At 46.6% G+C, this 576,716-nt stretch overlaps 5 protein-coding genes across 12 annotated transcripts; 2 read left to right on the top strand and 3 right to left on the bottom strand.

The window, feature by feature from the left end:
* Window positions 1-752: 752 nt before the first annotated feature.
* On the bottom strand, window positions 753-100,853 carry ROCK2 (Rho associated coiled-coil containing protein kinase 2). Its single transcript, XM_066386085.1, has 32 exons — window positions 100,225-100,853; window positions 52,342-52,423; window positions 50,904-51,004; window positions 37,908-38,045; window positions 30,870-31,130; window positions 30,394-30,538; window positions 27,082-27,220; window positions 24,589-24,680; window positions 23,683-23,842; window positions 22,023-22,083; window positions 21,453-21,464; window positions 20,128-20,207; window positions 19,925-19,973; window positions 19,231-19,366; window positions 19,043-19,134; window positions 18,530-18,776; window positions 18,054-18,160; window positions 16,902-17,061; window positions 13,203-13,363; window positions 12,640-12,824; window positions 10,718-10,787; window positions 10,012-10,115; window positions 9,661-9,847; window positions 8,391-8,484; window positions 8,206-8,300; window positions 7,524-7,703; window positions 6,784-6,952; window positions 4,637-4,707; window positions 3,633-3,721; window positions 2,729-2,807; window positions 1,053-1,314; window positions 753-970 (listed from the first exon to the last, which is right to left on the bottom strand). The coding sequence occupies exons 1-32, from the start codon at window positions 100,363-100,365 to the stop codon at window positions 753-755; spliced, it is 4,167 nt and encodes a 1,388-aa protein (XP_066242182.1). The 5' UTR covers window positions 100,366-100,853.
* Window positions 100,854-158,493: 57,640 nt separating this feature from the next.
* E2F6 (E2F transcription factor 6) lies at window positions 158,494-185,604 on the bottom strand. Of its 2 annotated transcripts, none has more exons than XM_066386089.1 (7): window positions 185,237-185,604; window positions 175,482-175,536; window positions 173,030-173,246; window positions 171,341-171,498; window positions 169,572-169,684; window positions 166,120-166,267; window positions 158,494-160,437 (listed from the first exon to the last, which is right to left on the bottom strand). In XM_066386089.1, the coding sequence occupies exons 1-7, from the start codon at window positions 185,342-185,344 to the stop codon at window positions 160,391-160,393; spliced, it is 846 nt and encodes a 281-aa protein (XP_066242186.1). In that variant the 5' UTR covers window positions 185,345-185,604; the 3' UTR covers window positions 158,494-160,390. The 2 variants fall into 2 exon arrangements, with proteins under 2 accessions (XP_066242186.1, XP_066242185.1); XM_066386088.1 differs by having other exon boundaries at window positions 158,494-160,440.
* An 11,700-nt stretch (window positions 185,605-197,304) lies between these two features.
* Window positions 197,305-319,903, top strand: GREB1 (growth regulating estrogen receptor binding 1). 4 transcript variants are annotated; one of them, XM_066386094.1, is made up of 33 exons: window positions 197,305-197,482; window positions 255,277-255,457; window positions 261,198-261,317; window positions 263,115-263,291; window positions 271,605-271,787; window positions 273,109-273,252; window positions 274,516-274,647; window positions 277,216-277,332; window positions 277,808-277,951; window positions 279,540-279,725; window positions 281,228-281,578; window positions 284,062-284,190; window positions 285,199-285,327; window positions 285,970-286,167; window positions 286,867-287,047; window positions 288,706-288,901; window positions 290,395-290,531; window positions 293,182-293,521; window positions 294,369-294,484; window positions 296,174-296,370; window positions 298,112-298,201; window positions 300,092-300,690; window positions 301,996-302,098; window positions 304,472-304,630; window positions 305,574-305,716; window positions 309,108-309,269; window positions 310,928-311,132; window positions 311,555-311,729; window positions 313,332-313,550; window positions 315,757-315,892; window positions 316,682-316,882; window positions 317,322-317,460; window positions 319,132-319,903. In XM_066386094.1, exons 2-33 carry the CDS (start codon window positions 255,301-255,303, stop codon window positions 319,293-319,295), a joined length of 5,829 nt encoding a protein of 1,942 aa, XP_066242191.1. In that variant the 5' UTR covers window positions 197,305-197,482; window positions 255,277-255,300; the 3' UTR covers window positions 319,296-319,903. The 4 variants fall into 4 exon arrangements, with proteins under 4 accessions (XP_066242191.1, XP_066242188.1, XP_066242189.1 ...); XM_066386091.1 differs by lacking the exon at window positions 197,305-197,482 and adding an exon at window positions 247,413-247,471; XM_066386092.1 differs by lacking the exon at window positions 197,305-197,482 and adding an exon at window positions 247,413-247,471 and having other exon boundaries at window positions 288,709-288,901.
* A 3,699-nt stretch (window positions 319,904-323,602) lies between these two features.
* On the bottom strand, window positions 323,603-327,030 carry NTSR2 (neurotensin receptor 2). The gene is given in 6 exon segments (XM_066386571.1): window positions 323,603-323,742; window positions 323,745-323,930; window positions 323,997-324,071; window positions 324,074-324,164; window positions 326,394-326,449; window positions 326,928-327,030. Coding segments are annotated over 6 exon segments (651 nt in total).
* Window positions 327,031-328,641: 1,611 nt separating this feature from the next.
* Window positions 328,642-440,988, top strand: LPIN1 (lipin 1). Of its 4 annotated transcripts, XM_066386101.1 has the most exons (23): window positions 328,642-328,740; window positions 328,897-329,022; window positions 354,355-354,411; window positions 391,626-391,826; window positions 392,861-392,956; window positions 394,787-395,091; window positions 397,512-397,634; window positions 399,098-399,202; window positions 403,473-403,602; window positions 404,781-405,084; window positions 406,085-406,178; window positions 406,845-407,032; window positions 408,374-408,467; window positions 409,448-409,517; window positions 412,660-412,752; window positions 415,728-415,807; window positions 421,053-421,179; window positions 422,281-422,429; window positions 422,828-422,914; window positions 429,058-429,210; window positions 431,000-431,114; window positions 432,789-432,892; window positions 438,466-440,988. In XM_066386101.1, the coding sequence occupies exons 2-23, from the start codon at window positions 328,942-328,944 to the stop codon at window positions 438,623-438,625; spliced, it is 2,916 nt and encodes a 971-aa protein (XP_066242198.1). In that variant the 5' UTR covers window positions 328,642-328,740; window positions 328,897-328,941; the 3' UTR covers window positions 438,626-440,988. The 4 variants fall into 4 exon arrangements, with proteins under 4 accessions (XP_066242198.1, XP_066242195.1, XP_066242196.1 ...); XM_066386098.1 differs by lacking the exons at window positions 328,642-328,740; window positions 399,098-399,202 and having other exon boundaries at window positions 328,851-329,022; XM_066386099.1 differs by lacking the exons at window positions 328,642-328,740; window positions 328,897-329,022; window positions 354,355-354,411 and adding an exon at window positions 372,426-372,506.
* The last annotated feature ends 135,728 nt before the right edge of the window (window positions 440,989-576,716 follow it).

The following is a 576,716-nucleotide window of genomic DNA, read 5'->3' on the forward strand; positions in this document are numbered from 1 at the left end:
TAACCACTGGCTAATCAGACCTTCGTGTTCATTTTAATAAACAGCAATATTTATAAGTGCCACAGAATCTAGTAAGACAAGAAATAGCTATTCTGAATGAAGAACTACGTTACTATAAGGTGGCCACAAGAAAATGGTTCCAAAAACTGTTTTGTGCATTAATGATCCTCTCTGAACTTACTCCATCTTCCCAAGCCCACCTCAACTACAAGGAATGTCCACTCTACCCATTAGTTAATATCTGCATTTTTAAAGCTAATCTATATTGCTCTTTAAATCAAAGACAAATTATTTAAAACTTAGAAATTTGAATTAAGAATTAAGATTTCAATCCTGCCTCTCAAATCCTCCAATATAAAAGAGGTATAAACGGTTTGCAATATTAATACAATGTGTGCACCTGACACTCAGAGGTCTGTGTGTGCATCCCGTCTACTAAATCCCTAAGTCAGTCAATGTGCTTACACAATCCTAACATGTTACGATCATGTGTGCAAACATGACAAAAATGAGCCCTTTATAGATTTTTGGTTGAATTTAATATGTGTGTTGATTTGGTAAATAAATTTATACTACATTCACCTAAATCAATGAATCAGAAATGCACGTTTAAATAGTTTCAAACATTTGGTATTCCACAGTTCATTAAAATATCAATGCAAGGAAAACTGTAATTAGAAACATTTATAGTCTGAATCTGAATAGCAAAATATTTCTAAAAAACACTTTATTCTTGAGCACATTTCTAGTTATTACCTTGGCTTATTTGGGGCAAGCTGTCGACTTGGCCGTCTAATAGACTGGTTTTGCTGAATCTTCATGGAAGTTCGAGGAGATGACCGTGCAAAGGGGTCTGGTGCCGGAGGCTTTTTAGGTATCTTTTTCACCAACCGACTCACCCACTTCTGCTGCTCTTCTGTAGAATTGGCTAATATCAACAGATTCTTTGCCGTGGAAATATCATAATACACTATAAAAAAAGTTTGAAAAAAATGTATTTAAAATGATATGAACACAAATAATATTGCTGAAGCAAGTCCTTTGCTCCTTACCTTTGCACGGAGCTATGATCTCCTCCTTTTTGTCCATGTGATCTTTGTGACATTTAATATGGCAGCGACGGCACTCTAACGCAGGGGGAGGCTTGAACATGTGCCACAGCGGCTTCATGCAAGCCTCACAGTTGGTTGGGAAGTGATAGAGAGTAGGAATGAATTCGTGTCCCTTGTGGCAAATATAGTTTGACTTTTCTCCCACTAGCTCCACTGGAAACTCTTGTTCCTTCTTACTTTCTCCTTCATTGGCATACAGAATCTAGAAGTACCAAATAGAACAATGAGTGATTGCTAAACATACATTATTTTTTATATAGTAACACTTCCTATAGTATAAATAAAATTAAATTAACCCAAATTATTCAATAAGAAGAACACGCACCTGACATTCAAACATTAGTAGGTTCTGTCTCATTAAGAGTTTATAAGAGAAAAGTCATTATACAGTCACTTTGGTTCATTTCAAAAGAAATCAATCCTGTTCAAATGGTGCCTCCTTTTTTCTCCATGATATCTTACAATGTTTCAGCTGTTTGATCAGAATCGGCTAGCAAAAGTAAATTTGCACTTGATGGGTGTTAGAAAGTTTTTCTGGGAGGGAATGTTCAAAATAATCACCAGAAGAGATGTGGCAATTATATGACTTGATGCTTTATGATTCTCAAAAAGAGACAACTGTGACAACTGCAAACACAGCTATAATTGAAAAGATCTGTGTTTGGAGAGTTGAGGAAGAAAGGAAAAAAGAAAAGGATGTACAATATACTCCAAATAAACATGATGAGCACCAGAAAATAATCCCATCGTCCACCAAACACAATGGCTTTTACATAGAAGGAACTCAATAAACTGTTAGCTAGACTAGTGTTATTTACTTATTTATTTTTGTATTTTTCTGAACTGAGAAGTGGGGAGGCAGAGAGACAGACTCCCACATGTGACCAACCGGGATCCACCCGCATGCCCACCAGGGGGTGATGCTCTGCCCATCTGCTCCACTGCGGCCAAATCCATTCTAGTGCCTGAGGTTGAGGCCTTGGAGCCATCCTCAGTGCCCGGGCCAACTTTGCTCCATTGGAGCCTTGGCTGCAGGAGGGGAAGAGACAGATAGAATGAAAGGAGAGGGGGTGGGGTGGAGAAGCAGATGGGCGCTTCTCCTGTGTGCAATGGCCGGGAATCAAACCTAGGACTTTCTACACACCGGGCCGACGCTCTACCACTGAGCCGACTGGGCAGGGCTAGACTAGTTTTAAAACAAAATCAGTAAGGAGAAGAATTTGGCTTCCCCTTAAACTAGAAGTAAATGGCTACTGAGTGCAAACTGAAATTCGCAAGCAACTTCTTAAACTTCCTGGAGAGTTGAGCATAAAACCAGAAACAAACAAAAGTTTATGCTTTAAAAATGTCATAAGCAACCTTGAACAAAAGGATAGCAAAGGCCAGAAACATGAAACATACACTACAGACTTTAAAATGTAAAGGGGAGAGGAATAAAGATGTATCCAAACAGAACAGGCATACCAGTTACAAAAGAATGAACCACTTTTAACTGGGATTAATAGTGAAAGGTAATCTGGAGATGGCCCAGGAATAGAAAAACCTTATAAGTCACGTCACTCCCAGAATCTCTAAAGATGAAAGAACAACAACAATGCAATAAAAACTGTATTTACCTGGAATATCCTTGGAATCTCTTTAGCGTCTGCTCTGTACACATCTGTCTGGGTGACTGGTCGGACATGAAACAACTTGCTGTAAGAGATTTTTAATAAAGGAATAAAATATTACCAAAAGATCAAATTACATTAGTTATCCTCTAGTCATCAGAAAGTAAAGCTGACTACTTTGACCCATGTTAGAAGGTCAGAGACTATCTTGCTGTATTATATCAATACTTGAGATCTGGAGAAATTTTCAGTAAGTCAGAAATTTTTCTAATTAGTTTCAGAAAACAACAGAGTGAAGACCCATAAATAAAGATGGTTTAGCTAACTGTATATCCCAGACTGGCATCTGTATGAAGCAAGTATAACACAATGTAGTACAGAGGGAGCTATATTATGTGAGCAAAAACATACAGCACATGACGACTATATTGCATTAACTTGACAAAAACTGTCATGTTACTCTCTTATATGTTACAAAATAAAGTTCCTAAATATTCTAGTAAAAACACTTACTCTAGGCCCTGGCCGGTTTGCTCAGTGGTAGAGCATTGGCCTGGCGTGCAGGAGTCCCGGGTTCAATTCCTGGCCAGGGCACACAGGAGAAGTGCCCATCTGCTTCTCCACCCCTCCCCCTCTCCTTCCTCTCTGTCTCTCTCTTCCCCTCCCGCAGCCAAGGCTCCACTGGAGCAAAGTTGGCCCGGGTGCTGGGGATGGCTCTGTGGCCTCTGCCTCAGGCACTAGAATGGCTCTAGATGCAACAGAGCAATGCCCCAGATGGGCAGAGCATCACCCCCTGGTGGGCATGCCGGGTGGATCTCGGTCGGGCGGGGAGTCTGTCTGACTGCCTTCCCATTTCCAACTTCAGAAAAATACAAAAAAAAAAAAAACAAAAAAAAAATAAACCACTTACTCTATGTCCAGAACCATGTAAGGGTTAGATTGTTCTTTATCTTGTTCACTGTCATAGAAAAGAATCTTCTTACTGCTCACAATCACATACTGTTAAAAAGAAGAAGGACAGGAATTAAACAATGATTAATGTTAGATCTTCTATCTTCTTTGATGATTCTCTATTAGCAATAAAAATCATATAAAATACCTTAGCTAAATAACTAACAAGTTCTTAATATACCCTTAGAAAAGTCTTCCTTAATAAAACATTTTGTTTATATATAATTTAAAAAAGCAAATTAAAAACGAATTCAAGTATTTTTTAGACTGATTTAGCTCTGAGATCCAATAGCACAGGTAATCTATTGCTATGGTTTGAGTGTTAACATTTCCCCCAAATTCGTCCATTCAATCCAAACACCTAACGGGAGGGCAGGAGGAGGAGGGGTCTTTGGAAAGCAAACAGGACTGATGGTCCTATGGAAGGCGTCCTGGAGACTCTGAGCCCCTTCCACCACAGGAGGGCACAGAGGGAGTCCGCAGCCAGCCGGAAAGGGGCCTTACCAGGACCCGGCCCTGCCACACGCTGGATTCCCTGCCTCCAGAATGCTGTTCAGAGCTGCCCAGCCTGCGGCGTTTATTATAGCAGCCCGAATGAACTAACACTTCAAAATGGATGCAATAACATAAAAAATCATGGTAACAGAGGGAAAAATATATCAATGGGTCTTTCGGTCATATCCAGAGTTGTTTTCTAACCGAAAAAGCAAAAGCTCCAGGTCCACAGCCTTCCATTTTCCTAACACCAGCCCTGTTTCATTATTAATGATACATTAATGATCATTTATTTTTGTGAAGATATATAAAATCATGTCATTCCAAACCAGAAAGTGCAAACAAGTTGAATGTCTCGTGTCCCAGGTGTATTACTGTAGTTACACATTATCTTACACAAAAATGGCAGGGCTATAGCTAAACCAGCCAAAACTGAAGCAGAAGAGCCACAGACAGAGCCCCAGTTACCTTCCTGACCCAGCCAAACTTCTTCGTGTTGTTTCTTGCGGGCATTGAAAGCCACCCCTCTAGTCTTGATTCTATAATTAAACACAAGATATGAGGATAAATGTAATAATTCTCCTAAGAAAATGAGGAATTTAGTAAAATTTTAATATGAAAGTCACAAAACAGGTCATTATGCCCTTCAAAATGTACCACTTTGCATTATCTAGGATATAATATAATGTGGGGTCAGGATGAGCAATTTATGCACTGCAAAACAAAATTCAGATGATATCACTTTGGAAATATATATTCTACAGTTTATAAAGTCAAATGCTCCAATTAAATTCATGCATTTGTGAAGTTCAGCAGGAAAGTTGCAGAAGAGAGGGAGGCAGCTCTATTCACTAGCACACGCACATCAGGACCCTCCACTTTCCCTTTGAAAGGAGGTCTGACCAAGATATACTGCATTTGTTCTTCGAAAAGAAAACATTTTAAGTGAGTAATTACATGCACAGAGAAAATGAACTTTTAGACTGGGTATAATAAAATGAAATAAAATTGTGTGAACTACAGATCAAATTTGATTGATGAATAGCAATATAACCAAAAGATTTCTAAATTCCGAAACATCAAAAGCAATAAAATTCCAGTAAAGGAAACTGAATCCTCAGAATTTGCACTAGTTTAGCGACTACCGCATGTCTGAATGATGCTGGACGCTTCCCATAAACTTTCTTTAATCCTTACCACCCCACAGAAAGGCCCCTCAGGGACAAGTCTCTGACTGCAGACCCCCATGCACTCTTACAACAACCTTCCAAACTATCTTAACAGAAATGCTGTTATTAAAACAGCCGACATGCTCAACTGTCTAGAGATGACCCTACATCATTTTAAGGGACCAAATGAGATGACCTCTAACAATTACTGCTAAGCTCTAAAACAACTTCAGTACAATCACTTATGGTTTATATTCTATACTAATATATATGTGAGAAATGTGGCGACAATATAAGTAAGTACAGTTATTTTACTTTGAATTCAATTATTAAGAGAATAAATTTTATCTTACATTCAACTGCTCATACACTAATTCCCTGTGGCGTTTACATGAAATGTTTTTACACTTGTACTAACTTTGTGTTAAACAAATTTTATGTATTTTCTATCTGGCATCATAACTTATAAGAGCAAGGATCAGGTCAAATTGTCTTATCCTCTCTTTTAAGGTCTAGCAAAATATGGCCTGCATAAGCACTCAGTGAAAACCCAAACACATCCTCTAAAACGGTCTATTTGCTTTTCCTGTACTGTCACTCCTGATACAGACTTCAGAGTTTCTTCTTAGCTGAAAACAGATGACACAGACAGTGAAAGCAAATGTCTTCAGGTGACACCAAGTACTGTCTCACTTCCTGTAAGCTGCCAAACAAAGCCATCAATTGAACAGCAATGCCATGTGCAAATGCCCTACAAACAAACTCTGTTCATGCAGCAGCAGTCTCTCTGTAGCTGAGACCAGAACAACTCGTTAGAGTTAGTATTAGTTACTGCTATAAGTTTGTCACAAGGACTGAAATTAAGAGCAGTGAGAAAAAGGCCAAAAGTGAAAGGCATTCAGGCTACCACCTGTGTCATCAGGTTCCGATGAGTTAGGTAAGTAAGGCACAGAGTCTTCTTCTGAGTCAGAATCAGAGTCAAGAAGCGTGTGAGAGCTGGAGGGCTTAGTGGCAATATTGAGAGAGGTAGAGGAACGCTGGAAGGTGAATGACATGGACTCCATAGTGTGGGACTGAGTGATATGAACTAAACACCCAACATAAAAAAAAGTAAGAATGCAGAAAAGAGTTAAGAGAAAGTAATAAAAGCTTAAAACAAGAGCTACCTATAATATACATATAATGAGCTAATTTCAACAACTAAGTATATGAAATTTCCTTTTGCTTTTTTTAACAAAAAATTTTGTCAGAAATCACTTAGTAAAGTAAGTTTAAACTGGTCTTCGAATCCCCACTCCAAGGAGTAAGTTTTTCCCTTAAAGAAATGGCAAACACTTTTCCTCAAGAATGAAGTCAGTCACAGGTCTTAAAACAATCAACAGGGTTATAGTTAAGACAAAAGACATTTAATAAAAAGAAATGCAAGGGCTGAAGACAAGTTTGTACCTGGAAAACCATCGTCTGCCTCCGCGTCCCCAGGTCCACTGCCGATGCTGGAACTGTCCATGCCCATGTGTAAGGCCTGCAGCTGTGACCGCAACTGCTCAATGTCGCTGTCCTTACTGTCCAGTGTCATCTGTAGTTCAATGCGGATCTGGCTCTCTTCAGCTATTTGCTATGAGGAGTTAAATCATATTAAGTTAACTGGATGCCATACATCTCATAATTTTGCTTCTTATAAGGTTCAATAATTATTAAGTAATAGAAATGTTCTTTAACCAATAAAATAGAGACAGACAGGAAAATAATTCTACTTCTTTTTTTTTTTTGTATTTTTCTGAAGTTGGAAATGGGGAGGCAGTCAGACAGACTCCCACATGCGCCCAACCGGGATCCACCCAGCATGCCCACCAGGGGGTGATGCTCTGCCCATCTGGGGCGTCGCTCTGCCACAACCAGAGCCATTCTAGCACCTGAGGCAGAGGCCACGGAGCCATCCTCAGCGCCCGGGCAAACTTTGCTCCAATGGAGCCTTGGCTGCGGGAGGGGAAGAGAGAGACAGAGAGGAAGGAGAGGGGGAGGGGTGGAGAAGCAGATGGGTGCTTCTCCTGTGTGCCCTGGCCGGGAATTGAACCCAGGACTCCTGCACACCAGGCCAACGCTCTACCACTGAGCAAACCGGCCAGGGCCCAAATAATTCTACTTCTTAAAAGCAGTCTTCAGTCTAGAGTAAGAGAGTGTCTTACAGCCTGCATTTCATTCAGCTCCTTCTGATACTTGATCATCTGCTGGGTCAGCTTCTCACGCTCTGACTTCAGCTCCATGTGCAGCTTCCGGTTCTCCTTCTCCTTCCTCCGCACGTCTGTGTCGCTGCCTCGCTTGACAGGCTCTTTCCGATTCATGATCTCAGCCAGCTTATTCACAGCCTTAAAACAGAAACACAAACATATAAACAAACAAAATACATTATGTTGGTTTCTTAGCAACTCACCAACAGCAAGTTAAACAATCCTACTCATCCCCTTCCCTATGCACAGGGCCACAAGGACACTCCTTACACATTTAGGGACACAACTCCTCTCACTACTCATTATCTTTCCCCAGCCTATACGCTTATCAGTTGTTCACGCATGTGTTTTGAGAACCGTCATTTAAAATGTTCACAGGTTTGATGTGACGTCATAAAAAAATTAGGAGGTAATGTGATTCCATGTGGAAAAATTAAGAAAACTTTAATACATTGAACTGGACAGTATTAATCAAATCTAGCTTCTTCTAACCTGGTGAAAATCAGATAATTGTGACTGTTCATAAATACTGATACAGTCAACGACTGCTACTGCCAGTCTGTAATGCCAGAACTAAACTGTAAAAGACATAAACTATAATAAAAAAACTCAAAGCCCTTTTCCAGTTCACTGCACATACCTGAGTCTTGAGTGTTCTCTCTGTTAGCAGCTGCTTCTCAAATTGCGCTTTAATAGCTGCTGCACTTGTCTCCTCCTCCTTCAGCCTCAAGAGTTCTGAAACCCAAAAAACGGAACCATGATGTCGGTACCAGCCACTGGTAACCGCTCAGTAATTTAAAATAAACATTCTTTGTCAATACATACGTTCTTGGGCATCTTTCAATTTGTTATTTAATTCTTCTTTCTCATTTGCAAGATTGGCAACATCACTAGTTAGTGTTCTATTAGTTTCTTCAAGCTAAGAAAATAAAGTAAAATAAATATCATATCCCAAATTTAAGTTATAAAGCAATAATTCAAAATGAAGATATCCTGGAATGATGCTAAACTCTTCGTTTTAGTATACCTATCAGTATATCTACCGAACTTCACTCTTAAAGAAAATTTTGCTAACCATAATAGATTTCATGTGCACCCCAGAAAGCCAAAAAAATCACCCTTCTCACAAATATCCCTAGCAATACTTAAAAAAATATTTTCCATTGATTTCAGAGAGAGGGAGGGAGAGAAAGAAAGAGAGAAGCACCAAGGCATGGTTCTACTTTTGTTCCACTTAGCTGTGCTAGTACTGGTCGCGTCCCCTCTGTGCCCTGGCTGGGACAGAACCCACGACACCTCAAAACACCGGGACAGCATTCTGTCCACTGAGACCCCCGGCCAGGGCTCCTCAGCAGTATTTTCCATGAGAAAAACATTTAATAAGCTAAAGAAAAAGCAAACACTATAACAAAGCTCTGCATTCCATCATGCAGAATAAACAAAATTTAAAACTGCAGTATTCCTTTCAGAACATTATTTTTAAAACAGAAAATGAAATTATTCTTAAAAAGTTGATGTCCTTTGTATTCTCTCCAAATTCTATTTTTATTCTTCCTTCCTGAAGGAATTTTCACTGTGAATTATGTGTCCATTCTTTTCATTCATAATTGTATGCTTTTATTACATACACATGAAACAATATATAGTGGAGTTTTACGTGATTTTACATGGTCCATAAATAGCACCATGCTGTATTTATCTTTCTGTAACTGCTTTCACTTGATATTAAGTTGTTGATATAAAGACCTAATTACTTCCTTTTAACTGATAGAGTAGTTTCATCTTCCACCACATTTCACCCATCATCTATTGATAAGACTTCTGCATTTTTGCTATTACAAACATTTACGTTGCTCTGAGTGCTGAGCCTGAATCTCTCTAGCGTATTTATCTTAATGTGGACTTTCTCTAAATAGATACGAATATTTACAATTTACTGGAAATTGCCATTCTAAATCTACAGTCCACACAGTAAAAATCTTGTAGCCAGCATGCACAACTCTTCACTGAGGTCTGTTATTCTCCTAGTGCTCCTAAGCAGGACTCAGGATACAGTAATTCAGTTACACTACAACAAGAACTGAGTGTTACTCACAGACGCGATCGTGGCGTCCTTCTCACTGAGTTCCTGCTTGTGCCTTGCCATCATCTCCTTGATCTCCAGCTCCTTCATGATCTTCTCCTTCTCCAGATCAGAATACTGCTCCTCAGCAATGGAGCGCGCCAGCTGCTCCGAGTCTGCCTTTGTCAGGGTGATCTCCAGCTGGGCAGCCAAGGAGTCCCTACCGATCAGAGACACGTCACCCTAGTGCTCCATTTTCCCTGGGAAGTCAACAGTTTTTGTCTAATCCGCCTCATCAGCACGTTTCTCTTTGGAGGACAGCAGGCACTGTTCTAGCCACAGGGCGTGCGGCTCCCAACGGGAGAGACAGGGTCCTGTCCTTACCTTTCATCCTGTAACTCCTGCTTCTTCTGCTGTAACTCTTTACCAAGTTTGGTCTTTTCTTCACATTCCTCTTTAAGTTCCCTAACCTGTGTTTTATAGAGGGTCTAAAACAGCACAAAATAACAGAAACATGTATCATCATCATCATCATGAAGAATATTATTTCTACAGTCAACATCTATCCAGACAAAAAGCTGAATACATACAAACATATTCATAACAGTTATAGTAAGTACCTGAACAAATTAATAATAACTTAATGAACTTTTTGATTTTCCTATAATCAATTAACTAATAATTCAGAAGTGTGATTTTCAACTGGATATCACACTGAGATTTCTTATTAAATAACACACATTGGTAGAAATGAAGAGGCCAAAAATATTACTCATTTGGATGAGGTAATTTTGTTGGCTTGAATCAATGAAACAGAGGTGACACTTACTGTTTCATATTTTAAAACTAAGCTCAAAAAAGTATAAATGTCAAAATGACAATTTTCTTTCTTTCATTATGAAAACATGATCTTCCTTTAAAGGCAGTGCTTTTAATTAACTTCATAAGGTATGAGCATGTGTTCAAAACTATTTTTCTAACAATGATAATAGCATCCATTCTAAAAACAAGAATCATTCTCCTGGCTCTGAAAATTTTTTTTTAATTCTACAAATAAAGTATTTTTCAAGTTAATGTGTCTGAAACTTACCGAGAAATACTGTTCTGCTTCAAGCTGATCCTGGAGCTCTTTCATCTGCCCATCTGCATCCTGACGTTCTCTGTGGCAATAGGGAGTCAAATGTTTAAATGTTAATATGTGTCACACACGTATTAAATCAGCAACTCTTAAAATGGGGCCTGGGGAACCCCAGAAAGGCCCTGAGACCCTTTCAGAAGACCTACGAGGCCAAATCATTTTCATAATACGAAATAAGTCAATGCAATGGTTTTTTTTTTTTTGTATTTTTCTGAAGCTGGAAACAGGGAGAGACAGACAGACTCCCGCATGTGCCCGACCGGGATCCACCCGGCACGCCCACCAGGGGCAACGCTCTGCCCACCAGGGGGCGATGCTCTGCCCCTCTGGGGCGTCGCTCTGCCGCAACCAGAGCCACTCTAGCGCCTGGGGCAGAGGCCAAGGAGCCATCCCCAGTGCCCGGGCCATCTTTGCTCCAGTGGAGCCTTGGCTGCAGGAGGGGAAGAGAGAGACAGAGAGGAAGGAGGGGGTGGGGGTGGAGAAGCAAATGGGCGCTTCTCCTATGTGCCCTGGCTGGGAATCGAGCCCGGGTCCCCCGCACGCCAGGCCGACGCTCTACCGCTGAGCCAACCGGCCAGGGCAATGCAATGTTTTTTAACTCTCATTCTCTCACTAATGTATGTGGACTTTTCTGAGGCTCTATAACAAGTCATGACACCATCATTCCAACAGCTAAAGAAATGTGTGCTTTTATGTTTTTTGTAGTTTAAAATTCAGTTTTAATTTCTAAAACAAAAAAATATCATTAGCTATTGCATCAAGAAAAAATTGGGGGCCCTCAATAATTTTTAAGAGTATAAAGGGGTCCTGAGATCAAATAGTGTTATAATAAACCAGTAACACTAAATTACATATTCTCATGTGTGCACTGTAATGAGCCATTTATGCCAACCAAGATTAGAATTAAAAGTGAACCCCAAACTGGTATCCTAGTCTGAGTTTAGAAATGGCTGGGAGAGGGCCTGAGGGAGGTAAGGAGTGAGGGCTTTATATCTAAGAGTGATGGCAGCTGCGCAGATTTGTACACTTGGCAAAAACTCAGTGAGCTCTGCACTTAGCATTTGGGTACTTTCTCTGTATGTGTGTTAATCTTCAATAAGAAATAAAATTAAATAAATAAAATTAAAAGCAAGCCTAACATTCCATTTAAGAGGTTAGGTTGAAATAAGTTAATTCTAGGCTTATTAAAAACACAAAAATTTTAGTTTTTCAAAAATAAATTTTAATACATTTTTCTGTTTCCTAAATAAATTAAATAGAGCGCTAGAGTACATCATTTAAAAATGATTTAAAAATTTATGTGGGCCCTGGCTGATTGGCTCAGTGGTAGAGCGTCGGCCTGGCGTGCAGGAGTTGTGGGTTCGATTCCCGGCCAGGGCACACAGGAGAAGCGCCCATCTGCTTCTCCACCCTTCACCCTCTCCTTCCTCTCTGTCTCTCTCTTTCCCTCCTGCAGCCAAGGCTCCATTGGAGCGAAGATGGCCCAGGCGCTGGGGATGGCTCCTTGGCCTCTGCCCCAGGCGCTAGAATGGCTCTGGTCGCAACAGAACGACGCCCAGGAGGGGCAGAGCGTCACCCCTGGTGGGCAGAGCATCGCCCCCTGGTGGGCGTGCCGGGTGGATCCCGGTCGGGCGCCTGCAGGAGTCTGATTGTCTCTCCCTGTTTCCAGCTTCAAAAAAAAATAATTAAAAAAAAAAAAAAAAAAAAGAACAACAGTGGCACTCAACATGTTACTTGTACAGAAAAAGAAAGAGACAACCTGGTCAGGAAATAAAATGGTCATTAAAAAACCACCAGATAAACCAAAATTAAGATAATTTGCATGTGGATAGTTGTGCATATGAGTAAAACTTTGTCTCGAACAATTCACTTACTTTCGAAGTTCAGCATTCTGTTTTTCCAAGTTCATTTTCATTTCCATGAGATGATTGTTCTCTTGTTTTAACTGCTTTTCTGACATTTTTAGTGTGTTGACTTGCTGCGTTTGCATCTTCAAGTCATTTTGTGTGAGGCAGCGCTTCTGCGTCTCCTGCTCTATTTTTAATGTCAAGTTTCTAACCTAAAAAATACATCGTGTGCTTGTTATGTAAGTAAATTATCCTGATTTTTCTTATCACGGAAGCTGGCAGCACACATGATGAGGTGAAACAGATTTCCACTCTTCGGCAGTGAATTCATTTCACAGTAAAATATTTTTTGTAATTTTGATGACATTACATTTTTAAAATTACATATGGTCTTTATGGTAAAAGTAAGTTTAAATTTCTCATAATTATAATTCATTTAGTATATTAGCCAAATTCAGTAAAATTAAAAGGCTGTAGAATATCGTAAGAAAAATTTAATTATGACACCATCATTGTACGCCTGCAAATAATCCGAGTGTCCGATTGGTTCACTAAGTCGCTGATTAGTTATTATTAGTAAGCACACTTACGTCTTCATTTAGCACGTCCTTCTGTTTAAGGAGCTCGTTTATCTTCTGCTGGGACTGTTTGAAGTCACAGTCTAATATGGAGCATCTCTTCTCAGCTTCCAATAACAAGTTTTCCACTTTCTGTTTTAAAGTCCTTTCCTCCAAGAGCTTTTTCTCCATTTCTATTGTCACAAGAATGAACATAATCATGAATTTACGAACAAAAGCAGCATATCAAATACAGGGCATGGTGCTAATAAAAATTATAGTAAATGATGCTACCTTAAAAATATTTTTTTAATCCCCAGTCTAATATTTTCATCACTCTTGTTAATGTATTTGAAATGTCAACAATTTCATGCTTGAAAATTAGGTATTTCATTTGCAGGGTATAAAAATTTACCATGTTTAGCAATACTACATTCATTCTAATGGAAATAAAAAAATTCTACCTTTACTTATGGTTCTATAACTTACTTATATCTTTTATATAAAGATTTATTTATCTCCCTGCTATCCTGTGCCTCCAAGTGTTTCTTGTCTTATCCTAAAACATGCAGGTAGATTCTACGACCACTATGGCCTTTTTTTTTTTTTTTTTTTTTTTTTTCTGAAGCTGGAAACGGGGAGAGACAGTCAGACAGACTCCCGCATGCGCCCAACCGGGATCCACCCGGCACGCCCACCAGGGGCGACACTCTGCCCACCAGGGGGCGATGCTCTGCCCCTCCGGGGTGTCACTCTGCCACGACCAGAGCCACTCTAGCGCCTGGGGCAGAGGCCAAGGAGCCATCCCCAGCGCCCGGGCCATCTTTGCTCCAATGGAGCCTTGGCTGCGGGAGGGGAAGAGAGAGACAGAGAGGAAGGAGGGGGGGTGGAGAAGCAAATGAGCGCTTCTCCTATGTGCCCTGGCCGGGAATCTAACCCGGGATCCCCCGCACGCCAGGCCAATGTTCTACCACTGAGCCAACCGACCAGGGCCACTATGGCCTTTTTTATATTAGTATATTACTAGGCAAAGGATGAAAATTATATTTTAGGAGGGTAGTACAGGACAGGGCTCTGGAACCAAACTTCCAAAGTTTAAACCTGGCTCTGACACTTCCTAATTATTTGACTGGTCAAGTTAACTAACCTCTCTGAGGCTGTTTCCTTATCTCTGAATGGTGATGACAGTACTCATCGTCATAGGAACGTTATAAAGATTGTGGGTAGCCCTTGAATGCTGCCTGGAGCATGACAAACACTTGATAAGTGCTTACTATTACAAAAGGATTTTTAATAACCTAAAAAAAGTTCATAACTTTGTAAAAGCAAAAAAGCAAAACAATAAAAAATTGAGAAAATATACAAGTGTCACCCTGATTACTAGGACTATGGTTAATCTTTACTTACTTCTTTATGCTTTCCTATATTTTCTAAATGATTTGCAATGGCTTTTGTTTTAGTAATCAGAAAAGACTTTTACAAACCTTTTTCAATCTCACAGTGTACAGTAGACAAAGTTTATATCTAACCAAGTGATTCCTATTAATGGAAATTCTTACAGTTAAGGGATTACTTTTAAATATTCCAATTACAAAATCTGTTCCAATCCAACTAGGTTCCTCTGCTTCTTCACACCTAATGCTCAATGTCTAATTATCAATTACTACAGAGTTATAGTAAGTAACAATTAAACCTATGACTCCTCAGTTTTTAATGATTTATCTTCAAAGTGGGAAAGAATGAAACTATTCTTTATTTACTATTAGTAATAGCTAACACTTCTATGCACTTTTCATGTATCATTGCACTTGGTTTTCACAACAACCTAATACTTAAATTGTCCCTTTACCGGAAACAGGCATAGGAAGTGTAAGTAACTAAACAAGGTCATATAACTAGTAACTCATCAATGGAAGTCACATTCTGAACTGAGGCAATGACGAGCAGGGAAAGATCAGAGGGCTTACACCCCATCTGAGTACCATCTAGGATGTGCAAGTTTTGTGTACTCCAGCAAAACACCCAAGTCATCCCACATCTTATGTCAGTGTTATAAACAGTTTAAAAAAGGTAGCTATTTTGATACTGAATGTTTATTTTCTCAGTTCAGAAAATAATCTATAAACGAATGTAGTCATTTGTAAAAAAACAATCATCCTAACATGGGCAAAGAAAACAGAAAGAGGCGTAAGTGAACTTAACGGGGTGATGAAAAGGATAGATTCTACACCTTGTTTTGCATGACAGTTACACGTGTGCTCTACACAGGTGAAAAATGCTTGCATTTTATTGCCCCAAGTTACCCCTCAAAAGAAATTCCACTCAGTCTTCTAGGCAACAGACGGAAATACAGACACTAACTTCATCTCTTCTAATCAGTTTTTCTAAATAGAGCACCTATTTTTTACCATCCTGAATTAGTGCCTTAAACTACAGCGTGTCCATAAAGTCATGGTGCACTTTTGACCGGTCACAGGAAAGCAACAAAAGACAACAGAAATGTGAAATCTGCACCAAATAAAAGGAAAACCCTCCCAGTATCTGTAGGATGATGTGGCAGCAGGTGCGCATGCGCAAATGATGTTGTAACACCATGTATACAGCGGAGCAGCCCACGGCCATACCAGTCGAGATGTGGACAGTACAAAGGAAAGTTCAGTGTGTTCTGTGGCTCGCTAAATTCGAATCCATGACCAAAGTGCAATGTGAATATCGGTGCGTTTATAACAAAGCGCCACCACATAGGAATAACATTACTCGGTGGGATAAGCAGTTGAAGGAAACCCCATTCTAATAGGCCATCAGTCAGTGACGAGTCTGTAGAGGCTATACGGGATAGTTACCTAAGGAGCCCTAAAACATCTGTGCGTGAGCCTCCATTGAACTGCACTGAATAGGTATGAAACTGGGAGAGTTTTCCTTTTATTTGGTGCAGATTTCACATTTCTATTGTCTTTTGCTGCTTTCCTGTGACCGGTCAAAAGTGCACCATGACTTTACAGACACACTGTAATATTAACCAAAACATGTGCAATGTTAATTACATTCACTAATAGACTAATTTTGCTAAATTATTCATAAATGTTATATTTTAATATGAAATAAAGTGTTAAGAAGTTTTATTAATCTTTCACAAGAATACTGGTTTCCTTTGGAATTTCAAATCTAACATAAACAGTCAGTTTGGAAAACAAGTAATTAGCCTAAGACAATTCCAGATACAGGCTGGTCAGAGGAAAAGTTAACTTTGTTATCTTGCCCTACGTTCATTGTACAGTTTTGACCAAATCTAGCTACTATTGAGCTCAGAATATTCAATGAGCTTCTATTCTAGTTAGGTCAGCTATTATTTTTAAATTTATCTTGAAGAAAGTGGCAGGAACTACAAACTGATGAAATGTCATACTAAATATTTTTAAAAAGCGCATACCCCCTAAATCTGAGCAGATACAAGTAGAACTTGGACATTCTGTATGTCTGTCACTACCTGTATCACCAAAATCTTCATTTCTCTCCGATATAAAAATGTGGTTGAATAATCCTGTTGGGCCTCCTGCCTCAGAAACGACTTCTGCCATAAGGGGAGGAAATACATATGGGAAGCCTCCCTCCAGTGCTTCCCCTCCAGTATTTGGCAATCAAATGTAAACAAATATTTTCAAAGTCAAAGAACTGAATACGGAACCAATTTTCAGTACAAAGCTGCTAGAAAATCCTCACAACCACGTGTACCTTTCATGGCTTCTGACTTAGCTTCTTCAATGGATTCATAAATCTTGTTTTTATCTGCCAGCCGTGCTTTTGTAGCTTTATGTTCAGCTTCTTCTTGTTCTAAGCTCTGCTGTATAACTTTTAATTGGTATGTCATATCTATCTCCATGTTGTTCTTTTCCTATTAAAGATTAAAATGGTAGTTATCAGCCTGACCCATAGTGGCACAGTGGATAGAGTACTGACCTGGAATGCTGAGCTCACTGGTTTGAAACCCTGGTCTTGCCCAGTCAAGGCACATATGAGAAACAACTACAAATTGATGCTCCCCCCACCTCATTTTTATCTCTCTTCTCTCTCTAAAAATCAATAAAATCTTTAAAAAAAAAAAAAAAAGCCCTGGCTGGTTGGCTCAGTGGTAGAGTGTTGGCCTGGTGTGTGGAAGTCCCAGGTTCAATTCCTGGTCAGGGCACACAGGGGAAGTGACCATCTGTTATTCCCCCTTACCCCTCTCTCTCTTCCTTTCCTGCAGCCATGGCTCAAGTAGTCGAATAGTTCGAGCAAGCTGGCCCCAGGCACTGAGGATGGCTCCATGGTCTAACCTTAGGTGCTAAACATAGCTCAGTTGCCAAGCAATGGAGCAGCAGCCCCAGGTGGGCAGAACATCGCATGGCAGGGCACTTGCCAGGTGGATCCTGGTCAGGGCACATGCAGGAGTTTGTCTCTCTGCCCTCCCCACTTAAAAAAATACTTAAATGAATAAGTAAATAAAATAAAATATTAACTGCACAAGGCCTAGAAATTATCCCTAGCTTGCAGTATTTTTAAAGAAAAACTTCTAAATGCCAAAAGCCATGATAACATTATATAATTTTTAAGATATGCTATCAGTAAAAATCTGAGTTTTCCTTGGACTCCTAGAAAGAAGCATCTCATTACACACCCCAGGAGAGTCCCTCCCTCCAAAAGCCTCTAATATACTAAGGGCTGATTATGTAGTGCTAGGCCAAGACTCAAAAATAAGTATAGCCCTAGTCTATACAACTAGGTCTAAATATACAGTAAAAAAAAAAAGAGTCCATGAGTATGCAGAAATAAATATTTTAGAATAAGTTTTCTAATCTGAAACTCTGCAGTCATTCTCCCACACAAATATAAAGCTTAATGTCTTACCTTTTCCAAGTCAGTGAATCTTTCCTGTAGTTGTCTCTTTTCCATCTCTACTTTTGCTAATAAGATTTTCCCACTCTTTAAATCTTCTTCTAGGCCAGATACTCTACCTAAAATTGCAACATTTTAAAAAACAATAAACCCACAAGAGTAAAAAATTTGGATATACTTTGAAGCTGCTATTTATGAGCGGAAGTTTTCTAATTGTTGGCACAGTGGATACAGTGGTGATACTGCTTGACAGTTAACTCAGCTGGAAGCCAATCTACCACCTTGGGATGTGGCTGGGTACTTCAAACTATTTGAAAGTAAATCTTTCATTCACAAAATTTTATGTTAATGTGTTTCTAATACCCTAACTTGATATAACAGGGTAGCAGTATATTCAGAAATATACTTCGGCATGTTATCCATTAGCTAAAGTTATTTCCACAATACGAATCATTAAGATGAATTCAGGGCAATATCTATGTCAATACCTTGTAAATCATTAATTATCTCGGATCCATGGGTTCGGTCCCGCCTCTCAGATTCTAGAACCGACTGAAGGTTGATAAATTCCTTTTCAAGCTTTAACTTGGCAGTCTCCAACAGGCAGTTTTTATCTTGTAGATCTCTGTTGTTCGATTCCAGCTGCTGGATCTGTTTTGAACTTTCTGCCTGGGTTTTTCTCAACCGGGAGGCAGTATCTGATTCTGTCCTCAGCAAAGCATTGGTTTCATCCAGCTGTTATTCATTCAAATCAAACAACAACAAACACACACACACACACACACACACACACACACACACGTGTATATATAATGAACATACTTCCATTTCTTACCCCATTACAAAGTGTTTAAAATAAACAAAAACCGAAACAAATTTCCTAATGATTCCCCTCTAAAATTAGCTATAAAATGTCATTTTGTAACACTGCCAATTAAAACTGTTAATAGGCAGTCATAAATAAAACTCAATATCCTTATTACAAACAGGGATCCACTTACTTGTCTCTGGAGTTGATTCACTTTCTCAGTGGATATTTGAGAGTTCTGATTTCTTTTTTTCAAATCTTCAAGTTGATCTTTTAAACTATTAACTGAAAAAAAGCATTTCAGTGGCAAGCTTCAACACAACACACACATAGACACACACTTAAACTTTTCTCTGGGATTTAGTATTTAACACCACGAACCATCATTTTCCAAATTTCGTTTCTTGTCTGCTTCGTGATCGGCCTTCCGCTGATACTCAGCATTTTTGTGCTGCAGAAGGGCCTTTTCTCGCTCTAGCTGTCTTAACGCCGACTCCACAGTTTTCCTTAAGGTAATCTGAAACGGAGCTTGACGTTACTATCAGAAAAACGTATGTGTGAAAATCAAATAAAAACAAAAACTATTTGTTATTTCAAGCAGACAGAAAAACTAAATAAAAGCTGTAACTGCTGTATTAGTAAAACCACAATGTTTTCCATGTTTTAAAAATAGCACACACTATTTTAAAATCAGTATTTTCAGTGTTTTGTTTACTATTGAAAGTCACTTTCTGTAACATCCTACTACCAGTGAACCATCTTTGCTTAATAAAAGCATGGGTCTGAAATGTTATAAATATAAATTTTGAAAAAAGAAACAATGGCCACCTTCCGATTTGAAGACAAGCCATTAATACAAATGCTTTTTTTTTACTTGAAGTATCTAAATTAACTCAAGTTTTGCAAAGATGTAACAAAAATGAAGCCTATTATCATGACCATCCTATTTTAGTCCTGTCCACCATGCTAAGATCAAGACATACATTAAGATGGTACCAAGAGCCCTTTGTAGACAAGTCAGGAATCAAGACTTTTTATGAACAAAAACATTAACCAAAGTGTAGAGCAACTTTACCTCTTCTTCTAGCTCCTTTGCTACTTTCTCTAGGCGAGTATTAACAGATCTGAAGAATTTCAAAAGAAACAATAAATTAAAAAACTTCTAATTTACAATAAAAGCATTTGCCATAAATGTCCAAATAATTGTATAATTACACTTTTAGTAATATGTCTGCACTTAGATTTCAGAATAAATGGTTTCATCATCTGCAAACATACTTGCACTTCTGCTCCATCTCCTCCTTGGCCTGGATCTCGCTGGTAAGGTGTTCCTCCAATGTGTACAGTTTTCTCTGAATCTGTCAGAAAAGAAAACACTATCATTATAAAGTCTGGTCACACTTAAAAGATGAGAGGTTTAAAGAAAACTGTTCTTTCAACAGAATATCATCTCCTCTCTAGTGGTACAGTATTTGTACCTCTAATGGGCCTTTTAATGACAGAAGGAAAAAAATCCTCCCTCTCTTGCTTTCTGTCTGTGACAGCACACATGTATGCATGACCCACTACATAAACACACAAATGAGAAGCTCTACTCTCTGCAGAATTCTATGACAACAAGGTCCTCTTTCATTATGAATAAAGGATATCCTCCATTGTTCTTCTGCAGGGCATTTTAAAATATTGTTAGCATCTGTGTTTATAAGATAAAGATAAAAGGTTTACATCCAAAACAAATATTCAGAATATCTGACTGAACACACTCAAATATATATTGGTATTCTTAAAAACAAGAATATAAGCTTTATGTCTTTCTACACAGTACTGGACACAGTAATCAATAACTCTTTAGAATAAATGAGAGCTAATTAATTACAAGTCATATCCCTGTCATTCTTTAAATCTTTCTAGCCCCGATCTGTCAGCCTTTAAACAAACTAAAACTACAGAAAGCATTACATAGTCCATTTTTGGAGCATTATTACCTTTATAAAGGACTTAACTTTTTAAGTCCCTTTTGACAAATGTCTCCTTAATCCTAACAAAAATCCTAAGAAGAGGGTTGTATTATATCCACTCAATAAAGAATCTAAAATTCAAAAAAGGTAATCAGCTGGGCAGGACAGCACAGCTAGTAGTGGCAGGACAAAAATAACCAACCCAAGTCTCTGAGGTCCCAAGGCCAGTCCTCTTTCCACTGTTCTTTCTAGTGATTAGGTTCTCCATGGTTTCTTCAATACTTCCTATACCTTAAATGAAACTACATTTTACCCTGATAAGAATATACAGGCCAATGAACTGACTGGTTCAAATAACTGGTATTGCATTAATCTGATTTGATCACACTAGTTATCACATACTAATCAGAAGTTCTTTCTGCCAATTATATGTCCTTGATAAATTTAAAAAGTACATCTATGATATATATTTTACATAGCAGACCCATAGGAACAATATAAAGAGATACTTGGTAGAAAAAGAGTGGGAACTTCTCTCCCAGGAGAGGCAGTACACTCCAAGTGCTAAACGGAAGAAGGCCATGTCAAAACACGGCCAGAGTGATGAGTCTGTCTCAGTTTTCAAGATATATGACATCAACATACCTCTTGACTTTCCTATTTAAAACAAACAAAAACACAGAAAACATTAAAACGCTTGTTTTGCTTTGTAAAATTCCCAAAACACAAGTCATATCAAAATTACCCACTCAAATTGTTTAGTTATATTTATAAGTTTTGAAGAGGAAAAAGGTTATCAGCACCATAAAATACTACAACCATTTGATAAAATTATCCTTTATATGAATTCATTGCTAAATACTCAAAATTTGAATCTCCACTATTTCTGTACTCTTACAACTGCCTGTAAATACTTTTATAGAACTAAGATTTTAAAATTTTCTGATATTATAGCTGTTCATAAATCTGTTTATCACTTTCGCTCCCACAACTAAGCCTAAAAGCAATGTAGAATTGTTTCACTAGCCATTATGTCTTACACAAATGATGCTTATCAAAGAAATTATTTCAATGTTATGCTGACCCATCCTGCATCAAAGAACACCATATAATGATTCAAAAAGTAGCATTAAGTAAACTTTTAAATACACATGGATATTACTATAATATGTGAACATGTGACTAAAGCAGAATAAGTAAAAATTTATTACATACTTCATTTTTCCTTGATTGTATGGAATCATTTTCTCTACAAGAGGGAGAATCAATTAATAACCTAGAAGGAAATGCAGGAAAAAAAAATTCTTTTGCATATCATTTCAATCCATTTCTAATAGCAACTTATCCTCAGAATTAAATCCAATCACAAACATATCTATTTTTCCATTTCAACTTATTTTAAATGAAGCAACACTTTCCCCTCTAGACCCCTGTGTTTTGGTCGTTCGACCCCCGCCAGGGTCGCGACCCACAGGTTGAGAACCGCTGCTCTAGACTTTTATACCATTTTCAATAATTTAAACTGCTAAACTGTTCTTGCTTCTCATGCTATCGGATGTTTTATTATTTAACATTGCTGAGATTGGAGTCACTAAATGAAACTATACTTTCTCCCTCTTCATCTCGAGTTCCTATAACTATTTTGTTCTTTACTAGACATTTTCTAGAAAGAGACATCTCTCCTCCTTTTTCAAAGACAACATCTCCTGATCTCCAGGTTTTACTGCATAAATGATCACGCTATTTAACTGTCACTTTCTCTCTCAACGGGGTCCTTCCTCACTGCCTATAAACACTCCTGGGTTTCTTCTGGCATTAACATTCTAATTTGCGTCAGTATTAAGGTAGTTTTTAGAACACTGTTGGTAGCAGGGTAACCAATTCTTCCTGGTTTACCTAGATTTTTCCCAGTTTTAGTATGAAAGTCCAAGCCACATCCTAGGAAACCCCTCAGTCCTGGGCAAGTCGTAATGGTTGGTCACCCCCATCATTACACATGGAAGCACCAGAAAGTTTTTCCTATGTCTTTAATGCTTCACTGAACTACTGAACAGTTTTTAGGGGCTCCTCACAGCCTGTCAAGTCAAAAGACCCTTAGCACAGCACCTAGCAATCATCTGTTGCAGTAGTCTTCCCCTGAACTCCTCTTTCAAGTTTCTAATCTTACCCCCCAAACCTCACTTCAGTAGACCAGTATTTCTTGACTGACCTGAGCCAGGCTCTGTGCTAGCTGGAAGGATTCAGGCAAGAAAACCAGTCTAATCAAGCCCCCCGAATGGCCATAATGCAGTAGTACATCCTATGCTTGAGCCCCACCGGATCACACTACTCTGCTCCCAGTGTGCGCGTGCATTCCCAACTTTCCTTCCACTGCTCATCTCCCCGCATCTTGGCCACCCAGGAAACCGGTTCTTATCTTTAAATTTGGCCACCTCTTCCCTGAGGGCTTGCCTAACTTCTCCCTACCCTCAACCCAAAGAGACAGGACTTTTATTTTTCTTTCAAACAACTCAGATTTTGGGGTATGTTTCTTAAAGCAAAGACCATATTCTACCATTCACCACAAGTATATAATCTTCTCATATTCTTCACTATTTGCCAAATTCCTTCGAAAGCAGGTACTTGGTATTATCTACATACAGTCCAATGAATATAGAGCACTGCCTTGCACTCATTTGTAAATGAATATCATACAGCATTCAGAAATAAAATAATGAAATTAAATGAAAAAGAACTCTTTTGATAGTCCTTTTGAAAAAAACTCAAAAGTTTAAAGCAAATTAATACTTTTTCTCACATAATTCAGTCTCGAAGTAAGACAATTCTCTAAAGCAAGACTCTAAAACAGTAACAGTATAACAAACAAGTCACATACACATTTTCTCTGTAGTAGGTAAATCCTATAAAGGGCAGCTGATTTCCCACAAAAGCTTTAGGAATTGGGAACGTTTCTACATCTCCTTTATCGTCTTCAATGTCATCAAAATTGCTACTGTCTATGTCACTGCTGAGTTCAGGTACCACTGGAGCTGCCGCTATTAAAAGAAATAAATTATCTCATTTATAACAACAAAATTAATAAATAAACCAACCCTATTTTGTTTTATATTAATATTAATGCACTATATATTAACATATAATTAATAATCTTTTATGATCTACATAGAAAATTTTAGTAACACATTTTCCATTTTATCATTTCAAAACATTAAAATTTTATAAATATTTTATTATATTAGGTCAGTTTTAAATACAGAGATCTCAAACAAGAAAAGCAGTATATTACTCTAGGTATTAAAATTACTAGCAGCACTAACTTGCACACACATTCTTTAATTGAAATATTTCTTACTCTTAAAATAAATTATTGTCAAATGTATGTAAAGTTACAATGAATTATTATGCTTACCCTAGTATTTATCAGAGTATGGTCACCATAAGTAACTAATTTATTAATTCAAACACATTCATATTAAAAGTTTATATTTTCCTATTCACAAATTATTGAGATCTACAAAATTTAACTTGACAAATTAAGAAACCAATGTTTACTATAAAAGTATTGGGAAATATTGCTAATAAATACATATTTATTATATGCTTAGTTTGCTCAATATTGAAGTAATATTTATTTAGTTATAAATATTGCCATTGAACAAATTTGAACTGAAACCTCTCAATTTAAAAATCAGTTAGCATTAAGTGTATAAAACATGTTTGTTAATTCAAAGGACCACTTTAAAATGTGATGGAATGGAAATATTTAAATTTATTGACTTACTCTCTCTTATGTTATCCCAATTCCATTGATCATTCTTAAAGAAAGGATGTTGTTTGATTTCTTCTACCCCATTTCTCCCAAGGCGTACCTCCCTAAGCAATGCAGTTAAAGATTATTTATAAAAAGGCTATGAAAAGAAAAAAATATTAACTCTAATCTTGACAAGGATCAACACAAGGATCACAAATGAGTTTGCAAAACCTTTTTTTAAAGCTTCAGCATGTTTCTCAAAAAGAAAAAAAAGCAATCTCAATCTTATAGACTATAATCTCTACAGATAGATGAAAAAAGCTGCAATGTACAGTAAACACTGTAGAAAATGAAATACATTTCAATTTGTAGTTTATGTCAAACAAAAGTACACATGAAATTTTCAAATAAAAAATATTCACCCGCACGTGCCCAAACTTCATGACTAACTTAAGGATGTAAAATAGATGAAGCTCTAACTTCCGACCCAGAAAAGTTATCAAAGCACCTCTAATAAAAATCTCTCCCCTTAAAAAGAAATCGCATATTGTATTTGAAGGTAACCATATTTACTCTGATAAAATATCTCTATATTTACATTAAAATCATCTGAACACAAAAAAAAGTATTAATTATTTCATTCTTTATCCTTTGAGTCCTTAACTAAGACTATGAAAAATGGGGGGGAGGAAAGACTGTAGAAATGAAAAGCATTTTTTATATACCCTGGAGCTATGTTTAATATAAAGAGGAAATCCTATATACTTTAAAGCAGTGGTAGTCAACCTGGTTCCTACCGTAACCCACTAGTGGGCGTTCCAGCTTTCATGGTGGGCAGTAGCAGAGCAACCAAAGTATAAATAAAAAGACAGATTTAACTATAGTAAGTTGTTTTATAAAGATTTATTGTGCCAAACTTAGCGAAAATCTGACATGAAGTACTTGGTAAGTAATTATATTATATGCTTTAACTTGCTGTAACTCTGCTTTATAAATTTTATAAAGTAATTTCCCTACTTTATAAATCACCATGACTGTGGAACCAGTGGGTGGTTAGAAAATTTTACTACTAACAGAGATACAAAAGTGGGCAGTAGGTATAAAAAGGTTGACTACCCCTGCTTTAGAGGGAAGTGCTCCTAGCCAAACTGATGGCATTAAATTCCTTTCAAAATATCTTTTCTCCACCTGCAATCATTCTTTACTGCAGCCTCCCTCCCGAAAAACTGCTAAGGCAATCTTTCATGTGTGGTACTCCTCTCAATAACATATGCTATATTCTATTTTATATTTTATCATTCAGTACAAATTATGATCAATTCATCAAATCAAAACATACAGGATTTGTTTTGAGTTTATCAGCACGGACTGTATGTCAATCATATAATTAACAAATCTTAAAGTTTTACTCTACAAATGATTGATAAACATATGAAAATGATTAACCTCTTTAATGAGGAACAATGAAAATGACTTTTCTTGCTTTAGATGGAAAAAAATTCATCATATTCAGTTTGATGAGAATGCGGAAAACAACTATTAATAAAAATATTCCCTGCTGTGACTTCTCTAGGTCAGTTTTGCAATATCACAGAATTCCATCTTTAAGATTTTATCCTACAAAAAAGGATGCAAAGATGATTGCGTAAGGACAGTCACCACTGTACTACCTTGTAACAACAGCTCTGCTGACAAACATAAGATGTGCTAAAGCATCAGAGCACTGCAGAGCCACCAATGCCCTTACTTAGATTAATCTATTCTGATCCCATCATCTTATGAACGGATAAAATTATTTCTAAGAAAAGTAAAATAATTTCCCTGTGATCACAAAGCTAGTAGGTCAAGTTCGGATGAGGAAGCAGGCGTCCTCTGTAGGTGCTGGTCCATTGATAGGCTGGTTCCTGTCAAGAGTATAAATGGGAAACCAGAAAGGAACAGAATAGAGAGCCCGAGGAAGAAACTGAATAGCTTTCTCGCTTCTCTTTTTAAGGCAGGTTTTCACAGCATTGTTCATCCATTTTGTTTTAAAGAAATACAGAATTTCCAGGACAGACTTGCTCATATTCAAATGCAAATAAAAACAGGTTGGAAAGGAGGTGCTCCCAAGTCAAACATAGTTTGTAAGATTATAACCTGAGTATTTAGCTGCACAAAATGCTCTTCTCTCAAAAGCCGTACAAACAAGGGGAACTTGGCTTAAGTCACCTTAAGAGGAGAAAATGTGAAAACTACAAAAGTTTTATTTCTCACAAATGCATTATTTTACAAAGTTCTATTTATTTATTTTTTTTAGACAGGAGGGTTGAGGTTAGAGTTAAATTACAATTGGGCTGCACACACTAAATGACAAGGGTAACCTAACACCAGGCTTAGCAGTGAAAAAAGGCTAAACCAGAATTAAATGCAATTTAGATAAGGAGAGAGACTGATTTCATATGTAAATAAGTCAGGTATGCTTTCTTTTCTACAAGTTTGAAAGTTAAAGGTATCATCTCTACAAAGACATTCAGTGCATATTACCTATCTGTTAGGAAGGCACAGATGAGATTCTTCGCATGTTTAGAAATTTCTGCGTCATCAGGGAAACACAGTGAATTCTTATGATCCATAATTTTGCTGTATGTTCCTACAAGTGAATCTGCATAAAATGGAGTATCCCCTAAAATTCCAAGAAAGAAGACATTGAGTATAACAGAGAATGCAAATTAAATACTTTTTATCTAATATTTAAGTATGTTAACTTTTAATTTGTCACATGCATGAAAGAACGAATGGTTATGGGCCAGAAGTCTCAGATCTAAACAAACAGGCACACACCAAGAATATATATAAACTTTAACCATACCAATGAACCATCAACACTGATGAGCGAAATAAAATCAATGCTCATTCTAGAATTTTGTGGGGGGGGTTTTCATGGGAAAATAAACAGTTTACTGAATAATTAAAGAAAAAGCTTTTAAGTGAGGTCTGATCAGTCAGAGTCCTCGAGTGCTTTCATTGGATCATGGCTCAGCCTTTTGAAATTACTCTCTAGAGCTTTGTTATACAATAGCCACTAGTCACGTGTGGCAATTTAAAGACAATTAAACAAAAAGAAAAATTCAGTTCCTTAGTCCACCAGCACCTTCCTAGCGCTTGATGCGGCCAGTGCCTACCATAGCGGATGCACAGACATCAACCATTTTCACCATGCAGCTCTACGAGTCAGACAAGCCCTATTATTTTATACACAAGGAAGCTGGGCCCAGAGAGATGACATGTGATTCGCCTAAGATGACACATATCTAGAGTTAGAAATGGCAGGAACGGTCTCCCAGTGCCATTTCCTACTAACTAGTGACTGGTAAGAAGGCACAGAAAAAGGGCAGAGACAGAAAAAGCTGAAGGCATCCTTTTGGTCAGAAATAATCTAAAACCACAAGGGCTAAGGGCCCTGCTGATATGCTTACCTACAAACCACCTTAGTACAAAACAGACTTTCCCAATCAGCCAATCCAAAACTTCAAAGGGGTATTCGGGTAGGCAGTTTTTACTTCTTTTCAAAGTGGGTTGAGGGGGTCAGGGGGAAGCTTTTTTTTTTTTAGATTTTTTAAAATTTTTTATTTTTCCTAAGTTGGAAATGGGGAGGCAGTCAGACAGACTCCCGCACGCGCCTGACCGGGATCCACCCGGCATGCCCACCAGGGGGCGATGCTCCACCCATCTTGGGGCATTGCTCTGCCGCAATCAGGGCCATTCTAGTGCCTGAGGCAGAGGCCACAGAGCCATCCTCAGCACCCCGGCAAACTCTGTTCCAATGGAGCCTTGGCTGCGGGAGGGGAAGAGAGACAGAGAGGAAGGAGAGGGGGAGGGGTGGAGAAGCAGATGGGTGCTTCTCCTGTGTGCCCTGGCCCGGAATCAAACCCGGGACTCCTGCATGCCAGGCCGATGCTCTACCACTGAGCCAACCGGCCAGGGTCAGGGGGAAGCTTTTAATTCAAGATTCTTCTAGTGCCATTTTCAATTGCAACTGAATCCTTTACATGAACTCCAGTGCCAGCCAACTTGAGCAAGCACCAGATAAGCTTAGAATACTGCAAATCAGTGTCATTCAAACTCATTAAATTCAGCTCTCAGAGTTGAAAACGACAGCACAAATTTAAATGATCTCTTCAAATGAGGCATGTGACTTCCTACGAAGTATATTATTTTCTAAATCTATGGGAGAGTCTAGGCAAATACAGTAATAAACTACATTATACTTTCAAAAGATTACAAGATACACCTAATGCATCAACAGACTGAGCCACTGGTGGGGAGAATGGACAGCTACCTAGAAACATATGGTGAATACAAAGTAACCCACTACAAAGACAAAGGTCTAAAATAAAGTAGGTCATACTATGACAAGATACTAAGCATAGCAAGATCAATGCTACATACAAAGCATGGTCATCAGGAGAAGGCAATTTCTGTCACAAAAAAAGTCCCTGCCTAATTATTACTTAAATTGGGATTTACTCGAACGTTCTGATTTCTTTTTAAAGGAGTAACTATACTCAATTATTGTACAGATTTTATAGATCTTCTACTACCATTTTAGGATCATTCTCTACAAAATAAATTCCCCATTTTCTGGCCCTGGTTGATTGGCTCAGCGGCAGAGTGTCGGCCCGGCGTGTGGAAGTCCTGGGTTCGATTCCCGGCCAGGGCACACAGAAGAAGCGCCCATCTGCTTCTCCACCCTCCCTTCTCTTCTTTCTCTCTATCTCTCTCTTCCCCTCCCGCAACCAAGGCTCCATTGGAGCAAAGTTGGCCCAAGTGCTGGGGATGGCTCCATGGCCTCTGCTTCAGGTGCTAGAATGGCTCTGGTTGCAAAAGAGCAACGCCCCGGAGGGGCAGAGCATCGCCCCCTGGTGGGCATGCCAAGTGGATCCTGGTCGGGTATTTGCAGGAGTCTGACTGCCTCCCCACTTCTAACTTCAGAAAGTTAAAAAATAATAATAATAAAAATAAATTTCCCCATTTTCTAAGAATATATTCTCAACTCTAAAGTCATTTCATGTAATATTATTGGCCTTATCACATTTGCCCAGAAAGTGGATTTGGCTACATCTCCCCTCTTCCCCAAGCCAGATGATTTCAGTCACTGGCTTCTGCAGCCAGAAATAATCGTGTGTCCCTGGAACTTAAGAATGGGAAATCTTAAGAATGAAATCTATGATGTAAAAAAAAGTGTTAAAACATTTGAGCCTTTCAAATTTTGATCTGATCAAAGTAAGAGAAATTACTAAAAATTTGACTTTGAGTTTTCTGAGACTGAAATACTATAAAATATATATATATTTATCTTGATAGTCAAATGGTCAATAAGTATTTTTACGATTTATTTTACTGGAATTTCAAACCAGATATGTAAACAAGTAATAAATATAATAAATATAGTTAACAAAAGTCACTAACAATTATATACACAAGCTAATCAAAAACATCTTAGCACAGAGGCCCCTGTAGGTGTCCACTGGCTGCTTGTTTACTATCTTCTTAGTACAAAAAGGTCCACTGGCTGCTTGTTGTAGTCTCTTCTTAGTACAAAAAGGTCCACTGGAAGAATTTTCCTAGCAGCCCACTTTTAATTCCTTTCATGTTCTACTCAATTTGCCAGTATGAGATTTGGTTTCAATTTTCCAATTCATCTGTCATATCAAATACACTAATTCAAAGTCTTCTGAAATTCTACTTCTTCCCAAGGACACATGCAATTAATTTCCTTGTATTACTAAATTCTTAAACTAGACCTAAAGTGCCATGAGATGAGTTTTGAAAAGAGAATGTTAAATATTTACTTACCCACCAGCATCTCAAAAAGGAAAACACCCACAGACCACCAATCACATTCTCGCCCGTAGTAACCATCACCCCCTTGTGATTTCAGAACCTCAGGTGATATATAATCAGGTGTTCCAACTGCTGTATCACAATGTACCATGCCTGTCTGGGTAGAGAGCAGAGATAAAGAAAAAGAGATGTGTCTAAAAACACACACACATAAATGCAACCACTTCATGTATTGCTACATGTAAGTGATAGAAACTGCTACCAACAGAACGTCACTGCTGACATGGTTTTGGGAGGAGAAAGGAAAAATGCATTATGAAATACATAAAAATTTGGATATTTTATTGCATTGTTTGAGTTGTACACAGTTAGCAAAACTAAATCTATCTTTGTTTAAAACTGTAAAGTCTAGATTTGAAGTGTTTCTTTTATTTTTGTTTCTCAAAAAAAAAAAACCCCCAGTATTTTTTGACTTGCTTCTTACTTACTTCATCCATCTTCATACACGTGCCAAAGTCTGCTAATTTTAGATGTCCATGTTTATCCAAAAGCATGTTGTCGGGCTTTACGTCTCTGTGAATCAGCCCCATTGAGTGTATGGCATCCAGAGCCAGGACAACCTCAGCTGTATAAAATTTGGCCCATTTCTCAGGCACGTCATAGTTACTCATAAGGTTTACTAGGTCTCCACCAGGCATGTACTCCATTACCATGTACAGATACTTATCATCTTGAAAGGCACAAAAAAGCTAGGGGGGAAAAAGGGAAAAAAATTTTTAAGAAAGAAAACCAAAACCGTAAACAGAACTAAAACCAAAATCTACTATTATTGTTGAAAAAAATGAATTATTTTATATCCAAAATCAAGTTAAACTTTATGAAATCTTTGATTTTAGATTTGGACATATTTAAAGGAAAACCAGTTATCAGAGGAAACTTTAATATGGGTATCTCCTTCATATTTACTAACGAAATATATATAAGTAAATAATTTTCCCTCATGGAGAATACAGGAATTTAGATAGAAATATTTTAAAAGAGAGAAAATAAGAATGAGGGACATAAAAGTGAAAGAATGACAGAAAAATTCCTAACCAAAAAATAAATTACTGCACATAATGCACAAAAAAGAAAACTGAGGAGGTAGGAGCAGCCTGGAAAACCTGGAGGACACCAGACACAGCGGCTACAGGAAGAGGGTGAGCCGCAGCCCACCGGAAATGAGCAGGGCAGCCACGCTGGGACAGGTCCTCATCTCTCCCTTCCACCCCCCTGCTCACTGTAGCAGCCAGTGGCAGTGATAAGTGCATACACATTAAAATAGTGGAAATGAGACCAGAGAAATAAGACACCAAGCTAGGTTGCTACCGACCCCCAGGACAGACAGAGAAATCACAAATTCTGAAGGAAAGCTATCTGCATTCCACCCTCAAACATGCCCCACCCCGCCCAGAAGCAAGCAAGCAGAAAAGGTTTCCACAAACTAAGAGCAAAAGAGAAAACCAAGAAATCAACATTTGAGAAAGACATACAGAGCAATTCAAGAAACAACACAATTGTCCAATATGCATGGGTGTGTATGGGTTTTCTATTCCATTTGGTTGTTTTATTTGTCTATTCTTGCCAGCAAGTACCACCATATTTTAATTAGTTCTGTTTAACTTGCTTAATATTGATTGACCTTCTTAGATCTATGGTTTACCGATTTCTTCAAACTAGGGAAAATTTTGGTCATTATTTCAAGTATTTTTTTCTGTCCCACAAACCTCCAATCCCTTTCTCAGACTGGATTTATATGTACATAATCTGCTTGGTGTTGACCCATGGGTAATTGACATTATCTTTGTGGGGGTTTTTTTGTTTTTTTTGTTTTGTTTTGTTTTTACAGAGACAGAGAGAATCGGAGAGAGGGATAGATAGGGACAGACAGACAGGAATGGAGAGAGATGAGAAGCATCAATCATCAGTTTTTCACTGCAACACCTTAGTTCATTGATTGCTTTCTCACATGTGCCTTGACAGTGGGCCTTCAGCAGACTGAGTAACCCCTTGCTCGAGCCAGCGACCTTGGGTCCAAGCTGGTGAGCTTTTGCTCAAACCAGATGAGCCCGCACTCGAGCTGGCGACCTCAGGGTCTCGAACCTGAGTTCTTCCTCATCCCAGTCCGACGCTCTATCCACTGCGCCACTGTCTGGTTAGGCGCAAATGTTCACTTTTTATAACAGCCCCAAAGTAGAAACAGTTCAAATGTCCATCAACCAGTAGATGGACAAACAGAGTATTACACATAAACTGTGTCTCCCCCCACCCAGTACACTGTAATACACTTCTGATGCTAAACACCTAGAGTCAGAGTCAGATCCTACAAGGGAAGAGCTCAGGCCTCCGCCAGACTGCCCTCACTCTGGACATCAGAGTGCCCAGTATACCTGTAGTTCTGACTGACCACAAATTCAGGAGTTTCATGACACCCTGAGGTTTGATAACTCACCAGAATGACTCCTAGAACTCAGCAAAATACTATACTTATGATCACAATTTTATTATGAAACAGGATACGCACAGGGTGAGGTCTGGGAGGGAGCACAGAGCTACTGTGCCCCGTGGAATCACAGTGCACTACACAGTGCGTCATGTGTTAACCCTTCAGACAGCGCCACTGAGTGTCAATGTCCAGAATTATCATTAGTCTCATTACACAGGCAAGCATCATTAAATAAATCATGGGCCATGTGATTAAACTCAATCCTCAACTCTCTTCTCCCTGGAGTTCAGGCTGCTTGCTCTTTCTGGTGATCAACCCCATCTCAAAGCTATCACAAGGCCACCAGGAGTTGCATCATTAGCATAACAATGACACTCCTACCATTCTGGAAAGCCAAGCACTTTTAAAAGTTCTGTGCTAGAAACTGGGGACAAAGAGAATATATTCTTTATTATACCACACCATATAATGGAATATTATTCAGCACTAAAAAGAAATGAAGTATGGGCCCTGGCCGGTTGGCTCAGCGGTAGAGCGTCAGCCTAGCGTGCGGGGGACCCGGGTTCGATTCCCGGCCAGGGCACATAGGAGAAGCACCCATTTGCTTCTCCACCCCCTCCCCCTCCTTCCTCTCTGTCTCTCTGTTCCCCTCCTGCAGCCAAGGCTCCATTGGAGCAAAGATGGCCCGGGCGCTGGGGATGGCTCCTTGGCCTCTGCCCCAGGCGCTAGAGTGGCTCTGGTCGCGGCAGAGCGATGCCCCGGAGGGGCAGAGCATTGCCCCCTTGTGGGCAGAGCTTCGCCCCTGGTGGGCGTGCCAGGTGGATCCCAGTTGGGTACATGCAGGAGTCTGTCTGACTGTCTCTCCCCGTTTCCAGCTTCAGAAAAATACAAAAAAAAAAAAAAAGAAGAAATGAAGTATGATGCATGCTACAATATGTATAAACTTCAAAACAGCATACTCAGGGAAAGAGACCATATCTAAAAGACAACTACTGTCTGGTTCCATTTACCTGGAATGTCCAGAAAAGGCTCATCTATAGAGACAGTAGGCATATTAGTGGTTGCCTGGGGTGGGGAGGAAAAAGGAAAATGACTATCATGGGTACAAGTTATCATTTGGGGATGGTAACATGTTCTAAAAATCAGACTTTAGTAGTGATGGGTGCACAACTATAAATTTCTTGACAATCACTGAATTATACAAACCAATCTGCAAATAACTTAATAATGAATTTATTCACAAGAGACAAAAAAATGGGAAAACAAAGGCCCATGAACAGATGGACAGATAAACACACTGTCATACAGTCATGTAATAGAATACTACTCAGTATTAAAAAGGAATGAGCTATTGAGATATCACATCATAGATAAATCTCAAAACAATTTTACTGAATGAAAGAAGCCAGATGAGATGGGATTCAAGTTTGACTGGACCAGGGGTCCCCAAACTGCGGCCCCCTGAGGCCATTTATCCGGCCCCCACTGCACTTCCAGAAGAGGCACCTCTTTCATTGGTGGTCAGTGAGAGGAGCATAGTTCCCATTGAAATACTGGTCAGTTTGTTGATTTAAATTTACTTGTTCTTTATTTTAAATATTGTATTTGTTCCCGTTTTGTTTTTTTACAAATAAGATATGTGCAGTTTGCATAGGGATTTGTTCATAGTTTTTTTATAGTCTGGCCCTCCAACGGTCTGAGGGACAGTGAACTGGCCCCCTGTGTAAAAAGTTTGGGGACCCCTGAACTGGACACTGGAGAAGAAAAGAAAAGACATAGCACAAAAACTATACAAAATAAGGCACTTCAGAACTACAACAAAAAGACTAGGAAAAATTTTTAAAAGAGAACAGACTATCAGTTACCCACAAGACATCAAGCAGATTATATAGGCGTAACTAAGGTCTGAGAAAGAAGCTGAGAATTATGGGATAGGAACTAAGGCAGAAAAAAATACTTGAAGAAATAATGGCCAAAATTTTTTCAAATTTGTTGAAATCTATAAACCTATAGATCTAAGAAGCATAATCAATATGAAGCAAGTTAAACAGAACGAATTAAAACACTGGTACTTAGTGGCAACAACAGACAATAAAACAACTAAATGGAATAGAAAAGCCCAAAACTGACCCATGCATACATGGACAATTATATCACAAAAACAGGAGCAAGACAGACCATAGGGGAGATAGACATTTTTTCAATATATGATGTTGGAACAACTAGATATCCATATGGAAACAAATAAACCATAATCCTTAAGTAAAACCCTATTTTTAAAAATCAATTCTGGTTTCATCATAGGCAAAAAATACAAAGTAAAAAAGATAACATTATCTGCAAGTTTAAAGTAGAATATGCTCAGGGAAGTAAGAAAATTCTTAAATGTACCAAAAGGCATTAATCATAAAAGTTTGATTAAATTGTACTACATAAAAGTTACAAATTTCTATTCATCCATGCTATTAAAGAGGTCAAGAGGCAAGCCACATACAGGGTAAGCAGAGCTTTCCAGTGGAAGGACCATGGCTGCCATGGGTACTAAGGCCCAAGCCGGGTGATCAGCACATCCAGGCAGTGGGGAAGTCTGGCCTGCAATAGGACAGGGCGGCAAAGGTAGAGACAGAGGTCATAGAAGCCTCATGTCCCACAACTGGAGAAAAAAGCCACAAATGTAGACAGAAATAAAACTAAAATAAACCCTACAAAGTTAGACTGAGAAATATCAGTGTAAACTTATGGTTTTCAATATCTATAATGGACAAAAAAAAAAAATACAGCTATAAGTGTGTGTGTGTGTGTGTGTGTGAGTGTGTGTGTATGCGTGCACAGACGTGCGCACGTAGACTGTATCCACTGAGAATGCCTGGGAGCACTGACATCCCAATAGCCATGAGCACCCTTAACACTTATAAAGGTCCACTTAGCAGAATTAAACATCAAAGACACCAATTCACAAAATGATCAATTAGAAATAGCAATGACTCTGCCACTATGAAGGCAATTTAAAACTAAAAGTGGAATGAGTTGATTTATTATAGTCATTCCTTAATCTTGTAAATTACCACATTATATGATTTGCTACAAAAATTTTAGTTTTACCTGCACATTACCAGAACTTCTATTCACCAGTTACAATAAAAAAATAAAGTAAGGATGAGGAGGGTTGAAGCTCAACATCACAAAAAAAGCAATAGTAAAAAGCTTTTAAATTATATCATCAATGTGGCTTTTTTTTTTACCTCCAATATGCCTTCCACAAGCAAGGTATCAAACTCCCAGATCATTTAAGCATTCTGAACATATGTTGGTATATAGCCAATCTTACCCATGACACTTGTCAAAAATGTTTGTAAAATTAGGTATTAGTATAAAAAACCTTTAGCAAAACAAAGCTAGTGATGTATATAATTGAAAAGAAGGTAAAATAGAACCAAAATTCCATACTTAAGAGTCAAATAGGCAGCTGAGTCAGGAACCCCAAGACTGTCTTACATTATAGGTAATACAATATATAAAGACTTTTCAAAATCTCTATTGCATAAAGTTGTTGGGGGTTTTTTGGCACGATAAGCTGATTATTGTTATTACATAAATCACAAGAAAGAATAGGCAGGAAATAATAGCATACTTTTAACCAAACCACCCAATTCTTTTTTTTTTTTTTTTAATTTTTAGATTTTATTAATTTTAAAGAGAGGAGACAGAGAGAGAGAGAGAGAGAAAGAAAGGAGGGAGAAGCAGAAAGCATCAACTCCCATATGTGCCTTGACCAGGGAAGCCTGGGGTTTTGAACCGGCGTCCTCAGTGTTCCAAGTTGATGCTTTTACCCACTGAGCCACCGCAGGTCAGGCAACCACCCAATTCTTTATGAAGGAATTAAAAAAGAAAATGTTGCAAATAATGCTAGCTTCCAGACACAAATATAAGTATTACACGTCATGTCTACATGACATATTATTTAAAATGTTAAATAAGTGTATCAAATCAGGTACAAATATTGATCGACTTACGACCTATGCAACTTACGACCATTCGACTTTACAGCCACAATCGCTAGCCACAACTGCTCCGTGTCTGGCAACTCAAGCGTTGCCCAGCTGGGCATACGACAGTGCGGACCAGCTTCCGGGAGCACTACCATCTCCGCGTGCACCATTTCAACTGTTATCCCAGACTCGGTACAGCAATTTGTGTTTTGTGTCTTGGATATTTTTCATCAAACCCCTCCCAAGATGTCTACCAAGAGGAAATTGTCTTTGCAAATATTAAACCAGTTGTACTGGTAATGCAGTGTTTTACTTAAACCTGACGAATGTAAAAATAAGAAACAAAATGGTGTAGAGATGATACAAATGGCATAAAATGAACAAAGAAAATTATGATATATAATAATGAAAGAAAATTATGATAAAATATGACTTAAAGATTTTTATAACATCATTTCACAGTACTGTACATATAGCCTACTCAACTTACAACCAAATTGTGTTACAACCAGTCTGTCGGAACCAATTGTGGTTTTAAGTCGAGCACTAGCTGTATTATTAAAAACAACTGCACCGTAGTAGAGCATCAGCCCAGCCTCTGGAAGTCCCGGGTTCGGTTACCAGTTAGGGCACACCAGAGAAGCGACCATCTGCTTCTCCACCCCTACCTCTTCTCTCTGTCTCTTTCTGTCTCTCCCCATCTCTCCCCCTCCCACAGCTATGGCTGGATTAGCTTGAGCGAGGCCTGGGGCACTGAGAATGGTTCCATGTCCTCACCTCAGGTGCTAAAAACTGGCTCCGGTTACAACAGAGCAGCGGCCCCAGATGGCAGAGCATCGCCCCTTAGTGGGCTTGCCGGGTGGAACCCGGTTGGGCGCATGCGGGAGTCTGTCTCTGCCTCCCCTCCTCTCACTATAAATAAATAAACAAACAAACAATCAAACTATCACTACATAAAGGAGATACAGGATATTTAGCACACAAAGTCAATGATTATGAATGAAAAGCCTTATAAGAGAGGGAAATAAACTTATAAAAGTTAGTATGTTTACCTGAACCACCCAGGGGCTGTTGGCAAAGGCCATAATATCTCTTTCTTCCCAGAAAAAAGCAGAATCTGATCTTTTTATCATTTCAAACTTACTAAGAAGCTTCATAGCATAAACCTTCTGTGATGCTTTATGACGAACCTGTTGATTTTTAAAACAAAAATTATTAATTTTTATTTTATGAATGGTGAACAGAGCATACTGCAATGCTATTATTAAAAGACTTTAGTTACAAAACAAAATGATCCTTAGCTAAGTAATCAAAAGCATAACACTTTTAATGAAACAGAGGAGAAAATTTTCAACAGCCTAAATACTTCATGAAACATACCATACCTTTAAATGCGAGGTTCAACAAATAACCCTTGCTTCATCTCAACAAAGCTGAACTCCGGAAGCTTCATTCCCTCATGTCAATTAAGCTAACTGAGTTGAAGAATTTAATATTGTTAAATGAGAAACTTAAAAAGATATGTACATGTATCCCTCACTATCTGAACATAAGAACCTAAAAAAAGTAGATATCAATGAACATTTGTAATTTTGTTACCCTTGTTTCCTCTAGACATCCCATTTAAGAGTTGTTTTTTTAAGGTAAAAACTATCAACAATATGGTTATTTGAATAATTCTTATCTTCTTCATTAGACTATAAATTCTGTAAGGGCAAGGACAGGATCTTGACCTTCATTCTCATCCGAGAAGATAACATAGCAAACTGACAGAGCCAATAATATTTAATGAATTATTACAATAATTACCATTTACTGGATAACTAATAATAACAGCTAACATCTATACCTGTGTATCTATTAGGACGTCCAAAACCAAGCTCCAAATCTGCACCATGAATTTACCCCTCCCTGCAGCCTTCTCCGTTTCAGCAAACGGCCTCTTTCTCCTCCCAGGGGACTCTAGCCCTCCCCTCCCCTCCCCTCCCCCCTCCCCCTCCCCTCCCCCCGCCTCCCCTCTTCCCTCTCCTCTCATACAGCTCACCAGACACAGCAGCAAACCACTGCAGTCTGACCCTCAGACAGCTTCCGAATCTGACCACTTCTAACCACCACACTACTATCCCCCCACCTGACGTCTTTCTTTCCACTTCCTGCAGTAGGGTTACCCGGTTCTCTTGCGGTTCCTCTCACCCACCAACAGTCTGGCCATCTCTCTAGAACAGGGGTCAGGAACCATTTTGGCTGAGAGAGCCATGAATGCCACACATTTTAAAATGTAATTCCGTGACAGCCATACAACGACCTGTGTACATTACACATTATCCAATAAACATTTGGTGTTGTCCTGAAGGACAGCTGTGATTGGCTCCAGCCACCCGCAACCATGAACATGAGCGGTAGGAAATGAATGGATTGTAATACATGAGAATGTTTTATATTTTTAACATTTTTTTCATTAAAGATTTTTCTGCGAGACAGATGCAGCCATCAAAAGAGCCACATCTGGCTCGCGAGCCATAGGTTCCCGACCCCTGCTCTAGAATAATATACATATATACCATTTCCTGTCACCCTCCTGTTTAAATACCCCCAACAGCTTCTAATCTCACATCTACATGGACTGTTCTCTCTGGCTGGAGTCATCTCTTGCAGCAGGACCCAGCCCCTCACTTCCTTCAAATCTCTGCTCCAATGTCACCGTCTCAGTGAGGTCGACTCCGATTGAGCTCCTGAAACTCTCTGCCCTCACCCTGCTTACCCTGCCCTCTGCTGCTCCGCTGCTCACACGGCCCTATTCCAGTCTCCTCCTCGCTTTGCTCCACTGCACTGATTACTATCTTACATCCTATGTTCTACTTATTATCTCTCAGCAGTAGAATTTAAACTCAATGAAGGCAAGGACTTCTGTCTTGTTCAATGCTTCATCACCAGTGTTTAACAGATCCTAATAGATATACAAGTATAAGATACTGTCTGGCACATAATAACCTTTCAATAAGTATTTGTTGAAAGAATGAATTTCCTGAGTGATGCTTACCATGTGCTAGGCATAGTGTGTTGTGATACATGTACTATCTTATTCAGTCTTCACAACAATCCCAATATGGCATTATTTCTCCTTGTTACAAATCAGAAATTTGAGGCACAGAGAAATTAAATAACTTGCTTGAATACTATACGGATAGTAAATAGAATCAAGATTTAAGGGTTCTGTGCATCCAGAATCCATGCCTATGCTACTTCCATATATGTACACCCAAAATTAGGGTGCCTTCCCCAGAACGGGGCCAAATTATAGCTGTTGAACCAGTATTCCAGACACTTAGTGCTCCTCTGCACTCAGAAGTACACCAATTTTTGTACAACAAATTATGTGGTCACACTAATGATGGTTGAAGGAAAGAAATAAGAGGTAACTGAGCTCATGATGACAGATTGGAGAGACCTAAATGATCTAGCTTACTCTCTTCTTCCCAGTGTGAATCTTGTGATCTTCTTCCCCTTGTTCATACTTCAGGCACACTTACCTTCTTCCATATCCTCTAATATACCTTTCCTGAGGATTTTTACTGGTACCTGGAAGGTACTAGAAAATCTATCACAGTCCCCTGACTTCACCTCTCCCACAAAGACGGGCTCCTTCTTCAATCAGCTGAAATATAAACTCCTCAAATGAATGACCACCCTATTGAAAGTAGGAATTTATTGTTCTAGATCCTAGAACTCTATTTGTTTTCTTCCTAGCAGATACCACACCTATAATTTTTTATGTTGTTTCCTTGTTTTGCCTGTCTCCCAGATTAGAACATAAATCAACAAAGGTAAAGCTTTTTCATGACTGTTATATTCTATAACTGGCCAAACTATAAATTTCTAGTTATAAGAAAGAAAATCAACAGGCAATATTTCTAGTAGCCTTCCATCAGGTACTGTCCACATACAGAATCAATACTTTTTTTATATTGATTAAAATAAAGCCAACCAAAGGAATTCTCATGTCCTCCCAGAAAATATATGGAAGAACCATCATACCTTACAGATCAGCTACTTTATAAAATGCAATAAAATATCAGAAAATCATACAATGCCGTACCTCTTTAGTAAAGAGCCCCCCCCCCCAATCCACATAAAAAATGTTATCTGTTGAATGGGCTTGAACAAATTCCTGACAGAAAAGACAGACAAGTCTTAGCATGAAACAGTAAATGCAAATGTTATCACTCAGAAATCTGCATATCTGGCTAGGTTAGAGTAACTAGTACCTGTTAACCCTCCTACTGTAAACAACCATCAAAATGACAAAACATGTGAACCAACTATTTACAGGTTTTGTCAAATAGGCAGCACAAGACCATGATCTCTGAGAGAAGAGAAACTCGTAAGTCAACACCATAATTGCCCAAACACTGTCTCAATCAGCAAGCGAGCGCCTAAACTAAGCTCAGGGTCCTGCTGAGTTGAGGAAGCTGAGATCAAGAGTTCCAGATAGATGAGACAGGTGGATTATGCTGAGCAGAAAACACAAAACTAAAGAGCTACGCAGAAGGAAATCCCCAAAAGTACCATGTGAGTCCTTGGCTAAGGGCTGAACTGTTACCAGAGAGTAGCTGCCACGGGGTTGATAACGGAACAGAGTCACTATAGTTTAAACAGCACTGGAGGGACATTAACTTTCCAGCCAAACAAGAGTGGAGAAACCATGCCAACTTTCTGGTCATCCAGTTAAGATGAGGAAAAAGAACCATGCTCTAAAGCAGGGGTCCCCAAACTTTTTACACAGGGGGCCAGTTCACTGTCCCTCAGGCCGTTGGAGGGCCGCCACATACAATGCTCCTCTCACTGACCACCAATGAAAGAGGTGCCCCTTCCGGAAGTGCAGCAGGGGGCTGGATAAATGGCCTCAGGGGGCCGCATGCGGCCCGCGGGCCGTAGTTTGGGGATGCCTGCTCTAAAGCAAGGCCTACCTCAGCACACCCTAACAAAGTCTAATAAATAATACTATGCCCTAAAAGTGCAAAAGGGAGCAGAACTGACAGATTCGGTCCTGCCAGTGAAAAGAACTTAGGAAACAGCGTGGTCTTTTCACACACCTACACTTACAAAGTGTGAAACTAAGCCTGCACAAGGTAAGGGTGGTCAGCAAGGAACAGGACAGCTTGTCAGAATGAAAATAAACATCATCAAAGAAAACCAATGAAATCCAGAGTCGCTATCACATATCAACAATAACCAGTACATAAATTTAAAAATTACTTGACAGGCAAAAAGGAAAATGTGATTCATCAATAAGGAAAAAAGCAATCAACAGAAAACCCCAACAGATGTTGGACTTAGCTAACAAATACTTTAAAATACCTCCTATACGCAAAGGGCCAAGTAAGTTATAATGAGGGTCAAAGATTACATCCATCTTCTATATTAAGTTATGAAACTGGTAACAATCCCCTTGGGTTTATATAGTGTTATGACATTTAAACAATGCTGAAAATAAATGCACTGGAGAGCAACATGAAAACACCTGTGGGGAAGAGGGGAAAGATCCTACTCTGAAAACTAGAAATAGCCGATTATATCCACAGCAGACAAACCAAGTTTTTAGTTGAATTAGCAAATTATTTCAAAGCAAATGCTCATTCCAGCACTACTGTTATATGGTGTTAAACAATGTTGTTAAAAAGAGGTTGCTGGTTGGACCTGGAGGTTATTACATTAAGTGAAATAAGCCAGGCAGAGAAAGACAAATACCATATGAACTCACATGTGGAATCTAATGAACACGGTGAACTGAGAAATGGAATAGAGGCAGAGGCGGGGTCACAGGGACCAGAGGGACAGCTGTCAGAGGGAAGGGGGATGAGAGGATGGGATCAGAAAAGATGAAGGGATTAGCCAAATCATACGTACATAACACATAGATACAGATAGCAGGAAAGTAAGTCCCATAGGGAAGGAGGAGGGGAAGGGAGGGTGATGGGGGCGCATGTTGTTGAGGGTGGAGGGTGTTATATTGAGTAGATTACCTGAATCGATGCTAACACAATAAATTAAAAAAAACTTTTTTAAAAGGTTGCTAAGGTATCTGTCTTCTATATTTAAGTCACTCTTCAAACCTTCACTTAATCTAAGAACAAATTAAATTTTGAATGTTTCCTAACTTAATTAGAAAAAGCAATCCCTATAACATTGAGTCAATCAATTAATTTATACTGTAATACTATTTATGCTTGACTCAGACCATAAAAGAGTTTTAAGAATTCTGTTGTAAAGCACAGCTATAAACAGAAACTAACAGATATTTGTCGGCTGGTAGAAAGTAGTTAAATATTTGTATGTTTAATCTTTTATAAATGAATTAACAAATAAAAACAAACCAAGAAGGAAAGGCCATTCATTAAAATAAACGAAAAGCTACACAACACAGGCATAATTTTCTAAACATGAGAAAAATGTTTATTGACTTTACTTTTGGTGATTTTTTATGCAAAAGTATTTCTTTTTCTGTGCTTCTATAGTACTTATAATAAACTAATATTATTAGTTGTGTACATGCCTGTTCCATAAACTGTTTTAGGAACAGAATACAAACTTTCATAAATGGGGATGCCTAGTGACTGGCATAATGCTGAATTGTCCAATTCAATAAATTCAACAAAATCATATTTTTATCTATATAAGATCTATAAGACTTTAATAAGTAAAGACTATTTTGGGTAAATGCTGCCTGAATTTAATATAAACTGTTGTGATAGGCTACCTAACTGGCTCAAAACACAAGAGTCAGGAACCACCAGCTTATTGTCTTTGACTTGATCTACGAAACAGACTTAAGGGGCAACCATTGTGTTCATGCCAGATGTCCGCCTTAGGCATACATTAGCACTAGTATTACAGAGGGCTCCCATAAAGCACTATTACTGTAGGAAAGCTGCTTTTGAAGATGTTCTTTCTGAATGATTCCATTATAATCTCCCTCAGGATCTCTGTACATTCCCCTTTGTTCTTTGGCTCCTTCTCTTCAACATGGATGGAGAAACAGTCAGATACAGTACTATTCACCATCATATTGTGCAGGGTACTGCTGACCAGCACGGAAGTAGATGTTAACAAACGGCAAAAGTCCTAGCATTTATGACTATGTGGCCAATTAACATCTCTGAAGTTCAGTGACTTCACCTACATCAGAATCTCATAGAAATGTTGCAAAGATAAAATAAGATAAAGAATACAATAACTTAGCACACAGAATTACTTAATGAAATGTTAGCTAACTCCACACCATCAACAAACAGAACTTAGTTCCCTCTCTTCTGAAGCTTTAAATGTGTTTGCCCAATGTCACTAGTCTATGAGCACCTGAAGAACAAACATTGCTCTTATTGCAATGTTTCTACTTGTTAGAGAAATGACTGTCTACTCAGTGGATGAATGTAAACACACAATATAATTGACACTATATATATACATACACACTGCTCACAAAAATTAGAGGATATTTTATCACTTCATAGTCATTTTGAAATATCCTCTAATTCTACTCACAAAAATTAGGGGATATTTTATAGCTTCATGTTCATTTTGAAATATCCCCTAATTTTTTTGAGCAGTATAAATAAGACCAAAAAAATAATAAGGGTGAAAATGAGTTAACAGTAGTTTCATCTCAGCTGATGGAATTCTGGGTGATTTTTATTTTCTAGTATTTGTTTATTTATATTTTCTACAACTAATAAATACTTCTTTTAAAATTTTTTTTAAGTAGATTGCCTGACCTGTGGTGGCGCAGTGGATAAAGCGTCGACCTGGAATGCTGAGGTCGCCAGTTCAAAAACCCTTGGCTTGCCCAGTCAAGGCACATATGGGAGTTGAAGCTTCCTTCTCCTCCTTTCTCTCCCTTCTCTCTTTCTCACTCTCTCTCTCTCTCTCTCTCTCTCTCCCTCTCCCCTCTCTAAAATGAATAAATAAAATATTTTAAAAATAAAAATAAATAAAAATTTTTTTAAGTAGATTAAACATTCTTAGTAGCTAGAGATATGCTTGAAAATCCTAAAATGGACCTAGATCTCCTGAAACATTTTTGGACAAAAATTTTTCAAAATCATTCTAAACAAATTGTCCCATTTGAGGCTTTCAAATGTATTTATTTTATTATTATTATTAGTAATAGTAGTAGTAAGTGAGAGATGAGAGGCAGGGAGGCAGAGAGACAGACTCCTGTACACACCCTGACCAGTAGTAGTAGTAGTAGTAGTAGTAGTAGTAGTAGTAGTAGTAAGTGAGAGATGAGAAGGCAGGGAGGCAGACAGACAGACTCCTGCATCCGCCCTGACCAGGATCCACCTGGCAAGCCCCCTACAGAGCGACGCTCTGCCCATCTCGGGCTGCTACTCTGTTGCTCAGCAACTGAGCCATTTCAATGCCTGAGGCGAGGCCATGGGGCCATCCTCAGTGCCCGGGGCCAAATTGCTCAAACCATCAGTCATGGCTGAGGGAGGGGAAGGGGGAGAGGGGGAGCAAAAGAGAGAGGAGGGGAGAGAGAGAGAAGAAGGAAGGAGAGGGGTGGAGAAGCAGATGGGCGCTTCTATGTGCCCTGACTAGGAATTGAACCTGGGACTTATACACGCCAGGCCAATACTCTACCACTGAGCCAACCAGCCAGGGCTCAAATTTATTTCTAATATCAAAATAATAGATAATTTTTATAGGAAGGTCCAATGCATTATCTGACAGACCTGGAGCCGTTAGTTGTATAGCTAAAATTTCCACTAAAGATACAAGAAAATAGCGCCCTCACATTTTCTGTCTGGTCTGGCTGCGGCAGCCAAGTCTGAATGAGGGAACAGAGGAATTACAAACACGTGGAGGCAGTGACATAATCTTTGCAACTCAGAAATAACCTTGTAAACAGCAAAGAGCCTGTTTTAGTCCAAAAAAGTAATAAAAAGTTTAAGTTTACATGACAAATATTAGAAAATAATTTCCCATACATTCTTGCCTACTAGTTGATTCCAATTTAAAAGCTTAGTTTAAAACCATTTAAATTAAAAGCAAGTGAGTGAGAGAGAGAAAAAAAGAAAACAAGGCCCTCAGGGAGCACCTGCCCCAGGGGTCAGGAAGGACTCCTGTCCCTTCCCTGGACTTCCACTCCAGTAGAAACGTTCTACATCACAGATACTAGCCGGCTGGACACACACACACCGAGCGACTAAAACCCGCCTCGGAAGCGGGCCTATGCTGTCCACACCGCGGTGTCCGACCGGCGGCTGAGGAGAGGTCACACTCAGATACGGGTAGAACGGACAGTAAAAGGAATCAGAAAAGTTCTTATTGTTTAAAATGAGCACTGAGAGAGTGCAGCAACATGACTGAAGAAACGGACAGGTAAACAAAGGGCCGCAGCCTGCTCAGGACGAGTAGCATGGCGGAGAATAAAGGGAGAAACGGGGAAGGCCAGGATGAAGACCCTGGCTTCACTGAGTGGGCGAAGGCCAGGAAACACAGAGGAGAGGGACAAAGAATACATTTCAGACGGACCTATTGGGCAGCAGTCTACAGTGGGCAGAGCGGACCTCTACTTCCCATTCTTTATATGTCTCAATAGAGAGAGGACAGGAAATAGAGAAAACAGAATGAAACAAGACAAGCATGTTTTTAAAAAAAGCCCCCCAGTTGATTCTACTATACAGGAGATGGGGATGGAGTGGTGACCAAAAATACAAGGCTATGAATGGAGCACAGGGAAAGTCTGCCAACTAGTCACGTGGGTCCCGCAGAGCTTGGATAGCGTGCATCTGCAGATAATTTCCTAAGTGCTGTCTTGATATTTTCTCCATCAGCACTCCTAACCTACAATCAAGAGTACCATGGTGAAACACTGTTGGCAGAAGTGGAAAACAAAGCTGAACCCCACGTACACGCTCACACCTGACCAGGAATGAAAAGAAATCTTGGATCAAGGTGGTGGCAATGAATACCAGAAAGAAGAGAGATTGAAAAAATATCAGAAGCAGAACTTACTAAAAAAATTAAGTATAAGAAATAAGAAAAAAATATTTTTAAATGATTCCTAATTTTTTATTTGAGCAACTAGGTTGACACTAGAACCATTTATCAAGAAGGGAAAATAGGAGGAGGGACAGATTGCTGGAGGAAGAGCAAGGTTAGGAGAGAATCTAGCCTCCTAATTTCACATGGTTCAGGTAGCTATGACACATCTTAATGGAGATGTCAAATAAGCTGCTGTAGATATGAGTGGAAGAGAAAAGTAGAAAGTTCTGAGCAGTAGTTATAAAGTTGAGCCTTGACATTATACAATTGTATTTAAAGTCACCGGAATGCATGAGTTCACCGGGAGAGAATGCAGATCAAAGAAACAAGAGTCTAGCCCAGAGGTCAGGAACCCATGGCTTGTGAGCCAGATGTGGCTCTTTTGATGGCTGCATCTGACTCACAGACAAATCTTTAATAAAAAAATAATAATAATGTTAAAAATATAAAACATTCTCATGTATTACAATCCATTCACCTCCTACCGCTCATGTTCATGGTTGCGGGTGGCTGGAGCCAATCACAGCTGTCCTCTAGGACAACACCATATTTTTACTAAATAATGCGTAATGTACATGGTTGTTGTATGGCTCTCATGGAATTACATTTTAAAATATGTGGCGTTCATGGCTCTCTCAGTCAAAAAGGTTCCCGACCCCTGGTCTAGCCTTTGGGAACTACAGCAGGCCTCGAATAATGTTGTTTAGTTCAACACTGCTTTGTCACAATGTTACTGAGAAAAAGAAAATTGATTCCTGGCCCGGGCTACTACTGTCTATGTGGCATCTGCACGTTCTCCCCATGTCTCTGTATGTTTTCTCTTGGTACCCCGGCTTCCTACCAATCCCCAAGGTGTGCGCATTAGGTGCATTAGCATGCTGAGTGCATTAGAGAGACTACTGTGCAGACTCATTACTAAGTGGGAGGGTGGGAGGGTGGGAGTGTGGGAGCACGCCCTACAAGGAAACAGGGTCCTGTCCGGGTTGGTTCCCACCCTGTGCCCCGAGATGCCAGGTTAGGCTCTGGCCACCCTCAACTCAGAAATGTAGTAAGTGGATTGAAAAATAAATCATATTACTTACTTTCATTAATTTTTCTTAAATGTATTCACATTTATTTCAATGTTTAATATTGAAAGTGTTTTGGGTCTTTATTTAGAAGTTTGGTAATGCTTTTTGAGTCTTTTTTTTTTTTTTTTTTTTTTTTTTTTTCATTTTTCTGAAGCTGGAAACAGGGAGAGACAGTCAGACAGACTCCCGCATGCGCCCGACCGGGATCCACCCGGCACGCCCACCAGGGGCGGTGCTCTGCCCCCCAGGGGGCGATGCTCTGCCCATCCTGGGCGTCGCCATATTGCGACCAGAGCCACTCTAGCGCCTGAGGCAGAGGCCACAGAGCCATGCCCAGCGCCCGGGCCATCTTTGCTCCAATGGAGCCTTGGCTGCGGGAGGGGAAGAGAGAGACAGAGAGGAAAGCGCGGCGGAGGGGTGGAGAAGCAAATGGGCGCTTCTCCTATGTGCCCTGGCCGGGAATCGAACCCGGGTCCTCCGCACGCTAGGCCGCCGCTCTACCGCTGAGCCAACCGGCCAGGGCGGTAATGCTTTTGTGACCACAAATATGGAACTTAACTCAATTTTTATATCAATTAGCCTATAGTAAAATTGGTTTTATTATAGTATAAAATGTTGCTTAAAGTCGCAGCTTCTAATATTCTATGAGTGAAGTTAAGTGACTTCTACAATAAATAGTTAGAAGTCAGGTGAAGAATGAATCACTAAGGAAAAAGAAGAAAAAGCCAGGGACATAGGAAAAAGTGGTATTTCAAGAAAAAAGAGCTTGACCAGACAGTGGCGCAGTGGATACAGCATCAGACTGGGATGCAGAAGGACCCAGGTTCTAGACCCCGAGGTCAACAGCTTGAGCGTGGGTTCATCTGGCTTGAGCAAAAAGCTCACCAGCTTGGACCCAGGTCACTGGCTCCAGCAAAGGGTTACTTGGTCTGCTGAAGGCCCACGGTCAAGGCACATATGAGAAAGCAATCAATGAACAACTAAGGTGTTGCAACAAGAAACTGATGATTGATGCTTCTCATCTCTCTTCGTTCCTGTCTGTCTATCCCTATCTATCCCTCTCTCTCTGCCCCTGTAAAAAAAAAAAAGAAGAAGAAGAAGAACCGAATACTGGTAAGAGCCTGAGTAAGAAGAAAGTGAAACACCAACAGCCAATAAAATTATACACAAAGTCTGTCTTTATTGGCACAGAAAATGGTCATGCCTACACAGTAAAGGGAATGGATGCTAGACCTCTGCCGAGTTTCAAACCTCAGTTCAGTCACTTAGTAACTATATGAACTTTGGCAGGTTACTTATTCTATCTACCTGAATCTCCTCATCCACAAAATGGGCATAATAGTGATAATATCTCTCTAGAGAGACTACTGTGAAGACTCATTACTAAGTTGCTTAGAAGCCTTCCTGGCATGTTGTAACTGCTATAAAAATGTGTGCTACTATTCATTGTTACAGAAAAAACACAAGTTACAAAACCATGTATATAATATGATCTGGCAATATATATAGATATATAAAATATAACACACATATATTACAGGTAAATTTAGAAACAGAAAAGTTGGAAAGTTACACATCAAAGCAATAAAAGTATATGGCTCACAAAAAGTAGAGGATATTTCAAAATGAATATGAAGCAATAAAATATCCTCTACTTTTTGTGAGCAGTGTATATAGTAAGACAGTCCAAATTTTATGTATTATTCTTTACCAAATCACCAATAACTCTTGCCTTGTTTACACAAGGAAAACTGTTCTTTAATCCATATCACTGTTAAGCAATCTAGTCCATGGGTTCTTCACATTCAAGTACAGGTCATCACTCTGGTTAAATCTCACTTCTGTCTGACCTATAGTCTTCCCAACGGATACTTCTGCATTTGGGCTCATCATCTAACACCATCCTTATACTCAAGTTTTAACTCATTTGCAAAATTATTTAACATTCCACTGCCACCTCTACAAAATTTATTAATAAAATGTTTAATGAAAGGAGAGCACCCTAGAACCTGTCCCTGGGGATCTCTGTCCAAGGTACTATTCATGCCTTCATCAGCCTCATTAGACTACAGCTATTAAACTAGGTATAAAGCTGCCTACCCATATGCTTATTCACTGACATTTCTCCAAAACATCTTCATGTATGTGAGAATTTTTCAAATCTACTGTAGATATATATTAAACCTATTGCAACATCTTGATCTACAAGTTCAACAAACCTAACAAAGAAAGGGAAGAAAAAGACAAGAGTCAGTCTGCCATGTGCTGCTCCTAGAGAAACCTGAGCTGGCACACAGTAATCACTGCTTTTCTCGGTGCCCAGTCAGGAGCAGTAAAACACCGTTAAGTGAAACACAGAATCTGACTCTGTAACTCAACTGTAAGGACACAAACAGAGGAGCTTCATATTCAGATGATGGCAACAGGAATATCATTACAGTACCCCATTTAACACTACAAAAGAAATATTTATTGCCAGCATTTACAATATTTCTAAGTAGGTACCTATAAAGACAAATTTCATATTTACTGTCAGTTATTAAAGTGTCTTTGTTGGGTTTCCTAGATTATATAAATAAATCTCAGTTAATTAAGCAGAAATGTTATTAAGGTTGATGCTAAATACAACACAGTAGTCCTGGGGGAGTATTAACTAGGCAGATCACGTGTGACGTCAAGCTGGTCTTATAAATCTCACTGGTTCAGAGCTAGTAAGAGGCCTGGTGTTCACAGTACAATCGCCTCCTTTTATAGGTGAACACACTGAGGCTCTCACAGATGAAATGACTTGACTAACCTCAGAAAGCTAACTCTGACATGGCTGGACATGGGAATTAGATCTACTTCAGGGCTACTGATAATGTTTCACAAAACTATGTCATCAAAAAAATAATAATAATAATTAAAAGAACCATACAAATATTTTCTTACCAACTGGACTTCGCCAAAAGCACCTCTTCCAATAACTTTTACAACATCGTAGTCTTCTGCCTTCATCTGTAGACCTCTGATTTTTTTCACAATTTTCTCATCTACAATAAAAAAATCACATTTGTAATAATCATATTTATAAACAATATTTTTAAATAACCACCATATTTTAAACAAATTTTTATTTCAAGAAACTGGGCTTAGTTTTCAGCTAAATTGGTCAGTTTTTAAATGCTGCTATTTAAAAGTCTAAGAATCAGTCTGACCAGGTGGTGGCGCAGTGGATAGAGCATCAGACTGGGATGCAGAGGACCCAGGTTCGAGACCCCGAGGTCGCCTGCTTGAGCGCGGGCTCAACTGGTTTGAGCAAAAGCCCACCAAAGGGTTACTCGGTCTGCTGAAGGCCCGCGGTCAAGGCACATATGAGAAAGCAATCAATGAACAGCTAAGGTGTTGCAACGCGCAATGAAAAACTAATGATTGATGCTTCTCATCTCTCTCCGTTCCTGTCTGTCCCTGTCTATCCCTCTCTCTGACTCACTCTCTGTCTCTGTAAAAAATAAATAAATAAAATTTTAAAAAAGTCTAAGAATCATATTAATTTTATGTCAAATAATGAAAATGCACACATAAACAAACACTACTGACTACCAAAATGGGGCAGCTACGCTCTTCTGTTTCTGACTCTGTTGCTTGGCAAATTAGACAACAGCTGAACAGTGATGACCCAGCAACCCTGAGTGCACTCTAAGTCAGGAAGAAAGCTGCTATAAAATTACTTGCAGAGCTAATCTTAGTAATGAATTCTGGTAGCCTCCTTCATTAGTAACCACCTATTGTAGATATGATAACTAAAGACAAGATTGTTGAATTAGGAAAATAGCCCAGTCTCTGATAATTCCAAATTAAAGAGCTTACTGTATTGATGTAAAGTATATATTGGTTATTTTAAGAATTTCTTATTCTTAGACTTCAACTTCATTTACACCTTCACGGCAACATCAGTAGCAGCAAATACTGGGTTAGCACATATATGGCAATGATTGTTTTTACATTATCTTGCATTAACTAGACTGAAATGTCTATATTTATACACACATAAAGCTTATTAAATCTTCTGGATAATGTAAACGTAAGTCTTAGAGTTGTTAATATTAATTTAAAACTTCTCTTGGAACTTCCATAAATAATCTGTCCTGAAACCACTAGTCTTAATAATTTATACAAAATCTTGAACTTACCTACTTCATATACAATTGGTTCTGCAGTTTTGTTTTGAAAATAAATAATATTAATATTTAAATAAATCAAGTGGCAAGCTAAAAATTACTTAAGGTTAGTAAGTTAGTAAGTTTATGAACTTTAATAATATCAATCAATCATAAACCTCACATCAAAGGATAGTTATGGGATCAAATATGAAGTTTAACATACTTACATCTATTTAAGAAATTATCTATATTCTTGTTTTTCCTCAGAGCAGGAAAATCCAAATCAAGAACCAAGGAATTTAAGCCATCCTATTTAACAAAATATAAAAAGAGGAAAAGAAAGTTGTTACAATGTCTAAGCATTCAAAAAAAAAGATCTCTACAGTTTATCATATGTTGTTCTTGCTAAATGTCAATCAACTTTGCTCTGAAATTGCCCAGTGGCTCAATATCCAACACCTTTGACTAATTTCCTAACACTATCAGAGAATATTAGAATGGACTCTATCATGTTTTTCTTTGTTCTTTTAGCCAACAGAAATAGTCACCTTAAAATAAGCATCCACCATATTTTTGTTGGTTAGATGTCTTTTCTCTCTTCAAAAGTCCAGTAAAATTTCACTACGCTCTTGACTTCAAGAAATACACCCAGACTAACAAAGTTGCCATTTATTCAACAATCGTTAATTTTCTACATAGTACAAAGAATAGAAAACCCAAAAATAAATAAAACACTATCCCTACCTGCAGGGAACTCAGCCTCAAAACTAAATTTCCCCTTAAAACATGAACACAGGATGATACATTTAAGATTTCTGTTTGCTTTTTTAAGTTTTCTGTATTTTTCAGACTTTCTATAAGAATGCATTAAATTTATAATCAAAATAGAAAAAAGTACATACATATAATTTGGTAGGGGTGAAAAATACTAAGAAACAAAGTAAGTCTCAAATTACTCAGTGGATATGCTTGTTTAGGAAAAGATATTTCCAAAACACTATCATATATATTATCTCATCACTAAGTAACTGAAGAGGGAAGATATACTAATTTTAAAATATACTCATTTTACAAATAAACTAAAGCTTTGATTAATTGATTTAGACTTGCTAAATTATCCTGGTCATGCTATTAGGAAATGACTAGCAGGATACTACCTATATCTTAGAAGTCCAATACACTTAATTCATTGCCCTATCCTCAAATGACCAGGATAACATGAAGGTAAGCTTGGAAGGGGAAAGGAAGCTGGGGAGGATTGCAGAAAACAAAACAGCCATAAACAGACCTTTGGGGAGCTGGGAAGGGGGAAACATGGGGGAAATTACTTGCAAAACTTAGAAGGGTAACTTGAGTTTTTAAGTTAATAATTCTAGAAGAACTGCACATACTATATTTTACCACTCAGTTATACTTCATATTTTAATTTTTTCATTCTTTAAAAAATGTCAGTACTTTATGAAAACATTCTTTAATAACAACTGCAGAAGTGCTAAGGGTAAACTAAAAACATTTCAATTGCAATTAAAATGATTTATAGGCCCTGGCCAGTTGGCTCAGTGGTAGAGCATCGGCCTGGTGTGCAGGAGTCCCGGGTTCGATTCCCAGCCTGGGAACACAGGAGAAGCACCCATCTGCTTTTCCACCCCTCCCCCTCTCCTTCCTCTCTGTCTCTCTCTTCTCCTCCCGCAGCCAAGGCTCCATTGGAACAAAGCTGGCCCCAGCGCTGAGGATGGCTCTATGGCCTCTGTCTCAGGCACTGGAATGGCTCTGGTTGCAACGGAGCAACACCCCAGATGGGCAGAGCATCGCCCCCTGGTGGGCGTGCTGGGTGGATCCCGGTCGGGCGCATGCGGGAGTCTGACTGCCTCCCCGTTTCCAACTTCAGAAAAATACAAAAAAAAAAGATTTATACATCACTGATATCATTAATATAGACACATAAAACAATCTATAGTCTTTTTAACTGAAAAGAAAAAAAAATAGATTAAAAATAACAAATATCCAACTTCCAGCCAAGCTGAGATTGTTAAATTCACTTTGAGACACCCCCTTCCCTTCCCTCCAAATCCACAACTCCCCTCTGCAGGACAGATGAACTGCTTTTCAAAGACTCCAGTATTTTATCATACTAGGCTGGTTATTTATTTATTCATTTATTGAGAGATAGGGTAATAGGAAGGGAGAAAGAGAGGAAGAGAGTAGAGAAGCATCAACTCGTAGTTGCTCCATTTGAGTTGTTCACTGATTTCTTCTCCTTCGTGCCTTGACTAAGGAATTCAGGACAGCAACCTTAGGCTCAAAGCCAGCGAACTTTGGGTTCAAGCAGTGACCTTGGGATCACGTTGATAATCTTATGCTCAAGCCAGCGACCTCGGGGTTTCAAACCTGGAACCTCAGAATTCCAGCTCAATGCTCTATCCACTTAGCTACCACTGGTCAGGCTGTATTTTTACTTTGAAAACAACACAAAACAAACAAACAAACAAACAAAAGAAAACCTCCTTTAAGAAGTTGCTGTAAAGTTCACATTCATAGACCCTAAATAATACCTAACCTTCAACTTAAGCATGAATTATGCAGTATCTTATACTTTGTAGTTTACCAAAAACTGTAACTGTTTATACAGGTCAATGCAGTATTTACTATTAATAATAAACACCTTTCTTGACTACTTTGTGTCATGTGCTGTGCAAACCATTCTACGTGCAGCCAACATCTAAATCCCCACAATAATGTGTAAGTCAGGTGCCCACATCATCAGACCACATCAGCAGGCACAGAAATTGATGTAGAGAGAGAGTAGAACACTTGCCAAGCCAACAGTTTATAAGTGACAGAATTTGGATTTTATATGTTTATACTTTAAAGTTATTTCTCTAATAGAATACTGCACATCCAGGTTTTAAAGTTAAGACAAATAGAAAATTATTTCTGTGTATCTGGCTGTATACAGGTAAGTGACCAGAAAATGTTATTTAAATAAATCTGGAATACATTTCTTATTATTACAAATACAAAATTAAAAATAGTGGGTCCCAACAAATGCATCGTTAACAAAGACAAATTTTTAAGCCATCATATATATATATATATATATATATATATATATATAGTATATATAGAGAGCGAGAATAGCTTCTTAATCTTAAGCATATTTCATTTTTTATACACTTTCTAATTTACCTGAAAAAACTGAAGTCACATTAATTTATCTGCTATATTTATCAAATCAGTTGCATATAAACCTTTAGCTATCTATATCTATAGTAAGATCAGCTGTTAAAACTCCCTACAGCCTCAAAACAATGACAGGTGGTAAATTAATCAAGTAACAGGTATCTAATGGAGTAGCATTCATATTTTGGACTAACATCTAAAGGAATAATTACATCAAAAATTTGCTTAAAACCTGAACCCTGAATTGTGGGGGAAAGGAACCCTCCTTAAATATGGAATACAGTTCACACACTGATCTTAAGCATTCCTAAGGTGTCTGTGTACTAGAGCAGGCTCCTGATTTCTAGAGCCTTAATTTGGAGAACAAATATAATAGCCTATAAAATCCTTCTGGTAAGTTGTTATCTCTTATAAGATTATGTATATAGTCAAGCAAAGAGAGGTAACAGGAGAAAGATTTTGAAATTCCCTGCTGCCTCTGGTTCCAATATGGCTCAGCAGGGGCAAGACAGGATTGTTCCTTATTTCCCCATTTGCGTCTCATACACCAACATGGTTCCTGCTTTCATTTAAAATCTTGATTTTCACACTTTGTTCATGGGTTTTTGCATTTTGATAAAATATTAACCTTAATTGTGGTGTTTTAGGCACCTTCCCCTTAAGTTTTGTGCCCATGGTAAGTACCTTACAGGCTTCACCCCAACCCCAGCTCTGGTCATAAGAAGAGATTGAAATCTCTACAATAAGGAGTCATTAAATATAGTGCATTTCAGCAACTTTCAACCTTCTTCATTCATCACACATATAACTACTAAAATTTTGCAGCACACCAAGATATATACTATATTTTGATTCATTCACACGGACAGCTATTGTTGTGTTGGCTGTTATTTTTTGACAGTCTAAGAGAAAATAGGTCAGTGCCCCTGACTCAACAGTCCAGGGTTGCATGCTTTAAAAATTCTTGTGGGCCCACTGGTGGGTCTCTTAAGGCATACCGGTTAAATTTTAATAGTGTATTTTAATTTTAAAAGAATATGATCTGATTAATGCTCCAGAAGGAGAATGACCAGAGAACTAAGTGTCAAGTCGGCAACGGGACTCACAGGGACGGCGCTGCTGTGACGATGACACAACAGCTGCTGCTGACAGAGTGCTCGGATACCAGAAACTGGGCCAAACACTTTACAGGACATTTAATTTTCATTAAAGTAATCATTTAATTCATTTGATTTCTCAAGCAGGATGTAGAAGAGATGTTATCATTTTTTAATTGAAAAAATTAAGTTTGGAGAACTTCATTTCCAGAATTGCAGAGCTAGGGCTAGCAAGGTTGGGCCCACTGCTGCTTCAACTGCTATTATTTTTAATACTTTCAGTAGCTTCTAATTTTTTTTTCCTAAGAATATTAAGTCAATGGGAAGAGATGAATCAAAGTGCTATTCATAATGCAGTATTGTTGTTTAGAAACACTTGAACCAAATTAAGATCAAATTACATTTGTTTACTAGACTTTGGCTTATAAATCAACAATTGTATCTTTACCTCTAAAAACAAAGTTTTCCTCCTCAAGGAATATATAATATTTTATTACTCCCTACAGAATAAAATAAAAAGTCAGCAACTTAGACAACACCCCACTATAAACTGTCAGAAGAATTAATACAGCATTTGTATAACCTTGTTTTTGATTTAACACTGGTATTCAGCTGAAAAACTACTTCAGATAAATTAGGCTTGCTCTTCCAGTACTGATTGTAAACAAATCAGACTTTTAAAATGTGTTTTCCATATTTTTAACTCACAAATTAATTGTCATACATAAACATTGGGGTAAAAAACCTTCCTCATTTAGGATATAACAAATATATACAAGGAAAATACCAAAAAAAAAAATGCTAGATTTATTATTTTCCTATCCTGAACTAATAGTACAAATAAAAGCAAATTAGTAAAATTATATGGCTCAGTATTTTGATATATAATAATAATATAGTTCACCAGCATCTTCTCTTTAAACCAAGTGGTTCAACAGCGATATCTAAGTACACTGGTGGCAAGGTCTGTCTGTCCTGTGCTCCACCAGAGAGGCACTCCTGGGGAGACTGGCTTACTTAAAAGGAACCTAAAAGCAGAATAACCTACACTTTATGGACATTTTGGAACCGAAGGGAGTGAAACAAAAAAGAACTGGCTTTTATTGCAAAGTCTATTTAGTAACTAAGGATCTTGGAGATGAGGAGACCAACAACACAAAGCAACATTTACATCTCTGTGTCTGGGGGTGGGAGGAAGAAGCCACTTTAACAATAGAGCTATTCCAGCATTTTTTAATTTTTGAAAATAAAACAAACAGATAAACAAACTTTGTTTACTAGTGCTTTGTTTACAGAAGGTAAAACAAGTTGGTTCTACTGCCACTCAATGACAAAAAAAAAAACACTCTTCCAAACCTGTTTCCAGTCAACTGATCAGTTAACTAAACCAATAGAACCTTCTCTTTCATTTTATAACTAGAAGTCTGCCCATGTGGTTTCCACCCACCAAGACCCTAAATATAGAAAATCATCTTTCCACAAGTTGTGAGTTAAACTTCAGCTTTATCTCCAGAGTCCCTGTATATAAGATCAATCACTCAATAAATGTTCGTTAATATTATCTCCTTTATTTTCAATGTTACCTAAATATAAACTTTGCATTTAGGGATTAAGTGATTAAAGACATGCAGAGTTTAAAGGTGTTTCAAGTTGACTTCAACACCCAAACCCATCAGTACACCTTTGATACTAACAGATGGAACCAAAACCGTTTCCTCACTAGTTTAATGTGTTCCATAGAGAAAACTAGTTTACTTTTTAAAATTTCATTCTCAACATTTATACTACAGGGCTACTCTGACTACTAATCAAGTATTGTTTATGAAGCCAAATATAACAAAGGTAAGTCTTTCCTGGTTTCCTCCTCAGTCCATGGGCCCCTTCTCTTAAAACTGCTCATTCCATAGGAGATCTCATTTTTCTCTTCGTGCTGATGGTTTCCAAATTCATTATCTCTGTCTCAGATACCTAAAATCCTGAATTCTAGACCCACATCTCCACTTGCCAACATGCCATCCAGCTTATCTGGATGTTTAAAAAATATCTCAAATGACAATTTCCTAAACTGTGCCCCACCCATTCCCACTGCAACCTCAGTGAATTGTTGTGGACCATAAATGGCAAAAAGCCCTTGTACATTCGAGGTTTAGCAAAAGGCTAAGTTCTCCCCCTCCCTCTCCATATTGCTATGATGCTGAGTATTTGCACCCACTTCACTTGCTTGCTTAAGTTGCTGGAAGCAATCTACATGCCCTTCCTCTTACTGTTTGTTCAGATGTTGGTTGATTTTGCTTATGCATAAGTGGGGGGATTCCTGTTTATGCCTTGGGAGAGTTCCTGTTTTAGCCTCAGATGTGTAACTTTGTAACAAGGACTTCCTTGATTTGGGTATGGCTATATAATAAAGCAAACTGGGGCTATGGGCACTCGGATATTGCCATCAGCATTGAAGAGTCCTCCCGATCCCATCCTTATTTCTTTCTTTCTTTTTTTTTTTTTTTCTGAAGCTGGAAACGGGGATAAACAGTCAGACAGACTCCCGCATGCACCTGACTGGGATCCACCTAGCACGCCCACCAGGGGGTGACGCTCTGCCCACCAGGGGGCGATGCTCTGTTGTGACCAGAGCCACTCTAGCCCCTGGGGCAGAGGCCAAGGAGCTATCCCCAGCGCCCGGGCCATCTTTGCTCCAATGGAGCCTCAGCTGCGGGAGGGGAAGAGAGAGACAGAGAGGAAGGAGAGGGGGAGGGGTGGAGAAGCAGATGGGCGCTTCTCCTGTGTGCCCTGGCCGGGAATCGAACCCGGGACTTCCGCAAGCCAGGCCGACACTCTACCACTGAGCCAACCGGCCAGGGCTCCATCCTTATTTCTTAATAAGTCTGTTATCTTAATTCCACACCATTCTCACTCAAAACACAGAATTAGGAGCCGTGCTGGTCCGCGGCAATGAATGGCAACTTTCTCCTTCCAAATACTCAGTTATCTGGTATCAATACTTTGTTATCACCCTTGACTTTTCTCTCTCAAGAACCTAAATCCAAATACTTACAAATCCTGTCAACATCACCTTCAAAATGAATTCAGAATTCAATCAGTTTTCAGTACCCTACCCTAGTTCTAGACATCATACTTTTCCTTGACTTGCTGCAAAAAAACTTCCTGTCCCCTTCCCTGCTTGCAGCTCTCTGCCCTCCCCTTCCCCTTCAGGTCACGTTCAGTGCAACAGAGAAGATCCCATCACTTCTCTGCTTAGAACCTCCAGTGGCTTCCATTTCACAGAGACAAAGCAGACTCCCCACTAGGACCCAAGAGACTATGAATAACCCTCACCCACTCAGTTAACTCTCACACCTCATCCCCTATTGCTTTCTTTCTCATTCACTCTGCTCCACTGGCCACATTGGCCTTCCAAATGTTATAAAATCACAACAGGGGCCCTCCACAGGGAGGAAGTGGGAACAGGAAAGGAAGGTACCTCCGCAGCAGCCTTCAGAGGAAGGGACATCCGAGCAGCATCACAGTCCTATGGGGTGGGAGCTGACTATACACAAATTAGTAACTGTGTAACAGATACCAGCTCTTACTACTGGGAGAAGTACAAATATGGGGGCGGGGCTAGAGTAAATGCATAAGGTTGGCCTGAAATTGGAGGTATGGGTATACATTTATAGTTTTTAATATAAGGTCTAGCGGAAAGTTCTGTCCGTTTCTATCACAACAAGTTTCGACATGTAAGCACATGTTTATTTGGCACATGTGCGCCTCTCTATTTTTATCACTTAATGTATACATACTGACGTAGCAAATTAACTAAAACAAAGTTGATCCACGATAGTCTTATGTGTGAAGCGATAGTGTACTCATGGCTACTGATAAAGTTCATTTACGCCACTGTAATTTTTACGAATTTCAACAAGGAAGAAATGCTACAGAAAGAAGCATGTCTGTCGCATCCACCATATTCCCCGGACTTAGCACCCTCCGACTATCACTTGTTTTTGCCCTTACAAAATTTTTTGAAGGGCAAAATATTCAAAAATGAAGAAGATATCAAACAAGCACTGGTTCAATTTTTCGCATCGAAAGATAAACCATTTTTCAAAAATGGGATATACAAATTGCCCTCATGCTGGCAAGAAATCATTAATAATAATGGCAATTATATTATTTAATAAAGTTTATTGACGGTAAGAAAAATTTGTATTTTGTTTTATTCCAAAAACGGACAGAACTTTCCGGTAGACCTTATATATATTACGATATAGTAATAGAGACGTATATGCCCGTGTATACATATACACACCCATGCTCCTCGATTTGCCCACTCAAAGGGGATTAGTACAGACCCTTCAATAGCAACAAACCCTCCTAGCAACCAGATCGTGATTTTGAAATACTACCTTCCATCGAAATAAAATTAGGGCCCTCTGGAGAAATCGCTGATTCCAGGCCTAGAACAGGAAAACTATGATTCTAGCATCTTGCACCAAAAGCAAGGAGGCACGGGGGATAAACTGGCACAGAAGTACGCATATGCAATGTATCAATGCCAATGTCCTGCTTCAGGTAATGAACCCTAGTTATGTAAGGTATAAATATCAGGGGAGGGGAAATGGGGGAAGCATACAAAGGACCATTCTCTATTATTTTTGCAACTTCCTATGGGTTTAAAATTATTTCAAGATAAAAGTTACTTTTAAAAAGAAAAGGGTACACAAAGCTTGATGGCAACATGTCAGAAGGACATGTAAGCGAGCTTGAAAGGGCTCCGGGAAGCAAATCTGAAAGAATTTTATTAAAATAAATAATGATAGTAATGAAGTATAATGCATTGAATAAAACAAAAATTCCTGCTATAAATAAATTTATATGACTGAATTAATTCTCTTACAGTAAAATGCCAACTAATAAATGTAGAAGCAATACTTGAATCAGAATATCATCACCATTTGTCAACTATCATGGTTAAAATTAATTCAGCTGAAAAACATCCATGGATGTTAAACTAGTGGGTAAAAGTGAGAATGGAAACAAGATTTTATATAGTCTCAAAGTAACCCCCACAAAATACTTATTAATTACAAAAAGAGAGAGGGAGTACTAGAAACTTGGTAGACATCATCTTTAATCAAGTAATCTAAGTTAATACTACCTAATGAAATAACCTGTATGCTACTAAATAGGATTCATTAAGAACTGACCAATGGTGGCGCACTGGATAGTCAACCTGGAACACTGAGGACCCAGGTTCAAAACCCCAAGGTCACCAGCCTGGGTACAGGCTCATTTGGCCTGACAGCAGGCTCACCAGCTTGAGCAAGGGGTCGCCAGGTTAAGTGGATCATCGACATGATCCCATGATCACTGGCTTAGCTGGATTCCCCAACATCAGTCAAGGCATGTATGAGTTATTCGTTGATTAATGAACAACTAACTACAGTGCCACAACTATGAGTTGACGGTTGATCTTCTTATCACTCTCCCTTACTTTCTCTCTCTCTCATTAAAAAATAAAAATAAAAAAACAGGCCCTGGCCAGTTGACTTAGTGGTAGAGCGTCAGCCTGGCGTGCAGGAGTCCCGGGTTCGATTCCCGGCCAGGGCACACAGGAGAAGCACCCATCTGCTTCTCCACCCCTCCCCCTCTCCTTCCTCTCTGTCTCTCTCTTCCCCTCCCGCAGCCAAGGCTCCATTGGAGCAAAGTTAGCCCAGGCGCTGAGGATGGCTCTGTGGCCTCTGCCTCAGACACTAGAATGGCTCTGGTTGCAGCAGAGCGACACCCAAGATGGGCAGAGCATCGCCCCCTGGTGGACATGCTGGGTGGATCCCGGTCGGGCGCATGCGGAGTCTGTCTGACTGCCTCCCCGTTTCCAACTTCAGAAAAATATAAATAAATAAAGAAATAAACAGAAGAACACATCACTTATGTAAAATTATAGCCAAAAATACTATCTCCAGTCTAATCATCAGGCAACATTAGACAAACCCAAACTGAAGTATATTCTACAAAATGAGTGGCTTGTAATCTTCAAAACTGAACAGCATTAAATCAAGATGGAGTAAGGAATTGTTCCAAAAGAAGGAGACTAAAGAAACATGAGAGCTGGATGCAAAGCATGACCCTGGATTAGAGCCTTTTGATCTAAGGAGCATTATTACCATTTGGCCAATTAACAAATTGAATGAGGTCTCTAAACACAGTGTATACAGAGGTTTTAAATTTTCTGTAAATCTGAGATTGTTTCCAAAACAAAAAGTTTTTGTCTTGTTTTGTTTTAAATCATCAAGTTTTTGTTTTGTTCCTGACTCAGGATCTTTGGATTGCTCTCTCCTTCTGTCACCTTTTCAGAAACCTCAATATCCTAATTGTGAACCCCTATAGAGTCATATCTTCCTGTTTTACTTCTTCTCCTCCTTACCATAAATCATTATCTTGCATACAATTAACTTACTTATTATTTTCTAGCCCCCTATTAAAATGTAAACTGATAGCAGGAACTTTTTATCTGTTTTGTTCCCTGCTACGTCCCCAGGCCCTAATCCAGGGCTGAACCAGGGCTCGGCATGGGGTAGTTGCTAAATAAATATTTATTAAATGACAATGTACACCAAGTCCTTGGAACACAAAGGACTTAAGATACAATTACAAAATAAGTTTACTTTCCAATCATAGCAAGGGAACACTGAAACAGGTAAAAAGAACTCCACTGTTAATCTGGTAGCTCTGAGCCATTGGGCCAACAAAATGTCTCTGCATCAATGAATGAGCTAATGCCCTGCTCCAAGGAGCTTACTAAGCAAACCTATTTCCATCAGAAAGCAAAGCTGTGATACCGCAGCCAGCTAATCAAGCAAGAAAACATCTATCAACAGCATGTGGGGAGTATGGCAGAAACAATCCAAACACTGACAAGTAAGAATTAACTGGATCAGACTTGACTGAAAATACTGATACAGCCAAACCAGGCAGTAGCACAGTGAATAGAGAGTTGGACTGGGATGCGGGAGACCCAGGTTCAAAACCTTGAGGTCACCTGCTTGAGCGTGGGATCATAGACATGACCCCATGGTTGCTGGCTTGAGCCAAAGGTCACTGGCTTGAAGCCCAAGGTCGCTGGCTTAAGCAAGGAGTCACTTGCTCTGCTGTGGCTCCCCCGTGTCAAGGCACATATGAGAAAGCAATTAAATGAACAACTAAGGTGCGGCAACAAAGAATTGATGCTTCTCATTCCTGTCTGTCTGTCGCTCTGTCTCTCCCTCACTAAATAAATAAATAAATAAATAAATAATAAATACTGGTAGAGAAATTTTCTCCAGGAATAAAAGAGTAACTAAGAGTAATCTCATATTCAAACAAACCAAGGGGCATATATAACCAAGGTTTCATATTTTACTATCCCATTTCCTTAAAAACCTGAGACTACAATTAAAAATAATCACGATGATCTCAATTAGTTTATAGTATTAAAACCATACTAAATAGTTTACATTTAATAAAAAATATCTAAAAATATGCAAAAGGATCTTTCAGTTTCTATACATGAAATAGCCAATCAGTAGCATCTCGTTTTATAAACTTTTTTCTCCTATGCCACCAGGTAGCACAATTGCCCTTCCTATCCTGCATAACTGTAACCAAGATGACAGACATTATCTTTTTTCTTTTTTTTTTTTTTCTCTGAAGCTGGAAACAGGGAGGCAGTCAGACTCCTGCATGTGCCCGACCAGGATCCACGCGGCATGCCCACCAGGGGGCGATGCTCTTCCCATCCGGGGCGTCGCTCTGACGCGACCAGAGCCACTCTAGCGCCTGAGGCAGAGGCCAAGGAGCCATCCCCAGCCGCCCGGGCCATCTTTTGCTCCAATGGAGCCTGGGATGCGGGAGGGGAAGAGAGAGACAGAGAGGAAGGAGAGAGGGAGGGGTGGAGAAGCAGATGGGCGCTTCTCCTGTGTGCCCTGGCCGGGAATCGAACCCGGGACTTCCGCACGCCAGGCCAATGCTCTACCGCTGAGCCAACCGGCCAGGGCCAACAGACATTATCTTAAAAGAAATTCCTGCCTGACCAGGCGGTGGCGCAGCGGACTGAGCGTCAGACTGGGACGCAGAGGACCCAGGTTCGAGACCCTGGGGTCGCTAGCTTGAGCGCGGGCTCATCTGGTTTGAGCAAAGCTCACCAGCTAGGACCCAAGGTCGCTGGCTCGAGCAAGAGGTTACTTGGTCTGCTGAAGGCCCGTGGTCAAGGCACAGATGAGAAAGCAATCAATGAACAACTAAGGTGTCGCAACGAAAAACTGATGATTGATGCTTCTCATCTCTCTCTGTTCCTGTCTGTCTGTCCCTGTCTATCCCTCTCTCTGACTCTCTTTCTGTCCCTGTAAAAAAAAAAAAAAAGAAATTCCTATAAACAAACCGAATGCTTCTGAAAATGAAACACAAAAAAACTATATGCCTCTACATGAGTTTATTGTATATACTTACTCATAAATGTAGTTTATCATTAATTCAACTATATACATGAGCCCCCCCATCCATCTTACAACCTAGCCAGTTGTTTGACAATGAATGAAACCCAAATTTATAAGTCAAATGCAAATTTTCAATACAAGTAATTAGAATTCTATACCTGAAAATCTATTTCAGTCACTCTCCTACATCAACCATAGGACCCAAAAATCATAAAAATGAAATACACAACACAAAAATGTATTTTAATATTCTTAAGCAGGGGTCCCCAAACTACAGCCCACAGGGCCGCATGCGGCCCCCTGAGGCCATTTATCTGCCCCCCGCTGCACTTCCAGAAGGGGCACCTCTTTCATTAGTGGTCGGTGAGAGGAGCACAGATCCCACTGAAATACTGGTCAGTTTGTTGATTTAAATTTACTTGTTCTTTATTTTAAACATTGTATTTGTTCCCGTTTTGTTTTACTTTAAAATAAGATATGTGCAGTGTGCATAAGGATTTGTTCATAGTTTTTTTTATAGTCCAGCCCTCCAACGGTCTGAGGGACAGTGAACTGGCACCCTGTGTAAAAAAGTTTGGGGACCCCTGTTCTTAAGTACTAAAGCAATCATTTAAAAGTTAAAAATCTGTCAAAATTTTTTGAGATTATATGAATGAGCTGAACTAATTATGCAAAATAAAATCAAATGAGGATGGCCTAAAGGTAACTTTCTTTTCCTGGTAAATCTCCCTGTAACAACCATTGACATGTTTAATTCCTCCTCTAAATTAGTCCCCATTATGGTAACCTGATCCCAAAATTTGGTGAATTTTATTAAGGAAAGTAGCTTGACTGTATTTGTGTTACCTGCGTCAACACTGATTAAAACCCTTACGAAATCCTAAACATGAGTTTGTCCATTAATATAAAGTCTGATTTACAACTAAGAAATAAATGGTTACAGCTGGAGCTGGGGACTACAGGTCAAGCAGAAGTGAGAGATTCCTGTGTGTCTGTGCTTAGTCACATGGTTCAGACTTCACAAAAGATACTGCCAACATTACTGTGAAACATGTAATGCAAACAGAGTTCTGAGGGTACAACAGTCATTGACTCTTAGATAAAATTCTAAATTTAAAAGGCAAATAACCAGATTATAGAAATGTCATATTGCAAACATGATCACCACAAAATATTCCGTTTTGTAATTATTCTTGAGAACACAAAACAATGTTACATATCCTAGTATGCTCAACATTACAACTTATTCTAAATCCATGCTCTATGGGCAAAATTTACAAATACAAGTTTTGTTGAAGGAAGAATTATATATTATATATGACAGACAGTGATTACAACCGCTATTTACAATTATTTTAAGTTATACTAAATTACGTAATTCTTTAGAATCTTGATCTATATAAATGATACACACACTAATCATTATCTACTTTCAATCTTGTGATCAACACTGCCAGGAAGACTCCAGGGCTGTGAGAGAGTACTATCTAATGGAAGAGTCCAACTCTGTTCAGAACAATGAGCCCATTTTGTCCTATATCTGGGCCTGTATCCATAGATGAGATTTAAATCTCTAACTCACTCTTCCAATTCTCAACTGGCTCTGAATTCAGCATGAGAATACTGATATGGTATCAAACCCCTAAAACTGCAATATCTGCTACACTGAATAAACAAGTAATTTGTGGACAGTTAAGGGAGATTTCTACCTCCACTAATGAGAATGTGTTGCAAGCCAATGGTGTCACTGAGGCTAAAATGAGGAGGGGAAGGCAGAGGCATAAGGTAAGACTAAAGTCGACTACAGAGCTGCAGTTCATAAGCTAGGAAGCTGCAGAGAGATTCCAGAACCCTCACAGGGTCGGGAACATAGAAATGAAGAGTTCTGAACTCACAAAGAAAAAAAAGCCCAGGCTTTTAACTAAGTTCACTAAAGGTTACACTCTAAGAATAAGTAAGAAAAAACCCAATAGATGAACTCTCAAAAAATTGAAAATCTGCCTCAAAAGTGTTCAATCACTGAATAGATCAAAGTATCGATCACAATCCTAAATGGCTGACGGAAGAAAACAAATCGTCTTTGAAGAAAGATAACGTTACCTAATTATTTAAGCAGTTTTTCATATACAAGATCCAGCAGTTAATCAAACATTAGCAGTCATAATCAAACATTAGCAGTCATACCAGAAGAGAAAAATAAAATATTTTTAAATATCAGACCTACAGGAAATCTGGAAATTACACAAACTTCAAAATCACTATTAACATGTTCAAGATAATTTCAGTGGAGAACCTAAAATTTTATCAAATAATTAAATGAAAAGTCTAAAAACTTAAAAACTAAGTAAAATTAAGAATTCAATTAGCCCTGGCCGGTTGGCTCAGTGATAGAGCATTGGCCAGCATGTGAAAGTCCCAGGTTTGATTTCCAGTCAGGACACACAGGAGAAGGGACCATCTGCTTCTCCATCCTTCCCCTTCCCCTTCTCTTTTTTTCTCTCTTCCCCTCCCACAGCCATGGATTGAATGGTTGGAACAAGGGGACTTTGGGTGCTGAGGATGGCTCCACCGCCTTGCCTCAGCCACTGAAATAGCTCAGTTGCCAAGCAACGGAGCAACAGCCCAGATAGGCAGAGCATTGCCCAGTAGGGGGCTTGGTGGGTAGATCCAGGTCAGGGCGCATGCAGGAGTCTGTCTCCCTGCCTTCCTGCCTTCCTGCCTCCAGCCTCTCACTTAACAATTAGACTAGACACAATATGCCCTGAAGTGAATTATCTACATACTTTAGAAAACATTTTTCTATTGATATTTGAGGTTGTTATGGTGACCTTATGTAAACTCTTTATATTAAGAATATTGTGGCATGTGAGAGCCAGGCAAACATGATGCTGAGATATGAATGTCCTTGAGAAATTATTCATCTCCTTAAAAGGCATTATCTGCCTTTTTGGGCACATGGCTTTTCTCGGTTTATCTTTTCACTTTCTCTTTTAGTTTTGTTTGCTTTAAGCAAATACAAACTACAATTCTTTTCTTTATGATTGCTGTCATAGCAATTCTGTTTAGATCAGATGGGCATTTGCATAACTTCATTTTGTTTATGGTTTTTTGTTTTGCTTTTATCCACTTTGATTATTTCGAGTTTATTGTGGTTCATGTTATAAAGAGAGAAAATAACCCCATTTTCGCCCTCAAATCTTTAACCAACATTTTAAAGTGTTTTTCATTACAATCATAAACTTATATCACCTTCTTATTGTAAAAATATGTAACATTAATTGAAATGTGGGAAATAAAAGGAAATAAATTCTAACACTTTCCTAGAACCTGCATAAATATATAAATATGTCTATATAAGAATAATTGTTGATATCTAAATGTAACTAAAAATGACTCAAAAGTCCTTTAGTAGAGGTAACGGATAAATAACTTGTTATACATCCAATGGAATACTGCAGCGCTATTAAGAATGCAAAAGTGTGTTAATACAGAAATATGAAAAGATTAATATAGAAATATTATTGAATGAATAAAACATTATGATATAAAAACACAGGAACAATTATTCAAACAGTCAGTAACTTATATTTCAGAGTAATAGTAATGCTCTCCGCATCGCCCAGTGTAGCAATTAAAAACATAAACACAAGTGGTTTTCTGGTTTGCTTCTCTCTTTATACCAATTCTGATTGACATATGCCATGTTCTATAAAGGAACTGATTCAGACTTTGTATATACTGGCTTTTTAGTTAATAGTCATTGAAAAAATTTCTGTTGAGTACATTTAAAATATCATATGAATGGTTAAGCACTATATATATAAATTTCAACTTAGAGTATGATATAGTTCATGAATAAAGTAAGATTTTATACCTTCCACATTTTACAAGCCATCAAATTCAGTTAGGTTTAAAAGACAGAATATTCATCTATATATATAACATATATAAACAATTTAACTATATCATTAATTTTGCTTTTTGTGATTCCTTTTATTAGAAAATTGTTGATGTCAACCTATAAAAGTTACAAAGCCAAATCATAATTAAATGTGGGTAGGATCCCAGCACCCACGATTGAGGGCTTGGTTTGCTACTACAGATGCTCTTCAAACAGCTAAACCATATTGTGGCATGGGATAAAGCCAAGCAAATATGATGCTCAAATATGGACATCCTTGAGAAATTCTTTATCTCCTTAAATGGCATATCCAAAACTTTCTCTCATGAAAAGAAGTGCAAAAATGGGGAGGAGATGTACATTAAAAATGAGATAATAGTTCTTAAATCAAGGAATATGTCCCCCCCAAAATACCCAATTATTCTTTTATTAAAATTTCATGTAGGCCCTGGCCAGTTGGCTCAGTGATAGAATTCCCAGCCAGGGCACTCAGGAGAAGCACCCATCTGCTTCTCCACCCTTCCCCCTCTCCTTTTTTCTCTTTCTCTTCCCCTCCATTGGAGGCAAGGCTCCATTGGAGCAAAGTTGGCCCAGGTGCTGAGGATGGCTCCATGGCCTCCGCCTCAGGTGCTAAAATGACTCTGGTTGCAACGGAGCAACAACAGCCCAGATGGGCAGAGCACCACCCCCTAGTGGGCTTGGCGGGTGGATCCTGGTCAGGTTCATGCAGGAATCTGTCTCTCTGCCTCCCCGCTTCTTACTTCAGAAAAATAAAAATATATAAAAATAAATTTCATGTATATTCTCATCCACAGGCAAAACCTATAAAAACAGACACTCCGGCCCTGGCCGGATGGCTCAGCGGTAGAGCATCGGCCTGGCGTGCGGGGGACCCGGGTTCGATTCCCGGCCAGGGCACATAGGAGAAGCGCCCATTTGCTTCTCCACCCCCCCTCCTTCCTCTCTGTCTCTCTCTTCCCCTCCCGCAGCCGAGATTCCACTGGAGCAAAGATGACCCGGGCGCTGGGGATGGCTCCTTGGCCTCTGCCCCAGGCGCTAGAGTGGCTCTGGTCGCGGCAGAGCGATGCCCCGGAGGGGCAGAGCATCGCCCCCTGGTGGGCAGAGTGTCGCCCCTGGTGGGCGTGCCGGGTGGATCCCGGTCGGGCGCATGCGGGAGTCTGTCTGACTGTCTCTCCCTGTTTCCAGCTTCAGAAAAATACAAAAAACAAACAAAAAACAGACACTCCAAATAAAGTAAAATTAAGATAATCAAGTCCTGGTCCTTAAATTCAAGTGGCTTATATTCTAATAGATGATATAAACTTAAAGCAAATGATTACTATAAAAGGTAAAAATCTTATTAAAAGGAGTACAGTCAAGTTGCAGATATACCCTTGTAATCAGTTTTACAAAACGAAGAGCGCCATTGTAAAGAACACAATGTCCAACACTAGAGCAGTGGTTGAACAAATTATGGTGTAAACTGCTTTATTCAATATTGTGGTGCATTTGTTCAAACTTTAAGAAAAAAAGTAAACAATATCATAGGAAAGTTCTTATACTATCATGTTAAGGACAAAACCGAATAGTGATCACATTCCCAATGGTTTAACAAATTAAATTTAAAAATAAACCAAAAAAATAGAAACTCAAAACAGTAAGAATATATCTAGGTGGTTATAAATTTTTTATTTCTTACTCTTTACATTTTCTACTTTTCTACAATAACCATATATTAATCCTATAGTCAGGGAATAAAATAAACATCAAAAAAGAGATCTATAATTTTTTTTCTGGCACACCCTTTAACACTGAGCAAAGTCCAGTTTGTCTGTTAACTTGGCAACACTGGATAAAGTAACCTCTGCAAATTTCTTCAAAATATAGTGAGCAACTATCATCAAAATGTAGCCTAGTAGGAAAGGCTGGACAGAGATGAATAACCTCACTTTTCTAAACAACCTCTACTAGAAATTAAAACCAATAATTACATTATAAAATGACATATAGATAAAACAGTAATAATAAAACCTGGGACCTTTTTCAAGTCACAATCTGATTAGCTGCATTTCAGATACTCAACGGCCATTCTATTGAGCACATGAAATAAAGCTAGTGCAACCGAAGAACTGAACTTACTTTAGCGTAATTAGTTGAATTATCTTAGCCATGTTTAACTAAGAGCTACCATATTGGGCAGAGGCATATTTTGATACATTATTAGACAGTTAGCTCTCTTTAAAAAACTAATGAATACAACTACCTTCAACTAGTAGCAGTCAAACTTAAAAAGTGGGAAAAGTAGGTTAGTACTGTAAAAGCAGAAGAGAAAAAAAAATACGACATATATCCAATATCAAAGGTTGGTAAAAAGGGAGGCAATGGATAGGTTTTAAAGTTCAAGAAAATTCAGAATTTATACATTTTATATACCATATTACAGTTTTAAATGAGTCTCCTTGTGGAATTTTCATCAATACATTGTCAATTACTAAAGAGAAAAAGTATGCCAGATTTCTAAAATAATAAAAGTAGCACTGAGAATTCTACAGCAGCTGGGAATGGCAAGTTCTTCCATAGTATTTAATTTCCTGTACTCCACAAAATGGAGAGACTCAACAAATGAAAAGGCTACACAAACAAGGGCTTGTTCTCAATAGTTTGGCATCTGTCTCTCCCACCAGTGAGTTTCTCTTTCAGGGATGCAGTCAGTCTTCATTTCACTTAAGAGATAACAGGTAAAACAGGTTCTAAAACACCCAGGCTTTACAATTATTTTGCCATAACATTATAAAAATTAAATTTTTTTAAGAAGTAAATGTTGTATGTGATCATGCACTTTCAGTAATTCCTGGCACTCTTATGCTCTTCGGATGTGATGTTTGTCCTGTGATGTCATTACAGAACAATAAGAGTAGGCTAAAAGTAAGAAAATGACAACCAAAAACCATCAGAACTTCTCAATGAATTGAGATGTGAAATTGACTAGTAGTCTTTTTCCTCAGATCCTAAGTACAATGACTTGAAATTAACCACACCTATAACTAAATCTTCAACTGATGAAGGAAGCTAGCATAGTTACAAGTCTGAAGCAAAGGCTAGGTTGAGGCCTTCAAAATAACCACGGTCTACAAACAGCATAAACCTTAAGGTTGAATGACCACAAATCTAGGGTTTATGGTGGTTTTCAACTTTGCATATTCAGAAAAGTTCAACTTCTCATTATTTTTTTATAAGCAAACAAAACAAGTGCCCTGAAACAATTAATTTAGTTACCTGATAGCCATACAACATAATCGACTGTCCAAATGATGTGGAGGTGTTTGTCCAAAATCTATGTACTCTAGTTGATCAATGTTACCCTGTTAAATTTAATCATCTAAAAAAAGTTAAAAAAATATCAACCAATGAATGCATAAATAAGTAGAACAAAAGTTGATGTTTCTCTCTCTCCCCCTTGTTCTAACTCAATAAAAATTTAAAAATAAAGATAATGTTGAAAAAAATTTTAGTCACCTGTACAGACAGACCCTTAAGTAAAGAGATTAATTTACCAACCAGAAGGTGTCTGAATAATAAAGATTTAAATGAAAGGCATTAGAAGAGTCATGGCTTAGTGGAAAAGTGTGATTTGGAGTCAGAAAGACTTGAAGTAGAATATGAAATCTACCACTACTACCAAGTTACATAACTTCTTAACCTCAATTGCATCAGTAAACAGAAAACAATACAACATTGCAGCATTTTTGTAAATAGACATGAAGGAATTAAAATGTCTATAAAACACAAGTCATACAAAAAAAGGAACTCTAATAAAGGGTAACTATAACTTTTTAAAGGTTATTAACAAACCCAAAGAAGTTGCCCTTTGCTACACATTTCTAAACATCTTCCTTGGCAAAATTAAAGAAATGACAGTAACTTAAATATCTTTTTGAATTAGGTTCAGCTACAAAAGACACTATGTCCCTCATATATCTGCCTCAAAACAGTTAAGGTTTATAGTAGCTCCAATGATCCTCAGGGACCCAGATTCCGCAGCTTTGTTACAATCAAGCTGAATACACTATTTTTACCTCAAAAAGCAGGACAGCTAGCACCAACACCAGCCATTACAAAGAAAGGACAAGAAAGGGATATGTAAGTTTCCGATAAGGAGGCTCCCTCAATGCTACTCAAAAGTTCACATTTCACAAGCCACAACTTACTCAAGAGGCCAATCACACGCAGTATCAAAAACTGCTTTAAAAAAAAAGTGTGTATATATGTGTGTCTTTATTCTATTCAGTACTAACCAATTAAATCACAGGGGTTCTCCCAGTACGGAAGTAGAGTAACACAGACACCTGCCAATGTATCTCTTTTTTCCAGTATTCTTTACCACTATACCAAGTTCCTTCAATAGCACTATTTCATGGTGCAGTTGGAACTAATTGGATTATACCTCATCTTAAATAATTTAACATTTAAATTTAAGAAAGACATCAACAATAGGTCCTTTGATGAGAAAGTAAGAGTAACAAAAGCAAACACTTCTGCCATGTGCCAGTGCTGAGATAAACACTTTACATAAATTATAGAACATAATAAAATTATCTCATATAGCTCTTACTCTAGTTTGAGAATGGGTTTGTCTTTAATGTTTAGAAGCTTTGTTTAAAATATCTGTAGCCTCCACTTTCAGCCAAGATTGAATAACAGGGACCATTACACAACCACATCCTAGAACCAAGGTCAAGACTGGTATGGAGAAATATCTAGCAACCCCCCACAAAAGGTACAATTAATTAATATCTGACAACCAATGAGAAATTATCACATAAGCCAAGGAACAAAAAATAAATAAAATCAACACATAATAAGTAGAAAAACTTAATTGAAACTGATCAGAAAATGACACGATATAAATAAGAGAATCAAAACAGTTAAACTGTATTCATTATGTTCAAAAACTAGAGGATATAACAAGGAATGAAGTACTGCCTGACAGGTGGTGGCAGAGTAGATAAGAGCATCAACCTGGGATGCTCAGGTTTGAAATCCCGAGGTCACCAGCTTGAGTGTGGGGTCACTGGCTTGAGCATGGGATCATCAACATGATATATTTATATATATATGTGTGTGTGTGCATGTGTGTGTGTGTATATATATATATTATATTTGTCTTCTCCATTCAGAATCTAAATTCAAACCAAATAAAGTACAATGAGGCCAAAGTAGTTCCATGTACTGCATATTCGTAATATTTGGGAAGTTAGCATTTTTATATTTTAAGTTGAGGGATCTGTGTGAGATACCTTGGAGATAGGAAGAAAGCCACTGCAAATGAAGTTACTAATATGGATAGAATTTGGAAGGAAGGGGAGAAGTCAGTGACTACAGATAGGACTGAAGGAGTCAAAAGAAGTCAGATCATTAACAACCTTGTAAGAAATAATTAGCATTTTAAACTTTTCCCTGATCAAGTGGGAAATTAGTCACTTAAGTACATTAAGTTGGGGAATAACATGATTAGACATGCATCTTATAATAAGTAGTTTGGCTGTAGAGTAGAAAATGGATAGAAGGCTAGACAGGCTGGAAGAAAACACTGGAGAAGACAATATCATAACAATCTAGAAAAAATATGATGGTCACTTAAAGTAGGATAGTAGCAGCAGGATGGAAAAGAAGTGAATCATTTTTAGGAGGTAATACTGACAGGATCTGGTGACTGACTGAATGTAAGGCCAGGAATAACAAGATACCCAGATTTCTGGCTCGATCCAAGTTGGATAGTGGAAGCAATCACTAAGCCCAAGATTAGAGAAAATGAAAGATCTGAGAGCAAAGAAGGAAAGAATATACTTATAAATATGTTGATCTTGAAGTAGCTGTGATATATCCAAGTGGACATGCCCAGTAGGTAGCTGATATGTGAGCCTGAAGCTCAGAGCCAAGCTTTCAGATGAAAAAATGGAAGTCATTAACATGCAAAGGATTTTTTTTTTTTCTGTATTTTTCTGAAGCCGGAAACGGGGAGAGACAGACAGACTCCCGCATGCGCCTGACCGGGATCCACCGGGCACGCCCACAAGGGGGCGATGCTCTGCCCACCAGGGGGCCATGCTCTGCCCCTCCGGGGCGTCGCTTTGTTGCGACCAGAGCCACTCTAGCGCCTGGGGCAGAGGCCGAGGAGCCATCCCCAGCGCCTGGGCCATCTTTGCTCCAGTGGAACCTCGGCTGCGGGAGGGGAAGAGAGAGACAGAGAGGAAGGAGAGGGGGAGAGGTGGAGAAGCAGATGGGCGCCTACCCTGTGTGCCCCGGCCGGGAATCGAACCCGGGACTTCTGCACGCCAGGCTGACGCTCTACTACTGAGCCAACCGGCCAGGGCCAACATGCAAATGATTTTTAAAAAAGCCCTAGAAATAGATAAAAAGCAAAGATGTTAAAATAAGTAAGGAAAGTGCCCAATTAGCAGAGGAAGAGGCAGCAAAGGGGCCTGAAGAGAGTTATATATGCTCTGAGTATTCACAGAAACCAAGAAAAGGGCAATTTGTATGACTTGTGGTGGCGCAGTGGATAAAGCATTAACCTGGAACGCTGAAGTCCCTGGTTTGAAACCCTAGGCCTGCCTGGTCAAGGCACATATGGGAGTTGATGCTTCCTGCTCCTTCCTCCCTTCCCTCCCCCTCTCCTCTCTAAAATGAAAAAATAAATAATCTTAGAAAAAGAGCAATTTGATGTGTCAAGAACTTAACACTTATTTCTGATAGTTGTATCAGAAATAAGTCAGCATTATCTTGAAGCAAGAATGTTAGTGAGTTGGAAGAGGACAGGTGGTGTACTAAGGAGTAAACAGAAAGGAAGCAGACAAGTTCAGGGCTTTATTTTGCTGATAAGGGAGGGGGTAGAAGCTAGGAAGAACTGAGATTTCTTTTCTAGATTTGTTTTAGGTGAGGACTTCAACATGTTAGCAAGATGAGAAAGAATCAGAAAGATTGAAGACAAATACACTGCTCACCAAAATTAGGGGATATTCCAAAATGAATAGGAAGCAATAAAAAAAAAGCATTTGATTTTTTTATTAAACAACATCAGAAAAGCAAACAAGTCAAAGAAAGTTGTTCAATTATGCAAATGAGATGCAAAACCAACTTTTATTTCATTGGTGAAGATGCACTAGACAAAAGGCTGAAAGTCCTGGAGTATCTGCACATTCCCTGCTCCCCTATTTTTGTGAGCAGAGTAGACAAAGCACAGTTGGAGAATCAGCCTGGGGCAGAAAGCTGCACTCACATCCACGGAAACAGAAGGAAAAGGAAGAACAAATGGTACAGAGGAGATAACTGGTGAGTCAAGTAACAGGAAATTTAAGGGATCTCCTTCTAATGGCTTCTATTTTCTCATGAAGTAAAAAGACCATCTGTGGAGAAAACTGTGTTCTTTAAAGAAAAAAGAATGTTTAAAATAGCCCAGTATAAAATAAAAGACTTGTTCTGCAGCAGCCAGGTCAGCTTGTACAGGAACTGGAGACCATTAATTCAAAGCACCGCTAATCTGGGTAGCTATGCGATTTCTCCCCATCAGGGCTCAACACCTTTTATGTTGGCTAGGGAGACAAACTGATCCAAAATCTAAGCTTTGCCAGATGCGTATGATAGAAATTCAACAGGGCAAGGAAACTGAGAAGTCTGGCAAGACATAAGAAGTGATGCAAAATGACTTCTTGCCTGCAAATACAGGAAGCATTCGGTGGAGAGAGGTAAAAAAAACTGCAGATCTCGCCTGACCAGGCAGTGGCGCAGTGGATGGAGCATTGGACTGGGATGCGGAGGACCCGGGTTCGAGACCCCAAGGTCGCCAGCTCGAGCAAGGGGTTACTCAGTCTGCTGAAGGCCCGCAATCAAGGCACATATGAGAGGGCAATCAATGAACAACTAAGGTGTTGCAACGCGCAACAAAAACTAAATGATGCTTCTCATCTCTCTGTTCCTGTCTGTCTGTCCCTGTCTATCCCTCTAACTCTCTGTCTCTGTAAAAAAAAATTAAATTAAATTAAATTTAAAAAAAAAACTGCAGATCTCCAAAGCACCAATGCACAGACTTAGTAAAAGGAAAAAAGAATAGTGTCAGGAGCAGAGTGGTTAAATTAATGATCTCAAAGGTAGAGCTGATTTCAGGTGAGGTCCAGAATCGCTTCATAGAAGTAAATGAATTAAGTGAAGATAAAAACCACGAGAGATGAGGACCCTGTGAGGCCAGGGTCCTGGGTACTGTTTATATAAACGCTGAACTCACCCTGAATGGTGGTGCAGCCTTGAACGGAAAGAAACACTATGAGCCAGAAGCCTAGGTCCTCGATGAGCAAGACGTGTGTATTTTGAGACTCAACAGGAATTCTAACAGGAAGGTTAGACAGGCACCAATTGTGCAAAATTAAGAAAGAATCCCCCTCCTACCCTTTCCTACACTAAGACGAGTAAAAGAACGTACAAGTTCCACTAGAGAGGGCTTTCTCTCATGAGAGAGATAGGTGTTATTTAAGCAAACATAAAGTCACATTCAGTAAAAAATTTGAAGATGCAAGTAATTATGTTAACCTTAGAACAAGGGTGACAAATGTTTGAGTAAAAGGGGAAGAACGGGGGAGGGGTGCATACTGAGTAAGAGGAGATGTGTATTAAGGGCTTGTATTTGGGCAACAATGAAATGAGATTTGGTGAGGTCACTTCATGGGAAGGTGGCTAAATAGGTCTCAAGAGTTCCCTGGAAAAGGTATCATCAGCATGCTCAGGAGTCAGCCAGTGCCTGGAATAACTGAGATTAGAAAAGTCTTCCTAGCCTGACCTGTGGTGGCACAGTGGACAGTGTCGACCTGGAATGCTGAGGCCACCAGTTCGAAACCCCAGGCTTGCCTGGTCAAGACCAATGTGGGAGTTGCTCCTCCCCCTTCTCTGTCTCTCTCTATCCTCTCTAAAAATGAATAAATAAAATCTAAAAAAAAGAAAAAGTCTTTCTAGTGTGTGAGAACATTTATACCTCTTTGGAAGAAGCCAAGTGAAGTCTGGGTGAACTGTGCTGGCTTAAGGCTGCATACTATGGCCACCAGGCAAAAGCCTCATTTTTGGAGCCTGGTCCATAAGAACTGAGGAAGGTCACCCTCTACCTCAAATTGAAGAAATCAACACTTGTCCTTGACCATCTAAGTGACCCCAGTTGGGAGTTTTGCTATGTTTCTTTACCTAGTAGGGTACAGTAAAAAAATGAAAACATCTCATAACCTGTAAGACATTCCTCCTTTAGACATGATTCCTCGTTTGTAAAATGAAAAGGTTGAACTGAACTAGAACTATTGTCATTAAGAGCCAACTCACTCCCTTCCCCCAAAAAAGAGGAAGTAACAAACCTTACATATAGACGCCCACTTGGAAATCAGACTAACCATTTGCTAAAGCTTCCTAAACTCATACATAGTAAGTGCTATAGGCTCTGTGCTAGACACTGGGAAGAGGTGTCAAGATGACTACTATACAACTAACATGAGATGATGGATATTAACTAAACTTACTGTGGTAATCACTTAACAATACATACAAGTCAAGTTATTACACTGTGGCCCTGGCCGGTTGGCTCAGTGGTAGAGCGTCAGTCAGCCTGGCGTGCAGAAGTCCCGGGTTCGATTCCTGGCCAGGGCACACAGGAGAAGCGCCCATCTGCTTCTCCACCCCTTCCCCTCTCCTTCCTCTCTGTCTCTCTCTTCCCCTCCCGCAGGCAGCCGAGGCTCCACTGGAGCAAAGATGGCCCGGGCGCTGGGGATGGCTCCTTGGTCTCTGCCCCAGGTGCTAGAGTGGCTCTGGGTGTGACAGAGCGATGCCCTGGAGGGGCAGAGCATCGCCCCCTGGTGGGCAGAGCATTGCCCCCTGGTGGGCATGCCAGGTGGATCCCGGTCAGGCGCATGCGGGAGTCTGTCTGTCTCTCCCCGTTTCTAGCTTCAGAAAAATACACACACACACACACAAAAAAAAGTTATTACACTGTAAACCTTAAACTTACACAGCGTGGTATGTCCATTATATCTTAATAAAACTGAAATAAAAAGTAAATTGTATTTAACACACTATGCCCCATTACCCTAAAACTAATAAAATAGGTTTTAGTCCCCATATTGCCAATAAACTGAGATACAGTAATACCTTGGGTTACGAATTTAATTCGTTCTGTAACCGAGCTCGTCAGTCAGTCAACTCATATATCAAACTGCTGATACTGGACCCGTGCACCAACGTGCCAACTAGCGGCAGCTTCCCGAATCACGCCTCATATCTCGGAATTTCACTCGGATCTCAAACAAAAATATGGACCAAGTCACAGCTCATATCTTAAAAAATTCGTATGTTGGTCTGTTCGTATTTCAAGGTACCACTGTATAAAAGTTAAAGAAACGAATACTATATGTTCAAAACCCTGGAGCAGTGGTCCCCAAACCCAGGCCGCGAACGGGTACCAGTCCACAGAGAAAGAATAAATAACTTACATTATTTCCGTTTTATTTATATTTAAGTCTGAACAATGTTTTATTTTTTTTAAATGACCAGATTCCCTCTGTTACATCCGTAGTCTAAGACTCACTCTTGATGCCTGTCTTGGTCACGTGATACATTTATCCATTCCACCCTAAAGGCCGGTCCATGAAAATATTTTCTGACATTAAATCGGTCCGTGGCCCAAAAAAGGTTGGGGACTACTGCCCTAGAGGACCTACTAATCAAGTATATAAGTAACTAATTGTAATACAATATGATTATGATTGCATATAATAGAAATATAAAGTGGTATGTGATCAAAAAAGAGGAAGAAAATCACTGCTCAGATTGAGGGAATTAGAGAAGACCTCGAAGAGAACAGAACCCCAAGGTAGCTCTTAAAGGGGAACTAAAACCTAGGAATGATTAATAACAGGTCTTCAATCTCAGTAATCAAATATTAAAATGCATATAGAAACAAAGGGATAGAGTGGCCTTTTTTTCCATTTATCAGATTGACAAATAAAATTAAAAGCTGATGACACTCAGCCTAGCAATGATAAGAGACTATTGAGATAGAGTTCAGGCCCTGGCCGGTTGGCTCAGTGGTAGAGCGTCGACCTGGCGTGCAGGGGTCCCGGGTTCGATTCCCGGCCAGGGCACACAGGAGAAGCGCCCATCTGCTTCTCCAACCCGCCCCCTTTCCTTCCTCTCTGTCTCTCTCTTCCCCTCCCGCAACGAGGCTCCATTGGAGCAAGGATGGCCCGGGCGCTGGGGATGGCTCCTTGGCCTCTGCCCCAGGCGCTGGAGTGGCTCTGGTCACGGCAGAGCGTCGCCCCCTGGTGGGCAGAGCGTCGTCCCCTGGTGGGCGTGCCGGGTGGATCCCGGTCGGGCGCATGCGGGAGTCTGTCTGACTGTCTCTCCCCATTTCCAGCTTCAGAAAAATACAAAAAAAAAAAAAAGAGAGAGAGATTGAGTTCAACTTATTACAGTTTTTATAGAAGGAAAATTGCTTGGCCTGTGGTGGCACAGTGAATAGATCATCAGCCTGTAATGCTGAGGTCACCGATTCAAAACCCTGAGCTTGCCCAGTCAAAGCACACATGAGAAGCAACCAATGAAAAACTAAAGTGAAGCAACCATGAGTTGATACTTCTCACTGCCCGCTTCTGTAAAATCAATTTAAAAAAATCTAAAAAATAAAAGGAAAACTGACCCTAACTAGTGGTGGCACAGTGGATAGTGTTGACCTGAGAGGCTGAGGTCCCAGGTTGGAGAGGTCACTGGTTTGAGCACTGGCTTACCAGCTTGAGCACGAGGTTGCCAGCTTGAGCACAACATGATCCCAAGGTCACTGGTCTAAGTGCAAAGGTCGTTGGCTTGCACAAGGGGTCACTGTCTTGGCTTTAGCTCCCAGTCAAGGAATTTATGAGAAGCAATCAATGAACAACTAAAGTGACGCAACTATAAGTTGATGCTTATCATCTCTCTCCTCCCTCTATCTCTGTCTTCCCTTCCTGTCTCGAAAGAAAGAGAGAGAAAAAGAAAGGAGAGAGAGAGAGAGAGAGAGAGAGAGAGAAAGGGGAAAAAGAAATGAGGGAGGGAGGGAGCAAGGGAAGAAAGAAAGAAAGGAGAAAGGAGGGAGGGACGGGGGAAGGGGAGAAGGAAGGAAGGAAGGGCGGAGGGAGGGAGGGAGGGAGGGAGGGAGGGAGGGAAGGGAGGAAGGGAGGGAATAAAAAAATTAAGATCACGGAATTTTAAATTTGTACTTGAACAATTCCATTTCTAGAAATCGATAAAAATATTCACATGCAGTGATACCCTGCGATACCAACAGACCAACATACAAATTTTTTAAGATACGAGCTGCAACTAGGTCTGTATTTTTGTTTGAGATCCGAGCAAAATTCCAAGATAGGAGTCATGATTCGGGAAGCTGCCGCTATTTGGCATGTTGGCGCACGGTTCCAGTATCGGCAGTTTGATAGATGAGTTGACTGACTTACGAGCTCGGTTACAGAACAAATCAAATTCGTATCTCAAGGTACCACTGTATATGCACAAAAATATGTACTGTAGCAATGTTTATAACAGAAGAAAACAACCTAAATGTCTATCAATATTGGTATAGTAAAATAAATTATGGCAAATTCAGATAATGAAATACTTCACAGCCTTTAAAAACAAATAAGTGAATTCTAAGTTCTGACTGGACAACCTCCAGAATAAATTTAAAAAGCCAATACAGAACAATAGGTATGGTATATTTGCATTTTGGTATTTAAAAAACCCTACAAGTATTAGAGGTGTTTTTTTTTAATTAATTTATTTATTTATTCATTTTTAGAGAGGAGAGAGAAACAGGGGAGGAGCTAGAAGCATCAACTCCCATATGTGCCTTGACCAGGCAAGCCCAGTTTAGAGGTTTTTATATGCAATGAAAACAGATATATTAGTGGTTCCCATTCCCATGAACTGCTACCGGTCCGTGGGCCATTTGATACCAGTCCACAGAGAAAGAATAAATAACTTACATTATTTCCATTTTATTTATATTTGTCTGAACAATGTTTTATTTTTTAAAAATGACCAGATTCCCTCTGTTACATCCATCTAAGACTCACTCTTGAGCTTGTCTCCATCACGTGATACATTTATCTGCCCCACCCTAAAGGCAAGTCCATGAAAATATTTTCTCACATTAAATCGGTCCACGGCCCAAAAAAGGTTGGGGACCACTGGGATATACCATTACGTTACATGTACAGAAAAAGGGAAAGGGATACACTAAAGCGTTACAAGTGCTTGTCTCCAAAGATTGAGATCAAGTAGAGAGGGCTAAGGAGAGAATTTATACCTATAAACACTTCTGTGAACTTTAATTTTTAGCAATTTATTTTTTTGATTTAGTGAGAGGAGGGGAGGCAGAGAAAGACTCCCACATGTGCCTGACCAGGATCCCCCTGCAAGCCCACTAGAGGGCAATGCTCTGCCCATCTGGGGTCCTTGCTCGGTTGCAACCAGAACCATTTTTTAGCACCTGAGGCAGAGGCCATGGAGCTGTCCTCAGAGCCTGGGGCCAACTCGCTCTAATCGAGAGCCATGGTTGCAGGAGGAGAAGGAAGAGAGAGAGGTGAGGGGGGTTAGGGTGGAGAAGCAGATGGGCGCTTCCCCTGTGTGTCCTGGCTGGGAATCAAACCCAGGACATCCACATGCTGGGCCAATGCTCTACCACTGAGTCAACCGGCCAGGGCCAACTTTAATTTTTAAAGTAGGCATGTATTACTTTTGTAGCTTAAAAAAATGAAGTTTCTTTTGTTTGTTTGTTTTAAGCTGACAAAGCAGGAAAGGAGAGGGTTGATTCCAGATAGATACAAAAGCAAAGAGTATAAAAATACATGGTACAGTTACCAGCAAAAAGCTGTTTGCCTCTCCTCTATTCCTGGTTCTGCTCACTCTCTTTCTCTTACATCTCTGAAGAAGCCTCTATCCCCCAAAGCCCATCACCTGCAAGACACACACTTGACCAAGATTTTGCTTCCCGATCCTAAGGGCCTTCCAAACCCCTCCCCCTCTTTTCCTTCTAACCCAGGAGACAGAGATAGGCACCTAAACACAGACAAACCACAAGACAGAAAGTAGTCTATGCTGAGGTCTCTATTCTAAGAAAAACCACTGAAATATATTTTTTAAAAATAGAAGTAGATAAAATTCATTTCCTAATTCATTAATGCCACGTCAGGGAAGTGTATAATGTATCACGACAACAGTGGCTACCAACAAGCTTCTCTTCACATTCATTTGAAATATGCCTGGATACTAATACAGTTTTTCCTCGCAATGGAAGTACAAATTCTAATTACGTAAGGTTGTTAAATGGTTGGCAAAAGACTTAAGACCCAGCTAGCTCTGTTACCAAATCCTAACTAAATTCTAAAATCAGCTTTGAAATTACATGATCAAAGAAAATGAAATAGTTGCTGATTACAATGGCCACCAATGCTGAATGATCGATCACATAATATACTACTATACTATTTGTATATGCTTTTCTACATAAAAATATAAATAGCCTGGTATGCCTAAAGACCAAAATCTGTATCAGAAGTAAGACAGAATATATGCAGTTTGCATCTTCCAAAGTATTTTTCATAGTTATTCCAAAACTTACCGTACCTTTATTATATGTAGGACAAAAGTTGCTTAAGTTATCTGCAGGTAAGAAATGGTAGTACAACCTGAATGCTCCTTCAAATCTTATGTGAAGCATGAATAACATTTTTGCAAGTGAATAGTGCAAAGGACTGAAAATTCTATTGTGACTGTTCTTTATGTTTATGTATCAGGATTACTGAAATTTTATATTACATAAGAACACCAGACTCTGTTTTGCTAGTTCAAAATCAAAACTACTCAAAAAGAATACACTTCAGCTGGAAAAAAGTGACACTTGAAATAGAACAGAATAACCGAATAACCAAAAAAAATGGATATGTGCAAATGTCCACCCATTACAACTAATTATGCTCAGTAAATTTAAAAAATAAGAATGCCAACTAATTTTCATTCACTGATTTTTATACTTTGGAGAACCTAGCATGTGCTGAGTCCTATGCTATCTCTTTGGGGACAAACAGTAACAGGTTAACATCAGGAGACTGATTCTGTATGCAGATGCCTTTTCAAAGACACAGGCAGAAACAACAGACATGTTTTTACAAAAAAGTCCATCAGCACTATGTAAAAAGCCTCAAGTTCTGGGCAGTTTACAGGACAATAGCGCACACAGTCAGTTTCCCACTGGACTTAAACCCACATCTTGAGGCAGACAGATATATAGAGTCTTATAAAATACCACTTGCAGTCAAGGAGATAATTAATAAAACATCTAATTAAGCAACACCAGACTTAGCCAGAGTTCTTTCCATTATACTACTCTGCTTTTTTAAAAATACACTTGAAAATAAGTCATTTCTCTACATTTTTATCCATCTTTACTACCGTAGACCAAAATAAATTCTTTTTTTTTTAATTTACTTTTTATTTTTATTTTTTTACTTTTATTTATTCATTTTAGAGAGGACAGAGAGAGACAGAGAGGAGAGAGAGACAGGAGGGAGGAGCTGGAAGCATCAACTCCCATATGTGCCTTGACCAGGCAAGCCCAGGGTTTCGAATCGGCGACCTCAGCATTTCCAGGTCGACGCTTTATCCACTGCGCCTCCACAGGTCAGGCGACCAAAATAAATTCTTAAGGAAAAAAAATATTATTTTTATTTTTTGTGACAGAGAGAGGGACAGACAGGGAAGACAGGGACAAAGAGACAGGGAGAGAGATGAGAAGCATCAATTCTTCTTTGTGGCACCTTAGTTGTTTATTGATTGCTTTCTCATATGTGCCTTGACTAGGGGGCTACAGCAGACAGTGACCCCTTGCTCAAACCAGCGACCTTGGGCTCAAGCTGATGAACCTGTGCTCAAGCTGGCGACCTCAGGGATTCGAACCTGGGCCCTCCACATCCCAGTCCAACACTCTATCCACAGTACCACCACCTGGTCAGTCAAAATTAACATATTTTCATATTAATCAATACACATTAAATATGATCCATTTTGACTTATTTTAATGAAATTTCACTTATAGAAAATGATTTGAAATAAGCAAGTCATTATTTGGATTTTTAAACCTTTAATAGATGTGTTGTAACTTGAACCCAAAACGAACAATTCTGTTTCTAAAAGAAAAAAGCAATATTGTAAAACACTATACCAGGGAGCTACATTCTCCATATTATCTTGAAAGACAAAATTTCCTATGCTAAAACGTGTAACAATCCCCTCTTCCCAACCCCCCAAAAATCAGTAATTAACTTTTTAGCCCTGGCAGGTTGGCTCAGCGGTAGAGCGTCGGCCTGGCGTGCAGAAGTCCCGGGTTCGATTCCCGGCTAGGGCACACAGGAGAGGCGCCCATCTGCTTCTCCACCCCTCCCCCTCTCCTTCCTCTCTGTCTCTCTCTTCCTCTCCCGCAGCCAAGGCTCCATTGGAGCAAAGATGGCCCGGGGGCTGGGGATGGCTCCTTGGCCTCTGCCCCAGGCGCTAGAGTGGCTCTGGTCGCAGCAGAGCGAGGCCCAGAAGGGGCAGAGCATCGCCCCCTGGTGGGCAGAGCGTCACCCCCTGGTGGGTGTGCCGGGTGGATCCCGGTTGGGCGCATGCGGGAGTCTGTCTGACTGTCTCTCCCCGTTTCCAGCTTCAGGAAAAAAAAAAAAAAAATTTACTCAGTGTTTTACTTTATGACTTTCCTCTAAAGAAAATTTCATAAGCCCATTTTGTACTAGTTTCCTTTTATTAGTTCTAAATTTAGTTTTATTTGTATCATCCATTGTTCTCCTATTACAGAAATGTCTCAAATATGAAAAACAAATCTGTTTTTGGTAATGTCTTCAATTTGTAATATTATAGCTTCCCCCTTTTTACAAAAATATACAGTTGTAGAAGAAACTGTTTTTTAGAACTACCAGCAAAATTCTTTTGCTAAGTTTTCTTGTTCTTTTATAGTGCATCATCTTTCTTTTGTGATTTAACTCTTCTTTAGCCTTAATATAACATTAACAAAACATTCATACTCTAACTTTAAATGTTGAAGTCATGAATTATATATTCCATTTAAGCTATAGTCAGAAATAATGCCTTAGAGTTTTTTTTAACAAGGACATACTATAACAAATCATAAAGTACCAAAATAAATAGCACTTTTTTCCAGTATTTAGAAATGCTGGTGGTACATCTTGTACACTGACTTATTATGAAATAGAGATTCTAATCACCAGATTGTAAGATGTTTCTAAATCAGAAAAGCACTTCTAATGAAATATTAGGACATGTAACAGACTTTTAAAGATAACTGTAAGCCCTGTGGCCAGGCACCTCAGTTAAGCATCAACCTGATGTGTAAAGGTTGCGGGTTCGATCCCTAGTCAGGGCACACAGGAACAGATTGATGTTTCTGTCTGTATTTCTCTCTCCTGTCTTCTCTAAAATCAATAAGTAAATTTTAAAAAAAGATAACTGTAGAAGTTTATTAAGTCATTGAAAGAAGGGCCACCCAGTTTCAAATTTGTTTCACATTTGTAGTTAGTTACCTTTCTATTTAGCAATGATTTGGAAAGAATGAATACATTTAAAAAGATAAATGTCACAAATCTTTATGGCTTTAAAGATACTCTTATTATGTATCATAAACATTAATTAATTGTGCCTTGGCCACAGTATGTGCAATTTTATTAGCCACAAGATAAAACAAAATCTACAAAAAGTAAGTTGGTAAAGATTTCAAATACTAAAAAGAGATAATAATTACAATGGCTCTAATTATTATCACAAGAATCAATAAATGTACATTTTAATTTTCAAATTTCTGAATTATGTATGTACTCCTTAATCATCAAAATTAAAATAGCCATGCAGCAGGAAATCTGATATACCATACCTTATCTATTGCCTACAAGTTTAGTCGTCTCTTAATTAATTTTAAATGATGTGAAAAAATTAGTAATTGCACCAAATGTGCATGTTTAAAAATCTAAAAATCTGAACAGTAACGTGTTATAAGATAATTACTTAATGTAACCAGTAACTTAAAGGCTGCTTTAAAAATAAAATTTCAAAATAGCTTAATTGATGGGCTTGAATATTTTACATTTTTTGCTTGCTTTTAAAGAGACTACAAAATAATTCCTGAATTTTATTATTGTTTTAAACACAGGCACAATCACAAATATACATACACCATCCTGCTTTAGGTGCTATGTGTGCTCTGAAGCACAATACATTTATTTCTAAAGCAAATCAACTGTCAAAGAGTAAACAAACTGTCACTATTTTTCCCATCACCATTACATGTAAAACATCAAAATTACATTATTTCCAGGCCAGTAAGTCTCTATAGACTGTATTTCTCACAGAAGAATAAGATTTCTATATTGAAATTTTATATTTTATCACAATAAAAAGTTTTTTGTTTTGTTTTGTTTTTGTATTTTTCTGAAGTTGGAAACGGGGAGAGACAGTCAGACAGACACTCCCCCACCCGGCACGCCCACCAGGGGCGAAGCTCTGCCCACCAGGGGGCGATGCTCTGCCCCTACGGGGCATCGCTCTGCAGCGACCAGAGCCACTCTAGCACCTGGGGCAGAGGCCAAGGAGCCATCCCCAGCGCCCGGGCCATCTTTGCTCCAATGGAGCCTTGGCTGCGGGAGGGGAAGAGAGAGATAGAGAGGAAGGAGAGGGGGAGGGGTGGAGAAGCAGATGGGCGCCTCTCCTGTGTGCCCTGGCCGGGAATCGAACCCGGGTCCCCCACACGCCAGGCCGACGCTCTACCGCTGAGCCAACCGGCCAGGGCCAATAAAAAGTTTTTTTATTACTATTTAGTGTATCTTGTCTCATTCTCCCTTCAGAAAAGCTTGGAAAATTAAATTTCCTTCCAAAATCACAAAGAGAGATTTGCTCTGATTCCTATGAAGCTCTAAAAGAAAATATAAAATGTGATGACTTGATATTTCAGAAGATCGTGTATCTGTCCACATGTCAGCCTTTCCCACAGATACAATATAGATCTCAGTAGTATTTGTTTTTGGTTTCCTCAGTCAGTACACAAAACAACACCTAGTGTTTCTCAGACTTGGACCTATAGATTAGCTGCATCAGAATCGCTTGAGATGCTTGTTTAAATGCCAACTCCTGGCCCCTACAGACCATCTAAATCAGAAGCTCTGACACCATTCCCACCACGCATCCTAGCTGTGATTCTGGCTTCCATCAGATAATTCTGACTTTCTGACTTCATCCAAACCTCAAGGAGCCACAAAACTAAAGGAAGAAAAAAGGAAGTATTCTCCTTTTCTCAGATACATTTGGGACCCAACTGCCCCTCAGCCAATCTTTGAATTACAATATTGCACCCCTCAGCTCAATGGTTCCAACACTTTCATGCACTTGGAGAATAACCTGCGGAACTTTTCAACTCCTGGTCCCCAGGTCCCACCACACAGCAATTATATTAGAATGTCTGGGGGGGAAAGCCTGTCTTTAAAATATATATATATTTATAAAATTTTATTTACTCATTTTAGAGAAGGGGGAGGGGGGGAGGAGGTCAGGCCAGTCTTTAATATTTCTAAACATCTCCAGTTGAGACCTATGTCTAAACCACGGTTTGGAAATCACTGCCTAAAGTACTGAATTTAACAGATACAGATTAGAAAACTCTTACCTTAAAAAGAACCAGGAACAGAGAACCCAGAAATAAACCCACAGCTCTATGGACAACTGATATTTGACAAAGGAGGTAAGAGCATACAATGGAGTAAAGACAGCCTCTTTAATAAATGGTGTTGGGAAAATTGAACAGCTACCTTCAAAAAAAAGGAAACTAGACTACCAACTTACACCATTCACAAAAATAAACTCAAAATGGATAAAAGACTTAAATGTCAGTCGTGAAACCATAAGCATCTTAGAAGAAAACATAGGCAGTAAGCTCTCCGACCTCTCTCGCAGCGATATATTGATATTTGCCAATTTATCTCCACAGGGAAGTGAAATAAAAGACAGGATAAACAAATGGGACTCTATCAAACTAAAAAGCTTTTGCACAGCTAAAAATAAGAACAGAATAAAAAGACAAACTATACAATGAGAGAACATATTTGACAATACATCTGATAAGGGGTTAATAACCAAAATTTATAAAGAACTTGTAAATCTCAACACCAGGAAGACAAACAATCCAATCAAAAAATGGGAAAAAGAAATGAATAGACACGTCTCCAAAGAGGACATACAGATGGCCAATAGGCATATGAAAAAATGCTCAACATCACTAATCATTAGAGAAATGCAAATTAAAACCACAATGAGATATCATCTCACACCAGTCAGAATGGCGCTCATCAACAAAACAACACAGAGTAAGTGCTGGCGAGGATGTGGAGAAAAGGGAACCCTCCTGCACTGCTGGTGGGAATGCAGACTGGTGCAGCCTCTGTGGAAAACAGTATGGAGATTACTCAAAAAACTGAAAATTGAACTGCCTTTTGACCCAGCTATCCCACTTTTAGGAATATACCCCAAGAACACCATAGAACTGCTCCAAAAGGAGAAATGCACCCCCCATGTTTGTGGCAGCATTATTCACAATAGCAAAGATCTGGAAAGAACCAAAGTGTCCGTCAGAGGACGAGTGGATTAAAAAGCTTTGGTACATATATACTATGGAATACTACTCAGCCATAAGAAATGATGACATCAGATCATTTACAATAACATGGATGGACCTTGATAACATTATACAGAGTGAAATAAATAAATCAGAAAAAACTAAGAACTATATGAATCCATACATAGATGGGACATAAAAATGAGACTCAGAGACATGGACAAGAGTGTGGGGGTTACGGGGGGGGGGGGGGAGATGGGGCGAGGAAGGAGAGAGAGGTCGTGGGGGGAGGGGAGGGACACAAAGAAAACCAGATAGAAGGTGACAGAAGACAATTTGACTTTGGGTGAGGGGTATGCAGTATAATCAAATGTCAAAATAATCTGGAGAAGTTTTCTCTCAACATATGTACCCTGGTTTATCAATGTCACTGCATTAAATTTAATAATAAAAATTTTTCAAATACAAAAAAAAAAGAACCAGGATGTAAAGTATGTGGACATTAAATTATATTTTTAAACTCCCAGATACACACGCACATACACACACACACACACACACTTCTTTCTATTTCAATTTAGTAGGAGAAATATTTTCAGTGCATTGATTAAAGCTCCTTTAAGATTACTTTTTTTGAATGTTAAGACAAAAAAAATTGTTTCCCATTGAATACAATATAGGATCATAGCATGCACCAAAAGTTCAGAGAAAAGTTCATTATTTTATTTGCACATTAATTTGTGAGTGTTTTGAGAACTATAATTATTGAGAAGCCAAAATTCAAATATTCAAAGTTCCTGTTTTAGATATTTAAAAGAAACTCTGAATACCCAAACAAATATTTCTAAATTTAGAATAGTTGCAATATTATTAACACTTTTTATTTTGCTTTTTTTTTCATTTTTTATTTATTGATTTTAGACAGAGAGAAAAGGAGAGAAAGACACAGGAACATTAATTTGTTCCTGTGTGTGCCCTGACCAGGGATTGAACCGTCAAGCTCCGTGCCTTGGGGCAACACTCTAACCAACTGAGCTATCTGGCCAGGGCTATATTTTGCATTATCTCTTTTGCGTACACACACACACACACACACACACACACACACACACACGAGAGAGAGAGAGAGAGAGAGAGAGAGAGAGAGAGAGAGAGAGAGAGAGAGAGAGATATGAGAAGCACCAACTTGGGAGTTATGGCACTTCGTTCATTGATTGCTTTCTCCTGCATGCCTTGAGGAGGTTGGGGGTGGGTTCCAGTAAAGTCAGTGACCCCTTGCTCAAGCCAGTGACCCCTTACTCAAGCCAGCAACCTTTGGGCTCAAGCCAGCAACCATGGGGTTATGTTTATGATTCCACACTCAAGCTGGTGACTCCCGCGCTCAAGCTAAGAACCTGAGGGTTTCAAACCTGGGTCCTCAGTGTCCCAGGTCAACACTCTGACTGCGCCACCGCCTGTCAGGCTATTTTGCACTACCTCTTTTCCCAGTTTCTGACTTGGTATCTCACTTCTTTGAAATAAAATTATAATTGTTATATTTTTTCCTCTAATCATTACTAATTCCTATAGGTGCGATTGTATGGCCTATTAGCACTTGATGAAATCTAATGGTTCACAGAGAAATAAATTTTAAATATTTATTCTTTCAACAAAGGCAAACTAGTCAACCATAACACCATTTTTAATCACTTAACTTCTACTTGAACTTAATTCACCATGTAACACAATAAAATATGGCCATATATATTCAAATGAATAAAAGTACAAAGTGCCACAAATGTAACTTTATAATGTTATTCCAAAATGGTGAAACATTTTTCAAAATCATACTAACATTTATACATCTTATAATTTAAATATTTCTGCAGGCGTTTCACATAGAAAATCACATTTCACTAGAGCTTGCAGACCTCAAAGTTCATGACAACTGTTCTAGTGCATTTTTAGAAAAATAAATATCACTCCAACCAAAAATATTTTACATTCTTCTTTCTTGGCCTGACCTGTGGTGGCGCAGTGGATAAAGCCTCGACCTGGAATGCTGAGGTTGCTGGTTCAAAACCCTGGGCTTGCCCGGTCAAGACACATATGGGAGTTGAAGCTTCCTGCTCCTCCCCCACTTCGCGCGCGTGCGCTCTCTCTCTCTCTCCTCTAAAATGAATAAATAAATAAAAATAAAAACAAAAACATTCTTCTTTCTTTTATTTTTTTTTTTTTTTTTTCCTGAAGCTGGAAACAGGGAGAGACAGTCAGACAGACTCCCGCATGCACCCGACCAGGATCCACCTGGCACGCCCACCAGGGGCGACGCTCTGCCCACCAGGGGGCGATGCTCTGCCCCTCCGGGGCGTCGCCATGTTGCGACCAGAGCCACTCTAGCGCCTGGGGCAGAGGCCAAGGAGCCATCCCCAGCGCCCGGGCCATCCTTGCTCCAATGGAGCCTTGGCTGCGGGAGGGGAAGAGAGAGACAGAGAGGAAGGAGGGGGTGGGGGTGGAGAAGCAAATGGGCGCTTCTCCTTATGTGCCCTGGCCGGGAATCGAACCCGGGTCCCCCGCACTCCAGGCCGACGCTCTACCGCTGAGCCAACCGGCCAGGGCCTCTTTTATTTTTTTTTAACATCAATTTGTTGTCCCACTTCATTTATGCCCTGATTGGGAATTGAATCTGCAACCTAGGCCTATGGGGACGACGTTCTAATCAACTGAGCTCCCCAGCCAGGGCCTAATTCTTCTTTAATATACATATTTAGGCATCTTAAATTGTAAATGAATTATCTCCTAAAATTTTCTCCACTATTCAAATGTCCCATAGGTGATTATATTTAATAAAAACTCAAAAAAATGCAATCATCTAAACTAAAGCTAAAGAAGAAACTTCAATTTCAATAAACATGCTTCAAAAAATTAATACTAAGCCTGACCAGGCAGTGGCGCAGTGGATAGAGCATCGGACTGCAATGCAGAGGACCCGGGTTCGAGACCCCAAGGTCGCCAGCTTGAGTGTGGGCTCATCTAGTTTGAGGAAAAGCCCACCAGCTTGAACCCAGGGTTGCTGGCTCCAGCAAGGGGTTACTCGGTCTGCTGAAGGCCCGCCGTCAAGGCACATATGAGAAAGCAATCAATGAACAACTAAGGTGTTGCAACGCGCAATGAAAAACTAATGATTGATGCTTCTCATCTCTCTCCGTTCCTGTCTGTCTCTGACTCACTCTCTGTCTCTGTAAAAATAAATAAATAAATAAAAATTTTAAAAAAAATTAATACTAACAATTGTTTCCTAGTCTTTATGTAGAACAGAAAAGTATAAAGACCAATGTTGGGTCAAGATGAGAGAAATAAGTTTAGAAGCCTACTCAACATGCTCGAAATAATCAAAAATAAAAAAGATGATGGAGAAACATTAAAAGGACATACATTTAAGTCCAGTACTTCAATTTGATCTGTAGCTTAGAAATCACCCAGCTAATAAAGACTGCCATTCTCAGGGTCTACACGACTCAACAAGGCTCATTCATTATTTAGAAACAAAAGGTACCAAAGCAAGGTTTTTTTTTGGGGGGGGGGGGTAGTATTAATTAGGCCTTTCTAGTGGCAACTGTAGTCAGTAGGGTAGTTCCTCCTACAAAGGACTCCCATCTGTATTTATTTGTATTGTTTTTAAATATTGAAATTGGCTGGTGGTATACAAAATGAAATTCCTTTTACTAGACCACACTCATGGTACATTAGTAAAAATCAAAAGAACAAGCAAAATTAACAAGCACGTGAAACAGTGCTCAGCTTCATCTATCATTAGTAAAATGTACAATGTCTGTAATCACGTAACACTGTTCTCTCAGGACGTGGGGAAACTGCAGCCCTCATACATTGCTGGTGGGAACATAAAATAGTGCAGACACTTTGGAGAAGTTTGTCAGTTTCTTAAAAGGTTAAGCATCAGGCCCTGGCCGGTTGGCTCAGCGGTGGAGCGTCGGCCTGGCGTGCAGGAGTCCCGGGTTCGATTCTCGGCCAGGGCACACAGGAGAAGTGCCCATCTGCTTCTCCACCCCCCACTCTCCTTCCTCTCTGTCTCTCTCTTTCCCTCCCGCAGCCGAGGCTCCACTGGAGCAAAGATTGCCTGGGCGCTGAGGATGGCTCTGTGGCCTCTGCCTCGGGCGCTAGAATGGCTCTGGATGCAACAGAGTGACACCCCAAAGGGGCAGAGCATCGCCCCCTGGTGGGCATGCCGGGTGGATCCCGGTCAGGCGCATTCAGGAGTCTGTCTGACTGCCTCCCCGTTTCCAGCTTCGGAAAAATGAAAAGAAAAAAAAAGAAAGGGTTAAGCATCAACTTACCATATGACCCAGTCATCCTACTCCTTGAAATTAAGCCAAGAGAAGTAAAAACATATGTTTACACATATGGTGAATTCATAAACTAAATGTGGTATATCTACATAATGGAGTACTGTTCAGGAATTAAAAAGAAAATAGTGATATATGCTACAGCATAGATGAACCTCAAAGAAATTATGCTAGGTGAAAGAAGCCCGAGCAAACGACTACATATTGCATGGTTCTATTTGTATGGAATTTCCAGAAAAGAAAAACTAGACAGAAAACAGATCAATGGTTGGGCTGGAAGCAAGGACTACTGCAAGCATGCTCAAGCACATTTGGGGGGATTAATGAAAATGGAGTGTGATGACTGTTGCACAACTCTGTATTTATTAAAAATCAGTACATTTCTTACAATAAATAATTTTTTTTAGGTGAAAGAAGGGAAGATAGTAAGGCAGACTCCCGCATGTATCCCAACAGAGATCTACCCAGCAGTCCCATCTGGGGCCAATGCTCAAGTACTGAGCTATTTGTATAGTGCCTGAGAGCTCCAAGCGACCTATCCTCAGCACCCAGGGCCATGGCCACGCTGGAACCAATCGAGCCACTGGCTGTGGGAGGGGAAAAGGGAGAAAAGGGGGAGGAGGAGGGAAAGAAAAGCAGATGGTCACTTCTCCTGTGTACCCTGACCGAAAACCAAACGTGGGATGTCCATAGACCCAGCCAATGCTCTATCCACTGAGCCATCAGCCAGGGCCACAATGGGTAATTTTTGTAGTATGTATATTATACCTCAATAAAAAGAAATAGTAAAACTAGTAAACGATACCTATGTTAAAAATCCCTGCTGACTACATTCAACTCCTAGACCTTTATTTCTGAACTAACTATAAGCACAAATAAGAGATTGAAACATGCCTTGTCAATTGCACTACATCTGCAGGCTACTGTTTATTCATGGAACAATTATCAAGGACTTAGAGAAAGCAAGATACTATGTATCGCTCTCCTTTGTCTGCTACTGAACACCACTAGTAGATGTAAAAGGAAAACTACCAAAACTCCAAATTCCCTTACTGTAACTGTTTTAAATATGATGCAAAGGAACCAAGAAAAAGTAAGCATCTGGTTTTATTAGAAAAAGAAGAAACAGATGATTATACACACGTGGGCAAAAGTAGTTTTACGGTTGTATCATATTAATAATACAATAATTAGTAAATAATAATACAAGAATAAACTGTTTTTGTAAACCTTTTGCCCACCCCTGTATTTTTGGGGGGAGAAACTGGGAGAGAAAGACAGAGACACGAACATCGAGTTGTTCCTGTATGTGCCCCGACCTGGGACTGTACCCGCAACCTCTGCACTTCCAAACAATGCTACAACCAACCAAGCTAACTAACTAGGGTTTAACCTGTATTTTAAAGCTAAATAAAACTGCTAGCAATCAGAATGTTTGACAATATCTGAAAAATGTTTAAAGTAGTCATTCAAAGTGATCTGTAATAACATTAAAAATTTTTTGTTGTTGATTTTAGAGAGAGGAAAGAGAGAGAGAGACAGACAGGGGGAGTAGTGGGGAGCATCAGCTCGTAGTTGCTTCCGGCATGTGCACTGACCAGACAAGCCTGGGGTTTCAAACCGGTGACCTCAGCATTCCAGGTCAATGCTTTATCCACTGCGCCACCACAGGTCAGGTCAGAGTGTTATATATAATATTTAAAAAAACTTTTTTTTATTGATTTTAGAGAAAGAGGGAGAAGGAAAGAGAAGGAGAGAAGAAGGAAGGGAGGGAAGGAAGGAGCGAGTGAGAAATGGAAGAAGGAGGGCAAAGAGGGAGAAGGAGAGAGAAAAAGCAAGAGGGAGAGAGAGGGAGGAAAAGGGACAGACAGATATGATGGGAACATGGATCTGTTCCTGTATGTGCCCTGACCGGGGACTGAACCAGCAATCTTCCTCTGTGCTTCAGGATGATGCTCTAACTAACCAAGCCATCTGGCCAGGGCATAATAACACTCTTGATTTCTGTTCAGACTCTCTCATGCCCTTTGGTTTGGGTTTTACTTTTATTAACAAATATTGCCTTAATTATTAATAACAGCCAATATGCATTTTAAAGAATCTGACTCTGTGAACATACACCAGAATTTCAACGGCTCTTCCTTAGGAAGTGCGGTTTCAACACAGGCACAGCTAGGTACATAAGAAGGAACTGGATATGACTAACCAGAAGAGAAGCTAGTGGGTAAAAGGAACAGATGACACAGATTAATGATAAAGGCTAGTCATCCCCCCACACGAAGTGTCTTTACTTCACCTAAAACACTGAATAAACTTAGCTTAAATCCTTTCCAAGACAAACTCTTTCGGCACAATACAGAAAATATCCAAATAATAATTTGTTTTTCCTGCTTGATCTCCAATTAATTCTACCACCCAAACCTATTCTCTCTGCATATACAGATGTTTACTTGTCCGCCTTCCTATAGATAAAAACAAGTAACAGAAACTTAGATCAAAATGTTTCTTGGGGAAGTACTTTAACATCTCTTCAAGGAGGGATAGATTTCTACAGGTAACTCCTATTTACTATAAAAAAGAATTGAAAAAAGGAAAAAAAAAGAATTGTTCGTTCTTTCAACAAATACTTACAGGACACAACAATAAGAAAACAAAAATGACCCATCTCCTAAAAGAGCCTGTATTCAGTCCATCAAATAAACTAAAAAAAAACAAGGAGTATGTATGTAAGAGGACCACAGTATATTAAACGCTCCTCAGCACAATTATCCAGAGGGTTAAGCTAAAAGCCAACCATGCTCTGCCATTTCCATCTCAATAAAGCAAGGCTGGAGGAGGGTGCTATTCTTTCTGATGGCATAAAAGACAACCCCAATAACAAATTGTTAGACATCAGTTCCAAGTCTATAATCTTTTAAAAATAATAAAAGAAATTAGCTATTAAATGAACTTTTAAAGTATAAGGCACTTTATAAATCTGAATAAACAATCCATACCATACCAAAATTAATCAACAAACCATATAATCATTCTTGGACTTAGAAACATTCCTCAAAAGATTATAAATGATGAACCAAAAACAAATCTCAGTATTTCCTTTTCGTCACACAAACATGCGTGAAGAGAAATACTAACCATTGTGAGCCAAATGCTTTTCAAAGGTAAGTGAGGGTAATTTGGACAATCAACTGCAGAATTTGCCTGACCAGGCGGTGGCGCAGTGGATAGAGCGTCGGACTGGGATGCAGAGGACCCAGGTTGGAGACCCCGAGGTCGCCAGCTTGAGCGCGGGCTCATCTGGCTTTAGCAAAAAGCTCACCAGCTTGGACCCAAGGTAGCTAGCTCCAGCAAGGGGTTACTTGGTCTGCTGAAGGCCCATGGTCAAGGCACATATGAGAAAGCAATCAATGAAGTGATGATTGATGCTTCTCATCTCTCTCCCTTCCTGTCTGTCTGTCCCTATCTATCCCTCTCTCTATCTCTCTGTCCCTGTAAAACAACTACAACAAAAAACAACTAAGGTGTTGCAACGAAAAACTGATGATTGAAAACTGATGATTGATGCTTCTCATCTCTCCGTTCCTGTCTGTCTGTCCCTATCTATCCCACTCTCTGTCTCTGTAAAAAATAAAAAAATTTTAAAAAACTGCAGAATTTACAAATATATTCCCATAATTTAATCATACTTTAAAGAGAGGGGGGAAAAGGACAGATAAGAGGAAAGGAGAATGACTCTAATCAAGGACAAAATGAGAAGAGGCAGTTTTAGTAAAACCCCAAATGCCACCATGCCTTCACATCGATTTAAATATTAAGCTCCATATGAGCTAACCTACCAGTGGAAAATGTTATTTTGTGTTTTCCCCAAAAACTATAACAAAATTGCTCTGAGTTATTCACATTCTCTTCACCAGTAGCCCTTATTACTAACAGTTCATACATACATATTTTTAATGTCAGCACAGAATAGGATTTTAAGTATAGTCGTAAAGTAGCATTTCCATGAAGAAACTCAAGAGGGACAAAATAGAGACCAAACCCATAATCATTACACTCTCTCTCTCCCCCCAAGCACCACTCTCTAAATAGAAAGTTTTATTAAGATACAGAGCTATAAACAGAGGCAGGCTCCCAATTAATGTTTTGGGACTCTAATACTAGTCAAACCTTCTGATAAAATTTTTGTACCCCTACTTCATACTTTCCATCAGAATTCCAAATGAAATAAAAATAAATTAAAAATAAAACCATTATAGTACTACAAGAAAATTCAGGTACATGATATCATATTATTTGTCCTACGCATGACATCTTAGCCAGAAATCACTCTACAATGAGAAGATAAATCTGACTACATGCAGTTTCTAATATTCACCAAGTATTTTTTCAAATGACAAAGCATATGTACACTGTAATTTTATTATTTTTATATTTTAATTTTTTCAGGCATATATATTTATACCAAAATGGTAACTTAAACAGAGGCTAACTCTGTGAGACTATATATAGGGGGGACAAAAGTAGGTTTACAGTTGTTCGTATCAAAAATAATACAATAATTAGTAAATAATAATACAAGAATAAACTGTTTCATGTACTCACAACTGTAAACCTACTTTTGCCTCATCCTAAGTGTAAAACTACTTTTGCCCCATTCTGTATTTAAACAACTAAAAACAGCAATAATAAAGTCTGATGCTGTCAATTCTCGTAACTGTAATATATCACCTTAACAAAAGTGTAAAATGTATTGGCTGTATATATTGATTAGTGGTCAACAAATGAATGGACTGAATTGCTTACTGAGTATGAGTGATGTTTCAGTTTTTAAAATGGTCTTCATTTTAATAATTTAGGTAACCCTTTAATAAAACAGGATGCATATCACAAGTACAAATAGCTTAGGTTCAAGCTCAGAATAACCCTGATAACTATGATTAACACCAGTAAAGACTCAGGAAATGAAATTGTAAGAAACTTCTATCTGGGATTGAATATGAACCTGATGAATACTTGAGATTTGCTGTGCTATTTTTAACTGAACTTTCTGGCCTTAGGTCAAAGTTTTGCAAGCAAAATACCACAGTGAAAATGCTGGGAGAGAAGCCCAGAGTCTCCACTTTGGCTTAAGAAAAGCTATGCCCTTCCTCAAACCAATCCCACCGCCAACTGAAGACTTCTACAGAGGGCGTCATGCTACCGGGAAACCACACCAACCCTCCTGTGAAAATCAGCGACAGAAAACGTCAAACGCGTCTGACACAACACAGGACATCTCTACGTCCTGCACACTAGATGTGCGCGCTTCAGTCAGTTCCTGCACTTTGGTCAAACAGCACTGAGTCACTCTGCAAATGATTCCAGAAACCTCAAAGGATAACCAACTGCTTCTCAAGAAAAGTCAGTCCCTGGAAAGGGAGGAGACAGTGTTTCTCATCGTGGAAGTCACTAGCTTTCTCCCGGCAGAAAAAAGAACTGAACAGGAGTCCTGGTGAAGAATACATAAAACAATCCAAGGATCACCCACTCGGATTCCAGTCCTCCAGAGTTCTCCGATAACCGGAGTATCTTTCTCACTGTCTTATCCTCCTCAGAGTAAAAATCCACACCCCCTTATCCCACAAATGCATCTCCACTGCAGGCTGATCAAACAGTCTGTGCAGTGCAGTCGTCTACCCTGACAAACACAAGAATCACTCAAGCATTCAGCACCGCATTTCTAATCTGTAAGGCACGATCCTCTCCCGATCCACAGCCAAGCAGCCAACTCACTTGTCGGGGGCTACCGATCGGGGTTTCAAAGGCCGTCATCGGAAAGATACGCAAGGAAAAACATTGCGCTCCAGAGTTCAGATTGACCCTGCAGCTCCGGCGCTAACATCTCGGATAACTTAATTTACCGAAATTAAAAAGCACTAAGTTGCAATTATAAATGTCCCAAGACGACTGGGAACAGGCAAACATCAGCTATGCGCTGCAAGACTTTCGGCTCTTGGTCATGTACCCCAGATAAGGAGGTACTTACTCCCAATAGGGACCGCATCGCGACTGTCCCTCGCGGGGACTCCAGTCCCACGCAGCATGACACTCTTTGACACTGGCCAGCCTGCGGTACGGGGGACAGCAAGTCCCCCCCCCCCCGACCTCCCCACACTGGAGGTGGCCGGGGAGGAGAACTGGGGTGTTTCCTCCTGGCGCTCCAGGGAAGGGGCCATCGAGGAAGAAGCGAAGGTGGAACTCCGCTCCTGGAACTTGGCCGCAGAAGTGTAGGGTCGCTGACCCGGACCCGGCTGCCGGAAGCGGGGCGGGGTGGGGCGAGACCTACCGCACGGATGGGTGGGCACAGAGGGGAACGGGGCAGAGGGAGGTCTGAGCTGCGAGCAGGCAGGGCTCCCGGCCACCTACCAGCAGGCTCTCCACGTTGATGGGCGAGCGAGGGTCTCGGATCAAGGCCTCCAGCTTCCTCTGGCGGCTGGCGTCCGCCCCGTCCCCCGACACGTCCTCGGGGGCGCCGGGCATTTTCCCCGTCGGCGGGGGCCGGCTCATGCCGCCGCCGGGCCCGCAATCCCGCTGCCCGCGCTCCGGCCTCGGGGCCTAGCGCCGCCCCCGACCCGCCGGCTCCGGGCGGGGCTCCGGCCGGGCCCACTGCCCGCCTCTCGCTCCGGTTCCGGGGCTCCGCAACGCTCCGGGGCCTGGCGCTGTGCAGGGGGCCGCCCCGGCCCGAGCGGCGCGGAGCAGGCGGCGGCGTCCCCGCCCCTCCGCGCGATTCGCGCCCCGGTCCGCTCCTCCGCGCGGCGCGCGGCCCCGCACGACTCCGAGGGCGGGAGCGGGAAAGCAGGGTCCGAGCGCCCCGCCCTGCCGGGACCTGCGGAGGCTGAAACCCAGGCTCAGATAGCTACGGCCGCCGCCGGCCCGCACCCATGGTCGCCGCCAGCTGCCCCAGTCCCACCAGCCTCCTGCCCGCACACACTCCCGCGCGGTGCCCGTCTCCAGCCGCGCGCAGCCGCTACCCACAAGCCCCTCGGGCCGCGGCCGCCGGCGCGCGCCCCCGCTCGCCCCGCCCCGCCCCGGCTGTGCGCGCCCCCTCGCCTCGGTCTGGCTGTGCGCGCCCCCGCTCGCCCCGCCCTGGCCCGGCAGTGCGCCCCCTCGCCCCACCCCGGGCTGTGCGCGCCCCGTTCGCCCCGCCCCGCTGTGCACGCTCCCGCGCGCGCCCGTTCCCCGCCCTCCGACCTCCGCCTCCTCTCGCCTCGTCTCGCCCCTTTTCCTCCTTTTTTTTCGCTTCCTCCTGTGCGCGCCGCTGCGCACTTTTCCATTTTGTCCCTCCTTCCCCGCTGCCTCATCCCCTTTCTGAGTTCTTAGAGGGGAGACGGCCGGGCGTGCGGTCACCGCCAGCCTTGACCCGCCAGGCTCCGCCGGGGGGAGGGGAGAGCGCGCCCGGAGCTCGCGCCGGCCCTCGCCCCGCTCTGGCCCGCCCGGGACCGACGCCACTGTGCCCGAGGCGGGAGCGGGGGTGGGGGCGAGGGGTGTGAATGGGTCCGCGCCCCCACCCCCGCCAGGCTCCGGCTGACTCAGCGCCCAGCTATGCGGGTCTTGCATCACTCGCGCCCAAATAATAGCGACCGCCAGCCGCTGCCCTCTCGCCTGCAGAGCGCTGATCCAGCGAGGGGCCTGCCTGGGCCGCGGAGACCTTCCTGGGAAGGCCGGGAGGGTATGCCGGGAGTGGGGACCCAGGAGAGGATCGGGGTTGGAATCTTAACCCTGGGGCAGGAGCGCCTGGCAGAGTGCCTTCCGGCCCCAGGGCACAAGTCCTGGAATCCCGAAAACCTTTCCGCGCCTGCCTTACAGTCCTGCCCCAGCCTGGGCTGGAGCCCTAACCCAAAACGACAAGAGGGCGATAGAAAGACGCTTCCCATCCATCCGCAGGCCTTCGCGAGGCCCTTGACTTCTGGGGGGGGCGGAAGAGGGGCGGTTCTAGGGACCAATCCCCCACATTCCTGGCCCATGCCATGGGCCAGGTCCACCCAGAGCGCAAGCTGAAAAATATGTGCCAAGAGCTATAAAACTGTTCATTGAACCCCTTTGACCCAGTAAACCCATTTAAGGAAGTATATTTCCAAGGAAATGATCCAAAGGGGGAAAGGAGGGGGGCAAACTTGTATAAAGATGTTTATAGCAGGGCTATTCAGAATGTTCATAATGGCCAAAACCTGGGAACGAGCCCAGTTGTCCAGCCATTGGGGGAGAATCCAAACAAGCTCTGTCACATTAACAGAAAGAATCCTGGCATGTATTCAGGATGCCTGGCAAACATTGAAACATGTATGGGAAATAAGGTGAAATGAAACAATAAATACAAAATAGTTTGTACCCACCATGTAAAACTGTACAGTGAGCGACTGTAAGAATGGAAGAAGAATACAGTCTTTTTTTAAGTGGGATGCTTTTTAATCTAAAGATGCTAAAGAGAACAATAAAATCTCAATAATTGAAAAACTGTACTAAGTTAGATGGGGCACTCCAAAAAAGCTACAATCTGATACCCATTAAGTAATGAGCCTTGAGCTCCATTCTCACTGGCGTGTCAGAGATAAGCCCGCATTTGGCAACTTCGTTGTAAAGCCCTGCGGTTGTACAAGTACAGTAACATTTTAATCAGTAAGTGTAGCAGGAGCCTCATCTTTCCTTTGGGTTAAAGCCATTCTCGCTTGGACTTAGGCAGGAGTCCCCACAGGATCCATCCAACACAAGCTTTTTCCTCAGATAATTAACACTGACTTCTGGTCAAAAGGTAAGTCCTTTAGGTCTGTAGCAGGGGTCTCCAAACTTTTTACACAGGGGGCCAGTTCACTGTTCCTCAGACCATTGGAGGGCCGCCACATACAGTGCTCCTCTCACTGACCACCAGTGAAAGAGGTGCCCCTTCCAGAAGTGCAGCAGGGAGCGGGATAAATGGCCTCAGGGGGCCGCATGCGCCCCGTGGGCCAGTAGTTTGGGGACGCCTGGTCTTGACTCATTCGTATCTCCACAGACCATACCAAGAGGACAGAGTGAGACTACTCTCTTGCTTATGCACCAGGCAAAATGATGAGATAATCCATGACTACAGATCCTTTTTTCCTAATGGCAATGTAATATGAAAGTGAAAGGAACACAATGTGGTTATCGGGTTCCAAACTGATTTTTCTTTTCAGTGACTGCCTGTATATGTTTATGGAACTTGGTGGCCTAACAGGAAGCCATGGACCCAAATACTAAACATAAAAATGTTATGTAAAAAGAAAAAAAGTAGCTATCAACAAGATACAGATAATGGGCATGTTCTACTATGGTCACTTACATAGGCTAGAAAAAGCCATAGTGTAGAAGATTTTTATCCAAGACCCCACCCACCATTGTCTTCATGGAAGAAAAGAAAACGAATCTCTTGATGTGAGTTAAACCCTTTTTATTTTATTTCATTCTTGGTCATTAAAACAATTCTTGTTTTACCAAAGTAATGCACAAATGCACTCTGTAAAAGTTCAAACAAACCAGTAATATATAGAACATACCTTGAAAAATTACTCTCTTGTATCTCACTGCATACACATTCTCTTATCATTTAAGACTTTTATTCATTCTCATACATAGGTATTTGACCATACACATGTGCATCTTTTTCTAACATATGGCATTATACTATATGACAGTGTTTTGCAAATTGATTTTTCCCCTTGATTAAGAATATGTCTTAGACATGTCTCCATGCCTGTACACAGAAATCTGCCTCATTCTTGTAAACTGCTACACGATGTTCCAAAGTAAGGATGCAGCATACTTTTATTTGCTCTCTGTTAGAGGGCATAGTCACAAACAGGTTCTGTGGACAAAGAGTCTGGGTTAAAATTCTGACACCCCAAACATGGGCTCTGGGTATCTCAGTTTACTCATAATGTTTGCTATAAAGTGCTTAGAAGAGTCCTGGCCCTCAATAAATACTAGTATTTGTATTTTTTCACTGTCACAAATATTGCTGCAATTAGTATCCTTGTATTTTTGCCTCCATGTGAGCATATTTAAATTGTTGACTACTAAAAGTGACATTGTTATATCAAAGGGGGAGGGGCATACTTTCAGTAGTTACAGATACTCCCAAACTATCCTTAAAAGATTACACCAGTTTGCATTCCCACCAGTAGAAGAAACTGCCGATTTCCCTTTAGCTTTGCCAATATTAAATATTATAAATATTTTTAATTTTGCCAAGTTGATGAGCAAACATTATGGCATCTAGTTTTAATTTGTATTCCCTTAATTTCTACTGGAGATGAGCAATTTATATTTCTATTTCTTCTGAAATTACCTATGTATATCTTTTGTTCATTGTATTTTCTCTTACTGATTTATAAGAGCTCTTTATTTATTATAGATATTCCTCCTTGTTATAATATAATGTTAAAATATGTGTTATAGTTTGCAAATTTATTTCTTCCCGTCTTTTTGTGTGTATGTCATTTAGTTTTGTTTTCAGTATATTTCATCACACAAACCTTTTTTATCTTTTATGAATTCATATCTACTGGTATTTCCCTTTGCGTTTTCTGGGTTTCATGTCTGGATTGGGAAGGCTCTTAAACTTAGTTTTTAGAACACACAGAAAACTAGAATTGCAATAGTTAGGCTGTAAGGAAATGCCCATTTCCTAATATTACCAAACTCATTTCATCCTAACAAGCCACAAAGGAAGGTCTCCCTGGGCTCGCTCTTCTCAAAGCGATTGCTGTTGCAGTTCTGTGGCTCCATCCCAGGTTGGTGGCTTCCTTTTTAACTCGTCCCTGTGTGTCCTGAGCACAGGTGGGACCGGTGGGAATTGGACAGAAAACTTGGCCCAATACTAAGAAAGAGTAATGGGGAAGTCAACACCGAGAACAGAGGGCGTTTAAACAGACTGGCCTGTTTGTGTACCGGCTCTGATTCTACCATTACTAGCTTAACCTGCAGAACTTAGAACCCCGCCCCATTTTATATGAATTTTGTCTGTCCTTTTCTCTGTCTCTTCATTCCCAGGCCATTTCTAAGTAGTTGGTGTCAATAACATCCACTACCCAGCAATGCCTTCCTAGCTATCTGGACGCTTCACAGTTCAACCTGAAAAAACAGGGCTCCCTCCCTGGTCTGCCTCAGACCCATCTGCTCTGTTCCAATTTTGTGTGTGTGTGTGTGTGTATTTTTTTGAAGTTGGAAACGGGGAGGCAGGCAGTCAGACAGACTCTCGCATGCACCCGACCAGGATCCACCCAGCATGCCCACCAGGGGGCGATGCTCTGCCTATCTGGGGCGCCACTTTGCTGCAACTAGAGCCATTCTAGCGCCTGAAGCAGAGGCCATGGAGCCATCCTCAGCGCCCAGGCCAACTTTTTGCTCCAATGGAGCCTTGGCTGCGGGAGGGGAAGAGAGAGACAGGAAGGAGAGGGAGAGGGGTGGAGAAGCAGATGGGCGCTTCTCCTGTGTGCCCTGGCCAGGAATCAAACCTGGGACTCCTGCACGCCAGGCCAATGCTCTACCACTGAGCAAACCAGCCAGGGCCTGCTCTGTTCCAATTTTTTTTTCTTTTTCTTTTTTTACAGAGACAGAGAGAGAGTCAGAGAGAGGGATAGACAGGCAGGGACAGACAGACAGGAACAGAGAGATGAGAAGCATCAATCATTAGTTTTTCGTTGCACATTGCGACACCTTAGTTGTTCATTGATTGCTTTCTCATATGTGCCTTGACCATCAGCCTTCAGCAGACCAAGTAACCCCTTGCTTGAGCCAGCAACCTTGGGTCCAAGCTGGTGAGCTTTTGCTCAAACCAGATGAGCCTGCGCTCAAGCTGGCGACCTTGGGGTCTCGAACCTGGGTCCTCTGCATCCCAGTCCAACGCTCTATCCACTGCACCACTGCCTGGTCAGGCTGTGTTCCAATTTTTAATTTGAGGGATCTACCTCTTCCCCAGAAATTAATCTACCCTTCGGATACAACCTTACTCTCCCAACCCATAAATAGGGCTGTGAATGGACCATTTTTCTTTTTGTCTTTTTATGTGGCACTTGCAATTACTTCCTTAATGATAATAATTATTATTATGTAGAAGGGCTTACTATGTGCTAGGTGATGTGCTTTATAGAAATTATCTTACGTCTCAAAACAGACTTCTGCTAATGGTAATATTACTACGCCCATTTTCCAGTGATGTAATAGGGATTCAGATACATGATAATGGAATGAATAAGTGAATTAATGAATGAAAACAATGAACTCTGAATGGTCTGGGCATCACCAAAGCACAGAACAGCTTTTCTCATCTTGCTTCACATTGCAGGACAACTCAAGCTGGCATGGTCACAAGATGCTTCTGACCCATGTACGCCAAGACTTAGTAATAGAATAAAGGAATGAGCTCTCGATTCAAAGGTGTCATTATTTTTGTAAACTCCACTACCATAAAGGATGAGGGGTTTAATGGTTTATAGAGTAGAGTTTTGTCCTATGTTTCATTCATGGGACCGGTAATGACTCCCAGCATGAATGAGAAAATTGCCACATCTCTCTGTGAGTCAGTTTCCTCGCACAAAAAACAGAATTAATGAAGCTTGGTTGTTATTAAGGTTTCTTAAGATCTCTAGATGAAAAGATACTGGATGCGTCCAAGACAAATTATTCACCAGCATACGATGAAAAGTTCTCAGAAGAGAGGGAGCTGGTCACAGCTCAAAGTATACTTGGAAGTAAAGGGTAAATCACTCCAAATATATATACATACATTTGAGAAGAGTGGTCCCAGGAAATGTCCGGGATTCTAGAAAGCCCAGCTTTCATTCTGGTCCTGCTGGTTTTGCAGGAGACCTTGATGTCATATTTGGCAGTCTCATTTTCTCCCTTTGTGAGATAGAAATGGCACCAGGATGCTTTATGTGATTTCTCTTCTCAAAAACCTTCAATGGATCTTCTGTGATTATGCATGAAATTCTCAGCCTGGAATCTGGGCTTTTCCACAGCCTCCCTTTCAAAACTTTTCTTCCATTTGGTTACATCAACTTTCTCTTGTGTGGAATGCCATTCTTCCTTTTCATATCCACCTAGCAAGCTTCTAACCACTCTCCACCGTCCTTTCATTCCTTGGATGAAGGACTTGACTCTTCCTGAGTTCTGAATCCCTTGAAGTTTTTAACAAAATGTTTAGCAAGGTGCTAGCCGCACATACATGAAAGGAGCAATATCTTTATTTTTTTTTTCAGTGTTTTAACACCCCCCCAAAAAATGGGTCTGTTGTGTGTCCAGAGTAAATTTTTGATTTCTCATTGTTTACCATCAACCAGATGAAGAGTACTTTCCTACTATAGTGCACTGTCCAAACACTTTGGTTCAGCAAACTATAAACATTATGAGATGCATTGTTCACAGAAGAGACTGCCATCCCTACCTCTGAGCTTCGCTGGTCCATTGGCACCTGCTCCATGCTCTCCCTCCCAGTCCTCCCATCACAGCCTACCCCAGAAGGCCCTCTCCTTCCATTCGGTTTTCTGTGTCCTGCTGCTCCTCTGGGTCAACTTGAGCTCTGTGCTGGGTCTTTGGCAAATACAAAAAAGGGACTGCATATGGGTTCTTCCCATGTAGAGTTTGCAATGGAAGATGGGTGGTTGAATAGGCTCTCAGTGTTTGACGACTGAGTAAATGAGTGTAGACATGAAAAAAAAAACACATCACTGTCATTTCAGAGGGTAAGTGCCTGGAAAAAAAAAGTACAGATAATAGAGAACTCAAAGGATGCTAGAGCAAGAGATATGTTCTAACAATGGGATCGGAAAAAGGAGGTGGCACAGGAACTGGGTCCTTAGCATTCAGTAGGGGTTGGACGTGGACAGAAAGAACAGTTCTCCAAGCAAAACAATGACAGGTATGGGAAAGTATGAGGTGAATTAAAGAAAAGATAGGCCCTGGCCGGTTAGCTCAGCAGTCGAGTGTCGGCCTGGCATGTGGAAGTCCCGGGTTTGATTCCTGGCCAGGACACACAGGAGAAGCACCCATCTGCTTCTCTACCCTTCCCCCTCTCCTTCCTCTCTGTCTCTCTCTTCCCTTCCTGCAGCCAAGGCTCCACTGGAGTGAAGTTGGCCTGGGCACTGAGGACAGCTCCATGGCCTCTGCCTCAGGCGCTAGACTGGCTCCAGTTGAAACTGAGCAACGCCCCAGATAGGCAGAGCATCGCCCCCTGGTGGGCATGCCGGGTGGATCCCGGTTGGGCGCATGCGGGAGTCTGACCGCCTCCCCGCTTCTAACTTCGGAAAAATACAAAAAATAATAATAATAATAATAATAAATAAAATAAAAAAGGAAAAATAAGTAATGACTTGAGAGCAGGTGCATGAGCGATTAGAAGGAGAATGGAGGAAGTTAAGTTAAAGCCAGATCAGGAAAGGCCTAGAGTCTATGTGAGGTCACAGGAGCTCCTACTGTTCTCCAGGACTCACTGTAAATGAACTTACTGGCAGAGGGCACTATCCTCTGAGTGCTGGGCACTTCTCGGCACTTATGGGCACGACGGGGGTGCCACTTGGGACTTAGCAGCATAATGAAGAAAAATTGAAGGCGGCCAGTTTGGGAGACATTTTCACAATCCACAGGCCACTATTTGTAATTAGGTGGTTTACGATCATGGGTAATTAAAACCTTACAAAGCATACAAAGAAGAAAGCTGTAGTTAAAGTGGTTGGTCATTAGGACACAGGGATAGCACTTAGTTTCCATAAATGCTTGCCTTATTGTGAAACAATGAACCACTTTAAACTTCCTGGACTCTAGAGTGGCGTTTAGCTCTCCAAGGCTACCCTTGGAACATTCCATTTACCACCTTGACCTCTAAGTGAAGTCGGAGCCTTCGGGAAGTGAACACCAAGGAGGCGGGTCCACGCACGGGCTGGTCAAGGTGGTCAACAGCTTTGGACAGGCACTGAGCGGTCATGATGAGAGCACTTGCAGGAGAGTCACAGAAACCTTGTTCCAAGCCTAGCTCTGTCCTTTCCTAGATGTGTGGCCTCAAGAAAATTAACTGAGCCTCAGTTTCCCTCTCAGGGTTTCTGTGAGGAACAACAAAGAGAAAGCTCACACAGTACTCTGTATGTTAGCCAGGTGGTCCACAGAGGCTGGTTCCTTCATCCCGGTCAGAAGCTGAAGGATCCTGGGCATGTCTCCTTCACGTTTTCATTCATTAATCCAATAAAGATTGGCCCTGACTGGTTGGCTGAGCTGTAGAGCGTAGGCCCGGTGTGTGGAAGCCCCGGGTTCAATTCCCAGTCAGGGCACACAGGAGAAGCATCCATCTGCTTCTCCACCCCTCCCCCTCTTGCTTTTCTCTCTCTCCCTCCCCGTTGCAGCCATGGCTCAAATAAGCAAGTTGGGTGCTGAGGAGGGCTTCATGGCCTTGGCTCAGGCACTAAAATAGCTTGGTTGCCAAACAACAGAGCAGAGGCCCCAGATAGGCAGAAAACATCAGCCCCAGGCAGGGGTTGCCAGGTGGATCCCATTCAGGGCACATGTGGGAGTCGGTCTCTCCGCCTCCCTGCCTCTCACCTGATTAAAAAAAAAAAGGATATGTGCGCATTGGTAACAGCAGTGAATGACAGAGAAATAAACCCTATGGGCCCTTGGTGGACTTATGATCTAATGGAAGGGACGGATGACATAATTATACAAATAAGTAATTACAAATGTGGTGAGTACTACAAAGGAATCTGTAGGGTGCTAAGAGAATTATAACAAGGGGCTTAGTCCTGATGGGGGTCAGGGAAAGTTTATAAAAAAGTAATAATTCTGGTGAACTATAAAAGGATGAATAGAGCTGGAAAAATTAGAGACCAAGGAAAAAAAGATCACCCAGTCTGAGGTCAAGGGGAAAAAAAACCTTAAAGAAAACCCCAACGAAACAGATAAGGGCATTTCCTAACAGACAGGCTCGTAGTGAAGCCATCTGCAGTGTGGTTTGTCAAGAGCGATCCACACAGGAAAGCTACGGGGACAGGAAAGAGTTATTTTCCAGAGCACTGCCATGGGGTCTCAGCAGGTGTCCAGAGTTGATTCTGCCTGTCCACACACTTCATATTGGCAGGGCCTTTTTGGTCATTTTTTTCTAAGTACTTTTTGTAGTAATTCTTGAGAGCAGGTGGATCTGAAAGCACCTGGTAAGGTAGATCCTTGTTCTGATCACCGCTGAAGATCTTGTTCTGATGACCCTTTCTTCCCCTTTAGCTGACGCAGCAGAACCCAACAGGAAATGCAGAAGTTGGACGCACAAGGCCTGGATTTGGGCTTTGGCACCACCATTAAGGGCTGTGTGACCTCGGGCAAGTCACCGCCTTGCTGCAAACTAATCCACAGAGCTGATTCCTGTTAAAACAAGAAAATGCAGGTGAGGTGCTATATGCAAATCTGACTCTTGGCACGTGTCTGGAAGTCTTTTCTCTGAAGTCCCGCCGTGTTCCCAGCTTGTGTTCCGGGCATGGAAGAGGAGAGAAAAGGAAATGTCAGGCAAGGATGGCCTCCAGGTCTCCCCAGGCTTCCCCAGTGAAGTAACGAAGGTCCACTAGCTTCTAAATTCATTTATTTTAAGGTAGATAAAAATGGATGAGTTAAAAGAGTTATATGTCAGAGCAACCAGCAGAAGCTGAATGCCAATGGCCAAGTTCTTCAAGTCTTCCATTTCTTGTTGACATTCTCACAGACAGTGTTTAAACAGGGCTGGGCTGTTTACCCACAATCATTGTTTGCGGTAGCCCAGCTGCAGGATATGTAAGGTAAAGCCGCTCAAACTTTGACATATGTCATTCCATCACCAGAGGCAGAGAAGATGGGAGCCACAAGTCTGAAGAAAAGGAGTGAACTCCTCTTTCATATGCTCCATCACAATGCTCCGAGAGCTGGTGCAGAGACTTGCGCAGCAGAGCTGAGAGCTGAGAGCTTAGAGCTGGGAGGAGCCTGGCAGAGTGGAAACACTCTGGAAGGGAAACACCACTTTCTATAGTTGCAAATGGTGGGAATTCCCAGAGCCTCAGGGCGTCATCCCTCAAATATCATCCACACGCTTGCTCCAAGACAATAGGAAAGTGATTTAGGCAATGGTGCATCCACACTGCCTCCCAGCCACAGGAATAAGAGTGGCTCTAAGGGCGCACCCTGGGGCAGCCTCTTTTCCTGCAACCAACTCCAAGAGGTCTTTAGTCGAGCTCTTGACTCAGCAGAATGGGTGGAATGCCTCCAACACATAGTCACAGATTATGACTGGGAAACTTGGAGATAAGAAAGTCACGGTCTTTGGCCTTATGATTTGATGAGGAAAATGAGACATGTTCACAGGGCCTGACAAGAAGTAAGTGCTCAGCTTACTCACTGCCTGAATGATGGGCTGACTAAATGAATGAACATAAGGCCATAAATGCAAGTAGAAGAAAGCACAGGATGGGGAGTCGGAAGGTGGAGTTGGCATCCCAGCTCACCCACCTTGCAGGCTGGATACACCTGCTTGCTCTGGATTCATTGTCCATCGTGCTCTGTGCCCCAGGAGCTAACCTTGATGGACCACGTCCCTGGGATCCCTTGCTGTCTGTCTTCTGGTTGAGCTCGGCCAAAGGGAGTCCCTGGAAAGAGACGGGGGACTGAGGAGGGGGTTTCTTCCCCTCCTCCCTGGCTCCTCCTCTGGCAGCAGCTCTGCACCCAGAACCTACAGCTCCCCCACCGCTGCACTTCGTTCTCACTGGGCCCCAGAAACATTGGGTCCTCCCTCTGCCTCGGTGGTCTGAACTTCGCACTATTGCTCACGACTGGGTGCCTCCACATGACTCATCTTCCTTAATCCCATCTACACCTCTGCAAGAAGTTCTTCACAGAAACCACCTGAGTCAAAGCTGGGTCCTGTTGAGACCCAAGTCATCCAGTAAATTAGCACAAGTCATGGACCTTCTCAGAGTGTCAGGTTTTTCCACTACGACACGGAAATAACAATGCTTAGTGCCCAGCACTGTGCTTGAACATGGACCTTCAACAAATGTTGGTGGTTTGAATCAGTGAGTGAATGGATAAATGGATACCTATGAGGGTTCATGACAAGAGGGTAATGTATTAGGTATGAAAACATTGGTTATTATAATTCTTACGAAGTGGTGAGTGAATGTTAATAGATAGTATTAAGTGTCTTGATATCATAAAATGGTCATGTGTCAAGAATCAAGAAAACTGAGCCCCAATTTTTCCATTTGTTAACTATGTGATCTCAGGCCATTTGTTTTCCCACTTGGTGCCTCTGTTTTTCTCCTATAAAACAAAAGAGTTGAAGTTAATCACTTCTAAGAGGTCATCCAGCTCGGACAGGTGGAAAGCATTCCGGAGAAATGTACCGTTTGAGCTGAGGACTTAGAGGAGCGCTCAGGGCAGAGGCGGGGATGGGGACAAGATGAGGGCTGGGCCAGCACAGGGACATTCCAGTGAGCCAAACCGGAGGGAGTTAAGGAGGGGAGAGGTCAGTAAGTCAATTCTGATGACAAAGAAAAAACATTTGATTGGAACAGAAGTTGCCCCTGGGGACTGGAGGGGCCTTGAGTGTCAGACTGAAGAACTAGCATTGTGAAAGGGAGAAAGTTGACTTCCTCTGGCCCGAGAAGCCACTCAGTGACGAGGATGATGGCCTCCTCCACTCTACCCTCTGATTGCCATTGGAGTGCTTGTCTTCATCTCCTGATGACAGTGCCCTGGCCCTCCTGTGATTCCTTTCTTTGAAGATCACTTGTCAAATTAGCGATGAGGGAAAATTTATTGTATGAGGAAACCATTTGGTAAGGGATATTTTTGGCACTGTTCAAATCTTGGCAACAAACTCGTTCGTGTCATTATCTTACTTTCATTTAAAAATCTTTTAGTTTGCTGGAAAGTCAAAGTCAGGATAATCAAAAGAAAGTGATTTTTAAAAAATTATTGCAAAAAGTAAATCCAGAAAAACAAAAAAACATTTAATGTGCCTTAAGCAAGAAACATCTGAGGTATTAAGTCAAAACACTTGGAAAAATTATAAGAATGAAAAAATAAAAACTATGGTACAAAACTACTGCGAAACATGGAGTTATTTGACAATGGGGCTCACTGTGTGAGTTTAGGTATCTCCCTTCATTTACAGGCCTCAGTTTCCCTGTATGTCAAAGAGGAGTTAGCCCTATGGTGGGCTCGGGAAGGCTCTCCTTCCCCAGGCAGGGCCAGCAGCTCCCACTCCGCAGCTCTTTCCCCTCTGTCAAGAATGGCATTCCTGGAAGGGCACAGAGAGCATGCATAACTCTGACTTCTGTGCCCTCTGTCCCCAGCATGGCCTCTCAGAGCACAGGAGCCGGAGGATCGAGGCAGCTGCTCAGCCCTGGCACTCTGTGTGGCTCTGGCCGGAGGCGAGAGGGGTCAGCGCCAGCCTGCAGTCAAGCTGGGCCTCTGCAAGGGGTAATCTAGCCCTAAGCCAGCCTCACCGCCACTGCTAGGGACAGGACTCGTCGCCGCTGGTGGGTGTTCACCGGGTTTGCCCCCTGACTATGTAGCCACACCTCACACAGCTTAAACAGCAGTCATTCTAGCATGCAATTCTGTTTTTAGAGTTATCCTCCAGCTCAAAAACATTGGCGATTCCCCCTTGCTGAGCCACATCCGGGTCCCCCAAGAGACACCTGTCCTATGAAATGCTGCTCAGAGGCCAGGCCATGTCACTTGGGTTTGGAGAACACAGACTACTCTGATCTCCTCCGCATTGCAGCATCCCAGTGCCCCAAGAGGTCCCAGAGAGAAGGGACCCATTTGGGCTCTTCAAACCCAGCATATTTCCACCGTATATTTCACCAAAGGACTGTTTTTGTTTAGTAACTCCAAGTGATGTCCCTCAGAGCTGCAGCTCCCACCAATGTGCTTTGGGGAACCCTGCCTGACGGGTCAGATGGGGCAGCCTCCACTGGTCTCAGGCAATGCCCAACCCCCTTTTCACCCTAAAGTCTGGTGCCATTGAATTATTAGCTGAGAGTTGATGATTTGTCTGCGTGAATGTTGCAAACACATAAATTTGGAGAAAGAAAAGAAAGCCAGGGTCTTTAGCAAAAGTATTACTTGAAGGATCTTAGTTCAGAAGCACTTGGAAAGTTAAATTATACTAAATCATCTCTTCCCTTTTTTGGGGGGTCAATAAATGATGTATTTTCTCTCTCCCAGCTTTGTGCATGCTCTTCCCTCTGTCTGAAAAGCCTTCCTTGTATTTCCCTATGAAAAACCTATTTATTCCTCTACCAAAGTTTTACTCAAAATGCCACCTCTTCTGCAGATGGAGAATGTATTACTCAGTACTCTGTGTTCTCACGGCACTTTTCATGGCTCCTATTAAATCACTTTATTTTTTTACAGAGACAGAGAAAGTCAGAGAGAGGGATAGATAGGGACAGACAGGAATGGAGAGAGATGAGAAGCATCAATCATTAGTTTTTCATTGCGACACCTTAGTTGTTCATTGATTGCTTTCTCATATGTGCCTTGACCGTGGGCCTTCAGCAGACCAAGTAACCCCTTGCTCGAGCCAGAGACCTTGGACTCAAGCTGGTGAGCTTTGCTTAAACCAGATGAGCCCGCGCTCAAGCTGGCGACCTCGGGGTCTCGAACCTGGGTCCTCTGCATCCCAGTCCAACGCTGTACCCACTGCGCCACTGCCTGGTCAGGCATATTAAAGTACTTTTTATCCTACTTTCCCTGACAGTTCCGTATATGTCATTATTGGCACCCCTCTGTGCCCGGGCTGGATGATGAACAAGAGACATACTAGTTAAAACAATAAAGACAGTCCCTGTCCTCTGTGTTTCTCGGTCCCTTCCCCTCGTCCAGGAGCCCCTTGGATCACACCTTGGGAACCTTCTTGGCATCCACCCCTCTGTCTGTGTCTATCTTAGCCACAGTGGCGGAACGCACGCATTAACTCGCCTTGTCGTAAGGAAATCTGTTGAAATCAGAAAGAAAATGGCTCTGAGTCCCAAGAGGAAAGAAAATGAGGCACTAATGGCCAATATGTCCCAACTTAGGGGGCTCGATTATCTGCCACTCAAACAGGCAGGAAGGAGACTGAGAACAGGCAATACACACAACAGTGTCATAATGCTCCAGCATTGCAGATGAAGCTTTTGCTCAAGTCTTTTTCCTTTGGCCCCAATGCTCACGAAACAGTGACATAGTAGAAATGGCAGATGAAAAGTGTGGGGCAGTCATGCGGAGACACTGCCAAGCCAGCAGGATGCGGCAGCTGATTGGGTGACACAACATGCATCAGTGCCAAAGGAAAAGAGATGTGGGGCCATTGCTTGGAGGGATGGGCAGTCCTCTGACCTGCAAAGGCCTCCACCTCTGTGGACACGCAGTCCCACCCTGATAGTCACAGAGACGCCCAAATTATCAAGGAAATGTTAGGTCACCTGCCGTAGCCTCTTTTAGAAGGCAGCAAAGTGTACATAAGTTCTTTGGGAATTATTTTTCTTTTTAACATGATAAGTGTTCCCAAGGTTAAGATTCCCCCCAAGATATCCTCATAGTTCATTCCCCTGTTTACAGCTCTTTGCTCACATGTGACCTTCTGGAACACCTTGATTTAAATTGCAGCCCCACTCAGTCCTGGTCTCCCTTAGCGTCCTTTCTTACCGTATTCTTCTTCATGCCAATTACCACCTAATATAATATGTTACCTATTGGCTGGTTAGGATCCTTCTCTCCTATCCCAAAGGAATGTAAACTTCACAAGGTTTGGGGTTGGTTTATTTTATTCACTGCTGTATCATAGGGCGGGGGGGGGGGGGGGCTGTGTGTCTGGCATCTAGTAGGTATTCATTCTTTATTGAATGAAAGTATGAAGGAGGTATATTTAATTATCTAGAAAACACATTTACACTTTAAATGGTCAAACTTTGGAAACATTGGCTAAATGCAGAAATACTATGAGAATTTTTTAAACATAAGGCATATTCATTCACTGGCAAATATTTGTTAAAGTCAGATACTGTGCATTAGGTATCTGCTTATTTTGTCCACACTCAGACTTTTAAGTCATTGATGCGCTTGAGGGGTGGTTGCCCATGGAACATTCCGGTTCCTCCTGTAGCCTGCTTTAGGCCTTATCCACTCCCTATGCCAAGGTTTGACAAGTCTGGTCTAAGTCTCCTTCAGAAAATTCTTAAAAGGAGGAAGTGATGATATTGATTAGAAATCCTCAGGCTTCCCATGAGTGGGCCCAGAATCAATATTTAACCACTGTTTACAGCGATGTCTGAGGTTTGGCAGCAGGTGTCATACCCTGGAAAGTACATTGGATGTAGAGCCAGAAAACTTGAGTGTAACCCAGGTTGAAGAGCCCAATGATCTTGGCAAATGTCTCACTCTGTGCTTTTTTTTTTTTTTTACAGGACTTTATAAATGATAAAGTGCTATACAATTTGATGAAATCATCCTTATTTTGTTAAGAAGTAAAAAGCACGTTACTTGTCACCAGAAATAGAGGTGACATCCGATTGTGATAACTAATGACCCTTGAAATGCATGAGATCCCATCTCGATATCTTGGTCAACTTCACGATTACATTACTTCTGTGTGACCTTCGCATATAGGACTTTATCATGTACAAATAAAGGATTTCACCTAGCTCCAGCGTGCCGGGATGGTATCTCTGATTCTGATGAAAGACAACAGGGTTTGTAGGTCTGTCATGGTAAATTAGGAGGGGTTCCAAACCTTCTTGTAGCTTTACCTGGTCATTCTCTAAGAGTGAAAGTGTAAACTTTCTTCATTCATTTACTTACTCATTCATTCACTAATTTATTCCTTCTATCACTCATTCATTCCTTCAACAGGTACTTGCTGAACATCAGTTGTGTGCCAGAAGCTGTCCTAGATGCTGGAGACAAGGGGTGGAAGATGACACAAGGTCAGTACCATCAGCGATGCAAGTTAAGTCAGAGGGCCAGTTTTATAAACACATCATTGTCATACACGTTAGGAGCCATGAGGAGACAGGAGGAAGGTTCAGGGGACCACATAGCGAGCCCTGACTATTCCGTCTGGAGGAGACAGAGACACCTTATACAAAGATACATTACTGTGGGGCCTTGGAGGTGTGGCGGGAGTAAGCCAGGCAGGGCCAGGAGAGAGGCGTGCCATAAATAGGGAAAGAGCGTGGAAAGGCCCAGGAACATTGCATTTGGGTGATCTAGTGAGCATTTATTGTGCACCTATTGTGTGATGGACACCAGAAAGGAAGGCAGGTATGCCAGCACGGATGAGGAACAGATTATGAAGTACGTGAATGTCATGCTCAGGACAGAGGCACAGCACTGCTGAAAGCAAGCAGAGAGCTTACAGAACAGGGCTCCTCTGTGCGAAATCATGCCCCTTGCTGTTCAGACATTCATCTCACTACACACAAAATACCGAGAGTACAGTTACAACTAGTATAGAATCCTTATCCCGGTAAAACACGCCAACGAAGTGCAATAAATGTCCCGATGACAGGAACACTGAGCGGGAGGAAAGACAGATGGGCAAAGGAAGACGTCCCAGGAAGAGGTGACATTTCAAGCCGACTGTCTAAGAGAAACTACCTAGGTGACGGGAACAGGAAGTGTTCCAAAGAGAAGCAGAAGTGTGTTTGAAGACCAGAGGGATGTGGCCAGAGTGCTCGGGCCTGGAGTCTACGGTATAAAGGTTGGGCTCCACCCCAAGGAAAGCCATTGGTGGGTTTTTAAGCAGGGGATGATAAGATTTGTATATCTTTATTCTTGTAACTGACATTTCCCACCACACCCAGCTTGGTATACAAAATAAAGTCATCCTTCCTTTTTTTATTTTTATTTTTTTATTTTTATTTTTCCGAAGCTGGAAACGGGGAGAGACAGTCAGACAGACTCCCGCATGCGCCCGACCGGGATCCACCTGGCACGCCCACCAGAGGCGACGCTCTGCCCACCAGGGGGCGATGCTCTGCCCCTCCGGGACGTCGCTCTGCTGCGACCAGAGCCACTCTAGCGCCTGGGGCAGAGGCCAAGGAGCCATCCCCAGCGCCCCGGCCATCTTTGCTCCAATGGAGCCTTGCTGCGGGAGGGGAAGAGAGAGACAGAGAGGAAGGAGAGGGGGAGGGGTGGAGAAGCAGATGGGCGCTTCTCCTGTGTGCCCTGGCCGGGAATCGAACCCGGGACCCCTTGCACGCCAGGCCGACGCTCTACCACTGAGCCAACCGGCCAGGGCAAGTCATCCTTCCTTAATATTCAAATCGTACTGCCCAGGATCCACTGGCCTCCCTTAACCCAGACTAGAAGACAGATTCTGTCTCTGAGATGCATTTGCCCAAATATTTCTAAAGACCTCCCTGCCCCTCCAGTCTGTGCTCTTCACACCACAGCTCCTTATAAACCCAGGTGGACAGCACATCCCACGTAACTGTGTTGACAACTGAGAATGTACCTGCCCTGTTTTTCTCCATCATGCTGTGATAACAAAAGCCTACAGTATACACACTTAAGGGAATATACATAATCACATAAAAGGCTTTTTGGTCACCTGTAAAAAGACACCATATGATACACAATTGTAAGCATCCGACTTTTCTCACTCTGTAGTACTTTGGAAATCATTCCTAGTCATTTGGCGAGGCTCTGATTTTAATGGCTGCATATATTCTGACGTGGAAATAACATGCTTTATTCATCTGTTCCTGTGTTGCCTGAAAATCACTTTGTTTCTGGCTTTTGCCACTGTGAACAAAGCTGTAACACACACACACACACACACACACATTTTTGTTACATAGATAATTTTCTTTCTTTGCAATAGAGTTGCAGGAATGAGATTTCTGGCTGAAATTGACAGAACCTGTCAACATTATTTCTAATGGGCTAAATGCTTAGTAAGTGTTACATAGTAATTACTCAATAAAATGATATTGCTATTCTCATTAGCTAAGGACTTACATTTTGGAAAACTGTAGCCATTTTTTAGATCTCTGTTTAGATAGACTATGTTTACTTTAAAGACTTGGGTTATCTGTAATCACCGAACTAACAACTGTCCTTTCTTTGTTTATCCAAAGGCAAAAGGAAATGGGGACTTCACTGGAAAACTAAAATAGACATGAAAGTTTACCTCCCTGGCTTCCTCCTTGCCATTTCAAATCCATTTCCTCGGGGGGGGGGGGGGGGGGGGGGGGGGAGCAGGGACCCAGAAGCAAAGGCTTTGCTCCCATAATTGGATATTCTTGTTTTGTGTGTGTATGTGTGTGTGTTTCATTGTTATCAGCTTATTTGTATATCTAATTTGAAAAAGAAAAAGAGGGCTCATTAAAGCAGTTTCCCTGTTATGAAAAAATGAACCAAAATTGTAGCTTTGGTAGGAGATGAATGACTGTGTCCTGTGTCTGCAGCCTCACCTCCTGGGGCAGAGGCTCCCGCGAAGACATCGGGCAGGGTCCGGTTTGAAGGTCCTCATTGTGTTCAGCTGCCCTCCGCAAAGCCTGCGGCTGCACGTTGTGAAGACAGCTCGGCGAGCTACGTGGTGGATTCAGGACACGAGGCCTACTCCACCGCTGGACCGAAACGTCCACGCATGACAAGATTTCAGACTCTAGATGGCAATGGAATCTCGCATGTTGGCTGAGGGCCAGGGGCTGGGCAGTGGACGCAGCCTGAGCCCAGAGTGTCAGAGAGATCCAGGAGTGAAAAGGCAGGCACGTAGTTTTCACGAAGCGGGGAACAGGAACCTCTGTTGTCTGCTGCGTTGTTCCCTTTCAGTCTGGACCCCAGAGAGGCACAGGAAGCTGGGGAGGCCGAGGCGGTGTCCTTCTGGTTCTGAGCGGTCAAACGGGGCCGTGCCCTGGGTCCCAGCCAGTGAAAAGAAGCTGTAGGTTCACCAGTCTCTCAGACATTGTCTCTGGCCCTCCTGCCTTCTCGTGTTCTGTCTGGTCCACATTTCAGTGAGTGCCTGACTCCTGACGTTCTGGCTTTTAAACACATTTTTGGCTCCATGATCACCCCTTGGACAGATTTCTGCTCTACTGGTTTGACCTCATCACCCTTTCCTTCAACTTCTGCTAGTAGGCTGTGGATTTTCCCACTGCGACCCAACTCTAGCCCTGAAACTCTGGGCATCGCCCAGGCTGTCTGTCTCCTCGGCAGGAGGGAGGGCTGGTGTGACAGCAGGGAGGTTGTAGAACCCAGCGCAGACCTGGGACCCCCACAGACTGCGGAGTAAGCCATCACACTTGCTCCTTACCTACTGACTACACGCAGCTGTGGCTGTTCTGCCCTGGCCGAGAACTTCCTGTATTTCGTCAGCAGGAACAGACCACCTGAGTAGATTCAGCCGTAGCTAGAGCCATGCCCGCATTCATGTCATTGATACACCTGAGTGTGAACTGCATCATTTTCCTGCTGGAGGTGCCCTCTTCCCACAGGGGCTGACACACTGGTAGATGCCCACTGGCTTTCCTAGCCCGCTCCACCAAGGCCTGCTCATTAGGCCTTTCTTTGCCAGGCTCAAAGGCCTGGTTTTATTCATGGTGCAGCTGCTGTATGCACTGCCAGGCCTGACATCAACGTTGTTGGGGACAAGAATGGCTACACGATGATGGCTTAGGCTGAGTCCATGATCTTCAAAGATGTGGAGGAGACCCACATGCTCAGAAGTGAAGCTTCTCAGTTCAAAGTGTGCTGCATTACCAGCAGATTGCAAAAGGGGAGGAGTAAACAGTGTAGGAGTTCAGGGAGGGGACGTCCTGGGGACTGGGATGAAGAGGATGTGAGACCAAGGCCTGCCCTTAACAGGTGGGGAAAGGAAGGGGGACCATAGTTACTAAGCAGCTATTGTGTGCCAACGTCAGCATAAGAGCTTTAGCTGGTTATCTCTGGTGATTCCCGTGGGGGGGGGGTTGTTAAATGAATGAGGGGGAGGGAAGAGGGCATTTCCAGCAGGGAAATGGTGCAGTTAACGTGCATGCTCATTGGTGCCATTAATGACAGCGTGGTCTGAGTTACGGCTGACTTGAATGGTCAAATTGGATGTCTGTACAGACGAGATACACTTCTCTGCCACGGCAGAACCAATCACCGGCCACACATGTTAAACAAGCAAGGAGCAAGTCTGATTGGCTTACTCCATGGTCCCGATGATTTCCTTGAGTCCCCGCAAGGCTTGGGAACCGTGGAAACTGTGTGGTGGGAAGAAAGGATGCGGACCCAGGGTTTGTGGAAGGCCATGGCCTTGCTTCTCAGACCGTTGTTCAGTGGTTTCAAGAGGAGAGAGATTTTGAGCCTTATTGAAAAGTCCCATCTAAAACATTGTTTCTCATCTCATATTTATAAAGAAGAGAAATGAAAAGATGACAGAGAATAAAAACTACTCAGACAATAAATGTTCACGTCCTTAACACAGTATTTATTCCCATTGTCTGTGCAACAAGTGTTTTCTTTTTTTTTTTTTTTTTTTTTGTATTTTTCTGAAGTTGGAAACGGGGAGGCAGTCAGACAGACTCCTGCATGTGCCCAACCAGGATCCACTGGCATGCCCACCAAGGAGTGATGCTCTGCCCATCTGGGGTGTTGCTCCATTGCAACCAGAGCCATTCTAGCGCCTGAGGCAGAGGCCATGGAGCCATCCTCAGCGCCCGGGCCAACTTTGCTCCAGTGGAGCCTTGGCTGCAGGAGGGGAAGAGAGAGACAGAGAGGAAGGAGAGGGGGAGGGGTGGAGAAGCAGATGGGTGCTTCTCCTGTGTGCCCTGGCCGGGAATCAAACCCGGGACTCCTGCACACCAGGCCGATGCTCTACCACTGAGCCAACCGGCCAGGGCCACAACAAGTGTTTTCTTGCAGGCCTCTGATGCCCTAGGAAAATGGCAGTGAACAAAACAGGTAGGCTTCCGGCTCTCGTGTTTATAGCCTAGTTGGAGAGGTAGACATTAAATAAGGCATTGTACAAAGCAGTATGTGATTGCTAAGTCATTAATTACATAAAGTAAAACATCGAGCAGAGTCAAGCAGGAGAAGGAACATGGAAGGCGTCTCTGAGGGGGTGACATTTAGGATGAGCCCTAAGCATTGGGAGGATCACGGAGCCCAGCTGAGCTCAGGGAACAGAGATAACCATGATGCCCCAGCCCCGGTCATCATAAAGGTGGTTTAATGTGTGTAAGTCACCTGGCCCGGTGCCTGGTGCATACTGGACGTGCTGAACAAATGTTTGCCGGATCTGAGCCAAAGCCCCTCCCAGCCCTAGCATTCCAGGGTTCCTTTCTGACTTTGACCCCAGGGAACCCCACCCTTGGTGTGGAGGCCTGATGTGGCCACTCTGGGTGTCTGCACAAGCAGAGAAGAGCAGGGCCCCTGATGGCCCCACGACTGTGACTGCCCTGCCACACTTCCTGGTGCCTGCAGTCAGCTGCCTTGGCCAGCAAAGAGGACATGATCTGCCCCTCTCTGGGAAGAGAGCTGTCAGCTCTTTCCTACTAGCCACCCTAATGACAATGTCCATCGTCCTGAACTATTTGGAGACCTTTGAACAGCATGCATCATCTCTTTATGGACATAAAGATGTGTCTGTACAAAGTACAGGCACATCCTTCATACATCAGCTGACCATCCACATGCAACTCTGTAAGCCAGACAGACAGATGCAAACCATGTTATGTCATGGATGAAACTGAGACTCTGGCAGGGACAGTGACATGCCAAAGGTCTCGCAGATAATGGGCGTGCCCAAACCTGGGCATCCTGACCCCACTTGAGTTCTCCTTCCACTGCAGCCTCTGTGTAATCTGACCAAAAGGAGGCTCCAGGAGGGGACATGGGCAAAGATGTGGGTGCTTACTCTCTATTCCTCATTCAGGTGCAAACACCGACTGCATGTGCCCTCCGCCCGGCACTGGGCTAGGCCCTGGGAGGCATCGGCTTTCTTGATGGTGACATTTTTAGGCCTGGAATGGCAGAGACATGTCACAGAAGAATGAAGGTATTTCCAACCACTGTTGGAGACTGACCTTGAATCTGAACCGAGGGCTAGCCCTGTGCTAACACCATTAACCTTTGAAACAGTCTGCTCTGTCCCTGTCTGGTGGAGTCAGGGCTCCGAAAGGCTCAACTTCCTTCATGAGCCCCAAGTTCCAGAACAAAACACAGAGTCCGGGCTGCCGCCGAACCTGTTGTGGCTGAAACTGTTCCTTCGGGTTTCCCTGCTCTCCTCCGAAGGGCGTGTGTCACTCACTTCCTCCGCTGCTGGTGGGTGCTGAGTCTGTGAGCCCAGGAAGGAGGCCCCCTGACCTGCACTGCTCGTACCTCAGAGGCTCCCTCCGGGTGCCCAGTGCTGATCCCCTAACACCCCTCGCTCCTGAAAGCATCCACCCCCGTGGTCCAGCCACAGGTCCCAGCCTTCCCAGTGCTGCTCTCTTCATCGGGATGTCCTTCCTCCTCTGGCCAGGCTCCCACTGACCTTCAGATCCCAGCCGGGCCATTGCTTCCCCCGTGCCATTCCCTAGCCTCCCGCACTCTCAGGGTGCTAGGCTCTGACTCCCAGTGCCCCAGAGACTGTGGTAATGAGCTCCTTTTCCTTTTCCTCTTCCTTTTCCTTTTCCCTTTTCCTTCCCTTTCCCCTTCCCTTCCTTTATCTTTTCTTTCCTTTCTTTTCTTTTTTCTTCCCTCTAAATCCCCACTGGACTCTGTCTTGTTCCCCATCACATCTGCAGCACCTTGCCCAGGGCTCACCATACAGTAGGTCCTCACAGTCCTAAATGAATGAGGGTGAACTCACCTTTCACACCCTCGGTCACACTCACACCCAGACCCCCACATCCCCTGCTGGCCTTGCGTGGGAGACTGCCACCTCAGAGTCAGAGCCTCTGCGACTCTCACCTGCCCCCTCCCTGGAGAGTCTCCTGTTCCCGGGCTGTTCCCTTCCTCGATGCTTGGGACACCTACGCTGCAATGTGCTGTACTTTTCTCTTACCCTGCTGGTGATCACTGCGCCCTATGAGGGGCATCCGCACACACAGTCCAAAGGTGTGTGGGTCACTGTCACGAGACGGTTTGGGTGGCTGCAGAAGTCCCAGGTGCTGGTGAGCAGGCTGACCCACATGGATTTGCTGATGGCCACCTACATGCCTCTCTGTCCTTCAAGGATTTCAAAGATGAATAAGTCAGTCCTTTCCCTCCAAGAGCCTAGCTCAGTGGTCCCCAAACTTTTTACACAGGGGGCCAGTTCACTGTCCCTCAGACCAATGGAGGGCTGGACTATAAAAAAAACTATGAACAAATCCCTATGCACACTGCACATATCTTATTTTAAAGTAAAAAAACAAAACGGGAACAAATACAATATTTTAAATAAAGAACAAGTAAATTTAAATCAACAAACTGACCAGTATTTCAATGGGAACTATGCTCCCTTCACTGACCACCAGTGAAAGAGGTGCCTCTTCCGGAAGTGCGGCGGGGCTGGATAAATGGTCTCAGGGGGGCCGCATGTGGCTCACGGGCCGTAGTTTGGGGACCCCTGGCCTAGCTTGAGGATCCAGGGGATGGAAGACAGAACTAACACAAGGACAGTTCGAGAATGAAAGCCAATCATGGTATGCCCCACTTGTTCAGCAGCCACCACGGGTGGGGCACATAATGGTCACCACCTTTCATTTGTATAGTGACTTGACAATTTGTGAGTTAGTACTATTGGACAGGCTACGCACCTGAGATAAGTGAGTTGCCCTATCTATCAGAGAATAGAAGCTTCTGCAACCAAGATTTGAAACCAGACCTTGCCAAAGAGTGATCACAACCTATTCCTTACCAAGATGTCACTTTGGGGACGACTAGTCTGAAGAGTGCCTGTGTGCTCTCTCTCCCATTTCCTGACCGTCGAGTGTTTTTCCTTTCAGGGACCCTCAAACAGGATAGCCAGTCCAACCGGGCCCTCAGCGACAGCGCTCAGCTGTCCGGGCTGCCAAGAACACCTGTGTCTAATTTAGAGGACAGGACGGTGACTCAGAGGTCCCATGCCTGAAATAGGCAACAGAGGCCCACACAAGCTGTGGTCCCCTTTTTCTACCTTGTGACAATAAACCCAAACTTCGGACCCTGTTTTCCGTGATTGCAAAGAAGCAAGGCCATGACGCTGGGAAGAGCTGCTCCCAACCTAAGCCTCGTACCCAGGTTACATCAGTGGGCACACAGCAACATCCTGATTATTTAGTGAGAAACAGGCTGAAAAAAATACAGCTCATTAAAACTGAGGAAGTGGTTGGGCTGTGCATGCGTGCGTGCGTGTGCTCGTGTGTGCGTGCGTGTGCTCGTGTGTGCGTGCGTGTGCTCGTGTGTGCTTAGTCTGTCCATATTATGAAAAAGGTCTATGTGCAGAGTTTACTCCTTTACTTTCTCGCACCGGGATGCCGATCATTGGGAGACCTCCAACAGCCGCCCCCGCAAGGGTGGGGCCTCGAAGGGGGGGGCTCTCTTTCCCCTTCACAACTGGATGTCCCCATGCGCCTGGGTGGCTGGAGAACCAAAAGAGAAAGTTCTATTTTTTTTTCCCACGGAGTAAATAAAGCTACAGTGAGAAGCAGGACCTCATTCTAGATATGCTTGGATAGAGACCCCATTGGTCTGAAAATGATTCTCTTTAGAACTAACACCAGCCACGCCCCGCTCGGGTCTTTGAGCGATCAGATATCTTTGGAACCCACTCAGAAGGACACACGATGGCAAAATTCCACCATCTTAAATGGGAGAAAAGGTGACATCTGGGGAGAAACCCGGCCTGGGGTCAGAAGGCCCGACCGGCCCTGGCTCTTGGGGCACCCTCCGTGAGTGAGTTCAGGTGGGTCCCTCTCCTTGCTGGGCGGAGGGACCTCGTCCTTTGCTGCAGCCCTGGTCTCTCTTACGAAGAGCTTCTTTTACCAGACACGGCTCAGTGCTGTGCTGAGGTCTCTCTGTGGCATTTCTGGAATGTCCGTCTTCCTTGTTTCTGCTGTTCTCTCTCCTTCTCATGAAGCAGGGAAATAAAGAGGCCTATTTATACTGACCTGGGCTTCCAATGAGTGCATCTCCTTGCTGAGTCCCTAAGACCACTAGTATTTCAGGGGAGACCTGGGAACAGCCTGGTGCCTCCCTAAAGGAGCTGGTACCCCCTGGCACTTGACCCGGCCCGGGGTGCCTACAGCTGCCCGATGCTGGGCGCCTCCCGCTAGCAAAGCCCCAGAGCCTCCTGAGCGCCTCCTCGTTGGCCCGGGGGGAGGGGGGGGGGCACTGAGCTCACAGTCACTGGCTTTGCGGGGTTGCTGCCAGGCCAGCAACTACGACTTCCCTAACGTGACTGGTCACCAGCCTCCAGACATTCCCCCGGAGTTGGAGGCATGCTTGCATATGCAGTAAACAATTTGTTCTGTCCTCACAAAACTGAGAGATGTAGGTGTTACCCTGCATGTTCTAAAAGCGCGACAGTAGCTCCAACCCCTCCGCTTTGCGTAAGAGAAAAGCCCACCCCGGACAACCTCTGCAGGGCCTGCCTTCCCACCGCCGCCCCTCACTCTGAGACCCCCCCCCCCCCACTCTCCACGGCTATGCTCACCAGCACACTCACCACTGGACTGGAGATGGACACAGGATCCATCTGACACTGAAGTCAGATGTTCTCCCTCGAAGTTTCGACTCTTGATTCAGAACTTGATGTTTCTCAGCCTCTGTCCGGCCCTTGGGTGGGAAGGCGCGTACCACAGGCTCGGGCCAGCTGTGCTCGCCATGCGCACAGAGCCGCGGAGGCTCCGGCCAAACAACGAAACTCAGGCAATGACCTCCAGGACCCCAGCGAGACGGTTCTGACAGCTTCCCTGTTTCTAGTTCCAGTCGTTCTTGAGGCCCTTTGGTTCCCTGAAATATCCTTATATCTTTTTGTAACAGAATGTTCTAGCAGGGCTTACATTTATGTAACACAATGACCTATTAGAATTTTTTTTTAAGTTTTCTTTTAATGGTAAAAGCTAGCAGCTGCTATCTAGAGAGACAGAAGAGAAGGTCACCGTGAGGCCGGTTCCGAGTGGCCTCACTTACACAGTGAACAGCTGGCCAGCTTCGACTTGACCAAGCCAGCCCCTCCCGGCGGTCTGCAGAGCTCCGGATGGGCAGAGGGACCCAGGAAAGTTCGGCAAGGAAAGGGCCTCTGCTTTCTGATAGCTGAGATAGGGAGGGCTGCAGAGGTCATCGAAGATGTCCCAGCCAGAACCGGGTCAGAGAAAACCAGCAAGGCTGTGCAATAGCTCCGGTGTTTGAGAACAACAGGGTCGCGTGAGCTCTGGGGCTTCCCCCCGACTTCTGAGAGCCCCCAGGGACCTCTGAGGGGCCAGCTTCTCATCCAGGTTAAGGCAGCAAGCCTGGGCCCTCCCAGAACTCCCAGCCTTCCCCGGCTTCAAGCACACAGGCCTTTCTGGATGCCAAAGAAGAACTTCTGGACCTCCTCAGTCAACATAGCTGTCTGAGACTGGGCTTCCAGCTGTGAGGTGGAGGCCCCAGCTCCACTTCCAATACCACTTTTCTTTTCTTTTCTTTTCTTTTGTGTATTTTTCCGAAATGAGAAGCAGGGGTGGGTGGGGCAGACAGGCAGACTCCTGCATGCACCCAACCAGGCTCCACCCTTCAAGCCCACCAGGAAGCGATGCTCAGCCCCTCTGGGGCATTGCTCCGCTGCAACCAGAGCCATTCCAGCACCTGAGGCAGAGGCCATGGAGCCGTCCTCAGTGCCCGAGCCAACTTTGCTCCAGTGGAGCCTTGGCTGCAGGAGGGGAAGAGAAACACAGGAAGAAAGGAGAGGATAAAGGGTGGAGGGGGAAGGTGGAGAAGCAGATGGGTGTTCCCTGGCTGGGAATCAAACCCAGGACTTCCACATGCCGGGCTAATGCTCTACCACTGAGCCAACCGGCCAGGGCCAACACCACCTTTCTTGCTTAAACTACTTTGGATGAGACTTTGTCCCTGTGATCAAGAGAACCTTGTCCATGTCACAGACCGTGGAGGTGAGGGCTGGGGGTCCTGGACCTAGGTCCAGGTCAGGCTCAATCCAGAGTGACAGTCCGTCAGTGCTGTCAAATGGCTCAAACCTGTTGTTCTTAAAGGGGATGCAGGCATCAGCAAACTCCTCCCAGGAGTCTGGTAGCAATGGAGAGCCCCCTACCTATTAAAACAGCTTCCCCAGAACCCAGGAAGCATGGCCTCACACTCCCCCCCTCCCTATAGGACTGCAGGCCAATTGTCTGTCCGTGGGGCTCTGTTTACTTCTTTATAGAACTCAGGGCCCCCTAATTCTGATCTGCGCTGGGATCAACCATTTCCTTCAAAAAAGGTGGTCCAGGAAGCGGGGATGGGTGCTGACTGGCGAGGGGCACAGGATTTCCAGCTGGGGTCGTGAAAATATCCCGTAATTAGTGCTGATGGCTATACAACTCTGCTGACACAAAAACCCCCTGGATTATACACTTTAGAAGGGCACATGTTATGATATGTGAATGCTATCTCAATAAAACTTTTTTTTTTTAATGGTGCAGCAGTTGGGAAAGAGAAGCAATAAAGCTCAGTAAAATTAAATCCTTTTTTCTTTCTCAGAGACCGAGGATTTCTCGACAGGCAGCCTGTCTTTGTTCTGGGTCTCACGCTCTTCATGGGAGTAGTAGGAAGCTCAGACTGAGGCTGGCGTGGCTGGGAAGCGGCTTGCAGAGGAAACCGGGGAGTTCAAAGCAGAGAACGGGGGAGAAAAATAGCCCCCCACTGCCGCCATCCACACGTCTCCCTCCCTCTCAGATCCCGCCCTACCTGCCTTGCCCCTACCCACAGACCGTTTGGGAAGGATTATGTGAATCTTGTAATTCTTTGCAATGCTAGCTGTGGCTGGCTGGATACTGGACGATATTTGTCCTAAAATTATATTTAAAAACAAACCTTTAGGGGCTCTGACCAGTTGGCTCAGTGGTAGAGCATCGGCCCGGCATGTAGAAGTCCTAGGTTCGATTCCTAGCCTGGGCACACAGGAGAAGTGCCCATCTGCTTCTCCACCCTTCCCCCTCTCCTTTCTCTCTATCTCTCTCTTCCCCTCCAGCAGCCGAGGCTCCATTGGAGCAAAGATGGCCCGGGCGCTGGGGATGGCTCCTTGGCCTCTGCCCCAGGTGCTGGAGTGGCTCTGGTCGCGGCAGAGCGACGCCCTGGAGGGGCAGAGCATCGCCCCCTGGTGGGCAGAGCGTTCCCCCTGGTGGGCGTGCCGGGTGGATCCCGGTCGGGTGCATGCGGGAGTCTGTCTGACTGTCTCTCCCTGTTTCTAGCTTCAGAAAAATACAAAAAAAAAAAAGACAAACCTTTAGAAAATAAAGGTCTCATTCCTGAAACCCCAGGTACCGAGAGCTTGCAGGGTATTGTGGGGACTTTGACCTTTCAGATCCCAGGCTGAGCCTCACTTAGGGACTGCCTCTGAGCAACCCCCCACCCCCAACCCAGGTTGACTTCTGTCCCCACCCCACCCCCAGCGGATGCTGAGTAACATTTATCAAATGCAGGATGGTTGCCCAGGCTCAGAATTATTAGAAAAGGAACATTTAAGGCAATGAGAAAACTTGGTAAGAAATGCATTCTGGTCACCAGCTCCCCTGGGGAACTGGACGTTCCCCTCCAGGTTGCAAACACTGATGACACATTTCATCACACTCAGTGAACGGAGCTGCCCAGAATGAACTTCTGTGAGGAGGGCAGGTGTGCCTGATGTGTCACGAGCTGAAACGCCCCCCACCCTCACTGTTTTTATTATTACTGTGCCTATTAAGCAGATGGAATCCACCCAAGATTAGCCCTCTGCTGGAGTTTCTGGGTCGAGTGATAAAGCACAAATATTTCCCTTTCCAAGACTCTGTGAACTCCCTGTAATATTTCTCTGGCTGTGACTCTGCTAGTCACAAAAATAAACCCAGCTAAACTAAGCTTCCCTTCCTCCCTTTGCTTTTTCAAGCCTCGGGGTGTCTGAAATAACCATGTTTGTTGGAGCAGGACATGGTGACATTGTCTGCTGTGATTAATGCTCTCTTCCCCAAAATGGTCACCGTACTTTCTGGGAACAGTCAGTGCTCTGACGAGGGGGAGTCTGGAATGGGCCTGTGGGTCCTGGGCAGGGACCACCTGGCCCCGGGCTGCCCCTTTCTCCTTAACAGTGGACCTAGAACAGGTGTCAGAACTGAACTAGGCCTCTGTGTCTTAGTTTGTTTGGGCTGCTTTAACAGGACACCACAGACGGGGTGGCTTAAATAACAAACTTTCCCTCACAGCTCTGGAGGCTGAAGTCCAAAGTCAAGATGCTCACAGACATGGGGCCTGGTGAGACCCTGCTTCCTGGTTCTTAGAGGGATATCTTCTCCCTGTGTCCTCACATGATGGGGGAGGGGGTCACGGAGCTCCTTTTTTTTTTTTTTTTTTTTTTTTTTTGTATTTTTCTGAAGTTGGAAACGGGGAGGCAGTCATACTCCCGCATGCGCCCAACCGGGATCCATCCGGCACGTCCACCAGGGGGCGATGCTCTGCCTATCTGGGGTGTCGCTCTGTTACAACCAGAGCCATTCTAGCGCCTGAGGCAGAGGCCACAGAGCCATCCTCAGCGCCCAAGCCAACCTTGCTCCAATGGAGCCTTGGCTGCGGGAGGGGAAGAGAGAGACAGAGAGGAAAGAGAGGGGGAGGAGTGGAGAAGCAGATGGGCACTTCTCCTGTGTGCCCTGGCCAGGAATTGAACCCGGGGCTCCTGCATGCCAGGCAGACGCTCTACCACTGAGCCAACCGGCCAGGGCCTGGGGATCTCTTTTATAAAAGCATTAATCCCATTCCTGAGGGCTCCACTCTCATGACTTAACCATTTCCCAAGGCCCTGCCTCCAAATACCATCACATTGGGGGTTAGGTTTTCAGTGTCTGAATTTGGGGAGAAGGATGCAAATATCCAGTCTATACCACTTCATCACATCATCTATTAACCAGGCATTCCTGGACTCGTTCTTTTACTTCCCTGAGCCCTGGATTTCTAACCTTCTTTGGTTGAGAACAGACATAAATGAGATAATATGTGGAAGGTGTTCAGCTCCAATCAGACTTTTATTCAGTGATAATTTATTATTATTTGCCTTCTTGCTCAGGCAGGGAGAGATGTCCCAGGGATGTCACCTACAGCATGGTGACAATAGTTAATACCATATTGTCTATGTGAAAGTTGCTAAGAGAGTAGACCTTACATGTCTCTTCACAAGAGAAAAAGACTTTATAATTATGAGGTGATGGATGTTAACGAGACTTACTACGGTGACCATTTCTTTTTTTTTCTTTTTTTCTTTTTTGTATTTTTCTGAAGCTGGAAACGGGGAGAGACAGTCAGACAGACTCCCACATGCGCCTGACCGGGATCCACCCGGCACGCCCACCAGGGGGCGACGCTCTGCCCACCAGGGGGTGATGCTCTGCCCCTCTGGGGCATCGCTCTGTTGCCACCAGAACCACTCTAGCGCCTGGAGCAGAGGCCAAGCAGCCATCCCCAGTGCCCGGGCCATCTTTGCTCCAATGGAACCTCGGCTGCGGGAGGGGAAGAGAGAGACAGAGAGGAAGGAGAGGGGGAGGGGTGGAGAAGCAGATGGGCACTTCTCCTATGTGCTCTGGCCGGGAATCGAACTCGGGACTTCTGCAGGCCAGGCCGACGCTCTACCACTGAGCCACCGGCCAGGGCCCGGTGACCATTTCTTAATACATGCATATATTGAATCATTATGTTATGCACCTGAAACAAATATACCTCAATAAAAATACACAGTGAGGGGAAAAGTAAATGATTTATTTATTTATTTATTTTTAAGACTTTATTTATTTATTCATTTTAGAGAGGAGAGAGAGAGAGAAGGGAGGAGCAGGACGCATCACCTCCCATATGTGCCTTGACCAGGCAAGCCCAGGGTTTTGAACCAGCGACCTCAGTGTTCCAGGTTGATGCTTTATTCACTGCGCCACCACAGGTCAGGCATGATTTATTTTTTTTTAAATCTTACTACATCATCCTGACTATTTTTATTGTGCTTCAGACCAAAAAAAAAAAAAAAATCCCACCCTGACCCTAGCCCCTGGATTAACATTTGGGAATCGTCGATTAGAGGACCACCTTATGGCTGACAAATTATCAGAGGTGGCACCAGATCTCAACGCAGGAACCAAACTTGTTGATATATACCTTGCTTCTCTGTCAAACCATCTCCTGGGCTAACTACACCGTGACTTGAAGGTTAAAAGGCCAGGGAGGCTGTACCCTTCCCTCCCATGCTTGGCTCCTTTGCTAATCAAGGCTCATCTCTCCACCCGTGTCCAAAGCCCACCGGAACCTGTCTCCTCTGTTAGTGGAGATGCTTACCTTCTTGCTCGGGCTTGACTACACCTTGAGCCATTGGAAGCCCATCTCTGTGTTCCTGTTTTGACAGCTCTGATTGGTGCTAACCCAGCACTTCCAGCAGGACGCAAAGCAGCTTTCTAATAGCCATGATGCAAAGGGACACACTTAGGGAGAAGCTGTGTCAGGGAAGCAGGGTGACTGGTCACCTGAGAGAAGCCCAGTGACGTACCGCAGACTTTGTATTCCTGTGTGTACGCACGTGTTCTCCAAGGAGTCTTTGGGCTCTGGCACCGTTGGACCCTAGCAATCCCAAGAGCTGATTACTATAAAGAGATCCTGAGTGTGGGTCTAAATTTTCTAGAAGCTAAAACGAAGGAAGGAAAATGGTATTGGGTTGCATATTTTTCTTTTTTAGACCAAAAAAAAAAAAAAAAAAAAAAGCATACAAATTGCTTTGCCAAAGCCCAACATTTTTCTGGAATGAGGCTCCTGCCGACACTTCCTCGGGTTGTCCCTGTAAAAGAGACATGGGCTGATGGGACGGACCACGGCTTCCACTGCAGTGCTACTCAAGACGCGCGGCCGATGTTCAAACAGGTGATGCTTGCAGGGTGTTTCCAAAAAGACAGAGGTCACCGGGAACATCGTAACTCAAGGAAGACATTTCTACCTTTGATGTCCCTGTGCTCTTAAGACAAGTACCGGAAGAACCTAATGAGAACATTGCTTCACCTACACTCAGAACCACATGGAACCCTCACTGTAGTTTTACCGCAAGGATTGAGAGCCTCTATTTATGGCCTGTGGGTGGCTGACATTTTATTTAAACACACACACACAGACATGTATACATGTACCTGTACTTACATATGTATATGAATTTTATGATTATAAAACTAGTATAAGTTTTCTTCTTGCAGGTGGTGTTGGAGCCTTTGATGTTCTAGTATTACAATATATCCCCAAAATAAGGATAGAGGTACAATATTGAACTTCAGAACATTTCCTTGCAGACATTATACAGAATTTGTTTTTTGAGAAACACACTTAGCTAAAAGCACTTAACATAACATGGTGTGTCTTATAAGTGTCAGCCATTAAATAGCTTTCAAGTGTATAGTTTATCATAGAGGCATACTTTATCAGTGTGTGATTGTTCTAGAGTCCTAGAAGTGGAAACAGTGGGTCCAAAGAAATAAACGCATTTCATATCTTTAGTACATATTGCCAAAACTGCCCTCCAAGGACACTGTATTAATTTAGTACACAGTAGTATAAGGGCCTGACAATTCATAGATCTCACCAGCACTGGGTACAGACACAAAAGAAGACATACTTTAGATTCAATTTATAAAAGTGTTTGTTTTTTCTTTTTCAAAAAGACTCAACTAAGAGGTAGTGAATCAGGATAAGTGTATCCACCTTTGGAAGAGAGGAAGGCAGGAGTTATTGGGAAGAGGTATGAGGGTCCTGGCTGGGTGGCTCAGTGGGAAAACATCAACCTGGTGCACCAGAGGTTGAGTTCACCCCCCAGTCAGAGCATGTATGAGAAGCAATCAGTGAATGCACAACTAAGTGAAACAATGAGTTGGTCTTTCTCTCTCTCTCTTCTTTACCTACCTCTTTCCCCTTACCCCTCTCTCCTCTCTTCTTTTCTCCCAATTCAATGGAAAGCAAACAGAGACAAGAGGGGCACCTGATTGCATTCTATTTCTGGGCAGTGGATATTGACTAAGCTATATTCACAGAGTTGAGTTCATGCCTACGAGTGGAAATGATGAGTTATTCGGGTTATTTATTGGCTAGACCATCCTTTTTTTCTTTTTCTTTTTGATCTACAATGTCATGTGTCAAGTTGCCAAGTATACATGAGATTGTGTCTGAGTTTGCCAGCCTGTGGGTCTATTTGTGTCCCTGGACCAATTCATAAAGCAGAGGGCCTCTGTTATGGGTTAAGTCACCTCCCCACCCTGATTAATATGTTGAAGTCCTTACCCCCAGAGCCCTGCAGAATATGGTATTATTTGGAAATAAGGTCACTGCAGATGTAACTAATTAAGATGAGATTGTCCTAGGGTGGAGTGAGTCCCTAATCTGTACGCCTGGTGTCCTTATAAAAGGGGGGATTTAGAAACAGACACAGGGAGAAGACGCCATATGAAGATGAAGACAGGCATCTACAAGCCAAGGAGAGATTCCTGGAACAGAGAGGTCTGGGAAGGAACCAGCCCTGACCACACCTTGAGTTTGGATTTTCAGCCTCCAGAACTGTGAGATGATGCATTTCTGGCATTGGGCCACTCGGCCTGTGGGACTGTGTCAGGCCAGCCCCAGCAAACGGAGGTGGTGGCCACACTGCTTTCCATGTTTGATCCTCCACCCCCAGCTCTCCTCACTGCCTGCAAAACCAGACATCACATAGGATGGTGAGTTAAGACATGTGGGTGCAGGCAGGACAGGCATGGCTCAGGGATACTGCCAACCACACCCTGCACGTTTAGCCCCACGATTAACAGACAGTACAGAGCAGTGCGTGCAATGGAGCGAGGCTCCCAGGATCTGGGCTGAGCCCTCAGCCAGCCAGGAAAGGCCTGTATGTCCCTGACAAGTTGCTGACCCTCTCTGGGCTTCTGTTTCCTCAGCTGTGAAATGGTGGGTGCCAGGGCCTGAGAGGAGGAGAGGATGGGGAGTTACTGTCTCACGGGTAACGAGTGCCAGTTTTACTGGGTGAAAAGAATTCTGGAAATGGATGGTGGTGATGGTGGCACACCATCGCAAGTGCATTTAATACCCCCGAACTGCACACGGGAAGTGGTTATGATGGTACATTTTACATGGTAGGTATTTTACCACAGTTTTGGAAACTGGGGGAAAATGAGGTTGTTCGACTTGGGATCTTGCACCTGTTCTGTTTATGACATAGTATTTTTTTTTTTTTTACAGAGGCAGAGATAGACAGGGACAGACAGACAGGAACAGAGAGAGATGAGAAGTATCAATTATTAGTTTTTTGTTGCGCGTTGCGACTTCTTAGTTGTTCCTTGATTGCTTTCTCATATGTGCCTTGACTGCGGGCCTTCAGCAGACCGAGTAACCCCTTGCTGGAGCCAGCGACCTTGGGTCCAAGCTGGTGAGCTTTTGGCTCAAGCCAGATGAGCCCGTGCTCAAGCTGGCGACCTCGGGGTCTCGAATCTGGGTCCTTCCGCATCCCAGTCGGACGCTCTATCCACTGCGCCACCACCTGGTCAGGCCTGTTTATGACATAGCATTTTAGGTCATGGAATAAAAATATTCTGCTGCTTCCCACTCTGCACACTTGGGTGGCAAAGACAGCTTTGGTTCTCCTAATTATCTGAGCTATGGCTGGTTGTTTCATCCTTGAGATTAGTTGTGATTTTTTGTTTTAGTGTGTGTTTTTTTTAAAGTCTAAGCCTCTGCCTATTTTGAAGATGGTTATCCATGAAAATCTGACAATTGTAAGACGGTGTGTATGTGTGTGTTTACATGTGTGTGTGTATATGTGTGTGTGTATATGTTGGGATTTCTTTTCATGGTTGCTTATCTGATTTCACAAAGGTGCTATCTGACCAGTGTCACTCAGGATGACTGTGTGTCAACAGATCTTGACCAAATTTGAACCAGAGCTCAAAAAAAAAAAAGTCATATGCAAATATTTCTTAGCTCTAGACCAAGGATAATGGAAATCATTAGACATGAAACAACCAGCGTGTCCCAAAGGTTTCAGGACTGAACGTGGAGTTCGTGGTTCCCTGCCTGGCATCTGCCTCCATTCAGCCATAAAAAGGGACTTTATGGCTGTGCTGGTTGGAACAATAACTTTTACAGTACCCATGGTGGCTGAGTGGTTATCAGAGAAAGCAAGCCAACCACCCTACCTCCTCTGCATCCCTGCTATTTGCCATGGGCAGTGCTGGCCACGTATGTTAGCTTTGTCATCTCGCCCCCACCCTATAAATTAGACATCATGATTGCCATTTTCAGATTTTGCTCAGAGGGGCTTAGACGCTTTTCAAATCCAGGTTCAGATTCCTAAACCATCATTCTTTTTTTTTTTCTCTCAAATGTTGCTTAGCTGATTTTGATGACAATTCTACTGGTTAAAATTGCCTTTCTTAGTTCCGTGAAACACCAAGCTCCTAATGCCCCTCCCACCAGGATGAGTAAGACACTGTTTCTGTGTTTGAACTGCTGGACTTCATACATGTGGGTGCAGGAGATGGTTAGCCCAGCGCCCAGCATGCTGGATGCCCCGGCACACGGTGCCAGATCGGCCTCCCGTAGCCCCTCTGACTGGCTTCTGTCCTGCTTTCTGCAGCGGGGTCCTGTTCGTGGACACTTGAAGTACCACCCAGACTCTCTCCCTGGAGGATTTTCTTCCCTAGCGGCTGGGAGTGCTGTCATCAGACAGCCTCAGTGGTCAGCCCTTTCAGGGTTTGCCCCAGCTGCAGAGAGCCGCTGCGTTCTTCCTGGGCTGGCCGCATCCATGCGGAAGGTATGCTCGGTCAGCTCTGTCCAGAGGGAGACAACTGTGAGGACCATTGTGGCTCTGGTGTTCCCTGTACGGCCAGCAAGGGTGTATCGTTGGGCCTCACCTTCTCCCTCTGCCCAGTCCTGTTTCCTTCCTCTCCCCTCCCAGGGGATGGTTCCAGGGACACTCCTTAAACACCCTGTCCATGAATCTGCTTCCGGGGAGAGCCAGCATACACCCGCAGCCACGGTCTCCTCCTTCCTCAGGGCAGCCCTTCAGAGACTGGCAGAAAGGCCCTGCCCCTGGGGACACTGCTTCTCCAAGCTACACAGTGCACCACCACTGGCTTAACTTCGGCTTCTGTGTGCGCCGCCATCTTGGCATTCTCTCTGGTGCTTCTGAATTCACCATCCTGGGGGATCATGGGGGCGGCTGGTTTTCTGTGGCAATCCCAAGACCCTGGGACCTTCTCTTTGACTATGGTGGGTGTCACTGGACAGCTTCCAGGACAGAGGGGCACCCCGCTCACTACTTCTATAGCAACTAATTTCATCAGAAAGCCTTGCCAGGTCGGGCAGCACACGGCTTGCATTTTGTCCTGGGCTACCAGGTCTTTTCTGCCCCCAGAGGGGAGTGAGCTTCTCAGGCATCTGTTCCGGATGGGAACTAAGTAAGCGCAGTGGCTGAGGCTCTTAGAAGCTGATGTCTGCCTGCCTTTGCAGGCAGGCTGTTTTATGTTGAGGAGGATCTGAGATGAGAAAAGTTCATGACCCTTTTGCTCAGCAGGTGGGAGTTACTTTATTATTGTTAATTGAAGTCGGGAGAACCTAACCTTGGTTAACTGAATCCCCCCAGGGGGAGCACAGCATCCATCCTGTCCGCCATACTGTGCCTCCTGCCGAAAGGGAGTTCATCACTTAGGATTCTTTGCTTGCAAGTGACAGAAATAAACTTGACCTAGTCTAACAACAACAGACGCCAGAAGGGGGGTGGTTATTTTAAGGTGTTTCCCCAACCTAAGGTCAGATATGTTGCCGGGATCCAGAAATGGCTCAGATACTGATGTGAGACCTCTGTGCCTGAATTCTGCATCTGTGCACCAGTCTGTGTGCATGCATGTATGCACGTGTATGCATGCATGTGTGCACAGATGTGCACATGTGTGCGTGTATGCTTCTGCGCGTGTGTGCATATGTGTGTGTCTTTCCCAAGATCAAGTGCCTCATGGTGGCTAATAGCCAATGGTCCATTCCAGGCTTTATTATATAAGCATTTTAAGCATATCAGGATACTCACTGAACTCTTTCTTGGACTCAATCCTAAATTCCTGGGAGATACAATTTTATTGGTGGGCTTTCGTTGGATATTAATTTCTGATGCAATTAGGCATGAATACTGGGGAAGACCAGGTAGTCCAAAGCTGCTTCCAGGACCTACCCTATGGATCTGGTCAACAACCCCAAAAGTGGGCACTGCCAGCCAGCCTTGGGGATCACGCTGTGACAAATTTTAGCTAGGCAGCTAGCTCACTTTGCTGACCTAGATAGTGATGATTCTGCCGCAGGCTAACATAATAGGCCCCTGTACTCCCCTGCGCTGCAAGTGAGGCAACCAAAAACCTACGCTGATGTCAGCACACTCAGTGCAGAGCCCCGTGAGACACAGTCCTGCCTTCCTGGACCACATACTGCACCCGAGGACGAACAAGAAAGGTGGAAATACACTAACTGTGAAAGTGAGGGGACAATCTGTGGTTAATAAGAGAAGCTACCAGTGGTTGAATGACTTTCATGTAACCGGGTGTTTTATCCCTGAACTTCACAACAAATTTTGTAGGAGGCATTATTATATGTCCATTTTATTTTTTTTATTTATTATTATTTTTTGTATTTTTCTGAAGCTGGAAACGGGAAGGCAGTCAGACAGACTCCCGCATACGCCCGACCAGGATCCACCCGGCACGCCCACCAGGGGGCGATGCTCTGCCCATCCGGGGCGTCTCTCTGTCACAACCAGAGCCACTCTAGTGCCTGGGCCATCTTTGCTCCAATGGAGCTTCGGCTGCGGGAGGGGAAGAGAGAGACAGAGAGGAAGGAGGGGGGGAGGGGGGGAGAAGCAGATGGGCGCCTCTCCTGTGTGCCCTGGCTGGGAATCGAACCCGGGACTTCCGCACGCCAGGATGTCCATTTTACAGAGCAGAAAACTGATGCTCAAGGAGGTTAATCAACTCATCCAAAACCACATTGCTAGTATGTAATGAGATTTAGGATTTGGTTCCAAGTCTGGTTAGTTCTAAAGCTGTAGTGTTTCCACAACGATGTATCATCTCCTATATAACTAATAGATCATACAGGTGACACCTTAGAAATGCATCAATTATATGATTGAGGAATGCTATTAGGGGCCACGTGGTGCCAAAACCATTCCGTGAGACAGTGAAGCATTCCAGACTTTAGTCTAGACTGACTCCAGTCATTTATGGGTCAGGAATTCCTCACCAAACTCACCCACTGTTCCTGTCTCGTGCTGGCTCATTGCTCTGAGTGTCATCCATAGGCTCGCATTGACTTGGTCTAGGTTTACGATGCAAACCAAGAGTGGTCCAGGGAAAGAGGAGGACCTAGATGCTCAGCTCCCGGGGTCTTTGATCGAGCAGGGAAGCAAGGGCTGGCCCAGCCAGCCGTCGGTGTGTCCACTGTGCGAGAGGGGTGAGGGAGTGGAAACAGAGCTAGACTGTGAATCCCAGTATCTGGCTTCTTGCTCTGGTTCCTACCTCTTAGCAATGCTGGGACTCAAGTCGGCAGAATCACTCACTGTCCCTGGGCTCCAGCTTCCTCATCTCTGAAATGATCTTATGAAATTCAACTCACCTCTCCCTCTGCGTTGTAATGACAGTGTGTTGCCACCTAATGATAACAGTTACTTTACCGACACACTTATTTCCTCCCAACTATAAGAGGTTGATCTTCTTATCAGCTCCATTTTACAGAAGAGGCAGCTGAGAGCCCAAAGGGTGCAATAACGTGCCCAAACACAAGTCAGCTTGAACCTAGAGCCTGAGCAGTGCACTGGTCTACTGGCCTGGAGAGAGTTTATCACTTGTAACACTGTCCTTATTGTCACGCAGTCCCTAATCCAAGAAGCCCAGGGTAAGGTGTGACCTCTGCAGGGTGGGAGCTGGGGTAGGGGACAGATACTCTGAACCTGACTGTCTCATCTTTTTCATCATCACCAAGGAAACAAGCAGCGGTCCCTTGCTGTTGCCATGGAAACCATCTCACCTTTGCCATGGAGACAGCCAATTAGAAGGCATCTCCTTGAGTGGGAGGAGGTACCTGCAAAGGGAGAGGGGAGAATGTGTCCCCAGACTCTCCACTGTTGCCTGAGAGGCCGCATCTGCTCGGTGGGAGCCAGAGCCTGCACGTTCCCACTCTGCCCAGGACTGTGGAGACCTTCCTGGAGCTGCACGGAAACACAACATCAAAGCCAGGCTGTCCCTGCAGAAACACCAGTTAGAAGAGCTGTTTTCTGAAGGTATTTCTAGCGGCTGCCTTCCCTTTAGTCCACCATTGTCCAGATCAGAGGAAACGCCCAAATGTCCGTGTCTCACACATGCTGGAACTCTGCCAGGCCAGGTCCAGTCCTCTCTTTGTCTAACTTTGCTTCCAACCTGCTGGGCGGCACTGGTACCTCAACAACCTCCTGGCGCCCGTCAAGCGGACCAGATGGGTTATCTCAATGGCCACTGGGAAGCCAGATCTCTAGACCAGTACAAGTTTTTTTATTAAAAAAGCAGGAGACCCAAACCTAGGCCGCCAGACTTGAATTTTGTGGGATGAGGACATAAACTGCCTTTCCTCCCAGAGGCAGGTGTGCGGTGGGCAAGTGTGTGCAGTGCAGTCAGGCTGCCCAGCTCAGGACCTGACTCCAGGACACGCTCCGGGTGGTGTAGGCGCCAACCTGATCTCCACGTCGTAGTTTCTTTGGAAGTAAAATTGGATTCCTAATAGCACCCACCCTTTAAGGTGCTTGAGGTGATTAAATGGGATAGACTGTGCAAAGCTCATAGCACAATGTCCTGCTCATGGCAACACCCAATACAGGCTGGCAAATGTTACCACTCTCGCCATGATTTCATAAAGGATATTTGACAGCAAATAAAACATAATAATAATAATAAATAAAATAAAATGCACCCAACCTTAGCCCAAATGGCAGTGATTAAATTAGATACATTTGGATTTTTGGGAAAAGTGACTGCATTGTTCCCATTGATTCTTCGTTCCACTGGGTGGCCCCGAGAATCACCAGTGTTAGTAATAGTTGGGCTCTTAATGCTCTAAGAGTAGAGGCTTTGGGGATTCTCAGCAGCCTTGATTAGCCAAAAGGGTGTCCAGGTGCTCATGGCTAAAGATGAGTGACAGATGAAGGGCCTTCTATAGCCAGTCTGAACCCGAGTTAGACCCTGGCTGTACCCAGCAAAGACCTCTCCCTGGGGGACAGATCAGTTTAAGAAATGAGGAAGTGCCCTGGCCGGTTGGCTCAGTGGTAGAGCGTCGGCCTGGCGTGCAGAAGTCCCGGGTTCGATTCCCGGCCAGGGCACACAGGAGAAGCGCCCATCTGCTTCTCCACCCCTCCCCCTCTCCTTCCTCTCTGTCTCTCTCTTCCCCTCCCGCAGCGAGGCTCCATTGGAGCAAAGATGGCCCAGGCGCTGGGGATGGCTCCTTGGCCTCTGCCCCAGGCGGTAGAGTGGCTCTGGTCGCAAAAGAGCGACGCCCCAGAGGGGCAGAGCGTCGCCCCCTGGTGGGCGTGCCGGGTGGATCCCGGTCGGGCGCATGCAGAAGTCTTTCTGACTATCTTACCCCGTTTCCAGCTTCAGAAAAATACAAAAACAAAAAAAAAAGAAAAAAAAAAAAGAAACGAGGAAGCCCAGACCTGTAGTCCTTCACCACTGTCCTCCTGGGTGTTTGTGGTGTAGGGTTAAGCCACACCCACACTGTCAGTTAAGCTGGGTCCTCAGGTTTGAGTCTGGGACCCAGAGCCTATAGGTGACTCTGTTTTGTCCTGCAAAAGCTGATTGTGTGGGCCAGTCCCTGTGTGGCCGTCCCAGCCAGACCCCGCCCTCAGAGCCCAAGGGGCAGATCCTCTACAGCGGAGGCTTATTGAAGAGGCGTCTCTTCCTATTTAGTGTCCCTCTACTTGTCCATAGGGGGGCTGGGTGGTGGAGGCAGTAGGAGGACCTAGGAACACACTGAGAGTCAGGAAGCCTGAGGATGTCAGAACCCAGAGGGGAAGCATTCTGAGTGGGAACAGGTAAGCAACTTTGTCCCTGGGCCTTGATTTATCTTTTCTGTAAAGCAGGGGCAATCGGCCCACCTCCCAGGTGCGAAAAACAATACACGGACTCACAATAACGATATGCACTCAGCAGAGGGTCCAGGTGTTGTGGGCCTGAAGCTTATTCTGTTTGGAGGGGTCTTTTTATGAAGAAGAATGCAAATGTACAATTACAAAGTTAAATATGAGAGGGAATATTTATTTCGGAGACATCACACCAAATTACAATTCAAAAGCCAACAGGTACTAAAAGCATCACAAAATTCAGAACAATAACAAATTTTATTAACTGACATAATATCATTTCTTACATTTTTTTGGCTGATACCCTCATTATATGACACTGATTTTCTAACAGTATCTTTTTCTTTTTCAATGACAGTTCACATTCACTATTATTCTACCTTAGTTTGAGATGTGCCGAAAAGCGGTAAGACAACCATGCACTTTACACAGAGGCGTCACTGATATTTCAAGTGCCCACCTGGCACTGTACATAGTCGTCACGATATTATTGGCTATGTTTTTCTATGCTATAATTTACATCCCCGTGACTGTTCTGTAACTGCCAATCTGTACTTCTCAGTCCCTTCACCTTTTCACCTGGCCCCCCAAACCCCTGCCCCTCTGTCAACTGTCTGTTGTTTCCATCTATGAGGTCTGCTTCTATTTTGTTTGTTTGTTTTGTTCTTTAGATTCCATATATACGTGAAATCATACGGTATTTGTCATTCTCTGTCTGACTGATTTCACTTAGCATAATACCCTCTGGGTCCATCCATGCTGTCGCAAAATGTGACCGCATTTTCTATAGAGAGATCACAAAGTTGACTAAATCTATTCCTTAGCATGGTTGATTAAAATTTGTTTTTTATGATGCCCAGTTAATTGTGAATGTCAGATAAACAAGGAATAATTTGTAAGTCTAAGACATGTAAGTATGTCTCAAATATTGCGTGGGACATACATGTACTTAAAACTTATTCTTTGCAAGCATGGCATCCATTGTCCTGAATACGTTGTTCTGCACCTGCTATCCCAGCTTCCCTGTTTTTAAAAGCCTCAGTCATGGTGCAGCTGGGGCTTTCCCTAGACTGGAGCACTCTCCAAAGTCACTACCGGGGAAAATTATAGTTGTTGGGTTGCCACATTGTCCCATACAATACTGGGACATACATATACTAAGAAAGTATTCATTATCTGATACACAAATTTAAGTGGATGTCCTATGTTTTTGTTTGTTCAGTCTGGCAACTCTGCTCTTCCTTTTGCATGCCTGATGGCCTCCTGGAATGAGGCGTCTTCCAAGCCTTTCCATAGAACAGAAGCCTCTTGCAGGTCTCCTGTCTGCAGATGATGTAGCCATTCCAGGGCACCCACTTCCCTAAGCCTGTTCATTCCTTTCTCTGCCACCTGCTGCGGCAGTTCAGACATTTCAACTTTGCTCAGTATAAAAACATGGATCCATGACTCCATTGCAAGGTCTTGGAAGGGGCCTGTTCAAGTGAGGGACCCTGAAATTTCAACTTCATTTGAATCGTTAGCCTTACTGTCCTCGTGGTAAATCCTAAATCCACCTCTGCATTAGCTGTTATCATTTCCATTCTGGGAAGTCCCTGTAACTTGAGAGGCTTCTCTTTCATGGGGCCCCTGGGGTTTCCTACCCCAGGGAGAGGATGCCACAGCCAAAGGCAAGCAAATGACAGAGCAATTCTTGGGCTTTGAGCTTCAAAGTCCTAATAATCCTTGAAAAATGTAAGGGGTAAAGTTTATGCAACAAACATAAGCAGACCTGATTACTCAGCCATTTTCCCAACACCCTGAACTATTTATTTATTGCTTAAACATTCCACAGGTTGGAGTCAGTGGCAGGAAAGGCAGGGTGGGGGGAGGCAGGAGGGGTGGGATGGGAGCGCAGAGGGTAGGAGAGAAGGAGGAGAAGTGAGAGCATTCGGTTGGCATCGCCACGTGACCCCGAGGAAAGGATGCTAAACCAGACCCCTAGGGGACTGAGTGTAACAAAAACTCCAGATCCTTTCAGGAATTTGGGTCCACAGAGGCCTTCAGCCTTGCCTCCAGAGTGGAACCCTGAGGTGACAAGTTTCAGAGAGAATTCACCCACTGGATGTGGAAGAAAGAAGGGTACATGCTTGCAGGACTGAGACAGTCCTTAGTGACAACACTGCCACCCCCACCCTCACCAGAGTGATGTATGGGTGACAGTCAACTACTCTGTGCCCCCAAGAGGGTTGAAGGAGAATAGGACCTAGGGAGATCTTATAGGTGGCACTCATGAATCTGATCCAATGACAGAGACCAGATGGGGACACAGATGCCTCGAGAGAGCTATCCTTGCGGGAGCGTGGATAAAAGCCTTGAACACCCCGGGAGCCATGTAGATGAACTTTGCCCACATGGCTGGAGCCCCTGGGGAGAGTGTGTCCGGAGGCAGATTGTGCCGGGATCCAGAAATGGCCAAAGAAACCATGAATGGCCTGAGATGAAGTACCTGACACCTGTCAGAACAGAGGCGCCTCATACACAGGAAGTTAAATGATAAGAAACCAGAATTTCACTCCCTACCCTAGGTGAATTGGCTATCTGAGGTTTCATAGTCACTGCACGGGAGTATAACCAGGCATGTGTGAGCCCGTGGTTTAAGCCCCCGAGGATGCCACGTAGCACGGGCCCAGCAGCCCGTGACCGGGTGCTCTCTCCATTTCCCACCAGATCCACCCCGCAGTCCTCGCCCCTGCTCTCAGTGTGGGAAGCTGACCTCACCACCGCAGGCACTGGGCGGACTTGCCCTCTGGCTTCCAGGTGGGTTTGGCCAATGGGAGGCACCAACAGGAAATGGGAGGGGGTGAGAGGAAACAGTGGCGGGGAGTCCACTGCTTGCATGTGGCCAGGGCTCCTGCCCGGTGGCCCTCTCTTGTGGACACAGCTCTCGCTGGAGTTCCAGTAACTGTTTCCTCCCTGTGCCTCTCTGGGCACTGCTCTTGCTGGCCCCCAAAGGCTGCACTATCCCACACTGGCTTCCCCTGACGCTGTGGACACCTCTGTAAACAGGTCCATCGTTTATACTCCCATGAATCACCCCTTTAAAGAGTGTCATCTGTTTCCTGCGGAAGGCCAGGATGACATAGCTGCTATTGGTATTACTTTTAGTTTGAGAACCATGTCTGATTTCCTGTGCGATCCATGCAGCCGGCAGTGCTTTCTGAGACTCAGTGAAATGAGAACCTAACAGCCCGGCCGGCCCTGCCTCAGAGGGACCGTGTGAAAAGTAAATGAGTTCATACAGGTGGAAGCACTCTGGGCAAAAAAAAAAAAAAGTATGATAGTAACTCTATTATTAGATTTATTAAAAATAATAATAGTAATTAAGGCTGTTCCTGCCCATAGATCGCCTCTGATCCGTCTCTCTTCTCTCCAGCACCACAGCAGTGACTCAGTCTTTGGTCCTTGGCAAAGCACGTTGTCCTCTGTTGCTAATCCCGGTGCTGCTGAAAGATGCAACTCTATGACCAGATATAGCACACAATTCTCACTGCTTGCGCACAAGGTTCTGCTGCAGCCCCTTGGAGCTCCTCCTCCGGAGCAGACCCCACCCTGCCCTCGCAGCCTCTGGGCTCTGTTTGCTGGGAGCGGAGCCACGTGACTGCCAAGGCTCCTCTCTAGGAGCGGAGGGTGGGTGGAGCCTGACTCAGCCAGAACTGGTGTAAACTCCAGCTGCTCCAAGCTCCAGGCAAAAAGAAAATGGCTAGTGGAGTATGCATGGCTTGGTGGACTGGGATTATCTCAGAGCTGAGAGCAAGGACAGCCGCCCTACTGGTTATAGTTTTAGTTTGTATCCATTTCAAAACAGGAGCATCCCCCTTGAGGGCCTCTCTTGCCCTTCTTCCAGCCTCTTAATCCATCAGGTGCTTCCATTGTCCTTTCTTCCCAGCCCACCCTCTCCACGTGGCCTGACAGGGGACACCAGGATTAGCAAGGTGTATCAGTGGCCTCTGAGTGGTCAAGAAATCTCTGCCTCAGTTGTTTAAAATCAGAAGTCGGTACCCCTGGAACTACAAAAATAACGATTACGAACCAGATTAGGACGGGGCTCTGCTGTATTCAGCGGAAACCTGCCTATAGCGGATTATTCCAACAGTTTTATTTATTTTCTTTTTCTTTTTTCCACTTGTAAGGCTGTCTGGAGGCAGGCAGCCTAGCACTGTTACAGCTACTCAAGAAGGTGTGACGTTTGTTCTCACGGAGTGCTGATGGGGGCTCATTTCTGATCATTCACCCCAGTTGCATGAGACAGGAGGAAGATGGCAAGACCAAGAATGAAGGGCTAACTGAAGATGCCAGTCAGGTCTATTTTCTTTCAAAAGCTGACCCCAGGCCCTGGCCAGGTTGCTCAGTGGAGAAAGCATTGTCCGGGTATACTAAGGCTGCAGGATCAATCCCTGGTCAGGACGTGTAATAGAAGCAATGAATGTACAACTAAATGGAACAACGAGTTGATGCTTCTCCCTCTCTTTCTTTCTCTCGCTCTCCCTTCGCCCCCAGGATATCACTAGCACAACTGGGTTATGTGGGCTTCTGTGGTCTAGCCTGCGAATCTACACACTCACTGATTACATGGTACCCATGGGGAAGTCTGCTCTCACCTCAAACTCTGTGATCCAGTTGCCTTTTGGACATGGACCGTCTGTTGGAAAATGTCTAATCAACTGTAATCAGACATGTCAAATCCGGAGGTGAGACTGGACCTGGAAAACTGGGTGGGGGCCTGGAGACCTGGAGAGGAACAGAAGTGGCACAACAGTGCGACGATGGGAAAAGGCAAGGGGCTTCGCACACGTGGCCAATGCTTCAGCAGTCACCAGACAGCGCAAAGATAAGGGCTTTCCAGACCCCATCTCTTGTCGAGAGACTCCTGCCTGAACGTCCCTTTCCTGTTGGGCTCTATTTGATAGGAAATAATGTCTGTGGCCCACCACCTGGGCCTTCTCCTCTGGGTTCCTGCCATTGGCTCAAGCTCTGGGAGCCGTGTGTGAGACAAAGGCCTTCCAGAGACTTCCTTGTTTAAACCAATCCCGTGGACATGAGACAGGGTTGTCTATAGAGGATTCTGTTATAGCCAAGTGCCAGGGTATATATTTATCTGTGCCTGAGATTTTCATCTCTCTTTTAAATAAAAACCACACATTGGGCCAAAAGACGAAGTGGAAAAAATGTACTGTTGAACAAATATTCAACGTGGTTGCCTAGAATGTTTGAAATGATCAACTGTGAAAAAAAAAAATTCCTGTGACAAAGTGTCAGCAGGCTATATTTGGGGGTCCGGATCCAGGGTTCCCGCCAACTGAGTTCACACAACCCCCAGTGTTTTTCTGTGTCTATTTATAACTATTCACACATTCACTCACCAAAAATGCAGTGGACATTTGACTTAGTTTTTAAATGACAAAAATGTTCTAGATGTATCAGGTTACCGCACGTGACAGCCTTTAATTCAGCCTGAGATTAGCCTTACTTACTGGAGAAAGGATTAATTAATGTGCAGAAAACAATGTAATGGGATCCTTTGGGAATTTAAAAATATGAGAAGAACTTTTCCTTCATTTCCTTTTTTAAAATGTAATTCACATCAACAAAACTTTATTAAGCACCAACTATATGAACAGTTTGGGAGAGACAATCTCTGATTGTCTATGGAGTTTTCTGTGGAGGTACAGACACTGGAATAAAACACATGAAAGGATGCTGGGTGCCTTGATAGAACTGCTGACAAAGGTGTTTGGCAATCAGGAGAGAGTGAATGTAATGAGCAGTTCATAGGCTCCAAGCATGTGGTTCCAAGCAAGTAGATTCTCTCTCCCAGCTTCTGATGTTGAACACATGACCTGGCTTGGCCAATCAGTGCACTCCATCTCCCTGGGCACTATGATTGGCTTGGGAGGGTGCCCACTAAACAGCCAATCAGAGTGAGGATCAGCCTCTGAGCAAAAATGTTGAAACAAAGACTCCGGGGTTTTTTTTGTTGTTTTTTTGTTTGTTTGTTTTTTTGTATTTTTCTGAAGCTGGAAACGGGGAGAGACAGTCAGACAGACTCCCGCATGCGCCGGACCGGGATCCACCCGGCACGCCCACCAGGGGGACGCTCTGCCCACCAGGGGGCGATGCTCTGCCCCTCCGGGGCGTCGCTGGGTCGTGACCAGAGCCACTCTAGCACCTGGGGCAGAGGCCAAGGAGCCATCCCCAGCGCCCGGGCCATCTTTGCTCCAATGGAGCCTTGGCTGCGGGAGGGGAAGAGAGAGACAGAGAGGAAGGAGGGGGGGGGGTGGAGAAGCAAATGGGCGCTTCTCCTGTGTGCCCTGGCCGGGAATTGAACCCGGGTCCCCCGCACGCCAGCCCGAAGCTCTACCGCTGAGCCAACCGGCCAGGGCCAAGACTCCTGTTTTTGTTGGATGTGAAGGAAGGAGCTCTAGGACCTACTGAAAGCTATTTTGTACCCAGGAGATGTCAGTCTTCAGGTGAGGTTGACAGCAGAAGGTGATTGAGGAGACAAAAATAAACTAGTCCCTAAATTACCGGAATAGTCCTTACCTAATACCATTTAGAAGCAAGATTTGAGAATTAATTCTGACTCAGCAGTAGTATCATATTAATTGGAACGATTTCCTTTTTGTCTAATAATTTTAGATCACTGAACAGGAAGGTCATACTGATTTCCTCTCCACTTGCATGATACAGAGTTCTGGGGTTCTCTCAGTGAACTCACAGGGTTTCTGTATGATGATGAAAGCTGCCTTTCTGTGCTTCTGGGCAGAAGTTCAACAGCATGTTTCTTGAGCATTCTTAACCATCATTTGGAGCTGCTACATTGGCCATGTTTCTGGGCAAGGTGGAAAGAATCCTCCATGAAGAGGAAGTGGTTCCAGAGTTGAGATAAAATCCTGTGTTATATGGGCTGTATGAACCCAACTTGACCACTTGACATTTTGAGTCTAAAGAATCTTTCTTAATTTCTCTGACTCTGGCAGGAGTACGGGAACATCTTGGATGTTTATAAAACCCAATGACCTCTTTGATCCATCCCACTTGAAGGCATAAATTTCTGGACCCCAGTTTCCAAAGGCTTTCCAGAATGGACATGTGCCATCAGCTCCCCCTGTAGGTTGGAGACCCATTTGCCAAGGAATTCCTGGAGGTCCTCTGTGGAAATGGACTGTGGAGAAACCCTAAATCCTGTTTCACACATGGAACCCTCTACATGGTTAGGACTGACTTACCTTTCTGCTGGCAGCCACAGGACCCAGGAAAGCACCTGCGTCTGCGCCTATATAAGTACAAAGAGCCAACCGGGAATCCTAGAGTCCAGTGAGTACATTCCTTGCACAAAATGCATTTTTAACATTTTGTTATCACTCTCTTTTCTAAGCACGATGACTCTTGAATAAATTCATCACAGATAAGATTGTCTCTAGAGAACCATGTGTTAAGAAAATGACAGATATGCTTGTAAGTTCACAAGTTGTTTCTCAAGAAATTTTGGATTGTCTCAAATTTTATGTGCTGGTTGGCTGATTCATTCATTCACTCATTCATTCATTCAATAAATATTTTGTGACAGGCATTGTGAAATGCTATTGGTATATGATAGATCTTGTTTCAGGCACCTGGATAAAGCAAGGACCAAGACAGACTAAGGTCCTCTCTTGATGGAGCTTAAGTACCAGTGTGAAAGGCACATATAACATAATTTCCTGTGGAGATAGGGCTATAAAGAAAAATAAAGCAGGGTAAAGAATTGGACTGGTAGGGTATACTCTTTTCTAGATAGTGTCAAGGTCAGTTCAATCAGAACCTGGATACAGCAAGACAATAATCCATGCCAAGATGTGGGTAAAGAGCATTTTAGGAATGAAAACAGCAAGTGCAAATACCCTGGAGCAGAAATGAGCTTGGAGTGCTGTAAAAACAGCAGGAAGGCCTCTGTGACTAGAATAGAGAGTTCAGAAGACAGCATAGGAGTAGGCAGGGTCCATCATAGAACAAGATAAGGAAGGAGCTTGGGTTTCATGATGAGGGGAGTAGTATCAGAGCCCTTTGAGTAGTGGAGAGATGTAATCTGATTTGTGGTTTTAAAAGTTCACTCTGGCTACTGTGTGGAGAAAAGACTCAAGAAGAAGTGTGGAGCCAGAGAATCTAGTCGGGGGCTGTCATGGAAACCCAAGCGAGAGGTGACAGTAGCTGGCTGATAATCATCAAAGTGGTAAGAAGTAGACAAATTCTGGATATATTTTGAGGGCAGAGCCCTAGGACTTGCTAGTGGATTGAACGGGGAAGTGAGAGAAAGAAAGAAATGAAGTGTGATGCTGGGTTTTGGGCTTGGGTAAGTGGGCAATTAACTAAAATCAGGCAGGCTGGGGGAGGGCCAAGTCAAGTGGGTGGGTGGAATCAGGAGTTCTGCTTGGACAAGTTAAGTTGAAGAAAATGTATTAGTCATCCATCTGGAGATGTCAAGCAGGCAGCTGGTTATGAGAGTCGGGAACATATGCTTGCCGCAGGACTATCTCGGGAAACTATTTATGGACAGAGGCGCTCTGCCCTGTAAGACGTGCGACAGCTAGTGGGTTGGGAGCCTGCTCCTCTCCTGGTCTCGCCGTTCTCATCTGGGAAATGATGGGGTTGGCTGGTCTCTAAAGTGTCCTTTCAGGTGGGCAAGGATGAAATAGAACATGAGCATTTAAATTCATGGAGCAACGGGGGTGGGCTCAGCTACTGCCATTGGGACATAAAACCACAGAGTTACTAGACTTAACAGCCATCTTAGGAATCGGAATTGGGAATGCATCTCTTAAGAAGCAACTGTGGCTGCTGGTGGTTCCGAAAGTGGGGGTGTTGGGGAAGGAGACGTTTCAGCGGTGGAAGGTGAACCTGCTCAAAGCAACCCGGGACCCACGGGAAGAGGCTGTGCGGTCGCTGCTGTCAGTGCCCATTGCCCACATCACCACGCTCCATAAGCACGGACACCTTTGTCTGCCAAAGGCAATGCAGTCCAAGAACGAAAACGTCCGTAGAGGACTTTTATTTCTTTGTTTTGTTTTTTGCTTTACCTTTTTTGTGATACTGTCCTAAACTGCCTAGATAAAATTCCAATTTATCTTGATTCGTCTTTCAGCTTTCTGAAGCAGTCCTTAGTGGAAGGGGACAACAGTTTGTATTTTGCCTTACAGCCTTACAAAGTCCTTCCATAGCTCTCAGCAGCATTTGATCAGCAAAATGGAAAAGTGAGCCTCTGATCGTGCTTACAGATGACGAAACGAAGGCTCGGGGAAGGTCAGTTGTTCAAGACCACACAGACAAGATGCGATCCAGTGCTTATGTCTGAGCCCAGGTTTTATGGATCCCTCATTCTTTCCTCATTTTTGATATATGAATTCATGATTTAGATGCATTTAAGGGTCATGGCTGCCCCATCTTTGTAAATCAGATGGTTTTTATGGCCCAGAGCTAAAAGGGGGAGCTTTTAAAAAGGCATGTTTTTGGCAAATACATTTTCTTCTGCTGAGTCAATGTTCTAAACTGAGAAGCTTGCTAAAGATTCCATGGCCAAATTCTTGGACACTGCTGGAGTTCAGAGGACTGTTTAGTGCTTGTCTTTTTAGACTGGAGCATAATTTAAAACAACCTGGGCTGCCTATTTGAAAGTTGCCAAGAAAGTAGATCTTAAACATTACGTCTTTTTAGCTAATCCTTTGTTACTCCAACCTCCTGTCACAGTGAATAATTCTTTATATTAAACTTCACCTGTTCAAATTAGTATCTGGTTCCTCATACGTTGTCCAACAAATATTCAGTCCCTTTTTCATGATCTCTATAGGAAACAAACAAACCAATTTAAAAAATGGGCAAGGACTTAAAGAGATACCTCACCAAAGAAGACGTACAGGTGCAAGTAAGCATAGGAGATGCTCCACCTCACATGTCAACAGGGAACTGCAAATTAAAACAACAGCAAGATACTGCTCTGTGCCTATGATAATGGTCAAAACCCAGAATGCTGATAACATTAAATTGCTGAGAGTGTCGGGCAAGAGGAACACTCATTTGCTGCAGATGAGAATGCAAAATGGCTCAGCCACTTTGGAAGACAGCTTGGCAGTTTCTAACAAAGCTAAATACAGGCTTACCATGCCATCCAGCAAGACTGCTCCTTGGTATTTATCCAAAGGAGCTGGAAACTTATGCCCACGTGAAAACCTGCACATGGATGTTTATAGCAGTGTTATTCCTCTTACCAACACTTGGAAGCAACCAAGATGTCCTTCAATAGGTGAATGGGTAAACAAACTATAGTGCATCCAGGCAACGAAATATTATTCAGCAATAAAAAGACAGGGCAAAATCTTAAACGCAATACAAGCTTGATGTGTATATTGCAACATCTGTCAATGTGGAAAGGTTCCATAGGGTATGATTCCAAATGTATGTCATTCTGAAAAAGGCAGAACTCTGGAGACAACAGAGAGACCAGTGGTTGCTGTGAGGTGTGGGTGGGAGGTGGAAAGGGGAGGAGGGGCATAGATGGAGCATCGGGGATTTTCAGGACAGTGACACTATTCTGCACGATCCTGTAAACGGTGGATACAAGACATTACGCATTTGTTAAGACTCACAGAGCTACGGATCCTAATGTGCTCTTCAGACTTAATAATAATGTATTAATATTGGTTCATCAATTGTAACAGATATACCTCACTAATACAAGCTGTGGCGGCAGGAGAAACTATGGATAGGGGCAGGGAGCATGTGGGAACTTTGTACTCATTGTGTAATTTTGCTACAACCCTGAAACCGCTCTAAAAAAGTCTGCTTTTGGCCCTGGCTGGTTGACTCAGTGGTAGAGTGTTAGCCCAGAGTGTGGAAGTCCCGGATTCAATTCCCAGCCAGGGCACATAGGAGAAGCGCCCATCTGCTTCTCCACCCTTCTCCCTCTCCTTCCTTTCTATCTCTCTCTTCCCCTCCCACAGCCAAGGCTCCATTGGCCTCCACTTCAGGCGCTAGAATGACTCCGGTTGCAATGGAGCAACAGCCCAGATGGGCAGAGCTTTGCCCCCTGGTGGGCATGCCAGTTGATCCCAGTCAGGAGCATGCGAGAGTCTGTCTCTCTGCTTCCCTGCTTCTAACTTTGGAAAAATACCAAAAAAAAAAAAAAAAAAGTCTGCTTTTGAAAAGTCATTGAAAGTGGAAGTTCAGCAAATATTGTTTTTAGAATGCTAGCCCCTCCCCCCACAGTTGTGCCTACTACTTCTATTTCCATATTTACAGTGGCACAAAATGAAGACACGCTTTCTCTAAACCCACCTGTACTTCTATGCAGGGGATTGCCGTGTTAGTTTATCATAGTCAACTCATCTCTTAGCCAGAGGCAGATTTAACGGTAGGCACACCAGGCGTGTGCCCTGGGCTCCGACTTCTGAAGGGCCCCGGAAAACCCCAACTTAACACTTTTTTCTAATGACACCAAGTTTGGTTTCATATGTGCAATTTTAACATGAATAGTACATAATACTTTTTATTTATTTTAAAATATAGTTAACATGGGCCCTGGCCGGTTGGCTCAGTGGTAGAGCATTGGCCTGGCGTGCGGAAGTCCAGGGTTCGATTCCCGGCCAGGGCACATAGGAGAGGTGCCCATCTGCTTCTCTACCCCTCCCCCTCTCCTTCCTCTCTGTCTCTCTCTTCCCCTCCCGCAGCCAAGGCTCCATTGGAGCAAAGATGGCCCTGGCGCTGAGGATGGCTCTGTGGCCTCTGCCTCAGGCACTAGAGTGGTTCTGGTCACAACAGAGCAACGCCCCGGATGGGCAGAGCATTGCCCCCTGGTGGGCGTTCCGGGTGGATCCCGGTTGGGTGCATGCGGGAGTCTGTCTGACTGCCTTCCCGTTTCCAACTTCAGGAAAAAAAAAAAAAAAAAAGAAAAAAAAATATATATATATAGTTAACATGTATTTTTATTTTCCCCATCTCTCTTTTTTTTAAGGGAGGGGCCCAATATTTTCTTCTGCGCCTGGGACCTCAACTGACCTTAATTTGCCCCTGCTCTTTAAACTGCTAATGTAAAGGATGCTATTGCATTTTTGTTGTGTAAGTCATGGTTTTACATAGGGTGTATGACATAATCTTCATGGGGAAAGTGAGTTGGTGGGAACACTGCATTCCCCCTTTCGGGCCTGTCCACTATGTGTAAAGGGAACATCTATTTCCAGAAGAAAGGTCTTGATATCACAGCCGAATTGTAGCTTCATCAACATGTGCAAGGGAGCTGTTTTCCATGGGCCGTGGGACGACTCACCCAGTGGGTGTCACCCTACACAGTGAGCTGCTAAAGATACCACAGGTCTTCGGCTGATGTCAAACAGATCTGGGGATTCTACACAGCTGACTGCTGGGTCGGAGTCCCACACTGGAAACATGAGTTTGCCCACATAAGATGTTCCAATGAACTTGACAAATAGATCCTCAAATGTTCCCCCCGATCACTTGTTTAAAAACGCTCAAGTAATTTTTCATGGTCTCAGCTTGTTGTGGAAGGTAGCCCATCAAACAATGGACATAAACCAGTGGAGTATTTCCTAAGGCAGAGTAGAAAGAACGAAGTAGGGAAAAGGACAAGAAGTCCCCTTGCTGAAAACAATAGGTGGAGATTCCTGATCAAGAAGCCCCATTTTTAGTAAAGTGGGCTCTGCGGTTTTATTTTTTATTTAGAGATGCCATGGACATTAACGTCACAGCGTACACTCTGCGTGCCAACCTCTCTCTTCCCTGGTTTATTTTTTTCCATGCTTATTTGCCCTTTGTCCCACTTTCATGAACTCTCTTTTTAAAAAATGACTGTGCTGCATATTTTCATAAGATGTTGGAAATACTGTTTGATATCATGTGAAATGTTTCAAAAATTTCATGATAACTTTCCAGATTTTCTGTGACATTATTTTAGGTCTGCTGAAAATCTCTCAAATCAAATTCCCTCAGTAGATGTGTATATATACATAGCTCCAAGGAGACAGGGTGCCTACTTTGGCTGCAGTTTCTGGGGTTCTCTGACCACCTGAAAACAGCATTATTAGCAAATTGCAAAACCAAACTCAGTAACCAGCCCAACAGCTCAGTCTGATGGTCTCTTTCCAGCCGGTGTCACGACACTGTGTTTATTCGAACCCACATGTACTGGTCAAAGGGAGAAAGCACTGATCGGTGGTAGAAGAAATGGAACTAGGTTGTATGGTTGTCATGATTCCACAGTTAATATTTGCCACGACTTCTGTAGAGTTGTCCAAAGGTTAAGACCTTTCCTTATGACTACAGTATTGAGCCCAAAGAATTCTAGATGCTTAACCCACATAGCCTGGCATGGGTGTCACCATTGTTTTTAAAGGATGTCTGGGATTGTGAGTCACACAGTCTTGGGTCCAAATCCAGGTTTCTCATATTGACTGGCTGTGTGGCCCTGGGGAGGCAGGTTACTTACCCTCCCAGCTCTCTCATTTCTAAAACAAGGATAATGATACCTACCTGACAAGATAATGTGAAAATTCAACTATTTATATCCCTAACCCCAGTGACTGGCACGTGATCAGGGCTCAATAAAAGTTGTTATTGTGAGTAGATAATAACTATAGCTATTAAATGTAGGACGATTCATACAAGCAGATCTAGGTGTTGCTGGGAATTGCAGCTGGTCATGCGGCCCACACATGATGTAACATCTGCCTACCTCCCAATTTTCCTTTTGCACCAAACTAACCCCAGGGGTGTAACTGAAAAAAAAAAAAAGGTTATTTAAAAAAACCCTGACTGGATAGTTCAATAGATTAGACCACTGTCCTGATAGGCCAAGGCTATGGGTTCAACTCCCAGTCAGGGCACATACAAGAATCAACCAGTAAGGCCCTGGCCAGTTGGCTCAGCGGTAGAGCATTGGCCCAGCATGTGGAAGTCCCGGGTTCGATTCCCAGCCAGGGCACACAGGAGAAGCACCTATCTGCTTCTCCACCCCTCCTCCTCTCCTTCCTCTCTGTCTCTGTCTTCCCCTCCCACAGCCAAGGCTCCATTGGAGCAAAGTTGGCCCGGGTGCTGAGGATGGCTCCATGGCCTCTGCCACAGGTGCTAGAATGGGTCCAGCCACCACGAAGCAACGCCCCAGATGGGCTGAGCATTGCCTCCTGGTGGGCATGCAGGTGGGTCTGTCTGACTGCCTCCTTGCTTCTAACTTTGGAAAAATCCAAAAAAAAAAAAAAAAAAATCAACCAGTGAATGCATAAATAAGTGGAACAAATAGATGTATGTTTCTCTCTCTCTCAAAAATCAATCAATCAATAAAAAAATTGGAAAGGATTATAAATATATTTTTTAAGTTAAATACGAAATGAGAGTCTTTCTATAGACAACCACTTTAGCTGTGGTGACATTTCCCACTGAAGCTCTCATTCGAGGGTCTGAAAGAATTCTACAAAGTACTGGACATGATGTTCAGTTCCTTGTGAAAGCTGACAAGTACTAAGCAATGGATTGCTTTGGTATAAATAGCAAGGCAGTGTCATTCACCAGATTATGTGACTACAATAAGTAACCACATGCTAGATGGAAACAACTTTTTTAAAAGGGTTTTAACTAGACCTTTTTTAAAGGCTGAAGATTTAAAAAAAAAATAAATTGAGTTAATAATAATAAAATGCACAGATCTTAAATGTGTTGTTCAATGGGTTTTGGCAAGTGCACACACTGGTGTAACCACTAACCAAGCAACCAAGCAACCTAGAGAACACCCATCACCAGTCCCCAACATCCCTTGTGCCTCTCTGAAGTACTCACACTAGTGGCTGTACCCCCTTAGTGGTGTGCACACCAGTAGATCACACTTGATATATAAGCACCAACCATCCGATACTTGTCTCCTTCCCCATCAGAGGTCCAAGTACTAGGGTGGCATCTTCAGAGACATGGGGACCTCTCTTTGGAGCAACCAGGTTATGGTAACTTACCCTGGAGTGGCAGCTACTTCCTGAATGGTTACTATCTAGCACCTCAAGGTCTCCCCTTGTCACTTCCGCCTTCTTGTGTTCACTCCCCTGTTGTGACATCTACCATGGCTTTCTGAATGGACCCGTTGGACACAGTACTTGGTTTCAAGAGGGGGTCTGCCTACCACCTTTGGTACACATATGTCTCACTAGAGAACATCTAGTCCAATGTCATGGACCTATTTGATGTTCTGAGGGGCACAAGACAATCGAGGTCTCTGCAGACTAGATTATGGCAAGAACAGAGAATGTGACATAGCTGGGTTTCGTTCTGATTTCTTAACAGCTGTAACTTTTCTTCCCAAGTTATTCCATTGAAATTTTAATATGTGAAAACTAGTATCAATTCACTTTACCAACAAGCATGGGATCTGAAAAAAAACTTTAAATGCTATTCTCTAGCATCTGCTTAATTAAAAGCAAGTGGATAAATCTAAGTGGCTGTGAGTTCTCCACCAGATGGCAATCATTACACAAATTTCTTGACTCATTACACTCAGGAGAGCCAAGAGGGGACAGGCGTGCTCAGGCACAACGGTGCTCCTCTTCCGCTGAGGGGACGGACGAGCAGGTACACGGGCTTTAACTTCTAACGAAATGCAAAACTAGGACAGACTAATTTTCTTCTTTTAGTGTGAATTTGTTTGTTGGTTTGTTTTTGAAAAGTCAGGCTTGTTTTCAAATTCTTGGGAGTTGGGTTGAATGAAGTCAGGTCACTTTTCAGATCAAGCAAAAACTAATCAAACGCTACAGAAATACGGAAAACCTGCACCCATGTGAGACACGGCCCCTACATTCTGAGAGCAGGGAATACCTGGGGGCATCGCCCAGCCATCTGACGATGGGTGACGGCTACCACACGCCCTGCATGGACTGTAGGCATGACAGGGTGATGGAGTGATGGAAGGCGGGGTGTGAGCTGGTCCAGAACAGGGATGTAGTTCTGAAAGCCGGGAAGAGGAAAACAATTCCAGGCAGGGAATGAGAGCAAAGTCAGAGAAAGGGGAACGTGCAACAGGTTTCAGGCACAGTGAGACTGATGAGCTGGACTGAGGGCTTGCAGGGAGAGGAAGACTGGAAGCCAGGCCGGGGCGGGCCCGGGACCTTCTGTGTCAGGGGCTTGGCCACTAGGCTGTAGGAAAGAGTGGAATGCTCCGGGTTTCGGGATGGGGTGAAGGGACATGGAAGAACAGGGCTCACGCAGAGGGGCAGTGCTATCAGGGTAGCGTGGGGGGGGGGGGAGGGCCAGGGAGCTGGTTCCCAGGCTGCTCAGCAGCTGAAGAAAAAGACACCAGACACCAGGAGGCGGAGTAAAGGAAATGCTCCTTTATATAACACGTCTATGGTTACAGAGAACTTCTGTTCACATGATCTCCTTTACCCTCAGAACAGTCTGCAAAGTAGAACAAGTCACATTTCACAAGTAAGGAACTGCCATTCAAAAACAGGCCCCTCACCTCCAGCCATGCTTCCTTTGTTGGTTTTGGGGGGACTACCTTCTTTATCTCCCTCCCCCCACGATTCTTTCTCAGGAAAGGCTTTTTCTTCTTTCCCCTTAAAAGCAGATGCTTGCAGGCCTCTCCTCCTCCTATGCCCTCCTCAGATAACCTCACCATGCCTGGTTTGGCCACCACACATAAACTGACAGCTGCCCATTCTACTCTGCAGGCCCCAGGTCTCCTCACTGAGCCACGATCTGTGTATACAGTCCTGCCTCAGGTCCTGGCCGACCATCACGTCCTGGATGAGGGCGCCATCGCAGTCCCGGGCCCGCAGAAGAAGGAGCAAGGACTCCGAGGTCGGTGGCTGGGTGCCGTGGAGGGAAGGCCGGGCCACGGCAGTTGGCGCGCAGAAGTGTGGAAATCCTGAGCTCTCAGTGTTAGTTTCCAATATTTTGACTTTTGATTCCTTTTAAAATTCTTTTCATACATGATCTTAATTTCAAGTTGCTTCAAAATTTTCTTGGAAAGCAAGAGACATAGGAAATATCAATCTGAACGACACTGACAAGAATCCTAAATGGTAGACAAGCTGGATATCATTAGTCTAATTTTACAATTCACTCACTCGCTCACTGATTGGTTCAGACGTTTATGGAGCACTTTCTATGTGCCAACACGGTGCAAGGCTCTGGGTGTAACCATGATTAAGACAGAGTCCCAAAGGAGCTAGCTCACAGTCTAATGGTAAAGTACTGAGTGGCCGAGGCACAGCGTGGGAAGTGACTCACCCAGTGAGGTAGAATTAGCCAGGTACTTGGAACCGGGGGCTGAGGCTGGAGAGAGGGCAGGGCACAGCCAACTCCTAAGTGACCCCTGTGATTGAAGAGCAGGGCTGCACACAAAACACATCACAGAATCTGCTGGCAACAAGGTTAACAGTTTCTGCTTGTCACCATACTGAATTAGTGTCTTACATTCAATTAAGCCACTACCTGATGGCATTTCTGCACTTGTCCCTGAAGGCTTGGGGCATGCCACCAGTCTGCTCAGACACAATAACTGCAGGTAGCTTGAAATCCAACTCTAGCACTGGGAATCATACTGAGATTCTTCAATTAAACCCATGAACTTTAAATGTATAGCATATTCATGACACTTCTACATGTAGAAGTTTGAAAAAAAACTCTAACCCTCCTTCAAAGGATTCTCTAATAAGTTATAGAGGCCACAGAAATTAGGGAACTTGTCTGTTAACTTCCATATACACATTGTTCTGGCTATACAATAAAGAGTCGCTTAGACACACGTAATATAAACAGCACACACATGTAGACACCACCGTGGATGCATGTGTGCCCACCCGACCCACAGCACCTCATCGCAGATGTGAACTCTGTAAGGCAACAATTTCCATGGTAATGACACGTGATTCTTTAAGGAAGGGGCAGCATCCATAAAGGACTGTCCATTTCAGACCTGGCTGTCTGTTCAGTGACACTCTGTGATGCAGCTACTTCAGTGGGCAGGTATCTGTTTCACCAACAAAAAGCAGTGAATTACGCGGAGAGTTGCTTTCAAATGTAGAAACCATGATAACCAATAATCCAAGCAGCGAATGACTCAGACGCCACCACTGTCCGTGACGCTGCTGGTGACTGAGAACGGGGGACCTCCCGGCTGATGACTGCTCTGAGAACTGAACGTGATGTGTAACTGCCCACACACCATGTCCCACAAACAATCAGCACACAGATTCCCAAACACTCTCAATTGCTCACTTCAAGCAAGTCTTCATTTTTCTGTGGAGGGCTTTCTTCTGAAAAATAAACACGAAAGAAATTCTCCTTAGTGAGGGTTTAAAGGGCAACCAGGTACCAGAATATACAATGCAACTGCTTAAAAAAATACAGAATCCTGGTCAAGAACCACATTCTTATGTTAATGGCACAAGGCTAAAGTTTTAAGTCCCCACAAACTGGAACTCAAACAGGTGCCTGCAAGCACCTGGCGGGGATGGAGAGACTTAGACCTCCGCCAGCTGGCACCACCAGGGGGCCAAGCAAGACTCTCAGGTTCTCACTGGGAACAAAACCAAATGGAATTTAACTACAAAGTTGTTTGAAATATTCTAAACTATATTAAGAACTACCTTGTAATTTCTAAACTCATGTTTTTGTGGCCAGGAAGAGTAAAACTATCTCAAGGCCACAACACATTTATAAAACTATTATATATATATTCAGGTCTTTTGCCCATTTCTAAATTGGATTTTTTTGGGTGTTGAGTTTTCTAAGTTCTTTGGAAATGCTGGATATTAACCTCTTATCAGATGTACCACTGGTGAATATGCTCTCCCAGTAAGGGGGCTCTCTTCTCATTTTCTCGGTTTCCTGTACTGTGCAAGTTTTTTAGTTCGATGCGGTCTCATTCTTTTCACTCGTTCCCCTTGTCCGAGGAAATATACCAAAAAAAAAAAAATATTGCTATGAGAAATGTCTGAGATTTTCCTGCCTATGTTTTCTTCTAAGGTTTTTATAATATTTAAGTCTTTAATACATTTTGAGTTTATTCTTATATATCAGGATTTGGGAACCTATGGCTCACGAGCCAGATGTGGCTCTTTTGATGGCTGCATCTGGCTCACAGACGAATCTTTAATAAAAAAAAAATGTTGCCTGATCGGGTGGTGGTGCATTGGATAGAACGTTGGAATGGGATGCGGAAGACCCACGTTCGAGACCCTGAGGTCGCCAGCTTGAGCACAGGCTCATCTGGTTTGAGCAAAAGCTCACCAGCTTGAGCCCAAGGTCGCTGGCTCCAGCAAGGGGTTACTCAGTCTGCTGAAGGCCCACAGTCAAGGCATGTATGAGAAAGCAATCAATGAACAATTAAGATGTTGCAATGCGCAACGAAAAACTAATGATTGATGCTTCTCATCTCTCTGTTCCTGTCTGTCTGTCCCTGTCTATCCCTCTCTCTGACTCTCTCTCTCTGTAAAAAAAAAAAAAAAAAAAGTTAAAAATATAAAACATTCTCGGCCCTGGCCAGTTGGCTCAGTGGTAGAGCGTCAGCCTGGCGTGCAGAAGTCCCGGGTTTGATTCCCGGCCAGGGCACACAGGAGAAGCGCTCATCTGCTTCTCCACCCCTCCCCCTCTCCTTCCTCTCTGTCTCTCTCTTCCTCTCCCGCAGCGGGCTCCATTGGAGCAAAGATGGCCCGGGCACTGGGGATGGCTCCTTGGCCTCTGCCCCAGGTGCTGGAGTGGCTCTGGTAGCAACAGAGCGACGCCCCGGAGGGGCAGAGCATCGCCCCCCTGGTGGGCAGAGCGTCGCCCCCTGGTGGGTGTGCCGGGTGGATCCCGGTCGGGTGCATGTGGGAGTCTGTCTGACTGTCTCTCCCCGTTTCCAGCTTCAGAAAAATACAAAAAAAAAAAAAAAGAAAAAAATATATAAAACATTCTCATGTATTACAATCCATTCATTTCCTACCACTCATGTTCATGGTTGCCGGTGGCTGGAGCCAATCACAGCTGTCCTCTGGGATAACACCAAACTTTTATTGGATAATGCATAACGTACACGGGTCGTTGTGAGGTCAGGAAGTAAACTTCCCTCTTTTTAATCAAGTAGTCAGCTAACTAATTGCAGAAACCCTTTTGACGAAGAAGATGGCTAAAAGAAAAAAAGATGAAGAGTATCGTACTTTTCAGCAGGAATGGACAGAGGAATTTGCCTTTGTGGAGAGAGCAGGTTCTGCAGTGTGTCTAATATGCAATGATAAAATTGCATCGATAAAACAGTCAACTATAAAGAAGCACTTCGACACACACCATACTACATTTGCATCGAAATATCCAGCGGGGGAGAGCAGGAAGAAAGCATGTCAAGAGCTACTGTGCAGAGTGCAAGCTAGTCAGCAGCAACTCCATGTTTGGACTCAACAAGGTGACTGGAATTCGGCTAGCTTTACTGGTGCTTTAGCAATTGTGAGAAATGGAAAGCCATTCACAGATGGGGAGTATGACAAAACATTCATGCTTGATGTTGCCAATGAACTTTTTGACGACTTTTCGGATAAAGACAAGATAATCAAATGAATAAAAGACATGCCTCTGTCGGCAAGAACTGTTCACAATCATACCATCATGATGGCAAATCAAACTGAGGCAACACAAGTGAAGGACATAAATGCAGCACCATTCTTTTCTCTCGCTTTGGATGAGTCAACAGACGTAAGCCATTTATCCCAGTTCAGCGTGATTGCAAGGTATGCTGTCGGTGACACACTGCGTGAGGAAAGTCTTACTGTTTTGCCTATGAAAGAGACAACAAGAGGGGAGGATTTACTCAAGTCTTTCACTGAGTTCGCTAAAGAAAAAAAATCTACCGATGGATAAACTTATTTCGGTGTGTGCTGATGGTGCTACGTGCAGGTGGGGAAAAACAGAGGATGCTTCTTCATGAACATGAAAAGAGACCCATCCTAAGTGTTCACTGCATCCTACATCAGGAGGCTCTTTGTGCTCAGATGTGTGGCAAGCAACTTGGTGAGGTGATGTCGCTGGTCATTCGGGTGGTCAACTTTATTGTTGCCCGAGCTTTAAATGATTGACAGTTTAAAACACTGCTGGATGAAGTTGGGAATAATTATCCTGGTTTGCTTCTGCACAGCAATGTGCGTTGGTTGTCAAGAGGGAAGGTGCTCAGCCGTTTTGGGGCTTGTCTGAGCGAAATCCAGACTTTTCTTGAAATGAAAAACGTCGAGCATCCTGAGTTAGCTAACACCGAGTGGCTCCTGAAGTTCTACTATCTTGTGGACATGACTGAACATCTGAACCAGCTCAATGTGAAAATGCAAGGCGTTGGAAATACAGTCTTATCCCTTCAACAAGTAGTGTTTGCATTTGAAAACAAGCTGGAACTCTTCATGGCCGACATTGAAACAGGTCGTTTAACTTTGAAAAACTGGGAGAGTTTAAAGATGCATGCACAGCAAGTGACCCTGCTCAACACCTTGACCTCCAGCAGCTCGCGGGCTTCACATCTAATCTCCTGCAGTCATTCAAAGCACATTTTGGAGAATTTTGTGAGTGCACTCGTCTTTTTAAGTTCATCACCCATCCACATGAGTGTGCAGTGTTTAGCGCCGACCTGAGTTACATCCCCGGTGTCTCCGTCAGAGATTTTGAGCTACAAGCTGATGACCTGAAGGCCTCAGACATGTAGGTGAATAAGTTCAAGTCACCGAATGAAGATTTGGAAAGACTTGCACAACAGCAAGCAGAGTTGGAGAGCAAACACAAGTGGGGAGAAATGAAAAAACTTTAACCCGCGGACCAGCTGATTGTCAAAACTTGGAACGTGCTTCCCTTCACATACCACACACTACAGCGTGTGAGTATTGCTGTACTGACAATGTTTGGCTCTACGTATGCATGTGAGCAGTCTTTTCACATCTAAAGAACGTTAAGACCAAACTATGATCACGTTTAACGGATGGAAGTCTCAACGCCTGCATGAAGCTTAACCTTACCACGTATCAACCAGGCTACAAAGCCATCAGCAAATCCATGCAGCACCAGAAGTCGCATTAATGGTAAGAAGTACTTTATTCATCATTGGTTAGCAACAGCATAACAAGGTTATTAAAAAGAATTCAGAGACTTATTGTACTTTAAAAGTGTTGGTCTTACATAAAATGCACACATTTACTTGTATTTAGTGCTGAACATATTGTATGGCTCTCACGGAATTACATTTTAAAATATGTGGCGTTCATGACTCTCTCAGCCAAAAAGGTTCCTGACCCCTGGTCTCGTGGTTTCTGCAATGTTCAGTGGGAAGCTTTCACCTCACGGCCCAATGTGGCTGCCAAGCTCCAGCCACTAGATCTGATTTCCAGCTAGCAGGAAGGAGTAAAAAGCACAGTGTGGTTCTCTGCTTCTCTTTAAAGGACACTTTCTGGAAGTCACACACAACACTTTGGCTTACAGACCTTTGGACAGAATGTGTCACCTTCCCCACTGGGCAACAAGGAATCTGAGGAATGTAATCTTTATTGCAGCAGCCTTGCGTCCAGAAAAAACTGCAGTCTTTATGTTAGGAAGAAAGGGGAGGGACACTGCGGGAAGAGAGGCCATCTCCCTCTCACTGTCTCATTCGACAGGCTGCCACAGGGGCTGGTGGAATAATGCACGCAATCTCCGAACAGCGCCTGGACCCTCTAAAGTCAGAGCCAGGTTCTCAGCCCCTCTCTGCTCTGAGAAACAGGCCTGTCTTCTGGAAGGGCCTTTACCCCATTATAGGTGGGGGCCTCCCAACCTCTTGTGTCTGACTTGCTCGGCCTGAGTCAGACCCGAGACCTGCCAGCTCAGAGGTAGAATTGTGGCGTGCAGGGACAAAGGCACTTTTATTTAGATGTTTATTTGGCAGTGAGCATTTACCATGGGCAGGTCACCATGGATACCTTAATAAATCTTTCTAAAAATTTAGGCATAAAGAAAGTGAATTAATCACTTTGCTTTTGGGTAACGTCTATTGATGTGGGAAAAAAATCCATAGAATGTTATACTGAATTTTTGTTTGTTTGTTTTTTTAAGCACCCGGCATTCTAAACGGCAGGCAGTGGCGTTCATGGCTCTCTCAACTAAGAAGGTTCCTGAACCCTGTTGTATATGGTGTAAGAAGGTGGCCTAATTTCATTTTTGTAGGTATCTGTCCAATTTCTCCAACACCATTTATTTTATTTTTTTAAAATTTTATTTATTGATTTTTTTAGAGAGAGAGGAGTGAGAGAGACAGACAGAGAGAGAGAAGGGGGGGGAGCAGGAAGCATCAACTCTCATATGTGCCTTGACCAGGCAAGCCCAAGGTTTCGAACCGGCGACCTCAGTGTTCCAGGTCAACGCTTTATCCCACTGCGCCACCACAGGTCAGGCTTAACACCATTTATTAAATGCACTATCTTCCATTGTATGTTCTTGCCTCCTTTGTCAAATATTAATTGATCATGAAGGCCTTGGTTTATTTCTTAGCTCTCTATTCTGTTCCCTTGAACTCTGTTTTTATGCGAGTACCATGCTGTTTTGATTACTATGGCCTTGCAGTATAGTTTGATATCAGGTAGTGTGAATCTTCCAACTTTGTTCTTCTTTCTCAGGATTGTTGTGGCTATTCAGAGTCTTCTGTGGTTCCATATAAATGTTTGGAATATTTGTTCTAGTGCTGTGAAATACATCATTGGTACCTTAATAGAAACTGAATTGAATCTACAGATTGCTTTGGATAGTATGGACATTTTAATGATGTTAATTCCTCCCATCTATGAACATGGTATATGCTTCCACTTCCTTGTATCTTCTTTGATTTTTTTCCTTCAGAAACCTATATAATTTTATTGACCAATGTCATCCCAATAAATTAAAAAAAAATACTATTATATAATTTAAAAATCACTAGAATCTTAAATTTTCCAACATCACAAAGTCTGTGTGTTTACCTTTATCAGGGTTTTCTGGGGGTTTGCTTTTAAATGACGAGGTCCCTACACCTTGAGACACCTTAGTGCTTGAGCGAGCCTGTTCCACTTCACACAGATAGACGTCAATGGGACCTTTGGTGCTCCGTATATGTACCGTGATAGAGTCCTAGAAAAAGACATGTCAAACAGCAGCATGAACGAGAGTTCAGTAACCACAGCTTTTTTCACTTAACTAAAACTACAAAGTTTCAAGGGATATTCCTGGAAATATAAATCCGAAGTTTCCTTTCTATCATATATTTGAGAAAAATAATGTACTTAGTTTTAGTCCCTTTAAACCCACTGGCAATTCCTATTGTTAAAAACTGCTCCTTGGGGCCCTGGCCGGTTGACTCAGTGGTAGAGCGTTGGCCTGGCGTACAGGAGTCCCGGGTTCGATTCCTGGCCAGGGCACACAGGAGAGGCGCCCATCTGCTTTCCACCCCTCCCCCTCTCCTTCCTCTCTGTCTCTCTCTTCCCCTCCCGCAGCCAAGGCTCCATTGGAGCAAAGATGTCCTGGGCACTGGGGATGGCTCTATGGCCTCTGCCTCAGGCACTAGAATGGCTCTGGTTGCAACAGAGCGACGCCCTAGATGGGCAGAGCATCGCCCCCTGGTGGGTCCCGGTCAGGCACATGCGGAAGTCTGTCTGACTGCCTCCCTGTTTCCAACCTCAAAAAAATACAAAACAAACAAACAAAAAAAACACAAAACTGCTCCGTGGTCACAGAACAATGGTTTCAGAGCCCACCTTCTTCTTGGAAGGTGACCGCCGTCAAGGAATCTGCATGTGAGCATCAAAAATCACTGTTTTGATGACAAAGAAACTGAAAATCCCATGAAGTCTCAAATGATAAGGGTGTGTTCAGGTGTCTGAACCCCTGAAGAGGTAACTAAAAGGACCATTCTTCATCCACTTGAAAAAGAGAATAAAAATAAAATTTAAAAAAATATAAAAAGAGAATGAGACCAAGACAAAGTGTACCTCATGTAATTTAAAACACTAAACTCCATGAGCTCTCTGGAAATTGGGAGCTTCTACTGAGAATTATGCTAAGTTATTTTTTTAAAGATTTGTTTATTTTAGCCTGACCAGGAGGTGGCGCAGTGGATACAGCATTGGACTGGGATGCAGAGGATCCAGGTTCGAGACCCGGATGTCGCCAGCTTTAGTGCGGGCTCGTCTGGTTTGAGCAAAAGCTCACTAGCTTGGATCCAAGGTCGCTGGCTCGAGCAAGGGGTTACTCTATCTGCTGAAGGCCCGCGGTCAAGGCACATATGAGAAAGCAATCAATGAACAACTAAGGTGTCGCAACGAAAAACTGATGATTGATGCTTCTCATCTCTCTCCGTTCCTGTCTGTCTGTCCCTGTCTATCCCTCTCTCTAACTCTCTCTCTGTCCCTGTTAAAAAAAAAAAAAAAGATTTGTTGATTTTAGAAAAAAAGCAAGAAAGGGGGAAAAGTGGGAAGTATCAACTCGCAATAGTTGCTTTTCATATGTGCCTTGACCGGGGAAGCCTGGGGTTTCGAACCGGCAACCTCAGCATTCCAGATCAACACTTTATCCGCTGTGCCACCACAGGTCAGGCTATGCTAAATTCTTAAGGAATAGTTCTAATTATAAAGGATTCCTCTGTTGTTTTGACTGGGAGCGGGTAGACTGTGACAGTCTGTTTCCTCCCTTCTGTGGGGTGGCTGGGCTGGGTACCACGGTCAGTGCTGCTACCCCGCTGCACACCTCCCATCACCTGGGAACAGAGCTCAGTGAGGTGCAGCACACCAAAGTCTCATGACCTCATGTGTCACCCTCTCTACAGCTTCCTGGTCCCTGACAGGTGGTCTGGAGAACACCTGTTTAGCCTCTAGGTGCCAGGCCAGGTCTGGTTTGAATGGTGTACACTGTACAACTCAACAGATGTTCCTAAACAGTACAAGAAACTGATACACTGCTCAGAACTAGTGGCCAGCTAAGGACTTCGTATTTGACAAAATCATGGGTTGGCAAATGTCTTCTGTAATGAGCGAGAAAAGAAATACTTCTGGCTTCAAGGCCATACCATGTGTCACAACTACACAACTCTGCCATCAGAGAGCAGCAGCCAGAACCAATATCAAACAAATGAGCAGATGGCTGTGTCCCAACAGAATTATTTACAAAACCCCAGCAGACTGGATCTGACCCGAAGACCAGCCTGTTCACCCCAGCACTAGACTGCAGGTCTCTGTGGAATCAGATTGCACTGAATACACGTGCTCCCGTCTTTCAGCTCTTACTTTCCCCCTTGCCAAGAAGGGCTGCCCAGAGAGCTTAGGGGCACTGGTTTCTAAATGGGACCCTATGAAGAGTCTTGGGCATGGCCAAAAGGCTCAGCAAGGCCTGCAATCACAGCCTGAAGCAGCTCACTGTGTCGGGAAAACCCCAGACCCAGTGCTCAGGCAGAATGCACTACTGAGCTCCAAAGTGAGGGTTGTTAAAAGTTTAGTGGTTAGTTACTAAAAAAAAAAGTTTAAATACCTGTGACATGACTCAAATTAAATATGTTACTTGGGATACTTAGAATATCTCTAAATCCAAATCAACTAGGAAACCACCAAAGTCACGGTTTGAGTGTGACTGGGGTAGAAGCAGGCCGCTCCTTGATCGGTTTATAAGACACCGCGCCAAGTGGACCACGGGCTCTGACTTGGACGGTGGTCTGTTGGGACAAGGGGGAGGTGGGTTGTGGAAACACTCTTCATGATGAGGGAGGAAAACCCTGCAGCAACCAGCCCATCACTATGAGCATGATGGGTCTCAGAACTGACGGGCCGTCCCAGGAATGGCTGCGGTCCTTGGCTGACTCCACCCCACCAACCACCTCCTCGTGACACTACCTGTCTACACAAGCGGCCTCCATGGGAAGAGTGTGCCAAGCAGTGGCCAGCCCGATGAGAACACTATTTTCATTCACAGAACTGTACTTTTCATTGCTAGAGTATAACTCAGTGCTAGCTTCTTCACCCATCTGTTCCAAGTTTGGTTGGTGAGTTAATTCTTTAGAGCCCTGGCTGACACCAGATCTTCCTTCTGGAACTTCAAGACTGAGGCCAGTTTCTTGGTGATTTCTCTAAGAGGCATTCCAGTGCAATGGTCAAGAACCAACTCTGAAGCCAAACTATCTGGGGTTGAATTCTGACTGGTTTTTACTGAGACTCGGAGGAAGTTAATTCATCTTTCTATTACTTCAGGTTCCTCATCTTTAAGAGGATCATAATCATGACTACTTCACTTGTTATTTAAAACCAGCTGAGATGTGTCCAGTGCCTTGAGCAGTACCAGGTATGCAGCTGGGTGCACACGGAAGGGTTATAACTCAGAGACTGCGGTAGAGCACACCCTCGGCAGGTGGCCCACCTCTCACTTTAGACCCTAAAAACGAAGGGCTACCTACTTCTCTGGGAGCTGGCACGTCCAGTCTGGTTTCCGCTGGTGCTTTGACCGCAATAACAATCTGCTCGTGGAAGGCTTGGATGCTGTGAATGTCTTGGTACGTCACATATGCTAATGTACAGACCAGTCAAGGATCTCTAAGCACAGGTCTGCTCTTTGGGGAGACAGCGTACGTAGCTCTTGCAAAACAGGAATACAAGTGTAATGTTAGAACAGCTTTAGTTCTTATGGGATGTAAACAATTAAAGAGGGCAGTTGGTAAAAACATTTTCATACATAATTCTTATTTCATGAACAATTAATTCTTAAGATTTTATAGTGTTTTACAATATTTACAACTCAATTCAAAAAGTTCCTTTAAACTGTACTATTTTGATTATGATGGTAATTTTTGGAGAAAAATATCAGTAAAGTCTGAATTCCTAACAAACACAACTCATAAAGGTATCAAATCTACCCATTCAACCTGATGCCTTGTTCACTGCTCAGTCTCACTATGAGCACCTGTGGCGAAAATATTCAGAGTTCTGGTGAGACTCCCTAAAGTGCAAGGTGAAAAAAAAATCTAAGTAGAACTAACTTAGACAATACACTTTTTTCAGGATTATTACCTACTCATAGGATTTCTCATTCAAAATTCTTGCCCAATTCATAACCTGAATTTTTGCACTTATTGTGTTGCCTAAAATTACACCAATTACCTGTTTTACTGGGTTACCCCAGCATTCTTTTTCACTTCACAGACCTTCTGGCTGATTGTAGTAATTAGCATTTATTTTCCTTTTTTTTTTTTTTTGGTATTTTTCTGAAGTTGGAAATGGGGATCCACCCGGCACGCCCACCAGGAGGTGATGCTCTGCCCATCTGGGGCATCGCTCTGTCACAACCAGGCCCATTCTAGTGCCTGAGGCAGAGGCCACAGAGCCATCCCCAGCGCCCAGGCCAACTTTGCTCCAATGGAGCCTCAGCTATGGGAGGGGAAGAGAGACAGAGAGGAAGGAGAGGGGGAGGGGTGGAGAAGCAGATGGGCGCTTCTCCTGTGTGCCCTGGCCGGGAATCGAACTCGGGATTCCTGCACGCCAGACTGACGCTCTATCACTGAGCCAACTGGCCAGGCTGCATTTATTTTCCTTTTAATAACTCTTAGAATAGGAGTGCAGACTGGCATGGCATTTATATACATTGGAAGCAGGGAACAGCTCTGAATCAGTGATGCCTCCCAAACACGCTGCAGGGACAACCGAACAGCACATGGCCCAGGAAACCCCGATCAGCTGCAGAGACAAGTCTGGCCCAGAACACCAAGCTGAGAGCATCCTGACATCACTGTACCAGGCTCTGTGGCCGAGAGGAGCACTTGGAAGGGCCATCTCAACAGCCATTCATTGTTTTAGAAATAAAATTTCATTAACAAATTAGGGAAAATAGGAATCTCACCAAAGCCAACAAATACTTCACCACCTTTACTGTAGTAATCCAGGCTCTGAAAACGAACAAGAACGCTACACTAGTTTAATGTTAAATGCAAATGTCTGCCTTGGTCTGTCCCTGCAAGACTTTGGTCTAGATGGACAGATGCCACACCACAAAGCTGGAGGTGACGATGTGTTATCTGGGCATGTCTGAGGCTATAGGACTAAGCTTTCTTACCTTAACTTCTACAGGTCTCATTTTGTTTCTTGACTATATTACTTAAGTCCTCAAGCTCATTCCTTTACAGTACTCTGCTCTGGAAGGAGCAAGTTTTAAAGAGGAACAGAGTGAAAGGATATCTCTCATTTTCCTTGTCATCCGTTAGCTCGAACAGCTGCTGAGCACAGTCCTTGATCAACTCATCCAGGGCGTCTTCCATGGCAGACAAGTCAGAAAGCTCCTCCTGCAGCCTCTTCTGCTGGGGCACGGCTCCAAAGTCGCTGAGGTCAGATCCTCTGCAGAAGAAGGGAAGAAAAAGATCACCATCAACAACACCTAGGTGACGACTGACTCATGCAGGGTAGGTTTCTGGAACCTCCCCAAATGTCTGTGTCAGGAGTCACCCACTAGGACAGACAGACACTACTCCAACTTTCCCTCTGCCCTCCTGTTAATCTAGATCACCCTTCTTCCAGCACATGAACTGGGTTTTGTATGCATTTCTAGTCCCTTACACAGGGACGTAAAAAACACAAACACACCGTAACCCTCGGAAATTAATAGGAGTAGGGAAAGCTTAATGAAGTAATAGGTAAAGCTTCATAAAATGATCAGTAAACAGAGTAGATAATACCCAGCTTAAGCCAGCGCTGGTCCGTACAGCATGACTTCTGAAAGCTATAATCTTTTAGTCCCTTAGTTTCTACATATGAAGAACAAGGAGTACTGGCTAAATGGCAGTCCCTCTGCTAAAACTCTGAGTCTGCATTCTTCCATACTGTGCGTATTCTATTGGCTCTATCTGAAGAGAATGATTGTATTCATTGTTCTTAAGAGATTTATTTTCATTAGTTGTCACTGTCTAACCCAATATATGTATGATCTGAGTAACAACTGATATTCATTTTTTTCTTTAATGTTCACAAAATTAAAGACAGAAAGGACTGTGCCCACTCTCTTCTGCTTGCTGGTTTTCAAATGATTCCCAGTAGTGATTCAGACCACAATCGGTATTAACCCCTCAAGTGTTGTTATTTGATAAACATTCAAATTAGAATTCAATCTACATTTCCGTACTATTGAAAAAACACCTCCTTTTACACTGCTTTCTTCTAATAACTAAGTTATTCCTTAGATAAGGAATTTTGATCTTTGTTGGTAGCTTATTTGCCTGAAAGGTCTCTCTGTGTATTTATATGGTGCAACTGTTGCTTACCGTATGTTTGCAACTGTATCAAAACTGCTTTCCAATTCCAAGTACAGCCGTCCTACTATGTGCATACACACGATACGTACACACACATCTACATCTGCATTGTAAGGTCCTCGCCCTTCCATGTGATCCTTCCTAGTCACGTGTTAAGTCTTCAGCAACTGTCTTTTAGACAATAAAACTAACATTTTCCATTCAGGGCCATGAGTTTCTAAGTGGGATCCACAGCCTATGTGCATCACACTCGTGGGCAGGAGGCCTGTAGGTGTGCATTACACTGCTCTGAAGGAAACTCTGTTTTATAACCTTAACTGATTTCCCTGATATTAATAACCAATTGGCATTGAGGAAATACTTTGAAAAGTGAACGTCTTAAAATGAATCACATTTTACTTAACTTATCCATGCTACCCTACCGTCTATGATTCTTCAGTAGGAAAAAACATTTATGTACTTAGTGGGGCAATGTAAACAAATTTTATAGGATCCTTTTCTAACAAGTCACATCATATTTCATTTTCTATTGTTAAAACACTGCTAACATCCAGTTTAAGCACGGTATTGTTACTTAGTGAGAAGGGAAAAAAGCCACGAAAAGGTCAATGCCAACTCACATCCATCGAATGTGGTTCTTAGATTTCTTTTCCACCAGTTCGATCCCGTCCAGGACGTTGGTGATGTCATACACTCTTCGTTTCCGAACGCCCAGTTTTGTTGCAACCTTGTTTAAGTCAAGGATCCCTCCAGGAGCATTTCTGACAAGATCCATAAATTTCCGAGTTAAATAAACCAGTGACACATCAAAGCGAGGTCTCTTCACTTTCAGCGTTTCTGGGGAAAATAAACCCATTTGTAAAATGGTAAATAGCATTTCTTTTTCAGCTCATTAAAAAAAAATCATTTCTTTCCTCTTGACCAGCAAGTACAGACACCCATAGAAATTCTACACACTGACCAAATCAGAGCTAATCTTCATGAAACAGATTTCTCGAACTGGATAAAAACTAGCCCGGCCCAGGTAAACCAAGGCTTTGGACTAACAGGAGTATTCAGACCATGCACCTCATTCCCACTGAGCATGTGCCCTTTTAGGGCCTGCTGCACCTGCTCAGAGTGGTGAGTCCGCACCTGTATCCACACCACTCTAAAGAATGAAATTAGAAATGATTTTATAATTAATTTTCTCATCATGTGATTTACAGAATAAGGAATTCCTTATAAAGCAAAGGCAGAGACTTGGCATTTTTTGTGAATATTCCAAATATTTCTACACGTCATAATGTAACCCTGTCTGATGAAGTTTTTGAAAGAGCTCAAAAATTGTAGTATTAGGACAATTATGATATACCTTGAGGAATATCTATTTTTTTTACAATATTCACTACCCTGTATTATCAGATAAGCAAATGAAGGGGGGAAATCTCCTAATTCCCTCACTTACCTGCCTAGTATATTTTTGAGTTTTCCTACACATTCTGCCTGCCCCTCCACACATGTACATACGTTTATGTGTCAATGTGTTTCCAGTCTCTAAGACCAGACACAGGGACTTATTAATTTTAACTCACTAGTGTGACTACGCTGACTTGTCAACAATGCATATTTCTGCGAGGAGTGACGTGTGGCACGGTGACTGTGGTGACCATGGTAACCATGGCTGCCGCTGCTGTGGGACTCAGCCATGAGAAAGTGGTTTGGAGGGCAGATCCCAGAGCTCTTACCACAAGGAGACATTTTATTCCTTTTCTTTTAATTTTATCTATATAAGATGACGGATGTTAACTACACCTACTGTGGTAAACACTTCACAATATCACAAATCAAACCATCATGCTGCCCACTTTAAACTTATATGCGATGTATGTCAACTATTTCTCAATAAAGCTGGAAGAGGTATTTTCTATTAATGACTGCACAATATATAACCGCACGGAAAGTTCGCTTACCCCAATACTGGAAATTCAGATTGTCTACAACTTCACGATTTTGCACAATACTTGAACAACTCTCCTTGTAGCTACGTTTTTATTTGCACCTTTAATTCTTTCCTTTAGGTAAACTGCACAATGTGGGGCCACCAGAACGGAGGACTGTCAGTCACTCTGCCCGTCCTTCCTAATCTGGTACTAAAAAAAAGTTCTGCGGTTTGTTGTGCAGAGGAGATCAATTTACAAATAATGTAGTTGTCTTTCTAGTTTGAGTTTATAATTTTTCTATTTTTCTACTTCCAGAGCATGTCACATGGTATGCTTCAAAAGAAAGTGTCATAATCTTTCATCAGTAACGCCCTTATCCAGAAACTAGGCAATGTCATTCTGTCTAAAGACCACTGGTGGTTATTCCAACAAAAGTGCATATTTTATAATGTCAGTGTCTTCTTTGTGCAGACCATTCCTATACGTGAGATTAAACAGGATTAAAAAAAATTTTTTTTTATTTTGTATTTTTCTGAAGTGAGGCAGTCAGACAGACTCCGCATGAACCTGACCAGGATCCACCCAGCACGCCCACCACAGAGTGATGCTCTTCCCATCTGGGGTGATGCTCCGTTGTAGCAGGAGCCATTCTAGTGCCTGAGGCGGAAGCCGTCCTCAGTGCCTGGGCCAACATTGCTCCAATGGAGCCTTGGCTGCAGGAAGGGAAGAAAAGAGATAGAAAGGAAGAAGAGGGGGAAGGGTTGAGAAGCAGATGGGCGCTTCTCCTGTGCGCCCTTATCGGGAATTGAACCTGGGATAACCACACGCTGGGCTGATGCTCTACCACTGAACCAACTGGCCAGGGCCAAAAAGAAATTATTTTTTAATTACAAGTAGAAGAAAGACATCATTCTACAATAAACCCTGGAAGATTACAAATGAGAAATTCTAACTTTAAAAAGCATACATTTAATTACACTAGATTACTAATAAGACATGGTCTTATAAGCTAAGAATACATTTCCTATAGCGTTAGTCCTTTTATAAAGAACAGATATTTATTAAATGCCTATAACATGATAGTTGATGAAATAAATCATTTAAATCACAGGAAGTTCAAACTATAAAACCTATTCAAGAGTCAACTTACTTCTCATGGACACATATTGTACATTATCTTCTAAATTAATCCTTATTTTTGATGGCTGGAAAGAAGAAACAAATTTAACTTAGTAATTTAATAATAAAAATGCACACAAACAGCATTTTACTGGATAACATACAGGTTTTTTTTCACTCTGCGGTAATAATTTGGGTATGAGAAAACCAGTCCTTCCAAATTATATCTACTCTAACAGTAATCACCTGTGACAATATCATAGATTTACATTTCTTAAGTAGTTAAAGAGAGAAAGCGGGGAGGAATGGTGAGGGAGAGAGAAAATATGAATATGAAAATATATACTGAAAAGACATGAATTTGTTAACTACATCAGACACTGAAGGTAAAAAAGAAACAAAAATGATTAGGACACTGTCCCTGACTCTGGAAGGCTCAGCAGACATGTAAGATATGTCTAAATTAATAAATGCTTACCTCTTGTTATTTAAGTGTAAGTCGCTCCCCAAAATTTGTTCACAACCTTTCAGAGTAGCCATGCATTCTCATTAGAGTTAATGCAAAAAAGCGCAGCACTTCTCATGATGGAAAATGATGCAGGCTACACAGCTAGAAACTTCGGTATTCAGATCAGTAAAAGGCTCCTTCAAATCCCCGACCACAAGGAAATCAGTAGTAACTCTGCTACCAACACTTCACCATTTTATCAGCTGTTCAGAGGTTGGAGAGTTTACATAAACTGGTAGCAACATTTGCAGTACGTTTAGAAATTGTTTTTTTAAAAAATAAAACCTTTAGATAAAGTCATGTAAACAGAAACCCAAATTAGCCTCATGCTTTGAATGAAGTATAATGATGTTGTGTCTCCACAGACTGTGGTCAATCAGATTAAGCTCTTGTCTAAGTGAAAAAAACTGGCCCCCAAACTGGCTGTAGCAAAATAGGGGTATGCAAATTGCAGGGTGCTCTATGAGAAGGATCAACAGGACTACTGTGGATGCCCAAGAGGGACTCATAGGATTCAGGGGAAGGGGACCCCCCGCTGAGCCTTGAAGGGCATGCTACAACCAGGCACAATATACAGGACCATGCAAGTCACGCCACGAAGTGTAGACTTTGTCATAACCAGTGGAAACTCACCAGATTTCTGAACAAGAATGACATATTCAAGCTCACGGCTTAGGAATGTGCATGTACAAGAGAAATATGGCAAGAAGACTGGAGGTGGGGGAGCCTGAAGACCAAGTGGGCAGCTAGAGGCTCCCTGTTTCTCAGTGTTACAAATCCTTGGCACTGGGATTTCCAAATTGTCTATGACGATACTTTGATATGGAATTATTCCATTGAAATAGAATCTGCTGTAAAATTAATTTACTTGTTAGAATTTAAAGGAAAACACAGGCCTGCTGGGGTGTGCAAAATAAGGTTGGGAAGGTTGAGGGCAGGGACCATGCCTGGCGAGCTTTCTTAAACAGTGATGACAACAGTGACTTACAAACATGGTTTCCCCCGTGAAACCTTCATGGGCAGTCCTATTAAAATCCAACTTCAATGATTTAAAACACACAAATGCCCTAAATTGTCATATATATTAAGGTCTGTTTGGGTTTTCCGTCAGTCCATAATCTGTTACTTGTATATCTATAGCATACTACTTAATTATCATAAGGTTAGATAGAATAAACTTTACAGTTAGCACAGTCCTGAGAATACACTGCAGAATGGGTTAACAGGTTATAGGTTAACAAGATGACAGATGCCTCGCTGCAAATAGACTTGTTTTTAATTAAATTAGAGCAGCAAGGCCAAGGCCTACGTGCACAGTACCAAATGTTTCAGAATAGAGCACCTCACCATGTGCGCTCCACATATTCGAGTACTCAACCAGGCCATATAACATGAATGGGATCTGTAGGAAATACTCCAACAGCTCCCACTCACTCTTTTCCTTTGAAATGGAAAACTCTATCTTGGAGGAATCACAAAGCATCCTGGTCCCTCAGGGGCAGACACGCACTCTGTATAAATCCTATAGGTCTGTTATTCTGGAGATTTCCAAAGTATCTCCAAATAATGACACATTCATCTCTCCCTTATATTGAAAATAGTTGTTGGCTTAGGGACTAGAATTACTGATTTCTTAGGTACTGGGAGATCCTGACCTGTATCTGTAACACACTGTAGTGATCTAACTTTACTGCCCATTTTCCAAGCTGATGTGAAGATTAAATGAGAAATTTTGTTAATTATAAAATCTTACACAACTGTGTATTACTGTTTTGCATTTTGAATCAGAGTAGTGCCTGGCACATCCAGGCACGTGTTAAAGATTTGTTAAACTCACCAATGGAGGCTGCAATAGCGCCCTGTCATAGATGACTGACAGATAAATAGCGCTGGGGAACAGCGAATACACAGGGGAACAGTGCAAACGCACAGACAGGGTGCAGACGTCCCTCGGGCACACCACCAGTGAGGCTCACAGGAGAGGAAGCGTCAGGTTCCATTCTAATACAACATCATCTGGAGACCCCGCCCGACAGTCCTGGCAGGACCCCCAGCCCTGGAACTCGGGTGGACGGCATCAATAGGGAGCCCAGGAGTGAGACTGGGACCAGGGGGGGCTAGACAAGACCTCTCCTTCCAAAGTGGCTTTAGGCTCAGCATAAAAGTCAGTGAGCTATTTAAAAAAGAGTAAATGAGCCCTGGCTGGTTGGCTCAGTGGTAGAGTGTCGGCCTGGCGTGCAGAAGTCCTGGGTTCGATTCCTGCCAGGGCACACAGGAGAAGCGCCCATCTGCTTCTCCACCCCTCCCTCTCTCCTTCCTCTCTGTCTCTCTCTTCCCCTCCCGCAGCCAAGGCTCCATTGGAGCAAAGTTGGCCCGGGTGCTGAGGATGGCCCTATGGCCTCTGCCTCAGGTGCTAGAATGGCTCTGGTTGCAACAGAGCGACTCCCCAGATGGGCAGAGCATTGCCCCCTGGTGGGCGTGCCAGGTGGAGGGAGTCTGTCTGACTGCCTCTCCGTTTCCAACTTAAGAAAAATACAAAAAAAAAAAAAAAAAAAAAAAAGAGTAAATGAAATGCCACTCTGCACTTGGCCCCTCGGATCACAGCCATGCCCCTTGCCCAGAGAGGCTGACAGGGTCACATGCCCTGGAGGGGCCCTTGTATGTGGTCCTCCTATAGACGAGAGAATGGGGACAGAAGGTGCAGTGGAAGGGGCTCCCATCGAGGCTCCTCAGGGATACACATTTTCTGTTTATCCTGAAACAATCCTAGCCTTCAGAAAAGATGCAGAAATAGCACTAAGAATTGCCACATCCCTTTCACCAAATCACCCAAAGGTTTATTTTTTCCAACACTGGCTTTATCATGCATTTCTCTATACACACACACATGTTCCCCTTCCCCTCCTCGACCCTAAATCACTTGCGGGTCAACTGCAGACCCCTAAAGAATACAGTGTGGAGCTCAGGGCACTCCATACGGTCACAGTGTCTTCTCAGGACTCGGCATCTTGAAGCAGACTGTGAGCAGACATCTGACACTGAGGACAGTCAGCCAGCGAGGGACCAGGGGGCGGGGAGGAGCCGCTGTGAGAGCCGGGAGAGGGGCCCCGGGCACGCGGGGACAGCACAATCGGCGGCGACACTGCCCACTGCAGCTCTGTGGAGCGGAGAGGAGGACCATGGCCTGGCCGGGCAATCTAACCCAGCGGAGTCCCATGCCTGGGCTGTCCTGGTGGCTCGCTGAAAACGCAGAGGAAAGAACTGCTAGACATAAAGGAGGAGCCAGGACCCGCGGCTTTAAAAATTCTCAGCTTCTCCGGAAGCTAAACATTAATTAAGGACTCCTGAGAAAGATGAATCTGAGGCGCTGCCCGAAGACCAGTCTAAAGGTGAGGGCCTCAGCAGACCGCTCAGCTGGTCAGACCATTGTCCTGATACAACCAAGCTGTGGGTTCAATCCCCAGTCAGGGCACATACAAGAATCAACCAATGATGGCATGAATAAGTGGGACAACAAATTGATGTTTCTCTCTCTCTCCCCCTTTCCTCTCTCTCTAAAGTCAATCAAAAAGTTTTAACAAATAAATAAAGATGAAGGTGAGGGCACGACTACACAACTTTTGCTTAACACCCAGGAGAGATCAAAGATAGGAAGTACCTCCAGTACTGCTGTCACACAAAAAGGTCCTTCAAAGGGTTTAAGGACGAGCCGCACAGACCCTCGGATCTAAGCCTGTTTCTGACAGCAAGAACACTGCCAGATTGGTCTAAAAAGGACAGAGCCAGTTCAAATGAAAATAGACACCCAGAACTGTACTGACAGGAAGCAGGCTGAAAAGGCTTCTCAGCTACAACCAGACATTACTTTTCATGAAAAAAAAAAAAAAAGGAATGAAAATGAGGGCTCAGAGGGCAGAGCAGGAAGGATGGAGACTTATTCCCAGGCCTTGAGTTTCATCAAGAAATTCCCAACATTCACTCGGCTGGATTTCAGAGTAACTGTGACTCCCACTGTCCTCCACTATGAACGGGAGTGTCTAGAGCAGTTACCCTGCATCTGTCCCAGTAATGCACGCTGGATGCCGGTGTGCGGGTCAGGTAACTGGTTCTAGTTTCACAGGTCCGCAGCTCTGGAGGAACTGTCTGGGAGGATCTGGACTTAAAGAACTACACTTGAGTAGCCTGGATTCTTATTTTATTTTTATGAGTATAAAATCCATTATTCTGAGGCTCAAACTGTCCCAGGTTATGCCAACAGGAGCCTTTTCCGAGTGGCCCCTGTGCAGGACACTCATTTTTTACCTATGCAGAATCTTTAGGAGATAGTCCTCAGAGGAATGCTCCCTCTATCTTTCTATGGCCCCTATAGTCCAGGGGCCATCCTAGATGTTGCTACTTCTAGTCTCTGCAACTACCACTGTGGGGGCACCATTAATGTTCCCACTCTTTTAAGAAAGTCTCTCTGAGAGGTTACTTTCAGGTAGTTCCCAGAGGGGATGCCAAGGGAGAGCCCAGTAGTAGTCCAACCTCAAGACTGGAAGAAGCTCTCCCTTTCACTCCTCAAAGCCTCTCATTTATTCGGGGTTATCACGCAGCCTGTGAGTGTCTTAAGTGGAAAATGAATGGAGGTAGAGGCCACCACGCTGAAAATCACTAAGGATGCTCTGGAGTGCACAAAACTCTCTAGGAATCAGTACCTCCGGTAAACAAGCCGGCACATTCCAAGGTACTTTACTACTAGTAGCTCTAAGTCTCTCGTCTAAAGACCTATATAGTTCTAAATTTCAGATCTCAAAGAAGAAACAAAAAATAAAAGGTGAGTGTTAGGAGCTAAACTCTTAAGCACTGCGCCCTAATTTGGCTAAAAATGTCTCTATACATATTTTTCTTTGTACTGATGACCTATTTGGGGGAATAATATCCCTTTTAAGGGGATATTATTAAAAGATATGAAATATATCTTTCTCCAAGGAGACTGTACTCTCCTCATTCATTTAAATTTTCTTTATTTTCCAATGTGCAGACTAAGTTCTACCTCCAACAACACTATTTTCTCCCTTCTTAAAATTTCAGTTCTCAAGCCATTTACCCAGAGAATATTAAACACCCAGCCAGGCATATAACTAACCTCTGCAGAGCAATATACTTCTATGTATTTGTTACTAAATACTTCCAATCATTGGCCAATTAATAGCACCAACATAGGTGTCCAAATCACCATTTTATAGGGAGGAAAATAAACACTCAAACGTTCAAACATTTACCACTTACAGAATACCTACTTCATTAGTCAATGACTTGTCACCAAATCTTTTTGTGAGAAGGCACCAAATGTGCTGGAGAGGTAACAATGACATAGACAGTCATTACACTCAGGGACCTAGGAGCCACACATTTCAAAAAGGCAGCAAGTAAGCACAGGGTGCTTTGGGAGCATAACAGGAGTTGTGCTAACCTAGTTTTGAGAGGTCAGGAAAGGGTTCAGACAAGTGACCTATAAACCTATACTTATAGAACCACAAGACATTACAAAGAAAAATGTGTTAAGAGGGTGTGGGGGGCTTTCTTTGAAGGAGGAATGTATACATGCAAGGGTCCAAAGAATCTTTATTATATGCGGCTTAAGTGTCTGTTTGTCGCCGATAGCTTATTGGTTGCTTGCGTAACTGTACTAGCCAATGGGGTGAAGTTGCCACAGCTGAACGCAAATTGAGCGGGTCAGGGGGAAGGTGAACATTTGTTTGCATTGGCAATCATCTGCTTTTGAAACAATTTAAGGCTGAACGCAAATTGAGCGTGTCAGGGGGAAGGTGAACATTTGTTTGCATTGGCAATCATCTGTTTTACATAAAAACTACGTCTTAATGTAATTTCTTTTAAGAATGCCTCCTAGAAAATACAGCACTGAAGAGGAGAGAAAAGGAGCTAAAGCTGCACAAAAACGGCTTTCTTGACAAAAAGAAACCACTGAGCAGAGAAAGACACGGCTTGCTTCAGTCGCAGAGCAAATGCGTCTTTCTCGGCAAAATGAGACTGATGAGCATAGAGAAACAAGGCTTGCCTCAGATGCAAGACAAAAAAGCCTGTCTCAACAAAATGAGTCCCTTGAACAAAGGCAGGAGAGAAATGCAAAAAAAACCGACAGAGTAATGCTGACCGAAATGCAAAAAGGATTAAAACAGTTTCAAATGGAGAAAGAACAGACGTAAAATTAAAAATAATTGATGGTCCTCTGGAAGGCGAGCTTAAAAATGATGGAAAGATCTACACAAGAAATGTTGTGTACAAAGAGATCTTTGACATGTGAATTAACATTTTATTATTTAAATCACCTTTATTTATTGAGCTAGCGGTGGCTCTTAAGAAATGTACCGCCAGTGGTTTCCTTCATTGCACTATACTTTAAGCAATTAAGCAAGTAGAAGGGGGAAACCCCGTGGGGCACTAAGCAAAGGGGTGTCCTAGTCGCCTGCCCTGGGTAATTCAGTTTGAATTAGCAGACACCTTTGCACAAATCATTTTAATTACAATTTATAATATCTAGAACAGCAGTCATTTCGTATGACCGCCAGGCTTTCTAGTATGGAAATATATAGGAAAGTTGGGGCAAAACCAGAAACAGGAAAAATGTTTAGGAAGACATGGCAAAAATCTGAAAAACAGATGATGGTTAAAAGTGGCAAGTATTGGCCCTGGCCGGTTGGCTCAGCGGTAGAGTGTCGGCCTAGCGTGCAGAGGACCAGGGTTCGATTCCTGGCCAGGGCACACAGGAGAAGCGCCCATTTGCTTCTCCACCCCTCCGCCGAACTTTCCTCTCTGTCTCTCTCTTCCCCTCCCGCAGCCAAGGCTCCATTGGAGCAAAGATGGCCCGGGCGCTGGGGATGGCTCCTTGGCCTCTGCCCCAGGCGCTAGAGTGGCTCTGGTCGCAATATGGCGACGCCCAGGATGGGCAGAGCATCGCCCCCTGGTGGGCAGAGCGTCGCCCCATGGTGGGCGTGCCGGGTGGATCCCGGTCGGGCGCATGCGGGAGTCTGTCTGACTGTCTCTCCCCGTTTCCAGCTTCAGAAAAATGAAAAAAAAAAAAAAAAAAAAGTGGCAAGTATTGGTGATTAATTTTCATTAAATTGGGAAGATGGCAGGGGTCAGTTTGGAAAAGGGGAAAGGCAAAGATGATGCTTAGGGTAGGAGCTTGGGCAATATGGAGGGTATGTTACCAGGTATTAAGATAGGAGACAGCAGTGTTGTTGCTTCCTTAGGCGAGAAGATAATGACTTCACTTTTGAATATATCAGTTTCAAATCTAAACAGAGATATCTAGGAGATAGCTGAAAAGTTCCGAGTTGGATTTATCGATTTTGGAGTAGTTATAACAGGGTCACTGAAACTAACAGTGTATAAGGGCATCTAAGACTTCAAGAGAGGTGTGTATCTTCTGATATGAGTGGTTTTTCTATAGTGATCGCTCAGAGCTTTTACCATATTCTCAAAGGTGAAGACCACCAATATAGGTAACAGAAGTCATGAGAAGGGTGGTGAATGACATCCCCATGAAGAACGTGTATAAAAGGCATAAGAGAGTCCTGAATAACAACAACATGTGAGAAATGGGAAAAAGAGTTTGCAAAGGAGCACAGGCAGAAGCCAGATGAGTAAGTAGATGAAGCACCAAGGGTGTGTGCTGTTAGAGAAGCTATTCAGTGGTGAGTTTCCAACAGAAGCAAGTGGTCTATCACATCAAAACTAGAGAAACCGGAGCAAAACATTGCTAGGTCCCTGGGCCAGTGGGCTAAGTTAATGAGAGGTAAGCAAGCTGACATAGTGAATGCAAACAAGTTTTTAAAAAAGTTTGGCTGTGAAGGGGAAGAGGAGATACAGTAGATCAGGGGTCGGGAACCTCTTTGGCTGAGAGAGCCATGAACGCCACATATTTTAAAATGTAATTCCGTGAGAGCCATACAACCAACTGCGTACCCTACTTATGCATTATCCAATAAAAATTTGGTGTTGTCCCGGAGGACAGCTGTGATTGGCTCCAGCCACCCGCACCATGAACATGAGCAGTAGGAAATGCATGGATTGTAATACATGAGAATGTTTTATATTAAAAAAATTTTTTTTTAATTTATTTATTCATTTTAGAGAGGAGAGAGAGTGAGAGAGAGAGAGAAAGTGGGGAGGAGCAGGAAGCATCAACTCCCATATGTGCCTTGACCGGGCAAGCCCAGGGTTTAGAACTAGCAACCTCAGCATCCCAGGTCGACGATTTATCCACTGCGCCACCACAGGTCAGGTGAGAATGTTTTATATTTTTAACGTTATTATTATTTTTTTATTAAAGATTTGTCTGCGAGCCAGATGCAGCCATCAAAAGAGCCACATCTGGCTCACAAGCCATAGGTTCCTGACCCCTGCAGTAGATGGAAAGACATAGAATTATGGGAGGGATCTTTTAAATCGGGAATGGATTTAGGATGCCATTTAAGCAGTCAAGAATTTATCACCTGGAATCAGACACTGTGAAGTTAAATCCAAGCTTTTCTAGTACTATCTAACCATGGGCGGGCCACTTAACACCTCCAGGCCTTCTCTGGCAATTGTGAAACAAGAATAGTAATCTCTTGGGGCAGCTGGGAGGAATTCAATAAGATAATGTCATTAACTATTGTTAAGCACCCAGTCCCCATGGGGGCTGGGCAAACTGACTAGATATAGGAAGAAACCAGCAGAAAAGCTGAAAACACAGGGAGAAATGGAAAATGCTGGATTTCTGAGAACCGGCAGCGACCCTGAGGACCAAGGAGACTGTCTGGCATCTAGTCTTCGAGTTAGAATAGAGGAAATGAACCTTTTGCAGGAAGGGCGCTCCAGCTGAATGAACGTGGGGTGGGGTGGGAAGTGGGAGGTGTGGACAAGCTTTTACGTGGCTGCAGTTAATCAAGGGACTGGGAGAGGAGGCCGAAGAGAACAACGAGAGCGTGCAGGGATACACTGAGGGAGCGTGGAGATAGGCAAGTGGAGCGACCTTTCTCCAGCACTGCTCCGTGGCCCCCAGGGAGAGACGGAGAAGGCTGACACCACGCTTGGACAGGGCGTGTTGAAAGGCGGCAAGAGTTGAAACGAACGTACACGACAGAACGGGCAGTGCAAGAGCAGAGCAGAGGGGACCGAGGAGCGGGCACGGGCCCCGCCCAGGGGAGCTCCGGCTGCAGGCGGCGCTCAGTCCGCGGGGGGCGGCCCGCAGCCGAGCCGAGCCCGAGCCCCGACCCGGCGGGACTCACCAGCAGGCCCTCCACGTTGATGGGGTCTCGGCACCGGCGGCGCACTGTCTCCTCAGCCGGGTCCACGAGCAGGCTGGGCAGCTTCCGCGCCGGCTGCTGCTGATTCATGCTGCCCCGCCGGCCGCCCCTCGCCCTCGCCTCCCGCGAGCTCTCCCGCCTTTTCCCCGGGGCGGCCGCCGCCCCCAATACGCAGTTCCCGGGGCCAGCCGAGCACGAACGGCACTCGCGGTCTGCTCGGAGCCGCAGCTGACTAGGCCGGGATGGGACGAACACACCGCTGCCCCCGATCCCCCGGTCTGCAGACCGGAGCAGAGCAGAGTGACCAACGACTCTCAGGGCGCCAAGGCCGCCATGTCCCGCATGCGCAGTGCCCCGTCCCCCAGTGCGCATGCCTGGTGCCGCGGCCCGCCCTGCTCCCTGATCCTCTCTTCGCGGGACCCGGGCGGCGGGATCCACGCAGAGGAGGGCGAAACGAAAAGTCATTTCGAGAAAGGGACGCGGCGGGGAGGGGTAGGGGCACCAAACAAACAAAACCCAAAAATCCCAGGCGGCTGGGAAACCGCAATTGTTCCTTGGAATTCCTGAGACTGAGGACACTAGCAACCGAAAGTTCCGAGTGGGCCCAGATGCTCATTCATTCTTGCGCCCCCTCCGCGCGTCCCAGGCACCCGCGCGGGTTAGATGCTTGGGAAATGTTGGTGATCAAACCGTTGTCGAATTGCTTCCTTACCTGCTTCTTGCCTTCTCTCCTTTCCTCTTTCGTCCTCGTTTCCTTTCTTTCTGCTCTGATGAGTTAAGTGTGTTGGATCCGATCCTGCGATGGGCACAGGAGATGCTCGTCTGCAGTTGGCACAGACTCAATCTCAAATGCCAGTGGGAGGAGGAGACAGGTAAGACCATTAAAGCTGGACCCAGAGATGTGTTTTCACATCCTGGCTCCTTCTCAGTTTAGGAGAGACCGTAAGCAGTTGAATTGACTCAATTGTCCTGTGCTGCAGTTTCCTCCTCTGCTAAATGGAAACAATGACAGCACTTACCTCATAAGGTTGTACTGAGGATTAAATGACTTAATGAATAAAGGTTACTTAGCAGAACAGGGACAAGTACAGGTATGAAACAGAAAGGCATGGAATTGGTAAGTACAGGGTGGAGGACAGCACCAGAGCCAGGTAGTGAGACCAGAGGTTCCAGCTTATCCTGAGCTGGGAGCAGGGAAAGCTGCTGGAGGAAGTCGCCTCCCCACTAGACTATGAACTTATAGAGGTCAGAGGCATTCCCTAATCTTTGTAGCATGTAGCCTGGCACCTGGCAAATATTAAGTGTTCAGTAAATGTTTGCCAAATGAGTGACTTGAAATAAAGAAGAACCTAAAGGAAGTCTCGAGAAGGTTGGATTTTGTTGCAGAATGGAGAATTTCCCGGAGCAGTTAAGAGATGCTTTCACCAACCCGAGTCTGGGAGAAGGCATCCTCTGCAGACTTGAAGTGGTTGCTTTTAATAAGGAAAGTGTTAATTCAACATTTGCATTCTTTCGTGTAATTCTTACATCAGAGCTGAAAGATGGATGTTTTTCTCCCCAATTCACAGATCAGGAAGATTAGCAAGATTACAAAAATTACCCGAAGTCCTGGCTAGGAAGTGAGAAAGGCAGGAGTTGTCACCACCACAATTAATTAATTTGGTATGCTGATTCTTAAAAAGATTCCCAGAAGATCACTAGGTTTTCTGCAGCCAGAAATGGGGTCGTGTGAGTGAAAGTGAGGTGTGGGTCAGAATAGGGATGGCAGTGGAAAGTCAGGGCAATGATACAGCCCTCCAGACACCTGACAATACCTGTGACTTGGAAGGAAGTTGAGTGAGTTCACGCTCTGTGATGCCAAGGGGAGATGGTAGAACTGAAGATTTGGGTGGCACACCAGGCACTCAGTAAACATTTACACAGTGATAGTTAGATGGCTGGGAGACAGTAGAGACTGACTTGGGAAACAAGATTGCGGAGTCGCCCTGGATTGCCCATGGTCGTCCATGGTTATCTCACAGTGTCTCTAACATACATATCCTCCCGTGAGAGTTAGGAGAAAAGGAGACATGTATTAAAGATGGCGGAGGAGAAATGGTGGCAGCAAGGACTGTTCCCCTTTGGTTTCTGTATGTGATAGTCTGGGTCATAGCACATTAGAGCAGGAAGAGAACCTGGGGATCATTTAGTAAAACTGTCATTTCACAGGGGAAGACCAAGAATAGAGAGGGAAGTGACTTGCCTAAGATCAAAAAGCTGGTCTCTAGCAGAGCTGGTCTTTTACTTTCCAGGTCAGTAAACTTTTAGGAAGTGGAGATGAGGACAAATACTTGCAGGAGAGGAGTGTTGGAGAGATCAAAGGATGCCAAGAGACAGGGGGGGCTTTGAAAAAGGAAGGGACAAACCTGAGCGGAAGCCAGTCCTGCATCAACTCTTATTAGCCCACGCTGGCAAGTGACTTAACCTTTAGGACCCTCATTTTCTATATCTGTAAACCTGCAAATCGATTGTATTAGAGATAATGGACATCAGGTCCCGGGTGCACAATCCACCTTCAGTGGTAACAGGAACTTCACAATTTCACAGGAGCTGTTTTTTAATCAAGTCTCAGAGCTCCCTCCCTACTCCAGTGACTGAAAATAGTTGTAAAATGACATCAAACGGGGCAAAGGGCAGTGCAGTTAACTCTTCTGAGGTCTTGTTTAGAACTAGAACTCAACTAGCTTAACCGCCAGCTCCCAGGAGGATGGCTCGCCCACAGAAGTTTTCATTGGTTTCTAGGCACACAGATTCAGTCTCTCCACTTAGCAACAGTATTTGCCTCCTGCTTCAGAAAGAAACAGAAATAAAGTACTCCTGCAGTCAAATGCACCCACAAGGGCAAATCTTGTGAAAGACCGTCCAAAAGGACTTGTGGGAAAGGTGAGCTCCTGATGCACACCTAGGTGAACTCCAATGAGGAAGCCCCAAAGGGAGGGGAGGGGCCTCCCCAAGACTTGTCGCCTTCATCTCCAGAAAGGGTTTTGAGCCCTTTCTTCCTCCCAATTCCCACTTTGGCACCACTGCCCTCATTGTTGTTGTTCTTGGACTGTTTTTACTGCTTCCCAATTCATTTCCCTGTCTTGCATCCCTTCACCTACAAGGGGCTCTACACTGTCACTGTCACAGGAAGCAACTGGCCTCACCCCCTTTTGGTAACTGTTCACCTCGAGTCGCCAGAGAAATCTTCCTATAGCACAGATTTGATCTCATCACCCGTGCTTAAAAATCTGCCTGGTACTTTTTATTATACTCTCCTGGATGCTGGTCACTTGCCTGCCTGGCTGTCTCCCTCATCACACTTCTGGAGGGCAGGGGTTGTGTCCCCAGCAACTAGGAACCCTTGACCACCTTATCATGAGACACCAGGTTACCTTAGTGGTTTTCAACCTTTCTACATGTGGGGACTGGTAAAAATAGAATTATTTCGGGATCACTAAGGCAAAAATCACCCTAAGCGCGAGGAAATTCAACCAAGACTCTAGACTCTAGAGTCTTCTTACAACATCAGGGTGCTTAATTCTTTCTCAGACCAACATGAAATTTCTGGCGGATCGTTCTCTCTGGTCCAGTCACATTAATCTTCATTCAACCTGTTAAAATCTTTCATTCACTGCTGAGTCTCCTCACATGTCATTTCCTTTGCCTGGAACATTCTCCCTTTGATGTTTCCTCTAGTAGACTCCTCGTTTTAAACATCCTTCCCCAGAAAGCCTTCCTTGAACCCCCAATGAGGCCAGCACCCCAGCCACCTCCCCAAGGTGCCTGATGAGCCCCTGGATTGATGTCCCTGATAGCACATCACTATCAGTAGGTATATTACATTATAGCAGGGGTCCCCAAACTTTTTACACAGGGGGCCAGTTCACTGTCCCTCAGACCATTGGAGGGCCGGACTATAAAAAAAAACTATGAACAAATCCCTATGCACACTGCACATATCTTATTTTAAAGTAAAAAAAAAAACAGGAACAAATACAATATTTAAAATAAAGAACAAGTAAATTTAAATCAACAAACTGACCAGTATTTCAATGGGAACTATGCTCCTCTCACTGACCATCAATGAAAGAGGTGCCCCTTCCGGAAGTGCGGCGGGGGCCGGATAAATGGCCTCAGGGGGCCGCATGCGGCCCGTGGGCCGTAGTTTGGGGACCCCTGCATTATAGATAATCAAATGACATTTGAAGGACAAGAGTATCCTTGCTATGCAGACTTTGCAGTTTAAAATCTGGAGCAAAACATGACAGCAAAAGGTAAAAAGATAACATTTTGTCTTAAATCTTCCAAGCAGGCCTTATAATGGATTTTGCTTCGATTCAGCATTAACAAATTATTGCTGAGTTGACAATTTTTTTTTTTTTTTTTTTTTTTTTTCATTTTTCTGAAGCTGGAAACAGGGAGAGACAGTCAGACAGACTCCCGCATGCGCCCGACCGGGATCCACCCGGCACGCCCACCAGGGGCGACGCTCTGCCCACCAGGGGGCGATGCTCTGCCCATCCTGGGCGTCGCCATTTTGCGACCAGAGCCACTCTAGCGCCTGGGGCAGAGGCCAAGGAGCCATCCCCAGTGCCCGGGCCATCTTTGCTCCAATGGAGCCTTGGCTGCGGGAGGGGAAGAGAGAGAGAGGAAAGCGCGGCGGAAGGGTGGAGAAGCAAATGGGCGCTTCTCCTGTGTGCCCTGGCCGGGAATCGAACCCGGGTCCTCCGCACGCTAGGCCGACGCTCTACTGCTGAGCCAACCGGCCAGGGCTTGAGTTGACAATTTTTGTTCTTCTGTTTGAATTTGAGGCTGGTTGATAATCATTTTCTTAGCATTTTAAAAATATTGTAGATGTAAACAAGTTTTATTTTGGGGTAAGAGTGCTACCCAGTCAGCATGGGGAATTCTCAGTTTGGTTGGTATGGAATACACGTAGGAAAACTTATGCTGAGATTGTCAGATATTAGATAATTCATCTGACACAAATATGCAGGGTTCAGATTTAATTTGTTAGTTCATCAAAGCAAAGCTTCACTGGTAATAAATCAGATAAATAGTTGAATATTTTCTTTTGTATTTCCTTATGTAGGGGTATGATTAAAATTCATTTGAATTTTGTTGAATAAATAAATAACAGTCAGCAAACTTATAATCTTTTGCTTTGTTCGGTTGTTCACTTACTTAGTGAACAACCTATCACTTAGTGAAAAAGATAAACTATAATACCTTCTCCTGAAATAAAAGAAAGTTGCTAAGTATTGAACAATAATAACATTGATTTCAGACTTAGAATTCCAAAAATATTTAAACAGCATTAGATCTTTGAGAAATTTTGGTCAAAAAAATTAAAAATTTTTTAATTCTTTTTTAAATGAATACATTTACATAAACAGTGAAAAATCTCTCTCTCACCCCTGTCTCTCAGCAGAAAAGCAGTCCCTTTGGATTTTACCATTGCGTTGATTTTTTTTACAAATTCTGCAGGGATGTTTTATGAACAAATATTCATCTATGTTATTTCCTCCTCTTGCTTACACACTGGTATTCATACAAAAATATCTTGCAAATTCTCCCCTAACAGTATAACAAAAGTCTCTCCTTTTTATGTCTATACATTAATATATATTGTACTATGTATATGTACCGTAAATCTCCCAAACTGTTCTCCAAGGCTGAGCACTTAGTTTATTTCCAATATTTTGCTACCGCGAACAACAAATTAAGAGCAATCTTGTGTAAATGTAATTTTGCACAGGCATGAGTATACCTAAAAGACTAGGCTAGGAGTAAATTACTGGGCCAGGGGCACGTGTGTTGGTGATTTTGATGGATACAGGTATTTTCAAATTGTTCTCCAAACAAGTTATATCAATTTACCTCCATTTCAGCAAGAGCTCAGGATGTGAAAAGTATAACAAAGCAAATACACCTTCCCTTAAATAAGCAGCACTGTATGCTCGTATTCATACATTTATTTGGCAAAGTCATCCTTATTCTTTTGGATAAAAAGGAGTTATACATCAAGACACGACCAACTGCTAGAACAGTAAATTATTTTGCTAATGCTATCACAGTCTTCCCAATCATTTTGGCTTCAAGTCTGAAATGTCAGTGTGATGTTTATATGGGTTTTGGGATCCATTACAATAACCTAAGTATGTTACATGGTCACAATGTCTGTCATGTACGTTATGCACTGTTACACTCCTGGATATTGCTTGGAATAAACTCCCAAGAGGTGTTTGCAGGAAAAGAGTGTGATGAAGTCAGTGTTATAGATACTGACATCTACAGGGATATTGTTGACATTCTTTGCATTTTCCTCAGTCAAATGTAATTCTGTCCTATAACTGTTATTAAAGATTGGGAAAGTGGTCTTTAAATATTGTCATACAATTGACAGATTGATTTATTTCTGCAACTGTACTTTTAAAGAGAGTTCCATCAAATTGAATTTTTTTTTTTTGAGACAGAGAGAGGGATAGACAGGGACAGACAGACAGGAACGGAGAGATGAGAAGCATCAATTACCAGTCTTTCGTTGCGCATTGCAACACCTTAGTTGTTCATTGATTGCTTTCTCATATGTGCCTTGACCGCGGGCTTTCAGCAGACTGAGTAACCCCTTGCTCGAGCCAGCGACCCTGGGCTCAAGATGGTGAGCTTTTGCTCAAACCAGATGAGCTCGCGCTCAAGCTGGTGAGCTCGGGGTCTCGAACCTGGGTCCTCTGCATTCCAGTCTGACGCTCTATCCACTGCGCCACTGCCTGGTCAGGCAAATTGCATTCTTGCATTTTAGTCTACTTGGATTCTATATAAGAACAATTTAGTTGTTTGCTAATGCCTTTTTAATTATTTAATCTATTCTACTTATATTTTACCTCCCCTGAACAAACCTCATGAAATATACCAATTGCACTAAATTCATTTTGCCCCTCCAGCCTGCTCTTGTTTGTCTATCTAGTATTTGATACCAGCCAAAATACATTATCAAGGTAGGTGCAAGCTGGTCTATCATTTTTCTAAAGTACAATATATAGTGCCTTGACTTCCCACTAGGTGGAGCAGTTTTGCCTTAGTCCATTAAATAGAGCTTCTGAATTTTGGGAGGTGGTCAGTATTCCTGGTAAAATGGAGGTGGATTTGAGTAGAGGGAGTGCAGTCAGATTTCAGTTTAAGATTTCAGATGAAGAATTCCCAAAATAGGCCACAGATTTACTATTGATCAAGGTGGAGGCTAATATCTTTGGTCTACACCAGAGCAATAAGCCAGACCCTACTGTTACAGGTTAAATTGTACTCCCATCCCTGCCCCTTTCCAAATTCATCTATTGAAATTCTAAGCCCCAGTACCTCAGAATGTGACTTATTTGGAGTTAGGGTCTCAACAGAGGTAATCAAATTAAAAATGAGGCCATTAAGTTGGGCTCTAGTCCAATCTAAGTTGTGTCTTTATAAGAAGGGGAACTTTGGACAGAGCTACTCATACACTGCTCACAGAAATTAGAGGATATTTTATAGCTTCATATTCACTTTGAAATAGCTCCTCGTTTATGTGAGCAGTACAGAAGGAAGGTGATTTGAGGAGATACAGGGAGAAGACAACCATCTACAAGTCAAGGCAAGAAGTCTGGAACAGATGCTTTTCTCCCAGCCCACAGATGTAACAAATCCTATTGACATTTGGATTTGGGGCTTCTAGCCTCCAAAACTCATTTATTAACATAGTAAATGTCTGTCTTAGCTACCCAGTGTGTGGCAGCTTGAGCAAGCCAACACACCTACCCATTCACAGTTTGGGATGACTGAAGCAAGCTGGGTTGAAGATTTATTATACTATGCTATAGAAACATTTTCTCTGTGGAAAGTGATAATTAATATAAACTGGGTTATAGTTTAGAGATACATTATTGTAAGGGAATACAGTTGAAGTATTCTTGAGCCATTTAGAAGCCCCCTTTTTATAGAAACAAGGCGGCGTGCGGATAACAAATGGTTCTGAACTACTTGCCGTACACAAATGGGACTTCCAAAATCTTCATCTCGTTCCAGTCTGCGGCATATTAATTGGTTAGTTATGATGAATGTGACCAGCAGAGGATGCTGTTTGTGCCACAGGGGGATGGAAGGGGGAGGAAGGAGACTGTGCACATGTTGGTACATGAGTGCCTGGGTAAACAAATACGCATGCATATGCAGACACGTGAGAGGAGTTTGTATTTGGGTGTAGTTGTGTGAAAAATGTGCCCATGTTCTGAAGAAAATGGTAGAAGAGTTATGTCTGCCAGAAACAGAAATATGGGTGCAAGGAGTATGCGTGTGTGAAGGGGAAAAATGTTGGTATGACAAAGTGTGTGTGTGTGTGTGTGTGTGTGTGTGTGTGTTGGTGAGAGAGAGAGATTTGGTGTCTGTAGAAAGCACATGGGAGATGTATATGTGAGAAAGAGCCATATGGATGTTAAAGCATGTGTGCTGCCTGCATTTCAGGAAGCAGGTATGCCAGAAACACATGTGTGAGACACATGCACAAACATGTAAGGGGGAAATGGATATGAGGAGAAGTATGTGTGCGATTCTTTAGACTAATACTGGCCAACGAAACAAACGTGCCCAGGAGCCATGTCTAATCGCCTTCCTGACCTCATGGCCTCTTCCAGAACTCTCCACTAACTGAACAGGCTTGGAGATTGACAGCTCCTTTGTAAGGTTCAGGTTGGCTACCAAAGATCTTCAGTTTGGTCCTGTTCTTGTCAAACATTTAAACTAGATTGATTCTCTTCATTTAAGAAAATATCTTGGAATTACTTTTTCAAGTTTTAGTTCAAGTTCAATCAAGACATATAAAATAAGTTAGTTTCAGTTCAGGAAATACAAATCTAATCACTGCGTTTGTGTGTTGGTGTTTAAATCAATGGCTAGAAGCAAAAGGATGATTCATTAAACAGGAAAGCAATACAGAACTTTTTGTATAGAATCTCTTTTCTTGTCTAATTAATTCTTAATTGGTAAGAGTCTATTCATATCTAAAATTTATTATAGATTTTCAAAAATAGAATTAAATGGTTTTCCCAAAGTCATTGTATTAGGTAACTAAGAGATAGGGCATTTTCTTAAGAATTTTCATCTAGCAGTAACATTACATTCATAGATTGAACCAAATTATATTTTTGTCTTTATTAAAAGTGACTTTCTTATTAGTGTTGGGTTTCAAGGAAAGAAATTAAGTATTGGAATGACTTTCTTATACCAGGGGTAGATTAACCCTGGTCCAGCTGCCTGTTGTTTTTTTTTTTCCTTCTTTTTAGAAAATGGCCCATGAGTTAAGAATAATTTTTACATTTTAACAGGCTACATTTTAAATGTTTATATAATAGAATAGGAACGATGTTGTCTCATGGCTGGCAAAGCCTACAATATTTATAATTCTGGGCCTTTAAGATCAAGTTTGCTGACCTATGTTCTGTAGAATTTTATAATTTGATACAACGTAAGCTATCAAAATATAAGAAAAAAGTAAGAGTATTTCTTACAGTGATGACTGGTTTAGCAATCCCAGTGACCTAAACCATAGACGTAGAGCAAACAGATTGGGTAATGTTAATTTAACATAGCTGCTCTCTACATGCCTTTACAAGAGGGATTGAAAAAAATAGGCTGTACCCTAGAAGCACAAATGCAGTTTAAAGAGCGTTCACTGAAGTCATGTTTATGATCATGAAAACTGGATCGACTCCAATGTTCATCAGAAGAACATATGTAAAATTGTACCCTGGTCACTCAACTGAAATACTATTCAGCAGTTAAAAAGAATAAAGTGTAGCTATTTGTATGACTAGATGGATCTTGCAAACATTGTATGGAACAAAAAACAACGTAAAATGAACTGACTGGTTACAGAACAAAGCATAGAGTATGATAAAACACAGAAAGTTGTAAAGTTGGTAAACATGCTAGATACAATTTATGAACACATGCTTACATAGTTTTCGCTCCATAAGAGGCACCTGACCATAAGACACACCTAGGGTTTTAAGGAGGAAAATAAGAAAAAAAAAATTCTGAACCAAATGTTGTGTTAAAATATTTAGTAAAATACTTTATTTTTTGCTCCATAAAATGCACAGGCATTTCCCCCTCCACTTGGGGGGGGGGGAAGTGCGTGTTATGGAGTGAAAAATACAGTATGTAGTAATAGTGTAAAAACATGGATGGGATGTTTTGGAAGAGTACTGGGGACAGGTAGGGTGGGGAAGAAAGAACTGGGACTAGGGAGGGCTGTCTAGGAACTATGACAGTATTGTAGTTTATTTTTTTTTAAATTATTCATTGTTTGAGAGAGAGAGAGAGAGAGAAAGAGAGAGAGAGAGAAAGAAACATCTATCTGTCCCTAACTGGTAATCAAACCGGCAACCTTTGCCCATTGGGAGGATGCTCTAACTGGCTAGCTATCCAGCCAAGGGCATGATTTCTATCTTACAGGAACATCTGAAGAAGCATGGCAACGCCTCCAGGACTGGTTGCTTCTTGGACACACAGGCACTCATGATGTGACTCTCCCTGGTTAGGTGTGTTTGAAATAATCCATACGAAGAAAAGGAAAATGGTGGTGCTGCCCATCAGAGGGCAGGAGATCTATCTGCCAAGCCACATTCGGGCAACATTCTCACAGAGGCTCGCCACACGTTGGCATTTGCTGGGGGCCATACCCTCATTCAGCTTTGACTGTCTTCCTGAGGCTTGCCACACGTTGGCATTTGCTGGGGGCCATACCCTCATTCAGCTTTGACTGTCTCCCTGTCTTCAAGGACACTGGCTTTTAGGCCCAAGGCCACATTAAGGGTCGTGGGAGTGAGTGGCAGCCAGGGTACAGGGTTGGTCTCCTTACTCTAGTTCTGCACCTACTGTAGGTTCCTGAAATCATCGGCAGGTGTTTCACTTAAAGAAAGAAAGGAATCTCGAGAGTTTTCCTCTTCCTGCCCTGGACACCTCTGCACCAGTCGCCAGCAAGGTCTGCAAAGACTTATTTGAGGTTCTTTTCCTTCCCCTCCTTCCCCTCCTTCCCTCCTTCCCTCCCTCCCTCCCTTCCTCCCTTCCTCCCTTCCTCCCTTCCTTCTTCCGATAAACACTGGGTCCAGAGATATTTGGCTGGGTTCCATCCACAGATGCCCAGGGTTCCAGAATCTTTCTGGTCCTCTTATAGCCTCAGATAGCCCCCTCGCCGGCCGCGTGGACCTCGGCGTCCGTGGAGCAGTTCCAGTGCAGCGCGGGGGTAGGCGCGGTTGCCCGTGTCCTGCGGAGCACCCAGCACAGCGGCTCTACCCAGGGCTAAGCGGGACGGCCGCAGGTGGGGGTCCTGGGGCCCTTGGTTTGGGGTGGGGTCTGGGGTAGGCCTGGGTTCCGCTCGGCTGCCTCACAGGCCTGCAGTGTCCCCTCTGGGTGCCTGGCTCCCAAGTGGTAATATGACCTCTGTTCTCGGGAGGTTCTTCCAACTTCTGTTCGGACTCTCTCCCGGGTTAAGTCCCTTGTGGCTTTGGGGGTACCCAGTTGAGCCCCGTGGGAACACCTGGGGGGTTGCGTGGGGCGGGACTGGGCCACTGAAGGGGAGGGATCCTTCACGTAGAACAGAGAAGAAAACATTTCCTGAGTTCGGCTGCGCACCTCGCTCGGTGCCTTGGCACCTCGGGTGGGAAGTGGGGATTTTCATCGAGGTGGGCGCCGGGGCAGCGCCAGAGTGCCAGCCGGTGACCCGCATACCGGCCTTGTCTGGGGCGCGGGGACCCGGATACCGGTTAGGGTTACCACGTCCTTAGCGGGGACGAACGAGTTGCCAGGGTCAAACTGGGGCGCCACCGCGAGGCTCCACCTGCCGTCACCCTCCCTCGCCCGCCACCGCCCGGGTCCTGGCCGGGCGCCGCCACTAGCCCGACTTGTCCCCTGCGCGGGTGCCTGGGCGGCGTAGCCCACCGCGCATCCCTCCTCTTCGGCCGGCCGGAAGACCCGGAGAGGTGGACTTCGGGGGCGGCCGGTGTCAGGGGTCGGGTCCTGGGCGCGGGTCGCGCTCCGCAGATCCGGGTTTACCGAGCGCTCCCCGCGCAGCAGAGCCCGGGATCCAGGGGTGCACCGGCGGCCGGCGGCTGGGCTGGCTTTCCGACAGCGCAGGGCTCACCGGAGCGGGCAGTGTCGGCGCGAGGACAAAGGGCCGAGGTAGGAGCGGCACGCGGACCCGCTGGAGGGGCGGGGGGCGCGGGGCTGGCGGGGCAGGCTGGGCGGGCGGCCGGTTCGGGAGCCCAGGCTCGTGGGACTTCACCCCTGCCGGGCCTGCGGGGCAGAGGAGCCGGAGCGCGGGGCGCGCGGGAGGTAGGCACTTTCCTGGCCGAACCCCGAGGGCGGCGCGGAAGTTTCAGGGTTCAGCCCTGCGGACACCTGGGGAGCTGGGTGCTGCTGCCTCGTGTGTGTGAGTGTGTGTGTGTGTGTGTGTGTGTGTGTGTGTGTGAGAGAGAGAGAGAGAGAGAGAGAGAGAGCGCGAGAGCGCGCGCGCTAAGCGCTTGGCACATGGGGAGCAGCGCTCCATAGGTGAGAGTTAATAAAAAATGACAATGAGGCAATAATCACTATTTTGAGGGTTGCGAGCACGCGTGTGTCTGTGTTCAGAAAAGCTGGAGCCATAAGTGGCAGCTACATCTCCCAGCATTTGGGACCTGGGAGAAAATGGGGCTTCTCAGAACGGCCGGGGGATCGTCTTTGAAGGGTTCCTTCATTTGGACAGGCTGCTTCATTGGGGGCCTTAGTAACTGGATCTCAGTTCTGAGTCTTAGGAACAAAGGCTGCTTTCCTGAAGTCCAAGAAGGAGTGTGTGTGTGTGTGTGTGTGTGTGTGTGTGTGTGTGTGTGTGTGTGTGCGCGCGCGCGCGCGCGCGTCCGTTCCTGTGCGTGTGTGGCCGCCAGGGCGCCAGGACGACCCGCCATTCATGAGGAAGGATGCTGGGCCATTTTGCTGTCAACCCTCCTTTGATCCCTGGTCGTGAGGATCAGCGGAAAAGAGGAACTAAATTTGTATACACGAAACTTTTCTTTAATTAATAAACTTTCATGATAAAGGCAAGTGTTACTTCAGAGCTTGAAAGGTTTTTTTAGTATCTCTGTAAAACAATAAATGTAGAAATTTAACTTGAATAAAAATTTTGATTCCCAGTGAGAGCATTTTGATTTCTGTGTCTAACACTGGGTGTTAATCATGGGAGAGGTGGGGGGAGGTCTGGGATGGTTTTGACCTTCACTTATATAAATGTGATAACGTGGTTTGGTTCGCAGCACTTTGTAGGAAAAAGCTTTGGGAAGTTACAAAGGCCAATGAGAATCCTACCTCCAACATCTTGTTGTTTAAACTTTCATTCTGGAATGTAAAGCTCTTTTTTTTTTTTTTTGTATTTTTCTGAAGCTGGAAACGGGGAGAGACAGTCAGACAGACTCCCGTATGCACCCGACCGGGATCCACCCGGCACGCCCACCAGGGGTGATGCTCTGCCCCTCTGGGGCGTCGCTCTGCGGTGACCAGAGCCACTCTAGCGCCTGGGGCAGAGGCCAAGGAGCCATCCCCAGCGCCCCGGGCCATCTTTGCTCCAATGGAGCCTTGGCTGCGGGAGGGGAAGAGAGAGACAGAGAGGAAGGAGGGGGTAGGGGTGGAGAAGCAAATGGGCGCTTCTCCTATGTGCCCTGGCCGGAAATCGAACCCGGGTCCTCCGCACACCAGGCCGATGCTCTACCGCTGAGCCAACCGGCCAGGGCATAAAGCTCTTTTTAATGAAAGCACAGTTGACTTGAACTATCTTCTTAAATCTCTGGGCATGTTTGAAGAATTCTTGATAACCAATACATTGCTTCTGGAGCCCTGTTTTTTTGCGGCGGGGGAGGCTTTCCCAGAAAAGTTTGTTTTGGGAAACAAAAACCAAATTTACAGTGTGAAACAACTAAATGAAACACAAGGGAGGGCACATATCTATAGGTCTTTTTATGCTGAAATCTGATACATTTAGAGTTTGCAACGTGAAATGTGTGGTATTTCCCATTCCGCCCAGCAATGGTGGACGCGGTCTTCTGCTGTTCTTTTTTTTTCTTTTTTCTTTTTTTTTTGTATTTTCCGAAGTTAGAAGCCGGGGAGGCGATCAGACAGACTCCCACATGCGCCCGACAGGGATCCACCCAGGATGCCTACCAGGGGGCAATGCTCAGCCCATCTGAGGCCTTGCTTCCTTGCAGCCGGAGCCATTCTAGTACCTGAGGCGGAGGCCATAGAGCCATCCTCAGTGCTTGGACCAACTTTGCTCCAATGGAGCCTTGGCTGCTGGAGGGGAAGAGAGAGATAGAGAGAAAGGGGAGGGAGAAGGGTGGAGAAACAGATGGGCGCTTCTCCTGTGTGCCCTGACAGGGAATTGAACTCTTGACTTCCACATGCCGGGCCAATGCTCTACCACTGAGCCAACCTGCCAGGGCCTGGAATTAGTGTTCATTATGGAGTAAGACGTAAGTAAGCTCAGGTTGAAGCTGAAATTCTGTCCTGGCCTTTCTTGTGGTTGCAGGTGGTTTAGATCAGTGTTTTTCAACCAGTGTGCCGCGGCACACTAGTGTGCCGTGAGACATGGTCAGGTGTGCAGTGGGGAAATTAAACATGGGTCCCCAAACTATGGCCCACATGCCCCATACGTCCCAAGGAGGCTATTTATCCGCCCACCACCAGCCGCCCCCATCCGAACATAAACATTCCCCTCACAATCCTTTCAGCTATCAGCAACAGGAAGAGTGGAGGCACAGGGAACGCTCACTGACCCAGTCACCTTCTGGGATTCATCCCGACCACTAGCGATGAACCAATAGTAGGCTGCCTCTCATCCACACCCAGGTGCCGGGGTCCAGCCCCGGCGGGGGGATCCAGGGGTCCCACAGGAGGAGACGGCGTCGGCGAAAATGGAGTGAGAGAGCCGAATTCTTTTCTTTCTCTTTATTCTCCGGTTAGCATTTACTGCCAGGCATCTCTGCTCAATGCTAGTATAGCTCCCTTTTTATACACACACACTGAGTTACAATTACATGGTGTTAATCATTGCTTCTGTTTCACTATGTTTACATGTTTCTGGATAACAGTTAATTTATATCTATAAATTACAAACCAGGTAGCAAATCATTCAAAATACAAAATAACTTGAATAGTGATAACAACATCGGTAAAAGCTTTTAAGGTATTAGTACTAAAAGTTAACTAACTTTACTGCTGTTGTGAGTTAAGGGGCAGAGAGAGATTAGCAGACGAGATTATTAAGGACTAACAATGGACAACCGTTTGCTCAGATAAATGGCTTTGAGTTTAAGCAGTGTCCTACTTTTTCTCACAAGATTCTAAAAGGCTTGCCTATAAAGAAATTGACAGAACATTAAGAATAGCTTTCACCCAAAGGTATACAGAGTGCACTTGCAAGATAGCCTAGTAGCAACATAAGACATTAATTGTTATTACTTCTATGGATTTCCTTACATTTCTCTCATTATTAAAGAATTTTGGAAAGTATGTAAATCTTATGAGAACATCTCATTGAGAAAGCCTAGCAATTGCCTTTAGTCAAAAGACAATTCTCTTAGTAAAACACTCTTTTCTTGCTGACTGCGCTTTCATCCTAGGCCACACAATGGGCCATTTTATTATACCTTACCTAAGATACTATTGTCTAGTCAAATATTACTTATTTATTATATTTAAACACTAGTTAAGTTCTACCTCTATTCTTCTCAGAGTGTATCACTATCTGCAGATCAAATAAGCAAGAAGAAAGGAATGTTTCTTTACTCTATTACATGAAAAGGCTAGGAGGAAAAATGTTGAATTAAGTGAAGGCCGAGAGGTGCTCTGTACACAGCCACTGCCTCCTACCTAGTCACAAGTCACAATCTATTCTTTCTAAGAAGGAATTCTCCTACAAACTTAACCCTTTATGAGGGATATCATAGCCAGCCTCTTATGTCTATGAGCCCAGTTCAAGGGGCTTACAGGCTTTTCTGTGGAACTTACACCTTCTGTCTCATTTCCAAAGAAATTACTACAAATCTACAGGGAAAGTACGGTACTATTATCCCTGTGCCACAAATAATAGCACACACCCAGAAAAAGGGGGGATATAAGGCCAGATTAATTCAAAAGATTAAAGGGGGAAGTATCATGCCTTTCCTTGCGGTGACTTTGTCAACCCGCAGCTGTTGGTTTTACTGCGGTGACTCTATCTTCTTTTGCTGTGACTTTGTCAACCAGCAGTTGTGGATCTTCTTCTGCTGTGACCTAGTTAGCCAGCATTAGTGGATCGGCTCCCGACACCCAGGAAGGTCCCGCTCGGGCTGCCGCGCACTTGTCATTGTGTGGCCGCAGGGAGTAGTTGAAGCTGCTACTCCTCCCCATGGTCCCGATTTCTAATCCTGGTCAGGACTGGAGATAAATGTTGCCACCACTAGATGAAGCCTCAGCCTCAGCTGGTTATGTCTATCCTGATGGTGTATATAGATATTTGACCTTTTTCTTTTTAAAAGAGGCCCCCGCAGAGGGCGATATACAATGCATCACAATGCATTACAATGTTATCTAACTTTAAAGCTAAAGTTTGCTGATCTTCCTTTGGACAGTTTTTGGTTATCTGTTGCCAAGGAGTTCCCCATCTGGCCAACAAAGCTATTTTGTCATTGCTCCCGTTTTCGACCACATATCTATGTGAGCTGAGCTTCTCAAGCTTGACTGCGATAAAAACTAAAAACAGAGAGAGACTGAGAACTGTTGAAGAAGAGCTTCATGTGTGTCTTTCTACCATTCCTGCCAGGATATCCCTTTTGTGTTCATCGAAACAGGCCCAGGTTTCACACTAAGTGAGTATAAATACACTTAGAAACTATATTATTAACTATATGTATAATATGTACTGTGTTAGAGTGTCATTTTGTGTCATTTTGGTAGGTGGTGTGCCCCAGGATTTTGTAAATGTAAAAAATGTGCCGCGGCTCAAATAAGGTTGAAAATCACTGGTTTAGATGATTTACTTGTTGCTTAAACTGTCTTTAGGTATTGAAAACTAGCCAGTTGGACCTGTAATCTTTCATTGGTTGGGTACTTTGTAGCTACACTTGAAATACCTGAATTTTTGTCCTGTCATTTTTTTATAAGAGAGTTTATAATCGCATAGAGCCTGTGTAAAGGATTCTATAGAGTTGATTACTCTTTTATTTAGCAAGCGATCTATTGAACTGTGGGATTGTAGATGTTCACTCTAGTATTACCATTTTACTTGACATTAGGAAACCTCTTTAAAAAAAACTGTGTCCAGTGTGTGGAGTCAATATTTGAATTATTTAGTCCGGAGTGTTCAAAGTAGAGCTTATAGAAGATTAAAAACTTAGAACGAGAAGAAAATAGACTAACTTAAAAAGAGAGGATGGGCATCCTGTACCCTGCCCGATGCCCAGGTACAGTCATCAGGATTGAAGGGCCAGGACATGTGGACAGAGGGTGTGCTGTGGACCCTCTCATGCATGAAGTGGGTCAAGGGAGTTTGCTGTAGTAGTCATATCTTTCCCTGTGTAGCGTGCCTCATGGGTTCTGCTCCAGACCTAGAGAGAAAGCTTCTTGGGCATTTTTGGGGACAACTGACCATTAGGGCTGTCAGAGCGCAGCTTGTGGAACCCTGGTCCAGCCCTTACAGAGGGTCCTTGGACCTCTAATGCCTTCAGAAGATTCCAGGCAGTAATCTTCTCAGCTCATACACTGCTTAATGGGCACTTTTGACTTTTTGGATCAGTATCTGGATATACAGATAAATTATAGTACTTTAAAGCTAATTGCCCTTAAAGAAAAAAAAAAAAGGATGGGGAAGGGTATTGTAGAAGTAATATATATTTGTGACATAAACTTAAGAACATACAGAAGAGTTAAAAAAAAGAAAAAGAGAATACCAGAAATCTATGATATAATTACTGTTAACACTTTGGTATATTATTATTACCATTTTGTATGTTCATGTAAAAGTTATATTATAAATATTACCTATCATTTTTGATATTGTCATTTTAAGTAACAATCTTATGTTCTATTGTGTGGGTAAGTTATAATTGAACTATTTCTCTAGCAGAGTCTTGGAATTTTGCTATTATTTGTACTTTTGATATTTTTTGCATTTTGGTAATATACATTTCCAAAACTTGACTGTTCTTAGGAAGTGGCAAAAAAAATCTAACTTGAGGGATATAGAATTCAAAAGGACTCAGTCTTGCCTCAGTTCTCTTTTTTCTTTCTTTTTAAAAATTTTTTTTTATTCAGCGAGAGGAAAGGAGGCAAAGAGACAGATTCCACATGCGCCCTAACAGGGATCCACCCAACAAACCCACTAGGGGGCGATGCTTTGCCCAACTGGGGCATTGCTTCATTGCTCAGCAACCAAGCTCTTCCTGGTGCCTGAGGCAGAGGCCATGGAATCATCCTCAGCTCCCAGGGCCATCTGCCTCATTCAAGCCATGGCTGCAGGAGGGGAAGAGAGAGAGAAAGAGAGAGAGAGAAGCAAGAGGGGGAGAAATGGAGAAGCATTGGGTGCTTCTCCTGTGTGCCCTGACTGGGAATCACACCTGGGACATCCATACACCAGGCTGATGCTCTACCACTGAGCCAACTGGCCAGGGCCCACATTTATAAATTAAATTATACATTTATTTGTTGATGTCTGCTCCGCCCCTAGTGCATGGCAGGTGCTGGAAGGATTAAGTTTCCTTTGTTCATATTGTGCCCCGGCATCCAGCACAATGGCTGCTCCATAGTATGTGCTCAGTAAATATGTGAGGCATGAATAAGCTTTTGTTATTTAGGGAACTTACAGAACTCTGGGTAGAGAGCCAAGCCTTATACTGGTGGAAACAATTAGAGAACAATTAAGGATTCTATTTTGAGGTCTTGACTCCAAAAGTAGGAGAATTCAATCCCAGAGGTCAGATAGTTTTACAGTTGTCAAATAAAAGTATCTGTTATGTGCTTAACAATGTCTTAGACTCTGGGGGAAATGTAAGGAGGGCAATACAAGAGAAGAATAAAACAAGGAGCTCACGCAAGTATTTCATTGATTCCTAACCACCTTTCATTCCACTGCTTTCAGGTTTAAGAGTTCGCTGAATAATAATTATTATTATAGCCACCACTTCTTGGGCATCTACCAAATGAAAGCATATTACGTAAATATCTGTTCCCTGATATGAAATATTCAGGAAGTTTTGCAACTCTATATTTTAATGAAATAAATTAAAAACCCATTGAAATCTTCACTTGTAAAAATTTAAAACAGGCTTAGAAAGTTCTCCCCCAAATTTAAATATCTGTGGACGTGATGATCTGCAAAGGTAACACACAGGTTTTAACAACAAAATCCCATTATTTATTTAATACATAAATATTTATTGAACACATGTCTGTCTGACAACAAAGCTATACAACCATGAAGCCAAATCTGAGCATCAAAAAAGTCTATGTCACCTGACTGGTGGTGGCACAGTGGACAGAGCTAAACCAGGGACGCTGAGGTCCCAGTTTGAAACCCTGAATTCGCTAACTTGAGCAAGGGGTCACTGGCTCAGCCGGAGCCCCCTACCAAGGCACGTATAAGAAGAAATCAATGAAAAACTGAGGTGCCACAACTACAAGTTGATGCTTCTCATCTCTTCCTCTTCCTGTCTTTCTCTCTCCTCTCTAAGAAAAAAAAAGTCTATGGTAACTTCTACATGGACTTCTCATTTGTCTGCCCTTCCGTCTCCCCTTCTGTTGGTCCCAGAGCCAGGCAGATTAACAGCTGTATCTCAGGACAAATGCTCTGCCTTTTACTTTTCTATCATCTTTCCCCATTTCTTTCTGACAGCCTGCATCTTCTCCCAGGCTATTATGAAGGGTCATTCTAAAAACCATCTCTGGGCCCTGTATTTTACTAAGATATGTTTGCTGGCTTTGCCTAGAGAATGAGGTGCTCTGATTTCTGTGCCTGACTGTGTTGAGGACGCCAGCTTGACTTTTGCCTTCATCTTCTCCTCACAGTTTCTCCTGGTTCTTCTTGGCTGTCTGTGGCATTCGTTAGAAGTGAGTAGAGCAGAGAGCTTCTTGGTTGAGCAGGAAGCCCGGACTGCTGTGAACTCACATCTTTGAAGGTTAAATTTTTTTTCTTTTGAAAATGTTTGCTTGACAGCAAATTCAGTCTGTTTGTTTTACCAATAAATCCACAGTGAATGTCACTTTGGGCCAGGTATTGCATTACATGTGGCGAGAGATTCACAAGGTGAAAGCCGCAGAGCCTGCCCTCCAGCGGCCGTTCGTAAACTGCAAAGGACGGTGGCTGTCCATCCCTACAGATGGCTGCAGACATGACCCACCTTCAGAACAAGCAGAGTGGGCTGGGCTGTTTGGGGCCTTAAGGGACATGGATCTGATGGAGAAAAAGTAAGAAAAGAAAGAAACAGTTGTTGATTTTGTTCCAAGCTTGGTGCCTTTACATATACCACCTCACTTAACCCTGACTTGGTAAGGTATTGTGCCCACTGCCAAGATAAGGAAACAGAGTCGCAGGAAAGCCAACAGACTTGACAAGGTTACACGGACAGCAAATGGTGGGGCACCCATTTCTGACTGACTCCAGAGTGGAAATGGGCACTGGACAGAGCCAGGTAGAGAAGATGGGCTGATGGGGTTGCTCTGGTCTGAGGGTTTCCCCAACATGAAAACCATTTTTCCTGACTTCTCATCACATAGACTCATGAGACTTTGGACTTGTAAGACACCTTCTGGGTCCTCTAATGTGTGTGGTCCATGGGCCAGCTGTGTTAGCATCACCTGGGAAGTTGTTAGAGATGTAAATTCTCGTCCCTCCTATTCTGAATCGGAATCCCTGGTGTTGGGGCCCTGGACTCTGTGTTTTCAAAAGCCGTCTAACTGATTCTTTTTTTTTATTTATTTAAATTTATTTTATTTTATTTATTCATTTTAGAGAGGAGAGGGAGAGACAGTGAGAGAGGGAGGAGAGACAGAGAGAGAGAAGGGGGGAGGAGCTGGAAGCATCAACTCCCACATGTGCCTTGACCAGGCAAGCCCAGGGTTTCGAACCGGTGACTCAGCATTTCCAGGTCGATGCTTTATCCACTGCGCCACCACAGGTCAGGCCCGTCTAACTGATTCTTATGCATACTAATGGTTGAGGGACACTGCTCTAGAATGGCCCTGGCAAAATGTCAGTGGAAGGAGTCTGTGATCTAGAAAATCTGGAGTCTGTCTCTGACACAGCTGCTGACTTCTCGCTCCCTTAGTCAGCCTTGCCTTAGATGACAGTAATCCTACATCTGCAAATGGGGTGATGTGATTGGTTAAGCTAATGGAATGCAGTTAAGAGCTGGTTGTTGGGAGTCATGCAGACACAGTGTTAAATCTGAACTTGATGACACTTGGAAAGCTCCCTAATCTCCAGCTCTGTTTCTTCATCTGTACAATGTGGTCAGCAATAATACGCACCTTACAGCGTGGTGGCAAGATTTCAGTGTGCTACATGTCAGGTGCTTAGAATATTGCCTCATGCATAGAAAGAACCCCATGCTTGATGTTCTGTTATTATCAATGCATTTCACCCCTCTCTCTGACCTGCTTTTGGTCTTAGCCTTAGAGGTGCTTTCCTACAGTAGTGTTCAACTTTCACTGTTACTCACCTTTTGCTAGGTTTCGATGGTGCCTGTGACAGGTCATTCTAGGACCTCTTGGGAAGAAGGTCTTCCCCATGTGACATCAAATGGTCTGCATGGGGAATTGGGCCTGTAACATTATCTACTTATCTTCACCTCTCCTTCTTTAGAGATGTTGCTTGTAAGTTGTGTTCTTTGAGCATCATTACTGGGAGGCTGTGGTGGTTTTGACACCTGGCCGCTGTCATTTACTAAGCTCCTACTATGTGCCAGCACTTTACAGTATCCTGAAACGTTATTGAAGCTTCAGGAAGTAGGGACCAGGCTACAGCCTCTCCAGATGTGTAACCTGAGGCCCAGAGCTTCCTTTGCCTGCCAGGCAGAACCAGATGAAATTGCTCTTTCTGTAGGTCAAACATGTGTAATGTGGCCTATTTAGTGTGGTTTAAACTCATACTCATCATCACACACCATAATTAATAATTATTTTTCACAGACTTAAAAAAATAATGGTTCCCAAGGAAATATTCTTATTTCTTCTAACCAAAATATTACCCAAAAGGACACAGGGAAGAAATTTGGGGTCATGCATTTTCCGAGCACTGTGCTCAGTCCTCACGACAGCCTGGTAAGGTAGATGTTATTGTTAACTGCCTCATTTCACAGAGAAGGAAACCGAGGCACCGTGATGTTAAGTCACTTGTCCATGGCCACACACCCAAGAAATGGCAAAATCATAATTTGGACACAAAGAGTCCGGGCCCAGCATCTGAGCTATTAGCCATGTGTGTGTTGGTCTCTTGAGTAGGTGCGTTTTCTCGAGTGAGCAGGAGGTTGGGTGTGGTGGACGGACAGGGAGTGGAAGGGTGCAGGCATCCCTGAACCTGTCCATGGATCTGGGCTAGGTGCCCCGTGCACGCTCTCCTTTGAGTTTCAGAGAGGCCCTGTGATGCATGAAACGGCCCCATTTTGCAGATGTGCAAAGCCGGTCTCCCAGAGCGGAAGGAAGTTACAGCTCCAGAAATGGAAATAGCTGGATTTCCAGCCTTCCCATGTCTTGCTGTATCTGTCCTTACCCTCCCTGGGTGCTCTCCTTTCCTGTCCCTCCTCCTACAGTGGAGCTGCCACTGTAACTGTTCTCAGGAGTCCGGTTTCCTCCCAGAAACCTTCAATGTCCAGCTCTGCTATGTGCACCGCTCTGTACTCGCAGCGATGCAAATGCCTCTCAGGTTGGAACTAGAGTCATCAATGGGGTCTTCTGTCAGTGATCTGATCACCTTGGGAGGGAACAAATGTGCCTTTTTGGGACTTTTAACCCCTCCAAATTTATATTTATCTGAGGTCGTTTACAGGGGTGGACAGAAACAGGTCAGACTTGGCTCTTGGGTGCTCCTGACTAAATCTCCATTAATACTGTGTAAAGCTTGCAAATTCCCAGAGAGGTTTCTCATGGGAGACACAGCAAGGAGCAGCAATGTGTCTTCCCAGCCCTGTTGCCACTTGGATGTCTGATGAACAAAGCAAGGAGCCCTAGATCATGAACATTTTCAACTGTGTTTTGTTTTTGGGAAGTGTTATAATTTTAATGTTTTGCGTGATCCATTCAGAGTTGGTTTTTAAAAATAAGGTGTAAAGATTTAGGTCCAGGTTTATTTCTTTGTCTATGGGTGTTTAGTTGTACCAGAACCATTTGTTGAAAAGGTGGTCCACCCTCTACCGAATTGCTTTTGCATGATTTCTTATAAGATTTTAAGACTCGGTGCTTTTTATTATCAAGTCAAATACATTGGGCCAACAAAGTGTGTAAAGTTTGCACAATAAATATGAGTTGCTCATTAAGCTAGTTTGAGGAGTCAGGAGGTCCCTAAGGGCAGTTTAGTTGAAGGACAGTGTAGGTTAGGACTTGATGGCAGTTGGGGAGGGTATAGGTCAGGGCTTGGGGAATCCAGGGGGTGGAGTGGGCGGCTGCGTTCCTGTGGACTTTTATTTTTGCTCTGCAGCTGGGCAGCCTTCCTCTACAGACAGGGGTGGTGACACTGGGTGTCCGGGTCAATCTGGGGCACCCTGACCTCTGGTGGAGTTGACCTTGTGGTAGGCATAGGCGTGACCCGGTTTGGCTCTCACTTTGTCTCCGGGGGCAGCTGCAGCCCTGCCTGACCTCTGACTGATTTCAGCTGTCAGCTCCTGTGAGGTCCCCCACCCCCAACCCCAACCCCCACCCCCGCCATGTGGCTTCCAGCAGCTGGCTGTTTGAAAATCCAAGCAGAGAAGACACAGAACTCAAGTGCCGTTTGGGAAGTGTGGGCTTGCATTTTAAAAAATTATCATCGTTTTAAAACATTTTGTTTTACACAAATGTGTTCCTTGGAGAAAAAGTGGATCTCGCAGTTAAAGAGTAGTTATCTGGAATCCCTGTATCCTGAGATCATCCCTGTAAACACTCCATTCTCACATTAGCAGGGCCATGAAGACCCAAAGCTGGTTTGGGATTGGGGGTGGGGAAGAAGTGTTCTCTCATTGACTGAATGGGGGGGGGAGTTCTGGTGGCTGATCAGGCTGCAAACCGGGTCTGTGTGTGGGTGCAGAGGTCAGCCCCGGGACACAGCAGGACCGCAAGGTGGGCGCGTGGAGCCTGGCTGCGACCAGAGCGGCCTTTTGTTTCCACTGCCCTGCAGTCCAGGATGATGGCTGAGAACATCAAAGTGTGTCTAAACACTTGTCTGGCTCCCTCCACCGTCCCCACTGTGGAAAGGTCTCCCCACAGGGAACCCTGCAGAGCAGAACATTGTCCATGCTGTCAGTTCTGGGTGAGAGCCAGTCAGTCATATTAGCATTTCTCATTTACATCAGTCCTCCTGTTTTGTTCTGAGAGAAGTTTATTCATTTACTTATCTGATTACAAGATTAAAAATCATTTTTTTCTATTTAAAATATTGCATATTAATTGCAGAAAACATAAAACACAAAAATGCCAAACAAAAGACTGTCATTCCTCTACCTAGACATAACCATTGTAGCATATATATAATAATACATACTTTATAAAAGATACTATCATACTGTCACACGGTTTCCCTGTAGGTGTGCTAGGAACCTTTACCTATGCCATTACTCTAAATCAGGGGTAGTCAACCTTTTTATTCCTACCGCCCACTTTTGTATCTCTGTTAGTAGTAAAATTTTCTAACCGCCCACCGGTTAGAAATCATCACAGTAGTGGTGATTTATAAAGTAGGGAAGTAACTTTATAAAATTTATAAAGCAGAGTTACAGCAAGTTAAAGCATATAATAATAATAATTACTTACCAAGTACTTTATGTCGGATTTTTGCTAAGTTTGGCAGGATAAATCTTTATAAAACAACTTACTATAGTTAAATCTATCTTTTTATTTTTACTTTGGTTGCTCTGCTACCGCCCACCATGAAAGCTGGAACACCCACTAGTGGGCGGTAGGGACCAGGTTGACTACCACTGCTCTGAATAGTCTATGACACAAATTTCAGTATCTGCAGAGTATTCTATCTTGCATCCTTTTAACACAACTTCTTTACAATAGAGAATTGTTGCTTTTTTAAAAATTAAAATGGTATTGTTTCCTTTTCTGGTTAGTAAAGGATCCTTATTGTACAGTAACTGAAAAAATTGTAAATAAGATTAACTGCTGTGCTAACAGGAACTTTTCCAAAATATTTCACAGATTGTTACTTTGTCAGTTGAAACAGTTCCACTGAGACTTTCAGTTTTGATAAGTAAAGAGTAGGTACAGTTGGTGAGCCTGAGATTAAGGTTTGAACAGTTTGTGAGATATGGTTTCACTCCTGCTTTGTAGCGATAATGTGACATGGCTGTGACAAAGGGCTCAGGCTTGAGCTGATCACACAGTGACAAGGTCTGTCTTTGTGCTGCCCATACTGCATCCCCGCACATCCACCCCACACCTTCCCCCCACTGCTTGCCCTTCTCCTTGAAGCAGGAACTGGGGCTCCATCCCCTGAGCACCCGCTGGACCCCAGCAGAGTGCTGCAGCCTCCTGGGGCCGGCCAGTGAACATGGTCAGTTCTTTAGGAGGGGACACTATTTAAAAGGCGAAAGATTTATGCGATCTGAAGAGAAACGAGAGCATAAGGGACACTATTTAATTCAGCCTTGATCCCTAACCCCTGTGCCTTTATTTGTGTCCTCAGCTCTTTGGAGTCAATTACCACAGTGGGTGGGCAGCTGAGAGGCAGGGTGTGACCTGGAGGGAGGTGTCTTTCCCTGATGGGATGTGAAGTATTTTGGACACATTTCCTGTTTATCTTTGTGCTCCCACAACCCAGTTCGTTAAAGACGGGAGGCGCTTTCAGATTCTATTTGTACTACTTGTGTGAGGAAGATGGTTTGGAGATGTGTCCAACCACAGACACCTGTGGCAGTGCCTACTTGCTGCCAGGTTTGCGACATTTTCTTTTGAGGAGTCACATTCTTAGGGTCCCTTTTTATTTAACTTTAGGCTGACCTGATTTTTTTTTTTTTTTTTAATCGTTAGAACTGGGGTTTTCTTGTAAGTTCGCAGAACCAGCACAACCCGGGGCCTTCCCCAGTTCATTTGCTCCCTTAATAGTTTATTCACATAAAGGCAGTAACTACAAATATGCTGAAAACATTCACTGACCACAGACAGATGGAGCTTGGATGGAGGCTTCCCATGTGACATAGGACAGAGATGGCTCCCCCGGCATCTTTGTGGTTTTAAGGTTTCTGGAAGATGCCATTTACTCTTATATTGGTTTCCTCACAAAGTCTAGTGGCCAATTTTTGTGGATAGAGGGAAATGCAAAAACAAAAAACAAAACAAAGAAGCCTCCCCAAAACAGGATAGCGGTACTTTGAGTCATTTTGGGGAAAGTACTTGAGTCACCGGTGGCAAGAGCTACTTCCTGTCCCCAGTAATTGTTGAAGTGATAAAAACAATCAGAGACTCACCTGCAAGCCAGAAAGTGTCAGTGTGGCAGCAGCCACCATTTATATCTTAAAATTCTCTTTAAATATTGATATACTTTAATGGAATGATAATATTTCCTTCCAACTTTGCTACAGCATTATTTTTTAGACGATTAAGCAAAAACATCCCCAAATCTCTGTATTATATAATGTGTGTAGACAAAGGTGCACATACATCATGATCATGATCAATAATAGACAAAGCACCGGGAGATTGATTTTGTCCTTGAGTAAATCCAATAATAACAAATCAATAAATGATAACAAATGATGGAAGTATTAGAACTTACTTGTAAACAGGAAAGCAGTAGTAAGGAATGCTGTCATCGCTATTAAAAATGGCAGTGTTGGACCTGTGGTTGAGCATAGGTGCGCAGCCCCACCTGCAGTGCCAAGGCTTGTGACCCTGGCACATGCGGGCAGCCCCACTTGCAGAGGCAGGGCAAAGGCCGAGGCTGACCAAGGCCTGTAGACTGGTCACGTGAACACAACCCCTCCCATGAAGAGAGATGAAAACCACAATGCCCATACCCTAATGCCCAAGGCAGTGGCAGAGGGGTTGGTGGGCCTGCAGACAGACTACACCTAGGGAACACAGAGGCCACAGCATTGGACTCCAATGGCCACACACTTCTTATACACAGACAGAATGGGAAGGCGGAGAAATGCAACCTAAATGAATCAAGAGAAATCCCCAGAAGAGGATTAGAATGAGTCAGATATAAACAAATTACCGGATGCAGAGTTTAAAATAATAATTGTTAGGATGCTAAAAGATCTTAGAACAACAATAGATGGACATAATAAACACCTAAAATAAAGAGATAGCAAGTATAAAAAAGGACATTGAAATAATAAAAAAGAATCAGTCAGAAATGACAAATATAATATCAGAAATGAAGACCACAATGGAAGGAATTAAAAGCAGGATGGATGAAGCTGAGGATCGAATCAGCGTCTAAGAGGACAAAATAAAGAAAGGCACAGAAGCAGAGCAGCAAAAAGAAAAGAGACTCAAAAAGTCTGAGGAAACTCTAAGAGAGCTCTGTGACAACATGAAGAGAAATAACATCCGCATCATAGGGGTTCCTGAATAAGAAGAGAAAGAACAAGGGATAGAGACTTTGTTCAATCAAAGCATAGCTGAAAACTTCCCTAAATTGATGCAGGAAAAAGTCACACAAGTTCAAGAAGCACAGAGAATTCCATTAAAGAGAAACCCAAAGAAATCTACACCAAGACACATCATAATTAAAATACCAAAGCTAAGAGATAAAGAGAAAATATTAAAAGCTGCTAGAGAAAAAGGGCTATCACCTAAAAAGGAGCCCCCATAAGGATGACATTCGACTTCTCAACAGAAACACTTGAGGCTAGAAGGGAATGGCAAGAAATATTTAAAGTAATGCAGAACAAAAACCTACAAACAAGACTACTTTACTCAGCAAGATTATCATTTAAAATTGAAGGAGAAATAAAAAACTTCCCAGACCAAAAAAAACCACAAAACCTCAAGGAATTCATTACAACCAAAACAATGCTGCAAGAAATGTTAAGGGGCCTGTAGTAAACAGATCAAAGAGGGAAAAGAATATAGCAAAAGTAGAATACAGCTTTAAAGAATAAAATGGCAATAAACAACTACATATCAATAATAACCTTAAATGTAAATGCATTAAATGATCCAATCAAAAGACATAGGGTAGCTGCATGGATAAGAAAACAGGACCTGTACATATGCTGTCTACCAGAGACACACCTCAAAACAAAAGATGCACATAGACCAGGGGTCAGGAACCTATGGCTCGTGAGCCAGATGTGGCTCTTTTGATGGCTGCATCTGGCTCATAGACATATCTTTAATTAAAAAAATGATAACGTTAAAAATGTAAAACATTCTCATGTATTACAATCCATTCATTTCCTACCGCTCATGTTCATGGTTGCGGGTGGCTGGAGCCAATCACAGCTGTCTTCCGGGACAACACCAAATTTTTATTGGATAATGCATAATGTACACGGGTCGTTGTATGGCTCTCACAGAATTACGTTTTAAAATATGTGGTGTTCATGGCTCTCTCAGCCAAAACAGTTCTCGACTGCTGACATAGACTGAAGGTAAAAGGATGGAAAAAATATTTCATGCAAATGGAAATGAAAAAAGCTGGTGTAGCAATACTTATACCAGACAAAATGGACTTTAAAACAAAGACTATAGTAAGAGATAAAGAAGGTCACTATATAATGATAAAGGGAGCAATCTAACAGGAAGATATAACCATTATAAATATCTACACACCTAATATAGGAGCACCTAGATATATAAAGCAGACTTTGATGGATATAAAGGGCGAGATCAACAGCAATACTATAATAGTAGGGGATTTTAATACCCCACTAATATCAATAGGTAGATCCTCAAGAAAGAAAATTAACAAAGAAACAGCAGACTTAAAGGACACACTAGATCAACTGGATTTAATAGATATCTTCAGAACCTTTCACTCTAAAGCAGCAGAATATACATTTTTTTTAACTGCTCATGGTACATTCTCTAGGATAGAACACATGTTAGGGCACAAAAGCAGTCTCAACAAAGTTAAGAAGATTGAAATCATATCGAGCACTTTCTCTGATCACAATGGCATTAAACTAGAAATCAACCACAACAGAAAAACTGAAAAATACTCAAACACTTGGAAACTAAATAGCATGTTATTATATAATGAATGAGTTAACAATGAGATCAAAGAAGAAATAAAAAAATTCCTAGAAACGAATGATAATGAGCATACAACTCAAAATTTTTGAGACACAGCAAAAGTAGTACTGAGAGGGAAGTTCATAGCATTACAGGCATACTTTAAGAAACTAGAGAAACCTCAAATAAATAACTTGACCCTGCATCTAAAAGAACTAGAAAAAGGACAGCAAATAAAGCCCAGAGGTAGTAGAAGGAAGAAATAATAAAAATCAGAGCGGAAATAAATGACATAGAGGCTAAAGAAACATATAATACATAATACAGAGAATCAATGAAACCAGGAGCTGGTTCTTTGAAAAGGTAAACAAGATCGATGAACCTTTAGCCAAACTCACCAAGAAAAAAAGAGAGAGGACTCAAATAAATAAAATTAGAAATGAGAATGGAGAAATAACAACTGACACAACAGAAATACAGAGGATTGTAAGAAAATACTATGAAGAACTGTATGCCAAAAAATTAGACAATCTAGATGAAATGGACAAATTTCTTGAAACATAATCTTTTAAAAATCAATCTGGAAGAATCAGAAAACCTAAACAGACTGATTACAACAAATGAGATCAAAACAGTTATCAAAAAACTCCCAACAAACAAAAGCCCAGGGCCAGATGGCTTCACAAGTGAATTCTACCAAATATTCAAAGAAGAACTAACTCCTATTCTTCTCAAGCTATTTCAAAAAATTCAAGAGGAAGGAAGACTTCCAAGCTCCTTTTATGAGGCAAGCATTATTCTGATTCCAAAACCAGGCAGACAAGACAAAGAAATAAAATTATAGGCCAATATCCCTCATGAATTTAGATGCTAAAATTCTCAACAAAATATTAGCAAACCAGATTCAGCAATATATGAAAAAATCATACACCATGATCAGCTGGGATTTATTCTGGGGAGGCAAGGCTGGTACAATATTCACAAATCAATCAATGTGATTCATCACATAAACAAAAGGAAGGAGAAAAAGCACATGATAATTTCAATAGATGCAGAAAAAGCATTTGATAAAATCCAGCACCCTTTCATGATCAAAACTCTCAGCAAAGTGGGAATACAGGGAACATACCTCAACATGATAAAAGCCATCTATGACAAACCCACAGCCAACATCATACTCAATGGGCAAAAATGAAAAGCAATCCCCTTAAGATCAGGAACAAGGCAGGGGTGCCCCCTTTCACCACTCTTATTCAACATAGTTCTGGAAGTCCTAGCCACAGCAATCAGACAAGAAAAAGAAATAAAAGGCATCCAAATTGGAAAAGAAGTAAAACTATCATTATTTGCAGATGATATGATATTGTATGTAGAAAACCCTGAAGTCTTAGTCAAAAAACTACTGGACCTGATAAATAAATTCAGCAAGATGGCAGGATATAAAATTAATACTCAGAAATCACAGGCATTTTTTTTACACCAATAATAAACTGTCAGAAAGAGAAATTAAGGAAACAATCCCCTTCACTATTGCAACCAAAACAATAAAGTACCTAAGAGTAAATTTAACCAAAGAGTTTAAAGACTTGTACTCGGAAAATTATAAAACATTGATAAAAGAAATCAAGGAAGATACAAACAAGTGGAAGCATATACCATGCTCATGGTTAGGAAGAATAAACATCATTAAAATGTCTATATTACTCAAAGCACTTTATAAATTCAATGCAATACCAATTAAAATACCAAAGACATACTTCAAACATAGAGAACACATATTCCAAAAATTTATATGGAACCAAAAAAGTATACGAATAGCCTCAGCAATCTTGAAAAGGAAGAATAAAGTGGGAGGCATCACACTTCCTGATATCAAGTTATACTATAAGGCCATTGTACTCAAAACAGCTTGGCACTGGCATAAGAACAGGTATATAGATCAGTGGAACAGAACAGAGAACCTAGAAATAAACCCACACCTTTATGGACAACTGATATTTGACAAAGGAGGTAAGAGCATACAATGGAGTAAAGACAGCCTCTTCAACAAATGATGTTGGGAAAATTGGACAGCTAACTGCAAAAAAATGAAACTAGACCATCACCTTACACCATTCACAAAAATAAACTCAAAATGTATAAAAGACTTAAATGTAAGCCATGGAACCATAGCATCTTAGAAAAAAACATGGGTAGTAAGCTCTCCGACATCTCTCACAGCAATGTATTTGCTCATTTATCTCCACGGACAAGGGAAATAAAAGACAGGATAAACAAATGGGACTATATCAAACTAAAGAGCTTTTGCACAGCTAAAGACAATAAGAACAGACTAGCCCTGGCTGGTTGGCTCAGTGGTAGAGCGTCGGCCTGGTGTGCAGAAATCCCGGGTTCAATTCCCAGCCAGGGCACACAGGAGAAGCGCCCATCTGCTTCTCCACCCCTCCCGCTCTCCTTCCTCTCTGTCTCTCTCTTCCCCTCCCACAGCCGAGGCTCCATTGGAGCAAAGTTGGCCCGGGAGCTGAGGATGGCTTTGTGGCCTCTGCCTCAGGCACTAGAATGGCTCTGGTTGCAATAGAGCAACGCCCCAGATGGGCAGAGCATCGCCCCCTGGTGGGCGTGCCAGGTGGATCCCGGTCGGGCGCTGTGGCAGTCTGTCTGACTGCCTCCCCGTTTCCAACTTCAGAAAAATACAAAAAAAAAAAAAAAGAACAATAAAAAGACAAACTACACAATGGGAGAACATATTCGACAATACATCTGATAAGGGATTAATAACCAAAATTTATAAAGAACTTGTAAAACTCAACACCAGGAAGATAAACAGTCAAATAAAAAAATGGGCAAAAGAAATGCATAGACACTTCTCCAAAGAGGACATACAGATGGCTGATAGGCATATGAAAAAATGTTCAACATCACTATTCATTAGAGAAATGCAAATTAAAACCACAATGAGATATCACCTCACACCAGTCAGTATGGCGCCCATCAACAAAACAACACAGAATAAGTGCTGGCGAGGATGTGGAGAAAAGGGAACCCTCCTGCACTGCTGGTGGGAATGCAGACTGGTGCAGCCACTGTGGAAAACAGTATGGAGATTCCTCAAAAAATTAAAAACCCAACTGCCTTTTGACCCAGCTATCCCACTTTTAGGAATATACCCCAAGAATACCATAGCATTGTTTCAAAAGGAGAAATGCACCCCCATGTTTATGGCAGCATTGTTCACAATAGCAAAGATCTGGAAACAGCCCAAGTGTCCCTCAGAGGATGAGTGGAAAAAAAGCAGTGGTACATATATACAGTGGAATACTACGGGGCCATGAAAAAGAAGGCAATCTTACCTTTTGTGACAACATGGATGGACCTGGAAACTATTACGTTAAGTGAAATAAACCAGGCAGAAAAAGAAAAATATCATATGACCTCACTCATTTGAGGAATCCAATGAACAATGTAAACTGAGGAACGAAATGAGACAAAGGGACCAGAGGAAAAGAGGACAGAGGGAAAGGGAATGATAGGATGGGATAAAGCTGAAGGGAAGGGGGGGCGCTAGGGGAGGGGGGCAAGGGAGATGTTGAGGGGAATACGGGGGAGGGGGGACGCATTCGGAGCAACACTAGAATCTATGTAAACACAATAAATTAAAATCAATAAAAAACCCCTAAAAAACATTTAAATGTTAAGAATAAGAAGAGGGCATTAGAGGAAATAGTCCATTCAGTCCCCGAGGTGCAGGTGTCTGGTGTCTGCCAAGCACCTCTTTTTCCTCTTTGGGGGACAGAACTTCCTTCCTTGGAGGAATTGTTCCTTTCTTTCTGCATATGGTTCTGGGCCACTGATCGAAGTACCCTGGCCTATACCTCTGGGGCCACAGGGGTGGGCATGTGACCCTGGCTGCTTAACCATAACATCCTACTCACCTGGCCACAGCAATTGGTCTGGGATTCATCCAAGGATAAAAAAAAAATCAGATTTTTCTAAATAAAGCTGGTGGGGGAATATGATCTATCTTTCCAGTCAAGCTGCTCTAGAACTGTGATGTGACAAAGGCTGGGAGGATGAGGCCACCACCCAAGAGGACGCCGTGAGAGACGGCAGGAAACTTCAGACTGTCTTTTGATTCTTTGGGCTACTCCAATATTTTTTGCAAAGGCCTCTTTTTTTTTTAAATTTTATTCTATTTTTAGAGAGGAAAGAGAGAGAGAAAGAGAGAGAGAGAGAGAGAGAGAGAGAGAGAGAGAAGGGGGGAAGAGCAGGAAGTATCAATTCCCATATGTGCCTTGACCAGGTAAGCCCAGGTTTCAAACTGGCAAACCTCAGCGTTCCAGGTCGATGCTTTATCCCATTGTGCCACAAGAGGTCGGGCGCAAAAGCCTCTTTTTTACTTAAGCCAGTTTGTTTTAGGATTTCTGTCACTTGCAACCCAGAGTCTTGGTGAACAGAAACACTGTGACAAGCTTTCCTCTATCATGTGTTTAAAACTTCAAAAATTGGAGGCTCTGTGTGTGAACTGAGTGTGTTCCCATCTTCCCTCTATCAGAGAGTTGTACTGTTCGATGGTCACCTTGGTTACACTGGGAACTATATCTCCCAGCACCCCCTTCCCTGTATGACTTTGGTTAGAGTTGGCCAAAACTGAGGTTGCATCAGATGTGGGAGGCAGCATGAAGCAGCAGCCATCATGCTCTGAGGGCCACTGTTGGCTGGAGCTGGTGAGGGGAGACACAGAGATGGAGGCAGGCTCCTGTGTCCCCGCTCTGCCCTGCTCAGTACTGTTGGCTTTGTTGACCAACAGTGACTCCAAGCTCATCATCAGATATTTGCTACAAACTCACACAGGCAGTATCTACAGAGAGCCAACATCATTCCCAAGATGCTCTAGGAGCCGCACACCAGCAGCCAATCCTGCCTGGCTTTCCGCAAGCTCCACTTCGTTCACCTGCACCAGGGTCGGCTGGTGACTGTTCTGTGATGTGATCCTTCAACTCCTCCTCTCAGACTTTCAGATCTATACTTCTCCAGCTCCTCCCACAATTGTGTAAGATCCAATTCTTATAACAAATTCTTTATTCCATAATACTCCTAGTGGTATGCTTCCGTACTCTGTAACCCTGACTAATAACAAATGGTATTGGGTGGACCCTGACAAAGAAGCTTCCTGCTTCCTTTCTGAGCTTCATGCTCACACCCGTCCTCCTATCTCTGGAGTTCTCTTCCTTTCTGGTCATTTCATCCCCTTCATGTTTTCAAACCCTTTCCATGTGTTCATGGGAAGATCTGAACCTGTTTCTGTCCACCTTAACCTTGTACTATTGGCTGCCTGAACTCAAGCTAACTTCTCTCTGACCTCCGCCTAATTCACTTGCACACTGTTTCCTACTCTTCATTCCAATCAGACTATGTCTGACAGGCAGCTTGGAGATTTAACACAGACTGGCAAATGCTGGGACATCCCACCCAGAGCCTCCCACTCTTGATTTCCAAATAGGAAATGTCATTAGATTAAAAGATAAATGTCCTCAAAAAGAAAAAAAAATGGCAGTGTTGGTCCTGGCAGCTTATCTCAGTCAGCTAGAACATCATCCTGAGTTGACAAAGTTATAGGTTCGATCCCTGGTCAGAGCACATACACGGGAAGCAAGCAATGAATGAATGCACGACTGAGTGGAACAACGAACGACTGCTTCCCTTACCCCTCCCCTCTCTCTCCTTTCCTCTCTCTGTCTCTCTAAAAATCAATCCATCAATAAAAAATTAAGTCCTGGACGGATTGCTGGGTTGGTTGGAGCGTCCTGAAACACAGAGGTTGCTGGTTCAATCCCCAGTCAGGGAACATACAGGAGCAGCTCAATGTTCATCTCTCTCTCTCTCTCTCTCTCTCTCTCTCTTTCTCTCTTTCCCTTCCTCTCTTTAAAAAATGACAATGTTTAGTGTTGGCAAAGTTTCAGAGATGGTGCAGGGACGGAGAGAGATCAAGCGATTTACTTACAGTTCTGTAATGATGGAAATGACAGGCCGGCATCAAAGCCCTCGCATTTGCTTATTGCTACAACAAATATATACTGAGCCCCTATAGTGTCAAGCAGCAGGACCAGACTGGTGAACTGGAGGTCTCTCTGGGGATTGGGCCTGTGTCAATGGCCAAAGGGAGACCAGCTATTTTCTCATCAGAAAGGCCAGTTATAAGAGGCCCTCAGACCCGTGCATCAAAGATTCATCATGGATCTCCTTCCCAGGCCTTTCTGCAAACCTCCCCAGACCAGGGGTGTATTGTTAATTATATGATGAAAAACCTACTGTGGTGAGTGGAGAACATGGAGGGTTTTGTTGGTGTCTTTGTAATTTTTTTTTTTTGTATTTTTCTGGAGTGAGAAGCAGGAAGGCAGTCAGACAGACTACTGCATGCGCCTGACCGGGATCCACCTGGCATGCACACCAGGGGGCGATACTGCCCATCTGGGGCGTTGCTTTGTTGCAACCAGAGCCATTCTAGTGCCTGAGGTGGAGGCCATGGAACCGTCCTCAGCACCCAGGCCAACTTTGCTCCAATGGAGCCTTGGCTGTGGGAGGGGAAGAGAGAGAGAGAAAGGAGAGGGGGAGGGGTGGAGAAGCAGATGGGTACTTCTCCTGGGTTCCCTGACCAGGAATCGAACCCGGGACTTCCACACACCAGGCTGACACTCTACTGCTGAGCCAAATGGCCAGGGCCTTCTTTGTTTTTTTTATTAAACCAGATACCTTTGTAATTGGTGAAGAATTGGGGGTAGCTTTCCCCAAAGGAGAGAGATTCTTCCCTTTCTCTCCTTCATTCATTAAAAGTTTGTCAAGCTTTAATGTCATGATGTGTGCTGGGGAGAAAGAAAGAATAAGGCCTGAGGCTTGCAGCTTGTTTGATTGTAGAAGGAGGTAGCTTAGCTTACGCAAACGCAGGTGTGAGAAGGAAACTCTTTGGGTGGCAATGTTACAGAGAACTTCATGGAGGGAGGTCATCCTTTAAAGGGACATAGTGGGGCATAACATGGGCACATGGGAAGAGAAAATAACATGCCCAATGGAGGGAGCACAAATTTGAAGGTCAAAATGTTTTTCGAAAATTATACCGTATGTTCATTATTTTCAGCTTAGCTTTCTAGACAGTGTTGGCAGCGATGGGGTCCCCTGGGCTCGCATGTTCCCGTAGAGATGAGGTGGTTGGACTTGGTGATTACAAAGATGTCATCTCAGCGCAGGTGTCAGTCTCGGGTGGGAAATTGAGACAGAGCAGGTAGAGCAGGGGAGGAGCCAGCCCTGCCGCCGCCGCCACCGCCAGCTCTGGCTCCGGCGTTTGGTATTGACCTGTGCCAGGCTTACACACAGTTCCTACTCCTGACAAAAATCCTGGACGGGACGGTACCCGCCCTTTTGTACAGAGGAGGTATTGGGAGGTTGGGGAGGCTAAAAGCAACTGGGTCGGCCCTGGCCGGTTGGCTCAGCGGTAGAGCGTCGGCCTGGCGTGTGGGGGACCTGGGTTCAATTCCCGGCCAGGGCACATAGGAGAAGCGCCCATTTGCTTCTCCACCCCTCCCCCTTCCTCTCTGTCTCTCTCTTCCCCTCTGGTAGCCAAGGCTCCATTGGAGCAAAGATGGCCCGGGCGCTGGGGATGACTCCTTGGCCTCTGCCCCAGGTGCTAGAGTGGCTCTGGTCGCGGCAGAGCGACGCCCCGGAGGGGCAGAGCATCGCCCCCTGGTGGGCAGAGCAGTCGCCCCTAGTGGGCGTGCCGGGTGGATCCCGGTCGGGCACATGCGGGAGTCTGTCTGACTGTTTCTCCCCGCTTCCAGCTTCAGAAAAATACAAAAAAAAAAAAAAAAAAAAAAAAGCAACTGGGTCAACACAGTGTGTGCAGCAGGTTCGAGTCCAGGGTGTGACGCCTCCCCATTCCGCAGGTGTGGACCCCTGGGGTTTCAGCCACTGCCCCTGCTGTGCGCTCTGGCAGAGTGCTGGGGACAAGCACTCTCTCAGGGTCACAGATGCAACCTGGCTGCCATCGTCTCCAATGCAAAGTGATTATGTCACTTTATACAATCTGCAGCAACCAATCAAAGAATATGCTGATTTTAATACAAGTTAACTAATTTAACCAAGTGATTTTAAAAAGAGATAATCTCTCTCTCTCTTTTTTTTAATATACCAGTTTTGCTGAGTAGGTAATATTACGAGTGTTGATATTTCCTCCTGATGAGTCCATAGTAACAACAACAACATTAATAATAATAATAATAGTAGCAGTGAAACTGGCCTTCTTGGTTGATGTCAAGAAGGAATAATAGTGAACTTACATACTGTCTCTTATTTCAAAGAACTTGCCCAGAACTTGCCATTCTGTGAAATGGATATTATTATTACTGACAAGGAGTCCTTGGCACGGAGCTCTCCCTCCACAGGACCAGCCTCCTGCTTCTCAGAGTCCCTCCTGCCCTGGAGGGTCACGTGGCACCTGCGTTGGTCCACACACAGCCTGTAGGCTGGGGTCCCCGGACCACGGAATTCACTGGTCAGCTGTTGTTGCTGTCCCCACGCTGGCTTTGGAGTGGGTGGGAAAGAACGCCATTTTTTACTTTCTTGGATTATTCTAAGGGGGGATTCTGGCTCTTTCCTACTTCTTCCCACTAGCTCATCTGAACCTGGGCTGTGTTACTTTACAATAGTGCGTTGAAGACTTGATCCCAGGAGGGTTTACAGCCTGGAAGATCGAGAACTGTATATGAGATATGACTGTTTTCAGAGGCTCCTAGACAGCTTCGGGCCCGTTCTCAGTGGCGAGGTCTGTGTCGTCTCCTCCAGCGAGAGAACATGGTGGGGAGGGGGACGCAGGATGGGAGCAGGGGCCCAGGCTCCCCCCACCGAGGCCCGATCCTGTGCCCCAGGCCTGCTTTCCTAGTCCACTTTCCACCCCCACATCTTTCTTCTCCTGAGATTCTTGGCAGTTGGGATTTCTATTTCCTTCAGGAAAGAACCCCACTCCTTACAACCAGGGTTGGCCTTGCCTTTAAACCCCCTAACCCCATACTCATGCATCCAGGACACGGGAATGGCCCTGGGGTATTCCAGAGTGTTCATCTCTCAGCAAAGAGCAGCTCCCCACGGGCTCCTCCACGGGACTGGTGTGGTCCCCTCCCCCTCTGTCCTTCCCCTGGCGCAGGAAGGCTGGCTTTCACATCCTCCCTGACACCTTTGGGTTGCCACGCCCGCTTTTATGTGGGTAGCTGTTGGAACAAGAACACACACAATAAGGGATCAAACAAGTCATTTTCCAGGACCGTGTCACCTAAACCCATATTTGGAATGAAAGAAGATAAAAACAAAACATTCCTTTAAAGCCAACATAAATGGTGGAGATTTGGCTTCAAGCACACTGAGGATGTTTTTCTCCCACCACTTCAACCACCATTTGCCGGGATGGAATCTCCGCTCACGCGCCAGCACGGTGTCCCCTGGAACCCAGGCTGTCGCTCTGCCTGAAGGGAGGATCCAGTTTTCCCCTTTACCTATGGTTTGCCAGAAATGACCATTTCCTCCCAAGTAGAAAAGGTTCCAGGGCCGAATCTGCTTTTTCTCCTTTTAAAACTTTTATTATGAAAAGATTAAGGCCTGGCCGTATAGCTCTGTTGGTTGGAGCAACGTCCTGAAGTGCAGAGGTTGCCGGTTTGATCTCTGGTCAGGGCACGTACAGGAACAGATCGATGTTCCTGTCTCTCTTTCCTGCTCCCTTCCTCTATCTCTAAAATCAAGAAAATAAACATTAAAAAAATTAAACATACAAAATGAAAGGATATTATAATAAGCCTCCCTTCATGTATGTATTTTCCATCTTCAAAAAATTAGCACTATGTGGACAATTTTGTTTTATATTACTCCTTCTTTTCCCTGATGGACTATTTTAAAGCAAATCCCTGATACATTGTTTCATCCAAACAATATATTTCTGCACATCTCCACAGGTGTTCCCTTTTAAAGAGACATAGCCACAGTAGCATCATTGCGTCTAAATAGAAAATTAATAGATTCATTTCTATCCCAAATGTCCAGTTAGTGTTCAAGTTCCCCTGCTGTTTCATTAGCATGGTTTTGCAGTTGATCTGCTGGAATCATGAGTCAATCAAGGTCTGTGCATCACATTTTATTAATAAGTCTTTTACGGCTCTTTGGATCTGAAAACAGTATTTTTTTCCCCTTTACTGTTTATTAGTTGAAAAGAGCAGGTCATTGGTCTCTCACGGTTCCCTACCTTTTGGAGTCTGCCGATTGCATCACTGGGCTGTTGTTTAATTAGTCTACCCTTGTCCCTGGAGGGTCAGTAAGTTGGTAGTTTGATGTGGAGGCATGATCAGGTTCAGGGTCAATATTTGGCCAGACTTGCCCGAGGGATGGTGTGTACCTTCTGTTGCACCATCCTGGGTGGGATGTCGTGTCTGACCAGCTCTCTTAGTAGCCAGTTGGTTCAGAGCTTGTTGGCCTCATCCATTCATTAAAAAAGCTTCCCCATTAGCCTTCCAGCTTTGGGTGTATCCTCAATCAACAGTCCCTGCCAAGATCCTCGATTTCATGAGGGGCTGCAAAAGGATGCTATACCAACTTAGCGTTTCTTCTTCCTGTATTTGCTGGAATTCTCTTATAAGGGACTTTTCATTATCAACTGTGGGGTTACCCTAAAGTGCAGCTCCCCCAGGGCGGGCAGAAGGATGAAGACTTTCCCTCATCCACCAGCTTTCAGAATAGCAGGTCAGTTCTCTAGCATTCTCAAGAGCTGACCAATGAGTGTTACTGTTAGTTTTTTAATGAACATATAGATTGTTAATATATTCAGTGTGCTCAGTTCAGCGAAGTGCGTGTTGTTTTTGGTGCTTTAAGTGCCCACCGTTGGCCCTCACTTCGGCTCCTGCGGGCTAGGCTTGGTAAGGCTCTGGCCCAGGGCGCACGGCTCACCTCCTGCCCTCGGGCTCTTTGGCTCCTTGGGGAGCCAGACTGTCATGAAAGGGTGGCTGGAGAGCATTCTTGCCACTGTCCCTCATCTTCCCAGGGGTCATAGCTCCCTTTGGTGTTATGTCATCATCCCCACCTGAGCTGAGGGTCAGAGAAGTGAAGATTTCCCTGAGACGAGCCCACCAGGAAAGGCAGAACTGGGGACCCAGGCCAGGCACGTGGGCTCCACGTCCTGAGAATCAATGGATCCTGGGAAGTACAGGTGGAGGAAGAAGCTTGGATAGAGGCTTGGAGGTGAGATAGAACTGTGAGCTCAAGGGCCAGGGCGGCTAGAACCAGGGCGAGCTGGGGGTGGAGTGGAGAAGGCAGGAGGGACCACATCCTGGAGAACCTGGATGCCTCCCTAGGGAGGAACCACATGAAATGCAGGCGACTGGATTGGGGTGAGGGGCGGCCGTAGGTGTCACACAGGGGAACAGCAAGCGCTCACCTCTCTGTTCCACCTTTGTTCCTTACACTCTCCCTGTGGGGCTTCCTCCTCCTTGCCCTTGACCGTGACCAACAGCATTCTGGCCACATTGCAAGAAGAACATTCTGGCCACGTTACCAGGTTTTTAGTCCATGCCCCTCTCCACCCCCCAGGCCTCCTGCCCAGTGGGAAGACCTTCACTTCTCGGACTTATCTTTTTATTGAGTAAAACTTGAAAAAAAGTATCATTTTTATGAGGCTGACGTAGAAAAACAATTTTAAAAGTGCAGAAACAACTCTTTTCCTACAGATAAAAATTAATCACTCACACAATTTGTTGACTGCTGGCTGTGTGATGTCCTGGGTATTTAGTGATGCACTGATCAGATGTGATTTCTGCCAGGATTTTCTTGGCAACATCAGGGCAAAGAGAAATTTGCATGTTTCCTAAAGCTTTGGAATAAAACACTTAATCTTGAGCTTCTAGGGCTAAGTGTTGTCGAGAAGCACTGTGTTTGGGAGGAGGGCACAGAGGGTGAGGAGACAGTACCAGCCCTGCAATGTCTCCCCATCAGCGGGCACAGGAGCCTGGGACCCAGCCCCGAACCTCGTTCTCCCTGTGATGGGAGTGTTCAGACTTCTTATCTCTCAGGGCTGCCCGAGGGCTCATAGGAAGCAAAGCTGCATCCCGCACGTGCTCCATTCTCGGTAAGGGCTCTGAAGGACCCTCTTGAGAACAGAACGAGTGAAACACCTCTTCCCAGCAACTCAGGAGACATTTTATGCAGCTTAGCAAGCTTTCTGTGCTACTTCGGTAAAAATGATTTTTATGATTCATAGACAAAGATAATCAGATCAGAATGACTGTCCTCCAGCTGCTAGAGCAGTTTTGGGTGAAGGAACCGAGGGACTGTGGGAAGATGGTTCCAGATCCTTTCACCACATTCTGTCTGGGAACCGAGAATTGGGTGAAGTCAGAGCTTCTGTCTTCTTGAGCCTAAATGAAAAGTTGAAAAACAGTTGGCTCAGCTGGAACCAATTTTTCTGTTTGTTATTTATAAACGAGACTGTGTGAGTGGGCAGGACATAGTTCCAGGTTCCAGAAAGCTCTGCAGATTAATCAGATGTGTTCTCTTTGTTTTCCCCAGAAATGGAACTGTCACCTGTCCTGGGGTCTGTTAGGGACCTGCGGCTCATCTACCTGATAGAGAGGGTGGGTGTCTTGAACTCGGTCCCAGTTGGGAAGACTAAGGCCTCTGTGTTCTTGGGGTTTTCGATCCAGGAACCAAAGGACAGGTTCTCAGGGAAGGACGTTTTAGCAGCTCGGTCATTGTAATTAATTTGTCCAAGATCATTGCAATGAATTTGCTCAAGATCTTTGCGATGAATTAAACATTCTGAATCTGTTGCACAGTACTGGGTTCCTTCAAGACCTACTTCCTTCAGGAAGCCTTCTCTGATCTCCTTAGCTAATAGAATTTTCTCTATTTTCTGAACTTCTGTAACCCTGGGTTGGAGTTTTATTCTGACTCACCAGAGACTTAAATGGACAGGATCATTCCATTTCCCAGTCACCTTAGTTAACCAAGGGTTCTCAGTCTTGCTTTAATAAAATAAGAACAGCCCTGGCTGGGTAGCTTAGTTGGTTAAAGCATCATCCCAATATGGCAAGGTTGCGGGTTTAATCTCCGGTTGGGGCACATATTAGTGTCGGCCCCTGAGTGCATAGATAGCTAAAGCAGCAGATTGGTGTTTCTTTCTCTCTCCCTCTCTCTCTCTTCCTACCTCTCTCTAAAAATCAATGAATAGAATAAAATTTAAAAAATAATAAAAAGAACAGCAGCTTCCTTATAATAATTCACAGCCACTCAGCACCCAGTGTTTATGAAGTGCTTGTCCAGGCCTGGCCTTTCTTGATGCTGAGAGTGACATGTTGACTGGGAGCCCAGCCTTGGAGTGTCCAGCTGCACTCATGTGGTCTGTAGTAGGACTGGGCGGCAGCAGTGTAATTTCTGAGTTCATTCAGCCAATCTTCTTGCATAATAGCCTGTGCCAGATACTGAACTCTGGGCTCCGGGGCCGCAGGGCTGCCAGGCCCTGGTCACTGCCCTCAGGAGCTCCCACTCAGGACGGGAGGAGGGGTCTCCTCCTCGCCCTAGCAGAATAGGAGCTGGCTCAGCGTGCAGAGGGCGGGCATGGGTGGAGGAGGGAAGATCTTGGACTGAGAGCCTGGGCCAGATGGCAGAGAGTTGGATTTAGACCACAGAAGATGATGAGAAACGAATGGTGTCCCCAAACCCCAGGGAGTGGGAAGTAGTGATCACCACCGAAGGCCAAACGTCCATGTGCCAGAGACTGTGCAAGACTTGTTCACATACGGTTCTCATTTAATCCTTTCAACTAGTGATTTTCAACCTTTTTTTTTCTCATGGCACACATAAACTAATTATTAAGGGCATCCTTCCACCCACCCATTCATCCATCCATCCATCCATTCATCTATCCCATTCATTTATCCATCATCCATATGTCCATCCATCTATCCATCCACCCACCCAACCCTTCATCCATCTATCTATTCACCCATCTCTCCACCTACCCACCCACCCACCCACCCACCCACATATCCATTCATTGAACCGTTTATCCACTGAACTATCCATCCATTCACCCAGCAACCACCCACACATTCATCCTTCTCCCCATCCACTCACCAGTCCTCCAATAGGGGCTCTCCGAATAGTACCATGTGCTGGTGTTCAGGCCAGGGCCGGAGTAACAGAGATTGAGTCAGATGCAGACCAGGTTCTCAAAGAGCTCAGAGTCTAGGAGGAATGAGAGAAAAATGTGGTAAATACAAGATAAATAAATAACCAAATGAAGTCATTATCCCCAAGCCTGTGACTCTCCAATAAAATATTTCTTTCCTTCTCTTAACTGAAGTGGATAGGAACGAGCAACGTCCCCATGCCGCTCCCCTTGTGTCTCGGCCCCTCCGTGGTCTCCCTGGCACCATCTGGCTCCTGCCTCTGCCTGAAGCCCTTTGAGACATGAGGCTCTCTCCACAGACGGCTGCTTGCGGAGGGCAGGGCAGGGAGTGCTGACCTGGTGGCTTCGAGGTGGCCATATCTCCGTCCCCTCTTGTGTCTCCCCAAGAGGAACGCTGCCTAAAAGGACAGAGCAGATGTTCTCTGGGCAGGGGGATCATTCATCAGCCCCTCCGCTGGGAACGGGAGGTGACAGCACATTCATCCGAGAGCAGAGGCTAATTCCTTTGACATTATTCTTGATTCAGCCTACTGGCGTTTTGTAACACAGGTCAGTCTCCTGAGGGGCAGAGTTAATTCAGTCACCTTCTCCTGCCTGTGTGACCGAGTGCTTTGGGAGTGACTGAGCCACACAAGACAGCCCAGTGGGCATGCTTTGGAACACAATCCCCAAGAAACCTCCTTAATGCTCAGCAGTCTATTATTCTTCGAACTGTCTGGGCAAATCCATAGTGTGCGTGTTCAAAGTGGAGACATGGAGAGGGCCCATCTTGCAGGGCATGGTGGATTTCACATGAATGACAGGACCAACGGCTGTCTGTCTTGCCCACCCGACATTCAGATTTGGATGTCTGGTGGCCTACTGGGGGTCTTCCCGTCTCCCCTAACACACGCTGCCCAGAGTGAACACATCACTTCCCCCTCTTCCAGCGTCCCCTGGACACTGTGGTCCCATCCACTCAAGCGTGGGCATCTTTCCATGCGTCTGCAGCGAGGTGACTGCCAGTTGCGGTAGGTTGCCCGTAATCCCCTGCACGGGTGTTGGGGGCGGGTGTCAGGGGCAAGGGCGTTCTCTTCTTTCTCTCCCCGTGCTGGCGTGGGTCTTCAGCTTCCCTTCCCTGTCCAGGCAGGTCTCCACGGTGCGTCAGGGTCCCGCCATTGCATCCTTGTGTGTCTTCAGAAACCCTGGTCACATCACTCCTGGGCTTCGGCCCTGCTGGGCTTTTCCGTTGTAGCTCGTGGGCTGAGGTGCTCGCTTTGTCTCGGGACCGGGTTCCAGCTGCAGCGAGCGGAGGGGTCCGTGGAGGCCGGAGTCCCACCTTCAGGTCTGCTAAGGGTATGCGGTTAAGGTGTGAGGGCCAAATGGCCCAGCTGATTATCCCTGCCCCCTGCCCCCGGCTAGACCTGGGGGGGGGCAGCGTCTCAGGGGAGGGTTCACTCTGATGCCACCGAGGACCTGCCTCCCTCAGGAGAGGGAAGGAGCAAAGTTGCCAGTACTGCAGGCTTCCTTTGGGTCATTCTGCACACAGGAGGGAAGAGCGGTGGCTACTGTCACCTCCAGAGTGTGGCGAGGACCCTGAGGCTGGGAAGGTGCTCGGGGGAGCCTGTCTACCCGGGGATGCCAGGAACAGGGCACGGGGCTATTTCTAATATCACCTGATGGGTCACGTCCAAGCTCCTTAATTGTGGGGCTATCACATGCTAGTCCGGCTTATTTTTCCAGTTCTTTCTCCGTGGACGCTCCTGGAGGTTCTGCGGTGTGTGCAGGGTGGGGGGTGGATGGGGGGGATCGGGATCCATCCAACAACCCCATCTTGGGCGAAAGCTCGAGTTCTGAGCTATTTTTAATGCTCAAGGCTGACGCTTAGACCAAACTGAGCTATCCTCAGCACCTGGGGCCACACTTGAACCAATTGAGCCACTGGCTGTGGGAGGGGAAGAGGGAGAGAACGGGAAGAGAAAGGGAGGAGAAGCAGGTGGTTGCCTCTAATTGTGTGCCCTGACCAGGAATTGAACCCAGGACATCCATACGCTGGGCCAATGCTCTATCCACTGAGCCACTGGCCAGGGCCCGAGTTGGAGTTTTTAAAGTGCAGGTCTTTCCTGGAAGGTTCTGCTGTGCCTACTACTGTGCTCAGCATGAGGAAGGCTCCAAGTAAATGTGCTGAATACATGAATGGATCAATGTCTGTTGGGTTTACATTTAAAAAGAGAAATGGACTCGATTGGAAGATGGACTGACGTTAGCCATTCAGAACAAGGTTTTCGATATAAGCATGTGAGACCAAAGGATTATGGAAGGAGCCCTTTTCTGGGACATGTTTAGGACCGGAAGTTAGGGACCACGCAGGGGCGAGCATCAGCATACTGAAGCTCAGCCTTCCAAAGCTCTCTACCTCCCCTCGCTGTCTCTTTCCTGTTATTTCCAGTAGTACCCAGTCTATTCCTCTCCTATTAGCCTTCAACTATGTATTGTCTGGTATTGTCCCCGAGAGGTGCCTCTCTTGTGTCTCTTGTAAGTCACAAGTGTTTGGTGGCTGTCCCAGTGCAGTGTCTGGGCACAGCTGACCCCACTGCAGAGCGTGGCTCAGGGTGTTTGTGCCAGTTCCTGTGATGCTGAAACCTGGGCTACCCCAGTCCCTGGAGGCCACCACTCCCTTACAAAGCCATTAGATGGCAGCTTGATAGGTGCCCCTCTGCATGACTGAGCTGAGATGAATTTTGAGCAGTGCTTGCTGAGTACGGTTTGGTGCCGAGCTCTTTGTCAGCCGTGGTGGACAGGGACTGAAATGAAGGCACACGTGGCCTCTGTGCTCCGGGGTTTGCTGTTTGGCTGGCCAGAAACTCAGTGCAGATACCTGTGAGTACAGAGAGAAGTCAGGGATTCTCATTGTGTCTCGCTCGACGGTCAAGGAACGGAGACCCCTGACGTCAGCTGGGTGAAGGATTTGTGGGCATGAGAGGGCCCATGCTATTCAGGGCAGCAACTGTCGTGGGTTGGGCTGCACCCGGGCTGAGGCTGAGAGTATGTCTGGGCTGAAGGTTGCTCTGGGTCCTCGGCAGAGGGGCTTGTGGGATTCTGTCCTGTCCCCTGTCACCAGCGTGACTCTGCAGCTTCTTCCTGTTCCGCTGCCCTCTGCACCTCTTGGGTTCAAACTGGCAACAGAGAAGTTTGGCCCAGTTTCTTCTTTTGAGTCACTCCACGTGAATGTCTCCTCCCCGCGTTTCAGGGGCTGCCGGGTCTCTTGTTTGAAAGGGGGCACCAAAGGGCAAGGCAGGGAACCTCCTCTCTCTGCAGGGAGCTTGGTCAGTAGAACCTGAAAAGTCCTCTTGGTGAAGATAAGGTTGAAGTCACTGCTCTAGACTGAGCACATCTTCTCATTCATGTGCTCACCCCCACTGTGAGGGCATTGGGAGGCAGGGCCTTTGGGAGGTAATTCGCTCAAGAGGGTGGATCCCCCTGGAGTGGGATTAGTGCCCTTATAAAAGAGTCCCTAGAGATTTCCCTCCCCCCTTTTGCCAGATGAGGGCACAGCAAGGAGGTGGCTGCAATTTCCGTAGGTTTCCTTCCCTCATCCTCAAGCCTGAGGAAAATGTCACAAGGGGGTTATTGGACAGATGTGGAACTGAGGCTCAGACACTTAGCAGGGCCTTCCATGTCGGGCCCCGGATGCAGGGAAAACTGCCATGAAGCAGCGCCAGTGAATGGTCGAGAGATGAGTATGTCCTTTCATCAGGAAAACAGGGTGGAGTGACTGCGGTGTGACTGACAGAGCCCAGGTGCTGGGAGGGAAGGGGGCGCTACGGAGCCAGGGAAGGACCTTCCCCAAGCCACAAGCTGTCCACAAAGAGGCCGGGGAGGGGGCTGGATGGGGCTCACTGTTGTCTGTTCACACCCCACAGTGAGAGAAGAACACCACTGGTCTCACTATCCATTCAGACAAATTCCCCCAACCATGCCAACACCACTTCTAAAACACGTGCTCCCATGTCACACAAATCACCAAGGCAACCTGTGCTTTGGAACAACAGCAAGGAGACCTCGGCTCCTTGATGTTGTAAGGGATCACAGCATATTTCCTAGTCCATTTTTAAAATGTCTGTTCTTTCTGCAGGATAACCTATTAACAAAAATCTATGCATTGCTACTTTTTGCTGACATTAAGTCAGTGGATGAGTGACTTTTCTGGGACTTCTTTATTGTGTTTGCAAATATTTTCCCACTTGCTTCTCAGTTTGGGAATCTCAGAAGGTCATGGCCCCTGAAATGCTTATAAGATATCTGCTATAGCACTTCCTTGGAAACTTGTAGGCATTTGGAAAACATGCTATTTTAAATGAATGCTCCTTGATGTCCCGTTTTGGGAATTGTTTCCATGTACTGTACTGGTCATGGAGAGGTATGCCGTTTGGTGTCAATCAGACCTTTGGTTCTACTATCGTTTTGTGTGTGACCAGCCTCAGTTTCTTTATTTATAAAAAGGGTGACAATGCTAGTCACCATCCCTCCTCAGTTATTGAAGAGGCAAGTGCTTGGTTTTTATTACTGCCCAGTATAAGTTGGCTTTCTGCCCTTCTAGTCATTGTTCAAAAGAATCCTCCCATGAACCCATCTTGTGTGTTAGTCTGACTCTAGCACAGGTAGGGCTCTTGTTTTAATGTGCTAATATAATAGAATTCTTGTTTCTCTTTCATTTAATAACTGGTTGTGACACATTGAGGAGGAATTAAAAGGTTCTGGTACTGTCACAAGATTTAGAGAGTTTTCAGAAGAGTGGTTGTTGTTTTTTCCCTTGCTTGTGAGCATTTTACTAGAGAAGGTGATTTTTTCTTTTCTTTCTTTTTTTTTTTTTTTGTCAAGAGCAAAGGAAAAAGGGAACTAGCATTCTAACAAAATGGGACCTGCATATTTAATCACAGCACCAGCTCTCCTTGTGTCCTGTAATCAGGACGTAAGGACAGCCTGCTGAGAAACCAGGGGACGCTTCCCAGATAAGTGCCTAATGTCGGGGTCGTGTACAGGTGAGAATTTATGACTTAGAAATCGTTGAAAGCTGAAAATGAACACATTTAACAAATTTAGTATGGGGGAAGTCATGCTCATTGAAAGGTACGTTTGGTTTGGGGAGCGTGACAATGTTTTCCTTCCTTTTCAGTAGAAAAAGGTCGCTGCTCTTTCCGGGGCTTTTCTCACTTAAGTCTCAGACTCTTGAGTGTCGAGTTTCAGAATTCCAGGGTCAGGGCATCACTTAGGACAGAACAGGAGGTTCTTCCTGTGCGTTTGGGTTGCTCTGTGGGGCTAGGGACTGGACGGGGGCGGGGGCGGGGCGGCGTTAAGTAACTGGGATCACTGTATCCAGTTCCCGCCAAGGCTAGGAACCTGCAAAAAAACAACTTGCATGGGACTCTGATGACAGTTTGATGGCAATCTGAATAGGACTTGGGCAACTCATCCAGGTCTGATCAGTTAATAGAGTGACGTGGAGGGAGAGGTAGATAAAACATAATGTGATTTAAAAAACAACAACACATAAAACATAAATGTGATTAAAAAAAATACCCTGACAATTTATCTTTCTAATTGAAAGGTCTCTTTCAGAAAGTTTTGACTGGAAGGCATCCATTGTTTTCTATTTTAATCAGACTAGTAGTTTAATACAATATGGAATAGTGTAGATAGATATACTTACCTATATGCTTGATAATAAGGGCCACTTAGATGTTACCATTTATTGGCTTATTAAAGGAAGGTTTTTTAAACACAGGCGTAGCTATTTCTGAAGGTTGTTATTAGGTCTATATGGAGTTAGAAAGCCCTACCTGTCCTCTGAGGGTCCTACTTCCCTTTCTGAGCCCTTTCACGTTTGATTGTTATTACTTGTTTAATTACTTAGCCCTCTTCGCAACAAGACAAAATGACAGTCTGTGAGGACATGAACTGCATTGTATCTTGTTCGCCATTTTAAAAATTAAATGATGGCTTAAGTACTTCTTATATGCCAAGTCCTGTTTGATGTTCTTTTTATAGCTCAAAGTAATTTCGTCTCCACCATGACCCTTCGAGATAGAGCACGAATTTCCTATTGCTGTTTTAACAGATTAGCACGAATTGAGTGGCATCAGACAGCGGAGATTCGTCATCTCACAGTTCAAGACACCAGAGGTCTGGCGTTGGTTTTGGTACCTGAACTCCGGGTGTCAGTTGGGCTGTCTTCCTTCCCGTCAGCCTAAGGGGGAATCTCTTTCCTTGCTCACTGGGTAGTGGGCGTAACTCTGTTCCAGGCAGTCAGCTGAGGGCTGGTCTCTTTTCTATAAGCTGCCCACACTTCCTGGCTTGTCCCTTCCTTTATCTTCAGAGCCAGCAACAATTGGTCACATCCTTCTTGCCCTCGAATCTCTCCTCCCCCTTCCGCCCACACCGCCCCCCCTCCAGCTCCTCCTGTCTGATCTCGCTCTCAGACTGCAGACACAGGTTCTCCTTTAAGAACTCATGTGATTAGACTGGACCCACCAGATTATCCTGGATTGCCTCCCAATCTCAAAGTCTATAACCGTCATCACATCCACGAAGTGCCATTTGCCACAGAAGGTAACATTCACAGGGTCCAGGGATTAGGGTGTGGACACATCTTTTGGGGGCCGTTGTCCTGCCTGCCACAGGTAGGTGCTGTTGTCATCTTTATTTTTACAAACAAAGAAACTGACATACAGAGAGATTAAGTCACCTTTTTACATAATTATCAGGTTGAAGATTCTGTGTTTTGAATCAAGCAATTTGTCTCTAGGCCCTGAGAGAGAGAGACAGAGAGAGAGAAACATCAATTTGTTGTTCCACTTATCTATGTATTCATTGGCTGATCCTTGTATGTGCCCTGACCGGGGATTACGCCTGCAAATTTGGCATATCGGGACGATGCTCTAACCAACGGAGCTACCCGACCAGGGGCCCTGTACTATTATTATTTTTAAATTTCCATTGATGAGAGAGGGAAAGAGGGTGAGAACCATCAACTTGTTGTCCCACTTAGTTGTGCTTCTTGTACGTACCATGTCCAGAGATCATACCTGCGACCTCAGTGTGCAGGGACAATGCTTTATCCACTGGACCACCCGGCCAAATCCAGAGCCTCGCATTCTTAAGTATTCAGCTCTGTCATCTCCTTTGTCTGCTCAGCAGCTAAGTGGAATGCTGGGTACACAGTGGGGACCCAGCCCTTACCCACTGAGGGATGAATTCATGCTGGACTCTTCTCAGAAGAGAACTGATCTGTATTCAAAGTGAGGAAAAGTTTGAAAAGATAAAACCACTGGGTCCTATGAGGAAAAGTTTAAAAAGATAAAACCACTGGGTCCTATGCAGACATCTGTTTTTGCAAATTTATTTTGATTTAAAACACTCCCTTGCTACAAACTCAGACATTTCACTTCGATTCATCTCCTGTCCCTTAACCCATCGGGTTTCTCTTCAAAATACTGAGGGCTACACGACAACACCAGCTCCTGAAGCCTCCCTCTACTTTCATTGTCTTTAGGGAACTTGCTCTTACTCAAAATGAATGTTAACCTGTAAACAAGCCTGCTTGCAAATTGATTTGAAAATCTTATCAAATGCCAATAGCACGTCCCATCTCTCATTTTGCTACTGTGTGTCGTCTGTGGACGTTTTCCATATCACATGATTTTGAAAACAAACTGTTTGGTCTTGGGATACCAGAGTCGCCTCCCCACAAGAATGTGTCGACTGGAACCTTCACACAGACGTAGGCTTCTGGAATGTATGTCTCATCCTGGACACAGTAAACGGGCATCTTGTCAAGGTCTCGGAAATCTGCAGAGATCTTAGCATCCTCTGGCCCTGAGGAACATTCCTTTGGATCGATGTATGGCAGGAGTGTCCTAGGCAGGAATCCCAAAGTCCTGATGCAAAGTCAAACCAGAAAGACAAGAGGATCTGAAAAATAGCCCTGGGGTTTTCGGTCTCTGGTCAATCTCCTTGGTCAGTCTCCTTCCTGCTTCTTTATTCCGGATGACTCACAGGGAGCCTCACCTCTCAGACTGCCCCCAGAAGGCCCGACTGTTTCTTTGCCCCTGGCGGATATGCTTGGCAGCCTGTGTATCTCACAGATTTTAGATCTCCGTCAACTACCATTGTCTTTCACACCTAGTGTGGTGCAAAGTGCCTGGCACAGATTGGAGGCCATCTGAGTACATACTCAGGCAAGTCTTTTATTGGGGTTCATACAGGGTCAGCCAAGGAGATCTCTATACACGGAAAAAGATAGCAGTTTAATGCAGCTGAGAAAGCACCCCCCTACATCAATAACGTTGCATTTAAATTTGCCAATGGAAATTTATACTCCTAATAAATAGAGATGATTTGGGCCTTATTGATAAGGCTCAGTGAAAACCCTCAAAAGGAAAGAACTCATTGCAGGGTCTGCAGGGGATGGATGGCCCGAGGCTGGACCAGAGCAGCCAGGATTGCAGGCACGTTTCACGGCTTGCATGGAGTCAACCAGAGATCACAGCTCGGAAGCCGGTGATAGGACAGGCAGAGGGGAAGGCTCTGACACTAGAGGACAAAGCCAAGGTTAGAATGTGGGACCGTCAGACCTCCCTGTGTGGGAGGTGTCTGTGACATGAAACTCTGGTCTGGCTCAGTGGCCAGAGATCTGTGTTGAGCAGAACAGAAACCATCTTGCCATCTTGCCCATCACCTTACTCCAGTGTCCAGTGTCCAGAAGACTAAACTGAACAAGAAGAAAGGTGGAGTGGTCCCAGGCTTGGGCTTGTGGTAGATTTGTGTTCAAATTCCATCTCTGCCTCTTACTAGTGATATATCCTTGGGCAAGAAGATACATATCTCTTTGGCTTTCACATTTCCTTTCCTGTTGAGCTCACAGGACTGTATGAGGATGACAGGAAGCGACATGTAGAATGCCTAGCAGAAGTAGCCTCTGGGGCTGCTCATGTGCCACCCTTACCCAGGGGATAATAAATCCCCTGCAGGATTGTAAAATAACACTTTGATATTTTTGCATCTGCCTCGCAGTGTACCATGTCCTGTCTGAACATCCTCTTCTCCCCAGAAGGTCAGCGTGACCTCATTGTCTGGGACAGATCTGGCCTTGGTTTGTTTTGCTCTTATTATTACTTTTCATATGGTGCTTTCCAAAACACGTCGCTCATCTTGGCACTGGCTGAACCGGAACCGACGCCCATGGTAGATAGCTCTGCCCAGCCCCAATGAACAGAACCCTGCTTTTGTGCTGGGGAGCAAAGTGCCAGGCTAAACGCTCAATTTCCTCGGCTCCTTTAGAATCTAGGTGAGCATCAGACCAAGTTCTGGCCAGGGCTCAGTAAGCAGCAATCATTTGGCTGGGACCTCTGGGAAAGTGGCGGCCTGATGACCATGGCCTCCTGGTAAAGGGGCCATGCTCCTTTCACCTTTTGCTTTCTCCTCTCCTAGTCTGGGATGTGGACTACCGTTGCCAGCTACCAAGGCAGGAGGAGCTTTGGTCTTGAGTGTCAAGGTCAAGATCCCTCCCTGGCTCTGGACTTCTCCCTGCAGGCTTGTGACATGGGAAGAATGAGTCCTTGTTGGGTTGAACCATGGTAGTTGGGTTTCTGTAATATGCAACCAGATATGATTAGTGATGTAGTGATGAGGCGCTTTCCTGAGCTCACACTAACATGACTCTATCCATTTACATATGTTCAATGTGACCTATTTATTTATTTATTGTGTTGTCTGTAGTGAGAAGTGGGGAAGCAGAGAGACAGACTCCTGCATGCATCCGAATGGGATCCACCTGGCATGCCCACCAGGGGGCGATGCTCTGCCCATCTAGGGTGTTGCTTCATTGCAATCGGAGCCATTCTAGTGCCTGAGGTGGAGGCCATGGAGCTGTCCTCAGTCCCTGGGTCAACTCTGCTACAATGGAGTTTTGGCTGCGGGAGGGGAAGAGAGGGGAAAAGGAGAAGGGGAAGGGTGGAGAAGCAGATGGGCGTTTCTCCTGTGTGCCCTGGTCGGGAATTGAACCCGGGACTTCCACACACCAGGCCGATGCTTCACCACTGACCCAATTGGCCAGAGCTTCAATGTGGCCTTTTAAAAGGTTCCTTGGCCACAACTGCTTTCCTGTGCTTATTTTCTTCCAGAATGACATACTCTATAGATAAATTTGGGCCTGTCTCGTTGGCACTGGGCCAAGAACCGGGCAATGGTATTTGTACAGAAATGATGTCTCTGGTGGGGAGAGGGAAGCCGCTGCTGGGGTACAGCTCTCCATGGACAGACCAGCCAGAGTACATACTTGAGATGGAGACCAGCTCCCAGGAACAATTTGTAGACTTGGTTCTGAGCCCCTCTCCTGAATTTTACCCGCCCCTCATTGCATCTTGCTGCATTTCTTTCCTTCCACCTTGTCAGCATCCTTTCTTCTACTGTTGCTGAGGTCTTCTGGGCCATCTTCAGTTGTAAAGATTTACACTGTGTGGGTTTCAGTGCCCTTCTGTGTTTGGCTTGCCCTGGAACCCAGTGACTGCTTTGGGTGCTGGGCAGTGCCTCCATAAAGCTTATCCCAGCATGGCACAGAGGACCAGACACTCGGCAGAGTTTTGTTAAAGGTTTACTTCTATAAATGCCAACTTAATGTGTTCTGGAAAAATAAATTGAGAGCTTGCGTTCATGTGAATTAATTTCTACTATTTCCCTGGCTTTATGAGTGGTCTTAAATGTTTTCCTTTACTCTTCATTTTTGCCATTTCTTTTCTTTCTTCATATCCCATGGCACTTGATGGACTCACATGGCTCTAAACTTTCTTCCTTTATGTCACTAGTTCCCCTCAATATGGCAGAATAAGAGAGGGGAGACCAGGAGCTTTGGAGTTCAGTAAACTTGCATTAAAATCTTATCTTTACCTCCTACTGTGTGATCTTGTGACTTAATGTCTCTGAGTCTTAGTTTTCTTATTAGGAAGATATAAATTTTAAGGACGATTAAATAAGATATTAGATGTTCAATACCAATGGCAGTCTTATTCTCTGTAGTTACTCACCCCCTTCTTCTCTTTTCTTGTTCTTGGGAGGAAACAACTTTCAATCCATTTATCTGTTTCCTTTTTTTTTGGTAATGATCTTGACATTTCTAAAGAATATACTTTGCTGCTTCTTGGTTTTGAATTTTAGGTTATATTTATTAACTGCTTAATGTGGAAGGTAAGATTTTTCTCTTTCATACCTGCCCTGTTCTCACCACACAGATGCATACATCCTGCCTACCATCCTTACAATATAGTTACTTATAGTTTTTTGATAGTTCAATTCAATGTGCACACAATTGTGGTCATGTAAACACTTGACGGCTAAGCCAGGTGTATACTACTATTAATTTTCCTTCTTACTGCATAGCTTTTTGTTTTCCCTGAAATTAATAAGGACTTGGTTTTTGAATGCATTTATCATTGTTAATCAGAACAAAACAGGGAAGTAGTAAGTGCTAGAAGGCATATTATAAGAAAGGGAGAAGCATACTATTTTTTTTAGGAGAAAGAACCTGCAACAAAAATAATCTCTATTGTGGGATCTCATGTAAATGAGATTGTGACACAGTGGATTTATTTGTTAGCAAATGCCAAAGACAGTTCCATGTGACTGTTTTCCATGAGGGTGTTAGAAAAAAGCCAAGGTTATAATATTACAGTTGCAACTCCCATGTGGGACCAAGCTGTTGGGGTTGAAAATGTCTTGTGGTAAAACTGGGTCCAGGAGTCAACTTAGGAACCTGGTGGGTGGAGTGGACGGCCTGTCTCTGGCTCCATCTTTCCGGTGCCTCAGCCTCTCTAAATCACAAGACTCAGTCATTCAATTAGGAAGTACTAACGGAGACAGACAGGCGTGGGCTGACCTCTGGAGAGGCTGTAGTCACCAAAGCAGATGTGATCTTTGCCCTCATGGGCTCATGGTCTTGTGGAAGATAGACATTGAAGTGTGACTTGTTGGTGTGACAAGTCATATGAAGGAAAATGCAGGCTGGGCTGGGTGGGGGGTGTGTGTGTGTGTGTGTGTTATCTAGTCCTAATTCTGCCAAAAGTTTAACGAAGTCTGTCACTTTGATTGCCCAGTTGATACAGGTTCTCAAAATGTTTTAGGATCAATCGATATCCCTAAATCCCTTAAATTCTCTTTCCTTGAACTTTCTGGAACCCTTATCTCCTTTCTGCATCAACAATCAAGCAGTTGTTGAACAGAGTAACATACAAGAGCTCGGAGTCAGTCTTTCTCTAGCTGTGAAACCAAATCCCATCAAGCATGAACTGTGTTCAAGGAAACCGTGCACCAGAAGTTAGGGTGGACACTCCTGCTCCCAGCTGTCCACGCTGGGAAAGGGCACAAATGCATGTTTGCTGCCAAAGTCTAGTGGTTACTCTTTTGGTAGACCAGATGCATGATAGCTCTTGAAGGATGGAGATTTTTCCATTGCTGTACCCCTACTCCAAATTTATTTACATCAAGAGTTAATCAGTGGCAGAAATCTCCTCCAACTCTCCTCTTAAAAGGCAAGAATTCATCTAGTGCAAACACCCAAGTAGAAAGTAGCAGAATTATGTGCTTGGGTTGATTGTGGTATTCCTTGTCTTTAAATGATGTCAGTTTCTGATTATAAGGCAGAGTGTTGGACCTGGTGATAGCTGTAAAATCTACGGCAGTAGAATATTTTAGAGAGTCCTTTGCCGAGCTGTGCTCTGTTTGTGTGCATTAAGTGGTATCAAGTCTATATTTCCTGGGAGAAATCCTTTATACCAAAACTCTTGTGAAATGATGTATGTTTGTCAAATTTCATTTTTTCTTTGCTTGCTGGTCCTAAAAGAATGACCAGATAACTTTTTGAGATTGGAAATCATTCAGTAATTAGATTGGATGAAGAATTAGCTCTTGGTTTGGGCAGTTTTCTTTTCTTTTTTTCTGAGAGAAAGAGAGAGGGGGGGTACAGATAGGGACAGACAAACAGGAAGGGAGAGAAATGAGAAGTACCCACTCTTCGTTGTGACACCTTAGTTGTTCACTGATTGCTTTCTCATATGTGCCTTGACCTGGGGGCTCCAGCTGAGCCAGTGACCCCTTGCTCAAGCCAGAGACCCTATTCTCAACCCGGTGACCTCGAGGTTTTGAACCTGGGTCCTCTGCATCCCAGGCTGACACTGTCTATTGCGCCACTGCCTGGTCAGGCTTGGGCAATTTTCAACATTATTAAAATGTGACTTTGATCATTTGAAGTACAGAATTGTATTGCAGTATAGTTATTGCTTTCAAAAAACAATTGATTTTATTTTTTTTAGTTTACATGTTTGTTTCCCACAATGACTTTGAGAATTCCCATCTGCCAAGATTCAGCGGATCTTCCTCATTTGAAGATAAAGGGAAGAAACTCTAAAAATACTGAAAATAATAAAATGGCCAAATCTGTATTAAATTTGTGTGGATGGAGGAATCCCCCTCACCTCCATCAGGGAAAAACAAAACCTATAAAATAGTAAAAAGAGAAGCCAGAATATACTTTAGAGCAGGGACTAACATTTTAAAGTAAAAGTGAGACATGAATGCCCACAGAAGTTTCTTTTGGGTTTGGTAAGATGAACGGAAGGAACAGTTGAGGGACTTGGAAAGGGACAGGAGAAGCAGATGAGTGACACACCTGTGAAAAGATACTCACTTATTAGTAAAGAGGGACATTCAAATTAAAACCAGAAGATACCATTTCACATGCACTAGCTGAGCAGAAATTTGAAAGTCTGATGATAACCTAAGTTGGTACAACCTTTTTGCTCTAGGGGGCGCTATTTATGTAACCGCCAATATGCACGGTGCCCCCTAGAGTTGTGTGTCATGCCTGGGATCTGTGTGTTTAACTGGAGGCGTAAGTGATAATGTATATGCTGGTGCTATTTGTAATAACACACGAGGAAACAAAAAAAAAAAAAACTAGAGGTAACTCAGCTATCAACTATAAAGGGGAAAAAGAAGTGTTATATTTCCACAATAACGTGTTAGAGAGCAACGACCGTGACAGACACTGGCAAGGTCATGGGTGAACCTTAGGAATGTGGTATTGAGCGAGAAAAGCGAGTCACAGAAAAATCATGCGGCGTGAGTACATTCAGACAGAGTTTTACAAATGTAAAACTGGACTGCATGTTGCTTAGGTTGAAACTTAAATGAAAATGAAGTTAGGATGAGCTTGTCAGAAATGGCACGTTTCAGACTCTGCGCCAGACCCGCGGAAGCCGAATCTGCACTCTACCCAGACCCCTGGGGACTCGCCGCACACTCAAGCTGATTTTTGCCGAGTAGGAACAACAAAAAAAAGTAACTCTATGTTAAATTTTAGGTCAAAATTAAGTTAAACTTAAATGAAGAATTTTATTAAAATTGTAAAGAAAAGCAAGGGAAAGATAAACATACAATTCCAGATACCCGTTTCCTGGGGGTGGGGACAGGGAATGAATGAGGCACACCCAGGGGACGTCAGGGTGATGTGATGTTTTTCTTAAACTGGGAGTGGACATACATACGGCTTTCGCTGTATCATGAGTCTATAATATACATATTTCTATTTTACAAATGTTCTTCTGTACTTGCTCACATTTAATAAGCACAATTTAAAAAAGGAAAAGGGGTCGGAGTGAGGGTTGGACCAAGGTGGAAAGAGGGCCTGCAGGGTGGGGGACACTGGCGTTTGGGGAGAGGTCATCCCAGTCTCTCTTGGATCAGAGACGCTGTCTGCCAGGCTCCAAGGTCAGCCCGCTTCCAGGGAGAAGGAGTCCATGGGGGCAGGGGGCTGGTGTTGATGGGGCAGGTGCCCCTGGCTGCCTCCCAGCTTCCAGACAGTGACTCAGGCCCTCCCCTGGAGCATAGTGCTGGGGACTCTGGCTCCCAGTTCAGCCTCCTTCAGTGGGGTGTTCAGTTTACCCTGGGAGTGCTGTCAGCTGAGGCAGCTGTTGAGTTGGAGCGGTAGGCTGTCTAAGAGATGATCAAGCTCTGACCCAGGTTGAATGCCTCGCCTGCTAGGGAGTGTGACTCCCTGCCAGGTCTGTGTGGCTCCAGCACATTCAGTCCCTTGTCTGGTCTGGACTGGCTGCCCCAGAGTGGACTCAGGCTTGACGGAATGTCATAATTATAATTCTCCCACCTCCAAAGTCATTCATACAACTTGCACATGACCGACCATTTGTAAAAAAGTATATACATATATAGAAAAATACAAGAAGATTAGAAAGAAAAAATTTGTCTATAATTCTATTTCCCCAGATATCCACTATTAACATTTTAATGTATTTCTGTCCCGTCTTTTTTTCAATGCAGTTAAAAAAAAATTACAATTATATTAGGTGCTAAGAATGTGAGTGATGTGACTTTATAGCCTTAAGTATACTTCCTCTGCTTTCTATGATTATTGTCCTGCTTTTGGTTATTTGAATATGTCATATTAAGTATGTAGAGACTATCCTTGCTAATGAGTCAACCTTAGCAGGAACAAAGTGGAAAATGTTCATTTATTCCTGGAGAATGTAGCAAACATCCGTCATTTGGGGTCATTAATTCTCTCTTTTTTTTCTTATTTCTTGAAAATTAACCTGCCTCCAGGAACAATTCTCTGATAAACACTCTCATAGTACTTACTTTGTACTAGGTTCTGGGGAAACAGACCGGCAAGATAGGTTTCTAGGAGTTCAGTCTTGGGGGTAGGCATGAAAATTACGCTTGTGTCTCATAAAATAAAAGACTGGGCGTGAATGGTTTGGGCTTCCGTGATCGGGGCTTGCTTTTGAAGGGCAGAGCTGATAAACGTCCTTCCTCTGAGCCAAAGCCACAAAGTCTTTGTCTTTTCCTAAGCCTTTTGTTTTTGTTTTAAGTTTTACCCGCAAACTTTAGCAGTGAAGAAAAAATAAAAGTGCAGTAACTGGGTCATTGTGACCCAGAACTGACCAAAATACTTCTAATTACTACAGCCGACAGCGATGAATCATCCTGAAGCAAGCTGACTGCCTTTTCACTCAGACATGTTCGTAATCAGGCTCGTTGTGCTCTTGCCGGTGAAACGTTTGCTCCAGAATGTTTGGGTGTGGAGGAGGAGAGGGGTTGGTGTTGGACCTGCGAGTCTGGGACAGTGCCGTGGGCAGGGGGTCTGCGTGTTAGCGAGGCCCAGGCTTCCTTGTGGCCAGGCTGGGGCTTAGTTAGTCACTGTCATCACGGTGGTGATACCGATAAAACCTGCCCTTTGTTGAGTGCCTACAATGTACCAGGCAGGATAAAGGGAGCTTTATAGTCCTATGTTGTTTTAGCCTCCCAACAACCTTGTGATATCGGTGTTGTTATCTGCATTTTGCTGAGAAGAACTGAGGCTCTGGGCAGTTAGGTCACTCAAACACCAGTGAGTAGTGGGCACTCTGAATGTTGAACGAATGAATGAATGACCACTCCAGGCCGATTAATGGAAGGGGATGACAGGAGGAGGGAACCTGGCCAATAGGAACCAAAAGAGTTGGTCCCAAAAGTTAAGAGGTTTCTTACGGCCCAGTTAATCATTTTTGTAAGTTTTAAGCTCTAAATTTGAGTAGCAGTGGGGGAGGGGAGGGGATTTCAGTGTAGGCAAAGGTTGAAAGTTTAGTAATGATCATTGTTACTATTACTATGGCCTATAGAGTAAATACTATATAAATGTTATTCACTGGTCTAAGAACCCTATGTACAATAATTCATGGAGGTCATACAACAACGCTGAGAAACAATACTGTCATCCCTTTATTTTAGGTTGAGGGAATGGAGGCATCAAGATTAAGTAAGTTGCTGAAGATCTAACATTTAGTAAGTCAGGATCTAAGCCCAAGCTTGGGTCCAGGGCCCAAGTCTAAAAAACTCTGCTGCTTTCTCTCCTTCCCTCTCTCTTTATATATACATCTTTATAAAATAAAATATCATCTGTTACATTACATATATGGATATATGTGTATTTTTAGCTCTGTAATTCTATAACAATTTTTTTAAAGCTTCTTTTTTTGTGTGACAGAGACAGACAGGGATAGACAGACAGGAAGGGAGAGAAATGAGAAGCATCAATTCTTTGTTGCGGCATCTCAGTTTCTCATTGATTGTTTTCTCATATGTGCCTTGACTGGGGGGCTACAGCAGACCGAGTGACCCCTTGCTCAAGCCAGAGACCTTGGGCTCAAGCTGGTGAGCCTTGCTCAAACCAGATGAGCCTGCGCTCAAAATGGCTACCTTGAGGTTTCAAACCTGGGTTCTCCGTGTCCCAGTCTGACGCTCTATCCACTGCGCCACTGCCTGGTCAGGCTACTTCTATAACAATTTAAAATCTATTTCTTGCTGAGTGATATATCTTAAGTGTATCACATCATTTAAAAGCTCTTTTGTGCACATGGATATTGGAGACTGCATTAAACACTCCTTTCAGGTTGGGCATTTCTGTAATGTCCAGTTTGCTGTCATTACAGACAGTGCACTGTCCACCCTGTTGGGACCTCATCACACTTGGTTTGTCTCCACAGGGCAGGGTGCCAGATGTTTGCCTCGCCTCTCTCACACAGAACCACCAGGGGGCACTGCCTTGTCCTCGCTGTGAATGTATGGGGATGGGTGGGGTCCCCGGTGGCATGACAGGGAAACCCCTGTGACCTATCCAAGTCATCTTTGTGGGCAAATAAAAGATGCTGGTGGGAAGATAAAAACCAAAGTGAAAGGTCTTCAGTACAAATGGAGTGGGCTATTATTTTCTTTCCTTTTTCAACTATGATTTGAGCAGGATCCTTGGGTTTATGAGTTAATTGCAACAGGGATGTGTGGGAGGCCCATAGTGGTAAAAGCGGTTTAAGTGAAAGAAGTGTAGGAATATGCGTCTGTGACTCCCAGGGGTGTTTCCTGGGTGTTCCTGGAGGTGGTCGTCCCGAGGGTGGCATGCCCCTTTGGGGCGGCGTCACACCTGCGGGCCCCCGGTGGCGGCAAGCCAGACTGCCCGTTTCCTGTGGCAGAACTCTGCTCTTCCCCCGCCCTTTGTTCTCTGCACAGAGGACGTGGTTCCACTCCAAGCACAGGACTTTCATGTTGTTTAAAAAGACCCGCATTAATTGCTGGTGGTTAGACTGACAGATCGGTATGTACCTGCGCAGAGAGCAGCCTGACCCAGCTAAACACTTCAGTGCTAAGAAGATGGAAAACTGTGGCATTTGCCATCTGACCCAGCAGGAGCCTGAGGCGGCTGGAGCTCAACTTGGAAGGTCTGCTGCTGATTTCACAACCGCCCCCCCTCCCCGGCCTTCATCCCCCACCCCCAGTGGTTTGAACCTCAGGAGCAAGCAGATACTGGCTTGGAAACCTCTCCCCTGGCTGGCTCTGCTGCCTCCACCTCCCTGGGCAGGGGCTGGGCAGCCCCGGTGTCAGGCCGGCCGAGCCCTTGGCAACCTTCTCAGGGGCGTCAGGGCTCCCGCGTGATGAAAGGCAACTTCTGCAAACACTCCTGCTCCGCCTTCCCTTGGCTGGCTGGTCTGTGGGCTGCCTGAAGTGACCAGGTACGGTGCGTGTGACTTGGGAGCTGGGCGCCCACTTTTGGGGGTGGAGAGGCCTGTGTTGGCTTTTTGCTTAAATTATAAAATGACATTGGCCTGTGTTTATCAGAATAAAGGCAAAGCATTCGCTTTTAGTATGATGCTGTGGGCGGGTTCTGGAGAAAAACTTTTCAATAGTTTCTTCCTTTCCGGAAAATCTTCCCTGGCTTTGTTCTGAAGGTGCTTCTCTCCCCTTAAGCTCTCACTCCAGCAGGTTTGGGGGTGGGTGGACAGGGGGTGACAACATTGCTTTGTCGTCCCCTTCAGAGAGTTGACACTCAGAGGAAGCCCTACTGCACATTCTGTGAACAGATGTTGGGGCCGCAGCCGCTGTCAGGGCAGTCTCAGTTGGGTGGACTGGCTGGTTAGACAGAAGTCCAGCCCCCCCTGGGCTGGCTTGCCCTCCTTCCGAAACACCTGTGGCGTTTATGAGTTCCTGGAGGGAACCGTGAAGGAATCTGCATCAGAATGCCATTTCCTGTCGGGAGGCCCCTCAAAGAGTTTATAGGAGATCATTCTGCCATCTGAATGTGTTTATAGCCATATCATATATTCCGGGCTGACCCTCCCGGTGGGACCGGTGGGCCCATCCGTGCTGTTGAAATTGCGGAATGAGGCAGAAAACTCAGCCTGGAGACGGCTTTGCTTTTGTTTTCCGAAGCTTGGGATGCAGTCCTCAGAAATAAGTCACCATCCTTCCATGCTGGCGGAGGAGTCTTCAGTTTTGCGGTTAGCACGTTGGAGTAGGAAGGAACAGGGGTTCGTGGGAGCTTTGATCTGAGCTGGAGTTTTGGGGTGTTCTCCTAAGCCTGGGAGGAGCTGTGTCACCATAGCGGGCTGGGACAGGGCATCTTCCCAGGAGGCCCTGCAAGGGGAGCAGGGATTCTAGGGGAAGCCTTCTTCTATAGCAGAGGGAGTCTCTGGTGGGGAGTCTGGGGCGACAGGTGTGTTTCAGATGCTATTCAGAATGGAGGCAGATGGCCAAAGGGGAGGGGACAAGAGGCCTGGCAAGCCACTGTGGGAAGGCTCACTCTCTCAGGGACTTGAACTCCAGCCTTTGATCCCAGAGTCTTTCCTCTTTCTCCTCTGCCATGGTCACTTCTCCAGGCAATGGCGAGAAGTGACAGCGGACAAAGACAAGTGGGGACAAGACCTAGCGAGGTGTTGGCCCTGGGAGGGCTCAGCCAGAAAGGGGGTGGCTGGAGGGTCCTGAACACGTGGTGCCCGGAGCTCCTCAGAGGCCCCATTGCACCTTCCTCCTGCCTCGCTGCCTTGACACCCCGACTTCCTCCCCCCCTCAAAAGCTTGGTGTCCCACTCCTTCATGCTGCACACAGAGCAGCCTGTGGCTCCTCTTTGGCCCCACGCATTGCCATGGTCGCCCACGGGCCTCCCTTTGGAAGCTAGGTAATCTGTCACACGCTGTCTCCACAGGCCTGCTTCACGTCCTCCACTGGCTCCAGCGCGCGTCTGACCTGGCCCTTGTCACTGTGCCCTCGTGCCTCCACACCCACCTGTGCTCCTGCACCTGGGAGGACCTGGGCTCCCAATCACGCAACGGGTGTTGCCTCTGGGTCAAGCTAGGGTGCACTGTCCCCCTCCCATCCCCCAGGCCCCTTCTTCTTTTCAACCTGCAAACCCACCCTTCCAGAGTTGGCTCTTCCCAGAGGCCCTCTGAGATTGACCTGGGATGGAACAGTCCTCTCCCATCTCTGTCTGAAGCTACCTTCTTGCCCGCGTAGACAGCGGTCATGCTGTCATTTGTGCCACGTCCTTTGTCTGCTTGCCTGCCTACCTGCGAGTTTCTCCCGTGACCCTGTCCGTTGTACCTTTGCCCTTAGCTCCAAGCGGGAATGAAATAATTTCTGCCACGTATCCAAACTAGATTCTTTAGCTTTGTTTAAGGCAGAACCATGACTCTGGAAGAGGAGGCTGCCTGGTTTTCACAGAGGAGGCACAGAACACATTGGAAGTTGTGGATTTGTGGCTTAGGGCAGACCCAGCTGTCTGAACTTGGCCCTGAGACCCTGAAGGCCCCCAGCTGCATCCTGTCTTCCAGCCTGGGTGGCTCAGGTGGCCATTGAGCGGGATCTTGGGCAGATGGGGGTGACTAGCAGAGTTGTCAGCCATCATTGCCAGGCCCACTCTCCACAAGAAACTGCCCTGGGCTCGTGGGGAAGGAGCCATGAGCAGTCTTGGTTGCTGCGCCCAGCAGTTCAGGCCCCCGAGGAGAGGGGAGACACAGACACTCTCTGTGGTCTTAGGAGGAAGGCTCAGAGCCCAGTGAGGTGCCAGCAATGTGCTGGGCGGAGGGGAGGGTGAAGGAGAGGGAGCAGTGAATTTTCCTCAAGGACAAGCAGAAGGAGGAACAGGCAACGATGGGCGCATGGAACAGTCATGCGTCCACGAAGAAAGAACAAAGGGCACATCATATACTGTGATGCTCACAGGAAGGGCTCCCCTCTGACCTGGCTTAGAACAGAAGTAGTAGATGAGTTCAGGTGATACTTGGGACAGGGATGACATTAGCTAGTACATTTTCTGGTGTAGTCTTTTTTTTTTTTTCCTTGCAGAGAGAGGAAGGGAGAGAGATGAGAAGCATCAACTCATATTTGTGTCACTTTAGTTGTTCATTGATTGTTTCTCATATGTGCTGTAAAGCAGTGGTCCCCAGCCTTTTTTGGACCGCGGACCGGTTTAATGTCAGAAAATATTTTCACGGACTGGCCTTTAGGGTGGGACAGATAAATGTATCACATGACCGAGACAAGCGTCAAGAGTGAGTCTTAGACGGATGTAACAGAGGGAATCTGGTCATTTTTTAAAAATAAAACATCGTTCAGACTTAAATATAAATAAAATGGAAATAATGTAAGTTATTTATTCTTTCTCTGTGGACCGGTACCAAATGGCCCACGGACCGGTACTGGTCTGCGGCTCAGGGGTTGGGGACCACTGCTGTAAAACCAGTAACCACGGCCACCACCATCACAGCCGCCTGACCCATGCAGGTTCGCATTTGATTCGGACAGTCGGTAATGAAACAACGGAGCCAAAAACTGATGGGCCATTATCTTTAACCCTAGCTTGCACCCGGCGGGCAAGTAAAAACACACACTGAGCTCCAAAACTCACTCATTCAGTGCTCACAAAGCTACTGACTTATCCGAGTTTCCTAGACTCAAAGGTTTCTAGCTCACTAGCCTTATTCATCTCTGTTCCCCATCTCCTTCTCTCTGCACAAACTCTGCACTAACTGGCTTCTCCTTCAGCACTCCACCATCTTGGCTGCTTCTCCTGGCCTCCCCCATGTGACCTCTCTCTGCTCTCTTCTCTGCTCTCTCCTGTAATGCTAATCTCAGGAACTGAGAGAGCAAGCTCCCAGTCTGCCCCACTTTATAGTGTAGATTCAAAACCTTTAATCCAATATACAAACAAGGAAGTCTCTGATACAAAGTCACTTATCTGAGGCATAATGGGATTCCTCATGAGAGTGTACCACCCCACATCAAAAAGGGTGGGAAAGGCTTAGTCCTAAAACCAAGCTGCAGGCTACAAGGATCCTGCCTGCCCACAGTCTGCCCCCAACACACATTAATATAATCACACCCATCCCAAGCAAGAAGGGCAATTAATATTATTGCATGGGTGACGGACTTCCACATGGGCAGTGACATCTTTAACAAAGTGAGCATAATATATTTTATCTGCCCAACACGTGCTTTGACGGGGTGGGGGGCTCAAGCCAAGCCAGTAACACCTTGCTCAAGTCAGCAAGCTTGGACTTCAAGCCAGGGACCCCATTTGGGCTCAAGCCAGTGACCTTGGAATCATGTTGATGATCCCATGCTCAAGCTGGCGACCTTGGGGTTTTGAGCCTGGGACCTCCCAGGTTGACACTCTATCCACTATGCCACCACCAGTGGTCAGGCTGGTGTACTTTATAAAGGAAGCAGAGGTTTAATTATGTCTACTGGAGTACAATGACACAAATTAAGTCAAGATCTTTGGCCAACATCTAGAAATGAGACTTATGAGCAACTATTTCCAGTTTTAGAGAGGAAACTAGAATTTATCAACATCTACTGTGTGCCAGCCGCCCTCCATTTGTTTGTTCTTTTAGCCTCTACTACAGCTGTGGAAGGTGGTTTATAGTCCTTGTTTCACAAATGAGGAAATGGAAACACAGAGAGGTTAAGTAACTTGCCCAAGGCCACACAGCTTAAAAGAAGCATAGCCATGAATTAAGCCCCTATTGGTCTTATTCCAAATACATGTCTGTTTTGTTTTTTTTTTAACCACCTAGCAGTCAGATTATGGAGGAAATGGGTGTTGGAGACTGTCCATGAGTTAACAGATCTCTGTGGCCACTGGAGAAGGTGGGGTTGGATCTGAGGAAGAGCAGCAGGAAGAGGTGGCTACTTTATTTTTATGAGCAAAGTGACGAGTGTGTAGCACCGAGGGCTACACAGAGCCGGTGTTATTTTAGGAAGTGAGTTCTGGCCCATTTCGGGAACTCAATAGCTGTTGTTGACAGATCGGAGCTTTGGGTTTAGACAGCGGTGCCTCACTGCCTGACTGATAAAAGAGACAGGAAAAGAACTGTGGGCTTAGGTTTTAGCTGGACACCTAATTCTGCAGGCTTCCCTGGGTCCCTGAACCTTTTAAGATAAGTGAGTTTTTTCTGCCTTATGGGCAAAACTTTTGATATTCTGGTCCTAAAAAAAAGAAAGAAAAATAGTGGGGGTGGTCACTTCAAGGAGACACGGAGCGAGGATTTTTTCTTTGAATGGGCTGGAGTCCAGTCCACCGCTTTAATCTCCAAGGCAGGGCTCAGTGGGCTGCCAGACAGGCGACGCTATCCAGGCCCCCAGCCCCTCGGGCCCCTGCTTGTTTATTTTGCCCGCTCCCTCTCCTCCTCCTCTCTGGCAGACTGGTCTTCAGGTGACATTCTTAGAATGTTCTTTGTCTGTCTAGAAATGTCTTTTTTGACACGATCAGGGTGGTATGGCCGTGGACTGGAAATGCCTTTTGAAACGAGGCCTTTCATGTACTGAGGCTTAATTTCCCTGTCATGGCAGCTACCCCTAACCCCTTTTAGGTAAACAACATTAAGAAAGACCCTAAGGCACCCCTCTTCTAACCAAAAGTTTTCGCTTGTCTGGACAAGTAAACCCCATGAGGACAACAACAACTTTTCTGGAGTCAACGGCTGGAAAGCAAAGATTCTCATGCTTAGGGCCGTAGTTGGGCATTCTAAAATTGTACCCAAATAAACAAGGGACCTCAGGTGAGTCACTTGATCTCTCTGTTTCCTAGTGTGTAATGAATGAGAACCATGCTGGTGAGTTTTAGAGCCATGGTGGAGATAAAATACAATTACAGATGTAATCAAAGAGAAGCATGTGCATAAAGCGGCCCTAAGAAACGGTAGCTGTTGTTTAGATGTCTGCTTCAAATGTGCTTGGGCTGGATGTCACTCAAGGAACGCAAAGCGTTTAAATTCCAGACTCAGTCTCTTCACCTGCAAGCAAGATGGAGATACAGTAATACTTTTTGTCCCCGGGTGGTTGGCACGTGGTCGCTGCTAAGTGAATATTGGTTTTCTTATTCTTTCATTCAAACTTGGGTCCTCCCTCTGTCCTTGAGTGTATGTTGACTGACTTATACATTGCATGTGGGACCACAGTAGATAATCTATATCTTTACATTAAAAACTGTATGTTGAAAAGTAATTGAAATGATTAGATAAAAAATATAAACGGAAGTTGTGGTAGTTTCTTTTTCATCTTCCTTTTGGACAGATGCTGTAATCTGGAAGTACGAGGATAAGTCTACCGTGTGCTGCAGTTCTGTGAGGCTAGGCAGAACCTTCTGTAGCCACTGCAGGGTTGAAGAGGCTCTCAGAGGAACGAGAACACTTCGCCCAGGAGGAAGTCTGGCGGTGGCTGTGGGTGCTGGCTTAGCCCCAGAGCCCAGCTTGCTGGCTCTGTCCTTTAGAAATTGAGAGGGATGCGATTATAAACCAGTACAAATTAGAAAGAAAGACTATGAGGCTGACCCCATCCTCCCCGTGTCCGGCCTATTTAGAAATCATATATGTACTGAGATTGAAGGAGGAATCACAACGGAATCATAAATTATCTCAAAGTAAATGAAGAGGAGGATACTTTATACTAAACCTGTGTGCCGTAGCAAAAGAGGGAGCCTGGGGAAAATGGGTCACCGTAAAGGTCTTCATTATTAAAGAAGATGGAAAATAAAGAGGGTGATAGAGTAATTATCTTAAGAAGTTTGGAAAGAGAAGAAGAATTTGAATCAGAAGGTAATAAAAGCAAAAAGGTAAACTTAATGAAATAGAAAACAACTTGGAAAACATTAGGAAGGAACATAGATTTCAGTGGAGGTTCTTGGGAAGTACTAAATAGAGATTTAACTGTATGTACGGTCCGGGGGAAATATCGGGGCAAATAAATGCCCCTTTCTTCAGCGGAATATGATGCTGCCATTAAAACTATTTTACAAAGCAGTTGTAAGAGGATTGGGTAAAAGGCTTACACTTAGTTAAAAATGCAGAATCAAAAATTGTGTTATGAGATGATTATGGCCATGTGCACACAAACCCGTCTCCCTCTTACTCCCAGGTTCTGAGGGGAGTTCAGTCTGGAAAGAGCACATTACAGTATCCCAGTCGGAATGGGATACTGTCGCATGCTATCAGGCAGGGGGATTTCAAATACATCGTGTTAAATGAGGGAAGCCTGTCCCAAAAGGCCATGTGCTGTATGATTCCACTAATATGAAATTTCCAGAGTAGACAAATCTACAGAGACAGAAAATAAATGAATAGTTGCCTAGGGCTGTAGGGCTGGGGAAGGGATGTTTGGGGGTGACAGGCAAAAGGTATGAGGTTGCTTTTTGAAGTGATGAAATGTTCTAAAACTGATCATGCAATGGTTACACAACACTGAGGATATACTATATACCCTTGAATTGTACGCTTACCGCGGGTGAATGGTATGCTATGTGAATTATGTCTGAACCAAGCTGCTACCAAAAAAAAAAAAAAAAAAAAAAAAAAGAACCAAAACCAAAACACCACAGTGCTTATTTCAGGATAATGGAAACATCTGTGATTTTCCTTACTTTCCACCCTCTTTGGTAATTCCCACATTTCCAGATAATCATTCTGCATCACTTGTATAAATGAGAGTGTAACAAAACCAAAGACCTTTTTAAAGGAAGAATGTTAATCAGTGGCCTTTTTTAGCAGTGAGGACAATAATGGGAAGTATGTAGCCTACCTCCTTGAGAAGCCAGGGGAGGCTGAGTAATCCTAAAACCTGGGGACCTGTTGTAATGGATCACTGGGTCGTCGGCTGCTGTCACACACACAAAGTGGCGCGGGGCTATTCTTCTGCCAGTCCAGGAAAATAAAGCATCGTTCGTCCGGGGGTCTCTCAGGGGCAGGGTCACAACTCAGGGAAAAGCTGGGGGGGTCTGTGAAACCTGGGGTGGGGGATGGAGAGCTGATTTCCAGTAGAATCTGAGAGGTGTCAGAGGCTGCCATCTGAGTACTAAGTTGGAGAAAGCTGGGACTTATATAACTTCCTGTAATTGCCGGGTGCTGAGAGCTGAGACCTCCCCCACCCCACCCCCCACGCCTCCTCTCTGCTGAGCTGGGGTGGGCGGGAGGGGGGGTTGCTGTCTGCCTTTGGGCTTCACGCGGGTCAGTCTTTTTAACTGACACTGAAATGCCATTTTGAACAGAAGACTCCATCATTTCTTTTGAAGATGGGGAACTCCTACACCGGACAGCTGAAGACGACGCGGTTCGAGGAGGTCCTGCACAACTCCATTGAGGCCTCGCTGCGCTCCAGCAGCCCGGTGCCCAGGCCCGTCTTCTCCCAGCTGTACCTGGAAGCTGAGCAGCAGCTCTCCTCCCTGGAAGGTAGGCCGGACACCTGCGTCCTCCTGCGCGTCGGGCGGTTCACCTCAGTGTCCGCCTGCGCGTCGGCGGTTCACCTCAGCAGCAGCCCTCGGAAACCAGAATATTCCCTCTTCTGCTTTGGGAGACACGGTGGAGAGTGGCAGACAGAAAAAAATTGTTAGAAAAAGAACGTGGCGCACAAATCCTTCCTTGGCTCCTTATTTTAAAGGAAGTTTCAGCCGTAAGTGTTGCAAAGAATCACATTTTTTTCATGGGACTAATAGGAGAAAGGGAGGGGGCCGCGTCAGGCTGTTGTGAATCCACTGGGACTTGGGAAAAGGTTGGACGTTTTCATCTGGACGAGTAAGAAATTTTAATGCGTTTTGGGCCCTCAGTTACTATTTTCCCTCTTTATCCTGTGTTTCGTGGCCATACCTTCCCAAAGTCGTCTTGGTGATTGCTGTTAAAAACTGTTAAAAACCAAGAACAAAGCTTTATGAGTTTTCATGTGTGCCAGGAATAGAGAAATTGTCTTCAGGCTTGGGGACAACTTTCGGGGTGTGCTTAATTATCCAGAGAATAAGATGGTTGTGTTTTTCGATCTTTAGTTTGCATTTTTTGTAGCTGGGCATTGTCCTGTCAAAAGTGACCCCCTTGCAGTCCATAGTAGTAGTGCAAGAAAGTTTCTGTAATGAAAGTCCTTTCTGTCACTTTGTCTTTCCCTTGAAGTTACCTGTCAACTTCGATTAGCTGTTGATGGGACGTAGGGCCGTGATTTAGAGCCAGCATTAATTAACAAGTGAAATAAAGCATGCAGTTTGGCAGGTTCTGAGTCGGGGTGGTCGTGATGTGTGAGTGTGTGCCAGTCAGTGTGCATGCATGCCTGTGTGCAAATGTGTGTGTGGGAGGGTGCGGGGGCAGCTGCACATAAGGAAAAAGGAGGCACGCACCTGCCTGTGTGTGTGATACCTGAGAGTTCTTCCTTCTAGCTGGGAGGCAGGCATTCCTGTGTCACTCTTTATCATGTCCTCACTAAATCCACCTTGTTGACAGCAGCAGCTAGGGGCCAGAGAGGACTGGATCCGGGTCTGAGAGCAGCTGAATTGTGGTCAAAAGCATGAAGTAAGAAAACCCGGAGTTCTTTCCTATTCACATGGAAAGTACTGACAGTCTTGGCATAGGAGACATTACTGTGATGCTGCGAGGGGACAGGAGAAGTGATGGCAGAGTATTTTGTAGACTGTGTTTTGGCTAGCGGGAAGACTTGGGAAAGACGTGTTAAACAGTCGTCCTTCTTACAGCACTGGGAGGCTTTGCTGCTAAGGGTAAACGAGTGATAATCATAACGAAAAGTAATTTAGTACATTTGGACGGTACCTTAAAATCTACCAAGTGCGGCCCTGGCCGGTTGGCTCAGCGGTAGAGCGTCGGCCTAGCGTGCGGAGGACCCGGATTCGATTCCCGGCCAGGGCACACAGGAGAAGCGCCCGTTTGCTTCTCCACCCCTCCGCCGCGCTTTCCTCTCTGTCTCTCTCTTCCCCTCTCGCAGCCAAGGCTCCATTGGAGCAAAGATGGCCCGGACGCTGGGGATGGCTCTGTGGCCTCTGCCTCAGGCGCTAGAGTGGCTCTGGTCTTAATATGGCGACGCCCAGGATGGGCAGATTATCGCCCCCTGGTGGGCGTGCCGGGTGGATCCCGGTCGGGCGCATGCGGGAGTCTGTCTGACTGTCTCTCCCCGTTTCCAGCTTCAGAAAAATTAAAAAAAAAAAAAAAAAAAAAAAATCTACCAAGTGCTTCTCCTCCACCAGCTAGAGGAATTAGAGGAATTGAAGCCCTGGATTTGGGAAGATAGCAGATTGGTTTGCTGGAGGTTCTGAAGGACGCCCATCTGGGGAGAGAGGGGAAACCGTTGGAGGGTCCCAATCGGCTTTCTTTTATGTCTAAGATCTCCACAGACAACCCTTCTCTGCCTCTACCTGGGAAGCTGCATCCCGAACGTTCTGACGTCTCAGGATGCTCCCATCCACCCATAGGGCGCTGGGCCAGTGACCCTTTCCAGGGACAGTTGTTAGGCTTCCACTCCTTGAGCCTCCTGCGCAGAGTGCAGAGGGCTCCCTGCCAGCTGTGGGCACCTCCTTCTGCCCTCTTGTTGGTATGAAAACCAGAGCAGCCTCCCTGTGCTCTTTCCACTTGCCCAGCAGACAGAATAGCGACATCCTTTGAGATTTTGTTTTCCTAGTAGGGGGAGCACGGTGGGTGGGGGAGCCCCTGCGGTGTGCTGGATGTCACTATAAACCCAGCACTCACTCCAGCCCCTGGGTTCTGCCCCATAAACCCTGGTGTAGATGGCCTGTGTGGCCCGTCCCTCTGCCAGTGTCTCTTATCACCGTCCTTCCTCAGACAACGACGTTAAAGGTGATTTTTTTTTTTTTTTGTATTTTTTCTGAAGCTGGAAACGGGGAGAGACAGTCAGACAGACTCCCGCATGCACCCGACCAGGATCCACCCGGCACGCCCATCAGGGGGCGACGCTCTGCCCACCAGGGGGCGATGCTCTGCCCCTCCGGGGCGTCGCTCTGCTGCGACCAGAGCCACTCTAGCGCCTGGGGCAGAGGCCAAGGAGCCATCCCCAGCGCCCGGGCCATCTTTGCTCCAATGGAGCCTTGGCTGCGGGAGGGGAAGAGAGAGACAGAGAGGAAGGAGGGGGTGGGGGTGGAGAAGCAAATGGGCGCTTCTCCTGTGTGCCCTGGCCGGGAATCGAACCCGGGTCCCCCGCACGCCAGGCCGACGCTCTACCGCTGAGCCAACCGGCCAGGGCCTAAAGGTGATTTTTATGACTAGGGTGCCGGTGTACTAAACACCCCTTGCTCAGTTAACATTTTCCGTGTTTGTGAGGGTAATTCTGTGGGGGCCTGACTACTGTGCTTTGTTCTTCGAATTAGGGGTCTCCCCACCCCCTCCTGGGGGGGGAACCCTTTATGTGTTATTTATTTTTGAAAAAGAAAGTCTGACCAAGCTATAAACATACCGCCCAGCAGTCTGATGTCAGTGTTTGTCAAAGGTGCGGGCACATTTTTATAACACCCTCCCCTCTCCAGACGTCACGCGGTTTCCTTTCATGAAAAGGGAACGAAATTTACTGTGCACGTTGGAGTAAGTGGCCTATGCCAGGATGGAAGGGCTGCCACTCAACCTCTGGGTTCTTGCCATCGTGCGTGGCCCCAGCGCCATGTCTAGCATTGTGTGGGAGCACATGCCTCCCGGGAGACCTTGGTCAACAGTCTGGTTTCATCCCCCCCCCCCCCCCCTGGTGAGGGAATCTGCTCAGGCTTGTCTCTGGCTGACTCATCCTGTTGAAGACCAGGGAATGTCCCCATAGACCTTTGACCTTTAATCCTGCCTTTTGAAAAACTGGATTTTGAGCTCTTTCTTTGACTTTCTGAGGCTGAAGACCCCTCCTCTTCCTCCCTCCCTCCCTCCCTCCCTCCCTCCCTCCCTCCCTCCCTCCCTCCCTCCCTCCCTTCCTTCCTCCTTCCCTTTTCTTTCTTTTCTTTCTTTCTTTCTTTCTTTCTTTCTTTCTTTCTTTCTTTCTTTCTTTCTTTCTTTCTTTCTTTCTTTCTTTTTTCTGTTGAATTCCTGTTCTTTTCAGTCTAGCAGAATCAGGTGCAGACTTCCTTGGGTGTGTGCCACGGGCGCTCCCAAGACTTTCTCTCCCCTTTTCACCCTGACCCTTGGTGTCTGCCATCCCCTCGGGGCCTCTGGGTTCCTGGCTCGGTGTCATCTGGGTTTTGCCCAAGAGCGTTCATGCCACCCATGCCATAGGTGGCAAAGGACAGTCTGAGTGTCCGTGGTGGTGTGCTGTGTGGCTGGCACCTGGGGTCTGGCTGTCACCCTGTACCTCTGCGGCAAGCCTTCTCTGCCTGCCCTTGATGTCAGGGAGCAAGCAGCTGAAGGAGGCTCTGCGCCATCTCCCGTGACCCCTGCCCTCTCCCCGGGTAATCTTTACACACTCTTCCCGTCACTTCTGTGTCCTCTAGGCCCAGAAGGATGGAGACACTCAGATTCTTGCGTCACTCCTGCCGTGACCTTTCCAAGGTCGTGGGTCCAAACTGCCTTGAAACGTCCGGTTCCTTCTACCTCTTGTCCCTCAAGCACCTTGAAAAAGGTGGCCACTGGGAGTTTTTGCTGTTGGTACCCTGTCCTGAGTAAATCGCCACTGGAGTATTCTGAGGGCCACGCAGACTGTCTCAGCTCCAAGTTACCTCATTTTACAGATTTTACAGATGCGGGCTCTGACGCCCAGAGAGGTTAAGTCACCTTCCTGCGGCTACCCAGATGGTGGCAGACCCACGTTCTGTAACTTGGGTTTCCTGATTCCCGGTCCCATCTCTTTCCATGGCACCCGATTCCACCCTTAACCTAAATGCATGTGACCCGTGGGTGAATGACGGGTGTGTGTGTGTGTGTGTGTGTGTGTGTGTGTGTGTGAGTGTGTGAGTGTGTGAGTGCCGAGACAGGTGAGAGCAGGAGCAGCAGTGGCCGAGAAGCCAGGCCCGAGAGAGGACGCGGGAAACCAAGGAGAAACCGTTGAGCGTGTTCCCGGGGCCCTAGTTCATGAAACCTATATGCTACTTATTCAATGGTATGTAGAGACAAGCTGAGAAAGATTTTTTTACACTCCAAACGCCTGTTAAAAGAAGCTAGAAGGACTGCACTTCAACAACAGTCTCGAAAATCCATTTATGTGAACCCCCCTTTCTCTAGGGGTGCTGGGTAAAGGAGGGGCCCCTGGGCGTGCTCTGATTGGTTGGACAGGTGTTCCCGAGGCTGCACTGCGTCTGTAGGCGGTGTTTTGCTGCGTCATTTGTGATGACTCAGATGAGTAAGGGCGGGTCCTGCGCTCCAGGAACGGAGCATCAGTGGGCGGGACAAGAAGCTGTCTCTACAGAACTCGCTTGCAGGGAGCAGCGGGCTGTCCACGGCTAACTCCTGGCTCTCCCGGCCAGTTCTGCACTTGATATTCCTCCTAAAATAGTATTATTTCCCTTAAGAAGAGTTTCCTAAGCTCAAAGCATGCCTTTTGTTCCTGTGCTGAACTGGCTTTCTGTGTGTGGGTGTGACCAATTTGGGTGTCTGTGTGTATTTCTAGTAGTGATACCTGCATTCTTCCCTAGGGATAAATGATTGCACGCTCTCTTATGCTACTTAAAGGCAAGTCACCCTGAGTCCCGTATTCTAGTCTCAGCGTACAGCTGGTGGCGTGGATGTCAGTGTGGGCACCAGGCACACCTGGGGACGAGCCGCCTGTACCCCTCAGCTGCGGGTCACTCATGGGTCTCTCTGAGCCTCAGTGTCCTTGTCTGTAAAATAGTCTATTGTAACACCCCAGCACCTCCCACACAGACAGCCCTGGAATGCCTGCCTGCTATGTACAAGCTTTATGCCCCATCCTTTTCAGCTAAATATTTATGTACCAAAAACACATGTACCAAACATGAGTGTGTGCAGACAGACACATGCAACTCTGGTGGATGGGAAGAGATGTAACTCAAAATTTGAAGTCATGAGACTGGGCTCGGAGCCTGGGTCTGTGACTTTGGGCGAGTCGAGGACCTGAGTGAGCCTCAGCTGCCCCTCTTGCAAAGACGGTGTTAGCGGCCGACGTACCCTGTGGATGTAGGGGCTGGTGAATGACCCAGGAGCTGAGACTTGCTGCGTACTTACCTCTGCTCTCCTCGCCTCTCCTCTTCTTCCCTTCTAGGTGGGAGCCGAGCCGACAATGAAGAAGAGGAAGAAGAGGGGGACGGGGGGCTGGAGCTGAGCAGTCCCCCAAACCCCTACCAGACACACCCTCTGCCGGAAGGATGCTGTACCATAGATGGTGAGCCTGCCAGCCCTGCGTGGCGTCTGCAGCTGGGAACTGCGGGCGTCCCCCTGAGCCCACGGTCTCCAGCAGGCAGTGGTCGGGGTCCCCTTCTATACCTGCAGCATTGGCTACACCGTGCCGTGGGCGCTCAGTCAGGCTCACGGCCCCTCAGCCACTCCTTGGACAGCCTTAGCTTTATAGTCCCTTTGGGGAACTGCTAGCAGTTGTTTTAGATCAGGGCCTGAGGCAGCTGAGCAGGGCTTGCAGAAGCAGTCAGATGGGCTGTGGAGGCCCCGTGCACCCTGCAGGTGGGCCTGGACTTGACCTTGTGCAGGGTGACTGGCAGGGGAGGCAACCAGCCCTCACAGGGGCTGCTGTTCCGGGGAAAGAAAAGCTCTTCAAGAAGTAGGACTCTCAGTGTTCAAGTGTTAAAAGTTCAACTAAATAAGAAAATGGAAGACTCACCAGTGGCCATTAGCGTGATTTTCAGAGGACTTCCAAGTCCATGCAGTGAAAACCCCAACTGTCCACAGCCTGTTACCCCAGGTCTGCAGAAGGTGGGGCCACTCTGCAGACGGAAGGGGCCCAGGTCGTGAAAGGTGAAGGCCAGCTGGGTGTTTGACCTCGATCTCAGAGAGCTTGCTGGATATCCCTAAGGGAATGAAGGGGACCTCTGGGCCTGAGAGGCAGACTGGGTGCATCCTGGCCCACCTCTCAGCAACTTTGAGCCAATGACTTAATCTCTCTGAGACTCAATTTCCATATCTCCAGAACCGGGGGCGGGGGGCACAGTACCCGGTATGTGACTGAGGGGAGCTTCGCAGAGCTTCTCTGGGGGTGCCGCACACAGTGGGCACATGGGTTTCCCGTTTCCAGTCTCCTGCCTTCCACCCAGGGGCAGTGGGAGCCCTTGGAGATGTGTTACAGATGAAGAAGCAGGTGCAGGTGGAGGAGAACCCTTCTAAAGGGCTGTGGTTGTGCAGGGAAGGTCCTGCGGTCGTCGGTGTTCATGTTACCACGTGCATCGTCTCGGGCAGACTCTAAAGATGGAGGAAGCCTCAAGTCGGGCTGTGTGTGCCGCATCAAGGAAAACCCGGGAAAGGGTCCATCCTGAGCAACTCAGCTGTTTCTTTTTTCTTCCTCCCCCCCAGATAATTTTTGGACACATATTTTAAAATAGGAACTATGCGAGGGGTGGGCAAAGGTAGGTTCACAGTGTGCGTGCACACAACAGTTTATTGTATCATCTACTGGTTGATTACTGTAGGATGTATCTGTATTACCACTGTGATCCTACTTTTGCCCACGCCCGTGTTGAAATGCCCCTGAGTACAAAAGGCTCACTGGGTACAGAGTGCCAGTCTCTGCACTGGGAGTCTCCGCTGAGTCCTGGGCACCCCGCCCCTCCGCAGAGGCAGCCAGGGCCACTGGGTCCTCCCCCTTATTCCTGCTGCTGGCCTGTCCTCATGCACATAAAATGCAGGCTGTAAAAAAATATTAACTCCCTCAGAATTTTTTGTGCATTTATTTGGTACACACTTGAATTTACCATCGTCTGTCTATATTTTTTCCTGTTGAGCTTCCTCTATGCAGTCATTATATGGTAACGCCGCCAGTCAGAAAGACACAGGGTTAAGTCTCGTTAATCACCACGTCACAGTTTTATCTCTCAGAATTAATTCTAAAGTCAGCCACGTCCAGCGGAAGGGGTTGGTCCCGGCAAGATCCAGACTGTCCTCGTACCTTGGTCGTGTGGATCCTGGTTCTGGAAGCCCCTGGGCAGTGGGTGTGAGCCCTGTCCGTGCCTCCTAGGGTTCTGCCAGGCGGGGAAGGACCTGCGCCTCGTCTCCATCTCCAACCAGCCTATTGACGTGCCCGCGGGCTTCCTCCTCGTGGGGGCCAAGTCCCCCAGCCTGCCGGACCACCTCCTGGTGTGCGCCGTGGACAAAAGGTTCCTGCCCGATGACAATGGGCACAACGCTCTGCTCGGTGAGTCCCTCCTTGGCCCTTCCCCACAGCTCCGTCTGCATGGTGGATGGGGACCAGGGAGGCCGTGGGCGGGGTGGAGAGGCCACCATTGAGGTCTCTTCGCCAGCATGTCACACGCCCTTTCTATGTCTTTCAGTAGACTCTGTCTTTATGGAATGCAAGGAGGATGAGATTTATTTTAAAGTGTGACTGCCTTTCGGTAGAGCGCTCATCATTTAGTATGCATTCTTTTGTACCTCTATTCCTCAGACCTTCCCTAAGTGCTTATCTGTGAGATGCACGGGACCCAAACCCTGTCCCAGACCCTCCCAGACACACTCAGACATCAGGCAGGAGAATAAGGCTGAGCATGTGTCCTTGCCGCCCAAATGTATAATGGCCAGGCACCCTCGTCCGCTCTGTCCTCTGGTTTCCCTCCCACCTCTCAAAGGGCGTCCTTCTTGTCCTGGCTTCATTGGTTTCATTGGTAGGCTTGGACCTGTCCGTGAACTTGCCCAAGGGTACATGAGAAAAGGAACAGGGTCAGGATTCAAACTCAGGTCTTCCCAGCTCCAAATCCTACCCTTCCATTAACTACCATACCTGATGGTTCTGTCTGTAGCCTGCTCAAGATCAGCGTGGGGGAGACCACAGCTTTGGTTTTTCAAACAGTCACTGGCTCAGGAGACCACAGTGTTTGGACAGAGGTGAGGCCAGGCTCACCAAGTCTGGCTTTGTTTGTTCAGACGTTCGGAAAGCTCTTACTGTTCTCTGCACACTCCCCACTCAGCAGAGCAAACGGGGGAGGTGTGAGGTTTAGACCAAGAGCCCCGAGAGCTGGGTTCCAGTACTGCATGTGACCGCTGGTAGCTTTTGGAGGCTGCCTCAGTATCCTCATCCATAAATAAGGTGGGGAGGTGATGCCCTCGTACCCCTGGCCCTGTGGCAGTCTGGCCCCTTCACCTAGTCCGGAGATTCCCTGGGAGCAGATGGGTTGGTCATGGTCTGTCTATTTCAGACGTCGCCTCAGGAACAGCTTTCATTGTAGAAGCCAGTTTGATTGTGAGAGTTTATGGGAAGAACCAGGTTAACTCCCAAGCCAATATCTTCTGTCCTTTGTCTGTGTATAAACATTTAAACTTCCAGTTTTATGCTGGGTAGCGCACGTCAGTGGATCTTTATTGAGCACATTTTAAGTCTGAGGTACTATGCTCAGTATTGAACAGGGGACAAGGGAGAGTGAGGTTTGACCGAGAGAAGTTAAGACATTATTCCTGCCACGAGGACGGGGTGTGGGGGTGGCAGCGGCGGCATGGTCCTTGGCTACATGTAAACTCTGAAACAAGGTAGATGAATGCTGACCAGAGGGACAGACACGGCTCTGGGACAATGACCAGGGAGAGAAAAAGTTGAAGCCGACTCCTTTTTGGGGCAAGTTCGTGGACTTAGTGTAACTAGTTCTTAAAAGATCCCGGAAAAATCACTCTACCAGAGAAGCCCCCCAAAGTCATGACGGCGCCTCAGATTAAATTGGTTTATAAGGCTGCTCCGGCCGAAACGTGTTGGCAGCTGGGCCAGCGTTTGATCTGGCTGAATTCCACCACTTTGTTTCTTGAAAGGAATTGTGAGGGCAGTAAACTGAGGGGGTGCTGTGTCTTGGAATGCGGAGATGAAGGTCTTTCGGTTCATTCACCACCAGCCCGGTCACAGCTTCGAGCTCCTTGGGCAGCCAGCGCGGTGGATGTGGTGTCTTTGTTAATGGCTTGTCAAAGAGCCCTCGGAGGCGGGTGAAAAGGGCCGGTTGGTAATAACTGACGCTTTCTTCTTTTAAAATAACTCAGTGCTCTCAGCTTGCACATCTCACACTGTTTAGGTTTCCTGCAATTACCCCTGATGTCTGCATGGGACAGGGTGTCCCTGCAGCCCTCCCAGGACCAGGGCTCAGCGCTTTTTAGTGACCCATAAAATGAAAGCTGCGGATAATCTTGGGGGAAGCAATGGAGAGCCCCGCCCGCCCCCCTGTTGGCCATCACTGAGAATGACGAGAGTCTCGTTTTAGTGACTTTGTATCCACGGAGGGTGTTTTGTCTGAAGAAGTGGGGACAGTAAAATACAGGTGTGTGTGTTTCAGTTGTTTTCTGCTTTTTTGTTTGGTAGTAATTGACCTACATTAGCTGATGGCCATAGGAGGAAAAAACACATAAGGAGAACATTCATTTTTGTTCATTTTTTTTCTAGAAGGGAGGGAGTTTCTTTCTTTTTTTTTTCATTCAGCAGGCAAATAATTAAGCATATTTGGAATTATATAACCCCAAACTGAAGGTGGAACTTAAGTTTAGCCTTGGGCTACAAATCCAAGTCAGACTGGGTCTCTCTCTGGGAGCTCGGGGTCTGGTGGGGGACACAGGCCAATAGAGACTCAGAGACCCACACCAAAGCACCGCGGAAGTCAGGTGTGTGCTGATCCCTGCGGCACGCGGGGCCGAGGCCTTGGCAGGTCGTGGGGAGCACCCAGGGCGCATGGTCCCCGGTGACGGGAAAGGCATCTCAGGGGAGGCAGTGTTCAAGCGGGGCCCTGACACACGAGTGAAATGTTGCCCGTGGGGGAAGAACCCTGACAGCTGCTACATTATTGAGACGTATCATGTGCCAGAAACCACGCTCAGTTACAAGAACCAGGTGAGGCGGGTGCGTAATGACCTAGCCTCTGTACGTGAAGAAGCAAAGGCACAGAGAGGTTAGCCTACTTGCTCAGGGCCACCCAGCTAGTAAAGGGAAGGCCCTGAATTTGAACCCGGGTGACCTGGCCCTGGTGCTCATGTCCTAGACAAAAGGGCCTGTCAGCTAGAGGCACCTTGTGCACAAAGGAGCTAGGCAGGCAGAGGGACGGGGAGAACTTCCTGTGGTCACAGCAGATGCTATAGAACTGCTCTACAACGGGAGGTGGGGGGGGTCAGGTGGGTCCTGCTTGGAAAAGGCTGTGGCATCCGGGAGACAGTATCAAACTAGAGGGTTAAGACAGAAGACCTAATAGTTTTCTGTGTCTGTCTTTTGTCTGTAACAGCTCCTCGCACGTGGCCAGCCCTGTTAAACTTATAACCCTTCCTTCTCCTCGACTTTTCAAATTATTTTCAGACAAATCCCAGACATCGTGTCATTTAATCTGTAAATGATTCAATATGTACCCCTTAAAGATAAGGGCTTTTTGTTGGAAATCCAATGACATCATTATACCTAAAAAATTTAACATTAATGCCTTAGGATCCTCAAATCTCCAGGGTGTTCAAGATGTGTTTTATAACTTTTTATAGTTGGTTCTTAAAATTAAGATCCAAATGAGGTTCTCCCAAAGCATTTGGTCACTGTTTCCCTTAGGTCTCTCTTATATGTATTCTCTCCTATTTTTATGTCCTTCCTTCCTAGTTTTCCCCTTAACAGTTTATATTTTAAAGAAGCATCAGAAGTATTCAAATGAGGCCATTACCGTGTGTTAATTTGCACTTTAGAAAGATCTCTCAGCGGTAACGCGAGTAATTGATTTTTACTAGGAGAAACTGAGGCAGGGGAACCAGTTATGAGCCTGTTGCAGGATTCCAGATAGTTACGGCGCCCTGATAGTTCAAACCTCCGAGTGTCGTACCATCAAACCCTGCCCTCCCCACTGTTGGAGTTTGTCCCAGGTGGACCTTCTGCAAGCCTGCCATTAGCTGTGTCCTCAGGGACCCCACCTTGTCTGGAGGAAGCCACTGTGGGTGCTTCAAAGAAGAATCATATAAATTTGGTTCTGGAAGGAGGCAGAGTTCATTTTTGTCCTCACCTTCCCTTTTACGGTTGGGAAACTGGGACCCAGAGAGAGCAAGCCACTTCCCCTATCTCAGCACTGTGAGAGCCAGGAAGGGTCAGACCTGAGCCTCCTGGCCCTCTGAGCTCTGCTCTCTGATACAGCTCTGTCCGCCCAAGGGAGAGCAAGAAATGATACTTCCTGAGAACCTACTGTGCTGAACATAGTGGGCACTTACCCTCCTTACACTCCTTCAAGATGGATTTTTTTTTTTTTTTTTTGGTATTTTTCTGAAGCTGGAAACGGGGAGAGACAGTCAGACAGACTCCCGCATGCGCCCGACCGGGATCCACCCAGCATGCCCACCAGGGGCGACGCTCTGCCCACCAGGGGGCGATGCTCTGCCCCTCCGGGGCGTCGCTCTGCCGCGACCAGAGCCACTCTAGCGCCTGGGGCAGAGGCCAAGGAGCCATCCCCAGCTCCTGGGCCATCTTTGCTCCAATGGAGCCTTGGCTGCGGGAGGGGAAGAGAGAGACAGAGAGGAAGGAGGGGGGGGGGTGGAGAAGCAAATGGGCGCTTCTCCTATGTGCCCTGGCCGGGAATCGTACCTGGGTCCCCCGCATGCCAGGCCGATGCTCTACTGCTGAGCCAACCGGCCAGGGCCTCAAGATGGATTTTTGTCAGATCATGTCATAGCAGAATGGTTCAATTCCCAACTCCCATTCTACCCTGGTTCTCCCCTACCCCACCTCCTGTCCCTCCCTTGGGCGAGTTGCTTTCTCTCTGTGCCCAATTCCCTCGCATCAATTGGGGAGCCCACGAGGTGTGTTACAGGGCTTCTGGAGGTTTAAATGAGAACATTTATAACATAAAGTGCTTGGCATAGTGCCAGGCCCATGCTCAGTGTGCAGTAAGTGTTCGCTGTTATCATCTTGGTGACAGATGGGAGACACAAAGCTCAGAGATGTAACCTGCTTGAAGTCACACATAAGCAGGGAGTCCAGATTTGAAGCCAGGTCCCTCTGATTCGCAAGTGTGTGATGCTGCACACTTGCAAAGTGTGGGAGGGGGACCGGAACTTTTTTTCCAACAGAAGGGAGAGCCTCACTTGGTGGCTGCACACACAGGTGCCCATTCGGGACATGCTTGTGAAACCAGTGCCACCTGCAGCTGCTAACCACCGCAGGCTTGGACCTGCGGGAAAGTCGCGTAGTGTCTATGTGTGTGGTCAAGAGCGATTCATTTTTATGGGGCATCTCCGGTGGGTCAGTACATGGAAGCAATGATTTCTCTCAAGCCTGGATATCTGTGCCTGGCAGGACCTTGCGGATTCGGGCTATATGGTGTGCTTCTAGGTCTGTTCTGAAGAGATGATTATAGACTTTCGAGTCCTAAGGGAGATTTCTCAAGAGAGTGGCTTGTTATATTCTTCCTCGTGAAAACTTTCATTGCCTTTCAGACAGTGTCTTGAAAGATTAGAATTATCTTGTATGATCAGCAGGGGTGGTTTCAACCATCTCCCCGTCTCCAGGGCCTGGTTGGTAAGCCACTGGTGGTTTTCTTGGCTGGCCCTCCCTGGCCCGGGTCACATCTCAGGAGAGCGAGGATTCCCCCAACCAGCAAGGTTTTGCCAATGCAGGAGAGCAGCTTGCCTGCGGGCTCCCTGACTACTTACTACAAGGAAGATCCAGGTTTCCACTCTCATTTCAAAACCCACAAACAGGCCCTCTATGGTCGGTGGTTCCTGCCCCTGCTTCCGAGCTGGTCCCACAGCCCACATTTCTCATGGGACAAAGGCCTGTAATCTGTCTCTGGACAGGGATGGCAGTGCTGGCCTCGGCAAACTGCTCTTAGCATGCTTGGTCTTGCAGATCTGTTTCTTGTTCATCCATCCTTTTTTAAAATGTAGGGTCATAATCCCTTCCAGAGAGCTTGGCAGGTTTTTCAGGGCCAATACTTGGGTGGCTGTTGAGCTGTTTATCTCAAGATTCCCCTGTTGGAGACAAAGGGCTCAATAAAAACATCACATTATGACTTCAAAGTGTGTGCAGAAGTCTTCCAGTGCTCGATCTTACAGTTACCTTGTTTCCTGTCTCCTTCCTTCCCTCCCAATATCTACAGACAATCTGCCACCTGCTGAGCACTAGTCTGTGCACGTACACTTACGTACAGGCACAAGTTGCACCTTCTCAAAGTCACACCGTGATCCCGGTTCTTTGGAAGCATGGGGTTGTTATGGAGGACAAGACAGGAATCTCAATAACTATAGCACTGAGGAAGAAGTTACAAGGCTCTCTGAGCAATGTAAGAGGCTGGAGGGGCCGGGAGGAGAGTGAGGCCTGCCCCTTCGGGACAAGGAGGTCTCTGGAGAAGTGGGCATTTGAACTGAGGGTTGAGTGACAGGCAGAGGGCAGGCAGGTGGGGCTTAAGTGAGGAAGGGTGTGTGCCTGGAGGCAGGAGCATGGTGGTGGTGGTCAGGGGGGTCCACCGGAAGGAGGCATAGCTGAATGAGGACCAGGAAATGGAGCTGGAGGTAGGGGTTGTGGGGGTTGGGCACAGCCTTGAATGCCATACCATGGGTCTAGATTTCATCCTCATGCTAGACCCCAGTGCCACACTTCCGGTATCTGCTTAGGACTATGACTTAGCCTTTCTGATTTTTAGGGTTCTGAAAAGGAGGTTTTGCTGTCCTGAGTGACTGGTTATTGCTAAGCTGAGTGAACTGTCTGGATGACAATGAACGGGCAGGAATGGCACTGTTTCTCTGTGTGCGCGCTAGCTCTCTCCTGCTCCGTAAAAAACAAGTGAATATAGAGCCCAGTGTTGGGTGTTTCTTTGGTACCTTATCTGTTTTCTCTGGTTGAAAGGGAATAGGATTCTGGAAGGTTAAACTAACCTGGAACTGGTCCTGTGGCTAGACCAAGAGATTGGTTCTTATTCCTGAGGCCTTTTAAGGAATATAAAATTTGCTTAAGATAAGACAGACCAAAGAATCCACCAGGTTTCTGTCCTGTCTGTAGGAAAATGGCTGGGAGTTAGACTGTGGTCCTGAGACAAGTCTTTGGTGTGGACTTTGGAACGCTAAGCACTGTGGGGGCAGAACACTGACCCAGCAAGTACTGATAAGATTGTGGAAGCAGCTGATCCCTATAGCCTTTTCCTGCATACCTAAAAGCTATTAGCTAATCACCCTTCTCTGCTGCTGAATCCATTCTAGACTAATTTGACCCAGGCTTTGCTAATTTGCTTGTTGAGCAAAGACACCAGTAAATACGATGAGGTTCCAGAGATCTGGGCTCTCAGTCCTAGAGGCTGGGAGTCCCCTGGACCCATCTTTTCTGTATGTTGTTTCTTGTGTTTTTTCTTAAGTCCTGCAGCACCTTCCTTTCTTGCATGGCCACTGCTGAGCTGGTCGAAGCAACCTCGATGTCTTATCTCTCTGTGGAGATGGCCTGAACCGAGGTGACGTTGTTTTAGACACTAGCCAGAGGCCTTAGGGATACTCTGTTTAAAAACAGAGCTTATGCATAGCCTCATGACCCTCATGGCCTGAGTCAAAATGACCTTTGCAAACTTGTCAGCTAGAGAATACGATAAAATAAATTAGTCTCAGCCTCGGGTCCCCCCTCCCAAAGGGTCTTGTTCCAGATGTATCAGCAGGCAAGACAAACTCTTAAGGAAGGTCCTCTTGAGATACTGAGTGTCAATGAGACAGTTGGGTGGAAAGGCCGAATCCTGACGTTTCTCTTGCAGTAACCGACCATCTGAGGAGACCCGCTTAGGTGGACATTGTAGTTCCTAAATTTCTTCTCTCCTGAAGCTTTTCTCTGGATTTTCATAGTTCATAGGAGGTGGTCTGGCCATCGCCACCGAGCAGACGGCCATCCCAGAGCCTTGCAGCTGATGACCCCTGTTGGCTCTCTGAAAGGCCTGCTCTGGCCTCGGGTGGCAGGACGCTGACGCTGTGACAGCCCCGTTCTAGCGCAGTGTCTCCACTCCCCAGGCTGCCGAGCTCCCAGAACTCACTCGCCACTGCCCTGGCTGTGCACTGTGGCGCTTTCTTCATTTCTTTGCAGCAACTCATGGGGTCAAATGTCTTAACTCCAGGAGGAGAACTGGGGCTCCCAAGAGCTCTCCTAATGCATCTAGTGTCAGTGAGCAAAGGTTGCCATTCCGTAACTGTCCTGTGCCAGAGGAAGCAGGAGCACACCAGGTGACTGACCGCAGGTCCTGAATCAGTGCGGACAGCTGCATGAGGCTCTTGTCCTGGAAGCTGGCTCTGTGCACGGCTTTCAAAGATGTCCGTATGCAAGTTCAGACCTCCAGGCTCCAGGGTCCACCTCCGTGACCGAGTCTTCTTGGTCCTTCTCTTTGAGTCAAGGCCCTCTTGACCCCAGGGCCAGCCTAAGATGAGGGGACCTTTGCCCTGTGGAGTTCTCTGGTTGGTGGCAGAGGATGTGGCTGGTTGGAGTTGTTATGAACCTTGCACTACATATCTGAAGAGGACTTTAGAGGTACTTGGAAACATGTTCACGGTTTGTTTCTTCCTCCAGGATTCTCGGGGAATTGTATTGGCTGTGGGAAGAAAGGTTTCTGCTACTTCACAGAATTCTCCAATCACATAAACCTGAAGCTGACCACTCAACCCAAGAAGCAGAAACACTTGAAGTATTACTTGGTCCGCAACGCACAAGGGGCTCTTACCAAAGGACCTCTCATTTGTTGGAAAGGCTCAGGTGAGCGGGTCAGCCCTGAAGGGGTGGGTGAAGGGGGTACTCCCAGGTGAGCCAGGGTGCCTGTCAGCTGCTCTATAGCGGGCACAATTGCAGGCGAGAGGTCAGATTATGGAATTAAAATGCTGCTTTGCATTCTGGCTGTTCAGTTTATAGTATCAGCCTAACTGTGGGGGCCATTTTAAAAGTCAACCGAGGGCCACACCAGGCTGTTCCTTCTTGTGGCAAGTGTTTAGAAGGTTCTCAAGTAGGGGTGACTTTGTTTCCCCGGGGAACATTTGGCAATGTTGGGACATTTTTTGATTGTCATGACTGGAGACAGGACAGCCCCCCCTCCCCAAAACGACTTACCCACTCTAAAATATTAATGGGATGAGGTTGTGAAACCCTGATTTAGAGAAACTTGGCCTGAAAATCACCCACCTCCTCCGTCCCTGCACTGGCCCTTGAAGAAGTCACTGGGCTCCACCCCTCCCTTTTCGTCTGTGTGGAACAGGGGCCCGAGGCTACAGTCAGCTATGGAAGGACGAGGCTGGGGGTGGACTTGTAGCTCCGGGTGCTCCCTGAGACACCCCCACTGAGCTGGTGTGGAGGGGCGTGTTCTAGAAGGGCTCTCAGTGAGATGACCAGGAGAACCAGCCTTCCGTTCCTCACATGTCCGTGTTGGTTCACGTCTGGTCACCTGCAATCTCCCAGCTGCTTCCATAAGTAGAATGGAGGGGCTGGCTCTGGGCGTTCCTGTTCTGCCAACCCCTCCCATCTCTCTCTGCCTTTCCCTCTCCTCTCCTTACATCACTTAGTAAATACCTCCTGAGCTGGTACTATGTGCTGGTCATCTTCTAGGTCCCAGGAAGGCAGTGGTTCTTCCTCCTGTGGGGCCAGGGTAGGGTTTGGATCACGTGCTGTGACCAGGCACCTCGTGGGTGAGATACGGCACTAGGCAGAGCGTGACTCATGGGCTGGAGGACGGCATTGGCTTTACCTTTACCGAGTGATGCTCTGTTCTTTCCTTGGGTTTGAAGGGCAGCAGTTGGGTGATACATCTGTATCATCTGTTTTTCTGTTCCCCAAGTGCTCATTATTGCTCCTCTCCTAATGGTCAGAGTGTCCCTCTGATGGACCCTTGCCCTTGGCATGGGTCTGCAGGGGTGGTCACACCGCCACCTCCTTTGGCTGCACTGAAGCAAAGACCCGGATGGTGTTGGCACCATTATGGTTATCTGAATACCTGGCTCCCCTGCAGGGCCAATCCCAGCCTAGGAGACTGTCTCTAAGTGGTGGGGGTGGCAGTGAGCTGGTTTTCATGACTGCTCTTGTCCCGCAGAGTTCAGAGGCCGGCAGACCACCGCTGGCCCTTGCTCCAGTTCCCTCTTCCCACTGCTGGACAGCTCCGGGCCCCTGGCTGCTTTCTCCAGTGAGCCCACTTCTGCAGTGAACCCCAGCGTCCCCGTGGGAGCGCAGCCGGCAGGTGAGGCGACGGAGCAGCCCCAAAGGAGCCACTTCCGTGGGCTTGGCCTGCCACCAGCATGGCTGCTGGGTTACGTAGCCAAACCTTCAGGATACATCTGTGTTCTCTTTTTCTGCAACGCCTTTGTGCTTCATCTTGAATTTGGAATAGGTTTCGACAGAGAAATATTTAATTTGGAAAGGTGTTCTGCATTCCTATTTGCTCTGTCACATGATCCCCTTGTTGGTGGGTGGTGGGATCCCTCTGCACCCCCACTTTGCAGCATAGAGCTTGCTGTGCAATGGCACGAAGTCTGTGTTGGACCTGGACTTCTGGGAGGGGTGGGCGACACAGACACGCCCTGTGCTGTGTGTTCAATGCGCCACAGCCCTGTGGCATCCTGTCAAGCCCTCCAAAGCCCCTGTGAGCCAACTTTCGTTTCCTCATTGTACTGACTGGGAGATCGAGGCTCGTCGGTGCTGGCCTGGGATCTCACGGGAAGTCGGATCGGACAGCAGGTGCTTCTGGTTGACGTGCTTAGCGTCTTGCCCATCTGAACAGACCCGATGAACACGGGAGAGATTGCCACAGTAGGCAGCGGCCTTCTTGGGCTCAGCAGGGTTGGCAGTTTTCGTTCCTTCTGCCTGGTGTTCTGTGGTCGGGCCTGCTAGGGGGCCAGAGCCCTTCTGCACCTGCCTCATCCCAGCCCCAGTGCAGCAGCTGTACTGGGGCTGGGAACACGCTCCCCTCCAGCTGCCACACCCCCTTCTCCAGGTGGTGTCTGCTGTTGTCCTCGCTGTGCCCAGGCCACCTGGGACCTCGGCCACCAGGGCATCAGAGGGGACCACTGCGTTGGCATCAGAACACCCAGGTGTAAGTCCCAGTGCAGCCAGCTTCTTGCTGAGAGATTTGGGGCAGCTCATTTCAACTCTAGAGTGTCCGTTTCCGGGACCCTGGTGGCCGCAGCCCTGACAGCACCCCTGAGCCTGTTTGATATGGCCGACTCTGGGGGGTGCAGGAGAAGGCAAAAGGAAGCCAGCACAGTTTTGGGGGCAGCTCTGGAATTCAGGGGGCCCCACCAGCCACTCCTGTCCCTCGGGTCCTTCTTCCACCAGGGAGTGCTCCCTGCAAGAACGTGTGTGCACATGCGTGTGTATTTTTGGTGCGTTTTCTCCGTGGGGCAGAATCACTGTATCAGGAGTGATGGAAGAAAAGTAACTTCCAGCTTGCTGGGCTCACCGAGCAGGCGGTGCTCTGACCTGCTGTTTCCTTCTCTGTGCTCAGGACCAGCCTCTGATCACCCCGTGCTAACCACAGCAACGGGCCCAGGTCTCTTCAACGGCAAGGAGTCCCCGAAGCAGCAGCAACTGGTGAAGAACAGGCTGTCCTCGGCCGTGCCATGCCCCTCAGCACTAGGTAGCATCACCTGTCCTGGGAGTCCTGCCCTTCTCTGGGTCAAGTCTCTGGGTGGGGGATGCAAGAGCCTCCTGGAATTGGTGTTGCTTAGAAGGGGAGTCCGGCCCAGTCAGCAGGTTTACCCATGGGGTGAGTCCTTGGGGCTGTGCCCAGACCCTGGTGCTGGGTGAGGGGTTATGCCAAGAACCTGTGCGAGCCTGTTGTGAGGTGGATGACCGGTCTCATTGTAAGCCACCTACCAGGAGGGCTGCAGAGTTCCTGAGAAATAGGGGACGATGTGGTATCGTGGGAACGACATCAGGTAAATACGATCCAAAACACAACTCTGTTTCTTATCAGTCAGGGGATCTTGAATAAACCTTCTGGCTAAAAGTTCCCTCATCTGGAGGTAAGAATTCCTCTCTGAGGGAGGTTGAGAGGATCAGATGAGGTGCTATATATAGAGTCAAGGCACACCTGGCAGCTCCCTAAGGGCACCTTATTACCACCCACATCAGCATCATTATTGAGCTGGTCTGTTCAGGGAGGGCTTCCTGGAGGAGGTGACAGCTGGGAAAGCATTATTTAGAGATGGTTTGAGAAGAAGTGAGGAAGAGGGAGAAGGAGGCAAGGATCCAGTGAGAAGGAGGTGAGTGAGGAGGTGCAGCAGACCCCCCCTGCTAGAGCAGAGTCTGTAGGCTGGGGGACAGCTGAAGGCAGAGCAGGAACCCAGCTCTGGACTCTAGGTTCAGTGCTCTCCTCCATGCTCGCCAGGAGCCTCTGCATACGCCAGGCTTCTCTCTCCTCCCTCCCCCATGCACACAGCCAAACGGAATCTCAGGCTTCATCTCAGTGGGAGTGCCCTTAGAAGCCATCTGCTCCAACACTCTGCTTTGTGGAGGAGGTGCGTGAGGCCGAGAGGCAGTCAGGCTTCCTGCTTCTTGTACACGCTGGCCAGCACTTCCCTGGTGGCCATCTTCAGAACTGTGTCCCTCTGAGTGGAGGAACAATGTCTTTACTGAATTGGATCTGAGACTTCCCAGTCTTAACCCACGTGCCGTGTCCAGGGCCTCAGTGAGCGGGTTGGGTGATGCAGTTATCTGACCCTAAATGCCAGGCAGTGTCCCCCACCACCAGGAGACACTTGGAACCACAGAGGCAGCACTCAGTGACATCACTTGGGGAGAGTTCATGGGCTTAGAGTCCAGTTAGAGGTAGTTAGGGTCAGCGTCCCAAAGGGAGAAAGTACCTGTAGTAATGCGATGAATAACATTCTTCTATCCTTAGCAGCAAGTCTCCATTCCCCGTTCAGCAGCTTCAGGTAGTTTTAGAGGCGCTGGTGTCTTGGTTTTGGTGAGAACTGTTCCGTTGACACTTGAGGACAGAGCTGGGTGGTTGGAGCTGTGGTCTGTACAGGGCAGCAAGGAGGTTGCAGGGTCCAAGGAGCCTCCTGTCTGAAAGCTCTTTGTAAACAAAGTTCTTTATGCTTTTAGCTCCTTACCCACTTTATTTCATTCGTTTTCTATCAGTCTAGAGAAGAGGTGGAAAGAATTTCGATTCCTTTTCTGAGACTGTAAAGCAATCAATTTCAGAGCTTAGGTGTATGAGGCGCTTGTGAAGAAAGGGTCTTACCCTCCAGAGATCTTTCCAGAGATCTGATTCAGTGGGCTCAGGTGGTGCCCAGGGGTGGGCAGCTTTCACAGGTCACTGTAGCTCTGTCCAGCCTCAGACTGAGCCCGGAGCCTGAGGGACAATCAGCCTGCCTGTCTCCCCCCCCCCCCATAAATCGGCAGAGACTGGGGTGCTGGCTTACTCAGGATGGGGCCGCACCGGGCATACAGAATTCTAAAAGTTTCTCAGATGAGTGCAGTCCTGATTGAGCATATAGCTCTAAATGTAGGGGAAATTTTGCATAAAAAACCAAACCTGGTTAAAAAAATATATGGTAACCAATTCTTGATATTTTGAATAACTCACGAACACAGCATGAGTCATGGGCATGCTGTCGTCTTGTGTGGGCAGGATGACTCATTAACAGCAATGATACCAGCTTCTGTTCCCTTTGATTTTTTTTTTACTCTGATAATAACTTTTAAGGCTGGGGTGGGGAGGGCAGCACAGGTGGATCTGTACTGCCCTCAAGTGGTAAAACTGCAGTGGTGGATTGAAGGTGCTGTGGCTTGTCTACAGGAATGCATGTTACTATACTATCAGAACATGAGATGCTGCAGCTGCTGATGGGGGCCTTGGGGGCTCCACTGTACTGGGCCCAAACTCTGGGCTTTACGTATGTTCTATTTAGTGCTGATCAAGGCTCCTTTCAGAGGTACTTTAATATCCCATTTTAAAGGTGAGGAACTAAGGCTCTGAACTGAAGCTTATAGACCTGCACAACTTTGGAATGAAACATTTGCAAAGATTGACAGGATGTTTCTTTATGCCTGGATACTGCGGTCGATGCTAAAATCCATTGCAAACTGTGATGTAAAAAAAAAAAAAGTAACAAGTGAGTGTCCTTCAAGTTAGGGAAATGTTTTATGGAAGCTCATCCCTGGGGATGGCCTAATCTGCGCTCTGAATGTTGTCTAGGTATCTTGTCAAACTCCGGGCCCCCCAAAAAGCGCCATAAAAGGTGGTCTCCAGAATCTCCATCAGTTGCAGACGGTGGTGGCTACCCTCAGGGTGGTGGGAACAGAGCTAAGTATGGTAAGTGACAAGAGCCTTACCAAAAGTCCAAAGCTTGGGTACCAGCGGTGGCGGTGCCGTGAGTGGGGTGGGTGTGCCAGCGTGCTGTCATGTGTTGGTAAGGAATTTCTAGGGAGGCTAACTTCAGTACACTAAAGGCTCTCCTCATGTGTTAGAGGGCCTTCCCAAAACCCCAGATTCCTGCACAGCAGTGAGTTCCCTGATCCTATAGGATTTTAAAATGAGCTTACCTGTCACTTGTCAGAGATATTGAGGAGGGGCCTGGGTCACTTGGTGGGGGAGGTTGGATCAAGTGATCTTAAAGGTGCTTTTAACCTCAGAAACTTGTGATTCCAAGGCTTGTGTGCTCCTGTCGGTGGGGGAGGGGGCCATAAGGGTCAAGTTGTAGTTGATATGTTGGCTGGCCTGCTGTCAGGTCTGCCGGAGATGGACTCCTTGTCTGTGTGTCTTCCTAACACTGTTGGTGTGTCTCCAGAGAGCGTGGGCATGTCCTGCATGCCCCACGTGGGCTTGGTAGGACAGGCTTCAGTCACCTTTCCCGTTGTGGCCTCCGGAGAACCAGTGTCTGTTCCTGACAACTTGCTGAAAATATGCAAAGCCAAGCCAGTGATATTTAAAGGCAAGTGCAGCGTGTGGCATGAGGTGGGGGCTGGGGCGGGGGCTCGAGGAAAGCGTGACAAACAGGTGACGTCCACACACCATTCCAGGCTGGCTCCAAGGGTGTCCCCCTGAGGAAACGCTGAAACCTTTTCCAGGGCAATGAAAGGGCCAAGCAGACCAATCACAGGCATGGCCCCCAATCAGATGCTGACTGCTGTAGAGCCTGCCACAGTTTTCACGGCAGGCTCGAGTGAAATGGTTCCTCCCCACGCTGTTCATTTGCTTGTTCATTTGTCCTTTCCTCCCTCAACCTCACCCACCTCCTACCATGGTGACGGGCTTGGCGCTAAGCGCCAGGGGGTTGAGGTGGGTCCTCAGCCCTTGCCGATTTATGAGACCAGGAGCTCCGGTCTGGGGATGGCCCTGTCGTCACCTTCAGCCACTGGTATTTTTGACAATGAATTCTGACTGGTTTGGCAGAGAGAACCATGGTCACCATGAGGAAACACAAAACAAGAGGAGATCTGAGCTCTGTTTTGTATCAGTGAACTAATCGATGTACGCCCACATCGGAAGCTCTGTGGTGGGGTCCAGCCTTTTGGGGGACCCTCATGCGCATTCGCTATATTTGCTCATCTCAGGAACCCCATGAGGATTTCATAGCTTTACCCCATGTTACACATGTGGAGACTGAGGCTTGGCGAAGTGAAGCTTCGCACTGAGGGCCACAGAGCTGATGGATGGTGCAGAAGGGATTTGAACCTGGCCTGGGTTTGTCCACCTCCGAGAGCCATTGCAGGGAAAAAGGCTGCAGTTCGGCATGCTCTCATTTCCCGCTGCAATCACTTTGCATAATTAGTGATGTAAGCACCTGGCAGGAAGCCCCTGTGCGTAGCCTATATAAGGCTACAGGTACTCTTTTGGGGGGTGATTTCCCCTCGTCCATTCGTCGCTGCGAGAAGCGCTTTCCCTGCCTGTTCACTCCCCAGTCTCTGAGAGAATCCAGTAAGTGGGAACACCCCAGCGCCTCTCAGCTCCACTGTTCTTCTGTGGGCTGCTTGAATCTAGGGTGAACCTGCCTGGCCTCCATCTCCTGCGACAGTCGTCATCAGAACTAATCTTGTAATGTTTGAAAAGTCTCCGGTCTGTACAGTGATTCATTTTCCAAATTCAGCTTTTCAGAGAGTTCTGGGAGGATCAAGGCAGATTCCAGCACGGGGTCGTAGGGGAGGCTCGGGCTGGCAGAAAGTCCTGGCAAAGCTCCGGAAGGTGTCACCAACATGAGGTGCTCTGGAGTCGTTGCTGAAGGAGCCACACAGGAGGTGGCCATTCAACTTCAGGCTCTGCTCTCTGGGCCCTCACTTGCTCTTCTGTAGAATAAGGGATTGGGCTGAATGAACAAGCAAATGCCACTGCTTGGTGAATTAGAGCAGGAACACCAGGTCAACAAGGGCTGGGAGGAGGGGCGTCCCTGGAAAAGGCACTTTGGTGACTCCTGTGGCAACACGCCTGTGTGCTTTAACTCTCTCGCTCAGAGACCCACACGCGTGGGGCCCCAGGTCGTGCCCGAGGCCAGCTGACAAGTGGAGGCTGCTGTTCCTCCCCAGGCCACGGGAACTTCCCCTACCTCTGCGGGAACCTGAACGACGTCGTCGTCAGCCCGCTCCTGTACATGTGCTACCAGAACTCCCAGTCCATCTCCAGAGCGTACGAGCAGTTCGGAGCGTCCACAATCCAGCCCATCTCGGAGGAGATGCAGCTCCTGCTCACCGTCTACTACCTGGTCCAGCTGGGTGAGTCCCTCCCCTTTGGCAGGGACCTCCGGTGAAATAGCTGCTGAAGGGGGGAGATGACCGAGCTCTCATCACTGCCCATCACTGCCGCCCGTATGAAGACCATCTCTGACCAGTGGAAATGAAATACAGGGAACATGCTGACATGGACTGTGGTGGTCACCACTCCGAGGGGCTGGGAAGGGCTTAATGTAGGTCAAAAATCTATGCAGGTAATTCAAAAGCGATGCCGAGACTTGAGTGAAGACTGATTATTGACTGTTGGGTTTGGGCATATGGCAGTAGTTGGCAACCTGGACAGGTGGTGTATGAGCAGTATGGGGACCAAAGCCATGTCGGGTGGGTTACAGAAAACAAGTGTGGCACATGTCAGGTGGGTTATAGAAAATGAGCGTGGCACCTGTGGACAGCTCTCCAGGAAGCTTGGCTAGGTGGTGGTGGTTCTGGAAGGGGGTGCGGGCTCAGGGCAGAGATCTTAAACATGGGCGATGTAACGGCTAATTCAGTCTAATTTTGACACGGCCCACAGAATGGGTTGTGTGATCCCTATTTTTTCAAATCAAGAAACTTGATTATAGGACACAGCTCAAGGCTCTGCAGCTGATGCTGGGTGGGAACATATCTTCTGCATAGAAGTGTGGCGTTCCTTCCTCCAGCTCAGCCACATATAAAACTTTGACGTACACAGCAGAAAATCTCTGTAGGGAAGAAAGTTGAAAGTATCCACTCACTACTCATCAAAAAGATGACAGGTGAACAAATCCAACAAGCAAAAATGTTCTCAATTAAATTGTCGACAACAACCTGAGTGGTATCAGGTGGAGCTAAGGGTGCAGTTAAACCAGTATTATCGTGGTCCATGAATGTCTGGTAAGTCGACACATTTAGACACATCTAGAAACAGCCTGCCCATGTGTTTTTACTGGGTCTGTAAGTTCACTTTTGAGAATTTAGGCTGAGGACGTCATCTATGCAGAAAATATGTGCACTGCAAAATTACTTATAAAGGTGATTCTTTGGAAGCAATAAAAGGACCAGTAATAGAGACATTGCTACGTAGATGCAAGTCCTTCCTAAGATGGGACCACACCTGATCCGTGCTCCTGTGTTGATGAAGATCTTAACCAGAATGAGACAATATTGAGGTGTGATGGGAAAGAAAGCAGACTAGCCCTGAGGTTGTCTGCCCACAATCCTTAACAGCAATTTAAAACCTACACCTAATGGGGGAAAATACTGAGAAATATACAAAAATAGTTGTGGTTCTGTTAGGATGGGGAGGTTACGGCTGCTTCTCTCTCCTCCGTGTCCCAGCGGTCTGTAATATGATGGAACATAGATAATTTAGATTATGTTGTTTCTTTAATTAGCTTACGGTGCACGTGCGTTTCCCCAGAATTACACGTTGTATTTGATGGAAGCCCCCATGTGGGGTGCGCTGCACGTGGGGCGTGCCAGGTGGGCCCGCGCTGAAGCCTCTTCTGCCTGCCCTGTGTTGCCAGCCGCGGACCAGGTGCCCCTGATGGAGGACCTGGAGCAGATCTTCCTGCGCTCGTGGCGGGAGTCCCACCTGACTGAGATCCGGCAGTACCAGCAGGCGCCGCCGCAGCCCTACGCGCCTGCGCCCAGTGCTGCGGCCCCCGTGACCTCCGCGCAGCTGCCCTGGCTGGCGGGCCTGGCCGCTAGCTCCTGCAACGACAGCGTGCATATCATCGAGTGCACCTACTCCCTGGCAGAGGGCCTCTCCGAGATGTTCCGGCTGCTGATCGAGGGCAAGCTGGCCAAGACCAACTATGTGGTGATCATCTGCGCCTGCCGGAACGCGGCCATCGACTCCTGCATCGCCGTCACTGGTGAGGCCCACGCCCGGCTGGTGGAGAAGCGGCCGTGCCTGTGTCCCAGTTGCGCTTCTTAGACCAGTGCTGCCCTTTCTGCCTCTGGTGGCCCGGGGTTTGCAGCAGCAGTGCAGTGACTGCCCAGGAGCCCTCCTGGTGGCAGCTAGTGCCCTGGGTCATGTGCTTGGTGAAAATTCCCATTCCTCCTGTGGTGGAATGGGGCACACACCCCCAGCTCCACTCCGGGGACTTGGGAGTCTATAGACCCCGTGGAAAACCTGGCTTCCCCACGCACCTGGGGATGTGGCTGGTCTCTTAAAGATAGTTTTTTCAATTCTCTGATGGAGATGAAAAACAACAGTGACCTTAATGTGTTTTGTGGGTTCATGAGCCCCTGAACTAGTTGACTATCACAACGCTTACTGAAGCCCTACTTTGTACAGCTTCAGTCAGGGGCTGGGGTACAGGAGTGCAGCCCTGCTTCCCCCGTGGGGAGCTGGATCCCAAACGCAGCCCAGGGCCTTGCAGGGGGCAGGGCAGAGGGGGAGGGAGTGCTGCAGTCAGGCCTCTGGCATCTGAGGGGGCGTGTCCTTAGAGCAGGAAGGACAGCCTCTTCTGCTGAGAAACGAGGAAGAATTGGGGGGTGGCTGCAGGGCTCCCCAGGACTGTGGGCAGCATACTGTGCTCGGTGTGGTGAAGGGACAGCAGGGTGGCCAGGGCAGAGGACAGGACTGGACTACGCAGAGCCCTGAGGCCAGGTCAAAGCGCTGGATATTTTTTCCTGTGCGAGTTGGGAAATCATTGGGAGGTTTTGACCAGAGAAGGGACTTTTGTTTCGGAAGGAGTTGCCCCGTTTGTATGGAGAAGAGACTGTGTATGCAGGGGGGGCGTCCATGACTAGGGAGGAGGCGCAGGATTTGAGCCGCATGGCCGTGTCTGAGACCAGGCTGGTAGATGTGGAACCTCATGGCAGATTCTAGGTGTGGTTTGAAGTTGGTGACTTCAGGGCTGCGGGTGGGTCCCATGTGGAGTGTGGGAGAAAGCCAGGCCTCGGGACCACCCTGAGGAGCTGAGCCTGACTGGCATCATGCCGTCCTGTTACCGTCTGTTGAGGTGGGAAGAAGTGTCATGTGTTTTAAACCTGAAATCCTTATATCTTTTGAAATTTACTTTGAAAACAAACTTACAGCCCTGGCCGGTTGGCTCAGTGGTAGAGCGTTGGCCTGGTGTGCGGGAGTCCTGGGTTTGATTCCCGGCCAGGGCACACAGGAGAAGTGCCCATCTGCTTCTCCATCCCTCCCCCTCTCCTTCCTCTCTGTCTCTCTCTAACCCTTCCCGCAGCCAAGTCTCCATTGGAGCAAAGTTGCCCTGGGCGCTAAGGATGGCTCTGTGGCCTCCGCCTCAGGCCCTAGAGTGGTTCTGGTTGCAACAGAGCAACACCCCTGATGGGCAGAGCATCACCCCCTAGTGGGCATGCCGGGTGGATCCCGGTCGGGCGCATGCGGAAGTCTGTCTGACTGCCTCCCCGTTTCCAACTTCAGAAAAATACAAAAAAAAAAAAACCCCAAAAAACCACACACACACAAAAAAACTTACAGCCTGACCAGGCAGTGGCGCAGTGGATAGAGTGTCAGACTGGGATGCGGAGGACCCAGAATTGAGACCCCCGTGGTCACCAGCTTGAGCATGGGCTCATCTGGTTTGAGCAAAGCTCACCAGCTTGGATCTAAGGTCGCTGGCTCGAGCAAGGGGTTACTTGGTCTGCTGTAGCCTCAACGGTCAAGGCACATATGAGAAAGCAATCAATGAACAACTAAGGTGTCGCAATGAAAAACTGATGATTGATGCTTCTCATCTCTCTCCATTCCTGTCTGTCTGTCCCTATCTATCCCTCTCTCTGACTCTGTCTCTGTGAAACAAACAAACAAACAAAAAAAACTTACATTGTTACTGTGCCACATCCCAGTTGTCCTTTTTTTTTTCATCCCAGTTGTCTTTTTACCAATCGGGGATCCTGAACTCATTCTGTATTTTTTATAATTACATTGATGTGAGTTGTGTCTCCAGTAATAAACCTGGAGCACCTGCTGTGTGTCAGGCATTGGCATTGGGCTAAGTAAGCATCCTATAAACACGGCCTTTCTTCCTCACGACAGCCCTGTGAGGTCGGGACTACTGTCAGCCTCACACTGTCCAGGATAAGGAAACCGGGTCTGGAAGGGTTCAGAACTCACCTCGGGTTTCACAGCCAATGAGTCAGGTTCCAAGGCTGGTGTTCTGGGTCTTCCCTCTTATTGCCCTACCTGAGCCACTGGGCCAGCGTGGATGGAGCATGCCGCGGGCTCCTTTAACTAGCAGGAGCACCTGCTCTTAAACTACAGCTGGTGCCGGGCTTGGGGGATGGAGAGAGAAAGAGATGCAGGCACAGATCTATCACCGAGGGGCTTCCATGCCAATTCTAAGTGCAGGGGCCCAATGAAAGCCGTTGTTTGTTTTTTCAGGGAAATACCAAGCCCGGATTCTCTCTGAGAGCCTGCTCACCCCAGCCGAGTACCAGAAAGAAGTCAGTTATGAGCTGGTTACGGGGAAAGTGGACTCCTTGGGGGCCTTTTTCAGCACCCTCTGTCCAGGTAGGCTCGTAGTGAGACGGTGCAGATCCTAAGTGTACCAGACAGGAATAGACAAAGACACGGTGGGGGGGGGGTCAGGTTGGGGTCTGTGCCGCGTGACCTGCCGAGGCTGCCCTGGACTCAGGTGTGCAGGGCAGCCCCTCTGGTCTGTGCGCTGGCATTTATTGCCCTGGCTGCCATATTCCTGCATTGGCGGTGGGTTCTCCTGGACTTTGTGACTTTTGTCTTCCTGGGACCGATGAAGGCCTTTTGCCTCTTCTCTCTCTCGCCACGCTGCTCCCACTCTCCCTCCGAATTGCCTGCAGCTTCTCCCTGGAGTGGTGTGTTCTCTTTTTCCTGGGCTCTGGGTTGTGCATGCCCTTCTTCATTCTGTGTCTGGCTTCTCACCCCTCGGGACTCACCCGCAGTCCCAGAAACCCGCGCCGGCCCCTCCTTCTCCAGGATGGGCTTGGGCCCCGTTGGAAAAACAGCTGTGTTAGTCTTGCTCATTTGCATTTTGCCTGGTGAGTGTGTGGGCACGTGGCAGTGCCATGTGGGTATAGTCTATGTAAGGCTATGTAACCCTCAAGGCAGATGGAGGATGTGCAAATCGCCTGCCCGCCACTAAGAGGGGCCCTTTTTGCTGTTCTTTTGCCTAAGAAGCTGTGTCCCCTGCCTGTGGGCTCATTTGCCCTGGCGAGACTCTATTAAATGGGAATGCCCAATGTTTTCCAGCTCTGCAGTTTCTCTACCATCCGCCCAAATCCACTGTGGACCTACCTGGCCTCAGCCACCAGCATTACTGACCCTCTCCTTTGTCCTTCTGTCCGTTGTTCATTGTGTCCCAGCACTGACATGTCACAGTGCAATTTCCTTCCTTAGGTTTGGAGTCCTCGACAGGGCGGGTCACACCTTCATCGCTTACCCTGGGCCCAGCACAGTGCCTGATACTCTGCAGCTGTTCCTAGATGCTTGCTAAAGTTCACGGGATAGAAAACCAATTTCTGTTGTTTATTCTGTTTCGGGCAGAGGGTGACATTGACATTTTGCTGGACAAATTTCATCAGGAAAACCAAGGCCATATTTCTTCCTCACTCTCTGCCTCCTCTGTCACCAAAGCAGCACCCCTGGATATCAGCGGGGCCCTGGTGTGCACACGTGAGTGGTGAGGGGGGCTGGTGGCCAGGGGTCCAGGTGGGTAAGGCCATATCTATTGTGCCCTGGGGTTACAAAGTAAGCGATGTTAGAAGCGCTTCCAGAGGGCAGGGCTGCTTCTTAGCATCAAAGCAGACTTAATACCTAATTTTAATTTTAGTCCTTAAGGATAGAGATTGTATGCCTTGAAACATATATCTTTTATTTAAAAAAAGAAGGGAATTTTCTCGAGGTGGTGCATTTCTCTGCGATTAATTTTATCTTATGGATGCATTGTTGCGTTATTTATTCATGCTTAGCTCCTGAGGGGCACGGCCTCTCCTTTCTTCCTGAGAACTTGCAGCCTCTTCCGAAGTCCAGACTCAGGTCAGCTTCCCTAAGATGCTGTCCTTGTCTCCTCTGGGTGGAGTGGGTCACAGCTTCCACTCCCCGAGCGCTGTTGCCCCTTTGATAATTAACTTGGGACAGGTGTGTGAGGTGACGCTCAAGGTGAACAGTCCAGAGCGGGCACTCGGTCGATATTGCCATGTTTTCCTTTTCCCGGGACCCTGTGCACGAGGCGGGCACATCTCGTCCCCTGGCAGAGGTCCGGGGCTGCGGCCGCCTGCGCCCGGGTGCCTCACCCACAAGGGGCTCTGGTTGCAGGGTCCAGCCTGGAGCCCCACCATATCCGGCCCTTCCAGCTGGCCGTGGCCCAGAAGCTCCTCTCCCACGTGTGCTCCATTGCGGATTCCAGCACTCAGAACTTGGACTTGGGCTCCTTCGAGAAGGTGGACTTCCTGATCTGTATCCCACCCTCGGAAGTGACCTACCAGCAGACCCTGTTCCACATCTGGCACTCAGGTATGGCTCTGCGGGGTTAGCCAGGGGGTCTGCACGGGGAAGCTTCGATCTGCTTGCATTCTGGTTGGGATTTGAACAGCAGTCTTTGTTACTTGGAAGCACAAGAATCGTCACCTTCGTTTTGTAGGTCATGAAACTGATGCTGAGAGGTAACGAGTCACCCGAGATTTTGTACTCTGTTAAAGTGAGAGCCGTGACTTGAATTCTCATTTGGTCCCACATGGGCCAATGACCTATAGGCTGATATCCTGTTTGAACGTAGTTTTACTGTTCTTTCAAGGGGACTAAATATGAAATACGCGGAGAGTCAGTGTCTAATAGGATTCACTCTGCAGTACCCTATGGCCCGTGACATTCAGGCTGGGAGGTGATTTTGCAGGGGCATGGGACTTTCTTTTCACTCCCCTTCTGCTATGTGCCTGGGATCAGCTGCTTCCTGATGCCAGCTCTGCTGTGTCCCAGGGCATCTGCTGAGCAGACGCCAGGCTGTCGGGCTGTCTCTGGGCCTGGCCAGGCACAATCAGTGTCACCTCAGTCATTTGTGTAGCAGCCTGCCCCTGACTCACTGGTATCTCAGGCGTCCCTGTAGCCTCGGGGCCGAGCACAGTGCCGGCTGGGAAACAGAGGCTCATCAGCTGTGAATGAAAATGGTGAAGGTGTATGTGGCATACCTCCCGTTGTGTTTTTACTGTGTCGCAGGGGTTTTGCTGGAGCTCGGCTTGGAAAAGGAGCACGTGACCAAGCAGAGGGCGGAACAGTATGTTCTGAAGCTAGACGCCGAGGCACAGACCAAGTTTAAGTCCTTCCTACAGAACTCTTTCCAGAACCCACACACGCTCTTTGTCCTGATCCACGACCACGCCCACTGGGATCTTGTCAGGTCAGAGTGACTTTGGCACGTGGCAGGGGAGAAGTGTTTCTTCTTTGAAATAGTCTGTAGGGGGGACACTCGGGACTGTGGGCACAGCCTCTGAAGATGAGGGCCGTGGGGCTTTGGCGTCCGTAGGCAGATGATGCCCTGGGCATGTTTTGGAACTTCCGAGCTGGACGTTATCTCTGGGGTAGCTGGTGCAGCCTCTGAAAGGTACCCTGTGGGGAGAGAGGCTGGACAGAGGCTGGTCGGAGCGAGCATCGTGCTCAGCGTCACAGGGCTGGGTGCCGTGGGGCGGTGGTGGCGGCAGTGTGGCCTGGAACGAAGGCCCCTGAGTTGCACACTGAGGCACGTTTGCTGGACCTCACTCAGCAGCAGAACACCAGGGAGGTGCAGGGGAGGGACCCCAACAGGGACCAGCGTAGCCCGGACCCTTCCTGCCGGCTGCCCCATTGACTCTGGCACCGTGGGTCCGAGCTCCGCCACCCTTCAGGAGTGCTTTCACTCCATTTAGAGGAACGTCCAGGTGAGTTTCAGACAGGTCCAGCTTGGAGTCTGGCAGGATTCCCAAGAGTGTGTAAGGATCAGTCATCTCCATGAGACTGGCGTTGCGGGGGGTGTACGCCTAGACCCTGGCACCGACGCGGCTGCGAAGGAAAGGAAGGTCTTGGGTCAGATCCTGGAGGAAGGTTTCGACTTGGCACAGACTCGGAGGCTTAAGGCTGTCCAGAGCCTTAATGATCACCCAGATAAAGGGTTTCCGTTCTAGGGCCCATGTATATATAGGCTTAGGGGAGTTTGAACATCCTGAACTACAGAAAAACCTATAGTTTGAATACTTATTTTGAGGGTGTTTCAGAATGGCTACCTGCCGCCCAGAAGGCAAAACTGGTTTTTATTACTCCCCTAGATTTACAGGCGCATAATGCCGAGGCTATTGCCCCTGGAGACAGGCTCAGCTGTGCTTGTCCCCTGGGCAGGCTCCTCGTCCAAAATGCTTCCCATTCCGTTCCTACCCTTTTAAACTTGGTATAGAATTTATTTGCCATTTTATATCTTCTTTGGATCGTTTTAAACTCCGTAGGCCTTTAGGGAAAAGAATTAAAAAAAACTGGTAACAACCAGGTTGGGCCAAGGAGAAGAGGGTGAGACCCTGTGCCCTAAAGGAGGGGCTGGGTTGTGTCCCTTGCAGGCAATTCTTTTTTTTTTCTTTTTTTTTTTTTTAAGCTAGAAACAGGGAGAGACAGTCAGACAGATTCCCGCATGCGCCCAACCGGGATCCACCCGGCACGCCCACCAGGGGGCGATGCTCTGCCCCTCTGGGGCATCGCTCTGCTGCAACCAGAGCCACTCTAGCACCTGGGGCAGAGGCCAAGGAGCCATCCCCAGCGCCCGGGCCATCTTCCTTGCAGGCAATTCTTGATAAATCCTGTGCCTCTTCCAAGTTTGTCAAAATATGAGCAGCAGGGGCGTCCCTAACGGGTGCCTGCAGTACAGTCATTTTCAAGATGTGTTTTCCTCGTCATGGTCAGAACATAAGCTTCGTTGGTTGGCAGTGTCGGTGGAGGGCCAGTTCTACGTGTAGTCAACAGCTTGATCCTTGGATGATTATAAATTAGTATTAGTCATTCCACTTATGGTCCTGTCTCCCCCTTTTTCTCCCTCAGTAGCGCTGTTCATAATCTCTACTCCCAAAGTGACCCATCCGTGGGACTGGTGGACAGATTGCTCAACTGCAGGGAGGTGAAGGAGGCCCCCAACATCGTGACACTGCACGTGACTTCCTTCCCTTATGCGCTGCAGACTCAGCACACCCTCATCAGCCCCTACAACGAGATCCACTGGCCTGCCGCCTACAGTAATGTGAGTGCCACCAGCTGCTGTGTCTGGTGCCCCTTGACCACGGGGGGCGTAGGGAGAAATTCTCTGTAGTAAAGACCTTGATAAAGTAGAATGCTTAGGGGTCAAGTGGATTCCCACTCCTTGGGTCTTTAATTGGACCCAAGGTTAGATTTCAACCCTTCTTGATCTTTAGGAACATTCCCAAAATGCATCCATTGGCTTCCCCGTGTTAGAACAGATGGGGTTTTGTCTAGAAATCTTAGAATCGTTCCCATTTGTCCTATCTCCGCGTCCTTCAGCAGCAAGGTTCAGAATCTCCTTCCTCACACTGAATAGCCGTGAAACCTGGTGAGTTTTCAGTTCATCAGTTGCCATGGAACCTGTGTACCGAGCATGGCTGCCTGCCGTCCAGTGGGTTCGGAACCCGTGGCAGTGACGGCACTTATTTATGTGGCCCTGACTGTGAACCGGGTTGGTTCTGTCCTTTAGTGCTTTGAACTCCTTTAAGACGTAGGTGCTAAGGACAGTTTCTGACTTTCACCTGGGGAAGATGAGGCAGATGGGGGTGGGAGTATGTGAAGCCACTTTGCCTGGAGCCGTGCAGCTGGAAAGGGGTGTAGCTGGGTGTGACCCAGGCTGGTTGGCTCCAGTGCCCTTGCACTTAACCATGGGTTCTTTAAGGGTAAAGTTCATGTCTTTGTAATTTTAACAACCTCCCCAGTGTGGCTGTGCTCTGACCTTAGTTTGGGAGGAATTTTGTGTCAACACATGAGGGACATTGGTTAGATAAAGGTATTCTTTTTTTCTGTTGATTTCAGTATCAGCAGAATGCAAGGTAGTTGATTTGACTGTTCCTCAAACTAGCTCAAATTGTTGGAATGAGGCAGTTTTAACAGTGAAAGCTGTACGTTAAAGAAGACAAAGCGGGTCTGACCAGGCGGTGGTGTAGTGGATAGAGCATCGGATTGGGATGTGGAGGACCCAGGTTTGAGACCCCAGGGTCGCCAGCTTGAGCGCGGGCTCATCTGGTTTGAGCAAAGCTCACCAGCTTGAGCCCAAGGTTGCTGGCTTGAGCAAGGAGTCACTCAGTCTGCTGTAGCCCCTGGTCAAGGCACATATGAGAAAGCAATCAATGAAAAACTAAGGAGCCACAAGGAAGAATTGATGTTTTTCATTACTCTCCCTTCCTGTCTGTCTGACTCTCTCCGTCTCTGCCACAAAAATGAATAAATAAATAAATAAATAAATAAAGGCAGGTTTTCTTCTCGGCAACCCCACTGGGGTCGGATGAAGGGCAAAGTCCTGACCGGTGGGGACGTGCTCTCCTTTGGGCACAGAGTTCTCTGTGCTCTGTGTCTGCAGTGAAAGAAATGCACAAACCATCATCTGGGGGATGGCAGAGTGAGCACATTGTTGATCAGATGTCGGCCCAGGTCATCTGGGCTCCTCACTCGGGACCCGGTCAGTCTCTGCAAGTGTGATGTTTGGGTGACCAGAGCGCCTCTCTGTTGCAGGGGGTGGATTTGTATCCAGAGAACAAGAAGTACTTCGGGCTGTCGGAGTTCATCGAGTCGACCCTCTCGGGGCACAGCCTCCCCTTGCTCCGATACGACAGCTCCTTTGAGGCCATGGTCACTGCCCTGGGGAAAAGGTACATGCCTCTCCCTGAAGTTCCTAAAAATGCCCAGTTGTCAAGGGCAAGTTGAGGTGGGTGCAGCCAGGGGACTCGAGGAAGGTCTCCCCCCCTTCCTGGGTGACTCAGTCCCTCCAGCAAAGCGACCTGGTTTCTTTCTTGTACTTTGGGCCAGGGATATCTCTGTGCTGTTCTAGAGAATTTTAGAGATGAGAACGGGCAGGACCATGCTGGAGTGTCAGACTGCGTGTTTGAGACTCAAGAGGAGGGCAACATAACAGAAAGTAAGACACTGAAAGGTCTCAAGGAGGTGACAGTGACAATTCCGGCCTACTTCAGTTCTTAGCTCCTCCGCGCACCATCTTCCGAGTGGTGGTTCTGTGCCATTTGCTGTCCCAAGAGCCTTACTTTCGTGACCTTATGTATGCCTCAACCCCTCTCTGAGCCCTGTTGATATTGTCCCCATTGTGCAAATACAGGAAGGCTCAGAGAGACACCATGGCTTTCTCAGACCACACGTCTCATAAGTGACAGGTTCAGGTGTGACTGCAGAGCCAGTCTGACTCGACAGTGTGCCCTTTAACCCTGTCATGGCAGGCCTATGAGGCAGATTTTTTTTTTTTTTTTTTTGTGACAGAGATAGAGGGACAGATAGGGACAGGCAGACAGGAAGGGAGAGAGATGAGAAGCATCAATTCTTTGTTGTAGCTCCTTAGTTGTTCATTGATTGTTTTCTCATATGTGCCTTGACTAGGGGGCTACAGCAGACCGAGTGACCCCTTGCTTGAGCCAGTGACCTTGAGGTCAAGCTGGTGAGCCTTGCTCAAACCAGATGAGCCCATGCTCAAGTTGGCGACCTTGGGGTTTTGAACTTGGGTCCTCCTTGTCCCAGTCTGATGCTCTATCCACTGCGCCACTGCATGGTCAGGCACAAGGCAGATTTTTATGCTGCCATTTTTACAGATGAGGAGACGGAGGCCCAGGGAGGTCACATGATTGCTGGTGTCACACGGTTTACATGCTGTGAGGCCGGGCCGGGTTTCACAGACTGATGGAAAGAAGTGGGCTCTCCAGCAGTTAAGGGTGTTGCTCTGGGCTCGGCTGCCTCCCCTCATGGCACCTCGTTTTTCTCACTGCCCACACGGGTTTGAAGTAGACACGTACTTTTCAAACTATTCCACAGTGTGCTGCTTTGGCCGGATGCTAATAGCTCTTGGCCAGAAGGAGTTCTGTGGTCAAAGGTGTTTGAGAAAACCTTACATTTAACAAAAGGGTTTCTATGTCACCAGCATCCTCAGAGCCATCCGTGTGCCCGGAGGCTGTAAATCTCAGGGGGACGTTGGAGTGTGGGGCATCCCAGTATCTCCTGGGAGCTGTGTTCCCCATAGCGCCCTTTGGGAAATGAAACCTCTTTCAGCCCTTTGATTGTGATGAATTTAATGAGGCCCGTCCTCCCGCCCTGGGTGGGCAGCAGAGCACCCCTGTACTTGCTGAGGGAAGAGGCCCTCGCAGCTCCGTCCCCGAGGTTCCCGGCACTGGCCCTCGCTCTGCTCCTGCCACTCCCTGCTTCCCTGACAGTAAACACAGGTTGAGTGCTGAGCATGCTGCTTGTCCTTTGAGCAGAGGTGAGAGCGGACACTTCTCACTACGTCAGAGACGGGGAGGAGAGGGTGCTTCTGCCCGAGTGACATCCTGCCCTTTACCTTGCTCAGGGTGACAAGGGGCCACCACAGTTAAGGCAGTCACATGGGGTGGGGAGACAGTATTCTCGATGCTGTCCTCCTTGTTTTCTGGGCACCACACGGCCAGGGACCCAGGGACAGGGTAAAGCACCTGTGGGCCCCTGAGAACGAAGAGGGAAAACATCAGCTGCCCTGTGGTGCTCTAGGCGTGGCGTGGCTGCAGTGAGACTCCTTTGTAGGTCAAGGAATTACTTGATCTCTGTTCCGGAAGGCAGTTAGTTATGGGACTCATACCAGCTAAATAAACTGAGCATCGTGTGTGAACTGGATGTCAATTTCTGTGTTCCTGCCAAGAAACACAGTGATCTTGGTGTTCTGCGGTCTGTGACACCGGGGTCAGAGCTGCACTCACTGTGTGCGGTGGTGGGAGAGGCGGGGTACCCACCTTTGTGTGAAGACACCTAGGGTAACCATGGCTTGCTAAAGCATAACCCAGGGACTCCTGGTTTCACTGGATGCATCCTGAATTGTAATCCACTCTTAAAGCAAATCCCATTTAGTCCCATTTCTATGAACTGTTCACTTACCGTACTTAGTGAAGGCACTGATGTGCCCTGGGGACGGTCCCCCCAATCTGATATGTGCGTTAGCTGCTAGACTAGGCATTTATTATATTTATTCATCTGTTCATTCACTGAGCAAATATTCACTGAGCAGCCAGAGAGATACCAGCAATGACAAACCTGTCCTTGTGCTTCCCGGCGGGACACAGCAGAGCAGTTTACAACACGCCGTCTAAGGAAGGCTTCTGTTTCAGGGGCCAAACAACCAACTTCAAAAGGACACGCCGCTCGTCTGTAATCTGGGAGTCACGGACATCTCGGGTTACTTGCCGTCCGAAGGCCTGTCCTCCTTCCCCGGGTGTGAAGCGGCCGTCCTTGCGGTTGGCGCGGTGTGGGCTCACGGCCAGTCTCTCCTTGTGGCAGGTTCCCCCGCCTGCACAGCGCTGTGATCAGGACCTTCGTGCTGGTGCAGCACTATGCGGCCGCCATGATGGCCGTGAGCGGCCTCTCGCGGATGAAGAACTACACATCGGTGGAGACGCTGGAGATCACCCAGAACCTCATCAACGCGCCCAAGCAGTGCCCCTGTGGCCACGGGCTCATGGTCCTGCTGCGGGTGCCCTGCTCGCCACTGGCCGCCGTAGCCTACGAGCGCCTGGCCCACGTGCGGGCGCGGCTGGCGCTGGAACAGCACTTTGAGATCATCCTGGGCAACCCCAGCTCAGGCATCACCATCGGGAAGCACTTTGTGAAACAGCTCAAGGTGGGCGCTGTGGTTGGGGACAGGAGGGGTGACGGAGGCCTGGGGGGTGGGACGTGGTGTTCAGGGGGGTGGGGGAGGGGAGGCGGAGGCGTGTCCAAGGGGCTAGGGGAGGCGGAGGGGTGTCCAGCTACCTCCCTTGCCAGGTCCCTACCTGCATCTTTCAGTCCGGGGTACCAAATTGTCAGGGCTACCTTCTTGCTGCTTCTCCAAAGCACAGTCTTGCTATTTCAGACTTCTGACTTGTCTTTTCCTTTTTTTGGGTATGTGTGTATGTGTATTCTCCTTTGCTTAGCTGATAACTGTCAGCCTGCAGGACTCGATCTTATCCCCTTTCAGGAAGTTGCCCCTCCCCCACACCTGGGCTGCTTTGGTGTTCGCTGTCAGCTGGCTCTTCCCCCAGGAGATAGAGAGCAGGAACCATCCCCAAAGGTCTCAGTCCCCAAACTTATTTAGCACAGTTCCTGGCTCATAGCAGCTTCTCGCTAAACCTACAGGCCATAGAAAATGTATAAAGCATTAGAAAGGATATGGAAACAGGAATTGAGTAGGAACTGGGAATGAAGGCACAGCAGCATGTTGAGAAACACAGTAAAAACATGAGACCACTGAGGATGTGTGCTGTCACTCAAAGGGTCAGTGAGCAGATGTTTCTTGAGCAGATGATCTGCACGCCAGGCAGCGTGCTCCATGGGTGATCCACTTCTTTGCAGTAAAAAGGGCTTTTCTTTCTCTCAAACGACACAACGCAAGGGCTCTTCATCAGTAGGAGGCCATCGAGGTTCCTCTAGAGCTGGGCTAGTTGGGGTGTCGGGCGTCTTAGGTCTTACTTCTTCTTGATTATCTGCAGATGTGGCAGAAAATTGAGGATGCGGAGTGGAGACCTCAGACTTACTTGGAGTTGGAGGGCCTGCCCTGCATCCTGATCTTCAGTGGGATGGACCCCCATGGGGAATCCTTACCAAGGTGAATGGAGAAGGGCGTGTGCCCCTGGCGTCTCTGGGGCCTTGGCCAGGCTGGGCTTCTACTTCCCAACTCTAGGGGGCGCATTCACATTCATAGTCGCCGTAGGTTTGTATCTTGTATGATGATGGTTTTCTAGCCGATGGCAGTGAAATGTGTCTGAGACTTGGGGACACTTCATCTAATTCTGACAGATACCGTCTGTGCTTGGGGGTGGAGTGGGGGCGCTTGCCAGGCTCTGGGTGCAGGCGCTGCCGCGGGAGGTAGGATTTAACCCCTTGCTCAGTTTTTCCCCATGGCAGGGGGGTGGGGTGGGTGGGTGGTCACCATGTGTGTTAGGGATGGCCGTTCCATTTAAAGAAGTATTGGGTCATCTTGTGGGGGGCTACGTTTCCCGCTGGGGTCTAGGCTGTTGTGATAGCTGTTCCCGCCTGGTTTAGGAGGTGTTCTGGGACAGGGGCAAGTGACTGATGGCTGCTCTGGAGGAGCCCGTTCCTCTGGCACACGGGGCTGACTGTCTCATAGGCTGTGTCCCCTGGCCACCGCAGCCAAACAGATGACAGCCACAGCCCACCCAGTGTCTCCTGGGGTCTCCACACAGACAGGCAGACACTCGGAACAGAGGTCATGGGGCCTTCCGTAAGGCAATCGCTGGGATTGGTGGTGACCGGTTGGCTTCTAAAGACTGACTTCATTCCCACAGAGGAGGGCAGGCAGCCAGGCCTGGGGCCTTTGCACGTCTGTGCTTTTGTAACCACATACTAATAGGAGCTGACATTTATTGAGTTCCTGCTTCATGCTGGCCACTCTCGGATGAGGTTTACTTCACTTTGGTCTCTCCATCACCCTTGGGAAAGGTGTTATTCCAGTCATCCTGTGTGACTGATAGTAGCCAGAGTGGACAGGGGTTCAGCACTGTGACTCCAAAGCCTGGCTGACTTCCACTGGGCTACCTCTCACGCAAGGGCCACTAAAGGCTGGCCAGGAGAAGGGGGCTCCAAACGTTTGACTATGGTTGTAGCTGTTTCACACAGATTAATTCTTCTATCCCTCAACTTACTACGGACTAAGACAACCTCTTTAAGTCTGTGCAAGCACGTTCTGAGTATCTTCTTTGTATTAGGCACCTGTGCTAGACTTCTAACGTAGCACTTACACCTTGCAGCAGTGGTATCACTCTCCCAGTTTATGGATGAGCAGATGAAAGGCCGCTTGCCTGGGGTCACCGAGCAGTGAGTTGCAGAGCCTCTCCCCTCAGCCCTCTGCTCACCCTGAGCCCTGCACTGGCCTGTCCTCTGTGCTCACTTCCTCTGAATAGCTCATCACTGCTTGCTGTCTGTCTTCCTCGGTAGGCTCTCATTTTCAGTTGGACTGTGACTCGATTATCATTCTAATGTTCCTAATGCCTTGCACCGTCCCTGGTCCATTTTAATTACTGATTGAATAATTAGTGTCCAATTATTACATATAATCTCACAACCATGACATTACAGGGTGATGAGTATTCATTCCTTTTCAGAGGAAAACATTCTGAGCCTGCCAGGTGGGTCTCACCAGCCGGGAAGTGGCCGAGCTGGGCTTCGAGCCCCATTTTCATCTCGGGCTGGGGCTCTGTCGGTGTCAGGACAGGCAGGAGACTCACAGCGCGCACGGGGAGTGCACGGGGTCAGCGCCGCCCCGGTTCCCTCCTAGGTCTCTGAGATACTGTGACCTGCGTCTGATCAACTCCTGCCTGGTGAGGACCGCGCTGGAGCAGGAGCTGGGCCTGGCTGCCTACTTTGTGAGTGGCGACGTCCCCCTGGAGAAGGGGCCCCGGAACGAGGGCTTGGAGAGCGACCCTGAGAAGCCGAGCAGCACGGACAACGAGGAGGAGGAGCTGGTGACAGAAGGTCAGCCTCGGTGCCCCCCCCCCCAGGCCACCTCGCTTGTCTAGACAGCTGCCCCCCCCCCCATTCTGCGTGGTCCTGAGCCAGTCCACGGGCCAGCAGCTCTGGGGAAGAGAATCTTTGGAGGAAATGGCAAATCTCCCATTGAATCCAAAGTTGGCTCCCCCCCCCCCTTTTTCTGGTGGTATAAGAAAATGGGAATCCCAAAAGGTTCTTCCTAGTTCTAGAATTCTTAATGAATTGGAAGAAAAACAGATTTTCTTCGGGTCCAAGTTCATGCTCTGTTCAAGTCAGTGGTGCTGGCACTACTGCCTGGTGTCGATTCATTCACTTATTTCCTCTGAGAACCAACCCGACAGTAGGGGCCCATCATTGGGATGACAAAAATGGTCCAGTTATACTGGCAGACTTGAAAATTCGACACTGTCTTTTTAAGAGGACACAGAAATCAGAGCAGTGCACGGCCATTGGCTGTAGCCGACAGTATAGTGAGAATAAAATAAAAACTGTTAATACAAGAATGCCAGGTGCTTTGTGGGGTGTCGTATAGTGGAGAGAGAGGTGTAGGGTCAGATGACCAGGACTCCCCTTCCTCCCACATCTGCTGCCTGGGTGACTTAGGACAGTCAGGCCGTATCCCTGTCCTAGCCTCCGAGCGCTCCTCCATAAATGGAGATGGAGAGGCCTGGCCCAGACTTCCTGGCACTGGGGCAGCCTTTCACAGATGTGTGACCCTGACATTGCAGTGTCTTGGTCTCCCTGCTCCCCGTGGGATGAATTCATGCTCCTGGCAGTCCATGGCCCACTTTGGGGCGGGGGCGCGGGGAACAGCTGTGTTAGGCTTGCTCGCTGGTTTCCTGGCTGCAAGTACATTGCACAATTAATGCGTGAGCACGTAGCAGAAAGCCACGTATGGGTCTCTATATGAAAAGCTATGAGTGCTTTCCCTCAGACGTGATTCTCCCAGATCGCTTTCCCGCCACTGCAAGGTCACTGCAAGGTAAGGTTTCCTGATTTTGTCAACCGCCACCATGAGGGGCCGGTTGTCCTGGCCCCATGCCCTCCACTGCGAAAAGTAGGTTTTCTTTGCCCGTCTCTGTGAGCCTCCAATAAACGGAGTGTCCGACGCTTTCTGACTCCACAGTTCCTCTACCGTCTGCCTGAATTCAACGTGAACCTGCCTGGCCTCGGCCACCAGCATCACACCTACCTCTTAGCTTCACTGTTCTCTCAACTCTCCAGCCCCAAATGCCACACCCTGTGCTCGTGGCCACACCACCCAAGTCTAGGGGTTCCCTAGCTGTGCTCTGCTCCTGTCCCCTCTGGGCCACATGGCTGTTCTCCTCGCTGCTCCGAGTTCCCCCTCCTCTGTGCTTTCCCTGGGAACCCCTGCTGGCCCTCCAGGACTCTGGTCGGGTCGTCTCTCCCACTCCTGTCCTGCTTCTGCCTCTCTGTACTGCGTGGGGGCCTGGCCTCCGGGACCCCAGCCCTTCTCTCTGTCCTCCTCACATCACCTTGTAGCTGCGGCCCTCGGGTGGCAGAATTCACTGAGCTATGGGCGCCCCGCTGCCCTGCACCTTACTCCTGTCCCCAGAGATGGGCCCCAGGAAGATGAGAGGAGGGTGAACGGGTGTGTGGATGGGGAGAGATGGCAGGTGTGTGTGCTCTGTACGCTGGGAAGCGCTGAGTGAATGCCCGGGATGGTGATCACCAGGTGTTTTCAATGTGTGTATGTTCACAACAGGCTCCACCTCAGAGAAGAGGAGCCCGGCGAGGAGGGAGAGGTCCCGCTCCCACGATTCGGGGTCCTCCTGCCTCTCCTCCAAGGCCTCCGGTAAGTCTCCGGCGGGGACCTGCCGCACTGCGCCGTTGCCTGGGGATGTCAGAGGTTGATAAGGAGACCCTTTATTTTCGCCTAGAGCTGGAAGGAGAGGGAATTTAGAAGAACTGGATTTTTTAGAGTAAACGTTTTTCTGGACTGGTGTCTGAAACGTGAGTTTTGGCAAGACCCTGAGGTTCCATGGCTCCTTTCCTGGAGGAAGATGGCAGACTCTGTCCCGTGCAGCAGTGGCCTGTGTGGGGCGGTGGCAGAGGGCTGTGCCCTCAGGGCTCCCCGGATTTGGATAATCAGGAGGAGAGGAGCAAGGTAGAGCCTTCTCGTAGAGTCTGAGGGCGCAGAGAGGTGCACACAGGCTTCACTGGGGAGAAGCAGCTGGGGTACCCGGGGTTCACTGACCGAGAAAGTGGACAGCACTCTGGAGGAGGGAGAAGGGGGTGGATAAGATGCCCCAAGTATCTGCCCTCAGGGAGCTGAGTCTCTGGGAGCAGTCAGGACCTGTGCTCAATATCACCGGCATTTATCAGGGACCTACTTATGCTGCATCCGGGCATTAAAGATAGATAAGACCTGAACCAGCTCCCAAAGAATTCATGGTTCCTCGTAAACCAGGATACATTGCGTAGGGCTGCTGTCGTTTTCTTTCTGTGCGCATATTCACATGTAGAGTGTCACAGTTACATGCAGAAAGAAATGATTGTCTCAGGTGGGAGGTGTTTACCAGTGGGGCGTGGTCATTGCGTGTTTCAGACAGCAGCTGACCTTTGGGCCTTGGAGGAGAAGGTATCGCAGCTGGGGAAGGTTTTGCAGGTGGAGGAGATGGTATTCACTTTAGGTCAAGGAGAAGGTATTCCAGGCAGGAAAACCTTCCCAGGGTAAGGGTCTCAAAGTGTAAGGGGTGCTTGTTGTATGTGGAATGGCCTTGGGGGTGCTTGGGGTGGGGCTGGGAGCCTGGCTGTCATCAGGGAGTGGCTGCAAGCTTCTGAGCTGGGGGGTGTTCATGCAGAGAGCAGAGCACAGTGGGGGGTGTATCTGGTTTCCTCTCTTCTTCCCCCTCCTCCTGCAGCTGGTGGCTAACAGGGAACCAGCCAGGTGGGTGGGGTCCCTGTCACAGGTCCCATAGGTGAGCGCAGATGGAGTCCCAGCGTGGCCCTCTTAACCTCAGTCTAGACACACTGGGGAGCTGGGGTTACAGCCCAGCGGGAAGTTAGGGGCCGGAGGGGAGCCTGTCTGAGTTGTGTGGTGAGGGGGGTGCAGGCTGAACAGAGTGCGGCTGGGAGGTGACCACCCTCACATTTGGTCTTCTCTGCCCCCTGTGGCGCTGTGGGTCTGGACCCCGTATAGCAGACGGGGACTGGGCTGCTGCTCCCGAGTGTCCAGGGCGCTCACACTTACCTGTGCGCTCCACGTGGCCCATGTGGGGCAGGGGCCAGGGGTACTCGCGTTTGCTCAGCTGCTGTGCACCTACATTCCTTACCCTGAGTCCTCCTGAAAGCTGAGTAGTCTAGCGTTGGAGCAGAGCGTGTTGAGTCCTAGAAGTTCTGGCTGTGCTGGTGCAGAGGGGAGACTCATGCTCCATGAGGTGACAGAGGGGGTGACGGTCCCCAGAACAACCCGCCTGGGGTGGGGGATGGGAAGGGAGAAGGCTTCCAAGCAGTGTGCAGTGTGTTGGGGGCCAAGTTGTACTATGTGGGTGCCACCAGCTCTCCCCACAGCAGAGCTCGGGTTTGTCATAGGACAAAAGAGGTCGTATCTAATCAAAGGATGCATTTCGCTGACAAATTCCCAGCCACTGTCAAGTAGAGGTCGCTGGTGCTGCGGAAACAGGCAGCCTGTGGCTTCAGGGTGAGGCGTTCCTGGGGTATGACCGCCGGTCTCTCCCCCCAGGCTCCGCACTCTGTGGTGAGACCTCCGCTCAGCCCGGGGGTCCCTCGCCAGGGCAGCAGACATGCGGCCCTTCCGAGGAAGGCAGGGCCCCTGGCGACAGGCAGAGGCTCCGCGCCAGCCAGGGGCCAGCGTCGGGCAGCAGCAGGCACAGCCCTGGGCTGGCCCCCCAGCCTGACACCAGCCAGAGGAGCGTCCAGGTGCCAGTCACCTCCTTGTCTCAGCTCTCTTGCTCGTCCTTGTCATCCTCATCCACGGGGCCTGCCGCCAGCGCGCTCACCCTGCAGGCCACCCAGTGCTCCCTGGCCAAGGCTGGCCAGCAGCCGCCCGCCGTCTTCTTGCCCAAGCTGGTGTATGACATGGTCACCTCCACTGACGGCAGCGGGCTGCCGAAGGCCGCGTCCCTCCTGCCCTCCCACGCGGTCATGTGGGCCAGCTCCTTCCGCCCCCTGCTCAGCAAGACCATGACATCCACGGAGCAGTCCCTGTACTACCGGCAGTGGACGGTGCCCCGGCCCAGCCACATGGACTATGGCAACCGCGCGGAGGGCCGCCTGGACAGCTTCCACCCCCGCCGGCTGCTGCTCAGCGGGCCCCCTCAGGTGCGTGCCCCGCCTGCATGGCCTGGCCTCCGCGGGCGTTCTTATGCCAGGCCCAGAGGGCAGGTTGGGGCAGACGGTGTCCCTGTATTCCTGTCTTGCCGTAGCCATGGCAGAATGTTTGTGATGGCTCCATCACAGTGGACAGAAGTCAGGGCCTGGTGACTTCTGTCCTCTCCCCTTAGTTCCCTCTTACGTGGTATGTGGGGGCGGACGGGTTCTCTGGGTGCTTCTCGCACCTTCAGACGACCACCCTGCCTTTCCCACACCGCCTCACGTGGTCCTCGTGGCCAGTCTGGGTGCCTTTTGCCGACTCTGACACTGCAGGATTGGGGTGAAACGTAGCGGGAGCCGGGAGGGTTGTCGGCATCCGAACCCTACCTGAACTCGTTGCGTTTCTCTGACAACAAAAGACCGTTACACCAGTCAAACGGCAAAATCTGCAGGGTGTGAATGTCACGTGTCTGGCAGGACTGGAGGTCAGTGTCGGGTCTTGGCAGTGGCTTTGCCAGACAGTGCAGAGGTGATGGATTTTAATTCTCTGTCTGATCATGTGTACTGCAAATGTTTGTTTCTGAAGCTTCCCCTGGTTGAGTTTCGCGTGTCCTTTTTAACAGTTATGTCCATTCAGCAGCATTTGTTGAGTGCTTAACTGTGAACCAGGCACTGAACTAAGAAGTAGGAAGGCACCTCCTGAGTAAGGGGGCTGGAGGGGAGCCTTCTGGGGTACCCAGCCAGTGCCCTTTTAACCTGCTGTGACCAAAACAAACCAATGATCAATAGTAGATTCATCTGGAGATCGGCTAAGGGAGTGTGGAGGAGAGGGACTAGTGATGTGATAAAGAGAAGGAAGAAGAGATAAACTGTTTTCTTTCTTTTCCTGGGCTTAGGCAGGGAGGCTAACTTTTTATAACTTGCACAGTGAATTTTGTTTCCTTACCGTAGACATAGCAATTGCAACAAGAGCGATTTGCAATTATGCAAGACTCTTAAGAAAGTATGCTTTCTGTTGGCTGATTATTTTTTCTGAAGCAGCCTTCCTTCGGCTGGTGGTAAAGTCCTATTTCTAACAGCTCAGAACATGTGGCTGGTTCAAATGGAGACACGTCTGCCGTGGTTTGTAAGCAAGCGGGTCTTCTCGTGGGGTCCACCTGTCGGCCCACCATGCTTCACCAGGCCACCTGTCCCCCCAAATGTCCTTGCATCCACCGGGTCTCATTTTACTTTAGACCTTTAAAGGGGACAGATGACAGGAGGTGCGTAGACAGGGCGTACTGACTCCCGGCTCTGATGTTCTCGTGTTCACAGATCGGGAAGACAGGCGCCTACCTGCAGTTCCTCAGCATTTTGTCCAGAATGCTAATTCGGCTGACAGAGGTGGATGTTTACGATGAGGAAGAGATCAATATCAGTGAGTTATCCCGTGGTAACACCGGGGCTTGGACTCGTCTTTCATCAGTTTCTCAAGTGACTGCGTGCCTTTCACTTTCTAGATGGAACTCTCAGGTCTGTAATCAGACGCACCCCAGGGGCCTTGTGGGTCCTTTGATCTCCCCTTGTGGTCCTTTGGCTCAGGGTCAGAACAGTGCCTGGGAGGCCTTTGTGGGCATAAAGTTACTATACCACTGTTGACCGAGTTCGTCCCATGTGTCAATCCCTGTGCGAGGGACTCGGCATAAATGACCATATTTAATTTGCTGCAGGACACCATGAGATAGATGTAGTTACTCCTGCTAAGTTACGTGCTTTCTCCATTGTTCTGATGAGGTGCTCAGAAGCCCGGCTGGGAGGTGGGCAGAGCTGGGACTGGCCCGATTGGGTGGCGGCCTCTAGAAAGCAGGGTTCTCTGTCAGGGAGGCTCCCTGCTCAGACAGCTGAGCGCATAGGTCACTGTCACGGGGCACAGGGAACTGTGTGACACATGGGAAACGGCCTTTCCTCCTGTTCACGGGACAGTGCACCCCGATTAAGGCAGGACTCGCCGAACGGCTGTCTAAGACTGATTGCAGAACAGTTTCCATTTCTTATTCTCAGGCATATTCCTGCGGCTCATGAACTCGGTCTGGTAAACGACGTGTTGCTTTTGAGAATTAAAATTGGTTAAAGGAGTGTTATCTGCGGTGTAAAGACAGGGAACCAGTAAGCTGCACTGGCATCTAAACAGCACTTTTTTTTTTAAATATAATTTAAAAAATTTTTTATTTTATTTATTCATTTTAGAAAGGAGAGAGAGAGGGGAGAGAGAGAGAGAGAAGGGGGAGGAGCAGGAAGCATCAACTCCCATATGTGCCTTGACCAGGCAAGCCCAGGGTTTCGAACCGGCAACCTCAGCATTTCCAGGTTGATGCTTTATCCACTGCGTCACCACAGGTCAGGCTAAACAGCACTTTTTAAATAATTGCATAAATTTAAGGTGTACACCTTGATCTGCTATATGTGTGCACTGGGGAATATGCACCGCCATCGAGCTAATTAGCATACCCATCACTCCCATGGTTACCAGGTCCACTGCAGCAGTAGTTACGGTGGCTGGGATAGGCAGACAATTGTATGTTGTCTGTGGAGGGGTAACTGTCCATCAGCAGATGATGAAAACGCAGGATATACATCTAATTAACCGAGTATTTCGCAGCCTTGAACAAAGGGAGATCCCGTCATGTTTGTTCCCAGCACTTTTGGAGAAAATTTGGAACCATGAAGCCCATCCAGCCCTGGGCCTTCGCTTTGATGGAAAGAGGCTCCCCCAGCTCTGGGTTGCCCATGGTCCCCCACAGTTTGGAAACTATTTCAGGGACAAAGCTGCTATATTTCAGAAGAGGGCAGGCCTACTGGGTTTCTCTCTCCTCCTCTCGTGGAGATACTCCTAAGACAGGATTCAAATCCGGGAAGTTACACTTCAAAGCCCAGTTTGTTAAATACTTTCTTCTGTCCCAGGGTTTCTCTTCGGTGGGAACTGGGTAATTGCTGTTTTAGAGGGTGTTGTGAAGAGGAAATGATGTTATGCACAGGAAGCACTGAGCACTTACAAAAACATGTAAACATTCCTCTCCCTCTTCTCCTTCTTCACATGGACTCCTCCTGCCTATATGATGAAGGGTAGATAGATATAGTAGCTGTATATAATATGTACATAATCGGTGTGCTACATAATTTGAGTTGGATCAACTAGACTTTTTTTTTAACCTTTTGACCAACAAGCATTTAGTGAGCACCCATAGACCACACCAGTCATAATGTTGGGTGACACAGGGCACATCACAGTGGTGTGGGCCGTGAATGGTGTTGGCATTCAGAGGCGGTGAGCCAGGGGCCTGAGCTCTTAGGTTTTCTAGAGAGGCAGGGGTTGGAGCTGGGCCACACTGGCCAGGGAGCATTGAGATATCAGAGCAAGTGAACAACTGCATGAGGTTCTGTGGGCACTGGGGTGTATTTGGGGGACAGTACTGGGGTGAGGCACAGAGCCTAGGGTGGGACAGGTACGCTGGGAGGAGCAAAAGTTAGTGTGCAGGTCAGAAGAACAAACCCACCTTGCAGGAAACACAGCAGGGTGTTCCCCTGGATAGTGGTCCACCCGAATGTGCCTCCGTACCTTATTAGAACAGCCCTGAGGATGGGGCATATTCCACAGCCTTCAGGATGTGATGGCGTGTCCCCCCCCCCCCCCCCCGCCCGGTAACCTGCAGACTTCGTAACAGTTCTGCTGCAGGCATTCTCATGCCCAGATAAAATGAGTCGTTCTTTGTGCTTATTTTGTCGCGTGTCTGTGTGTTTCCCAATCTTGTAGACCTTAGCGAAGACTCTGACTGGCACTGCCTCCAGCTTGGTGACCCCTGGCCAGATCTGGAGCTCTTCGAGAAGTTGCCTTTCGACTACCTTGTTCACGACCCGAAGTACGAAGACGCCAGCCTCATCTGTTCACACCGTCAGAGTGTAAAGAGCGAAGGTCAGACCTTTAAGTTCTCTCCAGAGTACCTGGGAGTAGCCTCATAAAGGAGTAAGCCAGCTTTTTTTTAGGACTTAATTACCTAGCGGTGAGGAGCTAACTAGCAGTACCCAGCGGAGAGCTGAGGTCAGTCCCTCCCTGGGCCTCCCTGGGCTCTCCGGGAAACCCGGGAAGACTGGCCGCTCAGTGAGTGCTGAGAAAAGGGAGGATACGCTTGCTGTTTGTCATGATTAGTCTGAAGGTCCTGGTTAATAGAGGCTGGAAGACATATGTCTGTGTTTATGAATTTGGATTGTGGTAACAAAGTGCTCATGTTTCTCTCTCCTCCCTCAGGCTCTTGTCTTCTCCCTCCTTCCTTCAGGGACCGCTATCACAGTGTCAGGACCCTGCAGTGTTTCAAGGTCACTGTCAGCAAACATAGACTGTTAGCGGCCAGTGTGATTATAAATATGGACAAGAAAGTGTGGGGGATGCAGAGTGAGAGGAAGATAGGCAACCAGTGTCCATTTCAAACCCAGAACTTTCTCTTGTGGTTTTCAGAACAGATCACGTTCCCTGCAGGGTCCTTCATGTTAACTGAAAGTTAAGGGCTGACGTTTCATCCCGCCAAGTCATGGGGAAAAAATGTGGACAATTTGTGTGACTGTGTTTGAATATGGCATGGGGAAGTGAGTTACACTGTCACGTAGTGAGTGCTTGCATACATGTTGTTTAAACACACACTGACTCGCAATTAGGATGATGCATGCACGGCCTGTGAGTTGATTCCACCGAGACTGCTCTGTGTGACCCACTGAGTCACCTCGGGGCCCAGACAGGGTAGGGACCATCCTAGGCGACCGTCTCAAGCCCTGTGATAGCGTTTGAGTTCGTTTCCGTTAGAGTCGTGGGAAAGGATGTTCATTCTGCCCCACCTGCTCTTAACGCTGGGGACTTCCTGCAGACAGAGGGACGCCCAGGAAGCCAGAGGACCTCTACCTGCGGCGGCAGACGGCGCGGATGCGGCTGTCCAAGTACGCGGCGTACAACACGTACCACCACTGCGAGCAGTGCCACCAGTACCTGGGCTTCCACCCCCGCTACCAGGTGCGCAGGGCGCTGGGGGTCGCGTCACGTGTGGCCTGGCGGACGCCGCGTTTTCCTTCTGGAGTGGGAAGTGGGCAGTTCTGGAAGCCCTGGCTTCCGGCTCTGCTTATACCCTCGGTTCCCTTCAGTAATCTGTGGGACTACTACCGACAATACAGAGCACTGATTCCCTAGGGTCACGTGTTTAGTAGAAGCAAGGTGAACTGACCGCAGGTGTCTTCGTTCCCTTTACGTCCTTGCAATTCTGAAAGTTCAGTGTGGCAGACATGCCCTGGGTATGGGAGATGTCCCAGACCTGGACGCGGACACAGAGAGGAACCCACTTGGTTTCTGTAGTCAGGACACGCGCTGTAGGGCCAGAGACGCACAGAGCAGACCTTCACAACCATGGAGGGCGGACGAGAAGAGCAGTATGGTTGAAGTGTAGAAATTGTGTAGGACAAGGAGGACCGTGCGCTTATGGAACACCTGCCATGCACCAGGCAGTGCTGCCTAGCTTTTTTATTTGGTAGAAAATGGCATTTGCTCTGGACACTGGGTAATAAATAGGTTAGACTGTCCCAGGCCCTTGCTGGTCACCTGAATGGAATCCATTCAGGTGCACTGGATAGGAAACTGTCCTGTCTAGTTTTTCATTTCTCACGAAAACCCCACGAGGCAGTGGCATTATCCCCATTTAATAAATGAATATACTCTCTTGGGTTGGGAGCACAGGAGAGGGTTTTGAAGAATGAAGGTTTGTCAAGGGGCCAAGGAAGGTAGAGGGGAGGGAACAGCGTACACAGTGGAGGGCCCTGGGGTTCTGGGGGCTCAGAGGGACTGGAGTCGGGTAACGGGAAGTGCCCAGGCTGGGGAGTCCGGGAGAGGAAGCTGGGCAGAGACCAGACTGCCTTGGCCTCCAGGCTGTGGGGACGATCGTGCACCTTCTTCAATGAGATCTCTAAGGAGGAGCCCGATGCGGGCAGAGCTGCATTTAGAGGTCTCTTTATTGCCCCGTAGAGGCTTTCAGAGGGCTGTGAGCTGATGATTTAGAAACAGATTGAGGGTAGGATTTCACCCTTAGCGTTTGTTTTCATTCCTAGACCCAAGCGAGGGAGAGCAGCTGCGGCAGGTGGGAGCCAGTCAGACCCCTGGACAGGAGACAGGTGTGCAGGACAGCTCCAGTTCTCAGCTGCTTCTGTACAGGCCTCGAGGCAGCCGCAGCTGGCCTGTCCATCCCCTTTGCAGAGGGAGCAGCAGACAGCAGTTCTGATTGTCCCAAGTCAGCCTGACCTGGGGCTTAGCTGCCACTGAAGTAGCACGTGCCTTCTTTTAGCACTAAATTTTTTATTAACTCTGCAGTTTTGCTGTAGGCATAATTAGAAAACACATACGAATGATTTTAAAAAAATTAAAATAATCAGAAATTGCCCTGGCCAGATAGTTAGTTGGGTTTAGAGTATTGTCCCTAAGCACAGAGGTTGCTGGTTCGATCCCCAGTCAGGGCACATACAGGAGCAGATTGATGTTTCTGTCTGTCCTTCACTCTCTCTCCCTCCCTCCCTTCCTTCCTCCCTTCCTTCCTCTCTCTCTCCCTCCCTCCCTTCCTTCCTCTCTCTCTCCCTCCCTCCCTTCCTTCCTCTCTCTCTCCCTCCCTCCCTCCCTCCCTTCCTTCCTTGCTCCCTCCCTTCCTTCCTCTCTCCCTCCCTCCCTCCCTTCCTCTCTCTCTCTCCCTCCCTCCCTCCCTCCCTCCCTCCCTCCCTTCCTTGCTCCCTCCCTCCCTTCCTCTCTCTCTCCCTCCCTCCCTCCCTCTCTCTCTCTCCCTCCCTCTCTCTCTCTCCCTTCCTCCCTTCCTCTCTCTCTCTCCCTTACTTCCTTCCTCTCCCCCTCCCTCCCTCCCTCCCTCCTTTCCTTCCTTCCTTCCTCTCTCTCTCTCCCTCCCTTTCTCCCTCCCTCCCTTCCTCTCTCCCTCCCTTCCTCTCTCTTCCTCCCTTCCTCTCTCTTCCTCCCTTCCTCTCTCTTCCTCCCTTCCTCTCTCTCCCTCCCTCCCTCCCTTCCTCTCTCTCCCTCCCTCCCTCCCTTCCTCTCTCTCCCTCCCTCCCTTCTTTCCTCTCTCCCTCCCTCCCTTCCTCTCTCTTCCCTCCTCCCTCCCTTCCTTCCCCTCTCTTCCTCCCTCCCTTCCTTCCTCTCTCTCCCTCCCTTTCTTTCTCTCTCTCTAAAATCAAGAAAATAAACTTTAAAAAAGCCCCACAAATCCCAGTTGCTCTCCTGACATTTCTTTTCTTGGAGAGTGTTTTTCTTTCAGATGGGGAAAAGTATAAGTGGAAACGTTTCCTTGATTTAAAATTTTTAAGAACTGAAAGAGACTTAGGGATTTTTGTCACTGTTACTTCAGAAAGTGGCACCAGTGGGTCAGCAAGAGGAGGGAGCATGGGAGAGGCAGGAGGCAAGCCTGCGCTTGGGCCTGGGGGCCACCGCAGAGGGGACTTGACACAGTCCCTCTGAGGAGCCCCGAGGGGTGGACACTGGTCCCCTCCACTCACTCTGCTCTTCCTCTCGTCTCTCCTTTGCTCCCTGGATCTTTTGATGACCTTTCCTCAGTTGCACCCCCTGTGTGCCCTCCCCAGGTCAGAATCTGCTCCTCATCTCTGCTCCCAACGGGCTCTGAGGTTCTAGAGGGGCCTAAAGCAGGTGTCTTTCAGCCTGCGTCCGCTTTCTCTGGCCTGTCATCATCGGGAGTGCACAGCCCATGCTGGCCGGCAGGGGGATGGGTGCGGGAAGGCCCTTCAGGGGGTACCTGAGCTGAAGCCTGAAGGCAGCATTGCAGGTTTGAGCAGAGCCTGGCGGGAGGTCACACCAGCAGTGGGTACAGAGACAGCCTGTCGGATGGGCTCTGGGAAGCAGTAACTAGAGGTAAGGCTCAACTTGGGGGCAGGAGTGAGCCCAAGACTTCTGTCAGTTTCCACTGGTGCCTGCATCGTACGATGGTTGATAAAAATACAAAGGGAACAGAAGGTGCTGGACATAGTGAACTAGGACCTATTACACAGATGTGTGCAGTTCTCATACTACATGTGTAACTAGGATGGAAAAACACATTTACTGGAATTGAAGGTGTGAGCTGTAGTGTGCACGCATGCATCAGTCAATAACCTAGCACTCTGGGTCAAATCCAGAGTCCAGAGAGGTTGGTGCCGAACATGGCACCTCTGGGTGAAGCGTGGGCCAAATTGGAGCTGGGATCCGGCTTCAGCTGAGCGGGCTCTGTGGCCTCCAGGAGCCAGACCTGGGTGTCCACCCTCGTGCTGTGGGGCAGAGGTGGCAGGGAGCAGTGTGTAGTCGCGGCTGCAGCGGGCCTGGGTTCTGCAGCGGGGCCCGGCGACGAGCTCTGTCCTTGCCCCTCGCGCCACAGCTCTACGAGTCCGCCCTGCACGCCTTTGCCTTCTCCTACTCCATGCTGGGGGAGGCGGTCCAGCTGCACTTCGTCATCCCCAAGTCCAAGGAGCACCACTTTGTCTTCAGCCAGCCTGGCGGCCAGCTGGAGAGCATGCGGCTGCCCCTCGTCACGGACAAGGTACTGGCTCTCAGTCCTGCGGGCCACAGCAGAGGGGCTGCAAGGGACCGCCCAGCTGGACACCTAGAGGCTGGAGTTTCCCGTAGGAGTTGAGGGCAGGCGGGGTGGGCTGGGGGGACCGAGGTGGTGACTGAACTTGGAGGAGGCTGGGGAACCAACCGAAGGGCTTGCGGGGGGTCACGCAGAGTCGAGTTTGAGCCTCGTACTGCCGTTTACTAGCTGTGCCATTTAAGCTTGTCAGTATCTCTGAGCCTCACTTTCCTCATCTGGATACCTGGGCAATCATAAGTCTTGCAGAAAGCTTGTGGTGCGAGTTACTGGTATAACCAACGTAAGGCACCAGGGCAGAGCCTGGCAGGTAAGTGTTGAGTCGAGTGGGTCACGTCCACGCTTTCTCTTGCTGTGAGGGCACATTCGGACAGGCCGAGGCAGTAGGACAGCATGACTCCCGTGGGGCCCATTGACCGGCTCCGACACCTGTTAACTCACGGCCAGTCCGTGTCATTGTCTGTCCTGCCTCCACCCCTGCCTTCCTCTGTTACTTGGAAGTGGTTTCCAGACAGCCTATCATTTCACCCATAAACATTTTAATGTACATCTCTAAAGGGTAATTTCTTCTTCTGAAGAGACCGTTCTTAACAATCGTCCTCTCTGATTCTTAACGGAGATGCTCCTTATAAGGACAGACTCAACCAACCCGCTGTCCTTTAGAACCAGCCCCCAGTCACCGCAAGCCTTGTGTCCATGTGGCTTCTCCAGCGGGCCAGGCACCAGCGGGTTGGACCTAGCCCTTCAGACCCTGTTGTCAAGCACGGGAAATGTGTGTCAAGTACCAAAGAGGCCTTTGTTACATGGAGGCTCCTGCCCCGTGGGCTGGGGTGGCGTGTTGCCTTGGCCAGGGTTTTATTCACACTCTCATTTCCACCCAGGTCAGCAGGAACAGGCTGTGAGGCCCGGCCGCGTCACAGCTTTGTGGCCGGTGCTTAGAGGAATTCGGGGAAAGGGGGAGGTCTGTCTTAGCCAGAGGAACTTACTGTTGATGGGGATGGTGAAGACCACAAGGTTCTTTGTATAAGAGGCACAGCCTCGGTTTAGGAGTAGCCAGGCTATGTGGGTAGGTGGTTAGAGGATTTAAGTCATGCCAGAAGTAACCTGTACTCCAAGCACAAGGTTAGATACTCATAGGAAAGTTTAGTGAATTGGGATAATCAAGACTTAACCAATTAGTTTGGGTACCTTGAGAAACCATTTCCAAACAACCATCACTAAGCTTCTGGTTCTGTGGGCTAGGAGTTTGGGCTCGGTTCAGCTGGGGGGTAATCCTGGGCCTGGCTGGGCTCTTTGATGTGTGTGCAGTTAGGTACCAGGTCAGGTAGGGTGGCCGCAGTGTGGTGCCCATCTCTGCCCCATATAGTCTCTCCTCCAGCAGGTGAGCTCAGGCTTGTTCCTGCGAGGGTTCAGCGAGAGGGCACAAGGTTGCCAGTCATCTAGCAGCCAGGCTCAGAACTGGCATTTTATTGGTAAAAGCAGGTCCCAAAGCTGAGCTGGATTCAAGGTGTATGGAGATGGACATTGCAGAGAGAGAGAGAGAGAGAGAGAGGGAAATGATGGTGACCACGTTCCACAATGCTTTCCCTCCTTACGCCTCTGCTTTCCAGAGTCATGAACACATAAAAAGCCCAACGTTCACCCCGACCACTGGCCGGCACGAGCACGGACTCTTTAACCTGTACCACGCGATGGATGGAGCCAGCCATTTGCATGTGCTGGTTGTCAAGGAGTATGAGATGCCCATTTATAAAAAATACTGGCCCAACCATATCATGCTGGTGCTTCCCAGCATCTTCAACAGCGCTGGAGTCGGTAGGCGCCTTTAGCACGCTCCACTTGGTACGGTTTCTGGGAACGGAATGTTGAGAGTGTTCTAGGGTGGGTGGAGTTAAACATTTCTTATCAAGCCTTTCCACTTTTAAAGCTGTTTTGCTTGAATACTTTTTCTTCGATGTTTGGCTGTTGATTGAGTTTATGTTTTCAACTCATGTTAGAAAAGCAAGGATAAGCAGATGAACGCACGTGCAGAATGGACAGGCATGGTTCCCCTAGAATTTTCCCTCCCCAATTGACAGCTGATAGTGAGTGACAGCTGATGCGGATGAGGACCGGAGGGAGCTGCCTGGGCTTGGGGCGGGGCCTTGATGGGCAGCGCTGTGTCTGCCCATGGCTGTCGTCCTGTGCGGGTATCTGGTAGGACAGCCCCAAGTCGCGGCTGACTCTGCCTGTTGCAGGTGCCGCCCACTTTTTGATCAAGGAGCTGTCCTACCATAACCTGGAGCTGGAGCGGAGCCGGCAGGAGGAGCTTGGGATCAAACCGCAGGACATCTGGCCTTTCATCGTGATCTCCGACGACTCCTGTGTGATGTGGAACGTGGTGGACATCGACGGTGGCGGGGAGAGGAGCAGGTGCATGCCTCCCCAAGCTAGCGAGGAAGACAGACGCCCATGCTCTCCTTCCTGGGGGGGGGGGGTTCTCCACCCGGCGAGGACTGCGCGGGGCATTCCTGTTAGAAAGCATGGCGTGTCGGGGACAGTCTTGGATGCTGCAGACTCACATTTAGAGCTTTACGTTCAAATTAAAAAAATTATATTGAAGTCTAGAATACCTACAGGAAATCACACCATTTAGAGTTAGTATAAAATATATATGACAAGAAAAATATGCACATACAGAAATTTTCACAAATTGAACATGCTCATTTAACCAACTCCCATGTGAAGAAAGGGGTCCTCCCTGCCCCCCTTCCCAGAGACCTCTCCTGTTGCCTCCCAGTCCCCCCTCCCTCCCCAGCCTGACTCTTCACCCCAGCTTTTATTGTTACTCAATGAGTAGCATCAGGGAAAACACTAATTTTTAGTTTCCTTAATCTGTCAAAGGGGCGCTAATACCTGTGCCGGAGACTTCTTGTGAGGGTTAATGTACCTCTGAATGGTGCGCCTGCAGGTGGGTGCCCAGCAGCACAATGCACAAAGGGCTCAGCAGATATAATTGTATCTGAACATCCCTCATAAAATGTTTCCTTGTGATTTTGTGGTTTTACTCTGTTTCGGCTTAGGGCTGCCTGGTTAATTCTGGCTTTTCTTTTTCTTTTCTTTTTTTTTTTTTTTTGAGAGCCGGCATTAGGTTAGTTCACCTCCACTGTGTCAGTGATGTCCTAATGTAACAATTACCTTCAGTTCCTGTTCTAGAAAAAATGTTTTCTGTATGACGGAACTGGTGTATTAACTTATGAAAGCAGTGATGTGCTTTGCTTTCAACATGATTGCTGTTACTCTTCCGGCACAAGGGCTTGGCTGAGGGCGGAGGTGGGGAAGGGGGCTCAGCTTTCCTTCTGCCTTTCTGAATTTCTGTTAGAGACGACTGATGTCAGACCCAGCAGGGGCCGTAGGGAGTTTATCTTCAACCCCTCAGGTGGGGAAAAGAAAGCTGAGGTCCAAAAAAGGGCAACTTGCCCGCGTCCTCGTGGACACGTCTTTCATCCCCGACCAGCCCTGGAGTCACCCTCCCTGGTCATCACGTGTCTCCACTGTCCTCGCGGATGCGGACACCCTCCCGTGGGGCGGGAGGTGATCGCAGGTTGCCCGCTTCTCCCCTCTCTCTCACTTGGAGTTCACAGCGCACAGTCTTGCTCTTCCCACCTTTGCACCTTCAGGTCTGCAAACTGGGAGGCGAGGTGGGTTGGCACAGTGGGAGCGGTGTGGGTTCTGGAGACAGCTGCTCAAATTCGGGTGCTGCTAGTGACACTGAGTGCACCTTGGGGCCTCCCATCCCCCGTCTGTGCCGTGGGTGGGGGTGATGTGCCCATGTCCTAGGATTGCTGTGAGGATACGGTGAGGTGCACAGCCTAGTGCCCTGCCCTCGTTGGGGGCTGTGATGGAGTCCACCTGCGCCAGCCCTGCCTGGTACGCAAGGGTCTGTTGGAGAACAGCATCCCAGCTGGTCCGGTCCAGAGGGCCTTGCTTGTTTGCATGCTAACCCAGGGATGTCACTCTCCCTCCTTTGAGCAGAGAGTTTTCCTGGTCGGAGAGGAACGTCTCCCTGAAGTACATCATGCAGCACATCGAGGCGGCCCCCAACATCACGCGCTATGCCCTGATCGGCATGCGGAAGTGGTCCAGCAAGACCGGGCGCCGAGAGGTGCGCGAGCCCTTCTCCCGCTGCCACGTGCACGACTTCATCGTTCTGAACGTGGACCTGACCCAGAATGTCCAGTACAACCAGAACCGGTGAGCCCTTCTGCTCGACTGTGGCTGCCAGCACAGCCCCACAGCCTGTCTGCCATCCACGGGGGGCAGCTAAGGCCTGGTGGGTGGCTGCTTCTCCACGGCCTGCCCAGGGCATTGGCCCTGCGTCTGCTTTCAGCTGTAACATTGTCTCCTTCCTTCCTCTTTCCTTCTATTCCATCCTTTTTTTTCTCCTTCCCCCTCCCCTCCCCTCTCCTCCCTTCCCCTCCCCTCTCCTCCCTTCCCCTCCCCTCCCCTCCCTTCCCCTCCCCTCCCTTCCCTTCCCCTCCCCTCCCTTCCCCTCCCCTCCCTTCCCTTCCCCTCCCCTCCCTTCCCCTCCCTTCCCCTCCCCTCCCTTCCCCTCCCCTCCCCTCCCCTCCCTTCCCCTCCCTTCCCCTCCCCTCCCCTCCCCTCCTTTCCCCTCCCTTCCCCTCCCCTCCCTTCCCCTCCCTTCCCCTCCCCTCCCTTCCCCTCCCTTCCCCTCCCCTCCCCTCCCCTCCCTTCCCCTCTCCTCCCCTCCCTTCCCCTCTCCTCCCCTCCCCCTCTCCTCCCCTCCGCCTCCTCCCCTCCCCCTCTCCTCCCCTCCTCCCCTCCCCCTCTCCTCCCCTCCCCCTCTCCCTCCCTCCCCTCCCCTCCTCCTCCCTCTCCCCTCCCCTCCTCCTCCCTCTCCCCCCTTCCCTCTCCTCCTCCTCCCCCTCCCCTCCCTTCCTCCCCCTCCCCTCTCCCTCCTCCCCTCCTCTCCCCCCTCCCCTCCCCTCTCCCTCCTCCCCTCCTCTCCCCCCTCCCCTCCCCTCCCCCTCCCCCTCCCCCTCTCCTCCCCTTCCCCCTCTCCTCCCCTCCCCCTCTCCCTCCCTCCCCTCCCCTCCTCCTCCTCCTCCTCCCTCTCCCCTCCCCTCCTCCTCCCCCTCCCCCCTTCCCTCTCCTCCTCCTGCCCCTCCCCTCCCTTCCTCCCCCTCCCCTCCTCTCCCCCCTCCCCTCCCCTCTCCCTCCTCCCCTCCCCTCCCCCTCCCCCTCCCCTCCCCCTCCCCCTCTCCTCCCCCTCCCCCTCTCCTCCCCCTCCCCCTCTCCTCCCCCTCCCCCTCCCCCTCTCCTCCCCCTCCCCTCCTCCTCCCCCTCCCCCTCTCTTCCCCCTCCCCCTCTCCTCCCCCTCCCTCCTCTTCCCCCTCCCCTCCTCCTCCCCCTCCCCTCCTCCTCCCCCTCCCCTCCTCCTCCCCCTCCCCCTCTCCTCCCCTCCCCCTCTCCTCCCCTCTGCCTCCTCCCCCTCCCCTCCCCCTCCTCCCCCTCCCCCCTCCTCCCCTCCCCTCCTTCCCTCCCCTCCTTCCCTCCCCTCCTCCCCTCCCCTCCTTTCCTCCCCTCCTCCCCTCCCCTCCTTCCTTCTCCTTTCCTCTCCTTTCCTTTTCCTTGTCTTTCCTTCCTTTCTCTTTTTGTTTTTCTTCCCTTCCTTCTCTTTCTCTCTTTCTCCTTTCTTTCCCTGCCTCCCTTTCTCCCTTTCTGTATTTCTCTTGTATAATTTTGTGGAGGGGATATTTGGGTAAGATCATTCAACTTCTGTCATGGACTCACATGACGCCTGATTTAGTCTCTCACATTGTACTAGTTGTTTGTTTTCTCTTGCCTTTTTGGCTTCCTCTCTAAACATATAGCTTTATTAGTTGCATCGATACTGAAGCAAACTAATGTCCTCATGTTGCTTTCTGTGTGTCCAGCCGCAGAAGTGCTCACATCTCAAGCATAATTGTCACTGACGCTCATCGAGGGTCCCTGTGCTGGGCCATGGGCACATGCCCAGGACGGCCCGTGTAGGGGTGTGACTTTGGAGCCCGACCTGTGAGGACTCTGGCTTCTGTGACCTACAGTCTGCAGTGGGCCTTGTTTTCCTCAGCTGTGAACAGTGGCTTTTTTTTTCTCTATTTAACAAAAGATGAACGGGTGTTTGTAATGTCCTGACACTCCACCTGTGTGGTCAACAGACAGCGGTCCTCCCGTAGTTTATGCCTTTCTGGTGCCGATGCCTTACAGCCTGTCCTCTCGTCCTTGTCTTGCTCCTGTGCTTTGCTAGAGGAAGGCCTGTCGGCAGGAAAGGGTCTGCCGCCTGTCTGGAGCCACTGGTACAAGGGCGCACGCTCCATGTCTGCCGCAGGCGAGGGCGTGGATGGGGGGGATGAGCACGGCGTCCAGTCTGATCTGCCCCTCCCCCGGTTCTGAGCAGGTTCCTGTGTGACGATGTGGACTTCAACCTGCGAGTCCACAGCGCAGGCCTCCTGCTCTGCCGCTTCAACCGCTTCAGCGTGATGAAGAAGCAGATTGTGGTGGGCGGACATCGGTCCCTCCACATCACCTCCAAGGTGGGTCTGCCACTGGCTGCCACTCGTGGTGTGAAAATGAGGGTTTGGTCGGCAGGAAGCCACACAGCTGCCTTTGAGTCAGTGGGGTGGGCTTGGCTATTGGGCAGTGCTAGTAAAGGTTTTCAGCTGCATCTGCTCTGGACGTGTCCACACCAGCCTTCCTGTGCGCCCCCCCCCCAAACTCTCCGGGTGATTGTCCCTGCCCGCCCTGGGGGTCGGCCTGGAGGAAGTGTAAAGATCAGGGTAGAGTGGCAGAGGTGAGCTGGAGAAGTAGGCAGGACCTTAGCCATGGAACATTCTAGACTCCTCTAGGAGTAATGACAAATCACTGAAGGGTGTGAGCTGTCTCTCAGGCAGGGAAAATATGTTGGTAGTGAGGTAAGAGCCATGGGCTCAATGGGGGCAGTGGAGGTGGGTGGGAGCTGGGGGTCCAGGGAGGCTAACCTTGCTCGAATTTTGCACCCCTGGATTTGGGAAAGCGTTCCCAAGGTCCATTGATTCTCCTTTCCCCCCCTTAGACCAGACAGCCAGCTTTCCACAAGGCAGGATCAATGGCTACCTTTGGACTGATCGCCTGGATCAGTTCTCCTACGTCCCACTTTGGTAGAACCTCATTTTTCTTCACAGAGAACTTATTGTTGAGGCCTATGTTCTCCACTCACAACACTGCCCCGAGACACAGCCCCCTCGACGGGCCACCGAGCTGGGGTTCGTGCCGCCCGGACGCCCGGGGAAGGACCTCCATGCTCGGGCTGGCGGGGTGGCTGACGCCCGTCCTTCCCCACGCAGGTGTCTGACAGCCCTGTGGCCGTCCTCCCAGCCCAGTACGTCTGCGCCCCGGACAGCAAGCACCCTTTCCTGGCAGCCCCCGCGCAGCTCCTGCTGGAGAGGTTCCTCCAGCACCACAGCCACCGCTTCTTCCCGTTGTCCCTGAAGAACCGGGGCCACCCCGTGCTGCTGGTCGACTGCTACCTGAACCTGGGCTCTCAGGTAACTTCCGGCTGGGGCACCGTCGGACCCACCAGTCCAGGAACGGCCTCAGACAAGGGTGCAGGAACCTAGGACTCGGCACTAGAACTAAGCTGCTTTGTCTCGGGTATTGGCTCTACAGCAGATGATGACAGGTGGAGAGAATTTAAGTGGTTTTGCCTCAATATAATAATAATATTCAAACCTAATTTTGATGCCAAAATATTTGATTCTTCAATGAGTTAACTCTGGATAAATAGGTAAATCTAGATAAACCTCTTGGAATTGATTTTTAGGATATAAATTTGAAAATAACACAAAAATATTGTGTTGCCCCTCCCCCCAACCGTTAAGCTTGAACAAGCAGTTAGCATTTTAGATGCAAAGCCCCTTCCCTAACGTTGCAGAATATTTCATGGGAAAACAACGTGTGTTTCTCTTGGCTGCCCTCTCTTTTCAGATTTCTGTGTGTTATGTGAGCTCCAGGCCTCACTCCTTAAACATCAGCTGCTCTGACTTCATGTTTAGCGGACTCCTGCTGTACCTCTGTGACTCTTTTGTGGGAGCTAGCTTTTTGAAAAAGTTTCATTTCCTGAAAGGTAACTTCTCATACTCTTATCCTGGACCTTGACTAGAATATTTGCTGTCAGCTGGTGCCTCTGAGGAGGTGACTTCTGGTTGTAGTCCTTATTTGCCAGTGGGTAAACTGAGGCTCACAGAATGGGAATGCAACTGCCAGGAAAGAACAGGGGGGGTGGGAGGGATGGGACCCCAGGGTGGCTCTCTTTCCTCCATGCCTGTTTGGGTAGAAATGAGACAGACACAGTCCTTTTCTTTTTCTTTTTTTCTTTCTGTTTATTCTATTGATTTTAGTGAGAGAGGAAGAGAGAGGTAGAGGAACATTGATCTCTTCCTGTATGTGTCCTGACCCGGGATCGAACCAGCAACCTCTGCGCTTTGGGATAATGCCCTAACCTAGTGGTCTCCAACCCCTGGGCCACAGACCGGTACCGGTCCATGGGCCATTTAGTACTGGTCCACAGAGAAAAAATAAATAACTTACATTATTTTCATTTTATTTATATTTAAGTCTGAACGATGTTTTATTTTTAAAAAATGACCAGATTCCCTCTGTTACATCCGTCTAAGACTCACTCTTGACGCTTGTCTTGGTCACGTGATACATTTATCTGTCCCACCCTAAAGGCCGGTCCGTGAAAATATTTTCTGACATTAAACCGGTCCATGGCCCAAAAAAGGTTGGGGACCACTGCTCTAACCAACTGAGTTATCTATCCAGGGAAGACACACCCCTTTCTTTTAGGAAGTAACAGATAGGTTCAACTTCTGTGTTCTTTTTCAGTCCAAATTCTTAACATCTGCACCTAGTTCCCCATAGATGTTTCTTCCTCCTGGTAGATAAGTTCTTCCTTGTTTTGAGGTACTGCATACTTCTTGACTTTTAACTCTAATCTTTTTCCTTCTGTAGTTGTTTTCTTGCTAGAGAAACAACTTGCTATGTTCAGACTGGCGGACATTCATTCTGTGTGACTTGAAAAAATTAGTTCCAATCTAGGTGGGGGTCCCTACCGAATGTGCACTTTTCTGTGGTTGTCTCCACTCTGATCTTCTTGTCCAGCATGGAGTCGCTGAGCACCACACAGTGGCTTTGGGAAACAGTGAGAGGCTTCTACAACAGCCTCTGCTTCCCAAGGGCAGAAGAATAGGGCATGTAGGTAAGAAGGTAGGTAGGCACTGGAGAGAGAGCCAGACCAACAGTATAAATATATATGTGGACATAAATGATGTCTTGATTCTGCTAGGATTCAAGAGGAGGGAGAAATCACCTGGTCGGGCAGGTGAGGAGAAGTGGGATCTGCAGTGGCCCAAATAGGTGGTCACCTGGGGTGGGACAAGAAGGTGGGCTTGGAGTGGTCAGGTAGCCAGTTCACACCCAGGGCTGCAGCTGAGAAAGCTAGGTTTGGGGCCTGACCATCATGTTTTCAATTCTCCTCCTCCGTGCCCTTCTCTGTCACTGTTTCTCCTGCCTCTCTGTGACATCCCTTGCCAGACCTGCCAATCTCAGCGCAGTATCTGTCTTGCTAAGATTGTGAAGCATTCCAGAGGCAAGAGGAGGTCCCTTGGACATCTGGTCCTTCTCTTCGAAGCAGCATTCGTGTATTTCTTTCTAGCATGCAGAATACAGACAGTAGGTTTTGGTTGGATAAACTCACCTGTCTTCCTCCCACGCCTCTGTCGTGTCCGTGCAGGTGCAACCTTGTGTGTGATCTGTCAGGACCGGAACTCCCTCCGCCAGACGGTGGTCCGCCTAGAGCTGGAGGAGGAGTGGCAGTTCCGACTGCGTGACGAATTCCAGACGGCCAATGCCAAGGAGGACCGACCGCTCTTTTTTCTGACGGGGCGACACATCTGACAGAGGCACCAGCGGGTTTTTGGGAAGAGTAGATGGAGCCTTGGAATCTCACGCTGTTGAGGCTGAAGGAAGAATTAGAAACCACGGGATGTTTGACCTGTAATGGGCTCCAGAGACTGTCCTGTGCAAGCCCCTCGTGGTGTGCGCTAGGGAACCGAGGCCCAGAGGTGATGGAGACTTCTGGAGAGTGACCAGTATCGGTGGGTGGGCGAGCAGGAACTTGAACCCAACCTCCCTCCCGCATTCTGGGCCAGCCGCATTGCTCTGGGCTGTGTCAATGTCCATGTTACGAAGAACAAAGTTTTGCCTACTGTCTGGTCATCCATATGCTTCCATGGACAAAGGACTTGACTTGACTTCTCAGCCTCTTGGATTATCTCGCAGAGGTGCCAGGATTTCAGGCGATGTGTGCGGATTTGAGCTATGTGGGTTTCCCTATTGTCTGCCACAAAGCAATATTCTAGAAAAACATTGTAACTGTCAAGGCTGCAGACAAGGAAAAGCTAAGTGGGTCACTGAATAAGAGTTAGGTAATTGCCTAGTAGTTTGCTTTTTAAAAAGCCAGCCCAGAGGTATCAACTTTAATAAAGACAAATTGTTACAATTCAGAGCAAATATGATCCTATTAAAATAGCACATTACAGGGTAAATACCCTATCTCTTAGGGCCAAAGTGAAAAGAAACTTTCTTTAAAAGGTTTCAGGAAGAACATTTGGTTATGCAGGTGGACCTTAAGAAACAGATTTGCCTTACAAAGGGAAGAGGACCAAATGGCTTACTTGAAATAAAAACAGCCAAAGTGATACGTAAACAACTTGATAACTCGACTTCTGACCACAATTTAATGAAGCTCAGTTTTCAGTTCCTTAAATAGCTTGTCTTTTCTTATGAATGCTTGGTCCCTGACCAGAAAGGAAGGGGGACAGACCAGATGATAACAGGGATGTCCCATGATACACTTTCACTTGCCTGCCAGAGGGGTTTTTTAATTAGCATTATAGAGCACTACCTACAGGCCAGCCATTGGGCCACATGTGTTCACAGTTAATGATCTTGATAAATCCTTCCCATAGCACAGGGTGGGTGGAATTACTCTCCTATTTGAAAGATGAGAAGGTTGAGGTGCACCTCACCAAGATAACAGGGCGGGAAGGGAGCAGACGCACAGGCCAGACTGCTGGGTTCTGGTTGCCACAGTCCGTCTTCCCCACCACGCTGCTTCTGGAGTGGCCTGTGACCAAAGGAAAGGTCGAACGGCACTCGAGAAGTGGGTCATCAGAGCTCACTTTTGTGTATTTATCATAGGGATAAGCACTCGTGGATAATAGTTCAGGAAGAAACAATTTTAAAAGATGATGCCAAAGAATAAATGTCCATCTTTTCTCCCCTAAGAAAAGTTCATGGGTAAAAAAGATTCAGATCACTGTTTATAAAGTCATTTCCTTCGTAATGTCATCATTCCTATTTTGGAATAAAAACTTACCTCCTTTAGTTGTATTTGTCTTTTGTAAATAGGCAGCTTTGTGCTGTTCTCCCCATTTTATTAGTTAATTTAAACTTAAATAATTGTACCAGCCTTTAAAGTAAAGTAATGCATTTGTTTCTTTAATGGGTATTAATTACATCATTTTGAGAGGAAAATGTGTGGCCAGTGGCTTCAAACTCGAGTGGCATGGCAGAAAAGACAGTTTTGGAAAAGAACTTAGAAGAAATCTGTACAAATGACTTAATATTAACATGTGGGAGAATGACTGAAAGATGAAAAGCAGACAATTGGAAACGGAGGAAAGTGCAACTGAAAATGTACCAAGAAGCCTGCCATGCAGGAAGAAGGTTTTAGGGGTTCTCTGAGCTTCACAGTGGCTAAAGGAGTTGGAAGGGGACCGGGGCTTTTGTTAGGATGGTTAATGGAAGTAATTGGAGCAGCTCTACCTGCCATACTCCCGTACTCAGCTGACTTAGGCAGAGAGCAGTGAGAGTTAATGGATGGTAGTCTTAGCTAGTGGCACAGTGGTTAGCGCGTTGCCCCAGAGCACCGAGGGCAGTGGCTCGACCCCATGATTGCCAGTTCAATCCCTGGTCAGGGCACATATGAGAAGCAAACAATGGCACAACTAAGTGAAACGAGTTGATGTTTCTCTCGCTTCCTCTCTCTGCCTTTATCTCAGGAAAAAAAGACAACTCTCTCCCCTACACACAGAAATAGTGGATGCTACATAGTTATGTGTAGACTAGAGAATAAAAATTAGAATTGAGAGGAAACGGCTGTTTTCTATTACTAGCCTTGTATTAGTATTTGATTTTTTTTTTGACATGAAAAACAAGTTTATGTACCTTGTTTTTTAAAATGTTTAGTTTCTTAACTGTGCTTTTTCATCTTAACGTTCACAACTCAACACCAAGAGAAGAATACAGCACTGTTCATGACAATGATTTTAGTTTGTTACAGAACCAAGGTTTGTTTGTTTTTTATCAACAGTGGCATACTTACCAAATTGTAACTTTAATGCCAGTCAAAACACATATGTTTAAAGGTAGTAATTAATCTTTGGAATTTTAAAATCTTTCTGGAAAGACTACAGGTTTTTTAACTTTCAAAAGCCATGAGCAATTTTATTGGTTAAAAACTGATTAATATAGACAGTGAACTCACTGATAAGACATTAAAAAGAAAGGTGAACCAAAATAATCCTAATTTGAATTTGGTTATTTTGTTGTGTTAACACAATAACAGATGGTATGTCTCAAGTTAAATATATATGTATATATGGGAAGGCAGAGAGACTCCTGCATGTATCAGACCGGGATCCACCCGGCATGTCCACTAGGAGGCGATGCTCTGCCCATCTGTGGCATTGCTCTGTTGCAGCTGGAGCCATTCTAGCACCTGAGGCAGAGGCCATGGAGCCATCCTCAGCGCCTGGGCCAACTTTGCTCCAATGGAGCCTTGGCTGTGGGAGGGGAAGAGAGAGATAGAAAGGAGAGGGGGAAGGGTGGAGAAGCAGATGGGTGCTTCTCCTGTGTGCCCTGGCAGGGAATCGAACCCAGGACATCTACATGCCCAGCTGACACTCTCCTGCTGAGCCTACTGGCCAGGACCTTAATTTAAATATATTTTTAATGTATTTGTTAAATAATGCAATTATACTAAAAGAATTCATGCATATACCATCAAAAGTCTGCCTCTAGCACATTTCACAGTTTCATTGTGTTGGTCAGTCTGCACCACATGAACTTGGCAAGTAGCATATTTTCGACACATACCTTGCTTGATACTTTCCCCCAAAGTCTGTCTAACTCCAAAATAGGTACAGCCTAGGTGTGACCAGGCTATGAGAAGTGGTGGAACGCAGCTATCAGGCATTTTGAGTATGCAGTGACAGGTTTATTGCCAAGGTCAGATCAGGGTGCAGCAGTGCATTACCTATTCCCCTAGTTAATTCTGTCACAGCTCAGAACCCTGTGGAGGCTACTGGGAGGTCGATGAGTGTCCCATGCTCCATGGCCCTGATGTGCATGGGCCAGCATTGCGGCAGGAAGTGTTCAGACTGGACTGCTGAGGTTGGAGGTCATGATGAATCTACCTGATGTCATGGTAGAAGGAGGAGCTCCCACTGTTCTGACCATTGTCGAGGTCCTTGTGTCACCAGTTACTATTCTGCGGCTGTGAGGGTCCTTGTGTGTGTGTGTGTGTGTGTGTGTGTGTGTGTGTGTGCACGCGTGCGTGTGCACAGGTTTTGAGTATATATATATTTTGTCTCCTTTATTATCAGGTCCAGATTTGGGTTAGGAATTTGATAACCTGCAAAAATGTCTGCTATAGGAACTGGATTAAAAAGAAATTAGGGCTGCTTTCTAGCTGGTTCTGAAAAATTCTCTTTATAGAGACCATGGTAAGCAATTCTGAAGCAAATGCTTTTTTATTGGGTTTAACTTTATGGTTTTCTGTATTCTTGTTAAGGCTGCAGTTGGTATATGTATTTCTTCTGAAATTGCTATTAATGTTGAATGTTCTGCACAAAACCCCATTACACTGGGGGTTCTGTCTGTCTAGCTAGTCACGGGGCCAATTTTGCTGATAAGAGCAGAAGCATGGGGTGGGTTGTGAAACCTCTATAGACCCCTCCAGGTAATTCTTACACCCAATAATATTTGGTTACCACTTCTGCAAGGGTGGGAAGAAAGAGACTTTGAGTTAATTTTAAATTCTGGACTTCTCTTAAGGCTTCACCTTGGCTGTAAAATGGGGCAATGAGACCCAATTTTCTAGGTTGTCCTGAGTATTAGAGGTGAAAATGTAGCCTTACCTAGGTGGAAATATGTAGTGAGCCACGGGTCTCTAGCACAGGGAGCATGCCTGAGGCAGTTTCTGGTTCCCGGTCCGCAGACTTCAGCTCCTGCTTCTGCCCCTTAATGACAGCAACGGGCAGGGCTAGGCCAAGCGAGGTACCCAGACGAGCGACAGCAGGATGCGGGTCCTGTGGGGCGTCAGCAGGTGGTGGGCGCACAGGGTCTGGTGCAGAACCAGGCAGTACTGTGCGCTTGGGCTGGACACGCCGAGCACCATGGCGTAGGCGCGCGGCCCAGATCTCTGCAGACCAGGATCAGTGGAACCACACAAGTTGTAGAGTTCCACGGCACGCCGACCAGCAGCAGCAGCAGCAGCAGCAGCAGCAGCAGCAAAAGAACACGTAGCGCAGGTGCCCAACAGCAGCAGCAGCAGCAGCAGCAGCAGCAGCAAGACAGCAAGAACACGGTAGCGCAGGCGCCCTGGGGCCCGGCCCGCGTTTTCAGCACCACGGGTGCGGACAGCGCATTGCTCTCTGAGCCCAGCGCCAAGATGAGTGCAGTGTTCTCAGTGAACTGCACCTTGGCTCAGAGGCCCTGCCCACATCCAGATGGAAGTCCAGGTTCAGCGCTGGGCTGCGCTGGGGCTGGGTCTACCTCTGGTGGGCTGCTGGTCTCTATCCCCCTTCCACAGCCTGTGCTCCCTGGAGACTGGGCGAGCCCCTGGTTAGCAAGTGCCTCCAAGTCTCTGAGAACTTCCAGATTGGGAGGACATGACCCCACTCTCCCCAAGGGTGCCCCTGAGCAAATGCATGACTGAGAATGTAAGCCTGTTGCCATAGTTACACTTCTAGTTCAGTTCCACCCAGAGAAGCCCATGCTGGCTGCAAAGTGGCCTCCTTTAGGACCTGATAGACTATTGTTGGGCTGAATGCTACTCACATGCTAGCTGTATGAACTTGGACAAGTTTCTTAAACCCCTTGCAACCCATTTGTGCATTTGAAAAATATTACCTACATTGTGGAGTCTCTGTGAAGAATAAATGAGGGAATATGTGAAAGCTTGGGAGCTGCCGCGTAGTGTGCACCGGGGGGTGTGCCGCTGTGCACTGTCCCAGAGACACCTGCTCAGGGACTTGCCAGCACGTCATCATTTTGCAGCTGTTGTTCTCGGTGATGGCTGTTTCAATGCCACACTGATATCCCCAAGGAAGTACTTTGTCACTGGCAGATGCATTCTCATGGTATCACCCTTTCCCAGTCCTTTGAGGATGTCATTCCTGGAGCAGAGGGAGGAAGTGTCCCTGCTGCTTTTTATTGGGACCTTGACTGACCTAGTGTAAGTGTGTGATAAAGGGCTGTTATCCAAAGTATACACAGAACTCTGAAAGTTCAACAATAAGAAAACCAACAATCCAATTAAAAAATAGGCCAAAGACATTAATATACACTTCATTGAAGAAGATATGCAGATGGCAAATAAGCATATGAAAAGACGCTCCTCATCTGTGTCATCAGGGAAATGCAAATTCAAATAACAATGAGTTATTGATACATACCTACTAGAATGGCCAAACTCTGTTGTCAGTGACAACACAAAATCTCAACAAGGATGTGGAGTGTCAGGAACTCTCATTCACCGCTGTTGGGAATGCAACGTGGTGCAGCCACTTTGGAAGACAGCTTGGCGGTTTCTTACAAAACTAAACATACCCTTATCGCAGGACCTGGCAATTGCACTCCTTTCTATATACTCAGAGCAGTTGGAAAAACTTGTATCCACACAAAAACCTACACACACGTTTGTAGCACATTTATTCATGATTGCTGAAACTTGGAAGCCGCCAAGATGTCTTTCAGCAAGTGAATGGATAAACTGTGGTCCATTCAGACAATGGAATCTTGTTCAGTGGTAGAAAGAAATGTGCTATTAAGAAGCCATGAGAAGACGTGGAGGGAGAGAGAGATGACAAGGTGAGCACCGAGGATTTTTAGGGCAGTGAAACGACTGTACGATGCTCCAATGCTGGATACATGTCATTATACAGTTGTCAAAACCACAGAATATATAACACCAGGAGGGAAGCTTATTGTAAACTAAGGGTTTAAGTGACAATGATGTGTTAATGTAGTTCATCAGTTGTAACAAAGGGACCCCTCTGATGTGGGGTGCTGATAGTGAGGAAGGTTGTCTAAGTGTGGGAACGGGATATATGAGAACTCTCTGTACTTTGTTTTGTCATGAATCTAAACTGCTCTAAACCCCCTACTAGTTTATTAATTTAAAAAATCTGATGTGCCTTCCCCACTGTGAGGTACTGTTGGAGCTAAGGGTGAGTAAGGGCTGGATCTCATCCTAAGGGCCCCTAAGGTGGGTGGGATGATGAGACATGAACTCTATTAACTCCCTGGCACACAGTCAGTGTCAGCTAAGGGGAGTGGACAGTGAGGACTCCGAGCTCCACCTCCTCCTGGCCAGGTGAGCTTCTCCGTGACCATTTCCTCTCCTGGAAAAGGAAAATACCTAACCCTGAGAATTAGAGAGGACATGTGCACAAAAACACTTGGCACATGGAAGGAACTCAGAAACGTCAGTCTCAACCTCATCCTATCCCCAACAGGACAAAGGATGGAACAGTTATGATGGGGCAGAGAGATCAGGGAAGGTTCCGTGGAAGGAGGTTTGACCTTGGCCTAGAAAGCGGACAAGTGTGAAAAGGGGAGGGGGGCAAGGCATTCTGGAAAGAGGTCAGAGCATAAACTAAGGTTCAGAAAGGGCAAAACCCAAAGTGCTCTTGGTTCACAGGTCACCGCCAGACTCTGCACTGGCAGCCTGGAGGGAGGGACATCCTCTGGGTTCTTTGCAGCTGGGGACAAACAACGGAAGTGTTTCAGAAGGTCAGCGTGGTTCTAGCTGCGGTGCCTTGGGGCGGCGATGGACTCCTGGAGCTCTGTTATAGGGCAAGTGGGAGAGCTTACGGAAATCCAACCTACAACAGAGGCTCGGTTTCTTTGTCTATGAAATGGAGCCATTAAAGCCTCCCTCAGAGTGATGGTGAGGATTAACAGCTGCCAGGCAGTGTGTCAAGGGCTCTTGGTGCATGGCCTCAAGTGTCCCCACAACAGTCTGATGAGAGGGAGACTATTTTTATCCCTGTGTTTCCCAGATAAGGAAGTGAGGGCTCTTAGAAGCTGAGGGACTTGCCCTGAGTCAGAACAGCGTCTAAAGGTCAGAGTCAGACCGATGGCCCAGGTTTGTGTGACTCAGGTTCTGAGATGTAACCATCACTCAGCTTGGGAGCCCTGTCATGGCTCACGTCCTATTTCGAGGTGAGCCAGCCAAACCAGTGCTGGCTCTCAGAGGCCCTCCCTCCAGAGCAGCAACATGCCTGTTAGCCTGATTGTCCTGCAGGTGACACGCGCTGTCGGCAGGGCTGGGAGCCACCATCCGGGCCCAGAGCACCCAACATCATGTCCCCTCTCCTTCCCGGAGGCTGCCCAGGACTGCGCCTTCCTGGCCGAAGCAAGGACGCCAGGTCTGCTGCGGTCAGAACAACTGCCCCCCTGTGTACGTACTGTGCTTCCATCAGATTTCCGGTTAAATGGTAAACATGGCTACATCTTATCACCGGTTGGTCATGAGGTCCTTAAAATATCTCGACAGGATGAATTAAAAATAGGAAGAGTGGGGTGACCCAGCTCAGTAAAAGTGTCTTAAAGTGTTGCCATGGTCTCCCTGACACCTTAGGACATTTTGGGGCATTCAGACTGTGGGAAATATTCCAGGGGTGGGGTGGGGGCCCCCAGCTGTAAGGCTGACCAGAGGCGGCACCTGGGGAAGCCACTGACTCCTGAACCTGTAAGGGGTGGGCAGCTTGACCCATGGCATTAGCCGGGACACGCTGGCACCATTCATGTATTCTTGTTCTCTCTCAAGCCACCTGGGGTGGATCTGTGGTCGGGGGCCCCCTCTGCAAGGAGGAGGCACCGCAGTGAAACCAGAGAAAGCCTGGCTGGGGAAGGATGTGGAAAACCAAAGAGGGTGCTTCAAAGAGCCGACTGGCTAGAGTTGGAAGACGTCAGGGGCAGTCGCAGAGTCGCAGGCTGCAGAGACTTGAGTTGGGGCGGGTCTCAGTGGTAAGAGCTGTCAGAGCCTGATTCATCACTTGGCTGTATGTTTGCCTCCACTGTTCTCTCTTTAACCTTCTTCCTTTCAGAGGCCATGGCATCCCTCGCCCATGTGCTCAGATTCTAAAGGCCCTGGCTTACCCTGCCATGGGCGCAGGGGTTCCCCCTTTCTCTCTCAGGGTGAGATCACAGAGTGTCCCCCACTCTGTCCCTGTCACACCAGACCAAAGCCTCTGTCACCCACTCTTGCAGCAGCTGTCTGCTCTCAGCCTCCCCGGGAACTGCCCTCGTTATGTGTGTCTCTACCACCCGGCTGCAGGTCCCTCTGAAACCCGGGCTTATCACCTCAAGACCCCAACTGCTGGCAGGATGGGAGCTGGATTGCCCACCCTGCTTTTGAAGTCAGCCTGGCCCTGTGCTGCGACTTCCTTCCTGCCTTGCAACCCGAGGCCAGTTCTTCAAGCTCCTATTTTTGACCTGTAACCTTATAGGGTGGCTGTGCAGGTTAGACACCAGCATGCAGCTTAACTGCTTAGCTCCTGGTGTGGGAGAAGTCTTCCAAACCAGAGAGCTGTCGTGGTGATGGACGCGGCTGAGCCTGAGGGAGGTGACCACCGTGGCCCACTGACCTGAGCTTTTCTGACTTCTCCAGCGATGTGGGGGTGACTCGGAGGAACAGAAGAAAGGGTTCCCCAGAGCGTTCGTATGTAATCTGCACAGCCTTTGGCGAGGTTTCCTGCCCCCCAGCACGTGAAATGGTCCCTCCCTCTCACCTCCTCCTATCAAATCCCCTCTGGTCTGAATCCCAGCTCTGTCCTTAATGCTGTGTGACCTTGGGGAAGTTAGTCTCTGAGTCGTATGGCACCTGAGAGAGCTGGATAGGAGAGAATGAATCAAGTGCTGGCTGCCGGCCAGCAGGGGTCCTGCGCCCAGCCCGTCTCCCCTCCCCCAGTCCAGAGAAGCTGGTGCCTGCGGCACCCTGCCTCGCTTAGGGGCTGGAGTTGTCTCCTTGTGGTCAGCCAGTCCCCAGGTAGGAGAGGATCTGCAATTCAACACTCTGCCCTCTCCCTGAGCCTTGTGACTTGGCCGGGCTCCTGGGGTGGAAAGGGAAGCCGCCCATCCCAGGGGTTCAGTGTCCTGCTCCTGAGAGTGTGAAATGAGTCACTGAGCGACACTCTTCTCCCAGGGCTTGTTGGTGGTGGTGCAGGCAGCCCGCATCCTGGGCTGGGCCATGGAGAAGCAGGACAGCACCTGCGGCTCCAGCTGGGAGTCTTCGCAGGACAAGAGCCACCCGGACTCGCCTTGGTCGTGGGTAAGCCGTGCGTGGCCATTGCACACCGCCATCCCTAGGAGGAGTGTGTCCAGGGGATCCACGGGGTCATTTGTGCCGGGAGGGTATCATTTAGGATTTGTGCATTTGCATTTCTTCAAATAAATGGCGAGACCGGCTGCTTTCTGCTACGAAGGTTGCATTTATGGAGGTTTTAGAACTTATTCAAAAATTCAAGACTCTTTTTCTTTACTTTGGATAGAAAATAACTAGTTGCTTTGGTCACTAAGGAGGGACACGGGGTGTTTTGAGGGTTTCCGGCTGCCCCTCCCCAGGCATGGTGCGGGGACCTCACCAGTCTGTGCATAAGGGCAGAGGAGGGGCCCAAGCGTCACAGTGACGCCCCCCATGCAGACATTTAACAATTGGCGTCTCAGGGTGTGATGTGTGTGCTCTGGGCGCCACTGGGCTCCAGCACCAGTGGCTGGCTGTCCCGCCCTGCCTTGTGAGAGCTTGTCCTGCACGCCAGGGCTTTCTGGTGGGGTGGGGCAGAAGGTTGACTCAAAAGTAGTTATTTTTTGCTTACAGCCCCAAAAGCAGGAGCAGAGGGTGTTCAGATAACTGCAAGTGGAAGAGGGTACTGAGGGTGGGGCGTGGGCTAGAATACAGGCCTTGCTGTTTCTTCCAAAGGCCAGAGGTTTGGCTGCAACGAGCATAATATGTTAAATCTCACCTCTGGTGGCATCTGGCGACTGCCCACTTCTGGTCCTCCTCTGCAGAAGGCTGGGCTGGCAATCCAGGGTTTCGGGGGGCCCGCATGTCTGGAAGCAGAGAGAACCTGGGCTTTCTGCCTCCTCGTGGAAATGAGGGAGGGGCGTGTGGCATGTGCAGGGAGAGCCTCCCAGCTGCTGGTCACCTGTCCCTGCGGTCAGGCTGGCTCTCAGGGCAGCTTGCTGTGGGAGCTCAGGCGGAGGGCAGTGGGGTGCCCAAGGATGGAAGTGGATGCAGCTTTTGCTCCCTCCTCCGCCACCACTTACCGCTTGGCCCTTTGGGCAAGTGCTGCTGAGTGGACGGATGGCTGCCGAAGTTTCTGGGCTGCTGGATGACCCTCCCTCCACAGGCTGAGGCAGGGTGGGGCCCCCAGGAGTGCTGTGAGGTCAACGGCCCCGCACTCGGATGAAACAGACTGCTTTTGTACTTAGTTGGGATTGAGAGAACCGTGTTCTCTTTCCATTCCTGGAATGCCGCTCACACGGAGCAGCCCTGTGCTGGCCAATCAGGGCACCTGCTTCTCCCAATGGGCAATGCTGGACTCCCATAAAACCTCCCACATCCACTACTGTGACCGGTAGTCTCTGCAGCTCTGACCCTCAGGTCCTAGCGTGGGTAGCATCTCTCTTGCACAACCCAGCAGACACCGTTATTCCCATTTGACAGCTGAGAAAACTAAGGCTACGAGGTTGGGACTTGCGCCCAGCAGCTTGGGGGCCAGCCCAGCCCTGGCGCTGTCATCCTGGCGCCCTCCAGATGATGTGATCCAAGGGAGCGCTGGCAATATCTGCTTTTTGCTCATAGTTTTTGATTATTACTTATTTTTCCTGATTATGAAAGCATGTTCCTTGTAGAAGATCTAGAATATACAGCAAAGTGTGAATAAGACAGTAGAAGTCCAGCCACCCCGCCTCTCGCAAGCCCGGGGGCTTCACACACAGAGATCTGGGACTTTGCTCCCTTTTCCTGAAGGCTATTATAACCGAGCCACAGAAGGGATTTTGGCTCCACCTCTTGTCCCCTTTATTCCATAACTCTTCCAACCCACACTGCCCATGTGCTTAATTCTAAAACTCTGGGTTAAAACCTTTAGTGGCCCGTGTGCTGTCCCTCTGTGGCCTGGATACCCTGCTATGTGACACTGACTTTCTGTCCCTGGCGTGGGGGCAGGCCTCCATGGCAGGGAGGGCGCTGAGGTCACCGGACTCTGGGGCTGCAGCGCGGGCCCTGGGCACAGGGTGCGACTCAGGCTGGTGCCCATATCTAGAAGAATCTGACCTGTTGTGCGGAGGGTGGCTGCACACTGGGGACCTCGGAAGCCTAACTGGCCGCCAGTGGGAGAGCCGGCCTCCGGACTAGCCCCTGAGGACAGACGGAGGCCTGGCCCAGAGGGGTCTTCTGCAGAGCAGAGCTGAACCAGGAAGCAGGAAACGGAGTCAGCCTCACAGATGGACTGACTATAATGCGGGAAGCTTAGGAACCTGCAGCTGCTGCGGCCAGGAGCCCGGGCCAGGCTGAATGCTTCTGGGGAGAGTGAAAGGCGGCTCGGGCCTCGTGGGTACTTCCTTTCCTGGGGCTGGGGAGGGGCGGCTGGCGGCTCTGTGCGCCCCGGCGGCACCTGTTACGGTGGCACCTTCCATCTGCGACGCTGACCACAGTCATCCCAAAAGCCTGTGGACTTGACCGCTGGGCCTTAAGTGTGTGTGGAGCCCCATGGGGTGTGCAAAGATGGGCAGACCTGGTCCCCACTTGTGGGAGGTCAAAGCAGAACGTGAGTGAGTGGACCCGCACCCGGCTAGTTGCCACGTTCCCGGGGGGGAAGGTGGGGACACAGATCAGGAGGAATTCCAACTGGCCGGGCTGGGCCAGGGAAGGCGTCTGTCTCTGAGAAGCTGGCACTGGAGCCCAGCCTTGGAGAAGAGTAGGATTTCAATAATCAGAGCTCCTGGAGGTGGAGCTGTGCAGGCCGAGGGCTCAGCCTGTCTTTGGGAGGACAGGGCGTTCCTCACAAGCTAAGTCTGCAGGTTTGTTCCTCGGCCACTCGGGATTTTATTTCTGTGTAGTCAGGGCGTGCAAGGTGGCATTCATCTTGGTCAGGCGTCCAGCCTGTGATAGAAAGCAGACACTTTGCACCAAATACGTAGGACCCAGGGTGAACCGGGGAGGGGGTGGGGGAGGGGGGATGGGGGCAGGTGCTTTGAGCCTGGGCTCAATCACCCGTTTTGCCATTTATGAGTTTTGATTTCCTGGAGCCTTAGTTTTCTCATCTGTAAAACGGGGTTCACAATATCTAACAGTATAATACAAGTACTAGGTAAATGGTAGCTATTATTAATAGTTGCATGAATCCTGAAAAAAGACAGCCTGTTGTTACAGGTTGGTCTGCAAATACCGTGGGAGAGAGATATCAGATCGTTTCCATGGGGACAGTTGGTCTTAGCACTGCAAGGGGGAAGTGTGCAAGTCCAGGCCCTGTGTCTTCTAACACGGAGCAGAATTCTGAGTGTGGTCTTCACCCACACATTTTAACTCGGCATTCGAGGCCTTTTAAAAGCTGGCCTCGCTTGACCTGTGGTGGCACAGTGGATAAAGTGTCGACCTGGAAATGCTGAGGTCGCCAGTTCAAAACCCTGGGCTTGCCTGGTCAAGGCACATATGGGAGTTGATGCTTCCAGCTCCTCCCCCCTTCTCTTTCTCTTGTCTCTCTCTCCTCTCCCTCTCTGTCTCTCTCTCCTGTCTAAAAAAATGAAAAAAAAAAAAAAAAGCTGGCCTCATCTTCCTTTTCTCAGCCCTGTTGTCTCCAACCATGGGCAGTGATGATGTCTCCGTCCATCCTGGTATCCCAGAGCACATAGCACACAGCTGTGTGTTCACCCGGCTCAGTCGGGTTCAGACCGATAGTCCCGATGTGATTATTTATAGAGCCTCCTTTTGCTCTGGAATGGGATGATCACCTTACCTAGCACACACCTGTAAGGCCACACTTGTGCCTGGCATTGGAGCCATCCCTTCACCCATAACCTGTCTCCAAAGGTCCTTTCTCACTGCCATTTAGGGGTCCTGGTGGTCTCCCCCACCACTCTGGTCAGGGCTAGAGTGGGCTGGGGGTTTTGTTTGGTGGTGATATGTTTCATGCAAAGATTAGGATCTAAAGTCAGTACAAGAAGCACAAACTGTGCTGGTCAAGGTCCTTAGGATGTTGCAGCCACCATCTTTGACATGTTGGTGTTAACGGTTAAGGGACCAGATTAAAGAGACTCCCTGTTGGGGCCTCAGGCCGAGCTCTCCGGCTTGCTGTCTGGTGAGTCACCTTCCTTAGCCTCATTTCCTCACCTGCAAACAGATTTTGTGGGGACCCAATGAGTTAAAACGCAATAAAGCACTTAGCACACGGGTAAGGAGTATTACCTCTTACTATGAAATCTGCCAAGGGTGGTGCTGTGTCCCACAGCCTTCGAGCCAGTTTCCATCTCTTCTGGGGAGCCTTGCACAATTGCTCTTTTTGGCCCAATATGACCTCCCTCCTTGGGTGCTGCAGTCAGGTCAGGACTGGATCCACCTGGGACGTGAGACATTGGGGAAGCGGCAGATTTACACCTCCCTCTCCAAGGTGTTTCGAGAGTGACTCGGGGCGGACACAGCAAAAGCAGTTTCCACACATGGATGCAATTATGATTTTTCTCTCCTTCTCTATTTTTCCAAGAGTATGAACACCTGAATGCATTTAAATTAAAATTACGTATGTGTTAAGGACGCACTCTTTGCCAGCAAGAAATGCACTTTTTTTGGCACGTGTCTAACGTGTTTTTGGAAGCACTACCCTGAGGTGCCCAGGACTCAGGGTCTAGAAACCAGGGTTAGAGGCACAGCATTCCAAAGGACTGGTTATGTGACCTTGGACAAGGTTGCTACTCTGAGAAGCTCCGTTTCCCTGCCTGGTTCTGTGAGGCCCGAGTGTGTTATGTGCATCAGAGCATTTGGCAAACTGTGGGGCTCTCTACAAATGCAGGTCACCTTGCGTGTCTGCTCTGCATGCACTCAGCCCTGTGGGGGCATAAAAAACCCACACGTGGTCTGGACTGCAATGGCAGCCAGTGAGCTAAGAGCTCCGTGAAATAATGTGTATCACGGAACAGGCATCATGTCTAATTTTATGTTCTCATGTTTTAAGATGCCAAATGGTGTGGTAGAAAGCAGGAGAGAAGGCACTGGCTAGTTATGCTTCAAACGCTGAGGTCTGGACACTCAGGATTGTCGATTCGGGCCGGAAGCCGTCAGAGGGAGTGAAGCAGGTCAGAGGGCCTTTTGTGGCCAGGGGGCCTGGAGCTGGACCTGAGTGATGGGAATAGGGGATGAGTAGTAAAAAAAAAGAAAGAGAAGAAGAAGAGGTCTGCTGAGGTCACAGGTGCACACTGCCTGCACCAGACACACAGCTTCTAGGGCTTTCCAGTCGAGCAAGAAGGAAGCAGGCTGGCCCAGTGTCCTGGCTCAGAAATACCCCCTTACAGGGTGCTGTCCCTTGGGCAGGGATCCTGTCTCTGCTCCATGCAAGTGGAAGACAAATGAAAAATGAAATGAACACATAAAATGTTTCTGCCGACAGTAAGAGACCTGTGGACATTCTCAAGTGAACCCTCTCGTTCGAAGGACAAGGTGATTTGAACTTCCAGGTTGTTTCAAAATGAAGCAAAAGGGGGCTTGGCTGGTTGGCGTCTTCTCGGATTTGATCCAGGCAGAAACTGGGTTTATTAATAGCCATGTGATAGACACTTCACCGTTAATGGCAAAGCAAGATGGGGTCAGGTTTCTGGGTTTCATCCAATTAGAAGTGCCCAGTGAGTGAGAGGTCACCAGCTGGAGAGAGAAAGACCAGTCTTACATGTTGAACACTAAGTGGCTGTCTTGTGTAATGGTATTTTGTGAATATACGAGGTATTCCCAGTTGATGGACAATTCAGAGCGCCTTCACAAAAGATAAATGTCCGGGTTTACTGTGATTTTTTGTTGCTTCCTGAGAGCTTTCTCTGTGTCAGGTGCCCAAGCATTTCCCTTTTTGTCCTATCAGTCCTCCTAAGAACTGCGTGAATGGATGAGTGGTCTCCGTTACACGCAGAGGAGTTTAAGAGAGGTTACTTCACTGGTCTGAGGTCTCAGGACCAGCAGTGAAACCTCCTCTTGCTTTGAAAGGCCATGCTCTCTCCACCGGAAACGCTGCCTCTCTGTTTTTCTCTGCAGGGCGTTTGTAGGAAGGAACTCTCCCTTTCCTGGGAGCTCGCTCCAGCTGGCCTGGGTCTGCTTAGCCCTGATACTTAGGGGTAGAGATTAGGTTCTCTGCCAGGGATCGTTTCACTTGGATGATGGTCATTTTCAACTGACCCTGGTACTTGAGACCTCTTTTTAGGGTGATGGTGGGGTTGGGGTGGGAAGTAGCAGGAGAGACAGTATCCTCTTTGGGTCCCATCTTGCAAACTTTTTGAACGGAAGAAGACTTAATGCGCATGTGGGATCCTTAAAAGCTGGGTTGGAAGGGGTTTGGGGCTGGCCATCTGATCGGGCCCTGAACTCAGGCTGGCCCTGTGGGAGTTCTAATGGCCTCTCTCAGTTCTGTACACCAGGATCAATTACGGAGTTTCCAAATCACAGAAAGGCAGGTAGCATTCACGACCTACCAGGAGTTAGTTCACTTTCTGAGTCTTACTTAGTATAGCTGACTTAGATGTCATTTTACTGGTTTTAGACCTGTACAAGTCCTCTGAGCCTGTATTCCTGTTATCCAATGTATTGATATCACTACATCTGAAAATCTGACTTACTTGCTTTCCTTTTCTGACTTCTATTGAAAAAAATATAGTTCTCCATCCCATCTTTTTGTTTTCCTTCAGCAGATTTTATGACCATAGATTGAATTTCCATTCTTTTAGTGCTTCTCCTTAATTAAAAAAAAATTATTGAATTTATTGGGGTGACATTGGTTCATAGAATTATAGATTCTCCTTAATTTTTAAATATATGCACTTAATGTCTACCTTAGTTTTAAGTTATTTATTATTTTGTACTCCAGCCAAACATTATCTAGACCTTAGCTCACTCTAGGTTGATTGACAGCTATTTCCTCTTAGTGTTTAAAAAACATTAGTCTTCTGTGAGGCTTTCCAACTGTATCCTTCACCGTGTGTTCTGCTGAGTTACCACAATGTACAGAGATTCATTTGTATTTGCCCTGTTTGATGCTCAGAGCCTACTTTCGCTCATCTGTCATGTTTTTTCTCAATTTTTAAAAATAAACAATGTTTAAAAAATTATTGATTGATTGATTGATTGATTGGAGGGAGAGAGGAAGGAAGGAGAGAGAAAGAGACAGAAACATTTATCTGTTTCCGTCTGTGCCCTGACCGGGGACTGAATGCAACCTCTGTGCTATGGGATGCCTCTGGAACCAACAAGCATCTTGCCAGGGCTTTTTTTTTTTTTTCAATTTTAGAAAGCTTTCAGACATCTTTTCAAGAGCTTCTCTTAATTCTCTTCTGCAGCACTTCTCAGACACAAGTTACCCTTTTTCTGGTTGACTTGCTGTGCTGGTGCAGTTCTTCCTTGTTCCGTTCCACTTCCTGAACTCTCTTGTTGGCTGCTTCCTGTGAGATATTTCTTGCCAGAGTGATATTTTCGTTTTAATTTAAATGGCTGTACTTTTCATTTCCAAAACATCTACTTGTTTCTTTTCCCCTAGCTGCTGGGTAGTGTTTCATTTTTGTTTCTTTCTGTTACATAATTTCTCTTTGCAGTGGGAATTGTTCCTTAATCCGTATCTGTAAGCATCCTCCTCGTACTTATGGAGAGCCATTGTCAGGCTGTCCAAGGAAATAACTTTGGTGCAAGTCCATATTCCATCTAATATGTCTGTTCATTTCTTTATTTATTTTTGCTGTATTTCTTTATGTTACATCTCTTCATCAGTGTAAGAAGCTTTGCCTTCAGGCTCATTCTGAATGACTGTTTTACTTGTTATTTCCCTCCTCTAACACCCATCTCACCCTTACCGCAGTACCTTGTTCTCCAATATTAAGGCTGGGGGATTTGGAGGACATGCTCCAGTCTACTGTCCTCCCCAGCCCCACAGTACAGCCCAGAGCCAGGCCTCATAACAGCGTGGCAGACCTTCTTTCTTGTAGCGATACTGGGGATACAGGCTCTGAGCGAGACAGCCCCTTCGTTTGGTTCCTGTTTGAAAGGTTCCTTGTCCTGCCAGCGCCCGCAATAGCCTGAGCTCTAAGCAGAGGGCTGCAGACCTTTGTAAGTTCTTTCTCCCACAGTGGGAGCCGCTTCTCAAGACAAGCTTCCGTGTGGATGGAGCCTGGTCCCTGTGCCCAATCGCACATGTCCCTCCGCAGGGGCTGGCCACACCCTCTGTTCCCGGACCACGGCCTCGTGGACCAGTGGCTCTCCATTTCTAATCTGCCTTTGGTTCATGACGACGTTGACCTTGTTTCTGAGCCTTGCGATGATCATGTTGTCTTATCCTCTTATATACTGTAGGTTTGGATCAGCGGGGTGACTCAAAGTACAAATTCACTACACCATCTTGACCATAAGTCACACACATGCTTTCTTTTATTAAAGTATTGTTTTAAGTCTTTATTCATTTTTTAGAGAGGAGAGAGAGGGGGGGGGCAGGAAGCATCAACTCCCATATGTGCCTTGGGTGCCAGGCAAGCCCAGGGTTTTGAACCGGTGACCTCAGCGTTCCAGGTCGACGCTTTATCCACAGCACCACCACTGGTCAGGACCACCCCCCCCACCAAGATTTTGAATATTTTTATTTCCTGTGAAAATACCAGTAGAAAGTTAGGTCCAGGTCCCCTTTTCTTCTCGCTTTGGCTCTGGCCCTGAGGGATTTCACGTGAATGACCTCATCTGTAAAACGGGCTGCCGCGAGGGTTCCACGAGGTAGTACAGTGCACCTCAAACACCAGCATCACCTGGGAGCATGAACCGTTCCTGGGTTCTGCTGCTGGAGACTTTGACTCAGCAGGTTAGAGTGGGGCCTGGGGATGTATAATGTTGGCGAATTCTCCCTTCGATCTTGAGATGTGAGCAGGTTTAACTTTTTTTTTTTTTTTTTTTTTTTTTTTTCATTTTTCTGAAGCTGGAAACAGGGAGAGACAGTCAGACAGACTCCCGCATGCGCCCGACCGGGATCCACCCGGCACGCCCACCAGGGGCGACGCTCCGCCCACCAGGGGGCGATGCTCTGCCCATCCTGGGGGTCGCCATGTTGCGACCAGAGCCACTCTAGCGCCTGAGGCAGAGGCCACAGAGCCATCCCCAGCGCCCGGGCCATCTTTGCTCCAATGGAGCCTTGGCTGCGGGAGGGGAAGAGAGAGACAGAGAGGAAAGCGCGGCGGAGGGGTGGAGAAGCAAATGGGCGCTTCTCCTGTGTGCCCTGGCCGGGAATCGAACCCGGGTCCTCCACACGCTAGGCCGACGCTCTACCGCTGAGCCAACCGGCCAGGGCGTGAGCAGGTTTAGATCCTGAGCGGTCATGTCTGTAAAGTGCTCAGCAGATAGCGCTGTAAGTGCTCTAAGAGCCTCCCCCTGTTCCCCTTCCCTGGCGTCTCCACCCCCTGCCCTCCAAGCTGCTTCCTTCATGTCCAAGAGGAGAAACCACAGGAGGCACCTGACTGAGATTGCTCTACCCAAGATGTTTTCCTTTGATAAACACGGAAGAAAGGGCAATGCTTAGCTCAAAGCTTTCGCTTAAATTTTACCATCGTTGTTAGAGGCTGTCCTCACTTCCCTTCGTGAAGCCCCAGGATGGAGAGGTAAAGAGGGTTCTGGCCCCGCCCCCGCCCCTGAAGTCTTGGGGTGAGAGCACAGCCTGAGAAATTGAAGGCACTGAGACCAGCTGACGTGGGAGAGCAATCTTATTTTGGGTCAGGGGCCTGCTGTCCTCATGTCCTTCAGATCTCACTCCAGAGGCTTTCTGGGTACTTATGTCCAGTTGTGGATGGAAGGGAGCTGTGAGGTCACTGGGACAGACAAAAGAAATACAGTAGGTGGCACTGGAGAGTCAGACATGGAAGAGGCAGAGAGCAGGTCCTGGGGGCTCAGGATGGTGAGGTGGGGCAGGGATTTCTGGAAAGGGTTCTGTACCAGAATCCCTGAGCCACATTTTTAAAAAAAGATTTTATTTATTCATTTTAGAGAAGCAGGGGTGGGGTGGGGAAAGAGACAGAGAGAGAGAAGGAGGATAAGAGCAGGAAGCATCAACTTCCATATGTGCACTGACCAGGCAAGCCCAGGGTTTCAAACCAGCAACCTCAGCATTCCAGAACGATGCCTTATCCACTGTACCACCACAGGTCAGGCCCTGAGCAACTTTTTTTTTTTTAATACTCTGGAAATCCAAATTCTATTCCTATGGAGTCAAATTTCTGGCACCGAGCCTTGGGCATGCTTCACAAGTTGTCAGTTTTTAACTCTGATATGCCGCCAGGTTTGGGACACACTGATCTGGAGATTCTAGAACAATCTACATGTGAGCCAGGCACGTCACTGAATGGTCTGGTCTGCGGTTTGAGCTGGTGTGAATCTAGGACCCTGTGCACTTCCAGTGTGGTCCTCGGACTAGCGATGTCAGCATCACCTGGGAGCTTATCAGAAATGCAGATGGTCAGCAACATCCGCCTTCCTAGAACCTGCCTTCTTAACCAGAGCCCCCTGCTGACTCGCAGCCCCATGTGCTCCCCAGCGCCAGCTTCCTGGCTGCTTCTAGAAGGAGCCGCATCTTCCCAGAAACCTTGCCCAGCTCCTGCATTCCCAGCAGCTTGTGAGGTCTGTCTGCCTTCCAGGGTGGAGCTGCACTGCTGCTGGCCTGGGGCCCCATGCAGGGGGACAGCAAGGAGCCCCCTGTGGTCATGCTGGGCTACACCAGGAGTCAGGCTGTGGCTCCAGCCTCTCCCTTCTTTGGCCTAAAAGCCCGCAGCCTGCAGGACTCTGTGTGTCATGACTTAGGAATTCTGCCTGCCTCCCTGCATGAGGATGCTCCCTGTTTGCTGAACCCTAAGGACGTGCTGGCTCCTTCCTTGCCTGCCGTGGGTAGTGACTCGACCTGGCCGGGGCAGGGAAAGGCCACTGCTCCTGGAGGGGTGAGTGGAGAAGAGCTTGGTTGGTGCCTCTGTGGCTGAAAGCCAGACTCACACCTAACCAGCCAGCCTCACTGGCTGTGGGCACCAGCAGAGCCTGGCCACCACGCCCCTGTGTCCCTCCCCATGTCCTATCTCACCCCTCCCCACCCATCAGGCCAGGAGCACGCCCACCCCCAGGGCCCTGCAGCTATGTCAGGGAGAAGGAGAGGACCGGCCCAACTTGTCCTGCCTTCTTCAGCTTTGGCAGAAGTGCCAGCCCGGATTCCAGCTTTGCTTACGGTCCTGGCTGGGGCTGCGAGTGGGCCAGTGGTGGCCACAGTGTCGCTATGTTCAGTGCGACTGTGTTGTCATTTTCTCTTAAGTAACAGATAACCTTTCCCTCCAGTGCCCCTTCCCGCAGGCCCCGAATCCCCAGGGACGTGGGGTCTGTTGTTTCCAGGGCACTGGGGTGAGCCCAGAGGGGTGGGGACGCATTGCGTCTGGCAGGGTCCTGATTCCTTGGCCACCACCCTTCTTGCCTGCTGCTGGCTGTCCAACCTGGCTGGGACCCAGCTTCACGGCAGCTGTCTCAGGAGACCAGCTTTCATAGGACAGACTGGCTATACCCAAGGTCAAGGGGCTTTCTCTGAGTTCTTTATTGAAAAGTTCTTCCCTGAATCAGGGCTGCTATGACTGGCTCCTGTGACACCCACCTCTTCTGAGAAATGCAAGAACAATATCACGTGGATCTAATGTCTTCCGAGGCAGCGGCCATTTCTTCATGGTCCGGGGTGGTGAAACCCACCTGCTTTTGAGTTCATGGCCCAGGGCCTGAGTTTTAAAAGCTGGGCTTTTAAATTGCCCAATGCTGTTTCTGCAATCTTGGGAATATTGGCGGAGGGAGAGGAGGAGGTGGCCAGCTGGACAAAGGGGGACAGTGCCATTTAGAGTGGAGAGAGCATGTCAGTTATGTGGCTTTGGAATAACTTCTCAAGCTTTCTGAAATTCAGCTTGTCCAGTAAAAAACAATATGGTAAAAGCCAAAATGCTTAGAGAAGAATAACAGGAATTGACTATATACCTGGCACGTAGTATGTGTGCGTTAGTATTCCGTGAGGAAGATGCATATTGTAGCATCGATCTGCCTTAGTCCACAGGGTAAAATCCCTCCAAATGCATGCAGCTTCTAATGGTCACCACGTATCAGGTGTGACTAGGGTGCTGGGGGTATGGTGTCTATAGTTTATAGTCACCTATAGTCAGTCTGTCCCAAGTGTAGTCCCAAGAGTCTGCCCAAGGACAGAAGCACAGCCCTGCATCCAGGGCTTGACCGATCTTGGTCAGGGGCACAATGCCCAGGGCATTGTGGGTAAGCTCAGTATCAAGGCTGCCTCGAATGCTAGCTTGTGTGGTCGTCTCAGCCTTTGTTATCTTGACCTCTGTCCCATTGTGCTCTTTCTCTGTCTCAACCCACTGCTGCCCCTTCAATCTCAGCGCCTCCTCCCTGCCCCTCTGAAGGCAAACCAGAGACGGAAGAGCGAAGGCTTTGGGGTTGGATGGACCTGAGTAGGGTCTCAGCTTGGCCACTTGCACAGCACGTGACCTTGGCCAGGTCATGTCAAGCTGTTCCAGGCCTCAGTTCTTTCATTTCTAAGTTGATGCTGGTGCAGCTAACTCACTGGGAGGCAGCGAGACATCAAGGGACAGGTGTGTAAATGACCAGCCCCGCTCTCCACACCTGGCTGGCACGCACTCAGTGGTGCTAAGACCGCCTGTCCCTGGAGCCACTGTGCACCCCTGGGCTTCCCGACGGCCCCTCTGTAACCACAGCGCACATGATGTCATCACTGCCCTGGACAAAATGCCTTGGTGGCACCTGATTCTTTCCACCTTAGCCTTCATCTCCTCTTCCTGATCTGCAGTGTTCCCTCTCTTAGCTCTGCATCCCACACTCGCTCTATATTGTGTTTTCTCACTGGCTGACAACATGCCAAGATGACTCGTGTCTCCTCCTCTGCTGGCCACGTCCTCCCTTGCGGGCCTGGTAAACTCCTACCGGATCATCAACGCCCAGCTCCTCTGGATGTCTTCCCCGACTCTCCCTCATCCTCCCCGGGAGACATTCCTCCCGCTGGGCTACCCTGGCACTTCGGGCGTGCCTCTGCGAGAGCACACGGCAAGCCGGGCTGCAGAGATTCGTTTCTGCACCTGATTTTCTTGCTAGACTTCTATGAATAACTCAGGTGACCATGTCCTAGTCATCTTTGTAATTGGCCCAGGGATGAACACAGCACTTAGCACAGGGCATGACAAATAGTAGATGCTTCATGAACATGTGACGCAATTTGAGTAATCTGGCGCTCGCTGGCCTCTCTCTGCCTGAATTACAGCAACACTTAAGTCTGTCCCCAGTACCAGGCCCAGGTGGTGCACACAGTGGACTCAAAATAAGAACGAGTAATTGAACCATACCATTGCTATTTAGTGATATGTTATGATGGTAACAGTACTAGTAATAATAAATAGTAATAATAGTAATAATAATAAAAATATAGCATTTATTGAGTGCATAGTATAATATGTACTGTTTCTGTGCTAGTGTTTTAAATATATTCACATTTAATCCTGATAGTAGCAATGCACTCTTACATCCATTTTACAGTTGAAGGTAGTTGTTTTACTAATTGGTGTCGCCAGGGCTGACGTTTCCTTTTTGGTTGGTTTTGCCTGTTTTGTTTGGGCTGTGGCTGAACTCAAACTGTCCCCTCATTATGTTGTCCTCCTTCCGCTCTCATGTGTATCAACATCTTCATGTTATCGTGGTGTCTCCTGGTCTTGCAGGTTCAGGGTGCTGTGTGTTCTAAGGGTACCCAATACTTGTTTTATTCAGGTGTGAAGGCACACGCAAATGACTGTTGTGAAGGAAAAAGTTTGTAACACTCACAGGTCCCTGGGAACAGGAGGCGTGGCACTCTACACAGGGTCGCGTGGGGAGGCAGAGAGTGAGGTGAACTTGCAGGCCAGAGCCTTTACCATGGGAAGAAATGTCCCATGGGGAAGGAGCAGACACACAGCATAGGACTGGCCAGTGTGTGTGTGATTCCAGTGGCTCTGGGGTATCGGTCCCTGGTTGTCTGGGACCTGGCCTAGCGGTGACTAGAACAGGAGGACAGTGACTCAGACCAGGAGTGCCCGATCAAGGCAGTGGTGGAATTAGGGGCTGAGGGTGGTTGGCTCCTGTGAGAGGCATGCTCATGACCTCATCAAGTCCTGGAATCTGAAGAAGAAACTAATTACAGACAACTGCTTTCAACCGGGCCACTAGTAAGAGGTTTTTATTCTTAAGAAAATAAATGAATACAGCCTGACCAGGTGGTGGTGCAGTGGATAGAGTGTTGGATTGAGACACAGAGGACTCAGGTTCAAAACCCCGAGGTTGCCGGCTTGAGCACAGGCTCACCAGCTTGAGTGCAGGGTCGCTGGCTTGAGTGTGGGATCATAGACATGACCCCATGGTCACTGGCTTAAGCCCAAAGATCGCTGGCTTGAAGCCCAAGGTTACTGGCTTGAGCAAGGGGTCATTTACTTTGCTGTAGCCCCCCTGTCAAGGCACATATGAGAAAGCCATCAATGAACAACTAAGGAGCCACAATAAAGAATTGATGCTTCTCATCTCTCTCCCTTCCTATCTCTCTCTCTCTCTCTCTCTCTCTCTCTCTCTCTCTCACACACACACACACACACACACACACACACATACACATACACACAAAATAAATGAGTACACATTGCTTGTTTTTCTTTTAATCACAAGTGCAGGTGTTTTGTGACCCAGCAATAACACTGATTACTCTCCTTGACCAGTCCTGGGAGGGGCAGTCTCTCCAGGGTCAGCAAGGCTTTGTGTATTAGAGCATCAAAATACAGAAAAGAAAAAGTTAATACATCGAAAAATGTGAACACATGAGAAAGATACAACTAGTTTTATGTAGCATGGTTAGCTAAGGTGACACTCTCAGCGCACGCCCAGGGGTCTGTCTGTCACAAGAAGTATGTGGGGACCGTGCTGAGATGTAAGCACTGTGGGCTGGGTCAGCTCCTTGCTGTGGCCTCAGCTCCATCGCTGCCTCTCACCCCTTGGGCACAAACCTCCACGCCTACGCATCTTTACTGCCCGCCCCCCTCCCTCCCAGCCCTCATTTGGGTTATTCCATGAATCTCCCCATTCAGACTGAAATTTCTTGAATCTACACCCTTATCTCACTGGGGGAATAGGTGGAGATGGGGCAGGTGAATGACTGATCCCCGGGTCACCTGTTATTTCTGCAGCAGAATCGCTCCTCAGTGAGTTACCTGGCATACACATACCTCCATTTGCTCAGCAAAAAGGGGGCTTTCAGGGTTTTGTGGTTTGGGAAACCAATAGCATATTTCGTCTTGGCACGGAAAAGCTATGCAGAAAAAGAAAAATCTTTATCTCTGTTTTACCCAATGTTTCCAAATTGATTGGACTAACCATGGGACTGGTTTGTGTATAACGATTACTACCAGCCTATGAGATGCCCTCAGGAATTGCTGCCCTGCTTGGGGGGGAGCTGGAGTAGGGGTGGCTTGGCTCCGAGCTGCCCACTCACGAGCCTGGAGGGACTAATCTTACAGGCGTGGAGGCCAGGGCTTCAAGGTGCTCAGGAACCTGTGTAACTGCCCCAGCTCCCTGGGGTTTATCCCCTCACGGAGTCTCTGCAATGCTCCGGGCTTTGCCCAGGGCATTATACCAGGTTTTCTTCTTCTCTAAATCTCTGGCTCCTGGCACAGTGCCTGGCAAACAGTGGGTGCTCAATGATGGCCTTTATCAAATTACCCATCAGCACCCGCTCATTGGAGGCTGTGTCCTGTTTCCCAGTCAAAGCTCCTCCTTGCATAGACACACCCACATGTGCCTGAGTTTATGGTCTGCATGGGCTCTTGTCATAAACAGGCAAAGAAAGCAGCGAATACTGGGATTAGATTTCCCACAGGAAAGCCAGCCTCATCATCTTGCCATAAATACACACACAGAAACACATAGAAAATAAAAAACACATATCAAACCCTCAGAAGCACAAGCTGTATAGTTAAGAACAAATACATAAGCATCTTGCAAAAATAGGCATGATCACTCTCCACCATGAAACAGAGACACGGGTGCAATTTTATACACAAACACACAGAGAAACACAATCCAGACCCTCACCCCTGAACACACGCTTGGTCAGTGGTAGTCAATTTAGTCCCTACCGCCCACTAGTGGGTGTTCCAGCTTTCATGGTGGGCGGTAACAGAGCAACCAAAGTATAAATAAAAAGATAGATTTAACTATAGCAAGTTGTTTTATAAAGATTTATTTTGCCAAACTTAGCGAAAATCTGACATAAAGTACTTGGTAAGTAATTATTATTATATGCTTTAACTTGCTGTAACTCTGCTTTATAAATTTTATAAAGTAAATTTACTTCCCTATTTTATAAATCACCATTACTGTGGAACTGGTGGGCGGTTAGAAAATTTTACTACTAACAGAGATACAAAAGTGGGCGGTAGGTATAAAAAGGTTGACTACCCCTGCACTCGGTGCTGGCCATGAAGTCCTCCAAAACAAGCTCCTTCGAAACCCAGTGTCTGAACACAGCAACCATGTCAGATCCTGTGACTTCACGGGTCAGGATTTGTGCAGGGCTTGGCTGGGTGATTGTTCTGCTCCTTGTGGGTTACTGAGATGACTCAGCAGAACCTGACTGGTGGATGGGCTGGTCTGGAAGGACCATGATGACTTTCCTCATGTGTCTGCTGGTGAGGTGGGGCTGGCTGGAAGGCCACTCCAATGGGGCTGTTGACAGGAGTGACTGCAGAGGCACTCACAGACCTGGATCTCAGAGTCATCAAACCTCTTACATTGTAGCTGACATCTCCCATAAAGAGCCTTGCAAGAGGTCGTAAGGGATGCTGGAGGGTTTCTTATCTAGCCTCACATTTAAGGGGAAGGCTGTTTAGACTTTACCTGTCAGGAGGAGCAGCAACAAATTTGAGATGTCCTGTAATCTAATGTATACACACACATACACAGCCTATATAGCCATGTGAAGCTTACACCTTCTCCATTAAGCACACCACTGGGTTTTGTCTGAGACTGAAGCAGTGGCAACTGAGGCAGAGCTTGGGAGTGTCTGCCTTCCCAGTCGCTACCAATGAACTATGAGGCTTGGGGAAGAGCCTGCCCTGGGGGCCATTTATTTATGGAGAGAGATTTCTATCCTGGAAGCCACATCTCAGGTAGCTTCAGGGACAGACACCACCTTCATCACCCCCTTAGGAAAAATGCAGAATGCAGGCTGTCCACACCCCTCTCCCCTACAGCAGATGGTGCAGATGGGGTGATGTTGTGGCTTAGGGGTTAGTCCAACCTCAGTCAAATCCCAGCTCACCCACCCCACTTGTGACCTTGAGCAAGTACCTAGACCTTCTGAGCCCCAGTGTCCTCATTTATATATTGATAAAATCATACTTTTATGCTTCCACTGAACAATTATTTATTTACTCTACCAAGTGCTAGGCACTGCAGGAGACCCAATGATGAGAACCACAGGCACTGGCCCTTATGGAGGAAGCTGTCCTTAGCTAGATAGTTATACAAACAAATGTCACTTTGCAAATTGTGCTAAATGCTATGAAGGAGTGATAAAGTTGCTATGAGCAGGTACAAGTGTGATGTGATCAAGTTGAGGCAGCCAGGGACAGCTTCTCTGAGCTGGTGACACTTGCTGTGGTCTAGGGATGAGTAGCAGCAAATCAGCTGAAATGTATCTCAGGCAGAGGGAACAGCACATGCAAAGGCCCTGTGGTTAAATAGAGTAAGTTGAATAGGAGGGTTGAAAGGCCACGGTGACTTGGTCAGAGGGATCTTAGGAAACAGGAAACAGATGAGATTGGACAGGTGGATGGGAAATTTGTTCACCAAGGTAAGGAGGGCTTAAAAATCACATACATTTTATATATTCACTTGAATGGTTTTAATCATGGAGGTGACATGACCAGACTGTGTTTCAAAAAGATGACCTTGGCTGGAGCATGGGGAATGGACTGTAACATGGCGAAAGGAAACATGAGGGATGCCGTTACGAGGCAGTGGCAGGCAGAACTATGGGCCCCCAAAGTTGTCCACGTCCTAATCCTTGGAACCTGTGAATTTGTTCATTACATGGCAACATAAGACTGCCAATAGAATTAAGAGTACTCATCACTGAACTTAAAACAGGGAGATTATCCCGTGGGACCAGTGCCACCCTCTGGGCCAGGGAGGGGCTCAGCTGGAGGGGGCACCAGCCCCGCCCACCTGGCCTTGCTGGCTCTGAAGGTGGAGGGAGCAGTGTTCACTTCATTTCGTAATTGAAGAGAAGGGGTTTCTAAGTGAACCCCTACTCAAGACCAAGGAGCAATCAGCTCAAAGTCTAGAATTATATGCCATTATCATGGCTTTTCAGCATTTGCCATATTCCCCCTTTAATCTATATACAGACAGCAAATATTTACTTATGGTGTTTCCACTATAAAGACTGCTGTCTTAGGGACAAATGCTGATGAACTATTTCAGCACTTTCTCCTTCTTCAAAGACTTGTATGTCAACATAGAGCTCCATGTTTCATAGGACATACTTGAGCTCACTCCATGCTCCCTGGAGCTTTAGCACAAGGGAATGCCCTTTTTTTTTCTTTTCTTCTTCTTCTTCTTCTTCTTTTTTTTTTTTTTGTATTTTTCTGAAGTTGGAAATGGGGAGGCAGTCAGACAGACTCCCGCATGCGCCTGACCAGGATCCACCCCGCACGCCTACCAGGGGGGAATGCTCTGCCCATCTGGGGTGTTGCTCTGTTGCAACCAGAGCCATTCTAGCGCCTGAGGCAGAGGCCATGGGGCCATCCTTAGTGCCTGGGGTGGCTTTGCTCCAGTGGAGCCTTGGCTGCGGGAGGGGAAGAGAGAGACAGAGAGGAAGGAGAGGGGGAGGGGTAGAGAGGCAGATGGGTGCTTCTTCTGTGTGCTCTGGCTGGGAATTGAACACAGGAGTCCTGCACACCAGGCCAATGCTCTACCACTGAGCCAACCAGCCAGGACCTAGGGATGCCCTTGTTGATCAAGCTACCCAAAAGAAAATTATTTGGAGCAACCATGACAGATCGAGCAATTCAGTATCATACTATTCATCACCAGAATGCTGCAGCCCTGTGTAAACAGTTTCAACTTTCTCGGGAAGCAGCACGGCAGATTGGGAAATCCTGTCCAAGGGATCCTATACTACAATCTGCCCCTTCATTTGGAGTTAACCCTCAAGGACCCCTACCAGGACAACTTTGGCAAATGGATGTTACTCATATACCTTCATTTAGCAAACAGTCCTATGTCCACGTTACAGTGGATACATATTCCGGATCTATAGTAACCTCTGTCAGAACAAGAGAAGCTGCTAAGCATGTTATAGCTCATTGTCTGTATGCATTGTTCTATTATTGGATTTCCTAAACTGGTTAAACTGAAAGTGCTCCTGCATATGGAGCAAAAGCATTTACTGTATTTTGTCATTCTTACAATCTTTAAAGTTAAGGTATTATTAAAGTGTACCCAGCAAATATTTTAAGGTCAATTTTCAAAAAAAATTTAAAAGGGGGTAGTCATATCCTGGAACTCCTATGTGTCTACCATATCATGCTTTTTACTTAAAAAAAATTTTTTTAAATTTCTTTTGAATGCTGATGAACAGGAAACACCAAATCTTTTTCACCTGCAAACTACTACCTTCTTTATTTGATCCAGCTAATAACACTGTTTTGTCTTTTTCCAAATAGCTCTAGATATATGGAAAAGATTTATATAGGTGGGTGGGGATTCTCAAACCCCTCAGCGAGATCTTCTGAGCATGGCTTTTAAGATACCTAGAGGCAGAAAAAGCCCAATAGAGATCAGGGGAACTACCAGCTTTTAGGATATGCCCTTAAAGGCTCCAACGCCCCAAAGGGGTCTCAGAGGATGCCAGCTGGGTCCTGCTTCAATAGTGGAAAGGAAGGTCATTGAGCTAAAGCCTGCCAGACTTACATGCCTCTGCAGTGAAGAAACAGGGACACTGGAAGGTAGGCTTCCCCCACGCTCCTCTAAGGGAGGGTTCAGTCTCTTCCAGCCCTGCTCCAGCCACCTATGACCTAACTTTGCCCAGAATGCTGGGGTTTGCCACTGAAGGCTGAAGGTGCCCAGGGCCGTCGGCCCCATCTACGACACTGTAGATGAGCCTAGGGTATTTCTTCCAAGAAGCAGGTAAACTGATCTCATTTGCACAAGGACCACTTAACTATGTCTTGCCTGAATAGTCAGGTTTTTGTTCTTCCCTCAAAGATCTCTGTTGTGGGTGTTGATAGTCCTATTTTCTGCTGCTTTGTTTAATATATAGTGTTTCCTTTATTCCTCCTACCTCAATGCCCCACTCATATTTCAGGCTGGGACCTACTCCTAATTTAGAGCTCTCTTTCCCCCTTTTGCCAACTTTATTATGAATCTACCTTTGCCACCCAGCTTAGTGTATTCCAAGGTTCTCTTTACCAAGCCACAGTCACAGAGCTCCAGGGAAAAGCAACCTGATCTCATCTCTCCAGGCAGAGGAGAACAGAAGCTTCATATCCATACATGCTGCAGATGGCTTTTCCAGTCTACCTGAATCATTATCAGCTAGAAGCAGCGGTCATTGGGACTTGGATGTGAGCTGCAAAGTGTAGAATTGTGACAACAATTCCAGTGCCATGCGGACTTTTTCTGGATGTGGACTTTTCCTGGACTCCTGCTCCTTGTGACAGCTCCTAACAGACTGAACTGGGGTTGGGTTGCATTTTTCAGGGATTTGGCATGGTGTTGGGGCCAACTTGGACTTGGTGAACATGTTAAGGACACTACTCTTTTATGGATTCTTATTGTATTGGCCAAGAGTTTGCTTAAAGGCTTTAATCACTGTAAAAAAAAATAGAAGACTAGATAAAGAAGATGTGGCACATGTACACCATGGTATACTATTCAGCCATAAGAAATGATGACATCGGATCACTTACAACAAAAAGGTGGGATCCTGATAACATTATACGGAGTGAAATAAGTAAGTCAGAAAAAAAATGAGAACTGCAGGATTCCATACATTGGTGGGGCATAAAAATGAGACTAAGAGACATGGACAAGATTGTGGTGGTTACGGGGAGTGGGGGGAGGGAAGGAGGTAGAGGGGGAGAGGGAGGGGTACAACGAAAACTAGATAGAAGGTGACGGAGGACAATCTCTCTTTGGGTAATGGGTATGCAACAGAATTGAATGACAAGATAACCTGGACATATTTTCTTTGAATATATGTACCCTGATTTATTGATGTCACCCCATTAAAATAAAAATTTATTTATTAAAAAAAAAAAAAGACCAAGGAGCATGAAGTAGTCTAACCGGGGCTTAGATTCCATCCCCCTGACTACAGATTCTCTCTCCACGTCTATACTCTCCTGGAGCCTCTGGGAGGAGATGGAGCCTGTTGGGCTGGTTGAGTTTGAAGTTCCTGTGAATCATCTTGGGGAGGTGTCCAGCAGGTAGCTAGATATATGGTCTGGAGCTGAGAGCCAAGGTCTGGCCTGGAAATTCTGAACTGTGGGGTCAGCAAGAGAGCTGCGTTCCTGATGTCTCTCTAAGCCTCCATCTTCTCATCTTAAAAACAACAGAAAGCTCAATCTTCTCATCTGCAATGCAAAGATGACAATCAAATGGTTAGCTTGTAGAGCTGATGCAAGACAAAAGAGGTGCTAGTGTAAAATAATCATGTGCTGGGCGAAGGTCAGTGGCCAGTCCTGCATGGTGGTCAGAAGTGGACGCCTCCATATCAGGCCTAGGTGAGCATCTCCCGAACCGCTGGCTGATTCTGTTACTGTTCAGGGCGTTCTTCAGGCTTTGGTGCCAGGGCCACCTTTCTGTCCTACTCCCTGCAGATAAGTAGGGCTCCATGACATGCATGTGTGCATTGGCCTCATTCTTGACTCAATTTTCTGTCTCGACGCTTTTCCCTTTTCTTCCCCACTTCAATTTTAACATACGTAACTGCTATGGACGGAACATCTGTGTACCTCCCAAATCCCTATGTTGGAGCCGCCATCTCCACTGCCATGGGTATTGGGAGGTGGGGCCTTTGAGGCTCAGAAAGGTTAAATCCCTCCAAGGCCACACAGCCTTGGGATTCAAACCCAAGTTTAGCGTGGGCTTCCACAAAGATTGATAACAGCTTGTTGTCCGGGGCCCTAAGGCTGGGCTTCCCACTTCGTGTTAGGATTTTGAATTCTGACAACAAATAGTGGTGGGTGGAGTGAGGTTATGTTCTTCTTAGTTTTGAGGGTCATTATTGTTGAAATTCCTGGGTTCTCCACTTTCGGTGTTCTTGTGTTTACATTTAATCTCCGACATCAAACCGGGCCCTGGGAGGGGTCAGCCTCATGGCTGCTATGGCTTTAAACTATATACAGGTGGGGCAAAGTAGTTTACAGTTGTGCGTATGGAAAATAATACAATACTTAGTAAATAATATACAAGAATAAATTCGGTTTTGTGTACTCACAACCGTAAGCCTACTTTTGCCCCACCTCTGTATATTTGGTATCTGATTTGAAGTGTTATTTTAACTGGGACCGAATCCAAGCACTCAGAATTTAACTTGCTGCCTGCCTTCCTCGCCTACCTTGTGGGTGCAGAGTCAGGGCAACTGTTGTACCCAGTGACGCTGGGCATGTGACTGTGTTTGTGCCCAGAGGAGTTGGATGGTTCAGAGCCTCTGTATCCAACGGGCATAATTTTATTTAATAAAAGTTTAAAATATACTGTGTTACAGTGTTAGATTGGATCACTCATCTCTCTTTGCATGAGGAGATACTACATGCTCTGTGTAACACTGTAACACACGACCCCCTGAGATATTCCACCCGGGGCTGAAATAGCGGCAGAAACTGGGCTCCAAGAAGGGTTTCAGATGCACTGCTCAGGGGACACTGGGATTGAATTAATTGCCCTATTAAGCATTTTATAGATGGGGAAACCAGTCATCTTACCTGCTTTCCCAACAAGGACACGGACTTAGGAAGACTCCCTTCGCTCACATCTGCCTCCTTTTTCAGGTTCAGTCTTACAGGAAGCTCTAGCCTTTTTATTCTCAGACTGGTTCCAGGATGCTACCATGGTCCTTTCCCCCCGCCCCCCAGCTTGATCCTGTGAGGACAGACCTGCTCACCCTGCTTGTCTGTAGCTCCCAGTTATATGTGGTGATCGATACCAAACCACAGTCTCCAGGTTCTGTGGTCAAGCCTGGGAATGCTAGACCTATTCCTTGATATAACCACACAGTTCCCCTGCCTTTTTATATGGGGCTCCTGCAAAAGATCTTGCTTGAGAAGGCCTTGTTTTTTAAAAAAGAAAAAAATTGTCCCCACTTGACTCATGTCTCCTAACTGTGGACCCAACCCAGGACCCCTCCACACCCACTTGTAGCCACAGGCTCTCCTCCTCGCTCCTCAAATGTGCATATGACGCCCATTTATTTGAGCACTCTCTCTTCTCTGCCTGGAATGGCCTTTCTCCCTCCTCACTTCCCCCAGTGCGTCACTTAACCCTCAGCTGCAGCCTGGGCATAGTGGATGGCACAGAGCCTTCCCTATGGTCCCTGCATACAGATCGTTGGTTCCCTCCTGTGCTGCCTCTGTCTTGATGGTTGCCTTGGCCACAACAAACTTTTTTTTTTGTATTTTTCCAAAGTTAAAAGTGGGGAGGCAGTCAGATAGACTCCCTCATGCGCCCGACCGGGATCCACGTGGCACGCCCACCAGGGGACGATGCTCTGCCCATCTGGGCCGTTGCTCCACTGCAAACCGGAACCATTCTAGCGCCTGAGGTGGAGGCCATAGAGCCATCCTCAGTGCCCAGGCCAACTTTGCTCCCATAAAGCCTTGGCTGTGGGAGGGGAAGAGAGAGTTAGAAAGAAGAGGAAGAAGGACAGAGAAGCAGATGGGTGCTTCTCCTGTGTGCCCTGACTGGAAATTGAACCCAGGACTTCCACACGCTGGACCGACGCTCTACCGCTGAGCCAACTGGCCAGGGCAAAACTTCATTTACTAATAAACACAGAACTTGATTTAATCAACAGTTCAGTGTAACAGAATCATTAAAATATTACAGAAGGGCAAGTTTAGCCTGGATCACTAGTCTCTCTTTGCTTGAGGAGATAATAAATGTTCTTGAGCCAAAGGCCACTGGGCAGAAGTCTCAGGATTACTCCCCTCCTCCCTCCCTTTTCTGTCTTCTCTCTTCTGTCTTCTTGGGTGTGTCACGGGATACTTGCAGAACCCCTGTAAAGTGATTACTTGTTAATTTATCTCAGCATGGTATTTCTTAAATTTTTATTAAATTTATTGGAGTGACGATAACAATTTTTTCTGTGTCTTTCTGCTGCATCCCCTCCCCCAACCCCTGCTAGCTTATGAGTGACTCAGAAGACTTACATTTTATTCATCTCTGCAGTCCCACTATGTAGTGACGCACATGGCCCCTGAGAGAAACTCAGTGAGTAACGATGCAAAACCACACCATTAACTATTAGCCAATCAACACCCTGGAGAGCTCTGTGCAGCCGATGGAGAGCAAGTTGGGGGACAGGGCAAGGGAAATTGGGGTCACAGCTTCAATGGCTGGGCTGCTTTTGTTGAACTCATATGTGTTTCTGAGTACAACTTGAGTATCACCGAAGGCCCGGGGCCCTTAGCCAGGCTGGGCCGCATGGGGGTGGGGGGTGGCAGCCGCTCCGCAGCTCTACCCGGGGCGCGGGTAGGACAGGCCAGTTGTGCTGGTCTTCCTGCCCAGACGATGCCACCCTGGTCTTCTTCACGGCTCGTGCGTGTGGAGGCTTTGTCTGTCATCTGGATGGACTAGGTCCCTGCTCACAGCCCACCTGCCGCCGCCGGGGGTTGTGATGCCCATTTGCACACGAGGAAACGAGTCCTGAGCAGCCACTCCATTAAGATACAGGAGAGGCGGCACTTAGAGTCACGGGTTCTGATGTCAGACCCCTTCATCTTCCCCACGTGGCTGGCTTACCACCTCCTGGAGTTTTGCTACGTTACATGCTCTTTGGGAAGGACGAGAGGATGGAGTGACGCGGCGGTGTGTGTGGGGGTGTTTGTGACTTTATAGCACTCTGTGTAGCTGAGGCCTCGCACTGATTGAACCTGCTGAAAGAAAGGTCACTGCATCCTTTTGAATTTCCTTACTGAGATATAATTCACGTGCCACAAATCCACCGTGTTCTAGTTCAGCGGTGCCTAATGTGTTCACAAGGTTGTCTGGTCGGTACTCCTGATTCCCGGATGTTTTCATTAATTCAGTTCTAAACGTTTTGCGTTTCAGATCCCAATAATGAGAGACCCTGGCTGGATCCGAAACGTGTGGCCTTCAAACATTAACGTGAGTGACGCAGCTGTGGACACCCTGGTTGTACTCGTACGTTTCCTGATGACCAGCTGTGGTTTACTGCCCCTGGCAGACGTGGGCTCAGGCCGCGGAGCTGGCCTGCAGCCTTTCCCACCGTGTGATCAGCCCCAGATGAGCTCAGAACGTGTTGGGCAGTTTCTACTCCTTTGCCCCCACGATCCATCCTCCCAGGCATGGATGTGGCCTCGCTGCCTCCCAGATGACAAAGCATTTCGTGGCTTCCTAGTGCCACCAGGAAAGTTTCCTATCAGTGCTCAGGACATGGCTGCCGCGCCGTGTAAGGTCACATGTATCTGATAAGAGCCCTTGCAGCTGGTCTCAGCTCCTCAAGGTCCTTTAGTGGATTCTGTCTCTTCCTCCTGTTCCCATTGGTCCCTCCTGCCTCAGTCTCGCTGCCCTGGGCCTCGTCCCCAAGCCTTAGCCAGGCCCTTCAAGTTGTCTCAGCATCTGTGCCTAGAGCTTGGATCTCCACTTTGCCCATGGACCCAGTCTTTTGAGATGTTCCTAGACCCCAAGTTCAGCAGCCCTAGGGCCATGCCCACCCCTTATAGCTGTTCTAACCTCTAGACCAGTGGTCCCCAACCCCGGGCCAAGGACCGGTACCGGTCCATGAGCCATTTGGTACTGGTCTGCAGAGAAAAAATAAATAACTTACATTATTTCCATTTTATTTATATTTAAGTCTGAATGATGTTTTATTTTTTAAAAATGACCAGATTTCCTCTGTTACATCCGTCTAAGACTTACTCTTGATGTTTGTCTCGGTCACATGATACATTTATCCGTCCCACCCTAAAGGCCAGTCTGTGAAAATGTTTTCTGACATTAAACTGGTCCGTGGCCCAAAAACGGTTGGGAGCCACAGCTCTAGACCCAAGATGGCGAACCTTTTTATAAAAACTGCCCACTTTTGCAGTGCTGGTCAACCTGGTCCCTCCCACCCACTAGTGGCCCACCATGAAAGCTGGAATACCCACTAGTGGGTAGGAGGGACCAGGTTGACCAGCACTGCAAAAGTGGGCGGTTTTTATAAGAAGGTTCGCCATCACGGCTCTAGACACTTCTCATGGGCCGCCTGTCTGCACCTTCATTGTTTGGGAGGGATGTTTGCTGAAGCCCCCAATGGTGGCCTAGCCTCCATCTCCTGTTCCTCTCTCCTTGGGCATGTGTCTGGCCCTGGAGCAGGACTTCTAGCTTCAGTGATATCATCTAATTCAGGGGTCGGGAACTAATGGCTCGTGAGCCAGATGTGGCTCTGATGGCTGCATTTGGCTCGCAAATTTTAATTAAAAAAAATAACGTTAAAAATATAAAACAGCCCTGGCCAGTTGGCTCAGTGGTAGAGCGTTGGCCTGGCGTGCAGGAGTCCCGGGTTTGATTCCCGGCCAGGGCACCCAGGAGAGGCGCCCATCTGCTTCCCCACCCCTCCCCCTCTCCTTCCTCTCTGTCTCTCTCTTCCCCTCCTGCAGCCAGGGCTCCATTGGAGCAAAGTTGGCCCGGGCGCTGAGGAAGGCTCCATAGCCTCTGCCTCAGGCGCTAGAACGGCTCTGGTTGCAACAGAGCAAAGCCCTAGATGGGCAGAGCATTGCCCCCTGGTGGGCATGCCGGGTGGATCCCGGTTGGGCGCATGTGGTAGTCTGTCTGACTGCCTCCCCGTTTCCAGCTTCGGAAAAATACAAAAATAAATAAATAAATAAATAAACAAAACATTCTCATGTATTACAATCCATTCATTTCCTACCACTCATGTTCATGGTTGCGGGTGGCTGGAGCCAATCACAGCTGTCTTCCGGGACAACACCAAATTTTTATTGGATAATGCGTAACGTACATGGGTCATTGTATGACTCTCATGGAATTACATTTTAAAATATGTGGTGTTCATGGCTCTCTCAGCCAAAAAGATTCCCGACCCCTGATCTAACTTGTTCTCCCCATATATCTTAACCCGAGATCCTTATCTGTGGAGAGTTGATGTGAGGTAATAGGTTTGGGGGTGGAGAGGTTTAAGAAAGGACTTTGGGGGTGGTCTAGGGTTGAAGTGATAAAGCCTGGACACTTCTGTGTCCCTCTGTGGGCTGCCCTAAGCTGTGGGAATATAGGACAACAGTAACACTTAGTCCTTGCTCTTGAAGAGCTCACTGTCTGAGAGGGAGTCTGGAACACAGTGGGGACCAAGGGGATTTTTATGGGACTCATGAGGGTGAATGCAGTGCCAGCCAGAGTGAGATTCTTCCTTGAGGTGACCCCAGAAGTCCTGTTAAATGAATGGAGGAGGCTGCTGAGAAAGGCCTGGCGGGGGTGGGGGGTGGGGGATCCTGAGAGCAGAAGTTCTATTTCCAAGGGGATTGGCAGGGACAGGGCCCAATCAGAGGCCAGAATGCTGAGCAGGGCAGTTAGTGGCTGTTGAGCCTGGAGTTGGGGAGCCATCTTTATGGAGGAGAGAAGGGGCAGGAAGTCTCAGTAAGTGAGCCCCTCTCCAGTGGGCAGGAAAGCAGGGGCAGCCACAGGGTGGTCTGAGGCAGCTCCATGTAGCCAAGCCTCCATTTTCTTGACCGCGGTGGGTGGGCGGAGGGCTGGAGCCCGCGGCCACCAGATTTGCAGCCCCAGCCTCTGGCCCAGGGGCCTCGACTGCGGGCTCAGTACCAGGCTCTTCACGGACTCACCCGCTGTCAGGACAGAGAGCTGTGGAGAGGAGAGGTGGAGGAGGAAGCTTCTGCTTCAAGGGCAAAATTGCAGAAAATCATTGCCATCTAAGCGGGAGAACTGGGTTAAGAGTCCAAAGTTCAGGTCACAGCTCTGTCCCTTAGTAAGTGTGTCACTGGACAGGTTAGCTGATGTCTCTGAGCTCTCTCTAGTCCTCCCTTGCACGTGGACAACCGCCCAGGGCTAAGCAGGGAGGGCATGCTGGAGCCACAGGCTAAGTGTGAGGACCAGCGGGCTTGTGACGCAGCTTGGGCGGGGTGGACGGGGTAGGAGCAATCTCACAAAAGTGCCTCCAAGAAAAGGTGAGAGTCACATAGGGTTTGGAAAGAGGCCTAAGTAGACGAGTGTGGGGTAAGGAAGAGCACAGCGCCTGTGGGAACCGGGAACGGGGTGGGGGGCAGGGGGCGGGGGGAAGGAAGCAGTGCTGATGGCCAGGGACCTTGTCTACCTTTCTAAGGATCTTCCACTTCATTCTGCAGGTAGTAGAGGGGGTGGCGTGGAAGAGCATTAAGAAGTGGTTCCACATGATATCTGTAGCTTTCTTTAGTTGCTCATGGACATGAGGAAGGTTGCTAGGGCATAGTCAATGGGAGGGGGGCTGGAGACAGGAGACAGGAATTCATTGCTAGCCTGATTGAGTTTGAGGTACCTGTGCTTATTCCAGGGGAGGTATCCTGCAGGTAGGTGGATGTGTGGTCTGGAGCTGAGGGGTCAGGTCTGGACTGGAAATCCTATACTGTGTGTGGGTCAGCAGGGAGGCTCTGCAGGGGGACAGGTGCACGTAGGGGGCGTATGTGGCCTAGGAAGGTGGGCATGGGCCTCAAGGTGGGTTGCCATTCAAAATCTCTTCTATCAAAATCTTTGGTCATTTTTATGCTGTTATCCTCACAAGGTAGGCTCTTAAATTCCAAAAGTGGTTAGTGATGAGAAAACCAAAAATGAACGGGAAGTCATACAGGTAGAAGTAAGACTCAGAATCGCCCCCTGTCTCTGTCTCTCTGTCTCTGTCTCTTTCCTGGTTACTCTGCTAATATGCTAGGCATCTGATTCAGGATGGGCGTGAAACAGTTGGCCTTTCCCTTCCAGGGCTTGCCAACCAGTAGGGGACAGAGCGGTATACACCACAACACATTGACAATGCTTTGTGACATGTGCCACAGTGGTGTGACACGTGAGCTCACGAGTACAGAGAAGCCAGGGATTAATTAATTCTTCATGGACGAAAGTGAGGAAGGTTTAGAAGAAGGCCTCTCTGAGCCATCTGGCTTTCAGATTGAAGAGCCTGTAACCATGGAATGCAGAAACCCAAAGAAATACACAATCACCAACACACCAGCCCCCTTTCCCTGCACACGTGCACACACACAGAGATTCACTCAGTGCAGAGGCTTTGACTGCTGCAGGGACAGCTGAGCAATAACATGTTCACCACGATCCTAACCAATCTTGCTTGTCAGAACATCAGTACAATTTGTTCGGTTAAGCCTGGGTCCTCTTCCTTGCTGTGCTCAGAGCAGCCTGCCCTTGAACACGCCTTCCTCTTGGCCACTCCATGCTTCCTCATAAATGGCAACATTTCTCATAAGAGCAACAATTCCTAGAACCCTGTCGGGACTCAGTTACTTGAAGCTGTATTTTGCTTACTTTCTTTTGTTTCTTGTTGTCATTAGGTTTGACAGAGGACTGGATTTAAAATGTAGCCTTCTTGGAGGGGGCACATTTTTGTAGGGGGAGTATGGGATGATCTGTCTAGATTTAAATTTATTTTTGAAAAATTGTATCAAAGTGATTCATGTGCCTGGGTTCTAGAAAATCGAGGAGGAAACAGCAGCTCACAGAGCGGTTTCCCTGCCCACCCCCAGGTCTATGCATGTATCTCCTTGGCACATTGCCTTATGGACTTCAACTCTGGTCAGGGAGAAGCTAACTGGTTCTCACAGAGCATCCCACTCAAACACCGCCTCCTTTTTTACACGCTGCCATTTACGTGGACTCTCACCCTGTTTGGGTTTGTTCTGTATTCAGACTCTGTCTTTCTCATATGTGGAGCTTTCTCATATGTGGGGGTGGGGGGAGGTATGTTTTTCCTGGAAGTTATGTTTGCCTTTCTTTTTCCTTGTTAGGAGAAACAGCTGCCCACCTCCAGCCCGTGTCTTCCTCCCCCAACACCACACACACACACACAAGGGCCGAGCCCCCTTTGCCATGTCCCAGGTCCCGGACTTCCTCGGCCAACCTTCCCCCTTGCGTTCACCTTCTGAATTCCATTAGACACCTTTCCACCACGGAAGCCCCTTCAGTTGTGGGATTTAAGTTCTGAGGTTTCCTTGAAATCTGATATCTGGAAGCGGAGGGAAAATAAACACACACTTGTCTGTTCTGCTCCACCTGCCACCTGCCCGAAGGTTTTCTTCTGTGTCCAGAATTGTTATTGGAGCTATTGCACAGGTGTCTGGTGACATTCACTGCATCCCCACCTAGAAGTGAGCTTTGGTGTCTCTTGTAGTGGATTGCTTTTTTTTTCCTTCTTTTCTGAAAACATGAATCCTTGTAGCCTCACTCGGCAACACCTGTCTGGCACAGGCTAGTGACAGGCACCGGCACAACTGTACCCAGCAATAAGGTGTTCAATTAGCATGGTAGAGAACAGTCGTTATAGAGCGATCCCAGGCTCCTCTTTCCTTTGTGACTAGAGCTGCTGCATGGATGTGCGTCTGCAGCATGAAGATGAGCAGCCTCTCTGTTCCCACTGTGTTCTTCCTCCTGCTCTGCCTCCACGTGGCACAGCCCGGAGCCAAGAAGGCTGTGAGCAAACCCGGGTACTGCCCAGAGTTCACACTATCCTGCCCTTTCGTGATGCTGCCGACGTGCCGGCGTGACAGAGGTTGCAAGAAGGACAAGAAGTGTTGCTTCTACAACTGTAGGCGTCAGTGTATGGAACCGTGGTGGAGTCTGGACTGAGGTAGAGAGCTCTCCTTCACTGGGACTGGGCAGGTGCTTGGCGGGCAGGCTCAGACTCGGAGAATGGCTCTCCAGTTCTTCTGTGTGTCCCCCCCCCCCCAGTGTTCCTCTTCTCAGGGTTCAGTGCTTAGTAATATGAAGACAACACAAAGAAGTAAAATGTTGTGTATTTAAAATGAAAAAAAGGAAACATTCCATGAATGCCTCATTTCAACATAGTCTCTACCCTCCCATTTACCAGTCCCCTCCCCCACCCCAGTGAGCATCTTGTTGTGAATTGCCTGTCCCTGTTTTCTCTTGCTGGGGACACTGTCTATCAAATAAACCTTAACCTCTTTGAGGACAGAGGTATCTCTTAATCTGTTACCCTCACACTGTATCTTGCTCAGAAATGGCTTGTTGCATAAATGAGTTCATTCTTTGGGGCATCCTTCCTGCTTCCATCACAATAAGATAATATTTTTATCACCAGTACGTGCCTAGTTAGTGTCTTTTTATTGGGATGAGGACATACATAATTTTATTATAGTTTTTTTATATTATTTTTACTACTATGAATACATTTTTGTAACCAGCCATCATGGCCCATGATCTGGTACTTAACCATTCATTAAAACTATTTATTAAAAAAAAAACACAACTATTTATTGAGCACCTACTAAGTGCCAGGCACTGTGCATAGACAAATAGAAATGGTCTTTTCCTTTCTGCTGAATCTGTCTGCTGGGGAGGAATTTTACAATAACTGCACACACAAAGGGACATTTGACTCTAATACATACTTGGGATAAAATAGATATAGAAGATTAAGAGTGTCTAACACAGACACTTGACATAGTTGGGGAGGTTAGTGATCCTTGAACTAAAGTTGAAGAATGAGTAAGCAGTTAACCAGGTGAAGAAGGGAGAAGATTCCCCACAGAGGGAACAACATATGCAAAGGCCCTGGGGTAGAGGGAACAAGGTGAGTATAAAGAAATGAAAATGGCAGTGTGGCTCCTGCTTAAGCCGTGAGGAGAAGCAGAGGAGCCAGGGCAGCTGTGGCACTGACGTGTGGTAGACGCTGGATAAGCAGGCACAGGTGTCTGTCAGAGCAGTGCTGATGCCCTCTGGCTGGTCCATCTGTCTCTGGGTCTCTAGACAACCCTGCAGCTTGACTGAGCAAGATGGTACTGTGGGGGATTTGACATTTTAAAGGGTTTGAGAAGAGACTTCAAACTGGGTAGTGTTGGTCCTTGTCTGCCTGTCCCTCACTTCCTCCCTTCCCTTTGAAATTCAAGAAACTCCCAATGGAATCTTTGCCTTCAGTATGCTGAACTCTGCTTGGAATTTCCTCTGATTAGGTTAGGGTGCCCAAACCTTCATTCGGATATCCCCCAGGGAAGAAGAAGGGAGAGGAGAAAGCATTGGGTGGGAGGTTATCTAGTTTTTAAAGAGAATTCACATTCATTCCTTCTTCTGAAGTTATCTCAGGATTAGAGGTGCCTAAGGTGTCACGGACCCAGGACGGATAGTCGCCACAATGTGTGTGTTTGGGCAGCAGGCAGAGGGAATGATACAAGACGGTCTGTGCCCATGAAACAGAAACCGGACACGTAAGCGATAGGTCAGAGCTGGTGATCCTCTCTTCCCCACTCGCTCGCTTTCCACTGTGGAGACCGAGGTCGAGAGGTGACATGTGCAGGGTCTCATGAGACACAGAGCACAGCCCCAAGCCCAGTCTAGTTCCCCTAAACACCCTGTCTAGGACACCCCAGCTTCCAGAAAGACCTGGGCACATACCCTCCTTGTCCTGGGAGTGAAGACACGGAGTTTGGTGGAAGCCCAGGTCACATTTAGTGTGAAGGTCAGGGACAGCTGCTTTTCCTCTGGGGACCTGAGTTACCTGACAGATAGAACCTGGGGTCTGGTGCAGGAGCAGATCTGAAACTCATCCTCCTCCCAGAATTTTCCTGTCCCTTCTGTCCTCTTGGGACAGCGGTCTGGCTGGCTTCTCTGTCCAACATGGAGCTTTCCTAGGACAAGGTCATCGGGGGAGGGATGACCTAGGAGCTTCCCTGGGACAAGGTCATCGGGGGAGGGAGGGCAGGGGCAGCAGCTAAGTCAATCTAGAGACAGGAGGAGCAGGCGGCAGTATCCGAACCCTACAGCAATGTTCTGAGCCCCACCCACCACCTCCGCACAGACCACTGATCCCCTGGGTGGTTCCAGGTGGGGCAAGGTGGGGTGTGGCACTGCGGAGGTTAACCCGGAATTCTCCAATTGGTTTTGGTGAAAGACACAGCAGTTCACTATGGAAGACAGGAAGAAGGAGAGAGCTGGTTCACTGAGGAACACTGGGGATCAAGCTGAATTGGCCACCTCATGTCAGAACCCTCCACGCCCCTTCCCAACCACGGGTCTGGCTGGGAGCTCCCTGGCTGCAGGTACTGCCCAGACGGTCCCTGCCTGGACCTTACCTGTCTCCTCAGGTCCTCTGTGTAGTGAGCACAAATCCACCTGCCTTCCTGCTCAGATCCTTGGCAACCTCCAGACCTATAATCCTGCCCTGTGTTGGCCCTTGTTCTCAGGACATCGTTTCTCCATCTCCCACTCCCCACATCTGGTTTTCTTTTGCAAATTAAACAGCTTTGGTTATTACACATTAGAGCCAGCCTTTCTTGCTGGGCCATCCCCTTCCAAACACGTGCCCCACCATCTTTACAGCTGCCAGGCACCGAATGCCGTTTTGTGAGTGTGGTCTGATCTGCCCAGAGGACCGGGAGAAAGGACCGCCCCCCATTTGGGTTAACCGAAGCAGAAAATGCATTGTGAGAATGCAGAGGTCTGGGTTCTATTTCTACAGAGTCTGGCAGGGTGTCACGTACGCTGGCATCTCATGGCCCATGGAGCACACCGGCTCAGTTATACCCCCCCCCCTCCGGTCTCAGTGGAATACTATGCTTTTGAAAATGTGAATCACTATTTACAAAGCAAGTAAATATTTTTTTAGCTGACCCTCCCCCAATTTGGTAAATTGGGCTGCCATGATCCAGAGACACTACAGGGAGCCCGGTGTTTAGTGACACTATCTGTCGCTATTGTGGGTACTGCGGCTTCCAGCGCAACTGAACGTGCTAGATTTGAACCTGATTGACTGAAAGGTGCTGTGTTGCACAATGGTAGGTCAACAAAGCAGGGTACAAATGCCAGGCCGTTACTAGAACCTACTGCCCAGCCTTTCACCATCAGAACATCCTCTTTCAGACTCTGCAGCAACTGCAAATCTATCCAAAGTACCATGAGCTAGAGAAGAGAGAAAACGTCTTTCTCGTAAGAACGTCTTTCATAGGTGACTTTTTCATCCAGATTCCAAAGCACCATCCAAAGAAGACGTGGGACAGGGTAAGCAGGTTCTGTGCGTCTGGAAGACCAGGAGAGCTGGCTCCCACTGGGCATTTGCCCAAAGAATGAGAAGGCTCATGGTTTGTTCACTGATGATACCAATTTTTACCTTCCCCTCTGCTATAGAATGTTTGATGGTAGGCATTCCAGTCTCGCCAAAGAAATTGCTTGTGAGGTTCCCACTCTAATTTTAAGTGTCTCTATGAAGATTGCGCTCAGACGGGCACAGGACATGCCTTGACATTCAGCCCAAAATTTGGGCTCCCAGGGTCCCATCCGAGCAAAGACTCCTGGCAGTTGGGTAGCAGCTCTGCCATATTTAATCGGATTCCATTCTGACGCTATAACTTTTCACTCGTATCACTGTTCAAAACTATTTTTAGTTAATCGAACAATAACTCAACAATTGTACCCTGTACTTATTTATCATTTTTGCCTGTCACTTGGGCATTTCAAAGAGCTCCTGTATAGTTTACCTCCCTTGGAATGAATGCTTTTCCTGCAACAACATCTCCTAACAGAAATATCTTAGTAATAGATTTAGTAGACAACACCAAATTTCCATGCTCTGTAAGAAAAAAAAATAGATATGGTGATTCCCTCCTTCAACATTTCTTCAATTTGTTGGAATCCAGCGTTCCTTCTTGTTAGGTGGCTGTGAATTCGGAAATCAGGAAGGCAACGTGCCTTTGAGAAAGAGCCTGGGGCGTGCTGTGCTCCTAGTTGGATCGCCCCCGCCTCTGGCTGGGTTCTGTTCTGAATCTGGGGCTCTTCTCGAACCAGCTGTCTTACCCAGTCCTCACTCACCTCTTCTCTCTGTGCTCTTCCTGGGCACCAGCCAATGCTGACATCATAATCGCAGTGGAATCATCCGAGTCCTGCCGGCCAACAATGAGCACTTCCTGGGTCCTTTGCAGAGGGCCTGGAAGAGAGGGTGGTGGAGGGGAGAAGATGGGAGGGGAACAGGCTGGTTGACGGGCAAGATCAGTAGGTGAGAGAGAGAAGGGCAAGGCGGGGATGGGGTGGGGCAGCCAACCATGTCTATCCTAGCAACAGCCAGAAAGTGGGGGACCAGGCTGCTGAGAACTAGAAAACTAGGCAAAAGAGGAAAATCGACCGGAAGCCCAGAGTTCCCATGAGCAGGGACCTCCTACATGAAGCTAATGGAAGTTCAGTGTGATCCTGCCCATATGTCCTCCAAATGGAGGAGACCAGGCTTTCTTCCGGCAGCTAAGGTAAATAAAGGCTGGCAGGGAGGGCAGGGGCGCAATTAGGCTCCAGCAGTTGCCCCACGTGCTGGCTTCTCAGGCACAGAGCTCGTTGGAGAATGGCATCAGACACTGACATTTGGGGGTGCTCTTGAAGTTCCCGCTCCACCTCCTGTTAACCGGTTTGCTCTGTTCGGCTATGAAGAGTAACTCCTGGCCTTCTCATGGAGTTCTTTTAAGAATGACAAACCATGGTCCATATTCGTAAAATGATCATTTATACAAATACCTTTCCCCCCAATATCTTATTAGCATGGGGAGCACAAAGGCAACGCCATTTGGATGCATGTACCCACAGGTGAAACTTGAGTGTATTTTCAGGGAGTTCTCCAAGTTGGCACCTTGCCAGGAATCTGCAGCGTGAAATTGCCTTTAGAAGGTTGCAAGGCAGGAGGGATGGGAACTCCTGTTCCCAAACCTGGACCCCAGGAGCCAGAGCACCTTGTGAACTGGGTGAGGCTTGCTTTGGCTCCCCTCACCTCTCCTGGCCTTCTCCTTCCCCTCCGTATACTCCACAGATTAGAGGTATTTGTAACACCGAGAGCAATTCGTCAGGTAATGGTAATCAGCACACAAGTATTTACAGTAAGTGCAATGTCATTGGGATTTTAAGATTGTATTTTTTTCCCTTTTGCTTCTGAACTGGGAATGGGTATTGTTGGAGGCTTCTGAGGTTGGCTAGCATGAGGTCAGACACCCATGCGGGGGCCCTGCCCGGGAACCTGTGGGCCGAGGTCCCTGGCACTTTTTCCTGACTGTGGAAACAAATGGGGAATCAGTTTTCCTCATTCCGAGAAGGGCTGAAAGGTGGGGAACTGACCAGGTTCTCTGTTCTCAGCGCCAGGCTGCCCATAGGTGCTGCCTACGTCTCACCTGAGCCTGTGTGCTGATGGGTGGTGTCCCTGCTGGTGCCATCCGGTTATATTGACCCGAAAATGAGCAAATTTGTACCTGTGTCATCCCTCCATCAATTCTCCGTGGCCGTCGACCCCTGACTGGTGCTTGGCCCTGTAAGTGGCCCTCAAGACCTGCTCAGAGACCATCGACCTGGGCTGCTCTGGCTGCCCAGTCCCCTTGCCATCCTATAGGGTCTGCCCCCATGGCCAGACGGCAGAGACGCAGACACATGTCCCCTTGGTCACCAGGCCAATGCGGCCCGTGCCGTGTGTGCTCTCAAGTTAAACAACAACAACCACCCCTCGGGTAAGAAGACTCGCAGCACCTATTGTCATATACAGTTTGTCCTGGTTCACCCGGTAGAGGGGTGGCCATCTGTGTCAGCTTGTTGCCTTTCTCCAAAGGAAAAGTGAGACTCCTGGCATCTTTATGATGGGGTAGTTTTGTACCTTGGAACAAGGTGCGGCACTGGCCCAGGCTCACCGCCTTCCCTCCCAGAAACTAGGAGGTGGGGTGCATCCTCCTTGATGCTTGCCTCTTGCCCACGTGCCTTTCAGGGCCTCGAAACGTTTCTGAGTTGTGCAGGTGTCCCGAGGCTTATTTAGCTTTTGAAAAGATCTGCTTCCATCTTGGGAGGGGCAGAGAAAGAACTTAAAAGATAAGTGTTATGTAGTAGCTCTCGGGAAGGAGGAAAGGAGGGGCCGGGAGGTCTTTCGTTGCACCCGGGAAGGCTGCATTTCTTCTTGGTCTGCACTGCCCCTTACACCAGAGAGGGGCAGTTGGGCCACAGCTGTGCAGTTCCTGTCACAAGACCGCAGGAGGCTGGGTAGAGAGGGAGGCCAGAGGTCACCGAGAACATTTCCCCATGACCCCAAAGGAGGGGATGCTGCTGCTCTGTCACCTTTGATGCCCCTCGTAGGTGTGTGTCGTTGATATCAGTGGTCTGCTCTGCTTAAAGGAAGTTTAATTAAGCCCTCCTAAGTACAAAAGAGCATGTGTGTTTTAATCCAGGGAGTTGACTTGAACTCTCCTAAGTGGTTAATTCCTTCCTGTGCTAATGTAACTCAGCCAATCAAGTCATCAGCCGTGCAGTGACTCCTGCAACCTCCCTGTGGGCCCGGCGTACATGGGGCACTACGGGGGAGAGGAGGGGAAGATGGATTTAGTTTTGCATTCAAACCGGGAGTCAGCCCCGCATCCAAGCCCTGGCACTGAGTGCTTATCATCTCCTGGGGGCCTTTTCTGCACCCCTCCATGTGCTGGTCCTGCAGCCAGAAATGCCTCCTCCCACACATACTGTCTCTGTCCCGTATTCTCTATCTTGGGAGCTCAAACCTGATACTGTGTTTGTTGTCAGGCTCCTAAGTGTTCATAGTAAACAATAACAATAATAATAATTATTATTATGGGATTTACCGGAGTGGATCGTGTATATTGTGCCAGGCATTGCACCGAGTGCTTTAAAATCATTTATTCCCTCAAACTGCCCTGTGACACAGATCTTTCCATTCCTGGTTAGTAGAAAAGGAAACTGAGGGTCAGAGTGGTCATGCATCCCTTCCCTTTAATCACATAACTAGCAAGAAGTGAAGCTGGGATCAAAGTGGCTCCATCTTGGATCCACTCCCCGCGGTACCCCCACCAGGTCCGTGCTGTCTTCTGTGCTGCTCTTCCCTTTCATGTCAAGTCTGTCGGTGTTTGACAGACTAGGGAGGCCTCAAAGGGCGGGCCATGTCTAGCTCACGGCTCCCCTTCTGACGGTTAGTGCTGGGTCTGGGGTACCCCAGCTAAAGCAAGAGGGGCTGCCGGCAGAACTGGGAGGCGCTGGAGCAAGGATGGAGAGTGACTCGAAGGCAGCCATTCCTAGGATAGGTCAGTAACCTGTGACTTGTATATGGTAGATTGAGAAGGTGACCTGGGTCAGTCTGTGAAGTCGAAGGTCATGTGAAGGTCACACGGAGGGGAGAGGTACATGATGATGAGTTGTGTGGTCAGGCAGGGGGAGAGGGTGAGTGAGAGAGAAAGCCTCCGGAGCCCAAGGCCTGTTTCTGGAATTCCTGGCTCCTTTGAATATACAGTGCACCACACACACACACACACACACACACACACACACACACACTCGATTTAAGCTGGCTTGTATGGGTTCCATTATGCAGACATTTAGAAGTAATTGAAATGATCTGGTGGCCCTTGGCTTGGGGGTGGGGAGAGGAGAAGCTGGGCTTTGAGAGGGAGAATGGCAGCTGCCCAGGGTCCAGCAGTGAAGGGAAGTGGACCCCTAGAGCACTGGTTCTTAAACGTGACTCTACATCGGAACCTCATGGGTAATTCTGCAGTGTCCTGATGCCTGGGTCCCACCCCAAGGACCGTGGTTAATTGATGCGGACATAGTCTGGGCACTGAGAGTTTTGACAATGTCCCAGGTAATTCTAACATGTGACAAGTTTTTGTGGGAAACACTGCCTTAGAAAGTGAGGGGGTGGGTGAGAATGTCCAATTCTAGAACGATTTCAATTATTCCAAGAACAAGGGATAATGAGATCACTGACTTGAAGTCTTGGACTGTAGAGTCACCCTCCTCCACCAACCCCAGGTCCTAGGTCAGCGATGAAGGAGGTTGTATCTAGACTCAGTTGTCAGTATGGGTGGCTTTGGGCAGGCAGCATTTAATTCTGGTAGTTAACACATATAATTGGTTGGCAAATCCAGTTCTTTCCAGATGTCCTGTTTGTTTTGAGCTGATGAATCTCAGATTTCACCTTAATTGGGGGGTAAAGTTCTATGACCTGACCAGCCTAGCAGCTGAACAACTACCCCAGGCTGGCTCTGAGCTCACGGCGCTGTAGTGGGTTGTGCAGTGTCTTCTTCATGTGAACCTGATTTTATTACGGAGCCAGATTCTCTCTCTGAGGTCAGAGACTGGGTTGCCATGCTTAGCTCTGTGGTCCAGGTTTCTGGTGGGTCTCCTGCCACTTTTAAGACCTTATCTAAGGTCTTGATTAAGATTACCTCCCCATCTCCAAATGCCATCCCGTTGGGAAATTGGGGATTAGGGCTTCAACATGCAAACGTGGCCAGGGTGTTGGGGGTGGTGGTGGGTGTAAACATCGAGTCCAGAGTGGATGCATTTTTTCAGGTAAATACAAATATGTTTTCTTGTTGGGTAAATACATCTAGTATAAGCTCCTACGGCCTTACCAATGATAAAGGTATTAGCAAGTTTCCTTCCTGCCACCTCACCTCTCCTTTTCCCTTCTCTTCCCTTCCCAACCTGCTCTGCTGTGCCTGGCATGTATTCTGACTGGCCCATGCTCAGGCCACACCAGATAGTGTGCGTGCCAATCTGGGACTGGCAAAGAAGAGACAGATGGTGACCCTAAGGCAGGGTGGCGGTTTGGGGAAATGCTGGGAAGGACGGAGGCTGTAAAGCTGAACTCGGGCATGCTCATCTGATGCATACACCAAAAGGCCATAATTTCCAAGGCACATGGGGCGATTTATAGAGATCGCCTCCCGTTGACCTGGAAGTGGACTAGCAGAGGGGGGCTGGTAATAGTGTAGCAAAAATATTTTTTTTGTCCTACCCTGGCTTGTTAGGAATCTTCCCCATGTGGTCAGAGGAAAAAGGGAGTCCTAGCTTCTCTTGATCACGAGGAACACTGGCAGGGCAGGCATGGGGCTTGCTTCCCGACCACCCCATCAGGGGCTAGCCAGGGCCTTCCTCCAACCCTGTACTCCCCAGCTGCTCTGCATGTGTCCCTGATCAGGACACCGAGTTCAGCTGAATCTTCTTTTTTGGGGTCAAGCGTGTGAGATCCCGCAGAGGAGTACAACCCTTTGGTTCACAGCGGTGCTGAGCAGGATGATGGTTTGTGTGTGTTTGTGCGATTGGTTGTGATTACCGCCCCAACTCTATACTCACTGAGGGTGGACGCTGTATCTGGCCAGCTCCCTCGAGGAGCCCCCTTGAGGAGCCCCCAGTGCTCTCCACACAGGACCTGGCACAGGGTGGGCACTCAACCAATGATGGGGGAATGGTGCAGACAACTGACTGAGCCCGGGATGGGTGGTGGCTGCTCTCTGAGCGAGATAGGCAGTGTGGGCTCCTGGGGGCAGAGCAGGCCCAGGGGGCATTCTCTCTGCCCCAAGCCGGGGGGTTTCCTCCTTCTCTGCTGCGCTGTGTGTGCACTTCCTCTGAATCTTCAGCTCTGCTCAGCGTCTGTCCAAGTGCTGCTGGTACATGATGCTATCTGATTAATATCTCTGTTAAAGCGAATTGAGTGGTGTGGCCTCCAAGACCCAGTTGTGGCCAACTACCAACCTCTCCCCATTATCTCCCTGTGACTTCTTTCTGTCTTGGATGCCTCAGCCCTAATTTGGGGGTGGGCCCTTTGGGCTTTGGTTCCAGACAAGCCCTCCCTGCTTTGCCCTCCCACTCCCTGTGGAACCCAGTACTTGTCATACCTACCTCTTTCCCCATGGCACTTGCTTTGCTCAGCAGGCCCCTGGCCCCCAGGGGCCATTCCATCTCTGGGGGATTTCCAGGTTGTTCTCTCCCTGCACACCGAGGAGGTGAGGTGATACCAGGGGCCCCTGTTTCCCACCTTATTCTTGAGGCCCCAGCAAGGGAGTGTCCCTGCTGAAGTCACCTCATCAGGGGCCCGGAGGATAGCTGACTGTTCTTTCTCAGGCACATTTTCTGCCCTGGGCATTTTCGGAGCTGACCACTGATGCCGTCCCTGAGAACTGTCAGGAGACAGGCCCACTGTATACCTTCCTACAGTGTTTCATGGGTTTACCTTTCTCCCCCTGGCAGAACCCTGCCTATTGTGTATGTAGTGAATCTGGAAAACTGCGGAACTCCCACGATAATCACGTTATTGTCTCTGGCTTAGAGTGGGGGTGGTTTCCAGCTAGAATAGGCGGCTTACATCACTCTGGTCGCTTTCCTATGCAGAGGAGTTGTCACTTAGCTTTATACATCCTCAGCAATGCAGCGTTCTCTGGGTGTCCCTCCCAGGAGGGTGGCCAGCAGTCTGCTGTGCCCTGGAGCCAGGCGAGGTGGGCTAGGGGCTCCACCAATTCTCAAGGTACAGGGTTCTAGAATTTAAAAACCTCTCAAGGTCAGCAGCGGTGGTGCTGTATAATTTATATGAGGGCCTTTTCTGTCCTCCAGGTGGATCCGTGGACTGAGCATCTGCCCAGTTCCACTTTCCCGACTGTAGGACTGAGTCTGCTGAACCCAGGATGCCCGCCAGGCTTTGCCCTGGCACCCCCCCCCCCCCCTTCCTCCAGCCAGCAGGAGGAAGTTTTACTCATCAGTGTTCCTCCTCCTCTTTCGAGTTGGACTGAAGGCAGCAGGCCCTGGAATTGGCCAAGGGGATCACCTTAGCTACCCAGGCTGAGTCACAGTTGTCACCACCCAGGTGCCACAACACAGTGGGGGCCTTCCCAGGGGGACTCCGGAAAGGGCAGGATCGAAGTGCTGGGGCTTTGGTGAATCCAGTTCAGGCTTATAGTGAAATGTGATCTACTGAGTGTTTTCTCCTAATTGCTTGATTGGTTCCCCACCCCGAAGCCATCAGAACTCACTTGCTCAGGGTCCAGGTGGAACCTGCTAATCTGTGCTGTCTTTGGGTGAACCCTAACCCTACTCTGCCCCCTCCCCAGTTCATTTGTAGAATAAGTGCTGTGGACTGGATATTCTATTTTGAGACTTCCAGTCTCCAAATTTTAATAATTCAAGATTTATTTTAAAGGCCTCACTTAAGCAGTCCAACGTTGGATTTTGCTTCTAGAAAGCCTGTCCATGTAGGGTGGACTTGCTTGCCAACCCCAAGGTCAGACATTCCCTGGAGGAGGTAGGGGAGGGAAGAGCATAAGAAGGCTTCCCCTGGGGCCTGCATGTGCACTGTAAACTCTGGTCTCTGAGATGTGGGCTGTGGAAGAGTCTCACCTATAAATCCCCTGGGTAGCCCCCTCCTCTGAAATGCCAGCATGGGGAGGGGGTCGCCCGCTCTCCTGGGGACAGGGGCTGCCTAGATGGGAGTCACCCCAAGCCCGGCCAGAGGGCATCCACCCATGGCCAGGGGGACAGAGAACATCGCTTGGGCAAAGCTCCCGGGCAGAGCTCTGAGCTCTGGAGGCCTTCCTGATGTCCTCTCTGGTGTGGCTGAAAAGTGTCTCAAACTTAAAGCAGCCGAAAGGGCGCTCCTGCATCTGCTTCCAAGCCTGCCTCTTCCCTCTTCCCTCAGTCTGGAGCTCTGCAGTCCCTCGGGGTTCAAGCCCCACATGCAGATTGCCCTTGGCTCTTCTTTCTCTCATAGTGCCCCCTTCCCCCCACCATGTGTCAGCCAGTCTGTGGGTGTTACCTCCAAAATATATCTGAAGTCTTTCCAGTTCTCACCACTTCCCTCTTTCCCTCTCCCCCTCCCATCAGCCTGAGTCCCCATCCCCCCCCCCCCCCCCCCCCCCCCCCCCCCCGCAACCTGGTCGTCACCAGGCTGCCCTGACCGCTGATCTGTACGCCCCCAGCAAGCCTGAGCTTCGGTTGGGGACCGGGAACTCAGAAACAGGGCCCGAGGCCCTGAACCCACAGGAAAGCTGAGGTAGGCGACAAGGGAGGGCTGGCAGGCCTCGCGCGGGGCGGGCCCTGAAAGCAGCCCAGTGGCGGGTGCCTCGCGCGGTCCCTCGCGCCAACCCGCTCGCAAGGCTCGGCTCTGCCTCCGCCCCGCCCCCCGCAGGCCCCTCCCCTAGTAGGCTCCGCCCCTGGGCCCGGGACGCGGTGACAGAAGCGCGCGGCGGCGGGGTGTTTGCATACAAAGGCGGCCACGCGCGCGGTCCCCGGCGGTGAGTAGCGCCCTCCGCGCGGTCCTGGGGCGCGCGGCGAGGCCGGAGCGGGCCGGGGTACCGGGGCCGACCCGACGCCCGAGCACCGAGCACTGTCCCCGCGGCCCGTTCGGGGGAAGTGGTTCCGGGCTGCGGTGGGCGGGGGGAGGTGGAGAAAACAAGCCCAGGGCCCCGTGGCCTCGCGAGCATCCATGGGCCTTCCCTTTCGGAACGCCCGCGGGGCTGACCTTGAGTGGCCGTCGGACTCGCGTAGGGTGCAGGGGCGGCCGGGCGGCCCCCGGGTCCCGGGACGGTGGGACCATCTGGATCCGGGGAAGAGCGGTGGGTTCCGTCTGTGCAGCGCCCCTGCCGTTGGCCAGGGACTTGGATGAAAGTGTACCCCGGGGGTTAAGATTCCTGCTGTGCAGTGTAGGAAACTGAGGCACAGGGAGATTGGCCTGCGTGGCCAAGGTCACACAGCTGCTGGGAGGCCTTGAACCGGGGTTGGAATCTGGGTTCTCAGATTGCAGTGGTCCCGCGATTGCCTGGCCTCTGCGCACCTTTCCTGCAGCCTAATGGGTGCTAGGCTGCCTTAGTTCCATCCGATGCCCCTGCAAGCAGTGTGATTTGGGGGAAAGCCGGGAACATGCAGGATGAATAGTTGTGTTTTGGAAATAACTTTAAATGTCATAGGGCTGGAGTGCAGGTGACTGGAAGGTAATGCCAGAGAAAGCAGGTGACGGGATCCTGGGACTGGAACAATTAATTGGCAGTATTAATTTGCAGAGTTTTTAGAACCTGGTAGTTTCCTCCAGGATAATAGGAGTGTTTTGGAAAAGATGAGCTTGAAAAACTTTACTTTTTATTGGGGGGTCTGGCAGTGAAATGTACCGTTAACCTTGTGTTCTATAATTTGGGTCTTAGGAACTAAAGTACGCCACTGGAGAAAGTGTCTGGTAATTGAGAAATAAACACATTTTTCCCCCAGAAATGTGGGGGGAAATCTCAGGGCTTGGTTTTCAGTTCTGTATTTTGATTAAGACTTTACATTTGCCAACGCTTGTTTGATTATCAAGCATTTTTGCGTGTGGGTGTTTTGGAGGTTTTATTTCCTGCTTGTTGGGCTGCGTGGTGTTGTGCAGCAGGCCTGGGCAGAGCCCTAGATCTGGCCCGGAGCCTGTGGGTCTGAGGCCTGGGCTCTGGTATTAGTATTGCCTTAGCTGGCTGTGGGACCCTGTATGGTGCAGTCACTGTCCCAGGTTTCAGTTACCAAAAAAAAAATCTCATCACTCTAAGAGAGGAGTAGGCTGTAGGGGCTAACCTGTCTCAGTGCATGGGGAAGAAGTTGGGGGTTCAGGTGAGGGGCAGAAGTATCCCTTGGTTCTTCAGGTGCAGAGATGCCCATGGTCCAGCTGAGAAGTTGGGTGGCGAGGAATGGACAGGGCTTGGTTTGGCACGGAGCAGGGAGCTTCCCCATACTGGGGTTCGTGGCCACATCCCTCAGCCCACTGACCAAATTTTGTGATTCTTGCAACAACTGAGAATGTTTTGCTGGTGCTAACTGCTGGGGGATTCCCAGAAAAAAAGTGACAAGGTGTTAGACCAGAGTCGTGGCTCTGTGTAGACCGCCGGCTTCTGAGCGTGATGTCCCTTGCATTGCTCGCAGAGCTGATCACAGACCCTGGGATTGAGCCACACCTGTTTGCCAGCTGTTCTGGGACGTGCACTGTGTACCTTGTTTCCAGGAACTCCCTCTCTCTCCTTGGGGACATGTGCTCTCTCTCTTTGTTGAAGTCTTTTTCTGCATTCATGAGTCTGACCAGGCACGCACCACTGGTGTACAAAAGACACAAACCACAAAGGTCATGGGGTAAAGGGACACCATGGCCCAACAACTTGCACTCCCCAGCCACTGCTTTGGCCAGAGACTTTCCTGCCAGTGAACTCTGAGTAATGATAGGCTTTGGGCTCAGATTTTTTTTCCGGCAAATGGAAATGTGTTACCACCTTGTTGGAAAATAAACATATCCTAATATTTCTGTATTCGTTTTAACTGATAGTATTCTTTGTCCTGTCTTTTTTTAGAAAGTGCAGTTAAAGTAGTTGCTCTGTGCAAAGCACTGTCAGGCAACAGCCTTAATTCAAGGTCCAGTCTTTTCCTGGAGCTATTTGTGACTGCAGGATTAGCAGCTGGCTGTTATTTGGGGCATGGCTTTTGAAAAGTACTTTACAGTGTACATGTATTGCCTCAGAACAGTCCTGTGACTTTGGACATTGTGAACATCGTCCCATTTTATAGAATGGAAACTGAGGTACTAAGAGGTTAGCAACCTGGCTTATGGTTGCAGGGTAGTCGTTTTGGGAGCTGGGATTAGAACACCAGCCACCTGCATTCTCACCCCCGAGCACTCTGGACTGCCCAGCTGGTATTACGTTCCATGATTGCTGGAGTGGAGTGTGTGTGTGTGTGTGTGTGTGTGTGTGTGTGTGTGTGTGTGGTGTCATACGGGAGAAGTCAGAAAAGCAGGGCATTCTTTTTGACCAAGACACAAACTTGGACAGAGGGCTCTTGCCAGTTTGTGAAGAGAGGAAGCGAAGTCCTGTGCTCAGTTAACGAGTTCAATAGTTAACAGCCCGAGGATAGGAACCTGGACCTGGCCACCCCGTCCTGTAGGCATCTCTCCGTCTCGCACTGTCCAGGCCCTTTGTGCTCTTTGGCAGGGCCCCGAGAACACTCATCCCATGGGAGTGTAAGATCTGAGCATTTCACAACGCTGGGGGAGCTGAGCGTCACCCATCTGACCTTTCCTACCCAAGCTGGAGCCCCCTTGACCCCTCCTGTCTTAGCAGGGTCGGCGACGGGGAGACGCTGCCACTGAGCGGGTCCAAGTTTTCTGTTCCTCACCCAGTTCCTATAAATTAATGTCAGAGTAATGCATGCACACGTAAAAAGTGACACTCAGACACCTGTGCTGCGAAAATACACATGATGAGAAGGGACGGTCTCCCATGCCCATGCCTGGTCCCAGGGTGAGCCTGTCAGTGGACCTTGTCTGGCATGGAAACTAGTCCAGAGCTTCCTGTGCCGTATAAGAATATGTGTAAGTGTAATTCTTAACCGATAGGTTCAGGTTGTAAGTATATACTGTATATACTTCCGCACTTTTTTTCACTCAGTGTACACCTTTCCGTGTTGCTTTATGGAGCTGTCGCCCCCCCTCCATTTCTCTGCTAACAGTCTCCTAACATCCTATCATGTGGTGTGGCTGGTCCGCAGTTTACTCAACCAGAGTCCTGTCGAGATTTACATAGTTTTTAATTTTCCCAGTTGCAATCAATACCATACTACTGTTTGTACAGGGCTTTTCAAAATAGCAGAATTGCTGGGCTTGGCTAGTATGTGCAAAAAGTGACAGATACTGTCAAACGCCCCCCCTCCCCTTATTACCCCAGCGAACCCTGTCTTTCTATACTTTGCCCATTTGTTTTTTCGGTTGGGTTGGTCTGAGGCCGTCTCAAACTGACCTTAACATTCTCAAGGTGGATTGTGTCGGCAAAAACTGCTGGGTTATGAAAGCTGCAGCTGGAGTTTTGAATTTTGGCATTGGTTCCAAGAAACCAGTGTTCCATGACAGTTAGTGCACCCCGGAGAAAGATCCTGCCAATTGTGGGATGAAATGCTGAATGTTTTTGTGATGTAGCAACTAGGTGAGAAGTTATGAGACCTCCAGTACCCACTCCTGACAGAGGGTTGGCAGCGCCACCCTCCTGGAACCTTGCGAGATGGGGGGAATTGTGCTTTGGCACGTCTGCTCTGTGCTGGCAGTTGGACAAATCAGCTTTGGCGTGGGGCACGTCCCGTGTGGGGGCCCAGGCCTGCTTTGTCTGCTCCCTGCCTGTTTGGGCTCCCACTTTGTTACTGACTTCTGCCTGGTTGACAGTGCCCTCCACCCCGGGCACACTGCACACCCCCCGCCTGCCCTCTTTCCAGCAGGATCGCCTGGAGCCGGCTGTCCCCTCCTTCTGGGCCTGACGCTGAGCCGGGAAGAGCAGGCGCTCCGGGTTAATCCGAGCTGTTTAATTCAGAAAGGACTTTGGTTGGGGTCGGGGGACCCCAGGGCCAGCTGTGTTGGCGGCCTTGTCGCTTTCGTCAGGAAGTATTAGTCTGACTTGCAGGCTTTTAGAAAAACACCTCAAGCTTTTCTAGTGAAGTTTCTTATTTCGGACCAGAGTGTCTCCTCGAGAACCCTGGCTGGCCGAGAAAGTCCCTCGTCAAAAGGGTGTTGACGGCTGGTCTCTTTTGTTTAAGAAGCTTCTCCAGGCACTGTGGGCAGGATGGCTGAGCTCAGCGGGTGGGGCCGCTGGCAGCCCAGAAGGGCCAGGAGGGACCTGCCCTGCCCAGGGTGTGCTGCCAGGTACCTGCGGGGATGAGGCCAGGGGTCTTGACTCTCGGTCTGTTCTTCACTCCGCCCACCCCCCATCGCCTGCCTCTAAGTCATACTTCCCTTTGTTGTTATGTAAACGTGATCTATCTTCCTGACCAGTTTATACATATTCACAGCAGTGCTCCGAAAACAGACTTCCTCTTTGCCATTCACATAAATCACAAGAGGAACATGTGTACTCTTTGTAAGCCGATTTCATTTTCATGAAGGGTTTATTAGTCATGATACCATTTTGGGGATTTCATAGAAATTGTTTTCTTCTCCTCCTTCTCCTTTCTTTGCTTTGGATGAGAACCAATGCTTGTTTTGGGACCTGTCAGGCGACTGTGACTGGACCAGCCCTAATAGCAGCACATGTTTACGTTTTTACTCAGACTTGATCAGACTCAGATTGGACCAAGGACAAGCAGGAGAAAGAACGAGCTATTTCTGGGCTTAAAGGACCTGTGGGGAGAGGCAGGTTTTTGTCATGTCCTTGGAAGAATCATTCTAGCTAAAAGCCGAAGGACTTGAATACTCCCTGTGACAGGGTACTCACTCTCCCAAAACAAGTTTTCCGGTTTCAGAAAGGTCCTAGCTGGACATCGATATTCAGTTGTTCAGTAACTGAGCCAGTTGGGGTATGAGCCTGGCAGCTTGTGGAGGGCAGGAATCAACCTTAGCAGGTGCCAGGTGCCGAGCCAGGCACAGCTCTGCTTGAAGCCCTGCTTTGAGTGTGGGGTGTGAGAAGGGGCCGCTCACCTGTCTCCAGAGACAATCTTCAGATATTTGAAGCTCTATAGAGCCTCAGTTAATTAATTAGAGATCAAGGTAAAAAGAAGGAGGCGAGAGCTTTTAGCCAGAGTATTTAGACTTACCTAGTGTATGGCCAGCAGTCGCCGCTTTAGAGGCCATGCACATGCAGGTTCTCATTTGATTCGGACAAATGGTAAAGAAACAGTGGAGCCAAAAAGTGGTGGGTCATTCCTTTATTAAAGTCTCGCACCGGCTGACTAGCAAACACATAGGGAAAACACTTCCCTCTGGTTCTATAACCAGGAGAATCTTCTCTGGTTCCTTCTAGAATCAAAGGCCTCACCAGTCTTAGCAGAGCTCGCAAAGCCCCTCAGCTCTGGTTCCCCATCTGCACACCTTCTCTCTTCCTGCCAGTATGGTTTCTCCTTCTGCACTCTGCATTCTCTCTGCTCTCTCTGCAAAACATGGCTTCTTTTTGCCTCTTCCTTCTCTCTTTTCAAAATTTTCTGGCCTGAAAACGTCTCCTCCAGCAAACATTAGCAAAACAATGGCCCTTCCCAAGCAGGAAGGTAATTTGCAATTTCACAGACCACATATACCTGGCACTGCCCAGTCCCCAATACAAACTAGAAGCTAGCAAACCTAAAAATCATATTTTACAAACTTATTTGACCAACACCTAGAATAATCTTTTTATTCATTAGCCCCAAGTAAGGAGACTCCTTGCAGCACTGCGAGGTGCCTGGGGCACTCCCGGGCCCTGAGAGCCGGTGGCAGGGCTCAGCCCTGTCAGTGTGCCTAACCTGAACACCTTCAGCCTCACCTGCGTGTGCCACCCGGAGAGGCCAGAGGGGGTGGCTGTCTGCTGCTCTCTGACCTACTAGCAAGCACAGGCATACCTCTGGACCTGGCGGACCCTTTGCCAAACCTGATAGCACCTTAGGGAAAGGAAAAGAAAACTATTAAAATGTACCAATGTAAAGCCAGTGGCTGCGGCTACCATCACAGCAGCCTGGCCCACGCAGGTTTGCATTGGATTCGGACAGTCGGTAAACAACGGAGCCTGTTGGGCAGATAGAATGTATTATGCTCACTTTGTTAAAGATAACAGGAGGAGGCTGTCGCCCAGGTGATATTAATGTGTGTTGGGGTGGGCTAAAGGCAGGCAGAATCCTTTAGCCTGGGGCTTGGTTTTGGGATTAAGCCTTTCCTACCCTTTTTGCTGTAGGGCGGTACAATCCTATCATGCCTCAGAGAAGTGACTTTGTATTAGAGACTTCCCTATTATGTATATTGGATTAAGGGTTTGGATTTCTACACTATAAAAGGGAGGCAGAACGGGACTCGGCTTTTGGTTCCTGAGGTTAGCATGAGAGAGAGGAGAGAGTAGAGCCAGCAGCGGAAGGAGGCCACGTGGAGGAGGCCAGGAGAAGCAGCCAAGATGGCGGAGTGCTGAGTGAGATGCCAGTTTGTGTAGAGTTTGTATCTGGGATAAGGAAGAAGATGGGGAACTGAGGAGAAGAAGGCTGGTGAGCTAGAAACCTTTGATTCTAGGAAACTCGGATAAGTCAGTGGCTTTGTGAGCACTGAGTGTGACTGGGTTTTGGAGCCCAGTGTGTATTTTTACTTGCCCGCCGGGTGCAAGGTAGGATTAAAGGTTATGGCCCACCAGTTTTTGGCTCCATGGTTTCTTTACCGACTGTCCGAATCCAATGCGAACCTGCATGGGCCGGGCTGCTGTGATAGTGGCCCCGGCCCTGCCTGCTGGCTTTACAGAGCCAAAAACTGATGGGCCATAATCTTTAATCCTAGCTTGCACCCGGCGGGCAAGTAAAAACACACACTGGGCTCCAAAACCCACTCACATTCAGTGCTCTCAAAGCTACTGACTTATCCGAGTTTCCTAGAATCAAAGGTTTCTAGCTCACCAGACTTATTCACCTCTGTTCCCCATCTCCTTCCTTCTCCCTGCACAAACTCTGCACAAACTGGCTTCTCAACACTCCGCCATCTTGGCTGCTTCTCCTGGTCTCTTCCACGTGGCCTTTCTCTGCTCTCTGCTCTCTAATGCTAATCCCAGGAACCGAGAGCATAAACTCCCGTTCTGCCCTCATTTTATAGTGTAGCTTCATAACCTTTAATCCAATATACAAAATAGGGAAGTCTCTAAACAGGCGTCCCCAAACTACGGCCCGCGGGCGCATGCAGCCCCCTGAGGCCATTTATCCGGCCCCCCCACCGCACTTCTGGAAGGGCCATCTCTTTCATTGGTGGTCAGTGAGAGGAGCACTGTATGTGGCGGCCCTCCAACGGTCTGAGGGACAGTGAACTGGCCCTCTGTGTAAAAAGTTTGGGGACCCCTGCTACAAAGTCACTTCTCTGAGGCATGATTGGATTGTACCGCCCCACATCAAAAACGGTGGGAAAGGATTAATCCCAAAACCAAGCCCAGGCTACAAGGATTCTGCCTGCCCACAGCCAGCCCCCAACACAAATTAATATCACCTGGGCAACGGCCTTCACGTGGGCAGCGCCATCTTTAACAAAGTGAGCATAATACATTTTATCTGCCCAACAACCACAGTGGATAATTTTGGCCTGGCCATTGGAGAAGTAAGTATATTTTCATAGAATGTGTGTTCTGCCCTCCTGCACGACGTAACTCAGGGCCTGTGTGCGACCACATGTGCAGGCTGGACTGGGAAGTCACCCACGGTTGAATGCTGCTTCGCCTCTTCCCTGCTTCAGGGGGGACCCTGAGCAAGTTACATAAGCTGAAGCTCAGTTTCCTTCCTGCGAAATGGGGAAATTCAATCCCTTGCATCATTGTGATGCAAAGTGAACAGTTTTGACTCATGATTATTATGCTCTGACCAGTATACCAACCTCATGGGCATGCGGAAATGGACCGCGGACTTAAACATTTGCATCACACTTGTTCACTGCTGAAATGATCTTTGTCTGGTGTTGCTGGTACACTCAGTGGATTTTTAGAAGTCTCTCTGTGCTCACTTAACCATAGTCACCGGCAGGCAGGGACCTGACAAACAGATCAGTGTCTGCTGGTTCTGTGCCCAGAGGTGTGATCCTGGGGCTGGTAACAGGGGCCCAAAGCAGGCCTCCTGGTGAGCAGACCTTGAGTTGGTTTTCCAACCCAGAAGCTTCCTGGATGTGTCATAAACCTAGATTCCACAGGTGTCCCTTAAGCACCTGTGTGAGGGTGGAGGTGACACACAGAATATGCATTTTCTCTGAGCACAAGCAGGGGATTAATGCAAAGCTCTCTCCAGGAACTGATGAGTCATAACTGAGGCTCTATAGAGCGCAGACGAACAAAGGAGGGCTTTTTGACCTTAGTCCTCTGGGAATGGTTTTTGAATTTATCTTCTAAGAGGCTCTGGCTGATGAGGGTGTGAATACTCCCCCAGAGCCACCCCTGAGCCAGACTTCCCCAGGCACTTGCTCAGCAAGGGAGGGGATGATGGCAATAAATCTCCCTAGCCCCCGGCTTGGCTTTGCCGGGCAAAGACGATCAAAGTCTTCCTTTCCCCTAAACCAGGGGTCCCCAAACTACGGACCACGGGCCACATGCGGCCCCCTGAGGCCATTTATCTGGCCCCCGCCGCGCACTTCGGAAGGGGCACCTCTTTCATTGGTGGTCAGTGAGAGGAGCATAGTTCCCATTGAAATACTGGTCAGTTTATTGATTTAAATTTACTTGTTCTTTATTTTAAATGTTGTATTTGTTCCTGTTTTGGTTTTTTTACTTTAAAATAAGATATATGCAGTGTATATAGGGATTTGTTCTTAGTTTTTTTTTAATGTCCGGCCCTCCAACAGTCTGAGGGACAGTGAACTGGCCCCCTGTGTAAAAAGTTTGGGGACCCCTGCTAAACGCTGGTGCTGGTGGTGGCAGCTGGTGGCAGCTGGGGACCTGGGGAGGCTGTGTTCTTACCTGGCTCATTCTTACCCTTTATCCCTTTATGTTCCATGGCCTGTTGTTGGCAAAGGTGCTGTATGGGCTGTAATTTAAGCTGTTTGTGGTGAATTTTGTTTGGAGCATCATCCTTACAAGTTTTAATGGAGAGAGCATGTAAGGCTAGAAGCCACGGCCACTATCAAAGCAGCCTTCTGGCCCTTGCAGGTTCGCATTGGATTCGGACAGTCGGTAAAGAAACAACAGAGCCACAAACTGGTGGGCCATAGTCTTTAATCCTAGCTTGCACCCGGCGGGCAAGTAAAAAATACACACTGGGCTCCAAAACCCACTCACATTCAGTGCTCACAAAGCCACTGACTTATCCGAGTTTCCTAGAATCAAAGGTTTCTAGCTCACCAGACCCATTCATCTCCGTTTCCCATCTCCTTCCTTCTCCAGCGTCAAACTGCACAAACTGGCCTCTCACTCAACACTCCGCCATCTTGGCTGCTTCTCCTGGCCTCCTCCACGTGGCCTCCTTCTGCTCTCTGCTCTGCTCTCTCCTCTAATGATAATCTCAGGAACCAAGAGAGCAAGCTCCCGCTCTGTCCCCATTTTATAGTGTAGAAATCCAAACCCTTAATCCAATATACAAAATAGGGAAGTCTCTAATACAAAGTCACTTCTCTGAGGCATGATTGGATTGTACCACCAAAACGGGTAGGAAAGGCTTAATCCCAAAACCAAGCCCCAGGCTACAGGGATTCTGCCTGCCCACAGAGACACACATTACAATAATATCACCTGGGCAACGGCCTCCATGTGGGCAGCGCCATTTAACAAAGTGAACATAATACATTTTATCTGCCCAACAGAGCATTTCCTGTTTTCCTAAGTTCTTCTAATTTTTAAATTCCAGCCCTTTTCCCTGATATCCAGACTTGCCTCACTAGTTTGGAGGTGGCAGGTATACCTTGGTACCTGCACATCCTTTTACTCCCTTCCCCTATGCCCCCTGCCCCCCCCCCCCCAAAGAAAACAGAAACAGCTGTCCCCTCTCCCCCTCCTGGTTCTTGTTTGGGTCAAAGACTTGATTTCTTGGTGTTATGCCCAAGTCATAGAGTCCTACACTTAGAGCCCCACCACATTCTTGAACTCCCTGTGTAACCTCTGCCAGGTGGTGGTTTAGACTGAACAGAAGCTCGGTCTCCCAGGCTGTGCTCCCCACCGCTGCCCTGCAACGGCCCCCCCGCATGCTCTCCTCACAACCTGTGACTGCTGATCCGGCCCTGGGTGCCCCGCAGACATGTGCTGAATGTTGCTTGTCATCGAGAACTTTGGAGGTTGCTAAAAAAAAAATGTGGGCATCTGATAAAATATCTTTGTTTTAGCATACTTGATCTTACTATGACTTTATAGTGGTTTTACTTCTGGAGAGTTCTGTTCACATTGGCATGACTGGGAAAGAGCAGACTGATCTTAAAGGAAAGCGCACTTAGAATTTTCCAACTAGTAAAGTCAGGTTTCCAGTTGTAATCTTAAGATGTCTTTTCATGATGTCCAGTTTTAGAAACACATTTTTGGTGGCCAGCTGCCACCATCTGTTTTGCTCCAGCTGCATGAGGGGTTTTCTTTACCGGGCCTTGCCCATCGATACCAGTTTTATCCAATGAGGTAAGGGGCAGCACTGTGCACAGGAGAACAGGGTGGGCTGGGGCTGCCCCCTGGGCTCCTGTCCCCACCCTGTCCCCTCCTGGTCGCGCTACTCTGAGCCAACGCCACACAAACTTGGCGCTGCGGTTCCTCGTCACAAATGGGGTGATGACGCCGGTCCTGACTACTGCTCAGGTGCTTCGATTTCATGCGCCGAGCTCACCTGTGCGAGGGAGCTCTGCGTATTATGAGGTGTTCTACATGTCGCAGGGAGTCCCCAGGGCTCCCTGGGATTCAGCTTGTGACAGGCTAAGGGTTTGGAGAAAGACAGGAGGGGCGCTGGGTCTGATGGCTTTGCACGCTGCTTTCTCTCCAAAGCTAGCAGAATCCTTGCACGGTTTTCAACGCCGACTTAAGTCTTTATGTGATCAGCTTTCTGTCAGTGTCTCCTGCAGTCATTACCCCGGGAGTTGTCGGTTGTGTTTAGGAGGCATGCTGGTCTGCGCTGGGTCTGCAGGCCCCCTGAGAGCCTCAGGAAAACAAGCTTCCGGCACAAACAACAACTGAACATCGTCCAGGCAACAGGAACTGTTTTCTCAGGGAGCCTGGAGGTCTCTCTCATTCAGGGCGTACTTTCAGGGATGAATCCAAGGTCAGCCTCTGCCGAGACTCAGGTGCAGCTGGGAAAGTGGCTTTCAGAGTTCTACTCCACTCGCCTCTAGCACGTTTCCTTATTTCTCTCTATGCACTGGCTCATTGCTCATTAAAGCTGAGAGAACTGTGTTCACCTTGTGGCGTGTTCGTGTCCTGCAGAAGAGGGGCCCTCCACTACACAGGTCCTCGTCCCCCGGCCCGCACGGCTCCCGTCCTGGTCCGCCACAGTGTCGCCAGAAGTGCGCACATTTCACCAAGCCCTGGGCAGTCCTTGACATTTGCTTTTATCCTGCATCTTCTCTTTCCGTTGTACTAACTGAAACGTGTTCTAAACCAGCGATTTTCAACCGGTGTGCCACGAGAAATGTTAAGACATGCGATACCAGGCTATTTAGTCATGGGCACTGACCCATTTTCCCTTAGATTGTGAAATAAAAAAAGTAACAACAGCCAACACAACAATAACCATCCGGTGTGAATGCCCTGTCTTGAAGCTTAAATATACAGGTCATATAGTAGGGATGCATCTTATTGACCAGGTGGTATAATAAAGTTGCATATGACTGGTTAATTCATGGAACTAGAAATCCTTATATACTCCTGATGTAAATCAATCAAAATTATACCTATTTTTCTAGTCAGATTGACAAAAAAAAAAAAAATATATATATATATATTTATTTATATATGTTTATATATATTTTTATTTATACATATTTATATATACATATATGGTATATATATTTTATTTATATATTTTTTTTCTTTTTTTTGGTGTGCTGCAGAGTTTGAGTGGTTAGTTTATATGTGTCCTGAGATAAAGAAGGCTGAAAATGCCTGTTTTAAACCAAGAAAGCACTTTCACTTTTGGAAGACAGTGACCAGATAGATTTAATTCAGTCATTCCCAGAGGTACCTAGCTTAACAGACAAAAAAAAAAAAGGTTAGACTCCTTTCAATTGTTGAAGGATTGAGTCAAAGAGTGTGGAAATAGTTGAAGAAAAATGTGACATGTGTGACCCCAGACATTTCCTGGGTCCCTGCCTCCTCCCATCCTGAGGAGAGCCGACCAGCTTGGTGAGCGAGGTCTCTGCAGCCACCTGACAGGTGACAGCCCTCATTTATCAAGCCACTGCCCAGGACTGGAGGGATGGATGGTAGGCGAGGTCACGGGCTGGGCGGGGGGCTGAGGAGGCATTGGACAGCAGGTGAGGAAGGGGATGTGAGTGATGGAGGGACTGCCAAGCTCTTGCATTGTCTGGTCTTAAGGCCACATAAGTCTCAAAGAGAAGACCGTAGAACAAAAGGTGGAGGTGAGAAAGATTTAACAAAGCTGGTGATTCTGAGGGGTGCGTTTATTGAGAGGGGTCTGCGTTCATTATTGACCTCGGCTAAGGTGGGGTTTCTCACCCCCAGTCCTGCAGCCTTCCCAGAGAAGGGGATGGCAGGTCACATGAGGGTGTCACACCGATTCATGTCCCAGGAGCAAACCTACAGTGTTAAAATGGAGAAGCTGCTCTTTCCTAGATAATGTGCCCTGCCCGCATAGCGGTATAGCTGAGAGAACTGGAAAGGGAATTGACATCACTTTTGGCTACTTGTGTAATCAGTGAGTGGGACCCATGGATTCCCGAACTGACTGTTAGGGGGCTCAGCCTAAAATAACTCAAATTCCCATATTTAGTTTTAATAATTGACTCTTTTCAAGTTGAACATGCGATTTCTTATTAAAGTGGTAAATGAAAGCCAGGTAGAGATACGTCTTTGGATTTTTTTATGTTCCTGGTGTGCTATTTATTTGGGTCTAATGTAGCTACTGTAGTGGTTTTTTTTCTTCTTTTTCCACGTGAGAGGAGGGGAGAGAGAGAGAGAGACAGACTCCTGCATGAGCCCCAACTGGAATCCACCTGACAACCCCTGTCTGGGGCCAGTGCGCTGCCCATCTAGGGCCATGATCACAGTTGAGCTATTTTTAGTGCCTGAGGTGGAGGCTCAGTGGAGCCATCCTCAGTGCCTGGGGCCAATGCGCTCAAACCAATTGAGCCATGGCTGTGGGTTGGGGGCGGGGCGGGGGGGGGGTGGGGTGGGTGGGTGGGGGGAAGTAAGGGGAAGGGGAGGGGTGGGGAAGCAGTTGGTTGCTTCTCCTGTGTGCCCTGACTGGGCCAAAACTCTACTACTTGAGCCAACCAGCCAAGGCCAGTACTGTAGTAGTTTTAAATTTAGGGAAGACTTATTTGGAAAAGTGGTATTCCAGTGGGAGGTGATAGCCTCAGACAATTATTACTATTCCAGAAGCTAAGCTAGAAAACGTCACCTTAAGAAAATTTATTTACTTGTGTCTTTACCTCCGTGTTCCTCTGGAAGTCCACAGCACAGCTTAGGGAACCCCGGTTTGGCCAGTGGGTGTCAGGAGCTCTGGCTCCGCCCTCCTTGAAAGCTTTAGAAGCAGGGTTGGGGAACCCTGTTTCAATAGCTAAAGGAAGCCCTGTCAGGCAAGGCAGCTGTTTCTTGCCACATTCTGAGATGAAAACCAACCAATTTAAAGTGATTTCGGTGTGGGGCAAAGGATACCTCAGAGCTGCTCACCTGGAAACGGTTTTGTTCCTTCCAGGTTGTACTTATGTTTGCTCTTGAGGCCTTTTAGATACTTGATTTTTCAGAACAAATGCTGCCCTGGTGGCTGGTCAGGGGTCTTAGTGAGAACAATGGCAGCCATGGGAATAACGGTGTGGTCTAGGGAGGTGAGTCTACTGGGTCCGCTCGCCTGGCTTCTTATCTTCAGGTGAATCAAATTAGCTTCTTTCTGGAGCCTTTTACGTCAAAGGGAGCAGGAGCCTTGGCACTTGGCACTGGCCCCAGCTGGTTTGTCCCTGTGCTCTTTAAATACTTGTGCAGCAGTCATTTAGAGGAGACCCTGGCAGAGGGGCTGATACTGAAGAGCAGGGTGCCCCAGTGGGCCACACCCCTCGGCCCATCGGCAGAGCCGATGTCCCCCCCCCCCCCCCGTGCCTCCTTTGTGGTACAATATATATAACATAAAATTTAATATCCTAACCATTTTTAGGTGTCCAGTTCAGTAGCTTCATATTAAGTACCTCACATGGACGCATTCCCCGCCACCACACAGCTGCGGAACCGTTCTTATCTGCGGAAAGAAGCCTTGAGTGCATTGCACACTAACACCCCTGCCCCTCCCCACGGCCCTGGTCACCCCCGTTCCACTTTCTGTTTCTGTGAGTTTGTCTGCTCCAACTTCCTCATCTAAGTGAGATCACACAGCATTTGTTCTTTTGTGACTGGCTCATGTCACTTAGTGTAATGTCCTCAAGATCCTTCCATATTGTAGCATGTGCCAGAATTTCCTTCCTTAGGTCGAATAATATTCCACTGTGTGTATATATACCACATTGTATCCATTCCTTCCTTAGGTTGAATAATAGTTCACTGTGTGTATATATACCACATTATATCCATTCCTTCCTTAGATTGAATAATATTCCACTGTGTGTATATATACCACATTATATCCATTCCTTCCTTAGGTTGAATAATATTCCACTGTGTGTATATATGCCACATTGTATCCATTCTTTCATCAGCAGACCCTTGGGTTCTTTCCACCTTGTGGCTAGGGGACTAATGCTGCCATGTGAACATGGGTGTGCAGATACTGCTTTGAGACCTGGCTGTCAATTCTTTTGGATAGATATCCAGAAGTGGAATTGCTAGATCTTATGGTAGCTCTGTTTTTAACTTTTTGAGGAACCAACACACTGTGGTTACATAGTGGCTACACCATTTCCCGTTCCTGTCAACAGTGCACATGGGTTCCAGTTTCTCTGCATCCTCACCAATGCTTGCTTTTTTCTTCTGCTTTTTAGACAGTAGCCATCCTAATAGAGGGGAGGTGGTAGTACTGTACTCTCCCTTTGAAACAGTTTTCAGTGCTCAGGAGCATATTGCCAGGTGGGACCATGCCCCTGTCATTTGTTAAGAATTACGGAACAGATTTTCTGCTTCTAAATGGACGTATTTTAAGATTTGCAGATGAGTTGTGCAATGGAGGGGAGAGGTAAAGATATCAAAGCAATTTCTGATTATTATGGTAGGAAAAATGATGTAGGCCAATCCCATGGCTGCACAAAGGGAAGGTTGCAAGAGTGGAAATCAGGAAATCTGAGTCCTGGCTCCGTCTGTCTCTGCCGTGGGGGATGTCTGCCTAAGTCACTTCTCATTTCTGGGCTTATTTCTTTAAAACGGGGGTGTCAGAACAACAACTCAGTCAGGATCCTGCCAGCTTCAAAGTTCTCAGATTCTTCTACATGATACCCTTGAATTAGCCCCTTGGCGAGGGGGGAGGGATGCTTTGTTCTTGAGGGCAAGAGAACAGAGTGACATTGGGTTTAAATTATTTAAGATGCCCTGTCAGTCGTTCAGAGTTAAGGAGTGCAGCCTTTATCTTCGGATGGCCGGGGCTGGAATTGTACCCTGCAGGTCACCCAGGCCAAAGCCCTCGTTTCCCAGGTGAGAAGCTAGGGTGAGGGGATGTGGTAACGCCACCCGTGATGTGCTTGCCCTTTCCTGTGAAGGAAAACTGTCGGCCGGCAGGTCCCGGGGCCTTCTCAGGAGCTGTGTTGGCATCGCAGTGGTGCTGGTGTGGGTTCAGGACATCGCTGCTGGGGAAGGGGTCCCCTGTCATGCAGGGGTGAGCACAACTCACGTATGAGGGGGATGATTGGGAGCAGCTGTGGGGGAGGGTTTTTTTTCAGGACCCAGAGCCCCAGATGCTAGGTCTGCTGGCCTGGCTGTGATCCTGGGCATTTGCTTCCTGGCACTTGGTTTGCCCTTCGGTTTTCTCCCCTGACAGCACTCCTACCAGTGGGGCTGCTGTGCAGACCCCATGACCGTGAGGTCATGTGTATGGAAGAAATTGTGCTGTCATGTCGGAGGTTTGCCGCTCAGTAAGCACGGTCCGGGTTGAGCGTGGTGGTGGTTTCTTTCGTGAGTGGTTTCCTGTAAGAAGTATCAGGGTTACGAAGAATCCTGCCCTCCTCCTGTGGACAAGTCCTGCCAGGGGTGAGGACGACGGAGACTCAAAGACCCGACTCCGGGGACCAGGTTCAGTGACGCAGATCCACTTTATTCAGGAAGTAAACTAGCTTATATACACAGGTTCAGCCTATAGGGTGTTACAGCGTGTTCCTCAAAGCCAATGGCTGACAAGATCAGGGAGCTGCGTGCTTAGCGCTGAGTCACTTCCTTATAGCGGGTGAGCTCCTGGGAGCTGGAGTATTCTCACAGCATTGCATCAGCCGTAGCTGCTAGGAATGTGCTCTGTGCTCCACCCACACCCTCCCTTGTTCCCACGAAGTTCGTTAACCTGCACCGCCAAGCATGCTAAGAAACCATGCGATTTCATATGTACACATGGTGACCCTGTCTAAGGGAAGCAGGGTGGTGTGCACCTCTTGTGTGCTTACTGACTGTGTTACTCGATTCCTCCTCTGAGGGGGGAGGCAGTACCAATCCACAGGGCGTCATTATAAGCAGTGAGGGCTTTGCACTCTTTCTCTTGTAGCTTTTGTTCACTGCTTTTGCTCTCCGGCCAGTTCTAGGTTAGAACGGAACCCAAGCTCTTTTTGCTCAGTGCATGCAGGCCGTCTGACCCACCGCGTTTGGATATAGACCCACTGTCCTCATTCGTGAGTCGAGGATGCTACTGTCACTTGTGCTTGTGTTACAGTGATTGGGGCAAAGCTTCCAAAAGGTATTTTTTTTTTTTTAACGTGGAAGGACAAAGCTTGATACTTGGCCTGCAGGAGAGTCTGGCTTCACCGAATGACAGGAGAACCACATGGCAAAATAGACAAAGCAGAGTGAGAAAGTTCGCAGAGCCAGGCTGTGCCTGAAGGTGGGTCAGGGACAGCTGTGCGTGAACTGTGGTGGCTGCTGGGCTCCGTGCAAGCGACCTGCGGTGGATGGGGCCAGTGTGTCCCATGTGCCGCCAGGTGGGTCAGCGCCTCGGAGAGCTGAAGCCCACGGGCTGGGAGGAAGGGCCAGGTTTGGGATTTGCTGGTTGGAAGTCACACTGGCAGATCCTTCCTGCGTGGGTGGTATCTGACGCACAAGGCCTCACGAAGGCACCGATATGTTCCGTGTGCAGGGAAGACGGGAGCAGAGGGTTTGTCTGGCCGGGCCCCAGAGCTATGGGGAAGGGGCTCATGAGGGAAGGACCTGTTCGCACAGCCCCGTTCCTGGTGGTGGGGGGGTGGCGCAGCCCAGTGAAGTGGAGTGAGGAGGGTGAGGACACAGAGACAGGCCGCAGGGTGAGACCGCAGTGCCCTGGACTGGGCTGAGGTATCTGAGTCCCATTGGGGCAGGTGGCGGGGCACTGCCACGGGACAGGCGTGGGGCTGTGTGGAGGAGTTGTTTCGTGGCTGTGGGTCAACACCGGGGTGGTGTACAGAACCAGAGCACAGGGCCAGCTCAGATGCCTGCTCTGCACTGATGTCTCTCGCGTTGTCCCTTGGCCTCCGTTTCTTCAGTCACTCACCTTTACAGGCCAGTGTCATCGTACACAGCTACCAGTTGGTTTCCCTGCCTTCTGTGTCTTTTCTTGTCAGTCTTCTCTGCATTTTCACCATGGTGCTTTTCCTAAATTGTGGTCTGAATTGCCATTGTATTGTTCCCAAATCTCCTGTGGCTTCACCTTGCTGCGTCTCAATGTCCAAATCTCCTGGCGTGGTCCCAGCTCTGTCCTCCGCTGCAGAGACAGCTCGTGTTTGCGTCTGTACACACACCTTCCCTCCTGCAGGGCCCTCGTCAGCGTTCTTACCCGAAAGCCCTGGTGGCAGGCCTCTGAGACGTTCTCTCTGCTGTCCTTGGTCCTAACTCCCTTAGTGTTTTCTTAAATCAGGGGTCGGGAACCTATGGCTCGCGAGCCAGATGTGGCTCTTTTGATGGCTGCATCCGGCTCGCAGACAAATCTTTAATAAAAAAATAATAATAACATTAAAAATATAAAACATTCTCATGTATTACAATCCATTCATTTTCTACTGCTCATGTTCATGGTTGCGGATGGCTGGAGCCAATCACAGCTGTCCTCCGGGACAACACCAAATTTTTATTGGATAATGTGTAACATACATGGGTCGTTGTATGGATCTCATGGAATTACATTTTAAAATATGTGGCGTTCATGGCTTTCTCAGCCAAAAAGGTTCCCGACCCCTGTCTTAAAAGATAAGAACACGCACGACAACATGGCCATATATTTTAGTGACATGTAGATACTTTACTTTTCTCTCCTCCTGAGCCTGTGTGTCCTTGCAGTGGATTGGGTCAGTGGACAGAAGCACCAAAGCCACACACAGATGTCCCCTGGAGCATGGGAGAGAGTCAGATGGACAGGCAAGGGCCAGGCTGGAACTGGTCAAAATAATCATTTCTTTCTTCTCAAGTAAACATAGTCATTGTTCCCCAACTAACTAAGTGCCTACTCTGTTTGGCACGTGGGGGTCTAGTAAGAGGTATCAAATACAGTCTTTCCTCAAGAGTCTTAGGCTTTAGTCCGTAAGACCTGAGTCCGTTCCAGGGAACAAAATGATGTGGCAGGTGTCAGATTGAGTGCATCATCCATGTTTGGAAACACGTTCATTTTGACGGGCTCTAGGTAGATGGCCTTCCCGAATTAACTGTGTGTCTGTGTGCGTTTGTGTCTCTGTGTTCTAGGCTCAAACCATGAACTACGTCGGGCAGTTGGCGGGCCAGGTGTTCGTCACCGTGAAGGAGCTGTACAAGGGGTTGAATCCTGCCACCTTGTCTGGATGTATCGACATCATTGTCGTCCGCCAACCCAATGGGAGCCTGCAGTGCTCCCCATTCCACGTCCGCTTCGGGAAGATGGGGGTCCTGCGCTCCCGTGAGAAAGTGGTGAGAGCGCTGGCCCCGGTGACCCAGACATGGGCTCTCTCCTTCGAGAAAATCACCGTATTGCCGTGGCTTCACCTATCCAGAGCTTGTTGTGGACCCAGATAAAAAAATATTTTTTTTCCATTGATTTGAGAGGCAGAGAGAAAAGGGCAAAGAGTGGGGCGGGGGAGGGGGGGAGGAAGGGAGAGAGAAAGAGAAAGAGAGAGAGAGAAAGAGGCATCAGCTCATTGTTCTGCTCAGTTCCATTTAGTTGTACACTCACTGGCTCCTTCTCATGTGTGCCCTGACTAGCGATCGAACCCACAACCTTGGCATTCTGGGACAATGCTCTGTGCATGGGCCCCCAGCCAGGGCCTAGACCCAGATTTTTAGCTCTCTGTTGGGAAAGGTTGTTCACCAAATTGGCAATTACTTCAAATTGTTCTGGTTACTATGGCTGTGTAAACTACAAAATTTAGTGGCATAAACTAATGGTTATTAAGCTCTTGGGCTCTGTGGTCAGGAGTTCAGACCAGGTGCAGCAGGACGGTCTGTCTCTGCTCTCACTGTGCACCCGGGGCCTCAGCTGGAAGACTCAGGGCTGGGAGCTGGAGCCCTCTGAAGACGTGCTCACTCACATGGCAGGTGGCTCTTGGCTGACTTCTCAGGAAGCTGTTGGTTTCTCCATGTGGCCTGGGCGTCCTCACCACATGGTGGCTGGCCACAAGGGCAAGCGTCTCCGGAGAGGGCGAGAGCTCAGCGGATGCTGCATTTTTTTCTGACCTAGCCTCTCTTAGTCCCTTAGTGTCACCTGTGTTCTGCTTGTTGAGGTCAATCATAGGCCTTCCGGGCTCAGGGTGACGGTGGTGTGGGGCAGGGGGTAGGCTCCATTTCCTGATGGGGCAGGAACAGACTGACCAGTTGAGAGTTGGAGGTGTGAGATATTTGTGGCACATGTGCGACTTGGGTCTGTGTGTATGTGGAGCCGTGGCCATCCCTATGATGGTCGCTTCCTGTGGTAGAGACGTGTGTTTTTGTTTTTTTTTTCTTTCAAGGTTGACATAGAAATCAACGGGGAATCTGTGGATTTGCACATGAAATTGGGAGATAATGGAGAAGCTTTTTTTGTTCAAGAGACTGATAATGATCAGGTAAGGCAGGCTGGGCGGTTAGGGTTACTTCCCAGCCTCGAACTCTGAGCAGTGCTTTTCCAGGGAGCAGCGGAAGTGTGGGTGAAGAATGGCCTGAGGCCTGGCTGCGACAGCGGTGAACGGTGACAGGGAGGGCAGATGTTTGTCTGTGCGGGGGATGTGAGCAGGCAGGCTGTGTGCACTAGGTCCACATGGGCCTCCGCAGTCCTAGCTGCTTCCGTTTGCTCACTGCCCCCCAGGGAGACAGGACTCGAACCGCCTTGGCCTGAACTCTGGTCCAAAGCATAAAAATTATGCTAGTGTCAAATCTCAGATGGCTGAGTGTTTGAATTTTTGTGCTAATGAGTAACCAGATGGCTTTTATTTTTATTATTTTAAAACTCCTCAGTGTTGTTGAGATCATTCTCGTACCCTACAGTGAATCCTTTTCAAGTGTACACCAGTCAATGTTTTTTAGTGTTTTCACAGATGTGTGCAGCTGTTAACCCCCCCACCCAGCCTCCCCCCACCTCCCTTTGCCCTAAGCAACCACTGACCCACTTTCTGTCTCAGCAGACTTTCCCCCTCTGAGCCTCTGTATGAGTGGGAGCATATAAGGTGTGGTCCTTTATGCCGCCTTCTTTCTCCCACCATACCCCTTTCAAGGTCGCCCGTGTTCTAGAATGTGTCAGTGTTTCATTCCCTTGTGTGGCAACCGGTACCCATTCCATCCAGGGACCACCTTGTGTTTCCCCCTTCGTGTGCTGATGGACACCTGGGTGGTTCCACCTGTGGGCTCTTGTGAGGCATGCTGCCTTGAGTGTTCGTGTACGAGTTTTCATGTGGACACATTTTCCCTGAGGGGCTGCTGGAGACCGGGCGCCTGTGCGGTACCCGTCCTCAGCAGGGTGCCGCAGGACGCCCTCTGCTGCGGACCCAGCGCCCACACTCCGTGTGCCTCTGCTTTGGTGCAGTCCAGAGGCTGGCAAGGCGGCCTCCCTGCTCCCTCCAGCCCCTCCCGCCCCGCTCCCTCTGGCCTCTTCCACCCCCTGCGCCCTCTCCCCTCCTTCTAGCCTACAGCTGCGCCCCTCAGTTGTAGGTTTGTGTTTGTATCATGTGTGCTGGTGTCTAAGCCACTTCCCACTGTCGGCATGTTCCTGTTTATCTGCTCTTTTATGTGTCCTCTTTCCTTCTTGTTAACCAGGTTTCTCTAGTAGGGAGTCATTGACAAAATGATTTTTAGAGTCTTTTAAAAAAAACTGGCAAATCATTATCAACTACCTATTAAATTGATAGGCTGTGTATTTTTTCCTTTTCTTTTTCAAGAAAAAGGTCACTCGAATTCCTCACCGTCCACATACCTGGACGCTCTCGGGCATGGGTGGGCACTGGGGGCACAACAGGGGGGACTGTTCTTCTAAAAGTTATTGACTTCTTAATTCAGTGCATATTAAAATACACAGACACACACACACACACACACACACACACACAGAAACAAAACTGAGTCTTGTTCCCAGGGTAATGCGATGACTTAAAGCCTAGCTTTTCGTCTTTACTGTAGACAGTTCAGACAAAGCTGAATTTGGGTGGCCTGAAGTGACTGATAATTACCTCCCTTTGTGATAGTTGTGTAGAGGCGGGATTCAGTACCAAACGGCACTGAATGAATGAACTGCTGCCTCAGCGGTCTTCCGTCAGACTCGGCAGCCACATCTCCAGCCACTGTGACGTGCGCTCACGCGGCCCGCCTGGCCCTCCCGAGGAATGCTGGCACGCCTCTGCACTAGCCTGCCCTTCAGCCCAGAGTCACGACACTCCTTTAAAAAATATGTGTTTTCTGCCCGTTAGGAAGTGGTCCCCATGCACCTGGCCACCTCCCCCATCCTGTCGGAAGGAGCCTCGCGCATGGAGTGCCAGCTGAAGAGGAGCTCCGTGGATCGGATGAGGAGCTTGGAGCCCGCGCCCGCCCCCGCCCTGCCCCCGGGGGAGCCCGCGGCCAGTGTCTCCTCAGTGAAGAAGAGAAGGAAGAGGAGGAGGAAGTCCCAGCTGGACACCCTGAAGAGAGAGGATGACACCAACACGTCGGAGGATGAGGACATGTTCCCCATAGAGATGAGCTCCGACGAGGAGCCGGACCCGCCGGACAGCAGCAGGTAGACGTCAGCCCCAGGCAGGGCTGCTGTCGGACTGGGTGGTGGGCTTTTCTCAGACGATTCTCATCGTCCCCCGCCCCCGGATTCCTTCTTTTCTGTCAGTGCACTCTAGACTGAATTTTGGAAGCCTGGAGACCCAGTCCTTATGTAGTGAAGGTCTGATAGACCCTTTTAGCTAAGAGACGACTGGTCATGCTCGACCTCCTGGTCCACTCACTTCTGCATTCTAGAGCGGAACCAAGCAACAGGAAGTGCGCAGACTGGTGCTCCATACATGGAACCGGCGTTTCCGAACCTCCTCATTTTCCTGTCTACACGGCATTAGGCTGGTTTGTGGCCTGGGCCGATCCCGGAGAGGCTTAGGGTTCCGAGTCAGTGTAGATCACGGCCAGTTTCCTCTGCGTGTAATCTTTTCAGTTTGATGAGGCCCGAGGTTCAGCAGACATCTGTTTTACTCTGCTTTGCTTTGAACAGCATGGTGAAATTCTGTTTCTGTTCATTATCATTTTGGTGAAAAAATGCCCTTTTTAAGACAAAACACATTTGTAAGGCATATTTGATGTTTCAGGATTTTTACATAATTTAGTGCACATTTTTGATGGTTGTTTTTGTACCTTGTGAACATAAAGAAGGGATAAGAAACATCATAAATTTCTTCCTGCCTCATTGTTCAGAAGGGAATATTTACCCCCCCCCCCCGAAAATAAAGGCCAGTCAGCGGTGATGCTCCTCCTAAGCACGGCCTCCGTTGGCTGTCGGTGCAGACATTGGTGCTTGGGGTTTGACTTGCAGAACTTTGTGAGAGATAGTGTTTCAGGTCACGTCAGAAACACAGACAGGTGGCCTTTGCCCCAGTGCAATGGCGGAGTGTTTCATCTGCATCGCGGTAGATTTGCAATCATTTTGTAATGATAAGACACGCTCAGACTATATCATTTATTTATACTGCTCAAAAAACGCTGTGTGTGGTCATTTACGTAGTTATTCAGCGGTCCTCACCCCTTCCCCCACTGTGCGTGGCAAGAGCTTTATAACCCGGGGTCCAGTGTGAGGCCCGATCTGCCTCTCAGGCTTCTGTGAGATGACATTTGAAAGGTGACTGGGGGGGGGGGGGGGGAAGAAGTAAAGAGGGACAAATATACGGTGACAGAAAATGATTGGACATTGGGCGATGGGTCTATAATGTAATCCACAGTTCAAATGCCATAGAAATGTTCACCTGAAACCTATGGATTCTTTTTTTTTTTTTTTTGTATTTTTCTGAAGCTTGAAATGGGGAGAGACAGTCAGACGGACTCCCGCATGCGCCCAACCGGGATCCACCCGGCATGCCCACCAGGGGCGACGCTCTGCCCACCAGGGGCGACGCTCTGCCCACCAGGGGGCGATGCTCTGCCCCTCCGGGGCGTCGCTCTGCCGCGACCAGAGCCACTCTAGCGCCTGGGGCAGAGGCCAAGGAGCCATCCCCAGCGCCCGGGCCATCTTTGTTCCAATGGAGCTTTGGCTGCAGGAGGGGAAGAGAGAGACAGAGAGGAAGGAGGGGGGGGGTGGAGAAGCAAATGGGCGTTTCTCCTATGTGCCCTGGCCGGGAATCGAACCTGGGTCCCCTGCACGCCAGGCCGACGCTCTACCGCTGAGCCAACCAGCCAGGGCCAACCTATGGATTCTTTTTTTTTTTTTTTTTTTTCCATTTTTTTTCTGAAGCTGGAAACAGGGAGAGACAGTCAGACAGACTCCCGCATGCGCCTGACCGGGATCCACCCGGCACGCTCACCAGGGGGCGATGCTCTGCCCATCCTGGGCGTCGCCATATTGCGACCAGAGCCACTCTAGCGCCTGAGGCGGAGGCCACAGAGCCATCCCCAGCGCCCGGGCCATCTTTGCTCCAATGGAGCCTTGGCTGCGGGAGGGGAAGAGAGAGACAGAGAGGAAAGCCCGGCGGAGGGGTGGAGAAGCAAATGGGCGCTTCTCCTGTGTGCCCTGGCCGGGAATCGAACCCGGGTCCTCTGCACGCTAGGCCGACGCTCTACCGCTGAGCCAACCGGCCAGGGCTATGGATTCTTATTGATCAATGTCACCCCATTAAATTGAATTTTCTAAATAAAATTCAAAAAAGAAAGAAAGTTGACCGGGTAAGGTATTAGGGTATAAACAGCAGGCAGCGTGGTCGTGTGTGTGTGTGTGTGTGTGTGTGTGTGTGTGTGTGTGTACATGTCCCAATACTTGAACAAAGTAACATTATGTTTATAGTTCAGCCAAAGCAGGCTTACACAAGGCACATTTGTATGTGTCTGTATCTCAGCTTTTCCACTCTGCTGCCTGGACTACAGCTGAGTGGCTCTCATCATGAGAAAATGGAAACTTGCCTTTGTTACCAATCTGTCCTTGGAAGTCTTTGACTTTTTTTTTTTTTTAACCAGGACTCCTAATGATACACCTCCATTCCAAGAAGACGACCCTAAGGAGGACCTTTCTCTGGTCGTGACTTATCCTCAGTCAGCATCCTACCCTAACTCTGATCGAGAGTGGTCGCCTAACACCAGGTGAGCAGCTGGTGTGTGTGTGTGTGTGTGTGTGTGTGTGTGTGTGTGTGTGTGTGTGTTCAGCTGTCCTGGTCTGGAGGCTCTGAAGGCAGTTCTAGGAAGCATGTGTAATAGAATAGAAACATAAGTAAAAAATGAAGTTAGTTTGGAGTAGGAGGTGCAGAAGAGGATTAGAAACACCATGAGCAGGTCATCAACGGCTAATGTCAGAGCTGAGCTGCAGAGGGAGCTCTGAGCTCCTCGAGGTAACTCAGAAAAGAGAACTGCTTGTTACATTTCGTTTCATTAAGCTAATTGCCAAGGAGGCAACCACCTTTCTGATTCTTATCTCTAAAGTGAGATTCCAACTTTGAGGTTGCTTCAGGGGCCACTGAGGTCATTGGGGCTGTTAGAATGGTGGCTCCTCCCTGAGTTTAATCCGTTCTGCTGAATTCAAGGGTATTTATTTCCCTGAAATGAACTCCCAAGTTGGCCTTGACCTCGGGTGTAGACCGGAGAGCCAGAGCTGCCCTGTGCTGATCGCCAGGCTGAGATTCCTGAGACTTAACCAGTGGAACCTGTGAGCATGTGTGAGCTCTGCTGGGTAGTTTCTAGAACAGGGGAGGGGCCGATCTAAGTCACGCATTCTCAGTGGGAATGATAGCACCCCTTCTGGACGAAAACTGATTCTTGGGTGGCAAAAATAATCTTGGCTATTATGCTGGTCTGTGGCCTTAACTGAGCCAGCACATGTAAACAAACACTCAGTCTGTCCATGGCATTCAAGTGTCATGGTAGAGGGAGGGCTGTTGGGGAAAGAATGTTGAGGTGTGGAGGTGGCGAGAGAGTGGTTGAGAAATGGTAATGTGAGCGACAGTGAATGGCGTCCTTGGGTCACTCTTATTCTCAGGGTGTCGGATATAGCTCTGGTTTCACATGGATGGCAGGAGCTCCCATGAGCGCTGGCACATGCTGGTCTGGCTTCCTGCCCACAGCCCATCTCTGGCCAGTGCCAGTCTCGGCCCACTTCGACCAGAGTGACCTCCTTAACGATATGGCACACTGAGTGGACTTGGACAGGTCACATGCCTGGTTTCCAGCCAGGACTGTGACAATGACTACTGGTCAGCCAGGGAACCAGGATGGGTGTGGGGCCCGCAAAGCCCCCTTTGAGGTCTGTCTGTCTGAAGACCAGCCCTGTCCACCGGAAACGTCATGCTAACATATGTCTGTAAATTAGAATTTTCTGGTAGCTATCTTTGAAAAGTAAAAAGAAACTGATGAAATTAACTTTGAGGATACATGTCATTTGACCCAGTAATAATTATTTTGAGTAGTCGGTTTTTGAAAATATTTTAATGCTAAGTCTTTGAAGTCGCTGTGTGATCACTGAGAGTGGTCCTCTGACTTATATGAAATTTCATTCCATTTAATTGACCTGTGACCCTTTTTTTCCCTCTTAATGTGGATCACGTGGCATGCAGTAGCCCGATAGACTGCACCAGGACCCCCCACCAGCTGGCAGGCACAGCCGAGGGAGGGCTTTCTAGTTCTTGCCCTCCACAGTCGTCCCTCCACGCTCCGGAAAGGTAGTGGCCACTTCCCCCCCTGGGTGTTTTCAGTAACGACACGTTCATCTAACACAAGTCTGTTTCACCATTAACCAAAATTACTTATGCAGAAAATGCATATACATTCTACGAAGCAGAAGATTTGATCTAACTTTTACAAATCTGTCTTACTAACTAACCAAATTACTTACGATGAAAATGCATATGGATTCTTATTTTTGCCTCATTTTAAGCATTGGTAGATTGCTGGATTCCTTTTCATATCCTGCATTTGACTGTCTGGGAATTATGGTTGAGCATATAGTTCTTTCTAATTCTGTGGAGGGCTTTGAAAATAGAATAGTGAAATAAAAATTGGGAATATGATCTTTTGTTTGTGTCTAGGGTTGTTCATCAAGTTTACAAGATTTTTTTTAAAGACATCATTTTAATGTGATAGAAGTGATTGTAAATATTCACATAGCTTACTAGGCTTTCTGAATAATGGAATTTGGTGTTTTTATAGCATTTCTAGAATAGAGTTTTGGAGGCTAGGGTAGGATAGACCTGAGGTTCAGGGTCGTAGGTGTGTCTTCTCATTTGGTGCCGTGGTCTCAGATTTCTGCCTTCTCCCCTCCGGTTGCCCACACTCCGACTGCCAGTCTTTCTCTGTGGACTTGCGGGGCTTGCTTTAAAACCTTAGCAAATGAAGCTCTGATTAATTTCTAGATGGGAAACTGTTTGTCTTTTTGATTGAAGAACCAAATCTCAGGGTGTGCTTCTTTCAGAGGTGACATGTACAGAAGAAAGGCCATTTTAAAATGCGGTAAGCTGACTTGTGAGCGGTTATAACTGGTTTGCCTAATTGGGAACCAGCAGAAATACTGAAAACCGCTGTCTGGCTGATAGATGCCTTTGTTAAGGAAATCAGTCCATGACCTTGTCAGCTTACTTTTTGGAGCGGCCCTGGCTTCGAGGACTAATACTTGATCGTGGAAAACTTTGGAATTGTCTTTCTCATAAGTCACATCCAGCATCGGGAGTCTTTGCCCCAGTTCACCGTGAGTCGGTCGGAGTGCCCGCAGCAAGCAGTTGGAGCGCTCGGGTGCTGTGTACAGGTGCTGGCGAGAAGGGCCGCTGTGGTCTGAAAGGGCTCTGTCTGCTGGGGCTGGGTCAGAATGTGGATGGTCCCGGGGCACTCAGCCCTTGCATTCTCCTAGTGCAGAGCCCGGCAGACTGCACGCAGCCCGTGGGCAAAACCGGGTGCTGTCGGCCTCCTGAAAGGCTGGCGGGGATCGCCAGTTCCTCTGCATCCTGTCCATGGATGCTTTTGCGCCATGGCGGCAGAACTGAGTTGCTGCGACAAAGAGGGTATAGCCCGTAAAGCCTGAAATGTTTGCATTCCGGCCGTAATTTTACAGAGAAAGTTTGCTGGACCCTCCTCCCCGCCTCCCACTTTAGAGCAAGCTCAGACTAAAAGGCTTTACTTCATTTACTGACAGTGGGGGAGGCCATTCATGTTACAGAATTTGTAGCAAGTTATGGCTGGTGTGATGAGTGTAATGGTGGGAGGTTTTTAAACAAGCGGTCTGAGGTTTGGGTGCAGCTCTGATGAGGGGAGGGTCATCTCCTGTGATGACCCTGGAGGAGGAGGGGACCCAGGTTACAGGGGTAGGTACAAAGACCCCTCCTGGAGGCCACGATACTCCCTGTTCACGTTTCACTGATACCGAATACTGAGGTATCATTGAGGACACTGCAGTGTCCCTTTGGAGACCCTTTGGAGGAAAGCATGATGACAGAACTAGGGGACACACCACTTTACTTCTCAGACAGGGGGAGGTCCCAGCATTCCTGCTCATGGGCTCCTTGCTTGAATAATGCGATCCAGGATCCATTTAGCCATTAAGGGTCCCGATTGGATGCAAGTTATGAATCATCCATGAGCTCTCCTTGTCCTGACGGAAAGGCTGAATTTAACCTGGACACAGGGACCACACACGTCAGGGAGAGGGGCCTGAGAGGCTAAGGTCTGTGGAAGACAGTGCAAGGGAAAATTGTGGCAGCTTTATTTCTCGCTTTATTTGAAAACTGCCAACTTAACTCTAGAGGACATACTGCAGGAGAATAAGGACAAGAAATAATAAAAGGGGGATATTTTTCCCCTATCTTTATGTTTAGAATGCTGTGAGAATTTTGTAGATCAGTTGATTGCTCTTGGCCGGTGACCTGGCTGAACAGAAGTTAAGACTGTTCGGGTCTCAGGAGTAAAAACGGAGAAGACACAGAGATGAGAACACAAGTCCCAACCATGTAGAAGCCGGCCTGTGAATTAGGCATTGTGATATGTAGTTACAGAGGGAGCCTTAGTGAGCAGAAGCCTGTGAAGTGTTCCTGGTGAGTGGTGCCCACCCCAACAGGAGGCTCCTGTCACATTAGCAAGCTTGTAGCATCTGGCATTTATGGTCAAGTTGGCCCACCATGCAACTTCCCTGTTTTCAAAGTCGGTGCGGGTCCTATTCTGTACTTTAATACAGACTGGAGTGGGTGCAGGTTGGAGATGGCCGGCCCTTCGGCACCTATTGAAAGACGTGACTGGACATTGGGGCTGCAGGGGAGGTGTGCAGGGCGAGGCAAGGATGGGTGGCTGCAGGGGAGGTGCGCGCAGGGCGAGGCAAGGATGGGTGGCTGCAGGGGAGGTGCGCACGGGGCGAGGCAAGGGTGGGTGGCTGCAGGGGAGGTGCGCAGGGCGAGGCAAGGATGGGTGGCTGCAGGGGAGGTGCGCACGGGGTGAGGCAAGGATGGGTGGCTGCAGGGGAGGTGCGCGCAGGGCGAGGCAAGGATGGGTGGCTGCAGGGGAGGTGCGCAGGGCGAGGCAAGGGTGGGTGGCTGCAGGGGAGGTGCGCGCAGGGCGAGGCAAGGGTGGGTGGCTGCAGGGGAGGTGCGCACAGGGCGAGGCAAGGGTGGGTGGCTGCAGGGGAGGTGCGAACGGGGCGAGGCAACGGTGGGTGGCTGCAGGGGAGGTGCGAACGGGGCGAGGCAACGGTGGGTGGCTGCAGGGGAGGTGTGCAGGGCGAGGTAACGGTGGGTGGCTGCAGGGGAGGTACTCACGGGGCGAGGCAAGGATGGGTGGCTGCAGGGGAGGTGCGCACAGGGCGAGGCAAGGGTGGGTGGCTGCAGGGGAGGTGCGAACGGGGCGAGGCAACGGTGGGTGGCTGCAGGGGAGGTGTGCAGGGCGAGGTAACGGTGGGTGGCTGCAGGGGAGGTACTCACGGGGCGAGGCAAGGATGGGTGGCTGCAGGGGAGTTGCGCACAGGGCGAGGCAAGGGTGGGTGGCTGCAGGGGAGGTGCACACAGGGCGAGGCAAGGATGGATGGCTGCAGGGGAGGTGTGCAGGGCGAGGCAAGGGTGGGTGGCTGCAGGGGAGGTGCGCAGGGCGAGGCAAGGATGGGTGGCTGCAGGGGAGTTGCGCACAGGGCGAGGCAAGGGTGGGTGGCTGCAGGGGAGGTACTCACGGGGCGAGGCAAGGATGGGTGGCTGCAGGGGAGTTGCGCACAGGGCGAGGCAAGGGTGGGTGGCTGCAGGGGAGGTGTGCAGGGCGAGGCAAGGGTGGGTGGCTGCAGGGGAGGTGCACACGGGGTGAGGCAAGGGTGGGTGGCTGCAGGGGAGGTGCGCACAGGGCGAGGTAAGGATGGGTGGCTGCTTGTGAAGATGAGCTCTCTTTTTCTGTCTCTCTTTGTCTTTCTCTCTCTCTCTTTCCCTATTTCCCCTTTTTAATGCTACTTCTCATCTCTTTTTGGAATTTGGTAGCAGGTCGGGATAGGGTTACCAATCTTGGGTTACCTTCCACCTGGATGGCTGTTCTCTGGACCGCTGGCAGCCACAGAAGGGACAGATTACGAAGCCATGTTCACAAGGCAGCGATTTTCAACCTGTGTGCTGCAAAAATATTTAAAATGTGCAATACCCGACTATTTATTTAGTAGGGCACAAACCTCTTTTCCCTTAGATTGTCAAATAAAAGAATGACAACAGCCAACACAACAATAATTGTCTGGTATGAACAAATCAAAATTACACCTATTTTTTGTCAGCTTGGACAAAAAAAAAAAATATTTTATGTGTGCCACAGAATTTTAGTAATTAGTTTACGTGTGCCATGAGATGAAGAAGGTTGAAAATTGCTGTCATTAGGAGATGGTGGCTTGAGTGCCATTATCTGGGCTCCTGAACCATAGAATTCTGGGCCAAACACATTAAAAAAAAGGTTTCTCTTCCCACTTTAATCACGGATTTATGTTTCCTTAAGTCCTTCAGGCTCCCGACCGTCGACGCCTAAGAGTGATTCTGAGTTGGTCAGTAAGCCCGCGGACAGGGCGGCGCAGAAGAGTAACCCTGAGATGCTCTGGCTGTGGGGAGAGCTGCCACAGGCGGCCAAAGTGAGTGTACCACCGGCCCCTGCCACACACCAGGAAGGGGCAGTGCTTCCTTCTGAGAGAGTTGATTTCATATTCCACTGTGCTCTAAGAACCTTGAACTATATCATTTTATTTCAAGCTACGTGCCTCCTTTAAAATGACCATAAGGCCCTTGGAAGGTGCCATGGCGTCCCGCACCCCCAGTGAGCGTCTGTGGTACGGGTCGTGAGTGGGCGGGTGAGGGAGTGCAGGCTGCAGGCATCCCGCTGAAGAGTCAAGGCAGGCAGCTCTTTGGAGAGGAGGTCTCTTGAGTCTGGAGTGGCGGGCTAACGCCCTCTCTAGGCCATATTGAGTGTTCGGGGAGGATTCTGGCCTCTGCATTTGTGCTGCGGCACGGACCCAGCCTGCCATCCCCGCAGGTCCATGGCCTGAACCGCGGCCCGGTCGCCTCCGGAAGCGGTGTCCACCCCAGGCCGGCCGCCACGCTGCGCCGCTCTCCTCTGAGCCGGGCACCGTGACACTGGACATGGGACTGAGCGCCCGCTCCCTTTCTGATGCACAGATTGCATGTCGGGTTTTGTTCAGATTCACCCACTCCTTGGGGAGATAGAATTAGAAATGCTAATTTCCCAGTAACTAAATGTGAACCAGCCTCCAAATCTTCACTTGTCCACCCACATTTTGGGGATGAAATATACACACACCTATGTAAGTGCATAGGTCAGTAAATTTTCCCTCTGTGAACGTTACCCTGTGACTCGCATTCAGACCAAGAAGCAGGTGGGACCGCTAGGGGCCCCCACCTCTGCAGCTGCTGCTCCAGCCGACCCCCCATAGGGATGGAGATGATCTTGACTTGAGTGACAGAGATTAGTTTTGCATCATGTTCTACTTTACATGTCACAACTTGCTCATTCCCAGCACTGCAGCCCCCACTGTGTGACTCTACTTCCCCTGCTCTGATGGGCAGTTGGGTTCCTGATCTCACCCGCTTCCTCCTAGATGTTTTATAGCAAAGTTCCTTTGCTTTGGCGGGGATGGAGGTCCCCAGGTGACTCCTGAGGCTGTCTCCTGCGAAGTGTGGACAGTGCGGCCGGTCCTGAATGGGCTAATGGGGGGTCTTTGGTGAACTTGGTCTTTCTGTCTGTCTGTGCTCTGATTCCTCCCTCTCTCTGTCTCGCCCCACCCCTCGGGTCCAGTCCTCTCCACACAAGATGAAAGACTCCAGCCCGCTGAGCAGCAGGAAACTCTGTGAGAAAACGCACTTTCAGGCCATTCACAGTGAACCTCCCGACGTGTTCAGTGACCAGTCGCCGACCCTGGCCGGGGCGCCTTCCATGCTGCCCCTGTTCCAGCAGCGCAGCCGTCAGACAGACGTGCAGCTCGTAAGTGAGGACGACGTCGAGACCCTGGGTGCCGTGGCCCCCGCCCTGCCTGCCACCGAGGAGCCCAAAGTGCTCTCCACCTCGGCGGGCAAGATGGACTCGCCGTCTAGGAGGAAAGGTGCGATGGACTGGAGCTTCCCGGCGTCGTGCAGACACGGTGCTCTGTGCGTGACAGAACAAGTCTGTCTGTCATGTTCAACCTGCGCCCTTCTGCTGAATACGTTAATTATGAGAATGTAGTCGCAGGAAATGAGACTGAAAGGAGGTCTTGGGGTCCTGTAGAGAGAGACCTGCTCATTTACAGTTCAGGATGCTGGGGCCCAGAGGGATTAAGCCCTTTTTGGCACCCTCTGGGCCATTCGGCTCCTCGGGCCCCCTCCCCTCGTGCCTGGTTTCTCTCTAGTGCACACCCTGTTTGATTTCTGCTAACCACATTTCAGGCGGTCGTTCATTTGCTTTGTGCCGTTCCCTGCCAGAACCTAAGTGCTCTGAGCTCTACACTCCTGGTCTGGCTTCCCTCTGTTTCCTTGCTGCTTTCATAGCACTGGGCACACAGTAGGTGCTCCAGCTCAGAAACCCTCGTGGAACGCACACCTGGCCGCTGTCAGCATGATGCTGTCTGACCTAATCTGGGAGCCACTCAGCTGTGTGACTGCACACAGCTCATTTTGCATGAACTGGTGGTGACATAATTCTCTGCCCGAAGTGAGCAGGAAGTCTGTGGTCAATGCGCCATTTAGGGTGCTGTGCTCCACCATGTTGTTAAGGAAGTGTTCGGTGAAAGTTTTATTGTTTGGTAATAATAATGATGATGATAATAATAATAATAATGGTAGTCACTTCAATGTAGTGGTTGCTCTGCACAGATGGGGCCTGAGGCTCAGCGGTTATGTAACTTGGTCAAGGCCACGTGGTCGGCAGTGATGGTGCCGTGTGCAGACCTGGGCGCCCGCCCTTGCATCAATGCTGAGATACTGACCTCTGACCGTGGTCTTGGGGCCAGCATGGACACGTGCGCGCATGTGCGCACTGTGCTTTCGTGTGCTGTCCGGAGACCCTCAGACGTCCGGGGGCTGTTTCCGGAGGAGCCGTGCTGACTCGGCCCTTTACCCTTGCAGACAAACGAAGCAGACACCTTGGCGCCGACGGCGTCTACCTGGATGACCTCACAGATATGGATCCCGAAGTGGCTGCCCTGTATTTTCCGAAAAAGTAAAATTTCTCTTTATTCCTCGTGTCATTTTCTGTAATCTGAACAGTGAGGTGGAAGCTCACCCTTTCCTTCTATGAGATCGGAAGGTGGGAAAAGGCAGTGGGAGGCTCCCAGTTTACGGAACAAAGCGACCAGTAGAAATAGTGGATGCTCTCCATAGACGGGAGTGTATGTGTGAGTCTCTATGCGGCCAGCGTTCTGTCTTCTGAACGGGGCACAGGCCTGAGGCTGGCCCCCGGTGACACTGGATTATGCTGCAGTGGCCAGGGGCTCGCAACCCAAATCAGCGGCAAAAAGTGGGCATCTGTGTGGCCCCCTCTCTCCCCAGGAGAGGGTCCCTCGTGGCCCAGGGCCCATCTCTAGTTCCCCGTGATCTGCGGGGAAGCTTGCTCCTCACAGGCAGAAGCATGGACCCTGGCCTCTGGGGAGGGTGGTTCTGTCTTTGTCCCTTCACCTGGCTCCGGAGGGGCTACGAGGTGTGTGGGCCAGAAATTACTGTGTTCTCTCCTAAGGACACCCGTTTAACGTGTCTTTGTCATGGTGCTTTAATGAAGAGCCTTTCCTGGGATGAAGTCACTTATTAGTCTGAGGGGCAGCAGATTGCGAGTCATCTGAGGTCTGAGATGTCACATCCTCAGGACAGCTTCCCCTCTTCCTCCTTCCAGCGGAGACCCCTCTGGGCTCCCCAAACATGCTGACAATGGGGCCCGGTCAGCCAACCAGTCCCCGCAGTCGGTGGGCAGCTCTGGCGCTGACAGTGGTGTGGAGAGCACCTCGGACGGCCTTAGGGACCTGCCATCTATCGCCATCTCCCTCTGCGGTGGCCTCGGGGACAACAGGGAGATAACCAAAGGTACTGCCCTGGGCCTGTGAGCTGTCTTCTAGCCGAGAGTGCCCCCTTGTGGCAGCTGGTCAGAACGTCCAGAAGCTTCGGGCTCTGGGCTTCATGTCCCAAGCTGCTTTCACTGGTCTGGGATGGAGACAGCCCAGGTAACTCCCGAGCTGCTGGCTTGCACTTGGCTGACCTGGGGGTTCTGGTCACACCGGACTTCAGGCAACAGCAAGGCCGTTGGGGTCACTCACTGTCGGTGTGTTGTGTGTCTCCTGGCCCCGTGCCAGTCCTGCAGAGGCGTGGGGGCCACAGCTGGTGGGAGCGGCAGTGTCGTGACAGCTTAGTGCACTGGGTGTGTGTGTGTGTGTGTGTGTGTGTGTGCAGAAATCCTGTGGGTCCCGGAGGAGGGAGGGACCTCTGAGCAAGCCCAGGGACTCATCCCAGCCGGGTCTGAAGAGTGTTCTTAGGCTTGGCTCAGGGGTGAGTGAACTCATAGCATCTGTCATATTCATAAGGTGATCTCCAGTGTCTCGTGGTGGTTACATGGTGGGGTGGCCCAAGACCCCCAGTCTGTGGAGCAGCCATTTCCAACTGCCAGGTCCCTGAGGAGACCTGGGTGTTGCTTTTCCACACCCCGTCCCCCCCATTCTGAGGTCCTTTCACGGCTTTGTGGATTGCTTCTCACGCACAGACTGGGGCCCCTTATTCTGGCACCTGAACCCCCTAATCAGTCACCCTGCTGATGAGCTGAAACAAGGTCACCTCCTGACCCCGGGGCCCTCCCCCCAGCTCTGAACGTGGTGGGGCTGGGTCAGCGGCCATGTCTCCTGCGGTTCTCTGCACTTTCTGCAGGCGACGGTGGTTGGAGCTCCGCCCTCTAACACTGAGTGAGCGCTTGTTTTAGGCAGGACACTGTGCCTTCCATTCACGACACCATCCATCCGCAACCCCCAAGGCAGTAAGCCCACGTGACAGATGAGGGAACTGAGGCTTGGGGAGATCAGTCACTTGCCCAAGGTCACAACAGTAACTGTGACTAAAACCCAGGTCACCTGATATCCGAGACTTGCTTACCAGTCACCTGCTTCTTCAGATGTGTAGGCAGACTGTGTTTTCCACACCCCTGCCCCCGTTGAAGGGGGCGTTTCCCCGCATCCTCAGTCCGCCCACGCTGCCTCCATCTGCACAGACGCGGCCCCAAGCAAGCCAGGTTCCCTTCACAACACTGTGGAGCTGCCGCACAGTTGGAACGTAGAAACGCTTAGAAATCCTACCTGTGAGCCTGAGCCAGTGAAGAGAGGTCCATTTTTGGAACCAAAGTTTCCTTATTTTTTTCCCTTTCCCCCACGATGGCTTTCCCAGATGCATTTTTGGAGCAAGCCGTGTCATATCAGCAGTTTGTGGACAACCCTGGCCTCATCGATGACCCCAACCTTGTGGTGAAGATCGGGAACAAGTGAGTTTCTGCTGACAGTCACTTTGGCTGTGGAATGGTGTTTCAAATATAGATGCCTAGTTGATAAACTTTAGATATTATTTTATACATTTGTACTTTCTATGTACAGTGGTACCTTGAGATACGAACAGACCAACATACGAATGTTTTAAGATATGAGCTGCGACTCGGTCCGTACTTTGTTCGAGATCTGAGCAAAATTCCGAGATACGAGTTGTGATTCGGGAAGCTGCCGCTAGTTGGCGCGTTGACGCACAGGTCTAGTATTGGCAGTTTGATATACGAGTTGACTAACTTACGAGCTTGGTTACAGAACGAATTAAATTCTCAAGGTACCACTGTAAGTCTTTGTGAAAATGTCTTATTGCCAATTCGCTATTGGCAATAACTGTGGTATTCTGTAGTTGGTGGGTTGAGGTAATCATTGAGCGTGGGGATTTTAATTTTTGTCTGTACTGGATTTTATAATGGAACATTGAAAGTCACAGGCCAGTGGGACTTAGGCCCAAATAGCCCTCAGGAGTAAGAGCAGACTGTTTGTCCACCCCTTGAAAGCTTCCCTGTTTGAGCTCAAGGGACCTGCAAGTGTTTCATAGACTATATGCAAACTTTCCTCCTAAGAGGAAGTCATAGATGTGGACATGTTAAGTTAGGGCACCTCGCGCCCTTGGAGCAAGGTGAAAAAATGCCACCAGCACGTTGGTGACTTGGGACACAGTGGGGCTTGGGCTGCTCCCCAGTGGGCTGCAGGGTCTCCCACCACCTCTGCTTGACCGTACTGCCACCTGACAGCTGCTTGTCCCCTCTGTGCGGCCACTGGGAGTGGGGGGCATGAGGGAGAGGGCTGATGGCATTGGCAACAGTTTGGGGCTCTTCACGACCTAGCTGGAATTCTAGATCTTTCCACGACCACTTCTCATGACATTAGATTTTCAGTCCGTGCCTCGGTCTTTTGACGTTTATTTCATTGTTCCTGTTAGATATTATAACTGGACAACAGCGGCCCCTCTGCTCCTGGCAATGCAGGCTTTCCAGAAACCTCTGCCAAAGGTGAGCTTTAACATGAGAAAGAAAAGGGGAATAAAAGTGATGGACGGGCTAATCTGGGTGGGCGGAGTTTACATTTCATTTAAAATAAATCTCACAGCTAATGGCACTGTGTTCTTTAGAAGTCCATGAGTATAAACGTCAGGGGTTCCTTCCCCTCTTCTTATCAAGGCAAACCTCCAGGGTGCCTTTCCCAACAGGGGGAAAAATGATGCGTGCGTGTGTGATTTGGTGGTTGTGACCTCATCCTTGGGGGTACTTTATCTGAGGGTATTCTTTGTGCACTGGGTGGAGGGCATGCTTTTCTGGGTGGTTTTTGTCTTCTCTTGCCAGAGTCCTCACGGTATACATGGCCTGGGACAAATTTTTCTATTACAAGTTTCAACTCTCACACTGAGTGAGAGAGAAGACGGTGCAATGGACAGGTTGTTGAAGGGTTCAGGTTCCAGGAAAGGAAACATGTGGCTTCTAAATGGAAAGCAATTGGTCTCTGTGCCGCACAGCCTAAATCTTTTTACAAGTGTGTCAGTAATTCTTCGCCTCTGTTTATGGTGTTTGTCGGATACAGAATTACCTTTTTTTTTACCTTTTTTTTTTTTTTTTTTTTTTTTCATTTTTCTGAAGCTGGAAACAGGGAGAGACAGTCAGACAGACTCCCGCATGCGCCCGATCGGGATCCACCCGGCACGCCCACCAGGTGGCGACGCTCTGCCCACCAGGGGGCGATGCTCTGCCCATCCTGGGCGTCGCCATATTGCGACCAGAGCCACTCCAGCGCCTGAGGCAGAGGCCACAGAGCCATCCCCAGCGCCCGGGCCATCTTTGCTCCAATGGAGCCTCGGCTGCGGGAGGGGAAGAGAGAGACAGAGAGGAAAGCGCGGCGGAGGGGTGGAGAAGCAAATGGGCGCTTCTCCTGTGTGCCCTGGCCAGGAATCGAACCCGGGTCCTCCGCACGCTAGGCCGACGCTCTACCGCTGAGCCAACCGGCCAGGGCCCAGAATTACTTTTACGTGTAGAATTTGTCACCCTTTTCCAGCTGTTGGGTTCTGTATCACACTTGGAATGCCCAGTTTCCCCACTTCCAAAACTTGTGATAATGGGTCTCATCTCTTCTTGTAGTACTTTTTTAAAGGTTTTTATTGATTGATTTTAGAAAGAGAAGAGAAGAGAGCGAGCGAAAGAGAGAGAGAGAGAGAGAGAGAGAAGGAGAAAGGGGGTGGGGGGAGGAGCGGGAAATTTCTACTCACAGTAGTTGCTTCCCATATGTGCCTTGACTGGGCAAGCCCAGGGTTTCGAACTACTGACCTCAGCATGCCAGGTCTGTGTTTCATCCACTGCGCCACCACAGGTCAGGCTTTTTTTTGGTACTTTCTTAAATCTTTCATCCATCTCGATTTTATTTTGAGAGTAATGGGTGAGGTACAAGGAACCAAATCATTTTTCCCCCTAGTGGTTATTAGATTAGGGTGCTCTGGTTGCCAGAAACAGTGACTACAAGGGGCTTAAGTACCAAGGATTTATTATTGTCCTAATAAGAATCTTCTTGGGGGCCGGTGGTTCCAGGCTGGGCGAGTTTGGGTTGGCTTCTCTGTGATCTTCTTGGCTAGCCTTTCTTGATCACAGGATGACTGGTTCCCACCTCATCTTATGCAACCACATCTGGAAATAGGAAAGATAGAGGCAGAATCCTCACATCCCATTGGCTACAGCTTGGTCACATGATCACCTCCCAGCCCCTTGCGGCAAAGCAGGGGAACAACAATGGACAGTGTAGAGCAGTTGAGGTTCATTTTCCGGAGTTAAGGCTGCCTCCCCGGAACGTATTGCAGCCTGATTCTTGAACAGAGTTTTGGATGTGTCGGCAAGAAAGTCAGGAAGGGGGTGACACCCCCAGGGAGGTGACGAACTGGGATTGCCCATTATCCCAGAACCTTTCATCAGATAACTCTTTCCCCTGATGGGCAGCTAATCATCTGTTCTCTGTGAATTTAGATTTGTTTCCTGAACATTGTCCTTTGCTCCATTAATATGTTTACTCATCCACCAACTGCATTTTAAAAATCACTGTCATTTTAAATTGACTTTAATATTGAGTAAGGCTTGTTCCTTCGTATTACTCTTCTTAGAAGTTTCTATTTTTGTTCATTTGTGTTTCCAGTGAACTTTAGAATCAGTTTGTCTAGGTCTGACAAGAATCCTGTTAGTTTAAGGGTTTTATACACTTATGGATGAATTAGGAAGCAGAGGGTAATTGACATCTTTGTGGATTGTCCTGTTTCGTGAAGGTGGCATGTATGGTTTGCATTTTATGCATTTTAGTGTATTCAGGTTTTCCTTTGTAGCAGGGAGGGATGTTTTAAATGATGAAAAAGAAGCACACTTTAGGCAGTGTGAATTATTTATCTTTCCACTTAACTGCAACATGTTTGGTTGAAAGACTAAATCGTTCTCTTTCGTTACTAGCTGATGTATCAGCTATCTGCTAGTTCCGTAAGCCAAGGAAGGGACATTAGATAGCTTTGACCTTGGGACTGGAGTTAGCCTCATTAGTTATTTTGTTCTTTCGAAGCACTTAGAGGAAATTATTAGTTGATATTGACTCTCCTCCCATCAAACTTCTATTTATTTAGGACAAGAATCTGAATTTTTTTAACACTTGTTATTTTAAATGCACCTATTAAATGTTCAGTTTGTCAAAATTTAGAAATTTACATTTACTAAAAATATCCTGTGCATTTTACCTTGTACCCCATATTAATCATTTCATTTTTTATTTTATAATTACCATATTGAGAATAACACTACTGTAACCAGTAAGCCACTTTAATTTGAAAACTTCTGGTCTTACTAATCACAATGCTTTCTTTTTCTTTTGTTGTTGTTGTGTTACATTTTTTTGTTTGTTGATCCTTTTAACTTCTTCTTAAGTCTTCATGTTTAAGTTACCTCAGTGTAATTTTGGACGCCATTAGGTTTTGCTTCTCGAAAATTTTTAATTCACAAATTGTATGTTGTGTTTTTTATTGATTATTTATTTTTGTTTTAAATCTTAACTTTAATTTGCATGTGTGCATCTTTTGGTTTGAATGTGCTAAGTTGATGTTTTTTTGGTTCCATTATTTATGTTACCATCCGTTTAAAACAGGCCACTGTGGAATCTATCATGAGGGATAAGATGCCCAGAAAGGGAGGAAGATGGTGGTTTTCATGGCGGGGAAGGAATACCACAATCAAGGAGGTAAGCACGGGAAACAAGGGAGGGCTTGTGCTTAGCCTAGTGCCTTCTGGGCTCGTGCAGTGGAGATCCTCAAGCTGTGATGTCAGAGAAGTGAGCACATGCCACAATCCCACCCCGCCCGAGGAAGGGAAGGAGGGCATCCCAGAGTGTGTGTGTGTGTGTGTGGGGGGCAGGGCCGGAAGTGAGCAGAGGGCTGGGCTTGGCTCCTCGCTCTGTTCCCTTCTTGCTCCAAGGCTGTGGCCAAGTCTCTCTTCCCCTGGAGAATTACTTCCTCTGTGAAAAGAAGGGCTTCAAACTGAAATTAGGTATTTTCCTTTTGCTTGTGAGGTTAACTTCAATGAGCTATACTTAAGCTGTAGGCTAATTCTCATCAGTCACTTCACTTCAGTGGTGTGTCTGAATACGCAAGGCTTTGGGTTCTGTTTCTTTAAGTGCCTACAGCTGTTTCGGATCTTTGCCTACCTCCCAACCCGTTTCCCAAGACATCTCTCGCTTCCATGCCTCTGAGTCCACCTGGCCTTGCTCCTGGTTTGGCCCCCAGCAGTGGTTCCCGAGGGTCATCTGGGTCTTCTCTCTGCTTTGACTACCTACTCTTCCTTCGGCATCCTCACCCCCACCTGGGTGATGACCCCAGTCTTATTTATTTCCGGACCAGACATTCTTTTGTAGTCTCTGTCCATTTATCAGGCGGCCAGCCAGCTAGGTAGCCATCTCCTGGTGATTGCCCCAAGGTGCCTCCAGCTTGTCACTTCTGATATCGAACTCACGCCTTTCTTGTGAGTTCCTTCATTGGACCACAGTCAGAAAATGGTGCCATTGCCCACCCGCAGGCTGGACACTTCCTTCTTGCTCCCCCCTCCCATTCTGTCTGTCCCCGGGTCCGATCAGGTTACCACCGAGTAGTTCTCAGCTCTTCTTCTCTCCCCTTCACTCCCACCCGTCTAGGCTACCACGCTGTCTCCCAGCAACACTTCCAAGTGAGCTGTTTGTTTTATGTATGTTCTCTCTTCATTCTCTGTACCGTCATCACATTGTTTCTTTTAGGATGCTGGTCCAATTTGTGTTATTCCCTGCTTAAAACCCTTTAGTGGGTTCCCTGGGTTGTTAAAATCAAGACCAATATTCTTAACATGGTCACAGGACTTGGGTCCCCAATCCCCTCCTCCCTCTGTAGCCATGTCTTTTGCCATTCTCTCCTGCCCTCTGTGCTTTAGCTTCACTGGCTGGAAATACGTTCTACCCCAGGACCTTTGCATATGGCCTTTTCTCCACCTATTGTCCATTCCTCTTCACTTAACCAGCATCTCAGCTGGCCCTCTGTTGGCAGGTGAGGTGAGTCTGCTGTTCTCTGCTCTCAGAGCTCTGCCTGTGAACTTTTTCTTCACACATTTTTCAGGGTTGTGATATATATTCATGTGATTATTTGAGTGACATCCCTCTCCCCTCTAGACCCCAAACTTCATGAAGGCCAAGACCATGTGTGTGTGGCTTTGGTCCCGGGTACCCTGGTGTCCACATTGGACTCAGAGCCAGGATTTGGCAAATACTCGTTGAGGGAGTGCTGATTACATTTGGAATGCAGTATGAAGAAACCCCAGCGACAGTAGTCTAGTTGGTTGTTATATAGTAAAGGAAACCCAGCAAGCTCGATTCATTTATTCCTAATCACAATGGGAAAGAGTTGCTGGAAGGATCTTTCTAAGATAACATTGTCCTTCGACACATTCTGTCAGCAGAATGTGCTTTACTGGTTGTTGCATTATTTTTAAGGGGTTTAAACAAGTTAGAATGAACATACACTCTATTTTAGGAGACTTAAGCTTAAAGGGCCTTTCTAGTTTCCTTATTATGGAGCAGAATGTTCTAGAACTTAGGCAGAAGGCTACTGCAAAGACCTATTTATTGTAGAGTATCCAGTTTCTTACCAGTTTGGATTGAGGGGAACACTAACATGAAATAAAGAATAGTTATGAAATAAAATATTTCTAAAAAAAGTGTATTTATTTCAGATAGATGTGTACTTTGGATTAGTGTCACAAAGAATTACTAATAGTGGTAGCTAAGGTACCTGTCTCAATAGATAGATTAAAAACTACCGGGCATTTTATCACATTAATTGTGCATTTATAAAAAGATAAAGCATATTTAAAAATACTTAGGACTCATCGTATGTTACAATGGTTGCCCTGTTGTTATGTATTTTTTTATATCGCTTTTTTTAATTAACATTAAAAACATGACTCGACATCCTGAGTAAGTGACCAGAAGTAGTGAGATTTAATTGACGATCCTCTGTCCTTGGACACTTCTGTCTGGCTTCTGAGAGTCGACTTCCCGTGGTCCTCATGCTGTCCTCCCCATCCCTGGGCCGCCGGGGGCCGGGCTCTGTGTGTCCGTGCAGCCTCTCGGTGGCCCTCACAGCAGCGTCAGGAGGTGGAGCTTCGCACCCCGTGTCACAGTGTCACAGGGGGGAGGACAGGGCTCTGAGCGGTTTCGTCACTTGCCCCGCATCTAAGCGAGAGAAGCAGGGCGGGCCCAGGTCCCTCGGAGTCCCAGGGCGCTTTCCTGTACGCCAGAGGCGCGTTTGCTATGAAAGTGTGCCGTGTTGAGAAAGAGCATGAGTCCACATTTTTCCAAGCAGAATACGGTGTGGGAATGATTTCAGGCATACTATCTACCAGCAGTTAGAAGAAAACATTTTGAGAGCCCTCGGGTAGCCAGGCAGCCCTCGACGAAGCATCTGCGTAAAGCCACACGAATTATGAAGTTTGGTGTTGTGCTACGCACACTTGTGGAAAACGAGCTCGTTTCTGTCAGAGATACTTCTTGGCTTAAATGTGTAGCAGAGGGGGTAACCGCGACCTGCCCTCCCGGGGGTGCTGTTAGGATAGGCGTTCAGGCCCTGCCCCTGTGGTCCCCCGCTGTTGTCAGGGCTTCTCTTTGCTGCACACCTGACTCTCTCTCTTCTTCTCCAGGAGAGTAAGCCGGAGCAGTGCTTGGCTGGCAAGAGCCACAGCACGGGCGAGCAGCTGCCACAGCTCAGCATGGCCACCAGGTACAGTGCAGGCCAGCCTGGGGGGGCAGCACCTCTCTGTGTCTGGGGTCATGGCACACGCCTGGTGGATGCTGATGGTGTTCATTCACCAGACCCACAACAGGCCTTGGGTCCCCCACCCCCAGGTAGACCCAGGTGGACCCAGGTGGACCAGCCCTGGCTCTGTCATTTATTCAGCGACCTAGAACAATTTACTTAATTTGGTTTCCCAGCCAAATGGAGACAGTCATTTCTGTAGACGTCTGATTTTCAGAATAAATGTAAGGCTTGAATGACATAATGTAACTGGAGAACTTGTCATGGTCCTAGCATGTGGTGGCCCTCAGTAGACATAAGATAGTAGCAGTAATGATAACGATGACGATTTGCAATGGTGTTGACACTGGCGTAGAAGCCCGTCTACCTTCTGAGGCACCTTGCCTTCCTCTCTAGTTCAGGTACTTCCGGGACTTACGCTGCTACCTTTCTTATGATTAATAGGGACGCCTGTGAACTTGGCCGAGGAGACATGAGATTTAGATCACGCTGATCAGCACGAGTGCTGTTTCGTCTTCGGGCTGGGCTATTAATGAGGGGTTGGGGGCAGCCACTCTGAGGGCAGGGCCGCCACCACTGATTTGGGCATCCACGCTCCATACTGACACCGAGTGAGTGAGGCCACACCTGTCACACGTTACCTGGCCTTCGCTGTGTTTCTGTGCTCCTGGAACGTGGGTTTGCGTTTGTTACTCGGCAGACAGAAAATGCTAACAAGTTAATTGAAGGCAAGATGCACATCTTGACCATTTTTGTACCTTGGAGGCCAGGCCAGTGCCTGACCCATTGCAGGTGTCTTTTTTTTTTTTTTATAAATAAATTTTTATTTAAATGGGGTGACATTAATAAATCAGGGTACATATATTCAAAGAAAACATTTCCAGGTTATTTTGTCATTTAGTTCTGTAGCATACCCATCACCCAAAGAGAGATCGTCCTCCGTCACCCCCATTGCAGGTGTCTTGTAAATGTCTGGCTAGGTTATTACTGAATTAATGAGATCGTCCCAATATATCGTGGATTTGTAGGAGAGGCAGGCTTTAGAGTTCAAGCCCTCAGACTCCTTCCTGGCCCAAGCTCTCTCTTAAACTATTGTATTTCTAGAAGTCGCTGTTGGAAATAGAAACCCAGGACGGTGGCACGTAGGACACAATCTGATTTCTCTGTCATTGTCCATGGAGAAGAGTGTGCAGGACCCAATCAAACTCTTGTTGATGGTACTCTCATAAGTGGCCAGCCAGCTCCTGGCAGGATTGTGGTTGGGGACACGCTCTTTGCGCCCTTCGGTAGCGCCCTGGCCCTGTGCTTTCCACTCGACCCCTCGCTGGTCTGCACGGCAGAGGGGAGCAGGCCTGTCAGAGGGAAGCATGGTCAGCAGAGCTGGGGTCTCTCCCTAACACCCCACCTGGGGCTCGTTCTCTGGGAAGGGCTTCCAAGCGTGATTGTTTGGCCGTTTTCCCAGCAAGGATTTTGAGTGTGGCTTTGCGAGTGTGTGGAAGGGGGATGGCAGGTGTGCTCCAGATGGACATCGGCTAAGACTGTGCAGTCCTTCGAAGGGACAGATAAAGCATGAGGTAGAGTGGCCAGCGACTCTGGAAGTGGTTGTTTCCTCCTAGTTGGGGGAAGCTGCCCACGGCAGACTTTGGAGTCGGGCAGATCTGTCTGGGTTGGAATCCTGGCTTCGGGCAGACTCCTGACCATGTCTCCACAAAGGAACAACGCGATGTTCACGCCCCTAGCAGCCAGGGGCTACTGCATAGGAGGCAGTGATGCCACGAGTGGGGACCCAGGCAAAGACGCAGCCCACCTGCCTGTCCGAAGCCACTTACACCAGCGCGTTAGCTGCCCTGGAAACGTCCTGCTGTCCTGGAATTCTTTTTAGGAGCCCTCTCTGTCCTGGCTGTAACTTCCAAATGCGAGAGACATACAAGCAGGGACTGGGTCAGCCTTTCGTGTGTGATCTCTGGTGACCTCCTCAGCCCCTCGGTGTCCCCTCCTTCCTCTGTGAAGTGGGGATAAGAGTGACACCAACCCTGCAGACAAGGGCTCACTGAATCCCCACACCAACCTGACCGGGCTCCCGGGACATGCCTGCGGCAGCTGTGTGGGAATCATCGTGAGGGTGGCTCAGTGGTGACCCGGGGGACACGTGCTCATCCTGACCACGCAGTTTCAGATGTCTTATAATAAGCTCTGAGGTACGGTGCAACACGGGACATCCACTCAATTCCGCCTGGGACTGGCTGGTCTGAGACCTGGAGGAAGACGGGCCCGAGGCTCCAGGTGGTTTATGTGGGATGGAGCAGAGCCCACACACAAGGGCCACGGTTCCCTCGTTTTATTCTTCCCGGAGGATGCCGAGGGCTGGGGCACAGCAGCGAGACACTGCAGCTCTCCCCGACTTGGGGCTCGGCCAGTGCGATTTATCAGAGTGTCGGGATTTTCTCCCTGCCCGATACAGTCCTAGTCAGTGTTGACAAATGTGCTGTCTTTATTAAACAGTTTGACCTCTCCCCATTCAGAATGAGTTGGGCCACACCTCTCTCTTAAACCTGACACATGGAAGATGACCCTTGGGAAGAGGAATTGAGATTTTGAGAAGTTAGCAAATGAAGTTCTCTCTCAGAAATGTAAATCTTTTTATTTTTACTGGCCTCTTAGTGAAAAGTAAAAAGTACTAGACTCTTAGTCTCCCAATTAGACTCATGCAGGTGACTAGCAAGGAAAAGGTGTGGGGATGCTTTCCTGATTGACAGACTTGATCAGCAGAACTGTCCCCGAAGTCTCGGACCTGAGCACACAGCCTGTCACCGTACCCATCATCCGGAGACCATGTCGAGGTGCTCACATTGCGTGGGGCCTGCTCAGATGCTCTCGGCTGCACCCTTTCTGGCGAGATGAGCCCTTTGGTTTGGTCATTTCTTGCGGACGCTGTGATGTGAGCAGCATTACATTAATTGAGCTGTTGTGGGGGTGGGGTGGGGCGGGGCGGGAGCCACGTTGTTCCACGCAGGGCAGCAAGTGCACGAAGATGGGGAGCGTTCCCTCAGCCGGGACCATGGCCACCCCCGGTGCATGTTCTCGTGCCCGCGGTTCCCGTGTTGCCGGGCTCCCTGGAACATGGCATGCCGCACGCAGCTAAGAGTTCCCCCCGAAGCAGCAGATGGAAACGGCAGCGATTCCGCCTCGCTCCCGCGCCCAGCCAGCGCAGGCCACATCACTGCGTTGTCACCGGGGGCCCGGTGCATGCACGTCTGGATCTCATTTCACTCTAAACTGTTCGGATGGAACAGACACATTTCCCGGCTCAGTGAGGGGCCTGTGGCCTCGTCGTCTTCTGGTTCCTGCCCAGGCCCTTGTCGGGCACATCGTCTCTGGGACGGTGTCTCCCCCGTCTGGGCTGTTGGTTCGGGAGGACCGGCGTTGTTTGTAGGGACTGCGGGAAAGGCTTCTCGTTTTGCAGATGAGCCGCTGGGGCTGGGGAAGAATTCTTAAGTCTCGAGGCCTTGGCTGGGAATCCTGCCTCCAGCCCTGCTATCTGCCTGCATCCTGAATGTTTTTGGTGAGTAGGATGCAGTGTGTTTCTCTGAGTTATAAGATAAAGAAATCAGGGCTGGAAGCAAAGAAGAATTTGTGCGACGTAACAGCCTGGAGTCCCTGTGGGGCCCCAATCTGGCTTTTTCAGATTCTGGCTGCTGTCGTGCCGTCTCCACGGTGCGTGGAATCAGCCGCAACGCCAGTGTGGAATCAGTGTGGATTCATCCACATGTGGCTTAGCCCTGCTATGGACCAACCAGGACTCCAGCCCATGGCGCATTCACCGGGCTGTGTCCCGGTGGTGGCCTGTGTGTGACTCCAGCCAGATTGTTCTGTGCAGCTCCCCCCTCCCCAGTCCAGCTGCTCTAGGGCGACCTCCACTTTTCTGTCATAGCACTGCGCCTGCTGGTTGTGATTGTTCGGACGGAAAGCCCCGCGAGGGCAGGGGCCAGGTGACTGCACGGACAATGCCCCGCATGGGGCGAATGAGTCTTGGCTGAACGAGCTCCAGCCGGCCAGCCTGCAGCCCACAGGCTGCCTGTTTGGGTCCTGGGGCACGGGTGCTAGGCAGGTCAGCTCAGCCAGAGGTGGTGGGAGTAAGACAGAAGCGGCGTCTCCCTGAGGTAGGGGCACTGTTGGATCGTGGGGACTGCTTCTGGAGCTGGCCAATCTGGGGTAAGAAGGCACTGCGCTGCTGCGGGGGAGACGGCTGACAATTGTCCGGTCAGGGGTGGGGGGACAGGAGGCAGGGGCACAGGGGACGTTAGCACTGAGGGTTGGAACTCATTGAGATGAAAAGATACAACGGCAGTTCCCTTCCCGTGGGATAAGTCTTGTCCGCAGGGCCGTGTGGGAGGGAGCGTTGCAGGAAGGTGTACACCCCAGCAGGTGGGACGTGCCTGCTTACGGCTGTTCGCTGTTTCTGTCTGGACTGGCAAACATTTATGAAGCACTCTGATCGCATTAAAACATTTTAAAAGATAATGGTCTCAGGAAGCAGAGCTAATACTGCTGGGCTGGGGATTAACATCCACAGCAGGGTTTGAGCTAGGGAACAGCTGATTTGCTTCATATGAGATATTTAAAGAAAGTGAACCTACTTCCCACCTGCTCCTGCCAGGGCCCACCTGATGGGAAGGTTGAGGGAGCTAGGAGCTCTGCCTGGGGGTTCTATGCAGGCTGACTGGGGCAGCCCTCCCCCTGGGATTCTGGGGGAAGGTTGGCAAGTCCTCCTGGTCTTCCCTGGCACCTGCAAGCCCCAGAGTGCCCTCATTATGTGGACTTGTGGGCTTGGACAGGTGAACACAGGGAGCCGATCTGTTGGCCATGTGGATGTTTGGACTCCTGCGCCTGTTCCCGCAGCCTCAGATGGGATGAGAAGGGAATGTGGGCCTCCCTGTCAGGGAGGGGGACTCTGATCCTGCTTCTCAGGAAGAGGAGCCTCTAGTTTCTAACAGAGTGATGGTAGCCCGTGACCAAGGAGATGACTGGGGAGGCTGGGCCAGCTGAACTGTGCCAGCCAGTGCCCGCGAATGGGTGTCCGGGAGACTCACTGATGCGCGGAGGTCCCCGAGGCCGGCGCTCAGGACGGGCCGGGCAGCTCCGTCATTGATTCTGGCCTCCTGCGTTCTTAATACATCCCCTAACTGGTGGTGGTGTCACTGTGTTCTAGAATAAAGCACGAGTCGTCCTCCAGTGATGAGGAGCGCACAGCCGCCAGGCCCGCGAGCACTGGCCACCTCCCTCTGCTGTCCGGCGTCAGCTACAAGAAGACCCTCCGGCTCACCTCGGAGCAGCTGGTGAGCGTCTCGTCCCTCCCTCGCCTGTCTGTGGGCAATGGCCGAGACTCGCCACCCAGGCTGGTGTCCCTCCGTGCTAGCTTCCCGCACCTTTGGGATCTTGAGTGCCTGCTGCCCCGGGGTGCCCCGAGTTCCTGCCACTGTCAGCACTGTCCAGTGGGCCCCTCATTCTCGCTTCCCCCTGTCTTCTCTGATGTGGCCCCCAGGTGCCCATTATCAAGTGTCAGGGGTGCGACCAGACACAGCGGTTTATCCTGCAGTGTGAGTGAGTGATCCATAGGCCGGAGTCGGGGTGTGTCCACCTCGAGCAGGGGTCATTAATATGAGATCACTCCTTGGTGGGGGAAGTCCAGCCCTCCTGACAGGATGTAGACTCGGGCAGCAGTCTGATGCAGGGCACACGCTTGTTTCCGTCACCTCGCTTCCCGGGCAGCCAGAGAGCAAGGTCCTGGGGTAGTCATGCTCACGGGTCATGGGAAAGATGACAGACAGGCCCTGACACCCGTGTGACATCCCACGCGGGACCCCAGAGCTCCATGCAGCTGCGGGGTGAGTGGCTTTGGCCCAAGACCTGGGGTCAGGCAGCGTTTGTGTGAGGGCTGGGTCTAGACCACCTGCTTGTGACCCTGCGATGTGCCTGGTCACGGATATGGTTTGCTTCCAGTTTGTGCCAGTATAAAAACCAAGGCAGGCGCGGTCCTTCCGTTGTCTCCCCAGGCGTGGCCCTGTGCAGGCTGTCGGAGGAGTAAGCACCACCTATTCCAGAGCTGGGGTTCATTCTGCCGAGCCCGATAGCCTAGATTTAACCCCTGGTGATTCTGGTCTAGAAATACTGGTCAGGTTAGCCGCACCTGTGGAAGTGGGAGGCCTGGGCGCGGAGTCTGTGAGCTGCGCTCTGAGCGGGTCTGCGAGGAGGGCCGGGGTCCGGTCGCCCACACTCTGGCCGGGACCTTCCTCACCTAAGGCGAGGTAGGAAGGAAGAACTGCTGAGTGGCCCAGGGTTGTGATTAAAAAAAAATCCTTATCATATTTCTCATGGAGCAGAAGCCCAATACCCCTTCGTCTGGGCCTGCCCCTCGGAGGACATGTCATATTTTTCAGAAAAACTTAAAGTTGAAGAACGGCCCCAATGACGTCGTCTTCAGTGTTACCACCCAGTACCAGGGCACGTGTCGCTGTGAAGGCACCATCTACCTGTGGAACTGGGATGATAAAGTGATCATTTCTGACATCGATGGGACAATCACGAGGTAGGTCCGCGTCAGTCCTGCTGTGGCGTGGGGGCCCGTACCGCCCAGTCTCTGTGCCCCGGTGGGGCTCGCTGGCCGCTTCCTCCTGGGGCGTCGGCTCCTCATCCTGTTCCCGTGGATGCCTTCCCGAGGGGCCTCTTCATGTTGATTTAGCTGGGGAAGGACTTGACACAGGGTCAGACAGAAGGCGCCCTTGTGTGTTAGCGTAACCCCCCTCTTGTGAGCCTCTTGTGTGACTGCTTTAGTTGTGGGCCGTGTATCCAGAAAGTAAGTCGTGGGTCCTGTGAGCAGTTTTTTTTTTTAATGAGACATTTACAGTGCCAGGAATTGGAACGAAAGTTACTTTCCTCTTGCAATGCCCTGTTTATGTTACTTTTCTCATTTCTCTCCTTATTTAGGTCGGATACTCTGGGCCACATTTTGCCCACCCTCGGGAAGGACTGGACCCACCAGGGCATCGCGAAGCTGTACCACAAAGTGAGCCAGTAAGTGCGGGCCGCCCTGCACTGCCCGCGGGGTGCGGACTGTGGGCTGGTGCGCTGAGGAAGGGCCTCCACCCAGGGCGTCCGCAGGGTAGCTGTGGGGACCCTGAGTTCAGTAGTGAGAGGCAGAGGGCATCCTTCCTGAATCTAAGCTGATGGAGAAAGAAGAAGGTGGCAGCCTCGAGGGAGGACTGGGGCTCAGGCCCTGCCAATGAGGGTCAGAGGTAATCAGGTGACGAATCGTCGTCTGATCTGTGTGGAGAGGTTTACTTGACGCCCAAAGGGTGCAGACTCGTAGCTGCGGTGCTGGCCCGGAGGTCTGGGGAGTGCTCTGCTGAGGGGCCAAACCATAGGGTAGCTCCTGTGATGGGGCCCACACCCACCGCCCAGGTGGGAGAGTGGGTCTGAAATTGTCACCTTCCATCGGTCGGGCACACACGTCACTTCACTTAAATCTCATAGTAATTCTGAAAAGCAAGTAAGACCATTTCTGTTTTTAGGTGTGAACTATAATAAGAGTTAAAGTGATCTGTCCAAATTCCCATAGCTGCTGAGAGACAGAACTCATTCAACCCTGGTCTGCCTAGCTCCAAGGCCATTGCCTTTCTCCAGGTTCGGAGCCCATCAGGGTCCCCCTTCCCACCCCTTCCTGGCACTTATTCCCGCTGTCTCCATATTTCTGTGGGTGGGAGGGAAGCGTGTCCCTCCAGCGCATCCGGTTCTCCAGCCGGTCAGAGCTGGGACGGCCCAAGGCGGACTCAAGATGGGCCACCTGTGCGTGGGAGGGAGTTACACGGTGGGAGGTTTCAGGACGGAAGCTCAGGCCTGTGACTCCTGTGTCTGGGGGACGGGGGTGGGAGCGGGAGCTCAGTGCTATTGCAGAGCGCTGTGAGCCCAGAGGAGTGAAGTGTGCACCGCCCCGCTCCTCAGTCATTCATTGCCCCGCCCGGACTGCGTGCCTGCTGTGTGCCCAGCCCTGGGACAGGTGCGTGGGGTGACAGGACCGTAGGCACAGTCTCTGGCCTCCTGGACCTTGTGCTCTTGTGGGGAATCGTTATTACATAATACGTCCTCATCTTCCATTACATGTCAGATTCACCACTTAACCGCTGCACAGAGTTCTATGATATGAAAATGCCATACTGTATTTAAAGTCTTCTATTGATGAACACAGTAGGTAGTTTCCAGTCCTTCACTGTTCCCAACAGGGATGCGATAAGCGTTGCCTACCCTGCTTATTGTGTGCAGTGAGCAGGTAAATAAGTCAGGAGGGCACACCCCTTCAGGCAGGGGCTGCGGGGAAGCGGGTCCCCTGGCGCGCAACTGCTGGCTGAGAGCCAAGCGCATTCAAGATCTGACCAACGTTGCCATGTTGCCCGCCTAGCAATGCACAGTACCCCCCGCCGGCCGTCTGTGCTCCCGCAGACTGGTGTGCCCACCCCTCCCCCACAGCCTCACCCCCGGCCGACCTTCTGTTTACAAGGATTCATTGGCTGCTTTTCCAGTGACTTGGGTGACTTTGATAATTGCATTTCTTTTGGGTGGAACGAAATCATCCTGGGTCAGGATACGGAGTAGTCCACAGTTCACAGCTTGATTCATCAGGGTTTTTGAAGCATGAATCTATTCCTGTCTTTACTGTAACATTAAAAAAAGAATAGCACAGTTGCATCTTTTAGGAGGGAGGGGAGATTTTTGATTTGTGTCATTTTTGTATTTTCCCAGAAAAGATACCATCTTGAAAAATAAGTTGTGTAGCTTAGCAACAAACAGCCAACTCCTCTTTTCCCTGATGGATGGGTTTAGAGTGAGGGCGCTGTGTTGGGGAGGCTTTGAGAACCACACGGAAGGCTTCCCGCATGTTCGCTGTGGTGGAGAGGCAGGAGCTTGGCAATTGTCTAATCACTGGGCTGCATGGGTGTTCGCAGCGGCAGCCAGACACGTCGACCCGGGCGGCCAGGGGTCCCGGAGCAGCGGCTCCGACACAGCTCGGCCATGGCCTTTAGGGGCCCACACTGAGCCTCTGGGAGGACGTGCAGCTCCGTGGTGTGGCTTTGGAAACCCAGCAGTTCTGGGTCCCCCACCCTCTGCGAGATCCTTCTTGCCTGCTGCTTCTTAGACCTTCCTGCTGTAATCTAGGCCGGCGGCGTCCCCACAGCGCCACGTCTCTGAGTCCCGTCTTCCGCCTGTGCGCACCTGACAGTCTCTGCCTGGCATGCCTTGAGCTCTGATTTTGGCCTCTTCGCAGTTTTTTTTTTTTTTTTACAGGGACAGAGAGAGTCAGAGAGAGGGACAGACAGACAGGAACGGAGAGAGATGAGAAGCATCAATCATCAGTTTTTCATTGTGACACCTTAATTATTCATTGATTGCTTTCTCATATGTGCCTTGACCGCAGGCCTTCAGCAGACCGAGTAACCCCTTGCTCGAGCCAGTGACCTTGGGTCCAAGCTGGTGAGCTTTTTCTTTTTCTACTCAAGCCAGATGAGCCCACGCTCAAGTTGGCGACCTTGAGGTCTCAAACCTGGGTCCTCTGCATCCCAGTCCAACGCTTTATCCACTGTGCCACCGCCTGGTCAGGCCTCTTCACAGTTTTGTTAGCTTGTAATGTATACAGTTCAGACCCACAGTCCTCACCAAGCGTTTCCAGGCCAGAATTGGTGACCCGGGAAGCTCTCATCTCTTCCTCCTCCTCCGGGTTTACTGACACCTTTGTTGACAGCCTGGCTTGGTGGCCTGGGTCCCATCACAGAGTCCCAGCCCAGGCTGGACATGGTGGAAGGCTTTTGCAGCTAACCACTGGTTAGCGTGAGCACCCATGCCCTCCAAGTGGCTCATAGCTGTGTCCTTCAAGGTCTTAGGTGGCCACAGCTCAGTAGAGCCCAGGGACTGGGGACATAAAGGTTGTGGCTCAGTCTTCTAATGAGTCCAGGTCATTTCCTCTGATGTGATCGCCCAGAGACCTGCTTAGAGAAGGCCTTTGCGTGCCAGAGGACCTGGAGAAACTGCCATTTAATTGAGGATTTTATTGATTATCCCTTCCTGACACTGCTTCCTGGAACTTGGGTCCCTCTTAACTTTATGCACTGCAGAACACCACCCTTGCAGATAGCCACTTGCCTAGAAACCACAGAAAACAAGGGCAGTTTTATTTATTTATTTATTTATTTTTTTGAATGTAATTACTTGCCTGACTGTGGTCAGCCCGTGAGAAATGAATGATCTATCAGGCTGATTATTATTACCTTGTTCGTAGAGAGGGTGTAGAGCTTGCTTGGTTATTGATTTTAAAAAGCTCACTCGGCTATTGATCAAAGGGAACTGTAGCAGGTACCAATGGGAGGTATATGAAACTCCCTCATACTCAGATAAGTTCGGTCAGAAGAAGGAAAGTTAAGAAGGACATTTCCTAAAACATCGACCTCGCTGAGCCAGTGGGTCTTCTGGGAGCTACATTTGGACAGTAATGGCTCTGACTTTCCACCCGCCTTGATATGTATTTTTCTATTCATGTCACTGGAAATTGGTGTCTCTGAGACTTCGCAAGAGCGAATGCGCCATTTCCACAGACAGATGAGCGCATCTGTGGCCTGAGGTGTGAACCCTTGGAGCTGGGACACTGGAAATGGGAAATAACCATTAGCAGGCTCATCGAGACCTTTTCCTTCTACGCACCATGGTCATTCCTTTCTCACTGCGGGTCCTTGTGGGTCATTGCAGTCATTACTCTCTGCCAGTGAGGGAGGGTCATTTGCCAAACAGGAGGGAGTCTGGGTCCCTGGATTCTGGGGGGGGGGCACCCGGGCCTTGTTCCCCACTCTCAGCCTGGCTTCTCATCGCTAAAATGAGGACATTTGGTTGGGTGGTCCCTTAGGTCATGGCTATCCCCAAACCAATGCTCTGCTGCCAGGTTGTGTTGTCATCACAGGTGCATATGTGGGTAGCTGGGCGTGGCCTTCCCAGCCAGGTGTGGTCAGAACCCCCAGGATTTAGCCAACACCCGGAGCTGTCCTAGGTGCTGAGCACCTCTCCCTTCAGGGAGCAGGCAGCCGTGCCCCAGGGCAGGCCAAGGGGGAGGTGGAATGAGAAATACAGAGGTCAGAGACACACGAGAAGGAGAAGCTCAGATCAGAGGGATGAGCAGTCAAAGGAGTGTTCAGCGAGGTGCCCCTGAGCTGAGCCGTGTGGAGGGAGCAAGGTTTCGGAACCTCTGCCCATCCCAGGTGGGAGTAGGAGTGAGAGGAGGGCTGAGACAGGAGCAGGTGTGCAGTGGGGTCAGGAGAGGCAGGCTCCGGTGCAGAGGCGGGGCAGGCGTAGGTGAACTGGGAAGTCAGCTGGCACCAGGTGGCAGGGGGCTTGATGCAGGGTGAGGACCAGCCTGATTGGGACAGAGCTCGCTCTCCTTCCTGAGGCCGCGGGCCAATGCCCTTCTGCTAGGACTGCTGCTGGTGCTGCAGAGGCCCCTTTCTCTCCACTGTGGTTCTCAGCTGAGGACGTGTTTGCCCCTCACAGAATGGGCAGCGTCTGCAGACATTCTTGTCAGACGGTGTGCCACGGGCACCCAGTGGGTGGAGACCAGTGATGCTGCTAAGTGCCCTGCATGGCAGCATTGTCGAGAGTTAGTTCCCTTTCCTCCCAATAATTCTATGTGCGGTCGTTCAAAATATCAGCTGAGAACCTCCAATCTAGAAGCTTGTCTTGGAAAATATTCCCAAATATAATTTTTCCAAACTACTTTAATGTCTCTCTGGGCAAAGCACTTTGAGAGGGACATGGAGATTGGGACAGAGGGAGAAGCTGCCTGTCCCAAGCATGGACATGGACACCTTTTTCTCTGTGGTGTGTCCCCAGAGCCCCACTTCAGCTGCCGAGATGTCGAGGGTAGGGGGCACCAGCGCCATCCATGTGGGTGCTGCACGGTGTTCACTGGTTCTGCTCAGGTGGGGTGTTCCGTCTCTGTCACGTGTCCTGTTTCTGCCATCATTAGTTTTCCCTGGGCACTCTCTGCCCCTTGCTGGCCCCTGTGCACCACAGCCCAGCCTGGCGCCTGGCGCAGGAGTGCCCAGTGGGTGTGCATTGCTGGGAGGAGTATGTCCTGTAGGCCGTCCTTCTGGGCCCTCAAGGGGTCTTACTCTGAGGGCCACCATGGAGATCCAGCAGCAGTGACATGGTGCCACCTGAGCACTGATGGGAGCACTTGGTATTTGTGATGCTTTCATGGGGGTGGAGGCTCTGGAAAGGTACCCCTGCTGCCACCAGCAAGCGTGCCCCCTCGAGCTGGTGTCCCGCGGTGCTTAGTAATGGCCTTGGAAGCCAAGCACTGGGGTGGCGGGAACAATGCAGGGGCACGTGCAAACCCCGAAATGTATTTGAACAGCAAGTTCTGAATAAAATTAGTGTTTCAGACCCCTGCAAGTGGCAGCTTTTAGGACTTGAATGTGAAGAGCTCGGTACAGAAATAGTGATTTTTGTTTTTGAAGATTGCATTAATTAGACAGCTGAAATACAAAGATGTTTAGTTAAAAAGATTGCTTGATGTTCAGATACATCCCTTTATTCTAGTCAAGCTGGTGTTTCTAGATTCTTTGTCTTGAAACGTTTCTGTTTCCTGTTTGAGAGCACATATTATTAGATTGGTCTAGAGACGAATCCTCTGGCCAGCGTACGGTGCTTGTGGGGGAACAGGAAGTTGGACAGGAAGTGGGTGCTTTGTACTTGCTCATTCAGCAAATATTTACTGAGTGTCTCCTACATGCCAAGTGCACACTGTTTCGGGCAGAGGTGACAGCAGGAATGAGACACGGTCCCCACCCTCAGGGACTGTGGATTAATGAGAGGTATAGCAAACAAGAGACCGGACCGCAATATAATACCAGTGACATGTGACAGTGTCCTAGCTGTAAAGTGGGGAAGGCTACCTACCACACGATGTTCCCTGCGGCTTCAATGAAGTGGGGTTTGTGAACGCGCTTAGTAAACAATGGCGAAACATGTTCATAGTCAAATTTTACAGTGTGTGGCCTTTCACGCGTGAGGGAACCTGCCGCAAGGCCGTTGCCCCGGAAACAGCGGCAGACCAGGGTTTGTGGGTGCAGAACAGCCCCACTGTGCAGTGCTGTTGAACGTGAACGTTTTGTCTCTTTCAGAAACGGGTACAAGTTTCTCTACTGCTCTGCGCGCGCCATCGGGATGGCAGACATGACGAGGGGCTACCTGCACTGGGTCAACGAGCGGGGCACTGTGCTGCCCCAGGGGCCCCTGCTGCTGAGTCCGAGCAGTCTCTTCTCCGCCCTGCACAGGTAGGGCCCTGCTCTGTCCACCCTGCCCCCTTCTGCCCCAGGCCGGTGCTTGGCTCCTACAAGTGGTGCTTCCTGTGTGTCCTTGGGGGACCCACGTGCAGTAGTTGGTCCAGGATCCACACTCAGGAGTGGAATTGCTGGGCCATGGAGTATACACGCAGCTGGCTTCCTTGGGTGTTAACACCATTTTCCATTTGCTCCACAGGGTCCTGGCAGCCACTCAGCCTTTCACATTGTTGCTAGTCTGTGGTAGAGGGTGTCTTAGTTCCTATGTGTGCCGGCCATGTGGGCTTCATCTGCCGTGAACCGGCTGCTCAGTCTTTCCTTTGTTTTTGTTCTGACTTGTAGGAGTGTGTCCCGGATTCCATATGCCTGGCTTGTGTTACGTTTGCTGCAAACGTCTTTCCTCAGTGATGGTTTCATGCAGTTGAGCATTTCATTTCTACTTGAGTTTGTGCTTTTTTGTGTGTGTGTATTAAAAAAGCCTTCCCCTGACCAGTGAGCATAAAGTGAGTCTCCTGTATGTTATCAAAGGTATTGCCTCTCATAAAGGTGTTGCCTGTAAGTGACCAGGAATTGGTTTTTGTATGTAGGGGCCCATAGTCTTTCTTTCTAACATTCTTATTGGAAGTCGGTTGTCCCAGCACTGTTTCCTGAAAAGATAGCCTTTTACTCCTGCTTTGAATTGTCACTGTGGCCCTGGCCAGTTGGTTCAGTGGTAGAGTGTTGGCCTGGTGTGTGGATGTCTTGGGTTTGATTCCTGGTGAGGCACACAGGAGAAGCACTCATCTGCTTCTGTTCAGTATTGAATCAATAAAAAGTTTAGGGATCCAGTAATGTTCTGGATATATGTTAATGCCACTAGTAGTGGTATCTGCTTCTCCACTCCTCCTTTTGCTTTTCTCTCTCTCTTTCCCTCCTGTAGTCATGGCTCTATTGGAGCGAGTTGGCCCTGGGTGCTGAGGATGACTCCATGGCCTCTACCTCAGGCACTAAGAAGAGCTTGGTTGCTGAGCAATGGAGCAATGTCCCAGAAGGGCAGACCATTGCCCCCTAGTGGGCTTGCTCGGTGGATTCTGGTTGGGATGCATGTGGAAGTCTGTCTCTGCCTCCCCTACTCTCACTGAAAAAAAAAAATGTCATTGTGGTCATACATCACATGTCTGTTAGGGTGTGTTTCTGCTTCTGGCCTTGGCTCTTCTGTGTAGCCATTAGAGTCAAGTTTTGTGAAAACAGACAAAAACCTATTGAGAGTTTGATCCAAATCACAGTGAATCGATAGATAGATCAACTTAGGGAGAATTATTGTCTCCTTACAATGACTCCTCCAGTTCAGTCATGCAGTACATTTCTTCATTTATTTAGATCTTCCCTAATAGATTACAATGATGTTTCTAAATCATTTACATTTTTTGCATGGGCATTCACAGATGAGATCAGCTCATACTTTGCTTGTACTATTCTTCTTTAGATGTTGTTTTTGAGGTTGTGCTAGTCTCACAAAGTGAGTTGGAAGATGTTTTCTTTCCTTTTGTGCTCTGGGTTTTCTGTTTCTTGGCTGATGGGCAGAGGTCTTCAGTGACATCACGTGTCCTTTGTGGGAGACTTGAAAGGAGGGACTCCCTTTCTGTCTAGTGCTTTTCTGGGAGAGCCGAACTGCCTTACACACATTTAACCTCTGAAGATAGGTGGTCTTGGTGTCCTGGTATCTTTGACAGTTGTAATGGCCCGATGCTCACGAAGCTTGTCCTCTCATGCTGACCCATTATTTATCTGTTTGTTTTAATAGGGAAGTGATTGAAAAGAAGCCAGAAAAGTTTAAAGTCCAGTGTTTGACAGACATCAAAAACCTCTTTTTTCCAAATACAGAACCCTTCTATGCTGCTTTTGGAAACCGACCAGCTGTAAGTATATACGGGGAGTGAGGTGTACAATGCTCTGGGGATCCCGTCTCTCCTGACAGCTGCCCCTGGATGCTGGCCTGGGCAGTGTGAGGCCAGGCTCTCATCCTACTAGAGAGAGCTGGCAGAGCCGCATGCCTGTCTCTGGGGGCAGGGAGACAAGTTAGCTCATGGCTTCTCATTTTGTTTGAAGGTTGGCTGGTGAGTTTCAGGGTGAGGCGTGGAATGTGGGACTAGACACATTAAATTCCAAGTTACTTGCTAAATTAGTAGAACAAGAACGCTGGATAGGATTGGATGCTTCCTACCTGACGAGAACCACAAAACGAGTTCTTAGCACAGTGTTGAATTCAGCGTCGCAAATTCTGAGTACAGTAGCCCCCACCCCCCAATTTATCCATGGTTTCTGTTACTTGTGACCAACTGCAGTCTGAAAATGTGAAATGAAAAGTCCAGAAATAACAGTCCATAAGTTTTAACTTGCTCATGCTTCTGAGGAGCAGGATAAAAATCTTGCGTGCCCTGCTCCGTCCGGGCTGGAGGCGTCGTCCCCTTGTCCAGTGTGTCCACTGTAGATGTCCCTGCCTTGAGGTTAGTCACGTAGCAGCCATCTGGGTTATCAGAGCGACGCGTGGTCTGGCAGTACTTATGCTCAGGTCGCCCTTATTTTGCTTAGTAATGCCACACACACACCATATTTTTGTATTTTTCTGAAGTTAGAAGTGAGGAGGCAGATAGACAGACTCTGCATGCGCCCGACCGGGATCCACCCGGCATGCCCACCAGGGGGCGATGCTCTGCCCATCTGGGGTGTTGCTCCATTGTAACCAGAGCCATTCTAGCGCCTGGGGCAGAGGCCATGGAGCCATCCTCAGTACCTGGGCCAACTTTGCTCCAATGGAGCCTCGGCTGCAGGAGGGCAAGATAGAGAGACAGAGAGGAAGGAGAGGGGGAAGGGTGGAGAAGCAGATGGGCGCGTCTCCTGTTTGCCCTGACTGGGAATTGAACTCGGGACTTCCACATGCCGGGCCAACGCTCTACTGCTGCGCACACTATTTTTATTGTGGTATATTGTTAAAATTCTATCTTATTATTGGTTATTGTTGTTGATCTCTTGCGGGGCCTAATTTATAAATGAAACTTCACCAACAGTATGTAAGTCTAGGAAGAAAGCACGGTATATATGGGGTTCGGAACCATGTGCAGTTTCAGGCATCCACTGGGGGGCTTGGAATGTATTCCCTGTCGATAAGGGGACCACTGTGCTGTTTCATACGGTGAAAGAGAGGCCCGGGATTTTGTGTCGACAGCCCCAGTTTGCTGGGAAGTTCAGCGTTCTGGAGAACAGATTTGGGTAATCACTTCCCAGTGAGAAAATTCTGCTTTTGAAGCTCATGCCCAAGTAAATGGGTTAGAAAATAACTTTAAGGAACGCTGGGGTTGCTGGGGGCATGCTGGGTGGTCCACTCTCTAACTCACTTCCTGAATAGCCCAGCAAAGTGGGCCAGAGGGGAAAATGGCTTCAAAAGTTTCACGTCCACAGAACATCTTCCTCCACACTAGATGGAAGTATAGGTCTGGTTAATGAAAATGTCATAATTTCACATCAAACCTGAAATATCCCGTGTTTGCATTTACAACGAACTCCTTTGTTTTCTAACACTTTCCCAAACGTAGGACGTGTATTCATACAAGCAAGTAGGAGTGTCTCTGAACAGAATATTCACGGTCAATCCCAAAGGAGAGCTCGTGCAGGAGCATGCCAAGACCAACATCTCCTCGTGAGTGTCCTCCGCGTCGGCCACTGCTGTGTCTTCGCCGCCCTCCTTACCGTCTTCATTTTGGAATGGTCTTTTATTGTTTACGGTATACCTTCTGGTCCTTCGTTGCCTGTATTTTAATCTTTAAAGGAAAATATATTTAACAACTTGTATTTTGTCCAAAACTTAATGTTTGGACCATCTGGATTAAGTCAGACCCCTCTGGTCGGACACTCACACTAGTGGTTACATTCTGCTCCCGAGTGGAACTGAGTGTATTTGAAGAGTAGTGGTTTTGATTTGCCAAGTTAGGTTTAAAAGCCTAGAATGCGAATTAAAAAGGCAACCAGACTGAAATACCACAGGACACTGTATTTAGAGACGAGGGACTGTGCACCCTGTCGCCCCTGCCCGCTCTGGTCCTCTCACCAGGAACACCTGGAGGGCTGTGGCGTTCCTCCTGGGGTTGGTCACGCCCGGTTCCCCAGAGGCAGAGGGCTGAACTGGGTGGCGGTCACCAGGCCTTCTGGCTGGCTGTAGACTCTCCGTTGACTTTGACGTGTCTCACTTTGGGTTCCTAACTTCTTAGACCGGAGAGCATTTCCTCATCCCCTGTTGGGAGCTTTGCCCCCTGGGTGACATCAGGCAGACAGGTGTCATCCTGCCGCGTCCCTTTCAGAGGCTGCTCCTCTTTCTTCTGGCCAGGTCTGTGTAGACCCGGAGAATAGCCCTCTACCAGCTGAGGTCCAGCCCGCTTCACACAGCAGCCCACGGGCAGCAGGGGCAGAGCCCACGGCCAGCCCTTTCCCAGCTGTCCCCGCCTGCGTTCTAAGTGGCCACCCCTGATGACAACACAGCTCCCTCCTTACCTCTCTCCCTAACCTGTCACATTCCCACATGACAGGCCTTCCTCAGTTTGAAGAAGATCTAGTGGGTTTTTATTTTGGGTCAAAAAGAACTCTGAACTGATTGGACACTACCCAGAAATGACAAATGTTTCTGCCCGGGTGGCAGGTCTGGTTAGAGGGAGCTTCAGGGAGAGATTCCAGCATGTACGAGGGTTTGCCCAGGAGGCCCGTGAGGTCACCCTGCTCACTGAGGCCCGGGCTGAGCAGACATTTCACCTGGGCCTTGCCCGACAGTGGCTCTGCGCAAGGAAGAAAGTTGTCGTGGAATGTCTAGACCAGGGATGTAGCTGTTCCTGTGAGGGTGACTCTTTTCCCAGAAGGCCCACTTTCCATATCTGGTGCTGAACTTGGAACAACTGTTTCAAAGCCAAGTGGGTGCCTGCCTCCGGGACCCTAGGACACTGTATCTCAGAAGTCATCTGAAATGTCCTTGGGGGGTTAGGGGCCACCGCCAGAAGGGGTCGTCGCTGCATTCTCCCTTTGCAGCTGTGCCGGAGGAGCCCCGGGCGGGGACGGCTGCCTCAAGCTGAGCCCACCACTCAGCACAGGACAGTGGGTTTGGGTCTGGGACCCCCCACCCTGCTGAGCAGCGAGCTGCTCCCTGCGGGTGTAATGGCCCCCTGAGCCACAGAACTCAAACAAATCCGTCTTAAAGCCAGGAAGCATTGTAAACATTTGTTTTAATCCCCAGGAAAGACATAATTCTGGCTTGTTAAGAGATTTTTTTTTTTCATTTTATGCAAGTACAATGTTTCTCAGAAGCCCTTTGGAGATCCTTTATTAAATACACACACCCACCCTTACTTAATAAGTTACTCTGTGCAGGAGAATGTGCTAATTCCTAGAGGCTGGGCTTCTGGAAAGCCACTTTGGTCCTCAGCAAATTGGAAATGGAGGGACCCAGAGACTTGTGAGAGAGGACTCGGGTGTGCAGAGAGGGACCGGGGTGTGTGCAGAGGGAGGAGTCGGGGTGTGCAGAGGGGAGGACTCTGGGGGTGTGCAGAGGGAGAGGGAGGGCTGGGGGTGTGCAGAGGGAGGAGTTGGGGTGTGCAGAGGGGAGGACTCTGGGGGTGTGCAGAGGGAGAGGGAGGACTGGGGGTGTGCAGAGGGGAGGACTCTGGGGGTGTGCAGAGGGAGAGGGAGGGCTGGGGGTGTGCAGAGGGAGAGGGAGGGCTGGGGGTGTGCAGAGGGAGGAGTCGGGGTGTGCAGAGGGGAGGACTCTGGGGGTGTGCAGAGGGGGGCTGGGGGTGTGCAGAGGGAGGAGTTGGGGTGTGCAGAGGGGAGGACTCGGGGGGTGTGCAGAGGGAGAGGGAGGACTGGGTGTGCAGAGGGGAGGACTGGGGGTGTGCAGAGGGAGAGGGAGGACTGGGGGTGTGCAGAGGGGAAGACTGGGGGTGTGCAGAGGGAGAGGGAGGACTGGGGGTGTGCAGAGGGGAGGACTCTTGGGGTGTGCAGAGGGAGAGGGAGGACTGGGGGTGTGCAGAGGGGAGGACTGGGGGTGTGCAGAGGGAGAGGGAGGACGGGGTGTGCAGAGGGAGAGGGAGGACTGGGGGTGTGCAGAGGGAGAGGGAGGACTGGGGGTGTGCAGAGGGGAGGACTCTGGGGGTGTGCAGAGGGAGAGGGAGGGCTGGGGGTGTGCAGAGGGAGAGGGAGGGCTGGGGGTGTGCAGAGGGAGGAGTCGGGGTGTGCAGAGGGGAGGACTCTGGGGGTGTGCAGAGGGGGGCTGGGGGTGTGCAGAGGGAGGAGTTGGGGTGTGCAGAGGGGAGGACTCGGGGGGTGTGCAGAGGGAGAGGGAGGACTGGGTGTGCAGAGGGGAGGACTGGGGGTGTGCAGAGGGGAGGACTGGGTGTGCAGAGGGGAGGACTGGGGGTGTGCAGAGGGGAGGACTGGGGGTGTGCAGAGGGAGAGGGAGGACTGGGGGTGTGCAGAGGGGAGGACTGGGGGTGTGCAGAGGGGAGGACTCTGGGGGTGTGCAGAGGGAGAGGGAGGACTGGGGGTGTGCAGAGGGGAGGACTCTGGGGGTGTGCAGAGGGAGAGGGAGGACTGGGGGTGTGCAGAGGGGAGGACTCTGGGGGTGTGCAGAGGGAGAGGGAGGACTGGGGGTGTGCAGAGGGGAGGACTCTTGGGGTGTGCAGAGGGAGAGGGAGGGCTGGGGGTGTGCAGAGGGAGAGGGAGGGCTGGGGGTGTGCAGAGGGAGGAGTCGGGGTGTGCAGAGGGGAGGACTCTGGGGGTGTGCAGAGAGGGGCTGGGGGTGTGCAGAGGGAGGAGTTGGGGTGTGCAGAGGGGAGGACTCGGGGGGTGTGCAGAGGGAGAGGGAGGACTGGGTGTGCAGAGGGGAGGACTGGGGGTGTGCAGAGGGAGAGGGAGGACTGGGGGTGTGCAGAGGGGAGGTCTGGGGGTGTGCAGAGGGAGAGGGAGGACTGGGGGTGTGCAGAGGGGAGGACTGGGGGTGTGCAGATGGGAGGACTCTGGGGGTGTGCAGAGGGAGAGGGAGGACTGGGGGTGTGCAGAGGGGAGGACTGGGGGTGTGCAGAGGGGAGGACTGGGGGTGTGCAGAGGGAGAGGGAGGACTGGGGGTGTGCAGAGGGAGAGGGAGGACTGGGGGTGTGCAGAGGGGAGGACTGGGGGTGTGCAGAGGGGAGGACTGGGGGTGTGCAGAGGGAGAGGGAGGACTGGGGGTGTGCAGAGGGGAGGACTCTGGGGGTGTGCAGAGGGAGAGGGAGGACTGGGGGTGTGCAGAGGGGAGGACTCTGGGGGTGTGCAGAGGGAGAGGGAGGGCTGGGGGTGTGCAGAGGGAGAGGGAGGGCTGGGGGTGTGCAGAGGGAGGAGTCGGGGTGTGCAAAGGGGAGGACTCTGGGGGTGTGCAGAGGGGGGCTGGGGGTGTGCAGAGGGAGGAGTTGGGGTGTGCAGAGGGGAGGACTCGGGGGGTGTGCAGAGGGAGAGGGAGGACTGGGTGTGCAGAGGGGAGGACTGGGGGTGTGCAGAGGGAGAGGGAGGACTGGGGGTGTGCAGAGGGGAGGACTGGGGGTGTGCAGAGGGGAGGACTGGGGGTGTGCAGAGGGGAGGACTGGGGGTGTGCAGAGGGAGAGGGAGGACTGGGGGTGTGCAGAGGGGAGGACTGGGGGTGTGCAGAGGGGAGGACTGGGGGTGTGCAGAGGGAGAGGGAGGACTGGGGGTGTGCAGAGGGAGAGGGAGGACTGGGGGTGTGCAGAGGGGAGGACTGGGGGTGTGCAGAGGGAGAGGGAGGGCTGGGGGTGTGCAGAGGGAGGAGTCGGGGTGTGCAGAGGGGAGGACTGGGGGTATGCAGAGGGGGGCTGGGGGTGTGCAGAGGGAGGAGTCGGGGTGTGCAGAAGGGAGGACTGGGGGTGTGCAGAGGGGAAGACTGGGGGTGTGCAGAGGGGGGCTGGGGGTGTGCAGAGGGAGGAGTTGGGGTGTGCAGAGGGAGAGGGAGGGCTGGGGGTGTGCAGAGGGGGGCTGGGGGTGTGCAGAGGGAGGAGTCGGGGTGTGCAGAAGGGAGGACTGGGGGTGTGCAGAGGGGGGCTGGGGGTGTGCAGAGGGAGGAGTCGGGGTGTGCAGAAGGGAGGACTGGGGGTATGCAGAGGGGAGGACTGGGGGTGTGCAGAGGGGGGCTGGGGGTGTGCAGAGGGAGGAGTTGGGGTGTGCAGAGGGAGAGGGAGGACTGGGGGTGTGCAGAGGGGGGCTGGGGGTGTGCAGAGGGAGGAGTCGGGGTGTGCAGAGGGGAGGACTCTGGGGGTGTGCAGAGGCCTGGGCTTGGCAGTTTCTGGTTGGAGGTGCCTGGAGGTCTGAAAACGCATATTCAGTACAACGTCTTTCCTTTCCTTTCCTTCCCCTTCCCCTTCCCCTTCCCTTTCCTTCCTTCCTCTTTCCTTTCTTTCCTTCCTTGTTTTTTTCCCCTCTAGTATAGGCCACAGATGTTAACATACAACAGCTTCTTGGGAACAGACAGAAAACAGAGTGAGGGAATTGCGGGGAAGGTTGAGAAACATGGGCCTCCTAAGGATAAGAATTAGCCAGGGCTAATTGTCTCATAATAATAATCTGTTGTGGAGGAGATGTGTTGACCATCCAGGATGCACTATGTTATTGTTGCCTGTATGATTTAATTTGATCCTCCTATGGACAGTGTGGCACAGGGTTCAATTCCTTCCCTTTCCAATTGAGGACACGGTGGCTTAGACAGACATAGCCATTTTCCCAAGATTTCACTGCCAGTAAATGGCAGAGCTGAAGGCCAAATCCATGTCCCCTGAGCCTGGGGCCCAGTGTCTCTCCAGTGTGCAGAGGAATCGTCTCAAGAAGTTCTAAAGACCTGAGATTCTTTCCTGTGATGCCTGCGTGTTGTGAGCTTCGTGATGGTGGCTGTCCCGCTGCCACGCTGACATCTCTTGTCCTCCCCTGCTTCTGCTCTCTCTCTCTCTCTCCTTCCTGCCACGTCAGACCTCATCGCCTAGCCGGGGGCAGCGGCTTCTGCTTGGCGTGCCCTTCCATGTCCTGTTCATTAGCGAGGAATCGTTCTAGAACGCCCTCCGTTGTGTTTACCTGCGGAGCCCATTCCTCAGGGCCGTAGACTTCCCCTGGTTTCTGAATGCAGCGCAGGGAGTGTGGCAGGTGTTCCCCTTGGCCAGGTGTCCCTCGGAGGTGATGACGTTGTCCATTTCCTCCCAGGTATGTGCGACTCTGCGAAGTGGTTGACCACGTTTTCCCATTGCTGAAAAGAAGCCACTCTTCAGACTTCCCCTGCTCGGACACGTTCAGCAATTTCACCTTCTGGAGAGAGCCGTTGCCTCCATTTGAGAACCAGGACGTTCATTCCGCCTCGGCGTGAACCGTTCCAGGCCGCCTCCTGCTTCCGGCGAAGACCGGGCCCTCATTAAAGGACAGGTTTTGGTAGCCGAGGAGCTGCGCTCAGAATCCTGACATGCAGTTGTTTGCTTAAGAGTGGAGAGAGAGTGGAGGCTCCTTCTCCCCGCCCGCTGCCCCAGGGCTGGCCTTCCTAAGCCGGCTGCGGAGGGTGCACTTTCATGGATGCGGCTTCGGGTGCATCATGGCGGAAGGCATTCCTCGGTTGTGCTGTGAAGCCAGGGACACGGCTGTTCTCCCCGTGCAGTACGTTCTCCGTTAATGTGCAGTGGGTGCCTGTGAGCAGAGGTGACCGCCCGGGTCCCTGCTGGTGACAGTCTGCACTGAGGAACGCCAGATGCACACAACTGCAGAGTAGGGGCGCACATCCCTGGCGGTCATGTGCACCCCTTTAATGCACCCGGCGGGACAGATATGCGGGGCCATGGGACCCGAATCTGGGGTCTCTGAACGGACTCTCGGCCTCACTGTTCTGGGCCTTGGCCTTGTGGCTGTTCCCTTGCGGTGTTTGCTGACTGGTCTAATTTTTAGGCGATAAGTTCTTTTTTTTTAATTCCCTTGGTTAAAGATAACATCTATGTCATTGGCATACTCCCTACCCCCACCCCCTTTTTGTGGCTCAAGGCTGAAATATTTACGCCTTAATGCATCCGTGGCTGGCGTTTCACTTAGAATGTGCTTTGTCCAGCTCTGTAACCGTGCTATGCCCCCAGGTCAGATCACGGCAGATACTCAAGGGTGGCGTTCTGGATCAGTCCACGTCCCGCCAACGGCCCCGTGTCCTTCAGGGTGGCGACGCGGGGGCGGACGCGGGGGCGGACGCGAGCAGGCCTGGTGCCACATGGGAGATGTCTGTTTCTATTGGGTACTCTCAAAAGAAACTGCTTGGTTTTTAAGAAAATAGTTTCAAGAAGTTAAGTTATAGCCTTTGTAGATATTATTTATTCCTTTACTCTAATTGGGTTATTGTTCTAAGCATTTAGCCATATTCTATTATAACTGTCGTCGATGCATTAAAAACATAGACATTAGACTATCCAAAGAGCCTTACTCCAAATATCTCCCCACACCGACCTTCCTTGGGGATTTATGAGTAATACTTTTTATTTTCCTTAGCTTTTTTCCACTCTAAGGGCGAGTGGCTAAGTAAGGATTCGAGTGACATTCTTGAAGCTGTTAGGGGATGGCTCTCTCACTTGTTTATTAAACTGCCTTGTGGAGAGAATGTGAGAAGTCAAAGAATTATTTTGGTAAAAGATTTAGCTTTATTTTTTGAAGTATTATTTTTCTAAAGAGCATTTTCCTCCAATGATTGAAATGCTTTCCTATTTAAGTTGCATTGAGAGAGTTATAGGAGGCAGCACATTGGAACGGTCAAGTGGGATTTTACTCTTTCTGTGAAAGAAAACGCAGAGATGTAGCCTTGGTGCGGTTGGTGGGCTCCCTGGTGGAGGAGGACTTCCTGAACGGTCCGCGCGGACCCACAGACAAACACCCATATGCAGAGTCCCTTTGGGAGGCTTTTCAAATAATTAAACAGAGTCCTGCCTTAACTACTCTGGGCGTGTCCACTAGTGACTTTTAGAGGCTGCGTCCTTCCTTTCTGTCAGGAGGATGTTTCGGGGTGAATTTTAACTGTCGTGAACTAAGCACAAACTCAGGGACCTGCGGAGGCTTGCATTGCCCTGCTTCACTGCAGGAACATGGCTGTGAGAGTGGGTAATGTACCCTCCATGCCATCTGCCCTTTGCCAGGACGCGCAGCCTCGGTCCCCTCCACGTGCAGGCGTGAACCTGTCATCCGGACCTCCCACACCAGGCACTCTGAACCAGAGCAGGCCTTCCAGAAAGTGAAACTCTTGGATCTGTGTCAAGTTCAGAGTGTGACCCCCCCTCAACCCCCAGAGGCTGAAACATTCACACCTGCCTCTGAAAAACGAGACTTGTACATGGGAGACACTCATGCGTGTGCATGTCAGTTTATGTGTTTGTGCAAACGCACCCCAGTACCCAGACCCACAGTCACGTGCTGAGTGCTGCATGTGCATCGCACACGAATCACTCCAGAGTGAAAAGCCATCAGATGCTCATCACCTGTTGTGGGGAACAATTTATATACCTGGTACATCAGAGCAATGGTTGTATCTTTAAAGAGAATGCCCCTTTTGATTTGAGCTGTGGCTCACGACTTTACATCTACTTTATTCACAGTCCCTGATCTGTGTATGCATAGGCTGGTACAGTGATACATATCATTGTAATTCTTCACTGTGTTGTGCTGGATACAAAGCTAGACACTTGTAATAAAGGAGGCCCATGAACAACTTCTGACGATCGAGTGCGTGAATTTTAAATGGCTTTTGGTAAGTGATTAGATTGCTGACTTTCCCGTGTGTGGTATCAAACATTTTATTCTCAAGGGAAAAGGAAAGGAAAGGCTATGAACTGTTCAAAATCTGGAATAGAGGAGCCAGCCTTTTCTGATGCCTTTGGTAAATCCGCTCTTCTGTACGGGGGAGGTGGGTGGCCACCAACGGAGAGGACAGGACTGCCCCCTGGGTGAGTCCACCTGATGGGAACTGCTGGGGGGGGGGGTCTCACCTACATGTACATGTCATGCTGCCCGGGGCCTGGCCTGTCATGGGTGTTTCCCACATGGCTGTTCCCTAAGCGGGTTCTGTTCTGTGTTCTTCATGTGATGGCCAGCCAGGTGCAGCCACAGAGGAGACATGGGAGAGGCTTTCTGCACAGGAAAAGCGAGTGTGTTATACTCAGGAGTCTGAGGAACGAGAGGCAGGGCCACCACGCAGGGCCACAGGGTGGTCAGGAGGCAGATGGCAGGAGCGAGGGGAGAGTATAGGCTCTTCTGGGATTTCTGTGGGAAATGCGGGGCAGGGCCATGGTCAACGATTTAGGGTTGGCTAGGTTGATGAATTTTTTTTTTTTTTTTTTTTTTTTCCTTTTTTTTCTTCCATTTTTCTGAAGCTGGAAACAGGGAGAGACAGTCAGACAGACTCCCGCATGCGCCCGACCGGGATCCACCCGGCACGCCCACCAGGGGCGACGCTCTGCCCACCAGGGGGCGATGCTCTGCCCATCCTGGGCGTCGCCATGTTGCGACCAGAGCCACTCTAGCGCCTGAGGCAGAGGCCACAGAGCCATCCCCAGCGCCCGGGCCATCTTTGCTCCAATGGAGCCTCGGCTGCGGGAGGGGAAGAGAGAGACAGAGAGGAAAGCGCGGTGGAGGGGTGGAGAAGCAAATGGGCGCTTCTCCTGTGTGCCCAGGCCGGGAATTGAACCCAGGTCCTCCGCACGCTAGGCCGACGCTCTACCGCTGAGCCAACCGGCCAGGGCTCGGTTGATGAATTTCAATGGGCTCTAAGGCTGAAGGGCTGGTCCCTGGCTGCCTGGATCTGGTGTTGGGATGATTGCAGCAGAGGACTGTTGCCTCCTGGGGGGTATGGAGCAGCAGGCTATATATGGCACACATTACCAGTTGGCTCCAGCCGGGCCCTTTGCTGTCCCTGGGAGATGGCTACCCACTCTCCCCAGCCCGAAAGGTCTGCACGATGTCAAGACACTACAGGACTAGAAAAGAAAAGCACAAGCAGCGCCGGTTCCCTTGCCTCGCATCCCTGTCCTTGGCTGTGCACCCTTCTCTGTGGGTGCCCGGTTCATCTCTCATTTTGAACAAATCAGTCAAAACCCTTGACTGGTTCACCTAGATCACTTGAAAACTGTCATAATTCCTATTGATTTTGTGCATCTTCGACATGCCCGAGACATCCTATTGATTTACCTGCGCTAGTAGCCTAAGGATTTCTGGAATAAATGTAAGAGCAGTGGTCCCTAAATGCTTAAGAGATGGCCACATAGGGTGCCAGGCTGAATTGCTTGTGAAGCCTGGGCCCACAGATTTTGTCTCTGGATGTCTGCAGAATCAGTGCTCGTGCCTGTAGAAGACAAAGCAAACCTCGTCTGGTTGAACAGCGCAGATTTATTCCAACACGATTTCCGACTGTCAGCTCTTTTGTCTGTAAAGCAACAATGAACATTCACTGTAGGCTTGGGCTAGGAGACCCCTGGCCCATACCCTCCCCCACAGTCTCCCAGTGACACCACCAGGCTCCGCTGTTCCACTCCTGTGGTCCAGGCAGCTGTCACACATGGGCAGGGAAACTGTTTCTGTAGCTTGAACATCTCCATGTCTTCGCTGCAAACACCTGTGTGTTTAAAATACAGTGTGTCCATAAAGTCATGGTGCACTTTTGACCGGTCACAGGAAAGGAACAAAAGATGATAGAAATGTGAAATCTGCACCAAATAAAAGGAAAACCCAGTTTCTGTAGGATGATGTGGCAGCATGTGCACATGCGCAGATGATGACGTAACACTGTGTATACAGCGGAGCAGCCCACGGCCATGCCAATCGAGATATGGACGGTACAGAGGAAAGTTCAGTGTGTTCTGTGGCTCGCTAAATTTGAATCCGTGACCAAAGTGCAACGTGAATATCGGCGCGTTTATAACAAAGCGCCACCACAGGAATAACATTACTTGGTGGGATAAGCAGTTGAAGGAAACCGGCAATTTGGTGGAGAAACCCCGTTCTGGTAAGCCATCAGTCAGTGACGAGTCTGTAGAGGCTATACGGGATAGCTACCTAAGGAGCCCTAAAACATCTGTGTGTGCGTGTGCTCGACAGTTACACCTAAGCAAGTTAGGTCATAAGGTGTTAAAGAAACGTCTCTGTTTTATGGGGTACAAATTGTGGCTGTTGCATGCTATCAAACCAGTGGATAGCCCCACACGATGCACGTTTGCTACAGATATGCTTCATGAGATCAACAATGATGCAAGATTTTTGCAGAAGATTGTGTTTAGCGATGAGGCGACCTTCCATATCTGTGGACATGTTCATCGCCATAACGTCCGAATATGGGCTGCTGAACATCCTCATGCCTACGTTGAGTACGAACGTAACACCCCTAAAGTGAACGTGTGGTGTGGCCTGATGCATGATAAGGTGATAGGCACATTTTTTTTCACGGAGCAGTCTGTGACTGCAAAGTCCTATCTTGACATGTTGGAATTGTATGCAGTGCCACAATTTCCAGAAGGTGTCATCTTTCAACAGGACGGCGCCCCTCCACACTACGCCACCATTGTTTGTGAGTTTCTGGATAGAACATTCCCCCGGCGGTGGATAGGCAGGGGTTCTGTCAAGCCATGGCCACCACGATCCCCGATCTGATGCCCTTAGACTTTTACTTTTGGGGTTATGTGAAGCAACATGTGTACAATGAACGTATCGACATTAATCACTTAAAACAGAGAATCACAGACGTTATTTACTCTCTTACACCAGACGTCATTACCCGTGTGTGGCAAGAACTTCACTATTGTTTGGATGTGTGAAGGGCAACAAATGGAGCCCACATCGAACTGCACTGAATAGTATGAAACTGGGAGAGTTTTTGTTTTATTTGGTGTAGATTTCACATTTCTATCGTCTTTTGTTGCTTTCCTGTGACCGGTCAAAAGTGCACCATGACTTTACGGACACACGGTATGGTACTTCCTTGGTTTTCAAATTCGACACCCCTGCACCCCACCTGACTTGCTAGCCTTTGCATCGGAAGCCAAGGAACATTGACAACGGGGTCGGGACCATTGGCTTGGGTCCTTAAAGCGCCCTTCCCTACAAAAGGTAATGCACGAGGCCTTGGTGTGGTCCTGGGACAGAGAACCCTTGCGGAGGGAATTTAGGCTGGCTTCATTAAAAAAACCCAAAAAACCCAGCCAAAAAACAAAAAACAAACTCCTTCTGGAATCTGAATTTGCTTGTTCTAGCAGGAACACTGCCTCAAGCAGCTGATCTGGGACAGCCCTGTCACTCAGCCATCATGTAGTCACATGCCAACCCCTGTACCACTGGTTTCTCCCCAGGCCGGAGGGGCTACACGAGAGCAGCGCTGCCCTGTTTCCATGGGCTCTGGCTGGTGGAGGGCATCCCGTCTCTGTCCAAAATGGACAGAAAGTGGTGAAGGTGCTGCCAGGGTCTCCCTCCTGCTCCCGCCCCCTTCTCCAGCACCCGCTGCAGTCGAGGGGGCCACTACCATTTCCGGAAGGCTTGCTACCTGGAGGAAACCCGAGTGTGACCAGACAGAAGTTGGCCCTGGAAGTCAATGGCCCCAACTGGCCACCTGGGGGCACAATCCATTCTGGTTTGGAGGCACAGCCGTTGAAAATACAGGTCTGGGCTTGACAAAGGCCCCTCTCCAGAGCTTGTGCCTTGGAGAGCAGCCACGTGTGTTGTGGGCTCATGGGGACTGGGAAGAGGTCCTTACAGGACTGTCCGAGTACCAGAGGGCCTCCAGTGGGCACAGCTCAAGGTCAGATGTCACTGACTTGCTTGGAGGAGGGAGGTGTTTGTAGCTGTTTGTAGTTCAGGTCTAAGGACCATTTAGATGTGTAGTTCTCGGAGTGTAGTCTTGGGGCCTGCAGCTCCAGCATCCGGTGGCTTGTTAGAAATGCAAGTTCTCGGGCCCCACCCTTGACCTTCTGAATTGAACTGGGTGTGGGGCCCACATGTGTTCATGAATCCTCCCAGATTCTAATGCACACAGCCCTGAGCCTGGGCTCTAGTCCCCAGGAGCTGCTCGGGTGCCATGGCAGCTGACGGCCAGCTTGAATCTGGCCTGGCCAGGGTGACAGAAAGGATCTGCTGAGGAGGGAGCCCTGGAAACCCAATATAGGGGCTTGATCGAGTCACAGGTGTCCTGAGTCTTTGATGCACGGCTGCTGGCCCTGGCCCTCTTCCTGGGCATCTTAGCCTGAGCTGGTCCTGGCTGGGAGCACGCGCACGCACGTGTGCGCGCGTGTGTGTAATTCTGTCTTTGACCAGGCCTGGCAGTCAAGTGTTTGTGAACCAGCAGACCCAGGCTGTGCCCAGATTTCTAATGGCCCCCTTCCTTCCCCAAATCGGTGGGGCCTGGAGGTGTTGTCCTGATGCCAGAGATCTTTTCACTGGTGCAGGAAGTCCATTCAGCCCTACATTGCTTTTAATGAGTTTTGCAAGCAAGTGGCCTCTTCCGGTGACTCATTCCGCCTTTTGTGCACCGGAGATTGTGGTTTTAAGTTTCACTTTGGAAAGTAACCACTGCTTTTGCTGCTTTCTCCGCAGCTGGAACCCGAACAAGTTCCATTCATTGTGCAACAAAGAAATGTAAACGCGGGCGGCCAGTCCTCTTTCTGCTCTGATTGCAAAAACATCCTTTTCCGCGCTGGGTGACAGAGCCAAGCTAAGAAGAAATGGTCTTGTATTTTCAAGGCACACATTCATTTGGGAACTTTATATTTTTTCCTTGCCGAATGGCTGGACAGTTTCACTTTTGTTCTTTGTCTTCTTGATTCATTTTTCGAGACAACCCTCAAAGTAGAGTTACACGTGTGGGTAGAGAGAGGCAGCTCACCTCTGATTTATGGGGAACTTAGTTCTGGACCTCAGTTTGTGTCCTTAACGTTCAGACAGCGCACACAAGGTAATGGCGACGGAGATGCGCTGTGCATGGTGAAGTTGTCGTCATTGGGCTTTGCACAGAGCTCAGCGCATGGCACCCAGATAGGTGAACGTCTGAGGATTAGACAGCACGTGTCAAAGTGGACAAACAATGCGACATTTTTCTTCAATTCAAGCAATATAGTTGTCTTCAAAATGTTGGGGCTGACCTAAAATATTCTGCTATAAATTTTACTGAACTAGATACAAGCATAAAACAACGGCCCTTTCTTCAATCATCAAACCCAAAATGCACTTAAAGTTTAGTGCAGATGTTTAACTCTGGCAGGGATGCAAATGCACAAGGACACGAGTGCTGTGTGTTGCAAGATGTGGACGCTCGTGAGATGATGTGGGTGTGGGTGTGTAAGAGAGGCATTGATGTTTTACATTTTATTTGTCAACTGGAGTCTTTTGGTTCCTGAGAGTGGTGGACCCGTTTTCATCGTTAGCATTCAGTTCTGCACAATGAAAACTTAGAATGCATTTCTATCTGCACTGACTGCCAGCGCCGATTCTGACAGCAGGGCGGGTCCCCGGATGAACTGTCCGTGGGGTCCACATGCTTGCCCAGGAGCAAACAGTGGCGTAAACTGACGGGCGTTTCGGTGCTCTGGATGCAGGGAGACGTGACCCAGCTGGAGTTCTATTACCGCTACAGTGGCAGACCACTTTGCACAGCTGTTCCCTCTGTTTTCAGTGAGAAAAATGGAAGTGGGATGATTGTGATTGGTTGAGGCCCTCTGAGGAGCGGACGGCAGGGCTGGCCTCTAAATCCAGCACGTTTTCTAGTGTCTCCAGGCTCTGTCCCATTGCATGCACCGGGACTAGCAGTCGGAGGGGTGGTGGGGACAGCGAGGAACAGTGAGCAAGGGTGAGAGCAATTGCCACACTGTTGGCCCGTTGCCCAAGCCATCCTCCTGAACCCTGTATGTGGGATGGAGTGGCGACAAGAGGACACAGAGCAGGGGACAGGCTGTGAGGTGGACACGGGGCAGCTCCTGCATCTTCCCTGGGGTTGACTCATGTACACCATAGCACCTTGGGTTTTTTAAAGAGCTAGTGCACTTCCTGGTTTCACTAGAAACAGCTGCAAACAGGACACCTGGTTTGTCTCCCCAAGCAGAGCTTGACTTTTCAAGCCAGAAATATCTGCACAACCCAGTTACGCTAGGGCAGGGGCATGGAGCGTGTGGGGAACAGAGAGCGTGGGGAATGGAGTGAGACCTGGCTGGAACCTTTGCCAGGCTGCCACGAGACCTACCAGAGCAGGAGCTGATGAGATAGCTTCTGGGGCAGGCGGTTTAGGGTGATCATACCCCCTGTCTGCCTTCTGCCCTTTGCCTGCCAGGTCACTACTGCACCATCCATGGCAAAGCACCACACCCCAGGGAGACACCCCTGTTCGGTCGCCGCGCTTCCTGGTGTGAAGTGTCCTGGTGGACACGTTGACTAGCTTGGAGCTTCCTGTGAAAATGGGACATGGACAGAGAGGAGAGAGTTTGGAGACCCTGAGCCTTGAGGTGGGGTGTGGGGGTGTGGCGGAAGGGACTAGCTGTCCTGGAAGAGTCCCGCTTTCCTGTAGAGCAGCTGCTGAAACATGGAGCCTTCCAGGGGCTGTTTCCCGGCCCCCGGCCCCAGGCCCCCGGCCCCGCGCCGAGGTGGAGCCTTGTCACTGGATCATGGCAACGGGAGCATGAGCAGCAGGGACGGACCACCTTTGGGCCAACGCAGCCAGAACACAGGTGTGCCTTTTCTGCGTTCCCTGTGTTTCGCCATCGACCAGAAACAGACCAAAGGTAGAGCCACAGGAGGGGAGGGGAGGAGCCTGGGTCCCTGGGTCACTATGTGGCAGGCGACTTACTGGATACTAAAATGGACTTCGTGGAGTGAGACATGTTTCCATGGTGACGGCCTCTGAGAGGCTGAGGTTTGTTGTGACAGCAGTTGCTGTCCCTAACGGGTACCAATACCAGAGGCGGGAAGTTCCAGGTGGGAGTGGAGTGGACCATGGAGCAGCCTCCGGAAAGTGGCCACCCGGCCTCCTGGGACGTCCAGGGTCAGAACTGCTCTTTCATCCTCAGTTTCATGTTTTCTCTTCCCGTTTGTCAGAGAAGGAGAAAAGAAAAAAAGGATATATTTGATCATGTGGGCAACGCTACCAAGAAGCTTTTTTTCCTCCCATTGTATTTTTTTGGGGGGTGGGAGAAGTAATCAATACATTAAAAAATGATGAATCCTAAGGAGTATCAACCCCAAGAAAGGCCAGAAGTTGTAGAAATAAAAAATCAAAAAATAAAACATGTTAAACTAGGGGGTGGGAAAAGTGGGTATAAGGAAGATGAAACATTCATCTGTCATAATGTCACTACGTGGTCTCTAAGTTCAGTTAATCAGAATGTGATAGCACATCTGTGTTATTTAGAAATGCGAAGTAAAGTCCAGGAGAAAGAGCTGGGGGAGTTGAAACGCGTTGTCTCCAAGGAGCTGGGGCTCTGAGTGTGTGGAGGGGCTGGCGAGGTGGCGGGGCTAGGCTCTGACTTTTAGAATGATGTGAATTTATGAATTTGGTCTCAGGAAACTAGTAGGATGAAAATGATAGCATGTCAACAAATAAAGTAAGACGGGACAAAGGTACAACAAGGAGGAGAAAGAAGGAAAGGTGGAGAAGAAAGGGGGATAGCTGATCTCACCTCTCCCCTCCTCCCCATTTCATATTTTCTGAGGAACAAGTCTTCACTAGTCAAACTCTCCAAGGACAATCTCTTCTATTCCATCGAGAGGCCAGATTGGGGGGGACCAGTCAGTGTATTCAATGCGGCGTTGTGGCGAGAAGGAGTCTGTCCGTCTGTCCAAATGGTCCCCTGTATCTTAGGTTAGACCTCGGCAGTGACGAAAGCATTTGGACGAAGAAGCACATTGGGGGTCCCCTGTGTGCCCAGCACACTGCCAGGTGTTGGGGGGTTCGAGGAGCTTGTGGCCAGTCAGAGAAGGAGGTTTTAAAAAGATATTGTGCATTGAAGTTGGGCAGGTATGAGGACAGACATGTCAGTGTCCTGGAAGAGCACCAGAAAGGGTGTGTCTGGGGGTCGGGTGGTGGGTGTCATCAGGCCAGGACCCTCCGGGGGGGGGGTGCTTGGACTCGGTCTGGAATGAGGGCTGGGCACCCTCCAGCTGGGATTGGGGGAGGCCCAGGGTGTGGCAGTGTGGTCGGCAGGAAGCAGAGACGATGAGTTCCACGTGGTGACAGGAGGGGTCGGATGCGAGGTCATGACATGGCTGAGAGGTGGTTGCATCAGGTGCGGCCAGACCAGAGTGTCTGCTCCCACCTGAATTGCCATTGGAGGCCACTCATGTGAAGGGCAGGGGGCCTGACCAGTGATGGTGTAGAGAGGTCCCACAGACCGTGGCCTGCACAGACCAGGGAGACAGGGGATACTGGGGCAGCTCAGGTGAGAGAGGCTGGGGCCCAAATCTGGGCCATAAAATGCAGGTGGAGGAGAGCCCAGGAACAGCCAGAGTAACTCCTGAGTGTCTGACATGGACAGACACTTCTGTGAGAAATATTAGGAGCAGAGAACCTTTGTTGTGTTGGAACAGCGAGATAAGACATCTTGCCACACAATCAATCAATTAGCCAAATCAGGAAATTAGGAGTCTTTAATTAGCTGGCTACGTGGACCGCATGGAAACCTAAGTTGTTCAAATCAATGTGGCCCTGAATACAGTTTGGGGTTAGGTTTTGTAGGGAGAATTACATACTGATTAAAGAATGGGGAGGGAAGAAAGCATAACAGTAAAACAGAGCAGTGAGACAAGCTTTCTTACAATGTTTATCTATAGGGTTAATTCAGGGAGAAACACTGAGAACACCTGCTACTTCAAAGCTAGTCTGAGGCCACAGTCTGGGAGACCGGCCTCAAGAACAATAGGGAGTAACTTACTTTCAGATAAAGTAAGTTCTGCTAAAAGTCCCTTTGTTTTAGAGAAAGTAAGTTTGCCAAAAATTATTCATGTTTAAGAACCATTCTTTTCTACACACTTCACCTTTTAGATTAGTAGTAACAGGGATTCTCCTCCACCTGCACTTTGCTTGTACATTAGAGTTATTGGGACGGAGGGATTTAAAAAACTCAATGTCTAAGTCCCACCCCAGACCAACTGAACCTGAGTGTCCCAGTCTCCAGCCGCCGTGGGCTCAGCTGGGCTTGGCAGTGCTTACATCACACACGCTGACTGTTGGAGATGTGAAAGACCCAGACTGTGGGTTCGGCCACAGCAGTGCAGTGGTAGATTTTATCTATAAACAGATAAAGACCTTTTGAGCTGGGGGAAGGAGTTGTTTTACGAGAGGTATTCTATCTTCTTGAGTAACACAGAGAAGAAACCAAAATGGAATGATCAAGAAACAAAAAGCTAAAAATAACTGGCACACCCTGGTGACAGGAGGGAGCGGAGCCAGATCCAGCCCGTGGTTCAGCGTTGGGGTGCCAGGAGCACCCGGAGAGATAAATGAGGGGCCGAAGGGAGCCCTAAGAAGACACAGAGACTTCAAGTCGCCAGGAAGACTGCAGCGTTTCAAATGTCACTGTCCAAGGGAGCCGTTGATTTGCAATTATCACTGTGAACCTTCTCAAAGATGAAGCCTGCCTGCTGGATTTATGTTTATTAAAAAATAAATAGAAAAAAACACACGCCCAACAACTGGCCAGACTCCCTGGTATTCTGGTGAGGCTGCAACCAAGACTTCAGCTTTTTCATCTATTTTCCATTTCTTCTTCTCCCAGAAGAAATCCCCAAAGACTCTGTTATGGGTTTGGCTCAGATCGGAACTGCTGAGTGATCTGGTCCTGTCACCATAATTTTCAAAGGGCGTGGAATTTGCTTGGGTTTTCTAACTTTCGTGGGGGTGGGGATGGTGTTGAGATAATCGTGTGGTTCTTAATGGCTCTTAGGGGAAAATGGGACAAGCACGGGACGTGGCCTTGGAGTCCTGCTCCTTCGCAGGTGTGGACGGAATCCCATCCTTCCATTGGAGAGAGCTTGGGAAGCAGCAGCTTTGGGAGAAATCCATCCTAACTCACTTCCCTCTTGCCAACCCTGAGCGGGATTGAGAAATTGGAAGAATTATTTTAGATGTCAGTTTCTTTTGCCTTCAATGCCTACATGGGAATTTAAAAATGGGAAAGAATTTATGGTGTCCATATTGAAGATATTCTTCAATGTATATTTGGGGGGCTCCCTGCCCTGGATAATCCTCCTGGGGCTACATGAGACAGCATGGCTGGGCTTGTTTACAATGCAGAAGAGAATGGGATGAATTTCCAGAGCAGGGGGAAATGGAGATAATTTGCTTAATATTCTGTTCTTTCCCATTTCAGAGCCTTTGGTGACACACACAGACTAGCAGTCGGAGTTGGGGAGGGATGTCCCCGCTGAGGAGGACAGCTGTTTTCGTAGACCCACGTGCACAATTGAATTGAGCCCAGTGGATACATCCCAGATCTGATGTCAGCAGACACCCTCTTAGTTTTGGTGTGCATTTGATCAGATGGGCACCTATGGGTGCCATGAAACATCCAAATGCTATTCCAACAACCTGCTCATTAACCAACCTTTCTGAGGTTGGTAAGGTCTTCCTCGAGAATATTGACTTTCAGTAAATCATCTTAAATTTTTTTTTTAGTTGTGCCACACTGCAGGTGGCTTACAGATTTGACATCCCTCACCCCATGTAAATATCCACTCTACAGTTAGATTATGTCTTCTCTTTGGTCAAAGGTGCAGACAGCTTCCTCCTGGGAGTGAGTGAGGGCACTATTCTGAGCAGAGAGTGAAGATGCATTGGAATGTGTTATCCTCTAGCCCGTTCCTTACCTGCAGGACACTAGTCAGAGGACATAGGCTCTCCGTGGGTCTCCAAAAGTAAATTTCTCACGGTTCCACAACATGCCAGAAATCCCAGTGCTACAGTTCACCCCTGGACTGTCACTGAATACTCTTCTATCTGGGGAGCAACAGTTGGAGAAAGAGAGAGGAAGGAATTGATTTGCACCGTTGTGGGGCTGTAAGTCTGAAATTTGCAGGGAGGTCTGGCAGGCTGGAGACCCAGGGAAGACTTGATGTTGCCTCTCAAGTCCAGTGTATGCACTGGACGTGTGTGGAGGCCTGGGTCCTTCCTTAGTGGACCTCAGTCTCTTTCGTTTAAGGTCTTCAATTGATTGGGTGAGGACCACATATCTTATGGAGGGTCATCTGCTTTACTCAAAGTCTACTGATTTAAATGTTAACCACATCTGAAAAATACCTTCATAGCAACATCTGGATGCACGTGTGACCAACCATCTGGGCACCAGTTTAGCTAAGTTGATGCCCAGAATCCACCATTACAAATGATAAAGCCCAAACTCAGGGAAGTATTGCAGGGGGTAGCCAGGACTTGGGTTGAGAGCTGTCTGACTCCAGAATTTGTTCCGTGAAACCACATTCTCTCATTGTGTGTGCATGTGCATGTGCATGTGTGTGTCCGTGTAGGGGCCATTGGGACTATTAAAGGGTCTGCTGATGGCAGCAGCCATTCTTCCTGTCTTGAAGAGCTTCTGGTCATCATATAGGGAAAAAACCTGGTATGTTCCTGGATTTTTCCATATAGCTTCTCTGGACAATGGTTTTCCAGGACCCGGCATTGTGGGAAGACAAGGAATCCTGGAGGGACATAGGAGGTCCAGTTCAGCTTAATTGGATGCGATCTTCCCTGCAGCACTCAGCCCTGACCACGTGCCCGTTCGCCCTGGGCCACAGCACAGTCTAAGACAAGTGTCCCGTGGGTCTGGAGGAGACAGAGGCAGACATGCACAGAGACCGAGAGGATGGGGACACATGCTTCAGAAGAAACCCAGGCTGTCCCTGAGGATGACCCGCCCTATGGCTCAAGTAAAATATAACTCATTTAGTCCTTAATAGACAATATTGAAAAATACAACTCTTAGAAGACCTATTTAAATTTATGTTGCTTTTACATTTCAACCAAGTTTAGTTTGCCTTTGGCAGAGAGTTGAATGGTAAAGAACTTGTGATCAGCAGTAATGTGTGTGTGTGTGTGTGTGTGTGTGTTAGAGTGTATAGTTAATTGGAAAAAACCAACAAACTTGGATTTGAATACTAATTGGTGCTGAAATTGAAATAAAGGTAAAATCATGAATCTCAAGGAAATACTTGATGAATACATGTTAAGGATTTTATTGATCTCATTAATGAGGAAACCGGTAAAATGGAAAATTCAGAGGACAGACAAATACAGGTAGTCAAGAATGGGAAATGGGTTCTCAAGTAGATGCAGAACAGTTCAGTGTCCACTGGCAATAATCAGCTGCATCTCCAAGGACCCAAATGCATTTGCGTTTTCATGGACAAGAATAATTTGCATGACTATCAGTTTTCTACCATGTACAGATTGGCAAAATAGCACAAAGATGTGCAGAAGATGCAGAGATCTTGGAAGAATGTTCTAGAAGAAAAATTGAGTAATCTGCATTTTCCCAGTTTAAAGACTTCCACAATTTTTTTCTGACCCCAGAGAATACTAAGATAATGGCTTTGGGCATGCTGTTTGTCCTCTGAGTCTCGGTTTCCGCTTCTGGAAAGTAGGGCTGATATTTCTTCAATGGGTTGTTCTGTATATTAAAAATACTAATATATATATAAATTATCTGACACAGAAGAGGTATTCAATAAGTATTAGATTTTTCTCACACTGTATTTTTTTCCACACTGGTATGTGGATTTGTTCCTTCCCCCAATCCTAATTTCTTCCTTCATGTTCCACATTCATTTATCCATTGTTTGCCAAAGGCCTGTTAAACCAGGCATATATGCTACCGTCCAGGGAGCAGAAGTCATAGTTATATGTAGTGAGTCAGGATTCAGACTGCTCGACACTGTGTCCTTGGGCAAGTCAGTCAACTTCTTCATGCCTCAGCTTTCTCATCTTTGAAATGGGCTGGTCCCTGGAGATGGTTGTGCCGATTAAATGAGTTGATGTTTCTGAACATTTAGAGCCTGGCACCAGGTATAGAATATGCTAAGTCTTTGCAATTATGTATTATGTGACTATAATGTGTACAGGTTGAACAAAGGGTAGTCTCTCTATAAAAACCCATTAGGGAAAGACAAAATCATGAAGCAAAACATGTCCTTGTACTAACTTAATCTGTGAAACCGCCCTCATGTGAAGAGGTGACGTTAAGGTGTCCTGTCCCGCTGATTGCCTTCAGCTCCCACACGTCTCCTGCCCAGGGTGCCCCCCCGGATGTCTGAGACTCATGGGGCCTCTCCCCCCCATCTCCTAGGTCTCACGTTTTAACTCTACTCTTCCTGGACGACAGAAATGATTTCTGGCTCCTTCAGGGGAAAGTCTCTCTGTCCACCAAGTTCAATGTTCTTCGCTCATACTTACTAGGTGCCAGGTTCTAAATATTCATAAACATTAACTCATTTAATCTGCACGACAACCTCCAGGGACCAGCTCCTTTTAAAGAAGGGGAGGCTGGGGCACGAAGAGGTTAAGGAACCGGCCTAAGGACCCAAGTTCAACGTTTGAGACTCTGACACTCGGTGAGGTCCCCATACCTTTGTGGCTTCCCCATCTTGGCCCTGGTCATGAGGGCAGACGGACTGGGTGGCCCACTGGCCTCGGTGGTACAGTTCTGAGTGCAGTGGACACGTGGTCTAGGCTGAAACGGACTTGACCTCAGAGCTCCCTGCAAACGCTCAGCTCCTACAGGAAGAGTTAAGGAGCCAGGCTGCCCTTTCTCGCCCCCAAAGGGCCTGTGCCCCTCCGACCTGCAGAGCCACCTTGGAAGGCCCTGCTGGAGTTTCACCTGGTCAGGGAAGGCAGACTGGGATTCCCTGCTGGTTTCGTGTTTGTGGTGCGGTCTGCAGCTTACAGAGTAAGTCTGCTGAGGCAGCACCTGCCCAGGATTAGGTCTTCAAGGGGGAAAACACTGTCCTCGGGCTGGGCAAAGTCATGGGTTAAGTGATTACAGTTTATTGAGCATCTATTCTGCATTAGGCACCATGCTTATAACAATCTAAAGCTCAAAACCACCCTCGATGGAGGGGGAGTAAAGGCTGTGCGTGTAATGGGCTGGGACTTGAACCCAAGGCTAGTGCCAAAGCCAGCTACTTCTCTGCACTGGGGTTGTGAGGATCTCTTCATGGGCTCTGACCTGCTGCTGGGCTGGCATCCTGATACTTGCTGTTCCGTGTCACACGGAGGGACAGGGGAACAGATGAAAGGCATGGCACAGCTTTCTCAACAGGCTTGGATGTCACCCGTCACCTCTCAGCCCCCTGGTGGTGGGCTTCTAATACAACCTAATGTTAGAGAACCGCTGGTTTAGGTGAAGTCTAAGTGTCCGTCTGGCTCGAATGATCTGTGAGTTTCTGCTCTTATCTACGGAGAGGACAGGTTGCACCTATTACTTCAGCATCTAGGAATGTGAGGCGCGAGGAATCGATTGGCCTCTCACAAAACTGGAGCTTGAATAGGTGGCTATGTACACTCCTCTTGGGGCATCACCAGTGACTGCTCCCGCGTGTCTCCGATTTGTTAGTTTAGGGCAGCGAAAGGGGAACGGAGACCTGTGGGAAGGCTCCAACACCCTGCAGCAAGTGCGCGAAGAACAGCTCTTGCCAGCTGTCCCTGACCGGCCCCTGGAAAGGTCCCCTGTGGGCAGCATGCAGAAAGGGAGGTGACTGCAGCTCTGAGCGTCTCAGAGAGGATGCTGTTTCTCCCGCTGGTCCCTGACACAATGGGTGAGTGTGCACGGGCTGGCCAGCCTCCGGCAGCAGCTGTGTGCCCAGCGCTCCCTGGTCGTGGGCCTGCAGCCCGAGAAGGGTCAATCTGTTTCCACAGGAGGCATCCCCAGCTCCTGCTGACAGGTGTGTTGGTCACTCATGCAAAGTTCTGCTTTCTGGAATTGGCCTGGGGCCAGCCAGGGAGCGGCTATCCCACCTAGCACACAGTAGGTGCGATAAATGTCACATGATGGGTTAAAATTGCAGTGGGACTCAAATGGGCCATGAGTCAATTTTGGGCAGCTCCTTGGCTCCCTGGTGCCAGAGGGAGGGACACATTATATCAGACTCCTGCTCTCCCAAGTTCCTGTCCCCTAGCCGAGCAGCTGAAGGAAATGACATTTCGCCACATGGCATGCTTGATGGTTTCCCGTCTGCGACATTGCGTTGTTCTCTCCACTGGGATTGCTAGGTAGGAGCTGTTTCTCCTTTCCAGACAAAGACTCTAGGGCCCAGAAGATGAATATCCCGATGAAAGTTACACAAAAAGTAAGTCTAGAGTCAAGACACTAAGTTTAGTTTGAGGCATTGAGTATTTATTCTGCAGCCAAACCATAATAAACAAATTCTGTAATGGGTTTCTGTTTCTAATTATTCCGTTTGTCTAGTCATTGCATTTGCTTATACTATTTCATCCAATAGATCTATTTAATTACCCTAATGCTCACAGTAACATTTCAAACAGGTATTACTGCCACCCTTTTACAGATGAGGAAACTGAGGTTCAAGGGGGTCAATGAACTTAACCTTGATCACAACACTAGCAAGTGGCTGGGCTGGAATGAGCTGGGCGCCCTTGGGCACGTGCCTTTGTGTCTTTGAACTTCTGTTCTCATCGGTGAGAAAAGCCTGATGCCATTGTCCTTGCAGCTGTGTTGTACAGGTCAGTGGCTGCCTCACTGCATGTGGTGTCCTTCTCCCTTCCTGGAGGGACCATTGCAATCTAGGATGTAGGGTCTTGGGACAGAGATAAAAACTCTTTGATGAGTGAATTTACCATTGTTCTTGGTCATGTTATTCTTACATTTTTAAACCATCCATTTAGCAAACAGTTCTGGCCCCATCCTTCTGGCCCAGGCACCCTGGAAGTCACCTTTCTAGGTAAATATTAAGAAAGAGCAGAGCCTCATGCTGAGAGATGAGTGCCCAGTGCTGGACCAGTTCAGTGTGGGGGCTCTGCTGGGGGTTGAGGCTTCAGGATCTCAGTCCCCTGACATGCTGCTGTCTGAGGCCATTTTCTTTGAGTAGTTGTGGTTGTTCCTCCAGAACTTAGGGACCTCCCCTTTCCTCGCCCCCTCCAGAAGGGCAGTCCCACTGACTGAGGGCCTCCAGGCCGGACCCAAGAGTAGGGAGCTGCCTGTGCCTGGTTCTGGGATTCTCGTGGTCCTTTGAAGTTGGCTTCGACTCCTCTTCTCCAGTCCTTTATCGCTTAATGCATATTCACTTATGTCTAGGGCACGGGTCCATGAAGACAGTACTTTCCAAGCTGTAGTAAAACAGAAGCAAGCTCGCTGGGGAGTCGGAGAAGGGGACAGCTGAGGAGTGATGGGGCTGGTGGGGAGTCGGAGAAGGGGACAGCTGAGGGGTGATGGGGGCTGGTGGGGAGTCGGAGAAGGGGACAGCTGAGGAGTGATGGGGGCCGGTGGGGAGCTGGCACAGGCGGTGATGTGGAGGTGGAGTCATGAAGGGTGAGTAGGAGGTGGCCTGAAGAGGACAGTCATCCCAGCCAGAGAAGACAAGAGGAATCAAAGTCTTGCAAAGGTTCAAAGATGTGACAGGTGCCCGAGTGTTTGGGGATGTGGAGGTTTTCTGTGCTGGAGTCCCTGACTGGTGCAGTTTTTGCCTGTGTGTAGGGCTGTGGGTTGTAGGCGTGTTTCTGTGTTTAGGGTAATGGCGTGCGGGGGGGGGGGGGGGGAGGAGAGGAGATGGGGGAGGGGTAGGCAAGGCCCTGCACGAAGAGGCTCGATGCACCTAACTCTTACCTGCCATTTGAGTGAAAGCAGGGTCCTCGCTTGGGGACAGGAGCAAGGGGGTGGCTGAAAGAAAGCTGTCCCATTTGGCTTTTCTGAACCCTCAAGGGTAGCTCGTGACCTGTCCCCATGGTCTGGTTCCAGTCTCCCTGAAATCGGTGCCTTCCTGTGTTGGCTTCATCTCCCTTCTTCCTTGTGTGGCCCCTCCAGGCCAACTTATGGCTGGGAAGAGGTCAAAGGGGAATACAGCCTCTCCGAGCCCAAGAAGTCATTTATAACCTTGGAGGACAAAGGGAAGGAATGCCCTGGGCACTGTCTGAGCACCATTGGCAAACACAACATCATCCTCATTTTCGTATCCACCCTTTTCCTATTTAGATGTGTTCATAGGGACAAAGCACAAAAAAGATGAGATACTGGACCCCTGGTCAGTCAGTCACTCAGCACATGTTCACGCTCCAGGAACCAGCCCGGCCCCTCTGAGTTCACAAAGGAGAGATTCCACAGTGACAATAAATTTGTCATTGCTCACCCTGGGTGACATCAGTCATCTCCCTGCACCTCAGCTTCCCAGAGGTAAAACGAGTACAGCAATTCTCACTCAACAGGAATGTGGCTTTCAAAGGAGGTGAGAGGTAGGTGGGAGCATCTGTCTCATCCTAGGTGGAAGTGTGTTTTGTTCCTCTCGCCCCACGGGTACCTTCTCTGAGACACATTGTTGTACTGTACTTTGGTCAGGATATGGGTGTGGTTCCCCGAGCCACCAGCAGAGGGGGCCCAAGAATGCCATGCTGGGAACAAGCCCCTCCCCCCCCACCCCCGGGGAACCTCCCCCTTCCACTCTCTGACACACTCCAGCCCCTCCCCTGCTTCCCTCCCCTTCACAGTCATTCCAGGTCCCAGGCAGAAAGTCACACAAAACACTTTGTGTCTGTCAGCAGATTCCTGGAAGGTCACGCTGAATGATGAATGCTCCTGGGTAGGACTGGAGGTTTTTTTTTCTTATTTTCTTTTTCTTTTCTTCTTCTTCTTTTTTTTTTTTTTTTGTCTCCCATGAATGACATCACTGGGCAGCCTCTTGGCTTTATTCACCAGACTCCTGTGGTCTTTAGACCTTTCCAAATTCTTCTGCATCTGCTTCCTTCTCAGGCCCGTCCCGGCCCGGGTAGGATGTTTCCGGCTGGCTGCGGCCAGGGTGCTGGTCCCTGTCCACCTTGCCCACCACTTCTTATCAGCATGCCCTGGGCCCCATGTACCCCCTACTCCCAGAGCGCATACAGACAGTGGTCCTGGACGAGACCTGACACTCTCCCACGTGACTGTCTCTCAGCCCTGACTCCTACACAAGGGGAGCCATGCCTGCTGGGGAAATAGGTCTCCTCTTCCAAGTCTGAATATCACCATGGCCAGTGCCCCTGGAAACTGGGCCTGTGGCACCCTCACCCCCAGCCCCCCGCTCCTTCTGACCACACATATTCTGCTGCTGGTGGTTTCTCCTTTACTAGCTTTAAAATTTTTTTTTCTGAAATGAGAAGTGGAGAGGCAGAGAGACAGACTCCTGCATGCGCCTGACTGGGATCCACCCGGCATGCCCACCAGGGGGCAATGCTCTGCCCATCTGGGCCATTGCTCTGTTGTGGCCGGAGCCATTCTAGCGCCTGAGGTGAGGACATGGAGCCGTCCTCCATGCCCGGGCCAACTTTGCTCCAATGGAACCTTGGCTGTGGGAGGAGAAGAGAGAGATAGAAAGGAAGGAGTGGGGGAAAAGTGGAGAAGTAGATGGGCACTTCTCTTGTGTACCCTGGCCGGGAATTGAACCTGGGACTTCCACACGTAGGGCCGACACTTTACCGCTGAGCCTACTGGCCAGGGCCTCCTTTGCCAGCTCTTTCAGGAACTACCCCAAGCTGGGCCGCTGTTTGTTTCTGCAGGTATCCTGGGACAGCCCCAGATTAACATGTGGACCTTGTTGTCCTTGTATCAAGACCACAGCCTTTATGTTTCATTAGAAATAGACCTCGTTCGCAAGAAGCCCTGGGGCAGGGGTACCCGAGAAGACAGATGTGAGTCTGGTGGCTGGAGTGAGTCACGCTGGAGAATAGATGGAACCCCTGGGTCAGGTGCTGAGAGAGGGAAGCAGGAGTGGCTGCTCACCATCGCCCCTAGTGTCCCAGGTGGGGAATTTGTGCTTCCTCTCATTTCTGCGGCTTCAGGTGAGGGTCTCCAGGTCTTGGCTCCCATAGTGGAGATGTTACCACAAGAGCTCACTAAACTTAAAGCTACAGACGCTGCTGGTCATTTTGGGCTCCTTGGGCCAACAATCATCAAAGAAAGGTGTTCTCTCTCGGTATGGGTAATAGCTCTGATCGCAGTGAGGATATGGGGTGCCACCTTGTAACAAGGGCAGGGAAAAGCAGGTTGCCCATCTCTTGGCATGCCCATGCCCAATTCCAGCAGTAAACAGGCAGGTTCCACCACTGTGACCTAATAAGGGCATGGTAACCAGGGCTCAGACCCCCTCCGCTGAAGAGCTGGTTGTCCTGCCCCCTCAGGAAAATCCCATAGATCACCCCACTGGCTAATGGGGAGGGACATTCACGAGGGTGGTGGAGGAGGGGATGAGTGTCAGGTGTGACCCGAGGACCCTCTCTCATAAGCTCCCCAGGTCCTGGGACCAGTCAGGACCCCGCAGGAGCTGTCCTAAGTGGAGTGAACTTCCCAGGAGAGCCAGGGCCTCTGAGTGGCGCACGGCTTGGACTGCGGTACACACTGTTGCTTTCCTTCGGGTCCCTTGGCCAGATAGTCCATTCTTGGCTGCGACTGGTCCTTTCCCTTGAGAATAGCCTCGGATAATGGAAGCTGCCCTGGAAAGGCTGGGAATTTGATGCTCTTCCCGGGAGGATGGCTTCCAGCCCATGGTTGGCAGATAGGAGGAAACAGAAGACCAGACAGACCCCTTGCCTCAAGGTGGGGCAACCCATGTGGTCTCATTTGTAGCCCACGTCGACTTCACCTGAGCCCCCATCTGTGCTTAGCCTTCCCCACTTCCCTATCCTGCTTCTCTCTCCTCCTTGAGGATGCTCCCGAGAGCTGTCCCTTCACAACCCACATGCATGGGGACCCCTAGCTTGGGCTCTGCTTCTGGAGAACCCGGCCTAAGATCAATAGCTGTGGGAACACAAGGACAGCTCAGGAGAGTCTTCCAGCTCAGGAGGTTCTGAAGGCTGGGCAGGAGTTGGATGATAGGAGAGGACATTTCAAGCAGAGGAACAGCATGAGCAAGTTGCAACAGTCACGTACTCTGTCTTGAGGCTCTGAAGCTGTTTTACGCGGCTGCAGGGCTCAGCATATGGGGTGGGTCGGGCTGTGAGTGGCAGGAGACATTGAGACCAGGTAGTAGAGGTCCAGGCAAGGAGACTGGACTTCGAGTGGTAACGCTGAAATAACCTTGCCTAGAGCTAGCATTTTCCTTGCTCTGCTCTAATTGGTGGAGAGACCTGAGGAACTAGCACTTAGGAATTAATTGTGCTGTGAAAAGCATCCTACGTCATATTCCAAGTCCATGGAAAAGTTAGGATATAAAACTCAAGACTTTGTCCATTGCTCATAATAGTAAAACCTTTTAGTACTAAAATAATATTTTAAACCCACTCCTAAACTGTGGAAGTAGGTATAACCCAATTCACCTGTTTCTCATGTTTCTAAGTGTTTTCTTCTTAAATTTCCTTATTTAGAAATTAAATTTAATGGGGTGACATTGATCAATAGGAGTGCATAGGTTTCAGGTGAACATCTTTATAGCATTTGAACTGTTGATTGTGTTGTGTGCCCATTACCCAGAGTCAAATAATTTTCCATCACCATATATTTGTTCCTCTTTACTCTCCCACCACCATCCCTCCCTCTGCTAATTTCTAATAATTAATAATATTTAAGATTTATCTCATATATTTTTAGCCTTACTATATGTCAACTGCTTTTGTATACATTAACTTGCTCCATTCTCACAACTACCAGTGAGCATGTGGTATTATTCCCGTTATAGACAACAAAATAGAGTCACAGAGGTCCAATACTGTACCCACCGGAGAAACCCAGAAGTTTTACTTTATGACCAGACCACATATTTCTCTATGTCATTAATTTTTGTGTTGCATAATAAACTACCCCAAATCTTAATGGATTAAAAGTACAATCTATTGGTTGATGATTCCATGGGTAGGCAATTTGGGCTGGGCTCAGCTGGGGGGTTTTTAGCTGGTGCTGGCTGGGCTCACACATGTATCTGTGGTCAGCTGCTGGTTGGCTAGGCAGCTCTGTGTCTGGAGGTCATAGCAGGCTTGTGGCTGGGACAAGGGGGACGGTTGGGTCACGTGTCTCTCATCCTCCAACAGACTGAACAGACTCAGGCTCTGTCACACTGTGGTGGTCCTGGGATTCCACAAGCAGTGAGTTAGGACAAGCTCCAGTGTGTGGGTGCCTTGGAGGCCTCTGTTAGCATCCCAATGACTGACAACCCATTACAAGTAACTAAACTCAGATTCAGTCTGGCGGGTCGGGACCCAAGTGCATGGATACAGGAAGTGAGATAATTTGTGGCAATTAAAAAAAACCTATCACATTCTGTCTTCAGAAGACTTTTTTATTATAAATATGTATATATTATGTTAATTTGGAAAATCTGAGAAATATGGAAAAGTCTAAAGAAACAAACACCTGTCAGTTACTGTTCAGACAAAAATCACTATCAACATTTTAGTGTGCGTCCTCCTGGCTCATGAGCACGTGAGTCAGTGTGTGACTCTGTGAATGTTTCTATAATATTGTCTTTAAAAAAGAAAAAGAATAATATCAGAGCCTGCCGTTTTCAGTGACAGTATGAACACTTCCCTACGTCGGGAAATAAATCTTGAAGATCGGATACTTTTTCATATGTTATCCTATCTCCCCATCGTATTTTATTTAACCTAATTCTGTCATTTATTTATTTAATTTTGGCTGTTTTATTGGCTGCCATTTCTTTTCCTTTTTTTGGTTTTTGTTCTTATAAATGATATTTTATTGAAAATCCCAGAGTGCAAACATTTCCCCACCTTTCCGGTGATTTTCCTAGGACAGAGTCCCCGAAGTGGGCCACGGGGTCAGAGAGGAGAGGTGTACAGGGCTTTCCATACATGTTGTTAGGTTGCTCTCCTGCAATTATTCCCCCACCCCAGCCCCCGCCCGAGGCCCTGGGGAAGGGCCACGCTGTGCAATTCTCAGGAACACTAACATTATCTCCAAAAGAGAAAAATAAAGAAGATCAATGAGGTAAAACATGGTGTGTTATTTTCATTTGCAGTCCTGGTTACCAGCAAGAGCCACCGTTTTAGAAATGCTTATTGATCATCTACAGTTCTTCAATAAATATCCACTTTCTTTAAAAAAAATATGCTTTTTGCGTCAATTTGTATGCTTTACCATGCATTACTGTTATTGACATGTTAGTCATCGGAGCTACAAGCATTTTTCCTTTAGGTTGTCATTTGCCTTTCAATTTTGTTTTAGAAGTTTGTTTTTTCTTTTTTGACATAGAGAAATTTAAAATTTTCATTGTTGAATACATTTTCCTTTTTTTTTATAACAGCTATTGCTTTTATGTTTACAATGTCACTTTTGATCTATCTCTTTAAAAGCTTAAGGTGGAGTGGCTTCACCATGTAGCAGAACAGTGCTCAGAAAGGCTGTCTGTCTTTGGAACCAGAGGTGACCGGTGGAGTTGGTCTCTCGAGTGACGTGTTCCGGTCCTGCTGAGCCTCGGGCACGTGCCCCTCGGATCTCTGTTTAACTGACACAAGGCTGAGTGAGCACAGAGGCCCCGTGGGGCCTGGGCGTGGCTGTGAGCCCGTCAGGAAACCTGTACCTTCGCCCACTGCTTCTCTTCTGACCACTGGCCCCAGCCTCCTGTCACTTTGACTAGGAGGTGGAGGCCGTCTCTTCTTTGTGCCTCTTACCATCCTGGCTGGACTCACCGCCAGACACTAGAGGTTCATACTAGCTTGTGTCTCCCCCATGGTGTGGGTTTCAACCCCAGTGGCCGTGAGGCTGATGTGTGACAATAAATTTTGTAGCCAGTTGATGAGCACAGCCATCACCATCCAGCTCCTCCCCGTGTTTCAGTGGAGCTCAATGTGCTACTTGCGAAGTAACTAGGTGCTGTGATGCAAGCATTCCAGGGGTCCGGGACCCCAAGTCCACACCCACTGTGGGTTCTCGGCTTTGCGAGGAAAGAATTCAAATCCAAGCCGACATAGAGTTTAGAAGGAAAGTGAGTTTATTCCTGAAGCAGTAAGACAGACAGAAAGCTACTGCACAGACAGAGTAGCCCCTCCTTGATGGGATTTGCTTCTTTTATGGAGGCTCATTTAATCGAGGAGTAGGGTATTCATTAAGGGGCAGGAATGTTCAGGATCTTTCCTGGAAAAGGCTGGAGACTCTGGGAAGAGCCCCATGACCTTGTTGTATCCTTGTATGGGCTTTCCTTCCTCTGATCATGGCACGGTGGGGGTGTGTTGTTTAGCATGCTAATGTATTACAATGAGCGTATAATGAGGCTACGGGTCACTATAAGGTGCAATTAGTTGCCATGTTGAATCCAGCTGGTCTTCTGCCAGTGTGAAGCCATAAATCCATTGAGGGTGGTCTTACTGTCTTCATGATAGTCCCTGTAGCCCTTATCTGGTATGGCCCTGTCACCACACACCCTATCTTCCTGGCTCTTAATGAAGTTGGCCCCCCAAAGAGATCAAGCCAAGATGATGTGCTGCAGATGGAAAGAACACAATTGGTGTTGCAGGCTCTTTTGCATTCTCTGAGATCTGAGGTTGGTTTTTTGGCTGAAACAGAGAGGGCATATGGTTATAGTGGAAAAAGATGGGGGGGGGGTGATTCAAAGCCATTCAGAGCTGGGTTCACGTTCCTTCTCTGCCACGTCCCATGCGGCTTTGACACGGCATATCTGATGAGTCCTATAGTTAGTGGAAACCACAGACAGACACGCGTTTCTCAGAGGAACCGCTCTGAGTGCGGGATGAGATCATGCCGGCCAAGTGGTTGTCACTACATAGGTGCTCACTAAAGAGTGGACAGCTCTTTTTTATCCAGAAAAAGAAAAGCAATCTAAGTAAGAAAGTGATGGTTTAGAGATTTTTTTTCAACTGTGAGAATTTCAAGCATAATTTTCTGGAATGTCAAGGATCTGTTAATGAGCTTTCCCAAGGGCGCGAGGTGTTGGGTTTGTGGTAACACAAACCGTAAGAGAAGCACTGCACATGTCCTGTAAGCTTTGAATTCGATATTAAAACACAGCACCATGTGAAGGAGTAAGATGCAAAATTCATATGAATGCTAGGATAAGCATAAGGCTTCAGAGAGACTGTGCACCAGGGAGAGGTCTTTTGGTGCTCAAACGCCCAGAGGTCTGAGCTCTGCAGCCCTCACCGGCCGGGCTACCTCGGTGGGAAGGTGAGAAGCCCTGGGTCCTGTTGAGGGGCTTCCCCAGACAGTGCTCAGATGGGAGCACTTTCCTCCCAGCCTTCCTGGAAGAGAACCTTCTGGGAAGAGGGACAGGCACATGCAGGCTCCTGGCATGGTGTCCTTAGAAAGTCCTGTGGGGGTCATTGCAGCTGTGCACAGATCGTTTCTGGTTCTTCCAGGCTCTCTCAGTGGGACTGCATTCCCCTGGCCCCTGGAAATCAGGTGCGGCCACGTGACTCATCGTGGCAGTAACATGTGGGCAGAAGTGATGTGACGCATCCCGGCAGAAGCCCCGAGCCGGCGTTCAGTGCCATGGTGCTCCATTCAGTCTCAGCCATCACGGGAATGGAATGGAACTTCTCTCAGCCTGGGTCCCCAAGTGAGGGTGGGACATGGCTAAGTCTCCCAGTTGGTCACGGTGGCACAAACATAAGCAAGACATAACCCCCTGTTGGTTGGAGTCTCTGGGCGTTGGGGATGTCCCCCCCATCCCCGTTACTGCAGCTGACCCAAGCTTATGCTGACTTGGCCACTTGAGGGCAGATGTGGAAAGGCAGACGGCTTCGTGGTGCCTGCACGGTCTGCACAGTGCTGGATTCACACCGACACTCGGGTTTGTTCTATTTCAGAGATGTATTGAGGTCACCTGCCTGGCCGAGAAGATTCGGGCGAAGGTGACCGAGCTGTAACATCGACAGCTGCCCCCCTCCCCGATCGGAGGGCGCCGCGCTGGTGGGCTGATGGGCGAATGAGGGGAAAGGAAGGCGAGGGGGACGTGTACCTGTTGCATGGCAAGGACTCTGCAGGTGGCTGCCCCCACTCCCTCACGGTCACAGCCACCAGCCCACGGGCTTCGCTCTGTTCCCATCGTCTCCCTTTCATGGGTGAGACTATGGCATCTCAAGCAAGTCATGTAGTCAGAGCCACAGAGCGTGTCAGAGTCCACGTTGAGCAGCACACTCAGGCTGAGGAAGGGAACCGTGATGGGCGGCCTGTGTTATGTCCTCGGCTGTGACACTTCTCATCCAATTAGATCCAAGGAACTATTTTCTGATCACCGGGTCTAGAAAGGGCCTTGCCCCCTACCTCCGCTCATGGTTTTCTTCTCTGTGTTTTTCTTCTGCACTCTTACTTGTTGACTCTCGGCCTCGATGCTATAAATTCTAGCACAGGAAGGACCACATTGCCTCATTAACCCCTGGGTGCCCTGGCCCTGGGCAACGCTGGCACACGGGCCATTTAGTAAAGGGCCACTTATGTTAAGAAAATCCCCTTGTGTTGCTGGAGGAACCCTTGAAGCAGGGTACATAGCGGTTAAAGCACAGACTCTGAAGCCAGACCCCCTGGGTTTGAACCCCAGCCTTGGTACTTCTTAGCTGTGTGACCTTGGGGAAGTTACTTAAGCTCTCTGTGACTGACTTATTATTCTCATCTGTTGAATGAAGGTAACACTAGTGAATTTCCTCGAAGACCGCTATGAGACTTGAATGATGTGTAAACAACCTGTAAGGCATTTAGATTGTGCCTGGTGTGTAGCAGAGCTCACGGAGTCTACAGATGCTCATGGAGGACCAGTCATGTGGATGTGTGAGTGTGCTGGACAGTGTCCATGAAGTGCTTCTTATAATCTTGTTAGAACCCGTGGAAATTGGATAATACTACAATGGTGGAAGGCTACAGTGTCTGGAATAGTTGGGAACTATAGAGAGACCACAGAATTTGCAGTCAGACAGACCTGGAGTCCTAGCTTAGCCCTATGACTAACCCAGAGTGAGACTGAATGCTTGTGTCCTGGGGTTGAAACCTCATCTCCAATGTGACAGCATCAGCATCCGGAGGCAGGACTTGGGAGGGAATTAGGTCGTGAGGGTGCGGTCCACGTGAATGGGATTAGTGTCATCATTAAAGAGGCCCCGGAAAACACCCCCCCTCTCCCATGGGAGAGTGCGTTGTGAGAAGGCAGCTGTCTATGAGCCAGGACCCAGCTGCCTCCAGACTGTGATCTGCTGTTATCTTGGTTTTGAACTTCCAGCCTCCAGAACTGTAAGAAATACATTTCTGTTGTTTGTAAACGACCTAGTCTCTAGTTTTCTTGTTGTAGCAGCAGCATTGACCAAGGCTCTGGCTGATTTGAGCAAAAGTGTCACCCACCCTGAGATTGTTTTCTCCGTCTGTAGTTGTGCTGCACTTCCTTGGCAAGCATGTTGCTGGAAAGGAGTGAAAATACAAAACTTAATGACGGAAACAGGAAAGACACACATGCACAGCTGACTGAGTATGTGGGGGAGACCTGGCTTGGTCTGTGGACACCTCCCTCACAGTGCAGGCAAGGTGCCTGTGAGTACCCGTCAACGGTGTCTGGACACGTGGATGAGTGGAGGTGGGTTTTTCTGAGTGAACGCAGAACAGAGACAGCATTTGCCCTTTCTGGCTGGTCCAATAATTAAAATGACATAAGACAGCTTAACAGGAGAAACAAATCCTATCTAATTATGTACCGTATTTCCCCATGTATAAGTCGCTTCCATATATAAGATGCACCTTAATTTTGGGGCCTAAAATTTGAAAAAAAATGTATTACATAAAGTTATGGAACTCAAGTTTTATTCATCGTAAAATTCATACAACTCCTCATCACTGTCAAAACTCCCATCCATTAGCTTGTCCTCATCTGTGTCTGATGACGAATCACTGTCTTCAACAATGAGCACAAAAACAAGCACAAAAAAAGCGGGAAATGCAAGTAAAAAAAATATCTATAATCACTGTCTAAGACACACCCAGTTTTAGACCCCAAATTTTTTGAAAAAAGGTACATCTTATACATGGGGAAATATGGTACGTACATATGAGGGTGCCCTGAGAATATGAGACCCAAGGACAGTTATGTTCCATCTTGAGCTAAGGAAAGAGGGGGGCTGTGGCTTGAAACATCAAAGGGCAGGAAGGGAACTCACATGGGGATGGGAAAGTGAATGTTCGGTAACTCTGTGTTTGTCGAGCCATCTTTCCCCGTGGGGCACAGAGAAGACTTTGATCAAATGGGCCTTTCTAGGTCCCTCTTCGTCTGCCCTGCCTTGTTCATCTCACCCCCTAGTTCTCTGTGATGGTCTCCCCTTTCTGGAGCAAGCCTTCTAGTTACTTCTTTTAGGAAGTTAGGGGGGAACATCAATGATTCTTCCTGAGTCTTTTGTTTCTTAAACAAAAAGATAATAAACTGCTTAAAATAATCAATATCCCAAAGAGGCATATTATGGGGTGGCAAACTCTGCCTCCCTTCACAGGTTAGGTCTTAAAAAGCTTATACTCAGGTGAGGTAAGAGAGGTTATGTAGGGGACAAGATTTTCTCGCTGACTAGGTGACGTTCTGGCATTGAGAATCATATGTTGGTGATGTCCCCACGCACACAAGGTTCGTGGTGCCTTCCTCACGAGGCATGCGGTGCACGAACAGCTCTTTGCTAATGTGCGAGAAAACCGACCGATCACAAGGTCAGGTCTTTCACTGACTACTGACTACACAGGAACAAGGAAATCCAACCCACGGCTCCTAGAAGATTCCCCCGTGGCTGCGATACTTTTGCTTGCTAAATGTAACTGAAATGATCTGTGGTTTTTCTAGAACAGGAATCGAATCCATCGACCTATGGCTCTGTCACGCTTGTTTGGGAGATATGCCAATTGGTTACATTAATCTGGGAGAAAATAGCAGTGAGCCGTCTCTCATCCCTCACCTGTGCAGTAAACCTTGGGTGGGCTTTTCCTCCAGTTGAATAGATTAATCTGTTCCTTGTATAAATGAAACCGTGAGCTGAAACATCACAACAAACATCTAGTCTGTGCCCTACACCACAAAATATCAGCTTTATTAGTTCCATTCTTCAAGACATTGTGAAATAATGAAAAGCACATTGTGTAACCAAGATAGGGCACATTTCAATGCATGCAAGTCCCAATGACCTTGGTCTTCTAACTAAGTGTAAATTATTCAGTAACAATGGAATAAATTGAACTGTTATCCATTCAAAACAAGATTGCTATTATTCACTAAGACAAAGCCCACATGAGCTGCCTCTTGCACACAAAATACATCATGGGTAGTTGGGCAATTCAACTTCTCTGAAGCATTTGTTTCAAAATTCAGGAAATGGAGGTATCAGCAAAGCTAGATTCTATTTGACCTTGACAGTGATCACAGTGTAACTTTAGATAAATTAAGTGGTGGTGGTGGGGTAAACAGATTACTATTATTATTTGGTAAACAAGAGGGAAAAACGTAAATGTTAATACATTTTGCAAATTACTTGTCGGTTACTTCCTTATTAGTAAATGTGCTACTCCATTTTAGAGAGATGGTGGAGAAATGATGAATGAAAATTTTGTAAGCCAATGGGACACTTCTTGAGATAATAAAGAGAGTGATCGTCTGATGCTGTTTTAGTAGATGAGCAAGTAGAGACTTGGAGAGGGAAGTGACGTCCAAGTCCAGGCAGCCAATTAGGCATGCGATCAGAAGGCAAACTCAGGACCCAGCCTCCCAGGCCAGGCTGCTCCCAGGCCCTGCACCTCTGGGACGTCCGCCCGGCCCTGGGGGTGGATTGTGCGTCCTTTCCTTACTCAGCTGCGAAGCCTTGGAGGGCAGAGGTGAGGTTCTCTCTTAGTTCTCACCCGTAGGGACCCCAACTTTGAGCCTGGCACAGTCTCTTCCTGGAGGGAATGACTGCTGATTTGGAGAGGAGAATGCAATTGAAAAATGGGTTGTTTTAACTTAAATGACAAGTGCAGATCTACTCATGTTCTAGCTCCTTGTCACCCCAGGTGATCCACTCAGGGTTTTTTTTTTAAAAAAATCTAAGGCTCAGATGGGGTTAGATTGTCAGTGAGCATTTGGGAGATTCCTGTATATAACTGGTGAGTTTTGCTGAGTAGAGGTTTTGAAACACTGTCTTAAATTAAAAAGCTCAGGAGGACATGAAGGTAGAAAATTCAGTTGCTCGTAAGTGACCTCCTTGGCATACTGCAGCGAGAGAGTTAGCTGACAAGAGTGAATCTTCAAAGAATTAATTTACAAAACTACGTGTTTAATGCTGCAGCCTCAGTGGAAGGAGCCAGAGAACGGGAGACAGTGCTGTGTGTGGGGAAAGTTACCGGTGGTCGGTGGACCGGGCGAGGAAGGCCAGCCAAGTCGGCACCCCCTCATGAGGAACATGGCACTGGGGGCAGGCCTTTTAAACGAGCCACGCTCTGCACGACAGCATCGACAGCATCGTGCTTCCTGAGGCTCTGTGGGTGGGCCTTTAAGATGGCCGGTGGCCTGGAGCCACCCTCCAGGGCCACAGTGAGCTGAGAAGCCAGGCCGTTTCTTGTCATGCCTCCAAATTCTTGATGTTTCTCAAGGAGTGCAGCAGCCATTGAAGTAATACCCATTGTGACAGCTACAAGCAGGAAAGCACATTCAAAAAAACACTTTTCCAAGCTGCAACACCAGTTCCTCTCCTTCCTAATGTGGTGTATTCTACACTCAGGTGCAATGTTGGTAGACAGCCTGTGGGAAGAATTAGGAAGAGAGTGGAGTATTCTTCTTCTTCTTTTTTTTTTTTTGTATTTTTCTGAAGTGAGAAGTGGGGAGACAGAGAGATAGACTCCCGCATGCGCCCAACTGGGATCCACCTGGCATGCCTACCAGGGGGTGATGCTCTGCCCATCTGAGGCGTTGCTCCCCTGCAACTGGAGCCATTCTAGCACCTGAGGTGGAGGCCATGGAGCCGTCCTCAGCATCTGGGCCAACTTTGCTCTCAGTGGAGCCTTGGCTGTGGGAGGGGGAGAGAAAGATAGAAAGGAAGGAGAGGGGGAAGGGTGGAGAAGCAGATAGGCACTTCTCCTGTGTGCCCTGGCCGAGAATCAAACCTGGGACATCCACTCTCCAGGCCGACGCTTTACTGCTAAGCCAACCGGCCAGGGCCAAGAGTGGAGTATTCTGAAGATAGCTCCAGCTTTGGAACCAGACATAACTGGGTTGCAACTTGAGCTTCACCATTTCCTTGCTAAATGACCTTTTGTAAATAACTAGTTTCTCTGAGTCTCAGTTTCCTTATCTGGGATGTGGTGACAAAGATATTTACCTTGATAGCCATAGTGTTTAATATAATATTTCTATTACAGCTTATACTAGTACCCAGCATATAGTAGATGCGGGTACTGACAATGATGCAGCTAATGGTAGCAGCTGTGGTGGTAGTGATGGTTATAGTTGTGGTTATTGTGGTGATCATCGTGATTTTGGTGCTGGTGATGGTTATCGTGATGGTGGTGGTTATCGTGGTGGTGGTGGTCATCGTGGTGGTGGTGGTCATCGTGGTGGTGGTGGTCATTGTGGTGGTGTTGCTGGTGATGGTAGTGGTCATCGTGGAGGTAGTGGGTCTGACTTATCACTCAGTGTTTTGAGGTATATGATTCTTCATTGTGATTGGCACACAGCACCCAAACACATTAGATTCATGGAATTTGCTGGCTGGAAGGAATCCTAAAAACTTTTTCTCCAATCTTCTATATGTGATGCCTAAGTGCATTTAAATTGGTATTTCATCCTTTGTTTCATGTTTCAACATCTTCCTGCTGGGATATTCCATAACTTATTACCCCTGATGTTGATCAAATATGGTTTTTATTTTTTGTTTTGTTTTTGATTAATCATTTTCTAACCTAGAAAAAGGGGTTGATAAGGCCCAGATAAAGATTGTGGTAGTGGGTAGAGGTCATGCATGTCACATATCAGGACAAGAGCACAACTGCTCCTTCCTCTCCCTTCTCTTTCCTTTCCCCGGAGCTGCTGGTTTCATCTTTGGCTGGTTCTACTTTGTAGCAAGTCCTGACATCCTGGGCCTTTACCCATCAGTCTCCATTTCCCTCTTTGTGGCCACATGGGATGAGCTGAGTTAGTCTTTCTTAACACAGCCTTGCAGACTTCACTCTTGTGCCCTGGTGTGATCTCATTTCTAGTCCCCAGTACCTTTGGTCACTCCTTTTTTTTTTTTTCATTTTTCTGAAGCTGGAAACAGGGAGAGACAGTCAGACAGACTCCAGCATGCGCCCGACCGGGATCCACCCGGCACGCCCACCATGGGGCGACGCTCTGCCCACTAGGGGGCGATGCTCTGCCCATCCTGGGCGTCGCCATGTTGCGACCAGAGCCACTCCAGCACCTGAGGCAGAGGCCACAGAGCCATCCCCAGTGCCCGGGCCATCTTTGCTCCAATGGAGCCTTGGCTGCAGGAGGGGAAGAGAGAGACAGAGAGGAAAGCGCAGCGGAGGGGTGGAGAAGCAAATGGGCGCTTCTCCTGTGTGCCCTGGCCGGGAATCGAACTCGGGTTCTCTGCACGCTAGGCCGATGCTCTACCGCTGAGTCAACCGGCCAGGGCTTGGTCACTCCTTATTGCCACATGGTGTCCAGTCCCCTTTGCTCATTCTATTCTTCTTGGTGTGTCTGTTAACTTCCTGCTCACACTGTGGTGCCCATGACGGTAAGCACTGGAAGAGAATTCAGAGAGCACCTCATCTTTTGTTTTGTATCTGGAGACACGAGGCCCCACGTGAGGAGTATTAGTAGAGCCAATTCTGCCCTGGTCAGGGGCATGCTACAGCAAGTGTGATCTGATTTATGATGTCCTGTGGCAACAACTTTTATAGTTTCATCACAATGTTTCCCTAATCCTTCCAGAAAAAGATCCAAACACAGCCAAAGGGTTTTGTTGGATTGAAGAGCATCTGGTTTCCTTAGGAAAATTGTTGTCTGCTAACATTTTACATCCAACACCACTTGTTGTTTCTCAGCACAGCCACTTGGAATTTGGATGAGAATCTGTCCTTTGAAGCCAGTGCAACTGTGACATGTAGGAGAACGAAGTTGCTTCTTTTTATTCCACATGGTGACAGGGGTAGTGAAGAAGGCAGGGTTCCCCTCTGGGCTGGGGCTAAGTACCTCCTTGGTCACACCCAGCAGTGCTACTGCAGGTAAATTGTTCCATGTCTCTGAGCCTCGGTTTCCTTTCCTTAAAAAAGGGTAAAAAATTATTACCTAATAGTAGGGGGGTAGGAAGAAAATATAGAAATAATGAATTAAAGGCCTTTTTTTTGGAACTGTAAAAGCATGACACACAAGCACATTTTCTTGCAATCTAGTCTAAATTAACTTGGGACTCCCTAGTACTCTTCTGGGAATTCACAGCTGTCTTGCTCACCTGAAGCAGGTTGCTGAGTTTGGAATGTACCCGAGTGTATTGAATTGGTTTTTCTTTTATCAAGGGCAAATTCAAGGGTGTCCTTTCTGGCTACATCAATATATGGTGAGTTTTCTGTCCTCTGAGCCTAGTTCCACCTATTCTATTTTGTATGGTGAGTCATAGTTACGTTCTCCGTCGTGTTTGTCTTCTCTCTAACTGGTCTTCAGCAAATTTGTCAAGTCAAGGACTTAAAAGGGTCTCCAACAAAATCTCCCTTTCACATCTACTAATAAGTGTATGAAAATAGAGTCTATGAGGCAGAGATAAGAGTTGAGAACATGTTAAGAATCTTTCAATTTTTAATGCCTGGATTATAGTGAGGGTAATTTAAAAAAAAAGTTTTTGACCATTTGTCTTTCCTTTTTCTTTTTTAAAAATAAATTTCCCATTTGCATCACTTCCTATTATTGCATTGACTATTTTTGTAATTGCATTTTCACAGCATTAAATTCATCAGATTTTGCTTTCTGATTATTTTTTTTTGGTGAAACACTTTGAAAGTCTTCTTGTATATAAAGATTATGTAAATATTCAGCAATTTTATCAAACTATTTTTATGTATTTTAAAAAACGAAATCTTGAATTTATCTAGAACTTAGGTTATAAAATATAAATCGGGGTTCTAACATGGTATATTTCCCCTAAAGGGTTAGCAAAAAGTTACATTGCTATTGCCCCCTGAAATCCTTTCCCTTCTTATTGGAATACTTTCTGAAGAATGAACAAAATTATATTATCCTATTGATAATAGACTACCACTTTTCTGTTTCTATTTACTTTAGCTTTTAAATTAATTTTAATAGGTTTTATGGCATGGCTCATCTCCTTTTATTTCTACTGGATGTCCCATTGAGTTTTATAGATTTATTCTTATAGATAAACTTTAGGATGTTTAGTCTCCCCAAACATTTCATTGTAGTTCGACTGACACTACATTACCTTCATTGAGATAAAAGAGACTCCAGAAAACAACACAAGGAAACAAGTAACAGCAGGGTAGAAATTCAGGTTCAGCTAAAACTACATGGTAGAGGACAAAATCATGAGTGAAGCTTGGATGGAGAAAAGTGAGAGAGGGAAAAGATCAGAAGAAAGGTGATGTAAACACAGACTAGAAAATGAATGACAGCTGGGCCCAGAGAGCCAATATTCAAAATTGTACAGCATAAAAATTTCCTAAACTAAAGTAAGCAGTGAACATATAATGTGAACTTTATCAGAAAGATTTAATAAAATCTGACAAACATCTTGATGTGTCCTGGTGGAAATACTGAAGTCCATGGGTAACAAAAGAATATTGGAAAACTTCACACAGAAAACCCCCCAAATAACCCAACAAGTACAGTAGAAAAAATTCAGGGAGACCTCTGTGTAACATCAGATAAAGGCAGTCAATGGAACAATATTTATAAAATCTGGGGGAAGAATTGTGATTCAAAAATTCTATACCCAGCCAAACTGTCATTTATAATTTTAACGAAGTACATTTTCTTATTACGAAAACACGCTCATTGTAGAAATTAAATCATAGTGTTAAAAAGTTTTAAACAAAAATGGGAAGAGGACATGAACAGACACTTCTCACAGGAAGAAATACAAATGGCCAACAGATATTTGAAAAGATGCTCATCTTCTTTAGTTACTAGAGAAATGCAAATCAAAACTGCAATGAGATACCATCTCACACCTGTTAGATTAGCTATTATTAACAAGACAGGTAATAGCAAATGTTGGAGAGGCTGTGGAGAAAAAGGAACCCTCATACACTGTTGGTGGGAATGTAAAGTAGTACAACCATTATGGAAGAAAGTATGGTGGTTCCTCAAAAAACTGCAAATAGAACTACCTTATGACCCAGCAATCCCTCTACTGGGTATATGCCCCCAAAACTCAGAAACATTGATACGTAAAGACACATGCAGTCCCATGTTCATTGCAGCATTGTTCACAGTGGCCAGGACATGGAAACAACCAAAAAGCCCATCAATAGATGACTGGATAAAGAAGATGTGGCACATATACACTATGGAATACCACTCAGCCATAAGAAATGATGACATCGGATCATTTACAGCAAAATGGTGGGATCTTGATAACATTATACGAAGTGAAATAAGTAAATCAGAAAAAACCAGGAACTGCATTATTCCATACGTAGGTGGGATATAAAAGTGAGACGAAGAGACATTGATAAGAGTGTGGTGATTACGGGGGGAGGGGGGAGAGGGAAAGGGAAAGGGGGAGGGGGAGGGGCACAAAGAAAACTAGATAGAAGGTGACAGAGGACAATCTGACTCTGGGTGATGGGTATGCAACATAATTGAACGACAAGATAACCTGGACATGTTATCTTTGAATATATGTATCCTGATTTATTGATGTCGCCCCATTAAAAAAAATAAAATTATTAAAAAAAAAGTTTTAAACATCTTAAAAACTCAAAACCATATGGAATTCAGATTTTTAAAATACCTATTTCTCCACTTTCCCCCTTGTTTTTCTGCAGCTACACAGTGAGGCTTAGGGTCTGTGTGGATAGGACTTATTTATGCTCATTCTGCTGCCCCACCCCTCACGACTATGTCTGGAATCTGGTTCTCTATTTGGTTTTGGTTAAAGTGGAATTGAGAAACCAGTGAGGAATGAAACAGACTTGTGTATCTGCAGAACTGAGGTTCAAATGCGTCCCTGAGTTTCAGATGCAAAATAGGCCAAGCTGAATGGTTCCCAAATGGACTAAACTCTCAGCCATTTAGAGTTTAGTAAACCAGAGTGGTCAGGTGGTTCGTGTGAAACAAGGCCATTCCATGGAGAGAACTTGGCAGACACAAGTTTTGTATATTTGGTTCTTCCCTTAATTTGTGTGACCTTAGCTTCTTAGATTGCAGAGCCTATTTTTTCATGTGTGTGTGGACACATAAAATGATGGTAATGATGTCTGTCTTATATAGTTGCTCTGAAGGTTAAATAAAACGATGTGTTTAAAACACCCAGCACAGCTAGGCACTGAATATTAACAAATTAATTAAGTGGTAAGCTGTTTGTTAAGATACCAATTAAGGAAACACACAGTAACATTATCTTCATTTCAGTGCTGAATGAAGAAAAGTAAATGCTTTGAACCAAGAGCTCACAAAATTAAGCATTTCCTTAACATCTGGGGCAAGTAATTAATTCTCATATTCACAAACTTTGGTGATACATTATCGAGTAGTGTAGGCCTCTTGTGAATGATAACTTTTTAATTCATTCACCTCACGGGTTCTGATTAGTCCTGATTTATAGCTTCGTTTGCATAAACTTGAGAGGGGACACAGTGTGTCTTTTGTGTGCACATATGTCCTCCGGGGTTCAGCTCTAAACCAGCCCCTCCCCGCTCCCAGTCTGGCTTGTTCCTCATGCCTAAGAGTTTCCTGCAGTTTCTCATGTCCTGGGCCAAGCAGGCAAGCCATAGAGCAGGGGTCCCCAAACTACGGCCCGCGGGCCGCATGTGGCCCCCTGAGGCCATTTATCCAGCCCCCGCAGCACTGCGGGAAGGGGCACCTCTTTCATTGGTGGTCAGTGTGAGGAGCATAGTTCCCATTGAAATACTGATCAGTTTGTTGATTTAAATTTAATTGTTCTTTATTTTAAATACTGTACTTGTTCCCGTTTTGTTTTTTTACTTTAAAATAAGATATGTGCAGTGTGCACAGGGATTTGTTCATAGTTTTTTTTATAGTCCGGCCCTCCAATGGTCTGAGGGACAGTGAACTGGCCCCCTGTGTAAAAAGTTTGGGGACCCCTGCCATAGAGTAATCTCTCCTATCGCAGGTCTTAAGAAACATCGTGTCTCTTTTCTTTTTTCCCCTCTATCAGCTCTGTTTTCTGCCCCTGGTTGTCCTCATGGGATCAGAGCCAAAGGCTATCAGTGTGGCTTGGTAGAAAGATCTTTTAGGCTTGGCTCCGGAAAACTTCGGTTTAGGGTTGGCCCTGGTACCTATCTACCATTTCTGTCATGGAGGGGGTATTCTGTACCCTCTCTGGTCCTCACTTTGGAGGGTGATGGCTTTCAGAACAGCTACTTTGCCAGGTTTTGTTGTGAGAACTGGAACGTCACATACGTGACAGCGAACTGCTCTGTTATCTCAAAGGGCTGGGCGGTTGCGACGTCAGGAGCAAAGGAACCGTTTCTGCCAGTGGGATGAGAGAGACAAGTGTCCAGCTTTTCTCTTTTCTGACTTCTTCCACTAACAAGTGAAAAAGGAGGCGCCGAGCAAGGAAGAAAGGGTGCCAGGCGGGGTGTGTGTGTGTGCCCGTTCTGGCTCTGGTGCCTCCTCCCTGCTCACGAGGGCCACTGGCAAGGCTGGGAGGGCTGGGATGTTGCTGGTCTCACTTCACCCTGAGAAGTGGTTGGGGCAGGGGACACGTCCCGAGAGGAGTGTGAAGGGCATGCGTCTGAGTCCTGGCATCGCTGCTGCTTACTGTGTGAGCTTGGGTAACCCACACACCCTTCCCGAACCTCACTTTCTTAGCTCTAGAATCGAGGGTCATGATGCACAGTACCTCTCTTACAACATCGCGACAGAGATTAGTTAAGACAATGAGTGGGAAAGTGATTTATCAAGTGTAAAGTGCCGCACAGATGGTACGTATTATTGTGGATGATCTCCCATATCCCTTTCAGTCCTGAAGATTTGTGATGCTGAGGGAGGCTCAGAGTGAGTGGCTTATTTTTCCTCCAGCAGCTAGTGACAGCATTTCCTCCTCCGAGCTTCTAGTTCTTAATGCACAATCCAGGCACGCTGGCCTCCTCCTGGGTGGCTGTACCTGCCACAGCAGTGGGGGGGGGGGTGTGTGTGACTCAAGGGGCCAAGCTAAGCTGAGTGCCCCCTTGACCTGGGGGATTTAGGGTTGCAAAATGTCATCGGACCTTTTGAGGTTTAAATCCTGTTTTCTTGAGTCAGGTTCAGATTTTTCAATCCCCCACCCACCTTGTAAACCCCAAAGCTCTCAGAAAACTTAGCTGGCTTCTTGGACATGAGATAGCCCTCGTGGGAAGGGGGCGGGAGGCCATTCTGACGTACAGAGTGGAAGTGAATCTGAGACATATGGGTTTGATTTGCCCCATGATACACATGCTTAAGTATTGAGCAGGGAAGAGCTTGGAACTGTGGATTTGGTGTTTCCCTCCTAAACTCTAAATGTTTATAAATAGATCAGGATGCATGGGAAGAAAGTGTTCACTGTTCCTGTGGTTAAGTGTCGGGCTCGGAGGAGCACGGCCAGGCTGGAACTGCTCTCAGGTCTCCTGATGAGCTCTTTCAAAGGCTTTCCTGCCTCAGTGCCTTTGGACAAGCCTGTCTGCGCTGCACGATCAGGTCCCTAAGTTGCGGCCCTGACCCAGAATGAAAATGCAGGTCTCTGTGTTCTAAAATGAACCATTTCAAAATGGTGACTGCAGAACAGCAAACAAGCAGGGTCCCTGTGTGACTCCATAGGTGACACATCGGTGAAGCTGACCCTGTGTATGCCTAGCACAAAGTGTCACTCCTTCCTCTAGGTCACGTCTGCCGATCCTTCTCCCAGAGCCTTCCTTGACTCTCAGGAGCGTGAGATGCCCTCCGATGTGCTCCTGGAGCATCTTTGTCTCATCTCTATTTGTGCACTGAGGAACAATAATGGACGGCGTACGTATTCATTTATTCACTCAACAAACATCGATGGAACTGTCTATGATGTATTTGGCCCTGTGCCAGGTGAGGGATCCTGGAGGAGGAGACTCTCACCCAGTCTAGAAGAGTCTAGAAAAGTTTTCTTTAAGAAGTGATGCTTGAATTGTCTCTTGAAGGATAAGATAAACGACAAGAAGAGAGTGGGAAAGACATGAATCAGCAAGAACAAAAGATAGGGAAGCAAGAAATAGATGGTGCGTGCAGCCTGAGACAGGGTCGTGAGTTAGATGAGGCTGGAGGGGTAGGTAGGCGTGAAATCACAGAGGGCCTGGTAAGCCAGGCAGCTTACTCCATCTCACCCAGGAAGCCACGGAAAGGTTGGGAGCAGGGAGTGGATAGTCAGATTTGCATTGTAGATGAGCCACTCTGGTTGCAGTGGGGAGACCAGAACCCGTGGAAGCAGGTAGAGGAACTAAGAAGTAATTCCAGGCAAGAAAAAATAGTGACCTCGAATAAAATAACAACCATGGGGAATGAGGAAAAATGTATAGATTTAAGAGAGTTTGTACGTCTGGTGAGACTGATGGGACATGTATGACTGACAGAGGAGGAAGGAATCGAAGATGAATCCTAGGTTTCTGACGTTCGTGTCTGTGGGGGTGTTTCTGGGTAAGATTCGCACGGGAATCGGTAGACTGAGTAAGCAGATGGCCCTCCCCAAGGTGGGTGGGCCTCATCCAATCAGTTGAAGACATGAATAGCAAAAAGGGCTGAGGAAGAGGGAACTTTGGTCGTCTGGGAATTGGAGCTGGGCTGTCAGTCTCCTTCTGCGCATGGACTACAACTACACCACTGTCCATCTTGGGCCTCCAGCTTGCCCCTGCTTGCCGATTTATACCCTGTAATAAATCTCTTGTTCTCTCTCTCTCCCTCTCTCTCTTTCTGTTTCTCTGAAGACCCCAGACTAATACAGACTTCATACTGGGCTAGAAAGAGGACAGGATGTGGGAAAACAGAGGGGTCTGGGACCTAGTGGTCTCCTCAAGGCAAAAGACAGATGTAAAGGGAATGAAGGCAGGAACAACGTGGAAGACCTGGAGGCAGGGATCAGAAAGCAGGACACTGGCGTTAGTACGTGTGAGATGCAGGGCAGTCCCTCCAGAGATACTAATTGGATGAAACGGGGTGCAAACAAGCAGGTTTATGAGGAATCAGTGGTGACCAGTGTGACCTGCTATGGGAAGTCTGACCCACCCATCATCTGTGAATGTCATGCCGCCGCCACGGCTTAGTGGATGGGCAGCTCCCTGTGCAGAAACCCCTATCTGCCATGTCTGCACTTCAGGTGCAGTCATTTTTACTGTCGCTCTGAGGGGGTGGCTTCCTGCACCCCCTAACCAGAAGCACTGATGGCCAACTCCCATGAAGGCGGCATGGCTTCCCTCCCTGTTACCTGCCCACTGCTATTTCAATGATGAATTCTGCAGCTGTGGAGAGGGGGGCGTGGTGGGACTGCCTGTGGTCATAAAGCCTCAGAGCTGAAACCAGAGTCTGCAATCAAGTGGAGACGCAGACATCGTGACATCTTCTGTATCACACCATCAACAACAAGTCCTGGCGGCAACAGTAGGAGCTAAGAGGAGTATCGCTCTTAACCGTTTCATGCCAAATAACACCTGCTTGCACCTACTCCCTGCTTTATGCAGTTCCCTGTAGAGCAGTGGATGCACACTGAGCCCTTGATAAACAGCTCTGCCCCACCAATCATGTGGACAGTAAGAATGAACGTTGGAAAGGAACTACTGGACTCGACTTTGAAAAACATTAAAAAAAATGATGAAATGCTCCTAGGTGCCAAGTGCCAAGGTAGACCCTGTATATACATGACATCATTTCGTTCTCTCAACAACCCGATGATGTCATTCTTACCCTCACCTTAGAAACCATGAAACCAAAGCTGGGGAAATGATTTGAACCCTTCAAATTTTGGGTGGAACCTCTGATTTGTGAAAACTCCATTGTTTAGAGGTAAAGAGACAGGGCTGTGAGGTTTTGTTTGTTTCTCCCTTTGCTAATTTGGACTTAATTTTTCTGTATACGGTGCTTTGGTTTGTCCTTTAATTGTCAATATGAGATTAGCACAATCCTGCTGTCTCTCTCTGTCTCTCTTCTTTGTGGTTAACTGTTTGACTGCTGGCCATGACAAATTCTAAGCTCAGTAGTATTGCTGGCTACATTAAAAAAAAATTTTTTTTAAAGAATATTCAGGAGAAGAAAGAAGGGGTTATTTTTTATTTTTTCAGAAGAATTTATTGTTAAAGCCTGAAGTGGCCAGAACCAGACGCGGAATCTTGTGACATCCTTTATGCTTTGGAGCAGAGACTTGTCTTTAGTCAAGATGCTCCACTATTGTGTTCATACCATACCACATTCAAAATTGAGAGCTGAAATGCCTCCTCGGAACTCTCCTACTCAAATATCTTAATTTATCCTTCGTAAAACACTGCAAATATTCCAGACCCTCGAGAAGGGACTGCGTCACCAGCCATGGGAAATCTGTCCTGAGCTTGGAAGGGTTAAGCCCTGTTCCTGGCATCTATCAGAGCAAACAGTGTAATTCTGTGGCGTCTGAATTTTGCATTCACATCAGCATTCTGAGGAAAGCAACATGACCTGATTTCTCTTTTCCCTTGTAAGCACGTTATGAGGAATCTACAAAACAATAGTGTCTTTCCATTGCATCTGGGGGCTCTCTCGCAGGGTGATGTTATTTCCAACAAAACAGTAGTTTGTGGGGACAATACGAGGTGTCAGGCAGGCAATAGACAGAATTAGAGAAAGCTTTAGGAGTATAAAAAAGCCAGAAAGGCTTGGAAGTAGCTGATGGAGGGTGAGCCCAGAACTTCTCGGTCCAGTAAGAGTAAAAGAGGCAGAGGAGTGACCAGAAAGGCCGGGGCAAAATATCACCGGTAAACAATGCTTCGTGTGTCCTGAGACGAGGATTGGTGGATCGTATGATGCACTGGCCAGAGGAAAGGCCAGAGTCTGACGTTCAGGAGGACATGGAGACTTGGCAGAAGTGGGCCCCCCCCCTTTTCCCATAGGAGGGTGAACTTGGAAGCAAAGAAAAAGAGGAAGAGGAAGGGGCAGGCCACAGAGGGGAGGAGTGAACAGGGAGGGATCAGGGAGCTTATGTCCCAAAGTCAAGTGCATTTTGATGTTTAATCCTAATATTTGCATTTCTGAATTAGCACAGCATTTTAGAGTGGAGTGGAATCTCAAGGTCATCTGACCAGTGCTCGGCTTTCATGAAAGGGAGGTAGCTAAGCTGAATTTCAGGATATAACTGAGGCCCAGGGAGGCTGGGGCTTGTCCTATGTCACACAGCCTGTGTGTGAGAGGAGAAATGGAAGGGACCAGCACAGTGAATTGAGAATTCTTCCTATTGGTTTTTGGGAGGGAGGCTCCCTGCCCGGCTGGACTGCATCCCACCTGGCCTGGGGCTCATCGCCTCTGGATGTGGGGGCCCAGTGCACCCACGGTGGGTTTGGAGCCACCCCTCTCCAACAACCCTGATGGCTTTTACAGTGAAATATCTCCTTCGGTCTGGCCAGAGGTTCTGACTGAGGAGAGCGTGAGTCACGGATGGCCTGAATCTGAGCAGAGAAGCCATTGTGTTAGAGTCATTAGGCGTGCAAGGTGTAAGGATTGGGTGCCATTTCCTCCTCTGGTCCTGGACACAATGTCCTTGGGAGGCTGAGGACCGCTCTGCTGCTGGGAACCCCTGATAGAAAAAGCATAGCTTTCCTCTGACGACAATGTCCCCAGGCCACGGGGATCTGTGGCTTCTCCTGTGGGAATCCTGATATGGACTAAGTGATGTTACACTGATTACATTGGAAAACAAAGTGTTTTCTGTGGGTACCAACAAAAGCCAGGGATAAATGAAGAGATATACATATACATATATATATATGTATGTATGTATATATATATATGTGTATGCATATATACATACATATATATACACACACACATACACACAGCTAGTGCTCGACTTATGACCACGATTGGTTCTGACAGACTGGTCGTAACACGATTTGGTCATAAGTTGAGTAGGCTATATGTACATTACTGTGAAATGATGTTATAAAAATCTTTAAGTCATATTTTATCATAATTTTCTTTCATTATTGTACCGAGTCTGGAATAACAGTTGAAATGGTGCACGCAGAGATGGTAGTGCTGCCGGAAGCTGGTCCGCACTGTTGTACGCCCAGCTGGGCAATGCTTGCACTGCCAGATGCAGAGCAGTCATGGCTAGCAATTGTGATCGTAAAGTTGAATGGTCGTAAGTAAGTTGCATAGGTCATAAGTCGATCAATACCTGAGTGTGTGTGTGTGTGTATTTTTTTAAATGAACCTTTTTCCAAAGAAAACCCCGCTGTTTTTGTAGCCCATTTCACATCACTTATGTTGTAAAGAGAAACCATGTAGTGTTTATAGCAATGAGCAGGTATCTGGAGTACTGGGTTCACGTTCTGGTTGGGCTCTGACCCCTGCGGGACTGGGGGTGGCTTATTCCCCCCACCACACCCTCAATTATTCTATTTATAAAACCAGAGATTTGGACAATACCTCCAAGGTCCTTTCCGACTCTAGGTTTTGCCAGGTACCATCAGAAACAGGCAGATCCCACTCTCTCACAGAAACTTCTGGAAGCAAGCAGTAGTTAACTGGGAAAGTCTTCCTGCTGCTGCTTGTCTTCTTTCTCTGCCCAGAACAACTTTCATGTCCGTCCTTGTCGACCTGCAATCCTCTGTTTGTTGGTTGAGACCTGGCTCAGGTCACTCCACTTTGCGACCCTGGGGTGAAAGGCTGACTCTGAGGCGGTCTGGTTGGGCTGCCGCAGGAAAACACCACACCCTGAGGGGCTTCCACCACAGAGGTTGATGGTCTTGGCTCTGGAGACTGGAAGTCCAAGGTCAGAGTGTCTGTCTGCAGGCTTGGAATCTGCCCTGGCTCTCGAACGGCTGTTGCTGGTTCGCTGGCATCCCCGGCGGTCCTTGGCTTGTAGGAGCATCACCTTCCGTCTATTTCCAAGTTCCCATGGTGTTCTGTATGGGTGTGTCTGTCTCCAGCCATTCTGGATGAGAGGCCCACCGATTTTAACAAATTACAGCTCTCTGTTCAAAGAGGGTCACATTGGAGGATCTGGGGACTAGAGCTTTTGAATTTTGTGGGGACACCCTTCAACTCCTATCCTTCTCCATAACTCAGCCTGATCCAACTTTATTTTCTTTCCACCATAATCCCACTGTATTTATATCCATTTCCATATACAGCCACTTGGTTCTGTCTGGATATGTTGGAAAATTTATAATTATTTCTGTAGTAGATTGAGAGTGGTTGATAGAAGGTTTCTAAATTACTTCTCTGTTTCTTTATTTTGGTCACAGGAAAGCACACTCAGTGAACGTGGCCAGAGCTGCAGTGAAGTTCATGGTCCAGCCGGTGTCCACTGGGCTTGGAAACAAGTCCTGACTTGGAGTGGGGATTAGGGAACCCCTTAGGGCTGGAGGGTGAACCTGGAACTCACTTCAAAGAGAGCATCTTCATGTAAACTGAACTTACTTAAAAAAATAATAATTTCATAAATTATGCAAAAGATAAAACCATAGAGGATGACGTTTAAGGCATGAATGTCCGCAGCAAGTACATGTTCAAATTCAAGTATTCACTATGTAAACTCCGTCCATTTTCTCATTTGAAACATTGTGATTTTTATATATTAATTTGCTAGGACTGCCATAACAAAATACCACGGACTGGGTGGCTTAAATAACAGAAAAATATTTTTTCATAACACTGGAGGCAGAAAGTCCAAGATGAAGGTGCGTGAAGGGCTGGCGTCCCTCTCCCTGGCTTGCGGAGGGCGCCCCCAGGCTCTCTCTTGGATGGATGGCCCGTGCACGCGCACCGCTGGTGGTCTCCCTGTGTGTCCTAATGTCTCCCTATAAGGATACCAGGCAGATTGGATTAGGGTTCACCCCAAAGGCCTCATTTTAACTTAGTCACATCTTTAAGGGCCCTGTCTTCAAATACAGTCAGTTGCACTTTGCCGTGCTGGCTTCCACATAGGAATTTTAAGTGAATATAATTTTCATAAAAACCTACATAGGACTATTATAAGGATTAGCTAGGAAAAAGACCACGTAGAATAAATTGCTTAAAAAGAAAAGTGACAGGCATTTTTATGCTCCTTAATAAAAATCCCACAAGACCTTATTAGGTTTATGTCAGACGTGAACACAGCTATAAAAGTTCAGTTTAGATACTTCAGACCAGAAGTACGAGACACTTCCAAGATGCTTTTTGCTTTGGTTGCACTCTTTAAAGTTTTCCAGGAATGAAGAGACTCTCTTCAGGTACCCCACCTGTATGCTTATTGAGTGAACTTGGAGTTGTGGCCATGTATCTGACAGTGATACCACAGCGAGACCTGGTAGGGAAGGGCTAGACCACCATGGGAAGGGGATAGAAGGATAGAAAGAGTGTCAGTTTTGCCTGACCAGGCAGTGGTGTGGTGGGTAGAACGTCGGACTGGGATGCAGAGGAACCAGGTTCGAAACCCTGAGGTCACCAGCTTGAACATGGGCTCATCTGGTTTCAGCAAGGCTCACCAGCTTGAGCCCAAGGTCGCTGGCTTGAGCAAGGGGTCACTCGGTCTGCTGTAGTCCCCTGGTCAAGGCACATATGAGAAAGCAATCAATGAACAACTAAGGAGCTGCAACAAAGAATTGATGCTTCTCATCTCTCTCCTTTCCTGTCTGTCCCTGTCTGTCCTCTCTCTGTCTCTCTGTCTGCGTCATACACATAAAAAAAAAAAGAGTGTCAGTTTCTTGAGAAAGAAATGGTCTTCATACAGGAAACCAGAAATGCAAATGTGGTCCGAAGACTTGCTGTATACTTTGAGAAAAGAAGCCATCTAATGATCCACTCTTGGCAATGAGCTCTTAACAATGGCATTCTCCATACTGTGGCTATCTAGGTAAAAATGAGAGAGGGACCCTAGCAGGGGCTATCTCCTGAAGCTGAGAAAGCTGTAACATAAGCCAGAGGATTAAAAAAACCATGCAGCTATCCTTCTACGTAGCCCCTTCACTCTGGCCGAGTATGATCTCGTGCTGCAGCTTGTTTTCTCTGTGTGATGGAACAGACCAGTGTCAGCCTCGGTTTTCCTGCCCCTTCCCTGCCCCTCTGCCCTACCTTGAAAAGGAGGATGGACTACAGGGACACCGGTTCTGTTCCCAGACGGGGTCGTATGGGGCCACCCGCTCTAGGTCAGCCATGCACACCCTCCTTCCCTGAGACTTCCTGGGCTGCAACCCTCTGTGGGGGCTGCACCCTCCCCGGGGGGACTCATAGTGGGGGACATACCCAGTTCAGGTTCCGCTTGCCTTCTCTTCAGTCTTCACAAGAGCCCCGCCAAGCGGATGGAGTAGTTAGATTCTGTAATGGACTGGGGGGACCCAAACAAATGTGACATACTGGTTGAAAAGTCTTCAGGCTGTGTACTAAACGTGGGCGCTTCCCACTCGAGCTTGGGGATCAGCTACCTAGAGAGACTGTGTTTTGGGAACAGGAAGGGAAGGGACATATTTAAGGCACTTACATGTACTAGGTATACTCAAGAACACGTACGAGGGAAGGGGTTACTGCTCCTGTGTCACAGGTGAGGACTGGGGTTCAGAGAGTTCTGAGACCTGCTTAAAGCCCAGCTGTGGCCAGTTGCTGAGCTGGAGCCTAGAACATGGTGAGTGCGACTCCTGGGCTCTTACCAGGACGACATGCTGGTCTCAGAGGGCTGGTCTGTCCCTCTTCCTGTCCAGCTGCCTTGGGCCTGGGTCTTCTTCCCCTGCTGTGCTGGTGCCCACACTCACACTGAGGAATCCATGACACGGTCGCCGTGCGAGCGACCTCAGGTGGGCTGCATGCTCGCCATTCAGGAAAGGTCTCGGGAGCTTTCCTGAGAGCCTGTCATAAGAGCCGCAGCTACCCTTCCCTCACATGAATGCTCTTGGGGTGTCAGAAGGATCACACGTCTCCCACTCAGTATTTCTTCAAAAGAGTGTCTTTCTGAAATAAATATCCTTTCATTTGGAATAAACGGCTCTCACACCCCCTGCCTCCTTCCTAGCCTCGCCTCCTCTGCCCTGGCTTGGCCTGGTCATCTTTCTTCTGCCTTGTGGCCATGCCCTCTCCATCTCTAGCCCGCCTGCATCCTGTCCATTCCCCTCTCCACAGACAGAAGGACCCTTTGAGAACACAGATCTGGCCATGTTGCCTTTCTACTTGAAGCAGGACACACTCCCCCTTGTTACAGGGACGGTGTTAAACTCCCTCACGTGGCTTACAGGGACATGTGCTTCCCCACTGAGTGGTCATTTCTACACACTGTGCACAGTCTGACCTCACTGAGTGACTAGCTGCCCACGGGACAGCACGGTCCTTCAGGAAGAGCTCTGTGCCTTCCTTCTCGTGTGACTGCCCCTCAGCTCGAGGCTCTCCACTCCTACCCTGTCCCTTGTTCACGTTTTTGTTTCCTACGTGAATTGGTTCGAATATCAGATTGTCTGCTGAAACTTCCCTTGATGTACGAATATGGTCAATGACGACTTCATGTTGTCATGCACACTGGCACGAGAAACAGCCCCCTATTTTATTATTTATACCTCTGTGTCTACAAAAGCAGGGCCACCCTTTCTCCCTGCACGCCTCAGTGTTCAAGTTGATATTTGGGTAAACTGGTCATTATTTGTAAGTTTCACTGATATGTATTGAATTGTGGCCACCTACAGTATAGTAACAGAAATTCTACCCAGTAGAATGTTCTGTAGTGATGAAAATAGTCTCTATTAGCACTGACCAATATGGTAGTGAATTTAAAGGTGGCTATTTAAATTTAATATTTTTAATTAATTGATCAATAACACTGAAAATTAAATGCCTTCTTTGTACTAACCTCATTACAGATCATCATGAGCTGTGTGTCGCTGGTGGCTACCAGGTTGTGTAGCACAAGCGTATACACTGGCTGAGCGAGAAAACAGGACTGGGAGATTACATAAAGGTTCCAAGTTCTTCCTGTAATAGCAGTACCCTTATTCACTTGATAAACAAATATCTTATATATAAATACTGCAAAGGAAAAAATGAACCTTCAATTTCTCCCTCTCTTTTTTTACTTTGTAATTAGTATGCACTGATTAATGTGCTTTTAGAGTGCTTAGATTTGAAGCGGGCATCTTTAAAATTATTAAGTAAATAAATATTTCTAGAGGCAGAAGAATAAATTCCATCCTAAATGGAAGTCTTATGAAAGTGTGAACTTGCTAAAATCACCCAATGTTCAGAGTCTAACTTTCAGGATGTGCTTGTCGTACACGATCTCCAAGAGGCGTCTTTATAAAATGTCTATTTACATGGAGACACTCTTCTGAAAAATGCGGTGAGTTAGCAAGCTCTGCACGGAGTGTGGCTGTACTTATTAGGCTGGTCTTCTTCATGTCTTCCTTAATTTGTATAGTATTCCATAAATTCTGAAAATACGCTCTGGATGGGGCAGTGTTCTATACCACAAGTAAATCTTAGGTTGTATTATTTTTTTACCATAGTTCCTATGGAACATTACAATTTACTTAACTTCGTGATGCTTTGGTTGTCATCATTGCTAATATTTCTTTCATTTTCCATTTGACGTACATTTATTGAACTTCTACTAGGATCTTCTATTTTGCAGACTGTGTGGGGGAGAAGGATGAATCAGGTTCCTGCCGGGTCCTCCAGGGTCCACTGGCTGGAGGGAGAGATGGACGGATGGAGAAACATTGGCTACGCAACAGAGCTTCAATCGGAACGAACTTCTATGGGAGCATTGAGGGGGTGGCTGTTCCTTTTCTTGGGAAGCTGGGGAAAGTGTCTTAAAAAGACAATGCCACTTGAAAAGACCGTGGGTAATTAGCACAAGTTCACCAGCTGGGATAAAGCATTGAAAAATAAAGGATCAACATGTTGAGGCTTGACTACATAACAGGAGGAGAGAGGACTTGGTGAGGCTGAGCATGGGAACAAGAGCATTAGGAATGGTTGATGGGAAATAAGGGTGAAAAATTAGTGAGAGTCAAATCTGAGGGTTGCTATTAGGTAACATATATATATATATATATATATATATTTTTTTTTTTTTTTATTTGTATTTTTCTGAAGCTAGAAATGGGGAGAGACAGTCAGACAGACTCCCGCATGCACCCGACCGGGATCCACCTGGCACGCCCACCAGGGGGTGACGCTCTGCCCACCAGGGGGCGATGCTCTGCCCCTCCGGGGCATCGCTCTGCCGCGACCAGAGCCACTTTAGCGCCTGGGGCAGAGGCCAAGGAGTCATCCCCAGCGCCCGGGCCGTCTTTGTTCCAGTGGAGCCTCGGCTGCAGGAGGGGAAGAGAGAAACAGAGAGGAAGGAGAGGGGGAGGGTTGGAGAAGCAAATGGGCGCTTCTCTTGTGTGCCCTGGCTGGGAATCGAACCTGGGACTTCTGCACGCCAGGCCGACGCTCCACCACTGAGCCAACCGGCCAGGGCCTAGGTAACTCATATTTTGACTTTTAGGTAAGACATCGTTGTTATTAATTTTAAGGACAGATGAGTTAAGTGGTACCAGTGAAGAACCATGGAGTTTAGAGTTGGAGGGACCTAAGGCTGACTCTGTACTCACCTGTTCACATAACACAGCGATTCTCAACCTGGCGACCCCAGTGTTTTGGTCGTTCGACCCCCGCCGGGGTTGCGACCCGCAGGTTGAGAACCGCTGACATAACATGATGCTAATTGCTTAATCTTAGTTTTCTTATCTGTGGACTTGGCTTTTCCTGCTACCTGCAGCAACAATTTTTGACATATCTGCATGGCTAATGCTTTTACCTCCTTAGGTATTACTTTATGGTCTGAAGGTTTGTATCTCCCCAGAGTTCATATGTTGACAACTAAACCACCCAAAATGATGGTGTTTAGGAGATCAGGCCTTTGGGAGGTACTTAGGTCATGAGGGCGGTGCCCTCAGAAATGGGATTAGCGCCTATGTGAAACAGACTCCAGTGAGCTCCCTTGCCCTTTTTGCCATGTGAGGAGATAGTGAGAATGTGCTGGCTATGAACCAAGAAGTCCCTCATAGGAATGTGACTATGTTGGAGCCTTGAACTTGGACGTCCAGCCTCCAGAACTATGAGAAATCAATTGCTGTCATTTATAAGTTACCTAGCCTGTGGTATTTTGTTATAGCAGCTCGAATAGACTAAGATAATTTCTTTCTCAGGGAGGGCTGGCCTGTTGCCCTATTTAAAATTGCAACCTGTCCATGTCAGTCATTTCTGACCTCTTTAATCCTCTCTGCCTTTTTTCTTTATTTCTCATGGCACTTATTCACTGTTTAACCTTTTATACATTTATTTATTTATCACATTTATTGTTTACCATCTTCCCAATCCTAGTTAGTAGATAGGCTCCATATTTTTCAAATATAGTGTTATCCAGGGACCTACATTTATCATTAGCGCTGTTTATTCAGTAGTCAACATTCTTCCTACCCCTTGCATTCCATCTGTCAAACTCCTAGACACAGGTCTGTGTCTATGATCTCTGTTCTATTCTGTTTGCCCATCTGTTCCAATGCCACCTCACCTGTTACAGCTTTATAACAAGTCTTGACCTAAGGAAGGTAGCAACCCACTCCCCTCACCTTGCTGATTCTTCACATGGGCTGAGCTATGCCTTAGTGCTTTGAGCTGGGGATCTCCAAGACTACCCTAGGCTTGATGAGTTGCTAGGAGGACTCATGGGACCCAGAATGTTATATTCACAGCTACCATTTTTGCAGCAAAGGCCATCAATCAGAATCAACAAAGGGCAAAGGGACAGAGGACAAAGTCTAGGAGAAATAAGGGGCAAGCTTCCAGGTGTCCCTCCCAGTGGAGTCACTGGGGATACCTAGTTCTCCTAGCAGCAATGTGTGGCAACGTGAAGTGTGACAGCCAGGGAAGCACACCTGAGTCTTCTTGTGAGGGGTTAGTCAAAAAGACATGCAGCGACCTGCAGGACTGACCTCTGCTCCTCAGGTTTCAGACCCCTCCATGACCACACTTTCACTTCCTACAAGCAAAACCAAGCATTTGCCATAAATCACATTCTCAGAATAAACTTATCATGCCCAAAGTAGGACAGCATGGCCCAAGGCAACAAACATGCCGAAAACATGCTCATCAGCAGAATATTCCAAAGACTAGAGGGTATATCTTTGGAATATGCAGTACCTGGACAACCTAGGCTGCTGACATAACCCTTTCTTGTGCACTCTTCCACTGGATTTTAGGATCAGTTCATTAAGTTTCATAAGCCAACCCACCAAACAAACAACACCTTGTTGGGATTCGCGTGTCGAATTTATAGATTGATTTGGGGAAAAATGCCTTCTTTATGAAGATTACCTTCATAATAAGCATGGTCTCTTTCTTCATTTATAAAGGTCTTCTTTTATGCCCTTGAAAATATTTTATAATTTTCTGAATAAAAATCTTGTACATGCTTCGCTGGATTTTTCTGAGTTCTTTTTATGGGTTTATCACTATAGTACACATATTTCGAAATGCCTCCCTCTGATGAGGAGCCCTGTGGTTGCATTGGGTCCATCTAGATAATTTGGGATAATGGCTCCATCTCAAAATCCTATAATTATTCACATCGGCAAAGTCCCTTTTCCTATCGAAAGTAACACTCCCAGGTTCTGGGGATTAGGACATGGCCCTCCTGTGGAGCACTTTCCACCTACCCCACCCAATCACATCATCTATAAGTAAGTACTTGGTTTTGTTCTTTATTTTCAGTTTTTCTACACTGTGCTTCTTTTTCTTGCCTATTGGATTAGCTAGGACTTTTAATACTGTGTTGCATAGAAGCAATGGCAGTAGGCATTTGCTCCAACTTTGGTGGTCATACTTCCAATATTTCACCATCATATTTCTGTTTGCTGGGTACTTGATCAGGTTGTGAAGATTCTTTGTCATTGGCTCATGATGAGTTTTAAATCATGCAACTCTGTTGGATTTGATAGTGTTCTATTTTCTCTGAATTGTTGCAGTTTTTTTTTTTCAGTTGGAAATGTGACAGTCATCTATTACTGCCTATCATTCAGTAGCTTTGAATAATGAGACTTTATTTGCTCACAGGCTGCAATTTGGCCTGGGCTTGTTAGTTTGGTTGGGGGTTACTCAGGTCCTTTGGCTACCCTGAGGGCCTGGCATGATTCAGGTGACCTCACTCCCATTCCTGGCTGTTTGCTGGGGCTGTTAACCAAGGAATCTCAGTTGTTCACCATGTGGCTTCTTCAGGAGGACAGTCCGGTCTGTTCTTTGGGGCAGCAGTGTTCCCACACAACAAACCTGAAGGAGTCTGTCAAGTCACTGCTTGTGTTGTATTTGCTGATATCCTATTAGTCAAAGCAAGTCACATGCTGAAGGGGACGATGCCAAGATTTGCCTACCAGGAGGTGGGATTCACCATGGGCATTGATTGATATGACAACCCACCACACACAGTATTCAGTTTTGGGAATGTAACAAAGGCCTATGTGTCTTAATGTATTTGGGTCTGGTAGCTGCTTCGTCACTCACATTGCCCCCTAAGCTCTGTCATGACAGTCTGTCATATGCGCATAGCTCTGGAGACACAGAATAACTGGGGAGAGGGACAGTGTTGTACAACTGGACTTCCTGAGTGTGGCTTAGCTATAGGAGGAAACCCTGAGACACTAAATTTCTCCCCACATGACCCCAACCCCCTTCTTCCAATCACAGTGCTGTTCAGCTTTTGTGTCGCCTGCGGTGACTCCTTGCTACCAAGGGCTGGCCTCCCGCAGGACCTTTTGACCGGTCCACATCCCCGTGTGGTTCTCATCACCTCTCCTCTAAATGACAGGCATGCCCTCTCATGATCTTTTCTGGAGCTAAATGGCATAAAACCAGTCTGTAATCAACCAACTCTCTCCCTCTCCCTTTCTAACCTCCAGCTCTGCCCTTTGTAATTTTTAGCATGCTTATTGCAGATAAAGGTTACAGAGTGGAATATTTAAACATCCTTCCTTCCCCAATGTGGTTGGGTTGATGCGCTGTTCAGGAAGCCCCGGGTCCTTCGGTGACGAACAGAACAGAACAGAGGACACTGAGGCGCGGTGGCGGTGTCGTTAAAATGACGATGGGGAAGTCTGGGGCACTTTTCGGCCTTCAGTCAGGTCACTGAGGAGAAGGGAAGGAGTAATTAAGATGGTCGGCCGTGCTTCTCGCAGGGAGGCAGGCCTGCAGGCTGTCAGCCAGCCAGCAGGGATGTGGGGCAGGAGAGGCAAGGGGAGGGTTGGAGATGAAAATGAAGGAAAGGAGGGCACTGATCAGGACCAGAAGGAGGGAGCCAGTCAGCGTTGCCACCAAGAGGGACCAGCACCGAGATAGCATAAGCTGCTACCCTTGTGTTCAGACACCAGGGTAGGAAAGTCTGAGCTCCTCTTTCCCAGCTCCTCATGTTGACTAATGACATTTGCTCCATTGCAATTCCGCCACCGGAGAAGGAAAAATGAACGTCAGCTCAATGCCGACTGCATCTCAGATTAACCTTCAACCAATGGTCCCTGGATGGAATTAGTTTTTCCTTTCCCTAAGTTTCAGACTAAGTGAACACGGCCCCAAGGGGCAGCGAGGAGGCAGCCTTCTGTCTGGGCCCCAGCGGACCTCTCCCCCACGTGGCAGAGGCAGAAAAGACCGGAGCTGCAGGATCGGGGGAGGACTTGGCCCCCGCCCGCCCGTGACCTTCTCTGCCTGCGGTGTTTTCCTTCCTCCCGGGCTGACTGGGTGGAAATGTGGAGCAGGGCATAGCGATGGCCCCTCCTTTTGGGCGACTGGCCTTGCCGAGGAAATGGCCTCTCTCTGTGGGCTGCGCAGCACCCGTGTCCAAATCCCTTGGGCCCACTGTTGGCAGTTTTCTTCAGGGACCTGTCATCCACTTTCTGGACCCAGCATGTTGTTGGAGGTCCGGAAGTGATGCTCTCTATTTTAAGTCTGAGAACCACCACCACGCCGGAGCTCATCCTCCCACGGAATTGTCTCTGGGTCAGCTTCCTCCTACTTGCTCGGAGCTGGCCCACATTCCCCGAGCGAGCGAGCGGCTCTGTGGCACCACAGGGTGCGGCACACAGCCTGGTGTCCCCCCCCCCCCCCCGAACAGCCTGGTGTCCCCACGTTCCCTTCCACCAGGGTGGGTTCCTTGCCCCTCACTCCCATCCTCGCGTGGGGACTAATGGTGCCGGCCATCACTTCCTGACTGCCTGGAGACATGGTGGTGAGGAGCCTGGGAGCGTTCTAGCCCCGTGGGCCAGGCCTCAGACCTACCTGGCCTTTACACGTGGTCATTATACGAGGTGAGCATGGGAACAGAGCTCATGGGAGAGACAGGGACAGCCCACCTTGCAGGGGCTGTTTCTGTGCTCTCGTGTACCTCAGGCCTGTGCTCTGAGCACCTCCGTGTGTCAGTGGGCACATCCTCTGTCCCCACTGGACTGTTTGCTCTTTGAGGACAGACAGGTGTTTGCTGGTTATGCAGGGAAACAGAAATGAGAGGCTCTATATAGCTACAGATATAGATATTGATACATCAGATCTGCCCATCTATCCAACCGTCTGTCACCCATGCATTTAACCATTTAGATTTTTTTTCAGGCCCATAGATTAATTTCTATTAAATTTAATGCAGTGACATTGATAAATCAGGGTACATATATTGAGAGAAAACATCTCCAGATTATTTTGACATTTGATTATGTGGTATATCCCTCACCCAAAGTCAAATTGTCTTCTGTCACTTTCTATCTGGTTTTCTTTGTGCCCCTCCACTCCCCCTCCCCCTCTCTCCTCCCTCGCTCCCTCCCCCCCTTCCCCCACCCCCACCCCGTTACCATCACATTCTTGTTCATGTCTCTGAGTCTCATTTTTATGTCCCATCTATGTATGGATTCATATAGTTCTTAGTTTTTTCTGATTTACTTATTTCACTCCGTATAATGTTATCAAGGTCCATCCATGTTATTGTAAATGATCCAATGCCATCATTTCTTATGGCTGAGTAGTATTCCATAGTATATATGTACCAAAGCTTTTTAATCTACTCGTCCTCTGACGGACACTTGGGCTGTTTCCAGATCTTCGCTATTGTGAACAATGCTGCCACAAACATGGGGGTACATTTCTCCTTTTGGAGCCGTTCTATGGTATTCTTGGGGTATATTCCTAAAAGTGGGATAGCTGGGTCAAAGGCAGTTCGATTTTCAATTTTTTGAGTAATCTCCATACTGTTTTCCACAGTGGCTGCACCAGTCTGCATTCCCACCAGCAGTGCAGAAGGGTTCCCTTTTCTCCACATCCTCGCCAGCACTTATTCTGTGTTGTTTTGTTGATGAGCGCCATTCTGGCTGGTGTGAGGTGATATCTCATTGTGGTTTTAATTTGCATTTCTCTAATGATTAGTGATGTTGAGCATTTTTTCATATGCCTATTGGCCATCTGTATGTCCTCTTTAGAGAAGTGTCTATTCATTTCTTTTTCCCATTTTTTGATTGGATTGTTTGTCTTCCTGGTGTTGAGATTTACAAGTTCTTTATAAATTTTGGTTATTAACCCCTTATCAGATGTATTGTCAAATATGTTCTTCCATTGTGTAGTTTGTCTTTTAATTCTGTTCTTATTGTCTTTAGCTGTGCAAAAGCTTTTTAGTTTGATATAGTCCCATTTGTTTATCCTGTCTTTTATTTCACTTCCCCGTGGAGATAAATCAGCAAATATATTGCTCTGAGAGATGTCGGAGAGCTTACTGCCTATATTTTCTTCTAAGATGCTTATGGTTTTATGGCTTACATTTAAGTCTTTTATCCATTTTGAGGTTATTTTTGTGAGTGGTGTAAGCTGGTGATCTAGTTTCATTTTCTTTGCAGATAGCTGTCCACTTTTCCCAACACCATTTGTTAAAGAGGCTGCCTTTAGTCCATTGTATTTCCTTACCTCCTTTGTCAAATATCAGTTGTCTATAGAGCTGTGGGTTTATTTCAGGGTTCTCTGTTCTGTTCCATTGATCTATATGCCTGTTCTTATACCAGTACCAGGCTGTTTTGAGTACAATGACCTTGTAATATAACTTGATATCAGGAAGTGTGATACCTCCTACTTTATTCTTCTTTTTTAAGATTCCTGAGGCTACTCGTGTTCTTTTTTGGTTCCATATACATTTTTGGAATATGTGATCTATATCTTTGAAGTATGTCATTGGTATTTTAATTGGTATTGCATTGAATTTATAGATTGCTTTGGGTAATATAGACATTTTAATGATGTTTATTCTTCCTAACCATGAGCACAGTATGTGCTTTCACTTGTTTGTATCTTCCTTGATTTTTTTTTTATCAGTGCTTTATAATTTTTTGAGTACAAGTCTTTAGTCTCCTTGGTTAAGTTTACTCCTAGGTACTTTATTTTTTTGGTTGTAATAGTGAAGGGGATTGTTTCCTTAATTTCTCTTTCTGACTGTTCATTGTTGGTGTATAAAAATGCCTCTGATTTCTGAGTATTGATTTTATATCCTGCTACCTTGCTGAATTCATTTATCAGGTCCAGTAGTTTTTTGACTGAGACTTTAGGGTTTTCTATATACAACATCATATCATCTGCAAATAATGATAGTTTTACTTCTTCTTTTCCAACTTGAATGCCTTTTATTTCTTCTTCTTGTCTGATTGCTGTGGCTAGGACTTCCAGGACTATGTTAAATAAGAGTGGTGAAAGGGGGCACCCCTGCCTTGTTCCTGATCATAAGGGGATTGCTTTTAATTTTTGCCCATTGAGTATGATGTTGGCTGTGGGTTTGTCATAGATGGCTTTTATCATGTTGAGGTATGTTCCCTGTATTCCCACTTTGCTAAGAGTTTTGATCATGAATGGGTGCTGGATTTTTTCAAATGCTTCTTCTGCATCTATTGAAATTATCATGTGGTTTTTCTCCTTCCTTTTGTTTATGTGATGAATCACATTGATTGATTTGAGAATATTGTATAGACTTGCTCCTCAGAATAAATCCCACTTGATCATGGTGTATGATTTTTTCCATATATTGTTGGATCCAGTTTGCTAATATTTTGTTGAGGATTTAGCATCTATATTCATCAGAGATATTGGCCTATAATTTTCTTTCTTTGTGTTGTCTTTGCCTGGTTTTGCAATCAGAATTATGCTCGCCTTATAAAAAGAACTTGGAAGTCTTCCTTCCTGTTGAATTTTTTGAAATAGTTTGAGAAGGATAGGAGTTAGTTCTTCTTTGAATATTTGGTAGAATTCAGTTGTGAAGCCATCAGGCCCCAGACTTTTCTTTGTTGGGAGTTTTTTGATAACTGTTTTGATCTCATTTGGTGTAATCAGTCTGTTTAGGTTTTCTGATTCTTCCAGATTGATTTTTGGAAGATTGTATGTTTCAAGGAATTTGTCCATTTCATCTAAGTTGTCTAGTTTTTTGGCATACAGTTCTTCATAGTATTTTCTTACAATCCTTTGTATTTCTGTTGTGTCAGTTGTTATTTCTCCACTCTCGTTTCTAATTTTATTTATTTGAGTCCTCTCTCTTGTTCTTGATGAGTCTAGTTAAAGGTTCATCGATCTTGTTTACCTTTCAAAGAACCAGCTCCTAGTTTCATTGATCCTCTGTATTGTTTCTTTAGCCTCTATGTCATTTATTTCCTTCCTTCTACTACATTTGGGCTTTACTTGCTATTCTTTTAGATGCAGGGTTAAGTTGTTTATTTGAGTTTTTTCTAGCTTCTTGAAGTGTGCCTGGAGTGCTATAAACTTCCCTCTCAGTACTGCTTTTACTGTGTCCCATAAATTTTGAGTTGTTGTATGCTCATTGTCATTCGTTTCTAGGATTTTTTTTTATTTCTTCTTTGATCTCATTCTTAATCCATTCATTATTTAACAACCTGCTATTTAGTTTCCAAGTGTTTGAATGTTTTTCAATTTTTCTATTGTGGTTTATTTCTAGTTTAATGCCATTGTGATCAGAGAAAGTGCTCGATATGATTTCAATCTTCTTTAATTTGTTGAGACCACTTTTGTGCCATAACATGTGGTCTATCCTAGAGAATGTACCATGAGCACTTGAAAAGAATGTATATTCTGCTGCTTTACGGTGAAAGGTTCTGAAGATATCTATTAAATTGAGTTGATCTAGTGTGTCCTTTAAGTCTGCTGTTTCTTTGTTAGTTTTCTTTCTTGAGGATCTATCTAGTGATGTTAGTGGGGCATTGAAATCCCCTACTATTATAGTATTGCTCTTGATCTCACCCTTTAAATCCATTAAAGTCTGCTTTATATATTTAGGTGCTCCTATATTAGGTGCATAGATATTTATAATAGTTATATCTTCCTGTTGGATTACTCCCTTTATCATTATGTAGTGGCCTTCTTTATCTCTTACTATAGTCTTTGTTTTAAAGTCCATTTTGTCTGATATAGGTATTGCTACCCAGCTTTTTTTCATTTCCATTTGCATGAAATGTTTTTTTTCCATCCTTTTACCTTCAATCTATGTGCATCTTTTGTTCTAAGGTGTGTCTTTGGTAGACAGCATATGTACGGGTCCTGTTTTCTTATCCATGCAGCTACCCTATGTCTTTTGACTGGATCATTTAATGCTTTTACATTTATGGTTATTATTGATATGTAGTTGTTTATTGCCATTTTATTCTTTAAAGCTGTATTCCTCTTTTGCTATATTCTTTTCCCACTTTGATCTGTTTAAAACAGGCCCCTTAACATTTCCTGCAGTATTGGTTTGGTTGTAATGAATTCCTTGAGTTGTTTTTTGTCTGGGAAGCTTTTTATTTCTCCTTTGATTTTAAATGATAGCCTTGCTGGATAAAGTAGTCTTGGTTGTAGGTTCTTGTTCTGCATTACTTTAAATATTTCTTTCCATTTCCTTCTGGCTTCAAGTGTTTCTGTTGAGAAGTCGGATGCCATCCTTATGGGGGCTTCTTTGTAGGTGATAGCTTTTTTTTCTCTTGCAGCTTTTAATATTTTCTCTTTATCACTTAGCTTTGATATTTTAATTATGATATGTCTTGGTATAGGTTTCTTTGGGTTTCTCTTTAATGGAGTTCTCTGTGCTTCTTGAACTTGTGGGAGTTTCTCCTGCATTAATTTAGGGAAGTTTTCCGATATGATATGATTGAACAAAGTCTCTATCCCTTGTTTTTTCTCTTCTTCTTCAGGAACCCCTATGATGTGGATGTTATTTCTCTTCATGTTGTCACAGAGCTCTCTAAGAGTTTCCTCAGACTTTTTGAGTCTCTTTTCTTTTTTCTTCTCTGCTTTCTTGCCTTCATTCAAGTTGTCCTCCAACTCACTGATTCGATCCTCAGCTCTATCCATCCTGTTTTTAATTCCTTCCATTGTGGCCTTTATTTCTGATATTGTATTTGTCATCTCTGACTGATTCTTTTTTAATATTTCAATATCCTTTTTTATACTTGCTATTTCTTTATTTAGGTGTTCATAATGACTATCCATTGTTGTTCTAAGAATCCTAAGCATCCTTACAATCATTATTTTGAACTTTGCATCTGGAAGTTTGATTATTTCCATATCACTCAGTTCATCTCCTGAAGGTTTCTCTTGTGGTTTCATTTGAATTGCACTTCTTTGTCTTCTCATTATCTGTGTTTGGGTGTTTTGTTTGTAGAGTTGGTTGAGTCTAGGTTTGGTGTTGTCTGCCTCCAGTTTTCAATTGTGTTATTTCTAGGTCTTCTTGGGTTGGTATCAGCTATTATTTGTAATCCACTTTAGGCTTCGGGCCGCTTTGAAGTCTTGATTTGTTTGTTTTCTTAACAGGTGATAGTCTTGTTTACTGATCTCAGCACGGGGGCTTCCTTGAAACTGTATCCAGGAATGAGATGGGTGTAACCTGAGACTCTGAAGGCCTCTTCCACAAACTAGTCTCTCTGGGGGCAGGGTGTTTTCTCAGCTTCAGTAGGGGGAGGTGTATCTCAGATCTCCATGGAGACCTGAGTTACTGCCCCTCCTCCCCACTTCTTGTTTTCAGCTGTGTCTTGTTGTGCTGATTGGAACTGGACAGATGTCTGGAGATCTCTGATCTGGAAGCAATTCAGTACTGTTTTGTGGAAGGATCAGTCCGTCCCCCAGCTATGGCTGCCTCCAGCATGGATGAGTCAGCTTTTTTAGGTCATCTCCTGCATTCCTTAGCCCCTCACAGTCTGTCCTTCTCTCTCTCCTTTTCACTTGGGAGATAAGCTGGTCTTTTCAACACACTTCGCTCCCTCGTCGCCAGGCAAGTGGCTGTGAGCAGTATTTTCTGCTCTTTTCCCTGGAGTGAGATCCCCTCTGGGCTCTCAGCCTCACCCCCACCCTCTGTTCCTGTAAGCAGGGGAGATTCAGGCATTCCCTACCAGGTTTGTTGTGGCTTCTTCTTTGCTCCTTGGTTTTTGAGAGCTGTTCTTGTAGTCCAGAGTTGGTTTTTCACGCTGACTTTTCCAAAATTGATTTGTATTCCAGTTTGGTGGTGAGAGCTGGGCGTCTGTGCTTACACCTACTCCACTGCCATCTTCATGTCTCATAACCATTTAGATTTTAAGGAATTTATTCATGTGATTGGGGGGGGCTAGCAAGTCCCAAATATGTAGGGTGAGTGGCAGGTTGGAGACGGAGGTAAAAGGTGATGTTGCCATCTTGAGTGTGAAGGCTGAAAACCAGGTGGAGTCTCTACGTTGCCGTTGGCCGGTGGAACGCCTTCTTCTCTGAGAAACCTCTGTCTTTGCTCTGATGCTCTTCCACTGATTGGATGAAACCCACCCACATTGCAGAGGGTGATCTGCTATACTCCAACTTTACTGATTAAAATGTGAATCACATCTAAAACGTGCTCCAGTGCACCCGTGAGACTTTGTGTTTGACCGAGTCACTGGACAACATAATCTAGCAAAATTGACACATGAAATTAACCACAGCTGGTTTGTCTATAATCATTTTTTTCATCCCCAGTGATGTTGAATTTATGGATTGAACAAAAATGGGTAAATACATAAGAAAGAGTTCAACGCAAAATTCAAAAATGAAATAAACTTGCAGTTCAGACTCTGGTTAAAGGGGGAGGGAAGACCCACGAAGGCTGGCTGTCGCAGCCGCAGGGGGTGCAATGGACAGTGGGTATCTGGTGCCCGCAGCAGGCCAGAGAGCCTCTGCGCCTCTTCCTGCTCGGAGCAAGCAGCCTCCTCTCCTTCGGTGCCAGCAGTGCTGGTGAGCACAGCCTCTCAGGTGAGGGAGCCCCAGCCGGGTTGGCTGGCCGTTCCAAGGATCTGAAGCTCTTGGCCCTGGTGTCTGTTGGTGCTGAGTGCTTTGAAAGCTTAGCACTCGAGGGCTCTGACAGCAGAGTGCAGTTTCTGTGAATTCAATCACAGTTCGCGTTTCCGAGTGTGCGCTGCACGGAACAGCACTTAGCGTGTGCCACCTCCGCCAATTAAAGTCTTTATCTCTTGGCGGGAAGGCGATGTCTGGAGGCAGCTGTGATGATTGCAGGCAGAAACCCCGTGTCTTTTTCTCCCTCTGAAAATGTGTTCCATGGTCTGAGCCGCAGGTCTGGATGCAAAAAATAAATCTGACTCTCTCAAAAGCCTTATTTTTGCCAGCTTGTTCCAGGATTGCTGTGTATTTAGGGCAAAGCTGTTTATAAAAACGCCAATGCGTGATGGAGGGTGGCAGGCGGGGCAGCTGCTGCTGCTGCTCTGGGACGATGTGAGACCCCGAGTTCTCATAGGTCATTCACCCTTTGTCTTTGGGTTGGCATCTCTTTGGATGTTTTCTTTTCCTCCTGAGGCAGTGGATTAAGCAAACAGAGGCAAGTAAGAACTCGTATGTATTATTAAGTGCTGCCAAGCACTGCGTAATTTCTATCCCATTCAGTTCTCCCAACTCTGACCTTGTTTGCCAGTGTGTACTAATGTCCCACTTTATTGATGAGGAATCTAAATAGTTTGCCTAAGGACTCACCTACATGACCTCATGCTTCTTAGAGGTTCATGCTGTGTTCTAGTTTCATTAAGAAAAAGAACCATACAAAGCGAGAAAAAGATTTTTGTCTCAGTGGAGTATGTCGGACTGTGGGTCAGGGTCCTGGTGGCTGTAGCCTGATTTTGTTGTGGCCTTTCTCTCTGTCAGGTGTCCTTGTCTGCAGCATTCCAAGCTTGCTGGGGGGGTGGGGTGGGTGGCCCAGCCCCCACTCTAAAATGGCAGATGCCTTTGGGCAATTTCCAGATCTGATGTGATACCCTGGGGACTGTCACTTAGCCTCAAGGAAGGTGAGGGGTGGAGGCACAGACCACAGCCCCTGCCTGACCAGGTTGTAGGTCTTGGCTGTGGGTTATCAGGGAAGAGAAAGAGCAGGATTCTTTCTCTGTGAGCAGAACCCTGCAGCCCATAGCTTGTCTTCCTTTATTCAGTCTTTCAGACCTGTGGTTTGTTGCTAGTCAGTGGGTGCCAGGGATACAGATGTGACTGAAGCAGGTTCCTTGTGTCAAAGGCCCCCCATCCCATCAGCAGCAGAAACTGGTGGATAGACCAGGCAGTCAGGGGAATGGGCTAACGAGGGCTGTGGGGTCACTGAGGCTCTGGGATCCTCCTTTGCAACATCGTTGAGTTAGCCTCTTGACCTCACTGTGTGTGGCTTTTTGACTTTGCCATCTGCATCTCTCTGCAGACTCCAAGCTCAATGCTGAATGGAACGAGAGCGGGCTGGTTCGCTATCAGAGATGAGGTCTGCCCACCCAAAGACCCTCTCACAGTCATGACTGGAGTCTGGCCTGCCCTGGAGAATGGGTCCTCACTGTGGATCCCCTGCACCCAAGTGTGTCAAGGTCCACAGGCTCTGCTGGGTTAGACACTCTTGTCTGTTACACTTGCTGAGCCCTTCTGACAGAGGCGGAAAGAGCCATGCTGGGGACAGTGCACTGGTCTGGAGCCACAAGCTTGGCGTGCCTGCCTCTGGTGGGTCCTCAGGCCAGCAGAAGACTGCTTTCTGGGGCCCGTTGGGTGATCTGTTCACCTGGTTCTTCTCTACTCTTTTCAATCTCACTTACTTTACTCACTTGCCTTCCAGCTTCTCTGAGACGCCGCGAAGCCATGGAGGTCAAACGACAAGCATAAAAAGAGTTGTTAGAAAGGACCAGGTTAATAATAACCATGCTGATGTTAATACTCCTTGAATAGCTCTTTACGACCTACAAACCACATTCATAGCCAGTATGTCATTTGCGCCTCACAACAAATGCCCAGGAGATAAGTGTTACTATTTCCCTCCGCATAGGGGCGGATCAGAACGTCTCATCGCTTGTCCGAGATCATGTGTTCTTGACCTCAATCCCAGTGGGACCTGGACACTACTCCACTAAGTAAACGAATGGCTTAAGTCAGGGTTTCTAAAGACATCTTTGTCTGTTCAGGAGATGATTACTGATGGAAAAACATGATGTGTTTTCTGTCATCATGTTTCGTGATCATGTCTTTTTAGGAAATGCTGAGTTAAACATTATGAAATAATTTTTATTTATGTGGAATCTTTAGAATTTATTTATTTATTTATTTATTTATTTATTTATTTATTTATTTATTGTGTTTATATAGATCCTAGTGTCCCCCCTGAACACACCCTCCCCTCCCCATGTCCCCAGTACATCCCCCTGAGGCCCTGTCCTTGTAACGCCCCCCCTTCCATCCAGGATTTGTTTTTCTGCTCTCATCCATCCTGTCAGCCTGTCATCCCCTTTCCCTCTGTCCGCTTTCCTTCTGGATCCCTTGATCCTGCCTCTGTCTCTTAGAACTTTTAATATATTAATCTGCACTGTGACCTTTCAAGAAATATATGTGACATGCCGTTTTGCCCTTTTTAAAAATTCTTTTCAACCATGGTATTATTTTTCTAAGATTTTGAAGAACATTCTTAGGCACACACTTTGGGAAATGCTGACTCAAAGTGTTAGGCTATTTGGGTTTTAACAGAGGATCTGGACACCGACAGTTCCCAAGGACAAAATTGAGGGTCTCTAATGATGGGAGTTCTGGCATCGGCTCTGGCTGTTAAGGGCGACATTTAAGGCAGAAAAACATTAATTGCAGATGGTGGGACAGCCACATGCACTGGGGAGAACCGATCTGAGGACCTTCTCTGTGTCTTTTGTTAACCCCAGTGGAAAGAGAAAAAACCAGAATCAAACCCAAAATAACACAGGTCCACTTAGCCGTTTGCCATTGGCTGGTCATACCTTGGGGGGTTGCTAGGGAAGTCATCCTCCCCCCAGCTTGGAGTCCAAGACCCTGGATGTAGGTAGTGAGAACCTTATCAATCTTTTTTTTTTTTTTTTTTGAGAACCTTATCAATCTTTTAAGCTATTCACATCAGCCTGGAGATTTTCAGTGGTTGTATGGCAGTGGGGGAGAACTGCCCAGAGAAACACCAAGGACAGACACGAGCTCCAAAAGGAGACAATAGCATTGTTGTGGAGACATGGAGGCCATCCAGCCAGCCTGCCTGCGTCCTGTGCTCTGGCTGACATGGGGCGGCTGGCGTGTGGACTCGAGAAGAGCCCCCCTTGCTACAGCAGGCCTTCAGCACTTGTCCCCAAGCTGCCGACAGTGCTGGGGCTACTGTTGGCTGGGTGTCTGCTCTTACTGAATTATGCACGTTTTATTTGGCCACCAGCTCCTGGCATGGTGCTTTCCTTTGGACCAGCTTTCTATGAGCTGTGGGGACATTCCTTGAGGTGTATGGGAAAGGAGGGGGACCAGGGAAGCTCTTGGTGGCCAAGTGTAACAAAAAGGTAAAGGCAATGCATTTGCGGAGGAACAATTCTCAAAGTATTTCTGTTTTATAAAGATCTTCTCAGGAATGTGACAAAGAGAATGAGACAAAGTTAAAAGGAAAAAATAGTCTGCCTTCTATGATAGATTCTCAAATAATTTCCAGAAAAAATCATTTTTATGACCAATGACTTTTTTTTCCAAGGCCCGTGCTGCCAGACCCTAGGTCTTGGTGGACCTCGGAAATGAGAGGGGTGGGCTTCATCTGTTACCACAGAGGTGGGGGTGTTCCCGCGGTGGGGACGCTGGCTCCTCCTCAGCTGGCAGGACCTTCCTCTCAGCTTCCAACTTCTTCCCTGTGGGTCCACCTGGTCAGCCCTCTTAGTAGTTAACCACCTTTTATGTATTAACACGTCTGTATATTAGGTTTTGCCTGCTTCATTTTCTGGTGTAGTTTGTTACTTCTGTAAGAATCCTGACTGACACAGGTCATCACAAACTTTGAATTTTTATCTTTTTCTGGTAGATTCATTCTTTTAATCATGATGAAATGGTCTTTTATCTTTTAATTAATTAATTAATTTTTTGCTTTGAAGCCAAAGTTACTTTGCTCACAGTTGTGTAATGAATCCATCTTTCTTTTGTTTAGTGTTTGCATGAAATATTTTTTCTTTTCTGTTTTACTCTTGAACTTCCTATACCTTTATTTTTAAGGCATATTTTTTAAACTATCACTTAAAGTTGGGTTTTGTTTATTGTTGTCCCTGGGATGTTGCCTTCCTGAGGTTCCAACAGGAAGCTGGGGTCACTGTAATGCAGGAGGTCCAGACCTGGAAAATTGATCTGGTGTTGTTGTGGGATCCCAAAGAAACCATGATGAGGATCAGATGGAGCAAACAGAGCCTTTATGACTTACACACAGGGCTACACCAATGGTGATGGCGGCAGGTTGGGGAAAGCTCCACGCCTCATGGAGGAGAGCTGCACTTTTTATAGCTAAGCCCTGGGCCATTGCTCGAGCAGAACTCGTCAGATGGCAGGAGGAAGCTTCGTGTCATTCTGGGCTGTTTCTCCTTGATAACATCTGGTGGCTTGGTTCCTTTATTCTTACTAAAATCTCAGCTGCAGTTTTATTACCCTCTCTTCCATAGCTTGTGACCCGGTTCCATGACCATGGCACCAGGGACTGGGGATGGGGAAGGACCATGCCCAGCATTGACCCTACAGTCATCAGGGCCCTTTTAGAGAAAGGTGTCAGAATCCCTGCATGGTGTCTCTGCAGGGCATCTCCAGCTTTCTGATCAGTAACAAAAACAGTGCCAAATGCTGCATCACCTCTCCTAGCCTCCCAAATTCTTGCTTCCTTGGTGGCCTTCCAACACCTTCACATAGATTTTTTCAAAGAAAGAATCCTTCTGGCTTTTCACATTGTCTTGAAAGGTGCATTGTTCCCAAGCAGGTTACTCCTCCATTGTTAGAAGTGGGACTCTGGAAATAGACAGAAAATAATAAGAATTGGTCTCTTTAAGAAACAGGAGTGCCTCTGCATTGGCCCCATGCCAGATGGAGCAGGAGAGAAGCACACAGCACACGCACAAAGCTCGGAAGACCCAAGCAAGGAGCACTGAGCATGGGCAGTGAAGACCTGGTATTACTAGGAACCAATGAAGAATGAGAGTCAGGCTCAAGGGGTGGAGAAGGGCATGTGATGTCCTGATAGGCGTGAGGCAGGGGAGCAGGGAGCCTTGTGGTTTCACGGGAGGGACACCAGGCCACTCTGTCTATCACTTCTGTGCCCAGGCCTGAAAAAGCTCATAAACATAACCATAGCCGGTAGCCCTCTGACTAGGAACCACGTAGGGGGATGGTGCTGAGGAAAGCCGGCTTAAACCAATCAACGCTGAATTAAGAAATTTGAAATGAAATACATAGTTATATCTTGGTGGTTGTATTTCTTTGCATGCTGTTGTAGATCACGTTTGTATTTAAGTTTGTAAATCATTTTCAATTACTTTACTACAGGGCCCCACACAGAAAATCTTTGGGGCGCAAGTGGAAGGGACTTAATGAGTGGTTGAGGAGCTATTTGCACAACTTAGTGGTTTTAAGCATGAGGAAACCATCATCCTAATTCATTGGGTCTCTCACCCGTTAGTAGGTGGCTTCTTTCAGTGGAAGGTACTTGAAATGGGACATAGCATTTTAGGAGAGGTTAATCAGCTCTCCGGGTCTGGCGTTGCCACTAATGACAAACTGTGATGACAAACACAGGAGTGATGGGAAGAGACAAGCATTGGACTCAGATGACCTGGGTTAGAGTCCTGCTTAGCCACAGCCCTGCCATGATGTGTGGAAGGGTATTTAGTCTCCCTGAGCGCTTCAGTTCTCCTATGTTCCTGTTAACCCAACAGGTCCAAGTTCTTAATAAACGTTAATTTTCCTTCACCCCATTGCTGGTGTTGGGAGTGCATTGTTCCCAACCGATGAAGGCCAAGCTCTCTGATTCACAGTGAGCTGGCCGAGGTTGCTGGCTTGAGCGCAGGCTCATCTGGTTTGAGCAAGGCTCACCAGCTTGAGCCCAAGGTTGCTGGCTTGAGAAAGGGGTCCCTTGGTCTGCTGTCGCCCCCCCAGTCAAGGCACATATGAGAAAGCAATCAATGAACAGCTAAGGAGCCGCAACAAAGAATTGATGCTTCTCATCTCTCTCCCTTCCTGTCTGTCTGTCTCTATCTGTCCCTCTCTCTGTCTTCCTCTCTCTCTGTCTCTGTCACAAAAAAAAAATAAAAAAATAAAAAAATACAAGGGCAGAACAATTACCCAACCCAGCAGAAGAAGCCAAGAGCGAAGGGTGGTATTGGAAGCTGGCCTTGGGAACAAATGAGAAGGGGCCAATTTTGGTGACTTCTTCTCTAATTTCTTTGGGCACCTCTGTTATTCCTAAACCATCTCGAAGTGGATTCTGAGATGCCTACAGGGAAGATGTATGAGGCAGGAAGCTCTCTGCACCTTGTTTTTATGTTATTTGGTTATACAGCCATCCTGAGAGCTAACACTCCCCGAGTTCTCTCTAGGTGTCAGTTAGTTTTTTATACACATAATTCAGCTGCCTCAGTCAAATGAAGATTCCCAACCTGGCATCCTGCTCCAGGTCTGCTGCCTCTTTGCATGTAAATTTGTCTTCCCTGGCGGTTCCCCAGAGCTTCCCTCCGTGACCCTGCCCCACACCTCACTCATCACCACACCTCCTGGCCCCACAGAGCACATTGATGTGTTCAAGGTTTCAGGCTTTGTTGCTCCCACCTACATGGAGACCCTAGAGTTGGTCTTGGCCTCTACTTGTCACAGCAGGCCTCACGTGTAAGCAATTACCAAATGTTAGCAATCTGATCACTCGAGTATCTCAAAGCTCAACCTCTCCCCATTACAATACCTTCCGTGCATTAATTAGCTGCTGCCCAGGGGCCCACCTGACTCCCACTCTCTGGGCGTTGGCCCATTTTCCTCAGTTTACAGAAAAAGCAGAGAAAATGCTGGTCTCTTTGCATTACTCTCCTGTTTAGAAGCCTGCGATGACCCTTTCTGGCCCATGGAAGGCACTGGAGCCTGCAGAGTGTTGGCCTCAGAGTTAGGTGGCTGGGTTGTGAATCTCAGCCATGTGACCATGTAATAACCGTCACTTTTCCCGTATGAAAACCGAGGCTGCCCAGGAAGCAGGCACCACGGTGCTGTGAGGGGTTGTGGATACCACGTGTAAGGCGCTGGGCATCAGGTGGGGTAAGAATTCAGCAACTCTATTTTTATTATTGGCTATAAAGTCCAGAAACCTTAACTTGCCTTATCAGTCCCTTTCAACATATGATATTTGCCATCTAATATCTTGCATATCATCTATGTATTTTCCACGCTGTAGCCACCCTTAACCTCATTATTCCGGGAGTCATCAGTACCTTGACTCAGTATCTGTTGGTTTGTTTTAGAATGTTCTTTCTCCACTCTGTGCCAGGGAAACCACGTTGAAGGAAGCCAGTGTGGTAGAAAAAGGACCCAGGAGCCATGCAGAAGCCACAGTGACTAAGAACCTCCCTGTCTATGCCAGCATTTTTATTTGGAAATCATGGAAGACTGGGGCACATGGATGCCTGTCCCTTCTTTCTATCCCCTCATCTCTCCTCTTAATTGCGAACAGGGGTCCCTAGGGTGCAGGCTGAACAGGAGACAGTTCTCGCTCTTGCTTGGCATTGCTCACCGAGTTCTGATCCTGGTCCTCGGCTAACAGCAGGGGCAACTGATGATGGCCAAGTGGTGCAAACTCAGTAATGAGGAGACTGATGTGGCTGGAGGAAATGATACCACGGAGAGGGGACAAATTTAATCAGAGACAAATAAGATCTTCTTCGGTTCTGGGAAATAATGATAGGCAATGTTTACGTCTTATTGTATGCTGGGCATTGTGCCAAACACTTACATACATGATCACTTTTACTCTTTAAAACAAACGTAGGAGAAATTACAATTTTTATTATCTTCATTTTGCAAATGAAGAGACAGATTTACAGAGATCAAGTTACTTGTCAAGATTTGAACCTATGCTGTCGGACCCAAAGTCTATTATTTATTCCCTTTGAAATGTCAGTTTTTCAAAAACCTTTGGACAAATGGGATAAATTAGATGAGTGGTTTTCAAACTTTTTGACCTTGACCCACAATGGCAAATATATTTTTGTCACGATTATGACTCAGCCCGCACTTACACATACACCTGCCCTACATGGACATGCTCACGCGCACACACACACACACACACACACACACACCCGAATTTGCTCTCATATGTTACATACCCACATATAAAAATATAAAACTAACAAAAACTTCACAAGACAATAATTGATTTTCTTATATGCTTTCTTTTAAATTGACATTTCATTGTAAAAAATGCTAATTGTGACCAAACTTGTAGATGCTGACCTTCACTTTGAAAACCAGTGAATTAGAAGATTTTTTGCTGCTTTCAAGTCATTGGGTCCTTATGTTTCTGTATTTCTTGTTATTAGGTTTATCACACCCATTAATTATCCCAGAAAATACCTTTTCGTCATGAGATATAAACATGTAGCACCACATGGTAATAATATCTTAGGGTATTGTGTTGTAAAAACTGTTAAAAGTATTTTGTAGTTTTATTTTGGGGGGTGTTTTGTGACAGGAGAATTTGCTTTTATTTCTCTTATTTACCAGAAATTGTATTACACTGATCATTTCCATATGTATTTTTAAAGTTTTTGGCAGGGTTAAAATTTTATTCTTTAAGTACAAGGGCATTGTGTTCAAATAAAAGGAACATTCATAATAGTGTTAATTAGAAGAGCAATAAATTTTGGTTCCCATGCAAATGAGCATAATTGAAATAGCATTGCATTTTTTTGCACATGGAATTTGAAACTTTGCTGAAAAAACTTGGAAGATAAGTATTTTCAAAACTAAAGCAAATGCAATCTGTATATGTAGATGAGATCAATTAATTTTAGCAGTCAAATGATAAAATCAATAATATTCAAAATCCACTAATTTGGTAACCATTAGATTAATTAGTCTTTCTGTTTTAGACTTAATTATTTAAATATCAAACCGGATTGAAGTATAATTTATGGAGAATTCATCCTTAAATTAATTACATGCGAGACTTTCCTCCTACGAATGGAAGAATTGAGAACGAAATTGTAACTGATTACAATTAGTGAAGGGCATGGAATCCGTTGGTCACAGCTCCGGCTCCTTCAGATTTAATGTGGGAGATGTTGTAGAGCAGGGGTCCCCAAACTTTTCACACAGGGGGCCAGTTCACTGTCCCTCAGACTGTTGGAGGGCCGGACTATAAAAAAAACTATGAACAAATCCCTATGCACGCTGCACATATCTTATTTTAAAGTAAAAAAACAAAACGGGAACAAATACAATATTTAAAATAAAGAACAAATAAATTTAAATCAACAAACTGACCAGTATTTCAGTGGGAACTATGAGCCTGCTTTTAGTTAATGAGATGGTCAATGTGCTCCTATCACTGACCACCAATGAAAGAGGTGCCCCTTCTGGAAGTGCGGCAGGGGGCCGGATAAATGGTCTCCGGGGGCCGCATGCGGCCCGCGGGCCATAGTTTGGGGACCCCTGTTGTAGAGTAAGCACAGTGGCTTTGACTCAGACCAGGCTTTGAATTTCAGCGTTGACTCATCCAACCACGGACTCTCAGGAAGCTTTCTTAGCATCTAAAGAACCTCATAGTTCTTATCTATTAAATCAGGAAATTATACATATATCACAGAGCAGTTGTGAAAATTAAAAGAGGACTTGTATATATAAACCTTTAGTAAAATACCAGGCACAACTCTGGACAGATAGTTTGTTTGGTTGAAGCATCTTCTTAAAGCACAGAGGTTGTCAGTTCGTTCCCCAGTCAGAGCACATGCAGGAGCAGATTGATGTTCCCGTCTCACTCTCTCCCCTTTCCACTCTCTCTAAAATCAATAAAAAAAAAATACCAGACACAGAGAACACTCATTATAAGTCTCACCCCTCACCCTCCCTCTCTCCTTCCTCTTTTGACAGGAGGAGAGCTTGTGTTTCTGGGATTGCTCTTAAGAAGGAGGGTGTGCCATGGCTGGTGGTTCCCCTGTAGTTGGTAGTGATTTTATCTGATACCGTTCTGTGGCTCTCTGGTAGAATCATTTCTATCAAGACACTGAGATGGGCTGTAAAGGCATGGTCTTGGAATTACTGAAAAGGCCAGCACAACAGGTGGAACTGGGAAAGAGCTCATGCCATTGGTTTTCTGGTTCTACTTACTGCAGTGATTGGTTCTTTGGATCCCCTGCATTTCCTGCTCTCAGCAAATGCTCTCCTTATGACAATCATAAAAGCTTAAACCTCTATGCTATCCACTCAATACCTTTGTGAAATAACTAGGGTAAGCATTACTGTTGACATTACATAGCTGAGAGAAATCGAGGCTCAGAGAGGTCAAGTGGACTGCCCAACGTCACAGAGCTAAAAACAGTAGAGGTTCAGACCCCTGTCTGTCAGATTCCAAGTCATGAGCTTTATTCTTCTGAATCCAGGCTTCTCTACCCTGTGGGAACAGCCCGTGGACCACAAGTGAGCCTTGATTAAAAGTGTATGTTTCCCTGCAGACCCCACTGAACCATGGGAGAGAGGCCAGCATGAATTGGTCTGATAATTGGTTGGAATTATTTCTGAGTCTGGAAGTCTGGTCAGCAAATGGAAGGTGAATTGTAAACCTGCAGAGAAACATCTGACCTCCAGAGGGAAAAATCACTGGGGGGGCGGAAGGAGTTGGGAAAGTCAGGCACCTTTCCCTGCCACCCCACAGGACATCCCCCCACCCCCGGGTGCCTGCGCTGACCTTACCTTTCGCGTGTCCCTTCCCAAGAACTCCTTAGGTTCATCTCCCTTCTTTCCCTGCCCCCTGCGATTGCTCAGTCTCTCCTGTTTCTCCTTCCTGGTCCTCGCTGCATCTTTCCATCATCCAGGCTGAACTTGTCTCAGTGTCATCTCGGACTTTTCCATCTCCCAGAAGGACAAGCATTCTCAACTCTCCACGCATTCCTCCTGCTCCCACTGACATGGGTGCATCCACACCCTGTGGTTTTCTGTCTTGATGGCACTGTGCGGGCTCAGGATAATTGACGATGATGAAAGGTGTGATACCTCTTCTGCGAGCCCTTCCTCTTAATGTCTCCAGACATTAAGCCGCTCCTGGTCTCAGGTCTCTGCCTGCTGCAACCCACTCGGTCTCCTCCTGGCTTGTTGGCCAGAGGATTGTTTTCCCTTAACCATGTTTCACAGCTCATCTTCACCAATCTCCTTGTTTATCCCCCTCCCCCGCCCCGAGGACACACCTGCACAGGTATCACCTCTTCTGATGGCCGGGAACTCTCTGAGGGCACACACCTGTCTGGTTTACATCCGTATCCCTGGTATACAACACAAGCTGGGACAGAGCTGGTGTTCAGAAAACGCTCGCTAAATGGGTCACCAAATAGATCTAACCTTGCCCAGAGATGCATCAGGACTTGAACGGAGTTTAAAAATTTTCCATTTATCTTTTTTGGTGGGACATTTCATTTGTTTGTGAAATATGTCATATATGCTAAAAAGTCGAAAAATGTATGTGAAGATTAGCTAATGATAATAAATTGGAGACCAGGTGCCCACCACCCAGATTAAGAGGTAGGACATGAGCAATATACCTTAGACATCTTCTGTCTGTCCTTGTCAGATACCTTGTTTCTTCTGTTTGCTTTTAGCTCTCCCCCAAGGAAGTCATAATCCTGAGTTAATCATTCTTTCTTTCTCTCCTTTTTAATAGTAGCTCACCTTTGTGAATACCCTTAGAAAAAGAAACAGTTGTCTTGCTTTGTCTGTTGTTGAACTCTAAATGATTTAAATAATTCTGATTTCAGTAGTCGGTGGCCCTGTTCCTTCAGGGCAACATTATTATTTAGATTAATAACATGGATATAGATTGATTCATGTTGGTGACTGTAGGTATGGCTCATTTATTTCCCTTGCATGTTGATGTCCCATTGCATTCCATTTCCTTCCCCATTGTAATATGCTAGCATTGATTGATACTATTCTAATATAGTATTTGAGTTATTTCTAGTTTCTTGACATAATGAATAAGATTCTGTAAATATACTCACAGAAATAGATGGGCGAAAGTTTCTCTGGAGTATAGTACTAGGAATGAATTACTGAGTTGTAGCTTACATCTACATTTAACTGTTTAGGGTGATACCCAGCTCCACTTTCTCCTTCCCCGGTGGTGAGTGAGAGCCCCCATTCTCCACATTCCCATCTGACTTTTACATGTTTGCCAGTCTTGTAGGTGTGCAATGAGTCTTACTGTGATTTAAATTTATATTCCCCTAATTATTAGAGGTTGAGAATCTTTTCTATATGCTCTCTGACCATTCATGTTTCTTCTTCTGTGAAATATATCATTTGTCTATTAAAGATTTAAAAAAATGTCTTTTGCCCAAGAAAAGCAACTGAAAGCAGGACATCTGGAGAAAAGGTCTAGCAAAGAAATAAGAATGGAATAGATTATGGGGTTCTCAATAAAGAATAAAACAACTAAGGTCCCTGTTTGCTGAGTGCTTACTCTATGCTAGGCACTTGCTAAAGTGCTTCTGTGTGTGACTCCATTTAATTCTTGCTCCCTAATTACTTCAGACGGGTGCTAGTATTATTCTCAACAGACTGCTTAAGTAACTTTCTCCAGGTAACACAGCTTTTCATGGGTAGAATTCAGGTGAGATTCAAACTCAGGCCAATGGGTTCTCAAGCCATGCTCTTAATTAATCTGCTACTGTATCCTCCCCCCTGCTCTGCACCAGTATCTAGCATCATTTTTTTCAGTAGACTTCAGTTTTTTTGCTAAAACTGAATATTTTAGTCTACTTTTAACACCTGGATAGAAACAGATGGAAATATGATTTACTTAGGACTTTGAATTTCTAAAGGGCTTGGCTTATTTTTTATTGTATCTCAATCACTGAAAGAAAGAACGATGCCACAAACAACATGACAGGGAAAGGGAAACTCCACAACATCACCATCAGAACCAATGTGTCTTTTTGTCGGCAGTGATGTTGGCCCCTGCACATACATAGAGCTGAAATCATGCAACTGATGACATTTTGTAATGAATTTGAAAGAATAACCCAGCAGCAGCTCATGAGTTAGACAGCCCTGAGGTCAACTTCATATGACCTTGAGTTAGTTACTTAATTCTCCTGAGAATCAGTTTCTCTAACTGCAATAAGTTCATCCAGTCAATATTTATTAAGCATCTATGTGTCAGCCCAGAGGTACAACAGTGAGCAAGACAGACAAGGCCCCAGCTTCGTGGGGAGGATGGACAGACCATGTACTGGTGCGACTATTATGGAAGTAGAAGGAGGCGGAGTCATGAGGACATATGGCAGGACCTGTGTACCAGGTGAGGTCGGTGGCCTTCTGCATGGAGAGATGTGTGAAGTGAGTCCTGAGGGACAGATGGGAGATGACACAGAACCTGTCCTCTGAGGGGCTATTGTGAGGGTTATGCGAGCTAGTGTGTGTGTAAATCCCTAGGGTTGGCTGTAGCTGGTAAATGATCCCTGTGTACTATTGTGATCAGAAGCACAGCTTGACAAGGCACAGAACTAGAAAGGTTCCTTAGAGGTCCTCTAGTCCTTTCTAAATTTCTAATCTGGTGGCAGGTACAGGGCTGGTTGCCTCAGCTGCTGGAGAACTGGTTAAAAATACACATTTCTGGGTTTCATCCCCCAAGGATTCCAATTCAGTAGAGAAATTAAGTCTACATATTAAAAGAATTTTCCTGGTAATTCTTTCTTTTTAAAAAAATTAAGTGAGAGGTGGTTGGGCAGAGACAGACTCCTGCATGCTCTGCCCATCTGGGGCTGCTGCTTTGTTGCTCAGCAACTTAGCTATTTCAGTGCTTAAGGCCGAGGTCATGGAGCCATCCTCAGCGCCTGGGGCCAACTTTGCTCAAAAGAATCATTTGAGCCATAGCTTTGGGAGGGGAGGAGAGAGGGGGGAGGGGTGGAGAAGCAGATGGGAGCTTCTCTTATGTGCCCAGAGCAGGAATCAAACCAGGACATCCACATGCCAGGCCAACACTCTACCGCTGAGCCAACCGGTCAGGGCCATTTCTGGTGATTCTAATCTAGTCTAGCTACTTTTTCTAACCCCATCTTAGAAGTGGAGAGACTGGGATTCAAGACTATGAGGGAGTTGACAAAGCCAAGTAGCTAGCAGAGGGTGGCATTAGGGGTTAAGAGAATAAGACTGGTGACAGGACAGACTGAAGGAGCCCGGAAGACAGGTCTGAGGAGTGTTTGGGAAAAGCGCTCCATTCCTTCCGGCTTCTGCATTTCTTCTAGACACCCTGAGTGTGGGCCACCAAGAAGCCCATGTGTGGCCACCCTGGCTTTGTAGGTTGTTGAAGCCAGAGCCTGGGCTGGGATGAGGTGTGGGGTGACTGGGTTGCTCGAGTGACAGCAGGGCTTGTACTCCCTCAGCTGATAGAAATTGAAAAGCCAGCCTGGAAAATTACCATGCAATTTCTTCCTCTAATTCAATTCTGCATCTCTCTCCAGGATGTCAAATCACTGTGAAGATGAGACGACAACATGGCCATTGTGTCTCTGTCACAGTTGTTATTTTCAAATGCATGGGAAGATCCGTAATTATGTTGACACCCATCAGGTTTTTGTCCCGGGTAGCCTCACGGCTGCTTGGACAGGTTGTAATTAAGTTTCTTCATTCGGGCCTCCTGCCTGCTGTCCCACGGTTGTGGAGTGTCAGGCACTGCTCCGACCTTGATTGCAATGGTCACATTTACGTGCTAGCTGATCAACTGGACATCGGCTCACATTGGACCCCAGTTGTGTGTGTGTGTGTGTGTGTGTGTGTGTGTGTGTGTGTGTATGTGTGTGTGTAAGGAGAAAGGGCTGATTAATTTAAAAGGACAAAATCTCTTTGGACAAGTGCTGTGATTGGCTGAGAAGACCCAGCACACTCTCCAGGATTTCCTGCCATAGATTGTTTTAAGAACAGTCACTTCTACCACTGGCTGATAACTTCAGCAGACAATTCTGTCTTGCTTGCCAAAGTAGCTGAAGTGGAATAGAGCAAGGTTGGGAAGAGTTTCAACTGCTCCTTATTTAACAGGATGGGAAATAAAGGACTTCAGGATGAAAGGTCATCCTGATTTCTACTACATTTAACGTGCAGCAGTTAGAGCCTTCATTCTGACCCCAAGCGTTAGGAAACTCAGAGCCCACCCCATGTGTTCATCCCCAGTGGACCATCTGCACTGTGTACTTGCACAAGCAAATGTGGAATTTCCACCATTACTTGAAATGGGAATGATAATAGGCTAGAGCCTAGATTTCCTTTTAAGACCAGAATTTTAGCAATTCATATTTTATGCTGTAAACAACCAGAGTTCTCTTGGTGTTTCACTCAACTACATCCTATTTCCACAGTTGTCACAAATAGTATCACTGCGGAAAGTGCGATGTGCTGTTTAGGCAATGCTTTGATGGTGGAGGAAAACTAACCATGATCATGTAAATTCCCATTATAATAAATTATACTTGTTGTTTTCTTTTTTTTTGAATGTACTAACTGTGTAATTCACCTTATGTAATTTTATGCTTTGTAAAGGCCGTGCTTGGAAGAAGTCTGTTTGACATGACTGCAGGGCCTCCCAGCCTGTCCCTACCCCCAAAGACAGTGCTTTCCCCATGGCCTGCACCTGTATGGGCTGTTCAGGCTACGCTGTTCCCATGAAGAAAGAACACACCTATCTACGTGAAAGGGGGAAGGCTGACCCAGGTAGAGGCATAATATTCCCCCTCTCCAATCCAACTTCTTTATAAGCTTTAAATTTGCTTTGCATCTCTATGTGTTACTGAAAAGTCCCCAGAGTTTGTCCCCGGATATACATAGTCTTGGTGTGTGTGTCAGTCTATGTCTTCTGCAGTGAGGATAAAAAGAACTGTGTGAGATTTGAAAATTTGCCTTCAGGGCTTATGGCCATATTGGTGAGATGGGACACGGATTCAGAAAGGCTTATTAGGTCTCCATAAAGAGATGTGTGATGTGATGGGAAGAACATGGACCGAGAGAGACGTGAGCTCTGGCCTGGGCTAGCATCAGCTCTCCTGCTTGTTTGGGAAACGTGTGCCTTCTCAGACCACCTTCTACTTTTACCTGTTTTCATGTAGTCAGTTTCCTGATGACGTCACTTGAACAAAGGTTTCTGGTGCCACTGAAAAATAAGGTTCAAACCACTCATTTGCAAAGGTCTTTTTGGTTTGAATGGTCCACTCTTCCAAGAGAAGTCACGAGAGAACAAGATTCAATCTTATCTGGACCACAATCAAAGAAATAGCAAAAGTGAAGTCCTTAGGATATGGATAAACTCTGACTAGTTTTAAGTAACCAGTAGCTTATTTCTTTTCTCTCTTTTTCTTCGTGTCACATTTTACTTTTCCTCTTTCTCATTTCTTCACGCCCCTCCCCCTGAAAGTATGGCAAAATTTATCTCGATCTTTTGCTCTCAACTTCAAATCCATAAATTCCACCCTTGAACTGCAATGACTGGTTCTAGGCAAAGACAAAGAAGAGTAATCATGACACAACACCCTAAGTTTGGCCACACCAACTTCCCTGGCTCTCCCAGTATCTAGGAAGCTGCTCTCTCCACCCGTTGCTTAAGGTCCCAGAGAACACATGACCACAACACATCTGGGATACACCTTCTCTCCTATGTATTTTGGCTTTGGAGGCCGGTGGTCCTGTGTTGGCCTCCCTAGGACCAGCATCCTTTCCCCCTGACTGTAGTGCTCTGGACTGGGCAGTTCAGACTGGAATGACTGCTCCAATTTCTCCCTGTGAATGTGGCTTGCTATTACAAGCTGGCTTTTCAGCCAGCGCTTTGAGAATGGCACAAATGTTTCCCATCAGTTACTGCGGTGAAACCTGGCCATTGGGAAGGTAGTAAAGTCTCTGACCCAAGGAAAGAATGTTTCACACCTGCCCAGTGACCAGACAGAACTCATTAAAGGTTCATTACAAAGCAGTGCCATTCATTCTGGCATTTCTCCCCAGGACCACTACTGCAAAATGTCTAGAGCAGACATCCCTACTTTATAGTTTCCTAGGGGCGAAACTTCCAGAACCATTCAATTAAAATACACGTGGGTTCAAGATTCTTTCTCCTAACTGTTGCTTCTCCTCCTATTTTTCCAACTCTCGCTTGCCCTGCTGCCAGACCTCTCTCCTTCCCTCTTGTCCTCCCTTTGTTCTAATCAGTTTGGAAGCAAGAACAGTGAAAGGAGTCCAGTTAGGTCCAGCAGAGCCTGCGGCAGAGGCTCTGGGAATGGGTCCACCTCATTGGATGTAAGGGTTGAGAAGCTGTCAACTGTATAAACTAAACGTTTAAGAAGTTACTAAAATTTTGGCCTTTAATATGCTCGACATAGTAAAAATAACCTGAACTCAGAAGTGAGGGGAGGAAACATCACCTAAGAGGTATGCATCACCTTTTAAAATCTCTCGCCACCTTGAAGGTGATACACAGAATGTACATGTCTTTTCCCCAACTTACAGTGATACTTAGAGGAGTCTTCTGCCTGTCAGTAGAAAAGATATCAAGGATATTCATTATGTATAATAACAGCCATCTTCAATGAAATAGAGCCCATTGGCCAAGGTTTTGAAAAATTTCCTCAGAGGAAATGCCTGGATGGAGAAATGCAGTAGGTGACATCCAACACAAAGGGGTTTCAGTGAGAAAGACTCCCAGAAGGAAAGACTTAAGAATTTCATTGTAAAAATGTAATTGCTAGTTTATTGTTTCTTATGTAAATGTTTCTCCTCTACATGGCGTTCTGATTTTTTCTTTTTTTGAGAAAATGACCAGGTTGGTACAGACCATGTGAGAGTAAGGATGGTGTCTGATAATGGCTTAGATTAAATGTATGGTTACAGCCAATGTTTAACTCGAGAGAAACCTCTGCCTCTCTCTGCAACAGGAATAATGCAAGGGAGTGTATAACACAGTAGCATCCAATGAAAATCTGTTTATTGTAATGAAATGATGGCAAAGAACACTCATTAGAGCAAAAGTTTTCAGTTTGATGAAGTCCAATTCATCAACTTTTCTTTTGCAGATTGTGCTTTTGGTGTATATATCAGTGTGCCTGGTTATAGGTCACAGACATTTTCTACTATGTTTCTCCTAAAAGAAACATATGAGTTTTGTTTTTTGTATTTACGTTAATATATTTTAGTTAATTTTTATGTAAAGCATGAGGTTTAGGTCGACCTATATCATCTTTTGCATATGGATTGTCCACTTGTTCCAACACTAATTGCTGAGAAGACTATTCTTTCTTCATTGAGTTGTGTTTTGCATCTTTGTCTAAAATCCAATGGCCATATTTTTGGGTCTATTTCTAGTCTCTCAATTCTACCCCACTGATCTATCTGTCCATCTTTTCCCAAGGACACACTATCTTGATCATTGTACTTGTAGTGTCATAATATTGAGCAGTGTAATTCTTCCAAATTTATGTATTTTTTCTAAAATATTAATAGTTTTAGGTTTTTTAGTTTCTTAGTCTTTTCATGTAAACTTTAGAGTCAGGTTGTCTATGTCTACAAAAAGGATCTGATTGAGCGTCGGCCTGGCGTGCGGGGGACCCGCGTTTGATTCCTGGCCAGGGCACATAGGAGAAGCGCCCATTTGCTTCTCCACCCCCCCTCCTTCCTCTCTGTCTCTCTCTTCCCCTCCTGCAGCCAAGGCTCCATTGGAGCAAAGATGGCCCCGGCGCTGGGGATGGCTCCTTGGCCTCTGCCCCAGGTGCTAGAGTGGCTCTGGTCTCGGCAGAGCGATGCCCGGGAGGGGCAGAGCATCGCCCCCTGGTGGGCAGAGCTTCGCCCCTGGTGGGCGTGCCGGGTGGATCCCGGTCGGGCGCATGCGGGAGTCTGTCTGACTGTCTCTCCCCGTTTCCAGCTTCAGAAAAATACAAAAAAAAAAAAAAAAAAAAAAAAAAAAAAAAAAAAAAAAAAAAAAAGGATCTGATTGGTATTAACATTAAATCTATAGATCAGTTTGTCATCTTCATTATATCCAGTCTTTTAATCTATGGACACATACTCTCTCCCATTTCTTTAACTTTTTTGATGTCTTTCTTGCATTAGGATTTTGTAGTTTTTAGTATACAGATCCTATAGATCAGGGATCTGCAAATTATGACCCATAAGCCAAATCTGGTCTGTGACCTATTTTGTAAGACTAGTGAGCCAGAACGGGCTTTTACATTTTAAAAAGATTGTAAAACAAAAACAAAAGCAAAACAAAACAAAGCAAAAACAAAGAGAAACAGGTAATAGACACTAGAATAGTCCTCAAAGCCTAAATTCTCTCTGGCTCTTTATAGAAAGTTTGCTGGCTCCTGCTGTAGGTAACCTGTTAGTTTGTACCTAAATGTTTCATTTTTGGGGTAACTATTGTAAACATTTTGTTTGTTTGCTTTCAACTGTTCATTGGTAGTATATAGAAATCAGTTTTACTTTTGTGTATTGGCTTTATCTTTGGTCTTGCTCAACTTGCTTAATAGATACTGAGTAAGTTTCTTTTTTCTTTTGTAGCTTAGTTGGGATTTTCTATGTAGAAAATGATTTTATCTGAAAATAGGCACTGTTTTATTTCTTTTCTTTCTAATATATATTTCTTTCATTTTTAAAAAATATTTATCTCATTGCACTGACTAGCAGTTTCCATATGATGTTGAATAGGGATAGTAAGAGTGGATATCTATGCCTTGTTTGTGATTTTCGGGATAAAATAATCAGCTTGTACCATTAAATATGATGTTAACTCTAGGTTTCTTGTGAATGTTCTTTCTCAGTTGAGTAAGATTTCTTATATGTCTAGTTTGCTGACAGTTTCTATCATGAATGGATGTTGAGTTTTATCAAATGCCTTTATTGCATCAACTGATATAATCATGTGATTTTTCTTCTTTAGACTGTTAGTATGATTGTTTGTCAATTTGGTTTTGAATATAGAACAAACTTTGCATTTATAAGATAAACTCCAGGTCATCATGGTGTATATATCTTTTTATATATTTCATGATTTGATTTGCTAATATTTTGTTAAGGATTTTTGTGTCTATGCTCAAGAGAATTATTGGTCAATAATAATTTTTTTATTTTTCAATACTGTCTTTATCTAGTTTTGGTATCAAGATAATGTTGGTCTCAAAAAATGAGTTGTGAAGTGTCATCTCTTCTATTTCCTGAGAAAGATAGTGCAGAATTAGTGTTTTTTCTTCTTTAAAGAATATATTTTAAAAAAATTTTCTTTAGAAAATTAAATTTAATAGGGTGACATTGATTAATAAGAATGCATAGGTTTCATGCAAACATTTTTAATAGCGTTTGAACTGTTGACTATGTTGCTTGCCTATCATCTAAAGTCAAATTTTCTGTCACCATATAAATGATTTCTGAAATTCACAGGAGATATCTTCTGGGCCTAGATTTTTCTTTCATGGAAGGTTTTAAACTACAAATTTGATTAATGTAGTAGTTATATGACTATTTAGTTTCTCTATTTCATCTTGGGTAAATTTTGAGTAATTTCTGATTTTCAAATAATTGGTCCATTTCACAGAAGTTGTTTAATTCATTTTCATAATGCTAATCATAGTGTTGTTTTATTATCTTTATAACATTGGAAGGGTTTCTATTAACTTTTTCTGGTTTGTTCCCCATATTGGTAATTTCTGTCTTTTCCTTTTTTTTTTTTTTTAACCTTTGTGAGACTTGCTAGAGGTTTATTATTTAATCTGTTTTTTTCAGAGAACCAGGCTTATTGATTTTCTATTATTTTCTGCTTTCAGTTTTAAAGATTTCTGCTATCTTTATTATTTCCTTCTTGATTTAAGTTTATTTTGTTCTTTTAATTTCTGAAAGCAGAAATATGGTATTGATTTGAGGACTTTCTTCTTTAATATAAACATTTAATTTTATAAATTTCCTTGTAATTTACAGTGTTTTAACTACATCAAACATCTTATATGTCACATTTTCACTTTGTTCAGTTAAAAATATTTTCTGATTTCCTTGAGACTTTCTTTTTAACTCATATTTATAAGTGTGTTTTTAATTTTAAAGTGTTGGAGATTTTTCTGTTACCTTTTTGTTATTGACTTCTAGTTTAATTTTATATACTCAGAGAACACACTTTGTGTGAATTCAATGCTTTTAATTTTATTGAGGTTTGTTTGAAGACACTCAGGGTCGAGTATTTCTGTCCTCATGCCCACGTTGTCCCTGATGCTCTGGGACAAATGTTTCATCTTATTCCCCTTGTTCTAATTCCATGCTCATTGGTTGACCTCCTGATTATAACTGGGCTTCCCTGTGCTTTCTGTGGAGGGGGGATGTTAGTCATGCCACCATATTTGAGGTTTTAGCATAATTCTAATCCTCCTCATCATTTTAAAAGTTACTATTCTGGGTTTTTACACTAATCTAGTGCACTTGGTCAGCATGATTCAATTCTGAGGGATGGGATGACTTTTGGTGAGCTAATTAAAAATCACGTTATAATTGTCACTAACCTGATGGCCAAATGTTTGGTTAGTGGAAATTTCCAAGATAAATATTACCAATGTCTGCCATTCTCTCCCTTGGACACATTTGTTATACAGTATGCTTTGACTAGGACCAATCTGTTTTCTTTACTCTAGGCATCATTAACCTCATTTCTCAGATCAGGAAATAGAGGCCTAGGGAAATAAAGTGATTCCTTATAAATCACATCGCTGCACTGAAGCAGGTGTAGACTTCAAACCTCACACTGTCTCCTTCACCAGAAACTTTCATCTTCTTGTTTGGACCCAGGGTTTCTCTTTCTATGGCCAAATCTTGCATGGCATGGTAAATAGTGACTCTAGATGAATTTGTGATGGACCAAATTTAATTTTTTTTTTTTGTAGTGAGAAAGAGACAGAGAGAGGGACAGAAAGGGACAGACAGAGAGGAAGGGGAGAGATGAGAAGCATCAATTCTTCGTTGTGGCACCTTAGTTGTTCATTGATTGCTTTCTCATATGTGCCTTCACCTGGGGACTCCAGCCTAGCTAGTGACCCCTTACTCAAGCCAATGACCTTGGGTTCAAGCCGGTGACCTTTGGGCTCGAGCCAATGACTATGGGGTCATGTCTATGATGCCATGCTCAAGCCAGTGAGCTCGGGGTTTTGAACCCAGGTCCTCTGCGTCTCAGGCCAATGCACTGTCTTCTCTGCCACTGCCTGATTAGGCCAAATCCCCAGTCTTTACAAATAAATATTTCTGTGGAGAAGACAACCATGGTCTTTGTGACTACATTCAAGACCGTGTCACCAAACATAAGGAGGTCACGTGCAGGGGCTCATAGCTGGAGGCATTTTCGGGTAAGTATGTGAAGTGCAGTCCTTTGGGCACGGTGGATCCCTATCACTAGTAGTTCTATTCTCCATCGGGCCAGAGGTTGCAGGCAGATAAGAGAATGTAAGCGAAGAGCTCTCGCAGGGGTGAAAGACACAGGGGCCAGTTGCTGAGTAAAAGATGCTTGGAAAGGTCTCGCTACCCATCATCTCTGACAGGCTGCCCCTGAGCGCGGTGGGCCAGCCCGGCAGATAGGAAGGTAGCCACCTGTGGGAACCATCTGTGGGAACCATCTGTGGGAGCCATCTGTGGGAGCCATCTGTAGGAGCCATCTGTGGGAACCATCTGTGTGCTGACAGGACTTTGGCAGGGAAGCTGGCTGGGGTCTGTTCCCACTAATCTGCGAATCCAGTGTTCAGAACTGCTCCACACAGGACATCGGGGCAGGGCTGGGAGCACCTCCTGGGTCAGCGTCAGGAAAGACGGAAAGAAGGTCTTGTAACAGGAGACCCTGTCAGCTGGGACCACTGCAAAGGACACTCACTCTTCAGGTGCCATCCCACCTGTCACCTCTGCAGGAAGACCATACTGGACAGGTGCTCCACTCCTGAACTATATTTATCCATTTCATTGATCCACCACTTGAGTTGTACTCATTTATTTACTACCCTCTGCAACTAGGGCGTAAACTTCAAGAAGGTAGCGACTTTCTTTGCCTTTGGTCACTGGACTCCAAATGTCCAGAAGAGAGGCTGGAACATGAAAATGCTTCATAAATCCATATTTGTTGATCAGTTGATTCAATGAATGAATGAATAAATAACTTCATTAATGAATAGGCAGAGAAGATGGTGAGAAATAGTGAGAAGGAACCCAGCTTCTGTAAGTACAGTATACAGTCCCGATCCCAATGTTGATCCTTAACTAGTGAGATATATGACCTTCACCTTCCTGAGTTTTGGTTCCTGGTTATTATAATAATTCCTGGTATTATTATAAAGATTAAATGATAGGGCAGTCCAGGTCCCTTACTATCTGCCAGCCAGTGACTGGCATACTGGCTGACCTATGGGAGCACTAAGAGATATTAGTGTTGCTGTCTTCCTTCCAAATACGTAAACACAACCACATATCTACCTGGTGATCAGTAAGTTCAAGTCAACATGCATTTCCTGCATCAAATGCTAAGCACTGAGATCTGGAGATAAATAAGGTTCATAGCCTTCCCTCAAAAAGCAGAGTACCATTTACTTAGAAACACAAACAACGGGTTTGTTCTGAGACAGGGTTACGGGTTAGCATTTCCCTCATTTCTGGATAACACAAGCACCTACTTTATATCTTGCACAATTATTTAATTGGATTTTCTTTTTCAATCATTCCTAGTAGGGAGGCACTCTTATTTTCATTGTGCAGATGATGAAACTGAGGTTCAGAGAAGTGAAGTAACTTGTTTAAGGTCACGTTGTTGACGGGCAGTGGACCAAGGGCCCTACACCAGTTCTGTCCAGTGTCAACATCCACATTCCTCCCGCTGCGTTTCCCACCTGCCCACTGCTAAGGACTCAACTGGTGACTTTGGAGACAGTTTTGTTCTATATTTACCTATTTGCATAGGCAATGTGTCCTCTCCTTATTCTAATTGACTCTTTTTCTTGGAGTCTCCTAAGGTTTTGATGTGCACCTGCTTTAATTTGAGCTGTTGGCTGAAACAGCTTAGGTTATTACATTTATTGCAAAGTATGTGCACATTTTATGAATTATGCTCTAGGGCATCTTGGTGAATCATCCTGTGATTCAAAGTATCAAACTGGTGGTTTCCTGGCCCTGGCAGCCATCATTTGGAAGTTTCCTCTGATAGCCACTTTGTTGCAAGGTGATAACTCACAAACTGAACTGAAAAATAATAACAGAAGTGTATTAAGAACAAGCCACAACTATCTACAATAACAGCTCACATATTAAATGCTGAGTAAAATCAGCCAGACTCAGAACATTACATCCTGTATGAATGCATCTACCCAGACCATAAATAGGCGGGGCTAATCTACAGTGAGGGAAGTCAAGGTGCTGTTCACCTTGAGAGACAGCACAGCATTGAGAAAGGGCATGAGGGAGATTTCCAGGTGCTGGGACTATTTTGTTTTTAGATGTGGGTGCTGGTTACACAGATAGATATGTTCACTTTGGAATAATCATTGAGCTGTCCACTTAAAATTTGTGCACTTTTCACATATATGATATCATTAAAAAAACTAATTAAAATTTTTTTAAATAAATTTTTATTAATGTTAATGGGATGACATTAATAAATCAGGGTACATATATTCAAAGAAAACATGTCTAGGTTATCTTGTCATTAAATTATGTTGCATACCCTTTGCCCATAGTTAGATTGTCCTCCGTCACCCTCTATCTAGTTCTCTGTGCCCCTCCCCCTCCCCCTAACTCTCTCCCTCCCTCCCTCCTATGTCCTCCCTCCCCCCACCCCTGGTAACCACCACACTCTTGTCCATGTCTCTTAGTCTCGTTTTTATGTTCCACCAATGTATGGAATCATGTAGTTCTTGTTTTTTTCTGATTTACTTATTTCACTCCGTATAATGTTATCAAGATCCCACCATTTTGCTGTAAATGATCTGATGTCATCATTTCTTATGGCTGAGTAGTATTCTGTAGTGTATATGTGCCACATCTTCTTATCCAGTCTTCTATTGAAGGGCTTTTTGGTTGTTTCCATGTCTTGGCCACTGTGAACAGTGCTGCAATGAACATGGGGCTACATGTGTCTTTACGTATCAATGTTTCTGAGGTTTTGGGGTATATACCCAGTAGAGGGATTGCTGGGTCATAAGCTAGTTCTATTTGCAGTTTTTTGAGGAACCACCATACTTTCCTCCATAATGGTTGTACTACTTTACAGTCCCACCAACAGTGGATGAGAGTTCCTTTTTCTCCGCAGCCTCTCCAACATTTGCTATTACCCGTCTTGTTGATAATAGCTAATCTAACAGGGGTGAGGTGGTATTTCATTGTAGTTTTGATTTGCATTTCTCTAATAACTAATGAAGCTGAGCATCTTTTCATATATCTGTTGGCCATTTGTATTTCTTCCTGGGAGAAGTGTCTGTTCATGTCCTCTTCCCATTTTTTTATTGGATTGTTTATTTGTTTGTTGTTGAGTTTTATGAGTTCTTTGTAAATTTTGGATATTAGGCCCTTATCTGAGCTGTTGTTTGAAAATATCATTTCCCATTAGTTGGCTGTCTGTTTATTTTGATATCAGTTTCTCTTGCTGAGCAAAAACTTTTTAGTCTGATGTAGTCCCATTCATTTATCTTTGCCTTCACTTCTCTTGCCATTGGAGTCAAGTTCATAAAATGTTCTTTAAAACCCAGGTCCATGAGTTTAGTACCTATGTCTTCTTCTATGTACTTTATTGTTTCAGGTCTTATATTTAGGTCTTTGATCCATTTTGAATTAATTTTAGTACACGGGGACAGGCTGTAGTCGAGTTTCATTCTTTTGCATGTGGCTTTCCAGTTTTCCCAACACCATTTGTTGAAGAGGCTTTCTTTTCTCCATTGTGTGTTGTTGGCCCCTTTGTCAAAGATTATTTGACCATATATATGTGGTTTTATTTCTGGGCTTTCTATTCTGTTCCATTGGTCTGAGTGTCTTTTTTTTCTGCCAATACCATGCTGTTTTGATTATCGTGGCCCTATAATATAGTTTGAAGTCAGGTATTGTAATGCCCCCAGCTTCATTCTTTTTTCTTAGGATTGCTTTGGCTATTCGGGGTTTTTTATAGTTCCATATAAATCTGATGATTTTTTTGTTCCATTTCTTTAAAAAATGTCATAGGAATTTTGATGGGAATTGCATTAAATTTATATATTGCTTTGGGTAATATGGCCATTTTAATTATATTTATTCTTCCTATCCAAGAACAAGGAATATTTTCCCATCTCATTGTATCTTTTTCGATTTCTCTTAATAATGCCTTGTAGTTTTCGTTATATAGGTCCTTTACATTCTTTGTTATGTTTATTCCTAGGTATTTTATTTTTTTTGTTGCAATCGTGAAGGTGATCATTTTCTTGAGTTCGTTTTCTAATATTTCATTGTTGGCATATAGAAAGACTATGGACTTTTGTATGTTAATTTTGTATCCTGCGACCTTACTGTATTGTTTTATTGTTTCTAATAATCTTTTTTGTGGAGTTCTTCGGGTTTTCGATGTATAGGATCATATCATCAGCAAAAAGTGATACCTTTACTTCTTCTTTTCCGATATGGATGCCTTTTATTTCTTTGTCTTGTCTGATTGCTCTGGCCAGAACTTCTAGCACCACATTAAATAAGAGGGGAGAGAGTGGACAACCCTGTCTTGTTCCTGATTTAAGGTGGAAAGTCCTCAGTTTTATGTCATTTAATATGATGTTGGCTGATGGTTTATCATATATGGCCTTTATCATGTTGAGATATTTTCCTTCTATACCCATTTTGTTGAGAGTCTTAAACATAAAATTGTGTTGTATTTTATCAAAAGCCTTTTCTGCATCTATTGATAAGATCATGTGGTTTTTGTTCTTTGTTTTGTTGATATGGTGTATTACGTTAACCGTTTTACGTATGTTGAACCATCCTTGAGATTCTGGGATGAATCCCACTTGATCATGATGTATTATTTTTTTAATATGTTGTTGTATTCAGTTTGCCAGTATTTTGTTTAGTATTTTAGCATCTGTATTCATTAGAGATATTGGTCTGTAGTTTTCTTTCTTTTTGCCATCCTTGCCAGGTTTTGGTATGAGGGTTATATTGGCCTCATAAAATGTGTTTGGAAGTATTGCTTCTTCTTCAATTTTTTGGAAGAATTTGTGTAGAATAGGAACCAAGTCTTCTTTGAATGTTTGATAGAATTCATTAGTATAACCATCTGGGCCTGAACTTTTATTTTTGGGGAGGTTTTTAATAGTTTTTTCTATTTCCTCCCTGCTGATTGGTCTGTTTAGGCTTTCTGCTTCTTCATGACTCAGTCTAGGAAGGTTGTATTGTTCTAGGAATTTATCCATTTCTTCTAGATTGTTGTATTTGGTGGCATATAGTTTTTCATAGTATTCTACAATAATTCTTTTTTTTTTTTTAAAGATTTTATTTTATTTATTCATTATAGAGAGGAGAGAGAGAGAGAGAGAGAGAGAGAGAGAGAGAGAGAGATGGGGGGAGGAGCAGGAAGCATCAACTCCCATATGTGCCTTGACCAGGCAAGCCCAGGGTTTTGAACCGGCAACCTCAGTGTTTCCAGGTTGACGCTTTATCCACTGCGCCACCACAGGTCAGGCCTACAATAATTCTTTGTATATCTATGATGTCTGTGGTGATCTCTCCTTTTTCATTTTGGATTTTATTTATTTGAGTCCTGTGCGTTTTTTCCTTGGTGAGTCTTGCCAAGGGTTTGTCAATTTTGTTGATCTTTTCAAAGAACCAGCTCCTTGTTTTATTAATTTTTTCTATAGTTTTTCTGTTCTCTATTTCATTTATTTCTGCTCTTATTTTTATTATCTCCTTTCTTCGGCTGGTTTTGGGTTGTCTTTGTTCTTCTTTTTCTAGTTCCTTAAGGTGTGAAGTTAAGTGGTTTACTTGGGCTCTCTCTTGTTTGTTCATATAGGCCTGAAGTGATATGAACTTTCCTCTTATTACTGCTTTTGCTGCATCCCAGAGATTCTGATATGTCGTATTTTCATTTTCATTTGTCTGTATATATCTTTTGATCTCTGCGCTTATTTCTTCTTTGACCCATTCATTTTTTAGAAGTATGTTGTTTAGTTTCCACATTTTTGTGGGTTTTCCCCCCTCTTTTTTGCAGTTGAATTCTAGTTTCAAGGCTTTATGATCAGAGAATATGCTTGGTACAATTTCAATTTTTCTAAATTTGCTGATATTGTCTTTGTGGCCCAACATATGGTCAATTCTTGAGAATGTTCCATGTACACTAGAGAAAAATGTATACTCTGTCGCTTTGGGATGAAGTGTCCTATAGATGTCTATCATATCCAGGTGTTCTAGTATTTCATTTAAGGCCACTATATCTTTATTGATTCTCTGTTTGGATGACCGATCTAGAGCCATCAGCGGTGTATTGAGGTCTCCAAGTATGATTGTATTTTTGTTAGTTTTTGTTTTAAGGTCAATAAGTAGCTGTCTTATATATTTTGGTGCTTGGTTTGGTGCATATATATTAAGGATTGTTATGTCTTCTTGATTCAACTTCCCCTTAATCATTATGAAATGACCATTTTTGTCTCTGAGTACTTTTTCTGTCTTGTAGTCAGCATTATTAGATATAAGTATTGCTACACCTGCTTTTTTTTGGGTGTTGTTTGCTTGGAGTATTGTTTTCCAGCCTTTCACTTTGAATTTGTTTTTATCCTTGTTGCTTAGATGTGTTTCTTGTAGGCAGCATATAGTTGGATTTTCTTTTTTAATCCATTCTGCTACTCTGTGTCTTTTTATTGGTAAGTTTAATCCATTTACATTTAGTGTAATTATTGACACTTGTGGGTTCCCTATTGCCATTTTATAAATTGCTTTCTGTTAGTTTTGTATCTTGTTTGATTCTTCTCTTTTGTTTTTCTATCATTTGTTTTTGTTTGTTTGTATTCCATTCTTCTTTCCTCTGTTGCTACCTTTTTTAAGTCAAGTGTTTTTGTGGTGGTTTTTTCAAGGGTGGTTACCATTAAGTAATGAAAAGGGTACCTACCATATTCATTGTAGTACCCTATCTTATGAGTATTTCTGCACTTCATCGTCCTTTGCTACTGTTAATCTCCATCCTCTCCCCCCTTTTTTTTCTTTTGTTGTCACAGTTTAAGTTTGGTTTTATTGTGTTCTTGGTGGAGCTGTTACTTGTGGTTTTGTTTTCTTTTGTTCTTTGAATCTGGTTGGAAAACCCCCTTTAGTATTTCCTGGAGTGGGGGCTTTCTGCTGATAAATTCTCTCATCTTTTCTGTATTTGTGAATGTTTTTATATCTCCTTCGTACTTGATGGGTATAGTATTCTTGGCTGAAAGTTCCTCTCTTTCAGGGCTTTAAATATTGGGGTCCACTCTCTTCTAGCTTGTAGAGTTTCTGCTGAGAAATCTGATGATAATCTAATAGGCCTTTCTTTATATGTTGTATTCTTCTTTTCTCTGGCTGCCTTGAGAATTTTTTCTTTGTCATTGGTTTGTGTCATCTTCATTATGATGTGCCTTGGAGTGGGTTTGTTGGGGTTAAGAAAACTCGATGTTCTGTTTGCTTCTTGAATTTGAGGCTTAGTTCTTTCCACAGGCTTGGGAAGTTCTCGTCTATTATTTGTTTGAGTATATTCTCCATTCCATTTTCTTTCTCTTCTCCCTCTGATATACCTATTATTCTTATGTTATTCTTTCTGATGGAGTCAGACAATTCCTGTAGGGTTTTCTCGTTTTTTATTATTTTTGAGTCTCTTTCTTCTTCTCTCTGTTGTGCCTCAAGTTGCTTGTCTTCTATTTCACTAATCCTATCTTCTATCTGGGCTGTTCTGTTAGCTAAGCTTGTTACCTCATTTTTTAGCTCGTGAATTGAGTTTTTCATTTCTGTTTGATTTGTTTTTATAGTTTCAATTTCCTTGGTAATATATTCTTTGTGTTCATTGAGTTGTTTTCTGATCTCCCTAAATTGCCTTTCTGTGTTTTCTTGTATATCTCTGAGTATTTTTAAGATTTCTATTTTAAATTCTCTGTCATTTAGCTCCAAGGCTTCCAATATGTTAAATCTTTTCTCCATAGATTTTTCCACATCTATTTGTGTTACCTCTCTATCTTTTGTATCCATAATATTCGATTTCCTCTTTCTTATTGGCATCTGAGGGTGGTCTTGTTGATAGCACACAGGCGCACTCCCTACGCGGCTTGAATGAATGTCCCTGCGGTAGTTAGCTTCCTCCACACCCTCGTCTCTCAGATTCAAGTGATAACAGTCCTTTCGCTTTCAGTTTGTGTGGAACTCCGGAATGCTCCGAGGATAAATTTTTCTGTTTCTAGTTGATAAATTTGTTGAGATTTTGGGGAGATCTGTTGGACGCGCTGCTCACGGCGCCATTTCCGTGACGTCACTCTAATTAAAAATTTTTAAACACTCCTATTAGCGAAGCATTATAATATATGTGCCTTGTAAATTGTCTTATAAAAGAAAATGAGTTTCAGAGAGGTTCAGTGCCATTCTGAAGGCCCACCACAGCTTGTGCACAGGAGATCTGGGTTTCAAAATCAAGATGATGTTTTTTCTAAAAACCATCAGGGCATCAATCACACGTCCTCTCTTGATTCTATGTTTGAGACTCTAGTATTCTCGTTCTCTTGTGCAGGGGACGGGTAACAACCATCATTGCCCTCCCGCCACACCACCAAGTCCCTTCTTTCACACAGGGACCTGGGGCTCCCGTGTTTCCTCCGTCAGTGATCACAGTTCTCTGTAGACTAAAAACGTGTGGCAGGGATGCGCCCACGTTAGGTTAAGAGGCTACCTTTGTGCTGTCCTGTTACCTTGAGCTATGTGTTTCAACACAGACTCTTCTCTACTTTCATTGTTTCCAGAGCAGACTGTGGTCAGCTTCGGGGTGGAAACAATGTCCCCACTTCCAGGGTTCAGCACAGACCCGGGACAGTTCAATCTTCAATGAGAGCATTGGTAAACCAACTGAGACACCTTTTGCGGTACGAATACTCATACTACTACTCATACTACTACTGATAATAGCATCAGCAGTAACAGTAACAGCAACCTTCTTCCTTTCATAGGTGCTGAGTGCCAGATACTTCTATAGAGCTTTGAGGGTTTCTTTCACCTAATCTGCATGTTCACATGATGACATGGGCACCATTTTGATCTCGATCTTTGAGATGAGACTACTCACTCAGATAGTGGTTGGGCAGCCAGTCTCCACCCATTGCTAAGAAGGAGTGGCTAGACTCCGACTGCTGCTGCTCTTGTTTCAGAACCCCACGCCTCCCTGCGGTGTCCTGTCCACAGTCACTGCATTCCTGTTGGCTCCCATCCTATGTCCCAGGACTAGGCTCGGGGACCTCAGCGAAGTGTCAAGCAGAGTTCACGTTGACCCCTTGAGCGTCCAGCATTCCTTCCCTGCCAGTGTATTGACTGGATGCTGTTCTAAAAGCCTCTCACTGCTCTGATTACTTTGCTTGGCTTATGCTGCTGTGATTTCAAATCAGGAGGCAAGAAGGAAGCCGTCGCAACCTCCTGCCAATCTGTTCTGCTCAACTAGCCTCTTCCCACAAGAGCTGTACCCGCTCTGGTAGGGCGCCTGAAGCCTGGAAGAACCTTCAGCACGAGCCTGCCACATCTTGTTCCTGCCTTCAAAGGCTCACCTTGAGGGCATGCCAGATGCCAGCATCAGATCCTGGTCCAACTCCTGTAAACCACAGAAGTCCAGGGTGGCTGGAGCGGCTGATCGCTGAGTCGAGATGAAGTAGTTTAATAGCAAAGGAAAACACCTTCAAAGTTTTGTTAGAGAGAAAGTACAACAGTGATCATATTGAATTCTCCAGCTTATGAATTCATTCCTACTCAGTGAGCTCTTGGAGGAGTTGATGTCTGAGCGCCCCATCCCACAAGTTGATATGAAAGAGAACTGTGTTTTTTTACACTGATCAAGTAGATGCCAGAGACTTGGATTCACTAAATATCGAGAAAGGATTTTTTCCTAGCAGGTCCTGGTGTAGTTGATTTTGCATAGATCCTCTTTTTAATCCTCACAACTGCTCTCCACTGTCCAAAACTTTTCCTCATTTTACAGATCTGGGAATGGAGTTTATAGACGGAAGAAAAATAACATTTTATCCATCCCAGAAAGTGGGAGGGGCTGAATCCAAGAGTTCTGGGATTATGTTGTCAGGGTCAAATACGTCCTCCCCTTCTTCCACTGCAAACGCTCCCTTCACTGCTATGGTCCTCCAGGTTGGGCAGAAGTGTGTGTCAAGAGAATAAGGGTGGCTCATTGTGGAGATGCTACCGGTGAACACCAGCACTGTGCCCTCCCAGCTACTTGTGCACATTGTAAGACCACGCTCTCTAGGGTGTTCTGTCACCGCCTGAGTTTGGGCTGATGCCACATAAGCAGAAGTGACATATGTGTGTGTTTGTAGTTCCAGCTTCCCCGGGAAGCAGATTCTATAGCTAGAATTTTAGCTGGGAGTGCCCCTGAGAGCCACACAGTTGAAAGAATGTGAGCAGGGCTGGCAGAGGGAGGAATGGGGCTGCCTTGTGTGAGTGCCGCAGGTCCTGATAGTTGCTTTAGGTTGGAGCAAGGGATCTGGACTTTACACCCCTGTGTTCTCCTAAAAAGAAGGTAAGATCACTCTCCTCAGCTCAGGAAAATCCCCAAGGGGCTGCCAGCTGACGATAATCTGCCATCTGTTTCCCAGCATCAAGGGGACTGCATCCCCAAGTCTTGGTGGGGGATCTGGGTGGCATGTGACAACATCCAGTACATGTACCAGGCTCACAAAAAACCTTGCACATATAATCCTCACCTCATTTACCTTCTGAGTGGAGAGACTTTCAAGAAACCTAGGGGAAGTCAGAGCTGAATCCTGGATCCCTGAATGACCACCTGGAGCAAAGCTCCCTGGACTGAGTTAGACAACAAATAAACCCTTGCTAGGTTAAGATTTGGGATTTCTGACTTATAGCAGTTAGTTTACCTTTACATAGGCAAGGGGACAAGGCTGTTGGGGGAACACTGAGAAGCACTGGGGCCTGCGGAGTTGTAGTGGCATTGCAGAGATGGGACAATGTGTAACCACAGCCTTAAGAAGCAGAATATGGGTATTTCTCCCTGGCCCTCTTTTGTGTGCAGACATCCTTGGGTAAGGACCCCCATGGGCTCTGCCTCACAGAGCAGTAGGAGGCACCAGCTCTGGACTTAGACTGCCTGGCTTGGAAATCCAGGCCCATCTCTTGCTAATCATGTAATATTGGGCCAATGCTGACCTCACCTGTGGCTCTGGCTGGGATGAAACAGCTCCTGAGCCAAGCCAGGTGTCTTGGGGAGGGGGTCTCCCTTGCCCAGCATCGATTTACCAGGCAGGACACAAGCCATGGAGTCTTAGTGGTTGGGGAGGGATGGAGAAACACTTCTGGGTGAACCATGCTGAGCTAATCCAGGATAACCTCTTCCTCTCAAGAGCCACAATTTAATCCCATCTCTCTCTCTATCTTTTTTTTTTAAACTACATTAAGCATTATGTACTGGCCCAGGAATTAAGATGTGAACATGCCACTTTGAAAGCTACCGTTTAGCCCACTACCAGGTGTGAAAAGGGAGTGAGTATCATTGAGAAGGTTCCTTTAAGGAGTCACTGCAACCCCTGCCCCAAGGTTTTACTCTCGTCCCCTCACTTTACTGCCTTGAAGCCAACGCAGACTGATGTCATGCTCTGTGGAGGGGAGTCTGCAATCCTGAGACAGAGCGCCTCTGGGTGTCCCAGCTCTGGCTTTGATTCTCTGGGGACTCTGTGCTGGTCATGTCTCCTCTCTGACACTGCCCCACCTGTTATGGATGTGGCTATTGAATTGCGCAGCCTCTGATGTACCCTCTGACCCAGAGACCAGTGGTGAAGTCCAGTCTCATTTCATATTGGGGGAACGGAGGTCTCCAGAAATTGAGCTCCAGGTCTCTCTGCGGCATCAGGACATAGAGCCCAGCCTTGGCTGTGGACCAGGGGCAAGCTTTAGATCGAAGTTTACAGATTGTTCTGAGCAGTCCCATTAGTCACCCACCTCTCAGCAGATAGAGTTGCATGATGTTATAAAATTTATAAAGCTCTTTATTTGTACATATCTAAGAAACTTGCTATTCCGATGCAAGTATGCTCCATAGCTATTGTAAAGGGCCATTTAATATCTATCAAACACAAATATTATGAAGACAATCTATTGCGTTGCTCAGTAGTGCTGGCATGCATTACACAGAAAGAATGTAAATTACTCTCTTTTTCTTCCTCTGCCATCTCCTTTCTGTTAGATTTTTCTCACACCAGGTTGTTCAAATCCCGGAGGGAAAACTTCCTTTCTCAGCCTGACATTTTCAAATGTGCTGATCTATCTCTGGCGGAGTGATTCTGCAGAAGAAGGTGTCACGCGCCACGCCAACCTGGATGCAGTAGCTCCCTGAGTCCTATTTATGCCGTCATGAATATATTCAACTTGAGAGTGTTCAAGACTTCGTAGGCACTCCTGCAGCTCAGAGTGCAGTATGGATTCTTGACAGATTCTGAAAAAAAATTTTCCCTCCCACAAAATAATTTTGGCAGCTTGGGATCAAGATCGTCTTCCCATATGGTGCATAGTCTCTATAAAGTATAACTGAAGACGCCCTTCTCAGTGGTAACTTTTCAGTGTGAATGTATTCAGGAATTCTGAAAAGGTGATTTGAAAGGGAAGGAAATGAATATTTTGGCAGGCATCTCTCCGTGGCAAGGCTGGGCTATGCACCTCTGCATATGTTATCTCGTTTAATCTGCACGAGGACTCTGTGACAAAGATGTCAGGCGTCCTTCTGCAGCGTTAGGAGACGGAGGCTCAGAAAAGTTCGGCTCCTCACCTAAGATCAACCAGCCATTAGCTCCCTGAACTGATACCAAAGAAGGTAGGTGCGAGCAGGATTTGAAGTCAACGTTGCCTGACTCCAAACCTCTTGGACTCGGGACACGCCCATCTCTCAACCCACCCTCCCACCTCCAGGCCTCTCTCTGCTCATTGAGAAGAACATGGACAAAATCGGCGGAGAAACCTGAAACTCTGAGCCCAGATTCTGAAATAATTTTCTTGGCCCACACTCACGCTTGGACCCCATCCATTTCATCTGCAGCGGGACTGCGTCAGTACCCTGATTTCCTTGTGTGTAAACGGAAGCAAACTTGGACAGTGCTGTCGGTGACCTTGGACTGGAGGAGATGTCAGCTCTTTTCTAGGAAATGCATCTCTTTCTCCAGGAGGTGAGAGGGAAGCAGTCCCTGCCAGGGGAGCCGGATTCTTTCCACTGCGCTGTGACACCATCTCGGCAGCCCTCCCAGCCAGACGCTTGGGGCCTTCCGACGGCGGTTCCCGTCGGGGTAGGGCTTGCCTCGGCCTCTCCTTCCTTCCATTAATCTTCATTGCAGTTTGTTGCTGTAAAGATACATCTTGAAACATTCAAGAAGGGAAGGAGTTCATCCATGTCACAGACAGCATGCTTCAAGGATTCCTCTCTTGTCAACCTGGCCAACTCAGATGTCAAAGAATCCACTCGGAGAAGAAATGGCCTTGGACGCGTTCCTCGCTTTTCACGATGTCTCCGTCCCCATTTCCAAATTTTTCCAGAGCATCAATAACTGCGTTTCATTATTGTGTCCGTGACCAAGAGGACAGGAATGCCTTCTGTGGCACCGAGAGCTGGGATATCCTTTGATATCCCAGTTGTCTCCAGTTCCCAATTCCCACGTCCCCAGACTATGTGCCTTCAGCATCGCCACTGTGTGACCTTGGTTTCCTGGAGCCCAACCAGCTCTCTGGCAATTTCCTCAAGTCCACCCACGTGGTGATTAAAACCCAGCCTCAGGGCATCTCCTCAGTCCCAAGCCAGGCATTGCTTCCAACTCTCTCCACTTCCGACAAACTGCTGGTCGTTAACTGTCCCCTAATAGTTTCTGTGTCCGATATGGAGAGCTCCAGATAAGGAAGAGTTTCTGATGATCAGAGAGTTAGTTGAATGAGTAAACAGTCCTTGGGAAGCGGAGACCTTCTGACTTAGAGGAATAAGAATCCTGATTTAGTCTGTTCCCCAATTTCAACTTCCAGGGAAAAGCCTAGATAAGGGACCGGACAAGGGCGGGGGTCACGTCAGTTGAGTTCCTACAATCGAGGCCCCATGTTTGTGGCTTTTGCCATCTACTTTATTTATCTTGTTTAATTTCTGACCAGCTTCTTTCTTTTCTTTTCTTTTTTTTTCTTTCTTTTTTTTTTTTTTTTTAGAAAAGGATACTCAGGCTCAAAGAAGGTAGATTGTCATGTTAAACTATCAAATCAGATTGCACGTGGAAAGAGTAGTGTTTCACAAGATGGTAAGTGTTGATGGGAATGGGTCCAGCTATGACGTTTACCTTTGTTACTCAATCAATTAGCCAAGATTGTGTTCCATATCTCAGGCCACACCCACGCTAGCCTAACTCATAAGGCTGCTGCTATTGTATTAAATTAGAGTGGGAGACATAGCTATCCCATGGGCCAAAACATTTGAACTGGCCCAAATGACACCTTCTCTTCAGGAAGGCAAGTTACATGGGGAAGTAAATGAACACTTCAAGTGTCCTTGGTGAAAATGCATTCAGAGTATGACTGGATAATTAGGAATTTTAAGTGTCTGGTGGTCTTGGGCTCTAGTGGCCTCTTCCATCCATTTTCATCATAGAGCTGAATTTTCCATGGAGACTAGACAGGTAAATCTTTTGACCTGGAGTCCTTCTCCCCTGGTCATTACTGGTATGGACACTAATCTGTGACTTCCCCTTCCTCTGCATCCAGGAATAACCAAGAACCCTCTGCTTATCTTTAACTATATCAATGTCTCCAGTTATTAATAGCAAGGCTTACAAGTCATTTTGTTTTATTTTTTCAGTTAACTTTCAATATCCCATCTCTGCTCTGGTATTTGTGCTGCTATTATTCACTCTGTTGTTAACTTTATTTTCCTGGTTTCCAAACTGTTGGCAACCCCCGTAGGTGTTTCCTTGTAGACGTAATATCTGTACTGCAGGATTTGAGGGAAGGCTAAAGGAGACAACGTATGAGAAAACAGCCCAGGGCCAGACAGCTGGTTAGTTAGTTCTATTTATTTCTTCCCAAGAGGGTGAAAATCTTAAAAACAAACAAACAAACAAACAAACAAAAAAAAACTCCTACCCAGATCTCTAACTCCCTAACTTTAGATGTCAAAGTCAAAGAATTATTTCTACTCTTACTCATCCCAAAGTGTAGAACAGAAATCAGCTTTTCCCTCACGTTAAAGAAAGATTTTTTACTAACAACAGTGGCCTCTGTCTGCACATATGTGACTTTGATTACATTTTGTAGAATCTTTGAGCTAGAGATCACCTTTCTCAAACTTACTACTCATCGGTGGACTTAGTCACAATGTCATGAGAAGACCAGTGGAGGAGAACCTGACGTTCCTTCTGCTCACACAGTTGCTCTAAGAAAGCCATGGCTGCTGCCAGATGCCATCTCCTGGGTAATAAGTTATTTTTTGGCTTCATTGCGTGGTAAGAGCAAGAAAGGTGCCACCCTGTCACCCCTACGTGGCATTTTGGGATTGCCAAGGTAGACAGCCACATTTTCTGTGCATTCCAGACTTTGTATTTGTCCAGTTAAAGAATGAGACAAGGATTTCCTGATCATTAATGTCGCCATTAATATCTAACATTTATTTCAAAATGTTTCATGTTTAATCAGTGCATTAGATCCCAGATGAGGCAGTTGTTAATTTTAATCCTAGTCCACAAATTAAGAAACTGACAACAAATCTATCACATAGTCAACTGGCAGAGGACCTGTCTATTCCTGGTGGACCCAGGGGGTAGATAATGGAGTTAAAGAGGGCACTTGTCAAGCCTTAAAATCTAATGGAACTCGTTTGTTAAGGTTCAGCCTTGCCTGGTACCTGTCACCTCTCTCTTCTTGCTGATTTTTTCCCTTTCAGAGAGCCTGTCTTAGCATCGCATGTCGCAAACAGACAGCTTGTCTGGCTTCCCAGATCCAGAGCAGAAGAAGAATTTTGCCTCAGGGGCATCACACCTGGAGTCTCACCCATATGTGATTTAGATGAATTTAGAGGAAAGTTTGAATTTAGGGATGACGCTGGAAGGGGTTAAGGCATTTGGGGCTGGGGAAGGGATGAATGGGTTTTGCATGCTAGGAGGACATGCATCTTGCAGGACCAGATGGGGGAGTGTTATGGGATGACTTGTGTCCCACCCACAAATTCACATGTTGAAATCCTTACCCTCTGTACCCCAGAATGTGGCTACCTTTAGAGAGGTAACTAAGGTAAACTGAAGTTGCATGGTGGGCCTAATCACATAGGACTAGCATCCTTATAAGGAGAAGAGTTTAGGGCACAGACACATAGACTCAGGGGTGACAGTGTGAGGACACACTGAGGAGAGATGACCATCAGCAAGTCAAGGGGAGAGTCCTCAGAAGAAACCAAACCTGCCAATGTCTTTTTTTTTAAAGTTATAAAATTATTTATTGTCTTTTTAAAAAAATTGTTAAAGTAACACATTCATTGTAGAGAAGTCTCTAAAAGAAAATAAAAATCACTTAACACCCCACCACCCAGAGAAAACCACTGTTAACTTACTACAGTATTTTCTTTGTGTGTATGTATATGGAATGAGTTCATATAGTATCGATAGTTGTTTTTAAATTTTATTTTTAATTTATTGGAATGCCGTGGTTAGTCAAACTATACAGGTTTCAAGTGTACAACTCAATATAGCACCATCTACATGCCGCATCGTGTACCCTCCACCCCAAGTCTCTTTCTGTGCCCCTCCCTGCCCCTTTGCCCCCGTCCCCTGCCCACTTTCCCTCTGACTCTTGTCTGTATCTATGAGTTCTGTATACAGGTTTTTTGGCTACTCTCTTCACCTCCTTTGATCCCTTTCCCCCTTCTCCCCTCTCACAGCTGTCCACCTTTTCCAGGTGTGCATGCCTCTGTTTCTATTTTGTTCCTCAGTTTACTGTGTTCATTTGATTCCACATATAAGTGAGATCATACAGTTCTTGTCTTTCTCTGACTGGCATATTTCACTTAGCATAATAATCTCCAGGTCCATCCATACTGTCACAAAAGGTAAGGTCCCCCCTTTTAAAGGCTGTGTAGTATTCCATCATGTAAATGTACCACAGCTTTTTTATCCACGCATCCACTGATGGGCACTGGGGTGTTTCCAGATTTTGGTCAGAATAAATAACGTCGCAGTGATACGAGGCTGACGATCTTCTTTTGAATTCTTGTTTCAGGAGTCTTAAGATATATTCTCAGAAGTGGGATAGCTGCCAGCATCTTGATCTTGGACTCCAAGACTGTGAGAAAATAGACTTCTGTTGTTGAAGCTGCCTGATCTGTGTTACTCTGTTACTGCGGCCTGAGCAAACTAATATGGCCACCAATGTTAATTAGATAATTTAGTGAGGGATGGTGGTGGGGACTTAGCCCTTAGCCGCACTGTTGAATTGGCATTAAGGGGATAACTCTTGGTTATTTGACTGGTTTTTGTTATTTCAAGGTTGAAATTGTATATAGATCCAACTCTACTTCTGTGTCCCCTCATCTCTGGATTTTTTCGTATAAAATTACTTTCTTTTGAATCTATTGCTTTAATAGACCAGGGAATATTTGCTTCTGGGGATCATATATCAAGTCTGTTTCATTTTACTCAGAATATCTTTCTTTCTCTGTAAACAAAATTATACTGTGATTTTAAGCACAGAAAGTCTTGGAAGGAAAGTCTGCTTTGGATTCCAGCAGTTTCCTCTTACTACATTTCATCTCTGTTGTAGACTTCGGGACTCCTGCCTGAAAGTTTGATTTCAGACACTACCCAGAACAAAACTGTCCGAAACGAGCTGTCTCTCACTGAAAGGAATTGTAGGACCAAGAAGCCAGCCTTGGGAGAACCTGACCTCTCACTTCTTCCCATGAACATTCCAAGGACTCTTACCTGACAGAAGGACCTGTTTTTCCTTCTTCTCCCAATTCTGAGTTTTACATGCCCAAATTCCAACATTTAAGCAAAAATACATATGAAAAGAATAACCAAAAATTCCTAGTTGACAATTTACTTTCTGGCTGTAGTGATTAGCTCTGAAGAAGCGAAGTAATAGTGAAAGGCTGAGAGAGAAGCCTGACAATATCTGTCAACAGACTGTAAGGCCGTCCTGTGAGGTGATGTTGTTGTCATTCGTGAATAAAATGTCTCGTGCGTTCACCTTCTTGTGAATCAGAAGATCTTTCTTGTTTCACCTTTTCTGTGGTGAACTGTAAAATAACAGTGCAGCAAACTTCTCAAATGAATGAAGCACTATGTTGAACAAAATTGACTTCTGTTTTGATTCTTGGTAACTGAGCATCTTGTCTTTGGATCCGAACAGAACACCAGGAAAATTTCCAGAAAAGTGTAGAAAATCTATGTACACCACATAGAGGAGTTTCTCCAATGACTTAGACTCTTCTTTGTCTGGTTATTTTTTTCTGTCTTAAGAGTAGAGTGTTTTCGTGAACTCATTCCCCCCCCCCCAAAAAAAAAAAATAAAGAAACCCCAAATAAACAAAAACAGACCATTGTAGATCCTGGCTAATCGGGTTTCAGGAGAGTTAACATGCAGGTATTTTTTGGCTGGTGGGGGATTTGATGGGCAGAATGCAGGGGAACAGAAGGAACCCTGGTCCTATCACTCACTCACTGCACATCGTTAGCCAAGTCATTCAAACACTGAGACATGATGGGATGGGCAGGGACAATAGTATCAGCCTCACAAATTTTCATGTGCATCAAATGAGATAATGTGAATTTACTCTGTAGACCATAACTGGGCTATGCAGATGTTAGTCATTTTCAAACAGCATCTGTGACCTAGTTTTGATTGTGGTTTACTTTTATAGAGAAAAGAATTATAAATGCCTCTTAGCTCATTTGGAGCAAACTTAATCCAGTGACTTGAACCACTAATGATCACATTAAAGGCCAGTGCCCTCCTATAACATGGACTGACTCCAAAGACTATTCTTAGTTTCTCAAGTCTGATTTGCTAATTAATCGTCAGTAGCACTTCCATGAGCACACCTAATGCTAATAATTCATTCCAATGAAAATTTGACTGTTCCATAGAGTGTCACCCTCAGGCCCTCCTGCTTTGTTCAGCTTAGAGAATGAAAAACATTGCTTGGGTCTTTCCCATGGTCAACTATTTTCACCATCTGTAAGGAACTTGCTTTTGTCATGTATACATTGTTTCTCAAACAATTTTTGTGATAATTCTTTCATTATGTGCATTTTTTCCCTTATGTGGTTGCCATATGGAAGAGATCAATCATTAAAAAAAAAACCCAAGAAATTAAGCTCCAGTTTACAATATTGCACATCAGATGGAATTCTTCAGGATCACATCATTTTTTTCCTCCCCACATTGTCCATTCAACCATTTTCTCAGGCAATCACTACACTCTTTCTTGGTTCAGGGAAAATCTTGATGGAATTTGGAGATAGGGGCTGCATGGAAGAGTCTTTGAACTTGCCCACTTCGTGGGCCTTGGCTTTTAGTGCGTAGTCTAATTCACATATCTTTGATCTGTCTCCACATCAATGTCTCACTCTCACCTCTTCTGCTTGACGTTGAAGTAGTCATGGATCTTTCCTCTCACCCCCTTTTGGCTGCCCTCTCTGTGTGTCAGCCTATACATTGGCAGTGCCTTCTCTTCTCTTGGTCATATGGTCTAAAGAATCTTTATTAAGCAATACTTCCTGATGAATGGTTCTCAGTTTGTGGATGATCTTGTCTGTGCAGGAGAAAGGGTGTGAGGTTGGGATTCAGAGACCTGGGCTCCAGTTATGGTTCTGCATCTAGTATACATCAGTGCATCACTGATGTCTCTAGCACTCTTTGGGCCTCTATTATGTTTTTTAATCTAATTTTTATTTTAAAAATTAAATTTAATGGTGTGACATTGATCAGTAAGAGTACATAAGTTTTAGGTGAACATCACTATTGCATTTGAACTGCTGATTGTGTTATGTGCCCATCACCCAAAGTCAAATCATTTTTGGTTACCATATATTTGTCCCTCTTTACTTCCCTCCCCTCTCTTCCCTTTCCCTGGTAACCACTTCACTTTTATCTGTGTCCATGGGTCTCAGTTTTGTATCCCACCTATGTGTGAAATCATAGAGTTCTTAGCTTTTCTGACTTACTTGGAGTAGCTATATCTTCCAAGATTATTTTCCAAATTTAGATGGTCCTTAGTTATCAAGTATGTCCTCTATAGAAAAACTATGGGTTTCAAAGACCAGCAAACCCAAGCTTTGTATGATTTTTGGAGAAGTTATGAAATTTATTTAAGCCTCAGTAGTCTTTAAAATAGCGATAATCTTGTCTGTAAAATAGAGATAATTATACTCATCTCAAAATTGTAAGGATTAAATGGACTTCTGTATACAAAATACTGTGAGACAGAAAAGAGATAGTAAATATATCCCATCTCTTCCTCCCATTATCTCCTGAAAAAACCCTAACCGCTGTAGAAATGCAACAAGAAGCTTTAGGCCTATTTTTGGCACAGAAGGAAACCTATCAGATGTCTCAGCCCACTTTCTCTTGAGAGCATTTGGAGAGAGATTCCTGGTTCATGGATAGCTCTAAATCTTAGTGGCCCTAAGAGACTTCCGATGGAGCTCGCTTCCAGCCTCCTCTAGTGATCTTTTCAGAGAAATATTGGGGGTGAATTTTCTGACAAAGAGCACTGGAAACATTTATGATGCAAAGACAGCACGGGAGATGTAACACACACACACACACACACACACACACACACACTCACTCACTATAGTCAACAGGGTTTGTGATTTCTGGGACATTTTGGTGACTTGTATAATGAAACAGATGAACTACTTAGAAATTGAGATTGCTTTAGGATTGTGGAGTCGCCGCCATCGTCCCAAGGTGGCTTTCTTTCCTACAACAGAAACCATGTTTGTGGTAACTGGGTTCCAATGCCATGGGGAACGTTCGGAAATGATGGCTGGTTTTAGAACAATGGTCTCACCTAAATTCCCGGCTTTGCTTCCTCCCAAATTTCCTGATCGTACAGCGCAGAATCAGGGTACCCCCGTGTTCTTCACGAAAGGGTGAAAGACCCTGCCCACGAGTTCAGGGAAGGTGGCTGGGACACAAGTCAGGCAGGGAGAAAATGAAACGGAATAGTGGGAAAAGCAAACTTCTATTTAAGTAAAATGAAAAAATTAGTCCATTGTACTAGCACAGCTTGGCAGGCATGGGACTCAGGAAGGATTAGCTATTTAAATAAATATCTCAGTGGTCTGAGGTGACCATGAGCTCTCTATAAACTAACCATGGAACACCGCTGCCAGAGAAGAAAATTCAAAAAGTAAACCGTGTTATTAGAGGAATTTTGGCCTTTTTAAGAGAAATGCTATTTCTCATGTGATTTGTACGATCAAGGCCTTAACTTAGAGTGTTGTGTTCAATTGCCAGGTTACAGATGAAACAGAAATGGGTCATGTTCCCCCAGACAGAGCACAGGGGCTTTGCCCAAGCAGGTCAGTTCAGAATGCCTTTCCCTGTCTGCTGTTTGGGGACCTGCTGTTCCTCCCTCAAGATCCTCCATGTAGGCCTGTTTAATAAATATGCAGACTAATAGGTTTTCAAAAGCATGTAATTATTCTTCTATTCATTTGCAAATATTAACTGAGCTTCTACCATGTTCAGGTTACCATTCATTATGTGACTGTACAGGAAAGGACCTGGCGTTCTCAGCCTTGCCCGGTCTCTCCTCTGAAGAGTAGCTGAAGGAATTGGCAATATTTAGGGCACAGAGTTCTTAGGGAGAGCTTGGCTGTGTTTCCAGTATTTCAAGAGCTAGACTAGGAAGCATGTCCAGCCTGTGCAACTCCAGAGGTTGAAACTGGTGGGATTGTGCGGGAGGAAGGGTTCTAATCCTAACAACAGTTCCGGGCATGGAATAGTTTGCCTTAAAAATGGCAGACTGGGCCAGAGTGGCAGTGTTTGCGGCTGACGCCCATCGCGGTCACCTGGCCAGAGGGTGCGTCTGCTGAGGAGGGAGAGAATGAGCAGGCTCTGAGGTCTGGTCTGTTCTGGTCTTAAAGAGTTGTTGTTCCTGAGAAAGTGGTTTTGCAAAAGGGACATTTGGTCCCAGGTAACTTTCACTGTTAAAAATAAAGCCTAAAGACCAAGTGAAATGTAAGATCTGGATGTTGAGGAAGGTTTCCAGGGGCTGCCCGGATAAGACCCAAGAAAAGTTAGTGGCCAGTATGGGGTACAGTCACGCGGTCACCTTGCTTGTTTTAGCCTCTCTGACAGATGTGAGTCTAATGGGTATGAAGCCTTATGTGTGGATGGCGAAGCCTGAACAGGGCATGCTCCAGCCACTGGGCCCTATCTGCTGTGGGAACTATGTAGAGGGGTCCTCGGCTTGCGACGCAGTTCTGTTCCCGTGACAATGATGTAACCTGATTTTTGGTGTTAGTCGAAACACACCCTAGCTTAACACAAATGGAACACTTGTGCTTTTAAAAGTCCCAAATGGCGTGGGTGAGTGTCCCGGGGACTCCACCCCTTCTCTCATATGCCTGTGTGACTGCGTGTTCTCCCGCTGCGTGCGCCCAGACTAGTTTGCCCACGTTGTCTGTAGTATGATGCTAATGGTGTAAATCGAAACATTAGTCTCAATTTTTTAAAGTTTTTATGGGAGTGAGCGTTGTAATCTCAAAACATAGTATGTCGAGACTGTCATAACCTGAGGACCTCTGTATTGAGCTCGTCACCACATTGGGCTTTGGTAAAATGATTGTTAGGGACCTTCTATCGCACAGATGAGGCTCTTTATTTTATTCCCAAACGTCATCTCTGCTCACAGGTAAGCCACGGATGGGGCCAGGCAGCGCCTCGTTTGTCCTCAGATACACGCAGGTCCTCGCTCGCACACGTGATTGCGCTCCGGGAGTAACAAACGGTGACAGTTCTGAGGGCTATGGAAACGGCACCTGAAGGACCTTGGCAGGTTTTACATTTTCTGGAAGTTAGAAAGATTGTTATTTATTGTCTCCCTGGCCAGATCCATGAACTTTTTTCACTCCCTAGATTGGTTTTCTGGCATTTCCCAACACTTGGAAACACATAAAATATGTTCTTTGAGAAATTTAGCAGGCATGTTTCAAATGTTGGGTGGAAACAACGTGGAAAAGATATCTTTGTTTATTTGGAAAAATAAGTGGAACTTGGAAAAGCCCAAGTTACTTTGGATTTTTGAGTTTGAATGACATTTTTGGGCTACAAACCAGTAAGTTCAGTAAGTTCCTTCCTATTTTCAACGGCTCTCTCTTCCTTTCCCAGCACAGTTAGGGTCTGGAGCAGGTACCTCTAAAATATAAAAGGAGGCTCCTCAAGTGGCTGACACAATAGGCCCAGGAAAGATGAAATTGATAAAAAGGGCAAATTGCTGTGAGTTTTACCCGTCAGAGTTGCCACCTATGACTTCCGACAGCTATTTCCAGGGAGTCGAGTGCCCTGGGGCCCGCCTTGCAAACAGTTACAGAAGGCCATCTGGAGAAGCAGTGGCCCTTCGCAGACTTGCAGATACATGTCTGCCTTGTGTCTGTGGCACCACAAACAAATGGCCCTCGACTTAACAGCAGCTCTAAGAATAGTCACAAACATCACCTACTTTAAGTTATGCAAGTGGTGCCTATTAATTGCATGCACCAAATTTGGAGAATGTCTTTACCATGATGACCATGATAAGACTAAACAGCGGGGACTTTGAGGAAAACACCATGCCTGACTATTTATGACTGTCTTTTGAGGGCTTTGAGAGCAGACCGTACCCTGGAGGGCAGGGAAGGGGTATGCCATGTGGCGAATGTTCTGGTCCTCAATTATCTCCCCAAAGACAGAAAGCGTGGAGCAGGAAAGGAGGGCTCGGGATATGGGCTTTACTCATGTTTTTTAATCTTTCAGAACAAACTGGGGAGAGAGGTTAATCTGACCCAGTCTCTGAGGCACAAAGAAGTGTGACATGCCATTGTCCCCTAGGGTCACACTGGAAGCCAAGCGCGTGGAACCTGACCTAGGAAGGCTGCTCAGGTGGGGTAGCCTTTGTCACACCATTTCCCATCTTTGTCCCAGAATACCCTATATCAGGGTTTGGGAAACTTTTTGGCTGAGAGAGCCATGAACGCCACATATTTTAAAATGTAATTCCATGAGAACCATACAATGACCCGTGTACGTTATTCATTATCCAATAAAAATTTGGTGTTGTCCCGGAGGACAGCTGTGATTGGCTCCAGCCACCTGCAACCATGAACATGAGCAGTAGGAAATGAATGGATTGTAATACAGGAGAATGTTTTATATTTTTAATGTTATTATTTTTTTATTAAAGATTTGTCTGCGAGCCAGATGCAGCCATCAAAAAAGCCACATCTGGCTCGCGAGCCATAGATTCCCAACCCCTGACCTATATCTTCTTGCATGGCTTTGGTGGTGGTAGTAGTCAATATGGTGGTAACATCAGCAGTGGTAATGATGGTGACAATAATAAAACTCAGAGATGGCGCTTCTTACATTTCAGGTACTGGCCTGAATCGAGCTGAGTGTGGTCCTTTTCCTGGAGGTAGGGGGAAGTGGCAGGAAGAGTTCCAGGCAGAAGAGGCCAGCTGCCGGAATAATGTTTGTACTGAATAGCTGTGCAATCAATATTTATTGAATTGATGAATTTAACCACGCCCACTTTGGGACCATTTGCTGTTTCCAGTTTTGTCCATCATCTCGGTAAATACTGTAAAGAACTTATTTATTTGCATTTATAAGAACGGACTTCAAAGCATGCAGTTATTAAAGCAAACGTTCGAAGCATTTTAAAGACCTTTGCTGAGTTTTGACAAACTTTTCAAGAATGTCCTTAGAAAGTGCCGCTTCCCCATATTTTTGCAGGGTTGGGCTTTGCAAGTTTTTTTTTAGCACTTGCGTTAATTTAGTTAGATGCAATATGCAAGATGTTATATAAGGACTGAACTGGAAACAAAAGGTGAATATAGACTGCATCAAGTTGAAAGCAAACACATGTTTATTGGCTTTGGAAAGTAATTTGAGTGATTGATTTCTCTGACCTCTATTGCAAACTAGTTTTATTTTACTTTTTTAAAAAAATACTAAATTTATTGGGCTGATATTGATTTATAAGATCCTCTAGGTTTCAAGTGTACATTTCTATGATACATGATCTATACATTGCATTGTGTGTCCACCACCCGCAGTTAAATTCCCTCCCGTCACCATGTATCTGTCCCCTGTTATCCCTTACTACCCCACACCCTTTCCCTCTGGGGACCAGCACACTGTAGTCTGTGCCTATGACATTCTGTTTGTTTGTTTTGTTTGCTCATTTATTGCTTTCAGCTTTATATCCCACATGTGTGAAATCATGTGGTTCTTGACTTTTTCTGTTTGACTTATTTCCCTTGGCATATTCTTTAGATCCATCCATATTGTTGCAAATAGCAATATTTTGGGGTTTCTTTGTAACTGAGTAGTGTTCCACTGTATGTATGTGCCACATCTTCTTTATCCAATCATCTATCAAAGGACACTTTGGTTGTTTCCATGTGTCGGCCATTATGACTAATGTTGCAGTGAACACAGGGGTGCATATAGCTTTAAGGATAAATGTTTCAAAATTTTCAGACAGATACCCAGAAGAGGGTATCTATCATGTGGTAACTATATTCTTAATTTTTTTAGGAACCACCATACTGTTTTCTACAGTGGCTATACCAGTTTACATTCCCAGCTGTGAATGAGGGTTCCTTTTTATCCACAACCTCTCCAATACTTGTTATTACTTGTCTTGCTGATAATAGCCGTTCTAAGAAATGCGAGGTAGAATCTCATTGTAGTTTTTATTTGCATCTCCCTAATAGCTAGTGAAGTTGAATATCTTTTCATATATCTGTTGGCCATTTGTGTGTCTTCTTGGGAGAAGTGTCTGTTCAGGTCCTTTGCCCATTTATTTTATTAGATTTGTTTATTTGTTGTTGAGTTTTATAAATTTTTTTTAATGTATACTTTGGATATTAACCCCTTATTGGAGATGTTGTTTGCAAATATACTTTTCTATTCTGTTGGCTGCCTTTTTATTTTGTTGATGGGCAAACCAGTTTTGAAAACAGACACTACCTCTCCCACCAGAGAGTTCTTGGTCTGGGCTAACAGAATTTGCCTGCGTGGTAATGTATAGATGGCCGAAGAGATCTAATCTCTCCCTCTGCAGGCTTGCCTAGGTCCAGAATGTCTGTTGTTCCAACTCAGCAACGAGTAGATGCTGTCGCACATAATGTTGTCTGCCAATGAAAGATATTATGAATATAAGGCAGTGCAGCTTGGGAACAATGGCCGAGATGAGTGGGAATTCTGATGTGATTCTGAGAAACATTTTCCATGCCTCAGCCTACCAATGAATGTTAATTTCCCTGAGGACCAGAAAACTTAAATATGATCAATTCGCAATTACCTATGAGTGGGAGGCCAAGATAATAGATAGCCAAACTCCAAATATAACACTCATGTCACTGCTTAGATGTGACACCCCTTCTTCTACTGAGATTTTTTTAACCTTTCCCCCAAAACTCTTCAACCGCACAATTCAGCTCCTGAGCGAGGCTCACCCTTCTGGATTTCCCTGCTGTACTGTGGTCTGGGTGCTAATTAGCAGGGAAAGTGCCAGATGGCAGGCAGCCAGCAGGAAACGCAGAGAAATCGAATGACTTGCACAGACCACAAACGGGATGACCTGTGCTGGTACAGAACTGAACCATGCCTCTGGGGACTTGGGTATCACAGTCTCTCCACCCTTCACAGCAATGCCTGGTTGGCAGTGGGCTCCACTGTCCTCATCTCTTACATGGGGTTGAAAATAATACTAAGCACTCTGGCTCACCAGGAAAGAGTCCATAAGATCAGATGAGGGCAGCGGGTTAGGAAACCAGCCTTTGTGGCGCACCCACTTTGTCAGACACTTTGCAGTGATTTTTGTTGAACTTTCACGTTGACTTTATAAGGTAGGTGTGGCCACTCCTGTTTGATGGATGGGTCAACATGTCAGGGAACCTTGCCGAATGTCATATACTGAGTCATCTGACCTCATTACAGTGCCTTTGTTCCATGCTGCATGATGGGCTGTCATCTGGTGGACACTCAGTTATGTCTGTTGTTATTGGTAAAGGCACACACATAAAAAATGCCCCTCCAAATTATCCCCTTGTTATGAATGTAAACAACATAGATTTAAAGCTATTGAGGAGCCTTTGTCTTCTGGTTTTCAACAGCTGGTTTACCTATCCTATTTGAACCAATTCACAGGAGCATTTGTTATATAATGAGCACACTCCTTTGCTGCACATAACTTAGATTACATAAATCGAAAGGGTGCTGACTACTGGCAGTCTTCAAAATGTAATGAGCTAAAAGATGCTCTTTGAGCCTTGGGGCAGGATGGCTTTGGCTTATCCATTTGCTGAGTTCAGCTTTTAGGACTTTTAGGAGGATAAGTTTCCTGTGTCCCTCCAATGATTCAACTGCAACCTGGATTCCAAGCAACCATAGATGAGATTTAAGTCTCTAAGAATAACAGAAACTTAAATAAAACAAGGCTTAAGCAGGAAATCCTGGCAGTCCCTGTGTTCACATTCCATCGGGATGACGTAACAGAAAGCTGGGCCCTGGTAGCCTCTCCCATTGGGCTCTCTGACCACTCGGTGGAGAGGGGAGTTAACACAGCCAAGGGATGTGACTCACAAGCGCCACAAATTGCAGTGGGGCTTTCTGCGGCCAAACACACTTAGCCACTGGTCGGTTTCTCAACTACAAAGTTGACCTCTGTAAAAAAATTATTTTTGCAAAATACGAAATTTTTTGGCTCATTGAGGTCAATCTGTTTTAAAAGAAGAGTGAATTAGGGTTTGGCTTTCTTCTTGTCAATGAGGAAAATCTCTATGTGGATAAAAACATCCTAGCATTCAGCCCTGTTTATGTTACCCATCAGTTGAACTTGGGGCAGGAAGATGCAAGAAAGGGGAAGGCTTTGGGGAGCCGTTGGGTTGCTTCTCCTCCATTGGCACCAAAGCACATGCAGATCCCTGGCACACGGTTCCCAAGCTGGGTATGGAGATGAGCGTGGCCCATGCTGTTCATTCATGTAATACAATGCAGACTGGGACCTAGGTTGAGTTACTTGACCCCTTTGTAGTTCACATTGTTTCATCTGCAGAGTGGGATACCACATGTACCTGCCTCCAAGGACTGTGCACAGAGTAGAGAGTTTTATTGTGCTTCTTGCTGGCTGTCAGTGTATCCTTGCTGATTCAATTTAGGTCAGTCTATCTTTTCTCAAACACACACACATTGCATTTTTATTGTGTGTGTGTGTGCGTGCGTGCGCGTGTGTGTGCATGTTCCCGGTGCAGGAGAGGAGTCTGGAAAGAGAATCAGGGAAGGGTAGAGTGGCTCAGGTTTACTGATTACAAATGTAGAATTGTAATCGGTCACGTGCGATTCTGGAAAAGTCCCTTCCCTTGGGGACCTCTGGTTCTCTGTCTCTGCAAAGGGGAATGGACTCTGCCTGTCTCACAATTCCCATAGCATCTCCTCACTCCCCTTCTCACTCGGAGGACATGTTGGTCGGCCCCTCTTCCCTCCGGGGTCGTCTCCCCGGGATGGCCTCAGAGGCTTTGACCCACGCAGGCACCTCGGCTTCCTGCCCCGTCAGTTGGGCCATGTTTGTTAGTCACACAATTCAGTGAGTGTCCTGTAAACAGGCCACCGCTTCCTTTCGCCGCAGGCATTCTTGGAAACTGCAGCCAGGGAAGATTTGTTTCCAGTCATGAACCAAATATGAAGGTCACATGATTTTGCGATTTTTCCCCCCTCCCTTACCAAAGAAATATGGGAGGCTGAAGCAGGCCAACCTTCCAATTAATCCTGAGAGCAGCTGTCTTCGAGGTGGGTGAGCTTGAGTATCATTCACTTTCCCAGTCATCTTTCAGGGAGAAGAAACTGTCTACTGGCTTCTGATGCTCTCATTCCCTGGAGGTTGCAATGCCACAGGGCTGGAAGACCCCGCTTTCCTGGCGGGGTGTACATCGTGACCTGCACCCGCGTTTGCTCTCAAGGGGAAAGGGCGTTGAATGCCGCACTGTGCTCGCAGGTGCACTGACCCACGCATGCGCACGTGCAGTGCGGGAGTCAGCACCTCCTGCTGCCCCCAGGGCTTTGGGGCTCTCATGAGTGCCCCCCAGTGGCCTTGCCCTGGTGTCCTTGTATTTGCTCTTGTTTCCCATTGGTCAGATTTGCATCCCTTGTCTAATTCTTTTTTGCATCCCTTGTCTAATATGCTTTTCCATTTGCTGATGCAACTGGACAGTGGTGGCAGCCTCCCTCACACAGAGAGGAGAGGAGAAGGAGGATGGACTCCCATGAGGAACTTGCCGAATCAAAAGACAACTAGCAATAAAACCAGATTTACTACCTGCCTCGGGTCGTGGGCCAGGCCCTGTGCTAAGCACTTTACATACATTATTTCAGTCTGCGTAGTAACACTGCGATTGGCGATTTTAACCCCGTGTGTCTGTGATTTTTGCCATATGAATGCTGTGGTACTGCCTAGTGGGCCCTTGCAGCAAAGTGGCACTCAATATATATATGTGTGTTGAGTAAATGGATGGGTGGATGGATGGCTAAAGTGAGGTGACCAGGCTTATCTCCACACTAATTTTAAAATGTATCTCTACTCTGATTGGTGCTTTCAAGATCCTTCAGTCTTCCTTCAGTCTGAGGGCGCAAGAAGTCCTCTTTGGGTCCAGGTTTACCAGAATTCTACTAAGCCATGCTTGCTGGACTTCCCATGGTTGGAATGGATCCACACAGAGAAGTCCTCCGTCTTAATGGGAGAGAGGTTCGTCAGGGACAGACTGACTGGTGAACTATTCTCTGGAATGCATGAACCAGAAATTTAGATGATGACATGTTAATGGAGCTTAAAATTAAGCAAAAAGAAAGAGATACAAAGATTGGAAGGCCTGGGCAGGTTCCAAACAATGGTCAGGGTTCCACATAAGAGAGCGACCTCAGAGCCATCTCATAGATTCTCTCCTTGGAAGCTGACTTAAAAAATTGTATCCCAGTTCCCCGAGGAGAAAAGGGAAAGGGTCATGTATTCCTGGGAAGGGCACATTCAAGGCTGCTTTTCCTTAGGGCATTATGCCATTGGCTTCTGGTTGGACTTGTGTCCTGAGCAAAGTGCTCTGTCCTGCACCCTTTTCCTGGTTATCCCAGCCCCTACCCTCAACCATTCCATCCTCCTGATGGCTGCCAAGCCTCTAGGTTCATTTCATATCTCTCTCCTGGGCTTTTGACTCATACGTCCAGCTGTCTCTTTGTTCTTACCCACCTGAACTTCACGTCTGAATTGAATTCATCACCTTCTCACTGACTCTGCTTCTGCTCTGAGCTCTGGGGTGTCACTAATTCCCATTCACTTAGGCTAGAATTCTGAGGTCATGCATTAGGGCATGAACTCACAGGATATGTTTATATAAAGAATTGGCTCATGAAATCATGGAGGCTGAGAAGTCCCAAGGTCTTTGGGGTGAGTCCTTTGGCAGGCTTGGGCCTCAGGAAAACCAATGTTCCAGTTGGAGTCCAAAGGCAGGAAAAGACCAAGTTCAAGTTGGAAGTAACCAGTCAGGAAGAACTCTCTCTTAATCAAGAGGATCAGCCTTTTGTTCTATTCAGACTTTCAACTGATTGGGCGGGGCCCACCCACATTAAGGAGGGCAATCTGCTTTACTCAATCTACTGACTACAATGATATTCTCATCCAAAAACACCCTCCCAGAAACACCTAGAATAATGTTTTGATCATATACCTGAGCATCTTGTGGCCCAGTCAGTTGATACATAAAATTATCTATCACTTCTTCCCAATCCCCCATTTTAGTCATCACATCTAGTCACTTCTAGTCCCTCCTTATAGGATTTCTCATATCTGTCTCTTCTTCTATTTCTTCCAGGACTGCCACAGGCCACAAACCTGGGTTGTCAAGCACATTGCAACAGCCTCCAGGCTGGACTTTCTGTCTCTCTGCCCTCAGTGTCCAGTCATCTCACAGTCCCAGCATGAGGTTTAAAACAGGTCAGACTCCTCACCGTCAGCCTCTAATGTCTCTCTGTCCATCTCCTACAGAATACATCTAAGCCTTGCAAGGCACTCATAGCTCCCCATGCTCTAGTTCCAACTTCTTCAAGCTTGAGTTTCCATTTCATAAATGCTCAGCTTCTGCCCAGCAGGGTCCCCCCAAGGCTTCGACTCAGCAGGCTCCCACCATTGCTCAAGCACCCCCTATCATGGTACTCTCCTTCATGGAGTTTCTGTACCCAGGAGAATACTTCTTGCTCATTGAATGCTCATCCTGAGCTGATACGCAGCCAGCCAGACTCCTCTGCTCTCAGAGTCAAACAGTCCACTCCAGTTACTGTATTTGGACCCAGGGGCTCTCTCTCCTGACCCTGGAGTGTTGTATAAGTCTCTTGCCAGAGGGTGCACATCCTTCATTCTAGAAGACATGGTTGATGTGTGAGGCCCTGTATCCCTGTGCTGGTTAATTCAAGTCCTTCCAGCAAAGAATAGACATTAGAGTCAGAAAGACGTGAGCTTGAATCCTGACCATCTCATTTTCCAGCTGTGAGACAGGGAGAGAGCTTCCTAATGTCTCTGACCAACGGGTTCCTTCATCTGCACAGTGGGGTTCTGTACTTCCTCCCTGTGTAGTGAGCGCTAAAGAAAGCACATGTGACAGCGCCCAGAGTCTGGGTCTTAGGACAATCAAGAGCTTCTGTTGATCACAAGAAAATGGAATTTATAAACTTAAAAAAATTGTATTAAGTTGTCACATACTGGATAGTCATTTCTCATGTATAATTTTCTCCATGGGGTAGTTTAATTTTCCACATAATTTTTAGGAAGATTTGAATTGATGTTAAATGTTAATAATCCCTCTCTCTGGCTGATTACTGGTCATTTGAGAATAAGCAGGAACCAGCGTTAATCTGAAGGTATAGATAAATGCAATCTGCAATAGCCAACCGCCACCAGCCACTGCTCCCTGGTGGCCACGACTTCCATAAAACCAGAAGGGGCTGTTCTCTGAGCCTGGAAGGGACCAGAGCAAACCTCCATCTGATTCTTCCCAGGAGAAACCAAGTGTTGAAAATCATATTCCACAGCAAGAGTTTGTGGCATCACATTCAGAAAGACAGAGCAGAAGTTGCTAGAGGCTATTTTCAGAGAGCTCCTAATAAGTACAGAACCAAAATACAGACATGGTTGTTAACACCCTAGGAAATGCCAAATCCACACTGGATCTCAGCCAGCATGAAAACTAAAAGTCTCGGATAGCTTATCTCAGAGTAAATTCGTGTTATGCAGCAAGTGTGAGATGCAATTATACGAGAGAACAGGGTGCTTCTCTCCTCGCGTTGGCAGTGCCTCTGAACCGACAGTAGCAAGGTGCGTTAGCGTTTGCTAAATCTTTATTTTTTACATCCACAGGTCCATTGTCTTGCCCTGGGTTCTTACACCTCCAGCTTTCCTCTCTTTAAACTCTACTCACTCTTCAAGGTCCATCTCATTCATTCAGTGACCACCTATCCCTGAAATAACTCCTCAGTACACACTTCCAGCTTTGGACTTTTTGTCTAGACTTTAGACGCCGTTTTAAGTGCCCCACGGACACCTAAACTCCACATGTCTTTCTTCGCCTGGTACCCAGCATTAAGTGCACAAATTCTGTGACTTCACGCTTGGAGCTTTCTCCTCCTTGAAACAATACCTTCCTTAGTATGATGCTCCTGCTCATTGAGGTCACCACCCATTTGGAATGATTTTGGGGAACATAACAGAACAGTCTATGGCATTGTTTAGAATTTGGATTTGGAAGACTTGGGCTCACATCTCAGAAGCCATGGCTGTCACCTTCTTCATCTCTAAAATATAAAGCAGGATAAGATAGGATAATTGGGATAATCAGATTAATAACATGTGTTAATAATTTGTTATAGTATATAACGTGCACATGTGTGTTATATATAATTTAAAACATATAATAATAATTAGGACAATAATAATTAGTCATGTTGTGATTACCATGAGCTAGGCCCTGTTCTGAGTGCCTTCTGTCTGTTAAGGATGGCGCTGTTATTAAAAGTGTTTTCAGAGCAGAAAAGGAGGTCCTGGAGTTGAAGTAAGTTGTCACTTTTCTTATTCGCTTGTAGTGGGGACTGCAGGTAACTCTGTGCTTAGTCCTCCCCAGCCTGGCACCAGCGGAAGTAGCTCTGCCCAGGAGGGGCCAGTGGGGTGGAGCTCTGCGCTCACTGCCTTTGGGGAGGGGTGGGAGAGACGCAGCCGCAGCCGGGGTGGGAGAGAGGGACTCCAGCCACTGTTAGAAGTAGAGGGCTGCTGGAGTGACAGACTGCACAGATGGAGAGGCAGCAGAGGTTATAGAAGCATCCAGGCGACCTGGCTTTGGGAAGGCTCCGTTTCGCAAGGCTACCGGACCTCTCAGTCCAGGGTGCACTCTGTGGACACCAGGAAGAGAGGACAGTGGCTGTGAGAGCTGCCTTCTGGCAGGAAGGGGAGAGTGTCCTTCTCCGTCTACAGTCTAGTAACAGCTTTTGTGGTAGGTCATCCGCCAGGTCACTGGAGCTTTAATGGGGTGAAGATAGTCACATGTATGTGTCCGAATCTTTCTTCCCCCACCTCCTGACCAATTCCCCCCAGGAAGACTTGGAGAAGATAAGATGTCCTGAGCCTCGTTCAAATGCATCTTTGATGTTCCGCCACACACACTTCCCTTCCGGAGGCTCTTGGCCATGTTTGTTTTGTGTTCAGTGCTTTTTGGGACAGGTAGGGCTTTTGCTGCCACATGGCTCACAGAGTCAGGCCATGGTACAGCCATTCCATTGCCGTCCCAGCTAGCATGACCTTGACATTTTTCTTATCTAACAGTTGTACACACCTAAGTTACTCAGTGCTCAGAAAAAAGGGGACATGGGAGGTGAGGCAAGCCAATATCACAGATAGCGCTGAGCACAGTAAGTGGGGTCTTGGTGTTTTTGGTGCTCACTGAGAAGTTGGAAGCTGGAGGCATGGCCCTGGCCGAGGACAGACGAGACGAAGGACACAAAGAGCACCAGAGACAAGCCAGCCTCGCAAACTGAGTGTTGGTGATGGAGCTGACAAATCTGACAATGAGTGGTGTTTAGGGGACAATCTGAGACCAGAGGCCGATAGAAGGACCAGACCAAGGGAAGGTGGAGAGAGAGACCCAAAGTCTCCCAGCCTCAGTTGGCTCCGTGTCCAGGTAGGTTTTCTCACCGGTTTTGCTGTCCTGTTCATGTTTCTGGTACATACTTGTGATGTTACTGAAAGGAATGTTTAGTCATCATACACAGGATAAGCGAAGATAAAAGTTAGTCAAAATTATTCCAAGGATTACAGTGTCATAGGTGCATTTCCTTTCTGTAGAAGTTTCCCTTTTCCTATCGGGAATCGGCCATTCCCTTTCAGAAAAACCAAGACTTCGTATTTGCTTGACTCCTTTGTCCCATATTCTGAGTATGTGCTGGCTCTGACCCCCAAGTGGCATTTTGGCTTCTTTGACTTGCAGAGTTGGAAGGCATCCGAGATGGCTTGATTCGACCACTTCCTCTGACAGGTGACAACGCGGTGGCCCAGATAATGCTTAAAAGGTTGGACTGAAGTTTCTGTCCACTCGATTGAATTATTTCCAGTTTTATTGGCAGAACAGAATATTAATGTCTTATTCTATTTTGGGCATATTTACATTCATGTTGAAAATTAAAAATTTTAACAAGAAACCTTCACTGGTGCCACGCCAGTTTTATACTAATCATACTTACTTTTTATAATGTATTAAGGTTTTTTTTGACATGTTTGCGCTTTATATTTGGGAAGACAGACATGAATGCCCTCTTTCAGGGAGCAGGAAACAGGTGCCCAGCGTGGCCAAGTGACTTGGCTATAGGCTCACCCCTCAGGAGGAGACAGAGGCAGCCAGGTGAGACACATGCACGATCCACTCCATGCCCCTGTGACAAGCTTTCTGGATTCTCATTTTAAAACTCGATACTTATCCTGAATGAAGGGGCATTGTACCTGTGATCTATGTATGTGGAGGGAAGAAAATGTGTTCTGATCCTGTTTCTCTCAGAATTTTCTGTTTTTAATTCTCACTCTCATCTGCTTCTCACTGTCCTTTCTTATCATTTATTTCTCTCCATTGTTTTCCAATAAAATATGTCAAAAATATAAAATGTTAAAAGACTAATCCAGAAGCAGGTAGCCTATGACCTACTAAAGCAACTTTATTGAGATATAATCTGAATGCTGTAAAATTCACCTTTGAGAAATATGCAAGTCAGTGAGTTTCTGTATCTTTGTAGAGTTGTAAAACCATGACCACTGTCTAATTTTAGAACATTCTATCTCTCCCAAAGAAAGCCATATCATTAGCAGTCATTCCCTATGACCCCACACTGCTTCCCCCAACCTTAAGAAACCACTAACCTATATTTTATCTCTGTGAATTTGCCCATTCTGGATGTTTCAAATAAATCGAGTCACAATATGTAGCCTTTTGTCTTTTTTTTTTCATCTTCTGAGGATATATGTGTATATATATCCTGGATACAAAGTCCCTTATCAATATGTAATTTGTTAATAATTTATCCCATTCTGTGCATTATATATTTACTTTTATGATGGCATTCTTTGAAATACAAAAGTTTAAAAATTTTATGATATTTTGGGGCCACTTGTGCTGTTAGTGTATTCATATCTAAAAAAACATTACCTAACCCAAGAGTACAAAGTTTACTCTTATATTTTCTTCTAGGAGTTTTGGATCTATTTTAAGTGGATTTTTTGGTATGGCGTGAGGTAAGGCTCCAATTTTACTTTTCACATGTGGCTATCCAGTTGTCTTAGTACCATTTGTTGAATTCTTTCCCCATTGACTTGTGTTGGCATGCTTGTTGAAGTCATTGGACATAATGTTCTTCACCTCAACTTTCATAGCTGGACCTCACATTCTCATTCACTATTTTAATATTGTATTCTATTCAAGGCAATGGCACACTATTGCATAAACAGAACAAAGACAATCTAAAAGTTTGAATGACTTTATTTTTAAACTTGGAGGCAGGGAAGTCTTCCTGAGTGGGATAGAAAGTTCAGCAGCTGTAAAAGAAAAGGTGGATATACAAAACTAAATAAACCTTTTTAATTTATGTTTGGCACAGGAAAGCTGGAACTCAATAAGAGACCAACCTGGGGAACATATACAATATCTGCAACACACATGACCAACGAAAAGGCGAATTTCTAGATATTTTCAAACAACAGCTCAGATAAGGGCCTAATACCCAAAATATACAAAGAACTCATAAAAACTCAACAACAAACAAACAAACAATCCAATAAAAAATGGGAAGAGGACATGAACAGACACTTCTCCCAGGAATAAATACAAATGGCCAACAGATATATGAAAAGATGCTCATCTTCATTAGTTTTTAGAAAAAGGCAAATCAAAACTGCAATGAGATACCACCTCACACCTGTTAGATTAGCTATTATTAACAAGACAGGTAATAGCAAATGTTGGAGAGGCTGTGGAGAAAAAGGAACCCTCATACACTGTTGGTGGGAATGTAAAGTAGTACAACCATTATGGAAGAAAGTATGGTGGTTCCTCAAAAAACTGAAAATAGAACTACCTTATGACCCAGCAATCCCTCTACTGGGTATATACCCCAAAAACTCAGAAACATTGATACGTAAAGACACATGCAGCCCCATGTTCATTGCAGCATTGTTCACAGTGGCCAGGACATGGAAACAACCAAAAAGCCCGTCAATAGATGACTGGATAAAGAAGATGTGGCACATATACACTATGCAATACTACTCAGCCATAAGAAATGATGACATCGGATCATTTACAGCAAAATGGTGGGATCTTGATAACATTATACGAAGTGAAATAAGTAAATCAGAAAAAACCAGGAACTGCATTATTCCATACGTAGGTGGGACATAAAAGTGAGACTAAGAGACATTGATAAGAGTGTGGTGGTTACGGGGGGGAGGGGAGAGAGGGAGAGGGAAAGGGGGAGGGGGAGGGGCACAAAGAAAACTAGATAGAAGGTGACAGGACAATCTAACTTTGGGTGATGGGTATGCAACATAATTGAACGACAAGATAACCTGGGCATGTTATCTTTGAATATAAGTATCCTGATTTATTGATGTTGCCCCATTAAAAAAATAAAATTATTAAAAAAAAAGAAAAGGCGAATTTCTTTCATCTTTAGAGAGCTTATACAAATCGACAAGACAAAGTAATAAAAAGGCAATGAAAAAATATTGAGCAGGTAATTTAATGGGAAAGAGAAATGGATATGAAACATGTTAAAAGATGCTCAGCGTCTCTCTCAGTGAAGGAAAACATTATGAGATGCCACGTTGCTCCGTTAGAAGGGCAAACAAAACACTGGAGCCCGTGGCGTGCTGCTAACATCAGGGTAATGATGCAGGGACAGGTATGTCACCCTTGCAAGCTCGGGCTGCTGCTACCACCATGGATGATGGCCAGTCGCCAATGCTCCTTAAAATACAAATTTTGCTTGTATTTTGATCTACCAATATCATTGCTAAAAATATACTAGCTAGAGTCAAGAAACAAAACAAAACACAAAACAAAATCAAACGTGGAAGCAGTTTAATGGTTTCAGAAGAACACTAAACAGTATTCTAAGCATACCATTTGTTGCTGCTGTCTTTTAAGGGATACATGAAGGAACTGTTAATAGTGATTACTTTTTTAAAGAGGGACTAGGAAGGAAAGAATGTGCATGCCTTTTTTTTTCACATTATACACTGCTCAATATTCTAAGCAAATGTTATTATTTTTTACTTTTAATGATATGGTCAATTGAGATTATATTTGAGCGGTGAAATTATGATCCAATGTTTTCCCTCTTTATTTCTGTATTTAAAAAGTTGTAGTCTTCTTAAATACCCTTAAACTATCTCTAAGCTATACCCCAGCAACTTTGCTCTCACAGTTTCTCAAGTTTGTTAGGTGATGAGGCTACTAGTAGCCAGGTGCCAGTTAGCAGAATGCTGCTAATTGTTGACATTCATCTGCTCATCTTTTTAAAAAATATGGTAAAATATTTAGAACATGAAATGTACTATTTTGACCATTTTAAGGGTGCAGTTCGGTGGCCGTAGATACATTCAGTGTTGTGAAACCATTACTATTATCCCTTTCCAGAACTTTTCACCGTCCTCCACTGAAACTCAGCACCCATGGAATAATAACTCCTCATTTTCTTTCCCCAGCCCCTGGTAACCTCTGTTCTACGTTCTTACTCTAGAGATTTGTCTATTTTAGGTACTTGATACAAGTGGGATCATGAAATGTCTGTCTTTTTCTGTCTGGGTTATTTTACTTAGCATAATGTCCTCAAGGCTCACCCATGCTGTAACATACATCAGAATCTTCTTCCTTTTTAAGGCTGAATAATGTTCGATTGTATGCATATACCACATTTTTTTTAACCCATCTATCCATCGGTGGATTCTTGGGTTTCTTCCATGGTTATTGTGCATAACGCTGCTGCAAACAAGGGTGTGAAGTTTTTGGTTGGGTTCCTGCTTTCAGGTGTTTTGGGTATATATGCAGAAGTGCAACTTCTCTGGATCGTATGGTAAGCCCATATTTAATTCTTTGAGGAACGGCCACGCTGTTTCCACAGTTTCTGCCAGCAACGTAATGTATAAGGGCTCTAATTTCTCTACACCCTTGCTAACACTTGTTACTGTGTGTGTGTGTGTTTCATAGTTGCCATCCTAGTGGGTGTGAGGTGGGATCTCACTGTGGTTTGGATTTGCAATTCGTCTGCTCATTCTTGTAGCAAGCATTTACTGGGAGCTCACTGGGCTCACAGGGGCTATGCCCTGGGCTAATAGACATGCAAGTGCACACTGGCATTACCTCTATCAGCATGCAGGGGCTGGTGGCCTGTGCCTGGTGTCATGGGAACAGGCCACCAGGTGATCTGGCTTGCTCATTTGTTCTGTCATCACTAGTACTTACTAGCAAGCTAAGGGTAATGAGTTCTAAACACCAGGTAGTAGGTAGATTACAGACTGAAACGGAATGCTGAGAACTGTCTGTTCATTGATTTATCCTTCTTCCTGAGATTTGGGAAAAGACAAGCCCTCTTTATCTTTAGCGTTAGGACTCCAGGGTTGGGTTGAGTAGATTCGGAGCACCTCAGGCTTAAATGAGCCTTCTACTTATGGGGAAATGAAAGAACGCAACAGGCAGAACACCGTTCCCCGGGTAATTGCTTTATGTGCAGCCTGTGCTGTGACGAGAAAGAGTGAAGGCAATAATAATAATGCCGCCACCTGGCAACTGCACATGGCATTGAACTCTTCAAAGCACTGCCACATCCTCAGAGGAGGTGGTGTCCCATGCCAAAAAAGGTGATCACTTAATTTTTTTCTAATCTATAATTACTCGTGTGCCTCATGCACCTGGTGTAAATTATATTTAATAGTGTATGCAAATGCTTGTTGCCTAATCGGGCTTACATTTTCTAAGTTACCTTTTACAGTTTTTTTAATTTGGGCCTCTGGAGCTCCTTTTTTATACATTTTTATCTCTATTATCTTGCTGGGTATTAAAAGCCTCATTTAGTGCTATCCTGGAATGTGGGACATAAAGTATATATGTATTTGTAAATTAACTCAAGTTCTTGAAAAATGAGTTATTCAAAAAATACAAGACAAAACAAAGGATTTTATGGTCGGAATAGTAGGCCCCTAAGCTAGTATTCCTTTGTGGTATTATTGGTTCACAAACAATATACAAGTAATTGGTGCATTTGAGAATTTGATTAGCAAGCAGCTTAGCTCTTGTCCCCCACAATATTGAGCATTCTTCCTGGTGCTGTGAGGCCCGGGTCATGGAGTGGCTCTTATATTCACATCCCTGCTCTTTCTATTCCCTAACCTCCAGAGCTTTGGACCATCGTGGAGCAGTTATAAAATCTGCCCAGGATTTTGGAGGCAAAGGGAGTGGGATGCAATACTTAACAGGAGAAGACTTTTCCTGTCACTCTCCAGGACCGGTGCCCAGCATGGTGGAAGCTTTGGGAGGAAGACAGAGCAGCAGAATTCTGGGGCCTCGTATGTCACAACAGCACTGGCAGGGGTTCCCGGGCCACCTGGTTACACCAGAAGTCCTGGAAGGGCTCGTTTGGCCTTTAATTCATTCAAGAAATATGAGTTTATTATCCTTGTTATAGAATGAACTGTCTCCTCCTAAAAGATATATTGAAGCCTATGCCTGTGACTACAGCCTTATTTGGAAATTGGGTCATTACAGATGTAATTCAATTAAGATGAACTCCTACTGGATTAGGGTGGGTCCTCAGCCAATGTGGTTACTCTCCTTATGGGAAGAGGAGAAGAGACTGAGTCTCAGAAGGGGAGGCAGAGATTGGGGTGATGTATGTACAAGCCAAAGAACACCCAGGCTTTCTGTAAGCCGTCAGAAGCTAGGGGAGACGGGTGGGACAGATTGTACCTCAGACCCCAGTAGGACCACCTGTGAAGACACTTGAATTTTGGACTTCTAGCTTCCACAATTGTGAGAAAATAAAATGGCCATTGTTTTAAGCCACCCAGTTTGTGGTGGTTTATTATGGCAACCCTAGGAGACTTTATATCAGGGGTCCCCAAACTTTTTACACAGGGGGCCAGTTCACTGTCCCTCAGACCGTTGGAGGGCCAGACTATAAAAAAAACTATGAACAAATCCCTATGCACACTGCACATATCTTATTTTAAAATAAAAAAACAAAACGGGAGCAAATACAATATTTAAAATAAAGAACAAGTAAATTTAAATCAACAAACTGACCAGTATTTCAATGGGAACTATGCTCCTCTCACTGACCACCAATGAAAAAGGTGCCCCTTCCGGAAGTGCGGTGGGGGCCGGATAAATGGCCTCAGGGGGCCGTAGTTTGGGGACCCCTGCTTTATATAATGTACCGAACGCCTCTTGGTGCTGAGAAGTCCTAGATGAATGGGACAGCATCATCGCCCTGGAAGAGGTCACACACTAGTGAGAAACAGGCATGTATAATGGGGGCAGTGGGTCCCGTGGAATATGGTGGGTCCCCTCACCCTCACCCTCACCCTCACCCTCACCCTCACCCTCATCTTCACCCTCACCCTCACCTTCACCCTCACCCTCACCCTCACCCTCACCCTCACCCTCACCCTCACCCTCACCCTCACCCTCATCTTCACCCTCACCCTAAGTCTTTGGAGGGAGATAGACTTGACTTCCCATCCCAAGCTGGTTTCTTATGCTGTCTGGAGCTTTGGTTTTCCCATCTGTATAGTGCAGGATACTAATATATTTTTCGTGGGGTTTCTGGCGGAATGTTTGTATGTTGATGGATTTGAATGAGTTTGACCAGTGCCTGGGCTCTGGAATGTCCTCAGCTAACACTCATTACGGAAGCCCCGGGCGTGTTTTCTCTCAGTCAGGTCATCCACTAAGAGTGAGCCTCTGTTCTTTCAATTTCATCTTGGTAATTTTTGTCCTTGCATTGAGTTTATTTAAGGAACCATTCAGTTGGGTGAAACCTCTCAGCATTTAGGTTTTGGCTCAATGCATTGGAACAATCAAAACAGTATTTATAGCTAAAAACGTTTGTGCACCCAAACCACATTATTTTCATCTCCTGACGCTTGAACGAGCTCGGGTTTGGGCTGGATCTTTAAGATTTCCTGTGGTGTGGAGGACAGCGAATTTTCCAACACCCTCACTCATCTCTGTAAATATCTCAGTTCCACCCTAACTGGTTGGTCCAAACTGTGGTCTTGAGAAGGTGATGCACATGGCAGCCCCCGGTGACCATCACGTGGGCAGATGCTGCACAAGGCATCCTACTGACGATCCTTGACGGATGTTGGGCAACGGTATTTTCATAGCTGATGGCTTGCGTCTCTCTGGATGCACTTCAGGTGTCTTAACAGACACCTTCTGTGGGGAAAATAATTATATTTGCTTATATGCTTCTCACTTTTGGGTCTTGGCAAGGCCTAAACACAGAAAAAACAATCTCTTCTGTTTCTTCTATACACCTGTGTAGGGACGAGCCAGGGTTTAAGTTTGTCCAGCCAATACCAGGACCTTCACGGGCATTTGAGCTGTATCTCCAAAGGCAGCCGGGGGGGGGGGGGGGCGCAAATATCAGGGCTTCCTCGTGGAGGGCTGGACTTACACCAGTCTGTGTACAAGGAGATGCTTGGAGAAATGGGAGCTGCGTTTTTATTCTTTCGTTTCCAGAAAGCCCACGCTGGAATGCTGTGGTTCTGGCAATTCCTGGCCCTCCCAGTCATTTGACACAGATGGTTCTCATTTAGGGCTAAGACGCTCCATCCACCAGAGGAAAGGGGGCCCAGGGAACGCGCCTGAGCTGCCCATTCTCTTGCCAGAGTGTATTCTTCAGCCAGAGAAAATGAGAACAAAGAGAAGATGGTTCTAAAGCCACCCATTAGCGTGCAGGAATTGAACGGTAAAGATACTCTGCAACCCTGGGACCTGAACTTTCCTTTAGATCGTGTCCCCTCGGGAAACCCAACTCAGGCCTCTCAACCACAGTCAGCCCTGAGTCTGCCGCAGACCCGATACCTACGAGGGTAATGGCCCCATTTCAAGAGTTCCTGAAATTGATGTCTTCTTGGTTATATGAGAAAACCGACTCTGAGAAGCTCAGTGAGTTGCTATTTGTTAAGGAATTCAGTTAAAGGGAGAATAAAGTAGAAGGTGGCGTGGACTCTTTTCTTCCTGGCTGAATGGGGGAAACCCTTCTTGCCTATGTCTTTCTTTATCAACCTTTTCCTCGAAATTTGCCCTGCTGACTCCTCTCCCCTCTCTTCTAAGTCTCTCCTCTCCTTTCTCCCACCCAGTGAGAGGGGGGTGGGATTCCCTGTGTACACCATGGTGTCTTCCATCTCCTAGCTGACTCAGCAAGAAAGTCCACGTCGTTTAGCACGCCCCCCTCTGAAGGGCCTGGCCCATCTTTTTTCTTCATATGTTGTCCAGTTATGTTCTCACTCTATGAGCAAAGTTCTTCTCACCTGTCAACGTCCAGCCCGGCTGCCTGCCTTGGAGAAGCCCTCCCAGCTGTGCTACCACAGCGGCCCTGCGCTGTTGCACTCCACTTAGTCACCGATGCTTGGATTGTGAGGGTCTCTGCAGAGTAAAGCTACACCCCTCAGGGCTGTATTCACAGTGGCTATAAGTATTGGGGGGCATAAATGGGGGTCAATAATTTAGGGTCGACAGCCTTGTAGGTTGGCCTCCTGGTTAGAGACATTTCTGTGACACACCAGGTTTATTCACCTGTCACTTGCCCTGGTATATATACTCCTGTTGGGTTCAAATTTGAGAAAAATGGTATATGGTATATTAATAGAATGAGCAGCAATTTGCCTTGTACGTTGTGAATGTTTTGAGGTTCAACCTTATAGCATCCAAGAGAGGCAGGGAGGGGATGCATTTCAACCCATGATGATGATGAGTATTAACCCATTTTACAGATGAGAGAACTGAGACTCAGAGAGTTATTTTTTTAAGGTTTTTTATTTATTCCTTTTAGAGAGAGGAGAGAAAGAGAGAGAGCAGGGGGAGGAATAGGAAGCATCAACTCCCATATGTGCCTCGACCAGGCAAGCCCAGGGTTTTGAACCAATGACCTCAGCACTCAGTGTTCCGGGTTGATGCTTTATCCACTGCGCCACCACAGGTCAGGCACCAGAGAGTTATCTAAAGAAAAAAAATTTTTTTTATTTCTTCCTGGTTATAAATCTAGTATATGCCAGAGCTGGGTCTTGTTCCCAGGCCTTCTGAACCCAGTTCAGAAAATTTTAATTGTTGGTACTCTTGTTAGAAAAGCATAACAATAATTTTGTGGGCTTTCTAAAACAATAGAAAACCACAGCCCACCATGATAGCAACAATAACAAAGCTCTTGAACCCTTTGGGGCAGATCCTATCTAAGTTTGCCGGTGTGTCATGTGCTGAAATGGCACTAGTTCGCATGCCCAAGACCCAAGCACACGGGAGGGGCAGCGACAGGCAAACGCTGTCACAGCTCATCAAGCTCGAAGATTTGCAAACATAGAACATTTGCGGAGACCTGGCTCCCTGAATGAGCGAGCCAAGCTCCTGGGGTGTGGCCGCGTTACTGCATCCATACAAAACAGAAACAGACCTTGGCTAGTTTTCAGGGTGCACATCTGGGAAGAAAGGTATGATTCATCATTATTTTGTCCACGTTCTCAAGTGTAGACCAGGCCTGTCTCAGGGCCTTGCTGCAGAGCAGGCCCTTGTGATGCTTGGATTGTGAGGGTTCCCTGGGCAGAGATGTGGGGGAAGGTGTACATTTAATGTTTTTAAGCCAAATTTCCCATTCAGATCTATGGCCAGTTAAGTGGGTGTGGATGATTGTCTCAATACTTGGGAGTGAAGTCTGTTGGATCCTGAGGTGGCTCCGGGTCTCTGGGGCAAAGGTTATCTAGGTACCTATGTGGGTCCTTTAGGATGAGGCTGGGGGGGTGGTCACTGCTTGTCTAATTGAGCCATTAAACCAAGAACGACATGTTCGCACTGGAGGAAACTCATCAGAGACACATTGTCCCTGGTCCCGGCTCATGCCTGGGTACCCAGCCCTTCTCTTCCTCTGTCACTCCTCCCTGAGCCATGAGGCTTCTCCTCACACGAGCCCTGTGGCTGGCCTACTGGACTTTGCCCTGTTGAGCTGTCTGAGCAGAACATCTCTTCACACTCTGGAAGCCATCACCTTGCCTAAGACCCTCCCTGTAGAAAGACAGCAGGGCGTGCGGTGGGAAGGTCACTCCTGGAGTCAGGTAGCCTGGGCTCACACAATGTGTGAGACTTGATGAAGACATCAGACCATCAGCTCAGCTTCCATAAATTCCGTGGGGTGTGAAGAGCAGGGCACATAAACTGTCACTTTCTGCCCTTGGCTCCCTGTCCCTAAGCCATATCTCTTAACTTCCCTGTGCCTCAGTTTCTATATTAATAAAATGAGGTTTAGAGTATTTAACCCAGGAGTCAAATAGGCAGCATTTACCATAGCAGAGACGGAGTAGGGGTTCATTGAGATTACAGATTTTTTTTTTTTTTAAGATAATTTTTTTATTTTTATTTTTTTATTAGAGAGTGAGGGGAGAGAGAGAGAGAGAGAGAGAGAGAGAGAGAGAGAGAGAAAGAACAGGGGGAGGAGCAGGAAGCATCAACTCCCATATGTGCCTTGACCAGGCAAGCCCAGGGTTTTGAACCGGCGACCTCAGCCTTCCAGGTCGATGCTTTATCCACTGCGCCACCACAGGTCAGGCCTGAGGCTCTCGCCAGAGTTCCTGTCTCACAGTTGGGACTCAGTAAACACTACTTATTTTTATTCTCATTATTAGGGAGTGCTGGGGTCTCTTTGGGAGCACCAAAGGTGAGTGGTTAGCTCAGTCACGGTGGAGATACCAGAGCCACCGGGGTTGCCAAAGAGAAGGCGGGTCTGGATCGGGGGCTAGGTGCTGCACAGGTGAGCTGAAGATGGTCCACCTGCACGTTAGGGCAGAAGCAGCAGGGCCCTAAGCCTTGTGCTGAGCACCACGCTGGATCTCAGGTCTGAGGAGGGGTGAAGTTCCAGGAGCAGGGCCGTGGGGGTGCAGGATCAAAGCCGAGGTGCAGGCCTGGGTCTGAGAAGCCCGGGGCTCAGCAAACATTGAGGGCAGCTTTAGAGGGTAGAGGCAGTGTGGGTGTGGGGCACAGGGGAAAACAAGACGGTCCCCATCAGGAGTGTTCCTGCTCTGGGTGTTCGGCAAAAAGAGTCAGCCTTATCTTGAATAGTCCCTTAGACATTGATTAAACAACCACTTTATATTTTTCTTATTAAAAATGGTAAACACAAATTTTTTTTTTTTTTTTTTTTTTTTTTTTTTTAGGTGAGAGGAGGAGAGATAGTGAGGCAGATTCCCACATGCACCCCAACCAAGATCTACCTGGCAAAAACCTGCCTAGGGCAGATGCTTAGTACTAAGCTATTTTTAGAGCCTGAGGCTGACATGCTTAGACCAACCGAGCTATCCTCAGTGCTCAGGGCCACACTGGAACCAGTTGAGTGACTGACTGCAGGAAGTGAAGAGGAAGAGAAGTGGGAGATGGAGGGAAAGAAAAGAAGATGGTTTCTTCTCTTGTGTGCCCTGACCAGGAATTGAAACCAAGATGTCCATATGCCAGGCCAACGCCAAATCCACTGAGCCACTGGCCAAGGCCAAGGCTAATACAAAGTATTTCCGAATCACACAAAGGTGGGACTATATCTACAAAAGTATTACTATGATAACAAGTAAAGGAATTTGGGGTTAAAGGATTAGGTTTCATGATGTTCCTGTCTCTGTAAGCTCCGGCCTCAGTTTCCTCATCTGCTTATTAATAAGATCATTGTTTTATCCAGTCACTATGATCACTACACGAGATGGAGAAAGTGACTTTGCAGGCTGTGCCGCCCAGTATTAACTGTCATGCATTTTAAAATTACTTCCCCTTCCTGAGAAATAAATAATTCATGTTTTTAACCTCCACCCACGGCTTTTCCTTTTAAAGTTCTTGGGTAGATCCTGCCATCTGCTTCTCTCTCATTTCAGTGATTATAAGATATCTTGAGAAGCTAAGTGTCCTGTAATTTCCTTAATTCAGAATTTCCTGGGCTGCCCTTTGCCCCCATGGGCTGGGCGCTTTTAGATTGTCCTCCGGAAATTGCTCTGCTTTCCTGCCGTTGTCGCTGCGATGGGAGCCCGCCTCTGGCTCCTCCTGTCCTTCCTTTGCAGAGGCTCAGGGGACGTGAGCTCGCACAGGGGTTGGCACCCTCCCACCTGGTCCTTCCCCAGCGTTGACCAATCCGACGAGATGCAGGTAGAGGGAAAGATGTGACACAGGGTTCAAGTGCAAAGCCCACTACGGTGGGAACCTGACTCAAACTGAGACGGGGGACCCCCTTTTCTCAGGAACTATTCCGTCTTGTTGTGAAACTCTTGTTCTGACTCTGGCCCCATGGTGCCCCCTCGTCCCCGAGCCCATTCTGACGGGGCACTGGCGTCGTTCCAGAGTTAGACAGGCAGCCGTGCGTATACAGTGTGGCCCAGGCAGGGGCTGATGCTTTTAAATTGGGGGTGACCATTTGAAAAAGAATATGCATTAGTTTGCTAGGGCTGTCAGACAAAGCACTGTGGATGCTTTAAAAAAAATAAGGAATTTATTTTCCCAGAGTTCTGGAGGCTGGACGTTCCAGATAAGGTGTCATCAAGACTAGTTTCTTCTGATGCTTCTGTCCTTGTTTTCACATGGTCTTTTGTGTGTGCATGTGTGTGTGTGTGTGTGTGTGTGTGTGTGTGTGCCCTAATCTCTTCTTATAAGGACCCCACTCAGATTGAATTAATGCTCACTCCAATGACCTCATTTTAACTTAATTACCTCTTTAAGACCTTATGTCTGTATACAGTCCCATTCTGAGGTCCTGGGGATTAGGGCTTCAACACATGAATTAGAGGGGGTCATAATTCAGTCCACAACAGAGTGCAGAAGTAATGAATATGAAATGAGGTTCAGGGCTTAGGAAGGGACCCATGCCAGTGAGGGGTTCTAATATTTCAGCTTCATGATAAATTAGCTTCTGAGTTTGCAGCTAGCTGGTCACTATCCCTGTGCAGACAGCCCTGAGGATTTGGCAGGTGGGATGAGAGTCACGTGCGGAGTGTGGAAGGACGCGGGAGAGGGGAGAAGGCTGCAGGCTGGTGCGAGCAGACGCATTGCACCGCGAGGGCTTGAAGGGAAGGTGACTGAGGAGACAGGTTGATTCCTGAACAAATAAACCCTCCAGAAACAACACGACAGCACCAGCAGCACCGCGACACCAATGAGCTCGAAGTCAGAGCAGCCACCACAGGATGCGTTTGCTTCATGCTGAACTCTGTGGCTTCTTTCCTTGTTTAGAACATAGTCAGAGCGGGGCAGAGGAAACATAACGGATTTCAACAAGGAGGGGCCCTCCCCACATCCACATCCTGCTTTCCCCCTGGGATGGGCGTTAGGGCTGCCCCCCAGCAAGCCCGAGCTGAGCACTGGGACGGACTTGCCCTGGTCTCACAGTGAGTGGCGGCTGGACAGCCGTCTTCCAGCTGAGATATAGATATTTTTACTCCGCCAAAGCCACTTCTGTTTGTGTGTCAGGGCAAGGTCTTTAAAAAATAAACATCGACACTGATGGGATCTCATGGCAAGGGAGCAGACACTGAAACCTTTCGGCCTGGCATGCAGGCCATAACATGGACCAAAATAAGAAGATAGAGCACGGTGGGTTGAGGGGGGCGGGGGGCTGGAAATGATCAGGGACCGGACCGGCCACATGTGAATCTATGGGAATACTCGCTCACGTTCAGCCTTTCCCTGCCTAATGTCGGAGGGGTGAGAGGATGTGGCCTCGTTAGAAGACTCAAACGTCTCAGCAAATTGGGTGGGTCTGGTTTGGGAAAGCCACCAGGGGAAGGCTAAAGCATTTAGAGGAAGCCAGACCGGGAACTAGGGTATGATTTGCTTCATGCCAGCTTGATTCATGTTAACTATACTTTGCAGTAATTACTCTAATTAGTGGTTTTGAGTATGATGAAAGAAAATAATTATACGTATTTATAGCTGGTCAGTGGGTTACAGATTGGAAAACAGAGGGAAGTAGACAATGAAGCCTACTTTAGCTAAATTTACTCCATGTTATAATTCAGATTCACTGCACTCTTCTATACTTATTCGGCAAAAGTATAGCACTGAACGTGAATTCAGAAACCATGCGAGAACAGTTCTGAAGGCAGGGTCTCTGGAGTTATTGATCTTTGTGTCCCCAAATCTAGGACAGAGCCGCACAATAAGGGTCTACAAAGGTGCGTTGATGGAGGGAATGAATGAATTCACACAAAGTCCACCATATTGAATCAAGAATGAATGAGCACTTTTGTTCTGTATGTGAAGCTCTTCTCCCAGCTGAATAGATAAACGAGAACAAAGTGAAATCCAGAAATGGTATCATGCATTTGGAGTGAGGGTCTCCTGGTTGAGTCTCCCTCATGAGACCTTGGTAAAGATAAACTTCCAGGTGCTGTACTGAAGTAGAACCATTTCCTGGCTTGGCCCTGTCCCTTACCATCTTGGTTTTCATACTTGATACTTGTGTGACTACGCTTCCTTCCTATTGGATGGGGTGAGTGTATGTACATCTGGCTCTGGGCAGGAAACCAGTAGATACTCAGTAAATATCCAGTGTTCATCCCCAGCAGTCCCACCCCATCTCTGTCCTCTCCTGTCCATGCTCCCGACAGTTCCTCTTTGTCCTCCATGCCTTCATGTCCAGCCGACATCTACTCTGACCCACCATCTTGCCACACCAGCTCTTGTTCGAGGGCAGGGAGCACAATGTCTGCTTGGATTTACTCTGATTGACATTGGTTAGATCCAATCAGACAGTCCTGATGTGGCCACTAACTGCATGGCTCTGAATCATTTACTTTACTCCTTGAGCCACAGTTTTCTTGTCTGCAGAAAAAGGGTAATTATGTCTACCTTGTAGGGTTCCAGCGATTAGAAATAGCTTTTTTAAAAAAGTGCCTGGTATAAGTTTTAGCACATATGAGAGGCTCCACAAGTGGCAGAGGATGACTTTGATGACAACATAATAATAGTAGCAACAATTAATATTTATTGAGCTCCTATAATGCTTCTTATCTGAATTTGGATGAATTTAGCTATAAAGAATTCTAGACTTTGCACAAAGATCTTATTAGAAAGCTGGGGGAACGTGAGGAAAAACAAGTCGTAACTGAGTACTTACTGTGTGCCAGCTGTTTCACAAATGTATAAAAGTCAATCATTAAAGACATAAAACCAACAGTAATGAATAATTTACCCAAACCCCATAGCTAGAGAGGAGCACAGAGCCAGACTTAGCTCTGGTTGTTCTGATCTCAAAGCTCATGCTCTTGCATTTTTTGCCATGTGGCCAAGAAGTAGTGATAAGACAAAGTCTCTAAAGTGCAGGGCCAACAGGATAACTTGTAGTGTCCGAGACCGTGGTTAGAGTTGGGCAGGATTCAGGCTGCCAGCAGTCTTGTGTGTACCTGGGGTCCGAGGGCAAGTCCTAGGAGGCAGATTCCATGCATGCGCCAGGGATTTGGTGCCTTAGAGCAGCAGCTCAATCCTTGTCAGCATCCTGAACACTAGCCAGGCTGTGGAGGAAACTGTTCAAAATGTTGCTGATGGAAACGGTGTTCTTTCACGGAGTCATAGCAAAGGCATTCCACAGCACTCTGGTATGAGAGACTGTGGCTTGGTAAGATGTAATGGATTAAAAGAGAAGGCTGCCCATGGGCTCCTGATGTGTCACCTCTGTCCATCCCACCATGGATAAGACCAGTGTCCAGATTTTCTGTGCCATAGTTCAACCATATTGAAGCTTAGTCCAGTTTCGTCTTTGTTCTTGCCCCCAGCACTCTGTGTCCTCAGCTATGCTCTGGTTGGCACAGTGTCCAGGTCGGCACTTGGAGTTCACCTGACTGCCGAAAGCTAGATTGCTTGGAGTCCACATGCTTGCATTGCCTCATGGCTGCTTGGAGGAATGCATGAATGAAGGGGGCAAGTGTGTTACCCGTGAGGGAAAATGAAAGAGATAACCTTTGTTACTCTTGGGAGTTTGGGCTAGGCGTTTCTTAAAACCAGGGATCGGGAACATTTTTGGCTGAGAGAGCCATGAACACCACATGTTTTAAAATGTAATTCTGTGACTGCCATACAATATGTTTAACACTAAATACAAGTAAATGTGTGCATTTTATGTAAGACCAACACTTTTAAAGTACAATAAGTCTCTGAATTCTTTTTAATAACCTTGTTATGCTGTTGCTAACCAGTGATGAATAAAGTACTTCTTACCATTAATGCGACCTCTGGTGCTGCATGGTTTTGCTGATGGCTTTGTAGTCTGGTTGATACATGGTGAGGTTAAGCTTCATGCAGGCGTTGAAACTTCCATCCGTTAAACGTGATCGTAGGTTGGTCTTAACGTTCTTTAGATGTGAGAAAGACTGCTCACATGCATATGTAGAGCCAAACATTGACAGTACAGCAATATTCACACACTTCAGTGTGTGGTATGTGATGGGAAGCACATTCCAAGTTTTGACAATCAGCTGGTCTGCAGGTTGAATTTCTTTCATTTCTCCCCACTTGTGTTTGCTTGCCAACTCTGCTTGCTGTTGTGCAAGTCTTTCCAAATCTTCATTCAGTGACTTGAACTTATTTACCCACATGTCTGAGGCTTCAAGTCAGCAGTTTGTAGCTCAAAATCTCTGACGGAGACACCGGGGATGTAACTCAGGTCGGCACTGTCCACTGCACAGTTGTGTGGATGGGTGATGAACTTAAAAAGACGAGTGCGCTCACGAAATTCTCCAAAGTGCTCTTTGAATGACTGTAGGAAATTAGATGTGAAGCCTGCTAGATGCTGGAGATGAAGATGTTGAGCAGGGTCACTTGCTGTGCATGCATCTTTAAACTCTCCCAGTTTTTCAAAGTGTAGTAAACGACCTGTTTCAATGTTGGCGATGAAGAGTTCCAGCTTGTTTTCAAATGCAAACACTGCTTGTTGAAGGGATAAGACTATATTTCCAACGCCTTGCATTTTCACATTGAGCTGGTTCGGATGTTCAGTCATGTCCACGAGATAGTAGAAATTCAGGAGCCACTCAGTGTTCGCTAACTCAGGATGCTTGACGTTTTTCATTTCAAGAAAAGTCCGGATTTCACTCAGACAAGCCGCAAAACGGCTGAGCACCTTCGCTCTTGACACCAATGCACACTGCTGTGCAGAAGTAGACCAGGATAATTATTCCCAACTTCATCCAGCAGTGTTTTAAACTGGTGATCATTTAAAGCTCGGGCAACAATAAAGTTGACCAGTAACATCACCTCACCAAGTTGATCACCACACAT

The sequence above is a fragment of the Saccopteryx leptura genome, chromosome 5 (assembly GCF_036850995.1).
Source record: "Saccopteryx leptura isolate mSacLep1 chromosome 5, mSacLep1_pri_phased_curated, whole genome shotgun sequence".
Lineage (NCBI taxonomy): Eukaryota > Metazoa > Chordata > Mammalia > Chiroptera > Emballonuridae > Saccopteryx > Saccopteryx leptura.

Bases quoted from the DNA above. Each gene is read 5' to 3' on its own strand.
- GREB1 (XM_066386094.1), top strand. From the start codon at position 255,301: ATGGGGAACTCCTACACCGGACAGCTGAAGACGACGCGGTTCGAGGAG. The intron at 271,788-273,108 runs GTGAGCGGGTCA...CTTGTCCCGCAG, and splicing joins CATTTGTTGGAAAGGCTCAG to AGTTCAGAGGCCGGCAGACC. The intron at 279,726-281,227 runs GTGAGTCCCTCC...CTGTGTTGCCAG, and splicing joins CTACTACCTGGTCCAGCTGG to CCGCGGACCAGGTGCCCCTG.
- ROCK2 (XM_066386085.1), bottom strand. From the start codon at position 100,365: ATGAGCCGGCCCCCGCCGACGGGGAAAATGCCCGGCGCCCCCGAGGAC. The intron at 51,005-52,341 runs GTAAGTATGTTA...TTTTTATTGTAG, and splicing joins AGATAATTTCTTAAATAGAT to ATGAGAAAATTGTGAAAAAA. The intron at 2,808-3,632 runs GTAAGTGGTTTA...AATCTCTTACAG, and splicing joins TACATGGTTCTGGACATAGA to CAAGTTGTTTCATGTCCGAC.
- E2F6 (XM_066386088.1), bottom strand. From the start codon at position 185,344: ATGAATCAGCAGCAGCCGGCGCGGAAGCTGCCCAGCCTGCTCGTGGAC. The intron at 175,537-185,236 runs GTGAGTCCCGCC...TCTTCTTTCCAG, and splicing joins TCAACGTGGAGGGCCTGCTG to CCATCAAAAATAAGGATTAA. The intron at 160,441-166,119 runs GTAAACACACAG...TTTATTTTTCAG, and splicing joins CCCAGAAAACCCTGATAAAG to AAGAAAGCCCTCCACAGAAA.
- LPIN1 (XM_066386101.1), top strand. From the start codon at position 328,942: ATGGAGAAGCAGGACAGCACCTGCGGCTCCAGCTGGGAGTCTTCGCAG. The intron at 407,033-408,373 runs GTACTGCCCTGG...TGGCTTTCCCAG, and splicing joins CAACAGGGAGATAACCAAAG to ATGCATTTTTGGAGCAAGCC. The intron at 429,211-430,999 runs GTAGGGCCCTGC...TTGTTTTAATAG, and splicing joins CTCTTCTCCGCCCTGCACAG to GGAAGTGATTGAAAAGAAGC.